The sequence below is a fragment of the Indicator indicator genome, chromosome Z, assembly GCF_027791375.1.
Source record: "Indicator indicator isolate 239-I01 chromosome Z, UM_Iind_1.1, whole genome shotgun sequence".
Classification (NCBI taxonomy): Eukaryota; Metazoa; Chordata; class Aves; order Piciformes; family Indicatoridae; genus Indicator; species Indicator indicator.
Window position 1 is genome coordinate 16898212 of NC_072053.1, and position 576716 is coordinate 17474927.

The 576716-nt window shown below is 43.6% G+C and overlaps 8 protein-coding genes across 14 annotated transcripts in view; 2 read left to right on the top strand and 6 right to left on the bottom strand.

The window, feature by feature from the left end:
• Positions 1–40819: 40819 nt before the first annotated feature.
• On the bottom strand, positions 40820–235457 carry KIAA1328 (KIAA1328 ortholog). The gene is made up of 11 exons (XM_054397348.1): positions 235406–235457; positions 230872–230904; positions 229129–229268; positions 221060–221154; positions 207649–207764; positions 154115–154242; positions 101451–102136; positions 98646–98741; positions 80323–80507; positions 71146–71254; positions 40820–41030 (listed from the first exon to the last, which is right to left on the bottom strand). The coding sequence occupies exons 1-11, from the start codon at positions 235455–235457 to the stop codon at positions 40820–40822; spliced, it is 1851 nt and encodes a 616-aa protein (XP_054253323.1).
• Positions 235458–235904: 447 nt separating this feature from the next.
• Positions 235905–265824, top strand: TPGS2 (tubulin polyglutamylase complex subunit 2). Of its 6 annotated transcripts, none has more exons than XM_054397320.1 (7): positions 235905–235990; positions 244097–244176; positions 255852–255939; positions 258572–258721; positions 260092–260205; positions 261650–261810; positions 263623–265824. In XM_054397320.1, exons 1-7 carry the CDS (start codon positions 235918–235920, stop codon positions 263848–263850), a joined length of 894 nt encoding a protein of 297 aa, XP_054253295.1. In that variant the 5' UTR covers positions 235905–235917; the 3' UTR covers positions 263851–265824. The 6 variants fall into 6 exon arrangements, with proteins under 6 accessions (XP_054253295.1, XP_054253294.1, XP_054253297.1 ...); XM_054397319.1 differs by having other exon boundaries at positions 258572–258703; XM_054397322.1 differs by having other exon boundaries at positions 258572–258703; positions 260101–260220.
• A 788-nt stretch (positions 265825–266612) lies between these two features.
• On the bottom strand, positions 266613–281341 carry LOC128979298 (aquaporin-7-like). The gene is made up of 8 exons (XM_054397515.1): positions 281250–281341; positions 278642–278689; positions 277693–277801; positions 274195–274321; positions 271874–272011; positions 269682–269800; positions 268156–268373; positions 266613–266906 (listed from the first exon to the last, which is right to left on the bottom strand). Exons 1-8 carry the CDS (start codon positions 281339–281341, stop codon positions 266747–266749), a joined length of 1011 nt encoding a protein of 336 aa, XP_054253490.1. The 3' UTR covers positions 266613–266746.
• Positions 281342–321185: 39844 nt separating this feature from the next.
• LOC128979299 (phospholipase A2 inhibitor NAI-like) lies at positions 321186–325543 on the bottom strand. Its single transcript, XM_054397516.1, has 5 exons — positions 325495–325543; positions 324161–324280; positions 323108–323257; positions 322825–322965; positions 321186–321418 (listed from the first exon to the last, which is right to left on the bottom strand). Exons 1-5 carry the CDS (start codon positions 325541–325543, stop codon positions 321186–321188), a joined length of 693 nt encoding a protein of 230 aa, XP_054253491.1.
• A 35825-nt stretch (positions 325544–361368) lies between these two features.
• Positions 361369–374234, bottom strand: LOC128979177 (aquaporin-3-like). Its single transcript, XM_054397329.1, has 6 exons — positions 374078–374234; positions 366027–366153; positions 365723–365860; positions 364132–364250; positions 363192–363409; positions 361369–362457 (listed from the first exon to the last, which is right to left on the bottom strand). The coding sequence occupies exons 1-6, from the start codon at positions 374183–374185 to the stop codon at positions 362289–362291; spliced, it is 879 nt and encodes a 292-aa protein (XP_054253304.1). The 5' UTR covers positions 374186–374234; the 3' UTR covers positions 361369–362288.
• Positions 374235–432360: 58126 nt separating this feature from the next.
• Positions 432361–460608, bottom strand: NOL6 (nucleolar protein 6). The gene is made up of 26 exons (XM_054397517.1): positions 460327–460608; positions 460040–460255; positions 459428–459544; positions 458993–459172; positions 458222–458390; positions 457376–457510; positions 457068–457231; positions 456500–456620; positions 456103–456161; positions 455844–455945; positions 455271–455386; positions 454695–454872; positions 454106–454228; positions 453803–453951; positions 452986–453061; positions 451579–451719; positions 451205–451322; positions 450848–451002; positions 450456–450619; positions 449882–450034; positions 448640–448737; positions 446365–446489; positions 446115–446204; positions 444413–444610; positions 433916–434017; positions 432361–432682 (listed from the first exon to the last, which is right to left on the bottom strand). Exons 1-26 carry the CDS (start codon positions 460606–460608, stop codon positions 432533–432535), a joined length of 3681 nt encoding a protein of 1226 aa, XP_054253492.1. The 3' UTR covers positions 432361–432532.
• A 26887-nt stretch (positions 460609–487495) lies between these two features.
• On the top strand, positions 487496–535916 carry UBE2R2 (ubiquitin conjugating enzyme E2 R2). The gene is made up of 5 exons (XM_054397235.1): positions 487496–487674; positions 522997–523083; positions 527551–527648; positions 532617–532751; positions 534143–535916. The coding sequence occupies exons 1-5, from the start codon at positions 487498–487500 to the stop codon at positions 534360–534362; spliced, it is 717 nt and encodes a 238-aa protein (XP_054253210.1). The 5' UTR covers positions 487496–487497; the 3' UTR covers positions 534363–535916.
• Positions 535917–541533: 5617 nt separating this feature from the next.
• Positions 541534–576716, bottom strand: part of UBAP2 (ubiquitin associated protein 2) — a 97887-nt gene continuing 62704 nt past the window's right edge. For both annotated transcript variants that reach the window (XM_054398092.1, XM_054398091.1), the window contains exons 21-27: positions 549709–549787; positions 548078–548292; positions 546620–546719; positions 546430–546537; positions 544852–544919; positions 543188–543379; positions 541534–541658 (exon numbers count right to left, since the gene is read on the bottom strand). In XM_054398092.1, coding sequence (XP_054254067.1) covers positions 541563–541658; positions 543188–543379; positions 544852–544919; positions 546430–546537; positions 546620–546719; positions 548078–548292; positions 549709–549787 — 858 coding nt within the window. In that variant the 3' untranslated portion in view covers positions 541534–541562. The remainder of the gene's footprint in view (positions 541659–543187; positions 543380–544851; positions 544920–546429; positions 546538–546619; positions 546720–548077; positions 548293–549708; positions 549788–576716) is intronic.

Below are 576716 nucleotides of genomic sequence, written 5' to 3' on the forward strand. Positions count from 1 at the left end.
CTGAGCCAACAGTCTTGGACCTGCCTTTTCCAGCTCCATCCAACGTTTTCCATGGACATTAATCATCCTCAAACTAGAATTCTTCTCATTTTAATTATGCTAATATCACCATAATTTCACACTCGTTAACAGCAATTGAGTTTCAGTCTCTGCAGATGGTGGAGCTGGACAGTTACCAAGCCACATGCCATCTTGAGAGGAGTGTATGGACCAGTGCATAGCCTGTGACAGTGTCACTCATCACCGTTTCTGCATTGCATCACTTCACTTTACACATTTGTGAAATGACATACACCTTTGCCTCTTAGTGGTTTCAAGGTTTACAAAGGAGATTTTTGAAAAGTACAAAAAAGAATTCATGTCCCACTAGCTCATTCTTATTAAAAAGCAACCTTGAGAATGTCAGATGAATGCTTTAGAGGAAATTGTTACCGATTTAAAGAGTGACTACAAAGAGGACAGACTTTTCACAAGAAGCCACACAGAGAAGACAAGGGACAACAAATGCAAGGAATGTTTCACAGTGAGAACACTCAGTCATTGGATGTAGTAGAGTCCCCATCACTGTAAGTTTTCAAGGTGTAATTGGGCTGTGTGCTAGACAATCTCACCTAAGATCTCTTTCCCATAAAAGGTTGGATGTGGTGATATTTCCATATCCCTTCCAAAGTGAGGTGGTCCATAATTCTGTGGTTTCATGATTGCTGTACATATGCATAAATCTATGAGTATGTTGTCATATATCATCCCTCCAAACTTTAAACACCAAATATATCAACAGAGCAGGTATAGAACCCAAAACACAGCAATGTTGCTAGGAACAGACTTCTGTGGTTTTCTTGTCTAGCCTCCTGCTCACAGAAGGTCTGTTTTCAGGCCACATTTCTTGTTGGCCTCATGAAATAAAACTATAGATAGATTTACACAACCACAATTACACCTACATTGTGGGACAGGTACCCAATGCAACCCATTCCTCACCACTGTCCAACTTGGTAGATTTATCAGGACTTACTGCATCTCTTTTCTGGACTGAGTTTCTTTTCAAAGAAATCTAATGTGGGAAGGGAGAGTTATGAGAGAAAAAAAGCATTTACCCAAAGAAATGTTGGGGTGTACAAAAGGATGAGAACTTCAGTGGACATTGTGGGGAACTACTCTGCCTCACACAGTAGTTCCAGTTCCACCCAGTGAAGAGTAAGTGGCCTCCCACATGCACTCTAATTAGCTTATCACTGGCTACCCTCATCAGACCAAGTCCAGCCTTGTGAATCTAAGACAGGACATGCTTCGTGCACAGCTTCAACACTAGAAGTCATCTTAGAGATAAGAGAAGGATGACTTGAGGAACTGTCACTACCCTTTGGATGATACACAGAGGAAGCCTCAACTTAGACCTGGCTACTGGTTGAAAATCAACATGGCATAAATCAGACTACACCAGTCCTGAAGGAAAGACCTGACATTGTGACTGCAAGTGTGAAGAATTATATTACATGGGTTCAATGTGGGTTTTTTAATGTTGAGTACAAAGTCTGGTACAGCTGCTAGAAATTATGATGGACTACTTCAGACTTCTGAGCTGGAGAACACATTAAAATCTCTTCAGAACTTGATATCTGAACAGCTTCTGATGCAACTGTTCCATCTTCCCACTCCATTTGACAACTGACCTCCCTGAGAATCCGACAAAACACAGATGGTGGCTGTATATCTGAGGTAAACATGAAGAGAAAGTCCAGAAAAGTTACTGTGTTCCCATTCCTTTGTGCTTAGAACTCCCTAAATCAGACAGCAGTCTAGGATCCCAGACACAATTATCTTCCCCGAGCATTTAGCACACACAAGGAATGAAGAGGCACCACAACTGTGAAGGTGAGAAACAGTTTCACTCAGATTTTGTGTTGCAGCAGGTCTTCTTAAGACACTTACAGGCTATGTTTTTAATCCATGCCAAAGACTTAGTTTTCTTTAATAATTTCATATCTTTTGTGATTGGAAAAAATTAATTCAGGTACAACCATATGCAACAAAAGCAAATAAATTATCTACTAGTGCTCAAGAGCTGGGAAAAAATGTGCTGTGAAAAACAGCACAAAACCAACTGTCTTTATGGCATATATAAACCAGTTGAATGTGTGTCTGCACTTTGGGGTAGCTAATTTGTTGGGAAATGAATTAAAACATGAAAGAGAGTCACCTCCTAAGGGCAAATAGTCTTCAATTCTGCTTGCTGATCAGGTTGACATCAGTATTTATGCTGATGGGCAATAAAGGCATTTCTGATTCCAGCCTCATTTCCAGAAAACATTAATGTTACGTCACGGTGTGTTATTTGAATCAGTGCACGTCACCAGGGGTTGAGTAAGACACACTCTGAGACAGAGTACCGACACTTACTAAATTATGTTGTTAAATACTGTAGTATAGCTATAAAATACAATGAAGGCCCGTGGAAAGATGCCAGCCCTTTTCTGAGAAGGAGAGAGCACTTTTTGGAACCCTGCCTGTGGCCCGTAATTTTCACTTCCTCCCACTACCATGTGAAGTGACATGAAAGGACTTGGAAAGTCAAGTCCAGGAGACTGCTAAGGATTTGGAGGAGTAAAGCTAAAGTTAGATCATTGACAGCAGCTTATGACCAACTTGAACTGTGTGGGGAAAAGAGTGAGCCAAATCTGCCACACATCTCTCTAGCAGATATGGAAAACATACATTTTACAGCCCAGATGGGGCCAAAGTGTTAAAAATATAGAAGTTTTTAATTGAGGAAGCTGTTGATTCATAACCAATGAAACTTTCCAGATATGTTGCCAACTAGTAAGATATCTCAGTCTTTCATGGGAAATAGCATTCAGTGAAGGAAAAGGACCAGTGGCAGAGGATGGAAGCACAGTTTACACAAACTGAATCTCCTGTCAGGTAGCGTGGCAATTCACATGAACCCTGACACAAATAACAAAGTCCTTTATGTCCAGAAGGTTCAAAATTAAATTTTATTTTTATTCTTAATTACTGAGGAGGTGAAATATGGGGACATCATGACCGACATTTCTTTGTAGAAAATATTTCAACAGGAATGATTTGTCCTTCTCCAGTAAGTATAACTGAAGTGCCATATCTAGGCATGTTCAAAAAGTACATAGACATGGAACTTTGGGAAATGATTGGGCTGTGGTGGTGTTTAGGTGGTGGCTGGACTCAATGATCTCAGAGGTCTTTTCCAGACTAAACAATGCTATGCTTCTGTGGTAATCCGAATTGTCACACTACATGGGTGCCTAAAACCATTCATTGTGTGCACAGAGACCAAATGATGGTGCCTGACCCACAAGCTTAAAACCTAATTGAGGAATAACAACAAAACCAATAGATGCCAACTATTGAGATCAATAGAGAAAAACATTGTGACAGTCCCTGACAAATAACAGATACAGTATGCTGCCTGCCTGCTAGCTACCACATTCCAACAGAGGATTATGTTTAATTTATTAGAGGAAGGATGAACCAAAGAACAGAACAATGAGGTAGAGATGCGTGAGCAAAATTTCATGGGACTTGTCCTGGTTTGAGCTGTAATAGGGTTAATTTTCTTCCTAGTAGGTGGTACAGTACTGTGTTTTGGATTTATGTGAGAATAACACTGATGACATTCTGATGTTTTAGATGTTGCTAAGTAGTGCTCATCCTAAGCTGATTTCTCGTTTTCCCATACTCTGCCAGTAAGCAGGTACACAAGAAGCTTGGAGGGAGCATGGCCAGAAAAGCTGACCCAAACTAGCCAAAGGAATACTTCATGCCATAGAACATCCTACTCAGTGTATAAACTGGAGGGAGTTGGCCAGGAGGGCTGATCACTGCTGGGGCATTGGTCAGCAAGTGGTGAGCAATTGCATTGTGATTATTTGCCTTTACTTGAGCTTTATTTCTCTTTCTTGTGTTATATTAGTTTTAATTACAGTTCTCAATATTGTATTTATTATTCTTATAATTATATGTTAGTTTAGTTATTAAACCACTCTTATCTCAGTCCATGAGTGTAACCTTTTTTTTTTTTTTTTTTTTTCTTCAGTTTTCCTCCCTATCTCACTGAGAGTGGGGAGGAATGAGTGAGCAGCTGTGCGGTGTTTAGTTGCTGGCTGGGGTTAAACCACAACACTGGGTGCATACATTATCTTCATGTATTTCTTATATAGCTGTACCCATAAGTCCATCAGCCAGTCAATCTCTGGAAACAGAACAACAATCCAGCTTAAAATGTATGTCTTTATTTGTCTTGGATGTAGGCTTCTTGAAGATGGTTAAGACTGGAGAACAGCAGAATTTTCCTACTGATAATGTTTAAACAGATGAGAACTTAGACTTACCCAAAATGCCCTGTATTAATTCACTGGGGCTGGTGTTAGCTGAAGTTGATTCTTTGTTAAATGCTGCTCCTAGAGCTGACCGTGCTTGAGGCGTGACTTTCAATTTCATTAGAAATTCAGAACAGTCTGGTGGCAGAAACTCTTCACAGAGTTCCTAGGCATAGCTCAATCAGCAAAGCTCAGAGCTGCCTCATCCCAGCCAACCTACTTCTTAAAACTCTGTCCAGACCAGGCACATGTGGACAGTAACTGCCAGAAGTACTTCTTAGGGAAAGGATTTCAAAAGACTTATTAAAGTACTATCACGAGCATCCTGGAGAGCTCACGCCCAGACCCTCCTGACATTATGATGGAGAAATAGTGCCAGAAAGTGTTTTGCTTTAGTGCCAGGATACCAAACACATTCACAAAACAGGCACGTACCACACAGAAAAACACTACCAGCTTTCAGAGTGCAGACTCTGATGGGTGGGCATGAAATGAAGGAAATGCTATTAAGAAAGATGTTAAGCCCTGTCATCCAAAATAAAGGTTACATCAAAAAAATTGCCCTTGCTAGCAGCCTAGGAGTCACTTTCTTTCCCTCTCTTCATCTTTTTCTTCATCTCTGCTGTACTTGTGGAGCAAAATTCTGTTCAGTTGGTCACAGCAGTTCAGCTGAGGACAAAGAGCACCATCAGGAGAGGAATAAACTCTACGCAGGAGGGTCTTTTTTACATTTTCAGAAACATAGACTTCCCTTCCCCTCAGGCTCCATCACTTCACTTTGAACTCGTACAAGTAATACTTAGAAAGCAAAGAAAATGGGAGAGAGGTGTGAGAAAGATGAGCTGTATGCTTGGAGGAGAAAGGTACTTGGGACATGGGCATATGAGCTCTGCTAACGTTGCCATGGTTTCTTTGGGTCCTGCCACGTGCTTCTGCATCCTCAGCCTATGCCATGGGCTGCCTTGTACATTAAGGGTGGTACAAGGAGTCCTTGCATGCTGACCAAGGCAAATCAACAAGGATGCACTCGGGGTAAATGACAGAACATTCTATCACTACTGCTCTCTACTGCATGAGCAGCAAGAGCAGAGAGAGGGATTTAATGAACAGCTTATGGCCTCTCTGACAATATGCATCAAAAACACTCCCCCGTGCCAGCAGTTTCCAGACAGGATTGGTCTTCATCCATCTTGGTTTGTCTTGCTTTAGGATGTCTGTCATTTCTCTACCACATACTTCCCAGCTCACCAATTTCCTTCTAGGATGAATCTCTTTCCTCCACCTTCTTTAGCCCATTGTAAATACATGACTATGTGTGTTTCTTATTTTTTATATGATCTCTCATAACTGCAAAAAAATAAATAAGTCTCTTGAATTCACTTGCCACAAACAAAGCGGCGATGGCATCCGTACATGGGTGCTACTGTGCCAGGGGGGAGGCTTCTCTATGAAGGATGCGTCCCTGGTACAGGGTAGGCAGGCAGATGATGTGGCTGCCTGGGCAGGCTGTGACTTGGGGTATCTTCGGTGCTCAGACTTTTGAGCAGCTCTTGTCCCTGCAGCTCTGGGCTTGGAAGCTTTTGTAGCTTTGCCTGCTATGGAGAGGTTCTTTAATGGCAACCTCTGCAGTGGCTCTTGTTGCTTCTTCCAGTAAAACCAGGCAAATTGCTCACCCTTTGGGCCAGTCTTTATAGACTTCCTGTGACAGTGATGGCCAGTGGCAACAAAGATTAAGAGATAGAAACCTGATACTTTAACCTATAGAATCAGGTTTTCTCCAAACATGGCCAAAGACACACACACCTAGCCCACTTGGACCCCAGGGCATGTTCAGACAAGCCTGGGCAACATGGGCAATGTCCTGGAAAACCAGACCTCCTTGCTCCTACTCCATAGTCTGTTTCACAGCATATTTGAGGCTTTGTCCCTTCAGGACAGACCATCCATCTGAACCAACCCTTTATTGGAAGATTTGGCACCAAGTTGGCTTATGCAGTGTAAGTCTGCATCCAAGTGCTTCCCTCTAAGTTCTAGAGTTGGTACTAAGGGGAAGCCAGTAAAGTACAGCATACAGAAAAAGAGGTCCTCACCTCTTGTCATCTACGGCTTAAGAGAATAGCAATTGCTTGACCTCCAAGCAGATCCAATCTATGGTTTTGAATCTCTTACTGAAATTTAGACAGAATCAAAGAATCATTTATATTGGAAATGACCTATAAGATCATTTGGTCCAGCTGTTAACTTAGTACAGAGTAGTCCTCAACTAAACCCCAGGAATAGTAATGCAACCACTTCCTTGGGCAGCCTGTTCCAGACAGACTTTTCCATGAAGAATTTTTTTCCGAATGTTCAACCTAAACCTTCGCCAGTCCAACTTGAGGCCATTTCCTCTTGTCCTGTCACTTGTTCCCTGAGATAAGGGAACCAACACCCACCTCCCTACAACCTTGTTTCAGGTAGTTGTAGAGAGTGATAAGGTTTCCTCTGAGATTCCTTTTCCAAGGCTAAACGGCCATTTTTTCACTAAATCCTTCACCAGCTTTCTTGCTCTTCTTTGGACACACTCCAGCACCTCAGTGTCTTTCTTGCCGAACTTCTAGTCCTCACCGACATGGAGGAATGAAGTAGAGGAAATGTTTTTCTGGGATTCACCTGGACCTAAGATCAGAGTAGAGAAGGATTTAAATATCTAAGTTTCCTGTCTGGTCGATAGGGAGGAACAGATGTTTTTTAAGGCTTCAGAAACATTTCTGTTACTTAAGGTGGCAGATGGGATCTTCTAAAAACACCCTCTCAGACGACTGGCTTGCAAATACCAGTGCCTGCACAATGACAATGGTTTCATGAGCTACCTAAAATACAGGTGCAAGACAGGTACCTAAGCCAGGTACCTGTTAATACTCAGGTTGTGTTTTTTAACTTCACCAGAAGTTCCTGTTATGGTGAAATATTTGGGACAGCAGAGCACAGCAGGAGAACTAAAACCAGTAGATCATGGACTTAAATATCCTGCTGTGGGCTAAGAGTTCACACGGTTTCAGTCCACATGTTGGTTGGAGTTATGAGCAAAGAAAAGGGGATTTATATTGAGAACGGCAATTCAACCTCAATTATAGTGCACAACTCTCTGCACACTATAAACTGCAGCTTTAATAATGAAGAAAGTAGGCTGAAGGAGAGAATTTTATTGTGTCTGTTTCACAGCCTGGAATTCTTACTAAATTCATCAGATCACTTGAGTTCTTTTGACAACTGTAGCAATATAACTAATTTTAAAGGGGTTTATTGTACATTAAGACTGCAACAAAAGATACAGGCAGAGAAAACCTCATAGAGAAAGATAACTCCAGATTGAGGACTATAATATATATATGAGATTTGAAAGAAGTAAGTGCTAAAAGATGTAGACAGCAGTTTTTCAGGGTCCTTAACCTTGATGAATAAATGAATAAAATCCCTTAAAAAATTGCAGTGTTTCTTTCAAGTGATTTCCAGCATGTTAATGATCAAGAGAAGCTGAGAAAATTGCTGGGAAAGGAGATGACTTTCCTCAATATGCTTTTACCACAGAGACTCTGAGACAGATCTGAATTGTAAGCAAATAATATGCATTGCAAAATATGACAGAGGAAGAGAAGAACAGAGGCTCTTTAGCTGTCCATAATGCATTTGCATACAGGTGTGTTGACTGTAGGGTTTTGTAATGTCGCCAAATCAAATCCTTAATGGAGACTTCCAGTTCTTCCATATCTGGGTCCTCAGACACAGCTCCTCTGTGTTGTGCTTGCTTACCTTACTATGCCATATTGAAACTAGGCACAGAGAACACACAGAAACCTTTATGTACCTCTCATAAGCATCCCACTCACTATGTACAACCACCCAACAGCTAATACTGAATGTCAAAGGAGGCGATTTGACCACCCCACCTCATATCTATCAGCAAAGCCTTCTAAGTATTGCTGGAAAAGTTGAAGACACACTAACAGAAAGCACAGCAGCTTACCCCTCAATGCAGTCTACCAAGGAGGCATTTCCCTACCTTCTGGAAGACAAGAAAGGAATACCTTACTGGTGTCTTAGCATGGTTTGCCCTAGGAGGTGCTAAGAACTGGAGGAAGGTGTGGTTGAGACAGCACTGATGGACAGCTTGGCTGCTGAAAATGTGGGTTCTCTCAGATTTAACAAGCTGTCAAAGGAAAAGGCAAATGAGAAAGGGGTGCTGAAGACTGAAATTTTCACACCTCCAGCAATGTTTTCACCTCTCAATTTTACTGGTGAACAAGTTCTTCCCAACAATGCTTTTGTCTCTCTATCTTTGAACCCTCCCCAGCACCCACATCACCCACAAACCCCTTATCTCTCCTACCCACCCCCTTTCTCCCTGCCAGCTTCTAGCTAATAACATCACTGATTAGATCTTTCATCATTTTTATTGTTATCCATCTGCAGATTAATAAAACAGCGCTCCAGCTGTTTCTGGCTGACCACATTCCCTAATTTATCATAAAGGCTTTGCCTGAAATACTTCTGTGTGACGTGCAGGGAGAGTTGCAGTCCCTCCCAGCCAAGCATATCTGCAGGAGAGCACAGTACAATGGTCCACAGTGATATCGCCTGTATTCTCACCACATAGAGCAGAAGTTAACACTCCGCAACCAAGCCGCTAAAGTAAAATTACCAGAGATTGGTACCAAAGGCACAGAGGTGGAAAAATGAGGAGTTAACTCCAGATCACTGGAGCACACTGCCTCATACATGTACCATCTCTTAATACATGGGAATCTGCTTTTAAAGCACTCCAAATTTTCTTTTTAAAGACAGTAATTACAAGGGTGACTTAACATGGCCTCAGGGACTATCCTGCAAGAATTGGAAGGCTTGATCCCTTAAAAGTCAAGAAGCTGGAGGAATCATGAAACCAGCAATGGATTTTCTTCCCCCTACATTCTTCTTTCCTGCCGTCTCCTCTCTCCCCCTTTCCCTCTTTCCCCTTCTCTTTCCCTTCCTCTGCTCTTTACCTTCCCCCTTCATCTTCCCCTTCTTCCTTAAAAAAAGGAGGAGAAATGCAAAGCTTAAGTGTCTTACTATCCAAGGGAGGATTTAAGACCACAAATTCAACAACAATATGCTCAAAATCACACAGCACTCTATGGTGTCATCTATTTTCTTTAACTGTAGTATATTCACTAGATGAAGATGAGTTCATCTTTATATGGCCACTGGTATACTGGGGACAGCTGAGACTTATTCACTATTTTCCAACACAGCATAAGAAAAAAGTGAAAAACCTTTTCCTGCTTTAAATTGGACAATAGAAACAATTTTCCAGGTAGCAAAAAGGGAAAGCATATAAAAAGAGGTAAATAACTTTTTATTAAATAAAAAATAAAATTTTTTAAAAAGAGGAAAATTTATGCAGAACAGATAATCATAAAATGATTTGAGTTGGAAAGGACCTTAAAAATCATCTAGTTCCAAACCCCATGGGCAGGGACACCTTCCACTATAGTACTCTATTGAAAGATTCCATTTAATAAAAAACGAACAAACAAACTCAAAAAAACCCACAAAAACATAAAAGGGGGTAGAGGACTTGTTGAAAATACATAGCTGCTTCCCTGACTGGTTCCATGGAAGTAACTCAAAGATGCCTGGCACAGTGGGTTCTTCGGTGGGATCTTAAGAAGAGACTGAACCAAGAAAGTGTGACCTTTCATTGCGATATCAGAGATGTAGCTAAGGATGCAGCAGGAATTAGGCAGATAGGTTGATGTGAGATAATGTCTCCTGCCAGACAAACTTCTACTGCTCTTAGTAAAGCCAAACATCCTTACCCTGTGTAATACAAGACCTTGGAGAACTGTCATGACCATTGGTTTCATTAGGAAAAGGTAGATGAACCTCTGTGAACTGAAAAGTAGGAAAAGCCCAGAACTGTCAGTTCCTTACAAGGAAAGATGTTTTTTCCTACAACACGCAAAATGTGTGTTTGTGCATGTGTGGATGTCTTTTATTATTTTACAGGAATTATGTGGTTTCCATAGCCTGCATATGAGCAGGAAGAGGCTGAGAGTATAATACTTGTGAACATCAGCAGCAATTTAGAGGACATTCTTCCTCCATGAAGATGCCTATCTTCGCAAAACTTGCAGGAGTTTAATAACTTCAAAGTTTCAGACTCCTCTACCTAAAACTTCTTCAAGGGGGTTAAAAGGTAACATGAGAGGGATATCAAGCAGCACACTAGTATGTGCAGTACAATTGCATTAACCCTTCCATCCTTAAGAAGCCAGACCTTGGGTGACACACCCCCCCTCCTCTGTCTATCTGACAGCCAGTTAATGTGTCCTGCCTGGCTGCCACCAGACCTGGACTATCTTATATCCTTGGTTAGCTTCAGCTTTTTCTCCCTTCTTCTTTACCACTGCAAGAGCCACCCGAGATGGAAAATAGCATTTAAAAATATTAAAAGGAAACAGTACAGAGACCTAAGCAACATGTACCTCATGAACAGCTGATCCTCTGCCCAACCAAGACCAAAGGAAATCCTTAGAAAGCCAGCCTACAATGACCAGACTGCAATTTCACTTAGCTTCCCAAGGCCAGGGAGGACATGGGCGTAATTTGCAGCTCGCAGACCAGCTCTGCAATTACAGATGTTGCCTGGAAGTGAAGAAGAAATGATGATGTAGGACCATTTCCTTCAAGATGCTGTTCTGTCGCCATGGAGGCAGACAGCACATTCTCAATGAGTTTATCTGCAAAGTAACATGAAAATTCCTCACAGCAGGAGAGATTTGACAGGACGTGCCTAGCACAGCTTTATGAAAAGCATTTCTTCAAATGCTTCCAAATCCCATGCATCTTTTTCTTGCTTTATGATCCTTTTCAACATCCTTCTTTCTCTTGCTTTTCCTTTTTTTTTCTAATGCCTTCACAAGGCACATTTATCAACATCAAAGCACATTCTCATACAGCTCAGTTTTTTGTTTTTTTTTTTTTCTTTTTTTACAAGTCCACTCTTGGAAAGTCCAAACCTACTAGTACTCTCCATACCCAGTGACTTCACCAGGAGCAAAATTTGCCTCCGTGCATGAAATCTTTAAATTCTGGGTGGTATCAATGCCCTAACGCAGGGACCAAGATCCTTTACACCTACATGATCCCCACTGAGACAAAAATCTTTGGTTTTGATACTCCTGCAGACTATACTATGCCTGTGATAAATTTTGATGACTTTCCACTCCATGAACTTTTCCTCCCTCCCCAAAAAAACCAGAGGCACACACTAGATCAGATTTGTAGGCTGCATTCAGGATGCTCAGCCTAGACAAATAAGTGTTGTTACCACCAGACAATGCCCAAGGCTTGTGTCTATGGGCACCACGCTGCCGTATAGGCAGCCTGAGCTCAGGTAACTGCAGGCCCACTCTGCTGTAATGGACACCAATGCTCAATTCCTTCCAGATTAGCACAGACACACCCAGCCTACCCACATATCAAGTCACAGCTGAGTGCGTGCTGAAGGTGTTGCAACCGTGTTCTTCCTCTCTCTGAAGTCCTCAGGCTTCTTTGGTTGACTGTTACTCCAGGAACATGATCTACATAGCTGACATGAAAGCAAACTTAGGCCTAAGGACATGTTTAAGCCTCTAGTCCCATACCTCTCATCTTCCATTGAAATGACTTCTCATCTCCCTGACTTCTTCCATTTTAAGGAAGAGCTCAGCTATTCTCCTCCGTGCATATTCTCCATCAAGCTCCAGGAGCAAGAATGCTTGGATGATATAGGCAGGAATATTTTTAAAGCCCAGTGCTCATTTGCAAATGTATTACAGACAAAACTGTTTCATAATAGTCTTCTTTCCTACTGTGTTGTCATTAAGAAGTCCAAGGCAAAACCTACTGAACCTTTACACTGTCTTTAAATCCCACACCTGAATCCCAGATGGGTATTGACAGAGCTTGCATTCTCCAAACTCTTCTCTGTCCTGCTTCCAGCACAAGACACTCCAACGTCTTCATCTTAGGCAAACCATTTTTTCTTCCTAACATCCTCACCTAGCAGAGCCTTACATCTCTTCTCCTTGGTACTGACACTGCCATGGGGACAGGATGGGCACAGTGAGAGCTTTGATATACCTCACTTTACCTTCTGCAAATTACAATTAACAATTGGCCACAGGAAGGACGGAAAATGAGCTAAAGGATGTATGTGTACTTTCTTCAGTGTGTTAAAGGGCTGTGTGTGTTGGGATGGCAATGGGAGGAGAGAAGGTGAAAGGGGAGTTGGAACTGAAAAGTTTGAAGGTGAAAAAAGTCTTTATATCTGGATTAGTGGAGTCCTGGGGCCTTCAAAAATAGTTAAAATTCCCTTTTTTGAGTAATGGAGAAGTAGTTTGCATTGATCTTAAGAATTTGCTTATAGTTTTCCCTGGAGTTCAATGTACTGGGGAGTGCAAAGCTGACACAGCTCAAAAGTTTTATGAACCTCAGGTAACAGCGTGAAAAGAAATTTTAATAAATATTACATTTATTTAAATTTAATTTTTTTTCCTTGTTAATAATAAAAGCCAACCTTGGTCTTCTGGGCTTTTCTCATATGCCTGCTTAATACAGCAGCTAAATCATGGAATTATTTATATTTTAACTTCGTTTTCAGTAAATCGTCAATCATTCACCTTTCAAAAGCATTAAATTCAGAGATGAACAGCAGGGGAGAGAGAGTCTGAAAAATAAATATTGACTTTCAGGGGTTTGTTTTGTTATTTTTTAAAATGCACAGTTAGAAATAGAAGCTATTGTGGGTGATGAGTAAAAGCACAAAAAAAGGAAAACTCATTTGTGCCTATAGATTTCTTCCCATCATAGACCTGCAGGTACATTTCTGCTTCATTTGCAGGAAGCCACGGTGGTGCCTCTTGCTGACTTAGATAAGTACTTGGATGAAAATCTGAGGTTGGGTCATCATTAGGTGAATGGTTCTTACTCGCAAAGGACACCTGCTACTAGCCATGAATACTCATATTGTAAGCAATAGCTGAGATCTCAAGGGAAACTTCAGCAATGGAGGCATGATAGTGTTGAGAAATCCATCAGGATTGCCACATAGTGACCCTTACGCTATGCAAAGACTTCAAAGACTCTTCCTTTTAAGTTCAGTAGCCCAATCAATGCCTAAAGATATTGACAGACTCTTGCTACTGGTCTCTTCTGTACCCTGGGACAGAAGGGCTACATCCATCCAGCTGCAGAAGCCATCTATAGGGTTCTTGCCTTTCCATGAATAAAGGCACCTCTTCAATCCCCAAGGAACATCTAATATCCGTCCTCCATACCAAGCTCCCCTGTTTCTCCACCCTCTGACCTACCTGAAATTCTATCCCATGCAGACTGAAATGCACCAAGAGAGGCTACTCACAGCCCGTCAGCTACATAAAGAGCAGGCAAATGCCATACATCATGTGTTCTGCTCATGATCATTTCAGGGTCCACTCTAATCGGAGTTGAAGACTACAGTGAGAAGAGCCCAGTCTGCAGTCTTGGACACCACAGGCCACAGCAACCATAGTGAATCACCTGAGAAGCTGGGTTCAACTGCAGTTTCAAAGTGTTAATTCAAAGGCATCAGTGAAACCTGTATCAAGATTTCAACAATTTGTTCCCAGAGATAATGACAGCTGCCTGGATTCCTGCTCATGTCTATTGTGTTCAATTTGCAGGCACTGGTCTGTCTTGAGCCTTTCATTCGCTCTTAGATTTAGTAGCTCCTTTTTAGCAGGTGCATACCCACAACAACCTGCTACCTTGCTGCTACCTTGTTGATGAGCTGAACAAATTACTCTCTTGGAAGCATTTTCTCCAGCCCAGATATTTGTGGCCTTCTGCACCCTCTCAGTTTTCTCACTGTTCCTGACAAAGCACATGTCCATGACAGGTTTCTGTTATCTGACCCCTTGTGACTTACACTGAGCTAAAAGTAGTCCTGTTCTTTCAGTGGTCTCTGTCAAGGTGTCATTAGTTGGTTTCGCCACCATATTGAGAATACAAGCCCAGATGACTTCCCTTTAGGACCTCAGTCTTATTCAGAGTCATTGCCTTCCAGCGGGATTACCACACACTACTGCACAATGAGGGCTGGCCACCAGAAAAGCAGCTTTTCAGAGAAGTACCTGAGAGTCCTGGTGGACTCCAATTTTACCATGCACTGGCAATGTGGACCTGCTACAAACAAGGCCAACAGCCTCATGAGCTACATTAGACAGATCATTTCTAGCAAGTAGAACAGAGGATGTACTTCTCTACTCAGCATTGGTGAGACACATCTGAAATGTTGTGTCCAATTCTGGGCACTCCAGTACAAGACAGTACAGGACATATTGGAGCAAGTCCAGCAAAGGGTCATGAAGAGAGCGAATGAACTGGAGCATCTGATATGTAAGGAAAGACAGCTGTGACTGGCTAGCATGTAGAAGGGAAGGCTCAAGGTGATCTTATTAATATGTATATATGTCTGGTGGGGGCAAATAAAGGTAGATCCAGACTCTTCTCCATGATGTCAGTGAAAGGACAGGAGGCTCAAAATGAAATAGAGGAAATTCGTTTTGAGAGTAAGAAAACACTTTTTATTGTGAGGGTACTAAAGCACTGCAAGTTGTCCAGAAAGACTTCGAAGTCTCTCTCTTTGGAAATATTCAAAGCACAACTAGATATGGTCCTGAGCAACCTACTCTGGCTGACTGACTCTGAGTACAATGGGTTGGAGTTGATGATCTTCAGAGATGCGTTCCAACTTCATCTGTTCTAAGATTCTGCTGTTCCCCACTACATAGCTTCAACCTGTCTTCAGAGTTCCTATTCTATCTCCCAATTTGATGCTTTAAAAATGTATGCACTATATGCTGGGATTACTGATGGACCCAGAGTCCTTCCCACACCTTCTGAAGCAGTCTTCCGGACATTTTAGCCAGGGGTGCCATTTTTATTTATTTCAGGCCATTGATGAAAACATTAAATTGCAACTAACCTGTGACTACCTTCTCAGGAATGCCATAGAAAAGTGCTCGTTAAACAGATTTCCTGCTCATAATTTCTGTCCAAGATCTGTCAGCTACCCCTTGCTTAATCCACTGAATGTTTACACATAAAACCCCTATAAATTTCCAGTCCACATAGTCTCTATGTCTTTTTTTGTGTGCATTAATAGCAACAAGTGCCTAGGAAATGACTACAAGAACTGTGACACATCCACCAATCTCCCACACATTCTCCCAGCTTCTGACAGCAGGAGATTTAGGAGCTCTTGCAGCAGTGGTAGCATTCAAAGCACTGTCCTATGGCCAACAATGGACCTGAAAGAGTCTACTTCATTTTACCCTTTAGTTGTTCTCTGTCATAATAAATCCTCTAACAGGGTAGTATGTCCTGAGAAAAAATTACTTTACATCTTTTGTTTTAAACTTTCATGTCATTTTTTTTGGTTATCTCCTCTCTGTGGTATAGGTAATGTGGTCCTCTTGCCTTCTTCACGTAGTCTCTACCTCTCAAGATTTCAAAGCCTTCCATTCAGACCACATTGCTAAGACCTGTCACTCATTCTATGAAAGTGTCATGGTTCAGGCCCAGCCAGCAGATGAGTCCCACACAGCTGCTCACCCAGTGCGCTGGCCCTGACCAATATTTCCCTTTCGCAGTGGTCATAATGTCATATGAAATCGAATACTCAGTTGGCTGGTTTGGCTACCTATCTTGGCTGTGGCTCCTCCCAGCTTCTTGTGGGAAAGAATAGACTACAAAATAGCCCTCCCAAACCTTAACCCGGTCCTAGCTGAGGCCAGGACAGACAGACTTGTTTGCACGGAAACAATCTGTCCTTCCCACTGTTTCCTCAGAGGCGGAGTTATAGCTCTGCAGGTAGACAAGAAGGCCTTTGTCCTTTGCAGCCAGGGCTGCCATGCAAGCCCACCACCTTTCCAGCTCCAGCTGGCCTGAAAAAAACCTCTCTGGGTTGCATCCAGTTGGGGCAACTAATTCCTTAGGAAGCAGGACAAGGAACCTCTCCAGTTCACAAGTAAATAGGGAGTGGAGCCCTTACAAGCCTCTGCCCTCTGCAGAAAAGCACTTTCCTTCCCCACTGCCCTCCCCAGGCAGGCAGCAGCTCACCATGTAAGTAAGCAAGCAAAAGGAGAAGCAAAAGTTAAACAGAGATTGAAGGCATAGGAGAAGACAAAAAGATGACCTCCTCAGGGTGTGGGGACAAGCAGCACAAGGAGTAGGAGTCCCTGGAAGCCAGCCTGCTCATGTGCACTGCCCTTGCTGCCTTCCATGTCTCAGGAGGAAGCCTAATAAATTTTACAAAAGAGTAAACAGCTGAAAAATGCTCATATTTAAAAATATATTGAGAGAATTTGCATGATGTTCCCTTTTGTGTGGGTATGCCATTTATACACCCTGCATTTCAACAGCACCACATCTCAGAGCACTTTACATAGCAATTAATTACACACTGGTAGTGGAGTGGCTGTCTACAGGCAACCTCATCAGCCATTATCCACTCAGCAACATCCAGCACACAGCTGTGAACATTTGCATTAGCAGAAAGTCGCCTTGGCTGCCATTAGCGGGGTGTGGAAATGTCAGGGAGGATACTAGAGGTCATCTCACCCCATGCTCCTTCCCAAAAAGCCTTTAACAGCTACTGTCACAGCTTTCACAGTCACATTTGTGACCTTTCCCTTGTTTCACCCTGGCTTTGGATCAGGGAGATGTCACCACATCGCAGTCCAGATCCTGCACCATAACACAATTTTTTCCTGTATCACCACAAATACTCTGATGGGAGATTTCTGAGACAGTACATGAAAGTGCAAAAAACAAATTGGTAGAAGGGACAACTTTATGCTATGAACCCTGGCTATGGCCTGTGCAAGTTTCTTGTTCACATCCTTGGTGGAGGTAGCCACAGTGCAGAACCTGTACCCCAGGATTATTTTCAACACTCCCCATGTCTCTCCATGAATCACCATGGAAAGACTGCACACCTGAGTGACTGGCTTCTGGCAACTTCCATAGTCTCAATGTTATTGTGAAGCACTTTGCAATGCCAGATTCTCTCCTGAGTCCCTTTTTGCCCCTGCTTTGCCCATGTCATGGCAAAACAATATGTGAGACTGCCATCAGGAGATTAGAGGAAGCCTGTTGGCAATAGACAATGAAAGAACTACAGCAATGCACTGACCTTCAGAGAAGACCTGAGGACAAGAGACCGATTAGCAGTACTCACAAAGATCCTGGAGGCATTCTTGCTAAGTCATAACAAACTCCCAGACTACATCTTTACCACCAGAATGAACAGTTCCAAAAATGTCTCTGGACATTAGAACTCGATCTTCTGTATTTTAAGTTGTTAAAGCACTACCTGGCAGGTTTTTGGCACAATCTAACTAGCATTTTCCCAAATAATGCCTAGACATAGCCTGGGAATTGCCACAGACTAGTGCCTACTCTCAGCAGACAACTTGGATGCAAACCCTTTTTTGGAGGGTGAGAGAATTTAATAGTACAGATGCAGGATACCCTGTGCCAGCTGGCCTCTGTGCAAGAGAAAGACCAAGCTACAGTTAATTTACAGGTAGAGACACAGCTTCAGAATTCTGGACAACATCCAGTTGATGATTACATCCTCCTTGCCATTCTAACAACCTGAAATGCAAAACAAAGCCACAATACTCATAAACTTGAATTGCTGCTGTGTACCGTTGAAATACTTCTGTCTTTTGATCCTGGATAAGGTAATCCTTGAATTTCTGCAAGTTAAGGCGTTTATGAAGTCTTTGGGGTTCCTTTGAAGAGCCACAGGAGATATGATTGTGGCACAAACCACTTGAGTCTTTCTTCTTTCTATCTTGTTTTCATTCTATGTGTGCTAAAATATTCAAAACAATACCTCATTTTGCAAGACTGGCATGTCATATAATAGTTTATGTTGGAAGGGATTATGAAGATTATCTAGTTCCATCCCTGCTGCCATAACCAGGGACACTTTCCACTAGACCAGGTTGCTCAAAGCTCCATACAGCCTGGCCTTTAATACTTCCAGGGATGGGGCATCCACAATCTTTCTGGGGAACCTCATTACCCTCACAGTGAAAAACTTTTTTCTTATATCTAATCTAAATCTACCTTTTTTCAGCTAAAAATCATTATCCCTTGTCCTATTACTACACCCTCTTGTAACAAATCCCTCTCTTTCCTTCTTACAGGCCCCCTTTAGGTACTGGAAGTACACTGTAAGGTCTCCCCTGAGTCTGTTCTTCTCTATGCTGAACAACCCCAACTCTTTCAGTCTGTCGTCATTAGGGAGGTGCACCAGTCCTCAGACCATCTTTGTGGCTCTCCCCTCGATTTGGGTCCTTCCTGTGTTGCAGGGCCCAGAGATGGAAACAATAATCCAGGTGCAGTCTCATGAGAGTGCAGTAGAGGGACAGAATCATCTCTGCCACCTGCTGACCATGCCTCTTTTGATGCAGCTCAGGATGCAGTGGGCTTTCTGGGCTGCAAGCAGACATTTGAGAGGCAGAATAGACTTTGACCTGGGGACCCTTCCCCATGGGAGGGGGGACCAAGTCTCTCTGCCCATCTGGGTCAAGTTGCTTTGTCCACTGTGGGGCTAGGTTCTTTTCAGCCCCCCTGGGCTGGGTGTAACCTGGCACAGCACAGAGCTATGACTGCCTGGCCTGTAGATCCTGTCTTCCTTTTTTAGCTTTTCAAGAATTTGGGTTATGTTTTCCCTTTTTCAGTCAGTGGCATTTTCATAAAACTGCTACAACTTGTCAGACTCGATGGATGGTGGCTTAGCCACTTCATCCACCAGTTCTCTCACAAGTAAATACATGTTGTCAGGTCCCATGGACTTATGCACATTCAGGTTCACTGGATGTCTCAAACCTGATCTTCTCATGCAGTGGGCACTCTTCCAGTCCCTCCCTGAGATATCCACAGGCATTTTAATGAGTTTTTGGGAGATGGGTTGCTTATTCCACCTTTTAGGGAAGGCTAGACCCCATTCTGCAGTTGGCTGCTTTTAAGTTTGCCTGCCTTTAATTACTCACTGCTTTCTGGTGTGACTTCCCAACTTCCACCCCAAACACATCCCAAAATCTAAACCCCTTCAAAATCCTGCAAATGAACAAGTTTCAGGGATGTGTCACTGTTCAGGGACTTCAATACAGGCAGTGAAACAAGTCAAGAAAAGGAAAAGGTGGAGGAAATTGAAACAGTAAAACCCACAGCTTACTTTCCTCAAATCAGATGTTCACACAGATTTTGAATGAGTGGAGCCTTGTTTGGCAGGACTCATCTTGACTTGTGGGGTTTGCTTGTGGGCTCCTGAAAGAGTTTGTACAGATGAAGCTGCTTTTTTCACATTAAAACTATAAGAGTTTATATTTTCTTGCATAAGATTTATATGAGAACAACCCTGGATCCCACAGCCATAGAGAAGAATGATTGATATTTACTTTATATACCTTTACTCACTAGTAGTAGCCCTCTCCACAGCTGTCTTACAGCCAGAAGGGGAGAGCTGAAACTGCATTTTCTGTGATGCTCTGGGAACCAGAGCTGAAAACCACCTGGCAATTTCACAGATTCGACTAGAGACCACTTCAGACAACTCACTAGGCCTGATAATGCTGATTTACATAGCACTAAAGCCTCCCCCCCATCATGGGAATTGCTGGGTGGCATTCTCTGGCCTTTGTGATGCTCGAGGTCAGGATGCTGATCAGAACAGACCCATCTGGCCTGAAAATCTATAAATTCAGGTCTGGATGAAATTGGGCAATTTTGGATTTGGATAAGCATTCATGAATTTAAATGAATAAATAATAATATAATAAATGATTCATCTTGCTGTTTAGTGTGCAAGTCCCCTCGAAGACCTGCAGTTCATATGCAGCCAAAGTTTGACTACCTCTGCAATTAAAGCCAATGAATTTCAAATGACAGGGAGAAAGGGGGGAAAAACAAGAGAAATTAAATGTTTGGGCAGAACATTTATACAAAATTACTTCCCTATCCCTGCAGTCTACAGAAGGACTGGATGCTAGCATACTCATTCCACTGCTGGCTCAGGGTAGTGGCACCAGTGAAATCTTCCATGTCCCACTACATATACACAAGACAAGCAGGACTCATAAACCCAGCCAGTCCTAGATTTGCCATGCAGAGAGAAAGCTTTCTGTCTTCACAGCTAGCTTCACTGGGCTAGATGTAAGAGTCCCTAATTCAAAACAGGAAACAATCTTGAGCAAGTACATTTCCTCTTCATCAGTTATTGTCAAAAATGCTTTGGGTGGTGATTTACGGTGCTGCAAAAGCTGTAACAACAGGCTCTCCTCATCAGGCTAAAGCAATGCTTTGCACCACTCAGATTCAGGCTCTTTCCCATGAGCCAGAGGTAAATTTATGGGACAGTTAAAACAATGGAAAGGAGAGAAACAACAAACTGGGCTATGCTTATCCCAAGCAACCTCCGTAACTGATCTCTCTCTACCCAGAGTTTTCTCGTCAATCCCACTGATGAGCCTTCACCATCTGCTCACTGCAGTTCAAATGCCTGGCACTGTTTTATCCTTCTCATCTTTCCCAATAGTTATATCCCCTCAAACCATCCCCAAATGAATTCTGTCCTGATTCTCCCTGGTGTATTCCTGCCTTCTCCAAACCTTTGTATTTTATCTTCTCTATAAACCAGCTCTTGCAGCTTTCCCCAGTTCAGCCTCCACCACTTATTTTATTAACACACTGTTTACTTCTGCTTGTAGATCATTAACAACAATATTAAACAACTGGCAATTTGCCCAGGAGGCTGCTGTCTCTGGAGTTGATGACTTGTTTTATTTTCCCTCCCTGAAAGAGCAGCAAAAGTGGCAAAGATGGCTGGATATGGAAAGGCCTAAGCCACATTCAAAGATGAGAGAGGTGGCTTGTTTGCCTTTACTAGTAAATCTCCCACACTGCTTTGCACTCAGGTCCTCCTCTCGTGGACATGCTCTGATACCTTTACGTAGACCTTTTGCTTAAAATAAGCCCCTGCCAACTATTCAGCCAAATCCCTTGGTTTGGAGTCAATGAGTCTAGAACTGAATTTTAGGGCAATATCTTTCCAAGTTCCCTGTATCAGAAATCCTTCATGCTTTCCAGTTGAAAGCCAAGCCAGCAAATTTATTGACTAATTTCAGCCCACCAACTAACATGCCCAAAGATTCAACTCCTTGCAGGAAGGGCCACCTCCATGATTCAGATCCTCAAGGTTTTCATATCCTTCCCTCAGGCAAATTCCCCCAAGGATATTTGCATCACAGAGATGTAGGAAAAGTTTAGGTTCAACTCAGGTTCCACTGGCAAACGTGAACAGAAACATCATTGGAAAATTTTAATTCAGAATCATACAATCATAGAATCATTTAGGTTGGAAAAGACCTTTAAAATCATTGGTTCAACCATTACCTAACTCTAACAAGTCTGGTACTAGACCATGTTCCTTAGCCCCACATGCATGCATCTTTTAAACACCTCCAGCAACCACCTCCTTGAGGAGCATGTGCCAGTGTTTGGCAACCCTTTCAGTGAAGATGTTTCCTCTAATATCCAATCTAAACCGCCCCTGCTGCAACTTCAGGCCACTTCCTATCAACTTTTGACTTGTTACTAGGGAGAAGAGGTCAACACCCACCTCACTACAATCTGCCTTTGGGGAGTTGTGGAAGCAATAAGGTCCTTTTCTCCAGGCTAAATAACCCCAGATAGCACAGTCACTCCTCATAAGGCTTGTTCTCCAGACCTTTCACCATCTTTATTGCCCTGCTTTGGCCTCCCTCCAGCACCTTAATATCTTTCTCATAGTGAGGACCCCAAAACTTAATACAGTACTCAAGGTGTGGCCTCACCAACATTGAGGACAGAGGGACAATCACTTTCCTTATCCTGCTGGCCACACTATTCCTGAAACAGGACAGGATGCTGTTTGCCTTCTCAGCCACCTGAGCACACTGCTGCCTCATATTCATCCTCCTGTTGACTAATATCCCCAGCCTTTTCTGCTGGACAACTTTCCATCCACTCTCTCCCAGGATTGTAATGTTGCAAGGGTTGTGGTCACCCAAGTGCAAGACTTGGCACTTGGCCTTGTTGAACTTCATATCACTGGCTTCTAAACACTGACCCAGTCTGTCCAGATCCTTCTGTAGAGCCTCCCTGTATTCAAGGAGACCAACATGCCTGCCTAACTTGCTGTTGTCGGCCTGTAAATTTACTGAGGGTTCATTCAATCCCCTCATCCAGGCAACCGATAAAAGTATTAAGGAGAATAGGCCCCAATACACCACTTGTGACTGTCTGCTGGATTTAACTCAGTTCAGCACAACTCTTCATGTCTGGCCATCCAGCAAATTTTTTATTCAGCAAAGTGTATGACCACCCTGGGGGTCCTGGGACAAACTTTGGAGCTGACACCTGGACAACCTGTTTGCTGAGGGTAATTTCACTTGATTCAGTGGCTTTCAGAGTCTCTCAGGCTGCAAGATTAGTCTGAATTGTCAGTGGAGTGTCTTAGAGCAATGATTTTGTTCAGCAGCTCTGAGTAGTCTGGTCACTGGGGTGTCTCAGAGCAATGATTTTGTTCAGGAGTTCTGAGTATAGCAGAGGTTCCAGGCCAGAGCCCTTCCACACATGAGGAGTCATATTTCCACTGGCTATGCTGTTTCAGTGCAAACAAGATGTTGGTCACCCTTCCAGAAAAGAACCCTCTTTGGGGGCTTTTAGAAATACAGATCTTACCTGCCTTTTACACTCCTTTAAAGAACAAGATGCAAAGTGATCTCTTCCCCAATGAATAAAATCACTGAATTGAGAAAAGAAATGTACCAGGTGGCTCCCACTCATTCCCACCCTTAAAAAAAAAAAAAAAAAGAAAGAAAGAAAGAAAGAAAAAAAGGGCTTTGAGCTGTTCTTCAAAGGCTGTCTGATTTGCTTTGAATAATATAAAGTGATGATAGAGGGAAAAAAGAGAATATTAAACTCAAGGCTGTAAAAGCTCTGCGCTCAGCATCAGCCGCTGACAAAGATCCACACACACTTTTCATAAAATAACCACAATGATCCCTTCTTTTTTCTGTAACAGCTGGGGGACCAGCAGCAGTGCAGAGTTGGGTCCAAACATGGCATGAATAACAAAAGCCAAGGTGCTTCTTCCAAAAAGATGTTTCCTCTCAGGGTTACATCCAAGTGCCCCACACCTTGCTGTGGATGTCTCAACCAGACTCCCCAGTGTGTAGAGGTCTCAGAGATGTGACCAGATGCAGAGAAGAAGGAAAAGAGAGAAATGTGGGAAGAAGGGGAAATGAACAAAAAAGTATTTTCCTCTGAGCTCCCCTGAGAAAATTAGAGCAAAGCAGGAAGGAGCTGATTGCTGTCAAGGCCTGCCAAAGCCCACACAGCTGGCTGCAGTCCCCAGGCACAAATGTGATAACAGCCAATCAAGCTAAAATCATTAACAGTAGCAATTGCCTCTGAAAAGACCCCAACACCTAGAAGGGAACAGTTGTAATTTCCCATGAGCATTTCTTCTCCCTTTATTTGCTGGTGGGAAAGCACAGGCAATGAGGGTGAGGAAAGACAGGGCAATATTTGATGAAAATAACCCTTACCTTTAGCTGGTTCTTAAGGGTGCTGATTAAAAATAGAGGTCTTCTAGTTCTTGGCTGGATAAGCCCAGCCCACATGACCAATATCTAGGTTGTCGCTCATGGCATGTGACACAGAATGAGGGAAAAAATATTTTTCTCCAGCAGATGACCAACACTGCTTTGGAGGCCTTAGAGATGGCCCTACAGTGTCCCAGATTTGCCTGCCTGGAGAGCAGATGAGCCACAAGGCTTTTAGTGTCTCTCCTTATCAACTCTGAGGTCCACTAGCCAGAGAGCAGTAGATACCGTTTATGTTAATATTCTTGGATCCAAGCTAGGACATACAGTCTGGATGGGTGAATAATAGACAAGTAAAAAGACAGGTGAATGTCTGGCCTTGGCTCGTCCTAGTGAATGGGTCATAGTTTGCACGGAAAGAAGCCATAAGTGGAATACTGCAGTGATCCATTCTAGGAGCTTTCCTGTTTCAGTTCTTCAGCAATGACATGGAGGAAGCAATAGACTTTGAAGCTGATGCCAAATTACAGGGGTGACCAGTCTGAGCTAAGCTGAGACTAGAAGTCTAGGCTAAATATAAGTAAAAACTGCTCCTTTGTGAAGACAGTCAAGCATCAGAGAAGGATATCCAGACAGCGTATCCATCCCAAAGCCAATGTCATCTTCATCCCTGGAGGTTTACAAGACCCTGCTAGATAAAGGTCCTCCTGAGTTCCCTCCCAGTCTGAGTTATCCTGTGATCCAGAGCAGTTCAAGAAAGATGTTTCCCTTCAGTTCAAGAAAGATGTTGAGTTGCTTGAACGTGTCCAGAGAAGGGCAACAAAGCTGGGGAAGGGTATGGAGCACAACCAGTATGAGGAGCTGGGGTTGTTTAGCCTGGAGAAGAGGAGGTTCAGGGGAGATCTTATTGCCATCTACAGCTGCCTGAATGGAGGCTGTACCATCTGGGGGTTGGTCTCTTCTCCCAGGCAACCAGTGACAGAATGAGAGGACACAGTCTCAAGCTGTGCCAAGGGAGGTTTAGGCTGGATGTTGGAAAGAAATTCTTCACAGAAAGACTGATTGCCCATTGGAATTGGCTGCCCAGGAAGGTGGTGGATCACTGTCCCTGGAAGTGTTTAAAATAAGACTGGATGAGGCACTTAGTGCCATGGTTTAGTAGATTAGATGGTGTTGGGTGATAGGTTGAACTAGATGATATTGAAGGTCTTTTCCAACCTAGTTAATTCTGTGATTCTGAGATGCCAATGCCTTTGATTTGGGGTAGCCCCACTGTGTCACACAGCCAGCTTCACTCTTGCTCAGACAGCATCTCTGCCCATTCCAACATCTTGATGCTTCTGGGAATGGCTCTTTCCTACTGAGGAATTCTTGTGTGACAGCCAAAATTGTAAAAGAGGCCACAACTAGTTTGCATACTCCTCCTGCTTTGTGCCAAAATGAACCATCCTCAGAGTAGTCCTGTGTTCGCATGGTCTCCTTAAATTTTTAGCAATTCACCTACCAACAAAACAAAAACTTGAAAATCCTTTTCTTGCTTCTGAACTTTTTACCCAGTCAACTGCTTCTGCAAGGAAAAGAAAACAACATAGCTTTTAAAGCAAAACCAACAGAATTTGGCTGCAGTTTAATTTGTGAGAACATTTATCTGGCACTGAGGTATGGGATTTCATGCTTTATCTTGGTACAGTCCCATGTACCAATCAGCTGTATCCCATCCAGGGGTAGATGTGCCTGGTGATGGGAAGAGAGAAATTTATGAGGTTGCTCCTAAACCACATGGCACAGAGCACATTCTGCACAATGCAGTGCTGATATTAGAGGAAGAGGGAATACATTTGCCCTAAAACTCCCCAGTATAATGCAAGGCTACATTTACTATGTTCTTTTTGGACTCATTTGCCTTTCTGCAAACAGTTGCAAAGCCATGACTGATACTCAGGAGAGGTCAACAAAGTGGAGCATCAGCACCTTTTTGCACCAGCCAGTGAGCCTATTGCTAAGCTCCTTTGTGTAGAAGATGTTAAAATCACATCCCATGCTGATGCTCACCTTCCTGGGCAGCTGGCGGAGATCACTGGCTTCACTTCCAAAGATTGTCAGGGCTCAGAAAAGCATTTAACAAAACCACACTGAACCTGTTTGGATGCAGTTGGAGTTTGTAAAATGGGGAGTCCTTCTTCCAAAATTAATTCCTGGGTTTGTATTTGCCAGATGTATAGAGTTTAATTTTCCAGCTCAGAAAACTCAGTGCTGTTCCTTTAGTAAAGGGAAAGGAAATGTGCCCACTCTTGATGCCCAGGACCAGCAAAAATGCCAATTTCCAGACTGCTCCTGAGAGGTTTCCTCCTGCAGATCATCTCCTCCTTTGAGCATCTCCAAATGTCCTTCAGTCCCAGGTTTAGTCTTGTGCTAGATCATACACCAGCAGCAGCAGGAATGGCCAAATGAGAGGCTGCATGATCAGGTAACAAAAAAAAAAAAAGAAAAAATAGGCAATGACATGTAGGATTTGTTCTAGCTGCTCCCTGATCTACTAAATGATCTTTAGCACAACATGTTGGATGACATCTACCCTTAGCACCCCCAACCTGTTACAGAACTGATCAGTGCAGCACACCCCACTCAGGGCTTTCAGAGACCCTGCCAGCCCCCATAGTCTACATGCTTGCTAGTGCCCTTGGTCCCCACTTCAGTTTTCCTAGCTTTCTGAAGGACCACAAAGACTAGCCTAGACCTGTTCATGGCATTTTCTGGGGACTCCATAGGAGGCATGGGCAGCTCTTCTGCAAAGCACCCCATCTGATGTCTTACACTGGCTTATGAACTATTCATAGGGAGACATGAGAGTGCATTTGGGGATGGTATAGTACTTTGTGGAATCTATCCTTACTTGCCTGGACTTTTCATTGAGATTCTGAAGACCTAATGGCAGATTCATGGCATAGATGGAGATTGAGCTCCAAGCCACAGAAAATTTCTCAGCTGGTCCACATGCATTCAAACTCATTAACTTAACAGTTTGTTTGGATATTAGGAAAATCCTACATGGACATTCATTGGCAGAATGCTTGAATCTCATGAGTTTCCCCTACTCTCACTGCACTCTGAAATCCTCTGCCTCAGAAAAGCTAGCTAGTCAGTTATCCTCTTAAAAAGGTGTGTCCAAGGATACTTCACAGATTGCCTCCAAGATGTTGAGAGTCAATCACCTGTCTAAAATCCCCATTTTGAAGAAAATGGAAAGGGGTAAATAAAAATATAAAAGGAAACAAAAAAATTCTTACACCTTGAAATAGGATTCAGAAAGTGGAGAAATCCCACACCAACAACTCCATTCAGAAATCTTGGCAAGATTTCAGACATCAGATTTCACAGCCAAATAACTGATGGCAGAGATATGAATAAGAAACTGTCAGAAGGGTTTGCAGTGCACACACAGTGTGTTGATACCTAATTAGCTAAAGGAGTTGAGTCTTCACTCAAAAGTAAACTTTTCCAAATGTTCAAAAAAGTTCATTAAACTTAAAAAAAATCAAACTAAAACAAGAGATCCCAGTCAAAGTGTTACGGGAAAAAAGTCAGAAGAGCAAACAACTGGGGGCTATTATCTCCTATTTACATTCTCTATTGAGATCTGCTATCCCTGATGAAAGACCTGCAGTTTTAACTTTTTAAGAGCAGATGAAAGCTCCATGGCATCACTGCAGCTCTGTACAGACCAGGACTGATTATCTCATTTTATAAAGCATCCTGGTTTTTACACACCTTCCACTCCTCACAAAACAGCTGTGAAGGCAGACATGCCCAGTACAATCACACCCAGTCTCAGCATCTCAGCTTGTCTACACCAGGTCATTCAGTTTGAATTAAATAAGGTATAGCATAAAACAGATTAGTCAAACCACATCAGCAGTTCCTCAGACATCTTCAAGTGATGTCAAAGAGGCCTCTCATCTCTTATTTAAAATTTATCTTAATTCTGAGTTTTGAAATAAGGTCCTGATGCAGTTTAATTAATCCCCTTTAAAAGTGAATTTGAATGAACTTTCCCGTGGGTGTCAGAGTGGACAAATGCCCATATATCACTACATGGCTTAATGTTCAGTATGAAATTCTTTTGCAGTGAGCTACTAAACCCTACCTGAAGATTTCATTTTCCTTATTACTGGATGCTGGAAGAAATGGTGCAATTCAGAAAGCAACTATGGGCAGTACAGTTGTGTTCGTGGTTTGATTGTAAGATTGAAGATGAAGTGGAAAGGTCACAGCACTCAGAATGAAGCGGTAGAATGATATTCCCATCTCCCCCATAAGTTTACAGTTTAAACAAACATTGAAAAAAGCTTTGAAATGCAAATTAAAAAGGCAAAAACAAGACCTCAAAAGTACTAGCATTTTTCTAAATCACATATTTTTTTCATACATGTTGTTGGCAGCATAATGTAAAAAAGTATCTGCAAAACACTAAGTACTAGACGAACAGACCAAATGTTTAGGAAGGGAGCCAGGAAAATGTTCATAGCAGTATTCACCAGCCCTTAAGTTTAATTACAAAACCAGAACTAAGAAAGTATGTTCAATGAAAATTTCACAGTGGACCCATAATAGGAATGGGTCTGAGCCAAAAGGTGGCAAAAAGGAAAATAAATAAAAAAGGTTCAGGCTTCAGGATCCTGGATGTTGCTCTGAACTTCACAATAGTGTAACAAGAAAGTTACAGTGAGGGTGATGGAGAACTGGAACAGGCTGCCCACAGGGGCTGTGGAGTCTCCTTCTCTGGAGACTTTGAAAATCCATCTGGATGCATTCCTGTGCAGATTACCATAAAATATCCTGCTTTGGCAGGGGGGTTGGACCTGATGATATCTTGAGGCGCCTTCCAACCTCTGATATACTGTGATACTGTGTACAACCTGGACCTAAGCATCACTTAAATCAGAGTACTCTGTGAGCTCTGAAACTCCTTGGTTGAATAAAACTAACTTGCTTTCACGTGAAGCAAGGTTCACAGCATGTCAGAAAGTCAGAAACTTACAAACTTTGACTGCATTTCACATAATCTTTGTGCTTCCTCCATAATTAAAAAGATTTTTCTCGCTCAAATTCACAACAAACCACATCTATCAGTCATGTTGGTTGACACACATACATACCATAATAAACTGACTTACCTCTAACTTTAATGGGAAAAGTGGTTTGTATTGTATGTCTGATAGAATCAAACAGGCCTCCCAGCTTTGCCCATGCTTGGTCACCAAAGGTGGCCATAGGGCATTTTCACAGCTGAGGGACCCACTGAACACCCAGGAATGCTGTCTTCACCACCCCCCGCTCCCACAGGCACTACCATCAGCTTAAACAGGGATTGCTAGGGCCATGGCAAATCTGAAATCCAGCAGCATCATGCACACAGAGTAGGCAGAGAAGTAAGATGATCTAGCAGGTACCCAGAAATTCATGCTGACATTTTGAACAGTCCTGGCCAACAAAAATCTGACTTTTGGAATGACTGCAACAAGAAGAAGCTTTTTTTTGTTTGGTTGGTTGGTTGGTTGGGTGGGTGGGTTTATTTTATTTTGGAGGAGGCAGGTTTTGGGTTTTGGTTTTTGAATTTCTCTCTACACCAGATGTCATGGGGGTTTGGCTGCCCAGTATCTCTGTTCAGGGCTCCACCCACGGCAGCCAGTGAGCCTCAGCTGTAGATAACACCAGGTGCTGGGTCATGCGCAGTCATGTTGCACAGAAATTGCCTAGAAGAATAGGCTGTTGTTCTGCAAGACTGTACGCATTTATTAAGTGAAATCACTGACTGTTTTCTGCAGCATTAAATGTGAGCTGGAATACAATATATTTATTGATCACTACTAAACATATACTGGACCTTCCTCAAGCTCCCCCTCTCTTCTTTATTCAAGCACAGCCCAGAGTGCATACAAGCCTCTGAATCCCAAGGATGGGCTGTCCCCTCTCCATGGAGCAGTAGTTAATCTCTTCAGCAGTAGTGGATTTCAGCCAACAGGGAGCAAGGAGACAGAGTCCCAAAGCAGGAGAGGGAGAGACGAACTGACGGTGGGACTGCTAGGCAGGCAGGACGCATCTACTGGAACTGGCAAGGAAGAGGTAATGGGTATTAGACTTGTTTGGATTAAAAGGAGATGTGTAAATAAGAAGGAACTAGCACAGCAGAGGGACTCATGGAGGTTTCTCCACAGGTCTCCCTGGGCTAATTTTCTGGAGTAAGAGTAGGGCCGGACTAAGTCAGCAGCAGAAACAGATGCCAGAAAGGACACCCAGCATTGCACAAAGTGGAGGGTACAGCGCAGAGAAGCCCAGGTCCAGGCACAGCTCGTAAGGCAGTGCTTTGTTACTGCTCCCTGACACCCTGGGGATGCACAGCAGAGATACGAGACCCTGGATTTATCCCCCTTTTCCAATTAGCCTCATTCACCTGCCTCCTCTCCCTCCACCCTGCTGGAATCAATCCTTGTCCTGGCATTTTAAAGGGCAACGTGCACGTTTTATGGCTGTCCTCTATAAAACCATTCTACATGATAACACATCCAGCCCTTTATTAGGGACGTTTGGCAAGTTTATTGGCCAGACATTTTTCTGCACTGACAGATGAGGTCCTGCCATCACTTCTGTGCACACGTGGGGCCCTCTCCTGTCTTGTCCTCCCCTCTTCCAAGCCATCTAGTCTCATGACAGCTCAGGTCATCCTCTGCACACCACCAGCCACATCCCTGGGAAGGTGAAGTCCTGGGGGTGTCCTACTTCTCACCTGCAGCCAGGTGAGGGGCAGCAGAAGCAGGGCCCCCATCCCATAAAACCCGGTTACATTTAATTACTCCCTGCTGCAGCAGGGGACATCCACCAAAGATGTGTTAACTCTTTAGAGCCAGGGAACTGCTCTTGTCTGCATGCATAGACATCCTGGAGATAAGATTATCACATTATGGCAAGATAGTTCTGCATAACTCCTCCTTTCTCTACAGCAGGGAAGGTGGAAGGCTATGTTATGGGGAGAAGTAACCACTCTCATTACATACTAGGAACCAACTGCACTTTGCCATTTTGGATACTGTGATGTTTTGCCCCACTGAACCCCAATCCCAAGATCACAAATATGAGTCCCAGTTCTTGCTGCACTCCATGAGGAGACAAAGCAGGCTGGGTCACAAGCAGGTGGGGCAGAGGGCTTCCACTTTCCAAGAAAGCCACAACCATGACGTTGGAGTGTATTTTTCTTAGATACCACCAAGGCTGTCTCTATGCCTAGCTCCTTCACCCACCCATAAGCATCCCTGTGAAGTCAGAAGGACTTGATGTAAAGCCAGAATGTGAGTTTTATCATCTTGTGTTCACAGCCACCCACAAACGAAAAGGTAAGTGGAAGGGCCTGCAGCAGTTTAATGAGGGATCAAAGATTAACAACACATTCCAAAGTGCTTACCTGGCACCCTGTTGCTGCACATCAAGGGGTGCTGGCAGCCATTATGCATCTGCTCCAAACATGCCATCACAGTCAGGGTGGACAAGGTCCCTCGGAAAAGGCTGCAGTGAGTGCCCAGGGTCAGGAAGAGGAAGGGTGACCCTCAGCTGGGGAGAAAGCCTCTAGCTCAGGTTCTGCTCCAGAGAGGCACTGGTTTGGTAGCCACCCTCCCAGTTCAGGGCAGACCATCCATCTCACCTTTCAGCTGTTTTCATTCTGCATTGCACAGGAAACCAGAGCTGAATATAAGGCTGTGTTGTGATTCCCACTTTGCAGGGAGTTTTCTACCCAACTGTTGGTTTTGTTCACAGATTTGACCATTTATAGCTTGTTTAACTCTTGGCCATGCCACTGGGAGTGATAGTGGGCTCCCTGTACCTGCCGGCCCCCTGCCCAGTGTTGGTTCACATGTCACATTCCCAGGCTGTGTTATTCTTAAGTACTGTAAATCTCTCACTATTATTCTCCCACTTGATATAGTGAGCTGTGTCATTTTGAAAGGAAATACATAACAGTATATTAAAGAAATCACGGATCTCCTCATTCATGTTTAAAACAAATTTATTACAAAGTAAGAAACCCTGAATAGCATGAATTTATTATAATGATTTAAGGCTTCTGGCACTTGAGTTAAAAATGTCTCTCAATAAATAACTTTCCCTTGAAAACACAGCAAATTAATATAGTTTACCATTTCCAAAGTTACATAAATCCAAGATGCCTAAATCAACAGTACGCTGAATAAGGTTGTTGTGGCTCAGCCAGACCCTGGTATCACAGAAGAGAAAAATGGATGGCTTTTTTTCTGGTCACCTTTCTCTCCCTTCCACCACCCTAGGCTATGTCTGTTCTCTGAAAGTCAGACTAATGTGAAATGGACGAGTGCAGCTGTGGCCTTCACCATTCTTGTATTTCCCCAAAGTGCTTCTACCACATGACCCCATTGCTTTCAGTAAGCAGTGTTTTAATTTGACTGCAAACCCAGGCACTAAGATGTCTCTGGCTTCACTGTCTCCAAGTCTGCAGTGGTCTCACAAGTCCAGAGCAAGCCCAGGTCTTTCTCCTCCACAGTGCTGGGGAGTGTGTGAGTCAGCCGTGCTTGTAGTCAAGGTTTTAAATAACCCTCAATGTAAAGCTGCTGTGCAATTATTCAGATGAGCCACATTCCCTCTTTTCAGGGGTCTCCTCAAAAGAACTCAGGAAAAGCAGAAAGCAGCAACTACTCATGTGTGGTAGGATATGTGTAAAAATAAACATTTAATGGGTTTGTGGAAAACTGGGGGAACTATATGCACACACACACACACACAAATATTCATGAACACCCACGTACATACAGGTGCATAAATCCCCATGGGTGATGCAGCAAGTGGGGTCATGTCAAGGAGACATGGCATACTTGTCCCCCAGGATTGGATCTTGAGAAGTGAAACCCTATGCATGGCCATAGCCATCAGAGGTAATAGCAAGCTTTTGGCTGGCGTAGAGCTTCCTCCAATAGCCATACATGGAGCTCAACAGCTCTCAAGGACAGCAGCCTGTGTATATCTGAAAGCAGTGGGTTTGCTTAGTTGGATGCAACGAGCATCTATCTTGCAAAGATAAAGACTCACACTTGGTCCTTCTGCATGGACCTCCCTACTCAACAGCTCACTGCGGGCAGTAAGAACAGCTCAGCACCACTAGATGGACCTTGCCCAATCAGTCCTGCTCTCAACAAGACAGCATTCAATGGCTATTGATTTCATTAAGGTCTATTTTTTTTACCTTTACTGTCAAGGTGTCTATTTTTCTCTACAACATGACTGATGACTATTTTTCTAAGTGAAGCACAGTACCAGTGACATTTTGACAGTGTCAACACAGCCAGAGTACACTTGCCTGAGCTGTACAACACACAAGGAGTTCTTAGGGCTGTTAAGAGTCAGATTGACAGCTTTGGTAAATTTAAGTTCTCTGCACAGCAGATGACGAGAAGTTACTAGAAATAGACAAGGCTTTCAGGTCACCCAGTCCATCTTCTACCTCACCTTTTAATTGTCTCTCTCACTCAAGCTATAAATATCTTACTCTTCTCATCTTGCTTCCTCATTATGTCAATTCTAGAAGTCCCTGATCATTTTTATTACTGCTCACTGAAATCCCTCCAATCTGCCAGTAAACTCTCTGGTAATGAGATCCCTGTGCTGAAAGCACTAGTGCAAATAGAGGGGCACCAGACCCACTGACAAGGAGCTATTCCCTCTGTAATGTGGAGATATCATCACCTCTTCACCTGCAGCTCAAAAGTCTCCTCCTCTGTTTTTGCTGCTATCAGAGATCATTACTTCGTGCTTTGCTCACTCATCCCCTTCTGAGTTTCTGCTGTCTGGGTTTCCCCCATCCCATCAAGCATGTGTCTTTCAGATTGTTTTCAAGGTGGCTGAGTTCACAGATGCTGCACCCTCAGATTTATGACCCATCTCAGATTGAACCCTGTGATCTTTTTTTTCCATTTGGTGTTTCCATTTCACATTATTTCTTCCTCCTCAACTCTTCCAAATTCAGCAGGGTCACCTGGCTTCTCACACAGAACTTCTGCTTCCAAGAAATAGAGCCATGATCTGACGTGCAACAAGACTGGGTGCCCAGCCCAATACCTCCAGACAAGACTCCTGGAAGGTGTAAAAAGTGAAATTCTGTGCAGAATGAGGCCATGATGTCACCATTCACAAAATGCAATAGCACCTAGGGTTCTGCTCTACTGTAAACACTTCAAGATGCATAAATGCTGGAGAAAGTTCATAAACAGGCCTCGAAATTCATCCAGGGCAGGAAAACACATTAGGATGGGAAGGCATAAAGGACCCCATCTCAACAGAGAGAAGGCTGAATCAAGAGTTTATCATTGTGTATTGGGAGACTTGCTGTCTGACAGCAGAGGAGTTTGCAATTCTGCTACCACAGGCAAAACTAAATCCAGCAGCTAGAAATTAAGACAAACTCAACCTCAAAATAAGGCAGTTTTGTAGCAGTAATGATACGGTAAAATTTTGACAAAGTCCTTTTAAAATTTCAATGCAACTCCCACATAGGCAGTTCTAGCTAGAGAAAGAGCCAACTTTTGTGTCTCTGAATTCACCTTGTCCTCTCCTTCCTTACCAGCTGTAGCAGAGGAATTCCCACTCTGTCTGTAGCACTTACAACATTTGGAACTGTGTTTTAATCAAATTCACATTTCAAGGTAGTTGCCAGTAAGCAACCAGGAAATACAACTTTTTCCAGTTTAGCGCTTTCCTCTTGTCTGCAAATAGGAGACCAGAAAGAATGAACTCAACACTCTGTAAGACTGGTTACTGAATGCTGAGTGAATGAAATAGTTTTTGCTCATACTCAGCATGATTCCTGAATTAAGGAAGCTAGGAATTTATGGCTCTTGCTGCAGCTTGTGGATTGATGTGTCTCTTGGGACTGCCTAGGCATCTCTCACCTCACCTATGTCAGGTCCTCACCTGTCAGTGACATCTGAGTTTCTCAAGTTTAGTTCCCCAATGCCTGAAGTGACCCCTTCAAGCATGAAAATATATGAAGTCCAAGAGCTTCAATTTCTGTTGGATGGAAACAACTGGCTGATTTGCTTTCGCTTTTACAGCTTACAGTTCCCAGATGAATTGTTGTTGGACATGTCCAGTGCCTTCTGCTGTAAGCACTACTATCAAAGAATGGTTTAGGTTGGGAGGGACCTCAAAGATCATTTAATTCCAAGCCACCTGCCATGGGAAGAGACAAACCTTCATCCAGGTTGCTCAAAACCCACATCCAACCTGGCCTTGCAAGCTTCCAGGGATGGGGTATCTAAAACTTCTCTGAGCAACCAGTTTCACTGTCTCACCACCCTCACAGTGAAAAATTTCATCCTTACATCTAATCTAAATTTACCCTTTCAGTTTAAAGCCATTAACCCCAGGTCCTATTACTACATGCCCTCATAAAAAGTCTCCAGCTTTCTTGTAGGCCCCTTCTAGATACTGGAAGTCTGTTAGGACCCCTCAGAGTCTTCTCTAGGCTGAAAAACTCCCAACTTTCTCAGCCTTTATTTATAGGATAGGTATTCCAGCTCCCTGATAAACTTCATGGCTCTCCTCTGGACTCCCTCCAACATGTTCATGCCCTTCATATGTTTCAGGTCTCAGAGCTAGATGCTGTACTCCAGGTGGGGTCTCACAAGAGTGGAATAGATGAGCACAAGCACCTCCATCAACTTGCTGGTCATGCTTATTCTGATGCAGTCCAGCATACGGTTGGCCTTCTGGGCTGCAAGTGCATATTGCCAAGTCATGTTGAGTTTCTCATCAGTCAGCATATCCAAGTCCTTCTCCACAGGGCTGCTCTCAATCCACTCAGCCCCTCTGAGATGTGGTAGTAAACACACCTCACTAGCAGAACTCAAAGCACACTGTATGGAGGCAAAGTGGCTTCCCCACTTCTAAGAATCAAATCCAGTTCACTCAAGTTTTCATCCTTTTGCAGGGATCTTGTTGGGATGCAGTAGCTTTCCCTGTGAACTGCTGCAGGAGTTGTCATGTACCAACAGTAACCAGAACAAGTTTGGTTTCTTGAACATTTTTCGCAGACTTCTGGTTCTGAACACCCTGCTCAAGGATCATAGTAAATCATTGGTGCAACCATGCCCCAAATGCTCCAGGTGGTCTTTCCTCTCACAGCTATGTAAAGGCACAAGACCGTAAAACCTGTCATAGAATCATGGCGTGTTTCGGCTGGAAGAGCCATCATAAGATCATTCAGGTCAACCATTGTTGGGGGTCGGACTAGATGATTTTTTGAGGTCCCTTGCAACCCCTAAGTTCTGTCATTCCATTGTTATTGTGAGCAGATAATAACTCTTCAAGAGATAAAGGGAACAGCTGTAGATCAGAAGAGGCATTTTCCAGAGTAGTACCACCCAGTCAGAGCAGACTTCTCTGCTTCTGCTGGTTTAAATCGCTTCATTCAAGAGTCTGTGTTGCGTTATGCAGCAGGCATTTATGTAAATTTACAAATCAGGCACTAATTGGCAAACAATTTCATAAATTTAGTAACAGTGGGGGGGGAAAAAAAAGGTCAGGTTTCTAACTAACCAGGCTGTGCTCTCTCCCCCTCAGATGGTGCAAATTCAAATATTGCCTGGAGGTTGTATTTCAGGAAATCGCTTCTGCAACTTCTAGAGTTTAACCACAGGCTCGTGTGTGCTTTCAAGTGATGTCTTTTAAGTATATCAGGCTCCATCTCTCTCAAGCATAGCTAAGCCCTTTCCTCTCCTGTAACACCAAACCTCGGGAGCTCATTGGATCACTGCAAATTTTGTTTTGCTTGTTTCTTTCCTATTCAGATTCTTACTATATCCAGTCTCTTCTAAGTCCACACCACCATCCTTTGCTAGCAAATTAAGTTCAGTTCATGCCCAAGTTATACTTAGATTCTACTCTACTACCCTCCTTGTTTTCTGGCCTCCCTATTTAATTACTCTGAAGGGGACCTGCTGAAGTTAGGCCACTTTCTTCTTTCCCTTGTTTGACAAGTAACCTTTGGAAGTAGCTCCCCAAATGCAGGAGTATGCTCCAGAAAAGGACTGGGGAATCATAAGCCTCTTATGCAAACTGGTTGTTGAAGACTCCAGGATATAAGCACAAAGTTCTCCTTCAACAATGTACTATATTTTAACATCTTGTCTCTATCATATGGCTTAACTTCACTCAACCTATACTTTCTGTTATCCTTTAGCACAGTTTTATGTCTTGCATCCTTGTCCTTTTTTGCCTTAATCTCCAGCCTTTTTTCCTTACCATTTAATTTTACCTTTTTGTCTCAAAGCATGGTGCTGGTTCACTCCTTGTCTTTTCTTTTGTATTCTGAGACCTCTCCACCACTTCATGCTCCAGAAAAATTCTCATTACTCCTCACAGCGAGCCCCATGTTCTAGAGAGGAAGAGAAGGCTTAAAACAAGCTTCTTGTCTGTCTTAACAAACTGGAAATTCACAGTATATATAATATGACGATGAGGAAAGTGGAACATATTATTAATGGCAGAACTGACATCTGACAAAACAAACCAGAAGATACATTAAATAAAAGTCTGAATGAATAAATCAAATAACCAGATAATTTATTAGATTAAGACTTCACACAACACATATAAATATATGCTCAGGATGGGATTCAACAGCAAAACTGCTAGAAGCAGAAAGACTGTGATCACAACAAGTCCACAGTGTGCAAGGTGCACAAAAGCAATGACTACACAAACACTCAGCATGAGCCAGTCAAGAACACCACAAAGTGAAGGCATGGGTGGGAGACTTAGCAGAAGTCATGTTATTCTACAAAGTCTCATGTAAAACACAGCTTCACATGTAGCTGAAATATATTAACTGGGAACACTCTGGACAAACAGTCTATGGCTAGACTAACTCCCCAGTGGCAGCTTCCTAATACATGAGCTTAAACTTTAAAAGGACATTGTCAAGTGATTGCTTTTACTAGTTTAATTTTTGCATTTCCTCTACTGTATTAGCAGATGGAAAACAATTCCCCCCTCAGTTACAACTACTGATTTTGTCCTTTCCTATTTGACAATCATTGATTTTTTTTTTCTAGGGCTATAAATGTTTTAATAACTTCAACTTTGTAGTGCCTCATGGCAAAATATCTTTGCCTGCACTGACTGCTAAACACTACTCCTAATGTACTCTTGATAACTAGAGCAAGAGCCAGCATTATAAAAAATTATTTTTCACAGGGTCTACCAAATTAATAGCTTTTGTTTCTTCATCCACATCTCACAGGCAGTTAAAACATGCAGGTCTTCACCCATGAGACATTTCAACCATCTTAATTCTAGAAATCTTTGCCTTCATAAATGTATACCTCCCCTGTAGCTTTGATAACACCGTAAGCATAGAGCCCACAGACCTGACAATGTCCTTTTATAAAGAGCTACTTACAAAATATAGATTTAAGTCAAAAGTCACCCTCAGAATTAGAATTGGTAATGGACAAAATGGATCATAAGGAATTGTAAAGCAGTTAAATATTGGCACCCACAAAGAACCAAAGAACAGAATGCTCCCATGCAGTGTTCTCAACTGGGTGCACAAAGGCACCTTTCAAGAGATACACACGTATTTTTTGCTGTTTCATAAGGTCATTTAGCACTTATTAGAAAAGGCAATTAAAGTTTCAGTCGAACTGGAAAAGAGAAGAGAAGCAATTGGACTGAGATCAGAGAACTGTTTCTTCATAAATGTCAAACCTTAACAAAAAAATATCCCCAAACCAATAAAACTAAAAATCACCATAGAACAACCCAGAACACTAAGATTTATGTGACGGTCATTCTTTCATGGAATTCCACAGTTTTCCTGCTGCTCTTTGTACATTTTTCTCTTCTTGCTCCTCCCTATCCCTGCCTTCTTAAGGAAACAGACTACTCAGCCAGTAAGAATGAGAAAACCTATTTCTCCACCTGCTATACTTGGGTCAGGGCACTGAATACATATTTGGGACTTTAAGCAGAAACCTGTGCCTTCACAGGCCTGGGGTGCAGAACAAGAGGCACATTCAACAGCAGATGGATGTAATCAAAAGAACTGTAATACTTCACTGACAGCAGGCCAGACCAAGCAGGGCATTTCCACAGTAGTCTAGTCATTTTCTCATTCAGTAATGCTGTTCTCCTCTAAACTCCTCCTAGCAGCTTTAAAATTCATCTGGGTTGAACAAAAAGGATATCACCTAATTTGTGATTAAGGCAGGGCCTGAATGAGGTGGCTCAGCATAACCTGAGGTTCATCTTCCCCTTCATTCTCCTTTTGTTGAATTGCTCTAAGAGCACAGTGCTGCCAGAGGCATGTACTAGATAACCTGCACCCATGGTCTCATCAGAGACATGCCATAGGCCTCATCACCAACCCCTGCTGTCCCCTCATGGAGCACCTAACGTTGCACAGGAATGAGCACGTGGGTGGCAGGCAGCAGTGATATCCCAGAGATTAGAACAGCAACTTGCTACCAATAAGATGAGTTGCCTAAAGAGACTGTCAGAAGAGCTGTCCTGGTGGTGTGTGGGAGCAAATGGTCTAGAATCTGCCCACAGTGGCTCAAATCTACCTTTCTCTTGCTGCAATTTTACTATGCAAAATGAGTATTTTAGCCTCATATTTCTAGGAACACGTGCCAGTGGCTACTGTAACAATAAAATATGAATACTGCATTGTGGAGAAAATGACCATTAATCCTGTAATCTGCAGTCATTTTTACCAATTCGGCACATTTCTTTAAATAACAAACTACATGCAGTAGATGGGAGTGCATTTAAATAAACTGAAATAGATACAGCATGAATAATTAAAGCCAGCAGGGAAATGTGCATTGTGAGCTGCTAGTGGAAATAATTACTGATTTATCTTATTTACAATGGAGCCTGGATACAGGATCAAAATAGTGCAAGTTAGTAAAAATGTCTTAAGTCTGTTCTCATACTACCACTACCAAGTATGTCATCTTGAAAGGTATATCAAATAGGTCTTGGACCACTACAATGTCTGCCTGCATTCTGCTATTTCAAGGTTAAGTTACCCAGCACAAACTGTCAAATAGCACTGATTTAAAGGGAATATATTTCATATGGATGCCTAGTACATCAAGTTGCAACACTGTCTATTAATATTATTAGACACCATATGGTTGAGCTTATGATACAGCCCCTAAAACCCCAGCATGTTAATATCAGAATGTTGAAGGAAAATGTAGATCATAAAGCCACTGAAAAAAAAGACTAAAGTGCTTGTACCTCTATAATACACCAGGCTTTAAACAGAGTTTTTTAATTAGAAAATAATCTGCTTTGAACATGGTGTTCTTGAATGTTAGGCAGTTCTTGCAAACTGCTCTAGAGCTAAAAATCAACAATGAAATATACTTCCAACATGAGCCTGGCATAACTGTGACTTCAATCTACTAGAAAACATTTTAGATTTAAAAAAAAATCTATTTCAGAATGTTCAAAATGTTTCAGAATGTTTAAAGAAAGGTTAATGCTTTCTGATTGGTCTACCCCAAAAACATTCTTGCACCATGACTGCTAAATCCAAAATGAAAATGGTAGATAATGAGCTGTACTTTAGAAGTGCAAAGACAAGCAGTTGTCACACGTTTTTAAAATGGTACTTTAACACAAACAAACAGCAATACAAAAGTCCTAAAAATATACAGAAGGGCTGTGTCAAATGAAGAAAATCTCCTCAAGGAGCTGGCTCTCCTCTAGGTCATCTGCTCTGCTTGTGGAGCTGTGTGGGGTCTGGTAATAAGATGACGGCCTGTGACTCACACGACGAGGCTTCTGCCTTTTGTTCTCATAAGAATGTCTGCAGAGGTGTCCTGGGGAGGATGTCAGACTCATAGCTTCAACCAGGTCAGGAAGACAGGCTTCATACCTATGGAAACATCAAGAAAATGGAGCTCAATTAAGCATCACACCATCATGCAGAAACTGAATCCATTTTTCCTGTCCTCATAATTCAAACTAGACCTAGATTTTTCTGATGGAAGCCACCAGAGCACAGAACAAATTTTGATGTATGGGTTCCTATGAGGAACACTAACACAGAGGTAGTCAAAAAGAGGAAAGCACGTCTGCTCAAGTTATCTTAAGCTTTTCCATTTGAGGTATGTAATGTTTCAGTCTTTCTACAGAGACTGAGGTCTGACTTCAGAGATTTGACAGCCAAATACACCAAAGAGGTACATGACAGACCCACACAGGTAACAGTGACTTATACACTTGCTGCACTTTTTTGAATAAACCTCTATACTTAATTTAATTTCCCAGGGATTTGAAAACAGCAGGAGATTTTATTATTATTGCCACACTCTACATGTGCTTCCTGTAAATCTCTGTGCACTATATGGAATCTGTCTCGTGGAAGCACTGGAGGAATATAATCTAAGCAAGGCAATACAAAATCAACACTTGAGCACCAAGAGAAAAGGCCAAGGTGCTAAACATTACTCAGGCTGTCCTTTAAGTGTGAGTACAGATGTGGGGAAGGTTGCAAGCCAACATTAACTGGTAACATACACTGAATAATGGCAATTACTTCAGAATGAGACTTCCTATTAATATTCACACAAGACCTGATCTAAATACCAGCACAGGACTGATCATTACAATATATTTTCTCAAACAATACCATTTCAACTGCTTCCTCAGGGACGCTGTTCCCCAGCCTAAGAGGATATCACTCAAGAGTTTTACCCAAAAGTCCCCTTTGTTCCATCCTGTTATTAGCACCAATCTCCTTAATGTTCCCAATGCTGAAATAACTCATGAATTTAGTGACTTACATGCACAGAATATTATTCACAGCACCCAACCTAAGGTATCATGGCTAATTTCCATAGGGTCCTTTTCTTCTAAACAGAAAGAGCTCATCCAAAGTGTAAGAAAACAGCTCAAGCTCAAGCTGTATCCTGATTTATGAAAAGCCTTTTTCCTTTCAGGACAGTGGGAGCTTAGGAAAATTGAGCAACTGAGTCAGGTACCTGGGGTAGGTTCCTCAAGCTCAGATGGGATGAAAAATTCTTAAGTACAAATATTCAGAACAGTTTATTGATGTGCAAGATTAGCAGTGGCCAATGTGTCTCCCAGAGGAAGACTTCACACTTGTGTTGTCCAATAGCATCACACAGCAGTGGCATCAGATAAAGACTTCCTTCCCTAAAATATCAATGCCATGCAAAATATTCCACTATCTTCAGCTAGTGATAGAGCCCAGAGAGTGGTGGTGAATGGTGCCACATCCAGTTGGCAGTCAGTCACTAGTGGTGTCCCCCAGGGATCAGTGTTGGGCCCAATCCTATTCAGTATCTTTACTGATGATCTGGATGAGAAGATTGAGTCCATCATCAGTAAGTTCGCAGATGACACCAAGCTGGGGGCAGGTGTTGATCTGTTAGAGGGTAGGAGGGCTCTGCAGAGGGACCTTGACAGGCTGGACAGGTGGGCAGAGTCCAATGGCATGAGATTTAACACACATAAGTGCCAGGTTCTACACATTGGCCACAACCACCCCATGCAGTGCTACAGGCTGGGGACAGAGTGGCTGGAGAGCAGCCAGGCAGAAAGGGACCTGGGGGTACTGGTGGACAGGAGGCTGAACATGAGTCAGCAGCGTGCCCAGGTGGCCAAGAAGGCCAATGGCATGCTGGTCTGGATTAGGAATAGAGTGGTCAGCAGGTGCAGGGAAGTCATTCTGTCCCTGGACTCAGCACTGGTTAGACACACCTTGAGTACTGTCTCCAGTTCTGGTCCCCTCAGTTTAAGAAAGATGCTGAGTTGCTTGAATGTGTCCAGAGAAAGGCAACAAAGCTGGGGAGGGGTCTAGAGAACAAGCCCTGTGAGGAGCAACTGAGGGAGCTGGGGTTGTTTAGCCTGGAGAAGAGGAGGCTCAGGGGTGACTTCATTGCTGTCTACAACTGCCTGGAGGGAAGCTGTAGCCAGGTGGGCGTTGGTCTCTTCTCCCAGGCAATCAGTGACAGAATGAGAGGACACAGTCTCAAGCTGCACCAGGGGAGGTTTGGGCTGGATGTTAGGAAGAAATTCTTCACAGAAAGAGTGACTGGCCATTGGAATGGGCTGCCCAGGAAGGTGGTGGATCACTGTCCCTGGAAGTGTTTAAAATAAGACTGGATGAGGCACTTAGTGCCATGGTTTAGTTGATTAGATGGTGTTGGGTGACAGGTTGGACTATCATCCTATACCAACCAAACCTGGTTTGATTTGCTAGATGATTTCCAACCTGGTTAATTCTGTGATTCTGTGATTCAGTGAGTGTTATGTTCCAACAATCATTGGAAAACTGACTGTGACAAGGTAACTCATAACTATGTCTGAGACACTGAAACATTTCCTCAGCTCAAACTAGTGAACTGTGGGTTAGTACTGATGTTAATGGCCACCACTTCAGTTTTTCTATGATTGCTTGGAAAAGTCAGCTCTTTCATTTCCTTCAATTTTTATTGTTCCTTCCAATCTGATGGTCACCATTATCCCTAACACAGTTTGACTTGACGTTGCTTCCTCACAAGTCTCTTTCTTCTATTTGACTATCTCTAGATTGTTTTATTTCCTTTTGCATGCACTATCTGACATTTTGCCCAGAAATCCACTTTGAAAATTTGTTTTTCCACATTTTAAGCTTATATATGTACCTTTCTACTACCTGTCTGTTTAAATCGCCCCTAATAACGAAAAGCGAGTGACTCAGAGCAACAAAATACAGCTTTAGTTTTGTTACAGCAGGGCTGTGTAAGCGGCCAACCCCAGGCAACTGTGATGCCTTACAGTTATCCTAAGAATCTCAAAAGGACAAAGGTTTTGGGTAGCTGAGCAAGACCATTTTAGAGGGGTCTGTTGTTTGTATTAGCATTCAGAAAGTACCCACTAAAAACTGAAACTTCTTAAATATACCTCTAATACATGATGGGAAAAGCCACAGATAGTGAGAACTTACCCATAGCTATATTAGACTTTCACATGGAGAAAGTTTTGAACTAGACTCTATAGATATACACAGATACTTTCAACCCTAAAGAAACCCAGTTAACACATACACTGGTTTCATTAGCCACACCTAAAACTTCTTTTTAGATTAATCTAGTCAAGCATACAAATGCTTATCTCCTCTGACTGTAGTGCTATCATAAAATTTCAATTTCTCTAGCAGCCACATTCAATCACAGATTAGGTAGAGGGAAACCAAACCAGCCAGTGCATTTATAGCAAACGTGCAGACCCTAGATTTCAGCAGTACCTTCAAGTTCATTTCTTCTGAAAGTTTATCTAAGTTTTACAGCATTTCTGCTATCAGGAAGGCTAAATGATTTGGCAGATTACAAGCACAGCAAATAGCAAAGATTATGTAAAAGACCAGGTGTTGTAAATCAGTCTATTTGACACCACAGTTATATATGCAATAAAGTGAATGAACTCTGCTAACACAGTGCTGTCTGATAAAGAGAATGCTCCTTGCAGGTGTTTAGTGTTTAATCCCATGATAATGGTTTGCCCTGGTTTGTCTAGGCAACATCAGACAGCATCTGGCTGGAGGCAACAGAGTAGACCTAGAATGGTTTGAAGCTTGCAAAGATGATTTTCTCACCATTTATTTGTATCAGAAAATTTAAAGTGACAGTCAGAATGTTCAAGTCTTGAAACGCAACTTTCTCTAAAACCAGTATATGTATTTCTTACAAGATCTGAATAAATACGTAAATGAAAACAGGCTTCATCATCATTATTATTATTATTACTATTATTACTATTATTATTCTTAATATGACACTTAATGGCTTCAGTGAAGTCAAAGGTGCAGGATCAGGCACCCAAGAGTCATAACATTTCAAACAGGAAAACTGATCTGGCAAACTTGGCTTGTGAATACTGTGTGCTCATTTAATGCAAATTAACAGCCAAGGGTGCTCTCATATTGCTTATGCTTCCCAAGAAGAAAAACTCCCAAATGTTTTGCAGAAGCACCAGCACTGGACATTAAGCCACACAGAGAAATTTTTCATGTATAGATGTTCAACCAAGCAACCAAATGTCCCATCAGTGCTAAATGCTTACACCTATGTCCTTTGATGGGTTTTGCCCTCTCAACAGTTGGAAAGAGATGAAAAACTGTCTCTTTAAGAATGACAATAATTCAGCCTGATTTCACCTTTTTGGTGCATTTGCCAGTATGCTGGAAAGTCAAAGAGCATCTCTGCAAGAGTCTGGAAAATAATCTCTTCTCTACGCCTGTTTTTGACACTTCCCTGATATAATTTTCATGAACTTGAAAGCTGCACTTTCCATCACAGGAGAAGAAAATGTGTAAAGTCTACAAATTTGGATTACAAGCTTAACCGTTTAGACAGGTAAAGTTTGGGGACAGTAATCTTATCTTCCATCAGGAGAGGAAAGAACAGGTGTACAAAGCATGCAGAAGGCAGGGCCATGAGCAAGAGCACAGAGGTGGGAGACAACAAACCAAGGTAAGCTTTGAAGCTCTTCTTTCAATGAAGAAATCTCATCTTAACTTTTAATGCAGAAAGTAAAAATGCCCAAAACTGTCTGAGAGGTAGGCGCCACCAGAGCTGAGTCAGTGTAAAGCTGTGACCCAGATGGGATAAATCCATCCTGGTGAGACTGTGATGGTATTCCCTGAACCTCCTCCACACAATTAACACAGGTTGCTGGGAAATCTGGCACCTGGGACACATAAATGATGTTGGAAATTCTATTAGAAATTTCCAGCATTAGCTTCAAATTAAACAAATAACTAGTAAAGTTTATAAACTCTTAATATAGAAGAACTTTTTAGTCCATCACTAAGGTAATAGGAAACATCACAAAACGTTACGATTCAGTACATCTTATTAAATGTTTGCATTTTAGAGAGGAAAATTTTGCAAAAGGAGGCTGGCTAGAGCCTTCTTCCTTCCCCAGTTACTTCTGTTTCACTGGCTGTGGAGCAAGAATACAACTCTCTGAAGATCTCCAAGTGCATCTCACTTTGCACTGTGTTTCAAAATTGAATAGGAAGGCAGGCTCGCACACTTTAATGACAAATACAAATGTGGCTGTTATTCTGGGAACCATAAAACCACTTATTCCCAGGATGGTTGCTGAGAAATCACCTGGAACAACTTGGTTTTCTGTCTAATAAAACCTGCCGGGCAATCAGAGTTCAGACAGTCCCATGATGTACAGTACCTAAAAAATGGTCAGATTATGCAAAAGTGATGCACAGAACTCATTACTGCACAGAATACTAGAGAAAATGGTTCTTTTGAAGGTAAACACAGAGCATCCTTGCATCAATTTGGCTGAACAGTGATATTTGTTTATTTATTTATTTAGACATTTGGGATATGTCATTGAATTTTTAATGTTTATCTATTTCCCATTGCTGGTAAAATATATTATATTTCTTACACACTGTTCAATTTTTAAACCACATTACTGTATTTTCATATCATGCAGTCCAATTTAACTAATAATATCATTTGTTCCTTCCCGAAAAAACTACACAATGCCAAACAAGTTTGATATTCGGAGGAGAAGGAATTTCCCCATGAGGTAAAATAACGAAACTTATTAGAGTCATAAATACTCTGGCAGTGAGATCTATGTATATTTCTTTAAACAAGCAGTGTCAGATATTATTTGATCAGTATGTTCAGAGATATCTTTTCATTTACAGTCTCTGAAAATTTATTCTTTGACCATAAACGTGCACAAAACACACAGAATGTCTCTTCTGCAAGGTGATGGCATTTCAACAAAGCATACTGGCAATACGGTTTTGGAGATTAGTAGCTGTATAGGCTTACTTTATTTAACTGTATATACCAGAGGAAATAAAAAGGTTTATTTTTATACTACTGCTTATATTTTCAACATAAAGTTCAAAGTGATTTACTAATGTTACACGAATTGCCTTTGAATTACGGTACAGAACTGTGCATACACACAAAGCCTAACACTATTTCGTATTCATAAAACACTGCCTGCCTCTCAGCACTTTACAAACGCTAAATACAGCTAAGAACACATTCAAGGGGTAAGGAACAGACCCATTCTACAGAAAATGAAACTGAGCTTATTATTATTAAAAAGGAAATACTGAACCTCTATTTGACTGGAACAGACAGGGAAAACAAAAGCAGGTAAGTGGCCTCAGCACTCAGCACTACCTCAAACCTGAGCTGTGAAGACTGGGGTAACCTTGAAGTTAATCCAGGTTCTATGGACAAAGAGCAGATCTCTACTCAAATTAAAGAGTTCTATCCACTTTCTGCTGTCTTTATTCTTGCATCCACAGTTGTTACATTAGAAATGCTAGCGGTCTCTCCATAGCCTGTCCTTTCAACATCCATGTACCAACTTGTTGTCCATAAATTTGCTGAATTCACAGTATCAATCTATTTTCCAATCTGCTACTTCCACAATGTCCCGTGACAGAAAGCTTGGAGAGTCCATTGCTTTTGAAAGGCATACTTTTGTTTTATGTTTTTATCTGATATGCTGCTAGTGCAATCAAGTGTTTTGAGGGCTGGCTGTAGTCCCTCTGATGTTGTGGGACCTGGTAAAAAACAGTTCCCTGTTCAACTTATGCACAACCTTCACAATTTCACAAACCTGATCATTTTATTATTCAGTCTTTTTTCCTTTCCAAAGTCACAACTTTTTGGTCTCTCCTTATATGGCAGCTCCTTCATCCTCTTGATCCAATTAATTGTCCCATGCACCTTTTTCAGCTTCCATGATCTTTCTTGAAAGGTGAAGACCAAAAGCACAGGTCAGAATCAAAATGTGAGTACACCAGTCCTAACCATCTGCTCTGAGTTAGGTCAGCAAGGAGATTTTGCTGTTCACTTCTTGTTGCAGGTCAGAGATGAAGAACTAGCCAAGTGCGTTCCCGGGGGACCCTAATGCTGACCCTTCTGCATCATTGATATGGTTTATGATCAAATTTATAAGATGGAAATCTGATAAAATATGAATATGATTTATTAGATATCAAAACTTATTTTTCCAAGCTAATTTGATCCAGGTTTGTTTACCCGGTCGATGATAGGTTGATTACACACAGTTGGATGTTAATGAACAATCGAATAACAGTGTAGAAAAATCAGAAACTTGGACTACAGAGGAACAAGCTGGAAACTCTAATAATGCGAAAACAAACAGCTATACTGCCTCAGGAGGCAGGACAGACCCTCCCAGCCTCGCTGTGGAGTTAAGCCACAGAGAAACAGTCTGTGAACTTTAGAAATAACCAAGTAAATTAGCTTTAGTTACTCATGAACTGCTGAGCTTCTAGTCATCAAAACTTTGCCAACTGGAGAGATACATGGAGCTACAACTTGCAGTCCAAAGGGCAGGGATAATCCAAAGACAAATCCCAAAACTGGAAGAAGTGAGGGAGAGAAAAGAGCACGCTGCTGTGGTGTGGCCCGGGACTCAACACGCTGCTACTAGGACTAGCGGGTAATCATGCTGAATCAGGCACGAAGTGGGTGCTTGTCGCCACCTTGAATCCCGCTAAGGAACAGGGTGTGGGCTTTCGAATCATCCCCTATAAATGCCCCTTTTGAAAACTGAATGGCCCAATGGCAGATTACCTTTCCAAATGTCGCCAATCAGCTCAAAGTGCTGTATGGCAGGCAAAGTGCACACACCTTCTCGACTAGTCTCTGACACTTGCAGTTGTCTACATGAAACGTGAGGCACGGGGTCCAGCTTCCACGCCCCCCAGGCAGCCTCAATGGTGCCTGCCTATTGGCTCCTCGACCTCAAACCTGGACTGCTGCAACAGGGAGGGAGGAGAAAGGGCAGTGGCCAAACAGTTTAGCTGGTTCATTAACGCCTCTTCCAGGACAGTCACGAAAAGCAAGCATTAAGTGAAAGACCTTTCCTCAGGTCCCGCAGAAACTTTAACAACCTTTGGTGTGGAACCTTGTCAAAGGCTTTTTTGAAAATCCAAATGCATTATATGTCCATTGGATCTTCTATGTGTCACTAAATTTCTCAGTTCAGGATCCATAGGCCTGAAACGATGCTTGATTCTTTCTTCTTTCCCTCTTTGCTGTAGGAGTATAATCCAGGTTTTAATCAGCATGACATTTTCCCCAGCAAGAGTAAAAAAGAACAAGCCAATGAACATTGGAGACTGGTTGGATTGGAAATGAAAGCTCAGTAAGAGAAGCTGACTTCACAGTTATTCCCTGAATGACTAAGTCAGGGATAAGTCAGAATAGGGGATCTTGCCTTTCATCTGTGAACTGCATCTTCAGTGACCCAAACAAACCCTCAAATGATATTCCCATGTACCCAACTATCAAGAAGTCAAAACCAAAAACAAACAACAAAAGGGCAATTCTTGAGGCTGAAACAAGAGAATGAATAAAATTAAACTGAGAATCAGAGACAAAGGGCCTGTGCCAGCTGTCCTGAGATTCCCCTTTTACTTTCATGCAGGCTGAGAATGAGAGCAGATATCTGTGGCATACAGGAGGAGGCAAATCCAACAGTTCCGTGTATGTCACAAAAGTGTGTGTCACAAACCATCTCCAGGTTGGGACATGCTCCTTGTCTGTAACTGGCCTGTATTTTACGAAGGCATCTCAGTTTCTTAATTCTTAAAGAAAAAGATCAGAGTGCAGAATATTTCAAAGCAATTAAAAAAAGATCTGAGCCTGTTATTTAAAATACATCACACAATGTAAAACAGAATATATTTACACAGTGTCCTTAGAAAGAGGCTCCCGGTGTGCTGTAAAACCCACATCCACATAATAGAGAGCTTACAGTATCAGAGACTTGCAGAGAACTCTCTGAGGTGGTATTCATGGAATCATAACCTGGAGAAGGGAAAGACTTATTAGATCATCCAGCCATTTCCCTGCTGACGGAGAACCATTCCCTACAGCCTGCTTCTTTACATTTACTGTTAACAATGAGCCTCTTGCTATTCGCCTTGGGAAGCCATTCCACAGCCAAGTATACCTCACACTATCATTACCATTATTACTTATTTATAGGCTATGGTATAGCATGAAAGGCCTTGATCAGAATCAGGGGAATCAACTCTCCTATCACTTGTAAGAGCAATCCTCTCTCTGGAAGAGCACATAGTCCAAGTAGCTGAGTCAAAGTCCAATGGGGAAGACAACACACAATTAAGGAAAATAGAATAGCATGGAAAGTGTTACAAGCATACCATGATTATTTTCATTCAGAGCATGGTGGGAGAGAAAAGTGTGTGTCACAAACAAGAATGCATTTCTGATAGTTAGCTAGAAGTAAACAAAGGATTTTCCTCCTCTCAGCTTCATGCTGTTAGTTACAACTGAAGATCTGACATGGTACTAAGAAATCTACCTCCTTTTTGGGTGCAAATCCTCCTTAAGTATTTGAACAATATTACATTTCTCCCTTCTGCTCCAGCCTCAGTCAACATTTATCTGAGCTACACATTTTAATCTTCTCTCATAAATCAATGCTTCTAGTATAGCAGCAGATCTTGTCTCTCCTTCAATCTTTGAAAAGATCTTTCTAGTAAGCGATCACCCAGAAAAGAGCCCCATATTCACCTGGTGGGGTTACAAAGAAACAGAGAGGAGATCAGCTCCCCCCAGCACTCATGTAATGCTTCTCTGTGCAGACTCAGATGATAACAGCCTTTTTGCTGCCACTTCATTGCTCCCCAGGTCCCTCTCTCATGTATGTTTTGATACATCACAATGCAACATATTCCTGTACACTGCAAGATCTAAAGCAGCAATGAACTGAATGCCTTGTTTCCTAGGGTTACCAACAATTATCACTAAATCCTGTGGAAAATGGCATCACAGATTACAGTCTTGACACAGCAGAACTTGTAGAGAAGCAGCAGAACTGAGTAATAACATCACACCTAAATGAGCCATGCTTGGCAGTGTTATGGAACAACCTCCCCTCCCCAGTCTGATAAACAGAACTAAAAAGTTAATGAGGACTTAGTCTTGAAAGGGGTTGAGCACTGCTGGTTTGCCCTTGGCCTTCTGCACACCCAAGCACAGCCAGTGCTCTAAAGCAGACTGGATATAGCAAGAGCATCTCAAAAACAAATGTGCCTTAAGGCAGAACTGGTAAGAGATTTTTCTTTCTCAGTTTTCACCATGCCTTTACCTATGACAGCATCCAACCAGCTGTCATTAGTGAAATAAGAGTTACTGATGCTCTCATTCCTCCTTGCTATACAGACAATTTTTCACTTACACAGGAGTCAGAGACCAACACCTGCTTTCCTTAACTTTCTACACTCCCATCTCAGTGCTACCAATCCTCTGTTATCCTACCTCTTTACTCCTGCTAACAGCCTTTTCTATTATTTCCTCATTGGACTTTCACTGAGACCCTGCTGCCATGTTACCAACCTGTCAAGTATAACTGAAAGGGCTTCTTCATTGTTTTTGTCGCTGTGTGCTTCTAATAGCTAAAAAATAACCACGACAACAAGAAAATCCAGATTGTTTCTTTTAAAATACAGCTGCAGAAGGCTAAACTGGCATAACTGAGGTTGTAATAATTCTGGAAGGGGGAAAGAGAACAAAGACATGAATGCTGCAAAGTAAAGCAACCTTTTAAATCCAATCTGTCAGTGACTGAAGAATAATTTGGAATGAAGTTTTAGTATAAAAGAAAGAAATTACAGAACCATGGAACTACCACAGAGTTTAACAACCACCTCAGCAATCACTGTTTGTATTGTCCTTCTTTCTTACTCCCACACACCCGTTTCCGTCTCATCAAGTCTGAAAGCTCTTCAGATCAGAAAATGAACCTCAGTATATGTATAGTACCTGGGGCCTTGATTCTACTGTGATATTACATAATTACTTTGCACTTCAGAGCATGCTTAGCTTTTACTCCCTTTAAGCACTCCATCAAGCACTCCATCACCACAGCATATCTCCAGCAAACTCTTCACCCTTTATTTTTCTGGTCCAAAACTAAGCTGTCATCATCTTTTCTGTCATAATTCATCCCCCCACTTCTTCTGACTTAACAGGCTTTCTCCTTAAGTTTTACACTTACAAATTTGTCCCCAAGAATCTTTCCCTTCAAAGTAAACTCTTAATTTAATGAATCATCTCTAAAATTGTGCCTTTTCTTTTATAATGTACTAAAGCGTTTCACAAAGGGTTGCATATGTAAGTAACAGTGTAATTCTGCACCTCTTCTCTGCCGCTCTGAGTGTTGCCCTTAGTTTTGATTTTTTTGTCCTCCCACATTTCATCTTTATCCTAGTGTGCTTCAAGCAAACCTGGGACTTCTTACACCCTGTACACTGACTGGAATTTTGTGGGCACTAAATAATTACACCACAATTTTAAGGGGCTTGGCTTTGGGGTAAAAAACCCCACCACATATAGCTTGCAATCACCATGTGCATAGTCTAGCAATGCCAATTTGTCTTTTCTCACAAGCCCAGTCTGAATCCCCAGCCTGTCAGATAATAGATCATCTTTTTTGCTTCAGTTGTACAATCACTGGGAGATCTGCATAGTTTTAGGTCAAGCACTTATAACCGTTTTATGATTCCAAAGTTTCTTACCTTGTCATTTAGTTACTGAACTGTGAGCTTTCATTGACTTTCTAACCACTGTCGCAAGAACTCCTACTAGCTCTGCAAGATTTAAAACCTCATTGAGCAAAGGAGCAAAATTGGACTGCGGCAGTTTTAAGTACATAATGGGGTGGAATCATGACCCTATGGAAGCCTGTGGAAGTCTTCCACCAGGGCTGGGTTTCTTTCCTGACTACTGCCATTTGTTGTCTTGGGGTGAATAAGTATTATAAGCTCTCTATTTCACATTCATGAAATGCCTCATGAGGCACATTCATGAGATGCCTCAATGAAAGCTTGCAAATAATTTCTTTTACCACCTTCTTTTGTTTCTATCCTGGTGAAATGTTTTACATAGAGTCAACTGTTGCACCAAAACACTGACTCTTCCTGTGGCTATGTATGATCCTTCCTCTCCTGGTTGTCGGCTTCCTTTCCTCTGCTGTGGTATGGAATCTTTAATAACAAGATCTAGCACTCAAATTCTTGTGTTCCTTAATTATCTCTGCCCTGTCAGCTGTATCAGTGAAAACAAGTTACCATTAGACAACTCAGATACCAGTAAACACCAAGGTGTGATAACAGAGTTCTGTATTACTGTCATTACAGAAAAAAAGCCGTCTCAGGGAGGCTCAGGAAAAGAAAAATCGAATAAGCCCAGCACTTCTCAATGGCCAAAACCCTAAAGATATCTTAATTATTCTTCAATATCTTAATCATTCTGTAGAATCATGATCTTGTATAATGGACATTTTAAATGAAATATCTGCTGCTCTGCAGAGTTGCCATTTCAAAACTTCTAATTGTGAATTAAAGTATAATTTATCATGGCTGTTCACCAAATGTACAGACACTAACTTGGGATTGAAATAGCAGGGGAAAAAAAACAGATTTCTTTAAGTATTAGAAAATCACTCACCAAGTTGTACTTTAAAACAAAGCACTAGAGCTTTAAGTTGACAAACTGACTTGAATTAAACCACATAAAAAAGTGCTTGTACTGTAAATCTTACAGGGCAAAAGTGATGGTAGGTTATCATTCTGTGTATGAACATGCACTTTGGAGAGTTCAGGGCAAGTATGGACACACATTCATTCCATTTTATGCCCCACATTACTGAAAACACATTCACTATAAATAATTCATAAACGTATTGTCTGAAATTTCAGATTCCAAAAATACAACACAGTTTTCAACTTTATGGTTCCTTGGTCTTCAAAACAGAAACAGACAATTGGATGGATGGACTTGGCAAACCTGATAAGAACCCATAAGTCAGAATTATATTCTAAAAGTAAGTGCAAACATCTCCCAGCTCCTGATCCCTGGAATGGTGGGGCCACAACAATAGCCCCTGTGCTTGTGCCTGCCATTCCTCGGTAAGGAAGAGGGAAGTAGTAACCAACTAGTGAGAATAAAGCATTCAGTCAGACATTTATTTTTAAAAGAACATTAGGGAAAAAACAATGCCTTGCTGTTCTCTCTTTATGAGCCTGGTGTGGAGCAGGACAAAGAGAAGAAGCGAAAACGACATTTTACAGGATGGCACGATGGGGAACTAATAGGTTGAATCTGTCTAGAAATTCTGAGGAAAAATAAAGAGAACAGGCATACTATGTCTTGCAAAAAGCTCATTTTTCTGGCCATCTGACTGCATCAAAAACTTGAGCTCTGCTTGTTGCACTTAGCTTTTAAATAGTAACACTTCTTAATGCTAATGATGTAGTAAAGGTATCATCTTACACTTACTAGCCATGCTAGTGTAAGAGAAGTGAATGGGATCTTGCAGTTCACCTGAAGTCTAATTTTTGCAGGGAGCAGTGACCACGACAACCACTGAACAAACTGAAGTATGCTTAATAGGTGAGAGTGCTTAAGCTTTGTACCCCTTGTGATTTTCTTTCTTGCTGACATTATATATACATTTACGCTTAGTTGCTTCATAATGTAATTGGAAGCTTCACGTCAGATAGCAACTGCTTTTTGGACAGATTTGCATTCACTTGCTCTGTTCCACTCACTTACCAGTGACAAGCACACACAATTTTGGGTACCTTATCTAGTGGAATCCTTGGTGCCCAGCCCTAACAGAACACCTCACAACCTCCTTATTCGCCAGGATCTTATTTGAACTCATCCACTCCAACTTGCATGAGAGCAAATGTTGCAACTGAGCTCAAATACTTGGCATCCCAACTTATTGACTGCTTGGATGCAGACCATACATGAAGAAACAATGCCTCATAAAAATTGTATTCCACTACCCAACTGCTATAAACTTCCAACTCAGCACTCAGTCTGGAAGGGTTGGAACTATCTCTCACTCCATTCATTTCCAGGTGTGCTGAACTCTCTGGGGTAATCTTTAAATCAGATGAGATTTCATACATCAAAAATGAGGATACATAATTCAAGAGAAGCCACCAAGATAAAACAGAAGCTGTAAAAAAACCAGCATGTTGGCAGTGGCTGCTTTAGCATGTCAAAGAGGGGTGACTGTTGGTGAGGAGCTGCACAGTCAGCACAAGAGCATGCCATGTGGCAAACCAGGTAGAGCTGTTGTAAGCTTCACAGTGACACAGGCACTGAATAGCCTTAACATTGCACAAGTACCAAGTTAGAAAGCACCCTACAGAAAAAAACAGCAGTAAAGCATGGAGCATGAGATGCTCAGACCTGGTGTCCCTAGGCTGTAGTCATCACACACTAGCAACTTCTTTCAAGAACTTTACACAGGTGGTAGGTGTCCCATTGAGATAAATTACCTTCTTTTGTTTGCTGAGCAGATGCACAGGGAAGTGAAATTTTAGTTTGTTCACTCCCAGCAGTAACTAGCAAAGATGATCTTGGGCTCTGCAGGATTACTTTTCAATAACCACACACATGTAGACAGTCCATATTTCTGTTAGAAACTGCATAAGGTCACTGATACCATACAAAATTATGCAGGGCATTTAATAGCTCAAAATACTGATGCTAAGTCTCTCATTCCCATCTTTGTCTGAATATATTCTCCATATTTTTTGCATACATTCTAGACCAGAAAATGTACAAAGAGGGACCTCAACAGGCGAGAGAAATGGGCCCACAAGAATCTTGCATCATTCAAGAATAGGAAACATGAAGTCCTGCACTTAGGAAAGAATAAGCCCCAGATATCAGCACATATCAGCTTTGACTGGCAGAAAAACAGCTTTGTAGAGAAGAACATGGACACTTGCTGTCCTGGCAGACAGAAAACCTAAACACAAGCCGGTGTAATAATATGTATATTTTTATATATTTTATAATTAATATTTCCTAGTGGTGGTATCTTCAAACACCACTGTAACTTATTTACAAAATGGATTCCCAGGTTCAGTTCTTTGGTTGTGGATTTTACACTGCACATAGAAAGACAGCTAAATGATTTAAGCACAGATCTAACCTTTCCAATAAAGCAATTCAAACTGGAAATACAGGTGCTGTGATCTGTGGTTTTCCCACAAATGGGATTCCGTGGCAGGTTGGCCAGGTACTCATGACTTGCTCCTCTGTCTAGTGTCTTCCCAGATGCTGTGGCTATGATTTGAGCAGTCTTTGGCTCAGAGAGGTCTAAGGAGCCTCTCTCTTGTTGTGCCCAGTCGAGGTCTGGAGCTTGCCCTTGGCTCAGAGAGGGCTATGGGTCCTCTCCCTTGCATGCTCTGTCGCTGGGCTGCAGCCTCTTCTGGGATTCAATTCCCCCAGAGCTTTTCCCCTTTCTGCCTTGGTCCAGGTGCAAGGCCTGGGTGAAGTTGTTGGTCTGCTAGAGCAGATTCTTCAGCTGCTCTTGGGCAGCATTTGGCTCTTGTCTCTTTGTGGCAAGCAGGCTCCGAGCTGCTACTTGGGCAGCATTTGGCTCTAGTTGCTTGCTGGGTGAAAACAAGGCAAGCTGCCTGACTTCTTGGCTGGTTTAAATACTGTCCCAAGACAATTAATGCCCTTTGGTAACACAGAACCCTGATAACTGTATCTATGGGATAGGGCATATCCAAACATGGCCAGGGGCAGACACAGTTCACAGCTGTGTTACAAAGTTAATTACACAAAGTACATGTTTATCTGGACCCCAGGAACTGTCCAGGTTTGCATATTCGCAGGTGCTTAGCCCTTTGTCTGGGCTAAGGCATGTTTGGGGCTTACCCTTCAGGACAGCCAGTAAAGGATAGCACTGCCAGCAGGTTGAGGGAGGTGTTCCTTCCTCTAAATTCAACCCTGGTGGGACACAGAGGGAGTCCTAGGTCCAGTGCTGAACATGACAGAGACATGGTCACACTCAAGTGAGTCCAACGAAGGGCAACAAAGATAAGCAAGGAATTGAAGTATCTGACATGAAAGAAAAATCTTAGAAAGGTGTAACTGTTCAGTCAGGAGCAAAGGCAGCTCAGAGTGATCTTATCACTGTGTATAAATATTTGATTCCAATGAAAGGAGAAGAGGCAATGGGCACAAACTGAAATGCAAGAAATTCCATTCAGATACAATTAAAAAGCTATCTCACTATGTAGGTGGTGTAACACTGGCACAGGCTGCCCAGAGAGCTGGAGTGTCCATCCTGTAGTCTCTCTCCACCCTTGAAGATATTCAAAACCTGACCCAACACTGTCCTGAGCAGCCTGCTCAAGCTGACCTTGCTCTGAGTAGGGCTTTGAAGTAGATGATCTTGAGGTGCTTCCCAACCTCACAAGTTCTGTGGCTTCACAGCTGAGTATTTCTCTTCATAAATAAATTAAACCTCACGGACAGCATACAACAAAAGGGCAAGAACTCACTAGCAAGGACTGGACTCTGACTGACCCATAGAGTAGACACAGCACAACCAGGTCAGCTTAAAAGGCCAATGCCTTCAAACCAGGAGGCTCTATAAACAAATTCAAACACTAACCAAGGGCTTTTGCCCAGAAAGTTTTACAGCTTATTAAAACCAGGATGCATGGGAAACTTGATGGCACATTTAAACAAGGATTTTTTTCTCCCTTCCCCACATCTTTACCAAAGAGCTTCTATCTATCCATATACAAATATATCACAGTGTAGCACACAACCCCATACACATCTTTTTGAGCAAGATGGTCGTAGCTACACTGTAAGAAAATTAGTAAATATATTTTTAGTATCTTCACTTTAAGATTGCAAATATTTTTCTGGCAGAAATCTCCATCCAACTTTACAGCACAATCTCTCAAAGGGAACAGAACTCTTACTTTAAAAAAAACAAAAAACAAACAAAAAAAAAAAAAACCCCACCAACCAAAAAACAAAGAAACAAAAAACCTCACACTACAAAATGAATGTGACCCAGGGACTTACCATTCTATGCAACAACATGAGCAGAGTGCACAGAGACAGTGAAGTCCACAGGGCGTGAAATTAAAATTTTCACACAGATACAATGAAGTAATGATACAATGTTACAACCTTGGCACAAAAATCTTCTGGTTTGAGTAAAGTCAATGTCATGTGATGTTACAGTTTGTGCACTGGTAGGAATGGTCTGCAGCTAAAAAGTTCATAACAAAACCGAAGGAGAAAAAGCAAGAAAATTGTATGGATAATTACAACAGGCCTACACATTCTAGCAATCTAGACATTCCTTAACATGCACATAGAAGCGGTATCTAGCTGTCACTGATGGCTGATTTAAGAAAGCCTACTTTCCTTTCACACTAGGAAATCTAGATGCTGAGATACCATTTGGAAATAGGAAATAGAGGACAACAAAGAGATCTGAACTTGGCAAAGGAGGAGGAGGGAAGGAACATCTCTCTTACTAGATCAGTTTGTTGCCTACAAACAAAGTATATATGCTGGTTTCAAATTCCAAGCATATGGATAAAGAACAGGGATGTACAGAGCAACTGAGCAGCTGGAGCACAATGGAAGTCCTTTTAGGAATTGCTTCACCTGATACAGTAAACAGAAAAGGCAGTGTTGGAAGAACATAAGCCTCAGCAAGCACAAGGTCATTGGAAAAAGAATGGAGCTTGAAAAATTTCAGGCAGATGCACACGTGGGAACATAGACATTGTTACAAGAACATGCCACCATCAGATTTGAGACTTGCAAAGGGTACTTACAAACAGTACCCTTTATACTACAAATATACTTACACAATGCAACACTGAATTATCAGATAATCTGCAAGAACAGAAAGCATTTTAAGAGTATGAAAAAGGTTACAAACTCATAAATCATAAAGCTGCCTGTACATTATGTTTCACAGATACCTGTGTAGACTGACAGATGTGCATGCATTCTACAAAATATATTATTAGGTCTAACTATGAGGGGGGAAAAAACCCTCTGAATTCAGTACTACTACTCATCTCAAACCATAGTTTCATCATCACAGGCACAGAAGTTAACACACACAAAAACTATTGGCAATGTTTCTAGTAATCCTTCTGGAAGTGAAACAGAAAAGTCAGTCTAACAGTGCAAAGGTCATTCTTCACAAGGCATGTTTCTCACCCTACTGATCCAAGACGGTACACACAGAGAAACGTAAAGCCAAATGTGACTTAATAAAATCTTCAAGACTTCAGCTTATTAATTTTTTTAAGTTTTTCTCATTTCATTCCAGTGATTTCATTAGGTTAGACTTCTTCGTCTTTATTAAAAAATAATCAGAATTGAAATGTTTCAATAAATCCAATTTCTGTTTTAAGTAGTAAAAGATGATTTGATGCAGATGAAGCAAAAATGAAAGTTAAAAGTACAATGGCTTTAAAGGCTTTGAGAATCTGCTTTAAAAGATTTTAAATACATAAATTATGTATCAGTACTCTAAAATGTCTTTGGCTGTTTTTTTACAGAAAAAAAAGGAACTTTAGAATTAATTTTTTCATAGAGTCATAGAATAGTTTAGGTTGGAAGGGACCTTTAAAGGTCATCTGGTTCTGAACAGGAACATCTTCAACTAGGTAATTTTCACTATGTTCTCCTTTAAAACTTACAGATGGGAAGAACTGAAGGATATTAAAAAAACACGTAAGGCATCACTATTAAAACAGACAGAATTAACTTCATACAGGGCAGAAGACAAATATATAACACTATTATCATAAAAAGGTTTAATTTTCCATCATGTTTTCAAATTATTTCCCTCCCAACACATTCAGACTAAAGGAAGTAATGTAGCTTTTTTTCCAGAGGGCCACAAATTAAGTAGTACCTCATAAACAACACAAAAAGAATCAAAATTATTATATACAACCCCAAATTACCTGGGAGCTAGAAACACATTGCACTGAAAGAATTAAATGCTAAATATAATCAGTATTTACTGATTACATTCTGAAAAATACCCCAAGATACTGTTTTCTATTGATAAGATAACTTGCTCTGGACATAGTCCTTCACAAAGGCAAACTTAATATGCAATACCATGTGTTTTTGAAAAGGATATCTGATCTATGAAGAGAAAATTGTCACACCTACAGTAAAAATTGGTGCATCCAGTTTGAACAAAGATCTGTAATCTGGTACTACACCACCAATTTTTTGTTTCCTTCAAATATGTATGAAAAAAAGAGAAGCTATGTTACAAGATTCAGAGTACCCAAAAGTAATGCTGGAAAGCCTACAAAATGAAAACATACTGAACAGTTCAGTATTCTTTACACTGAAACACTGCCTACTGTGATGTGGAAAATATCTTGGTTTTTTTATTACCCTATCCAGGAAAAATTGGGACCTGAATCGTCAGTTATTATTTTGCATTGAACTAATACCAAATAGGTAATATTGTTATACTGTGACTTAAAACCAGACATCGGGCTTAAGATATCACCAATGTATTAGCAAGAGCCTTAAGAGATGAACATGTATTTATTTAAAAGTTATTATTACAGTCCATGTATTCACAGAATCAGAGAATGTTAGGGGTTGGGAGGGACCTCAAAAGACCATCTACTCCAAACGGCCTGCCAGAGCAGGATCACCTATACCAGATCATACAGCAATGCATCCAGGTGGGTCTTGAATATCTCCAGAGAGGGAGACTTCACGACCCGCCTGGGCAGCCTGTTCCAGTGTTCTGTCACCCTCACAGTGATAAAATTTTTCCTCTTGTTTCCATGAAGGAAACATTAATGAGGTCACCCCTTAATCTCCTCTTGTCCAAGCTAAAGAGACTCATCTCCCTCAGCCTGTTATCATAACGAAGATGTTCCACTCCTTTAATCATTTTTGTGGCTCTGCACTGGACTCCTTCAAGCATGGAATCATAGAATTGTTAGGGTTGGAAGGGACCTCAAGGAGCATCTACTTCCACCCCCCTGCCATGGGCAGGGACTCCTCACACTATATCAGGTTGCACAGAGCCACATCCAGCCTGACCTTAAAAATCTCCAGGGATGAGGCTTTTACCACCTCCCTGGGCAACCTGTTCCAGTGTCTCACCACCCTCATTGTAAAGAACGTCTTTCTAACATCCAATCTGAATCTACCCATTTTTATTTTTGTTCCATTCCCTGTAGTCCTATCACTACCCAACACCCTAAGAAGTCCCTCACCAGCTATCTTGTAGGCCCCCTTCAGATACGGGAAGGCCACCGTAAGGACTCCTCAGAGCCTTCTCTTCTCCAGACTGAATAGCCTAAACTCACTCACTCTGTCTTCATAGGAGAGGAGCTCCAGCCCTCTGATCATCCTTGTACACACTTTTCTGGACACATTCCAGCATGTTCAAATCCTTCTTGTACTGGACACAGTACTCCAGGGGGGATCTCATCAGAGTGGAACAGAGGAGGAGAATCGCCTTCCTCCACCTGCTGGCTATGCTTCTCTTGATGCAGCCCAGAATGTGATTTGCTTTCTGGGCTGCAAGTGCACAGCAGTTCCCTGTCCTTGAACTGAGGGGCAAATCTGTGTAAGTAAGAGAAAACTACAATGACAAATTATGGAGTATGTGGAGTTAAGAACACCATAACAATAAGAAGTCAGGATACAACACAACTGAACCTTTGGTTTCTGTCTAAATGTTGCACACTTTGAATATGCCATCTCACCATTCTCTCTGATAACCACCAGTTTCTCCAGCAAAGACAATAAAGAATTGCTCCATACTCATTTTCTGTGTGTCACACTTGATTTTATTATAGTTTATAGTACTCTAAACTTAGACAGATCCTTTCCAGGATGAGGAGTACCAGTCTGTTTTGTTGAGTGTTCCACAAAATCTCTCTCACACCTGGGAGCAATCCATTGCACTGCTCAGATACGATGACCAAAAAGTAACAATGCATATTATAGTACTTAGATTCAACACATTTATGGAGAAAAAAAATTGCTATGTCAGTCTTTCACTTCAGAAGTGGAAACAATGTAAAAGTAAGACAGTTTTTATAAAAGAAATAAAAAGGGACAGTTCAAAGCCTAAAAATATTTGCTAATGGCACACATTTATTTAATAGTCATACTAGGGCTTCAAAAAAGGAAACACAACCTATGGAGAAAGACTTCTGAAGGATGAAATAGTTATATCAGTTAAGTTGAATGGTAAAAGAGACCGTTACGTCCAGTCAGACCAAAAAAAAAAGAAAATAGAAAAATACACACTGGTATATTAAGAAAACCAAACCAAACCACCAACAACCCCCCCCCAAAAAAACCCAAAACAAAAAAACAAAACAAGAAAACCAACCCAAACCCACCTTCCCTCACCCCCCAAAAAACCCCCAAACTATACCACAGCCTGAACAACCACAAAAAGAACCAATCAAACCCCAAAATAAATTGCAGCAAAGAATAAGAGTTATCCTAAAAGCCTGAGGTCCAACTAATGTCACTTTAAATATAAACAAAATAGGAAGTCTGAGTATCTCTTAAAGGCAAGAGGAGATAAAGTTCTAAAGGAGCATGTAAGGATGATAATACCGTAGTAGAAAAGCTCAGTGAGCTGGCATGTGTATATGTCACACAGGAGCTTAGGAAGATTCTGAAGACACAAAGGACACAGTGGAAGATCTGTCTCAGACTGAAGTTGTATAAATATATTACAGAACAAATCAACAGGAATGATCGATAAATTGCTGGGATCGACTGGTATTTATTCAAACTTCTGAAGGATCTCAGGTATGAAATACCTAAATACTAGCTGTCGCACATAATTAATTACTTAAAACTACCTCAGTTCTGAGGCAAATACAGGTTTTCTTAAAGTAGTCTGGAATGATGCAGAAATCCACAAATGAAGGGGCCTGATGCTTCGAACCAGAAGATTGATAGAATTATAATAAAGAATCTATAAACTTGGCATATTGGCAGAGTCTTTGTATTCTTAATTCACTGGGGACCTCAAAAAGGAAATTACAGTTTATACAATCTATCTGGAGTTCCAAAAGCTTTCCAGAAAATCTATCACCAAAGACTTAAAATTTGCCATAAACAAAGAATAAAATCCATTAATAGATAGATAACTGGTTAAAAGGCAGGAAAGAAAGAGAAAATATTAAAATCAGTCTTCTACAAAGTGGCCAGGGAGGTCATCAGTGGAGCTTCACAGAAATCTGCTAGGGCCTGAACCCTTTCATGCATTCATAGGCAGCCTAGAGAAAGAACAATAATGAGATGACATTCACTGTGATACTGTACTATTCACGGTAGTAAAAACAAAAGCTGGAGGTCTTTATTGAGGCAGATAATTAGAACATCATGAAGAAAAAAGAAAAGTACATTAAAAAGCAGAAATGAGACAAATGAAATAGAGTAACACACTGGTTAATGTCCTTAAGTGACAGCAAGACAAGAATGTCCCTGCCCATGGCAGGGAGGTTGGAACTAGATGATCCTTGTGGTCCCTTTCAACCCTGACTGATTCTATGATTCTGTGATTCTAATTTCTTTTGTAAGTAGGAAACCCCTCATCTTCAAAGAATTAAGAAGACAGAGCTGTGTCTCCTGATGCATAATACATTTGACTAGTAGAGATATGACATGGCTGGTACAAGACCCTGCACAGACCTCAGATACACTGCAGTCACCTATGCATTATGAACCAAATACCTATGTTTGAGTTACAGAGCATCATCCCTTCATGTCACTTCTTAAAAGGATTCTCCAAACTTCAATCACAATTTTTACTAAACACAGTACCATGTCACAAGCTTGTGCTCTACTTCGGAAGATGCTGTATGTTCACAATCACACACATCCACTCCCTCTTCCAGAGTACTCAGTACCTAGACCCTTTCATTTATAAGAACATTAAAATGGTGTTAATAATCAAGGCACTAATCATGCAGCATGTGGGTTAAGCCTGCATTTACCTCCACTCCATGTACAAAATATGAATGACAAAAAAACTTATTTTCAGTTCTACACATTCAGCTATGAGAGGGACAAGGTGTCAAGTGCGTGTTACTTCGAGCTCATTTTATAGCCCACAGAACAACAGGTATCACCAAAAGGTGATTTAGCTGATCCTAAAATAAGTCATTTACCATAAAAGGAGCTGAGAGTAACTAGCTCAGCTGTCTCAAGATAAGTAAGATGAATGCCACCCTAACTATACTAGCATCACAGTTAATCATCATTATTACGTGGACCAACCAAGCACTGGGATGTACTGTGCCAAGATCCTTCCCTGAGGAGATTACAGCCTGAAAAGTCCAGGCAGGTGAAGGCAAGAGAAAAAGGTGGATGCATTAGCACATAAGCAATGTGGGGAAGTATAACAGAGCCATCTTTTGGGGGAATGACTTCTTAAAGTAAAATGCAATTATTTTACATATATTATTCAATTCTTCACATCTAAAAAAAAAAAAAGCCAAACAAAAAAAAACACCCTAAAACAACCTACAAAAACCAAGCAAAACCTCTGAAAGAGAAGGCACAGAAAAGTAGCTAGTACTAGGAAGACAATCATGTAGAACATCTCATAAGAGAACCATGAAGAGATGAACGTAGACTTGTTTTCAAGTGTCAAGCTCTGTAGAAATGGCCATCACAGTAATTCCTAGAAAAACTTTAAAAGCTATCAATGGAGGAAGAAAAGACAGTCAAATGTGGATTTTTGGCAAAACAAAAAGTAAAGCAAAGCATAGAAGGAACTTGAAAATATTTTAAAAAAGAAATGTTGAGACTAAGTTTTCATTGCTTTGATTACAAATGCAAACAGGAGTAACAATCAGTAAGCCAACATTCACAAGACTTAATGTGGTATTTCAGAATCGACAAAAGCACAGGTGGGGGTAAAATGTGAAAAAAATAATTAAGGTAACAATGAAAACAATGGTAAGAAGCAGATACAAAGAGTTCGGTCTGATACATAATGTGATTTGTACTCTATTTGCCTTTGCTTATTATTACTTTCAAACTATAATCAAGTTATTGTCATACTACTGAGTGATAAAAACCTTGCCAATTACTTCAAAACTGACACATTTTCTGTTGCACTGAACATTCCCAGAAGACTTTTTCCCTTAGTTTAATACAAAATCCTGTCAGATCCACAGAGCTGACTGAAAAACTGTGTAAAGGATATGTAGCTATAATAGACCTCCCCCAACTAGTCAACTTTGGAAAGAAAGACTATCAAAAAAGGCTTAAAGATCTAGTACTAGATTAATGCAAATATCTGCTTGTTTGCAAGTGTACTTTTTGATTAAAATGGCATACATCAAGTACAATTAGAAAGGTTATTTATAACTAAGAAATACATAATTCTGCATTTTAATGAGGGTGACAATTACAGCCAACAGTTGCTAATTAACATTAATCCTTTAGCACTGCGAGTCAGAATTTCTAAATATGATTTTCATTGTCAGCAATGGCCACACTAAAACTCTTATTGCAAAGCAGCAATTAGGTATGCTGCTTGTACACAAATAGGTGTTCTTGTTGCACACAGTAAAGAAAAAGAAGCTGATGATGTGTTAAATTTGGTAACCTCAGATGTAAATAAAAAATGCCAGTTCAAAATTTACTTGACATCTACAACACAAAATATAATGAAGACTTATCAATGTCATGGCTGAATCAATTCCAGGCTTCCTAAGAGCAAGACGTCATAGGTGAAATCTGATTTCAACACAATCTGGAAATTTTCCATTGTTAAAACTGGGTTTGATCCCTCTCCTGAGTTCACATCTGCATTTCACTCTCAAGACTTCAAAGCTTTCAGTGGTTGTAACTGAACAGCATAGATAAGTAGCAGTGTTTGGACAGTTTGTATCAGTTTCTGACGCAAAACTCCTGAGCAATTACTGAAGACAGCAATGATTACTACCGATTGATGTTGTTACCATAGCACAGCATTAATGCAAATTTTTGCTTTATGTACCTCATCAATAAAATTTTGGTTCTCAAAACCTCTGGGTTTCAAATATTAATCTTCCAAAATTAATCTAATGTATTTCTATTCATTGATTTAAAATTTCTCTGTAAATAAATGTCTGTAAAAACAATTGCTGACTTAATTAAACATTTCTATTTCTGATATCCATGAGAGACAGATGATTTAGATCTTGCTGTACAAGTCTTTCCAAAACAGAAGTAATCTCTGTTTCAGCCTCTCAGCCATCGCTTTTCAGACAGAAACACTAGAAAACAAAGTCTCTTTTGATACTGACAAAGCGAGAAGAGAGACCTGGTCCAAACACCATCAGAGGCACAAGATCATAAGGCAGCCAGTAAATATAGCCCCTAGAAGAGTGCTGAGGTGCTTACAATCTCAATCAGCCAATTGGAATGGAATCGATGTCAGATTTAAGTAAATGAGAAAGCAGAAAAGGAGAACTGTGAGCATTAAGCAAAGAAACCTATAATGCACTTCTTACAAAGTGCTGTAAAATTCACATTTATTTTGTAAGTATGAGATAGATCGTTTATTTCTACACACAGAGGTGCCCAACTAAAATCAAGATAAGTGATATTAATGTCTTATGGTCAGTATTATTGAACCTCAAAAGCAATAAAATATGAGTCGATAAATATTACATTTGCAACATAGTTAACATTCTTCTACTGTCTCTGGCACTTATTACACATTGTAACCGCAAGTCTACAATACATTATTCATATTTGGGGTGTCAGTGAGTGATGGATTGCTGTAAGAGAGGCTGTCCTTTAAATAAATCAACAAATAAAAATGCAAATGTTAACATTTTCAGCCACAACTTTTTCCATCTTGAATGGGGAATGGAAATTTCACGTTGTATCGGCAGCCAGCAGAGAGAACAATTAACAACTTACACTGTGAATAAGAGAGATTAATTTGCCAATGTCTTGTTTTATCACTTGCATATGGAACTATATTGGACTTTTTACATTCTGTCTTTCATAGGGAGTAGGCAAAACTTGCGTCTGTTACCCTGTTCAGCATCTAACTCACTATCCCACTCCAAACATGCTTTTAGTCCCTTTAAATTTGACTCGATGATCTTAAAGGTCTTTTTCAAAGCAGTCAATTCTGTGAAATATTCCTAAGTTAGATCTGAAAGTCTTCTCATCTTCCTTTTGATTCTTGAATGGTATCTGATCCAAAAGTGAAATAAAATAAGATCTATTTCTTTGCAGTGCTTGCTTATGACTCTGCAGTAGAAGGAGCTTCTCAGCATTTTCTTAAGAGCAAAACTATATTTAAGCATCCAACATACACACATCTGAAAAGCAAGAACGTTTAAGCAAAAGCTTAAATCTCATTACTGTTGTATTTCCTAACACTCAGCACAACAGATCTACTCCAGACTATTCCAGCGTGCATTATTAAGTATACAAATCTGCACATTATATTTTACATCAGATATTAATTTGCTTAAAAGTCCCTGAATACACATTCACCTGAGATGTGCTGAGCAATTGGATAAATAGTTTTGTGTTTAAAATGTCCCTAAACACAAATTTACACAATACAATCTGTTTATAAAATCTCCAACAGGCCACTGTAGCCTAACAGATAATAATACAGTTGAATATAGTATTCATACTGCTGGAACTTCTAAATCACTTATTTTAATGGCTACAAGAAAGTTCACCCCAAGACAATGCCTTCAGCTAGCATTAAAGTTCTGATTTAAAACTGCAACAAGAAAACATAAGCTTAATGCTGAAATCCCAGACTATCACTCAATCCCTTAATTTACCTAGCTGTTCTTAAACTCACTTCTCAGATACTTCAAGTGAAAAATGTAAAAACATTACAGGAGAATTATCTGTTTCCATGGTGAGTTAGAAGAACCTTTGCCTATGTCTTTTTAAGCGCTTGATCATCTGTGGTATTGCAGGGCTTTCTATGCCAAACTTGACACTGCAACTGTTTCTGTGTGGGGAGAGCCTGACAATTGCACTATGGCTGTAATCAAATTAAATGGTCTCTCATACAACACAATTTACAACATTAAAATAAAAAACACAATAACACAAACCAAGCCAAACCAAAACACCACACCAAAAAACTTAATACTTTGATTTAGAGCAGTTTCATTTCTGTTTTGCAGCACACCACTTGTTTTACTGAAATCAATGGTTGATTATACCTAAGGCTGGATCTATTTTATGTAAAAATTTCATTACTAAATGAAGGCATACAAATATCACTACCTCCTCTTTCCAGTTCCCTTCCAGTCCAAACCAACAGTCTTTGTTCCAGGCCAACAAAAAAAAAGTTATGAAAAATACATCCCTGGTTACTCCAAAGGTAATGTTTAAGACAATGAGAGTAACTAAGCTTTAGGAGTAAGGAACAAACTCAATCTCTCAAATTTGCCCAGCCTCAACCTTCCTTGTGATTTTTTTTTTTTTCCAGACATACATCCTCTGGTCTAGATAAATAAGTACATGGAGTAGAAAAGCTTTCCAGACCTGCTGTGAACATAATTTCAAGGGGCTCGTGCAGGTGTAGACACCGAGCTTAAGAATACTGGGTAACCAAACATGCAGTGCCTGGCTGTATTATGAAAAGGAGCAATGGCCACGCACAATGGGCAAATAAATCTGGTATTAGCCCATCTCAGCATGGAAGATAAAGAAATGCTCTTTATTCTTTCAAAGATTTCACTGAAACAAACTTCTGCACATTCATTCTGCAAGTGTGGTCCTTCTTCGGGTCTAGCACTGAGGCTCTCAAAAACATACATCTTTACCTTCTAGACACACTTCTTGTCTGAGACAAGATTCACTCCAAGAGAGAATAAAGTAGGACTATGACAATTCTTTCTCAAGCTGTAACACACTGAAGCCTCTGCTGAGCCCTGCCAAGACAGGCTATCAAGCCAACACGTCTTCTACCTGCCATGCCTGCTTATCCAGCCAGCTCTCTCCAGAAGCTGTGCTAGCACCCTGACGCTTCGTGCTGGCAGGGAGCTTCTGTCATTTTCCAACACCTTCTCTCTGGCAGGCAATCCATTGCTGCTACTGCTGGGTGCCAGGGTTTGTGCTAGTTAAAGCTGGCACAAATATGAGTTGAATTCAGTCCTATAAATTTAAATAGTCCAAAGTAATTAGGTTTACACATACTGACGATAAATAAATTTGCTCTTAGGCTAGGGCTTTGTGCTGCAAGTTTCAGGCCTGTGCCAACTGTTGTGGTTAAACTGTTAACCCCCCCTTCCCCCTCCCCAATCACAGATTATAACAAACATGCTGACAAACCCTAACTTTAGTGGCACAAAAGCAGCAATAATTCTCAATATTGATTAATTTAGTTAGTTAAACCTGCAGTCTAAGCTTATAACCATTCAGTGATAAATTGAGACTGACCTGCTGCCCAAGCAGGTTTTTTGATGAAGGATAGAATCAGCTTTAGGTCTCCACAGAAATACTTGTCCATTTACCATTTCCAATTAGAGAAGGCCATGAGTGAGGGAAAGCACAACATGGCTGCTTAAATTGGACAATTATATTTACAGCACCAATGGAGAGAAAGCAAGCAAGGAAGGATGGGAAAGAGCACCTCAGAAATACAGGATTTTTCAAAATTTGTCATCAATGGTAAAATAAACCTTTAAAGATGACAGCTAATCAGACTCCTTTCACTGATCACTTTATCTGATATGATTTCTAACAGCATATTTCTACAAATATTTTACTCCCCTCTGTGGAAAAGAATAGACCATCAATTCTCTTGAATAGAATTCCTTTTTCTGAGCAGTTGTATGATGTGAATAATTACATCTATTCCTCAGTGCTTCAATGGAATCTCAACTTATCACTACTAGACAGTATCAGTCAGTATCTTTGCACACTCTTTATCTGATATTATTGGCTTGTAAAGCTAACTCTTGCTTTTAAGAGAAATGCTTAGGCAATCTTGTGGTTTCTGGTTGTTTAAACATGCAGTTACTTGAGGGAAACAGAGTCCAATCCATCTCGGTTCTTAAATCCTCCCAGAATTATCATCCCTTCCTTCAGAAGAAAAATGGAAAAAAAAAAAAGTGTTTCCATAGCAAGTAAGTACAAATTTGCCGATATTGATAGTGGTTTTTCACCTATTATAGATCACAAGTTCTCTTAGAAGATAGAAATAAACTGCCAGCTGCTGCCAAGAACACAGGGATGATATCAAGCACACATTTTCCTAGTCCACTGGGCCAACAGAAGATTAAATCTGACTCAAGCCCTCGCATTCTCCAAGAAACATTTAACTCTTCTCATGAATGGTCATACATTCTTGTCATCCCACTGCACAAAGTCATCTAACTAGCGGTATAAAATTCATATTTTGATCTGCACTTACTTTGTTCCTAAACTAATGATTTCACTGTGAGATAATGTAGGCTATGATAAAGAAAAGCAAGGACTGTGCATTGTTCTTCTAGGCACTTACTGCTAGAATTGTAGTCCTAAGCAAGGCAAGTTGCTTTCAGACTTGTAACAACAATGCTGCTGTTTCCTCGTTGTAACACAGACATGATAATGTTGCTTCTCCAGTACGCTGAGTGCAGATATATAGTGTATAATCAGGAACTGCTGACTTAATGGTGATTTTGGTTTTGTTATTACACATAAAATAACTCTACAACAAAGCTTTTTTTTTAAAAAAAGGCAGTTGTTAAAATATGGGGCATGGGAGTGAATAAGGGATATTAAAATCTTCAAATGGATTTAAAATCTAACAAGGGGTAACACCATCCATTCAAAATATTTACAAATGTATTTAATGTGTCAGGACTAGAAACATAAAATACTTTCTGTTCAGAATCTAAGTAAAATTAACATGTTAGAACTTGGCATATTCCTGCTTTTGGTATTCTAACAAGCAATTTAAGGCTTACTATAAATGTCAGAAGGATATGACAGTTCTCATTTTATATTATCCATCTCATGCTAACATGAAATACCATACAAATTCAGCCACTTCCCTGAATCTATGATAATTTGATGGTTGTGTTTGCAGAATCTTAAACCAGAGATTATCTCGTGTCTTACCGTGAAGTGTCATGCTGGATCTGTGATGTGGCTGTGGTTGCAAGCTCTTTCCTGCTGCCTATCAGCACAGGAGACGTGGCTGCATCCTTCCTAGGTCCTAAAGTTATCCCTGTGGAATGAAGTGAAGACAAGCCAGACAACAGAAGATAGTAAGTTTTGGACAGATGCTTTGTGATTCTGCATTATTACAGAACACTAGGACTAAAAGTTACAACTTCTTTGGAGTGCCAAATAAACAGTGAAATGCTAATCAAAGAACTCATCAGTTCACAATGACTGTGAATACCATGCATTTCAAGATCACACAGAATCAATTCTGTAGAGTAAGTCACACTCCACAACCTCCATCTTACTGCCCAAAGTCTGTCAGACTTACACTAATATAATTTCTTATAGGGGTCCACAGGATTCAGCTTATTTCAGAGTTCTCATGACATGCTAGAAGATGTTAGTTTTCCAAGTGTTACTATCACTGTAACAGTATTTTGCTTTCAGTAAATTAGAACTATTAGTCCATTCCTTCTTCTGTCCATTTCTTCTTCTCTCCTTCCAGTAACTCCTAACTTACAAAATAACCTAGGTTGAAGGGCGAAGTCTGGAGTACTGTCCTCAATTCAAAGCAGAGCCAACAGGTTTAAGGCATTTAGTATTTGAACACATCCATTGGTAGTGAACCAGCCTCTCTGGGCTGGGCAACTTCTCTGGTCCCAGCATTTGATCATCCTCACATTTTTCTGTATAGCTAATGAGGATTTCCTGAGTTGTAACCTTTTTCCCACTGACTCTTGATCTGTTTCTGATAACTTCCAAGAACAGTCTTATTCTCCCTTTTCTACACCTTCCCCTTGGGTAGCTGAAGAAAGAACGTTAAGGTTTGGAAGGGACCTCCAAAGTGCATCTAGGCCAAATCCCTTGCAGGGCAGGATCACCTAGAGGAGGTCACACAGGAACACATCCAGGCCGCTTTTGAATGTCTCCAGAGAAGGAGACTCCACAGCCTCTTTGGACAGCCTGTCCTAGTGTTTTGATCTGTGCTGAATCATCTCTTCTTAAGGTTGAACACTCTCAGCTTTCACAGCCTCTCCCAGCATGTTATTATGCTCCAGCCCCTTGACTGTTTTGGTTGTCTCTACCAGACTTCCTACAGTTTGTCACTGTTCTTGACCTGTGGAGCTCCAAACTGGCTATGGCACTCTACAGATCCATTCTCATCAGAGAAATGGCACATGATTTTGTTATTACAGCTCAGCGTGAGATTTGGTTCCTCCATCAAACAGCCACACTTCTAATTTGTATTCAACCTGCTCTTCAGCAGGACAATCACCTCTTTTCTGGCAAAACCACTTTCTAGGTTTTCATCCCCCAAGTGGTCCTGTAACATGAGGCTACTCCAACCCAGTTGAAGGAATGGCCTTTCCTTTTGTTGAACCTAAATAGGTCACTGTCAGACCATTTTCCCAGCCTGACCACTGAATACTTTCCCATACCATGAATACTGAGCCATACCCTCCAGCTTATTGTCCACGTCCCTAAAAGGTGCTGTGTGCAAACCTGCTGAAGGTATATCCTGTCCTGCTGTCCAAGTTGTTAATGTTAAGCAGATAACCAGGAGCAACCATGACAACCTTTTGAGGCTTGTGGCCCAATCAACTTTTCTCCCCTCTCCCACCTTCCACCCACCCACCTGAAAAGTGGTTTTGTAGACAGGATTTAGTTACACAACTTACATACCAGTAGTCAGGGGTAAATGGAATAGGCAAATTAGGAGTAATCTCATCTACTACACAAAAGCCTGCGGGGTTTGTGCTTTTTAAATCTAGCCTTATTTGCTCTGTTCAACCGGCATCGCTTAACTAAGCAGCAAGTACATGGAAAACCACGAGTCTCAGCAAAATTTAAAGTAAAATCAGTATTTTGCTCTTTAAGTAATTTTGTCATGCCTTAGTATTTCTCAGCTCTGTGAACAGCAACATTATCTACCATCCATGCTGAAATATGAAACACACAACAAAGCTGTAATTCCATCTTAGTGCAAAATTTACAGACATTCAAAGAATTTAGACTATTTAAAATACTGCATTTATTTAAGATATAAATAAATATATTCAATGTAATAAACTATCTGTTTTAAGGTGTATTCTAGGAACGCTAACAAACAAAATGGTGTGGCAGGCACACTGCCCTGAAAGAAATACAGAAGCCTGACTACACCTGACAAAGCGCCGAGGTTTGCTAGAGGCTAATAAAGACCAGCTTGAGACTCTCAGACATTAACCAGCACCTCTCTGCCCAGACTATAAACAGAGTCCTGCTACAGAGACATTTTGGGTTGGTCTTATCAAACCAAGTGGCCTTGCAGTCAGATCCTCTCTTTTTAGAATGGGACACCATCTAAGGATACTTCCGCAGGCTCACTCCCTCCTTTGGTGAGTGTATATTTTGGGTACCCTTCAGTGGGAGGTTTCCCCATTGTGGGTGAGCATCACAGGATGTTAGGGGCTGGAAGGGACTTCCAAAGATCATCAAGTCCAACCCCCCTGCCAGAGCAGGGCCATAGAATCTAGCACAGGTCACATAGGAATGCATCCAGATGGGTCTTGAAATTCTCCAGAGAAGGAAACTCCACAATCTCTCTGGGCAGCCCATTCTAGCGCTCTGTGACACTCAGTGGAGAAGTTCCTCCTCATGTTGAGGTGGAACCTCCTGTGCTGTAGTTTAGACCCATTGTCCCTTGTCCTATCACGGAGTGCAACAGAGGAGAGCCTGTCCCCTCCCTCTTGACACCAAATGCTCAGATATTTATAAACATTGATTAAATCCCCTCTCAGTCTTCTCTTCTCCAGACTAAACAGCCCCAGGTCTCTCAGCTTCTCCCCACAGGGCATGTGCTCCAGTCCTTTAATCATCCTGGTATCTCTCTGTTGAACTCTCTCAAATAGATCCCTGTCCATCTTGAACTGAGGAGTCCAAAACTGGATGCAGTACTCCAAGTGAGGTCTCACCAGGGCAGAATAGAGGGGGAGGAGAACCTCCCTCGATCTGCTGGACACAATCCTCTTAATGCAGCCCAGGATCCCACTGACTTCCTGACCACAAGGGCACGTTGCTGTCCCATGGATAACTTGTTGCCCACCAGGACTCCCAGGTCCTTCTCCCCAGGGCTGCTCTCTACCAGATCACCTCCCAGCCTTTACTGGTGCAGTTTCTTATTCCTTCCCAGATGCAGGACTCTGCACTTATCCTTGTTGAACCTCATTTGGTTCCTCTTTGCACAGCTCTCCAGTCTGTCCAAGTCATGCTGGATGGCTGCACAGCCTTCAGGTGTATCAGCCAAGCCTCCCAGTTTGGTGTCATCAGCAAACTTGCTGAGCAGACACTGTCTGTCCCCTCATCAATGTCATTGATAAAGACGTTGAACAGGACCAGACCCAGCACAGATCCCTGGGGGATTTCACTAGTTACAGCTCTCTAGCTGGACTTGGCACCACTGACCACCACTCTTTTCACTCTATTGTGTAACCAGTTCCTAATCCACCTCACTGTCTGTTTTTCCATCCCACACTTCCTGAACTTGCTCACAAGGATGTTATAGGAGACAATGTCAAAAGCCTTACTAAGGTCAAGGTAGACTACTCCCTGCATCTACCCATTCAGTTATGACACTGTAGAATGCTATCAGACTAGACAAGTAGGATTTCCCCTTGGTAAATCCATGCTGACTACTCCTGATCATTTTCTCTACCAAGTGCCTAGAGATGATCTCCAGAATGAGCCACTCCACCATTTTTCCAGTTATGGAGGTGAGGCTCAATGGTGTCTAGTTTCCCAGAACGTCTTTCTTGCACTTTTTGAAGACTGGAGTGACACTGGCTTTCCTCCAGCCCTCAGGCACCTCACCTGTCTGCCACGATTTTGCAAAAATGATTGAGAATAGTAGAGTGATAATATCAGCCAGCATTCTCAACACTCTCGGATGCATCTCATCAGGGCCCATGGACTTATCAATATTCAATTTATGTAACTGATCCCTAACCCAGTCTTTTCCTCCATGTTTCTAGAGAGAACATTCCTTTAAGCTTAATCTTAAAGCATAACTGGTTGTGTAGTAGTATACTCCTGACTGACATCTAAACTTGTAATTTAATTGTGTCAGAAGGAGTGATGAGTAATTTTGGTTACAATGGAGTCATAGTTTTTAGGGTAGCTACTGCTGTCTGTTTTGTGGGTGCCTCCATGAGAAATGGATTCTTACTGTGCTTCTGCACCATATAGAGAAGACGTGCCTAACAGAGTTAATTGTGATGGATCTCTCAGAAATATCATGCTGATTGTGTGCCCCTGGTAGCTTGATAATGTACCAATCCATGATGAAAATAGTGGGTATTCATATAAAATCTGGAAGCCTCTTGCTTAGTCTTTTGGCTTTATGATTGAGTAAAAGATATTTAGAAATCTTATGTGACAGTGGAATGAGGCAGCTGGACTCTAAGGAACTAATACCAAAGTAATAAAAACCTGGTGAGTATGAGAGAATATATTCAATTCTTAATATGAGAAAAGGTTGGCATATTGTCAGCATACTATATTCATAGCCAACTATTTCTCCAAAAATTGAAAATATATGGACTTGGAAGAGGCCAATACAGCCTCAAGGGCACTGTTCAGAGACCAAAGTTTGAAAATATTACTAGGGCTAGAAATGGAAAACAAGAAAAGAATGTAAGAGGTTCTCAGATTGCATAGACATAAAAAAAGAGATAGTAAGGCATCTTGAATAAGTGTATATCTAAAAAAAATTTTTACAAAAATGTTTAAAAATACATCTTGAAAAATGCATGCAAGTTAATTGAGAGAAAAGAAATACCAAAGACGAAGCAGGTCTATGAATATATGAAGAAGATTAAATCAATAATGATCATAAAATGGCCAACCTACTAACAATTTTTAAATATAGTATGAGAAAAAATAAATTGGCAAGTAGCAGATAATGAAGACTATGTTGATGTATAATACTTGTCTATATAAAACTGATGAAAAGAAATTATCAGTGGGAAGAAAGAAATACAAATTCTTTATGGTGAAGGATATATACTTCAGGGCTAAAGGGAATTGGTTAATGAATTTATGAAGTGACTGGTAATTATTTATGAAAAGTCATAGAGAACTGGGGTGATACAAATGACAGGAAATTAATTAGATTTGCAGGTGCTGGAAGACAGTTTGAGACTGGAGACCTTGCAGATGATCTAGAGAAACAAGAAATATGGGAAAAGAATAGACACACTCACCCTTGAACAAAAAAAGAAAAAGGTTCACAGTGTGATAATCTAAATTCTGACACCAACAGAGAGAACGTGGAGTAGCAAAGAATAGCAAAAACCAAACCAGATGTAAGCTTGCAAGGCAAGCTACCCCCAAAGCAATTATAGATGTCTTCTAAAAAGTAATGTCATGGATATTATTTTCATTTTGGTTGACTTTGTATAAGATCGATTTAAAGGAGATTAAACAATCATCTGAGAAAATTCAAATAGGTGTATATTTCTGCTCGAGAAATAGACAACCAAAACATAAAGAAAGTGGGGAAATACCACAGTCTACAATATGAAAGTACAAACACTAAGAATTACGTAATACAGCTGAGGCTGGTTCAAGCAGTAATGGGATCAAAGTAAGCAAAGAGAGATCTACATTTATAATCATGAAAGAAATCGTTATGAACTGAATAATACTAATATTCATAATACTTAACATTTATATAGTACTTCACATCTTCAAAGAGCTTCACTAATATTAACTAATTGCTCTGCTCGATTGTAGGGAAGAATCTTCCCTCAAGAGAAGAAGTTCCAGATCCTGAATCCCTAAGAAGCTACATTACAAAATCTACTGAAAAACAAATACAAAACAAGAAGAATCAGCTCCTGGAAAAGAACAGATTGTATGAGCTAAAATAATTTTCCTTCTCTGACTTTTCCTTTTATATATGGAAAGGAAAGCTATGCATGCTATACACTATATGCTCATGCAGATGCTATGTCCCCCAAAGAGATACAAAGGGAAAAATAGTTCTTTCTCTCTCTTAATGTGGAAATATTTCAGGAAGTGTGCAAAGAGGAAGACTTTAAACAGAAATGTAAAGAAGTGCCCATAACGCTGAATGCAACTGACACAATCTAGTTTATTTTCCAAGCCAAAAAGCAAAATTTCCCAAGGCAGAAGAGAAACACACCTTTCTGTACTCCAGTGCTTTTTAACTAGACAAGTTGGTAGATTTTAGTACAAATTGACATAGCTGCTGGTGACATCAATAAAAACAATTTACTGCTGAAAAGATCTAAGACTTGAGGATTAGTTCCTCTGCTTAAAGTTTTACTGGTTTGGCTACAAGACACAAAAACCTGCTAAGGCATGGAATAAAAATTAAGGAGCAAACAGAAATAGGAGACAAAAAAGCAACAATGAGGGGATAAAAGCTGATTGCTTAAGCAGGTCCAGTAAATTCCACTCTGAAAAGAGAACAGAAGTGCCCCTTTTTACTCCACAAGGTGATAGAACCAGGTGAATAATGCTCTTCTCCCCATTATTAAATATCTGAAGGGAGAAAGGAAAAGTCAGTTTATCAGGAAATAACCCTTCCAAACTCAGTGCACTCACAGTAAGTAAGCAGTCCTGGGAGCAGTAAAACTTGCACCATTCCAGCATAGGAATAGCCACCTGATTAATCTTTTTATCTTCTCAAAAAAACAAACAGCACAAACCCAAAAAAGACAATGGTAGGCGAATAAAACAACACCAAAATCTGGTACCACAGCCTATGTTGCTGTGGAGGGACCATCCTCCACATGCACCCAGCATTCCCAGTAATATAGGGAGATTATATTGTGAGCCCAAAGGTCCACAACAGCACTGGCACTGACTAAGGTGTGCTTGGAGACAGTTCCCATCTTGAAAAAGGTACTATTTAAACCGAAAAGACAGCTCAAAGTAAGAGAAAAATAAACCTCTGAAGCAATATGGTAACATCTGACTGTCAAGAAGTTTTCAGTGGACATGTTTCTGTACACAGTATCCAGCACTGCTGTTTCCTGTCCAAAAGGCCACCTCCTTAAGCTATGTGGGTAAATAACATGAAATTTCATGGTTCAAGATGTTATCTTGTTGATGTCAGCCCCTTTTCCCACACAGCATGACTTAGCTAGAGCTCAAGTAAATGCACTGCAGTAGAGGGATCAGTCTGTAATGACACTACAGGTTTGAGACAAACTCAGGAAAATACTGCTTTTTTATTAATGTCACCATAGAAAAGAATGTTAGCACCTGTTGTTTTCTTTTTGTGAGATGGTACATAATTGCTTCCTAATCAAATATAAATTTCAAAGCAGAAATCCCAGGTCAGTAACAGATGGGAAGACCCACCAGAAGGAAGGAGAAAGATAGCTAAGTCCAGAGCTAACTGGAAACTTGACTTTGTTCCTTAGCGATCCCCAAAGATGAAAAAAGCACTTTATAAGTATGTGTGTATGCTTGATAAGAGTCCAAACATATAACAGAGGGAAGCCAATTAAACAAGTACTAAATACAGAAGACTTCAACTTCAGTGATTAGTGCTAGGTAATTTGCCTTGTGATAAATAAGCCTTTCAAATTTGTAATAGACCTGAGGTTGTTCCACAGATTGAAAGTATTTCTTTGAACTTTATTTGGTATCTCAGAAAGTGCCAATATTTGTAAGTTAAAACTTGCCATGCTAGCAATCTCAGTAAATGTTTGTGAAAGATACCCATCATCTACAGATGTGATGCTGACCACTATGATCACTAAATCAGCATAGGTGCAGCTCAGTTGTTAAGTGCAATAGCCATGTGTAGCTTGTAACTTCTAAGTACAACATAATGAAATGAATGAATGAAGAAGAGGCCAGGTTGGTTTTTTTTTTTTTCCCCAAAAATACTATGGAAAATTAATCATTTTGGGGGGACTATCCCTATCTAAGGAACAAAACCTATCATTCAACTGTAAAAAAAAAAAAATCTCAATTTCACCACTACAGAATTGAGAAAGAAGGGGAAGAAGGAAGAGGAAAAGAAAAGAAAAAAATAATGATAGCTGAAAAAACATAAAAGAAAACCATCAGTGAAAATTGCCTCTGAAACTTTGCAGAATTGTAATGGCTTTCTCTTGCTTAAATTGATTGGTGTAGCAATGTTATAAAATGACTATTAGGATTCATTGTGCACAACAGAAAGTGTGAAATGTCAGCAGACTATACAGCAAAAGTAATGGGTCCTGAACCCCTGTTAGTCAAAAATGATTTTGTTTCAAATTAGAAATTGATTTTTTTGGACACAAGCCCTTTACAGGCTTCCAACTTTTGTAGCTGTGCCTTGGAAGAGATTAACCTCAGCCACTGTTTGGGTCCAGGCTGATGATGCCCTTTTGAAAGTTTCTTCACAGGGACTGCTTTTTAATGTTGGTACGGTCTTAACCAATAACACAAGTTATTTGTTCCTGTGAGAACTGAACCACATTTCTTCTCATTTTGCCATTTTCTTTATTTTTATGCTGACATATACTGCAAACTGGCTGACAAGTTAAAATAAAAAAAAGCTAGCTCATAATTGAACCAAGGATTATGCTCAAGGATCAGCGGTGCAACATCCAAGCTGCTTTTGTTCGCAACCCTTTCTCTTCCTAAGAAATGCTGCTTCTTTGCATGTTAAGTGGAGGTACTAAGCTAAAAGCAGAATATATTCTAGCTGCACAGACATCCCTGAGTGGCAAAATCAGGTTGTGATGGTATAGCCATTACTGGGGAGGAAAAGAATGTGAAAAAGATTACATTTCAAGAGCAAGCCCCACTTGTACTTATTCTCTCTGCTTTGCTGGGAAAGGCAAAAGAATTGTTGAAGTAGCTTTTGGAGATTAAAGGGCTATTTTTGCCTTCCATCAGGAACATCATCTAAGATCACTTGTTATTTACAAGGTTTTCTATGTAGCTACCCTCTCTTGGTTTGCTTTAAGCGACTTGCAATCCTCTCTCTTTAATTGTGCATTTCACTGATATACTCTTGAACACACACACACACACACACACACACACACACACACACACACACACACATACAATTTCTAAATGCGATCAGCACACTCGTGGCCCTTCAATACTTCCCCTTACCTTTCTTTGACTTGGTGTCTTCCCTCCCAGTTTGCATCAGAAGGGTTTGCCTGTCTTCCACATTTGCATCAAAACCAACCATTTTCTTCTCCAAATTGCTCCCACCACTGCTCCTGGGTGTTCTGGAGGTTTTTTTCACTGGAGGCATCCTCAAAAAATAATCTCCACATTTCAGCACTGGTACACTGGAAGAAAAGAAAGATCACATTACTCCATGATGCATTCAACCCTTTCAACACTGCAGCCAGCCCCCTCCCACACTTTCACTCTCCAGAAGCATAACAGTCATGCTGCTGGTTGAAAGCAGGATGCCTAAGAATTGTTAAGGTACCAACCTACTTTAGCTGGAGTCTTCGGTTATCAGCAGCTAACTGCACTTTGTAGTTTTATCCAGAGTTTAGTGGCATGTAGTGCATTCCCTAAAAGCGCTAGGTCCTGGATTTCTTGAGTGATTAGGACAGGACAAGTGAGAAAAAGACATAGAAGGTACTTTGTCCAGCACAGTGGACTAAGGTTGGAAGAAATGTAAAAGTGATCACTTAACTTGGATGAAGCGGAAAAAGAGAAGATTATGTGATGAGAAAACTGGAGTGGTGGTTTGTGAAAGGGAAGCAGATGACCGAATCATAGAATTATTTAGGTAAGAAAAGCCCTTAACTAGATGATCCTCTTCTCACTTGTGCCCTCTCTTCTCATTTGTGTCCTGTGACAGGACAAGGGGCAATGGATGTAAACTACAGCACAAGAAGATCCACCTCAACATGAGGAAGAATTTCGTTACTGTAAGGGCTGCGGAGCACTGGAACAGGCTCCTCAGAGAGGCTGTGAATTTTCCTTCTCTGGAGACTTTCAAGACCCATCTGGATGCATTCCTGTGTGACCTGCCCTGGATTTTATGGTCCTGCTCTGACGAGGGGGTTCGACTCTATCTCCAGAAGTAATTTCCAACCCCTAACACCTTGTGATCTTTAAGGTCCCTTCCAAACCAAACCATTCTATGATTCTATAATCATCAAGTCCAATTGTTACCATAACACCAATAATTCCACCACTAAACTGTGTCTGTAAGTACCACATCTGCACATCTTTTAAATACCTTCATTTATGCTGATACATTGAATCAAGAACAGGGATGAGAGGAGATGAGACAAAAAGAGGTGATATGAACAAAACCATCAGGATGGAGAACGTATGTAGCAAACTGGTGGGAAAGTATCTGTGCAAGCACTGTGGTGTGAGTAAGAAAAGAGAAAACTAACAAGAACCATTATACTTCAAGATGAACTTCAGCAAAAGATCACAAACACTGCACAGATAGAGTCGGGAGGCAAATTTGGTGTTGTGGAGCATGCATGACTTCAGTCTCTGCAGGCACAGGCAATCACAAAACATTATTGGAAGGCAGGAGTCTATGGAGACCCATCTTTCTCTCTATATAGGCAATCTACTGCTTTCAAATTCTGCTCTTTGGGAAACAACTACTGCTTTAAATGAGCATTCCCAACATGAATATGTAATTAGCTCTGTCACTGTTATAAAAAGCAATTAAAAAAAAAAACCTTTGGATTATCTACATGAATTCATACAGTCCATCCTAAGATTATACTGTTCTGCTGTCATGGGAGTGAAATACAGTTTTCCTAAGTTAAAAGAAGGTTACACTAATCTTTTTCCTGTTTAAGCATCAGTTGTATATGGGCAACCCAAAACTGCCACTGAGTTTGTGTTATTTGTGGGGTTTGATTCACATGAATGAAACACAGAGGGCATACACTACTGAAGTTACTGTGCATCTGAGGAAAAAAACATGTATTTGATGTTCCCAACAGAAAATAAAAGCCACCTAAAAAGTTTCAAAATTATGTATTATATAAGCCATTTTTAAGAGGGCCCACTGTACCTAATGGACAGTTAAATGTTATTCCTGTATTATTAATGCAGAAAAGTATATAATGGTTTGTGAGCTGTAATAACTGGCTAAAGTGTTGGATAAAACTTCTCTGAACAATCTCAATTTACTTTAGGGCTTCAAACTGTGTGGCCATTGATAGTTTTGGAAAGTGTTATTAAAATTTATGGTGGACTAAATCTGTATGTTATTTAAAATACATGAAATTATTAACCTACTAATTTCTGCAACCCACAGTTCTGTAAGAGGTGGATTTGGACATTAATAACTGTTTAAAGAGGCTTAAAGGTGTAATACTTGACCAGATTTCCCTGATAATTCGGGGCTTGATGTTCCATTTGCCTGTACTTGGATGATTAACAGCATTTAAAAACACTGAGTTCATCATTATTTGGATGCTTTCTGAGTTTTTAAAGTGCATTTAATTACAGCCTGTGATCGTCTGTGAAGATGATGACCCTTGGCTTGTAGATGAGGAGGCAATTACTTGACTGGTTCACTGTAATACGTTTTTCATGATGTGGTTACCTCTAGAATACTGAGTTGTGGTTGAAACAATGCTACAGCAGAGGCAATTCAAACAGAAACAGACACCAAAAAGATGTTACAAAACCTGATTTATGAGAAAATAATAAAAAGCAAGTCTATTTTCATTTATAGCTCACTAAACAATTAATTAGAACCTGGTTCTTCAGTAGAAGAAAGCTTATGCTAAAGTATTGCTCAAGGAAGGATAAAGAGTCCAATCTTAAAACGACAAACACTTAATCTGACTGTTGTGCAGGCCAAGTAGGAAAACGAATAATGCAGATAGAAAATTTCAATAATTAACAATGTACCAAAATTAAACAAAGAAAACATAAGGAAAAAAACCTGCCTGAGAACATAGTTACTTATTCATTGTCACTTAGTAAAAAGAATTATGTGACTATTACAACCTGGAAAATTTAAAACAAATATACGGTCCAAAGGGCTCAGTTATCTACAGGTAGAGAGATTAAGCAACAAAACTGGTGCTTCTGTATTTTCAAATCAGCAAGCTGCCATATCACTCAAATGCAGCTTGGTTAGTATGACCTCCTGCAGGGTGTCACGATAGCTGATGAATTTTCACGCCATTCCCTGAATCTACACAACAGAGAAGACTGTCTAAATAATGGCCTTATTAACCTAGCTAACATATATACTAAGGCAGAAATTGTAGAGTAGCATCACCACAAAAGAAATGAATCTCAGCACTCCTGCCTCCTTATGAATGTCAAAGTACATCACCAACAAAGGAAAACACACCTTGAACACTTTTTCCATTTTGTCTCTGCCTCGTATCGCGATACCCCTGCCGAGTCTGAATGGCAAATTTTAAATGTCATTCAGGACCCATTGAATACTGCCAGTATTTGCATTCCTTAAAAAGTAGAAAAAATATTAACCTTTTGTTTTATTGAATTAAAATGCCATGGAAATGCTGATGTAGTCTTCAGAGACTCAAATACTTTTACAAAGAAGAATAGCTGTCATTTATTAGACACAAAGAACAATTACTTGATAGGATGCTTTCTGACAAAAAGCAGATTGGTATTCTCATCATAGAAAAGGCATTGTAAAAAAACCCAGCACAGACCTCTGAGACTTGAATAATTTAAAGCTGCATTTGGTGCAATTTGAATTTTTCTTTAGGGAGGCAAAGTTAAATACCTTTAATTTGTTCTAATTATTTCAAATTTGCAAGTTAATTATGGCTGATCATTAAATAACAAAAAGGACTATCGTCTCCATAGAGTTTTACCTCCTACCCTCTGCATTACTTAAGCTAGATTTTAGTATGCATGAATTAACTTTCTAAATAATCACACGGTTTGAGTAAATGGCTCAGTAAAATGAGCTCTGATCCTCAGAATAAGCATTAATGGACATTAGAAAGGCTATTGGGACCCATGTTACTTACATTATAAGTATTTTTAATGGAGTCTTATTTAGTAATCTTTAGGTACTGTTCAAGTTAGGGCACCATATAGATACATTATTCTGCTTTAAGAGACGAAAGTCAGTTCTTCTAGATACTAAAACACATGTCCATTTAGAGTCAACTAAATTAATTTTTAAATTAATGCAGGAAAACTCTGATAGAATTTAACTTGTTTTAGCTACTCATTCTGATGAATCAATCCAACATAATGGTAGCCTTGATATGCAAATGGTTTTACAGATTTATTGAATCGCTAAGCAACTAAAGCAGCTCAGACTCTTGCCACAGAGTAGCATTTACTATTGGCATGCATACACCCATGAGGTTTCATCTCTTCTCTGTACCCAGTGCTCATCTGACCGGTGCACAGCCATCAATCCCAAATTTGGTTGCTCACCTTTCACTGAACTCCGATCTTCACATGCATTTTTTAGTGCAGATTGAAGGTATCCAGAGAACACAGCTACATTATAACTAGTCAGAAACCCAAAAGGCATGGCAATTCATGCCTCCAGTATGTATGTTCAACAGATGGCTGCCTTAATGGTATCCTACTGCACCCTTGTTGAGGCAAGGGCTTGAGAGTTCAACCATTATCAAACAGACTGTCGTGGTAGGTTAGTTCCAAAAAGCAAACATGTTGGTGCATAATATTCCTGTTCCACAATTTCTGTTTTAAAAATAAAGTCATTAACATTCATGTGTGCAATCTGCTGCTATTGTATCAGGCCAAGAATGTATAACACTTAATGATGCAAAACTGGTGATAAGTAGACAACGCAAGCAATACGTTTTTGTAGCTGGAACCTGTATGGCTATTTCAGATGCAATCTGACAAACGCTCCCACTTTGGCTGGGATCATTTTCAGGCAGATCAGCTTCCATAGTCAGCTTGGTATAAAGCAGAAGTATCACAAGTGCTGAGACAAAGAATCAGGTGTCAGTACATGATGGGATCCTCTTTCCAGCAGGGTTCTGAATTTAGATTTTATTTCAATTTAGATTTTATTAAACCACACTTTTGAAAAACAGCAATTCCAAAGTGGGACTGTTCAGGATGTTGGTTGTCCGCATGGCAAGTAAAACAAAAATGCAGGGAGAAAAGGAGGACTGGAACTAAGAAACGGGAACAGTGGTATCCCTGAACAACCCCAATTTTTTCAGTCCTCTCAAGCATATTGTGTTCCTCATTGTAAGCACCCAGGTCCAGAACTACCAAGTGCCACAGATTTTTCAAATACTTTATTCTAAAAATTTGGACTCATTGACAAAAGGAGAGACCTGAAATTATGCATACGTCATGTGTGTGTGCTTAGAGCTAATCGTAAGGAAAACCCTGCCAACAAAGTAGTTATGGCCCTCCTTAGCACATCTCCATCTGCAACCTGGAGACCTCTTCCGAGGTGATATATCCCGTCCTTTCCAGTGGAGCTGGGGAAAAACATGTCAGGATGTACAAGAGGCAAAGCAGCACATGGGAAAGAGGAAGGAGATTGGTCCATTCTCTGCTGCTTGCATAGGGTATGTAAATCTACAGGATGGCATAGCAGACCTGGAAGGGAGGGAAGAGTGTTGCAGATGAGGAAGAGAAGCACAGCATGAATTTCAGGGCAATCTCTTATCCTCTTCTGTTCCTCACCACAAAATCAAACTGCTCATTTTGGCAAATCAACAACATTAAAAACCCACTGTTAAAAATCTATCATATAGAAACAGTGCCTGAAAAAAATCTGAGCGTAACATATTCCCCCTTCTTTAAAAATGAGGAAACATATCCTACTCCAACACAGTCCTTGACGGCTATATTCAAGCCTAGAGTGAGATTTCATGGCCCAATTATGGAACTTGGCATTTTGAGGCTGGTGTTAGATGCATCAGCATGTTAATGACACTGCTGGGATCCAGCGTATGTTAATAAGAAACAGCTGCTTTCCTTTCTAGAAAGCATCTTCATTTATAGTTTTGAGATTATAAAATCATAGAATGGTTTGGGTTGGAAGGGACCTTTAAAGGTCATCTGGTCCATGCCACCTGCAGTGAGCAGGGCCATCTTCAACTACCCAGAGCCCCATCCAATCTGACCTTGGTGGTTTCCCCAGACTAGGCATCTGCCACCTCTCTGGGCAACATGTTCCAATGTTTCACCACCTTCATGGTGAAAATGTCTTCCTTATATCTAGTTTAAATCCACTGTTTTTTAGTTTAAAGCAATCATCCCTTGTCCTATTACTACAGGTCCTACTAAAGTCTGCCCTCATCTTTCTTGTAAGCCCCCTTTAAGTACTGAAAGGTCACAATAAGGTAGCCCTGCAGCCTTCTCTTATAATTTCTGAGGTTCTCCTCTGGATCCACTCCAACAGATCCATGATCTTTGGGACAGAGTCCACCTCTTTTCCCATATATTTTTCTAGGCAAAGGGGTGGAGGGCAGGGACAGATAGGGGAATACCTCAGGGGCTTGCAAGAGTTATGGAACTGAAATATAAATATTATAAAATCTGCTTGTTACAAAAACATGTTTTGTTATAGAAAACAGGTAGTGATTACCTACAATCTAAATGTTATTATGCATATAATATATTGCTGGGGAGTGATGCAGAGCTTTCATCTGTTACAATCCTCTTCAGGCTCAGTGCCCCCAAATCCAGTAATGCCTGTGGCTATATCAAGTTTCTCTGTTGTGGGTTTTTGGTTTTGTTTTGCTTTGTTTTGTTTTTCATTTGTTAACAGTCTCTTCATGGATGTACTGCCTTTGTTTTACTTTTCTCTCATCTCAAAAGTATACCAGTCACTATGCTAAAAGCTTTCTCATATATCAAGCTGTACCATGGTACAGTAATCCATAGCTTGGCTTCTCCAGACCACTCTTTCACAGGCCAGTTCCTTCCCTATTCCTTCAGTGACTGGTGCTCAGATATTTAATTCCACCAGCAAGAACTGAATCCACATATGCTCTTAGTTAGCAATGACCTATTAAATCACTCCAGCCATAGGAAACACCCTGGTCTCATTGAATCAATCAAAATACTGCCTTTATCTTCAATGAAGTCAGGACTCCACTTAATATAGACAGTTAGACATCCACTTGTATCAAGTACTAAACTTGATAACTCCCTTTTGAAGTTCTGTTCCTATTCTGCTTTAAGTTAGCTATATTTCAGTTCCTCACCAGCTCTGACTACTTTTCTCTCCTCTGAAGCGAAAGAAAATTCCAAAATAAAGGTTTGAAGACAGCCACAGAGAAATGGCCACAGAAAACACACTGGCAAAGCTTCAGCAGGACAAAATGCTGTGATTGTGTGTTTGGCCTTTCTTATAGAACAGAGCAGAGCAGAGCAGAGCAGAGCAGCTGTCGTTCCAGCAAGCAATGCTGTCAGCCTTCACAAAAGAAAGTCATGTAAATGTCAAGTCATAGGTATAAAAACAATCCTTCAAAACAGCGCCTGTATATCTGAAAAGCCTGCCTAGCTGTCACCAGTGAAAGTACCATAAGGAATGATGCAAAAGCCTGTTTAGGACAAACAAAGTTTCTGCACTAAATCCAAACTTGTCCCATAGATCAAGTTACTTCACTCTCTCCTTCAGAAGGAGAATAACATGTTCTTCAGCAAAGTGAATGCCTGCTTTAATGCCTTACCAAGCATTACTATTGCTTGGCTGAAACACAGCCGCATTGACAGGGTACCCATCAAAATGCCATATGCAAACTATCTTCTGAACTAATATCCCCCAAATTAGTTTGCAATTTGGTTGTGATAAAGACATAAAAGGCAAATGCATCATGTGTTCTCAACCTGGCTTACCCACAACAAAACACTCTGTAGTAGATGATGAGCTGTATTGTGAAACAGCCTGTGGCTGAGCTGTTTCTGCAGACATCTATTGGAGTGTGCAGGTAACCACCTGTTTGGTGCAAGAGTCCTTATGTTTTTCCCTCACTAAGACTACCAGAACATAGGTATTCCCAGAGAGGCTGACAGGTGTTGAAAACAGAAGATTTCAGTAAACAAGGAACAACTGAAAAGTCCATTTCTTATCATGGTCTTCACAGACCAATCATTTGCTAAGTAAGTGACAATATAGAAGAGGAGGGACACAATATAAGAGTAGGAAAGTAGGTGCTCAGGGTGTCCAGTATGCCCTACTATTGTGGGTATTGTGAAGAGATGCCTAATTAGAGGAACAGATATTTTAAGATTATCTTTTTGTATGCAAGTATTATAAAGAGTTACATATGCACAGAAAAACAAGGGTTTGGGAAGATCCTGTAGTGTCTACAAGTGGACGGAAGAATTATGAAAGACAGCTGCTTCTGTTCATTGCCAAAGTTGCACTTGATAGATGCTAATTTGCAACACTCAGCATACTGGCACGATGAATTACCATCTCTAGTTTCTCGGTGAGGAAATGAAGGAACATGAAGTTAGAAACTTCTCCTACTGATAGCAGTGAAAACTAGTAACCACCAACCTGGGTGAATACACATACCCCTAAAGATCCTGGGATGGCCTTCCAGGTTATCTGACAACTCCCCTGATAAATCAGGAAACCTTTTACAAGGAAAGTCTTTCACAAATGTATCAAATTCCATAGTAAACACAATTAGAGGTTTTATCTTGACTTGCTGCCCTTGAATTTGATTTCTCTAATGATCAGGAACCACTACTACTGAAACTAACATGGAAGCACCCTTACAGAACCCATCTTTTCCCATGAAAATTCTGTTCTCTCATTTTAATAATCTGTATTATATGATTGTTGAATTAAGCATTTTAAGCATAGATTACTATTGGGTTTTAGGGTTATATAGTTAGTGCTAAAGTCTTAGAAATCTTAGGTCTAGCAAATCCGGAGACTCTAATGCATTTCTTATTCCAAATAGCCGTCAAGGACTTAGTATGTTGGTACTCGCTCAGTCCAGGTACAAAGCAAAGCTCTAAAATTTTGCCAACGTGTCTCCTAACAGCACACTGGCTCCCCAGCCAAACACAAACATAATCTGCCTTTTGATACTTGTTTTACAGTGATGAGAAAGAATGACATGTTAGAATAAAGCCAGGTCTGCAACTATGAACACTGCATCCTAAATGTTCTCATACTAGGATCTTTTAAAATGGTGTCATCCATTATCCCATTTCTGTTGGAATCATCCTTCCAGATGCATCTTTACACCTCATCGGCCTTTTTTCCATGATTAAATCTCATCTGTGGGATATTGTCACTCTATGATTAAGGAGTATATTAATGATTTACTATTGCACTAGTACTCATCTATATTATATTGCTTAGTAAAATGAAAACACTGAGATTGTTTATTGATCTGCTTTTTAAAGAAAAAAAATTCTTATAGACCAAAAGAATAAATAGAGAAGTCAGACTTTGGACTTTACTCAGATTAGTGGATTATCATGCCAAACAGGTATAGATTTGATAAGGTAGCTTTTGGTAAAGATTTAAAATAGGACTTCTGGACACTTCAACTGCTTGAATCCATCAAAGTAGCATATTTCATAGAGCGTGTTTGATGGCTAATGACTGAAAAATCAGGTATTTTGTCTGCAAGTGCAATGCAGACATAGATGCCTAACTTGTGGCATACAACTCTAAAAACCATGGCCTGGTCTCTACAAAAAACAACCCACTAAAGATTTCTTTTCATTGCAAGGATTTTATGTCAGCATGAATACATCACCAAAAAACTGACTCAACTAGACTGCCTATGGAATGAATTTAACATTTTTGCACTCATATTCAGAAAATAAAAAGACATAATGGAATTAAAAAACAAAAATTATTGCCTTGCCAAGAGCTACATATTAGATAGATATGAATTGGCATGCTCACATGCCCAGTATTAAGGAAAGGAGCGAAGGGAAGAGATCCTGGCATGAAGCTGTGGGCTCTGCTCTTGGCTCGGGGTCCCTGCTTCTAGAAACTGAACGTGACAAATACAGCACACATTTTTGTTAGTCCAGAAACAAGTGATTCCTGTCATCTTACAGCCACCACTTTTGATCTTAGGTCTTAAAGTCTACCTTCACACAAGTTTGTTCTAATATGCTTGGAAAGATCTGCCCAGAGCTGGTGCCACCAGTGACACTCTGACAGCCTAATGTAGGTTTAGAGGTTTGCAGTACTTGTGTTGCAAACCCTCTCAGTCCTACGGAGTCCACAGCCAGCATATAAATTTAGCCCACCTCTCAGAGACACAATTTCCTCAAAAAGGTTCAAAAATGGAGATTAAGGGAGTGCAAAGCTAAAAAGAAAAAAAAGGATTAACTACACATCCATCAAACAGAAGAGCATGTAGCTACACAGAGGTGAAGCTTGGCACTATTGACAGAAGACTAAAGATACTTGCATATTGTTTTATTTCAGTCTTGTGTGCTAGAAGCCATGTGTAAAGTTTTCTACACAGAAGAGCTGATGATTTGTCACTGGAAGTTGAGTTACAGTATTTCTCTGCCCAGGTCACCAGTGATACCTTTCAATTATGATTTAGATTTTAGGTGGACTTACCAGGCAGTGACCCTCCTTGTGGGTCAGTGGAAAGAGATGCATTAGTTTAAAATTCATTAAATTAGGATTGAAGTTGGGGAGGAAAAAAAAAGAAAAATTCTGAAAAAACTCTGGAAAAAAAAGGGCTTGAAGAGGAAAGATGTGAAACAAGAAAGAAGCAGAACAGAGACAGAATTCGCCACGACACGACTCAATAGTTACAAAAGCCTTAAAAAATTAGGGAATGTGGTAGACAAAACTTTATGCAACATCCAAGAAAACATTGAGTCTAACGTAACTGAAAGAATAAAGAGAAGATGATAGAGAAAAAGTAAGAAACAGCTTTGTGACTTTCTGTAGAGCTTTACTGACTGAAACTATTGGCAACTGGGCTTTGAATGAGGGTTATGGAGAAGCAACAGTGACAAGATCTGAATGGGCATCCCAGACACTCATTTGGAAAACTTATTTTTGAAAGAGGAGAACGCACACTGAGCAAAGACATAGGCAAGGTGCAAGATGAAGGACTAGAGCAAGGGGAGTTTTGTAATAGTTGACATACTGATGGCCTGTTTATGCTGTAAAGGAAAAGGAAGCTGCAACAGCTGTCAGCAGCTGGGAGGCATATGGAGAAGGAGAGTGACCCTGAGGTTATGAGTCTGAGTGACAGGGAGGATATGGCATTATCAAAATCAGAAGTGAAGAGAGATTTAGAAGAGAAAGTAGGGAGTTCTGTTTTGGCCAGATTAGGAATGATCTGAAGGCAAAACAACCAGGATTATGTGTCAGGGAGGCAGTCAGATATGCAAGACTAGACAGAACAGAGCAGAGGGTTTAAGAATTATTGGCAGAGAGATAATGGCCAAATCCGTGTAACTGGATGTTGTCATCCAGGGACACGGGTACAGAAATCTCCAGGCAAATCAAGGACTGACTAAATCCCTTCTCTGCCACCTCACAGAGGTTCTTACCTAGTTCCAAAAGAAATTATCTAAAATAGAGCTGCAAAAACACACATAAAACTCTGTCTCTCCATAAAATCTAAAGATCATACTATTCTAAAACTAGGGCAACCACTAAATGAAAGCTAACCTGAACAATAACTTTAGCTAAACTTCAGGTCACAAGCACTTAATATAATGAGATGAAGAATATGAAAAGGCCATTCATAATGGAATTCACCGAGTTAAGAATGCCGTGCTTAGCTGCCTTATAACATATAATTAATGATCCTATAAAAATCCAGCAGTACAAACTCTCCTGGCTGCACGCAGAACTGTTCTTTATGCTGGGTAGGGCAAGCAAGCATCTGCTTCCACAAATACTGCCCTTTGAGAAGCTGAAAAGCTTTTTTCCCTTGCTCCATCAGGGACCACACTGCCATTTCCATGACACGCTGAGCTTTGAACCGTTACCCAGATCAGACTATAGCATTTGGCAACCCAGTACACATCTGTTATGATAGACTGGTTATTGGTGAAACGTTAAAGAAAAAGTCATTAACTGTTTTCTATTGCTTCTAATACCCCACCTTCCTCTAGATTATTTATAATCCCCACTAAACCCACCCTCTGTTTATAGCCTTTTAACACAACCGAGAAATACTGTCTGGAGAGCTATCTTGCCTTACACCACTCCCAACCATTTGGTACAACAAAAGACATCCTCTCTCCATCAAAAGGCCTGATCCCTCCTGAAGCCTTGATGCTCAGATTCAAGGTTAAAGGATTAAGGCCTGAAACATTGAATACCAGAAAAAAGGAAGACAAATATCAAAAGAAACACAAAAATCAATCCTCTTCACCACAGGAGCGGTGTGAAGAACAAATCAGCTGGGCTGAATGTAAAATTTTCTCTGCATGGCTCTCAAAAATTAGCACTGTTATAAATGTAATAGGTAGTTCTGAAAAGCCTCAGCACCCATGCAAAGCTACAGAGTTCAGCTCAACACACCAGTAGAGTCTGGAAAGTTTTATGCCAGAATAATTCAGTGGCAAATACACAAAGTCCACTTCAGACAAAGTAAAAGCTGAAGAGCAAGAGCATACGTGCTGTTATCTTTACATGTAGTCTGTATATCTGCAAGTGGCAGAATCTAGTATTTACTGGTGTTTGCCTTTTGCTTCAATTCTGTGTGCTGAAGTGCAGTCAAGGTCACAAGAGGGGTGGGGGAGTGGGTTTTATCTTAGTGCAGTTGTGATCATGGCCAGAACAGCAGGGTACAGAGGATTTGTTACTTAACTTTTAATACCAATAGCTTTTGTTCTTAGTCCTGCCCCATCAGTTCTCATAAAGGTTTTTAAATGGTGTGAAAGTTGTGTGAGTGGTCTTAAAATCCCCTAATTTAAAACTACCATCCAGAACATACTTTGTTTTATAAGATTTTTTTCTTAACTTTTCCAACTCACAAACTTCTGGGACATATGAGTATCTAGATTAAACATAATTTTCTCTTCATAAAAGATTACATATAAAAATAAAAAGTAACAAAATGATATGTCTGAAAAAGTAATCCACTCCAATTTATAAAAATAGAACTCAGGTTTTAAAAATTCAATTCAGGCAGTAAACTAACAGCATCTACATTTTCCTGTAAAGGAGGCATCTGCAAATGACTTGCAAAAATGTCTCTCACTGTCTGCAAGTGTTGGCAAGGAACAAACTCCTTCAGGAGTTGCATGAATTTTAAACATTTCAACCCTATGTAAAAAAATCATCAAGCATTTTCAGTTCCAATATGTGATATTACAGAACTATACCCATGCAGAAGACCAGCAGGAAATGCAAGTTTTGTGAAAATATCAAAGCATTCAAGTTTAGCAAACCTGTTTTCACTGATTACCATCCTACGCTTAGCAGTGTCTCTAACACCAGAGTTCCTATGCTTTTTGAAGACCTCACCTACAGGCTGGTTCCATCTGCCTATGGAAACTACTTATGGTATCTCCTCTTTATATCCTATCAGTCTATCAGTAAGCCTCCTGCTCAGGGTTACTTTGGACTGTAATAGAAATGATGTAATGCTACTGTGTGCAGCACACGTGATCATGAGCACAGAATCAGCCTAATTCAGGTAAATGCATGGCAGGCAGCTCCAAAACCCTGTCACAGTTGAAAGCAAGCCTGAAAATGAGATTAGTGAAGCAACCAGGTCAGCAGAAATGAACTCTTTTCTCCCTAGTCCAATAGGGATTTACTTAAAAAAAAAAAAAAAAAAAATTAAAATGCATGCATAGACATAAGTAAGAAACAGCCAAACCCCTCCCTCCATTCCACAATTACCTTTACCTTTTACTAACTACATCATGACAAAAGCCCTTACTGTATATATATATATACCTACTATCTTCAGAGTCTGCATGTGGCACTAATAAAGCAAAATTGTGTATCTTACTGATTATACGCTCTCATTACGTCACAACAGACTCCAGCAGCCATCTGTTGGAGGGGTGTTGTGCCTATATATAGCCAGTCAACACCATGTGAGAAAGAAAAACCTCATAACTGCTACTAATTCAGCATTTGCACTATTGGCAGATCTGCAAGCACGTCTTTTACTGGCCAAAAAAGTGTTCACTCCACAAATATCCTGTCTAAAAATGATACAAACTTCAATGCAAAATTATCTTGAACAAGAAAGTAGCTTCGGTGTTAAAAAGAAGCACTAACGAGTGGGTAAGCAGCTTCCAGATATACACTTTTATGGGCCATTTGCAAGCACAGTTGATTTCAGCCCAATATAATACACCAGTCTGCCAAAACAGCAGATGAAAAAATAAGAATTCCAAAACTACATTCAATGCATTCCTAAAAGCTGGCCAAGTACTCTACAGACACATCTCAAGAGAACAACTCATTGATAAACTGAAGCCTTGGACAAGCCAGTTGGGGCACTGTGACTCTTTCTCCTCCACGAGATCAAGAAAAAAAGTAACATGAGGTGACTAATGCACACTGGCACGAAGAACTTGCAAGAAACTCAGAATAAGAACCAAAATGAGTGGAACCATTGTCACCAGTTTTTAACTATCAGTTCCCTTCAAAAATAGGAGTAAGGAGGTCAGCAAAAGTCAGATCAGAGGTAGCAGAGGCACATGATCGTGCGGGGCTTTTATTTTATTTTTAAATTAGATATGCCTGGGACACCAGGGGGAGCTGCAAGTCTGTGCTGCTCTGTGTGTGCATTTAATTGTGTTGAGTATTTGGTCAAAAACAGGGAAGGATGCTTGCAAACCACTGCACAAAGATGCCTGTATGTCTAACAAGCTGCAAAGAAAATCGAGTTCATAGCAAAGCATTAAACACGGAGCAAGTGATAATTGTCATCTTCTCTCACAAGATGATAAAAATAGTTACATCATAAATACAAAAAATCTTTTAAAAGACCCCTGACAGCACTCCCTCCTAGAACTATTACCATAGCAATGAGCATTCAAACAGAAAGAAAGTACTGCTGAATTCTGTATTTGGTATTTTCAACTAATTGAAAATATAAACTGGAAAAAAATACATGCACGTGACAGAGAGTGAAGTGCAGAAACATAAAAAGCCTTCAACAAAATTAAAGGTGGCAAATTCCACCTGCAAATCTTTAACACTTCGGGAGAAAAATCCTTTCACCAGGTAGCAGATACTGAAAAAGTGCCTGCAGAAAACTGTTGTAAATCCATCTGATAGCTTCTGCATCCAACTATTCCTACTTACAACCTTTTGCACAGGTCCATGTAGAGTGGCAATGGCACTGAGGAAAAGTGAGGAAAAGACATGTATTAGAGAAAAGGAAGCAGAAAGCTGAAATGGCAAAGCCACCTAGGAAACCTACTGGAAAAGCAGAGTACCTTGTACATTGAGATTGAGGCAAACAGCACAACTCTAGGGAGGGATGCTTGCAAAGCAGTATCTTCTCTCGTTGGTGCTAGTGAATAGGTGTTATTTTCATGGCATTCAAATCCAGCGTTAAGATTAAATAAAGGGGAGAAGAGTAGACTGTTTTAAAATTCCTCTCCTAGATGCAGACTTCAGGAGCACACACAAAAGCAGGTGCTGAGCGTTTTCATCCTAATAAATACGCATGGAGTAGGTACTTGAGCATGTACCAAGCATCTGTGTCTGGGAGATAGAAAGCACTTTGTAAAAGGCTACTTTATGCTAAATAAATGTATCAGGTTATGTTTTTATTTTGAATATTTTAAAACATCTTGCACACTAGGGCAGACTTGAAATGAAATTACACAGGCAACCTGTCAGTGATTGTACAAGTCACAATCTCCATAGCCGAAAATTGGCTCTGGGCTCACTTAGGAATACCCTAAGCTACTGAACCCCCACCCCACCCCAAATAAAATCTGCTCTGACTGCTGAACCTCCAGAGAACTGGAGATCCTGCATCTGAAGACTCTTCAGATACCACCAGCCCAGCTGCCAGCCTACAGGGGGATGGACACATCCCTTCCCAACAATTCCTCAGCATACCCAGCAAGGAAGTGATGCAAATTCAATTTCAATGATGCAAATTCATATCAGGACAATCCAAAGAGGTTGAGATGGAAAAAGCTTGCTGACTTTGATAATGGAAAAACCATAACAACACATTTAGAGAAGAGAAAATTAAACAGTTAGAAATCAGAAGAATGAAAATGAAACAGAAAATTTGGCTATAGTAATAGTCACTGAGATAAGAGTTTTCCTTTACACAGACAGAATATGACCAAAATTCCATACCAGGAATCAAACTCTGCACTTGCTCATGGAATCTTTGTTTCTTTTTTTTGAAGGAAGGAAAAAATTATTCCCTACAGGAGATGACAAAATGCCTTTTAAAGTACATATCTCATTTCTGGCTACAATTGCCTTTCAATAGCCTGGCACAGCTGCATGCTGCTATTTGCTTTTTGTTTTTCATTAACGACTCCTCTATTATTTGTATCCATCCTATAGCATTTAAGCCTGGCAGGATGCACATTCCCTTGCGTACGATTCTTCTACAGATTGTAGAGAATAAATTGCAATTAGATTTTCATAATTGTAGATAATTAACTCAAAATGAGCTGTTAATTATAAAAACCTCTATGTTTTTCAGTTCTTGATGATATTATTTATTTTACTTCTAAACTCCAATATCTCACTTCAGCAAGTTTAGTATTTTAAAGGACTTTCATAATTTCCTCTAGAATGCCAGCATATTCTTAAGATAGCACAGCTTTGCACAGTTGAAGACTTAAATCAAGTTCCATGCTGCGAGGTTTACTAGGGGAACTCTCATATAATAACTGAAGTCAGAAAGGGTTGGTTTTCCATTGGGGATTTGATAGTGTTTGCTGTAACAAGAACTGTTTGGCAGGTCAATTAAAAAACAAACAACAACAACAACAAAAACCCACAAAGATCCACAAACCCTGAAAAAACAAATAAAAAAGAAACTGTTTAAAAAAAGTATTCCTACCCCCTCATCCTCTTTTGTCAGATCTAGCCATTTTCACATTTGTACACTCTTTCTATATTGAAGAAAACATCACTTAGGTATTCAAATGCGTAAAAGAGACAAATGGACTTGTCTTCTGTAGCCTCTTTCAGCCTTACATTAGAATAAATTATTTAGGGACCATTCATCTGGTAACCTTTCTGAAACTGAAAATGGCATATAGGAAGAAAAACTTTCAGGCATTTAGCTGCCAAACTTTGTAACCAGCTGGCATGGCAACTTGAGATTGCACGAACACATACTAACTTTGAAAAATTACAATAAATTAAACCAGGAGAACGATGAGAGGGTGTGGAACCTTCTGAAATCTGGGACTTTCAGTTTGTTAACAGCACAGGTTTTCCCCAGTTTCCCTGGTAGGCTATGTAGATTTTTGTAGGTTTTGGAGAAACTGTTGTCAAGAAACCCTACAGATGTTCTAAGTTACTTTTTTTCTCCAAGGGGCTTAATGCTATGGCATCTTACACACCATCACTCTTTCTTTTTTTGTTACAGTGATTGCACTTTGATCACATCAGTCTGTGTGAGAAGGAAACACAAAAAAAAGCATCAGAACACAATGAAGATACGTCAGTAATTCCGGGTAGTCAAACACCTGGTTAAGCAGTTAAGTATTCCAAGAAAATTAACAACTGTTGTTCTGGAGAGGTCTTATCACTTTGCCATGACAAAGGGTCTCAAAAAAAAAAGTAGAATAAAATCAGTATCACTTAATACTAAAAACAGAAAAAGTTTGGACCTTTAGTTCAGAAATAAATAGCTTATCCAGTATTGTCAGAGCTGAGAGAAAAGCTTATTATTTTTACATATCCTCTTGTCACTAAAGAAGGTGCCATTCTAAGGACAGCTATTCATCTGGTCCAACACTTGGTCAAAAGAACATCTATACTTCAAGCATTGAACAAGAAGATGTATTGATTAAAGTTTTTTACAGCATGCACAGCTGAGATAAAGAGTTAAGTATTGCCATTTATTCCAGTGGTAGTTAACTCGAGGTGCTGAAGCAGAAATGCAACATAATATTGTTTAAAAAACAAGTAACTGTCACCAATTGTAAAAAGGTCATTCATATCTGAGAATTTTTAAACTGTGTCCAAATCAGGACTAAAGAAATATTCTTATCTTAATTGAAAAAGAAAAGAAAAATAAAACAAATGAGCAGTACCTAGAGAAAAGAACAAGAGCTAAGATCTCCACTTTGCACTAGACTAGGTAGGTATCTTTAGGAGACAACACAAAAAATCTGGGACCTCTAAAGAAAGTCAACCCCTAAACCTTGAGGATTAACAGGTCAGCATAACTATTGAGTTGAGTCATAAAACTGAACAGCCAATGAATTTTACCTTTCCTTCAGAAAAAAGCTCTTAATCTGAAACAAACATATGAACTAGTACACTTGGCAGCCAACAGCACACTGTCAAGAAGATATATTGACACTGCGAAGTACTTAGAAGTGAAGAGAGAAATTACCTTAGCCCCATGCTGTTGCCATTCATCATTAGAGAAAGTTCTCCAGGTGCTTCATCAATGGGCACATCTTCTGAACCAGGTATGTGGCCTCTAAACCTGAAAAAAGCAGAGTTTGCCTTTTTGCAGCTGGTCAAATCATCACACCAGGAACTTGCCAGAAAAAGGTGAGTTCTGTGTCAACAAATAGGACACTTAATCACTTTAAATGCAGAAGCTTTCATGGCTGTTTTTGCACTTTCAAATAAACTTTTGTATTGAAAGGCTGACTTATGTCCAGTGCCTTTGCTTCCCAAGGGTTACCATTGGGAAAAAAAATACAAAAATTTCATTTACTTATTTCCACAGACCAGCTCCCTTAAGAAAATAGTCAAAATGTGTAATACCAATGAAGACAGAAAAGTCAGCAAGAAAGACATTTCTCCCTATTTGAATAAAATTTCTAGTTCCAAATTTTACTCCTATTTGTCTACTCTGGCATGGCTGGCATCAGGAGGAGTCTCTGAACTGCCCCTTTCCCACACACACCTCATTTTTGACAGCTGAGTAACTATTTTGCATATAGAGGAACTTTAGATTGAAAGTACTATGCACACTTGACAGTACAGAGAGAAATGTGAAAATTAAAATGCAGTTATGATACATTGTTGAAAAAAAAATAAATCAATACCTGCTTTCACTAAAAAAGAAGAATTAAAACCCAATAATTACAAACAGTCAGACGTTTCACTTGTCTTTCAATGACAATATTTTCAGCAGCTCAGAATGAACTTTAACCAGCCCATGCAGAAAGACAGACAACAATGAACATTATCTAGAAATGATTTTTTTGTTGTATTATTTTCTTGAACTGTCATGATGTTAAGGGATGAACTAGGTTACAGCCTCCTGGCAATGAAGCAAAGGGTATTTAAGCTTAGCTAAACAAATTTTTATTGTTTGTAGTATATAAAATTACCCTATTACCAAGTGCAAAATTGAATTATATACCTAGAACTGAAACAGAACAGTGCATGCGTAAGAGATTTACCTGTAAACATCAAATATTTAATTCTAAAAGGACTGAATATTTTTAAGAGCAAACACACTACATTATAGTTGCTTGTTTTAGAAGGAGTATGGCAAATATGCTTTCACCAGCATCTCTGAAAAGAGATCATAAATACTGAGTCCTCAAATTAATCATCTATGATTTTATTTCACAGAAATATTTTTCATAACTAGCACACTGAAGTTTGAGGTTTTTTCAAAAAAAAAAAAAGAAAGAAAGAAAAGCAGATAAAATAGGTATAATGGCATTAACAATCACATCATTCTAGATATATTTAATGACCTTTCTTTTCCTAGGCTTATGATGCCTCAAATACTGGAAAACATCCATTGGAAACAAAATCACAAAATGCTTAAGTCTGTGTGTCCTTCATATTCCACTTGGTTTTCATTAGAGGGATAAATGCATAGAATTAAAGTATTTGATGATTAAGAATCCATCTGTTCCTATCTAATTTTCACCTGAAGTCATAATACTTTGTTTGTGACCTCAGCCATTTTCAATATGCACAACTGTGATTGCCTTTAAGACAGGAATTTTTAAAAGCATATAAATGCATTATTTTCAATAGGGGCCAAAATCTAAGATAAAGGGGAAAAAAGCAACCCTAAATCACAGTATTTTTTTCAGAGTTTGAAGAGTAACCAGGAGGCTAGGATTAAGAAGAGAAAGTGATATATTCCTCCATGTTGGTTATAACACACAAATGTAAATGTGGGACATGTAGTGCAGACTCATGAGATGCTATCAGCAGTTACCATTTTAAAACACTATCAAAGTAAGCATCTTTGTGAAACCTTCCTACTGCATCTTCCTAAAGACGTAGTTTATTTCCCCATTGCTTTCCCTTCCTAATGCTGAAATCCTAGTATTCTACTGATTTATAATGACTAATTCAATTTGCTTTATCCTGCTCCCTTTCACTGTTCTTCTCCACTCTAGTAAAATGATACCAATAAGCCAGTTTCTCCCTCTTTTCAAGAGACTTCATTCATGTGGTCAGAAAGGTGTTACCTCACCTTCTGCAACAAGCTCAGAGACCTTTCAAGCTATATCCCATATTTATATGGTTATTGCCTTCCCTTTCTTCCAGTTTTAAGAATGCATTGTGCTTCAGATTTGGCATTCTCACTTTCACAAACATCACTCGAATGAAAATGTCCTTACTACACAGAGCTCCATTTCTGTTGTGTATAGATATAGATATATATACATATGGAAAAAAATATTCCATGTGTGTGTGTGTATATATATATATATATATATATATATGTATGTATGTATGAAATTATCTCCATCTTTTTTTGAAAAACACATTTATGCCAGTTCCTACCTAGGAAGGTGTAATACTTCAAAGTGACCTCTCCAAGGAAGGGGGAATGCCTCATCTGTCATCCATGCTCACAATGCTTTCTTGCCAAATGTCTGTATTTCTTCAAGTCCCTGCACCACGATCAATCTCTTGTTTTCCACTACTGCTCCTCTATTCTTACCTAGTATTTTAGCACTGCTTCTCCTGTGCCTTTCTTTCTACCACATACTATTTTCCTCTGCTGCTTTTGACAGCTGTCATGATGTTTCCCAACAGTATATGCTAATATACTAAAAAAATCTCCTCTCTAAATCACTGTTAGACAAAATCCATGCCATGCGTCTTGCTTATCTTATCAGTTTCATTCTCCCATTGTAATTAATTATTGCCCACAAGTTCATTAGAAATTCTAGAATATGTTTTTAATTATAAATTTCAAAATCACCTGTTATAATCCATACAGGAATGGCGTAGCTGATGTTGTTTTAGGAGCACACTTGCTTCTTGTTTAGCCAATAAATGCTGGAGTCTTTCCTTTTCAATTTCCAGTTCCATCTTCTGCAGAAGCAGCTTCTGCCTTCTTTCTTCATACAACCTTTCAGCCTTTTCTGTTTCATTAGGCCCTGAGTCCATGCTGTCATTCAGGACAGAAGCTTGAGTGCACCTAGAATAAGCACGGGTTTTGTGAACAGGCCCAGAGTGTCTTCTAAGCACCGGGCTGATGTGGTGGCTCTCTTGTGCAGTACCTGAGCTCCCTAGATGCCTACAGGCACAACCATGACTCAGTGCCTGAGTGCATGAGCTCTGAACGTCATTAGCTTTCTGGTCCATCTCCTGAGCTGGTTTTACATAGTGAGCACTCCTCTGCTTGACTGGCGAAATTACATTGTTACACTTCCTGTGCAGGCCATTTTGCACAGGACCGTCCTTCAGACTCTCCTGATGGTTGTAATGGATTTCAGTCCCATAACTGTGATTATTCCTGCAAGGCTGAGACAATGCAACACGGCCTGGGCTTCCAGCCTTTGGTGCTCTGCTGTTTTTGTAAGAATTTTGAGGTTGTCCAATACCCAAGTATGAACCATCTAGCTCCAAAGATGGTTGTTGGCACAAGCTCTTCTTACTAGACACCTGCAGTAAAAGAAACAATTTCCTGTGAATTGCCAAAGTTTATCTATGCTCATTAATTTCACTTGGTAAATGTGCTCTCTCAGAGGCAGACTTAGTGCATAATGCCAATGGACATAAAGCCAAACCCAAGAAAATGTTCACCAGAAAACAGACATGAATCCGCCATTAAATCTACATTCATTCAATCTACACAAGTGTAATAAATGTAAAACTACTGCCTGCAGCATCCTCAGCACAAAATGAGTTCCTTCAGAGTATCAAGTAGTTGCGACCATCCAGGGTTACATAAAATCAACTCGAAGAGTGGCGAAAAACGTTAAATGTTAAGGTCTGAAAATGTTTAATTTTGAATACTGAGCCAAAAAATCCATTCAGCCACTATAAATACTCTTTGATTGGCCATTACACAGCAGGAGATTTGATGTAAAACATTTCACCTTGTACTGAATGGGATATTACTTACCTCTGGAAATTTGATGAGAGTTTTTGAAATATCTTTACAGAAACACAGATAAAAACTAACTACTTTCTGAAAAAAAATGGCTGTACATCAAAAGCTGTCATTTAAATACAAAACATGTTTAAATTCAGCTAAAAATGTAAGTGATTTTTCAATTAAGCTGGGCAAGTGATTATACTCTGATAAAACTCTGAAGAAAGAAAGCAACTGTAATTCTAATTTGTCAACCCAGTGCAAGCAAATTCTAGGGGTTTTGTTATAGTGGTATGTATTATGTAACAGACATCAAAATTCTACTTACATCCCAGAGTATCCTTGCCCTATGAATCAGCTAGGCAGTTAAGCATTTGAGATTTTATGCACATCAGAACAGCAGAGAATTGGGCACTTGCATTTCTTTTGCCAGACCTGTGCATTAATTTCAATAACATCCTGAATTTAATATCCTCCAGCCTTTGGGACCTTTCACAAAGATCTAATTTTCTTAATTACAGAAGCCAGGTTTATTAACAATAACAAAACCACTGCAGTGCAAGTGGTTTAACAGAGAAATTTGCTATCCACTGATGGAAAGAAGATATTATTTGCACTCTGGCAATTCTTACAATAGATAGATATCGTTCCAGAGTGGCAGACAGTCAGCAAGGCCCAAAACACTAAAACTTAGGAACACAAGCAAGTGTCCAACACTGATTAGAAGACAGAGATAATTCAAGTCTATGCAGTGTTTATATGTATAATTAAAATTCTTTTTTATAAATAATCAAAATACCAAATATACTCTGCTGCCCTTCAAGTCAACCAATTACAAGTTTCTTATAGACTTCACAGAATGTAAATTAAAGTGAATTAGCACCTGAATACTGATATTTTATTATTTCCAGTTTTGTGGATGAAACTATATACCCTTTGCCATGTGATTGAAAGCCACAGATGTCACGTTTTGCCCCAAAGGGCCCAGTGAGTTGGAGGCATTTGCATTAATGTCACTGCTAAATGTCTGAGGAAAGCCTGGTGCTTGGCCTGGGTGAAAAGTGCAGGACATTAAAATATTTTAAAGTCAGAGGGGCTGGCAGGGCAACTGAGCAGAAATGCAACATGCTGCCAAAAAGACAGAGTTTTGTTATTTATTATATGTAGTGTGCCATCGTTGTCTGCAATATTTTCTAGACAAATAAAGGCTACAAAACCCTTTTAGTCTAAGTTAGACCATATATAAAGGCATGACTAGCAACAGGAAGAAATATTACATAAAAAGAAAAGTAAGAGAATCCAGTTGTTATATGATGCCTCTCATTTCCTATTTCACTTGTTTCTCCTAATAAAGCACTTATGCCACCAACAGAAAGAGGCTTTCAAGGTGGCCAGTTTGCCAGCCTGTTAGGACAGTAGAAGGTATTCTTAGACCTGAAGGTATTCTTAGAAGATCCTAACAAAGCTGGCAGCTTAGGGTAGTCCAAAGAAAGCATAGGTTGCTGCTGTTCTGCAGCTTATAAACAGAATTACAAAGGAAGGGGGGGGGAAGGGGGGAGAAAGATGCAAGATTTAAAAAATAAGAATTTTCCTTATTTTAGCAGTTTGTTTTGTCTCTTCAACAGACAAGAGAACGTTAAGAAATCTAACCACATGAATGATAATGGCACAAAATAATCATCAGGAGCAGGTTTAGGAATAAAGGTCCACATCAGAAATTAACTTCATGGATGAGACTCTATTAAGAGTCCCTGAAGGCCCTAAAAGAGAGGTACCAGTTAGCATTTGTTGACCTTGGCCACCATTAAATCTGCCCTGATGGTCTCAGAATGGCATTGACATTTAAAGACTTCATAACAAGGCAGAGAAACTTTAATGTTATTTCACAGTTACAATATGTTTGCAGGGGGGGAAATTCTCATTAATGTCACTGAATACAAGTGGGGTTTTTTATTCCTTTAGAAAAAGGAGATCATGTTAGGCAGAAGACTGACTTCCAACACATGAAGGCTACTCAGTACTTTGCAAGGTCTAACCCCACAGAAAAACTAATTGTTGAAAGTCAGAAGATGGGCACAAGAATTTTTTTCACAATTTGTATATTTCTGTTAATGCTCTGAAACCTGCAGCTGGATGGTAGAGGCTGTAGGGAAAACAAAGTGACATCTGCATTTATGAGGGATCAGATGAGACTGGAGCATGCCATGACAGATCTGTTTGATGCAGGCCAGGTGAAGGGGAAAAGTGGAGTAAAAAATATAAAAATTTCAAAGACCCGCCTACATCGTGAGTCTAAAGATGCACAAGCATAAGGAATTGGGCAATTATACAAGATGAGTTTAAGAAAGATATTGCCTATGGGACACATGGAAACCATGACGAACCATGATGGAGCAGCTGTGCTTTCCCCTCTGTGGAGCTCTTTCAGGCTTGCTGTATGGTACTTAAAGATACAACTTCCTTTAACAGAGGTTTAAATAAATAAACAAACAAACTCAGGCTGCTCCTTGCAATGTATGAAATTAATAAGACTTGATCAGATGTTAAACTTTCACACAGAATCAAGAAGATATTAAAAAGTTGTTCAAATACTCTTTAGAAGGGTTTGAATAGGAAGACATGTAGGGAGATCTACAAAATCTTTACTGCAGTTCCAGTAACTTTTGCTCAGGGATTCAGATTAGAGCTTAAGCAAACACACAGTCCTTAAAACTTCCTACAAACAAAAATAGCACACCACTTCTACACCCACAGCATTATGATCTCTGCAAATTCTTCTTAAATGCAACTTGTGTTCTCTGCAGTGTTAATTCACAGCACTGTCAGAACAAACACACTTACAGACTGACTCCAGCACACAGGGCTCTGTACCGCAAGGGATGAACGAGTATCTGATCAGATCTCACAATACCAACGCAGGCAAGGTCCTGACAGATTTTGCTGGTAGCTCTGCATGTACAAAACATGTTTAAGAAACAGCCTGAAATCATGACTTCAAGAAAGGAAAGAAAGGAAAAAGAAGTAAGTATTTAAGGCCAGGCTGGATGGGGCTCTGAACAACCTGATCTAGTGTGAGGTGTCCCTGCCCACGGCAGGAGGGTTAGAATTAGATGATCCTTGTGGTCCCTTCCAACTCTGACAATTCTATGATTCTAAATCTTGCATTCTGAGGACAAAGCTAGGGTCCTAACAAAATATAGTGCTTTTAAGTTGAACAGCCAAATTCCAATAGATGTTAACAGCATTAGAGTTTAACCCCTGGTGCCTGGTTTAATAGTTGGTAGCTGAAATATATCAATATGGAAAAAGAAACAATGAGCTAGAATTGTTCTCACTTGTATCTTAAGAACGTTTTTCTGACCTGGATTTTCAGCTCTGGAGCTTCTTATGGTGGGGTAAAAACAAGAGGAAGGAACATGCAGGTTCAAGATTAGTTCATTTTGCTGACCTGAGCAGGGACCCTAGTGAAAGCCAAGTGCAATGGCAAGAAAGCCAAGAGCAACCAGAGGATAAATACAGAGATTTAAAGAAGAATAAAAAAATTCCAAATGGACAAATGAGAGCCTACCATACACAGGGACACCTTAAAAAGCACTGAGGGCATGTATTAGTGACCTACCTGACACAATTCACTATAGTATACATCCTAAAACTAGAATTCAGTCACCACTATACATCATTGCTGTATGGGTCTGATATGAACAGAGCCTGGCTTTAGGTTTGCTAGTCTATTGAGCATATGAGCATTTAGTCTTGTCAGTAGAATGAGGAGAATATATTATGAATAAGTTCAGGTTGTATATCAGGGCAACAGAAATGCCATTTTAAAACAATTATTTCAAATGGCAGGACTGTTTGAAGTGCATTACTAGTGATTAAGAAGCTATTCTTTTCAAGAATCTGTAAGAATTTATCAAGTAGAATGTACAAAGGTGAAGATTTTAAAGTAAATTAGTAGGATCTGAAGAAGTCTTTTTTTTTTTTTCTTTAAATCGTATCAATCTTTATTAAAATCTCTACCACAGGCAATCTAGTATCAGTCATTAAAAAATGCCCCCATAATAACAGTTCAGCAACTGTCTCTGTCAGTAACTAAAATAAATACAGCAGATAATTTGAAAGGTAAGCTGACTGTTTTTCAAGAACCATTTTCTGTAGAAATTATGGATAGCTATGATTGTCACATTCCACTGAATAAAAAAAGTGGTCTCAAAAAAAGAAACAATATGTGAATGACAGTCACAAGCCTATGTTTTTCCTATGAAAATCAAGTGAACTCAATACACTGAACAGGTGTAGCAAAAAAAAAAAAAAATTAAAAAAATAGGATCACATCACAACAAGAATGACCCTATAGCTGCTAGCTGACAATAGAGGAACACCTCTTATGTTTGTGTTACCTTCAATTTTTTTCCTCTTCTTTGTTAAGAGGGTTTGAACTGGGATGCCAGGTGCACAAAAAACCTGCATTCAAAGTGGCATGTGAGCATTTGCTGGAACTCAGCTTTAAGTATGTATATTGCATTCATAAACATGGCACCCTTTTTCTCCAGCTACACAAATATTGTAGATAAAACTTTAACAAATGCTTCCATTTCAGATCAGCAAACTGGGTTTATGCTGGCTGATAAGGCAGTTATTAATAATACTGTGCTCCAAGAAAATGAAAGCAAGGTGCCTGTGCATTGAATCTTGGAAGTCACTGTGAGCAGAACGTCCATTAAGCCCAAACAGTACCCACATATGGCAATGCAATACCTGACCACTAAAATTAAGCAAACGTTTACTTTCTGAAACAAAACTACATCACTCCTGTTTGCTCTATAGAAAAATGCCACTATACTAATCTTGGCAGCACTGGGTCTAGCTATTAACATTCAATGGGCTGCCAGTGTTATAAAAACAAAAACATAAAAAAAAAACCCACAATCTTCTGACTTCAATTTTTTACTTCTGCCCTTTCTTTTACTGAAGAATCAGTAGTTCAAGACCTAGATAAATATTTCAAAAACTATACTATTTGTGAGCAGAACGGGTCACTACCATTTCCCAGTGCATTTGGAGTTCATGTGAAATAAGGGCAGAAGAGTGATGAGCTGCATTTTTAACATGGGCATACACAGAATAGTTGTCTAGCTGATAGAGAATGCGTAATGCAACATCTGCACAGTGTGCTTTGCCAAAGCCCATCCCAAATAAATGTAGTGCATTCTCCCTAGTGCAATTAACTCTCGTACTCTGGCAGGTTTTGCTAGAAGATCATCAAGGTAGATTACCTTCCAGCATATGAACTAAATACTTACAGGTGTTATATCATCAGTTATTACTTACAAACTTCTGCATTTAACAAGACATCCAGGCAAATGAATGATCTAATTTATGAATTATTTATAAGAATTTCACAGCATGCTCCTGGCGTCATCCATGGCCTTTTCCAGGTCATATGACACCAATTAGAGCTGAATTTTAAATTATTCAATAACCTGAACTCTCTTGTCATTTAACATATAGATATCAATGCAGTAAACAAGTTAAGTCTAATGGGCCCTGGAGGTTTGCGTTCCTCCACCCACCAGCAGCAGAGGCTGTATGTTACCACTGGAATAGAAAATAATAGAATGCAGCAGTCAAAAACATTTGCAAGGTTTTAATAAGTTATTTTGGCTCCCTCAGGGATTGTAGTATAACTTACAAGCACTGAATTTAAAACATATTAAAGTCCTTAGCTATGTGCTTTTAAAACAAAATTAGGACATAGCAAAACAGTAAGTCTGACACTAACCCTAATTTAGGCCCTTAATTTGAAATGTAGTGGAAATTATGGGGTAAGCAAGATTTACTATGCACAACTCATTACCTTCAGGCTCTCCTACAGTATAGCCAAAAATAGCCCCTCTCCCTGCACATATACTCCTGTCTGTAGAGATAAGGCTATGCACAGGGAAATGGAAATGTTAATTTAACAGTTACCAGTTGACAGGTGTATCTCATGCTCTTTCACAATTGGGAGGAGAAGAAACCTCTACTATTCTTCTATCCTAAGAGTACTGAAGTACCAGTGCTCTAGAAACCCATCTAGATTTGGATATCATCTTCAAGATGTACCACTTCAGAGGAAAGGTTTAGGGACATTTGTGGCACATTATGGAAAAAACGGAGAAGCACAGATACAATAAAAGACATCTTAAAATCATTGTTTTCCATGATGACTACAAGAACAAAAGACCTCAACAGCAAAGGTACCTGATATGAACCACACAGCTGTATATCTGACTCTGCCTCAGTATACAGCCTGCAACAAACACAGAGCAAGCATACCACATCCTGGCTCTGAATTAGTTGCCTTCCAGTATCTCATGAACCTGTGAGCATGGCCTCATAATTGAAGTTGGAAGGGATTATAGACACCCTATCTACTGCCAATCTAGCCAAAGAAGTCCAACACATATAGCAAAAAGTTTTTTGGATTGGGTGCTGCTCAGTACAAGCCTAAACTGTGCTGAGCACCAAGGGATTTGTTTTTATAGTATCTGTATCTCAACTTTCTTGATGCTGCTGTAACAAACCTGAGACCCACTCCCAAGATGGTCACTTGTAGACCCCTAACTCAGTGGACAAAGCAACTCCACTTACGCACACACATTTCCTTTGCACTTCCACTGGTTTACAAGGATTAAAAAGCTTCTTCAGCTCTATTCAACAGCAAGAGGGAAAGATGGAAATGGAGATACTCAGTTTATCACTTTTAACACTAGCAAGAAGTTCTCTAGCTGCTGCTGTCAAAATAAATGCCAAAAAAACAATGATGCTGAGAAAACATCACACTGAATAAGTAACAACACACCTATCCAAAATGTCTAGTCAGATTAGGAAGACTATGGACTTAGATAACAGAGCACAACATCAGATTTTCTTACCCATAGGAGGCAGCTGCAAAGGAGTTGTGGTTTGTTTGGGTTTTTTTTTACTTTTTAAGAAAAATAGCAGAAAGGAGAAAAAAAGACAAGTGCCTAATCTCAGAGCACACATTTCAAGGATATACAAAAATAGCTATAGGGATTTTATTTTGGTTACTAGCCAGATTTAGTTTCATTCCTATGCTGGGCATCATTTGATTATTTCACATTAAAGGTAGTAACATGAAGGACGATAAGCAGGAAGTTCATACTGGTTTTCATTAAAGAGTAATATCTACCACATATTTCGTCCTTCAAGGTAACTTTTTCAAAGTTATTTTAAAAAGCAAACAGTTTCCTACTTGGAATCACAAGTTTAGCATATCAGTGGCTACACATGCTTCCAGCTACTGCCAGTCTCTTTAGAATTCAATCAACATTTGCTCCAAAGTCAAGCTTTCATAGCTCCAGACACAAGACAAAAGGGCAAATATAACGTGACCCTTCTAAACAGCCTTGATTACTGTGATCAAACAGAAGCCAGATACTTATGTGGATAAGAACGTGCAGAGTTTGATGTGTGAAGATTACCACAGGAGCAGACATTGAATCAGCATTTGCCAGCATGTACCTGACCATGACAGCCAATATTACCTTTCCCCTGTATTTACAGTAGGGACAACTGTGGTACCCATTGGCCAGTGATGAATTTTAAGTAACAACCACTGCTCACTCAGAAAGATTACCAGTAAGTCTACTTCTTGCAGAAGATAAGTGCTCTCCTGCAGAGTTCCTGGAGTACAGACATAGGCTCTGAACTATGTCTGTACCTTTTCTGCCCAAACAAATATAAGAAATGGACAACATCCAAAAGTTGAAAGCATATTCAGAAATAGCGGTTGTTGCAGAAAAACAACCAGAAAGTTATTTAAATAATACAGAAGTCTCATGAACACGAAACCAGAAAATCTTTTCCCATTAAGAGTAGAAAGGTGTGTCCAAGCAAGTGTGTTCTGTCAGAGTGTTCCTGCACTTAAAATTCTGCTAATGATCCCATCTCTGGGAAAGAATCCATAAAAAGTAATCAGCAATTTTCATGTGCATGCCATTTTGATCTACATTTGTAGGGAGTATCCTGAGGCTAGCTGTGGGTGCCCCAATGGCTCTGGCTGATTGACCTCTAATCTACCCCTCAAGTAATGATCATGCCAAGGAATGACAACAAGAATTGCAGACATTTCAATGCAATCCCATTAAAGACTGGCTGACTCATTTTATTTTGTCAAAGAAGAAGTTTCGCATAAGAAAGAAACGCTTTTAAGAAGGATACTTTTATTTTGTAGTGATGCTATTCTTCAGATCAAAGACTGGAAGAAGACTAATGCACTAGCATCTGACTGGTACACATCTTTATATTAAGTGGCCAAATGCTACTGCAAGACAGAACAGGAAGCCCAGATACTATGTTTTAAATAGTCTTGGTAGCAGAAAATCCTCTAGAACAATCAAGTCAGAAACGTGGTACTTGACCTTTCCACACTTCAAAAAAACCCATTTACACCATCTATTAGAAGGCACTTCTCTAAAGGCTTGGACATCAACTGCTCTTGTGCTCACCAGCTTTGAGATCACAGCTTGTATGCTTTTACCACATGTAACTCACAGTAAACACAAGATGGTGTGTATATATGGGGTAACTTACGTCTCTGTCACTAGGAGTGAAGCTGAGATAAAATGGCCAGAGCAGAGCAGTTGACATGCCAAAACTTTTCATGCCAAGATGACTAAATTACCAGGAACAACACTTTTAACCTGCTACAGTACATAGAAATGGGAGCATAGACTTTCTATTTTAAAGTAATACTGGGAAAATATGTATAAAAAGAATCTAAAACATATCTAAAGGGAGCGAGCATAATGAAGGGTACAGTGCAACACAGACTAATGAACTAGAGGATAAGTAACACTGGAGTTGGTACCAAGACACTTAAAACTGAGTCTTCTCTGAATGGTGGCAGAACTCCATCATGGGCAAATATTACACATATATCGTATTTCCAGTTCCTGCTTCAGTCTTTCTACAGTTAGTTTATATACCTGTTTAATAAGACTTTTGGCAGATTCTCTTGCATTGGCAAATACTCTATTTCTAATCACAAGTCAGTATCTTAGTTTAAAGTTACATAGGAAGTTTAGGAAAGTGCAAATGGCACTCTACAAATGGAAAGGATGTGAAGATTTTTGACTAAGAACACATGTAGCTGAAAGTTTTGTGCAAATACAACAACCCCTGGAGAAATTCTATCTAAGCAGATTCACTATATGCTATTTTATAATCTGTTACCTAATCCGACAGCCTCTACGTTTGACAGGTGTTGCCCGAAACCTCTGAGCAACACAGTCACACTACCTCACTCAAGTCTGGAAGGCTCTGCTCCTTGAACATAAAAGTTCAAGGTCCTCTCAGCATACAGGGTGTGATTTCAGTGAGAAATTAAATGTTTTCTATTTGGCAGACTTGCAATATCTCAAATGCGTACATAAATTAACCTGTGAAAGATGGCAGGAAAAGTTGAGTCAAGGAATAGGAGCAGGCATAGAGCAAATAGGTGCCTCTCATTCCCTGGGGGTAAGCAGCTGTTACCTTTTGAAGCTCACTATGAAGATGCTGACTTCACAATACTCTTGCCACACTTGAAATGCCACTGAGAATGTCCCAGCAGACCTTCTTACTCTATGGCTGAGATTCCTCAATTCCTGAGGTCATTCTGCAGTGAGTTTAGTACTGCTGAAGGTAGCAACAGTTGACAGAGGCAAATGACCTCTGATATATCAAGCTGAAAAGATCAACTTCCTCTTGACCCATGGAAATGATCTTTTACAGTCCTGCTTGACACTATAAAGTATAGCAATGTTATCACAGCTATTATTTGCATAAAATGGTTCTAGATGTGGTGCACAGCAGTTTCACGGTCTTCCTTGATAGGTCTCAGCTGCAGGACATTGATATAAAGGCTCTTCTACAGTAACCATAGGCCATTAGGTTGTCTGAATGGACATCCATCTTATGTGAAGGAGAACATTAAGTTAAAAGGGCATGACCAAACATAAATTGAAAGGCCTTCCACTTCTCCAGGGCAGCAGTGACCTTGTGAGGCAATCGCCTTCACCCTGAGACATTGCAGACTGGACAGACAGACCAAGTAAAACTCACCTACAGGTTTATTAAAGCAAGTTTAGTTTAGAAAAGTTCACAAGTGTAAGCATTTGCAACAGCCTGAATGAAAATCTTTGCAGAAAGCTAGGCCTTTGACATAATCACCCACAAATTACACAAAAGAGTATGTGCTTATAGCCTGACATTAATAATTAGACAAACACTGTGCTGTGCTTACCAGTTGAAGGATAAAGGACACAGAGGCACAGTTTCTAACTGTGAACGCTGACAGTACAGTCTCCCCAAGTTAGAATGGAGATGCAAACCTTCCTTTCAATAGACAGCCATTCATTTATTGTGCTGTGCCAGTTTAAGAGCACTGGCCCTATAGCTATGAGCAAGTGCTACAAACCTATTTTGTGCACTTTCCAATCACTACCCTAAGAGCTGTGCATTTGAAAAGAAAAAAAATCTGTTCCTCACTTAATAGCAATTAATGTAGCAGGTACGTGACATCGAAAATTTGACACTAATTATTCTCAGCAGGGAACCAATTTTTTAACGGAATTTTTTTTTCCCAGAGAAAATTGTGTATGTTTGTACTTTCACATTTCACTCTTGCTCTGGTTTGTCATTTTACAGTTTGTAAACTCCATATGTATGATGTCTGCACAAATACAGAAAGCAAAGAACCCACACACAATGCAGAAAGCAAAGAGACTACAGTGCCAAAAGGTATGAATTTTTGAACTTCTAATAAAATTCTAATGCAGAGTGGAAGGTTCCTCTATCTGGGGTCCCAGGCCACTTCTTTGGATACTTAATAAATGTTTTCTGAGTAACAGGCTCAAGCTTTCCTTATTCTAACTGAAAAAGCTGTACTTCAGCTCTCCTTCTTAAACTCTGGATTCAACAAAGAATAGTAATGCTTTGAGGATGAAAAATCACTAAAATCACTCAGGGCCAACTTTAATGGGAACAGAATTAGGTCAACAGTAAAATTCATTCCCTTCAGGAACAAAGCTGAACCATTCAGTTGAGCACAGAAGAAATTCTTACCACATGTTTCTGTATCTTTACAGTTTCTTGGGATTTGTAAATAGTAAAATAACGATAATAATAATAAAAAATATTTCCAAATATTGTTCTAGAGAAGCTCTATCCTACTGGAAAAGCAAAAATGAGATTGAACCTCCCTCACAGTTACATATTAAATAAGAGCATCTTTTCAAGAGCCACAGACTTGAAGAAAACGGAAATATGAAGCTGCAAATATTCAGTCACTGAACGAAAAAAAGGAAGAAGAGTTTAAAAAAAAAAAAGAAAGCAAGCCAAATCACATTGGTTCAGTCAGATATTTAGAAAGGGTTTTCTTTAATTAGCTGAACTGCAATACAAATTAAAATTGAATTTCTTGTTCACAATATATTCATTGGAGGGGAGGGGATGCAGCTGGCTATTTCCAGCACAGTTCCAGCTAAAACAGACTTAGTTCTGCAGGACTGAACAAGAGCCAGTTTCCATCCTTCTCAAAAGACCCAAAAGCAACCTGACAGCAGAGAGTCTGACTGCAAGCTCCATTTCAGAAATACTTATGATGCACAACAAACCTGTGGCAATTGTGACTGAACTCATTAAAATCACTACAGATTATTTAAAGCCCCCATGCCTGACATTCAGGTCCTTTATTATACTTCAAATGCCTAGGAAAAGAAGCTGTAGACATAGGGCAGAACCACACCTCACTGCTTGGAGGCCATAAAAGGACTCTGGTGCCACGTGGTAATTTTGGCATGAAATGATAACTTGGATTGACTGTTGAATTTCACTTCATTTTTTAAATCATCTGTTTTCTGATGACAGTACTGTTGATGATACAAACGCCCAAGACCAGCTTTCAGTGTAGATAATGACCAGAAGCAAAGTAATCACATCTCTTGGATCAGTGTCTGTTTCATGATCTGAGATAAGATTAATAGTTTCATGCTGATTTGCCATTTTCTAGAGTGGTATTAAATTACAAATTTACGGTGGGGTGGGGAAGATGTGTACTGCATGAAACGCTTAGAAAAGGGCAAAACCAAAGCACAGTTATCGTAAGATAAAAACATAAAACAATCACAGCCCTTGGGGGACCAGAAGCTCTGTGCAGCCTCTCATGTGTCAGATCATCATAGGGTGCCTGGTTATTTCATGATAAGATTATCTAATATTAATCTCACCACTAGAATTGCCTGTAATAAAAATGTTACCAACTTTCTAATTTTAATTACTGGGTTCCTGAAGATAACTACTTCAATTCTGTTTAAAAAAACAACTCCCCATGGTTTCTCTGAAGCTAGAGTACTTCAAATATCAAACTTGTGGATTAGATGACTTTCAATGTCTTTAATTCTGTGATTATTAACTCCTCTCTTCCCTCTTGTTTTCATGTAGTCATCCTGACACAAGGCAATATTACACCTATGCGGTATAATACAATGTCTTCCATTTCATTTCACAATCACATGCACACAAAAAGCCAAATACCTCAAAAGAAATGCATAAGTAGGCATTTTTAAAACAATACTGAGTAGGAAAATTTAATTCCTAACCCAAAATTGTCAAAATTAACCAGCAGAAATGGCAGAAATCACTGCAACAACTTCAGCAGCAGAAGTCTACAAGCTGATGCTGTAGATGAGGTTTCTGTTGAGCAATCTCCTCAGAAACCACAATTTACCAAAGAGATAATCTCAATTGTTACACCAGCTTATGTTATGACACCACCACCACCTTTTACGTTGTAAAGCATCAAACATACATAAAAATCTATGGGACCTGATGTGATGCTTTTCCAGAGTCCTCAGGGAATTGGCTGATGCAGCTGCTAAGCTACTCTCCATAATATTTGAAAAGTCCTGGCAATCAGATGAAGTCCCTGGAGACTGGAAGAAGGGAAATGTTGTACCCATTTTTAAAAAGGGTAAAAAAGAGGACCATGGAAACTACCAATCTGTCAGCCTCATCTCTATGCCTGGGAATATCATGGAACAGATCACCTTAGAAGGTATGATAAAGCACATGGAGGACAGGAGGTGATTTGAGACAGCCAACATGGCTTCAACAAGGGCAAGTCCTACCTGACCAAACTAGTGGCTTTCTACAATGGAGTGACTACATGTGATGGGTTGAAAATTCCCCCCAGCATAAAATTGCTAGACCAGCTCAGTTGGAAGCAAATGAAGCTGTATTTACAAGCAAAACTACAATCTAAAATGAAATGTAATGAATATGTACAAAATATAAAATATTTACAATATTTACAGGTATAGTTTACAAGCAGCACAAGAACCCCCCTGGACAAACCAGTGGGCGTTACTAATAGCTTCCTTTTCCCTGCTCCCTACTCCCCCGTACACAATAGAGAAGAGAGAAGAGCAGAGAGTTGTTTGTTAGATACTCAGCCACAACAAAGCAATGCAGCCAAGGTCAGCAAAGCCAGCAGAAGCACCATCCAGAACGGAGGAAGCAAAAAGAGAGAAAAAATTAGTTTACCTATCTATCTAAGTTTTATGGCAGATATCTGTCCAATGGGATTATTTAGAATTTACCATTATATTCCTTTTTACGTCCAATAGTAATTTATTTACATTCTACTACTTTCTGTTCAAGATCTGTGGAAAATATTCCAGGCACAGCCTGAAACTACCACACTACATCGGTGGACACGGGAAGACCACCACATGTTGTCTGCCTGGACTTCTGTAAAGCCTTTGACACAGTCCCTCACAACATCCTTCTTTCTAAGATGGAGAGATATGAATTGGATGGGTGGACTATCCAGTGGATAAGAAATTGGTTGGATGATGGCATCCAAAGGGCAGCGGTCAATGGCTCAATGTCCAGATGAAGACAGGTAACAAGAGGTGTCCCTCAGGCGTCAGTACTGGGACCACTGCTGTTCTAGTATAATCATGAATGATATACAGACAGATTGAGTGCACCCTCAGCAAGTCTGCAGATGATACCAAGCTGAGTACTGTGACTCTTAAGACTGAAGGACAGGATGTCATCCAAGGAGACTTGGACGGGTTAGAGAAGTGGGCTAAGAAGAATCTCATGAGTTCAATAAGGAAAAGCACAAGGTCATGTACCTGGGTCAGGGCAATCCTAGATATCGATACAGACTGGGGGATGATGAGATTGAGAGCAGCCCTGCAGAGAGTAGCTTAGAAGTTATGGGGGACAAATGCCAGACATGAGCCAACAATGTGCATCTGTAGCCCAGAAGGCATCCTGGACTGCATCAAAACAAGCGTGGCCTGCAGTTTCAGAGAATGATTCTGCAATTCTGCTCTGGTGAGACCTCACTTGCAGTACTGTGTCCAGTTCTGGGGCTCCCAACACAACAGAGGCATAGGACCTAATTGGGTGGGTCCAGAGGAGAGCCACAAAGATGATCAGTAGGCTGAAGCACTTCTATGAAGACAGGCTGAGAGAGCTGGTACTGTTCAGCCAGGAAAAGGCACTGGGGAGACCTTACAGGTACGTTTCAGTATCTGAAAGGGACCTACAGGGAAAGACAATTTAGAAGGGCTTGTAGCAGTAGGATGTGAGGCAATGGTTTTAAACTGGAGCAGGGTAGATTTAGGTTAGACATAAGGAAGACATGGTGAAATACTCAAACAGGTGGCCCAGAGATGTGGTAGGGGCCCCATCCCTGAAAACATTCAAGGTCAAAACTGACAGGGCCCTGATCTCGTTGGAGATGTCCCTGCTCACTGCAAGGTTATTGGACAAGATGACCTTTGAGGGTCCCTTCCAACCTAATACCTTCTGTGATTCTGTGAATTATCTTTCTCCACTGTTAAATGCATAGTACCAAATGACTACAGAGCCATTCAAGTTATTTATTATCATAGGACTCCAACAGCAGACAAATACCAAAAGGAGACATTGTGCAAACAACCCTTTAGGGAAAGAGTTTTCAGAAGTAGCAGGAGGTTTCTCATGAGCAAAGAGAAAGTGCAATATTAAATAGGGGGAAAAAAAAAAAGAAAAAAAAAGAAGCAGGAGAATTGAGGCACTTCCAAGAACCCCCCATTTTATCACAAATCAGTGTAATCTGGTCCAAAGCCACCCTCTCATCAGGGAACCCAGTTAACTTATTCATAGTCCACAGTTTGGGTCTGACTATGTTTTTAATCAAACCTTATTATAATCTAACAAAGGACATCACAGTACAACACAGGAATACAGAATATTTCTCTTACAAGAGTTGTAACATGGTAAAAACCAAATAACTATGTTCTAATCACACTGTCATTGGTTATTATCCTACTACCATAATTTTCTGTAGATGAAACTACAAAATAAGAACAGCTGAAGAAAATCTAAAGAATAGATTTGTCAAGTTACTCACTAGTATGATAGCTTGCTTATACTATTATTTTATATATGCATATGTAATCTATTGTCTGCACTTCTTTTAAGCTTTTAGCATAAAGAAGGTTATAGAAAAATCTAGATGTGTATCTCTCCGAAGTTCACTAGTTCCTGCTGATTGTTTCTCACCTGAAGTCATAATCTTGTCTTTGACATCATAATCATTTGCACAGCCACCAGTTGAGATGTCACAAATGGAGGATTATGGCCAGGTGGGGAATAAACAGCAGGAGCAGATGAACCTCTTAAGAAAAAAAAAAAATCTTGTTTTCATGCAAATGTCCTTCATAAAGAGAACAAAAGAAGAAAAATACAGAGAGAAAGTATTAGAAGCCAGATTGTTTCTAAATACATCATCTCCCTGAAGTTTTCTCTGAGGACCTATCTGCTGATTAACAACTGCATCAATCATTAAAAAAAAAGAAAACAAAATTTGGCATCAGATGATTGAACCCCACTGCCACCACACATACATAGAGTTTTCTACTTAACATAAAATCAGCAGAATACTTTGTATTACCTTACCTTTGTCTATTTTTCAGAGGTATTTATATATGTTATGCTGGAATATTCCTGGGAGAAACTAAGCACTGTTATCCTTGTTTTACAGACAAATACAGTGAGGTCAAAGAATACATAGGACCTATCTGAATCATAGTCACAATCAGATTGCTCAAGACAATAGAGAGATATTCAAAGCTGTAATGGCCCATATTTTGGAGGAACAGAAAACCCACAGTTCTGGCTATAGTCCTAAAGGAAACTGATACAGAAGGGCTACTCTGAGTTAGCAGTTATAAAGGGTTAAGAGATTTATGAACAAATTCTACATTTCAGAAAATGCATAGTCTGTCTGAAACTGAGTCTAGTTATCAATCTGAAGGCAAATATGCAGCCAGTGGGGGAGGGAGGGGAAATGCCACAAAACAAAAACACCCCAAAAAATGCAATCCAGATCTAAACCAATAGAATCTTTACATGCAAAGAGAAATTCAATATGCTATACTGATATCCCTCACAACATGTTGCTGCAAAAAAACATCTATTAGGCGTCTGGTTCCATTTCTAGTCTTTCCTTTCATTTAGCTTTGGGTAAGCAGTGGTAAATTGAAAGTTGGTTAAATTAGTCATGTTCATGGCACTGCTGCTATACCCACATCAGCAAAACGGGTATTTCTGCACCAGCCTAATTAATAAATATAATAAATTCACTTTTGGAAAGAGTAAAAAAATGCAGTGCTTCACATACTTGTGTTCTATGTCACTATTGCCTGTGATGACGCTAAGCATACACCATTAAATGTGACAGCATAGATAGCCTGCGACTCAAAGAATTCCATCATCTTCCTGTGCTCCAGTTCCCATACAGTCATCCGGACATACTCTGTCCAGATCTTGTCACAGCACAGCAGATGTGGCAGCTCATTTCCTCAGCAGTAGAGAAGGAACCTTAGCATGAAAATTGTGCCTTCTGTCCTCTTATTGCCCTTTTCCAATTTAAGTTCACTTGAATTGCCCAAATAGTTTCTCAGTACATAAATGTGCAGGAGTTAATTCAGTTCAGAAAACCTCCTGGCTTTGCCAATAATCACCTTGTATTGTGGAAGCAACATGCCCTTTCCTCCAAATTGGAAACAAATACAGTCACAGTTATAAACAGCATTCTAGCTTCTAAGCACTAGCAGGCATGACAGCAGACTGCTAGCAACACAAAATAGTCTGGCTATCAGTACAAGGCAATCACACTTTTAAAAAACCTTAGTACTATGTATGACTTTTCTTCATGACTTCAAGTAAATGACTTGCTGAATAACTTGAGGTTAACCTAGGATGTTACACTTAATGGATAAACATCTAAATATCCTAATTAGATATTAACCAAGTTGAAATTGCTTTTAAATTGTATTTGTGTTTGAAATATGCTGTGTCCGTTTCAGATCTCAAAAAGCGTTTGGCTGCACAGAACCTTATTAATTTCCCCAGGCATACACCAGTCCAGTTTAATAAATGATACTATGTCTACCTAGAATTCTTGTCCCACATTTGGTTTTACACCTATGTTGTATTTTCAAGTCTTATTCATCCATGATATGTTTCTGAGAATCTTCTTTAAACATGTCAGTTTCAGAGTCCAGATGGTAAAAAGATGTTTTGCTTCTGTGCAAGTTTATGTATTATATAGTAATAAGGCTGAAATTCTATATTCAGAAAGCAGGTATGGATATTTATGAATAACCTAAAGGAAATTGCTTTACAGAAAATACATTTAAATTCCTCTTTCGATTTTTTACAAAGGATGACAGGTAGTTTGTTACACTAGTAACTACTCTGAACATGCATGTTCAACTATGTTCATGTGTCTTACGGGTGGCAGTGACCATGCTTGCAAAACTTTTTCTATTCATACCAGAAGTGACGGACATACAAGAACATGGTCAAGTTATGAGCAGGTAGCAAGCAATGTGGAAGTCACAGTTTTATCCTACCTGTGCTAAAGTTTCTCATATACAGGGAAAAGCCTGATACTTTTAACTTTCACTTTTCTAACAATTTACAAATCTGTACTAAAAGCAGAAGTTCTATCATTTTGGAAAGAGGAACACTGTATTTATATTGAATCTTTACTTTAAGGTGGAGGTAACACAAGGTGTATTCAATTTTACACTAAATAAACACCCAGAATCTGTATTTCCTTAAGTCCTTTTTAAGATGCTGAGAATTACCCACTGAGAATTCCAAGACACAGCCTCTAGATAACATACTGCAACAATGGATAATGGATATTCTAGGAAAAGACTGATAAAAAAACGCCAGTTAAAATATTTCAACACCAAGGAGAGAGTAAACCTTTCAGAATGAAAAAAAATCTCCTGTCATGTATAAGTGACGAACCACATTGTACTTTGTTTAAGGTAAAAGGAACAGGGGATACAAAACCATACTTGTGAAACCAAAAGCAGAAACCACACGTATACATAAGTCTGAAATATCAGCATTTCACTTCTAGCAGCCATTAGTGTCTCTTGTTAAAAGCAAAAAAGTCTGCTAGGTAACACTATAACCGATGTGACTCCCAGCCAAAAATCCTTACTATTATAAAACTGATTGCTAAGCAGAGCTTTAAATAAATTTTGGAAGTGAAATGCTCTCAAATGTTAGCCTGTGATTTCTGAAATTAGAGGTCAACTCTATTACCCCTTGATGCTTGACTTCTGAAATTCCTTAAAATATGGCACTTGCTTCCCATATTCAGGAACACACCTCATGCAGTCAAGCATATGGAGTCAATAAAGGCATCTCTTCATTTGCCATCTGAAGCTTTATTTTGCTCACTTACAAAATACAACTGGTTTTAGTAATAGAAATCCCTGCACAAATCTGAAATGCACTTCCATTTTCCATGTTGCAGAGCTATACGGCTTAGTAAATACATACAATTTAAGTTCAGAACCATAGCTCCAGGCACTACATAGTGGGAATTTTATATTACTGAAAATTAATGCCTTTTTTGCATATGCTTGAGCAATAAATTAAAAAGGCATGTCTTATATGTATCAGTTGGGATTTTCTTAGCCTTCATTTTAAAAAAGAATCATGCATACAGAGTTGCATTTCTGTTTTGTTTTGGTTTTTTTCTGAGCTTTTAATAAGAGAATATGAATTTATTTCACTTCATCAAAAGCCACTAACTAGAACTCTAGGAGTCTTGTATTCTGTACTGAATTTGTATGTGTTCAAATGCATCAATATCAACCTCTGAATACAATTTTCCTACTAAAAAAAAAAAAGCCACCTGCATGTACTGTATTCATGGCAGCACCCAAGTAGAATAATTAAAGTAATAGCCATAATTTCTTCTAGCATAGAAAACTACAGTCCCCATATCAGAGCTGGGTGGAAAATAAATGAGGTTATAATTGCCAGAAGGGGAACACAAGGGCTAAATAAAGTTTCAAAGCTGTTCTCTCTTGTGGAGCTCTATTTCATCCCCAAATCTCCATTCTGCATTCTCCTGTGTGTATGGAATGGAAATACTTTTCTCCTGGTGCTGCTTGCTTAAGGCATCAGAAGGCTAAGGAGGTATGCAGGGTTTTCTTATGCCACATGTAGAGCGAACTCAGAGCAATTGAACTTTTCCTTCAAAGTTTACCTTTCCGGTCCCTTGATTGCTTTGGCCTATCCCCCAAATCATCCCTTCAGTTACTTCTACCATATCATAGAATCATAAAATGGTCTGAGTTGGAAGGGACCTCCAAAGGTCACCTAGGGGCATCCTCATCTAGATCAGGCTGCTCAAAGCCCTGTCAATTCTCACCTTGAATATTTCCAGGGATAGGGCCTCAAATACCTCCCTGGGCAACCTGTTCCAGTGTTCCACTACCCTCACAGTAAAGACATTGTTCCTTATCTGAGATAAGTAGCAAAACAGCATAAAATGGGTATGTTTTTATTAACTTTGAACCATAGGGCCTGTTTAGCAACTAGATTTTAGCATTTCCTCACCTTGGCTTTTATCCAGTGTATGTTCTGACAGACTATGCTACATATTTACTGTTTGGCTACCTACGGCAATGCACATGCACCTTTATTGATTCCCTAATCTTTCACAATCCTGTCACTGTCTGGAGCTACTCCATCTCGCAAGTGACATTTCTTCTAGGCACTTTGTGTATATTTCACAATTAATCCTGCCTGACTTTGCTGAACAAAAGGCTTTTTTTCAGTAGTCTTTCAGCATCACCCAGTACTACTCATCATTATTTGCCCTCTTTAAAAGTCCCCCAAATACCTTAGCTTTTCTGCAGTTACTGTATCTAACATCACTTACGTCCATACCTACCACCAATTTCTTCAAAACAGCAGCAGATCTGTGACCTGAACATTTGGACAAGCTACAGACAATCTGGCTCAACATTTTGGTAAGGAATATAAAGCTGGCACACAGCATCAGAGCAAGCAACAGTTCAGGTGAGTAGCTTGCTGTTTTTTAGTAGCTCAAAGGATGACAACACAGAGCAACTGCTTTTGATGTAGAGATGCCCTCATCCAGGGGACTGACTGATCAGTTTTCACATGGCCTGCCAGCCACACCTAGAGGAGTGCAGCTGCAATGAACCATGGAGCCTTGCTACTATCTGTTTTATATAACTGAAAAGAGAAAAAACATATACAACCCCAAACTCAGTGGGGCTTGCGAGTCTGAAGAACTAACTGCATTTCTTACCCAGATGACAGACTCCACATAGGATCCTAAACAAGTCTTTTAAACTCATCTAGTCAAATAGAAGTTCTTTACAATGAGAGCAGTGAAATACTGGAACAGGTTGCCCACAGATGTGGTGGAGGCCCCAGCCCTGGAGACATTTAAGATCAAATTCAATGGGGCTCTGAGCAACCCATTCTAGTTGGAGGTGTTCCTGCTCACTGCAGGAGTGTTGGATAAGGTGAACTTTGTGGGTACCTTCCAATCGAATGCAGTCTGTCATTCTGTGAATTTATTCTTTTTCAGACATAATACAGCTATTATTAAAGGTGTATTGAAGGTGTGTAAGAAATAGGTCGTTTGTTCTCTGCTTGCTAACATAACTTCACAGCTTCTGTAGCTTGCTTCTTCCCATCCAGGGTGATCAGTAACCAAGGTTTGAATGCTGCAGTAAGCCAAGGCTTAGGGACCACTTAAAAATAAGGCTACAGAGAACTGGTCTAACAGATGGCCATAGAAAGTGCTTTGAAATAACTATCGGTTGTTTCTTTTCTCCCATCCCCTCAAGAATCATATATAGTCACCTACAATAGAGAAGGGAGAGCCTAGAGCCCATTTAACATAGCTAGCTGGAATATCAGAACAGGCCACAGGAGATTCAGAGACAGAAAAGCTTCATCCTGAAATAAGCAAACTGTTGCAAAAGCTATGGAGCTGCTTCTTCTTCGGCAAGTCACTTGCTTCAGTTAGAGTATGTCTCTGCTTCAAATTCACATATTTGAGGACGTTATGCTTCAGAAAGTAAAACCAATGTGGAAAAGATTCAGAAGAACTTTCAACATGCTATCCAACAGTTTTTTACTTCCAAGAAGAGGCAGAAGTAGTGATTCAATAAGCCAGTGGCAAGGGGGATCTATTAGCTTATTTTCCTGTGAATTTTAGAAGTTCACATGCATTACTAAGAATTTGATTCCTAATTACCAAGTGATTTCAGGGAATTCCACTAATTTTAAAGTGTCTTACTTCACAAAAGCTATAAAGCAGGAATAATTGAAGTGTCACCCTCCAGTTCATAAAGGTAATGAGTGAGCCTGTTTATAGCAAAGTTAGAAACATTTTTAGAAATAAAACTTTAATCCACTAATGTTTAAAAGGTGAACATACAAGTTGTATGCCAGCCAAGTTCAAATTAAAGTTTTGGACTTGGGTTTGGTTTAGTTTTGGTTGGGTTTTGGTGTTTTGTTTTTCTTTAAAAAACCTTCAGATCACAAAGCCCATAGAGATGTGTTCTGTGTTTTTCCAGCAGTGGAATCTCCCTGGAACTGGAGAAGTGCCAAAGCCCTCCATTTCCACACAGGTTGATTTCATCAATGGAAACCTTCCTACAGTCATTTTATGAAGGTAACTTTCAAAGTCTTTCCTATATTACAAATATACTAAACACACCAAAATATCATTTTCTTTAAATAAGATGGCATTCATCAAATCTTCAACCTATTATCCCACATTCTCTTTTCAAACAGGCATGTCAATAAAACAGCATCATCGATCAATCTGATAGATTTTGAGTGTATCCACAATGAATCTACCCTGCAATAATTTGTCTTGAGTCATTTATGAGCTACTATCTTAATGTTAGGAAAAGAAAAATTATTATTTTGATGTATTCCTCCTCTCCATAAAGCACCTTGGGCGAAGACTAAGCATTAAAAAGGACAATAACCAACAGCTGTACTACAGCAATCAAGCCTGGATAAAAATGACTGATCAATCCAAAGAAGAAAATACAAAAGACATTGCTCCATATAAAATACAGACAGATTCACAGATTGCATTGGGTTGGAAGGGACCTTTCAAAGATTATCTTGTCTGTGGTGGGTTGAAAATTCCTGCCCAACATTGAATTTACCAGACCAGCTCAGCTGGAAGCAAATGAAAGCTGTATTTACAAGCAAAACTACAATCTACAATGGAATGCAATGAATATGTACAAAATATACAATATTTACAGATATTTACAATTAATGAACAGCACAAGGACCCCCCTGGCCGAAGACCAGGGGAAACTGCAACAGCTTCTCCCTTCCCTGCCTCCTCCCCTACCCCCTTCTACACAAAGGACAAGAGACAAAAACAGAGAAGTTAATACCAGTCAAAACAGTGCAGGCAAGGTCAGTGAAGCCAGTTAGTATCTCCCAGAGTGAAGAAGTCAGAAGAGAGAGAGATTGTTTTGGGAACTAAATCTTATGGCAGATATCTCTCCAATGAGATTGTTTAGAATTATCTTTATTTTCCTTTTTACACCCAATAGTGATTTATTTACATCTTACTACTTTCTGTTCAAGGTTTGTGAAAAATTTTGAAGGCATAGCATAAAACTACCACATTGTCCAACCCTCCTGGAGTTAGCAGAGACACCTCCAAGTAAATCAACTTGCCCAGGGCCACATTAAGACTGATTATGAGTGTCTCCAGGGACAGGGCCTCAAACACATCTCTAAGCAACCTGTTCCAGTATTTTATCCCCCTCATAGTTAAGAAGTTCCTTCTCATGTCCAACCTAAATCTACCCTGCTCCAGTTTAAAACCACTGCCCTCATCTGATCACAATATGCCATTCTAAACAGTTCTTACCGAAAGATTTTTCTTTGTCCTTCCACACAAAGATTTTTAACTCCAGAAGTTTTCAGCTGTATCAAATGTACTATAGCAACTAAACAAGCAGACAGGGTGCCAGAACAGTAGATAAGGAGAACACTTACATTCTCCGCCTTTTCAATCTTTCTCTCTAGATTACCAAAGCACTTAAAATGGTATCCTTTTACAAGCACTGTTCTACTAAGGAATTTGCCAAGAAAACCATTGGAAATGATGACCTAGAAACTGGTATGTGGATTTCCCTGCTAGTATCCACAGCAGCGACCACAAGAAGAGATCCCAGGACTCTCTCCTTCCTCCTTGTGTTAGGCAGGAATTTGCAATTCCTTTCCAGAAACTATGCCCATTACATTTCCTCCTCAATACATGTTGCATTACTTCTCTTGGATGAATCCCAGCTATGTCATACTGCAACTCAGACACTTACCAGCTCATTTTAAAAGCTTCTTTTCCTTCATGAAGTGGTTGTGCCTGAAATACATTTGACACTTCAAAATATCATAAATCAATACAATTTGATCAAATGGCACTGAGCAACTGCCTGGCTCATATTACAAAGAAAGAAGAAGGTTTACCAACATACAGTTTCTACTGACCGTATAAAATACATGTCTGACATCAAATCAACTTAGTACCTTTGAAAGGTGCTGAACAGCTGAGTGGTCTCAGCTTTCACCAATTTCAAAGAGTCAAGGACATATCATCAGCAATATTAGCTCAAATCCATATCAAATAATTTTATCTGAAATATATTTAAACGTGTAAAATAAGCTACAAATAAAATTCAAAACAGCTATGTGCATAGAACAGAATGCACAAGACAAACGGCATGGGAGTAGTAAATCACTTTTCCAAAGGCCAACCAAATAGTCTGTAAGAAGAATCCCAAGCCAGTATTCCCTTACAATGAAGAAACAAAACCTGTCTCTAACTCTCCTGATGCTGTAAGATCACCCTAAGAAGTTTCCCCAAAGTAACTTTACTTACATCTATCATTCTTTTCAAATCAGTTCTCTTCAATGCTTTTTAGTGAGGAAGACTGGATGAGATATGGCTGGTGTCAATGACAGCACCATGAAAACTGAAAAATTACCTCTAAAAGAGTTTAACAAGAAAATTATCAATACTATTTTCATATCATTGAGCCTGAAACAGAGCCTGTCATTCCATAATGCTCTTTCAAAGTACTACTGTAAAAAAAAGATGTATTAATGATAGATGGTAGTTTACAACATCAGTGAGCCAGTTAAAAGACAAACCCTTTAGAAGAAAAACACGATAGTATGCACTAACAAGATACACCAAATAATAGGCAACATTAAAATACGGTGAAACAGGAAACAAGGGCTATAAAAACATTTCCTGACAGCAAACCACAAAAGAAGTCTTTCATGGGAAGCAATGGAAGCCAACTTTCATGCTATTTAGACTAGACAAAAATGTTTTTAAAAAAGATCTGTAAGGAGAAAGGAGGGGAAGATTAAAAGTTTGGTTACACACATAGACTGAGAATGTAAAGATTGGATGAATAACCAAAAGTAAAACTGAAAATTTGGGAGCAGCCCGTAAAATTGGGAGTAGGGGCAGGGAAGAAAAGGGTAGAGAAATTCTTTGCCTCTAACGTTTCTGATTTTTACATAATTTCTCCAATGAGATGAAAGAAAGCAACAAGCTCCAAGTAGAATTAACAACCACACATAGAGGCAATAAATATAGATTGAAAGTGGAACATTTAATAAGAAAATAAAGTCCTTCTCTTCTTGCAAATGGAGGAAGATGACAATTCAAATAAAAATATAACTATAGCAAACAATATTTGTAATATATGGTTTCTGCAGGCTACAGAAATCATTGTGAGATTCTGTATACTGCAGAGTTTTATGATATTTTTTGGCAGAGTTCATGATTAGAAGATTACATAAGCTGTTTATTACTTGCTGCAGCCTATGGAGCGCAAAAAATGAACTGGTCATTTAATTTACACTAAATTTGTACCAGCAAAAAAAAAGCAAAGCAACTCACTGAAGACAGAGCAAGCACTAAAACGCTGCAACAGAGAAAACAGCATGATTTTCCAATATTGTGCTGCACAGAAAAAAGAAATAGTTTGGCAAAAAACAATTAGTACAAAAAGAAGCTCTCAAACTCTGCCTGGACCCATGGATTAATGCCTAGCAACAGAAATGTCTGCATGGGTATTCACATACACGCATGTATGAGCACAGTGGTTGCGGATGAACAAGGGAAGAGCTTCTGAATGGCATGGGGGAAGGGAGAAAAAGAATGGCAATTGTTTTCATGTTTCTCCAAAGTCTCAACTAGAACTAATCAAAATGAATTCCTCTGAATGCCTTTGATGGCCAAAAATTTAGTCACACACAGTCTGGCTGTCCAAATGAATGGTGAGGAAAGGGCTCACATCAATCAGCTTCATCTGAGAAGATTGGCACAACTTCAGCAGGGATTGACAGAGTTCAATGACTGCCAGACTGATGAGCCAAGCACCAAGCTGAAAATGTTCTGACTATTCATAATGACATTGCAGTCATGAGCCTTTGATTAATTAATTCAGGAACCAAAGCTTTCAGTTACTGTAAGAACACTTGAGGTAGCCGTTTCTCACCCTTTACACTATATGAAATTCACATCCTACCACTGCACTCAGGCCTACACTGGCACCATTACTGGAAGGCTTTTGATTGCTGATACACATGCAATCACAGCTCTTCCCCTACCACAAACAATTTACTTTCCTAGAAATTAAACACAACAATGTAAATGTTTGGTGCCTTGTCTTTGAGAGGTTTTGCTAAATGAGCCTTCTTCAAGCCACGAAAGAAACATTTGTCTTAATTGTAACTAATAACATTATCTTTCAGCACTCTCCAAAAATCTCTGACCAACTGCAGGGCCCTTGCGCAGCACTGCTAGAAACGTTGCTAGGTAGCATTACACATGCAGACAATTAACAGTTTTTTTAAAAAAGAAGGTTGATCATTTTATAGCATTATTATTCAGACAGGAGAAAATTCATTTTCATTAAGATAAGAACTTTCCACTCATTCTCAGCCCTAAATCTGGTTAGAGGAAGGCGAGGGGTCTGCTATATTAATGTATTCCAATTAAACAAAATTGGGCAACACAAAGAGGAAACTTAAAACATCTTGCACTGAAATTAAGGGGCTGCTGTTACGCTTTCTTGCAGCTGCAGTCAGTCATACCCACTGTACTTAACAGAAAAGTTGAAGGATGCAAGACATTACACAAACATTGGACTGACAAAAAACTCCCCATTCTAAGCTCTTCCCAACCTCTCTCACCACTATTGCCCTTGTATTTGAACAAAGTAACCAAAGTAGCTGAGACTTTCCTCCAGTGTATATGAATAATGCTGCTTTCTACAGCATGGTGATTTACTAATGCTGCACAGAAAAGCATTTTAAGTGAAAGCAACAATGTTGACAAACAGTAGAAATATCAGCAGATCACAGAATCATAAAATTGTTACAGCATCAAGGAAAAAAATACAAAATTGGGAGGAATTATTAAACTACCTTCCTTCTCCATTGTTTACTTTGCACCCAAAGTGTATTTGCTTTTTGAAATTCCATTGTTCAAAAATAAAGACTTGCATGGATCTGGCTGGAACAAAGTCAATCAACAGCAAGACATGAAAGTGAGGAAGCACTTCCTTACTTTTTATGGCCTCTTAAGCAGAAGACCATTAAGCCCCAAAGCGCAATGCAGTGGCATCAACAGTCCCCAAAGGCCACATATAATGTATACCTAATGGAAATACAGCCAGCAATCAAGGATGCTGCAAACATACTGGATTCAAAAATTACATAATTCTTCAAACAGCAATCCATTTGTAACGGACACATGAAAATTAGGAGGCCTATTATAATCCAAAAGGTGTGTTTATAGGATTGAGGCTGTTCACAGCTTACAATTTTGATTTATAAAGTTGCAGTTTGGCTCGTGTTGCAAGTAAAATATTCAATTTCTCCTTAGCACCACAAAGTATGACCTTTAGGACCTTCTGTCTTAGTTCAACGGATTTAGTGCCATTTCTCCCTTCCCTCACTCTTTCTGCATTGGAGGCTACATAATTCATCTTCAACTGCAAAGTCTAGAGAATCCTACAGGCAGAAAACTGTGTACCAAGCAACAACAGGTAAAGAACTATTTATTTCCTTTTATATATTTCTAAAGAAATGGTCTGCAGTAGTTGCTTCTAGGAAACAAGAGGGTCTGCAATCTCAGTATCTAATATTGAAATCAACTTTTAAAAAAAAAATAAAAAATCAGAGCATCAGTTATTCCAAAGTGGAAGGGCATGGACAACACACTCAAGGAAACAATAAGAGTGCTAATTTTAAACGAATTACTGAGATTGATCAAGCCTTAGTGCAAATGAGACTATCAACAACTAAAGCAAAGTCATTGCATCAAAAATGCCTATACACAAAACTCACTTTGACCATCCATAGGGTGGTACCTTCCATTAAATTGGTAGCAGTTGATATGAAGAGAAGACTTAAAATTGCTACTCCCTCTATGCTGCTGTCACTGCTGTGCACTTCAGCCTCCTTGACTCTTGGCACAGTCACCTCTACGAAAGTTTCAGATGTCTGGCAAATTGACTAACAAGATTAGCAAATCTGCACTTGACTTATTCAATAAGGTGTTGATGCATGCAGATATATTTGCCGAAATGACTTCATACAAGAGGCATCAAATCTCACCGGAGCGCCTTCTATTTTCAGTCCCTAATCCCTAAACCTTTCTAACCTAGACATAACAAAAAAAAAAAAAAAAAGGTAGCTGAAAAGGAAGGAGAAAAGATAATGATGCCCGCTGTGAAGGCAGCCGATCAGGCAGTGCCTCCCCCAGCCCCTGCACACACAATCAGCACCAGCTGTAGGCCAATTAAACCCAGCCGCTCACAGGTGTTCATAGAAATGACTAACACAAAAGAAATTCACACTTCAGAACTGCAATATTTAAAAGCTTTGAGGTGGAACCAAGAAAGATAAAAGCCCGAATTAAGTTTATTGCCACCTTGTGCTTCACTCTAATGCAGGTTTTGAACAGGGCCTCCCATTGGTATTAAAAGTTGGATGAACATCTGCATTTAAAATACAGGAAACCGAGCACGTGAAATGCTTTTAAAACACCAGTTGCCATAGTAGATAGAGGACTTCAGTATATGTTCATTTATTATTATAGTCGTATGGCAATATGGTAAAATATATTTGCCAAGTGGGCAATACAAGCTCTACTCTAAGTCAACATAATATGCTAGATTGCTTAGATTTTCATAAATATTTTTGGTGCTTATTTTCCCTAAGCATAACTCTCATTTCCCAAAATAACAATTTTGTTAATTTTTAATGAGAACAAAACCATGGTAAGATCATCTCATGATCTCTTACATTTAGATTAAAAACCACAAGAGAGGAGAAAAAGGGAGAAAGAGGCAGCCCCTTGATAACTCTCTTTATTCTCTTAAGCAGTTGAATGACAGGGACTATCCAGTAAGTGAATTCTTTCCCTCTCTCTATAGAATAGCAAACAAAGTATTTGTAAAATTAATTTCTCTTTATGGTTCTATACCAAAAATATGTATACAAATTAACATCCAAATGTCTTTAATTCCCATGATATGTCTATTAAGCAGCAATTCTCCATAAGGCTGTTTAGCTATCCAAACAGCAGCCTAAAATTATTATCTCTACAAGCTTTCCATAACTTATCACTCAGTTCCTATGAAAAGCCATTAATTTTGGCCTCTCTCTATCTTGGTCTCACAGGAAATATTCTGCAAAGGGATGTAATAAAAATGTGATTTCTGCCACCATTTCATTAAAATTCCCTGTTAAATTTCTATCTGAACAGTGTACATAATATAAAAAAAAACCTCAGGGCTCTTATTAATGATGCTGTTCCTTATGATATAGACTTTAAAAAATAATGAAGACCATTTCTTAACTGTAAGAATATTGTTCATTTTTCATTCCTATTAAAATTTAATCTGGAAGTTGTTTAAAAATGTTTAAGTGTCATTACATTTCAACATCTTAAGGAGAAAGACCTAGTAAGTTCGTGAGCAGGAATGCTGCCACTCATCTGTCTCTTCCACAGATATCTCAACACTATCTCTCAACCTATCTATGACTAAAGATACCCATTTGCAACAGTTTACTATTTGCCCATCTCATGAAAGCACTGTGATTTCTAAAGACCTTCAGTTCCATAGGTGGAGAATGACAGAGTACAGAGTAGCAAGTAACTTCCTCCACTTAACAGTGCATCTGAAGTCTGGGGAGAGGAGTTTTTGAAGGTTTTGACTGAGGTTAGGGTTTTTTTGTTGTTTGGTTTGGGTAATTTCTTTTAATTTACTGCATGGGGGGTAGTGGGTATTTGTGCAGAATTTAAGCAAACAAATCAATGAAGAAAATTGTGGTCAATATACCACAAAAAACCCCTACACCATATTAAAAAGCTACTGAGTCTTCAATATGAGAGCATTCTTAGCAACCATTCTACCGACATGCAAACCAGAATTGCCTTTTTGAAACTGACGAGCCAAGTCGTGTAGAAGCATAGTCTAGTTCTCAAAAGCGGAAACCACACAGCTCTCTCCGCAGCCTTTCATAACAACACCAAGTTATTTCACCTTTTAAGAACTTAAAAAGTCTTCTCTAAAATACTTGGTGGTGAGACAAACACGCCACACATGTTCTGCAGAGTTCCACCTACTTCACTGGCTCTGCTGCAAGGGCACAAGACTCAGGGCACAATCCTGCCCTCACTTCAATACTAGTCAATGCATTTAAGAGAAGTAGGCATTTTGTGGCAACACTGAGTTAAATGAACTGACAGCCACCAAGAAAACTGAAATTAAACAATCAGAACTAGGACACGCATCTCTCTGCAAACATTGTGCTTAAGCACTTTCTACAATCAGGTCCTTTGTTCAAGTGTATAATTTTAGACATCTAAGTATAAAAATTTTGGCCCATACATTTAATGGAAGTGTGCACTTGCCAAGCTGAGAAATGTTAAATCTAATTTTAGTTTTTCTTTGCATACTTGTTTTTCACACAATTTCTGCTACTGAAAGGAAAATATCTGCGATATTTTCTGGACTATATTCACAATATTCATTTAGTTGTTGCACTTTGTGTAGTTATAAAGCCTACTCCAATGAATTGCAGCTTTTTTCATTATTACCAGTGAGACCAAAATTTCATTCTCAACAAAGTACTTTCTGGCAAAATTTTTTAGTCCTCAAAATATTGCTATTAAAATTAATGTTAATACATTGTGATCTGCACACATCCTAAATTAGAAATTTAAACTTCCCTGAAAGGCCTTCCCTTTAGATCTTTTTATGCAATTATTATCCAGCTATTGTGCTACAGGCAAATTTTTGAATTTTCTTCCTTATGTAGATAGTTTCATAACAGGGATATATTGATTTAAACTAGTTTCATTACTACTAATGCACTGCTAAATTTTAAAGACAATGCAATATTGAACACAATAATGTGTTCTATTAATAAGCATGCTATTGAAATACTGAGCAGATTTATTGCATTTGGATGTTCAAAGAAACACTAAGATCATGTTCTATAAATCATCTCCTGCCTAAAACGATGACTAAAATGGGATTTGATTTTTTCTTAAAAAGTAATAAAAACAATGAAAACTCATTTGAAAAATTAAACAGTGGATTTTAATCAAAAAGAGTATTCTCTAATCAGACATGTTTGGGTTTTGTTTAAAGCAGTACTTATTCCCATAGGTACAAAGATCTCTAAAGGCACTGGTTGTAGCAACAGTTTGAGGAAAGCAGTTTAAAATGAGATTCAAGCTCCATTTTGTAAATGAAATAAAGCAGAGATGGTAAAATTTTAAGTCCACACTACACACGGCTTGCTTCTTGCATGCATACTTAAGCTGGCTCAGAAACCAGGAGCTAAGTATCCATGTCAGTGCAGTATCTGTTTGAGCCTGCTAATTAAGCTTGCTGAGAAGAACTAATTACTGATGCAGCTCTACTGCTTCTGGGAGCTGATCTAATACCACTATGCGGTACAGTATATCAGCCCATTTGGAGCAGGCTGAGGTACCTGACCAAAGCAGGGCATAAGCACACCCTTAAGTAATTCATTTCTGACACCAAACAACAAATACAGACTCTGTTTCTTAAGCAGTGACCCAGCATGTGATCTCCCACAGGCCCCCTCCTCTGTGCCTCATCTGCCACACGGAGAAAACACTCTCACAAGAGTGCATAAGCAGGGAACGACTTACTGAAAGACAAGAAAATAAGCACCTTCTGAACACTAGCATAACTGCGACCGAGGGTTTGCACACATTGAAATCTTCTTCATTAACTCTGCAACAAAGCATCCTCATTTCCTGAATTTTTGATTGCCTCAGATATCATACTAAACACTCAGGTTAAAAGAGAATGCTTTAAGCCATTTTCCAGCACAGATTTCAACTGCCATAAAACATTTGCTTCCTATCTTGCTCTAACAGTTCTCCATAAAAATACTGCTAAAATTACATGGGGATCCAAGCTGAGGGGGAAAAAAAAGCAAGATTGTAATCAGAATTGCAAGCCCTGCTAGGGCTAACAACAACTGCTGCTTACTACTGCTAGAAGATAACAGCAAGGCAGGCATAGAGCACCGCTGTGCTCCCAGCAAGCTCACATGGCAATATGCTTCTGTGGTCACCCTGCCTTTCCATTTCTGCTATCATGACTTTTTTTTTTTTTCCCTTTCTTTTTCTGATGCCTGTACTCAAGCTGTAAGCTTTGTAAGACAGGAGCTGTCTTTAATTTTCATGTGCAGCATCTGCCTAAATGACTCAAAGACTGACAGCTCTGGTCCCTCCATTTCCCAGCATCTCTGCAGTGAAAATAATTAGAAAATCTCTGAATTTTGTTTCTAGTCTATTACATCAATTCAAAAGTCCTAGCAGTTCTTTTGGTAACATGTACATACTTTCAGGCTCAGGACCCTATTGCCCAGAACAGCACCATGCTGAGGAGCAGAACACCACCAGCTTCTCTGGTGATGTCACCACCTGACTGCCTATTACAGAGGCCTGCAAGCATCAGGCTGTGCTTTTGCAGAATCAGTGTGGGCCAGAATCCTCTATCTTCTTTTAATATTCATGCTGTACCTGGCAGAACAAAGGTTGGGCTTCTAAGCACTATCACAATACAACCAACCACAACATTTTTTTACAGCCTGGCATTTCTGCTTGCATACACTGTATGGCCTACAAAAGGTTATGCACACAACATTGTTAGGTTAGTTATTATCTTTTTAGAAAGAGCCTTTTAGGAATGTTTGAGGAACTAAAGGACTTCTTTTTATTAATATTTCAGTAAAATTTTGAGTGTATGGTACTCCCCCTGATGCAGTAAAAACTTGTTTCAACTCAGTATCCAGCATAACTATATTCTCAGATTCCAGTGTGCCTCCAAAATCTTGTAGACATAAAATTGGGCCACGGTCAAACCCTAATCCAACCTTTGCTACTTCAGCAGAGACCTTTCACTGTCTAAACAAGTCCCCTAATTATGGCTACATGGAAATCTCTGCCTGTCAGATATTAAATCTTTATAATCCCAGTGCTGATTAAGTGTATTTTAAAATGTTGCTAACAATTAATGTCATCACAGACAATCTCTCTTTGACCTGTACTGTAAACTTTCTGCTGTTCTTCCAATCATTTTTATTGCCTACCCTACCCAAGTCCCCTCTGCAGCCTACAGAAGCATAAAAGGCTTTTTGGTGTTTTTCTTCCCAATGCTCTCATCTTCAATGAGCAGCTGAACTTGGCAAACTCATGACACCTACTGTGTACAAAAGGCATATACCCTAACTTACAAGTAAATGTCAAAGTTTCTTCCAAGTTCAAGAGAAATATCAACTCTGGATCTCCGCAAAGCCCTCTTATCAACATTACATGCACTTATAGATAATCTTCATAATGCTTAACAGAGAAGATTACCCTCTCAAGAAACAATAGTCTGGATGAATTCTTCTTCTGGGAGTATCTACTGAGATAGCATTATCATAGTACATAAATATCATCAACAGAGCACAGCTACGTCATTTCCCTGTTCCCCCTTGAAAACATCCATGTGTTTCTACCTTTTTTCTTTTTCTCATTCTAATCTTACATTCCCATTTCCTATTAATCACCATATAATGATTTGAGTGCTCTAGGTACACATTAGCCAAATGTCAGAGGTCTTCTGCTTGTCTTTAATGAGAGGGAGAGGGAGAAGGAGAGGGAGAGGGAGAGGGAGAGGGAGAGGGAGAGGGAGAGGGAGAGGGAGAGGGAGAGGGAGAGGGAGAGGGAGAGGGAGAGGGAGAGGGAGAGGGAGAGGGAGAGGGAGAGGGAGAGGGAGAGGGAGAGGGAGAGGGAGAGGGAGAGGGAGAGGGAGAGAATAGTCTGGGTTGGAAGGGACCTCTGAAGATCATCTAGTCCAATCCTCTCTGCAGTAAGCAGAGGTATCCTCAACTAGACCAGGCTGCCCACAGCCCTGACGAGCTTCACTTTGATTATCTCCAGGGATGGGGCCCCAACCACCTCCTCAGGCAACCTGTTCCAGTGTTTCACCTCTCTCATAGTAAAGAACCTGTTCCTAACATCCAATCTAAATCTGTCCTTCTCTTTTTCTCTAGTTTGAAGACATTGCCCCTCGTTCTATCACTACACACCTTTGTAAACAGTCTCTCTCCACCCAGGAGGTGGTTGGTCTCTTCTGCCTGGCAATCAGCACCAGAACAAGAGGACACAGTCTCAAGCTGCACCAGGAGAACCTTAGGCTCAAGGTGAGAAGTTTTTCACACAGAGTTGCTAGCCATTGGAATATGCTGCCCAGGGAGGTGGTGGAGTCACCATCCCTAGAGGTGTTCAAGAGGGGATTGGATGTGGTACTTGGTGCCATGGTTTAGTAGTCATGAGGTCTTGGGGGACAGGTTGGACTTGATGATCCTTGAGGTCTTTTCTAACCTTATTGATTCTGTGATTCTGTGGTTCTTGTAGGCCCCTTAAGGTACTGGAAAGCTATTAGGTCTCACCAGAGCTTCCTCTTCTCCTGGCTGAACAGCCCCAGCTCCCTCAGCCTGTCCTTGTAGCAGAGGTGCTCCATCCCCTGATCATTTTCGTGGCTCTCCTCTGGACCTGCTCCATCAGGTCCATGTCCTTCCTGTGTTGAGGGCTCCAGACCTGGACACAGTACTCCAGGTGAGGTCTCACCAGAGCAGAGTGGCTGAATTACCTCTGGATCTGCTGGCAATGCATCTTTTGATGCAGCCCAGGATGTGATTGGCCTTCTGGGCTACAAGCACACACTGTCTGCTCATGTCCAGTTTCTCATCAATCAGGACTTCCAAGTCCTTTTCTGCAGGGTTGCTTTCTAACACCTCATTCACCATTGTGCATTGATAGCGAGGATTGTTCTGGCTCAGATGCAGAATCCTGTACTTGTTGAACCTCATGAGGTTCACCTGGGCCCACCTCTCCAGCTTTTCCAGGTCCCTCTATCTCTACCGGATTATCAAGCACATTATTTGCTGTCTACAATTAGACCTCATCTCAATTATATCCTAAAAGCTAGGATTAAGCACCTCACGTATGGGGTCTTTAGCAAATGACTCAAGATTTTTCCATGTGCCCTTTCTTGAAGGAGGACACCCCTTTCAGCTGACATGCTTCAGGACTACTCCCCTCCTGCCCCTACTCTCTGAAACAATGATGGAGATTACTTTAGCAAGTCCTCACTGCGCAGTAGTTTACATCTCAACCAGCACCACTACCTGGTGCTAATACTTTGATATCTATGAACAGGTACAATTCAAGCACATTACTGCACAAACAGTTTACTGAGATGGGCAAACTCAGGTATATACCTGAGGTTCTTGGGCTAATTTCTGAACAAAATGAAAAACAGCATTCTAAAACAGCAATCTAAGGATGCTAATGACCTCACTGGCATTTGAATGGCTTGCCACTTTGCATGAGTGCTCCTAATGGCTATTTTATATCCCAAAAGTAGGAAAAAAAAAAAAACAAAACCCAGATTTGAATCATTCTTACTGCATCACAGCTGTACTTATTTCAACAGAGAGCTTTGGTGCAAAGGTGTAATGCCATTATGAACCATGACAATGCTTTGTACTTGAGGCTTTCATGCACAGAACGTGAAAAGCTTTACAAGGGTTAGTGAGAAGCGCTCTTAACCTCACTGAACAAATAGTGAACTTAGGCACAGAAATCTGAAATAATTATCCAAAGGTCACACAGTGAGTCAGTAGTAGATGCTGGACAAGAATCCACTTACGTTCACTCCCAAATTCTATAATGGAGCATCCTCCTTCTTACTGAAGTTTTAAGTGTAAATCAATAATTGAGGTCACTGAAAACTTTCTGTATGCAGATTGCAGTGAAGCACTGACAAAAAGGAAGGTGCTTCATTAATTTTTCAGTGGTCCTTATGCAAGGATACAGCATTCCAGGAGGAGGAGAGAAGAGAGGACACTTGCTCAGGAAGCCCTGTAACAGGGCTGTAGTGACAAATCATTACTCCCAGAACACTGCTCAAGGAAATGTAATGCTGCCATTTTCCAAATGCTAGGTTATAAAACCTTTCACACATACAATATTTAAAACTGTGAATTACCTTCAAGAGTGTATCCACACACCTAACAGTATCAAGTCATGCTAACGGTTGTCTGTTTATAGGTCAGAAGGGCAGTAAATTATTGCAATGAAAAGTAGTAAAGTCTGTATCGTATCTAGTTGTGCTGTTTAACAGGTGATAGTGAAAAGCATGTGATGCATGAAAACTTCAAGTTTTTATAGCTTCTGCCTTAATCAGTATTCACTTATATAAAGATGTCACATTTTTAAACATTTAAAGTCAAATTGTCTGGAGAATAGATTCATATAAAATTTATTTTCAGAAACTGATATTTAGCCTACTGCTATCAGAGTTGATTGCTCTTATGTATAAGCTTTATTCATGTTTCTACAGGTTTGAAAATAAAAGACTGACATTTCAGATCCTATACTCTAGTGTGTCATTAACCAGAAATTGAAATGGGAACATTTCCACTTTCTCTGAAACACTCAGTTTGTTAGGGTGATAACTGCACTAACTGCTTTGGAGTTTTTGTGAAGCTACTAAATATGACCCTACTTCAACAGGGACAGGAAGGAGGAGTCACAATCACAAAAGAAAAATCCTGAACTGGTGCCTTACCCAGCACAAAATGCCCTAAGAATTGAATAGTTTCAAAGCTCTGCCAAAACAGATATTTGTAAGTGGCTAATGGCAAAAATGTTTTATTCTCTCTATGTCAAAGACATGTTTGTCAGGCCCTGGACAGCCAGACAAATCAGGGTCTAATTAGTTCAGTCAATTCTCTCAGTTTTATCCTTTTAGTCTACATTGAGCTATTAAAGCATCAGAAATAAAATGCTTCTGAGACAGCAATAAGGGAAATAAGATGTCAGAACTTTTATTAACAATAGCATTTTCAGGAAGCAAGGTAAATAGAAAATAAAATTTATGCAAGAAACATATATCAGTAAATAATATTCAATATAATCATCTTACATTTATCTTTAAAGCAGCCTTCACCTCCAAACAATTTTTTAAAATAAATAAATAAACACTTCAACACATTGACATCATGACTTCTTTGGAACACTGACCATCATTCAGATTCAGATACCTACCCAGTACAAGTGGATACTGGCTCCCAAACAAATACTACCTTTGTACAAATAGCACTATGTGAGTAATAATTTATTCCACCCTCGACATTTAACCAGCTCAGAAAGAATGTGTGACAGTTAAGCAGTTCCAAGATAAAAAGAACCAGAAAATGCCACATTCAACTGAAATGACAGGAAATATTTAGGTAGACAGAATGTAATAAATTTGGCAGATTTATGGGAGTTTAATTGCCCCTTTGTGAAAAGAGATAAATTCATGTAAAAACTGTAACTGCAAGGACCAGTTTCGGGGAGGAACAGCTTTCTGTTAGTGGTGTGTAAATATTCATTACTTGAATGTGGCCATCATAGAAAGAGTATTTTCTCATCCCACAGTGGTGATGGTTGCATTGACAGCAGCACCTCCCAGCTCTGTGCCAGGCTTTGTGCAGGCACCAAGAGGACAGTGGCCTCTGGCCCCACACAGGCTGTCACAACTCTCTGGTATTAGACTCACTCACACTTGCTAGCACAGATACTGAGATGTTTCCTACTTCAGAAAGCATCTGCAACCCAAAAAAACCTGAGCCTCATTTACTAGTGTTTCTCCTACTACTACTGCGAAATAGCTCATCTACCACGACGTCTGGCAAGTCCCAGTTTACCTCTCACTCAAGCATCTTACGTCATCTTGTTCATCGATCCGGTTCATCATAGAATAAGAGGGGGAAAAAATGTCACCAGCACTATCACTGGTTAAGGTGAGATTTTCCCCAGGCTTTTGTTTGTTTGAAAAATGATCATTATATTATATGGTGTTTCTAACATTTCAAAACATTTTCATAATGTCCTTAAACTCTTTCTAGCTATTAGAAGTAGTTATCTCTTATGTCAATTTATTAACTTTCCCCTATTAGGGAAAGAAGTCAAAGGGGCATTACGAGCATTCTTGATTTTGCCAGATCTGTTTGGCAGCCTGCCACCAAGCTCTATGCTGAAGAGTTTAGACTCATGGGTCCACAAAGTTGAAGACAAATTCAAAGGAATACTTAGAGAATATTTACTAATTTTAACACAAGGAATTAGCTCAGCATGTAAACAGCATCAAAAATATGTCTGAAAAACCACAGACTCATTGAATGGTTTGAATTGGAAGGGACTTGAAAGATCATCTAGTCCCCCTGCCATGGGCAGGGACACCTCTTACTAGACCAGGCTGGCCAATGGCCCATTCAGTCTGGCTTTGAACATTTCCAAGTTGAAGCCTCCACAATTTCTCTGGCCAGCCTGTTTCAGTGTCTCACCACCCTCATGGTGAAAAAATCAACAACTCACACAAAGAAAAATACTTATTACAGAATCACAGAATATATCTGGTTGGAAGAGACCTTGAAGATCATGCTTTCCATCCATTGATCCAGCACTGAAGGGTCAACACTAAGCCCTGTCTGTAAGCACCAGGTCCACACACTGCTTGAACACTCCTGGGGATGGTGACTTCACCACTGCCCTGGGCAGACCATTCCAATGATAACCCTTTCAATGAAGAAGTATTTCCTAATATCTAACCTAAACCGCCCCTAGCACAGCATGAAACCACTTCTTCTAGTATGTCCCTTGCCACCAAAGAGAAGAGGCTGGCCCCCTCCTCACTCCAGCCTCCCTTCAGACAGTTGTAGAGAGTGATGAGGTCTCCCCTCAGCCTCCTCTTCTCCAGACTGAACAATCCCAGCTCCCTCAGATTCTTCTTGTAGGTCATGTGCTCAAGGCCTTTCACAAGCCTCACTGCCCTTCTCTGGACATGCTGCAGCTTAGGATTGTATGCTTTGTGGTCACTGATGATCTTCTTAGTGATAACAATGCCACCTAATGTTTCAAGAGAAAGCAATAGAAGTATATTGATAATTTGACAAAATAATTAGGATTTCAGAAAGAAGATGCTCAGATTCTTCTAAAATTGGCTGGATTTGAGTAACCTTCTGGAAGTGCCTTGCACTTTCACTCCTGCTTTCTACAGAGCAGCCCCAAAGTTTCTGAGGCTCCTATCACACACATTGTTAGGAAGAAGGAACCATCAGGAAGTAGCTTTCTAAGATGTTAGTCTTACGTGAGCTACATGTCCTCACTGACAAAGCACTAAAAGAAAATATTTTTTAAATCTACAAGTTCTGAACTACATTTTTAAAGCAAATCCGTAGTCCTCTGCATTTATTTCTTTTTAAATAAGCATAAGTTGTTACAATAGCAATACTTTGGATAAACCATTCTAATACATTTAATGCTTAGAGAAACAGATAACAAGAATCCATAGATGCGTGCCTAGCTAATTGAGGATTACAGTATTTTCTACTTCTGTTTTACTTGCAGAAGTTCAGACTCTCATTTGAGATGACATGACCCTTTTTGCCTCTGATGAATAAACACACCCATGAAATGAATCATATGCATATCTGTCTTGCGTCAGACAACATCAGATTGTTTTTCCCCATGTTGCCTACTTGTTCTTACTAAGCACAGACAAAAAGACCACCTTTTCACAGAAGTTAACTTATGTACAGAGAAGTCCCAGAACAGAGCATCCTAAGCTCGTAACTAAACCAACAATTCATCTTTGCATTTTAAATTCACTGAGTCTAAATTTAAATTCACTGCTCTAACAAACAGTAGGCATCATTTTCTATTTAAAGAGCAAGAAACTAAGCCAGAAAGCAATTAAATACCTTGATGACAAAACAGTAACAGAGCAGAATTAGATCCAAACTCATCTGCCTGCCAGCCCTTAACTACCTCGTAGCCCACAGCAGCAGTCCAAGCACAACACTTGTACACAGAATTCTCGTGATCAGAAAAAGTAATGAAATAATATTAATCAGATTTTCTCATGTCCTTTTAATGACTTTCCTATGGACAAAATGAAAACCAAAGGCCTAAATATCTAAAGACCTTTCTGCATGTGTCTCATTTCCTCAAGTAAAAACAACTTCCTCCAAACATACCATCAGCTCTAATTCTACATGAAGCTTCAGAATCTACACAAAGAATCTAAGACAATGTTTCAAAAGGCTAACATCTGTTCATAACTAGAATATTAGTTAAAAATATTTTTAAGTGCCTTGAATTGGCACTTATTTTTCTTAAGCTTTAGAAATAGTAGAAATAATACAGTTTCATAACCAGAAACTATCATATCTAAAGTTTGCTTACATGTTTATCAATTGAAGTGTGAATGCTGAACTTAGGCTGCTATTTCAGCCACAGCTGTGTGTTTTCACCAGGTGCTACATGCTGATTTGAAAAACGGGGTGTTACTTACAAGTCAGTAATGCAACATGATGGCTGCAAGTGCACCAGGCACACAGAACAGGACTAATTTTGCATTATCAGTGCCAGTCCGAAGCAAGTCCTTCCCACACACAAGGACATGCATGCTGCTACCCGAAAAATACTGTGCACCCCAGGTCTTCTATTCCAAATAGCCTCAAAAATCTTCAGGGGCTCCAAGGCCCTTTAACGAAAAAGCTACACATCAAAATTCCTGCTCTATCTCCTTCAACCCCATGCCTGAACACACACGCATTATGAGGCACAATACCTCCAAACCCACAAATCACCAATAGTCCCAGAGCGTTTGACTGAATGAGCACTGGAGGATAAGCATCCAAAAGGAAGAGTTGTGCCAAGGAGCTTCATCAACAGTACAGTGTTGTGCTTTATGTGATTACTGGATGGACCTCAGGCAAAGAAGTGGTTTCACTGGAAATCCAGAAGTGACCTCAGCTGCTCACAGGATGTTCTACCATTGCAGACCCAAAAGCTCATTTAATGAAACAAGTTCTGTATTAAAATTTTCAGTCTCATTTTCTGTAACCATGAACATAAATGGTTCCCGACTCCAATGATACTCTAAAAGCTTCTCTGCTGAGGTTTAAAAGTGACATTCACCTGCAATACTGGGTCCTTGACCTAGCCATATAGAAGGCACCAACATTAATCCTTCTTCATGAAAACTCCTGTCTGAAGTTTTAGAGCAAAGACATTCATCAGATGCACTGCAAACTGACAGTCTTCAACTAATGTACTGATGTTCATGACTTGGCTCCAGAGAGTAAGAAGAGTTTTTGAAAAGAGAAGACATTCTGAAAATTTGGTTGGCCTGCTGCAGCAATCCAGTAGGATTGGGAAAGATGACACAGAATCAAATGCATCTATTATAGACTGACTAGAAATGACTTTATTTCAAGACAGAAACAAGGCTCCAAGGCAGTCAAAACTTCTGAGACATGTCAGAGGACACCATTTCCTTTCCCTTGCTCTAAGCCTTAGGATGTAGCTCCACCAGCCTGCAAAAACGTGTTATCTCTGCGGTTAACTGACTACTTTGGTTTCAGATTGACACTTTCAGATTCACTTTTAGTTTTTTGCACAGACAAGAGAAATGTGTACTTATGTGCTGTTGGTACATGACAGTCCCCAGTGTCTACATGGCCTGTTTCTACCCATGTCCCAAATTCCAAAATCATAAATTTCCAAAAAGAAATGTGTATTACTATACGTCCGAAAGTGGGACATTTCAGACATTTTCTGGCATCTGCCACAAATAGATTGCAATCAAAAATTGTTATGCAATGATATTAAACACATTCACTGGATCAGAAAGACATAACCAGGTGGTTTTAAACCATAATCACCTGTATTGTGTATGCAGTCTTGCAAGAAATGCTGTAGGTGCTGATGCCACCTCACCAGACATATTCTGCTTATATAAGAAAATGAGTCCAGCTGTCTCAAGAACTTTACATATTTGTCCTGTGATGGATAAAATCCCAGGAGGAGAGTCCTTATAAACTTCAAGTGGCAAACTGTGAATCAGAAAAAGTTTTACTCTGAACTTTATGCAGCTCAAAACGAAAAACTCAAGCTAAATCTTAGGGTATTCAGAACTAACTCAAAGAGATATTTCTGCAGGCAATCATCCTGTTACAGACAGATAACAAATTCCCACCTTCTCAGCTGAAGAAAATTACAGTCCTAGTTCTCATGAAAAATCTGCCATACAAAGACGAACTTACAGTGCCCTGAGCTGATAATCACCTGGCTTTCATTAAAGACACTTCTAATTAAACAAGCTGATCAACACACAAAAAATGTGTGCTTTGCAAATGTGTGCTTTGCAGGCAAGAGACCGTAAGCAATTCATCTTTCAAAATAATAATCACTAATATCACACTATCTGGAATTAAATTAGGAATAAAGGTACTCAAGTTACAATGTCCTAGATTAATGTACAGCCTCTATTCATTTCAACAGCAAGAAATAGCAACTCTCATCATTTCCACTTTCAGAAATAAGGGTCCATTTCAGTTGTTGGACTATTGCTACTGGCCCAGAAGCATTTTTCACTTTTTACCAAAACAAGCCCTCACAGGATGATCTCTCTCTTGAAATGCTGATAAAAAAAGAATACACAACGGAGTCATGGAGAAACTCAAATTAGAAGGGAACCCTGCTAATTATCCAGTCCACACTTCACCAAAACAAAGCTAGCTTCAAAATTTCATTAAGTTGCTTTTTTCAGTTAGGCTTTGAAGGTCTCCAGCACTGGATTTCAGCAAGCCAGGAGTATCACAGAATCACAGAATCAATAAGGTTAGAAAAGACCTCAAGGATCATCAAGTCCAACCTGTCACCCAAGACCTCATGACTACTAAACCATGGCACCACGTGCCATGTCCAATCCCCTCTTGAACACCTCCAGGGATGGTGACTCCACCATCTCCCTGGGCAGCATATTCCAACAGCTAGCAACTCTCTGTGTGAAGAACTTTCTCCTCACCTCGAGCCTAAACTTCCCCTGGCACAGCTTGAGACTGTGTCCTCTTGTTCTGGTGCTGATTGCCAGGGAGAAGAGGCCAACCCCTCCTGGCTACAACCTCCCTTCAGGGAGTTGTAGACAGCAATGAGGTCATCCCTGAGCCTCCTCTTCTCCAGGTTAAACAACCCCAGCTCCTTCAGCCTCTCCTCATAGGGCTTGTGTTTGAGGCCTCTCACCAGTCTCACTGCCCTTCTCTGCACACGTTCAAGTCTCTCAATGTCCTTCTTAAACTGAGGGGCCCAGAACTGGACACAGTACTCGAGGTGCGGCTTAACCAGTGCTGAGTACAGGGGCAGAATGACTTCCCTGTTCCTGCTGGAGAAATGTAATCTTGATCACAACACACAGGATTCACAGATTGCATTGAGTTGGAAGGAACACTCAAAAGTTATCGTGTCCAACCACCCCACAAGTGAGCAGCAACACCTCCAGCTAGATCAGCTTGTTCAAGGCCACATTGAGTCTGATCTTGAATATCTCCAGGGACAGGACCTCAAACCACATTCCTGGGTAGCCTGTGCCAGTATTTCACCATCCTCATTGTAAAGAAGTTTCTCCTTATGTCCAACCTAAATCTACCCTGCTCCAGTTTAAAACCACTGCCCCTCATCCTATCATTACAAGCCCTTCTAAACAGTCCTTCCCCAGTCTTCCTGTAGGAAGTGAATAATGAAATATAGATGTAAGATCTCCCCAGTGCCTTCTCTTCTCCAGGCTGAACAGCCCCAATTCTTTCAGCCTCTTTTCATAAGAGAGGTTTCTCCAGCCCTCTGATCATCTTTGTGGCCCTCCTCTGGAACTGCTCTAACAGGTCCATGTCTCTCTTGTGTTGGGGGCCTAAGAGCTGACACAGAACTCCAGGTTAGGTCTCATCAGAGCAAAGGAGCAGAATCACCTCTCTTGACCTGCTGGCCACGCATCTTTTGAAGCAGCCCAGGATGCAACTTGTTTTCTTCTTCTTTCTCCAGCTTCTCAACCACAAGCACCCCCAAATCCCCCCAGCCTGTAACGATATTGATTACTTTGACCTAGGTGCAGGACCTTGCACTTTGCCTTATTGAGAACCATGAGATTCTTCTCAGCTCACCTCTCCAGCCTGTCTAGGTCCCTCTGAATAGCATCCCATCTTTCAGTCTTTTCAACCACACCACACAGCTTTGTATCATCTGCAAATTTGCTGAGGGATCTGCCAAACTCAAAAGGAATCCAAGAAGTCTGTTGCCAGAAACTGCTGAATCAAGGAAGCTGGAAGCACATGAAAAACTGATCTTTCAAGACTCTCAACTTTTTAAAAAAAAGACCAAAGACAGCAGAACCAAAGGGCAGATATATATAGGTCACAAAATAGACTATACCACAGGAAGTGCAGGCATATTGGTAGGAAGCCAGAATGTCTGCAGTGAACAGGTAACTTCACAAACCAAAGGGCAGACCAGAAGTTTTCTTCCTCAATGCCTGTAGCATAATACAAAATCTTTTATTGCAAGTGCAGTCTTATGAAGCCTTGCATTCACTGATGAAACCTTACTCTCACTTCAATGGGAGACTGAGAGCATACTGGAGAGTATTGTCACAAGGTTCTCTCCCAGGAGCCACTCCAAAGGTTATACTGAAGAAATTGAAATATCTGATCCAAGAGTTTGTAAAGTGTTTCTCAAGGACAAGCAGTCCTGTTAAGAATTTCTTAAATTCTCCTAAAAGTCCAGAGAGTTTTACAAGAGTAAAAATACCATCAGAAGTCTACAAGGCTAACAGAATATTGTGCTGGAAAGGAAGTCACTGTCTTCCTTCCAGACTGATCATCCAACACAAAAATACACACCATAGAGGAGTGTCCACCTAAGGAAAAAAAATTTCTACAGGAGGGACAGTTTTTAAAGCCAGGTGGACAAAACCAAAACAGGTATCTTCAAAGGAAAGAGAAAGAAAATCAGAAGGCCTTAAAGAGACTAGAGAAAAGACTGATTAAAGACAACAGAACAGAGATGGTGAGCTGGCACAGATCTTAGTTAAGCAATGAACTGTTCAGACCTCTCTTAAGCAGTGAGCTGAGAGTGACATCCTTATCACCTCAAATACAGCATCATTCACAGCATGCAGGTAGACAGGCCTTTAATGTGTTCTACTACGGCACCCATTTCCAGAGGATTGAGTGCAGGTAGAGCTCTGTTGTGAATGTTAGCTATACACAGATATTTCAATACTGATGTTTCTTCTTTGTTTAAATATTTACATCCATCTGAATTGCTGTTTGGTGCTAGCATTTTTGAGAAAAGATAGGTAAATTTACTATGACTTAGTAACCTGGAAGTGAAAGAAGAGAAAAAACCCACATTATTTTTTTCATCCCAATACCAGGTAGTCTACTCTAAGTTTGAAATACCATTACCAATAACTTTGAACACACATCAAGAAGCACTCAACACCTGCTATTCTTAGCAGAAAACAGAAAGAATAAGGGAAAAAAACACCATTTCCTTTTTTACAGATAAGAGAGGCACAGACAGAGATAAGAGGATTTGCCAAAATAACAAAGGTCAGGCAAGGCTATCCTCCATATTTACTCATGCTAAAACTCTTTCTCTGTCTGGATTCATAAAATTATTCCAATACCCTTGGGCACCCACTCAAATTAATTCTTTATTTATTATCCCAGTTCTCAAGTATCTTTCAGATGGGCTCATCCATTGTTCCTGTACAGCTGGGTAAACAGACAAAGTTTACCTTATAGCACTCAAAACCCTTTGCATATATGGGATTTTTTTTTACTTCAAGCAAGCTAAGAAATGTGTTTAAAGGTGACCTGTGTTGGGAAAAAAAAAAGAACAAAAGAGTTTGGCGACAATCAGAAAGGAAAAGCTTCTCTGAAGATTGCCTTGTTTCAATATCTTTTCAAAGGAAAAAAATGATAACAAATAAGCAGTGTTAGAAGCTTTAGTATGTAATCATCCTTATTAAGGCAAAAAATAACAATTACATGGACAAGAATTTTAGCCACTGACACGAAATGAAAACAAGACTTTCTAGTCTTTGTAGGAAAAGGCTTCCTTTGGTCTTTACTGTGAAGTGATGCAACAACTGTGTTGACAATTTTTAGGATGAATAAGTGATTCAAGAGAAATGGTAACTTTAAAAAAAAAATTAAGAAAAAATTAGACTCCCCCAGAAGTTAATCTTAAGATCTTATAACATTCCCAAAGCAGGGCCATGTCTTTCAGTATGCTTGCACAGCACTTAGTACACAGTACACTGTTCCTGATGACCGCCTCTGGCATTACTGAAATATAAACACAGGAGGCAGACAACATAATACACAAGAAAGGGGAGAGCAGATATCCCATTGAAAATAAATTCTTGATATTCCTTTCCATCTACAATCTCACCCTATATCTGCGTCATGAAGATAAATCCAGCTGGCAGCCAGTCATAAGTGGTATTCCTGCAGAGCTTGGTATTGGGGCCAGTTCTGTTTAATATCTTTACTAATGATTTGAATGAGGGAATCAAGGGCACTATCAGCAAGTTTGCAGGCAATACTAAAACTGAGAAGGAGTGTTGATCTGCTCGAGGATAGGAAGGCACAGCCAAGAGATATAGAAAGGTTAAATCAATGGGCTGAGGTCAACAGAATGAGGTTTAACAAGACCAAGGGCTGGGTCCTGCACTTCAGCCACTACAAACCCAAGCAACCCCAAGGGCTTGTGGAAGAGTATGTAGAAAGCTGCCCAGTGCAAAAGGATCTGGGGGTGCTGGTGGATGGCCAGCTGACCATAAGCCAGCAGTATGCCCACATGGCCAAGAAGGCCAACAGCACCCTGGCCTGTATCAAGAACAGTGTGTCCAGCTGGAGTATGGAAGTGATTGTGCCCCTTTGGTGAGGCCACAGCTTCAGTACTGTGTTCAGTTCTGGGTGCCACAGTATAGGAAAGACATTGAGGTCCTGGAATGTGTCCAGAGAAGAGCAGCAAGGCTGCTGAATGGTTTGGAGGGCATCATATGAGTTGCAGCTGAGGGAGCTTGGGCTGTTTAGCCTGGAGAAGGCTAAGGGGAGATCATATTGCTCTCTACAACTACTTGAAAGGAGGTTGTAGTGAGAATGGTGTTGGTTTCTTCTCCCAAGTAACTAGCAATAGGATGAGAGGGAACGGACTTAGATGTGTCAGAGGAAGTCTAGATGGGACATCAGGAAAAACTTCTTTACTGAGAGAGTGGTGAGGCATTGGAACAGGCTGCCCAGGGAGGCGGTGGAGTTGCCATCCCTGGAGGTGTTCAGGAAGAGTGTAGATGTTGCACTTCAGGGTATAGTTTAGTGGTCATGGTAGCTGAGTTATGGTTGGACTCTATGATCTTAGAGGCCTTTTCCAACCTTAATGATTCTACGATTTCTACACAGAAGGTAAGAACCAACACTCAAAACATACACCACATGAATCTGAGTAAATCAAGGGAATTAACAGATGTGCTGGTAATCTTCCACAAATTAGAAACAAGAGCTATCAGCCATGCTTGTAAACTCTAACACGAACATTAATAGGCAATTCTGAGACTACAGGTATTATCCTACAGTCAGGAAAAGTAGCTCAAGAATCCCAGTCCTGCAGAAACTCAGCCATTTACCCAACTTTGTGACTAAAGTTCTATACTCTACACTGCAAAACATCCACAGAGTCATCAGCCAGAGACTTGCCAATGTATACTGGAATCTTTCCACTGTTTGAGATGGCACTGAAGTAGCAACTATATAACTAGATCAGACCTGATTACCTAGAACAATTTTATTTACACCTCTGTTTAAAGCTTTTGAAAATAGCAAAGAGCTGCAGAAAGAACATCCCAAAACATTTTTTTTATAGAAAAGGTTTAACTACATTTCATATTGGTGGTATTTTCTATTAACATTGGGGCAGAAGCCTATTGTTCAGCAGAGCTCTTCACTTCCTTTACACAAGAGCTATCTCTTTGAATCTGTCTGAGTCAACTTTAGTGACCACTTTAATATTCACTTTACAATTAATGCTTCTTTTTATGGGTTAGTAGAAGGTAAACCAATTTCAGTTCAGCTTCTAGGTATTGAATTTATTATAAAAAGTTATGTACTTAAAACTCCTATAATGAAACCAGAGGCATCATGAGATATTAACCTAGAGTTAATGCTGAGAAGGCCAGTTTGAATAATTCGATTCATGTCACCTTAAGTATCTTTTCCAATGGAATTAACTTTATCTCACAAAAAAACGAAGCTCCATGTTCCAGTTACTGATTATTGACTCCACAAGAGTTCTGTCTTAAATCATCTCACCACCATCTCCCCAGCAATTTTATTTCTCAACTACCAGAATGCTTTAAATTTTGAAGGCTGACTTTTGTTATAAAGAAGCAATGTTAGGTAAGAGGAAAACGTGGTTTCAAAATGCTGGCTACCATTAGGTGATGCTAAAACAGGGGGGAAAAAAAAGTTATCACCAAAATATCTGCATTAGCTCATTATAGCTACAAACCAGGGCTGCGTTTCAGCCACGCACACACAGCTACTGCAGTTGTTTGCCTCCATACAACTCCACCTCTTTTTGCAACAAAGCCACAGATGCTTGGTAATGCTGCAGTTATCCTGACTTGTTAATTGTCTAACACCAAGCCCAGCACTAGAACAGTGAAAAGAGATGCTTTCAAATACCTATCTAAGCACAGGGGAAAGTGACAGCTCATGGTCAGCATTATTGTACAGTAAGAATGAAGGAGCAAGACAGGCAAAAAGCAGGAGATGTTAAGATATAGCTGTAGCATTAGAAACCAATCAAAACAAATAGGAAAAAGAGGGGGAAATAAGAAACAACAGCTCATAACAGGCAGAACAAAGAAGTGCTCCAGTACAGAGTATAATTGTGCAGCCTCATGTTTCTGCAAGACACAGGAAAATGAGAACTACGTCTTACATTGAAGCCAGATGCCCTGGTAACATCAGCACTCATCTGAAAACGGAAACACTGATTACCTCTCCTACACAGTTCAAAGAGGGGAAAACTAGATAGCAAGCGAGCATCTACTGATACAAAGTCAGACATATCCAGGATTTCCTTAGCCCAGCCAAAAACAAACAATAGGGAAAAGATTCCCAATGGATCAAGCTTCAAACAAAACTCATGAAGATATCCTTTAACCTAATATTTAAACAAGGTGGCTTTTTTTCAAACTCTGTCTTAAAACAAAACAAACAAAACAAACATTAAAAAAAAGAAAGAGGTATAAGAGCCTCTGTGTGGCAGAGAGAGGTCACACAGGCAGCATTCTGAGCAAAGGAGAAGTTTTCTGGGTCTGTCCCTCTCCCAAAAGCCCCTCCTTTAGGCATTCCCTGTGGCACGCCCCAACAAAGCAGACAACAGAATGCAAGCTCTGAGCCTGCCTGAACTACTGTGTTAGGATGACACTCAGAAGAAAAAGAGACCTATCACGACCCTGAGAGCTCACAGTTCAGGTACCACAACAAGAGACAAAAAGCAACAAGAGAGGTGTGTGAAAATAATACACGAGTACAACAAGGAGCAGCCCAGTGACTTCAGTTTTGATAGCTATCACACGAGGGAGTGTTAGAGAAAGAATCAACACAATGAGGCAGTTTTACTAATCTCTGTGAGAAGAAACATAGCATGAAGTGATTGTTTGGAACAATAGGTAACAATTTATAAAGCCAAATGCATTCAAGATGTAAACAGCTGTATGCCTACCAGGACTGCATAGAAAGAGAAAATTTAAGAGGAATGCCAGAAACATGAGGAATATTTTACAAGCTATATGAAAAAAAAAATAAAAACAGTTGAAATATGCTTTGGCATGTTTTTATTTATGCCTATGAAGTCTATACATGGCAAGAGGGCTAGGGTAATTTCAGACTTGCCAGGCTCAAAAGACAAGCTCAGAGAAGTCTCTGTGTATACACAGATAGAGTGATTAGGAAGAGAGAAAAATAAGAGAGATGAAAGAAGTAGACTGCTCTACCATCAGAGGTTGACTTTGACAGTGGGCAGAAGGTTTCCTATGAAACTTCTCTGGAGACTTTCAAAGCCCACTTACATGCACTCCTGTGCAGCCTGCTTTGGTGGGGGGGGGTTGGACTTGATGATCTCTGGGTGTCCCTTACAACCCCTAACATGCTGCAATTCTGCAATAATAGGAAATATTTTTGCACTTTTTATGTAATTACAGTGAATATGAGGTGCTAGTCTAGTACAAGATATATGTAAAATTGAAAGACAAAAGGTGCAAGGTTAACAACAGCAATATTGACATCATCCCAAACACTGCTGCAATGGTGTTGTTGGACCACATGGACTCCTCTGAACAGTTTCCACACAGATCCCCAGCAAGTTGCATATCACAGGTAAGAACACAGGCACCTTCAGTTCTCAGAGAAAAAGGGTTTGGTTTTGAAGATGACAGACTGAAGTACAACAGAATGGAAACTGAGTGAGTATAAGAGCTAAAAGCCCAAAACACAGGTCAGTGTCCAAAAACATATGCCAAAAAAAAAAAATTATTTCCTGATTCTGATGAAGTCAGAGAATTATTTCCACCTGCTTCCTGAACAGAATTAAAAATTATTTCCTCCTCCTTCACAGGCTCCTGAGAAGCAGGATCTGTCTGTGTAATATTGTTAACAGGAAACCACTGAGAGGCCAGAATCAGGGCACCTTCTGGATACTCTGTGCTGATGACTTTACTTCTAGCCTTGTTATAAGCCTTTAAGACTCAGCCAGCAAAAGAAAGGATCAAGGGCACAACCTATAAAAAAGGTATAGCCTTAGGTAGGATAGACTCTAGAGATCTTAGGATGGAAGCTCATGAAAAAAGAATAGCAGGTAAAAACATCAGGTAGGGCACTTGTATAAGCAGCCTTCATTTCTAGGGTATAATCTGCTATCAGCAGGGATGTAAATCAAGTGCCTAGCTATCAGAAAAAAATCTCAAGCAACCATGTTTTCAAGGCTTTGTGCGAAAACATCTGAGAAACATTGTATCACTTAATTTAACACATTGTATCTCTAGTCAACATTTTCTGGGTTTAAACTGCATATGTAATTATAGGTCTTCCACAAACAGCTCAAATCAGATGGACTGCCTCACTAGAGCTGAGAAAGCTCTCACTGACCAAAAATATCATCTGTAACCTCCTTTTCAATTATCAAAAGCTACAGTGAAAATGTTAAAGTCTGTAACTATAATGACTGCAATAATTTCACTGTTTAAATAACAAGACAGGAAACAGAAAGGCATCTTATCTTCCTCTTTAGCAAAGGCATGGGTTCATACTCCATCACAATACAGTCAGTTAACTTCACCCATTTCACGGGGCCAAAATTTGTCTCGGTTTGTTTGGTTGTTTTGGTTGGTTGGTGCTTTTTTTTCCCCCCTGCAGTATATGTATTAAGGGAAGGACTGCTGGGAAGCCAATCACAAAATAGTATTCAGACTGTGTAATGCAAGACAACATACTTGAAAGTTCCATTTCTAGTAAAAGAGAGAAGATGTTTCGAAGATGCAATTGAAAAATGAGATGGGGAATAAAGAGCTTACCTTCTGCTCATTTTCCTTGGCAGCACTATGTTGAGAAAGGGAGAGCGATAGTTTTTCCTGCTGCTCAGCTAGGTACTTCTGATAGAGGCTCAAAAGTTCCTGGCATTCTCTGTACTGCTGCTGCAGAGGTGAGACACCAGAAGTTAAGGGAAAAATACTTTTTAGCAAATAGTTAAAGTCGAATATACACCAACTTATTCTGTGTAAATCTGATTTAGGTCCATAACAGTTCAATTTAAAAACAGATACTGTGTGTCTCAGTACTGCCTAATGATGATAAATCTGCCTAAAGATGAATGTTCAAGTACAAGCTTCTTTCTACTGAGAGTGGAAAAAGAATCGCATCAAATTCTTTTATTATTGGAAAAGGGACAGCAGCAGGAGGCAGGTGATGACATTGTTTCAGTTGGAACAATTGTAACCCTTTGATTTGTATTCAGCAAAGCCAAACATTACCAATGTTTATTTATAAATAAATAAATAGCCAGCCAAGAAAGCAAATAGTCCATTTTTAAGCACAGACATGGATTCATAAGCCCACATACCCAAATCCAATCTCTTTGCTTGAGTACTAGCAGCTCCAAAACCCACAACCACAGATGCAGTGCTACAGGCCTTTTAGAGACGAGCAATGATTTTTGGATCGCAATCCAGGGAAGCTGCAACTGTGGTGTTTGCAAGGATATTAGCAAGCAACAGTGTCCTGCCTTGCTTACAGCATTGAAATTCCAACAGGAGATAAATCTGCTCTTCACCTGTCATTGTGTAATTCCCTCCCTTGCTCATGTAGCATGGTAAACCATTTATGCTCCCCCTTCTCCCCCCACACTTTTAATTATGCATGCAGATGGGATAAGGGCTCGCTGTCCAAAGAGATTACTCTGAATAAATACTTTAATAACAAGTCATCGCAATTAAGGTAGGGAACAAAAACTTCTTCAATCTATAAAATGGTGTTGAGTTGCAGATTTCCTTAACATTTTTATGATCTAATCATTGCTTCTGGGCAAATTCATGTTGCAATCATTTTTGCCAATCATGGCTGCATAAATAACTCACTGCTTTGTTATTCGCTGTTATGACCCTGAAGGGGTTTTATTCCCTTCTTTTGGGGGAAGAGGAGGGTGGAGGGGTGGGGGGGTTTGCCAGGGTTTTGTTTGTTTGTTTTTCTTTCCTTTAAATAAAAGGCTACACAAAGAGTAAGCAAAACATTTTAGGAAGGAATGGGAGGCTATTAAACCCCAATGTTTAAATCAATCAGGAGAGCTCCTAGAACACCTTTGCTCAGCACCTGAAAATATAGAAGGGTAAAAATAATGGTCTAAACAAGCTAATTGCTTTGCAGAGCCAGCCTGCCTGAAGCTTGAGCTGTTTTACATTTCAGTTCATTTCGTCAGAGAGCACCAAAAGACTGAAGTGATTTGTGGTGGTCTCAGGAGTCTCTGCCAGCTATGATGTATATAAAAGGAATTTTTTATTCCGGTTGTAACCATAGGCAGTAATGTTTATAGTAGGTGAACATATTAGCCTGGACGCAGGGCATGAATTTTACTGTAGAAAAAGCCAGTTCATTTATACAGCCTAAGAGTTAAATGTCGGTATTTGAAGACAAATTACAGGGAAATTCATTTAAACCCATGTTATGTGGCAGAATATAAAAACAGACAGTCCTGTCTTTATCAATTTTTTAAAGCCCTTTTAATTTACTTTGCTTCCAGCAACCCCTTCCCCACAAAAAGAGATTTCACCCTCTTCTCCCTCCAGCTAGCACACTGATGCCACAAAGAATGAGTACCCTAAGTGGCCTTGGGGCACACAACTGATGGCCATAGAGTTACCCTCACTGTTACCACAGTGTTAATATCAGTTCTGTTGGAAAGCTAGGCAAGATTGCTCTCATTCCCAAGCTCAGCACGCTTATGGTTCAAGTGTACCATAAAAGAGATTCCCAAATTGTGTTTCACAGACTGCAAAGCCCTCATGATGCACATAATGCCACCATCTCTTGCTTGCAGCTGCCAAACTTATTTAAAATACAGCTTAAAACATGACATGCAAAATTAACATTAGGAAAGTATGCAACCAAATCCTGATTGTCCAAGGGTCAGCTACGTGATCATGAGTGGAAAGGGCAATACTTATAACATGAGCTTGAAGGACAGCCAAGACAGCCCTGAAATTCTTCTATGATTAGGTCAGCATTTTAACTCTTAAAAACCTCCTGTACTGGAAGATTAAAACCTTGATGACTCACACAATCACTCTACATTTAGCCACATATTGTTACAGTCACCACAGTCAAAGATTCCAAAGCCCTGCCTTGCTTAGTAAGTAAGTAAACATGAAGCTTTAGACAGGGAAAAAAAAAGGCTCATTTTGTTTAAAACACATGCAGAATAAGTCTAAGCATGATAATTCTCCATAATGTACTTATACACTTACTGCAGAATATGTTCTTAAGAAAAAAAGCTACCTTAATATGAGATCTTACTCTTTCACTCTATTGAATTTTTGCTAAAAGGAGCAAGATGACACTCAGAAGTGTCATCCCTCCCACTACAAAATAGCCAGGCAATATACAACACTGCCACAAAAATATTTAAGTATTCGAATATAACAAGCAAGCATGTGCTATGGCAATACAATCTGTAGATAAATAGGTAATTATAAGTATTTTCATACTCTGCTTTAAAAAATGTTATAAAGGTGAAAAAAACTGTAAAACAAGAAACCCTGCAGATTTGCATTCCACAGAAATGCTCACACTGGAGATTTCTTCATGTGTTCAGGAGTACAAATATTGGTTAGTTACCTGAGAGAAGTGGTACTTGGCATTTCACTGAATGGTAGTTTTATATCTAATAAATACACATTTGAATGTATCTCAGTAATATATTTTATGCAGTATATTAGCAAAGTATTAAGGTTGCACATTGGGGGAGGGAAACAGTAAAAAAAAAAAATCAAGATTTGAAATGCAAAGGTTAATATTTCAACAGCAACATTTACACATCATACTACAAGTACTACATATTATAGAATAAATTAATTTTGTCACTGAATGTAAGTCACAGAATTAAGAGTTACTTTATGGCTCTTAAAAGATCATAACGTCAGTGGAAATGGAGTTGGGTGTGAGAAGAGGGATGGCTAGCATACAGTGGTGGCATGTTCACAGAGGCCAGGAACAGATGTCCAGGGAAAGGAATGTAACAGGGAAAGGCAGGTAACAAAGAGCTTTTTCTTAAGGGGAAAGCTTCATGCAAAGGCACAGCCAACCTAACGCTCAAATGCTAGCAAAGACACCTACCACTCACCCCTTCAGTCTCATTCCCTCCATCTGTGCCATCTCATGCATCTCTCCCAAAACCCTCGCTCATTTCAAGGGCTCAGCAAACTGACTGAGCAAGACAAAGGGACAGTCAAACATGAAAGCTGGTACAAAGTGAACTGAGGGAACAGGCATCTGGAAGACAGGGACATGCCTTTCAACAGCAGCAACATGAATGGTGGGGTCCAACCCCCTTGCTAAGTTTCAACCCTACTCTTTCTTCATATCCATTCTTAAGGCTCAGGCTTTTAAGTCTGCTGTATGACTGTATCAACTACTCCTAGCTAACTACTTGGTGAAATACTTACAGCCCTCTCACAAGCTGAAGCAGGATGAAGAGCTACAGGTTCCTTGCTTCTCCAGAAACTTTGGGTGGGAGAAGGGGTGAGGAAATAAGAGTGGCAGAAAAAGTACCAATGCTAGAGACTGTTGCCAGCAGTTTCCACTGCTTCTTCAAGTGAAACCCAGCTTAATATTTGAACTGTTGGGGTTTAGAGCATTCAGCAACTTACTAAAGAGCTTTTGAATTCTACACATCAACCTCCACATATTTCTGTGAGTAATGTTCACGCTACAGCAGTTCAAACACCCACTGGTCTCTCCATCTACAGTCAAGATTTTCAAATGAAGCCAACACCAAGCTACTCCTTGAGGCCTACGTGCTGACATTCTGCTTTTCCTAAATCATTTCTTGAAGACTCAAAAAACCCAGATGATCTTCTTTAAAGAAACTAGGGAATTTTAGCCTGTGTCATTCAAGAAGAAATGCCTAATTTTACGTCCCTTTATTTTAAAGAAAAAAAAAACAAAACAACAACCAAACAACAATACTATAACACAGCCTCCACTCACAGGAACCTAGGGCTGGATAAAAGTTTTCTAGAAGCCATTAGCAAGGGAAGAGAACACTGCTAATTACATTGGCATTCAAACTAATAGCACAGGCCCTTGTGCATTTTCAAAGTGTTTGTGAGAACAACTCACCTAGTGATTTCTTCCTCAATGGCTTGTCACAAGCATTTTTGGGACAGACATAAGCTCCACTGTTCCATTTTTACACTTTGAAAACAGTGTCAAAGGGAGTCTTTGGGCACATCTGTGCACAAAGGCACAGCCCAGAGTCCCACACTGTGCAGGCCATCTTCAATAGGGTGAACTAACCCAGGTCAAGCACAGCACTAACAGATCAGATTCATCTTGCACCTAATTAGCTTAGAGTGCATATTTGTCTTGATATAATCATTCACACAAGCCTTAATAGACTTCCCAAGTATCAAACAAGATGGCCAGAGACAACTGATTCCTGTAGACCCCGACTGTGACTCTCACGTGGAATGTCCTTTCATTCAATACTGCATACCCTGATGTAGAGGAGAACATAAGAGCTAATCACCCAACTCCAGCAACAAGATGGTCTAGTCCCATCAGGACTTAGATCTAATGGAAGACTATATCAAGAGTCAGTGTCATTGCAAATATATCCAAAGGTAAAGCAAATAAAGGAAGGAAAAAGTTAAATTAACATAAGTGAGATTTAAATTTAACTAATACAACAATAACTTACACAGTTTGTGGTAGAGACACCAGAAACTTTCAGGGATATGATTTCAGAATGTGACGAAAAAAGCTTTTCAATACCTGTAATCATAATCTACTAGCCAAAAAGAAAAGAAAAAAAAAACTCACATGTTTTTTAATCTCTTGCTTAAGGACACGCATCTAGAAAGCTGATTTGTTATTGCCTTATTACCAGTTTCAGCAAAGACTGAACTCCCATTGCTGCCTCAGGTAGTCATGTCAAGACAAAGACTGTGAAAACACTAGACTGAGATGGAGGCATTGAGGAACTACCACTGAGACTACATAGATGAAGCTAGGATGAGCGTTGAAAGAGAGGTCTTTAGTCTCCAAAGAAAAGGAAAATCTACTCAGGTAAGTTGCAGACAGACTTGAGCTGGTCAGCCTGTCCTGTAATCAGCTCAGACCTCTTCAAAGAGCAACACACAGCCACAACAGCACAGCATCATGCAGTTCTAATTTACCTTACCTCTATATAACCATGACTTTTTTTTCATCAGTTTGGCTGTACCACCAACAATACACCAGTTCCAGAACATGGTTGGACTGTGTCTAACAACTTCAACAGTATCAAAGCAAGCCCACATGTGTTTTAATAAACACATCTTCTACTACTATGGCATTCCAATGAACTGTTACTCAGTAGTGCAAAAATGCCTTATAATGTTGCTGCAAGAAGAAGAAGAAAGCATTTCACAAATCCAAGCAAACGCTAAGACCTAACATAGCTAGAGTAATATATAATACTATCCCTGTATCTACAAAAAAAGGCTCAAGCTAGATTTAAATGCTCCTAATACAAGGGACCAGAATTTGCAGAATCTGCTGAGCCCAAATGGCCCACAACAGTTTTGTGGTGAATTCCACTGTAAGTGTGCTCAGTCTGAAGTGGGCCAACATCTTTCAGTCCATCACTCAAGCATCTATTTTTCAGTATTTTTGACACAAAAAGCAACGAGGTTTATTTTCTACCTTAATATTTTGCATATCAATAGGAGAAAGATACCATGCCTTTTGGGAAAGAAGCAATATGTATGTCATTCTGATTTCCACCTGCAGGCTCTCTTCTTCATAACCAAAGAAAGGATTAAAATAATGCAGCTTCAACTACTTACATATGAAAAGTCATATGAATAAAAATAAACTCCTGGTATTAATGAATTAACATCTAAAAGGAACACTTTAAAATATAAACTGAGATATTCTAAGCTCTTTCCTTTAGCATTAAACAATTATGTACTTCATTGGAAGCTGACCCACATTAAATTTTAAAATACAATTTCTGTGTACAGTTCTGCACTTTGACAATGCCATCTCACAGAAGCAACAATAGGACTGCATTTCAGAAATCAAACTATTCAGGCACAGATCAAAGTCAAGCCTATCAAGAAAAACTAAAGAGAAATAAAAATTAAGGTAAGTAGGTTGAACTTATGTGAATCATTGTTTTGTGAAAGACTTGTAATTTCTATTTATCTAAAATTATCTAAACTCTGAAGATGCTGCAAAGACTGAAGGTAATAAAATGTTTATGAACAATTTCACTTTGTTTGTTCTTATATAACCAAATTTATGTGGACTCCTTGGCACCTGTATGGAACTTTCTGCAGATCCCCTTTTCAACGTAGTAAAGCAATCATCTAGTATCAGTCTGAACCTGTTGAGCCTTCAATTCAAAACACAACCTCCTTCCGATTCAAAAACCCCAGGAAGCACATTTCTCAAAACAAGTCACATACAATAAGACAGAGTGATCTCCCATCTGAAGCCAAACAGTTACATTTTAATTTACACTAGTTATCCAGTCAGTAAATTAACTCAAGATACAAGAATAAAAAGGAAATATGCATTGGGAAAAAGGTCACAAGGTCCACGAAAGTTAAGAACTTCACTTCTGTTTGAAGCATCAGTATTATGTTTTTGAATGCCACAGCTCTCATATAAAGGAATTGCTTAATACATTCCCATTCTGTTTGAAGCGAAATTAAATTCACATTCTTTGGGAATATGGTATTGTAATTAGTTCATGACTTGATTACACTTTGAAGTGAGCCAAGACTGCTTATGACGCATACAAATCAGTTAAGTTATGGTTACACACCTAAAGAAAAACTACAGAGTTAAGAAGACAAAGTCAGGGCAGTCCTTTGGAGCTTTCAGGGAGAATATGTAAAACATCAAATTAAAATCTAGTCTCTGAATTTCATGATGTCAAGTGGGAACAGAAGTAACAAAAGCAGCTTCCTAAAAGCCGGATGAGTTGTTTTCAAAAAAATACTTCCATCTCCACCCATACCACGGGTAGGGCAACTCTTAAAACTGATCCTAAAAAAAAAAAGAAATAAAAGATACGAGATTTCTTCCCTTGGTTAAATTCATGGTATGATCCATTCCTAGTACTTTCATTCTTTTTAAAATTTATTTTATAGAGAGCCTGAGTTTTATACCTACCAATATGCTCTGATCCACCCAAATGATGACATTCCCAAGTTCACTTTAAATGTATTAAAAAATATTGAGATGCACAATGTAAATAGAGTGCAACTAAAATTGGCCAGAAAAAAAGACAGCCAGCACTTAAACCTAAACCTAAATATAATTCCCAACACAGCAAATGAGAGAAATCTCTATCATACTTCCAGAATGCAGAAGCCGGTTAGGGTACAGGATTTGATCCTTTCCACAGGGTATGCCAGTCAAACTGGACAGCTTATCTGCCATGTTCTCCAGTTCAAAGGTGGATAAGGACTAAAATATCACACGACATATGCCAGCAAATGTACCTGGATCAATAAATGCAAATACAATCTCAGAGCTTGCACTTTCTGTGGGAAGTGGAAAACACATATCTGGCCTTATCTTCACTAATACAAACAAAAGGATGCTCACAAGCAAAGGAAATGGGAAATAAAGGAATTTATTCTGCAGTCTGGATATTCTAATAAGTTTCTTCTGGTAAAAAGGAAGAAAATTCAATAAATAAAAGTCAAATTATGCCACTACACACACTGCTGAAACCATGAATTTTTACAATAATGAACATAAGGAATCTGATGACAGAAACACAAAGAACCTGAATACATAAAATAGAAACAAAACAGATCATTGTAACAAGCATAGGCTATAGAAATTTTTACTTTTGGCTTAAGAGCTGTGATGGCAGGACATTTTCCTCACTGGCAAGAAAGAGTTTGTTCAGAACGTATCCCCTTCTTTCAGGTAAGCTCTGCCAATATCTATAGTGATTTTCAGGACTTAAAGATTTCCTTTGTCATTTGCTTAGACAGCACAGCTACCCAGTCTCTTCCACTGGGAACTGCTAAGGAACTTGTTACTTATGTACTTGTCTATTAGCCAGAAAATGTATGATTATTTTTTAAGGAAAAAATGGAGCCTGCAGATTCAGCCATATAACATTTATGTGCAAAACAGTCCCAGCATCTGAGAACACCACACATTTCATCAAGTGCTACAGAAAATAATCTCAACTTATGCTGTGTGAGAACATGAAGCCAAAATAAGGTATTGTATCTATCACCATCCACACAAAGAGTGTGCCATTTTTTTCTCTTACATATTTAGAGTGCAAGATTAAACAAATAAAAGGAACACTGCATAATTTAGCTTTTATTTTCTATCAAATTGCTCATAATTGTCACCATAAAATGATAATATTCTACCATATGTGCATCTGCAAATCCTACAAGAGCACTGGTCAGCTCCTGCGACAACAAAAAATGGACCTGCCGCTCCACCTAGTGACCTTGCTGGATATTACCGCACTCCTCCTAACTTGCAAAGAGTATTTGTCAAATTTTGAGGTTAATTTTGTTACGGAGAGGGATCTAACACATTACTTTGAAACATGAAAATCCGCCATGCAATCCTCCTGCTACCGTTCTTCCTCAAACTACGCTCCCCTCCATCCCCACTGGCAGCCACAGCTTTACATAAAATACCCATCACTGCAAATACTTGCTGTTTTAGTTGCAGGCCTCTGTCAGAATCAAAAAAAATCTTTTACAGTTGCCACTGTTACTGTTTACACAAAGCCATCTGTCATATCAGTACTACTCAATATTAAAACAGGCATGTTCTTTACCCTAGTTTGACAACAAGATCCCGGCAGAAGCTGAAGGAGAGATAAGGTGCTTTTAGTCTATAAGGGAACTGAGGTATCTGAGACAGGATGCTCAGCCTGTTATGTTTAGACACAGTAAGAGTTATTTAACAGGACAAATGTGAGCTCAGAGTCAGATGCATGGAGGAAAGAGGATGAAGAGGCAAAAAAGAAATGGAATGTAAAAGCTGAACTTAGTGAGAGCAGAGCTACAGCACCTCCATCTCAATTAAAGAATATGCATACTATCACAGTATCACACAGTATATCAGAGATTGGAAGGGACCTCAAGAGATCATCAGGTCCAACCCCCCTGCCAAAGCAGGATCACTTAGGGTAGTCTGCACAGGAATGCATCCAGGTGGGTTTTGAAAGTCTCCAGAGAAGGAGACTCCACAACCCCCCTGGGGAGCCCTGTTTCAGTGCTCTGTCACCATCACTGTAAAGAAGTTTCTCCTCATGTTGAGGTGAAATCTTCTATGTTATAGTTTGAACCCATTGTTCCTTGTCCTATCACTGTGTACCACCAAAAAGAGCTTAGCCCCCTCCTCCTGACACCCACCCCTCAGATATTGATAGACATTGATCAGATCCCCTCTCAGTCTTCTCTTCTCAAGACTAAACAGCCCCAGGGATCTCAGTCTCTCTTCATAGGGGAGATATTCAAGTTCCCTAATCATCCTCATGGCTCTAGTAAATCAAAAAGGTGTCTGCTTTGCAAGGAATGAGAATGTAAGATCATAAAACATCAACTCGTTTTATAACAAAGCTAATCAGCTTTAGTCTCAGTTACTATCTGAATGAGGATCACCCAAGAATACATGATGATTTCTGTCTTGTTGCTTCTTCACAGGAAATAATCAATCATCACTCTTAATTTTGTATACTTCATGCCTCTCACTGATTCTTTTCCTTACAGCCCCCAAAAGGGAACAGTTATGACAGAGAAAACAGACTCTCCTTCAGCCAAGCTCCCACCATGAGAGATTCCTTGTTCAGATCCTACCAGAAAGGGAACCTGGCTGGTACAGGGAATTCTTTTGTTTGCTGCTTTCTCACATTGTTGCTTCTCTGTATCTTGCACAGTCAGCATCAGGTTTGGGCATTTCAGCTTCCTTCTCCCTCCATTTTAAACTAGAACATACTCAGACAGGAGCACATAGATTTTAATCTATTGGCAAATGATGAAAGTGGCAAGATAAAAATCTGTAAATGTTGCTCAAGCAAAACAGAAAAAAATAAATACCAGTAAGCCAAGAAATATTGCCCTTCTTATGGAACTGACTTCAGTGTTATTATAGCTAAAACAGCACAGAATGTAAAAGCCACAGATCATTCTAGATAATTCTTTTTTTTTTCTTTTAAAACTATTGCTATTTTGACAGTCTTTCTAACCCTGATAACACACAATCTGTTTGCATGTTGTTGATGACAGAAATGCAGTGCTCCTTTTCCTAAAAGGCAGCTCAGATCAAATCAAATTCCACACAAGCACACTGTTGCTAATTTTAAAGGAGGTGTCCCCAAGCCCAAAAAAGGAAAGTATTCCATGTCAGACTGCTGCAAAGTTCTTCATCACATGCTGCATGCACCTCTAGTTAGCTAAGTATTTCAGAACAACTTCAAAGGACTCAGAAAGCTGGTCCTTTCGTACAAAAACTGGCCTTAAACATGACAAACTGAAATGCACCGGTTTCACTGAACTGAAGCCACTGAAGAAAAGATTTAATAACAGTCTCATTATGAGGTTCACTGTTGTAGGACTACTTAATATACAATATTTACACCTCTCATCTCCCACTTTCACTGAAACCCATTATATCCCCCATTGATACACGCCCATTTCTACATCATTTACAGCGCTAAGGTCTTGACTAGACTGGGACAGGGTGTTCTACTGCTCTTCCTAGTGGTAGGCCCTTTCTGTATTAACAGTACTGAAAAATAAGTCTCACAGTCCAAAATGGAAAACATGGCTAAGTAAAGAGTGCTGCTTAAAACTAAGAGATTTGGCAAAACTCTGGATTTTGTTTCTTGACTTTGGTCTCTCACACACAGACAAAACAGTGACACATTCACATATTGTAACAGAAGAAACTTCTACCTTTTCCTTAATGAATAGTGATGTTCTTTCCTCCTGATAATTTTAAATTTAGGAGTAGGTAAAGTAAACCAGATCTCCTCAAATCAACAGGCATTTTAAAATTCTTCAGATCTGGGTCATTAAAAAAAGAAAAGGAAGCTGTATGGTACCAAAAGTACAGCACTTTCCGAGATGATGTACATTTGTGTCCACAGACACACCAAGGCTAACCAGAACATCGTACCTATTATACGAAAGGGAAGAAATCAGGTAAGGGGAAATAAACATTTTTACATTTTCAGCAGACCTGCACAAATAGGAGAGCCAGATACATACAAGACTCAAAAATAGATAAAATTTCTATTGGAAGCTTTTCAGGACAGAGAATAAGCATCTGTTCAACAGCTGAACAGATTCTGGTGTTTACAGGCTTCCCTGTATTCCTACCTACCACATTTCAGACAAAGAAGCAGAGGCGATTTTTCAGAGTTCTCCTAAGCACTGCTCTCCACACAAGGCCATAACCACTTAAAGTTTACATGGACTCAGCTAAGCAAATTAATAACAAAAAAAGTCATAGAATCATAGAATCAAGAAGGCTGGAAGAGACCTCAAAGATCATCGAGTCCAACCTGTCACCCTACACCTCATGCCTATCTAAACCATGGCACCAAGTGCCACGTCCAATCCCCTCTTGAACACCTCCAGGGATGGTGACTCCACCACCTCCCTGGGCAGCCCATTCCAATGGCCAACCACTCTCTCTGTGAAGAACTTTCTCCTCACCTCCAGCCTAAACCTCCCCTGGCGCAGCTTGAGACTGTGTCCTCTTGTTCTGGTGCTGGTTGCCTGGGAGAAGAGACCAACCCCCTCCTGGCTACAAATCCTTCCAAACAGAGAAACGTTTCGAGTTTATTTATTAATTACAGCTTCCTAGACATAGAAGACTTTTGGAGGCAAGTATTACTACTTGCTTATCTTGTCCTTATATTTTGCCACATACTTGTGACCATTGTCATAAACACCAAACTGTCATTTGACATGGTACAGACATTTTACATACCCATTGCACTGAAATTAGTAAGTTTAATATATTAAAACTTGCTACATACAGTGACAGTATTCTCTCCAAAGAGAGAATTGTTACCACTCATAATTGTTAGAAAGCATGTTAACAAAATTCTTTTTCCATCACGCTCAAATTTCAGAAGCTACCTTATGCCAACACAAAGGCTTCCAAATCAAACAGTTAATATTTATTGAATAGAAAAAAAAAGAAACCAAATGACCCAGAATGATTCTATCAAAGAATAATTGGCATTCTGGAGGTCTTACAGGCATGTTACCCTCAGCAAGTTCACTGATGATACAAAACTGGGGGGGTTGGCTGACACACCATCAGGCTGTGCAGCCATCCAACGTGACCTGGACAGGCTGGAGAGCTGCGTGCAGGCAAACCTCATGAAGTTTAATAACGACAAGTGCAAGGTCCTACATCTGGGGAGGAATAACTACAGGCACCAGGACAGGTTAGGGGCTGTCCTGCTGAAAAGCAGTCTCACAGAAAAAGACCTTGGAGTGCTGGTGGACAACAAGTTCTCCATGGAACAACAATGTGCCTTTGTAGCCAAGAGAGCCAATGGGATCCTGGGATGTATCAAGGAAGGTATGTCCAGCAGGTCTAGCAAGGTTCTTCTGCCTCTATACTCTGCCCTGGTGAGACCACACCTGGAACACTGTGTCCAGTTTTGGGCTCCCCAGTTCAAGAGAGACAGAGAACTGCTGGAAAGAATCAAACAGAGAGCCGCAAGGATGATTAGGGGACTTGAGCACCTCCCCTATGAAGAAAGACTGAGATCCCTAGGGCTATTTAGTCTGGAGAAGAGAAGACTGAGAGGGGATCTGATCAATGTCTATAAATATCTGCGGGGTGGGTGTCAAGTGGAGGGGGCCAAGCTCCTTTTGGTGGTGCACAGTAATAAGGAAACTTGAACATGGAAGATTTCACCTCCACATGAGAAACTTCTTTACAGTGATGGTGATGGAGCCCTGGAACAGGCTCCCCAAGGAGGTTGTAGAGTCCCCTTCTCTGGAGACATTCAAAATACACCTGGATGCATTCCTGTGCAGACCACCATAAGTGATCCTGCTTTGGCAGGGGGGTTGGACCCAATGATCTCTTGAGGTCCCTTCTAACCTCTAACATACTGTGATATGTAAAAACAAAGGAAGTCTTCTGTATTGGTGAGGAAGAGAGACCATCTGCTACATCGGTATGTCTTTTTCTTTTCCCCATCGTAGTTCTCCATTCATTTTAGAGAAATGGTGGTGTTAGCCTTGAAGATATCAGTGCTGGAGGGCCACTGTTCCAGAAGACAGGAATTCCAAAATCTAAGCTTAGAAGTGCTCATCAGAAGAATCAAAAATAGCTGAAAAGAGTTTGCATAAAGACAGCTACTGGCAAGAAAATGATACTTACAGATATCCTCCTCTCACAGGATTAATATTTGAATAAGCAAACAGTTCTTTCGCAAATTCTTCACTTATTCCAATACAGTCAGAATTACAGTCAGATGCCTCCATGCTGACAGCCATTTCCATAAAAAGAAAACCAGAAAAATCTATGATCCAGTGGACCTGCGAGTACTTCAGGGCTCATCACAGATGAACCACAGAATGGCTTCTATTGGAAGGGACCAGAAAGATCATCTAGTTCTGACTTTTCTGCCATATGCAGGGACATATTCTACTAGACCAGGCTGCTCAAAGCTTCATCCAGCCTGGCCTTGAACTCTCCAGGAAAGGGGCATCCACAACCTCTCTGGCCAACGTCATGGTAAAACATTTCTCCCTTATATCTAATCAAATCTATCCTCTTTCAGTTTGAAATGGTTACCCCTTGTCCTATTACTACATGTCATTGTAGAAAGTCCTTTTCCAGGCTTTCCTTTAAGTACCAGAAGGTTGTAATAAGGTTTCCCTGAAGCCTTCTATTATCCAGGCTGAATCCCTGTCTCAGCCTGTCTTCACAGGAAAGGTGCTCCAACACCATGATCATCTTCCTGGCCTTTATCTGGACTCACTCCAACTGTTCCATGTTCTTCTTACGCTGGGGGGCCCAGAGCTGTACATAGTGCTCCAGGTGAGCTCTCACCAGAGTAGAGGGGCAGAATCGCCTCCCTCAGTCCACTGCTAAAGCTTCTCTTGATGTAGCCCAGGATACATTTGGCCTTCTGGGTTGCAAGCACACATTCCCAAGGCATGTTGAATTTCTCATCAATCAACCATCCCAAGTCCTCTGCTTAGAAGAGCTTAGTCAAAAGCCTTCTTGTAAAATACATTCCAGTGATTAAAACAACTGAGCCATCAAAACAAGGACACTATAAGGGAATGAGAAAAACACTGAACACTATAAGATTTTATACAATAGATGCCTATAGGAATCAGAGAAATCAGGGGTATTTTCCAGACCAACAGGTCAAATTAACTGCAGACCAAAGAAGGCAAGGAATATGCTTGTTTCTTGCCAACAAGTAGGAAAGGAATATGTGAACACACTGCATGGGGACCCAGGCTCGAAAGACTGGTTTTCAAAAAGAGGATCATAAAGAAGAATAAATAATTCTAGAAAGCTACTTTCCTCACAGAAGTTCAAAACACAAGACAGAATACTGTTCAGTGAACACTCCAGTGAACCAGAATACAAAATCCTACTGGTCTCAAGTGATACTTCTGCCAAGCCCAAGGCACAAAAGCATGAACATTCAGTGAGGTGTTCTCATTGATAAACATTTTGGAGACCATGGGGGAATGACAGCCCACAAAGGTTTTAACTTTTGAAGTGCAGGATTAATTTAGACACAAAGACTACAGCAGAGCAACTCAGTAACTCACCTTAATTTCAACAGATCAAGGAAACATGCATAGCTTTTCCAACTCAAATGGAAACTTACTCCTGTGGTAATAATTAGGAAGCTTTATAATTATAGTATCTGATTAACTTACAGGTATCAATGGACTTGCTATCATCATCCTTGTATGTTCACTCTACAAAGAAGGTCACATTTCATAAAGGGGAAGGTGAGCTACAAAGCAGGTACTTCACAGAAGTTTGTGCAGCACAGGTAAAATAATTCATGTGTATTTAATCTCAGAGTGTTTCCACAACAGATTGCAATGCTACTATTTCAGGATGTTTTCTGAATTGTTGTATCCTGTACTGGCAATGTAGCTTTGAGGTCAGCCTACCTAACAGTCTGATTTCTAGCTAAACCAAAAAGAAACCTATGCTTTCCTCCTCTTTTCACAGTTTCCACCATAAAACATGTCATATATTCTTGCCTTCTTCTTCTATGGATTAAGGTGAGAAAGAACTGAAGCAAGATAGGGCAAAAATTAAAGAAGTAACTGTACCATAACACATCTGCCTCTCAAGTGACAAGGAACAGACAGCACCAAAACATCTTCAGATCTGACAGGTTGTTCTGCTACCAATCTGCACTAGCAGGTGAGACATGTCACTCCATGACAAGTATCAGAAATACAGAGGCTTAATGCAACTGCATTTCTCTATCGTGCAACAAGAGACGACAAGCACAAAACCTGTGGAGATTTTTCCTCCCCTAAGCTGCAAAATTTTAAAATTAGCACTTTGCATATGTCTGGTTTTTTTAATGTCTGCATTTATTAAGGAGCAAAACAACCATGCATCTGAAATGCCAGAGAAATATGGATCCATAAATAATGCCACATTCCTATTCATACCTAATCTAAATATTTATGTAATAATTTACCAAAAAAAGATGCAAACTGTTTTTTAAATGTTACATTGTATTAAAGGTTAACCACATGGCACGTTTTATTATGAGGCTTGAACGTTTAAGTTTTATTTTCAGTGGAAGTTCTGCTGTTGAAATGGATGGACAGAGATAAGGAAGTCTAGTCAACTCTCAAAGATGAATGCTGAAGTTCAGACTTCAGTATTTTTTCAGTCTGCATAGCCATAGGCAATGCAACCCAGCAGCATACTTACCAAGAACGCAAGGGCCACCTTGTTCACAAGTAGGAGAGCTAGAAATAGATCTGTTTGTGAAGCTTGGTTCTTACAGGTAGAATGATGATACTGCATTTCACTTAGCAAAGCAGACTCTACTGAAGTCAGCACCAAATCAAAAAGGCTGTGCACATACCCACAAGAGAAATATTAAATGGAAGAGCAGAACTGCCCTCAGTATAATTACACACCCTCAGATTTCATAACCAAAGTGCCAGAAGTAGCTTCATCTCATCGGCAATGTAATGCTTCTCTATCCAGTAATGCTTCTCTACCCAGCACCTCACACAGAAACTCATGACCTACTCCTCAACTCAGTGCTACAAAATCCAGCGTCTCTTTTTCTTCATATCCTGCTCCTCATCATCACATATTTACGGTCTTAACTGTTCCTTTTGGTTTTTTCTTGAGCTCTCACCTTCATGACTTTTATTCCTAAAATCTCTAATATTAGACATAGAAGATAAGTTGGAAACTATTTTCTCTCTTATACAAGGCTTTCCTTAGAAATATTACATTGCTGACTTTGTTTCCAATTCTCTTGATCTCTACATGATCTTCTACGCTGAATACTTTCTTTATGTGATCACTTTTTTCAGATGCAAGACCTTTGAAGCTCACCAGAGAGTCATCCATGCAGGAACTAATACAAAAAAATGCTTGTGTTTTGTTTTTGCACTGAGTCACTTCCATTTACATTGCACTGAATAAGATGCACTTTTGTGTTTCCAAGGTTGTAAAATGGAGGCAGCAAAGCGGAATACAGACACACTTAAGCAGTGTTCTATGAAGTATATATTTTCCAATTTGGGGCACAAGAACAAATTCAGCATTATTGCAAATATTACCACTTCCTATGCTGAAACTCCTGTGAGAAGAGAATTTCCCCAGCTCTAAGCTAGGTATCCACAAATAAACATTATGACCTTTTTTCTAATGTACTCAAAACAAGAATATAAACAATAGGAATGGCTAGAAAACACTGGCCAATTTCTTCACGTTTCCTTTGTGACTAAAATGAACAGAATAGGCTCATTTCTTCCAGACATAACTAAGCAGACAGAGTATCAAGAGGAAAGCTATTAATGTTCCTGCTTCAGCAAGACACAAAGCATAGACCAATTGATGGAATCTGCATTTTTGGTTTTCATTTATTCTGCTCAAATAAGCTTACCAATTTGAGGTAATATTTTCAGACACTGAAATTTTGAACACATTGGTCTCTAGCACTATCATTTTTCTCTTCCTCACCATATCTAAATCAAAGAGACCCTGGGAAAAAATGTAAGAAGTTGAAGCCTAAATGTTCATTCTTAAGAAGCAGGAAAATGTTCATTCTTAAGATGCATACTTCAGTAACATATTCTGAACGTATTACAGCTGATCAATGCAGAAAAAGAGACGTAGAATACTACTGAAAATAGAACTTATTTGTATGCAGACTATACAAACATCTTAAAATCTGTAGTATGTTGTTGGAGTTAAGTGGCTTTTATAGAAGAGAATCATAGCAATTATCAGGGGTAATATCTAATCCTCTCTGGTACAGATGTTTACTTCCTGTTTCAAGAACCACAGCGGGAACAGGCCTGTTAAAAATACATGTCTAGCTTCAGCCATAGTGTTCCTATATGTCACAATTAAGTGTACAACCTGTAACAAAAATACATGCTTTTTTTCCTCTCCCCAGAATAATTCAATGTATTTAGTCAACAACCACATTTCTGGTATCATATTTTGTTACAAGCCTTCCCTGACTACAGTCCTATCTCCTCTGTTTACAACTGGAACACAGAACTACTCATCTCTGGGAAACAGCATTAGCTTTTCATCACAAAAAGCACAATTAAAACCCAATTCACAGAAGCTGAGCCACTGCTTTACTATGCTTCTTCTTTTCTCTTGATATCTAGGCTGAACCTAAATATCATTAACTGCTATCAACACAAATATGCAAGGTCTGTGTACAGACCTATCTATAGTAAGTGTATGTCTGAGTTGTGCTTCATGGGGAAAAAAGAAAAATGAATAAATAAATAAATAATAAAGGTATTGACAAACAGACAGTATTTTCCCCAAGCCCACGTGTTTACTTATTGCCCATTTCCTTTGGAAAATGGTAGAGGTAGAAATGTCTACTCAATTTCTTAGGTTTCACCATGCACTTTCTATTTCTTAGAACGTGGCAAATACTGTCTCTACACAATATCCCTAGTACTTATAATGCAAAACACTTTATGACACTTTTAGCTCTGGGAGAAGAGAAAATGAAGCATGAAATAAGAAATATACTAGCAGAACAATATTCATTGACACTGGTAAGTCTGTATATTGCTGCACTGGGAAAGTATTCATATTTGGGGGCTTAGGATTTTTTCTTCTCAATATGTTTGCCCAGCTTTTCTGATGTCAATGTTATGTCAGTCCTTGCAGTTTTTCACATGTACCATGTAACCCAGAACATAAATGCGTCAAATCATGCTTCAGTCTGACAGATTTAAATGTTCTCATTTTAATGTCAATTTTTTTTTTGGCTATCTGAAGTAGGTAATTCTCCTCAGTTCTTCATATATCCACATTTTTTCAAGCGTCTGAGCCCAAATACAAAACTAGCAATAATCTTTTCTTTCCCAACAAGAGCCAAGAACTAGCAATATTATTTTCTTCCCTAGTAAGAGTCAAGAAAATGTATTCCCAAACAGCAATACCATAAACACAAAGCAAAACCCATAAAAGAATGTCTTGACTGACCAAAAACTGACTTTAGTTGAAGAAGTTTTTAAAAATTATTCTTTGTTTCTTGTAGCCTTTATTGAAAGAAAATGTGACCAAAACAATAATACTCCTAGTAACCAGCATATACAAGCAATATGCAATTAAACCTGTACTATCCAGTCAACCTCACACTGAAACCGTATAATATGCCATCACACATGGTTTTAATGTGCAAATGCTAAAAATCCAGCAGAAACACATACAGGCAATCACAGAACTCTGAAAATGGTCACATACAACAAGAGTAGTGTTAACCACAATTAAAACAAAATGCACTGCAGACTCAGAATAAATGCTTTTGAGAGCAGATTTCTGAACCTCAGTTCCAAACAGAGAGTGATCCAAAAATGAGCTGTTTACTGCATATCCTGATCTGGCATTTGTATAGTAAGTTTAGGTGACTCCACACCGCCATGCCAGGACAAAATCTATGGAAGCTTCCATAGTTAGTACAGCAGGTATCCAAAACAGAAGCAGATTGACTTACATCAGCTACTTAAGACTCAAATGGATCATGTGACTACCCTGTGCCTGATGCCACAATTTCAAAGAAGTCTGAAAACCACAACTTGCTTTTCTTTTGGATTCTAACTGCCATTATAAACCTCTTCAGATTCCCCTTGTACTGCTGAAACTTTCCTAACATCTTGGGGAAGATAGTCCTCTTTATTCTTTTTCATGACAAAATCCTTCTATTTATTAAATGAAGGGACAAGACAGATCAGCACATAATTGGGTGAACTTCTGTTAGGTATTTGGCTAGTAGTCATTACAGCTAACAACAGAGGCTTAAATCTTTAATTACTGATTTGCTTGAATAATATATCAGACTCACTAATGTAATGGGCAACCAGGAATATGCAGTCCTGATTTACCAAGGATTGTTTCATCAGGAATTAAAGTAAGAAAAGCTGTAAAATAGGCAATAATAAAGCAAAGCTAAAGGTTACAACAGCCACTACCACTAGGCTTAGGAACACTGGCAGTGTCAACCTAGGTACATCACTGGGAATTTACACTGTGAACAAGTAATAAACATTTTTAAATCATTCCATTTATCTCCACTATTTTGTTTTCTTTCACTGGCTTGGGGAAGGATCATTAACCCCCTTCAAATCTATTTCTGAAGGGAAAAGTTGATATTTCACAGCTTCTAAACCATTTTCAAAACCTACTACTTCAGTCCTGATACATTTCCAAAGTCAAAAGAAACTACTCCAACCATCCTTTATGTGCTAAAACAAAAGCTTTTCAGCAACCGTAATTTGTAGACTGCCACAAATGGACAACAGTATTTTATTCAGTTTCCTTACAGCAGGAGGGATGGGATACTGCTGGGGAGACAGCAAAACTAAAAGACAACTTCTAGCATCCAGTGTAGGCAATGCTACATAGGTGCACTTTTCATTTTGAGCCCATATAAATTATGAGGTTTTACACATAAGAAGCAGTATTGCAAAAACAGTGTTTAATGCATTAATGATAGTATACATTTGGTACAAGTGTCTTGCATTCTTGACAATGAAGACATTGACTAACCACCCGAAAATAATCTGATGCCACAAACAACACAAACCACTCATCACAGCTGAGATGACAACATTTGCTGCAGGGCTAATACTGCTGCACTGAACTTAGGCACATAATCCACCTCTTTCTAATTTAACTAGATGTGTTCTAGTCTGTAGAACTGCAATCTTAACTGCAGAATATGTATATTTTTCCCTTGATTGCGCCTACTTGTTCTTTCAAGGGCATTCCCATTAGGAACAAACACTTCTCCATCCTCTCTCCCCCTTAAAGCAGAGTGAAAATAATCCTATCAAGGGAAACTTATTACTGTTTCCAAATTGCGTCTGGCTCTCAGCAGGCACACTCTCCAGGCAACAGTTTTGCCGCTACATTATGACTAATTTCTTTTTTTTCCAGATGACATTTTGTACTGTAAGTGGGTAGAGGAAGGACAGATATATGTGATTTGGGATAAGACAGAACCTCCCGAGTCAAGTGAAATAACAGTGTCTCCCATCACTCTGCACCGTCCTGCAAAGAAATTTCCTTTTCACTCTAGAGAACAATTTCACAGTATCACAGTGTATCACAGGCTGGAAGGGACCTCAAGAGATCATCAGGTCCAACCCCTCTGCCAAAGCAGGATCACTTAGGGTAGTCTGCACAGGAATGAATCCAGGTGTTTTTGAATGTCTCCAGAGAAGGAGACTTCTTAGCACATTGCACCATGCACAAACACAGATCCTTTCACATATAAAATTTTCAAGAGAAAGATGAGACCTGTAGTTTACTCAAATTTGGAGCTTCCACTTACTTTGTATAATGAAGAAATAAGATAAAAAGGGTAATGGGGAGAACAAAGGAAACAAAAAAAAAAATCAACAATTTGATTTCTGGCTACCTGGACAAAGCACACGTTGTCTAATGCTGCCATCTACTGTCTATAGACAATAGAAATGCAGCTCTGGCTATGAAAAACAATTTATAGGAGTATTATTCAGACTGTTCTCTTCCACAACTAGTATCTTCTGGATCACACAAAATCTCATTGGTTCCTCTTCAGTTTATATTTATAGCTTTCCACAAGCCTTACAACTATATGTACCACAGTGTTTTAAACAAACTGCTTCTACAAAGTGAAAAACAACCCTAAAACCAAGCTGTATTCAATGGAATAAAATGCCATGCACATGAGTTGTAGTGAGTAGGTAAAAAGCAATTTTAAAATTCAAACTAAAGCCACTAAGCCTGCTTCAAGATCAATTAACAAGACTGCCTCAAAGTCACAAGTAATACTGCTGAACAAAGTGAAGTTCAATCACATATTGAGAAATTACGTATAATTTCTACCTATTTAAAGAGAACACACATGAACACACAAGCTTTACCTACGGAGCCACATGAAATTTAGCAAGATGAATCAAACATTTGAATCAAAAGGAAGAGATTTGTACCTTAAATTCTTCTGAGTAAAGGAACAGAAATAGATGCTTCTTTGGGGACAGGACAGATACAAACTCAAGAGGAATTGTACATCAAGAAGAGAGCCATGTATGTCAGAATATCACTTCAAAACCAGATCGAAGTCGACAGCCAGCTTTCAGCCTTTAATATATGAAAGTTATTTCATATCTAAATATATAAAAGAAATCCCTACCTACCTATAAAGCAAGTTACATACTGCCATTCAATCTACTGGTAACCCACACATCCCAGCTCCTGTTTGGAAGAACCTTAGCTTAAGGGAAGGTTCTGAGCTATTATTTAGCCACAGCACATTTAACCAAAGGTTACGCTACTCTACTTCACCAGCCTCCCAAATTTAACATGTCTATGTCCTGTCCTTAGGAACACATGATCTTGCGTTCCTAGTATGAATAACATCCTTGCTCAGCCCACATCCCCAGGCACTAGTAAAATCCCCTTCCCCAGCACTCCTCTGGATTCCACAGCTCAGGCATGCAAGTCTCCCAACATCCATATCCTTCATGATATCAGAAATTAAAAACAAAGGCCTGCAAAACCCAATAGTAGTTAAACTGTTAGGAAAATGTACTGCTACAGGCTTGATATGAAATAAGGACTTTTATTAAAAGACAACTAAGCAGCATCCAGGGCCTATTCACTAGATGATGCTTAGATCCAGCTTCCCACTTTCCGCACAGCACCTTTTCATGTCAAATACATCACAGTTATAAGAGAGTTGCTTAAAAATCTTTCTGGCCAACAGACGGTAACACTTTAGAATGAAAGTCAGAAGAAAAAAAGTAGAATGGACTGTGCCATCACTCATGTATCAATTTAAAAAAAGCTAATGATGCAGACCATTTTACAGTGGTGGTGCCAAAAATATTGCCAGGAATCACAAAGCTTTGAAGCCACAAAATCCACTTCGAAGCACAGCTCCAAAAAAACTATCACTTTTAAGTTTCAACTATTCTGTACTGCAATTTTAAGGGAGAGGGCCTGGCAAGCCCTAATAACTTAGAACTAAAGGTAAAATAGGGAAGTAAAATAGGGAAGTAAAATAGGGAAGGAAGTAAAATAGGGAAGTAAGTAAAATAGGGAAGTAAGTAAAATAGGGAAGTAAGTAAAATAGGGAAGTAAGTAAAATAGGGAAGTAAGTAAAATAGGGAAGTAAGTAAAATAGGGAAGTAAGTAAAATAGGGAAGTAAAATAGGGAAGTAAAATAGGGAAGTAAGTAAAATAGGGAAGTAAAATAGGGAAGTAAAATAGGGAAGTAAAATAGGGAAGTAAGTAAAATAGGGAAGTAAAATAGGGAAGTAAGTAAAATAGGGAAGTAAAATAGGGAAGTAAGTAAAATAGGGAAGTAAAATAGGGACGTAAAATAAAATACTCTGTGATTTAGCTCCAGCTTCAAAAATATAAATAAAATTACTTATGCCAGGCTTATTTCTTTAACTGTATGGAGGGAAGGACTGTGTAAAAAACATTCAGATTTTTATAAGTAATTTAAACACGGAAGATATCAAAGGCCATACTGGTACATACAGGCCTTTCTAATTTGGAGGTTTGTTGCTTATGACTAGCAAGTATCACTAAGCAGATTTAGCTACTACTTCTTCCAATTCTCAAAAAACAGGCTGACCTAGGTCACTAAAATCCTGAAAGGGAACACTTTTTCTTTATGAACTTGCTGCATCCTTCATTACAGCACACTGTCTCTGTATCCTCATTCTGGCACCTCTTAATTTCCAAAAATGTCACAAGTCAGGAAGACAATCAAAATCAAATCACTTTTCCCTCAGCAGGCCTCCGTAACAGCTTGCTGTGTTTTCCATTGTTTCAAATATGTAGCATCCTCTCAATTTGTAAGTTTTTAATTGGAACCGCAAGACAAGAAATTGTTCCCCCATTTCTATAACTCTTGGGGACCCCATACAACTATGGTCTTGCTATTGAGAGTTTTATACCATAGGGTCTGACAGTTTGATGCCACTGTTTTCACCACCCATTTTTTTGTGTGTTTGTTTGTTTTCTTCCTAGAGTCACTGAACTCAAAGTTCTACCATCCTACCCACTCTGTTACTAGACAGTCAAATTCTGGTAAATCTTTATCACTGTTCACTGCCTGTATCACTCTACCACCTTAGAAATTCATACCCAAAATGAGAAGATTGTACTTGCTGCAAATAATTTACACTTGAACATAAGCTTTTCAGCAAACCCTCCACTTTGTTTTTCTCCACATCATGATCATAAAGACAGCTGCTGAAGCATGTATCTTCTCTGAAAAAGAGTCCTTTATCCCATCCTTAATTAAGTCACCTAAAGCAATCAAATATCTTAGTTCAATCTAATGCTCAATCTTGATTTTGTCTGTGTCTTGGCTGTCACTTTTTAGCATCTCCACCTCTTCCAACTACTTCAGTGCTTTACTTCTCTACCTTTGCTACACACATTTTCAATTTTTACTCCCATTGCTTTTTGACTTCAAAGAGAACCTACATTTGCTTTCAAAGACTTTCTGCATAGAAATTAACATCAGCTTTCCCTCCTCATTAATGGTTACTCTTCAGTCTCATCTATTAAGTTGCCATTTTTAATCACCTTGATGTGAAAGATCTTTGGATTACAAATGTACTTGTAAAACACTGTAAATACACACGATTAACACAAAAGCAGAAAAACAGTTCCCACAAGTCACACTTAAAACAGAAAATATAAGGCTGCAGAAGCAAAACACAAGTACTTTGAAGTACATTTCAGGTGAAACAAAGGAGTAGATCAGAGATGTCCAGTGTACCACACTCAATATAGCTCATACTGCCACAATAAGCAGCAAGCAGTGCTCTAGCTGAATATTTCAATTGGCTTTCAAAATAAATCACAAGTAGGGGGTGTAATAATCAAGTTGGTAAACTCAATTTGAACATGAAACATATTGATTTATTTTGTGGCTAATCACTACCATGATTCTAAATTACAAAGATCAGAAATTCTCCTCTCCCTCAATGCATACACTAAGTTGCAAACCAACAACAGCCCACAGAGCAGTAATTGCTATCTTGACAGGATAAAAATGCCTCCTTCTCCTATTGTTTTTGTCAGTCCATCTCCTCTCTACGCTTTTCCTCTGCTTCTTTATTTTACCTGTTTGTTCTCCACAAATGTGAACTTCAGGGCTATAAAAATGAAGTTTTTTCCAGATTTTAACACAGAGCAATAGAGGAGGATTACCCTCTCACTCCACAAACAATAATCTTCTTTGGATGTCCCCAAAAAAAATGCTCTTTCCTGTAGCAACAGATTGCACATTGTCACCTCAGCCAATAATTATGATTAATGACTAATGTATCCCACATTTTCCAGTAATACTTCTTTGTAAGTAATAATCCATTTCAAATACTTTCTTTAAAAAAAAAAAAAAAGAAAGAAAGAAAAGGAAAACGTTTAAAGTTACATGTAAAATGCAGATTTCCCCACTAAAGTTCTGTAACACTTAACCAAGACAGGAAAATAAGCATCACCAGAGGTATTCATACAAATTCAGAAGTAACAAGATCTGTCATGAACTTCATTACCAAGTTTGGAATAATTTTTCACATTTCAGCCCCAAGATTTAACCTCCACTATCTATTAAAATTCTAAGTCCTTCATGATTATTACCAGTTTGAAGTGTTGCAACACTTCTGATACCATTAACACATACCTACTATAAAAACTGAAATTTTTTCCTAACTATATTAGTCTGTGATTTTTCCAAATTTAATACTTCTGTATTATCTACATCTACACTATGAGTTCTTAAAAGAGGGACTTGGTTTTATAAAGGCAATGTTTCATGGAGGTAACATTTGTATTATTTGACGTAGAAAGACACGGATTATTTAAGTAAGTGTGGCTGACAAAACATCCATGAAAGAAAGCCTTACACATCCTTTTTGGGACTACTACAATTGAAAGCTAAACTATCTGAAGACAGTATCTTTGAGTGAAGCATGCACACTTTCTTTGGGGCATAAAGAATGGCAGAGCTTTCTTTTTTGCTTTTCTAAAATATATCATCCAAAGCAACAATCTTGCAACTGTTAATTCTGCAAATAATCTGCCACATTCAGACATCAGGATACACAATACGGGAAAATAGGCTTCAGGTAAGTAACAAATTCAGCTCAGTTAGTAAGGATGCAAGGGAAAATACGACTGGCTGGAGTCCCAACCATTATCTTTAATAATTAGACAAAGAATGATTTACTCTCTGGTAAAGAACTGACTTGAAAATTATAGGAGGAACAGGTATTAAACATCCTACCTTCACTTAATTTCTTAATTGCCATCTGCAAAGGACTGGCAAGGTTGGAAAGTATGGAATGTCTTTTTCAGGAGGGGTAGGAGGGATGCTTATTCTCCATATCTAACACAAGACAGTTTACATCTTCCCATATTAACCTCAAAACTATTATTTCAGCATAACTGACTATTTTAAACAAACAAAAAACATCATCTTTGAACAGAACATCCTGCCTCTTGCATACAACCAGTGTAGATCATACTTTTAACCAGGGCAACAGAGGCATTCTTCCACCCACATAATCTCTTACTTCTGGTGCTTTACAGCGTCTATAAGAATAATCTACACAGAAAGCCTGTGGGCACAGGGACTGTATACTCTCCTGCACCCCTCACTGTTCAGAGTACACTCTTTCATCCTCACTATTTTCACTCTATGAATACTCAGGTGTCAATCCTCCTTCCTAAACATGATTACTTTTTATCCACTACTGGTTGCCTGCTCTCATGAAGGTCAGGCCAACTTAATCATTCTTAAGTTTTGATAGAGTGAAGAAATCCTACTGAGAATTTGTTTCCAATCTTAAAAAAAGAATTTATATTTTTCATACCTTTCACTGTCTGCATACCCCAAAACTACTATATTACTCCATTTGCCAAACTAGAACTTTTGGATTTTAGGAGTGTTCTGTTACTACCCTACAATTTAGGTCTTCTGTCAGGCCTGGATCTCACCCAAATCTGTCTGCCAATGGTAGCTCCCCTCTGAGACGTAAGTAAGAAAAAGTGCTTTAGCATTATCCACTTGGTCAATTCTCCCACTACATAATTCAGTTCAAACAAAAACTGTGTACCTCCCACTAAACAAGCAGGCTGTGTCATAAACCGCTCTGCTGGTGGCATAAATCTTTTCTTTGCTTCTTAATCATTGCAAGAATACAAAATTGCATTAACAAAGAAAACTTATAAAAGCATACTCCAAGTGTTTGGAAAACAGAAGGTGGTAAAGCAACTCCACCAGCAGATGTAACCATTATCAATAAGCCAGTTATACTGTTCCAGTTAAGTCTATGGACATAGCTTCATAATATAGACTGCAAGCAATCAACAAAAAACCCCTTGTAACAGAGGAAACAAAAATGCAATGATTAAAGCAAAGAGAAGGTTGACTCTTGCAGACATATTCCTAGACACTCTGAAGAAACTTCATTTAAGGAAAGTTACCAAAGATTGCTAGACAAAAAGATGTTATTCAGCTTCCTCTGCAGTTTAAAATTTCTCTCTTCCTGCAAAACCTTCCACAAATGGGTATTAAAGACATTTTCTATGATGCAAATTCTTATACCTATTCAGAAAGACCATGTTGCCAAAGGTGACCGTATTGGACTTACAGTGCCTCAGCTAGATAACAAATGAAGTTTGCAATATAAATTTCTCAAGAATAAAAGATCAGCATCTACATATCTCGACAGATACTTAACATGGAAATGGCAAAAGACACTGCTTCAATTTTCATCGTTTGATTCTGCAAGAAACCCTAATGCTGCCTAAGGTATTAATGTCTACATGCAAACAAAAGAAAACATCTAAATGCTCCACAAGGAGATTAAGGTCAAGTCTGAAATAAAAATATAGGAAGACAAAAGTAGCAGTAACTGGCAAGAACCATTGTCAGATAGGTTAGCACAACACACATAAAGATACGGTTTGACAGAAGCAGATTTAACACAACCAAAGCATCTATAAAACTTAAGGACTTGAAAAAATGCAGAAAAGGAAATCTAAAGTTCACTCTTTCTCTAAGTATAAGAGGGTCTTCTTTGTTTTGGGTTGTGGTAGTTTTAAGGCTGTGCCTTTAACTTTTCTTCACAGAGTTTGGGCAGAAAGGTAAAAGAATGTAAATAAATTACAATTGGGTGTAAGAAAGCAAAATAATGAGTATTCTAAATACTTCCATTGGAGACAAAGTAATATTTAAGAGTCAGTACTCAAAGTACATGCAGTCTCTCAGTCTGTCTGTCTGGTGTTTTTCTGCTGGGCAGTTCTGCGTTTCTCTTCTGGCTTTTGGAGATAACACACACCCGCATACTAACCTTGAAAAGCTACGTTTAACAACCTCTCTGCTTCTTGGCTTTCTTCCCCTTTGCCTGCTAGCTCTGGGAAGGGGCAGGGGAAAGAAGCAGGGCCCCTCTGAAGCCAGGGGGTTTTGTTGTGTTTTTCTGTTAATTGTACATATTTGTAAATGTCGTGAATATATTTGTACATGTTCGTTACATTTCCTTATAGATTGTAGTTTTGCTTGTACAATACAGCTTCATTTCCTTCTGAACTGAGCTAGTCTGGAGTTGTTAATGTGGGAGGGGAATTCCAGCCCACCACACCACAACATGGGGTTTTTGTTTTGCTTTGTTTTGCTATGTTTTCCGGTGGTATTTTTTGTTATTTTTTTTTCTTACAGACTACTGCAAGTATCCCTAGTTGGCAATACAATTCATCTTCCAATGTTTTTAAATGAAGTCCTAGCCCTTTTGCTTTCAGTAAAGACAGTTTTCACCCGGAGTCCTTATTGTGCAAGCTCAGAAAGTAGACAATAAACAAAGGAAAACACAATTGCCAGAATAACGATACCTGAATTTTAAAAAGTGTTGCAACAGTCTTCCTTTAATGTGTTGATCAAATTCTTAAATTTCTACTTCATTTTCTTCATTTTTATGAAGATGAGATGGTGGCAATACAGCTCAACTCACAGGATGAGGACAGAATTATGAGCATTTGCAAACTACTCTGATTTCCTTGAATGAAAGGACCTAGATTAGCAAGACACATTATATCACTCCTTTAGAATGAGCTGATTTTAAGTGAGCAGCAGCATTATGTAAATTAGTTACAAGAAAGTAGAAATTAGAAGGAAATTATTCAAATACTGTCAAAAGGTTGACTAAAGGCACTATAGAGAGTTTAGTACAGATACATACCCATTGGTTCCATACACACATTTCCTGTTCTCACATATTGAATGGAAGCTATCTCAGCTCCTAATTATATTTCAAAAGAAGCTGACCATTCAGTGAAGTTTCAACTACATTATTTTAATTCAATAATGATATGTGTACTCGGAAAGCATGAAACATTAATACAGATGCACATACACATCGCCACTCTAACTTTGAATCACCAAAGGGAAAAAACGTGAGGTATACAAATCAGTTTTGGGATTTTTTTAATTGATTGTAAACTACATTAAAAATCCTGAAATTCTCTATCTCCTGGACAATATTTATGTTTATCCAGATGACAAAAAAAAATATTAAAAAACCAAAAAGAAACCAAAACAAAACTAAAACCCAACCAAACAAATGGAAAAAAAGGACAAAAACCTCCCAGTTTGACCTGCATAACCAGGATATAAGAGAGAAAAGCTCTATTTTCAGTATGGTCCCAGGGAAATTATTAAAACTAGTTACAGAAATTAAAGATGTGTGAAGGTGTCTTTCTATGATGACAAGCCTAGAATTATTGCCTAGAAAAGCAGTAATGACAAGCTTAGAATTATAGTTTAGGATATAAATTCTTGTATATTCTAAAGCACTTCAATGAGATATACAAAAGTGGTCTCTTTCAAGACATTGAATATTTTTCTTTGTGGCTCTCACAGCAATAATGTAAAGGCTGTCAACTTCACTGAAATATACCTAAGGCAAAATAAATGCAAAAAAAGTAATCCATTGTTAAGGTTCATAGTAAGAAAGTAACAAGCAGTAATTCAGATTTCAGTATAAACATAATTTCAACAACGATGCATATTCTATAGTTCACTAAAAATATTACAATAATGTATAGTTGGTAAAGGAAATGTGAAAAAATAAACAATAAATACATTAACACTGCAAAAAATTCCAATAGTAGTTTCACTAATAAACCCCCTCTCATTTGGGGCATTTTGTTTCATATTCCTGCATACAAAGGAAAATATCCAACTACTGGTCCTGAACATCTCATCTGTCAATGAGCTGTAATTAAAAATCTCCATACTTCATATATCCCATCCCAAACTTTCAAATGTTCCCTTAAAAGGAACTGAGCTCAACTCCCATGGCCTGTAAACAAATGTCATGCAACCTGGGAAATATTAACCACAGTTTTTCTATTGCCTTATACACTTTTATATTCAGGAGACTGGCTGAATTCTTACATTGGGAACCTTGACTTAAGCAAGGACATACATGCAGTAAAGCAGTATAAGTCAAGCCCAACTTTACTCTGGTACATAAACCATAGCTATAAATGAATGCATATTTTCAGAGAGCACAGAAATCTTTCTAAAGCCATTGGGAACAATACCAGTGAAACTTTTGCACTACTCAGAAGAGTTGCAAATATGGTTCAGATTGGCAATTAAGGGCAGATTTAAAATGACAAGTTGAAATATGGCTTTTCTTTTTCCCCAACCATAGCATTTTGAGAAAACACAAGCAAGTCTAGTTTTTAAAACACCATATGTGTGCCTGTGTTCACATACTCCCACTTACTCATCTCTACAGTTCCTTCCTTCCCCTGAAAAACTCAATCTGCCATTCGTGATCCACAGCAACTCAAGCTTGGGAATTCAGCATGCTGCCAACCAGTCCAGAGAACTGATGTGTTTAAAGAAATATAATGTTATGCTCAGCATAACAGATCCTCAGCCCAGGAATGTTGGTTTCACCTTACTACCATGAATTGTTAATACAATGCAAACAAAAATACACGCATCACTACAGCTTGACGGTTGGTTCACGCATGCACACAAACAGCACATTTACTAGAACACGAGCTTCTGTCACAAGATTGATATTATTTTAGAAAACAATTCTCAATTTTATTATAGCAGTAGTCCTGTAATAGGACCTGAAACAGATACTTATATGCCTATTAGCAAGCCTACAGAAGCTTCTTCTATGTCCATGCTTACTACAGGATCTCAGTTCTGTTTCAACAACAGCTTTAGACTCTGAATGGTTTTGCTTAATCAGGAAAAGATAAAGCACCTTTGCTTATGAAGGACAGATTTGCCATTTAGGTACATTTCTGTAAGACAGGAATGTAAACTGGAGAAATATAAAACAGTATGAGAACTGCATTCATATGAAGGGTGGTTTAATAATTCACATTTTATTTGGAGGCTTGTTTGCAACCCTAGAAAAGGTCAGATCTTTTATGAATAAGGTATTAAAGTCTGCACACAAAGTCTAAGGTTAAGATAAGAAACAAGGCTTATTTACCATCCAGTTGCTTACAGCGTGCAGTTAAGATTTTTAAATCACGATGGCGATAACAATACAGATTACTAAGAAGATTCTGCATAGATATCAGCACTAGAAATTTGGTAACACATAGATCGTGTGAAGGAAGTTTTATTGTTTTAAGAGATGCCTGGCTTTGAATTACACTTCGCATCCTTAAATTCCTCATTGCTTTTCTTTGCACTTTTTGGATTTAATATTTTACCATTCCACATTAAACATTTCCTGCACTGTTTAGTGGCAGAAACAACAAACTGTTAAGTTTAGACCTGGCCTGTGCTGTCCAGAAAAATAATACATCAACAAGCATCTACTTCAGATATCCATAACTGCATGCAGAGATAGATATACCCAAGAGTTAACGTGCTGCTCTGGGACAGCTGGCTAAGTATTTGAACACATACATGTGCGTAACCACATTCGTGCACATTTTCAAGACTAGCTAGACTGAAACCAACTCTTACCAAAACACTTTCTCAAACAAGACAGTGGGGCACTGAAAATAATGACTAGTAAGAGCAGGAACTCAGACATCACATCCCTTACTAATATCTAACAGAAAAATATCCCACAGCTGCAGCAAACACAAAAAGCGTGTTACAAGAAAAGCAAACTTCGAGCTCATTCAGAAATACTGTCACATCCATCTAGTCTACTTTGGAAGGAAAGCAAACATGGAGATTTTTAAGTCCTGAGGAAGAATTACTTCTGTTCTTCTAACCTAAGCTCTACTGATCACATTCGCAGATGTCTTAGTAGCACCCATTTCATTAAGCCCTTTTTGCTTCTTGATCTAACAAGCAGAGGTGACTGCTTCTGCAAACTCCTACAATCTACTTGTATCCTACTCTCAAGTGTCTTCCAGTAGGAAAGACAGCACCAGAGATCATACATTGATGGGCCACAGCTCTAGTCTGCATGTAGAGAATTTATCTGCTGGTAGGAATGCTTTGACCATTCCCAGTATCAACATCTCTCACAGGTCTGAAGTAAGAGCCCTACCCATGTCTTCAGCTAACTGCCAAGCTTTGATGCATTCAGAACACAGAGTCAGCAAACTTGAACTTCACCAGGTCAGTGCAAGGCAAATACAAAAGAGGGACCTGTAACTCTAGGACACATGTGGAAGGCATCACATGTACAAACCTCACATTCATTGTGAAAGCTATAAGTAGTATGCACATACTTTAACACAGTCTGCAATTATTTGACTCTATAATAGTTTCTTTTAGTTACTGTAACTTTCACATCAATATGATTTTGTTCTGTGGTCTAACCATCATTTATACCCTCAATTTTATTTTGATTCATAGTTTCTAATAACATCAGTTTGTTGTTCAAACACTGCAAGAGGATATTAAACAAGTTTAGAGGGTTTGGGGAATTTGCCCAAGAGCATTAAACGCACAGTAAGTGGTTGCCAAAATCTTGTTTTAGATAAGCAAAGCACAACTTTTGCTTGTTTTGCTTGTTTTAGATCAGCAAAGCACAACTGTAATGTGCTGGCTCTGAACCAAATAAATAAAATTTTTAAAAGCATTAGAAACTGTAAAACAATGTCACAAAAAGTTTTAACATTAAAATACATAGGAGGTTGTAGGTTATTCCAAGTAACTGTTTACCAAGTTTCAAATTACATAAAAGCAGAAAAACAATCCAACTGTCCACAGATCAATATGAAGCTCTGTTGTCTTTGTCCATACTCTAGTTTGCTTACAAGCTGCAAAACGTCATTGTCAGGAGCTTACGTCAATTGTTTCCAGGCAGCTGTTAGTATATTTACACACAAACACATATACACACACATATATACATAAAATCAACACCATGCCTAACAGGTACAGAAGTTGGTTTTGAACTCTCCCCTTTGAACTTCTATAGAGAATAAAGAATGCCCTAAAAACGAATTATTGCACAGATTTTTTTTTTTAAAAGTTTGATTTAAATATGCGGTATATGCATTACATGTGCCTTTTCTTGATTTTCCAGATGCTAACTGCTAAATAAGACTTCTGATGTACTCATAAATGCATGGAATTCAGTAATCAGTCAAGTACTTAGACACAAAAGAGAAGTCAGCAGACTTCTATGGATAAACAAAAATCAGCTTACCAAAAGTACAATACCTCCTGTACTAAGGACATAGCACTACAAAAAATAGTTGGAATATTGAAGTGCTTGTGCACCAATACACAATTGGAAATTGTTTCTATTTCACACCTAAAAGCATACATATCTTTTGGAATTGCACTATTTCCACTACAAAAATCTAAATATTAATAAGCAAACTGTGTAATAGGGATATAAGTCACTATTCCAGCAGTCCAATACTTGCTTTTTTTAACCTTCTTGTGGCAGTTTAGGCTGGGTGCCCCCTGCCACTGCCGCATGAGATACACCTCTGGTGTCCTGGGTGCCCACCCACAGGGGTGGACACAGGAAACGACGTATTTCTACCCATAAATCCTGCACCCTATAAGGCCATCTGCAAAGTCATTCTCTTCCTCTTTCTTCCCTCTCTGCTCCCACGGGAGATGTCCTCTCTTATCGGGTAATGCCGGGGGAGTATCCTCAAGGCCTCTTAGGCCTGTCTAGGCCTAATGCCAGGAGGAGAATGGAGGGGGGGCAGTCTCAGATCTGGCCAGCCTGAGACTTGCCTAGCAGCGGGAGGGGGAAGAAAGAGCCCTGGGGGGTTTGGGTTTACCCTCAGGTGGGAAGAAGGGAAGGATTGGGAAGCTTTGGGAATTCTGTGAAGGGTTCTGTACGCTTTGGGATACTCTTTGTCACTATGCTTTGTAGTTTGTAGTTTTTTTTGTAGCTTCACCAATTGCTTTTCCATTTAAACTTTCCATCACTCTCCAATCCGTTTGTGTGAGTCTCATTCTTTTGTCCCTTTCGGGGCAAGAGATGATCTGTCTGGCCCCAAACCAGCACACTTCTATACTGAGAATTCAGCTGCCTTTCCTCCAACTCTGTATCTTGGGTTTGCCAGTGAGTTCTTTTCTTCAGTGCTTCTCATTCCAAGCAATCTCTTCAGAATAGTATCATCAATATTTTGTGACTATACATTCCTTCACTGACTCCAAATACAGCAGGCATACATACTCTCTACTTGCACATGTATCATTATGAGACATTTAGAACCTTACCATGTCAAAGCATATTAAAGTGACATTTTTAAGGCTGACATTTCATTTTCTTTAAGCTTGCTTTGAGTAGACATATAGTAGAAACCTCACCACATTCAGGATTTTAATCAACAGAGAAAATTAAGAAAAAGTTAAGATCTATTAGGTCTTGTCTGGACTAGAGAAATGTATTCTTCTAAGAATCAATTTAGCCCTTGCAATGCACTTGTAAAATGTCACACGCTCACACACAGAAAGCACTGCAGACACTGTTAAAACTATTTTCATTAACTCTAAATGCTATTTCAGTCAGGCTGCATCAATGCCAGCTCAGTTAAAGGTTTGCTGGCATTGCAGTTCATACTGAGCAAACAGCCTAGCCACCACTTTCTCCATAATGTACCCCTTTGAAATCTGCCCAGCTTCACTATTTCTGAGAACTCTTCCCAGATATATGTGAGACAGGTACTCAAAATGCAATTTCTTCCACAAAGCACAAATGACAAAACAAACCTCTGAGTCTGGAAGGTGCATCAGCAGTGAACACTGCAGAGATTAATTTGTTGAGCAAGAAACAATACAAATTCCTAGCCTAGCAAAGGCTTACAGCTATGGCAAAGCCCCCAAACTGGGATGAAAATCTGAACTTCAGGTTATCTGGGCAAAGAACTAGGAACAAGAAAGAATGGCAGGCTGTGAGCCATCCTTCAGTGGGAAAGAACGAGACTTTGTTCAGGTCTGTTTTTCTAACATATACTTCTAACAGAACATTAACCTTTTGTCAAAACCACTTTTCCACCCAAAAAAAAAAAAAAAAAAAAACAAACTAACAAAAAACCAACAAACCCCAACACATTTTGCATCAGTATTGCTTTGCTTGCTGAGATTTTGTATAATCATGTACAGAAATTGTCATGTTTTGCTCATTATAAAAAAAAAGTCGTAATGATACGGTAGGAGCTGAAAGTCTAAAAGGATGACTGACGTTCAGTGTTGACATACTGTGTATGCTGCAATGAAAGACTGACATCTGAAAAAAAAATTACAAATACATCACTTCCACTGTGGCAGAGAACGATCATTAAGAGAGCAAGATCACAACATGGATCTCTCACTATGTCATGAAAGAATATAAAACCAAAACATAGCATCACAAAAAGTCTTCAAATTTGCTTGAAATATATTTTAGTGAAATAGAATTGAACGTTGAAGTACTAACAATCTCTTCAAAACAGAAATCTAAAATTGTGATCAGCTCTAAAATTAATAGTTGCTTCCCTAAATTTTCTGCTTGAGATGCAACATAATACAATGTTAAGACCAATTAACCACAAGACTGTCTCACCACTATAAATCCCATTGCAGTTTTTGCATGCAACATTTTATTTCAACAAAACATTGTTGATTCAAGACCATAAAAACTGTGGGATACTCCTCCTGTAAATTAATCTCAAGTAAATGTATATTTTCTTCTATCACTGCTGATTTTTCCAAAAGGCCTAATGCATACTTTTCCCAGAACAAGGCATGTAGCATTCAACATTCCACGTGACAAAACCATAGAAAATTTGACATTGTGGCAATGGTGAATACACCTCTGTTAAGCTTACAGAACAAGGAGACAGCTGAGTTTTAAATAAAAGATAAAGCACCACGTGGTTATACTAGAAGTCTCACGTCTGTCAGCAAGTCTGTTCCCAGCTAACCTAGGTTCTGACAGATTATCGGGTCTGCAAATTCATTAGAGCCTGTCCACACTATGTACCTTTCATTCTGGAGTTTTGTCAGGCTGATGTAAATGACCAGACAAACATCTTGCAGTATGACACCATCCTTTTACAGGTATCTGTTTCATTAATGTGCATCCTGCACAACTTAATGTATGAAGATTTTAGTTACTCTATGGTTATCATCATAGATTTCTCTCAGCTCTAGGCTTGATATTACAATCGGTTCTCAAAGTGGTTTTGTAAACACAAAACTCTCATGTTCATAGCCCTTTACAAAAAAACCCAGTGTTTTGATGATGATAGCTTTTTATGGAAAATTCTGCAAGCATAAAAAGACTACTGCCCATTACCCACAAATCCAAACTCTAGAGGCCTCACTTTGCCTGAGACAAAATCAAGATCCAAGAACCCATATTCCAAGCGAGAGTAACAAACTTTAACAGGGGAATTTCAGGGGAAACATATCCAATACTAATAGACTAGTACTAACTCGTGTTTTCTCAATTATCTGCATATTCAACACCACCTGGTCAATAAAAAATAGCAAACAAGCAGGAAAGATGACATCCTATCTGTATGCACATTGATTCATAGTGGAGTCTCCTCAGTACAGAAGGACAATTCCATGTGCTGTACTCCTGATTTGTGCTGTGACTGGTTACTGCATGGCTTCTAGACATCTCTGCATTAAAGACACAAAAGGCGTTCTCTGAACACATAACTGCAGATCTGTCCATAGTACTGGATCACAGACATGGCTGGGATCAAGGTGTGCAAGGAAAAAAGTACAAAGGGCAAAGGGGAAGAATGAGCAAATCAAGCTCAAACCTTCTCTCCAATTAGTTTAGCACAGCTTAAACTGCAAAAACAGTAAATGGGTCATGGCTTATCTTTATTATTTAGCAATGTTATCACAAAGATGCAAATATATGCATCCAGAGACATGATGTTGACAGAATGTCTGGAGCAGAAATTTCAAGAGGTCACCTCTAGTTCACACTTCACGTAATACAACAGAATGCAAGTGAGAGAACTGCTTATCCTCATCTATGGAAGCCGCCCAAAAATTCTCTAGGAAGTCTTCTGCAGAACTCCTTCTGTAGGCTTCGTTAAAAGAGGTGACAAAAAATAAAAAGCCAGTATGTGTTTTCAAACAAGCCTATGAAAACATCCTGTCCCCATAGTTGTCCTGACTAAAAATCTTCTGCACTCCAATGACAAGCAGCCAACTTGAATAAATTAGATGTTAAAATACAAAATATAGGTAAGTGATACTAATAGTGATTTACACATTTGCCCTACTGAATTGCCCTACAGCAAAAACACAATACAACCCTTTCAAACAAATATCTAGCACTGAAATACAGATACACATTAGGCAAAGCACTTCAAAAACTGATAGACTAATTAATCTTCTAGAAATATTCAGAGAATATGCTTACTATACTGGCTTCCTGAACAGAAAACCTCTTTCCTAATGAAGTTTCACATTATCTAGCAAGCAGATTCAAAGAGTGAAGATGAGTTATACTTTATATATAATCTCATATATTCTTCATAAATCTTATAAACTTCTGGCAGATTTACCGATCTGCCTGGTTTCAGTCTCCAGCTTTCACCAGTCCTATTAAAATAAAACCCCTGACAGCAAAAGAACAAGAAAGTAGAAGAACACCTTAAGCAACACAATATTATTAAAAAAAAAAAAAAAAAAAAAAAAAAAAAAGAAGATGACAACAATGAACCACCTTTCATTACAGCTCACAAACTCAGTTTTGGTTGCTCATGTCAGAACCATAAGCTACAAAGCAAAGCTCCTGCAATGCAACAGCTGCCTACACTTTATCTATTTTCAAGCAGCCCCAGAAAATAATGACACTTTCAATAAGATACAAATTGCAGGACTTCCTTTTCATATGTTTTTCCTGGAGTATTAGATAAGAAGGTATTTAGTGTCTACAAAGAAAAACAGACATGACAATGGCAAAGGTCTGCAAATCATCCCCAAGAGCAATAGTTGCAGACAAAGACTAAGCCCACGTAAAAATCCAAGGACAATATTTAGCAACTTAGCATTTAGCCAAAAGTCTTGTATTTACTTTCAGTATGTTTATTTTCTTATGCACAGTGAAAAACCTCACCACACAAAAAGCAGGTATGTGACTTGCTAGATGTATTACATGAAATATAAATCTGTTGCAGATCAAGACTCTAAACTCCTGACTACTTTGTTGTTGCTATTTAAAATTTAAAAAAATAAATATGCTGGGGAGTAAGTCCTAACTTTGATGTGGGTAGCATCATTAACAGAGTTGAGACACTGAAAGGTACACAGCTAATGCAGATCCAACTATGTGATGCTTTTTCTCTGCAAATTTAAACTATTTACAACAGCTTGATGTCCTCAAATAAACTCTAAAAGAACACCTGCAGTAGTGTCCCACATCCTCCCTGGCTGATGGTAAAACAGGACCAATCAGGATTTCTAACTTAAAGAAATGACAACACACCTTTACCATGACGGAAATCCAGAAGCCCATTTAAAGTCAAACCATAATTTGTCTGCTCAACCATGTTAGCTGCTTAAAAACACCAACCTTTAATTGCAGTATGTACATGCATTTCAGTTTGGCCTTTGGGTACTCCCTGTAACACCAATCAGAAGTTTCATTATGAAGCTTTACAAAAACAAAATTTTATTGAGACAACTTTCACATGCCAGACAAACAAAATAAAACAAACAACAATCAAATACCAATTAGTACACATTACTGCTCTGACTTTGCTAAGCTACCTGACCTTTTGGTCATACAATTCTTCCCAATTTTGTACCATTTCACCAGTATTTCTAGCATGTCTAATCCAGAATTCAAGCAGTTTCCATCATTCATATGACATGCATCCACATGAAAAAGAAACTCCTCTCACACTACTGGAGATATTACCATGCAATTCTTTCCACAGTCAAATTCTGTCCTGAAGGTAAGTTTGTAATACTTGTTCCCATAATTTCTCTCCACTGATAATTAGAAACATATTTTAAATTTTTAATTCCCTTCTATTCATAGGGCAAATATATTCAGTAGATTTAATGGCACGTTAAAGCAAAGAGCATTTGCAAGTTAAATATGGTTATCTGCACTGGAACAGTGCAGTAAGGACTCATAGGAACTGTCCAGTTACCTAAAGCAAGACCTGTACTCACTTCAGTCTTATTCCACATGATGGTATAACACATCTTTAAAAGCACCTAACAATCTTTCATTAATGCGACTAACAGTATTTATAGCAACCAAAACATTGTCCCTGAAAATAACAAAATATGAAGAAATTCACACAAACACCTGAGTTGTGTAACTAGACGAAATAACACACTATATGAAGGCTGTTAAGTGCTTTGCTCACATTTTTACATATTTACTAAAGTTTTGCTCTCTGAAGAAACTACATGAAAGCAACACCCTCTTACTTCAGTATCCTGCTCCCTGGATGTAAACAAAATTAGATCTGCCAATTATTGTGATCACAGAACATTTTATTTACCACTTCTTTTATTTTTGTACTTTGGAACATGAGCCAGATTCCACTCCTCTTACGCTGCATAAATAATACCAAGGTGTCACAGCTTAAAGTGCACAAACCTGCTGAAACAATGTCTACAAGATGATTACTAAATGCCCAAATGCACTCAAACACTTCATTTACAGGACTTTAGCAGACAGTAAGATGCCACTTCACTGTCAAATTCTACTTATAGAAATAATAGGTGGGTAAAAAAAACTTAAATTAACTTTTACTAACAACGTCTTAAAATATGCCAAGTCAAATGTCAAACCTTTACAGTGGCATATTCAGATTTCCAGACATAACATTAAATAGTTCAGATCATAAATATGTGGTTTCATTTATGAAAGCATGCGCCAGTCTACCAGAAATGAAACTGCACATGGATAATAAGAAGCCTGGCTGACTGAAACTGCTGAAAGCAAAAACACTTTGCTAGATCAAGCACATTGGATCCTTGCTGGAGGTAGACGAACCCAAAAGCAATAGTCTTGGCCTGGGAGATAAATTTAAACGCAATCAGCATCTGTCAAGCTTAAAATCATAGCTTAGGATGCCATCATAGCACGCTGACCATTCTCTCACATTACCTGCACTGGCACCAGACAGGACACCGTCACTGTAAACAACACTTTTTGATTTCCTGGTTTCTTCAGCCAGGAGAGTTTGAGAAGGTTTTGATAGCCACAATTGTTTTATTCTATTTTATTCTCGATACTTGGAATATACATCCTTCAGCTGGATCATGTTTAAATCACTTCAGTACTTAAATCGTCATACTTGATGCATAATCTGACACCACAGAGTCATAGTTTGAATATTTCAGTTCTATTACTTTTAATTTGGTACCAGTTAATCATATTTTATTTAAAAGTAAAATGTTAATCTTCTGATGTAAAAATCATCATACTTTACTTTTTTATGGCTGCATATTAAAATACGGATACTTGCCAACTACCTAAAGCCTCTTTGCAGCATTCAAATAAGAAGTTGGCAAGAGGTCAGCTCAGAATACCTGCAGTACAACAGTCTGTTCTGCAATGCCAGAGGTGCTCTCTTTCAATTTCCCACTACTTCACAGCTGAAATTAGCACATCTCACAAATTGCTACTCAGCTTTGCTGCATCCTATTTTCATCATTTACCAAAAAGCACCTTGCTGCAAACTGTTCCCTATGAAGTGGTTCCATGCACTACTTCTCAAAACTCTAACAGAATAAAATTAAAAAAAAACCAGTGTTTTTCCCTCAGATAATGGAAACAATTTTTTTGTTGTTTTAATATTGCTACTTCTCATGACTTCAAATACAGCTCTACACACACCACCAAAATGAGGCTTTAGACTGTGAGTATTTCCCAGCAGGGATTTTTCTCTGTATAGTCTGCAAAGCAAGTAGCAAATTGTTAATCATCTATAATTAAAGACACCGTAAGCCCAGAACCCATCAGAGTGTATCTCCAGTTTGCTAAGGTGACCCTCTATGCATAAAATATGCCTTTTCATTTCAGGGCAAGTATCCTACTCCATTTTGGTACCTCCTTGAAACATTCTATGACACACCGAAGAAAAGACTTTCAATTTTATGTATAAAACACAATTAAAATGACAAATCCGTGTGATGCACTCAGTGTTTTGCTTGGCTCTAATATTTTTCATTTTATTTAAGATTTTAAGTGATACACGATGCTTGTGTATTGCTCAAGGCTGACAGTGTCTATGAACTGCCATAAGCAAACAACACGGATACATTTCACTTTTCAAGTCACACAAAGGCCAGCAAGCAGCACCCCAAATTTTTAAATAGGTAAATAAGAGAGAAGACCACAGAGGTGCCCAGTGCCACAGAAGTAAAAGCACAGAACTGAGCTGTAAATTCACTGGGTTTCCATGCTCATTCACATGGGTCATGTGTGGCTTGTAAGCAATGTACTACACATTTTGGTACCTACTTTTTCATGTGACCACAACCACATACAGCAGGTTGCACTCCTCTACCTTTTGACACTATACTTGCAACTGCAGGCAAGACATCCTATGACAAAATTCATACAGAACAGGATCTAACATCATTTCATTTTTAAATAGAAGAAAAGCAGTGTGGTTTTGCTGATGGTGCTAATTCTATTTATTTGTTTTTATTCTATCATTCCCACATTCAGAACTGCAGTTTTGATGCTCCACTTCCACTCTTTACTTCAGCACAAGTACCAAAGCGCTTAACATACATATGACGAATCAAAGCAACATCAATGATACAACAATCACCATCCCCTCTTAGCTTGCAAGAGCTCATACACCTCTGCCTGTCTGCAAAATTACAAAACAACAAAATCTGTTTTAAATGTAAAACTAAATACCTGACAATGCACAATTCCGAGTGTGCTTCTGCTGACAAGCACCAAGTCTAGCCACTGAAACTGCTTCCTTCCTGAAACTTTTCTATAACCATGGTCTGCTGCCAAGAAAGTCAGTCCATGGACCACTGCCTAGATAGGCATCTTGCTCTATAAGGGTCCATGCCTCACACATCAAGCAATCTCAAGGCTACAATCTTTATTTTAATATATTGTCACCTTGAGTTTTAGAATGCTTTTCTTCCCTCATGCAGAGGATAGTCTCCTACCTTTCACAGAGAAAGTATTTGTTACATTTGGAAGTGACTAGCAGAGGTGAAAGCTAAGTTTAATTTCTTCCAGATTCTTTAGAATGAAACAAACTATATCTAAAAAGTGCAGATATGCTTTTTTATTTCTTCTGCAGTTCAGGGGAGGGGGAAGGGAAAAGCATCTCTGATTTGTATATTAAAGCACAAGCATCTGTCCTACTGATGATATTCTAGGGAAACACATTAGCATAAAATTTAACGATGTCAAATAAGTGGATGTGAAATAGGGACTGCGTAAAGACACTATTTCCAAGCCTGACAGAAACATCACTGTTTAGAAATGCAAATGAAACCATTATGTTCAATAATTATATGAAAATATGAACAGTTCAGCATGTTTTCCAGCCCTGATGGCGGTTAATGGGATGTACGCTTATGTAAATAACTACTATTAAAGCTAATGCTGAAAAAAACTAATAAATTCATACTAAAGCAACTGATTTAGTACGCTTTTAAACCCCAGCAGTGCTCACTTATTAGAAAGGAGTGCATTCTTATGTTTAGAACTCATTACTGTTACAAGTCACTGCAACTCCATCAATTACCATGCATTAATGAAAATGGGACACATACCAAAAAAAATTATTGCCTCTCAGCAGTTTTCTTTAAAGACAAAATATAGGGGTATTACCATCATGGGGCCTTGAGGGGAACTTATCAGCAATATAATCTTTATTATTACAACTGTACTCTGTCTTATAACCCTAGGGTATTTTCTGCCCCAGAAAAAGGGCTAACCTTTATATAAAACTCTTGACATATACACATCTAAATGACCATACTGCCATTAGTAAAAACTTACCATTTTCACAATTTAAAAAGCATTTAAATAAACATATGTGTCATGTCGATGTGAAATGAAAAACTAAATTCCTGAATCTAGAGCAAGGAGGCGTAAAGTGAACAGAATTAAGGATAAAAGGTACAAATGGAGTTCCTATATATGGATAAATTCTCTCCAGTTTTACACTTACTCTTTTAATGATTTCCCAGAACACCATGGAATTAAGACTTCAAGAAAACTCTTCTTTCCTCTTTGGACATTTTCTGCAGTTCCCTGACATTACTCTAAAAATTCTTAGCCATGTATAACATCACCATAGACAGAGTTAAAGGGAAAATAAAAAAGAACAGCTGAGATTTATTGAATGTCCATAACTACAACTAACCCACTTTTGTTTTCTAAGCACTCTTTGAAAATGAGATATTAAAGTAACATTAGATAACATGAAGTTTAGAAAGGCTGAGAATGCTTTGTATTAGTTTGCATTGACTAGCAGTTTAAAATTAAGGATGAGTTTGAACAACCTTACAAGAGACTGTGGACAAAGCATTGATGCCAAATGGCAAAGATTCACCTAAGACAGTTATCTGCCCAGACTTAGTTGCTGTAAAACTTCAGCTTAAATTTTTATCATGCATGAACAGTGCCAAAGTTCACATAGGCCAACATCCAGTATAGCTGTCAATACTGAATTAATGCTATGTTTAAATGAGAGGTACTCTCTACAGCATAAGGAAAAAATAAAGGCTACCTCAGCCTCAAAAATTTACAATCTAAAAGCAGGTAGCAAAATCAGCCTTTCATAGAGCCAGCAGCTGACAGTGTGCAACAGCACACACGTGATGACAGTCACTGTGACAAATGTTTAAGAGGAGCCAGTGGGAGAAAACCCAGAAAACTATCTGATTGCTTTCACTAAATCTCTGTTGAAGGAGAGGTATGAAGTGTTTTGCTATCTAGATCATTAAAACTATTTCATGAGGGAAGGCCACTCTAAGGTTAAAAATGGTAAGACAAATTTCCTACTGATTAATAATAAAGCTATTCATTTTATTCTTCAAATCTAAAGTAATTACAAGCCAGAGCATGGCAAATGGATTTAGCAGAAGCCATTACGTCAGAAGAAGCCTTTAAAGAAGAACAGTAATTTAAAAGACTAAACTGAATAATGAACTCTCCTGAACAACAATTATTACAAGATTGATTTATTGAAAGCATATTTAATCATGCAAGAAATGTTTTAACTTTCCAAAATAGTTCAGAAAGACAAAGAAACCAATAGCAGAGTAAGCCCAACGTTCTCATTATAGCTGAGAAGCTGAAACAGATGGAGAATTCATTTAGTTTAGAAGGATAAAGTACATCAATTTCTCTGAATCCACATTTCTAGTCAATTTGTTACAGTACCAGCTTCAACAATTAATGATCTCATTTTCCCATTTGTGCCTCCTCTTAAGAGATCTCAGTCTTTGTTTCCAAATGAACCGAATGTCATAAAGGAAAATGTAACTCAAAAACACCACTTTGAAAGCTCACATGCCTAAAGCTACATGTTTTGGCAATAGCTACAAAAGCAGGGGTCAAATGCAATCAGGTAAGTAACCTAGTCAGTTTAAGTGTCTGAAGAAAGAAAGATCTGCCTTTCACCTGAGACATGGTCCTTCTCACCTCTTCAGAGAAATATCTTCTACCTGACCTACTTTAGGTTTATTCATCATAGTAACTGATGCTGATATATGAGACTGACATGGCTCAAGCTGCACTTCTAATGACAGATCTCTCCTATTAAGTTCAGATAAGTGCAACACATCATCACATCCAGTTCTAAGATCCACAACAGATAGTTAGTATAGATTGTGTCATGCTGGTGTGTAAGATACCCTTCACCTCCACACTTTGAAGACAGAGCTGTCTGCTAAGCATATACCCACCTACCAGTGGCTACCTACAAACTGTCAGAGCAGAACTCTAGCCAGTTAAGACTGCAGCTCAGAAGCACCAAGTCTCTAGTACCAGGAAAAGATAATCACAGTACGAAAATACCATGAAACCGAGGAGATGCAAGGAATGCTACAAGCCCTCAATACTCACCTCAGTGGGACTCCAAAATTCAATACCAGAGCTGTTTGGTGGGCAAGTCTTCTCTTTAGTAAGTCATGCATAAAACAATGTCATTCCATATTTCAGAGTATAAATTATAAAAGAACTGCACTTCTCTTATTCCACTGCTATGCTTCTGTATTGACAGCACCATCTTACAGACAATCCTGCCCCACTCAGTGTGAAGATGTAGTGCAAAATGCCTATGTAGCTCATATTCTGCAGAGGTTGAGGACTGTTTAGATGATGTCTGTTGCTTCTGGATCATTCTGTAACATTGACGATGTGACTAGCTTGAGCTCTAAGGCACTAGCTAGGATTAAACATAAAAAGCTGAGCTTTAAATGAATCTCCAGTCACTGATCCATTTGAACACTCAACATTACGTTTCACCATGCTTTAGTTTAAAAGTTCATGAAAAATTCAAAATATCTTATTTACCCAATAGTCCTTCTTCTACATTTAAGAAGTTCTTAAATACATACATTATTTAACCAATACTGCTGTTACAAAACAGCATATAAATATTGAGGGACTTTTAATAAGTTCAGCTTTTATTCAATACACCATCATGGTTGCTTAGAAACATTTGCTAGTAGGAAACCTATAATAACAGTCATAGAAACACCTTCAAAGAGTGAAGCACTTAGGTAAAATGGAAGAAAGGAGCAAAATAATTTTTAATTCTTCTCACATGCCTTCAAACACACTATGATACATAAAAAGGTACATAGGATGCATTCACATATGAAAAACTAATAATAAAAAAAAGGATAAATTTAAAATCATAAGCTTGAGGAAGCTAAGCTGAGAAGTAGAAGAAAAACAATAATGGTCACTCCAGTCCCTCAGTTTGTAACTTGACAGAAACTATACTCTCCGGTACTGTACTGCAGAAATTATAACAAAATCAAAACTCAGCCTTATCCAGATTTAAACAGTGTTTAATTGTTTCTGCATTTTAAATAAATATTCTGACTTTCAAAAGCAAATTCCTCTCTACAACGAAACTTTTCTTCTTGCCTTTTCTTATTAATTGGGAGGGGGTAAGGGGCAAAAAGGGAAAGATCCAATGTTCATGTGAGTATGTTTAACTATACCATTAATCGCCACATTCATTTTTTCTGTGTTGTCACTGTGGGCTCAGACAAACTGTCCAGCCAACATCAGCCCTGAGGAGGCACACATAGGACACCACAAATCCAAAGTACATTGTCAAGGGCTTTCTATGCAAGACCTTTAGTTATGTTGCGTCACCTGTGATTATGCCCTGCCTGGTCAGACTGAACAAGGAAAGGAAATAGAAGATGTGTTACTTCCCTCTCAATTTTCAGAGGAGTAAATTCAACATTACAGACAAAAGTAAGGCAGAACAAACAAGCAAATTCTGTACTCTGATAATTGTTTTTCTATCTTTTTGCTCTTAATCATTAAGCAAGTCAGCAACTATCTTTCTTATGAAAAATAATACTGACTTCACATTAACACAGAAAGACAGGAAAAGGAGAAAATACGTAAACAGCACTGATTTATGAATACGTGCAAGAGTAATGTAACAAACAATACTATGGTAAAACTAAAAGCATTTTATTAAAGACTCTAGATAATGCTAGTAAGAAGCCCATTATTCTTACAGCAAATTAATATTCTATGTCTCTCTAACAATATCAGCAAATTAGCTGTTTTGGTTATATTAATATTCATGTTAACTGCATGCAAAATCAACTAATTAAGTAGTCTTAAGTTACAATATTAAGGAAGTATGCAAACAGAGCCTGTGATCATTTTTAAGACTAGCCGAATCAATCATATGGGATTTGTTGTGTGAACTTGGCTGGGTCTTCAAATTATATCATACACAGTCAGAAAATAAATCCAACAAAAATCTTAAAGTTATTCAGGTGCAATCTAAATAAAACCCAAAACAATGGTTAAGTAGGACTAATGAGTTTAAATCTGCAAAAAGAATATAGTACGTTTGAAATAAACAGGATCTCTTCTTCCCCTTACCTCTCTACTCTTTGCCTCCAAAATAATTTCAGTGTAGCTCAGGACTGAATAACCAAATATTTTTTTTTTACAATAGCTTCCTCTTCCCTAATTAGTACGTCTTCACAGAAATATTAAGGCTTATTTTACATCTTGATTTATGCAACACCATCAAATTTAGACAAAAAATACTTTATGTTGATAACAAGAAGAGCTGAAGACCATAGCAATTTCTTTGGGCTTTGAAATAACAGCCACATTTCTTTCTTAATAATCTCATTATTATAATTTCTGTTCCTAAGACATCTATCTGAGAGTACCAGGGCATCTTTAAAAAGATATTTTCCTACCTCTTAAATCATATTTGGGACCTTAATTAACAGTAGGTACATGAAAACATATATATTTTTTTTAAAAAGTCAGAAGCTTTTCTCTTAACAGCTGTCAGAAGTAGAAGAAGGGGTACCATGAGTAGCCCAAGAACATACCATGGTGCACACTACTCATCTCCTATTCTGAAAATGCAAATGAAACAAGCAAAATAAGAACACTGAAGTTGCCAGTCAAACACTGTAAAGGCCATACTGGGGTTTAGATTGCCACCAAAGCACAGATTAGTGACCTGGTATGTATCCACCATAATCTGGAAATAAAGAGGCAAGCACAAAACAAATACTAAAAGCAGATGCTAAGGAAGATGCAGAGGTAGGTTTCACATGGTGAGCTTTCTCACATGATCTTAGTCCCAAACTCTTTTTCAAAATTTGAATATGCTCAGAATACGTGGAACAGACACATCCCTACTTTCCTCAGACACTAAAAGGAGAAGTGTGCTGACAACGATAATCTTGTTGGGGATGTGAAGTTTGGAGTTAGCCTTGGCTACAGTGACCATGAGACAGCAGAGTTCTGGATCATGCAAGGAAGTAGCAGGGTAGCAAGTAGGATTGCAACCCTGGACTTCAGGACAGCCAACTTTGACCTCTTCAGGGACCCACTTGAAAGAACTCATGGGTTAGGGCTCTAGAAGGCAGAAAAGTCCAGCACCACCTCCTCCAAGCTCAAGATCTATGCATCCCCATGAGTAAGAACTCAAGCATGGGAGGCAAGAGACCTGCATGGATGAGCAGGGAACTTCTGGAAAGATTCAAATGGAAGAAAGAAGCTCACAATATATGGAAAAAGGAACTGGCCACTTGGGAGAAACACAGAAATATTGCCAAAGTATATAGGAATACTGTGAAGAATTCTAAGGCACTCTTGGAATTAAATTTGGCAAAGGGTGCAAAAAATAACAGGAAGAGTATCTCTGAGGATATTAGCAGGAGAAGGAACATGAGGCAAAATGTAGGTCCACTGCTGAATGAGGTAGGTGACCTTGTGACATTGGGATACAGAGGAGATACTGAATGCATTCTTCACTGCAGTCTTTACTGATAAGTCTTGTTTCTCAGGATCTCTCAGGAAACCTAGACCCTGGAGGTAAGAAAAAAGTCTGGAGGAAGGAAGACTATCCCTTACTCAAGGAAGATTGGGTTAGAGATCACATAAACAAGCAGGATAGCCGCAAATCCATGGTCGCCAATGGGAGGCACCGACAAGTGCTGAGGGAGCTGGCTAAGGTTATTGCTAAGGCAATCTCCATCGTTTTTGAAATGTCACGGAGAGCCAGGAAGGTGCCTGAGGACTGGAAGAAAGCCAGTGTCACCCCAATTTTCAAAAAGGGCAAGAAGAAAGAGTACTGTGTCCATTTCTAGGATACCTAGCTCAGGAGCGACAGCGATACACTACAAAGTGTCCACTAGAGGGCTAGGAGGATGATTAAGGGACTGGAACATCTCTCTGAGGAGGAAAGGCTGAGTGACCCGGGGCTTTTTAGTCTGGAAAAGAGAAGACGAAGAGAACATCTAAAGGATGGAGATAGAGAGGATAAGACTGGGCTCTTTGCAATGATGGCCAGCAATATGACAAGGAGCAATGTTTACAAACTAGAACACAGAAGCTTTCACTTGAACTTAAAAAGAAACTTCTTTCCTTTGATGATGAAGGAGCACTGGAACAGGCTGTCTAAAGAGGCTGCAGAATCTCCTTGTTTGGAGATTTTCAAAACCTGCCTGGACATGCTTCTAAGCAACCTGAACTAGGCACACCTGCATTAGCAGTGGGGTTGGACTAGATCTTCAGAGGTCCCTTCCAACCTCCACCATTCTGTGATTCTATGATCTGCTGTCTCACCTCTGGCTGACGCTGGGCCACCTGCCTCCATTTTGGCTTCTCCTTAACCTTGACTGCTTCCTGCAAACACTTTTGAATTTGTTAGTCACAGGCTTTACTTCTTTCGCTTCGGCCATGCCCAGCACAATCTCATTTTCCAAGTCTTTCCTCTCTGCCAAGTCCTGGTTCTCACTTCTCCAAATCAGCCTCCACTCAGGTTTTCCCCTCTAGTTCCTGCTTAATCTTCCCTTTCAGAAGATTTATTTTTGCACCACTTTCTCATCCTCATAGATATAACAAACCTTCAGTGTGGAGGGCATTAAAGGATTGGATTTTTCAGTTTGACACAAATGGGCAGATTTTATCAAGAACAGTACAAGATGTCACCACAGTACACATAACAGCACACACACTACAAAGCATCACAACCCCAAAGAACAGCAGCAATAGAACTTTCTAGGAAAAACGCTACAAAACTTTGTTATAGACAAAACAAAGGTTTGATCCTTTTTTATTTTGGAAGTGGCTAAAACAATTCACATCAAATTTCTTTTGAAAAAAGTGATTTCAAGAAGGAATGCTCTGTGAAAAACTAAGCCAAAATATCTACTATTGAACAAATCATGAAATAATGAGACAGGTCTAATGATACTGTTTTAGGGAAAAGGAGTAGACCAGACAACTATTTGAAATCCCCAACTTCCCTTAATTCTGTAATAAGTATTTGGCAAGCCTGACAACAGGCTGTTCTACTTATGACTCACAAAATGCTCATCACAGGGTTGCCCTCCATGAACTGCATGCCCTTGTAAAAACTACTTGAATTTCAATGTCTCAGCTGCAGTGGAAGGATGCAATTGACTTTTTAAGTTTACAAGAAATTTTAGTTGCTGTTCCTAACCCAGACGGCACTGACAAATTTCAAAATTAACGTAAGCTTAGGCAGCAGACAGGTATTGTTTTTATAATACTGCTAAGTTACTCAGAGTTTTGCAGTGAGATGACTGCATGCCACCTACCATATTTCATTAGCAATTAAGTCAAAAGAATACGTCCACAAAGCTTCTCAAAAAAAAATTCAACCATAACAAAATGAGGAAAATAGAAAATCTGCCTTTAAAGCAGAGATTTCAAGCACACAGAATCACAGAATATCCCTGGTTAGAAGAGACCATCAAGATCATCTAGTTCAACACAGGTCCAACCTGGGTCAAAACCCACTGCTGCAAGGTCACCACTAAACCATGCTCCTAAGCAACAGGTACACATATTGTTTAAACATCTCCAAGCATGGTGACTCTACCACTGCTCTGGGCAGACCATTCCAATGTTTGATAACCCTTTTAGTGAAGAAATATTTCCTAGCATCCAGCCTAAACCTCCCCTGGCACAGCTTGCAACCATTTCCTCTAGTCCTGTTGCTTGTCACCAGGGTGAAGAGGCTGGTCCCCTCCTCACTCCAACTTCCCTTCAGGCAGTTGCAGAGAGCAATGAGGTGTCCGCTCAGCCCTTCATGAGCTTTGTTGCCCTTCTCTGGACACAAAAAAAGCATACCTAGCTGAAAGTCTTAAGAAGGAAGAAAAAAAATTCACCTCAAAACACATGTTAATGAAAAAAAACCTACACTGCCTGCTATTCAAATTAAACCTTTGCCAAGTTGAAATTACACTTCACTGGATAGCTGCAGTTATAACAGAAGCATTGATTTATTATTGTAGAGTAATTCTAAATGCTGGGCTAGATAAAGTAATTTTATAGAGAATAAATTAGCTCTGGGAGAGGGGGGGAAAAAAAAGTAAGTAAAATTGATTTTACCAGACTCAAAGGCTTTTTCTTATGGTATTATATCCTTGATATCTTATTTGCAAGTTAACTCTGTACTTTTCAGAAGAACTTGAAGAATTTCAACTTGCTGTACGTGGAAACAGCCAGAATCTATTCAACTTTGGCAAGTCTTTTCTACCATTTCTTGTCTCTGCAACAAGCTTTAAGATAAAACATTAACTGATCAGAGGTGCACAGAGGATCTTGAATCATTTGTGTATGAGAAGCAAATATTGCAGTAGTTAAAATAATACTGTTTTAAATTATAACCTTGTTTTGTTATTTCTAACTTTTACAGAGTTTTATGAAGTGTAAAATTGCATGTATTAACCTTCTGTCATGTCTTCCAGACTTCTGAAAAGGTGTTCAAGCTTATGCAACCTATTTCAAGTAAAGAAAAAACAAAAAGAAAAAAAGCCAAAAAAGCCCTAAAATAAATAAATAAATAAATTAATTAATTAATTAATTAATTAAAAAAAAGCATCCAAGCAAGCCTTCCTACTTCCCAGTAGCCAAATAAACCTCAAATGAACTAGTGCAAGCTTTATGTGCATACTTTAAAAAATAATCAGGAACATATATCCCACCCACAGTCATGAGCTGACAATACACAAAAAATATTGACTTCAGTGAAATTAACGTAAAAGAGTTGCAGTCATATCCAATGGCTCTTAAACACACCACATTTAATATTTCCCAGGAACTGTTCCATGCCCGGCTAAGCTTGTTGATGTGTATATTATTTAGTACAAACAGACCAAATTCTTTCTATACATACAAGTGCTGCTCTTCTGAGTCATTGAGAGTGATCCCCTGCTGACAGGAGGAACATATCACTGAATTCCTTTCATAAGCCAATCAAGCTCCATCGTAAAACAAAGGTTTTTTCCCTTTTTGTTAAGCCGCACTAAACTGTGAAATATCATTGCTCAAATATTCAAGAACCCTCCTCTAACTTCAAGTTTAAGTCTGTTTACTTTAAGGGTCTCTATTTCTGTTCCAAAAATGACGTAGGGTTTGAAGAGTCCCTTTTTGTCTCAGTATTGTGCCACCCCCTATGCAACTTACCACCATCTTGACCTACTATTCATAGGCATATGCACACATAGTTTTATCTCTTCTCAGAAAACAGGTTATCCAGGTTCCACAACATCTCAAGTAATCCTTCTGCACAACTGTTATCACTAAGTTCATTTTTCTCTTGAATAAGGGATGACTCAGGACTGAAAACAGTATTGCACACTAGGTTTCACCTGTGCTTTTTGAAACAGCACTAGTATCCTCCCTAGTTGAAATACATCTGATGAATCACATATTATTTGCTTTTGCTGCAGTTGCACCACTGTCTCTTTCATATCCCACTGCAGTGAACCCTCAGCCTTCTGGGGATTTAAACAAGCATTGATATCAAAGACTTGGACAAGGAATGAACATGAGAATTTTGTAAAGGTCTATCACACCACGCTACACTGAACAAAAATTCTAATACCTGCAATATCGAATTTGCATGTGATAGTCCAGGACTGTGACTAAATATAGGCATCTAACAAAACTTGAAATCACAGCCTGAAAGAGAATCAGCTGACTGAAAAAAAGGCAAACCAACCAAACAAAAGATACACCCCAAAAAAAGCCTGAATTGGCTAAACCTTCTAGTACAGATATACAGCCTGAATGCCCTCACTGTAAGTTTGGACATGGAAAGCACTGGAATGCCATGCAAGTTTTAGACCTCAGTTACAACAAACTAACAGGATTAAGTTAAAATAATAATATTTTTTTAAATCTATAATTTTAATGCATAAATTCCTTATTGTCATTTTTAGTTGACAAATATCTACTTCATAGCAAAACAACATCATAGGAACAGCTGGATGGCAGTTTTAAGCTCAAATGAACCAGCATCACATGCTGACAAGTCATCTCTCTGATTGCTTTTGAATGGCAGCACATGCAGATTTATTCTCTGCCATAAATTAGAACAATTATTTCTCTGTAGTTCACTTTATTTCAGACAGTAAGCCCCTGCACTTATTTTTAAAGGATATCTTCCCTTTCCTTGATGATAAGTTCATTCTGTTCCTCTAGCTGTCTGATCTTCTTCTCAAATGACTCCTGTTCAGCTTTCAGACGTTCTTCTGTCACCTCCTTTTCTTCACTTACCCTGAAAAGAATGAGAGAAATAAAATATGTACCCATAACCACTGTGCCTGCCTTCCAACTCCTCCGCTTTCCAGGTAAACGGATATCACCCTCTTTATTCTTAAACAGGTCATTTCCTCATAATGTTTATTATATTATATTGGGAGATGCATATGACTTTATGCAATGTATTATTTTTTCAAAAGTACTGGTCTCACTAGAGTACATGCACATTAACACACAGCACAGAACAACAAAGGATCTAAACCCACAATTAGATTTGTGCAGTCAAATTCCCTGCAGTCATAATGAAGACACACTAGGATCCTTACAAGCATAGGGCACGTAGACAGATGACTCAAATGGGAAACCGTAGCTGCTGAGACAGGAAGGAAATTGAAAAACTTTTCTGATTCTTAATCTACAAACTAATTCTTCTCTCATGTTTACATTTCCCTGTCCAGGCAGGGAATCATTTTTCTTGTTAGTTTTCTCCAAACAAAATAGTTTGTCCTCTTCCAGGGATTTTAAAATATCAAGCCAAAGGAGTAAATTTTCCTTTCTGTCCAAGCCACGGCAGCCTGTAACCTGCTGCTCAGTGTAAATAATTGAATCAAGATTAGAAGCTGACAATGTGAAAGGTTTACAAAGATCATTTATTCTGCACCTTAACAGCAGGCTGTAAAAACAATTATTCTGGTGTCACATAGTCAAGAAGACCATTATACACAGATGATCCTGTAACTATGCTAAAAAACACAGCTTAGAAATCATGGTTCTATACAAGCTCTGTAAAAATATTAAGTAATGAGCTTAGACTAAGCACTTGTGCAATTTCTGCTGCTGAAGGCTCTTGAAGTTCAGTTTTTCATGATGATGAAACAGCTGCCCATACACAGGTGATAGAAGACCAAAGCAGTACAACTTTCAGAAAACTTCAATTTTTGGAAGTGGAACAACCCTACAGAAAGAGGAAAAGGGGAGGAAAATACTTAAAAAAAAACCAAGGAGAAAGAAAGAGAGACATTGTACTAAGCCTTCCACTCATCCCATCAGACACATTGACATTCTTAACTCCATCCAAGGACTGAGATATCCATTTGACATCATGATATTTCCCGTAAGAGGGAATGACTTGTTTTGATATTCCAGTAGAAAAGCCATAAATACTACAATTTGTTCATTTCTCTGGGGTGAGGAATACAGGCAGTATTCCCCAACTTTAAGGTAAACTTTCACAGCCCTTCCCACAACAGCTCAAGTAGAGCACCTGAAGTGGGAAATAATTAATACTGAAAATCACACCTCTTCTCTACAAACCTGAAGGAAAACAAAAAAAAACAAAAAAAAAAAAAAAAAAAAAAAAAAAAACCATGAAAAAAATTAAAAATAATTAATTCAGTCCAAAAATCTATTCACATCCCCGCAGTCTCATTTACAATCCTGTTCCCAGCAGTATTCATCATCTTGTTCCTAGGTCTTTTGCCCTCCAATCAAAAGTTGTCCAAAGGGGTGTGTGCAAACCAGAAAATCAACAACGTAAAGGGAACCAGCTGTATTAATTTGGAATTCATCCAACACCTGTGCATTCCTTGCTAAAATAGCACAGTTATCCTCTCCAGGGAACTATATATGGAAGGAAGCTTGCTTACCTAGTTCTGGGCTCCTCAATTTAAGGACATCAAAATACTTGAACGTGTCCAGAGAAGAGCAGCAAGTCTGGTGAGAGGCCTTGAGCACAAGCCCTATGAGGAAAGGCTGAGGAAGCTGGGGTTGTTTAGCCTGGAGAAGAGGAGGCTCAGAGGAGACCTTATTGCTCTCTACAACTACCTGAAAGGAGGTTGCAGGCAGGTGGGGGTTGGTGTCTTCTCCCACGCACCAGCAACAGAACAAGAGGACACAGTCTCAAGCTGCACCAGGGGAAGTTTAGGTTCAAGGTGAGGAGAAAGTTCTTCACAGAAGGAGTAATTTGCCATCGGAATGGGCTGCCCAGGGAGGTGGTGGAGTCACCGTCCCTGGAGGTGTTCAAAAAAAGATTGGATGTGGCACTTGGAGACATGGTTTAGTTGGAGGTGTCAGGTATTAGGTAATAGGTTGGACTTGATGATCTCTGAGGTCTTTTCCAACCTGGCTGATTCTGTGATTCTGTTACTAACTGCAAGAGTGATGCTACATTAGAAAAATATTTGGGACATGTAAAACACTGGACCATGCTAATACCCAAAGATATCTAAATTAAACAACGTATAAGAAATTAAGATACAGCAATAAAGATCAGAGCACTAGAGAAACTAGTGCACTAGAGAAACTAGACTAAACCTAGCAGGTTTTACCCATCTCTAGACTCTCTGGTTTGCTGCTCGTATCAGTCTACATAACGTTCACGTGCTGTGTTTGCATTTAACACAGATCACAGCAAGCTGTCATACTTCCAGACATATGAATATATTGTGCTACATATCTCATGCAGTAAATGACTGAGAACAGTAAGTGATCTTAGAAGAAATGTGGCAGTACGTGTTTATGTATCACAAAGCAGGAGACAGTCTATAAAGGGCAGGCGAGATACAGAAGACACATTACTCACAGGAGGTGGCAAAAGGAAGTCAGAGAAAAGAAATACAAAAATGTCACCAGATTATGCTAGATTTATGTCACATCCTATATATAGCTTAGTGAGATTTCTTTATATATTTATTTGTCTTCCAGCAGTAAAGGACAGATAATTTTTAGCAGAACTAGGAAGGACTTCATTGATGCCAAACAGAAATATTACAAGGCTCATAATGCTCCTCAAAAGGTTTTTCACCTCTTTTTTTATTCACTTATGGTCAGAAAAGCACGGTGAAAGAATGAAGGCACGGCAACTACAAAGGGCGCAACTGCCCTGTAGGGCAACATGCTGGTGTCCAGCTCCATGATCGTTTTTCCAGGAACAAACAGAGGACTGACAGCTGAGAGCAAAAATGGCACATCTGTAGAACTATTCCTGCTGTTCAGTGTCTGCAACATTTTCTTCCATACAATTTACAGTCACCTATCTTGTGTCATGGAATATATACCATCTTCATTCAAGATTTGTTTTAAATTCAACACTTCAAAGTTCATTTAGATGTGTCTATGATAACATAAAGGTTTTAGTTTTATTTTACCGGAGCCTCTGAAAGAAAAATTCATAATGCAGCTGTATTAAAAAACAAACAACAACAAAACACAAAAAAACTCCTAGGGTTCAAACTATTATGGTGTGTTCCTAAGTCCATTGTTGATACTAGTAGCTCTGACTGACCTGAAGAAGGAATTGATCCACAGGTTTACTGATGACACTGACTCACCACACTGAATAAGCAGGATTGATGCTCTCCAGATGGAAGATAAACAAAAAGCAGACACCAACACTGGAAAGTTCACCCATCAGTCCTACACTCATTGAGAACACTTATGGAACTCATCTGATATTAGTCCGCATACTAGCTAGCAAAGGTGGAAATATTTTGGTGACTAGTTTCAAAGAGTTTCCAAGCAAAGAATGGCATCTGTAAAAGGCAAGACCACAGGGGCACGAAAAACAGAGCAAGGACAAAGATAAGGGTATCACACAGAGTCCAGCACACACATAAATCATGGAATGAAATTGAGTATTCCCAGAGAAAGATGAGCTCCAGAAAAATGAAACAAGAAGTTTTCATGCCAGAGTTGATCATTACATGCCTCTCGCAGAACTGAGCAACAAAGTGACTTTTAATACCAGAACTGCAGGGAAGGAGAATAGGAGTGTCTGAGGACACTGTTCACAAATCTCACACCTTTTACTCAAGTATCATTGCCAATTTGTATTAATTTTAAAATATAACTAAAACCCCACAACAATCCCAAAACATAATTAAAATTGCTGCACAATAGCTAGATTTTATGATATGTAACTTGCAAAATACAAAACTAGATCACACAGCATGGATTTATAGCTACAGATGGCTTTTTAAGCACAAAAGGTAAGTGTGATTGGTGATACAATAATCCTAAGTATGCTTTACCTATCAACAAGAATTTCCAAACAAGCTTAGTGATATCTCATTTGCAGTCTCACTGCCTGACCAATTAAGAGAACCACAGCACAGTATTACTCCTAAAGCAGCACATGAAATAAAAAGATCTTGACATTGAAGTTAAAGCCAAATTGTAAAAACAATTTGTTTAAATATGAGATAGTGTGACCTAGGAGAAAAGGCATCCCAAGAGGCCAAACATTGCAGATTTGCAACATGGGCTTCCACAGACAAGTTGTCCTTCAAAGATCTTAAGTACTGGAAGGAAAACAAACAGCAGATATACACTACAATAGTTTTACTGTCATCCTTTGTAATGGTTTCCAGTTCCAAATTAACCTTCTGTTTGGATTCCCATTTTCACCCTTAGCTGCAAAATTTCAGGTTTTGTTGGCTGATTTAATCTTCATATCAGGATAAGAAGTTTCCATAAAGCAATGCCTAGTAGAAAAAACTAGTACTCCAAACAGCCAGCACCCTACAAAGGGTGTAGGAATCCAAGGTCCTGGGAAGGAGGAAGCATTTTCCCAATAAGGGACAAAGGGCTTCTGAAGGCCATTTTACTAGCTCAGGGATACAAGCATTCTGGGCATGCCAGTGGTGTTTGCCAGAAAGATACTAAACTGAGAGCAAATCCATCTTCTATTTCATTTGCAAAGGGCAATCACTCCCTCTCTTGGGTAGTTAAGGGCACTACGATACCTTTCTACCTAAATTGCTTTTGAGGATTTGTTTGCAAAGAAAACAGGAGTCAGCTTTCTCCATGTTTATCTTATCTGAATAAAGAAAGAATACAAAGTAGTCAGATACCAATTCTCACCACTACAACCAAAAATTAAACTTACATGAACCAATCTAAGTCACTTAGTCAATGCCTCTGCCCATCCAAAAGCAAATTCTATATGTGAGCTGTATAGGCATACATGAACTGTGCAGGCAGAGAAGTATTTATTATGTACATGTCACAGGAGGAACCAGAAAGTTGCAGTCCTATGGCTATCAGTTCCTATCAGTTAGGAATGAAGTGAATGCTTGCAAGAACACACAAACACTCATTCTGGGTAAGAATTGGGTAAGAATTAGGGGGAAGGCCAACAATACTGACATCTTGGTTGGAGTCTGTTATACACCACACAACCAAGAAGAGGCTGATTTATTACTTTTTAAGCAGCTGGAGGCTGCCTCAAAACCACTTGCCCTTGTTCTTGTGGGCGACTTTAACCTGCCAGACATCTGCTGGGAATTTAACGCTGCAGTTAAGAAGGCAGTCTAGAAGGTTCCTAGAGTGTATGGAGGATAGTTTCTTATCCCAGCTGTTATGTGAGACTACCAGGAGTTCAGCCCCGCTCGACCTACTGTTTACAAATAGAGACAGGTTGGTGGAAGATGTGGTGGTCAGAGGCTGCCTGGGGTCCAGTGACCATGAAATAATTGAGTTTTCAATATACAGTGAAACCAGGAGGGGCAAAACCTCCACCCTGGACTTCCAAAGGGCAGACTTCGGCTTATTCCCAAGGAACTAACTCAGAAAGTTCCTTGGGAAACTGCCCTTAAAATCAAAGGGGTCCAGGAGGGCTGGACTTACTTCGAGAAAGAACTCTTGAAGGTGCATGAAGAGGCTGTCCCAATGTGCCAGAAGAGGAGCCGATGAGGCAGACGGCTGACCTGGGTGGGCAAGGAGCATCTAAAGGAATTAAGGGAAAAAAAGAGGGTGTATCACCTTTGAAAACAATGGGAGGTATCCCAGGAAGAGTTTAAGGACATTGTTAGGTCTTGTAAGAAAAAAAAAATAGAGAGGCAAAAGCCCATTTAGAACTTAGACTGGCCACTGCTGTAAAGGAGAATAAAAAATATTTCTATAAATATATTAATGGCAAAAGAAGATGCAAGGACAACCTCCACTCTTTATTGCATGTGGAGGGGAATATAATAAGAAAAGATGAGGAAAAGGTAGAGGTAATTAACACCTTCTTTACCTCAATTTTCAATAGTGGGACAGGTTGTCTTCATGACAGCTGGCCTCCTGAGCTGGCAGATGGAGCCAGGGACCAGTATAGTCCCCCTGTAATCCAGGAGGAAGCAGTAAGGGACCTGCTGAGCCATTTGGATCTTCACAAATCCATGGAACCACATGAGATCCATCCTAGGATAATGAGAACGCTGGCAGATGAGCTGGCCAAGACGGTCTCCATCATTTATCAACAGTCCTGGCTCACTGGAGGGGTCCCAGATGATTGGAAGCTGGCCAATGTGATGTCCATACACAAGAAGTGCCAGAAGGAGGAGGCAGGGAATCACAGACCTGTCAGCCTGACCTCAGTGCCAGGCAAGGTTATGGAAAAGGTCGCCTTGAGTGACCTGGACAGGCTGGAGAGCTGGATGCAGGCAAACCTCATGAAGTTTAATAACGACAAGTGCAAGGTCCTGCATCTGGGGAGAAATAACAACAGGCACCAGGACAGGTTAGGGGCTGCCCTGCTGGAAAGCAGCCTCACAGAAAAAGACCTTGGAGTGCTGGTGGACAGCAAGTTCTCCATGGAACAACAATGTGCTCTTGTGGCCAAGAGAGCCAATGGGATCCTGGGATGTATCAAGAGAAGTGTGTCCAGCAGGTCTAGCAAAGTTCTTCTACCTCTCTACTCTGCCCTGATGAGACCACACCTGGAATACTGTGTCCAGTTTTGGGCTCCCCAGTTCAAGAGAGACAGGAACCTGCTGGAGAGAGTCCAACAGAGAGTCACAAGGATGATTAGGGGACCTGAGCGTCTCCCCTATGAAGAGAGACTGAGATCCCTGGGGCTGTTTAGTCTTGAGAAGAGAAGACTGAGAGGGGATCTGATCAATGTCTATAAATATCTGAGGGGTGGGTGTCAAGTGGAGGGGGCCAGGCTCTTTTTGGTGGTTCACAGCAATAACACAAGGAACAATGGGTTCAAACTTTCACCTCAACATGGGGAGAAACTTCTTTACAGTGGGGGTGACAGAACATTGGAACAGGCTCCCCAAGGGGGTTGTAGAGTCTCCTTCTCTGGAGACTTTCAAAACCCACCTGGATGCGTTCCTGTGCGGACTACCCTATGTCATCCTGCTTTGGCGGGGGGTCAAGCCCGATGATCTCTTGAGGTCCTTTCCAGCCTCTGATATACTGTGATACTGTGAAATCACACAGCACCTATGGGATGGCCAAGGGATCAGGCCCAGCCAGCATGGATTTAGGAGGGGCAGGTCCTGCCTGGCCAACCTGATCTGCTTTTATCATCAGGTGACCCACTTGGTGGATGCAGGCAAGGCTGTGGACGTAGTCTACCTGGACTTCAGCAAGGCCTTTGACACCGTCTGCCACAAGAAGCTCCTGGCAAAGCTGGCAGCTCATGGATTGGACAGATTCACTCTGAAATGGGTCAAGAACTGGCTGGAGGGCTAGGCCCAGAGAGTGGTGGTAAATGGTGCCACTTCCAGTTGGCAGCCAGTCACTAGTGGTGTCCCCCAGGGATCAGTGTTGGGCCCAATCCTCTTTAATATCTTTATTGATGATCTGGATAAGGGAATTGAGTTCATTACCAGTAAGTTTGCAGATGACACCAAGCCAGGAGCAGGTGTTGATCTGTTGGAGAGTAGGAGGGCCCTGCAGAGGGACCTGGACAGGCTGGGTGGGTGGGCAGAGGCCAATGGGATGAGATTTAACAAGGCTAAGTGCAGGGTTTTTACACTTTGGCCACAACAACCCCAAGCAGCACTACAGGCTAGGGACAGAGTGGCTGGAGAGCAGCCAGACAGAAAGGGACCTGGGGGTGCTGGTTGATAGTACCTGAACATGAGCCAGCAGTGTGCCCAGGTGGCCAGGAGAGCCAATGGCATCCTGGCCTGTATCAGGAATAGTGTGGCCAGCAGGACAAGGGAGGTTATTCTTCCCCTGTACTCAGCACTGGTCAGGCCACACCTTGAGTACTGTGTCCAGTTCTGGGCTCCTCAATTCAAGAGAGATGTTGAGGTACTGGAATGTGTCCAGAGAAGGGCAACAAAGCTGGTGGGGGGCCTGGAACACAAACCCTATGAGGAGAGGCTGAGGGAGCTGGGGTTCTTTAGCCTGGTGAAGAGGAGGCTCAGGGGTGACCTCATTGCTGTCTACAACTACCTCAAAGGAGGTTGTAGGCAGGCGAGCGTTGGTCTCTTCTCCCAGGCAACCAGCAGCAGAACAAGGGGACACAGTCTCAAGTTGTACCAGGGGAGGTATAGGCTGGATATTAGGACGAAGTTCTTCACAGAGAGAGTGATTGCCATGGGAATGGGCTGTCCAGGGAGGCAGTGGAGTCGGCGTCCCTGGCAATGTTCAAGAAAAGACTGGATGGGGCACTTAGTGCTATGGTCTAGTTGATTGGATAGGGCTGGGTGATCAGTTGGACTGGATGATCTTGGACGTCTCTTCCAACCTGGCTGATTCTATGATTCTCTCTGCAAATAAAGTTATGACCCTCTCCATTCAGCCAAATGCCAAGACAGAGCAAACTCTCAAAATCTGCATATCACTTAAAACATTTCACTCCAGAACACTCTGTAACCACCCCAGTACGATGTCTAGCAAGTCTTTAATGCTCAACAGTCAACTGGCTACCTCCCAGAGAACTTCTTAGAAGAGGTTAATGTGTTCTCATACTGACACAGAATACAATGGTAGGAATCTTTCAGTGTCTTCACCACGTCATTACTCATTTCATTACATAAGCTCGTGACTGCTTCAGCAGTAGCCTGCACTTAACAAAAGCTCAGAAAAGGGGTTTTTGCCTCTTAAGAGATCTGCTTGTAAGGATGTAGTGAAGGCACCACATGCCCAGAATTATGCCCCCAGATACCAACAAACTTGTCCCAACATGTTTTGGTAAGTCCCCTCTTCCACCCTCCTTTCAGGAGAGGAGGACAAAGGCTCAGGCGCCAACCTGTTTCCTAAGGGGTAAACAACTCCATGCACCCATCGTATGCCATGCTCATGTTCTGTCCATCTAAGGGCATAATTCTAGCTTCATCTTTTCTACAGGTTGAAGCAGGTTGTTGACAAGTGTGCCCATTGGCCAGATCCAGCCTCAAGAAATCTATAAGTACTACTCCATTTGTTTACTACTTTGCTCTCTCCTTTTGCCTTCACTCGCTATGTAAGCTCGCGCTGCGTAAGCTGTAAGCCTTCTCACATGCAAGCATACTGGAAGGCTCTGCGAATACAGATTAGAAGCCAGCCCACTGAGCCACTCGAGGAACCTGCAAAGGATGATCCCTTCGCTGATGCAGATACCAGCGTCGTAAACCCAGTCTTCGAGAGGACTGAGGAAAAGCCCCGAGAGAGGGTAAGCTTTAACCCAAAAGGGGAAGGACCAAGCCCGAGCCAGGCAGTCCAGATCTGCTGCAAGCTAATTAAGCAGCTAATAAAGCAGAACTGCATCTTGCGTAGCCCCCGCCACTTGCGGGAGAGAAAAGGAGCCGTAGCCGCTCCAGGCCCTAAGTTGTCAGGGCAAAGCACCTGGGATTTCCCCGAGGGAGAGAGCAAAGATAGCCTCTCTAGTGAAGTCAAAGGCAAAGACTGCGGCATTGTAACCTTAATGGAAAGCAGTCACCGATATTCGGCAGAATCAGCTCACTTCGAGCCGAGCCGACGGGGAAAGCATCGCTTCACTGCACCCCCCACCGAAACCCACCTACCGGGAACCGCCACCTCAATCACGAGGGCCAACCCCTGAAAGAACCCGGCCCCGCGTCGCAGAGAACCGCTCCTCCGGACCGGCCCTGCCAACCCGCTCCTCCATTCAAGGAGCTGCTCCAACCCCGCTAAGGGAAACCGCCGATAGGCGGAAAGCAAGCCGCCCCCTCCCCGCAGACCGCAGGTGGAGAAAGCAAGCCTTGCCCCCACCCATAGAGGCAGAGGGAGAAAGAAAGTCTCCGCCCAAATGGGACCAGCCGCGGGCAGAGAGCCGGCAGCAGCAAGCAGCCAGTGTAACCCAGCAACTTGCCTCACTACGCAGAAAGACAGAATGTATCTTTCATGTGTACAACATTCAGTAACATTCTATTCAAAGCGCCCGCGCATAGCCGTGTGATATTTCCAGCTTAACTTGCCTCGTGATAACATTATAAATATCCCTGTACATAGTTGCAAGCCGCAAGCATCTTGTCGAGTCTCCATCTAGTGGACAAGCGGCGGAAATGCAGCCTTTCGTTCCCTTAATTAGAAACTGACTGTAAATATTATAATTGGGTATAATTGTATATACTGAACCAGTTACGGACTATATTGTTACAATCATGCATCTGAATCAGTATATATAAAGTGATTAATCAAATATTAATAATTTTAATAATAAATAATTTTCATAATCCATACTTCATAATTAATAACCGTCATCCTCCATCCCTAATCACCCCTCTCCACGACAAAGGAATTTTCTCTTACCATGCCTGCCACTTTCACCACCACACCAGCAGCACCCCGTGGAAAACACAAAGGTGTCATCATCTTTTTAAAAAATAATGACTGATTACACTTGAGAATTTCCTATTTATGATATTTGAATCTTTTAAACTTTGGACCCAGTTTGCCTCTCTTTTCTCTTTAATAGGGAAGACAGACTGGATATGTTCAAAGAACAGCAAAATAATGGTTAGATTTACACGTGGCAGCACAGAACAAAAACTATGATTATTCAGCTTAGAAAGGATACAGTAGAGTCCTTTCTTCCAACCCCATCTCAGAACTCAAATTCATAAAGTCCGTAACAGCTCACATGTCAAATACTGGAATCCCCAGCAGCAGAGCACTAGAGCCCAGTAGCTGATTTTTTTTTTTCAAAGGAAAGGATAATAATACCACAGAATCAGAGAATTAATCAGGTTGGAAAAGACCTTTGAGATCATCAAATCCAACCTATCACCCAACACCATCAATCAACTAAACCATGGCACTAAGTGCCTCATTCATTCTTTCCCTAAACACTACCAGGGAGGGTGACTCCACCACCTCCCTGGGCAGCCCATTCCAATGGGCAATCACTCCTTCTGTGAAGAATTCATAACATTCAGCCTAAATAATAAACCAGCCTTCTTCCTAACATCCAGCCTAAATAATACAGCCAGCATTAGAACTTATTCACACCAACACAAGGTCTGACACTGCAGCATATTAACTAATGCATAGGCATACACCTTCCCAATGTTCAAAAGCACACTGGAAATGAAAGCTGGAGGAAGGGAAGAAAATACAGGAAGTGAAACAAAAGTATGTTAGCTCTCCTTCAGCAGTCACTGAACTCAGGGGAAAGATCAGTACTCTGAACTGCTCAAGCAAGTCATATTTTGCTACTGGTTTACACGTAGTCAGAATTTTACCACTTTAGAACTGCCCTCATGCAAATGGTCACTGAAGAATCTATTTCTGTCTACCATCCTGCAATAAACAGGCAGCAATTAGTCCCAACTACAGTAAGTTTCTTTCGCAAATAGTGGCAAAAAAAAGAATGGTGAAGTACAGCTCTGGTCAAAGGAGGTCTTTATTATTCCAACTATTTCCTGCAGCACAGTCTTCTGGAAAACTTTCAGCATTCTGCTGTCTCTTTTTCTTCTCTGAAAGACCAAAGAATGTTCTACTGCCTGTAAAAACACTCCATCACTGCAGAACTAGGGATGAAAATTATGGAGAGTTTTAAAAAAGTGACAAGGTGAGCAGAATTAAAGTTCAACTTCCCTATTACTCTGCAAAGGACTTTTAATTACATCCAATAAAAATATGATTAGGTTTAAAAATAAAAGAGAACTAAGTATAAAATAATAGTGTTCCACTAATTTTACTTTTCAAAATTAATGTTGCTGCACCTTCTATTTTTCTTCAAAGAAATGTCAGGCAGAAATATCAAACTGTCCTCAGGGAAAAATCACAGCATCTGAGATTTAAGAGGAATCCCATGCTCAAATGAGTTAGTGTACTACTATTCACTAGAGAGCAGTGTATTATGAGGGACAATGTAATAAAAAGTTTTTTTAAATATTAGAATATATCTCTATATATCAACAGTGGCAAAGGTGTCCGAATAGGTCCGACATCTGACAACTTGTAACCAGGTTTCCCAGCAATATACTCTTTATGACAGCCTTAACTAGACATTTTCTAACACATAAGTAGGATAAAATGGAGTTTCAAGCACGAAGAACTTCAGAAATTACTAAAACATTGTATAGCAAGAAACTCTATATTCGTACAAATTATCACCAGGCAAAATGGTCCACTGGATAAGGATAATCAGAAAGAAAATATTCCTAGCTGCACCAGAAACTTATTGCATGACCTTGATCAAGTAACTTAATTTCTCTGCCTGAATTTTCCTATAAGGAGCAGTAATGTTTGCCATTTTTTTCATGGACATATATAGTCTATGGAAAAAATCCATTTCATTAATACTTGAGAACCTGTATTTTGTCCTAAAAAAACTTTCCATTTATAAATACTTAGTACAGACACCAACTTTCACTCCAAAGGACCCGAGATCATCTCACAAGACCTTCCTCTCTGATGCTGTGCAAAAGCCTGCCAAAGTCCCATGAGCTCCTCCTCAATTTTACAGTCACTGGGTAAGAAACAGATTTCCAGAGATTCTGAAGTGTTACAGATACAAAAGGGAGAAAAATTTCCTCACTCAAATTCAACCTGTATTTCATACCATTTACCTTCATGGACATCTTAGCACTGGAACGAAAATTAGAGAACAATCTTTTGTAAAAACTGAAAAACACTATTTCTGCCTTTCAGAGACTAGGGAGAACTTGAAGAAATTAACCAAAGCAAAAGAAATTTTGGCTACATAAGCAAAAACTACACTAGACTCTTTACTGCTTTACGTATGCAAACATTGGAAAATACTGAATCATATCCTTCAGCCACAAGACAGCAATTCACCTTCTACATGGCATTCCACATAAAAGCTCACCCCTGACAAATAATCATCAGTGAAGTTTGTCATTTCCAAATGCATGTGATAAAAGCAGCAGACAAAATTCTAGCTCTGTGACTAGCTTTATATGGATGGACTAGCAAAATTTGGGCTCTTGTTTTAGGAATTTTGGGTCAGGAAGCAAGGAAAAAAATATCAGGCTGCTTCATTGTTCGTACCTCTTCCAGAAAGAAAAATTACTTTATGCAAACATTCAGTTCTGTAATGCAATTCCACATTGCTTGATCCTAATTAGAGGAATGACTCTCCTTAAACATAATACATTTTCAGATGATGTTTATTCTTACCTGGCAAGTTCTTTAATTAAGTTTGCAATGCGTCTCTTGTCCTCAGGACACAAATCTTTTAAAGAAGCACTCTTCATTCCTCCTTCATTAGCAACCTGAAAATTTAAAGCTATATTTTAGAAAGTACTCTTTAAATGAGAATAAATATTTCATAAGATAATAAAGGCATTCAAAGACCTAATAATTAGAAGTTGAAAGTAGACAAGTTCCAATTGGAAATAAAACAAATCTTTTTTTAAAAAGTGCAGATTATGTCCAGTGAAACAAATGGCAAGATTGTTCTGAATTCTTTTAAGTGCCAATTAATTCAAATGCAAGCTGCTGGGTAAAATTTTAAAACACACACTATTCATTGATTCATACTAGATAAAGGGCAGTAGGTTCTCATGACTTGAAAATTTAGTGCAGCAATATCCAAATCCAAGTTCAAACTTCGTTATGATAGGATTCTAAATTAATAAGAAAAAAAAAAAAAGGCAAACAAAAAAAAAAACCCACCCTCTGCCTTAGCACGTAGAACCAAAGCATACAAACCAGCAAAAAAAGATATCCAATATATTGTTAGTAGATGGTAGGTTCTTACTTTAAAGGATATTTTTAAATACACAAAAGTACACACCCTTTCACACATCATTATCATTTGCTTTTAATCACTTACTTTGCTTTTATCACTTCCTGCTACCTTCTCATAGCAAATCTTTAATGTACTCCAGTACTTGAGTTCTTTTAATGCATCCCTTCATCACACGAACAACTGCAGCATTTGTTACCAATATCCACCAGAGGGCATATTGCTACTCATGTTTGCAACAGTCCCTTTTATTATTTACTTCACTAGCATTACCAATTTTGAGTGTTTTCAAGCAGAAGACAGTTCTAAATTCCTTTAATTTATCCAAAATTTCTGTCATCTCTGACTCAATTCTCAAGTGCTAAGCTCAAGAAATCCCAAGACCAAAGCAGCAATAAGAGCTATGCTGTTCTGGCCCAAGATTTCAAATTTAAATATTTCCTCTTTATCTGACATTTATTTTCCGTCTGGACTTTTGCAAACCAAATGCTTTGCATTTTGACCAAGTTAACACAATAAATACATCACAGAACAACCTCTGAACATGCAAAGCTTCTCTCCCCTCATTAGCAGTAACACATCAGAGAATAAGCTCCCCCCTTCCATTTCCCACTAATTGCTTCTTGAATAGTGGTTTGAAACAATTAAAAGACTATGTCACTTCTTTCAAAAGTTCTGATTTTATACAGAGCATTGTTATCCCCACCTGACCCTTCAAGACATTCCTATTTAACTCCAATGCATTTTCCAGGCAGAGGAAGGAGTTTCACAAGGCAAATTAGACTTGAGGGCTTTTCAAAGGGGCATTTGATTTCAGAGTTTACTTCCCTAACATATGCTTCAGGCAAATGAATAGAGAATGTCTTTAAGTCAACTGAATTTAAAATCAACTAAATACATTGTTGAAGGATTTCTACTTCCCATGCTAAAAAAAAAAGTCTGAAAAATTATTATTTATTTATTGTTAGAGCTAGATAAAGGAACTAAGAAAAATTAAGAAAAAGAGTTTCAGGACATCTTTCACCCAAGAAAATAGAAGCTTAACCACATTAGAAAACAAGATTTTAACAGAAGGTACAGCAATCTATTGCTCAAACATGCCTACCTACTGTCAGACAAGCATGTGTGGGATTAAGAGGAAAAAAAATGGAAAATTAGTCTGTGTTTTTTTTTGTGTCACCCACAGGTATAGAGAGATGGCACATAAAAAAATTCTCAAAAGTAAGCTTGTACCATAACACGTGTCAAAATGAAGCTGTGGAATTTCGCACAGCAACAGCTCCACCACCAAAACAAAACTGACACGTGAGACAGAGGCCAAGAATGTAGTCTCTTCTTTCCAGATTTCTGTCCTATTTACACAGCTCAGGGCAGAACACTGTTTCTCAACTCTGGGTAAAATGAACTACATCAATGGAAGATTCTCTCACTTTGTAAACCAGGCCCTGGAACATGGAAATTTGCATGACACAAGCAGACAACTTCAGTCAAATGGGAAGTAGAAAGATGGAAATTTTTAGCCAAGACCAGCATAGCAAACCACCAATTTATTAAAAGTATCAGAGCTATTAAGATGTTTTTGAAGTCTTCTCCAAAACTGCAATCCTCCTTTGTGATATTCACGTCTATTTGAATGAAAAAAGGTAAAGCAGTTCTACTAAGTTTCACATTAAAGAAAAATTCAATCAATTCTCTTCAAAAGAGGATTCTGGTAAATCATACTGATGAGCTACCGATCAGTGCAACGCTGCAAATCATGTTAAACAATCAGCTCTCCCTACACAAACATACAACATCTTGAAGAAAATGAGTTGTGACAGTGATGAAAACTTACAAAAAACCCCTTCATAAAACCTTCTTCCATAGCAAATAAAATGTGGCTCTTCTGTTTCAAGTAATTCAGAGTTTATCTTCAGAGTACAAAGTTTCCATTAGGATTTGGCAAGGTAAGAGAAAAACAGTTTAAAATAGGCAAAAGAGAGAAAAACCTTTGAATGTATTTTACTACCAATGTTATGAAAGTACCTCTGAGTCTCCAATAAAGATTTCACATATTACATTAAAAAACCCCAATGATAATTTCTAGCCTAGCTGCTCTCACAGGGGAAAAGGAACAAAAATTCTCCACACAACAAGTATGTGGAGGATGTCATACAGGATTGGCTTACAGAAAAAGGCCATAGTCGATTAACTTACTGATGAGAGAGAAATAAGGCAAAGGTAACGCCAAGGACAGACTGTCCTTGAAAAGACAGAAGCTAAGAAGAATGGAGATAAACAGGATGTCGAAACGGAACAGAAAGTTAACCTTTAGCCACAGGAATGCAGAAGTATGCCAGGAATGCAGATAGTCAGTAACCAATAATGAGCTTTAATTCTGCAATATGTATGAGCTAATTAACTATTGTATTTAACCTCAACACTAAGTGCCAATAAATGAGACTTGCTGATGAACCATCTGGTGTCCGCATCTCCCTTCTCCGACAAATGGTGACCCCGACGTCCGAATCCTCTGCGTCTCGCTAAAAGAAAACGGGGGAGGACGCGCCACGGTCGGTGAAGTTGGGTTGGGACCCGACGCAACCGGGCCGGTGCCAAACGAAGGAGGGAAGGCACCCTCAGGAGCTACAGCGGTGGTCCTGGGCCATACGTGCTGCCGGAGCCGGAGAGTTGCAACAGCGCTGACGACAAAAATGGACAGGCAAGCAGCATATGATTTATTTATGACCCACCTAGAAAGGAGGGGGGTGAAGGAGATAGATGTAAGAAAAGACCTCACGGGATTGTTAGCATGGGGTCATGCAAAAGGTTGTTTTGGGAATCCACATACAATTCATGAAATCACAGAATGGAGAAAGTTAGGAGATGAGTTATGGAGTGCGGTCCTGGAGGATGATAAGACGGCAAAAAAGTTAGGGAAAATCTGGAGAGTAGTGCATAATGAGTTGTTAAAACAAGAATCAGAGAGAAGGGCAGCTAAAGAGGCAGCAGAGGCGTATAAAAAGAATGCACAGTATGGATCAGAGGATGAGCCCCGTGCACCGAGTGTGACGCGGGTGGTAATACCCCTTGCTGGAGGTACGGGTGCCACAACCAGCTCTGCCGAGCCCACTGCACCTTCCTTAGAAGAGGTATCAGAATCTCCTGTATCTTCTGAACCCATTAGCGCTAACACAGCCCACAAGGCCACTGAGATTGGTGCTTCTCAACCACTGCAGGAGCCAGAACCTGTCCCTGGGGCACTTAGTGACCTGTGGGAGGAGATGGTAAAGCAGAGGCGGGAAGCATGGAATGCCTTGGCAAAGAATGGGTTGGAGAATGGAGATGAGGTGCAGGTGGAGGCGGCGAAAGAATGGGCATTTCCCGTATTTTATGACCAGCAAGTAGATCAGAATGGACAAGTACAGCAAGTGGGTACTTATACACCATTAGATTGGAAACTACTAGCACAGTTGAGACAGACAGTGAGTCAGTTCGGATTTAAGAGTGAACCTGTTAAGCAGATGTTAGATTATTTGTTTGATACACAGCTGCTTGTGCCTAATGATCTACGGAGTATAGCAAAATTAATGTTTACACAACATCAACAGCTGTTATTCAATGCTCATTGGCAGGCACGGGTGCAGGAATCTATAAGTGTGCAAAGGGGGCCGGGAGATCCGCTTCAGGGAATTACGCTGGATGAATTAATGGGAATAGGGCTTTATCGCAGGACAGAAGCTCAAATGATAATGGGTCCAGAGAAAGTAAGGGAAGCTATGCGACTAGTAAGGTTGGCTATGGATCAGGTGAAAGATAGTACGGGAGTACCTATGTACATGGGAATTAAACAAGGAAGGGATGAGTCATTTGGAAGCTTTATAGACAAAGCCGCTGCAGCAATAGAGAAAGCCGGAGTACCGGACTACATGAGGGTGCTCTGCTAAAACAGTGCGCCTTACAGAACAGCAATGAGGTCACAAAAAGGGTATTAGCAACTTTAGGAGCGAATTGGTCTATAGAGGAGGCACTAGAGAGAATGGCATTGCAACCCTCGGGGCAACAGGCCTTTCTAGTCAATGCTATTAAAGAGTTAGGAGTAGGTTTGCAGAAACAGGCAGAATTGACACAAAATCAAGTACTTGCTGCTCTTGCGCCACTCCGAGCTTCTACGGTGGCTCCAGCAACCTCCACCGATCGGCGTCAAGCTTCTTTGAGATGTTATCGTTGCGGAGGAGGAGGTCACATTAGGAGAGAATGTCAAGCAACAGGTGTCTGGTGTCAAAACTGTAGAAGCGATAGTCACAACTCCTCTGCATGCCGCCGCCGGTCGGGAAACGCCCAGCGCAGCGCGAAAGGCAGCCGCGCCCGGACACAAGTAGCTGCCGTAACATCAGTGCCACCTCCTGTCTTCAACCTGCAACAGCAGGGAGCTTGGGACTCGACCTGGCAGCAGCAGTAAGAGTCACATTGGCAACAACACGACCTACAAAAATTCCTACAGGACTTTATGGACCTATACAAATAAAGGGACAGTGCTATGGAGGGTTGTTGCTCGGCAGATCGTCCACCTCAATCATGGGACTTTTTGTGCTGCCTGGTGTGATTGATGCGGACTTTAAGGGAGAAATACAGATTATGGCACATACTCCTTTTCCACCTTTAACAATTGAAGCAGGACAACGGATTGCTCAGCTTATACCACTCCCACAGCTGAGCAGTGGTTTGCAGCCACTGCGAAATGACCCTCGGGGTGATCAGGGTTTTGGATCATCTGGTATCGCAATGCTCACAATGGACTTACATACCAGACCCACAAAGAAAATTAAGATTTCTTATGCGGGAAAAACAATTGAACTAAAGGGCTTGCTGGACACCGGAGCGGATGCCAGCATTGTGTCTCCAGACAAGTGGCCACAAGACTGGCCTATTAGAGCCACCACTGACACAGTGACGGGAGTGGGTGGACTTACTTTAGCACAAAAGACACCACCAGTGACAGTGGCAATCGATGGTCAACAGCTGGTTACTGTCTTGTCTGTAGTGACTTTGCCCCCTTCAGTTCAATGCCTGATAGGAAGAGATGTATTAGCACAACTTGGGGTGGTGTTATCAAATGAGCACCCTTTGGGGTAATCGCCATTGCTTGGACTTTCCCAATTCCACTTACATGGATCACTGATGTTCCTGTAATGGTTAAGCAATGGCCTTTAAAAAGGGAAAGTCTTCTTGCAGCCCATCAGCTAGTGGAAGAACAATTGCAACAAGGACATTTACAATTATCCACTAGTCCATGGAATACACCAATCTTTGTTATTAGGAAAAAATCAGGAAAATATCGTCTTCTACATGATCTTAGGGCTGTGAATGAGCAAATGGAAGCTATGGGAGCACTTCAACCTGGACTCCCTAATCCATCCATGTTACCACAAGATTGGCCACTTTTGATTATAGACCTAAAGGATTGTTTTTTCACTATTGCCTTGTATTTTTAATGGCTTACAAACAATGGTTAGCAGGATGATTGAAAAGACATGGCAAACTAACCTGTTGGCCCAAAAAGAAAACGGGGGAAGTGTGGAGGATGTCATACAGGATTGGCTTACAGAAAAAGGCCATAGTCGATTAACTTACTGATGAGAGAGAAATAAGGCAAAGGTAACGCCAAGGACAGACTGTCCTTGAAAAGACAGAAGCTAAGAAGAATGGAGATAAACAGGATGTCGAAACAGAACAGAAAGTTAACCTTTAGCCACAGGAATGCAGAAGTATGCCAGGAATGCAGATAGTCAGTAACCAATGATGAGCTTTGGCTTTGCAATATGTATGAGCTAATTAACTATTGTATTTAACCTCAACACTAAGTGCCAATAAACGAGACTTGCTGATGAACCATCTGGTGTCCGCATCTCCCTTCTCCGACACAAGTAGTACAAACAACAAACTATACAGAAACAGATTTTACTGCAACATACAAAGGCATCTGAGGCAGTGGGCTTGTATACTCATCAAGAGATGTTTCTACATAAAGGTTCTGTATAATAGGAACCGTTTATAAGATTTCTCTGCACATCTCTTAACAGCACCATTTGCAAAGTGGAGGTACATATCTGCCTTCTAAAAGCAAGTATTTATAAACAGAAAAATTGATAGAGACAAGTCCAGGAGGAGCCCTAAAAATGAATACTACTTATTAAGAGTGCCATGCTGAAGGATTCCAAGGCCAATGACACTGTCAAGGCAAAGAGAATTAAGTTATCTGTCTTCACAGCAGTTGTGATTGTACATGTGAGACACACAACATTTATTCATCACACAGGGAAGGACATCATAGCCCAGAAAACAAACACGAAAAAATTAACTGCATACATAATACAGCAACTCAGAAGCAGCTAATAGGTTCTGCCTCTAAGTGGGAGGATACCAAACCCTAGTGACTTACAAACTTGCCCAAAATGGCTACCAGGAGTCTTAACAGTACTCAAATGACACACAGTCACTGTACTATACAAATCATGTTAGAAAACTGGCATTTCGATAGATTTCTGAATATCACAACACCATTTCACAATACAGAACAGTCTTCCAAAGGAAATCCCACTGCTTTGAAATTTCTAATATAATAAACTGTGGGGAGTGTCACCTACTGTCTCAGGAGTAGGCCAGAAAACTCAAAGCAGAGCCAAAGATAATGTTAACTGACAGAGCTATTCCTACTATTCAGGTTCATTTTTAACTATTAATATCAAAAATAGAAAGTGATTTTATCCTACTAACATGAGCAGCCAAAGCAAAAAGGTATCTAAAAAGAATTTTACAAGTCTTGTTTCTAAGTGATATGACTACAGCAAAACAAATAAATAGACTGAAATGCAACTTGCCTGTTTCGCAAGTAACATAGATATGAGGCTACTCAAAGCTATACTATCTCTGTGCACACACACATATAAAAATATATATAACTTCTTTTACATAGCACCGATTACATACATGAGCACATTGAGCCTTCATTCACGTTAGGTAGGCAAGCAATCTCAGTAATTTTTGCCAGCAAGAATCATCCAAATGGACAAACATCCAAATGACTGTTAAAAAACAGTAACCTAAAACTGTTTAAACGCTTTCACTGTGAAGTTTTTCTAACATTTTTCTACTCTACACTCTGCAGGCCTACATGAAGGATGGAGAGAAGCTGTTTACAAAGGCCTGAAGTGACAAGAAGAGGGGTAGTGGCTTCAAACTAGAGAAGAGCAGATTTAGATTGGATTTTAGGAACAAGGTCTTTGCTATGAGGGTGGTGGAACACTGGAACAGGTTGCCCAGGGGGGTATCTGAGGCCCTTTCCCTGGAGATATTCAAGGTGAGGCTCAACAGGGCTCTGGGCAATCTGGTCCACTTGAGGATGTCGCTGATGACTGTGGAGGGGGGTTGGACTAGATGGCCTTTGGAGGTCTCTTCTAGCCTGGACCATTCTATGATTCTGTGATTCTTAAGAGTAAAAAAATTTGCCTTTACTGACCTGTTGCCCTGTCAGATCCCCTGTGCTTCTAACAGAATCCATGGAATCAGAAGCAATAGCTGCAGACACCTTTAGCTCAGTTTTACTTTTTTGATAATTTGGCAAATTCTTTGTTCTTGAATTTCCTTTTGTAGGCACTCCTGTAAATGAAACACAAGCAGAAAACACAGATTATAAAGTCAAAAAGGACCCTTCTTTTCACTGTTAGAACAGGACTTCTACAAAGGCATCCTTGCTTTAACAGATCTTTGGGAAAGGGGAGAAAGTATTTCAGGTATAGGTTTCCAGTCTCTCACGACATACAACCTTCTATCAAAACCAACATATCAGTAGTAAAAGAGTGCACAACATTGAAGTGCACAATGTGTGTTTCAGAATTTATTTTGATTTTCAAGTCTTCAGACTGAAGTTAGGAGATACAAAAACTTGTGTTTGAGACACAAAAGCATAAATCGATTTTCTGCTTTGACACTCAAAGAGAATGAGGAAACGAGGAGCAGTAATGCTGTTACAAGCACCAATCCTATGACAAAACATAATAATTTTCTGTTATACAGCTAACTCACTGACTGCTCAGGCTAATTGTCTGTCCCTTTCAGGACCAGGCATATGAGGAATATTAACACTGTAGTGCACACTCCACAGATCATCTATAAAAATCTTCCTACCATGATTAGAATTAGTTCACCAATACCGAAGGTAATGACATGAAAGCACTGAAAATGCTGGTGCTGCAATTACAAAATGCTAAGATTGACACCAACACTAAAACTTCCTAGGGTCAGATGAAAGCAAATAGCTTCTTGGTACTACATCAAGGTTTGAGTTCTGCTTGTTCAGAAGTGCAAAAAGTTTTCAACGAAAAACACTGATTTTATACTAGCAGATACATTATATTTATTTGGGTAATGAATTTTAGAACTACTCCAGCAATTCAAGGGAAAGAACTTAATTAAAAGTTCTAACATCTCCATGCTTCTACTCCAGAGAGAAAAGTGGGTTTGAAATTCTCTTCCACAGGCAGTGGAAGAATATTTCTCAGAGTGAATCCATTCCTATCATACAGGATCACTGCTTTTTTTCCAGCTTTTTTTACCTAGCTTGATTATGCTAGCTACAAAAGACACGCAGACATTTTAAGTAGAGCTGTTTGACCAGTAGATGGAAGGGTAACCATGCCACTCCAAAACCAGAGATCAGAATTCCTCAAAATGTGTAACTGCTGGACATAATCTGGACGTATACAGTTCTACTAGAGTTAATCATTCCCAGATACATTTCAGAATCTGTCACTGTAAAAATTGTATTTAAAAAACTATTACAAAGTAAGAACACTCATCTTTTCCCCAGAGATGTACACAAGTATGCACTCAATAAATTAAATTTGAGAGAACTACTAAAAAGAAGTTATTTTTTCTTTACACAATGAACTTTCATTTTAATTGTTCTCTTCAAAAGTTACAAAATATTTTAACACCTCTAATGCTTCAACATTCTTTGGAGATCACATTAAAAATTCAGTTTACCCTATAGATAAAACTATGCTATACTGCAGTAGAAACGACTCCCCTGAAACTTCATGTGACACCATAGGCTTATCTAAGCAGGATGTCCCATTAGAACTTGTGATGTTTCTGTACCTTACACTTTTAAGTACACAAACCACATGCCTGAAAAGGCATTGCAAAGTTTAGCATTCACAAGAAAAGGTTTTGTTTACATCTATGAGAAAGAAGGTCATACCTGAAACAGATACCATTGGCTGTTCATCAGAAACTGCGTGTGACTTTGTTAAAGGTAATAAACAAGAACGGATTCTTAAAGACTACTGCAAAAAATCAAATCGGCAACACCTTGGGAGCACCAAGCTCCCATATAAAATTTGACTAGAAAATCTAACAATATGCAGATTGCTAGGGAAAAAAAAAAAAAGTGCAATGCTTCCTTCTTCAGTAAGCCCTTTTGCCTGTAAAAATTATCTTAGAGGTCACCTTCACAAATATCCCAGGAATCAGCCTCAGTTACAAGTGCAATTACTAAGATAATGAAGTAATAACATTTAAATTAGAGCAGGTTATCATTTTGTAAGAAACCTCTTGATATGTAGGGAAGACAAAGTCTGAAATTGTGCATATTCGGACTGTGATGAAAAACATTTTATTCAATATATTCCAAAAAACATAAAGAGGATAAAGGCAAAAGATTTCAAAGGAAGTTGGTCATTCTCATCTGATCACCACATGATGAGTCACAGAAGAAAGTCTGAGGACAAATTTTCTTTAAAAAGTTTCAAGAACTTGAAAATAACCTAGAGCTTTAACTATTTCATTACTTGACTGCAGAAAACACTTAAAAACCACAAAGGACTAGGCACCACATTATTTGTGCTATGCTGGCACTCACTGAATTGGAATCCTTTTCTCCTAAAATTCACTAGGACTCAACACAGTTCAGAGAAAGGAATAAATTAAGTGTCTTCCTTCATGCAACAGCTTCATTTAGCTGAACATAAAGACTTCTGTTCTCCTATACATAACTAACATTATCCTAAAGTCAAAAGCAAAAGCACAGAGCACAAAATTCTGCTCTACAATCTTTTATTTGTACCTTTACATTCCTCGGCCTTCTACAGTTGGCCAATTAACTCAATTACCTGATTTCGGTACTGTTTATAGATAAATGCACTTAAGCTGCCTTCATCCAATAAAAAAAAAGCTGTGAAAATAGTTCAATTAACTCTTGCCTTAACTAAAATTTTGTTTTGATAGTACTATCTCAAAAACTTAATTGAATAAACAACTACAGAGTGAAGAAAAATAGCAACAGTCTAGAAGCTTTCCCCTGTGGAGAGCGACTTCAAATTCAATCAATACCAACTGCCTATCACAGAACTGGTACCTAGCACACTGGAAGGCCTTGATCACAGGCTCACTTGTAATCTTGTTGATTGTTTATAAACAATTATCATTCATCAGTCTCACAACAGTTTGAGAAAACATGTTCACTCAGTACTATTGTCAAAGCCACCTCTTTTTACAAATGCTGAAAGCTCTCACCTGTAAACTACAGCCTCTAGCTGTCACAACACATTGTGGGGTCATGCCATGAACCAGGTGAGGAAGACCTATAACCTCCAAAAGCCAAGCACTGTATCCCCTCTCACCAAAAAGCATTAAGGCGGATCAAGTGTTGATCCCAAGTGTTGATCCCAGCCAAGCCCAAACAGCTGTGTCAGCACAACTATGGCAGCAACCTGCAGGGCACTGAGACAAGTACCTTCAACCCAGACTCACAAATTGCATTGGGTTGGAAGGGACCTTCAATGATCATCTTGTCCAACCTCCCTGCAAGTTAGCCCGGACACATCCAACTTAACCAGGCTGCCCAGGGCCACATCAAATCTGATCCTGAATGTCTCCAGGGACAGAGCCTCAATGACATCCCTGGGCATCCTGTTCCAGTATTTCACCACTCCCATTGCAAAGAACTGTCACCTTATGCCTAACTAAATCTATCCTGCCCCTTCTTAAAACCATTGTCCCTCATCCTATTGCTGCAAGTCCTTTCCCAGCCTTATTTCAGATATTGAAATGCAGCTATAAGGTCTCCCAAGAGCCTTCTCTTCTCCAGGATGAACTGCCCAAATTCTTTCAGCCATTTGATCATCTTTGTGGCTCTCCTATGGACCCACTTCAGCAGCTCTCTCATGTTGCGGGGGGCCAGAGCACCAGTACACCAGGTGAGGTTTCACCACAACAGAGGGGCAGAATCACATCTCTCAACCCGTCAGACACATTTCTTTTGATGCAGCCCAGGATGCGATTGGCCTTCTGGGATGAAACTACAGATTGCTGGCTTCTGTCCAGCTTCTTATCCACCAATACCCCCAAGTCCTTTTCTGTAGGGCTGCTCTCAATTTTGTCATCCACCAGCCTGTACTGATATAATTCACAGTACTACAGGAAACAACAAAAGTCATCACAGGTTGTTGCCTTCACAACTGACATATGGCTAATCTGTGTGTTAACACATGGTTATAAAGAGATAAAATTGATTTGCCTAAACAACATTCAGCTTGTGAAGTTTGCCTGCTGTGTTGGCACAGTTGTGGACAGATACCTAGCAAAAGGATGAAAAGGTTAGTCAAAGTTATTGCTGTTACTTCCCCCAGCTACCAGGACCACACTTCCATGAATGTTTGCAGCCCAGCATATCAGAATAAACCAAAGCCAGATCAAGTTACCTTAATCAGCTGGACTGAAAATTGCAGTGGCTAAGGAGCCAATTCATAGAGTTCCAATGTTCTTTGTCTTTGAGTGAAAACCTGGAGGCAGTACCAGCATCAACCATTTAACATTAATACATTGCCACATGCCTCCCAAGACTGCTAATAAAATTACTATACACATTATAAAACTTGTGCCACAATAGCAAACATTCAAGGCAATAGCAGAGAAAACCATCACAGGCATTAGAGAAACCGAACATTGTATGAAGCTGTATGGCTGTCCTAGGGCAAGCAACAGTGTATCTGCCTTGCTATCTTTTATCTAATTATGAAGAGAAATTCAGTTTTCCAAAACTATTAAACTAACATTACCAAATTTGCCACCAACACTCCCTCTTTGTTGAAAGAATCTGTTATTATTTGCTTTTGTGCCATATGTATTTCCAGACATTTAAAGTTTTCCAAGATACTACTTGCAAAAAAACATTTAAAATGGAAATGGGTGTCTGGAAAAGCCTCATTCCTTGGAATATTATGATGAATGAGGCCACTGTTGGGCTCACAAAACTGTATTTAGTCATGGAAAACAACCTGTCACCCCAGTAGTTAGTTGATAAAAATGCACTGCCATTGTAACTGCATCAACATGTTGCTCCACAACTGAACAGACTAGTGACAGTGTGGCTACAAATCTGATACATGACTACCAACCTTCAGGGTATCAAATAACAGAGAAATTCAGTTGGTTTGGGTTTTTTTGGGGGTAGGGAAGGATGGTTTGGTTTGCTTTGGTGTTTTTTGTGTGGTTCTTTGGGGATTTGGGGTGGGTAGGGGGATTTGGGGAGGGGTGGGTTATTTTTTCATTTAGATTTTTTGTGGTTCTGGGCTAGGGGTTTTTTTTACACAAATGAGAAACCATAACAATATGCTGCCTAAACAGTGCATTGAATAATTGGCCCATTGCATTTGTGCATTGTTTTACACCAGATGTACAATCAAACTACAAGACCACACAAGCATACTCCTTAATCACTTCTAGCTGATGCTGGAATCTCACCCTCAGTGCGAGTAACAGCAATCTCTCAAAGTCCCTCATATCTATAGCTAAATTTCCAGCTACTAAATTTCCTCCAGGCCAGACTGGCCTAATGTTCTACCCTAACGCATTCAAGTAATTGAGCCTCTAATTCAGCCACATGAGCCCAAACATCAATGACAACTTCTTCTGGTTCTCTGAATCATGCAAGCACATCTCTCTTCAGCCTCACTTTTACAGGCATAACCCCCACTGCCACAACCACCACCTACTGTATCTACATACCCAAGCCCACGCGGTCTCCCACAACTGGAGCTTGCAGGTCTTCTACAGACAATGGCACCACAGTCTCCCTCTTGTCCCTCACAGATGGAACCTTCGGCTCTCATACAGGCTCACCCTACATGTCACGCTTGTAGTCACATTTAGGTATGACTCACAAAATACGAATCTTTTTCTTGCTGCCTGTTCAGGCGCTAGGTTCAGTTTCTCTCTGTTGATTCTCTTGGAAGACTCCATAAGCTGAACTCCCTCCCTTCATTTCCCAGGACTTCATAGTTAGATCGCACAGAAAGTGGATACCAAACCCTCCCTCCTCTCGCAGGCCACCCTTGCTTTTAAACACGATAAATCCCTGCTCCCGGCACACAGGCATACATCCAGCCTCTCTCCGCAGGCCGAGGTCCCCGACACTCGCGAAGGGAGCACCCAAACCTCCTCCTGTGGCACCGCCACAAAACTCCACCCGTCCGACAGCCCCGCATCGGCCTCCGCCTTCTCCTCACGACGACCCCAGAGTAAACACCCGTCTCATCTGCCCTTACAAGCCGATCTCCCACCTCACCTACCCCACAACTCACAACCTACCCTGCTGGAACCTACCCGCCCCGATCCCCTCCAAACCGACCCCTGGGCCCTAAGCCCCGCCCTGGCTCCCACCGCGGCACAGCCTCGGGGTGGAGACCCTCGCTACAGCCCCGACTACGAACTGCTCCTGCCCTGCGGAAGGATACTGTCCCGACTCCAATATGGGCTTCCACCTGGTCCGGCGGCCACCTCCGCCATCTTGAAACAACCGCCACTCCCAGAGTACCCCCCGCCGCCCCCCGGCGCTCACCGCCCATTGGCTGCCAGCGCCGGCTTCGACTTGCCTCTTCTTGGGCCCGATGGGCGCTGCGGTTAGAAGGAAGAGAGGGACATGCTGGGAGGAGCAGTCCTCTGGGCGCAAGATGATGAGGCGACTGCCTTCCCGCCGAACTACTACTCCCGCCGAACTACTACTCCCGCCGAACTACTACTCCCGCCGAACTACTACTCCCGCCATGCCGCCTCGTAGCCGCCATAGGCTGTTCGGAGCATCGGCTGTTAGAACTACCACTCCCAGTGCACCGCGCGGCTCAGCCGCTGCTACAGAGCGGGAGGAGGGACAAAAGCGATTATTTCCCTCAAGCTGGCCTGCGCACATACACGCCTTCGTTGGTCTCGTCTGCAGGCTGGGGCGTTGAGGGACAGGGGCCTGCGGAGAATGGAGGAGAAGCCCTCCACCAGTATCAAGCCCTACCAGGACAAGCTGACTCTGGGTGTTACACGGATCCTGGGTGAGTGGCGACGTGGGAAAGCGGGATCGAGGGGTGGGGAAGGAGGATGGCAAATAACCCTTGGTTGTCATGGAAAGTGCCCAGGGCTGGGAAGGGCTCCTCCCTGAGCGCTCACGGTAGGGCTTCCTGGGCGGCCTTGTAGGGCCCGGCTGTAGCCGCGGTCCCGAGGCGTTCCCCGCAGCGGTGGGGTAAGGCCTGCCAGCCCTGCAGCGTAGAACCGCAGGGTAGCTCCAGGGTCTGAGGTGTGGGGTCCTGCAGCGATGGTAACGACGGTGATTCTGACTGAACCCCAGGCACGGTTATTAAGGTTCCTCCCCTGAAATCATAGAATTGTTAGGGTTGGAAGGGACCTCACGGATCGTCTAGTTCCAACCCCCCTGCCATGGGCAGGACACATCACACTACATCAGGTTGCCCACAGCCACATCCAGCCTGGCCTTAAACATCTCCAGGGATGGGGCTTCTACCACCTCCCTGGGCAACCTGTTCCAGTGTCTCACCACCCTCCTGGTGAAGAACATATTCCTAACATCCAATCTGAATCTACCCACTTCTAGTTTTGTTCCATTCCCCCTAGTCCTATCACTACCTGATATCCGAAAGAGTCCCTCCCCAGCTTTCTTGTAGGCCCCCTTCAGATACTGGAAGGCCACAATAAGGTCTCCTCGGAGCCTTCTCTTCTCCAGACTGAACAGCCCCACCTCTCTCAGTCTGTCCTCATAGGAGAGGTGCTCCAGCCCTCTGATCATCCTGGTGGCCCTTCTCTGGACACGTTCCAGCACCTCTAGATCCTTCTTGTAATAGGGGCTCCAGAACTGGATGCAGTACTCCAGGTAGGGTCTCACCAGAGTGGAGGAGAGGGGGAGAATCACCTCCCTTGACCTGCTGGCTGTGCTTCTCTTGGTGCAGCCCAGGATGTGATTGGCTTTCCAGGCTGCAAGTGCACATTGACAGCTCATGTTGAGCTTCTCATCCACCAGCACCCCCAAGTCCCTTTCTTCAGGGCTGCCCTCAAGCCAGTCCCTGCCCAGCCTATATCAGTGCTTGGGATTGCCCCGACCCAGATGCAGGACCTTGCACTTTGTCTTGTTGAACCTCATGAGGCTGGCTTGTGCCCATCTCTCCAGCCTGTCAGGGTCCCTCTGGATGCCATCCCTTCCCTCCAGTGTGTCTGCTGCACCACACAGCTTGGAGTCATCAGCAAACTTGCTGAGGGTGCACTCAATGCCACTGTCCATGTCACCAACAAAGATGTTGAACAAGACTGGTCCCAGGACTGATCCCTGAGGGACTCTGCTTGTCACTGGCCTCCACTGGGACATGGATCAATTGACATCGGACATTTGGGTGCAGCCATGAAGCCAGTTCCTTATCCACTGGATAAGGACCATCCACTGGATGGTCCATCCATCAAACCCAGACTTTACCAGCTTGGAGACCAGGATGTCGTGCAGGACAGTGTCGAAGGCTTTGTTCAGGTCCAGGTAAATGACATCAGTTGCTCAGCCTTCATCTATTAATGTTGTGACCTTGTCATAGAAGGCCACTAGGTTTGTCAGGCAGGATTTGCGCTTGGTGAAGCCATGCTAATTATACCAAATCACCTCTTCATTATTCTTCTGCCTCAGCAGTGCCTCCAGGAGGATCTGCTCTGTGATCTTAACGGGCACAGGGGTGAGACTGACTGGTCTGTAGTTCCCTGGGTCATCCTTCTTTCCCCTTTTGAAAATGGGAGTTATGTTTCCTCTTTTCCAATCAGTGGGGACTTCACCAGACTGTCATGACTTTTGGAATATAATAGAGAGGGGTTTAACAACCTCACTCGCCAGTTTCCTCAGCACCCGTGGGGGTATCTCATCGGGTCCCATGGACGTGAACTTTCAGGTCAGACTTTGAACATGGACTTTCAGGTTCTTCAGATGGTCGTGAACCTGATCTTCATTCACCATGGGCAGTTCCTTCTTCCAGTTCCTGCCATTATCTTCCATAATCCCAGGAGTGTGGCTGGAGCCCTTGTCAGTGAAGACTGAGGTAAAAAAAGTCATTGAGAACCTCAGCCTTCTCCATGTCACTTGTCACCAGCTCGCCTGTTTCTTTTCTGAGGGGGACCACACCTTCCCTAATCTGCTTTTTACCGTTAATATACCTGTAGAAATTTTTACTGTTCACCTTGATTTCCCTGGCTAGATTTAATTCTAACTGAGCTTTAGTTTTTCTAACCAGGTCTCTTGCTGCTCGGGCAGCTTCCTTATATGCCCCTCATTCTAGCTGTCCTTTCCTCCACTCCTTGTAGAGTTTCTTTTTGTGTGACAGCGTGTCCAGGAGCTCCTTACTCATCCAGGCAGGTCATCTAGCGTTCTTTCCTGCTTTCTTCTTTATGGGGATACTTTGCTTCTGGGCCTGGAGAAGGTGATCCTTGAATATTGACCAGCTGTCATGGGCCCCTCTTTCCTCTGGGGATTTTTCCCACAGTACTTTCGCCAGCAGATCCCTGAAGCGATCAAAGTCTGCATGCCTAAACTGCAGGGTTGCAAGGTTGGGATATGTCCTCCTAGTTGCCCTGAGGATCTTAAATTCTATTGCATCATGGTCATTGCAGCCAACGTTATCCCTGAGCCTAACGTTAGTCACCTCAGTCATATGGCTGTGTTTTTTCTACACACACACGCACACCACCTTGTTTCTAGCATTTATTAAATGGCAGAAATCCTGAATTGTTCCACATAAGAGAGACTCTCAGCTTAGGAAAAAAAAAAAGGGAATAAAAGGCAGTGTTTTATTCAAAATTGTGCATAATTTTTCACCTGTATTGCAACATAAGGTCACCAGGGAGCACACCAAATGGAAGTTCAGTGTGATGTACTGCTCTGGCAGACTAATCTGTAGATCTGCTCAGGATCAGCTCCCCTAAACAGTCTCTTGCAGGTTACTCCCATATTGTGGGACTTTTCCTACAGTGCCCTGCTTGCCATCTCCAGTTTTTGCTCATATCTTGAGCTTTCTTTCATCCCTGCAGTTCCCTGAAGATCAGCATCTGAAAGTAAACCTTCTAAGACAAAACCTTATTCATGGCTATAGAATCACAAGAATGGGTGAAATTATTTCCGTATGTAAAGGATTTTAGCATCAGACCTTTGATATGGTAGTACCTTGGCACACAAAACTGATATATGTATATGGCTGGAAAGCAATGCATCTCTCCCCAACCTTGTGTAAAAAAAATGAAGATTGAAGTTCCAGAACTTCTTCCCATGAGTACTAATGGCTGTAATTACCTCACCCATCCACTGTGTTGAAGGACAATGAGTTTCAGCTAGTAACCTTGGTATAATTGAACATAGAATCACAGAATTGCTTTGGGTGGAAAAGACCTTTAAGTTCATTGAGTGCAACCATTATCTAGCTGTACCAAGTCACAGTGCTAAATTGTGACCCTTAACACCACATCTATTCATCTTTTTAAACACTTACAGAGATGGTGAACCAACCGCCTCCCTGAGGAGACTATTCCAGTGCTTGATAACACTTTTTAGTGGAGAAGTTTCTTCTCATATCCAATCTAAACCTTCACTGGTGCAAATGCAAGCCATTTCCTCCCACCCTATCCCTTGTTACTAGGGAGAAGAGGCTGATGCCCATCTCACTACAAGATCCTTGCAGGTAGTTGTGTGGAGTGATAAATTCTCCCTTCAGCCTCATCTCCTCCAGACTAAATAATCCAAATTCCCTCAGCTGCTCCTCATAAGACTTGTTCTCCAAGCCCTTCACCAGCTTCATTGCCCTCCTCTGAACCTGCTCTAGCACATCTGTGTCCTCCTTGTAAATGAGGGGCCCAAAACTGAACACAATGTTTGAGGTGTGGCCTCACCAATGCCAAAGGGCACAATCGCTTCCCTATTCCTGTTTGCTGCACTGTTCCTGGTATAGGCCAGGATGTTGTTGGCCTTCTTAGCTGTTTGGGCACATTGCTGGTTCACGTTCAGCTGCTGTCAACTAGAATCTCCAGGTCCTTTTCTACTGGGCAGATTGCCAGCCATTCTTCCTGAAGCCTGTGGTATTGCCTGGGGTTGTTGCAACCCAAGTGCAGGACCTGGCACTTGGCCTTCTTAAACCTTGTACAATAGACCTTGGTCCATCAATCCAGCCTGTCCAAATCCATCTGCAGAACCTTCCTACCTTCAACCAAGTCAACACTCCCATCCAAAATGATGTCATCTGCAAACACACTAAGGGTGCACTCAATCCCTTCATCCTGAGCATTATTAAAGATGTTAAACAATACTTACCTTGGTATGGAGCCCTGGGGAACACCCCTTATGACTGGCTGCCAACTAGATTTAACTCCATTCACCGCTACTCTTTGGGCCTGGCCATCCAGCCCCTTTTGTACCCAGCAAATCATCTACCCATCCAAACCTTGAGTAGCCATTTTCTTGAGGAGAATACTGTGGGAGACTGTGTCAAAGGCTTTACTCAATTCCAGGTAAAAAAGTCATCCACAGCCTTTCCCTCATCCACTAAGCAGGTCACCTTGTTGTTGAAGGAGGTCACATTCTTCAAGCAGGACCTGCCCTTTATGAACCCATGCTGACTGGGCCTGATGACCTGATTGCCCTGCATGTGCTGCATTTATAGCACTGAAGCTGATCCGCTGCATGACGTTTACATCACCAATGCCAGACTACCATTTTGTAGTTCCCCAGGTCCTCCCGACAGCACTTCTTGTAGATGGACTTCACCTTTGCCAATCTGAACCTGTAGCATCCCTTTCACAGGGAAGGTGTTTCCTGGTTTGTGGTTTTGTGTTCTGTCTGCATCTCTAGCAACTTGTATTGCACAATATAGCAATGCACACTACAGTCTGTAGCGGTGACATTTTACCGTGGTTCCTTTCTCCATCTCTTCTTCTGGGAATTTTTCACATTTTTTTCCCAATGAAGTAGTCCAAAGCTTGTAAATTGTACCCCCATATTAATTACAATTAGTGAACTACTTGAAAAGCATTACCAATCTGTTCACTTTCTTTCAGGTAACATTGTTTCAGTAATCTCATTCACAAAGAAGCCTTACTCAGTAGTTGGCAGTGCTAGCAACTGTCTTATATCTTCTTTTGGGAAGTCTCTTGAAGCCAGTTGATATTTTTCTGCCCTTCACTACATAAAAGTAGTAACAGGCTTTTAACTTTAGAGTTTGTGAAAATTTCTTTTTTTAGAAAATAAAAATGATCATGTAATGAAACTCAACATACTCCTGTTGAGCAAGAAAACTTCGCACATACAGTATATGGGAGCTTGAGACTCAGTTTTCCAACACCTAAATGAACAAATGTTCATGGCACTCTTTCAAAAAGATTCTTCTAAACAAATTCCATTTATGAGGTGAGATGGAGTTGTTCTTGTATTTTTTTTCTTTTTAACTTGTGCTCTCTGAGGAAGTCCCTACAGGAGATGTGACATTTCTCAAAACATTGTGTACAATTTGAGGGAAAAAGATAAGCATCTTTCTTGTTGCTCTTATGATTCATTTTGCAGAAGTTCTGTGAGTAATAGCAAATTCCAGAAAAGCTGATTGCTTACAACTAAATCTGGCTGGGAGGTGTTTGCTTTTCTGGAGTGCCCAGAGTAGAAAATAATTCACTATCTACAGTCTTCATTAGAGGAGACTGTACCTGATGCTAAGAGTTTCTCCAACTTACAGGCAGTATTTTCAGTACTGTAAGGACTGACAATGCTGCAATTTCCTGCTTCAGCTTTGTGTCACACTATTACATTCACTCTTTCTAATTCATACTGCAAAGCATTTTTGGAGTCTTCTAGATGAAATATCATAAAAATAGGACAGAGTTTACTGTGATCTTCATTCAGAATAGTTAACAGGGAGGAGTCACCAGAACCTACTAAGCTTTATGCTGTATCTTTTGCCTAACCTAAGTTGCTTCTTTATTTCTTCCATCTGGAGGAAAAAGCAACCCATATCAGGCATCTTTTCCTCATTTACGTTTAATGGAGTGCCTGTCCATACTGACACACATCTGTTAAACGTGGTCTTCGTTTGCCTACAGGATATTTGTAATATAACATTCAAGCTTTTAAGACAGAATTTCTCTTTCTTTTGATCTTGGATTTGGTTCAGATATCTTTAGAAGTTGCAACTCTCATTCCTAGACGTTATCTTTAACTGATAGGATATTTAATCTTCTGTCATCCCAGCCAAGGCATTGTGCATGATTAATTAAATGTCCATGGTGTTTTCTTTGATCATAGAAATAACAGTTACACTGTTACTATAATCTCTTAAATTATCATAAACCTTGTATAGCTTAAACGGAAAAGACCAGTTTGATCATTGATTCCACAGCCTTCTTGTGAAACAGAATACATACAGATGCTTTATATGTGATCAAGAGACAGGTCCCTCCACCTTGCAACTGCCTATCAGAAGTAAAACTTGGCAAAGCATCGGCCTTCTGTAGTTTGGGGCTCCCCCTAGGGCAGACAATTACCTAGATGACCTACTATGATTTTCGTTTGGGTTTTTGTTTTGCTTTTTTTTCCCTGTTTTTTTCTGAATTTAACTTGGAGTTTGTTTTCCTGGTGCTATGATTAGTCTTATTATAACTTAAATTATCTGACAATGTACCAGTCAATACTTCCAATTAAAGTGAATTTAGAATTTGTGAAAGTGAGTGCTGCTCTTCCACCTGCAGAAGAGACAAGGACGATGCTACTGCTAGAATTAAAAGACCATCACTGGAGATAAAAAGCAAAGCTTGCCTCTTCTGTCTAGTGCATTGTATATGTTTTACGAGAAAGAGCAATTATAATATGTGTGACTGCTCCAGGAGCCAGTACTTTCACAGCAGAGTTGGTCTTGAAAGCCTTGAATAATGATCACTTCTATGCCATGACCATGTGTTGGGCTTGCAGCTCCCTCAACAAGTTAGTATTCTTTGGACTTGATCCAAAGTGAAGTCAGTGGGAACTATCTCAGTTGGGTGTCGATTAGTATCTTCCATTTATATAGCATTCTTTCCCATAAAATATTCAGATGATTTTATAAATTATGAGCTTGGTGCTAGTATCAAATTTGCATTCCTGTCAGGTGTTATAGAGAATTAATGTTTGTTCTTGCAGATACCTTCTGCATCTGGATAAGGTTCTGTGTCTACTCAAACCCACTAAATCCAGCACTGAAGCGTGCCCATCTTCCTGGAATATGGGTGCTGGCAATCCACTGCAACACTGCACAACATCTTGTGACAAGCTGAAAGTATCCTACCTTACTGGAACCACAGAACATGCTTAGGAAGAAAGCTTCATCATTCTTTTGGAGCTTACCTGGGAACCCATGTGTATTGGGTTTGTCTGGGATAGAGTTAGTTCTCCCCATGGCATCTTTCCTCGTGTTGTCTTTTGTAGAGGAAGGGTGTTGATAACACACCAGTGTCTCAGCTGCTGCTGAGCAGTGCTCACGCAGCACCAAGGCTGTGCTTGTCCCACATTCCCCTCCCCCACAAAAACAGGCTGAGAGGTGGGCAAGATCTTAGGAAGAAACACAGCTGGGCCAACTGACCCAAACTGACTAAAGGGTATTCCATACCGTATGACATAAGCTCTGATATAAAGCTGAGTGAAAGAAGGAAGTGAGAGTGGACATTCATTAGTGACATTTGTCCTCCAAAGCAACCACTGCACATACTGAAGCTCTGCTTCCCAGGGAGCAGCCAGACATCATCTGCTAATGGGAAGTTGAGAACCATTCTCTTTATTTGCTCTTGCTTCTACGCCCAACCTTTGCTTTTGCCCTGTTAAATTGCTTCTATGTATTCTGTGAATCTCTGCAAAAGATCACACCCCCTGTATTGTATGTGTATATAAACAGCTCTAAAAAACATCCAAGAGTGGTTCCTTGTGCAGCACTATGGATCATCCTGCCAAAGGATGCTGAGTACAGTTACAGACAGGAAAAAAAATGATGGGTCAGTTACCAGGACAATACCTGCAGTTATTAGCAACTTTTTTGCAGCTGTCAGTCAGGTGAAGTTGCAAAGTTCTCTGCGTTATGTCATTCATATCAGCTGGAAACATACTTCTCTTTTTCTTTTAGAGACTTCTCCAGGAGTTGCTGAGGTGACATTTGTGGAAAAAGAGCCAGCTGAACGCCATACAATCATTTCATGGGAGCAAGTGAGTATTTTCAAGATAACATTGCGTTGAGATCAGTCAGAACCTACAGCAGCCTATGGAGAATGTTGGTTGCAGTGAATACCTTGTGTTTGTGTGAAACAGCCTGTTACCAAGTCTGATGCAGATACAGCCTAAATAGGCTGACTGGAGATTAGCAAATGTGTTGCCCATCTACAGATATTCTAACCTTGGTGTCAGGGAAGGTCATGGAGCAGGTCATCTTGAGTGCCGTTACGCAGCACATGTAGGGCAACCGGGTGGTTGGGCCCAGTCAGCATGAGATCATGAAGGGCAGGTCCTGACTGATGAACCTCACCCCCTTTTGGAACAAGGTGACCCATTTAGTGGATGAGGGAAAGGCTGTGGTTTTTTTTACTTGGACTTTAGTAGTAAAGCCTTTTTCACTGTCTTCTGTAGTGTCATAGAATCATAGAACCATAGAATCAAGAAGGCTGGAAGAGACCTCAAAGATCATCGAGTCCAACCTGTCACCCTAAACCTCATGACTATCTAAACCATGGCACCAAGTGCCATGTCCAATCCCCTCTTGAACACCTCCAGGGATGGTGACTCCACCACCTCCCTGGGCAGCCCATTCCAATGGCCAACCACTCTCTCTGTGAAGAACTTTCTCCTCACCTCCAGCCTAAACCTCCCCTGGCGCAGCTTGAAACTGTGTCCTCTTGTTCTGGTGCTGGTTGCCTGGGAGAAGAGACCAAACCCCTCCTGGCTACAACCTCCCTTCAGGTAGTTGTAGACAGCAATGAGGTCACCCCTGAGCCTCCTCTTCTCCAGGCTAAACAGTCCCAGCTCCCTCAGCCTCTCCTCATAGGGCTTGTGCTTAAGGCCTCTCCCCAGCCTCGTTGCCCTTCTCTGGACATGCTCCAGCAATTCAACATCTTTCCTAAACTGAGGGGCCCAGAACTGGACACAGTACTCAAGGTGTGGCCTAACCAGTGCTGTGTACAGGGCTACAATGACCTCCCTGCTCCTGCGGGCCACACTATTCCTGATGCAGGCCAGGATGCCATTGGCTCTCTTGGCCACCTGGGCACACTGCTGGCTCATGTTCAGGCAGCTGTCAACCAGTACCCCCAGGTCCCTTTCCACCTGGCTGCTCTCCAGCCACTCTGACCCCAGCCAGCTTGGATGGATGGATGATTTACTGGGTAAAAAACTGGCTGGATAGCCAGGCCCAAAAAGTGATGGTGAATTGAGTTAAATTTAGTTGGCAGCTGGTCACAAGTGGGAGTTCCCCAGGGCTCAGTACTGGGACCTGTCCTGTTTAACATCTTTATCAATGATCAGGATGAGGGCATTGAGTGCACTGTCAGTGTGTTTGCAGATGACACCAATTTGGGTGGAATTTTTACCTGCCTGAGGGTAGGAAGTCTCTGCAGAGGGATTTGGACAGGCTGGATTGATGGACCAAGGTCTATTGTATGAGGTTTAAGAAGGCCAAGGGCCAGGTTCTGTGCCTGGGTCACAACAACCCCAGGCAATGCTACAGACTTCAGGAAGAATGGCTGGCAATCTGCCCAGTAGAAAAGGACCTGGAGATGCCTGTTGACAGCAGCTGAACATGAACCAGCAGTGTGCCAAGGTAGCCAAGAAGGCCAAGAGCATCCTGGTCTGTATTAGGAACAGTGTGGCAAATAGGAGTATGGAAGAGATCGTGGCCCTGTAGTCAGCACTGATGAGACCACGTCTCGAATATTGTGTTCAGTTTTGAGCCCTTCACTACAAGAGGGACATTGAATTGCTGTAGTATGCGTGGAAAAGGGGAATGAAGCTAGTGAAGGGCTTGAAGAACAAGTCTTATGAGAAGTGGCTGATGGAATTGGGATTGTTTAGTCTGGAGATGAGGCTGAGGGGAGACTTCACTGCTCTCTATAAATACTTGCAAGGAAGTTGTAGTGAAATGGGTGTCACTCTCTTGTCCCTAGTAACAAGGGGTAGGGTGAGAGGAAATGGCCTCAATTTGCACCAGGAAAGGTTTAGTTTGGATATTAGAAGAAACATTTCTTTAATGAAAGAGTGGTCAGGCATTGGAATATTCTCCCCAGGCAGGTGTCGGAGTCACAGTCTCTGAAGGTTCTCAAGAGAATGCGTAGACATGGCATTTCGGGACATAGTTTAATGTCCATGATTGTGTTGACTGTTGGACTCAATGACCTTAGAGGTCTTTTCCACCCAAAGCAATTCTATGAATCTATTAAGATGTTTGGATGGGGTTTTTTTTATTATTGCTCTGTCTTTTAGGCTATCACATGTACCTGCTTTCTTTGCGACACTTCATCAGTGTGCATATATTCTGTATAGCAGCTCTAAGAAGAAATCACATAACTGTAGTAGGCAGCAATAGTCATGACTCAGTGGACAGCAAACATTATTGTACCTCAGGTCTGAAAACATTTTTCAGCTCCCTTTCAAGCAAAATGAAGAAGCTCTTTATTATTCATGGCCATTAAAGATAAAGGTCTCAACATGGAAAATGCCACTAAACTATCCAGATCGTTCCAGTTATTTGAAGGGCTTCTTCAGACATATCAGGGGGAAAATGAACACCAGGCAAAACATGGGGCTGCTGCTGAGTGAGGTGGGTGACCTAGTGACAGAGGGATACAGAGAAGGAAGAGTTACTGAATGCCGCCTTTGCCTCAGCCTTTACTGCTAAGTCCAGTTCTCAGGAAACCTAGTCCCTGGTGGTAAGAGAGATGTCTGGAGGAAGGAAGATTCTCCCTTAGACAAGGTGGACTGGGTTAGAGTTCATATAGACAAGCTGGACACCCACAAATCCATGGGCCCTGATGGGAGGCACCCACAAGTGCTGAGGGAGCTGACTGAGGTTATTGCTAAGGCATTCTCCATCATTTTTGAAAGTCATGGAGAACAGGACAAGTGCCTGAGGTCTGGAGGAAAGCAGTGTCACTCCCATCTTCAAAAATGGAAAGAGGGAGAACCCAGGAAACTACAGGCCAGTCAGACTCAACTACATCCATGGAAAGTTGATGGAACAGCCCATTCTGGAGGTCATCTCTGAGCACATGAAGAAAAGAGAATTATAATGGGTAGTCAGCATGGATTCACAAAGAGGAAGTCATGCTTGACCAATCTGATAGCCTTCCATGATGGTGTGATCAAATGGGTAGATGAGAGGAGAACAGTGGATGTTGTCTGCCTTGACTTTGGCAAAGCTTTTGATTCTGTTTCCTGTAACAGAAGCTTCCCTCTTAGGGAAGCTCAGGAAGTGTGTGTTAGATGAGTGGTCAGTGAGGCGGATTGAGAACTGGCTGAATGACAGAGGCCAGGGGCTTGTGGTCAGTGGTACAGGGTCTGGTTGGAGGCCTGTGGCTCATGGTATACCCCAGAGGTGAGTCCTGGGTCCATTCTTGTTCAACATTTTCATTAACAACCTGGATGAAGGAGCAGAGCCACCCTGACTGGAAGCCAGCTCGTGTCTGGGAGCAAAGAGATCCTTCTATGGAATGGAGAATACTAATTCTCCTGAGTATGATATTGCTCTCTTTTTTAGGTGCCAGTACTCCTCCAAACTTGTGATGGTTTGAAACTGTCTTTTTAATTTTTTCCTTGCAAAGTTCAGAACAGAGAAAGTGAAAGAGTATAAATAAGTCACTATTGGGTGTAAGAAAGCAAAATACTGATTGTTCTAAACACTTCCATTGGATAGATAGAAATGTTTAAGAACTATTACCCAAAACAAAGTGGGCACTCTGCACATTCTGCAGTGGGGGCAGCTGCTGGGCTGTCTGGCTGCTGTTTCTTCTTCTCTTCTGGCTGAAGATAACACACTGACCTTGGCATCTAAGTTAACAACTTTCTGCTTAACTAACTCTGCTTCTCTGTTCAGGGGGGTCTGGGGGGAAGCTGCTGGGAGAGAGAGAGGCCCCTTTGGGAGGGTCCCCTTGGGGGGAAGCAAAGGGAGATTGGTTGTGCTTTTCTGTTGATTGTATATATTTGTAAATGTTGTGAATTTTGTATATTTGTACATATTCATTGCATTTCATCGTAGATTTTAGACTCTGCTTGTAAATACAGCCTTCATTTGCTTCCAGACTGGGCTAGCCTGGTTATTGTTGGTGGGGGGGGAATTTCAGCTCACACCGACACAAAACTATATTAGATTTATTTAAAGCTGAGTTATTCTTCAAAAGCCAAAGTTTGCTGCAGCCAAAGCACTTCATTCCAAGATGTCAGAACAAAAGTTGAGCTCCCCCAATCCCCAGAGATGGACTAAGTTAATCGTGGAAGTAAATGGTGAAAAATAAGCAGATAAAATTGAGCTGGACTGCTAATGGTGAAGAACTACACCATCTGTTTATTTGCGTTTGGTTCCACTTGCATTGGCAAAACCTGCAATTTCCTGTCTCAGATTAAAATATTACTTGTTTTACTTGAGCTTTGGGTATGAAGTCTATAAAATACTACACAATTTTCTTATCTTCTGCGGTGCTGATTGAGTGCAAAGCATTAAGCACCTCACAAGGCTTTTCCAGGATGAACTTATACCTCGGTTCTCTTCAACCTCATCCTGCCTGAATTCAAATACAAGTTTATATGCACTCAAAAGCCACTTTTGTCACTGGTTATTGTTTTTCTTCATAGGCACTAGGTGGCAATACTTACGCACATATTCTTGTCACAACTTGTGTCTTTAACTCCTTTCTATGTCTTTGTGAAAACATTTGCGGGGCATTTTATATGATGTGGGGAAAGCTGGTCAAACTATTCCTGAAATTACATTCTTTATCCCAAGAAAGGGTGTTTTTTCATTAACACTCACCAAATAAAAGCTTTATTCTTCAGATATTTTTTAAACCTTTTTTTCTAGATGCATTTTTTCCACTCCTATTTCAGTTTTCTAATGGAAAGGTATCTGTGGTAATCAGAAGCTCTTAAAAAAAAAAGTAAACATTTTTTAAGTGATAAATTATTAAAATTACATTCTAATAATGCTGGCAAGATACCTTTTTTTTTTTTTCTGTCTCCATCAGCTGTGATTCTTAAATTGGGCTGTACATGTTTAGTTGGATGTTAGGAAGCACTTCCTCATGGAAAGGGTAATTAGACACTGGAATGGACTGCCCGGGGAGGTGGTGGAGTCATCATCCCAGGAGGCGTTTAAGGCAAGATTTGATGTGACACTTAGTGACATAGTGTAGTCAGTGTGGTGGTGTTGGGTCACAGACTGGACTTGATCTCAGAGGTCTGTTCCAGCCTCAATAATTCTGTGATTCTGTGAGGGGAGAGGCTGGAGGACTTTTGCAAGGTAAATAATGTTTCTGACACTGTTCCCTCCCGTGGTGCCTTAAAATATCATGGTTTAAAAACCAGCTACACAGCACCATGCTCAAGAGAATTTTCAAATCCTATTTTCCACAGAGAAGGATCAGGTCTACTCCAGCCCTGTGCCGTTCAGGGCAGCAAATCCAAGCAAGGGATCTCCTGTGAACTTTGTACAATTCAGATTTATAAAAGCTGCAACAAGAATATCTCAATGTGTTACATAAATTGACATCTACATTCACTGGCAGCTAGGGCAGGGCAGACCAGTCATGAAACCGTATCACATTACTGAGACTAAAAGTGGCTTTGCTACTTGGAAGCCCTGAGAAGTGACATAAACCCTTGCCTTCTCTCCCCAGAAGCTGGATAAAAATAATAATATATTTTGATTGCTGTCTGTTTCTTAGGATGTTTGGGAGGCAGTGTTTCAACAGTGCTTCGAGTTGCCACATGTCAGTGTTTTAGCTCTTGATCCAGGGCTGATCAGGTCTTGGCTGCAAAACTATCCTGGTTCTAATGTTCTTCTCTATCCTCAGTGGACTGTGCTTTCTTAAGAGATTACTTGCGGGTATTATGGATGTTAAATAAAAGAAACAGATCCTCACACACCATACTGGGTGCTTGGGATGTTTTGTTCTATGAGCTAATGAGTGTAACCAAATAGCTGGAGTGAAAACAGCTGTTTGCCAGGACTGTGGTTAAGCCACTCCTGGCATGTTATTACAAATGTTGTATTTTATGGGTCTGAAGATCACAACACTGGAAACCACCAACTAAGCAGGAGGAATACAGAGCTTAAGCCATTTTTAACATGAAGTAGTGACATGTTTCTCTGACTTGGCCACCAGAAGACTGTTGTATCAACATCATAGCATTGTATGGCTAAACATAATGTGATGAATAAATCAATCCTTTCCTTCACACAGGAAAAGTGGTTACTAGAAAAGCTTTCTTTATAGCGATATTTTCTTTTAGACTCCAGATCTGCTCTGGTATGTCGTTTTCCACCCATGTATTTTGTACCATCATTTGGGAAGTTATGCAAAGAGGCCTAGGTAAGAGAATCCTAAAGTAAAGTGGGGAGGGCAGGCACTTGGAGAAACATGCACAAATTAATCTTTCTTTTGAGAAAAGGACAATTCAAAGCAGAAAGTCTATTAAGATGTGATTTTTTTTTTCCTTGTCTTAACCAGCTGTGTTTGTTAAATTGGGCTGTGCTCAGTTTGTAATAGTATTTAACTGCATTCTACAGTGAAATATTTTAAATCTTGGATTTTGTTATCCCAGTGGATATACTTTTGCTACTTAGAGGAGAACACGCACTGAAGACAAGTGAGATGTTTGCCATATGTATGTTTACTGCTGGGGTAGGTTAGTTAAAATTGGGGGATCTGAAATGGACTGAAAGTGCTGTGTAAACATTTGTACTCTTGAAGCTTTGTAGCAGGTCTGTATGCTTTCCTTCTTCATAATTTTTAACCTAGTCACTGTGCTTACGGCTGCATTTTAAAACTGGAAGTGATGAAAGTGAAATTACAACTATTTAGGACCGAGAAGAACCCATGGAAGAAGGTGTATCTCTAAAAGGCATTTGAAGAACTTCAGATATGTCCATGTGGTTTAGTAATCTGAAATGTACCACCAGGGCCTCAGCTATCAGCAGGCTCTTATCAAAGGACAATAAACTCTTCTCAAAATAAAGCTTCTACAATATCACACTCTCTACTTTTAATACCTCTTGCATCTAAAGATTTTTCCTTACCTGAGTTAGGAAAACACTGTGCTCTCAGGCTAATGACAGGGCAACTGAAGTGACCTGCTCTGGGTCATTAATATCTGAGACTTGCCACTCGCAGTCTGTTGGCATAAATGAATACATTTAGAAAGTGAGTTAACAGGCATGAGGGAAGGTTGTGGATGGGGTAGAGGGTCCTGCACACTGTGTATGCCACAGTTTAAGGGACAGAGACTGTAACAACTCAAAGAATGGGACTGTGAATACAACTGCAACGTGCAGAAGGGCTGTCCTGGTCCAGGGAGCGAGGTGATGTGGGCAGGACCAGGAGAGCACAGTCTCTTGCTTGTGCCAGCCACTGATAACTAGAGGCCAGCAGTGCAGCTGGATATATAGCTGGCAAGTATATTCTGCTAGATAGATGCATTGAAGCAATATCAGGGAAGATAACTGGATATGCACAAGTTGCAGGCATGGGGAAAAATCCAATCAGCATCTCTTGAGACGTTACTACTTCATGCCCCAGGTGAAGCAGAGCTACATGAACTGTCTGTGCACATTTCTTTTCCACAGCTACTGGTTCCCAGAATAGTCTTTCTCTATTTTAGAAGACTTTGAAAGTTACGTTTTCTAGTAGCTGTGGGGAAGTAGTCCTAGCAGAGGCACTAGGTAATAGCTCAGGAGTTATTAACATCTGACTCCTCTGCTTTCTCCAAAGCAATTCCTGATCTGCTCCAAAACCTGCTCAGGCCTCTGAGGCCAGGCTGTGACTACCTATCTGAATAGCATCTTGATCTTTGGCAGGATAGGCCTGTATATAAGAGACAATACTATTGATCTATAAAAGTTCTTAAAGTTCCTAACGCTTATCTTTTCTTGGTTTGAGTGTCTTTGAGTGTCAAACCCACTTCACAAAGAGCAGGCCATGCCCAACAGCATGGCTTTAAACCTGGCTGAATGAAAGAAATACAACTTTTTTAGAGAAGGCTGAAAATCCTGTCACAAAAGTACTTGAACTACCAGACATGCTGTATTGCAAATCTCACATTATTTGCCCATTTTTCCTGCAAAATGCAACTACCAGAGTCCTGTGATTGTAAACAGGTGACAGATAAACATTTTAAAGAAGATATCTATCCTGATGGTCTAATGACAAAGCTTCTTTATGTCTTTGTTCCTGAGCAGTTTTAAAACCACAGGCGACTTAAAAGGGAGAATGACTGTAAGTGGCAGTGTGGATATTCAGACTGCAATTAGAAGAAATTTTTCACAAGTAGAGTGGTGCAGCCTGTGGACAAGTCAGCAGAGAGAAACCTCTATAATCAGAGATTATCCTGAATTTTGGAGACTGATTCTTTTGGAGTCTTAAATTGACAATACTTTAAATGCAAGCTCACTTCAGTCATTCTTAATCTGTTTTTTTCTGAAACAATTGCCAACAAGACAGCAGGTAACTTTTTTAGTCCTGTGTGTTGCTTGCCTTCTTAAAACTGAAAGAATTCTGTACTCTTTCATTTAGTGCTTGTGGCACATCAACAGGAACAGAAAGTCACTGGTGTGCAGCCAGTCCTGTCAGTAGGAACAATGCCTGTAACTCCCTTTGGGCTTCTTGTTGTTCTGAGGATCAAGCTTTTATCCCTCAATCCACATACTTGTTGCTTAGCTGAAGAGCCTAAGTTAAGAAAGGCTTCTTCCACAACCAAGTATAGGAGAACAGTCCTGGTTCTTAGAAGCATTCTCAGCAGCTCACTGGGGTCTCTTGGTTCACAGTTGGCTCAGAAGGAAGGCGGCTTAGGAGCCCCAGCCAAGGCACTGAAGTTTGGTGGGATGATGCCAGATCAGCAGGTTTGTGAAGCTGACTCTAGGTGTATTTGCACATATACTGTTTGTCAAGTGAAACATCAACCCTGCTTGATTATGTGCAGCTAGTGAGTCTATGGTTCTGTCACCTACTTGGAACAGAAATCCTTCAGATGAAAGCTCCACAAAATGGGGACCAGGGAGACAAAGTCCTTTCCACTGTAAGTGAAGACAGCATCAACGAGCACCTGAGGAACCTGAACATACACAGTTCTGTGGGACCCAGATGCATTCCAGAGTCCTAAAGGAATTGGCTGATAGTTCCAAAGCCACTCTCCATGATGTTTGAAAAGTCCTGGCAGTCAGTTGATATCTGTGGAGACTGGAAGAAGGTAAAAATTAGACCCATTTTTAACAAGGGGAGAAAGGAGGACCCAAGGAACTGACAGACTGCCAGTCTCACCTCTGTGCCTGAGAAGATTATGGAACAGATCCCCCTAGAAGCTCTGATGAGACATATGGAGGACAGGGAGGTGGTTGATGGCTTTACTAAGGGCAAATCTTGACTGACCAAGCTAATGGCTTTCTGCAATGGAGTGACTACGTCAGTGAACAAGGGAAGGGCAATGGATATCATCTATCTGGACTTCTGTGAGGTTTTTACACAGTTCCCCACAACATCCTTCTCTCTGAGTTGGGAAGATGTGAATTCAATGGGTGGACTGTTTGGCGGATAAAGAATTGGCTTGGTGGTTGCTTTCATAGGGTAGTCAATGGCCCAATGTGCAGGTGGAGACAGTTGACAAGTGTCCCTCAGAGGTCCATATGAGATCAGTACTGTTTACTATCTTCATCAATATAAACAGTGGGATCCAGTGCACCCTCAACAATTTTGCAGATGACTCCAATCTGAGTGGTGCAGTCAATATGCCAGAGGCAGAGGATATCATCCAGAGAGACACAGACAAGCTGGAGAAGTGGGCCTCTGTGAACCTCATGAGGTTCAACAAGGCCAAGTTCAAAGTCCTGCATCTGGGTTGGGACAATCCTCATTATCAATACAGGCTGGAGGATGACGTGACTGAGAGTGCCTTGTGGAAAAGGACTCGAGGGTACTGGTGGATGAGAAGCTGGACATGAGCCAACAACATGCTTGTGCAGCCCACAACGCCAATCACATACTGGACTGCGTCAAAAGAAGCATTGCCAGCAGATCAAGAAAAGTGATTCTGCCACTCTACTCCACTGTGCTGAAACTCCACCTGGTGTACTGTGTCCAGCTATGGGACCTTCAATACAAGAACGTGTGAGACCCCAAGTGTTTTGGTTGTCTCAAACAGCGCCACTGAAGGGCAAGTATGGGCACTGCCCTCCCCTGCGCCTGCCGTGGGAGGGGTGGGAGGAAACCCTCCTGCCGGGGAGGCTCGAGGGATCAGGGGTAGAGGGAGCCACACCACTCTGTTCCCACCCCTCCGCTCCACTCTGCGTGATCCAGCCTGGGCTGCTCCATTCCCACTGCTGCCTGTGTGCTGAGAGGACTGGCAGGCAGCCTGTATTGCCAGCCCCACACTGCTCCATTCCCACCACTGCCTGCGTCATGGGGAAAAGCCAGGTAGCACAGCCCCACTTTACACTGCCTGCAGCCTGGAGAAGACCACATGGCACAGGCCTCCCTTCCCCACTGCTGCTCCTCACAGTGTGTGCATCTGCTGCCAAGAAACATGGAACTGTGCCTGCCGCAATGCCACCGTTTCAAGCTAGGGAAATGGTGAAATCCCTTCTCTTTGCTACATATTTTTTCCACTGGTTTTCCTTTCCATTTTCCCTCTGTTTCGGTCCAATCTAATAAACTCAGTTCATTAGCTGGTGTCATTTCACCTTTATTTACTCCAAAGGAATTACTTGAACCTAAGCATGACCCCACCCCACCCCCTGCTGACCAGGGTCAGTACAGGATGACCAGATCATGACAGAATATATGGACTCTGATGGTGAGGGTACAGAGGAGAGAAACAAAGGTGGTAAGAGGGCTGGAACACCTCTCCCACAAAGACAGGCTGAGAGAGCTGGTATTGTTCAGCCTGGAGAAGAGAAGGTTATGGGAAGATCTTACAGAGGCCTTCCAGTACCTGAAGGGGACTTGTTCAGCAAGGGCTTGTAGCACAAAGACAAGGGGCAATAGTTTTAAACTAGAGAAGGGTAGATTTAGATTACATATTAGGAAGAAGTTCTTTACTGTGAGAGAGATGGAACACTGTAACAGGTTGCCCCATCCTGGAGACTTTCAAGGTCAGGCTTGTTGGGACTCCGAGCAACCTGATTTTAACAAGATGTCCCTGCTCACTGCATGAGGGTTGGACTAGATGACCTTTAGAGGTCCCTTCCAACCCACTGCATTCCATGAAGAGAGTCCTTGTGCTAATATTATACATGCTTTACTGGAACAGGTAGGTGTAGTGTGATTTCACTTAAAGCAAAACTCTACTCTTGAAAGCAGTATATATGAAAATACCAATTCTCTTTTACATATGTCGTCTTGTAGAGGCTGTGAAGGTTCAAAAGATCATGCATCATCTCATTTGCAGAACAGTCCTTTAATAATCTTTTGATGACTTTTCGTGAAGCTTTCTCAAGTCATCCTTGTTAATACAGTAGCACAGATACAAGAAATATTCCGTTTTGTCTTAGTTTTCAGTTTTAGGATGAGATATTTGACTCATCTTTGAGTTGAGCGAAACTTTTGGTGGAAAACATTTCTATACCAACACTGAATCATTCTTTGGGCTATAGGCATGTTCTGCATTTTTCTGTAACACTTTGACTGTATTTGCAGAAAAACTCCTGTATATTGCCAGAAGATTTAAAGAACTTCTATCTAATGACCAATGGCTTCCAGATGAGCTGGAGTGTGAAGACTAATGGTGAGTCCATGCATTCTTATCCACCAATACATTCGTTTCACTGCACCTAGTCTTTCCTTTGCAGAATTTTTAAATCTCAAATTTACTTTCTGCACAGTCAATACACATTTTTCAGTGTTCTCCGTTAGTCTGAGCAAAAGTATATGCATCAAATCATTTTGAGTGAAAAGTCTGCACAATTCCTTAACTCACAAAAAAAATGTAGTTTATTTCTGCTAGGCAGCTTGATCAGGTGACCACAGAAAACTGATCTCTAAATTAATAAATGAATGCAGTTCTGCCTAAGATCATAGAATTTTAGAGTTGTCCTGTTGAGGGAAAAAATACAACTGCACATCAGACATCCCTTTGTGATGAACAGGGCAAAACCTATTGTTTGTGTGTGTTACAGAAGAGATGCACGCACTGAACACTGGCTACAAACCAAACAAGTCTTCATGATATAAATTCCATTCTGCAATACACAGGCCATTTGTTGACACTCAGATTTAGGCATGTGGTTTAAATCTTATACCTAGACTCCCTTTACAGTTCATGGAGGGAGAGGCAGATCTAGCACATTATTCAGTCAGGAAGCAGTAGGAAAGGTCACCCTCTGATAATCCCTCTTTCTCATTACGATGTGTGTAAGTGTCAGAGCCTGATTCTGCTTTCCACCAGCTAAAATCCAATCAGTGGAGTTATTTCTTTAGTCAGTGTTGGAAGTAAGAACAAGACTGAGCTTTACTGTCTGTCCTTCTTTGTCTGGAATCATTCACTCTGCACTGGAGCCCTGCACTATTATCCTGGCTCTAGCTGCCTTCAAAGGAGGTTGTCAAACTGGGCTGTGGACACCGCTCACTTCAGGAGATAAGTCTCAAATACAGGTGTTTTCTCAGAACATGGAATTTCATTTCAGAAACGGTGTCAACGCTCTAGCACCTGCACTGAGTCTCATCATGTTTCCTGTGAGATTTAGTTGTGTTGTGACCGTTGGAGATTCTTGTTTTCAGGGCACACAAGTGCACAGAGACCAAGACAGATCCAAAAACTGCCTTGTTTGAACAAGCATCCAGTAGTGCCTTCTAAAGTCCTTCACACTGGCATATAGCTGAAAAGGGTGATTGTTGACTTGATGTCTGGTAAAAGTACTAGTCCTCAGAAAGAGAGGCATGTGACAAGTTACCAAGCGTTCATGATTGGGTACTGCATCCAGTTTTGTTCAATGTCTTTATCAATGACCTGGAGGAGGAGATTGAGAGTACCCTCAGGAAGTTCACTGATGATACAAAACTTGGGGAGGGTTGGCTTGCACCTGTCAGGCTATGCAGGCATCCAATGTGACCTGGACAGGCTGGAGAGCTGGGTGCAGGCAAACCTCATGAAGTTCAATAAGGACAAGTGCAATATCCTACATCTGGGGGGAAATAACAACAGGCACCAGTGCAGATTAGGGGCTGCCCTGCTGGAAAGCAGCTCCACAGAGAAAGACTGTGGAGTCCTAGTGGACAGCAAGTTCTCCATGGAACAACAATGTGTCCTTGTGTCCAAGAGAGCCAATGGGATCCTGGGGTGCATCAAGAAAAGTGTGTCCAGCAGGTCTAGCAAAGTTCTACCCCTCTACTCGGCCCTGGTGAGACCACACCTGGAATACTGTGTCCAGTTTTGGGCTCCCCAGTTCAAGAGAGACAGGAACGTGCTGGAGAGAATCTGATGAGAGTCACAAGGATGAATAGGGGACTTGAGCATCTCCCCTATGAAGAGAGACTGAGAGACCTGGGGCTGATAAGTCTTGAGAAGACTGAGAGGAGATCTCATGAATGTCTATTCATATCTGAGGGGTGGGTGTCAAGTGGAGGGGGCCAGGCTCTTTTCGGTGGTGCACAGTGATAGGACAAGGAACAATGGGTTCATATTTGAACATAGAAGATTTCATCTCAACATGAGGAGAAACTTCTTTACAGTGAGGGTGACAGAGCACTGGAACAGGCTGCCCAGAGGGGTTGTGGAGTTTCCTTTTCTGGAGACTCTCAAAACCCACCTGGATGCATTTCTGTGCAGACTACCCTAAGTGATCCTTCTTTGGCAGGAGAGGTGGACTTGATAATCTCTTGAGGTCCCTTCCAACCTCTAATGTACTGTGATACTGTAATACAGGAACACCCACATACTGACACACTAATAACATCCTGTGACAAAGTGGAAAAAAAAAGGAGGCACCCTGAGCAGATATGTGAGGTGGAGGACAAGCTGCCTTGTAAGCTAGGAAGGGGTGCGGAGTTTTTTTTGTATCCAAGGGCAGCAGCCGGGACAAGAGATATGAGGAAGTAGCTGTAGCTAGGCAGGACTTCAAATAGGCAGTTTCACAGGGCTGGACAAACAGCTGCAGCATAGCTTAGCTAGCAGTGTAGTTCTCATACCTGCAGGGCTTTTAAGTGGTGTCACATCACATGTGAGTGTGTCTCTGTGTTTGAAAAAGCCTAATTTTTCATCATATGTAGCCTGACTTGGGTAAATGTTGAGGCCTGCTGGGTACACCCATCTCTTTCTCCACTCTGTATTTTAAAAGAGTTTGAGTTGATGTATGGAGGAAAAGAAAAACCTTCTATGTTTTCTTGACCCTGTATATGATTAATGATCAGTCTTACTGCAGATAACCCCATGCCACTGGGCTCCATGGTGATTAATAGTATTGCAAACCTGTGTCGACTTGGGGGTTCCTCTATGTACACTCTGCCTAATGCACCAACTCTCGCTGACCTGGAAGATGACACAGATGAGGAAGGTAAGGCCCTGTTAGCAGGCTAGAAAATATGTCCTGTCTCATCCTTTTATCTCTGTTAGGATAATGTTAGGGTTTAAGCACATGGATATAGAACAGAAAAGGTAATTCCAAGTAGGTGGGATTCTCTTTGTCTCCTGGGGTGGATCTGCTATAGCCTTAACAGGAAGATCTGTATGCTGTGAATCTGAAAAGTGTGTGTTTCCAGACTGCCTAAAAATGCTGGGCATCCTGCAGTTTGGAGTGAAAAAGAATTTTAAAAGCCCACTCCTTTTCTCAGAGTTCTCCAGTCTTGTTAGACTGGAAGAATTAAGATAAGAACAGAGCTAAGTGTCATGGTAACTCCTTAAAAATTGCTATTTGATTTCAGTCTTATCTCTGAATCTCTATAGCTCTTACAGCTTCTAAGCGTGGCTGGAAGTTTCTTTTTGCACATTCCTGTTTGTCTGCAATTGTGATCTTCTAGCCATTGTAAAGGAGTGGGCCAACTTACTCTTTCATTTAGCCACTCAAATCGCCACTGATGAATTTATAAACATGATGAGAAAAACTTACATCCCCACAAGAGTTTTCATCCTATCTTTCATGGAAACTCTTCTGAAGAGTATGGTTTTTACATCCCTCTTCTTCCCCAGCAACTTCAGAATTCAGTTACATTCTGCAGGAACTTGAAGCTGCACAATCCCAAAATGGTCCTGTAGAAATGTTATGTGGTGATTGTGGGTCACAATCTGAATATGAGTTAGAGTACATTGCTGTTCAGAAAGATGCTGATGTCACACTGGACGTATGCAGGAAAATATGTCTCCAAGTTGATCAAAGTTCTCTGTCAAGAGAAAATGAGTAAACTGTTCTCCATATTCTCCATAGAAAAAAAGGAGGAAGAGAAAAAAAGATGTTTGATTGAACAGAAGTAATGAGTTTCAGTTGCAGCAAGGAAGATTCAGGATCCACATGGGGAAAGCTGCTAGGTGATAATGGTGGATTTACATTTACTGCCTGTAGATTGTGACATCTGCAGCACTAGAGAACTTTAATTAAAAATTAGACAAACACTTCCCAAGAGAGACATCTGTAAAGCTGATCTTGCTTTAAGTCAGGGCAAGACAAGTGGGCACTTTGATGTCTTTTTTCAGCCATCTGATTTTGACCCTCTGGTTTCTTTCCCTACTAGAGATCTAACATTTTCTCACTTTTTTTTCTTTTTTTTTTTCTTCAAACACATAGAACTAAATCCTTTCCAAGAGGTATTAATACAATAGTTTGGTTTAATTCTTCCTTGGGTGATTCATTAATAAGCACACCAAATAGATTTACTCTTTACAGCTGAGTCACAGACAGTTTTTCAAAGGTATTTTATGACAATATTTCTTTTTTTGTTTTGTTTTCAGGTAATGAAGACAAACCAGGGAAGCCACACTTTGATTCTCGTAGTCTTATCTTTGAATTAGACCCATGCAATGGGAATGGGAAAGTTTGTCTTGTTTATAAGCAAGCTAAACCAGGTAGGGCTGAAAAGAGTCATCTCTTGTTGTGGATTGTATCTGGAGGCCACTTACATAGAATCATCTTATGTTTCTGATCTTTGCAATTTGTAGATGAACATTTACTGGGATGTCCTGTCTCCAATGAAACCAGGGGCTCAGCCATGTGGAGTCTTAACTAGAGCTAACATTTTCCCTCCTTTTAATGTTGGAGTCTGAGTTGTAACTTGTGATTTCTGCATGCATAGAAACAGGGAAGTATTCACATGTGATGTACAGACAAACACGTTGAAATAATACAGAGAGCTAGAGCTTGGCCACTGGCATATCTCTGGTTACTTGCATGTCTCAGAACAATTCCCTTACATCTTGATGAGAAAGACTGTAAATCTTCTTAGAAACAACAGGTAGATGGTGAAAAAGGTCCTTAGGTGACTGGTTCTTCCACTTTGTGCATGATGTAGAGCCTCCAGATGCTAACTAGGCCAGAATTTGGTAGGAAGACTTGATTAGGAGAGTGAAAAATGAGAGCTGAACTTTTTCTTCTGACAGATGCTCAGAAAACCGTTACCAGTCAGCAAACAGTGGAACAACTGACCTGAGTCACTTGTAAAGTAGTTGTCATCTGACAGAGTGCACAGATCACTCAGTGTATGTGTATACATATTTGTTCATCATACTGAAGTGCAATTGTGATATACTTGTTCTTAAGTAAATTCTTTGGTTGTTATCTTGTGTCTCATTGGGTGTGACTAAGCTCCCAAGGCAGAAACTTCTTGCTTAACCTCTTGCCTTCCAGTGTTAGTAATTCCAGCACATGCAGTGAATAACCTGGGCAAGGGGAGGGAGTTCTGTTTACAGGTGTTGGTGTCAGCACAGGAGGCAGTGTGTTTAATTTACAATGTTCAGTTTCTCAATTTCCCAAGTAAAATCACTTATTTTTATGCAACAAAGGGTGTTGCCACCAGAGAAATACTTGATCAGTGTGGAAAATTTTTGCAAAATGTGTTTTTGTTGGCAGCACACACTCCCATGGCTTCCAGACTCTGGACTCTAGTCAGTAATCCAGATGTCTGACAGTTGAGTTAGTTGGTTTTTACTTTGTAGAGGAGATAAATGTTTGTCATAATTGTACTCTGAACTTAGACTACAAAGCTGCTAATGCCCAAGCATGTACCATGTAGTGCATCAGTCCCGGGTTGGGAAGGAAAAACATTTTTCATCCATTTTCTGGTGGAGAAAGTGAGCATAGAGATAATTGCAAAAGTATTTTAGTAAGGCTGGGAGTAGACCCAAGTCGTTTTTGGTCACAGTGCTCTAATCATTAAACCATATTGCTTCTGAATAAGCATCTGTGTTAGTCAAGGATGCTGCGGCCTTTCTGATAAGTATGTTGTGCCTCCCACCTGACAATGGCCAGGGGTTGGTCTTATCACCAGTGTAATTTGTGTTTGTTTTGTTCTAGTTGTCTCCCCAGACACAGAGATATGGTTCCTGGACAGAGCTCTGTATTGGCATTTCCTCACCAAAACCTTCACAGCCTACTACCGCTTGCTGATTACCCACCTGGGCCTCCCACAGTGGCAGTATGCCTTCACCAGCTATGGGGTCAGCCCACAAGCCAAGGTAGGACAGCCAGATCCAGCTCACCAATATTTTACATAAGTATAGATTGGAAAAACATCTTCTCGTGTTTTGACAAGCATTGTATAGGTTCAGGTGAGCCTCCCTGTTAAGCCATGGAAGGAACCAGAGTCCTTCCTCTCTAGGGTATTAACAGTCATTTGTTTAGGTTAGTGAATTAACTAACATTGTGTTAACCCTTCTTTTCTCACCTGAGTTGGTCTCTCCCTTTGGCCTGTAGTAGCAGGTGGTGGAATACCAATTATTTCTTTGCTTTCTTGATCCTGAAGCAAACCTTCACTTCCATGACTGCTGGCAAGTGAGAAGATGTAGAGCCATTCAAGCCCAGAGCTGTGAAAGTTTTGTCCAAATCAGTTTTCTAGGCTTAGCACTGAACAAGAGTTCTCCGGGTGTAAAGTCCAGGTACACATTAGACAGAAGCCCTGAGAAAGACTATGAGCTTGAGCCTTGTTAAGAGTATTAATTCCTTTGCATCCTCCTTAGTCATAAAAATGATGCTCAAAAAGGGACAATATCAATGCCATCAGTCCTAGAAGCAATTATAGGAGAGCTCGAGGTACAGCCTCATGACTCTGGCAGCCCCTTATTATTACTAAAATTGCTGTTACTGTCTCAGTGAGTGCCCTTCACTTCACCCAAACATGACAGCCATCTTACCAGCATGATATCCCTTGGTCCTGCCTCAGCCCTGTGCATGCATCAAAACTACTTGCTAAAATCACTCTCAATTTCCCATCAATCAATGGCTGTAAAATTTGATTCTTTGTATTTCTCGTGTCTTCCCTGTTATGCTATGCTGCACTTTATCAGCCAAGGCTATGTACATGGTACTCTGGCATATACCTGTGCTCTGCCTTTCTTTTAAGTTTCCTGCTGTAATTTTTTGTTATGCTCAGTATATTCACAAACCTTAATGAAATCATTCTTGTATTCCATAATCACTTGCAGCCCCTGTTAGTTAAAATCTTCCTAGTATGTTAACCAGTATCATTCTTAAAGATTTTCAAGGGTGGTATCTTAAAGCTGTTTTCCATTAAGCAGCACATGAATAGATTGCCATATGTATTTTGGTATTGATCTTTTTATCTTGTACCTTGTTTAACACTTTGCTGATAGTTTCAGTGGGATTCATAATACCATAACCCCTCCAGTTTAATTTCCTTACTGCCAGTGGCAAACTGACAGAAGAAAACACCAGAAGATGAGAACTACAGGGCATAACACTGTGGCTGCAAATGGGAAACAACAAAAAACCCCAACGTTGTTGTCACTTCTAGTAAAATGAGGCCAAAGAGAAATGAACACAAAATAGTTTGTGTAAAGAGTTAAAAAAACTTCATTATTGTATGTGTGAAGAGTGGGAAGGAAGCTGTATTTTGAGAAGCTCAACTAGGTTGGGTTTAGTTTATAACCATTTCTAAATTCCAAGGGTTTTAAATCTTTTCTGCTTCTCTGAATCTAAACAAATGTGGTTTAGTTTTAGCCCCTCCCTTTACTTTTCCTTCTGTGGTGTAAACCAAGACCTGTTCCTGATAGGAGTTACACTGCATTAAAGGTAGGGTTAGGTTTGTGCCTGGAATGTGCCTGTCATATCTGGAATGTGGAGCAGTTTCAGGGCTGTAGTTGCAGCTGAGCCTTGTGTATCCTTATCACAAGGCCCTCTGTGCAGTCCGGTAAACTGCAAACTGATGTGCAGTGTATGATTAAAATCAGGTCTCAGGGATGAGGGGGAGCAGGGGGAAATGTCTGACTGTGGTTTGCTTTTAACATCTTCCCCACCATCCTTTCTTTCAGCAATGGTTTAACATGTATAAACCCATAACCATCAACACTGCTCTCCTCTCTGAAGAAGCTGATTGCTTTGTGAACAAACTGGACCCCAATAAGGTATTTAAAAGCAAGAACAAAACTCCGGTGATCAAAAAGAAATCACCTTCCCAGCCGGCAGGCTCCCAGAAGAGTCACACTAGCATGACCTCCTCCAAGACATCCTCACTAGCTGGGAATTCTTCAAGGAAGTGAGACCCCCGGAACTGACTCCAGACAGCATTTGAAATAAGCTTTTATGTTCTCTGATGTAGAGTCCCAGTGGTTCAGACCAGGTTCCTTGAGCTTGAATAGATGTGCCCATGGAAAACACATTGCAGCGTTTGCATGAAATACAACCTTAATCTGCTTCAACACAGGAGCAATGTAGAAACTGGAGACTGAGGAGAAAACCTGAGACACTGATTTTAAAGTCCCTTCGGCTACTTGCAGATGTACTTTCCTTAGGACATGAAGAAGCTCTTGATGTCACTGCTCTATAGGGAAGCTTTTGTTCCTATGCAGTGAGAAGAAAGCAAATGTAAGTCAGTTTAACAGACCATGTGGAAATATGAATAGGAAGATATGTCCCTCTCTGGAGATACTCAAAACCCACCTGGCTGCATTCCTGCATGATCTGGTATAGGTGATCCTGCCCTGGCAGGGGTGTTGAACTAGATGTTCTTTTGAGGTCTCTTCCAGCCCCTAATATTCCATGATTCTGAGATTCCGTGATATTTCTGTTATCTCCTTTGAAAGAAACCTGCACTGCATGCTATGGCAGCAGGCTGAAACTCACTGAACAAAGAAATATCTTCTGCTTCACAAAGAATCAAACTGTTCACTTCCTTGTACTCCTTCCAACTTTGGCTCTAAGATTCATGGTAGAGAGGGATCTGGGGCCTCCACGTCTGTGCACCGGCTTAGTCACGTGCTGTACAGCCCAGACCAGTTCTTGACCTTTGTGATGTATCTTTTCAGATAGCAACCTTTGTCTTTTCCAATAACCCTGAAGGAAGCAAGGAGCTGCAAGATTCCTCATTGTCTCTGCTTTCTCCTCTTGTGGGAACTGCTGAGCCAGGGCAGGTCAGTCATTGGTGTTAAGTGTCTGTAAGCCAGGAGGACCCCTTGGTTTGTCACAGATTCATTTGAGAAGTTGACTGTTCAAATAGCTTTTGTCAGGTTTCATTTAGGAGGGATCTGGCTGAGGATCACCAAGATTCTACATCCTTGGAAGCCCCTGATACTGTTTTCTGTACTATAAATTTTGGGGTTAGAACTGCACTTTAACCCATTCACTGCTGGTTTTCGGTTACATCCAACCATTGCCACTGTCTTCCTAGATATGCTGAAAACACATGTTAGCAACCCACACATTTTGTGCCTAAGCTGGAAAATCAGAGTCACTAACTTCAAATAAGCATTGATTATTTAAACAGCATCACGTTTTATTTGTTAAACACTCACATAGTTACAGAAGATGAACCTACCTCACAAGGATGTTGTGAGGCTTTCATGAGTATTTGTATGGCTTTCAAGAAGACAAAGCCACCCTGTAAGTGCTTAGTAGTATTTTAATAAAGATTTCAATATTTTCCTCCAAAGTGATTGCATATTTGAAGATACTTTTGGGAGCACGTGCACAAGAATGTCTGGCATGAGAAGTCTGCAGGCTGCATTCATTGTTTTTTTTAGTGCAGTACAAAATCTCTCACTGAGGACAGATGGGTTACAGTGCCTTTTAGCTAATCCCATCTTGAGCTAAACTGAATTTTACAGTTTATTTCAGATAGTCCAAAAGTCTCAACTGTGTGGCAGCTTCTGTCCAGTGTTCACCATTCAGAATCTAAGCAGCCATTGGCTCTGCCATGCTTTACTGGCTCCCAGTACTGCCCAGGGCCCACCCTCAAGTGCAACTGCTGCTTTCCCTGGCAGCTGCCCTCTGCCACCCCCAAATGAGAGAAGATCCTCTAATGTTCTTCAGCCCTCTTAAGTGCTGCATCTCTGCCAGGGGATGATCTGCTGTAGCAGCCCTAATGAAAGGTCAGCTCTAATGGTGAAGCAGAGATATCAGTGCCTACCACACCACCCCCCCCCACCTCATGCTTCAGTAATACATCCTTTTAATAGTGAGATGTGAATGATCATTAACGCCAGTACATGCCATTTTCTGGAGTTCCGTGCAATAAAGTTGTTATGTCAGTTCCTGCTCTTGGAGGTCCCTGTGTTGTGTGTTCATGGTACCCAGCCCTGGGACTGCACTCATGTGCTTGGCATAGGTACCAACTTACTTAAGCACTTCCTAGAAAAGTTAAGAATGTTGATGCCCCCCCTGGGAGCAAGCAGCCTCTTACACTTTTAATCCAATGATACCTCCAACTTGTAAGGCTGTTGCAGGCCCACTCCCTCATTCAAATGGAGGTGGCAGAATTCCTGCTGGAGCAGAGCAGCCTTTTTCCCCAGTTTGCATATAATCAGAGTGGAAAAAAGGAGTTGGGATTCTTTTGGGGGTGTTTGGGGATGCTGCCACAGTAGTTGTCAGAATCCTTCCAAATGGTGGTAGTTAAAATCTAACCTGTGAGTAACACATGGGGTTCCAAAAACTGCACAACCCAAAAAACCCACCAGATTCAGATTGTCAGACTGTCTTTGCTCTTCTCTGTGCTCTGCCAAACTAGGTCTGTTAGGATGGCAGATTAGCAAATGGAAGCAAGCCTAGTGTAGTATCTACGTCTTACCAAAGAATATTCCAAAACAAAGTTTCTTTAATTATGTTGTTTCTGCTACCACTGCATCCTGTATTTTAATTTCTATATCTTGCAGTTCTGCTTTGCTTCTCTCCAGAATGTCATCTCTGGTTTTTGGTAGATTTTTACACAAGGAGATTGAATAATTACTTTAGATCACAAAAAGGTCTAGCCCTGCCCAGGTCTACCCAACTTCTCAGAGACCTAGTGTGTCTGGTGAAACAAAGTAGCTTTATTGAGAACTAGTCCCTTATTTCTCCACCTGCAGGGTGAAGTAACAGTTTGCTCCAGCAGCACCATTGCATTTGCCCTTATCCACCTGGTTACCCTTTGGTGGTCCACACAGGTCTTGGAGAATACGGCTGTTACAGGGTAGAAGTCTGCACCTCTGGCTGTCCTTTCTCATTTCCACTTTCTAGGACAGGCTGGTTGTGAAAATCAATGAAGAGTTTGTGGATTAAAACACCAGCAAGACTTCCCAGAACTGGAGCTGTGACTGGGATCCACCACCAGTGACGTCCAGCCCTAAAATGAAACACAGAAGATGAGCCAGCTGGGGCACAGGTGATTGTGTGATCAGAGGAGTCTAGTCACACTTCATGTACTGGGCCCTACAACTCAGACAAATTTTCCATCCAGCAGTGTAATTGCTGGAGGGAAGGTCATCTTCCCCACTGGCCTGGGAAAGTGGCTCTGCACTGTGGCCTGGGGTTTTGTTCTCCTGTAAAATAGTCTATGTGATTTTGGTCAGTGACACTGTAAGACAAATACACCCCTTTTCCCTCCCTTGTTACAATATCATCTGCATTTCCTCTACCAAGGTCTCAAAGATATTTTCTGGGAATTTTAATGAAAATCATAGAATTATAGAATGGGTTTGCTTGGAAGAGACCTTGAAGATCATCTAGTCCCAACTGCCTGCTAAGGGGAGGGACACCTTCTACGAGACCAAGGCCCCATCCAGCCTGGCTTTGAACACTTACAGGGTTGGAAGCTCCACAACTTCTCTGGGCAACCTGTTCCACCAATGCGTTACCACCCTCATGGTGAGGAATTTCTTCATGGTGTTTAATGTAAATCTAGCTTCTTCCAATTTGAAGCCCTCATCTTATCGCTACATGCCTTGGTAAAATGTCCCTCTCCAGCTATTCAAATACTGTAAAGCTGCTATAAGGTCCCCCTGGAACTTTCTCCAAGCTGAACAACCCCAAGTCTTACAGTCTGTCTTCATGGCTCTCATCTGGACCCACTCTAACAGTTCCATTTCTTTCTCATGTTGGTAACTCTGTAACTGGACACAGTACTCCAAGTGGGGTCTCATGAGAGCAGAGCAGAGTAAGAGGCAGGACAGGAAACTCTGCTAATGTCCGGAAGGTAAACTTTCATCTACAGACGCAGACTTCTAAATTCAAGAGAGCTATTCAGCAATCCAGCTGCAAATACCTGCTTTCATGTGAGCTGGTTCACTTTGTGGCTCTCCAGTCACTGTAACAACCAACTAGATCTCCAGCTAACAGGTAGCAAATTTGGTGTCCAAAGTGAGATATCTGAATGGTAGGATGAATCCCATGCTGGAGAATTTATGTACCCTAAATTTTGTGTCCATAATGTGTGAGACTCCTCTATGCACAACCTTTGTGCTCTGAGAATGGAGAATGCACTTGGCAGTGACACCATCATTTGGTCCAAACTAAAGGATTTAGTGAAATGTTTTGTCTCGAGTTTATCTCCTCTCCTTTTAAGCTGAGCAGTGTAAAAGCAAAGTGCCACTCACGTGAAAACATCCATGCCCCAGCCAGCAATTGCCGTGAAGATTCTGGGGGGCAGGTCCCGGGAGGGATTAATGGCATAGCCTGTGTTCATCCCCATCCCCAGTCCAATGCCCAGGACCAGGATACCCGTGAGCAGGGCCTGAGTGCCTTTCAGTGCTTCATTGTTTTTCTCATCGTGGATTATCAGAATGCCCAGAAGCAGCATCACTGTTGCTGTAAACTGCAGGAGTAGAAAACAGAGAACAGGTCAAGAGAGAGAATGAGGAATGCAGAAAGATCTTGCTCAGCAGAGAGGAAGAGACTTTCCAGAATGCAAGATCAGGTCTGATCAGCTCTGAGAGCACCATAATGATATTCCCTCATCACAGTTAAGCTGAAGAAAATTCTTGACTCATTTTCCAGCAAAAACATCTCCACCTCATCACCAAAAATGTTCTAGGACTAATACAAACTTCTTAGCATTGCCACTCCCTCCACTTTCAAGTTAGGTGCATTGGTTATTTCAAGTACTTTTCATCTAAGAGCCATAGCAAACTGCTAAGACAAATCTGGTTCTCTCTAGAGGGAATAATGTTTATATAACCTGTTGCCTTAACCCTTTCAGGACTAAAAGCAGATACCAAATTCTTATCTGGGTAACTGTCTGTGACAGTACATAGCTGGCATTCACAAATCTGCAGTGCCCAGGACATCAGGAATGCTGGTTTGAATACAGGTGATGTCTCTTTCTGCTTCAGGAAATGCGGATAGAGAGCCCTGCACTGCAAGAGATGCCGGCAACAACATAAACTCTTCAGTTCTTGGCAATGCACTGTCACTGCCATTGCTTTCTTGTGCAGCAGGGACACCGCATGTTCCATAGGAGGCTGAGTGATCAGGTCCCCACCCATAGGCTCTCCAGCTGTCACCGTATGCTGCATCATGCCTAGACAAGCATTTTGTCAGTTCAGAGATGAAAGCACAGGTTTCCCCAGATTTTGATTGGAGGTGAGTCTTTCTTCACCCGTGTCCCAGTGAAACATCACCATGACCCCTGAAGCATCTCCTTCCTGTTTCTGGACACTTGGACATCATGTTGTATGCAGTCCAAATTGGAATGTTCAAACCCTAGAGGGTTCAATCCAGGCAGGCTGTGTGATGTGAAGACAGTCCTAGGACCTCTCTACTGGTGAGAAGCAGCCAGCACAGCTGCCTGAGAGTGTGGAGGATCCAAAAAAAGAGAAAGAATGATTCAGAGAAATGTCCAAAGCCCAAAGGAGGTGGTCTTTGATATGCTTCCACATTCTATTGCTTGGGCTGTGTGCAGGGAAGGCATTTGGAGAACACTGGGACCAAGCTACAAAGCAGCCTCCACTGTTACCTTTTAGGCTTGCTCATCCCACAAGGTGCCTACCTTTCACTCACCTGAAGGGCTCCTTGGAGTAGAGGTTGTGATTGTGTCTGCACACATAGTAGCATGAGTCTCCTGTAATAATACCTGTTATCTGCTACCCACTTTTTCTAGCATACCACGGCAGTCCTCACTGACCTCTGTGAAGAAGCCCCCAAGCAAGGACACATAGGGAGCAGGATAAGTGGAGAAGATCAATGCTGTGGCGTTTGGTCCGGTCACTGTAAAGTTACCCTTGGTGTAGTCATAAAGAGCATCTAGGAGAAATGGGAATTATGAGAGTTAGCACAGGGTTCATCCCACATGGCATGAAAGCAAGTCCACCCATTGCATTCAGCATAGACAGTAAGGAGAAGAGCGCACTATCTACTCATGTCCAGCTTCTTATCCATCAGCACTCCCAAGTCCTTTTCCACAGGGCTGCTTTCTAACATCTCATCCTCCAGTCTGTATTGATAGTGAGGATTGTTCTGGCCCAGGTGCAGAACCCTGCACTTGTTGAACCTCAAGGTTCACCTGGGCCTACCTCTCCAGCTTGCCCAGGTCCCTCTGGATGACATCTCATCCCTCTGGTGTATTGACAGCACCACTCAGCTTGGTGTCATCTGCAAACTTACTGATGGTGCACTTGATCCCACTGTCTGCATCACTGATAAAAATATCAAACAGCACAGGTCCCAGTACAGACCCCTGAGGGACACCACTTGCCACTGCTCTTCATCTGGACTTCATGCCATTGAGCACAATCCTCTGGATGTGACCATCCAGGCAATTCCTTATCCACTGAACAGTCCACCCATCAAATCCGTATCTCTCCAACTCGGGGAGTAAGGATGTTATGGGGGACTGTGTCAAAGGCCTTGCAGAAGTCCAGATAGATCACATCCATAGGTTGTCCCTTATCTACTCACATAGTCACTTTATCATAGAAAGCCACTAGGTTGGTCAGGCAGGATTTGCTCCTAGCAAAGCCATGCTGGCTGTCTTGAATAACCTCCCTATCCTTCATGTGCCTCAGCATGGCATCTAGGAGGATTTGTTCTATGATCTTCCCAAGCATGGAGGTGAGGCTGACAGGTCAGAAGTTCCCTTGGTCCTCCTTTCTACTCTTTTTAAAAATGAGTGTGATGTTTCCTTTTTTCCAGTCCCCAGGAGCTTCACCTGACTGCCAGGACTTCTCAAGTATGATGGAGACTGGCTTAGCAACTACATCAGCTAATTCCCTCAAGGCTCTGGGGTGCATTTCGTCAGGTCCAGTGGACTTGCATATCTTCAGGTTCCTCAGACGATCACACATCTTGTCTGTACTTACCATGGCAGGGACTTTGTCTCCCTGGTCTCCGTCTTGCAGTCCATCAACATGAGAGCCATGAGGAGAGGGGTTGCCAGCGAAGACTGAGGCAAAAAAGTTGTCGAGAACCTCAGCCTTCTCCTCATCCATTGTTACTAGTTCCTCACTTGCTCCTCAGGAGGAGCATCTGCTGTCCTGTTTTCCACAGAGCAGCAGAGTCCCCCAGAGCTCCAGCTGTACCCAATATATGGTAGTCCATATAACTTAAGCTCTTATAAGCCCTGGAAAAGAAATGCTGACAAAATGCAGCTACTGGCCGTGAGTAAAGACAAGGTTTTGGCAGTGGAAATGCCAAGCGCAGAAGAAGCTATGCTCTCCAGTATAGAGATATCTAGGCCCTGTTCTGGCCTTGTGCTATGAAGGTCTGTCCCACAAGCCAGGAACTTACCCTGCTCACCAGACATCACAGTATGTGCTTGTCATGGATTGAGTTGAACCTGATGCTGTTATTCATATCATGCTGCAGTCGTGCCAGCTTCAAAAATGAAAGTACTGTGTGGGGCAAAGTATTATGTGGCTTGAAGTTCAGATTGCAATGTGGGAGGCTTCCTGTTCTGGTTGCTGCTTCTGGGTTCCAGATGTTGGTCTTTTCTGCTGGGATGGCAGTGGGACAAAGAGGGATCGGGGAGTAATTTTCTGGCTTGGGCTTTTGGTTCACTTGCTTCTGCTTGCTGTTGTTTTGTGCCATGCTTTTTCTGCAAATAGGCTAAAGTATGCATTTTGTATTATGTTTTTATGATTTTGCTCAGTAAGCTCTATTCTTATCTCACTTTCTTTATGTCTCAATCCCAAGTTTTTGTATGTCACTTTTCCATCACTTCTGTGTTGGGAAAATAGAAATAGGTTAGCCTGCTGTTTTGGTTTGACCTGTTTGGTTCTGACTTAAACCATTACAGTACTGTAAAGCAAAATATTTTTGACAAAGTTAAGACTGAAATGGTGTCCACAGCAACTTCTGTGGTAAAAGATAGAACCATACCATAGTAAAGTCCAAAGACAGTGGCTGCTGCCATAAAGGAGCCCAGGAACTGGCCAATCAGATAAGCTGGGAGCTTTCTCCAGGGTAGGTTTCCTAAAAGGCAGTGTGTAAGGGTGATGGCAGCATTCAGATGAGCTCCTGCAAAAGCACAGCAAAAGAAAGTGTCCTCAGCCCTGATGCACACACCCCACATTATCCACCCAGACCTTACTCCAGGAGACCAAGACTCTCTCAAGTCAAGATCTTCCTCCTGCGCAGGCTCAAAACTGATCCATTTTCCCTAGGCAGCTGATTGAGCTTTAGTCTTCTTAAAATTCTCTCAGAGAATTCTATCTCACCTGCCAGAGATACCTGTGTTGGCACTGCATGAGTTTCCCTCTCTATGGACCTCTCTCTACTCACCTTAAAAGGAACCTAGAATTTAGACTCAACACTCAACATTTATATGGATACACTTAAATGAGAAAAATCCTATCACAAACAACTACAAAGCCTTGTGAAATCATCTGATAAAGACCAGAAGGCAGAACTGACAAGACAGACAAGAACATCCTGGCAGAACTGGGCACCCCAGCTGATGTGAGCTGTGGGTTCTTAGCTCATCTAGCAGGCAAAGTGTAAGATGGAGGGAAACAAACTGCAAAATCAACCACCGATGCCCCATATTTTCATGTTTGGAAAGCAACTCCTGCACAGGGCTGTCAGCAGGGCCTCAGACTAGTTCTTAGATGTCCCTGCATGGAGTAGGTGTTACCAGAATGGCAAATCCTGTCTAGATCATGATTGCTCATGCTAGTGTGGACCAGACCTTGTCCTTTCCTTGTAGATTTTGTAATCTTGGACCGCATTTCCTTACATGTTGTAGTACATGGCTTTCATACAATGCTTCCCTGTTTTGAAGGGATACTTTCTACAGAGGAGGCTGGTTAGTACAATGGTGCTTTTGGAGAAAGATAAAGTGGATCCAGGTTTGTGTCCTCAGTGCAAATCACATTTGTTCTCCATCTCCTGTGAGTCCAAAGGAAATAATTTGCTTTTCCTGACTAGGAGGCGTAAACTTTGGGGGTCAATAAATGTTCCAATTTTAGTGGGCATTTCCTAGTCCAGACTCAGAATGGAGTAAAATGTCAACATACATTATCTCATCAAAGTGCAGGACAGAGTGAAAGTGAAAGTGCATGTACTGCCTGCTGCAGTTCCATAACCACAACCGAAATAGAGGGAGGTCCCTTTTTCTTTGATCCTCTCATCCTTTGCAGGTATGACTAGCTATTTCAGAGATCACAAGAAGCATCTTGTAACACAGATTAAGCTAAATTACAATGCCAATGCAGCCAGCCTCAGAATCAGACTATTGCTGGCTGAGCTGAGACTCTCTTCACCTTTCCGTCGCTCAGGAGATCAGCTCCATCTCAAATGTCACCTGGGAATGCAAGGACCTACTTTCCTTAGCCCACTTTCCCTGGAACGTCTCCACCCAGTCTAAAAGGACGAGGAGACCAGCAGCTGGCTGCTTATGGGAAAATTTTCCACTACAAACCAGCCCCAGCCTTGGACATACCTCTTCTCCAAAATTACAATAGCAATGAGTTGCTTTAATTTCCTGCTCACTAGAGTCCTTAATCTCTTCCTACGGAGCAAATGAATGCAGAAGTTCCACAAAGCACATGAGTGCCCTGTCATTAATCCTGTAGCCCTTAAACACCAACTCCTGAGTTCGTGTGGGGTGGGTGCCCATGGGTGTGGATGATAAGAAAAGAATTTGTATACCATTCCTAGTTGCAACATCAGCAGTAAGCTCTCCTTTGCAATAATTATTTACTTCTCCGCAGATCATATCAGCAGCGAGTTTTCAGAACTCCTTGTCTTCTTGGGCCATGATGGCATATCCCAATTGCTTAATGAGGGCACTGCTGAAACTGGGCCCTGATGATAACAACTAGAGGGAATGGCTGAGCCTCTGCCACTCTCCCTGTCCTACTTGACTGTCTCAGTTTAGAACATGCATTCGGGATTATCTTGCTGTAGATACGCCATGCCTGCCTTGTCCCCTGTGTCTCCTAACACTGCTGCACCATTGTGACTCCTTGGTTTGATACTTTCTGAAGATTTGGCTGTGATAATTGGATTGCAAGGATGATCCTACTTATGATCACCAGACCTGCTCTGCTATTGTTTCTTGGGGACCCTAGAACTGTCTCTTTTTTTCTGGAAAAGACATTGTCTCGCCTTGCCACACCATCTTCCACCTTTCTGCAGCTCAGTCCTGCTTTCCCCAATTCGTGTGGCCTTTATGGGACATTCTCAAGTATCCTGCTCACCAGAGATTCCTCCAGCTGCATGGATGCCCAAGGTAACACCAATGCCAAATCCCAAATTGATGCTCAGATGTTGCCCAAACTCTCCTCTCCCTAATACCACTTGTGCCACAGAAGACAAGCCGAAGACCTAGTACATAGAAAGAGAGAAGAGAGTGTTAAAAGTAGTATTACTGCTGTGGTGGACTGAGCTTCTTTGCTAATTTTTTTGCAATATTAATTACAGAATTATCAGGGTTGGAAGATACCTCAAGGATCATCTAGTTCCAACCCCCTGCCATGGGCAGGGACGCTTTCCTGATCAGGTGTACTGATAAACTTCCAAAGACAGGAAGTCTCTATGATGCTTATGGTCAAGAAATGAACAAAGGACAAAAGAATGACCTTGTGTTACAAAACCTGAAGTGGTACTGGGTTCTTCCTCAAAGGTACCCATCACACCAAACCACTCTAGTCATGGTTGGGTACAGGGAGACAAACCCCAAACACCCACACTGAGATCCAGGACTCAAGAGGGATCGTTCACACTGCCATGGTAAGGACATCTGTGCCTGAAACCAGGCACGTGAGACAGAGGAGGATCACCACAAACAGCCCAGAGACAGCACCTAGGATGGATGGAAGGAGGGTGGACGTACTCTTATTGTCTTTCTTTTCCTAGTGTGCAAAATCTTAACTTGTCTAGAAACCTACTTTTTGCACCACACAGTTATTTGTTGTATCTGACTCTAATTTTAGTTACTTATTCTGGTGAAAAACAGTTAAGAAAATACTGGTTTAGCTTTACATTAAAAATGTATTTTTAATGGTTAAAGGGGAAACTGGTAAACAATTAAAGAGAAAAGTAAACACTCACCAGCAGGAAAAGACATATTCAACAAATTGCTCTGGCCTGGAAGCAAATTCTGTTTCACTTTTTTAACATGCTCAGAAAGTGGAAACAATAGTTCTTTTCACAGTTCTTACACTGAAATATGGAGAATGACAAAGCTTCCTCTGAAGTCTCTGCCTCGCCAACCATTTAGTGCTTGCAGAGTGTATCCTTTTCCATGGGCTGCAGCAATGTTTATCCAGGATGTCATGGCCCTCTGAGAAAGTCAGTATGTTCTCCAGTGTCTAAATTTCTGTTCTGGCAGTCTAGTTTGACTGTGATCTTTTCAAGGTACTACAACTGGATCCAATATTTATCTCATGCATCTGCTCTCTGTCTTCCTTTTTAGACATCACCAACATGCCCTGTTCTCCAGAGATACTCTTCTTACCTCTCTCATATACACAGACCACACTCTGTGCTCTGCATGGAGGTACAGCCACTGTGGTGAGCCCTTCTCAGCAAAAGTAAAAAAAAAAAAGCACCATCTGCAACGTCCTTACAAAAACTCTGCCTACTCTTTTTTGACTTTTCCTATGCTACACCCAAGAGAAGCTGACTGCATAAAGCACAGGTTTTGTAGGACAGCACACAAGTGCAGAGAGGAGTGCAGGACAGGAGACGTTGTTGAGGCTGAACATCAGAAGACTGAAAAAAAACATTGGACAGGCCACAGAACCTGTTTTTCAGCACCGATCCAAACCTGTGGTCTCCTTCACTATTCTTAAAGTCCCAAAACACTCTTTTTTTCCTACCTCTCTACTCCTTCCCCTGTTGTGTCCTGCTGCCTGCTTCCCTCCTTTATGAAGATTTGCCTGGCCAAGGATGCCTAGGGGTGAGCACTATCATCCAAATAACAGCCATCCAGGCACCCTAGGGATGCATCCAGTACATTCCTGGTTACACTGAGGACCAGGGAACTGCTGAAGGGTTGTATGCCAAATGCTAGATTTGGATGGTGAATGCTAAGTTTGGATGATGGGTGCTACATTTGCATACTGGATGCTGTTTATTGCCAGCCCTTGACAGAGGTCCATGCGCAATATTCCTCCTACTGCCTTATTCTCCATGTGAGCCAATGTGAGCTACAAACTACAAATTCTGTCTTGGACTTTCAAAATGCAGGGAAAGTCTCTGCCTCATGCCACCTCCCAGAGTAAACCGAGGCAGGACACCCTTGAACTTGCTCTTTATCACCTTCCACCACCAAAAAAAAAAAAAAAAAAAGGCAGTGGAATGGTTTGCTCACCTCCTGCTTAGGAGTCACAGATATCTGTATCCTAATTTCCAATGCATGCAAAACTACTTGTGCAGTAGGAGTGAACATCTAAGGAGCTGGATGTGCAATAGTGTAATAAAAAGCAAGCATCCTTTGCACATGCAGCTGTTGCTCTTGAAAACAAGTGCCTTTGTCTGTACAGAAAGCTAAATTAAAAGGTCCTTGTGCTTACACAAATCTTGGGTTTCTCCTTTGTACATTTTCAAGTACAGGTTATTTGGGTTATCCCCAGCCCTTCTATGCCAGCTTCTGCCCAGTCCATAGTGTATCAGCCTATGTATAGTAAGCTGGCATAGATGGCTACTGGTTCTTTTCAGAGGGAGGTTGTCATTTTTCTGTGTTGGTCCAACACACAAAGGTTTTTGTCTGAGTGGGCACCTCACCCTCACCAGGGATCAATTCTGACTGCAAAGTTTTCCTCACTCTCTCCTCAGACATCTCCAAAGCAGCCTGAGAGCTCAAAACCACTTCACTTTTTCTGCCTGAAACAGATCACTCAAGTAAGGGGGCAGTTTCCAAATGATATGGATAAGCACAGTTCATTTGCCAGTGTAAGAAAACCAGAAGTGAAATCCTGGCATGCCTTGCACTCAATATTACATTTCCTACTGGGGATTGTGGCTCTGGAGAGTTTCACAGGAGTTCATTATCATGGCAGTCTCCAAGAGGAAGACAGATGAATGCTTTTCATTCTGTGAATGGTTCTCATTTCACAGAGACTGTCAGGGGTATGAGAGTCAGGGTCCACCCCAGGATCTGTGCAGAACCTCCAACTACACCATCATCTCTGGCACAGCAGGAAGAAAAACCTCAATTCACTGCTTGGGATCTTTCAGTGGGTTGGCACAAGCACTGTGTTGCCCCATCTGACCAGGCACTGCTTCTTGATTTCATGCCCAGGTTACTCCTCATTTTTCCCCTAGAAGAGAACTGAAACAGCAGTTCACCCCCACCTGCATCACCTTCTCCCACTGGCCACCCAATCCAGAGCAGAGCTTTCACTGTCCTGATTGCCTCTCCATCTCCTGATCCCCTTGCTTATCTCCCTGGTCATCAGGTGCTTTTACTTCTCCAATGTGAAAAGGTTTTAATACCTTTGCATAACTGCTGAATAACTTAAACCCACCCAGAGAAAATCCGTAAAGTTTTTGACAAACGGTCTGCCTGACAGGAAGCTGCTGTCCCATCAGAGCAGAGAAGTGAGCATTAGCAACCAGCTGCTAAGCAGCCCTGAGGATGTGGTAGGAAACCATTGACCTTATGGAATGCTGCTGCAAATGCTTACCCTCTCACCCACACTGCACACACATACACACACAGACCCACACATCTGGGCCCATCTCCTGCTTACCATGAGGATGAACATCCCCAGTGCTTCTGCCAGCAGCTCCCTGAAGGTGCTACTATGAATTGTGAGAGCCTTCTGAATCTTCTCCAGCATTTTGCTCTCTGGCTCCAGCCTGCAGTCACAGGAACTCCTGCTGGGAGAGTACAATTCATTGCACTGAGCTAAGCTGCCCTTTGAAACTTGGCACACTCCCTTCACCCCCAAACACCTTCATTCATTTGGTTAACGATGAACGAGCCAATAAACTAGCAGCTAGCTTCAAAATCTTCCCACACACAGATGCCATCCGTTTAAGACTGTATGATAAGGATGTACTATTTCTGCTACCAGGGCATCACAAATGTGCCTCTGCCAAGAAGCAGTCCATTTTCTGAACAGTGTGTGCTTCTCTGTGACCTTTTCCATTGGAACCAAACAGGTTATTTGGTTCTGCTCTGCCTTGTAATGCGATAGCTGATGGTTTGGTGCTAAATGCACACATGTCCTGCAGCTCACATTACACTAGTAGGAAGCCTCTCTGCCACCCTTCTGGTATGTCCTCTCATGTGGGGCAAGGAGAGACCAGTCTTGGCAATGGTCCCTAGAGATCTTAAATCTCATCTGGCTGCCAGAGCAGAGCCCTCAGCCTATTCTGCTTTCCACTCCATCTCCTGATGCCCTCTGCTTGTGTCCCATATCACCAGGTGCTCTTGACTCTCCACTGTGAAAAGGTTTTAATACCTTTGCTTAATCAATGAAAAACTTAAGCCCCCCTTAAGGCCTTTTCCTGTGCATCTTGTGTGGTTCTTCACTGGTTTTCTTTGCCTTCCTCTCAACCTGCTGCAGCTTCTCTTTGCAGATCTGGAGCGGACAGAGTGTGCAGCTCTGGAGAGGTACCAGCAGCTGCTGCATGCGGGGATACAGGGCTCCACTCATAACTGCCCCTGATGTTGCCTCCCTCTGCACTACTGACTTGGAAAAGTTCATGAGCTTTTCCTTCACCCGCAGGACCCTAAGGCAGCTGTATAGAAGAACCCAGATGAGCTGACCCTCCTCTCTGCCCTCTTCCAGCAACAGGTTAACTATTGACTGGATAAATACATAGTAACTTAAGATATTAAGAACTATCTAATCATGACTGATCGGAACCTTGATAACAAATGGTGCTCCATACAGCACATTTCTAGGTAGGAAGGGGGTTTGTCCTATGAGTCTGTGTGCTGTGGCACAGAAAAAGTGGCCAATAAATTTTTTGTGGTCACTTTGGCACCAGGTCAAGATGGTGACAGCAGCCTCAAGTTTCTTCTGCATGTGGTAATTTCCAGATGACAAGTAAATCTGAGGTCCTGACATCAGCGTGTATTGGAGATCTCACACTCGTTCTTAGATGGATGAGGTGTGAGTGAGCCAGTATCCCCCGCAACTGGATCTACAACATCATTTTTTTACTTCCAGATCTATTTTGTCTCCTGCATTCAAGCATTAGCTATAAGCACCTCCATATTCTAATTTGGGATGAAAAATTGGATAGGTCTTTCTTGGAAGCCCAGGATCTCATGGATTTTCAGTCTTTTCAGTGAAAGAGGTGATTTCAGTCTGCAATAGAAATTTTTGGGTTGGTAATAATATTTGCAGCATAACCTCAAAATTACCACCAAATTCCACAAATTCCAGCATGCTTCTGACATGGCATCATGTGTCACTTGATGTGTCTTTTCCCACTGTTTGTCCTTTTACACAGGTCATTCCAAAATGAGACATTAATTCTTCCCTTAAAACTGCTCAGACGGATTCCTCTACTGGCTGATGAAAATGTGAGAACCCTTTAGTTTTAGATTTCCTGTGGGTGTTTTTAAACATTAAAGAGATCTGCCAGTGTTCAAGGAGTGTAACAACAGAAATAAATACCTTTCCTTAAGTCCCATAGAACAGAGCACCTCTGTTCTGACAGCACACAAACCCAAAGTGCTGTTACCCTACACCTTAAAATTAGCAGATAAAAGCAGGCAGTTGCCCTTCACCTTATAATCAGCAGACAAAAACAGGCGTGCTCCAAAGGGGAGTTCCTCTCCACCTAAAGTAAGCATCCAAGATCAGACCTATGAGTCATGCTGGATGCTGGCAGTCTCCCCTCATGTCTGCACCCTCCAGCTTGCACACATGGAGTTATCTGAAGCCAGGTGAGCTGGACTGCCCTTCCTTCCTGAACCCAGATATAGGGATCTTGAGTAAGTACAAACAACTCTGTGAGTCAGCCAAGGCCTGGAGTGCAAGGATGTGCCAGCTGCCTAACAATACCCATTTGTACTTCCATGGTTTCACTTACCTGCAGGGCAGACAAGGATTTCTGGGGTCACCAAATACAGTCCCCTACTAACATAGGAAGCCACACCACATGTTCCCTTTCATGACCTGTCCAGTCACCAGTTTAGAGGTAGATGCTCCTCCTGCTGGAAGCCTGTTGCCAGAACTTGCTGCTCTGGAGATTAGAGACTTTCTTCTAATTTTCAGCCAAATTCTCAAAGCCATTTGTTCATATGCCAGCACTCAACCATTGCACTCATAATTTAACTTATTTCCTAGAAGTGATATCCCATAAAATTTTTCTATAAGTTTTTTTAGAAGAGCATTAGCTGATCATATTTAGGTCTGCGCCACCTACTGATGTATACTTTGAGTTGCTCACAGGTTGAAATTTCACTTAGCACTAACCCTATGATGATTTTGTCATGTTTTTCACTACTAAATAAAACCCATTTTATTTCCTAAGGTGGATGTACTTTCATCACTAGCAATAAAGTCCTCAGTGAGGAGAGGAAAACGTTGCTACAGTCAAAGCCTACTAACTGTACTGGTGTTAATACCCATAGTATTGAAGAGCCAAAGGAGCAACCCCTCTGGGTCTGTTAAAGTAGCCCTGAGAAGGATGAGCACCTAACGATTCCAGGGCAGCCACGTTTTTGTAAGGAATAACTTCTCTGACTCAGTTTGACAATGCACATGTTTCCCTGCACCCATGAGATCATTCATCTCTTAATTGTGCTAACCAACAGCTGGAACATAGCCACGTATGAGCCTCAGTCCTGCTAATGGAGCTTTAACTTCTCCCCGAGGCCAAGGAGTATGAGCAGACAGCACAACAGAGGAGCACCTCATTGTGGGTGAGAACGACTTGCTCCTCCATGAGACCAAATTAACCTAGTGCATAGACATCTTCAGACCCCTTTAGAAAACAAGACCAGATCTGAGTGACTAGTGCAGGACTGGTAATGACCTTAGCTGTCCAGGACAGACCCCACTTGACACACCCTAGAGCACCCATACCCCATGGCCTTTCACTTAATGCTCATGGCCTATCTCCTTGTCTCATTCATGGATGAGCAAGTCAAAGAGGTCCCAGCTATCTGTCTCCTTAGCCAATGGCTTTGTTCTAAAAACTGTTACCTATCTCTCCATTCCCAGCATACCAGCCTCCATGGCCTTTTCTCCTACCCTCCACATTATCACCCTTTGCCCTGAAGATGGCAAAAGGTGCCTTGCCTGTACATGCTCCTTTCCTGTAAAACCACGCTAATTCTTACCGTGCTGGGTAGAAGCGGGAGTTGAAGGAATCAAAGGAGCGTTGTGGTAGTGCAGCGCTGAAATCCTGCTCTGCTTTATTTCTCAGGCTCATAGTGCTTCCCTGCCTCAGACTGCTAAAGCTCACATAGCCGGAGGTAATCCAGGAGGCAGTAGTGTCAGCAGGAGGGGAACTACATGGCTTCTGCTGTAGTTAGCAGGAGAGCAGGGCTGTCTAAGAAGGGGTTACCTAGGATACTGCCGACCCCATTGTTGGGTAAGAGCAGGGAGGGCACCTGGGCAGCTCTGGCAGGAGACCTACCCACCCCATATTGATCTACCCTCTCCTCCAGCCTTCCTCTGGTGTACCAGAGAGAATAAGAATATCTCTATACACAGCAAAGATTAACGGGCTTTGAGGCACCCACTTACCTTAGATCTAGGGGAGATCCTGCCTGACGAATCTGATAGCCTTCTATGAAACCATGACCAAATGGGTATATGAAAGAAGAGCAGTGGATGTCATATACCTTGACTTCAGTAAGACTTTTGATACTGTCACCAATAACATCCTCATAGAAAAGCTCAAAAAATGTGGCATAGGTGATTGGTCCATGAGGTGGATTGAAAACCAGAGTTCAGAGTGTTGTCGTCAGTGCCATAGAGTCAACTTGAAGACCTGTGGCCAGTGGTGATCAGTATCTTTATCAACAACCTGGATGAGGGCACTGAGGGTACCCTCAGCAAGTTCTCTGATGATACAAAACTGGGGGCTAGCTGACACCAGTCAGGCTGTGCAGCCATCCAGTGTGACCTGGACAGACTGGAGAGCTGGGTGCAGGCAAACCTCATGAAGTTCAATAAGGACAAGTGCAAGGTCTTGTATTTGGGGGGGAATAACAACAGGCACCAGTACAGGTTAGGGGCTGCCCTGCTGGAAAGCAGCTCCACAGAGAAAGACCTTGGAGTCCTAGCGGACAGGAAGTTCACTACGGGACAAAAATGTGCCCTTGTTGAGTCCCTATGGGTAAGAATTAGGGGGAAGGCTAACAAGTCTGGCATCCTGGTTGGAGTCTGTTATAGACCACCCAACCACGAAGAAGAGGCTGATTTATTATTCTTTAAGCAACTGGAGGCTGCCTCAAGATCACTTGCCCTTGTTCTTTTGGGTAACTTCAACCTTTAATCTGCTGGGAATTTAACACTGCAGTTAAGAAGGCAGTCTAGAAGGTTCCCGGAGTGTACGGAGGATAGCTTCTTATCCCAGCTGGTATGTGAGACTACCAGGGTTGCAGCCCAGCTTGACCTACTGTTTACAAACAGAGAAGGGCTGGTGGGTGATGTGGTGGTGGGAGGCTGCCTGGGGTCCAGTGACCATGAAATAATTGAGTTTTCAATATACAGTGAAACCAGGAGGGGCAGCACCAAAACTTCCACACTGGACTTCCAAAGGGCAGACTTCGGCTTATTTAAGGAACTAACTTGGAAAGTTCCTTGGGAAACTGCCCTTAAAATCAAAGGGGTCCAGGAGGGCTGGACCTGCTTTGAGAAAGAACTCTTGAAGGTGCAGGAAGAGACTGTCCCAATGTGCCAGAAGAGGAGCCAATGGGGTAGACGGCCAGCCTGGACGAGCAAGGAGCGTCTAAAGGAATTAAGGGAAAAAAAGAGGGTGTATCACCTTTGGGAAAAAAATGGGAGGTATCCCAGGAAGAGTTAAGGACTTTACTAGGTCTTGTAAGAAAAAAAATAGAGAGGCAAAAGCCCATTTAGAACTTAGACTGGCCACTGCCGTAAAGGAGAATAAAAAATATTTCTACTAATATATTAATGGCAAAAGAAGATGCAAGGACAACCTCCACTCTTTATTGGATAGGGAGGGGAATATAGTAACAAAAGACGAGGAAAAGGCAGAGGTAGTTAACACCATCTTTGCCTCAATCTTCAATAGTGGGACAGGTTGTCTTCAGGGCAGCTGGCCTCCTGAACGGGCAGATGGAGCCAGGAGCCAGTATACTCCCCCTGGAATCCAGGAGGAAGCAGTAAGGGACCTGCTGAGTCACTTGGATCTTTCTAAGTCCATGAGATCCATCCTAGGGTGCTGAGAGAGCTGGCAGATGAGCTGGCCAAGCTGCTCTCCATCATTTATCAGCAGTCCTGGCTCTCCAGTGAGGTCCCAGATGACTGGAAGCTGGCCAAGGTGATGCCCATCCACAAAAAGGGCCTGAAGGAGGAACCGGGAAATTACAGACCTGTCAGCCTGACCTCAGTGCTGGGCAAGGTTATGGAACAGGTCATCCTGAGTTCAATCACACAGAACCCACAGAGTGGCCAAGGGTTCAGGCCCAGACAGCACGGATTTAGGAGGGGCAGGTCCTGCCTGACCGACCTGATCTGCTTTTATCATCAGGTGACCCACCTGGTGGATGTGGGGCAGGCTGTGGATGTAGTCTACCTGGACTTCAGCAAAGCCTTTGACACCTTCTGCCACAAGAAGCTCCTGGCAAAGCTGGCAGCTCATGGATTGGACAGATTCACTCTAAAATGGGTCAAGAACTGGCTGGAGGGCTGGGCCCAGAGAGTGGTGGTGAATGGTGCCACTGGCAGCCAGTTACTAGTGGTGTCCCTCAAGGATCAGTGTTGGGCCTCATCCTCTTCAATACCTTTATTGATGATCTGGACGAGGAGATTGAGTCCATCATCAGTAAGTTTGCAGATGACACCAAGTTAGGAGCAGGTGTTGATCTGCTGGAGGGTATGAGGGCCCTGCAGAGGGACCCTGACAGGCTGGATGGGTGGGCAGAGGCCAATGGGATGAACTTTAACAAGACTAAGTGCAAGGTTCTACACTTTGGCCATAACAACCCCAAGCAGCGCTACAGGCTGGGGACAGAGTGGCTGGAGAGCAGCCAGACAGAGAGGGACCTGAGGGTGCTGGTTGATAGTAGGCTGAACATGAGCCAGCAGTGTGCCCAGGTGGCCAGGAGAGCCAATGGCATCCTGGCCTGCATCAGGAATAGTGTGGCCAGCAGGACAAGGGAGGTTATTCTTCCCCTGTACTCAGCACTGGTCAGGCCACACCTTGAGTACTGTGTCCAGTTCTGGGCTCCTCAATTCAAGAGAGATGTTGAGGTACTGGAATGTGTCCAGAGAAGGGCAACAAAGCTGGTGAGGGGCCTGGAACACAAACCCTATGAGGAGAGGCTAAGGGAGCTGGGGGTGTTTAGGCTGGAGAAGAGGAAGCTCAGGGGTGACCTCATTGCTGTCTACAACTACCTGAAGGGAGGTTGTAGCCAGGTGGGCCTTGATTTCTTCTCCCAGGCAACTAGCAATAGAAAAAGGGGACACAGCTGTTCCTGGAGATGTTCAAGAAAAGACTGGATGAGGCACTTAGTGCCATGGTCTGGTTGATTGGATAGGGCTGGGTGATGGGTTGGACTGGATGATCTTGGAGGTCTCTTCCAACCTGGTTGATTCTATGATTCTTGCAGCCAAGAGAGCCAATGGTATCCTGGGGTGCATCAAGAAAAGTGTGTCCAGCAGGTCTAGGGAAGTTCTTCTACCCCTTTACTACACCCTGGTGAGACCACACCTGGACTAGAGTGTCCAGTTTTGGGCTCTCCAGTTCAAGAGAGAAAGGAACCTGCTTGAGAGAATCTGATGGAGACCCACAAGGATGATTAGGGGACTTGAGCATCTCCCTTATGAAGAGAATCTGAGAGATCTGGGGCTGATAAGTCTTGAGAAGAGAAGACTGAGAAGAGATCTCACCAATGTCTATTCCTATCTGAGGGGTGGGTGTCAGGAGGAGGGGGCCAGGCTCTTTTCGGTGGTGCACAGTAATAAGACAAGGAACAATGGGTTCAAACTTGAACATAGAAGATTTCACCTCAACATGAGGAGAAACTTCTTTACAGTGGGGGTGACAGAGCACTGGAACAGGCTGCCCAGGAGGGTTGTGGAGTTTCCTTCTCTGGAGACTTTCAAAACCCACCTGGATGCATTTCTGTGCCAACTATCCTAAGTGATACTTCTTTGGCAGGGGGGTTGGACCAAATGATCTCTTGAGGTCCTTTCCAATCTCTAATGTACTGTGATACTGTGATCTGGCCAAAGCCATGGGAAGTGTGTCCCACGTGTAGATATAGAACACTTAACAGAGAAAGAAAGTGACCCAGGGGCACCCCAGAATCCACAAGAGCCTTGAAGTATCTGTGAGATTTCCACCAACATCATGCCAGTTCATAGTGTGCTGTCATCCATCTTTCCCTGCCTGCTGGGCGTCTTGTTCTTTTGGCCTCCTCAGGGTCAGGCTCCCACATTCCCCTGTGTGTGAGAGCATCCCCCTGCCTGCCCTGAAACCCCACTGCAGGGTTTCCTGATACTCAAGTGAAAAGCAGTGGATTCTGTGGGAGCAAAGCCTCTTGCTGAGCTTTGAGCCACCTGCTGAGTCTGCTTTCAATCCATAGATAAGCCAGGGAGGCCACAAGACTCAGAGGATATGTCAGCCTTGGGATAAGAGGAGCCAGACTTTGCCTGGAGGAACATGAACACCCATGCTCTGACAGGATGGATTACAGGGCAAAGCTGAAAGCTGGGGGGAAGGCATTGGGTGAGCTGGATGAGGCCCTGAATTGCAGAGCCTGGTAGTCCTGACACGATGATCTGAGGGTTTCTCTGCCTCAAACTGTACCCCAGATACAGTACACTGTGGCTGTGTCCACCCCCTGAGGATGAAGTTTGCTCTTGGAGATAATGCCACTGACAAAATGCATTGTAGTTCATTTTGTGCTCTCTTTGCTGCCTCATCCCACCCCTAGGCTCTCCTAGAGGTGACAGTCTGCAGGACCCACCAGTTCAGCATGCCCCTAAGGAAGACTACAAAAGCATGAGCCTTAACATTTCCAAAGAGCAAAACCCAGTGCAGAGGCTGATGACAGGAACACAGCTGTGTCTGCTTCCTGTGCGCTGCTGGAGCAAGGCTGAGCCAAGTCAAGACAGTCCTCCTTTATGGCCATCAGATGTTTAGAGATGGACTGCAGCCACAGGTCACTCACATGAGCTACACCTGTAAACCCTTCAAGAGATGATGCCAAACCCATAGGTGGACCATCTTCACTGCTAGCTGTGATACAGATATTTTGTGAGGTGAGGAACCAACTGATGGCACTAAACACTATCCATACATACAACCCCTGAGTTACCCAAATCCCAGCTATCAGCCACACAATTTTGTTCTCCTATATCATACCTGCCATGGAGTGTCCAAAGACCATCCTGTGACTGAGTGGTGAGCAATGCCTGCTCTCCCCACAGGAGAAAAAAAAGGCTGAGATGTAGATGGGTTAGCCTTCTCAGAGCCAATCCACCCCGGCCCTCTGGGCTGCTGCTTCCACTGTGGTTACAAAGGCATCCAAAGGAAACCCCTGATAAGCTCATACTATCACAGTGAGGAGGAGATGCCAGATTCCTTGCAGACTTGTGCAATCCCCTTGGACTGCATACACACCCCTGCCCAGCCTCTCCTTGGGTCCCAATGAGTAAGACAGGTATGACAGCGTGAGCGGAGGTTTGCTCCAGTGCTGGCCAGATCCCATCACCCTCATGCCCACCCAGGCTCTTTGACCTTCTGCGCTGTTTTGGAAGACAGGAAGGAAGGGACAGGTGTGGTGGATCTGGATGGCTTTTTGGTCGTATGTTGTGTGTGAAAAGCCACTGAGCCAGAGAAACCTTCAGAATCTGAAAATCCATCTTTTGAGTCACCTGAACAAGAGTCAATTTTCCTTGCCTGTGTGGTTTCTCAACAGAAGTCCTGGGTAAGGGAAGTTGCAGCTTCACAAATTGGGCCATATTAGAATCACAGAATCTCAGAATGGCATGGGTTGGAAGGGACTTCTGGAGATCATCTAGTCCAACTCCCCTGACAAAGCAGTGTCACCCAGAATGGGTTGCACAGGAATGTGTCCAGGAAGATTTTGAAAGTCTCCAGAGAAGGAAACTCCACAACCTCTCTAGGTAGCATGTTCCAGTGCTCTGGCACCCTCAAAATAAAGAAGTTTCTCCTTCAGTTCAAGTGAAACCTCCTGTGTTCTAGTTTGTACCCATTGTCCCTTGTCCTATCACTGGCCATCACTGAAAAGAGCTCAGCTCCATCCTCTTGACCTCCACAGTTTAGATATTTATATGCGTTGATAAGATCCCCTCTCTTAGTCTTCTCTTTACTAGTCTAAAGAGTCCCAGGTCTCTCAGCCTCTCCTCATAAGGGAGATGCTCCAGCCCTCTAATCATCTTCATGGCTCTCCATTAGGACCCTCTCCAGTAGTTCCCTGTCTCACTTGAACTGGGCAGCCCAGAACTGGAAACAATACTTCAGATGTGGCCTCACCAGGGTAGAAGGGACAGGAGAATCTCCCTTGGTCTGGTGGCCACACTCTTTTTATTGCACCTTGGAACACCATTTGCTTTCTTGGCAATGAGGGCTCACTGCTGGCTGTTGGTGAACCTGCTGTCCATCAGCACTCTCAGGTCCTTTCTCCACAGGCTTGTCATCTCTCAGTGGGTTAACCACTCACCTGTACTGTTGCACAGGGCTATTCCTTCCTCGGTGCAGGACTCTACACTTATTGAACTTCACAAACTTCACCTCTGCCCAACTCTCCAGCTTTTCCAGTCTCACTGCATGGCAGCACACCTTTCTGGTATGTCAACCACCTCTCCCACTTTTGTATCATCAACAAACTCAATGAGAATACACTCTATTCCTTCATCCAGGTTGATGATGAAGATGTTGAACAAGACAGGACCCAGGACTGAAACCTGGGGTACACCATGAGCCACAGCTTTCTAACTAGACCCTGCACTATTGAACACAACTTTCTGAGCTCTGTCATTCACCCAGATCTCAATACCCCTCACTGTCCACTCATCTAACCCACACTTCCTGAGCTCACCTATGAGAATGTTATGGGAGTCAAAAAGCTTTGCCAAAGTTAATAGCAAATATCCACTGCTGTCCCCTTATCTACCCACTTGGTCACATCACCATAAAATGGTTATCACTTTGGTCAAACACGATTTTTTCGATGCTGACTGTTCCTGATAATTTTTTTTCCCTCCACATGCTTATAGATGACCTCCAGAATGAGCCACTCCATCACCTTTCCAGAGATGGAAGTGAGGCTGACTGGTCTATAGTTTCCTAGGTCCTTCTTCTTGCCCTTTTTGAAGACTAGAATGACATTGGTTTTCCTCCAGTTCTCAAGCACCTTGCCAGTTCTCCAGAACCTTTCAAAGATGCTGGAGAGTGGCCCTGAAATTATTTCTGACAGCTCCCTCAATACTCACAGGTTCATCTTGTCAGAAACGATGGACTTGTGGATCCCCACGTTATTTAAATGATCTCTAACTTGATCCTCCTCAGCCAAGGGAGCGTCTCCCCCAAGAAGAGAGACTCTCTTAGGGGCTGTTTAGTCTTGAGAAGAGAAGACTGAGAGGGGATCTGGTAATGCATATAAATACCTGAGGGGTGGGTGTCAAGTGGAGGGGGCCAGGGTCTTCTTGGTAATGCACAGTAATAAGTCAAGGAACAGTGGATACAAGCTGAACATAGAAAGTTTCACCTCAGCATGAGGAGAAACTTCTTTACAGTGCACTGGAACAGGCTGCTCAGAGAAGTTGTAAAGTCTCCTTCTCTGGAAATTTTCAAAATCCAACTGGATGCATTCCTGTGCAAGCTATCCTATGCTTCGGCAGAGGGGTTGAACTTGATGATCTCTGGAAGTCCCTTCCAACCTCTAACATTCTGTGATTCCTCCAGATTTTCTTTCTTGCTCCAGGGACTGAGATTCCTAAGAGCCAGCCTTGAAAGTAAAGACTGACACAAAGAAGGCATTCAGTAATTCCTCCTTCTCTGTATCCCCCTGTCACCAGGTCACCCACTTCATTCAGCAGCAGGCCCACATTTTCCCTGTTCCTGTTCCTGCTAATGTATCTGAAGAAGTCCTTCTTGTTATTTGTTACACCCTTCCCCTGATTTAATTCCAAGAGGGCCTTAGATTTCCTTGTAGCATCCCTACATACTCAGGCAATATTCCTATATTTCTCCCAAGTGGCCAGTTCCTTTTTCTACATACTGTGAACTTCCTTCTTCATCTGAGTTTTTCCAGAAATTCCCTGCTCATCCATGCAGTCCTTGTGCCTCCCCTGCTTGATTTCTTACTCATGGAGTTGCACAGATCTTCAGCTTGGAGGAAGTGGTGTTTGAATATTAACCAGCTGTCTTTGACCGCAGTTCCTTGAGCCCTAACCCATGGGATTCCTCCAAGCAGGTCTCTGAAGAGGTGAAAGTTGGCTGTACTGAAGTCCAGGGTTTCAATCCTACTTACTATTCTACTTCCTTACATTATCCTGAGCTTGATTACCACTGCAGCCAAGGATGCCTCCAACTTTTATATCCCCAGCCAGACGTTCTTTGCTTGTCAGGACAAGGTCCAGACATGCACTTCTCCCTCCAGGGTCATCAACCACCTGTGTCAAAAAGTTATCACAAATAACACTGCAGGAACCTCCTGGACTGTTTGTGCTTTGCTGTATTGTCTTTCCAGCAAATATCAGGCTAGCTGAAGTCCCTCATGATAATCAGGGCATGTGATCACAAGGCTATTTTATATAGAAGACCTCATCAATTTCCTCTTCCTGATCAGGTGGCCTATAGTAAACACCCACTACAGTATCACCCATATTAGCCTGCCCCTTAATCCTTACCACCACACTTTCAACTAGTTCTTCTTTCCCACCTAGGCAGAGCTCAATACATTCCTGTTGCCCTCTCACACACAGAGCAGCTCCACCACTTCTCCTTGCTGGTCTGTCTTTCTTAAAAATATGAAGCCATCTATTGCAGCACTCCAGTCATGATAGTCATCCCACCACATTTCTGTGATGGCAACTAAGTCATAGATGTTCTGCTGCACAATGGCTTTCAGAGGCTCATTTCTAGTAAGTCTGGTTATATCTCCTTTCCCTACTGAATTTTGTTTAAAGCTCTCTCAATGAGCCCTTCAAAGTCATAGATAAGATACTTTTTCACCTTTGAGATTGCTGAACTCCATCCATGGCAAGCAGGCCTAATGTTGTACAAACTTCCCCATGATCAAAGAAACCAAGATTCCACCAGTGGCACCAGCCTCTAAACCACACATTAATCAGGTGTGTTTTCCTGTACCTTTCAGTGTTCTTCCCTGACACAAAAGGGAGGACACTACCTGTGCCTTCAACCAACCACCCCACTGCCCTGAAGTCCCTTCTTATCATTTGTGGTCTTCTCTCCGCAGCTCATCACAACCAACCAGCATGACCAATAGTGGGTAATAGTCAGATGGCTGTACTAGACCACAGAGTTTCTTGGTGATGTCCATAACCCAGGTGCCAGGGAGCCAGCAGACCTGTGTCTGCTGGGCAAATTGGTCCCTCAATGCCCCTCAGAAGGGTTTTTGCCTGCAGCAATTACCCTCATTGTTTTTATATAACAGAGGCAGTTATGGTACATTAAGCAGAGCACTGTCATGCAGTCCAGTTTCCTAAGCACAGGTCACCAAATATCAATAATTACTGGTAGTGCAGGTGTTCCTAACCCATGGTAAATACTAAATATAGTCACTGGTCTTTATTGTCCCTATGTTTTTACAGAGACACACCAGACATTTTCTAGTGAGTAAGTAGCTGTAACATACCACCATCTAGATTTTGATGTCATAGGAACCTTCTTGAGGTCAAAATACCAATTTATATTCTTGTGAGAATGCCAGAGGCTTTGTTCCTGCCTCCTGTTGTGGAGACAGTTAGAGCTCTCTGGAGCCACCTCAGGGTGTGTTTGTGCAGGACCTGAAATGATGAGCCTCTCATCACAATACAGCCTGCAGGTTCTGCCACAAGAGCAACACATGCACAAATCACAACATGTCTGTGAAGCTATAGACATTTATTTTTGCACACCTGAAATATTCACCCATGTGTCAAACTGCAGCATTAGGCACAGCAACTGCCTGGCTGGAGTGCTCACCTACAGGAGCAGCCAGTCCAAGTTGTAGACTTTGCTGAGAAACATGTTGCTTTGCTCACACAGCTTTAACAGCTCACCCTTGCAATAAGATCAAACTGCTTTTCACGTACTGGAGTGTGTAGTGCATCTGTAAAAGTCCTTGACACAGGATATTGCAGGTGCTAAAAAGGGATCTAGAAATGGTTATAAAAATTCATGAAGGTAAAAACCCACCAGTGGCTATTAAACATGGACACTTCTCTTTAGAAGTGGTCCCTGAACTGTGATTTGTTGGAAACTATAAAACAATTCCAGGGAAATATATTTATTCCAGGCACACACTCTTCTCCTTGCACTCCTTCACGGGTTCAAATCATCTCAGCGACCACTGCCTGGCTTAATGTGTCTAGTGGATGGATGTTCACCATGTCACTCACAGGAGCAGATTAGTAGCCTTTACTAGAATGTTCTTGAATTGTTCAATTGTCCTGAGATGATGTGAAAATACTCAGAATGTATTCCCAACTTCACTGTTCACCAGCATGAGTCCTGAACATCCATCCACTTCTCCTCCCTGCCCAATTCCCTATTCCCAAAGGATGACCATGGAGTTTTTTAGTGAGAAGAGAAAACAATTGTAACTGCTCATGGATTGCTGTGTGATCTTTGCTAAAACACCTGCCCCAGCTGGAAGTGTCATCAGCTCCTGGGTCATCCTAAATCATCCAAGTCATCCCCTGTTCATCACTCTCTCCTCCTCCGTGTAATGCAGGTTTTGACCTCTCCCAGTCCTAGGACAGCCAAGGATTTACATGTATTCACAGTATTTGTGCTGGTTTGAGGCCAGCCAGAACATCTCTTCCCCCGAAAGGGACAAAAGAATGAGACTCACACAAACAGATTGGAGAGTGATGGAAAGTTTAAATGGAAAAGCAATTGGTGAAGCTACAGAAAAACTACACAGCATAGTGGCAAAGACCATCCTAAAGCATACAGAGTCCCTTACACAATTCCCAGAGGCTTCCAATCCTTCTGTTCTCCCACCTGAGAGTCTACCCAAACCCTCAGGGCTCTTTCTTCCCCCTCCCACTGCTAGTCGAGTCTCAGGCTGGCCACGTTTGAGACTGCCCCCCCCCCCCCCCCCCCCCACCTTTCTCCTCCTGGCATTAGCCCTAGTCAGGCCTAAGGGGCCTGAGATACTCCCCCACCGTTACCTGATAAGAGAGCATCTCCCACAGGGGCAGAGAGGGAAGAAAGAGGAAGAGAATGGCTTTGCAGATGGATTTATAGGGTGCAGGATTTATGGGTAGAAATACGCTGTTTCCTGTGTCCACCCCATTGGGTGGGCACCTGGGACACCAGAGGTGTATTTCATGCAGCAGTGGCAGGGGGCACCCAGCCTAAACTGCCACAGTATTACAGTACATCAGAGGCTGGAAGGGACTTCAAGAGATCATCAGGTCCAACTCCCCTGCCAAAGCAGGATCACTTAGGGTAGTTTGCACAGGAATGCAGCCAGGTGGGTTTTGAAAGTCTCCAGAGAAGGAGACTCCACAACCCCCCTGGGGAGCCTGCTCCAGTGCTCCATCACCCTCACCAGCACCTTCCAGTGCTCCGTCACTGTAAAGAAGTTTCTCCTCACATTGAGGCAAAGTCTTCTATGTTCAAGTTTGAACACATTGTTCCTTGTCCTACCACTGTGAACCATCTTAAAAGAGCCTGGCCCCCCACACACACTTGACACCTACCCCTCAGATATTTATACACATTTATAAGATCCCCTCTCAGCCTCTCTTCTCAAGACTAAATAGCCCCTGGGATCTCAGTCTCTCTTCATAGAGGAGAAGTTCCCTAATCATCCTCATGGCTTACTGTTGAATTATCTCCAGCAGGTCTCTGTCTCTCTTGAACTGGGGAGCCCAAAACTGGACACAGTGTTTCAGGTGTGGTCTCACCAGGGTGTAGTAAAGGGGTAGAAGAACTTCCCTAGACCTGCTGGACACACTTTTCTTGATGCACCCCAGGATACCTTTGGCTCTCTTGGACACAAGGACACATTGTTGTTCCATGGAGAACTTACTGTCCACCAGGACTCCAAGGTCTTTCTCTGTGGAGCTGCTTTCCAGCAGGGCAGCCCCTAACCCGTACTGGTGCCTGTTGTTATTTCTCCCCAGATGTAGGACCTTGCATTGTCCTTATTAAACTTCATGAGGCTTGCCTGCACCCAGCTCTCCAGCCTGTCCAGGTCATGTTGGATGGCTGCACAGCCTGACGAGGTGTCAGCCAACCGCCCCCCGCCCCCCTAGTTTTGTATCATCAACAAACTTGCTGAGGGTACAACTCACACTTATGTCTCATCTTACACTTCACCAGTAGTGAGATCAGTGGTCAGGAGAGCAAGTAGAAGCATCCTTCAAGCACACAAGTCGTCAAGATGTCACAACAGCTCCCTCAGCTCACCAAAGCTCTAACTGTAATGCCTACAGCAGGGCAGCAATTCAATGGTATATTAGATACAGTAAAAGCTTTGGAAGACAGAAATCTGTTGCACTGTTCCAGGAGCTGGAGAAAGCCACATTAAAAGCATCATTCAAAAGCAGACTGGAAACAAAAGCACTTGAAAATTCACCACGGAGAACAATCATGCCTTGCTTTAGGGCAGTAAATAACTGGCTTTGTCTTGTTTATCTCATGCTTTATTGCCTCTGCCATTTGTACAGTGTTTCACGGGAGAAAGTGAACCAACAATTTGGAGAGCCTGCTCACTGCGCAGAAACCGTTTCCCCTCTTCTTCTTTCTCTTCTGCATAGCTCTGTAAGACACAGCAGCACCACATTGTGGTCAAAAAACACAGCAAGAGGTTGGGGGAGGAAAAGTGCCAGAGCCATGGAGGCATTAGAGGACATCCACTGGACTCTCTCTGTCTGTGCTCAAGGTGAAGGCTCACACCTTTCTCCCCCCTGGTCAGTCTGGTCCATGGTTCCCATGGCAGATGTAGTCTGGAAAAAAGGACCCTTGGAGCAGGTTCTCACAAACTTGAAAAGTGCTATGTGTTTCACCATGTCCCATCCAACTACCCATGCCCTCTTGTTGGTGATTCCTGGAAATTTAGAATGTGAACATAATCCTCTGACCTCAGAAGATCTCCATTAAGCCCACACCAGTGACAAGAGAGTCACAGAATGGCATGGGTTGGAAGGGACTTCTGGAGATCATCTAATCCAACTCCCCTGACAAAGCAGCGTCACCCAGAACAGGTTGCGCAGGAATGTGTCCAGGCAGGTTTTGAAAATCTCCAGAGAAGGAAACTCCACAGCCAGTCTGGGTAGCGTGTTCGGTGCTCCGGCACCCTCAAAGGAAAGAAGTTTCTCCTGAAGTCCAAGTGAAACTTCCTGTTTGTACCCGTTGCCCCTTGTCCTATCACTGGCCACCACTCAAAAGAGCTCAGCTCCACCCAATGACCACCACCCTTTATATATTTATATGCATCTTCTCTTTTTCAGTCTAAAGAGTCCATGTCTCTGAGCTTCTCCTCATAAGATAAATGTTCCAGTCCTCTAATCATCTTCATGGCCCTCTACTATACTCTCTCCAGTAGTTCCCTGTCTCTCTTGAGCTGGAGAACCCAGAACTACACACAACATTCCAGGTGTGGCCTCACAAGAGTAGAGTAGAGGAACAGGAGAATTTTTCTTGACCTGCTGGCCACACTTCTTGAGGCAATAAAGGTTGAAACAAGGCGTTCAACAAGCTTTCAACTTCTTCTTCTTTCCCCCTAAGGCAGTGCCTAGTACATTCCAATTGCTCTCTCACATACAGACCAACTTCACCACCTTATCTTGCTGGCCTGTCTTTTACAAAAAGTATGTACCCATCCATAAGAGCATTCCAGTCATACATGCCACCTCAACATGTCTCCATAACTGCATTGCGATCAAGGCTCTATGTCCACACTAATACCTCTAGTTCTTATTGTTTATTCCTCATGCTGTGTGCATTAGTGTACAGGCTTTTCAGAGGGGTAGTCAAGTAAGGTTTCCCTGGAGGGATGTAAGAGGATCCACCATAGTTGATTGCACCCTTTTGTTAGTTTGCCTTCTGGCTGTCAGAAGGCAGCTAAGGAGCATTTGTCACTGCTCTGCTTGGCCTGGTTTATTTTCAGGTTGGATGGAATGGCATGAGCATTGCCAGCTTGAACGCTGCCCTCCAAGTCCTTCAGTCTAAAGCCAGTCTGATGCCAAAGATTCCCTTACCTGTTTGAGAGAGGTGTACTCCATCCCTCCAAAACAGATTACAGTTATCAAAGAATGTCCCATTGTCATAAACACCTAAACCCTCACCAGGGTGCCAGCCATGTAGCTGGGAGCTGATACTCATTATTAGTCTGTTACTGCCTTCCCCCTTTCCTCTAACTGGTAAAGTGGAGGAAAAGATGACTTGGGCACCAGTGTTTTTCACTTCACTCCTATGGCATTATAGTCTTCCCTGATTCAGCCCAAGGTCTAGTTCACTGTGTTGTTCATGCCAAATTGGAATAAAAGTGGATAGTAGTCAGTGCTCTTGATGAGTTGTGGCACCCTCTCAGCAATGTCTCCAATCTTAGCTCCCAGGAGGCAACAGACCTCTGATGACTACTGCTTGGGTCAGCAGATAGGTGTTTCAGTGCCACCTAACTATGACCACACACCATGACCACATGTCTATTGGTTTTATGTTTTCCTTACTTGATTCTGGTGAAGTTTCTCCATGTGGAGCTTGTTTATGAGTGTCCAGAGATGTTTTTGATGGTGATATTAGAGGTTGGAGGATGAAGCAGGGTCCTGCTTTTTCGCATCACCAGGGTCCGATGTGCCTCGTTCCCAGAGGTGCCTGCTACAGGACCATGGTTTTGAAACCACCTATCAGTCTCCATCTCTGCTCTTCTAATGCTGACTAGCCTTGTGACTATTTCTTGCAACACAGCCACCTGGCATAACAGATTTTCAGCCTGTGAACATCTTTTGTAGGTAGTTATTTTTACATCAGAAGAAGAGTCTAGGCACTTCTTGCAACCAGCCACCTGTACTGAAGGATCATTCCTATCCAGGTATATCTGGGTGGAAAGATCAGACTTCTCAGGGACTTTCACTGTAGAAACACTGATTTTATTCCTAGAGCACTTCCCTGGGCTGTGCATCTACAAGCAGGACATGGGGTCATTCCTTCCTGCCAACTGCTGCGCACTGGCCCATGTACCAACTCTGTTGCTCACACTCCCAGTAGGTCACCAGTCAGCTGTTGAAGGGTGTCTGCTCTCCCTTGGGTGTCCCTGGCTCCAGGACCTCCCTGTCTACCTCCAGTTAGTGCTCAGGCACAGAGCTGAACGCGTGTGCTGTTGCCGCCTTCATCTCAGAAGAATCAAAGAGGAAATTTTATGACCAAGAGTTTTGTGGGATACAGTATGTTTGTTGTATATAGCCACAGAGAGGTATGGGGAAGGAGAGGTGCCTAGCCTTGTAACAGTCTTCTTGGACTGCAGCTAAACTCTCAAAGCATTCATTTGTTCACAAGCTTTGAATAAGGGCTGGTTAGTTGTTATTTCTGTCATACAATTAACCATATTTTGTGGATTCTGAATTGTTTGGAAGCACTGCCAAAAAAAAAACAAACAACCAACAAACATCCACCACAAAAATGCCTTGTGCCCACAGGCAACAGCATGATGGAAGACATCCTGCCCTGATCAGCATCTGCACAGAGTGAGATACAAGCCGGGAGTGACAAAAACTTGTTTTGTTCTAGGCTGTCAGCACTGAGGAAACAAACGTGCTCATAATTTGCATTTGTTCATTCACACTTGCTAATAGGATAACAAGATCAATCAACACAGAGAAATCAGGGTTAATAAATCACAACCACCTTCATGTTCTCAACAAACAGACCCTAATCTGTAACCCAGGATTGAAGTATTACTTTTACATGGCTAAATTAGCTAGCTCAATACCCATTATTTCTTGGAATGAAGGTTTCTCTTTTGGTGAAAGCAGGCCCAGTGCCCACGAATTTCTCCCTGCCTGCTGACAACCCACAACCTGGAAGAAAACTGCAAATCACATGGAAGAGTTCTACAGTGTCAGCTGCTGGTTGCCTTGGAAGACCACAAATGTATTTAACCAAAATGATGCTTCCACACCCAGTGTCCAACCCGACCAGCTGTCTGTCTGAAATGAGTGTATCCCTCCTCAGGCGCTGTCACCTTTTGCTGCAACAGTCAGCTTTAATCAGAGGTTTCCCTTTCAAGCTCTGACCTGTCCTGCTGGATCAGTCCTGCTTACCTTTCAGCACCTGATAAGATTATAATCCAAGGCAAACGTAAGCAGAGGATAGAAACTGCTGATAGAGATCTAGAATAGGTAGTTACACACAGAGCAATGTTATGCACAAAGGTGCATGAAATATGTTTCAGAAATAAAAAATATTCTGCATAGATAGGAGAGCTGCTCAGAGTACAGGGTATTATCAGATCTGGAGAAATGCCATGTGAATGAGTCACTGGAGCATCAGTCAAAGGCTGTATACAGAAAACGCCACCAAGCTGGCCGAGGTTGTCCCTCTCTAGCATTCATAAAGTATCAGGGTTTCCATAAATGATTGACTTAAATGTGCCACAGGCCACTTTCTTGCATTATACTTATCTGCCCCCTACACTGATCCATTCCAACCCCTACTCACACTCTCCTCCCCTTTAACTAAGCTTATTTTAATGAAACATCTTTCTCAGATCATTATCAGAGAGCAAATGAAGGCCATTTGGAAAAATTTTTTGCATGTTCCTCCCACAGCTGCTCTCCAGCCAACCTGTCAGTGGGGTTGTGTGGTAGACTGATGCTGAGGAGGGACATCAAATGTGACTGATCCACTAAATCTATTATTTGATTCCTTCAGGGGCTGGAGTGCAGTCCCTTAGCTCCCAAGCATTTAGGATGTGAACAACTTAAAAGCTGAATATCTGCAGATCAATACTAGAGCCCTGTTGCAAACAACAGGACCCAGGGCACAGAGGGCTTGTAAATCAGAGATGGTAACTTCAACCCCTGCTAGAAGCCAACAGCCAGACTGCAGAGACCCCACAACATTGGTGTGATCTGTAACATGTGCAATAGCTCAATACACAGGTCTTGACTGCACAGGTCCTTGCTCTGAGCTCTGCCTGGGGCTGGCCTCAGATAGGCAAAGGTCTTTACAGCAGGGCCGCTTTTGGCTCAGCTCTTATTTCAACCTCTAACAAAAAAAAAAAAAAAAAGTGGGGAATCAATGGGGACTGTCTCAGCAAAGGGTGCAAAGCAGAAGGCCCCTGTGCCCACACTCACTTTAGTACCATTTGTGCAGCACAGCTATGGTAGACAGAAACAGAGAACTACACGTAGTGACTCCTAGACCCTCTGCTCTGTGCTCAGACCTTGCACGTCTTGTATGTCACACAAGACTGCTTTTGCTTTGAGTCTCAAAGAAGAATGCTGAGAAGGAACAGCAGGAAAAGGTGCTACCTGCATCTGTGTCCACTGTTGCACTTTGGGTGGTGTAGGTCAGGTGACACATCTTATGCTACTCCTCAGAGCCCAGAATTGCTGTTTCCACAATTACAGGACAGAACTCACCCTCCTACTGGTACTATGGCATCAGGGCTCGTCTGTCTCCCACAGTACATGCAACAACATCTCACATAACTGGAGGTGCACGCCACTGTCAGCACACAGGTGTTCTGGCCAATGTATCAGGGAAGAACAGCTCCTGGCAAAGCTCCTGGCTCCAGGACCAGGATCTTCATGACCCCAGAGAGGAGTTCTATGTGTCACATGCTCTCACACTCTATTTGTTTACCAGGCAACTGCTTGAATGTCTTTAAATGACTGTGTGATAGCCAGTTCCCCAGGCAAACGTGGGCGTGGCAATGTAAATGCCAACCTGTCTAGCCCTAACCCTTGTACCATGGGGACTTGTCCAGTTACTCAGTCACCTTGACTATCCACGTGTTATTATTAAGCAGGCCAGCCCACACCACATTAGTCTTGTGTCATGGCAGCCTCCCAGCTTAGGACCTGCTTCATGTATGTCTGACATTGGTTGGGAAACTACATCATGTCTAGAGGCAGAGGTGGAGGCAAGATTTCACAGGTACAAGTCAGCTGTGCCACTCTTAGTGAGGCAGAACTGGCCTACAGGCAATAGGAAACATTTAGACAAGTTTGACTCAAGAGAACCTTGCTGTTATTTGTACAGGTTTTACGTGTATTTTGTCTTTCTTGTCAGCAAGCAGACAAGTTTACAGACACAAACAGAGTGCAAAAGAGGAGCACTCTATGACTGAGATGGTTTTACCTTCCTGAATAGTAAAAGCATTGTTCATTCTCTCTCCTACTATAAAGATAGTTGGTGGAGAATCTGTATCTGGACAGAAGATCTGCCTTCAGTATCAATATAACCATTTTCAAATTGGTTGTGATAAGCTGTCTGGGACAAGGACTGGCTCTCCTGATGCATTTGTGTAGGTCTGGCACAGTCAGGCAGAATCTAGAGGTAGTGGTGTAATAACGGTTAGTATTGTAGAGTCAGATAGGTTGTGGAGTCCCTTTCTCTGGAGACTTTCAAAACCCACCAGGATGCATTCCTGTGTTGGCTACCCTAGGTGATCCTGCTTTGGCAGGGGAGTTGGACCTGATGATCTCTTGAGGTCCCTTCCAACCTCTGATATACTGTGTGATACTGTGATATTGGCAGGAAGCTCATATCTGCACTAGCTGCTCTTTATGATTAGGAAATATTATAGCAACCCCACATGCCATGTGGGACTGTCCAAAAAGTTAATCCATACTGGGGCCCTTTGCCTTGCTACCAAGTCTCCACATCCTCCATATACACATGACTCTTAAACTGAGCCAGCCCCCATGTTGCCCACCTTCAATCTTTGTCCAAGTGAAAGTCAGATCCTTTACTCTCTGTTCACCACCCCTAAATGAGTATTTCAGCTTTGTGTATTTACAGGCCCTAAGTAAAAATGAGATGTTCCTGAGTTCATGAGATTAATCTGGTTGGGATGGCATGCAAAAATTCATTGAAAAGCAGACTAAAAGATTTATTGACAGCTCCATGACCTTTACATATGATGTTGACCTGAACAGGAAAGATCAGCAGCCTTCCCTGGCTGGCCAAGGAGAGACCTACATCACAGAGGATGCTTTAAAGAGCTTTGAACACCAGCTTCTGGATCTGTTTGGGGTCCATTGGACACCACACTTGAGAACCAGGAGAGCAGATAATTCTGGAGAGTTCCCTTTGCCATTTGGATATGCTCCTGTGCACCCATGAGCTGTCTCCAGGAGCTCTCTGGGGTTTTCACTGGTTTTGGCAGTCCTAATATCGTCAGACTTTATCAGCAGCTGCCACATATTGCAATGAACCATTACCTCCTATTGCTGAACAGATCACAGAGAATCAAGGATTAACTCAAGCAGCAAAAAGTTCACCTACGCTCCTCACAGAGCCTAGAACCTCCAAACGTGACTTTTGCATTTCCCAGTTCAGAAACTGTCACTAACTTTTGCTACTGCTCCCCCCTGGATCAGGCAATGTGATAATGAGGGAAGAAGCCTTCCCTTCCCCACTCTGAGCCACTACTACCAAAATGACTCAATGCTTAGATGAGCATGGACAGGCTTGACTATAGTAGGCTTTCTCTGAAGCCTGGACTGGTACAAACAACACCATCAGCTGCCACCACATTCCAGAGAGCTGCAAATCACCCTCATTCACAGTCTTCAGAGGTCTTGGTAGCAGGACCCCAGAGTGTGCTTTTCCCTTGGTTCCTCTGAGCAGTAATGAACACTGTCCCTTTGTGTAGGAGGAAGAGTCTGTGTGGGGCCAGCCATACACTGTGGAACAAATTTTCCCCAGAGCTAAAAACTATCATAAACTCCTCTACGTTCTGGGGTACCTCCATGAGCACAGAAGGTGAGCTCTTCATGTGTGTCCACATGTGCTTTTCTGTGAAAAAACCCAAGGGAAATACTGACTCAGTGCAATAATGATTTTAAACAAAGCAATTTAATTACACATATTTTCACCCCATGAGCAGAATGAGAACTAAACATGAAACAGCTATTGCTTAACACATTCCTAGATAGCACACAGACATTATACTGATAAGCACCACTTAAGAACTGAGATCGATGCAGAAAGCAGGTCAGATTTTAGTGTGACTTTAAAACAACCTAGTTTCCATCCCTCCATTTATCACAGCTTTTACAGTAATGCATATATCAGTGAAGAATTTTAACAGCATTTTAGAGGCAGTAAAAGCTTCAGAAAGGTGACATTCATTGCAGTGCTGCATAGAAGTCCCTGGAAACTGGAGACGGCCACACCACCCTTTAAAATGAGCCTTGAAAAAGTAGCTTTTGAAAACAAATATTGGTATGAATCCTATGCTGGTGGAGGGTTTGAATGAGATCACACCTTCTTCAGACCTTCGGGTTTCTGACAGAAGCACAGGTTCCCAGGCAAAAGCCATGAGGAAATTTAAGAGATTACCACCCAGAGCTTCCAACAGGCTCTTGCAGTGCACCATGATGGTGGCCTTGTCCAATATTCCCAGCTCCAAGAGGTGGCAGTAGCACTCCTGCCTTTGGGAAACTGCTCCTCTGTGGAAGTGACATCATCTCCTGCCTTTGGAACAGAAGGGCTGACACCCTGGGAAAAAATCAAGTGCACACAGACCCATTTAGATGCCCTCAAGCATCTCTAAGCTGAACCACTAGTTGCAGTGGGCCCACCACTGTATGCAAACATACTGTAAGTCATAAAGAAGGTGTAATTTAAAAAATAACAATTTATTTGAATCTGACTAATTCTTTTCATGCTAACGGAGCAGGGAAAACTCTTCCTGTGATTGAAAAGAACTCTGAGTCTCTACTCATTATTCCCAAGGAGAAGCTTGCCAGCATTACTCACCACAAAAATCTTTGCGGAGATATTAGTTTCATTGATTCTCTCCAAAAAATCAGTCTCTGAGACTGAAGGTGGAAAACAATGTCACAAATATGTGTCAGAGAGATAAGAAAATAAAGAATCTGTCTCAAAGATGACACAATCTCAAAACATCAAACATGTACTACAGTACATTAGAGGTTGGAAGGGATCTTGAGAGATCATTGAGTCCAACCCCCTGCCAGAGCAGGATCACTTAGGGTAGTCTGCATAGGACTGCATCCAAGTGGGTTTTGAAAGTTTCCAGAGAAGGAGACTCCATAACCTCTCTGGGCAGCCTGTTCCAGTGCTCCATCACCATCACTGTAAAGAAGTTTCTCCTCATGCTGAGGTGAAATCTATGTTCAAGTTTGAACCCATTGTTCCTTGTGACAAGAAAAAAAAATGAAGATACCTAGGGATAAGCTCCTTGCATCTTGCAACAGCAACTCATCCCACTAGTTCTCAATACAATCCTGTGGTACTGAGGCTTCTACCTGAGAACATTAACAAAGTGCAAGTTACACGTGATGTGATTGATCACTCCATTACACTGCTGGGATAAGTGAGTAGCAGCAACACTAATGTGACCATTTATCAACAAAGATCTCACAGACTCACCAAACAGGGTCCTGTCTGGGGACTTTCTCTTGCAGCCATGGAATACAATCGTATCTGGAGTTCTGTATCTGCCAAAGTTCTGGTGTAGCACAGTAAATCATAGAATCATCCAGGCCAAAAAAGACCTCTGAGATCATCAAGTCCAGCCATTTTGCCCACTCCACCAAGTCTGTCACTACATCATGTCCCCAAGCAGCAGAAGCCACAGAGCTTTTAAACATATCCAGGGATGGTGATTCAGCTACCTCCCTGGGCAACCTATTCCAGTGCCTGACAACTCTTTTAATGAAAAAATTTTTCCCAATGTCCAGTCTAAACCTTCTCTGGCGCAGCTTGAGGCCATTTCCTCTCATTCTATCATTAGTTACTTCTGAGAAGAGACCAGTGCCTATCCCTCTACAAGCTCCTTTCAAGTAGTTGTAGAGAACAATAAGGTCTCATCTCAGCCTCCTTTATTGTAGACTAAACAGTCCCAGTTCACAGAATCGCAGAATTATTGAGGCTGGAACAGATCTCTGAGATCATTAAGTCCAACCTATGACCTAACACCACCACACTGACTAGACCATGTCACTAAGTGCCACATCCAGTCTTGCCTTGAACACCTGCAGAAATGATGATTCCACCACCCTCCTGGGAAGTCCATTCCAGTATCTAATTACCCTTTCCCTGACAAAACGCTTCCTAGCATCCAACCTAAACCTCCCCTGGTGCAGCTTCAGGCCATGCCCTCTTGTCTTGTCACAAGTTGCCTGGGAGAAGAGCCTGACCCCCACCTTACTACAACTTCCCTTCAGGTAGAGTGTCATAAGGTCCCCCTGAGTCTCCTCCAAGCTAAACAACAGCAGCTCCCTCAGCCTCTCTGCATAAGACTTTCTCTCCTGTCCCGTCACCAGTCTCATCACTGTCCTCTGGAACCACGCAGCTGCTCCTCACAGAATTGGTTGTCAAGGCCCCTCAACAACTTAGTAGCCCTTTTCTGTACCCCCTCCAGTGCCTCAATGTCCTTCCTGTACTGCGGTGCCCAAAACTGAACGCCGCCGTACTCGAGGTATGCCCTCTGCTGAGTACAGAGGGACAGTCACCTCCCTGGTCCTGCCAGCCACACTGTTGCTAATACAGGCCATGATGCTGTTGGCCTTCTTGGCCAGCTGAGCACACTGCTGGCTCATATACATATACTTTCTGAAATTGTGAATGAAAGATGCAGACTTTGGTATCTCAGAATGCCCCCAGGCTTATCTTGACCTGAGCTGGTGTTAGTTTACTTGAACAACTGTCAGTGGTCAAGTAACTTCCATATAACTTGTTACAGGTTTAAAGTCTGTGGTACCACATACGATAAAACGACAAACATGGGTAGTTACTGGGTAACAAGAGATAGCCCTTAATATTAACTGAGGCTAGGGAAAGCTGTTGTGCAACTTTCAAACCTCTCCTGGAAATCACCTACAAGGAATGAGAGTGTGGTGAGGAAAAATCGAAATGTCCCCAAGCAGAGTCCAGGCCTGAGGAGTAAGGGACTATCACCAGCAGCTGATGACACTCACAGATCAGGACACCTGATGGCTCACAGGGACAGACCACCACTTCTCTGCTTGAGGCTAGTGCCACCAATCACAAGACTCAGAGGAAGATCAGAAGGTGCAAATAGCATTAAAGAGGGTTAGTTCTCAGTAAGTTTTCTTTTATAACAATTTTAAGAGTATTATTATTAAGGAAGCTTTTCTGTAGTAGTCTGGATGTTAAGTGTTAGTATTATTGCAACTGGACTAATAGTAACCTTATTATGTTTTAACTAGGTTAAGATTTCAATTAAGCTTTTGGCTCTCTATGAATATTAATATATTCATCTTGTTAGACTGAAGGACCCAAACCTGTAGATACATTGAGGTATGTTTTGCCAGATTAAAATCCAGTAACTGAGACACTGTAAGAATAATTTTTAAACAACAGCAACAATAATTTACAAACAAATAATTCCATAAATATACCTTTTGGGCATTTAAAATATTTTAAGTGTAGCATGAGAGTGGTTGCCAGGCACTAGCAGAGCTGAGAAAGCCTTTCCACCTCTCCAGACAGCGACTACAAAGACATGAGTGAACCCTAAACAAATTCTTTCCCTTGAAGTCTGTTCTGCCTAGTTTACCTGTTTGAGGATGCATGGGACAGCTGTTATTCTTACAACAGCTTCCAGCCTCCAGATACATGTTGGCATCAGAAGCCAAAATTCTGATCAGCCCCTTAGGTTGTAAGAGCTGCCAAACTCCTGCTGGGCCTTTTCAGGTATCACCTTGAACAAATGTGTCATTTACTCCCAACCTGTGCCTACACACATACACTTAGTCCCATCACTTCCTAGACAGTCAGTTTAGCCCTTAACTTATCCAGCTTGATCTTTCTTTCAAGGTCTGTTCCCCTCAAATGGCTGTGAGCTGAATTAATTGATGCTGAAGGGATTGTTTGCACCCAAGGCATTGCACAGGCTTGCTGTCTTTGACCCACCTCAGTCAGTTCAGGTTTAAAGTCCTTCTTTTAGAAAGTGGTTCTGACCCAAGAACTCCATCTGTGGCTGGAAACACCTTTCCAGCAAAACACCTAGCCCTGAAAGAAACAGAGAAACATGTTTCTCACTGCCACACTTATTCCATTATTCTCAGGCACTTCCTGACCAGTCTCTGTTCTAAGTCTGTGACCTCCCTGTCTATACAAAGGTCAGGCTAAAATTCTCTGGAAGCACCTGAAACCCCCAAAAAGTGTCACAGAAATCTCCCAGAAACTCACTGCCACTCTGCAATCAGTGGTAGAAACCACAGTGACATGACACCTGTGCAAGAAGCTCCTCTGATAAGTGACAATAGAGACAAGCTGAAATACCCTGAAATCGTTATTAGATGTGGAGGCTTGAATGGACCCAAATTTTACTGTCAAGTTGATCCAACAAAATTATTTAGTTTAAATATCCTTACATTAACTCCTGCTGAAATAAATTGTTACCCAAGAAAAACGTTCATTCTAAGAACATTTCACTTTCTGATAGGAAAGTGTAGTGTGGGAATTCAAAGCTTTTCAGCCACTCTGGCTTTAAAAACATAATCATTAGCGTTTGACTTCACTCTTCACAAGGTGGTTTGCAGCAGCATGTAGAGCAGAGTGCTCTTCACTGGGGCACACTTACAGCAGCCAAACAAGTGTTTACTCATTTTAAGACACTATGCAAGAATGGTAGGTGTCACCTGGATTGGAATTTATTATTTCAGATTTTGGAGAATTCTCTTCCCTTGACTTCCAGACAACTTTGCCATATGTAACTGTCTCCCAAGACAATTCCTTGAGATTTCCCAAGGACAAAGAGAAAACAATTCCTGTATTTCGAAAATAGACAAGGGGGAGTACAGATATGGGGAAATGAAAGTGGGAGAGGTATCTTTGTTAGAGGCCCACCACAGATAGACTTCAATGAAATGAAGTCATTCTGCTGCTTCCAAACTGATCTTTGATGTAGGAGGAAGCAATCTCTTTAAGTCAAGAAAGACATAAAGGCCCATATGTTTCTATGTATTTCCACAAATCAGATTTAAACCCCCAGATTTTTACAAAAATGAATTTGCAGTAAAATTGTAAGATTTGGTCAAAAAATGCTCTGCCCTGAATAGCTCAGCTGGGCTTTGATGGTTTCCAAGGTCTTTCCTAGTCACAATAGTACATTGTGACTTGAGATAATCCTTGAAATATCCCCTCACACCCATCAGAAGTTCTAGAGAGTAGCCACAGCAGCTGCTCAACAGCCCCATCAAAGCCTATTTTATTTGCTTAAGCTGAAAGTCATGCAAAAAGCAAGCCATACAGCAAAAAATTTCTGCATGTTAAGTTGACTCATCTTCTACTTTGCTTGCTACAACAAATAACAATGGGATCCCTCCCCAATGAATGCACATGCAACTCCTAGGGTTGAACTCTTACCACTACATCCTGCCCATGACTTCCCCCAGTCTGATCCACAACGACCAACAGACCTGAGGACTGCAAAGCAAATTCACTGGCTGTACAGAAAATGGAGCTGCATCCCTTCTTCTGACACACTGCACCATGCCCCCAATGGGAAAGCAGAATTTCTCCAGGCTGTGCATCAGTGTCTGGGTAGCTGGGTAGGCAGTCCCAGCTGCCTAGTATCCAGACCTGGAATGGGTATCTCAAACTGATCAACTGTCCTTCAGTCAGATATTCAAAGTAACTCAGCATCTGGTGTCAAGAAGGGTCACAATGTTAGTCTTTCAAAATGTATCCACTGTCCTCTTACTAATCCCCTTTTCTGCCCATGTTGTAGTTTGCAGTGCATGTGGACATGCAGTGATTCCACTGTGAGCCAGAGAGGGTAGCAAGAGGTGAGGGATTATCCAAGAATGGAGGCAAAATTTACAGCACCCCTGTGGAAGCCAGGTTCTCCCCCTCTCTCCACTCCTCCTACAAATTCATTACATCTCCTGCCAAGCAGCAGCTTCTCTACTTTTACAGCTGTGCCTATGACTGCTTTTGGCACTGTGCTGCATGTACAGAATGCAGCATCTGTGGATGTAGTGTGACCCCATTTGAGAGCCCACCTGGTCCCCTGGGAAGCTGCAGATAAAACTAGTGAATGCAAAGGAATTGCAAGCATGGCAAAAGGGTGTGATTTCAGATCATTCCTGGGGTTCTCCCATCTGTATTTTTCTAGGATATTCTAGGATATTCTTTTGAAGGTGTTGAACATTTGTCTTTTGAAAAGCAACTCTGTGAAGTACTAGAAGAGGACATATCCAAAATTATGTAAGAAAGCTGCACCCTCTGCATCTGCTGCAGTTGCCATTATAATCTTTGGCTGCACTGACCCAGCGCACAATAAGAAAAAGCAGAACACAAATAGAGAAGGACCATTTGGCACCCTTAGTACATGGCATTGAGATCTCCCACTGTCTAGTACACATCAGAAACTGCTTAGCCTACCCCGTGCTAGGCTTTTTGTTTGAAATTTTAGGTTTTTCCATATTTATGTCATGCATTTGCTGCTGTCAGTGAATTTTATTCCAGTTATTTTACTCATTTTCATTTCTGTCACTGAGGCCTACCTATATAAGAGCTACGAGATAAATTGTCCACCTCAGAACATGAAATCTCAGTTTCTGTCTTTGAATTTCTTCATAGGCCTCCAGTCTTGAAGAACTTCAGCTGTTCTTGAAACTTAGAAGCCAAAATGTGGAGGTAAAATTTTAATCTAGTGCCAATGCATGACCTTCCAGAGAATCCTCCTTGTTGTACCTGAAAACCACATGGGTAAGGAGATGCTGACACAAAACAGGATGAATCTGCCTACAGAGTTGCCAACAATAACAAAAGAAAAACATTTTTCCAGGAAAAAGAAAAAAGGAAAAATTTCTACTTTTCTCTTTCCTATTTTTCTTAGAGGTATTCTGACCATTATTCCCCTATGCTGAGCTGCAAGTCATCTCTTATTTCAATTAGAAAGCTTACACCATCATAACTACTTAGATTTTAAACTAGCCCTCCTCACTCACTGTTTTTCCCAAGGGTCATGCTGAGGCATTGCAGAGCAGAAAAGCTGAGCTGATGTGTGTTTGGTGGTTTTGTGGAAGTTCAAGTCAGGCACAGAGGGTTTACTCCAGAGCTGAGACTGTGACAGTAGAATCCCTGGGTGCAAGGGAAGAAAGACCCTGTGCCAAAAATATATGTGGTGCTTCAGCAGGCCACACTGACTACCAGGCACACATCATCTTCCTGTAAATTACAGTGAAGAGAGTGCTGAGCAGATCCTCTTATGCCCCAGATGGGAGAGAGGAACTCTATGATCTTAAGATCTCTTGTCTGCAGGGCAAAGGGTGTTAAACATGCAGTAGGTTCTCAGACTGAGTTTCTCTGCAAGCATGCTGGTGTTCAGGCTTCTGGCTGCAGTGAGTGTTCAAGCCTGGCACTTGGTGTGGAGGGTGAAGGAGACACCTGTGTCAGGTGTGACCAGGTGAATTTTCTCATAAATTTGGTAGCTGAGCTGAAGGATGAAGTGGCTGAGCTGAAAGCAGAAGTAGCAAGGCTCAGGACCATACGAGAATGTGAAAGGGAGTTGGATATGTGGGAACAGGCTTTGAAACCCTCTCCAGTTGAGGGGAGCAGTGGAGGGTGGATACGGGTCCCTGTCAGGGGAAGCAAAGGGAATGCACCCCGACCCTCTTCCCCTCCCCCGTTGCCCTTGAGCAATAACTATGAGACTCTGCAGGCTGAGGGCAATGTGGATGAGAGTATTGTAGAGGAACCGATCAAGGAGATACCAAAGACGAAGCAGCCCCCCCAGACCTTAAGGACCAGTGCTACAAAGAAAAAGAGAAAGGCTATAGTTATTGGAGACTCTCTCTTGAGGGGAACAGAGGGATCCATATGCCGTCCTGACCCATCCCATAGGGAGGTGTGCTGCCTACCTGGGGCCCGGGTGAAGGACATCACCCAGAGGTTACCTAAACTAATCCAGCCCTCTGACTATTACCCATTGCTGGTAATCCAGGCTGGAAGTGAAGAAATTGAAAAGAGCAGCACCAGGAAGATTAAAAAGGAAATTAAGGCCCTTGGGAAATCAATTGACGGGGCAGGAGCTCAAGTGGTGTTCTGCTCAGTTCCCTCAGCAGCTGTGGTGTACACTGAGAGGAACAGGAAAACCCACACCATCAACAGTTGGCTTAGGAGATGGTGCCAGCAGCGGAATTTTGGCTTCTTTGATCACGGGGCAACTCTTACTGCACCTGACCTGCTGGACCAAGTTGGGTTGAATTTATCTAGAAAGGGTAAGAGGGTGCTGGCACTGGGGTTGGCAGGACTCATTGGGAGGGCTTTAAACTAGGTCTGAAGGGGGTGGGTGTGGAAACCAGTCTCCCTGGAAAGTAGGGAGGACCACACAAACTGGTGAAATCAGCAGCCCAGCTGAAGTGCGTGTACACCAATGCATGCAGTATGGGCAACAAACAAGAGGAACTGGAACTCTTGGTTCACCAGGAGAACTATGATGTAGTTGCCATTACAGAAACATGGTGGGATGATTCTCACAATTGGAGTACTGCACTGGGGGGTTGTAAACTCTTTAGGAGAGACAGGCAAGGGAGAAGAGGAGGAGGGGTGGCCCTGTATATTAGGGAATCTTTTGATGCCTCAGAACTCGAGGTTGCAGATGAAAGGATTGAATGCTTATGGGTTAAAATCAGAGGGAGGCCACACAAAACTGACATCCTGGTTGGAGTCTGTTATAGACCACCCAACCAGGATGAGGAGGCCGATGAGATATTCTATAAGCAGATGGAAGCTGTCTCAAGATCATCAGACCTTGTCCTTGTGGGGGATTTTAACCTACCAGACATCTGCTGGGAACTTAATTCAGCAGAGAGGAGACAGTCCAGAAGGTTCCTAGAGTGCATGGATGACAACTTCCTGATGCAGCTCTTAGGTGAACCTACCAGGGGCAAGGCTCTGCTTGATCTGCTGTTCTCAAATAGAGAAGGGCTGGTGGGAGATGTGATGGTCGGAGGCTGTCTAGGGTGCAGCGACCATGAGATAGTGGAGTTTTCAATATGCAGGGAGATAGGGAGGAGCAGTAACAGAACTCTCACTTTGGACTTTCGGAGGGCAAACTTCAGGTTGTTCAGGCAACTTATTCAGAAAGTTCCCTGGGTAACAGCCCTTAAGAAGAAAGGGGTCCAGGATGGTTGGACCTACTTCAAACAGGAGCTCTTAAAGGCACAGGAACTGGCAGTTCCCACATGCCGTAAGACGAGCCGGCGGGGAAGACGACCGGCCTGGATGAGCAAGGAGCTCCTGAAGGATTTAAGGGAAAAAAAGAGGGTTTATTGCCGTTGGAAAGGGGGGGAGGCAACTAGTGATATGTTTAAGGATGTTGCTAGATCATGTAGAAGAAAAATTAGAGAGGCAAAAGCACAGTTAGAAATTAAACTGGCCGCTTCTGTGAAAGACAACAAAAAGCATTTTTATAAATATATTAATGCTAAAAAGAGGGGCAAAAGGAGCCTCCACTCTTTATTGGACGTGGAGGGTAACATTGTAACTAAGGATGAGGAGAAGGCTGAGATTCTAAATACCTTCTTTGCCTCCATTTTCAACAGTAAGGCAGGAGGACTTCAGGAGAACTGGCCTCCTGAGCTGGTTGATGGGGTCAAGGAGCAGTGTTGTACTCCTGAAATCCATGTGGAATTAGTTCGAGACTTGTTGAGTCACTTGGATATTCACAAGTCCATGGGACCTGATGGGATTCATCCTAGGGTGCTGAAAGAGCTGGCAGATGAGCTGGCCAAGCCTCTCTCCATCATTTTCCACCAGTCCTGGCTCACTGGAGAGGTCCCAGAAGACTGGAAACTGGCCAATGTGACACCCATCCACAAGAAGGGACGGACAGAAGAACCTGGGAACTACAGGCCTGTCAGCCTGACCTCAGTGCCAGGGAAAATCATGGAGCAGATTGTCTTGGGGGCAATCACTGCATACCTGAAGGATAGCCAAGGAATCAGGCCCAGCCAACATGGATTTAGGAAGGGCAGGTCCTGCCTGACCAACCTGATCTCCTTCTATGATCAGGTGCCCAGCCTGGTGGATGTGGGAAAGGCTGTGGATGTAGTCTACCTGGACTTCAGCAAGGCCTTTGACACTGTCCCCCACAGCAAACTCTTGGCCAAACTGGCAGCTTGTGGCTTGGACAGCAGCACTCTGTGCTGGGTTAGGAACTGGCTGGAGGGCCGAGCCCAGAGAGTGGTGGTGAATGGTGCCACATCCAGCTGGCAGCCTGTCACTAGTGGTGTCCCCCAGGGATCAGTGCTGGGCCCCATCCTGTTCAATATCTTTATTGATGATCTGGATGAGGGGATTGAGTCCATCATCAGTAAATTTGCAGATGACACCAAGCTGGGGGCAGGTGTTGATCTGTTAGAAGGTAGAAGGGCTCTGCAGAGGGACCTTGACAGGCTGGACAGATGGGCAGAGTCCAACATGATGGCATTCAACAAGTCCAAGTGCCAGGTGCTGCACTTTGGCCACAACAACCCCATGCAGAGCTACAGGCTGGGGTCAGAGTGGCTGGAGAGCAGCCAGGTGGAAAGGGACCTGGGGGTACTGGTTGACAGGCGCCTGAACATGAGCCAGCAGTGTGCCCAGGTGGCCAAGAAGGCCAATGGCATCCTGGCCTGCATCAGGCATAGTTTGGCCAGCAGGAGCAGGGAGGTCATTGTACCCCTGTACACAGCACTGGTTAGGCCACACCTTGAGTACTGTGTCCAGTTCTGGGCCCCTCAGTTTAGGAAAGATGTTGAATTGCTGGAGCATGTCCAGAGAAGGGCAACGAGGCTGGTGAGAGGCCTTGAGCACAAGCCCTATGAGGAGAGGCTGAGGGAGCTGCGACTGTTTAGCCTGGAGAAGAGGAGGCTCAGGGGAGACCTCATTGCTGTCTGCAACTACCTGAAGGGAGGTTGTAGCCAGGAGGGGTTTGGTCTCTTCTCCCAGGCAACCAGCACCAGAACAAGAGGACACAGTCTCAAGCTGCGCCAGGGGAGGTTTAGGCTGGAGGTGAGGAGAAAGTTCTTCACAGAGAGAGTGGTTGGCCATTGGAATGGGCTGCCCAGGGAGGTGGTGGAGTCACCATCCCTGGAGGTGTTCAAAAGGAGATTGGACGTGGCACTTGGTGCCATGGTTTAGATAGGCATGAGGTGTAGGGTGACAGGTTGGACTCGATGATCCTTGAGGTCTCTTCCAACCCTCTTGATTCTTGATTCTTGACTAGGGTGCCAGGGTGGGTGGAAGCAGAAGATGGATATCTATCAGAAATGTGCCTCACAAAGCCAACTAACTTCTGATCCCAAGTCAGTCCTTCCACTTAGCCTGCTCAGAACTATCCTAAACAGCATGTGAATCTCCATTTAGACAGTCTGTAATCACCATACTTTTTATTTAACCAACCATGAAACGACAGAATAATTCTTCATTAAAAAAACTAATGAGAAAGTCATATGCGAGGTCCACAATTTGAGTCTGATCCAGACTGGTTGGGTTTTCTGCAAGGAATAAACTTCCATCATCTAGATGCAAAACAGGAGTTCCAATACCTATCCTACCCTTTAACCTTTCCCATCATGTGATGTGAGTGGAGCCTACAGAAAAGAGAAGCTGCAACCAAGGAATGATGTTGGTTAATGAACAGGTTTGCTTCCACTGTACTCGGCTTTTGTATTTCCTGAAGGTCATTAGTATTACAGAATCATTTTATTTGGAAAAGACTTTTAAGATCACCAAATCCAACCACTATCTAACTTTACCAAGTTTGGTGCTAAAACATGACCACATCTACACATCTTTTGAAGAGCTCCAGGGATGGGGATTCAACCACCTCCTTAGGCAGTTTCTGCCAGTGTTTGATAACAATTTCAATCCTAAGCATGTGTGCTTTCTGTCTGGGGCTATTCAGGGCACATGGTACTTGTTAGTAGTTTTGGAAGCTCACAGCAGCTCTGGTGCATCATCTGCATTGCGGTCAGTTCCTGTAATGTGGTGAATCTCACGACACTGCCACGAATTTCTTACACCACCACTCTTTTCATCATGCAAATACTGAGGATCTCAGTTCCTATTTTAGGAAAAAAGTTTCCCATGCTCATGTCTCCAAGTTTCTGGAGTGAACCACAAAGGTCTGAGACCACAAGGCAGATAAATGAAGCCACAGCTTCAGTCTTAGACCAAGGAGACTGAGTTGCAATTTTCAAAAACTTCTGGTTAGTAATGCTCTGCGTCAGACCACTGTCACTGTGTGTGAGTACTCAGCCATTGACTCATCAACATTATAGAGAAGGAGGAGGGAAATAACCCAATTAAAATATCTTAAATCCATCACTCAATAGACACATTGTAAGGAAACTTAATCATATATTAAAAGCCTGACTTTATAGCATGCCCTGAGACTTGCATTGGTACAGACCACTACAGACCAGCATATTGCAACATTACCTACTATCTAAACTCTCACCTGTCTAAAGCAGAATCAGCTCCTATAGCTTGAAAATTCTCCTCCATTGAATCCAAGCTTCCAGACAAGGACTTTTGTACAGGCTATGACAAGTTGCTTCCCAAATTGCATCAACCCCTTTGCATCTTCACCTGTGTCACAAAAGGCTTTGTGGTTTTGTTGTAACCCTACACCTCCCTTCAACCTACGTAGAGGCTGATGCCCACAGCCATGTACTATTTTGGAAATCAGCTGTTATTAGTTTTCATGTTTTCTCTGTTAAATCATGCCATTCCAGGAGATACCCAGCAGAAATTTACATGGAAAACATGTGGTATGATCTGATATTCTCTACATCATTCTTCTGGAGCAGAAAATCTGAATTAATTGCTGCAACAACACAGAGCAAGAGACCCAAGAGCTTGTTCCTTAGAGACAAAATCAGACAGGAGGTGGGGCCATGGAACTGTGGAAGGAAACTTTTCCTTCCTATGGTATGCAGCATCTTAAAACAGAACAACTGTGCCTTCAGTGATAGCAGCCAAGTATTCAGTCTCAGCACTGACCTTGCTCATTACCTCTTGTCCTAAAAACTTAGCGGTATGTTTGCTTGGAGTGATTTGTTAGGTGATTCCCAAGTAAGTGCAGGGGTGAATTTTGTTTTTATTCACTGATCTGTATGAGACCTCTGAGGAATCTGAATGAGAGGGTCTATCACAGTTTGAAGTTGTATGCATGTTTCTACCGTGGTTTGGATATCTCTATCTGTACCACAGTCCATATATATATATATATCTATATATATCTATATATGTTTGAAAAGATGCTTCTTCACTGTGGTAGCAGTAGAGATGGGAATCAAATGCTGTTCTTCACAGTATGCAGTGCAGAGAAGAGAAAATATATGTGAACGTTTGAGAACAGCAAGTTTTCATCCAGAAGAGGCATCCAAAGAGTTAGGAGATAAGACCATGCAGTTTTTGACACAAGGTAAGCTTCTCCCTCAGTGCAGTGAGCTGCAGATCATTTACTCACATGCTTTACAGCTCTAAGATATTCTCCAAGGCAAGTATATGCTCCCGGGGTTGTTATCTTTCCTCAGCTAACATTTTGTGTCTATAATAAAGATGCTTCTGTCAGTAGTGAGCCTCTCCTGGCTAACTGGGAAGTCCTGGCCAACCAGGGAGGTCCCAGCTGACTGGAGAATGGCAAATGTGATGCCCATCTTGAAAAAGGGCCAGAAGGAAAACCCAGGGAACTACAGACTGGTCAGTCTGACCTCAGTACCAGGGAAGGTCATGGAGCTGCCATTATGCACCATGTGCAGGGCAACCAGGCTTGTCAGCAAACATTTGTGAAGAGCAGGTCCTTAGCCTGACCTCCTTCGACAACAAGGTGACCCACTTAGTTGATGGGGGAAAGGCTGTGGATCTTCCTTACCTAGAATTTAGTAAAACATTCAACATAGTCTTGCACTGAATCCTCCTGGAGAAACTGGCTGTTTATGGCTTGGATGGGTGAACACTTTGCTGGTTAAAAAAATGACTGGATGGCCAGACCCAAAGAGTGGTGGTGAATGGAGATAAAACCAGTGGGTGGCCAATCACAAGCGCTATTTCCCCAGGGCTCAGCACTCAGGCGAGTCTTGTTTAGTATCTTTATCAATTATCTGGATGAGGGGATTGAGCACACCCACAGTAAATCTGCAGATGACACATTTGTGTGAAAGTCTTGATCTGCTTGAGGGTAGAAAGCCTCTGGAAAGGGTTCTGGACAGGCTGGAGAGATGGGCTGAGGTCCACTGTATGAAATTTAGCAAGGCCAAGTGCCAGGTCCTGCAGCTGTGACACCCAGGTAATGCTGCAGGCTTGGGTCAGAGTCACTGGAAAGCTACCCAGAAGAGAAAGACCTGGGGAGTTGATTCACAGCTACCTGAACATGAACCAGCAGTGTGCACAGGTGGCCAAGAACTCCAACAGCATCCTGGCCTGCATCAGGAACAGTGTGGCAAACAGGAGTAGGGAAGTGATCATGCCCCTGTACTTGGCAGTGTGCCTTGAGTGCTGTGTTCAGTTTTGAGCAACTCACTACAAGAAGGACATTGAGTTGCTGGAACATGTCCAGAGAAAGCCAGTGAAGCTGGTAAAGGGTCTGGAAAACAAGTCTTATGAGGAGTGGCTGAGGGAACAGGAATTGTTTAGTCTGGAGAAGAGGAGACCTCGTTGCTCTCTACAACTACCTAAAAGGAGGTTGCAGTGAGGTGGGGGTTGGTCTCTTCTCCCTAGTATCAAGTGAGAGGAGAGGGAATGGACAGAAGGTGCACCAGGGATGATTTAGGTTGGCTATTAGGAAACATTTGTTTGCTGAAAGAGTGGTCAAGCATTGGAATAGTCTGATTAGGGAGGGGATGGAGCCACTGTCACTGGAGCTGTTAAAAAAACATGGCACTTCAGGACATGGTTCAATGGCATGGTGGTGTTAGGTTGACGGTTGGACTCGATGATCGTAGAGGACTTTTCCAACCAAAAGTATTCTACAATGCTATGATTCTACAAAGGGGGAATCTGTAGTGTAAACAGAACTGGAGGACCTGACCTACAAGGGCCTGCTGCAGGGTAACGCCCTTCCCTCATTATCTATCAGCAGAGGTTTCAACAGGGGAGACAAAGGTGCGAAATGGTCTTCCTCCGCCCTGAGGACAATAATAACCACCCATTGTCTCTGCAGGGCAAAGGCCCCCACAGGTATGTACTGACGGGGGGGGGGGGGGGGGGGGGGGGGCGGGGGGGAGAAGTCTGCTGGGATTTGGAATGTGGTAAAGGGGGGTACTTCACATTTTGGCCTGGATGATTGCCTAGGAATATCTTAAATAGGATAAGCAGGGAACAGCCAGGGCTCTCGTTTTCCACCACTCTCACCCGTTTTCCTGGGAGCCCACTCATTTTCGGCTCTGTCATTTTGGGCACTCATTTTGGACTCTGCTCACCTTGCCCTGGATTTGTGGCTACCTTGAAGGAACCGGCACTCGACTGGCTTCTCCCCAGACCCACCTGCCTGCGGTGATCCTGTCTGCCTGGCACCGATCCTGCCATGATCTTGCCCGCTCAGGACCGATCCTGCGGCTTTTCCTAGCACTGCATGAGTTTCCCTCGTGGCAGCCGTGTCTGCAGACACTTTTGATTTCTGGCAGGTCCCCCCATTTTGGATTTGAGCCACATCACCCACCGAACTAGATTACAAAAACAGCAGTTTCTGGGGCCTGTCAGCAAGAGAGGGAGAGCTAGGTACTAAAATTGCTGTAAGCATCCTGGAAGAATTCATGACCGAATAGAACCTGTAAATAATTTTTTATCAGTTTTGTACATAATTTTGGGGCAGGATTTTTGGGAAAATAAAAATAACTATATTTTTATAATTCCCACCTTGTTAATTTAACCCCAGACTAATATAGGGCTGCACTGATTCTGTCACCCGAGGAATCAACTATCTATTATAGAAGTCCACATTTGGTCAGATAGCCCCAGTACAGCTGTCCTTTCCTGAAAGAGGTGGAAAAAACTTTTCAGTATGGAATGCAGGAGAACACACGGTCTTCCTGCATGCAAGAAAGATCCTTGTTCACTCACTGTCTTCATTGTGCCTTTGAAGAAGCATAAACCACAAAATACCTACTGGACCTGATGGCTCACTGTGCTGCACAAACTTCCTTATAGCATCCTGGTCCTTATACAAAAGAAACACAGCAACGGCTTTGCATTCCTTGGCAAATATAATCCCTTGGCCATGCTCTGGCCAGATAAACCATGTCCCAGTGTCCCAGGCTCGTGGTGTGAAACTGCTAGAGGCAGGATCATTTCCCAGAAAGTGGATGGAAATCCATTCCCAGTTCCAGACATGCTGGGAAGAAGGAGCCAGGGGAGTTTAGCATCTGACAAGAACTGCCCTGCTCCTCCATGGTCCACAGTTCTCCCTGGCCTACCCACAGAGCTCAGGGCCATGTCCACCAGGTGATTGCTTGAATCCTCCCCTTCCCTCAGTCTGTTGGGCAAAATTCCTGCACCTATCTCACATGACCAGTAGGTTTCAGGCTGACACAAGGTTTCTGGCTAGCTCAGCACTTTGGAAAAGAACTGAAACTTCAGAGGAGAGGGAGGGGCAAGAGATAGCTAACTTTCCACTGTCTGTGGAGAGAAGACAATGATCTGAGTCCTCTTCTCCATACAACAGAGAATATAAAAGCTATCACTGACATGCGTAGTAAAAAGAAGGTAGTATCCAGCCATCTAGTGCTGCAAACATCTGTATCTCACATGCCTGGTTAGCTGAAGCGTTTGCAAGATCTAAGGGAGGATTTGGTATTTACATGTCTGCATGTGTGGGAGTAGGGTTTGTATTTATTACAAGGACAAGCTGCTGATGGAAACAATGCTGTTTGGTGTCTGAGGCTTGTTTCAAAGCCCATTAAAATCAGGAGGAGTCATTTCATTTACTGTTTTGGCCACATCTTTCTTTGCCCCTTTCCAACATGCCTATGACCTTGGGGCTGCCCTCTACTGCATATCCTCAACTAAACTCTGCAAGGGACAGGGCTTTCCACATTCACCATGATGGCTGTTTCACAGAGAATTGATGAAGATTGCTCCCCCTCTGGTGTTCACACTGTACAGACACTTAGAGTCAAGTGTTGCTCATTCATCACTCCTTGCTCAAGATACTGAGATCCCATTGTTTGATTGGGTTGTGTAAATTTGATGCCACCATTGGTTTTTCACTTCCTTTGTATCGCTTTTGTCTGAACACACTTCATCATCATCTCTCTCCCCGGGAGCCAGATTTGAGATCAGAGGGGCTCATCATCTCATCACCTTTCTTCATACTCTGGTCTATTATGTTTCTACCAGCTCTGTCTGAAACGCTTTAGTTTGCAATTAAAACATTCATTTCTGAAAGGCTTTCTTGCTGGGTTTGCAGACATCAAAAGCTGATGACTCCTTTGCTCTAACAGCTGCAGTATATGCACAGCAACAGCATGACTTTCTCTTTGGATTTGTTGGGTTTCTGCTGCACTCTCAGGTATAGAAGAGCCGTTTAAGATCTCATCATTTCCACATAAGAGTGTTTATAACCTACAAATAAGCCACTTCTCTATCTTCTTTTCAGTGAGATCACAGGTTTATGCTCCTGAAGACTTTCAATGTAAGGCATTTTATTTCATGCTTTACATTTCTAGCAGCCTTTAAAAATGTAGGTGCTGCAACAGACCAAGCATTAGGGTAGGAACAGTCGTAAAGATGCAGGGTTATTTCCACTTGTCACTCCCTCATTTATACAGCCATTGATGGCAGCAGTTTTGTTTGCCTCCACACTGAGTTAAAGGTCAAAATGGAGATGATGCTCCTCTCTACACCACAAGCCCTTGTCAGAAACATTACTGTCTGCTTTATTCTTTGTCTTCCCCTAAATACCACACTAGCACTGTGTCTCTCTGGACATGCCTCATCCAAGTCTTGACCAGGCTGAACAAATCAGCTTAGCTTTTCCATCCTGATAACATCAAAGGCCAAAGTGAAATAAACAGAAAGTGGGGGGGGGTGAGCCACTGAAGCAGATCAAGACCTGCCATGGGGGTACCATGGACAGTAATGTAATGTTCTGCATGAACGTGCAGGAGATGTGTTCAGGGATAATGTGCTTGCATAGATAGAGAATTTTTTTAATTCCAGGGTGTTATCAGATCTGGAAAAATGCTGAATGAGTGGGTTGCTGCAGTATCAGTCTATTGCCACACCATGAAGGGGAGCTGTATTCCCTCTTGAACATCCACACTGTAATTGCATAGCCCTTGCAAATAAATAACTCATTAACTGAGCCTAACTAGATCTTTTTCCTGCATTAACTCTGTATTATCTTTCCACTCTGCACCTGAAAAATTAATTTTCACTCTCAGACCCACATCCAAAGGGGAAATTCTCTCCCACACAACTCAGCAGGAATACTAGGAAGAAAGGAGTTTTATCCTGTTTCAGAGGAAGAGAAAGTCTGGGGGAGACAAAAATTACAAGAACATTCAGTCCTCATCAAATATATTCAGCTGTTCACATATATATTCATATATACATATGTAGGCATAGTCATCTCACTACTGCTACACATTATGGTCTGGTTTCAGTAGCTAAGGCTGTCCATAGTGGTTCCTGCCACAGCATAAAACCAGGCTATAAAATATCATTGTTTGATTTCTGTAACTCCATGTCCAAAACACTGCACACTTGCACCATGAGCCTGGGCTATTAAGGATAGTCACAATAATGTGCTTTGGTCAATAATCCTGTGATCTGCTCTGAAAATGAGCCACTTATCTGGGATCAGATGCATAGTGAAACATTGAAGTTTACTAACCTCATCCTACACTCTGTACTCCAGCATGTCCCAGAGCTCCCGCTGCTCTCACCTTTTGCCTACAGCCCACACTACCTTCCAGGTACAGTGATGCTGGCTAACAGGAGAGAACTAGGCACTGGCCTAAAGCTTCACATTACTTGGACTCCCAGGAGTTTGTCACCATAGAAACTTGCTTAATTTATGAAATTAATCTTTCTAAGGTAAGCATTTATTCCAGATAATCATGGAATCTAAGACAGAATGGAAGAGTATCTGGTAGGGCAGGAAAAACAGCCACAAGGGGAAAGGCTTTTGCCGAGAGCAGTTTGCTTGTAGCAAAAGATGGCTGGCTCTTCTTTGAAGTGGAGACTACTTCAGAGCTGCACAGAGGCCAAAAGCAGCCCTCTGAGCAGAGGGACATCTCCTATCATGGACACACAGGCTACAAAGGAGGGAAAAAAGATGAAGGTATCTCTTTAATCATGATGAACCTCTCAGGAACTCACCTTCAGTCCTTTTCAGAGCATGGAAAAGTGGCTTTGAAACTTATCACTTATCATGAGATAGTGGATACAGACTGTAAAGATATCTGGAGAGCTCCAAGTTGCCTATGTGGTGTGTGGGCACCTCTTAACAGCCTCCCCTGGTTCCAGTATGGACAAAACACTCAGAATGTAACACAAAACCAACTACAACTGAACCTATGAAGCGTTAAATAAGATTAAATCAATGCAGAAACAAAAGCAGTGTAAGAATTGTCTTTATTCTGTGAAATTATGAAAGAGGAGCTAATCTGAAAACAAAATCCCCACACAAGAGAGGCCACAGTAAACAGTACTCAGGGCAAGCCACTGCTGTAGTTTGTAATAGACTTTGTTTAACTCAGTACTAGTGAGAATCAGAAAAGTACCTTCCTAAGATGAAGCCTAACAGGACAGGGAGGAAAAGGGTGTGTGGAGGGGCAAATGCAGAACTTGCAGTAACTGAAATAGAAGCTGGTTCACAGTGGAACCTCCTTAACTTTATGTCCATTGTCCCTAGATTGCTTTTTCCATCTCCTACAAGACTGCATTCAGAAATGGTGGTGCAGCCCCTCATAGCAGCTTTCACAGACAGTCCTCCTACACAAGAAAAGAAGTACATACCATTCAGCAAGGGAAACAGCCTTCATCCCTGGTCCATGACGTCCCCATTCCCAGCCCATTCCTTACAACCAGTTGCTCCAAACCCACCAACCCATTTCTGTCTGTTCCCATACTTTGAACAAATTTGAAGAAGCAGCAAGGTCATAATGGTTGACTTGAAGAGCAAAGGGGGTGTATTTTCTTTGTGGATGCTGAATAAATATGATTTTTAAGAACATCTAATATTCTGCTGGATGTTTTTATCTCAAATACAAATAATGTATAAAAGCACTTCATTAGTCCCTCACTTTGATGTGCTTTCTCACACCACTGCTTCCTGTGCACAGCTTGTTACAACATACAGGTTTCCTCTATTTACACTGGACAATTAATTAAAGAAAATTATGAGCAATCTTTATTTCAGTGGTACACTGATTCAATTGCACCACTTTGTTTCTATTGTTGTGAGTCAGAAAATTCTTGTTTCACTTCATGCTGTCTGTGAAACATTTTCTAATTCAGGATTTGGGCAACATATCTATGAAGTTCATAGGAAAGACGTTCAGGTATCATACCATCACCCCTCAATATTACCCACTCAGAAAAACATCACCCATACAAAACATGATTTTTTTTCCCAGTCTGCTTCTACACCAGGTGCTGCTGCCTGTAATTTCCACCTTATTTTTTCCTGCCTGCTGGAGAACCAGTAGGACAGTCGTGAAACACAATAGCCTTTTGTCTGTGGCAGGAGAGGAAAGTGGAGTAACCAGAGAGTTTGCTGTCTACTTTCCTCCCTCTGATTACGGCTCCTCAAGTGGAAAACAGTTGCTGAACAAAATTGTCACATGCTGCTGGCAACCCCAGCCATTCAAAGGCTGGAGTTCCCTCACATGGAACATCTTTGGGTATTTCAAAAGCTCATCCCTAGTATTCATGGGGAGGGAGGCTCTCTAGGAGCAGAGGCACTGCTATAATAAACAGGATCTTGTCTCCAGTGACCAGTGTCACCTCATGAGAAAGCCAGTGGCTCTATATTAGTTTCATCTGAACTTCTACTAAGCAGGCACCTGGTTTATATCCAGAGCCATCCTCATACACTTTGGCATGCCAGCATGTTCAGGGTCCTGGTCAGATTTACTACATGCCCATGTATCTGATTGCTTAAGCTATTCAGTTCTGCTCTTGACTTGAGCTATCCATGCATTATGGGAAAGGAGGAAGAAAAAAACACACTCTTTTACCAGCTTTGAGCATATTCCATTTCAATTCTGTGTCTCTTCCTCTTTTTTTTAACTACACACTTTTCGTTCAATTTCATGTCTCTGTATTGCATCACCTTAGATTGTTTTTACTCATTTAATCAAAAAGATGAAAGACAGCCCCAAATGAAAGGTACTTACCAGAATTCATTAACCCAGCAAGGTCAACACACTGGGTTTCAAATCCAGTGCAGTTTACAATTTCATCACCACACTGGAAGGAGTCCACACTGTAACAGGCAGGACACTGGTAACCATTTGGCACATTGTCCTCTGGTGGCACTGAAAGGGAAGAAATGGGCCATAAGTGGCTCATTAATGATAGAATAAGAGGAGCAAGCCCTCTGATGGCTTAGTCTGGAAGCCTTCACCTCAACTGGGGCAGACAGAGAGGCAATGGATTATAAGGAAATAGAGAACTTACATGAGACAGAAACCTTTTGACAGTCATCACCTGTGCAACAAGCCAAGTGGCTTCTTGCTTTTACCTTCCCATAGTTCATGGTGATAGGGCCAAGCTGGCACATGCTGGATGACAGGCAGGACTTGATGGATGAAGGGATAAGCATCCCTCCTGTAATGAAGCAAGTACCAAGTTCTTGAGCGCAAAGTAACTCCTTTCCCCTTCCATTAATTCCTACAGCAGCAAATGGTAGGCAGAGCTTATGGGGTGACTTGAATGCCTCTGACACACCACCCACACTACCTCCAGTCCAGAGAACACACAATCCATTGCAGCCACAAACACCCTGACACAGGCAAGTACAGTCTTCCCCCAACTCTAAACTCAGAAGTTGTAATGGGGAGCAGAACAGTTATATTGCGTTTACTAAGGCCCCTCCAGTGCTTCAAGGATGAACAGTGGTTTTGCACAACCAGAAGAAAGATATGCACTGGAGCTGCCAGCACCAAAACTGTGAGCCAACCTCCACTCTAAAAGTCAATGTCGCTATTACTGAAGTCAGGCAATAGTCAAGGACAACCAAGTGTGCAGTTGTGTTATGGCTCAGTACCAATCTTTGGCTTGTCAGCCATGGGGACATGGTGATAGCTCAGCCCTGGTGGTGCCACTTGGCTGCCTGGTGCCCGTTTCCCTGCTCAAGGGGATGCAGGCCAGTTTCTCCCTCCACCCATGGCAATTGCATCCTCAGTGTTACATGCCAGCAGCCTTGTGCCCCTCAGAGCACAGCTTCTCAGCCCAACTACTCACATTAACCAGAGTTACAAACCAGTCTCTCCTCCTAGCATGCTGCCTAGATACTCCTTTCCAAGACTAAAAGCCAAGCCTTCCCAGTATGAAACTTCTCTCAAAATAAAGGAATAGAGAGATTTTTTTTCAATCTTGATCTCTGAATGAAATGGAAAATTAACAGCTTATTCAATGACTCACCTAAGACAGAAGTGAGAAGAGAGACTTGTCCCCAGCCCCACTTGGACAGCTGAGCAGTCAGAGAACCATAGTGAATATCTCACCTACCTATCATGACCTCATGAAGAATGATGGCACAGGTATCTTCACTGACTTCACTACAAGTTTTCATGGGGCCAGAGCAGCTTCTTCCAATGCCATGACAAACCTCACATTGAAGGCAGATCCCTGAGGAAGCAAAGAGGACACATTGCTGGGTAGCAGTCATGAGGGAACTCAGTTCCCATTTCATTAACACCAGCATTTGATCAGCACTTTTCACAAGCCTCTTCCGTTATTTTTCCTGTTTCATTGCTCAATGCATGGATTCTTTTTTATTATTTGTATTATTATTTATACTAGTATGAGCTTGAATTTGGGCAAAGGAGGGGAAGCCATTTTGGGATAATATTTTATGTTTTAACCACCAATACCCATCCAGCTTCCCTTGTCTCCTATACAATGATGTTTGCTTGGTTTCCTGAAGGTTGCTAAAGACAGCATTCCCACAAACCCCTCCATGCCGGCAGATGTTCAATTATTCCTGCATTCCAAGACCTCAAAATCCTTTCTGTGCAGTGAGCAGGTGCACCCAAATGTCTGGGGATCAACAGGATGCCAGCAGGTGTTGACCATGCAACATGCAAACTGAGGAATGGTCTCTTTTTCTAGGTCTCAGGGGAAAACACTTTACCAACCACCTTCTGGAATACTTTAAGCAGACAGGAATATCAGACACTCATCATGAAACACTTAAAAAGTGTTGGTAAAGTGTTTATCAAGATAAGACAAGCAACATGTCTTCCCTGACACACACTTATCAGGACCCAAGGGTCCAGCACATAGATTAAGAGGTCTGGGGCATGTGTCAGTTCCCTAAATGCATGTGCCATCTAAGACACCTTGCAGTAGCTTGTAATATCCACAGAGAACGGAAGGTCTGATATAGGACCTCCAAGACACCAAGTGCTCTTCTAGAATACAACTGAAGGACACCTGAGATCACATATAATGTCTAAAAGTGTCACAAGACTCTGGGTACAACCAAAATAAATTAGGACTTCGGTTTGTGGTAAATGGTGTCTGGAAATCAGACCAGCTGATCAAAGATATGTCTGCCTCAGAGAAACCAGAATCACTCCTGTGATAGTGCCAGATAGATCACCAGTGACTAACACAGGATCTGACACGTTCAGTTCATATTGTAAATGTCTGTACCCTCATGAGCACATGGGTACATAGCATCAAAGGTACCCCGAGACCAGCTACCCCTCTGTGATGCAGATCCCCTTCGATGAAGGGTTTCTATGGCTCAGACAGCAGGAATGGCCCTACACATAAAGCGTTCCTTCCCAGACCACTTCCATGTCTCACAGCCCCACAGGTTGCAGTGGAAAACTCACCTGGGTCCAAGAAAGTCAGGAAGAAGCTGAGGCTAAGGGACACTTTCATGTTGATGGGATACAAGCACAGGGAGCTGTTGAGTCTTGCTGAACACAGCACTGTGTGACACAAGGGCTTTATAAACTGGAAGGAAACAGGGTGTTTTGGGGAAGTGGCAGCTAGGGAAATGACATGGCCTGAGCCTCAAACCCTGGGTGTAGATACAGAGTTCTGCTATATCCCAAGATCCCCCACAGAAACAGCTGAATCCAGCATCAAGCAGCTGTTGAACCCAACTGAACTCTTCATTGAATAAAAACAACAATGGCAATGCAGTAAAAGAGGAGTTCCTCAGCTTGGTCAGTATAAGACATGGCCAGGCACTGGAACATTTGCCCAGGAAGTGGAAAAGTCACCATCCCTGGAGGTAAATAAACCACATAGACATGGAACTTCAGGAGATGGTTTAGTAGTCATGGAGGTGTTGAGCTGATGACTGGACTTGACAATCTTACAGAGGTCTTTTCCAACCTTAATGATTCTATGATTATAAAAGAAATTAGGGAAGATTAAAGGGGAGGACAGAAGGAAAAGAGAGGATAGATACAAAAAAAAGAGAGAGTTATCACTATCTCAGGCTCCAGCATCATGCAGTAGGGTCTCCAATGTGGGATTCTGGGATGCTGGAGCATCAGCCTGGCCCAGCTAATTCTGCACCTTTTATAGTCTCCAGTGTCTTGGGGTCCCTGCCTCAGGCAGAATTTTCTGAGCATGAGCACTCTCTCACTTGAAAGGTTTCCAAAGTGGGTCTGGGGGGGTGTAGGAGCTCTCAGGGGATGGTTTACTGCCCCTGATGCCATCACCACAGCATGACCTTTTTGTACATACATGCCCTCTTTGTCCTGAGCCAGAGCAGGGCAGCCACCACAGGAGGAGCACCACCCCACCTTCACAGGACTTGTTTCCTCTTGTTGCTCACCAGTCCAGCAAAACCAACATGTTTAAGGCACAAACTTTAGGTCATGGACACGACAGGAGCTTCTGTGAAGAATACAGCTACAGCAGATCACTAGCACCAGTGTTTGTTTTCTCATTTAAAGCACAAGTTCTACCTTTTCCTCTGCATGAGTAATGCTTTTTCTCTTTCCCCAGTCTAGAGTATGAAGCCTGTGGGGAAAGACTGGCCTGCCTGGGGCCTATCAGGTACGTCTCTGAGGCATATTTTGTTTGAACAATGTTCAGCCTCTTGCATACATTTGAGTAATGGAGAAAAAGACACTTAACAGACCAGTTGTGCTCTTACTGTTTGGGCCAAAAAAGCAAAGTGTAGCAAGCGCCAGCTGGGAATTTTCCTCACGGCTGAGTTTTTGCTGGCTGGTTTCCCATCTCCCTTCCCATCAGAGAGTCAGGAGCTATCATGCCCTGAGTATAGCAGCATAGCAGATAGTGGCAAGGCAGTTGACTTCCTCTCCAAGCTGGCATGTGACTACTGTTTGCAAGAATACTGCCAATGCACACTGTGGAGCAGGCTCAGTCAATGTTTCCTAGGGTTGAATATGTCAGAGCTCCAAAGGGGGTCCTCCAGGGTACTGGTTTTTATATAAAACCACTTGGAATTTCATAAGAAGGTCTTCTATCATGCCTGGACCTTAAACAAACCAGACAGCAGGGAGGAAACATTCATGTGGCTATGAAGTAACCTAGTCATAGCTTAGGTAAAATATTACAGTGGGTTTGCCATGCCCTGAGACCTCATGATGAGCTAAAGCCAAGGAGCAGTGACCAACTGGCCATCCACTCAAAGCACAGTGTAAACTACACCTGCAAAAATCCGTGATATGCAGGTGAAAACAGGTTTGAAAACTTTTTCACTCTCTAGCAAGAGCCAAGCCCTGCAGTGCCTGTATCTGCTTGGCTGATTCTGCTGTGAAGATGCACTGGTTTATGAGGTAACAAGAATAGACTCTGAGGTTTTGTGGTAGGTGCTGTGTCCTGCCTGTTCTGGCTCACACACAGCAAGAGCATTACGGTCTGTCTGTGTCCCTACTTTGTCAGGACACAGCTTCAGAACCAGGCTGAAGGGGGCATCACACTCATAATAGCCATTTTTAATCACAATGTCTTTATATTTTGTATGTCAGAAGACAGTCCTGACTCTGAACCTCACTAGGCTAACATTTGGGCTGTGCTGCCTCTCTTAACTTGCAGAGGCAGGAATACATTTCAATAGTGAAGTCATCCATAGCCCACAGAAAGCTATAGAAAAAGAATCACACCCACCTATTCTCTGAGCTGATTCCTTGTTCTCCAGAACAGAGACTGCCAAAAGCTGCCAATCTGGTTAACCAGACAAGGAAACATAACCACCTTAACCACACCATGCAGGGAGTAATATGCCTGTCCCAAAGAGGAAGAGCAGGAGGAGTTTTACTGTTTTCTTGCTGGCTACAGGGTGAAAAAGCTTTTGACACTCATTTGTTTCAGCTGTTACCGCAAATTAATAAACTAGCAGGTGTTAGGAGGCCACTGTAAATCTAACTGCTAGTCTTGACTAGGTTCTTCTGAGCAGCCCACAAGGGACTCCTTCAGCTGTGTCCCCATCCCCAGCGCTTTACCACTGAACTCCAGGCTGAAGAGGATGGAATTCACTGTCTCTACAACCTGTTGCTGATTTGGGCTTGGAACAGGAATGTAGTGAGGGATGGCTGATGACACCCAGATAGTTTGAAGGAGCAGAGCTATCCTTGCTGCCCATGTGGTCCTGAGGGCTCGTCATCAAGGAAGTTAGTGTGTGCCAGGAAGAGCAGCATGATGTAATAGGGTATTCACTGCCACACATTAATTTCCCATGAGCATTCCCCTGTACACGGCCTGTATTCACTTTGAAAGTGATGCTGCCGTTGCTAGTAGAGCACTGGCAACATAACAAGGGCGAACAACACCTCAAAATGGCACCAGGGCAGACACTCAGGGAGGGCTGTGGTAGTGATGTGATCCCTCAGGGTAAAGGGGCTCTCCAACAACACTGGCTCCAAATGGCTGCACTGAGCCCTGTCTTTACTCCTGTCCCCAGCCATGGGCTCCCTCCAGCCAGTGCTCAAGTTGTCTTGTCTGAAAACAGTCTTAAGAGATTAGCTTCCATCCAGGTCAGTCCATTAAGGAAAGAACTTCTGTTGGAAAAGAATATGGGAACCAGGGAAGAGAAGTTAAAGTTTGGAAATCTTACAAATGCAATAACATGAAACTGCTGCTTAAATGTTTTCTTCTGTGGCTAAAAAGGGTAAATATTTTTTAATGTTATTGCACATATGCAAAAACAGTAGTGAAAATACAGACAACCTGTATATTATCAAATCACGTAACTTAATTTTTCAAGAGATCAAGACTTTTAAATAAGTACAAAGGACATTTTATTTTACCTTTCTTCCTATACCATTTATGGCAATGACAGCCTTAATAGGGATGAATTTTTGGTACTCTGGCCAGATAATTAGCTTTTCAGTTTAAATAATTGCCTAGGAATACAGCTGGGATGAAAATATATTTACATTCACATTGGCATGTTCAATGAGCTTTCTGTTCTGGCATTAATGGTCAGCAATGTCATCTTCAAGTAATAAAGACAGCAGCAACTACCTAACTCATTCATGGATGATGTAAAAAGCAAGTCCTTATCAAATAGTCACAGTTCTTACTAGACCTTCATATTTCAACTCCCTTTCCAGTGAGTTGCTCCAACATAAGACTCAGTTAATATTCACCAGCAGCAGAGTTTGTTTATTTAGCAACTGAGGCAGTTTTAACTCTTCCATTAAAATAAAGCAAATGCTGACATGAGTAGACAATGACTGTATAAGACAAGAGAAAGTCTTGTATTAAAAAAAAATCAATATCCACACATTTTACTTATTGTTAATGGCAGCAGTTAGGGTCCTTAAAACAGAACAGAAATTCAGAAATTTCAAGGATTGCTTTTAATTGGGCACTTAAGTAATTCATGTCTGCTTTTGTCCCTTGGAAAACTGGCCTAATTTCAAGTCTCTGGCAACTTGACTTGACATGCTTTAAAGTCTGTGGTCTCTTCTAAATGGCTTTCTTTTTTCTGTTTTCTATAAAAAGTGTCTCCCCCCCACCCCACTGCAGCTAATGTTTGAAGATGGTGATGGAAGACCCAAGTCCTGGGAAGCATAAGTGGCTTCTTTTTGCACTGAATTCACAAATTTCTTGAATTTGTGAAGAAAACAATGAAGACAATGGGAATTAATGAGTCTCCCATTTAAAAGTTTAATTCTAAGGGAAAAAAAAAGGGGGGGAGGGGAGCCAGCCAAAGCCAATCTGGAGATGAGGCTAGGTTGATCTGGGGGGGAATTAGAAGACAAAGATTCATTCAGTCCTTTACTTACACAGTCCTTCCCTCCAGCTATCCACTGTTCCTATATGGGCAACTCTGACATGGGACGTCTCCTTAAAACATGCTACAAGATACCTAGAAACAGGAGGTGTATATTGGATAAAGGGATTAATTTTTGCCCTTGACTCCATTTATTCTTAAAAAAAAAAAATACTTGTCAATTTCCCGCCCTCTCTTCCTATTCCATGAATTACTAACCAAGTCCCACCAGCAGGAAACAAGATCTTATTATGAAAAATACTGGTCATGGCTGAGTAAGACTTGCCTTGGAAAAGGGCAGAGGCAGCCAAATTAGGAAAATGAAAAATAAATGTGTTACCAATAGGCTCAAGACAAAATGCTAGGCTGTGGCTATAAAATCTCCCCTTGTGGGAAGCATTTGCATTGAAGTTATTTCTCTGAAACATCACAAAGATTCAGCAGCTCTGTTTGTAACAGAGATCTTTGAAGTCTGAAGATTCAGACAACCTTATTTACCACCTTTTCTTAAATTAAGATGATTAAACACTCATTTTCATTTTTGGCACCCCATCTCTGAAATGTGTGACCTCATTCTGTTGACACTGGTTCTTTCTGTTGCAGGATTTTTCGTATATGTGCAAAACACATTATTTCTGATGAGCCAAGGTGTTGTGTGCTTACCAGTGCCAGCTTCTGCCTCCTCTCTCCACCCCTTATTGTGAAGCATGATACATTGCATAAGGAACAGCCTGGAAAGCCATGCCCTGCAGCACCAAGAGACATGCTCCCATCTTCCCAACAGATACTCATCTTTCCCATCACTTTCCAATCCAACATTATTCATTGTGTGATAAGCATCACAAAATAAAGGTATTCCCAGACAAGTGTGTCACACAGCACTAGAAGAATATTTGCTCAAAGCCTGCATTGGCTTGGGTGAATTTTCTACTCAACAGTTGCTTTCATAAAGTAAACGCTGCTGATCTGTTTTTCTGGTTCTTTTGTTCTTGCATTTTCTTACATATTCACAAGGAAATACATGCATTGCTCGAAGCAAGCTGAGGCCTCATGCAAAACAAGTGTTTGACAAGTTGTAATGCTGTGGGATGTTCAAATATTACAGCAAACACCAGATAAAAACACCAAAACAGCAAACAACAAATGGCAGAAGGAAAGATCCATGCAAAGCTTCACGGGACTCAGCATGGAGATATCTGTGGTAGCTCAACATAAGCTAACAGCCACAGTACCGTGCAGGGACATCAGCTCAGGTCTTGCGAGCAGGTTGGGTGCATGCTGGCCTTCAGAAAAAACGTGCTGTCCTATGCATCACAGAAATGCTCAGACAGCCACCTCCCATTTAGTTACATCAATGACTGGGGCGTCAGAAATCAGTGGCAGTTGCTGGTGGCCAGTGTCCAGAGCTGTGTATGCAACAAAACAAATGACTTGGACATTGCTTGCCCTCAGAGGGCAGATTGGAAAGAATCAGCCAGAAGAGATGAGCAGAGGAAATGAGCAACCTTGCAAGGGACAAGCTGTTCCATGGATGCCATGCTTCTACTTAGTCAACCCATAGCAATGTTAACTGGGGTTTCTTACTCCCTAACAGACACCCTGGAATGAAAGCCATTCTAGAAAGGAGCTCTTTCCAGAATAATTGTGGTGGGTTGACAATAAATACTTTTTCACACATACACCCTCACTTTGCCACACCAATAAAAAAAAGTAACTGGTTTCAGCAAGTTAGGAGACTAGGTTACAAACTTATTTGAGACCTTTGCGAATTGTTTATATAAAGTCAAAGGTTTACAACAAGATTACGTTGTACCTAAACAAAAGGTTTACAGCCAATAAAAGGTTTCATAACATATCAGTGACATATATTCAAACAAACCCCCAAATATAGATTTTAATTGGTCTGAGCCTCATCTTCAAACTTTGGGTATTATAAATGTACTTGATAGGAGTGGGGTTTGTATATCTTTTAGACTTCAAGGAATTATCTGGCAAAACACAAGCTTTTAATAAGCCTGCCCCAGAGATATTAGGTTTTATGGAAATGGATTAAAATAATTTTACTTAACAACTTAATCATGCAGTATAATGACTAAATAATAAATAATGCCATACAGATAAAACATGGGAAATTCCAGTGCTAGTGATGTGAAATGTATGGAAATAATTCAGTGGATAGAGAATGAAAATAAAAGCAAATGCAAAACAAGAAAGGCAAATATGTAAAACAGGGATTGTAATCATAGAACCTTTAATATTACCAACTGCAACCATTATCTGACTCTGCCAAGCCTGGTATCCCTTAGCACCACATCTACACATTTTACAAACACCTCCAGGGGTGGGGATTCAGCTGCCTCTCTGGATAACCTGTTCCAATGCCTGACCATGTTTTCAGTAAAGAAATTTGTCCTAATATCCAACCTAAACCTCCCCTGGTACAATTTCAAGTAATTTCCTCTCATTCTATCACTTGTTTCTAGGGAGAGGAGACTGACACTCACCTCACTCCAACCTCCTTTCAGGTAGTTGTAGAGAGCAATGAGGTCTCCCCTCAGCCTCCTATTCTCCAGACTAAACAATCCCAGTTCCATCAGCCACTTCTCATAAGACTTGTTCTCCAGACCCTCTACCAGCTTCATTGCCCTTCTGTGGCCTTGCTCCAGGACCTCAGTGTCTTTCTTGCAGTGATTGTCCCAAAAATGAACACAGTACTCATGGTGCAGCCTTACCAGTGCTGAGTACAGGTGTATGATCCCTTCCCTACTCCTGCTGGTGATGCTGTTCCTGATGCAGGCCAGGATGCTGTTGGCCTTCTTGGCAATCTGAGCACACTGCTGTCTCAAGTTCAGCCACCTGTCAATCAACACCCTCAGGTCTTTCTCTACTGAGTATCTTTCCAGCCACTCTTCCCCAAGGCTGTAGCATTGCCTGGGGTTTAAGGTTATTAAAACATTTTCTGGGAAAGTTTTTGTCATCTTTCTATTTGAAATTTTGCATAAACAGAGAGTGAAAGACTGAGAAATGCAACAGAGTCTGAGATCTCTGCATTGACTTAACGAGGTCTTTAAAATACCTACATCTCAGTTTAAGGAAAGCCAAAATCACATTCTCCAATTACATGGAAAACCTTAGAATGAAGGTGATACAAAACAGGAACAGTGGCAATGTTGTTGCTGCCTCTTAGCAAAGCCTTTTGGGCAGGTTTGGGTGCTACAGGAGGGGACATATTTTGAGGAAGGACCTTGGTGAGACCACAGGAGCAACATTCCTCCTTGGGGACACTTTCTCAAAGTGACAATCACAAGGAAGACCTGCTGACAATATGGATCTCTTGGGCTGTGCCTGGATGAGAACAATGCAAATAGTGGAAAGCTTGCTTTTTCACTCCTTTGCTTCATTAACCAAATAGGAAGCCATGTCTTTTGGGTCTAGAAGGAGATTCAGTTTCCCTTCAAAAAATGTTTTAGCACTTTCTCCTTTTTTCAGTTGGGATCAATTGCAAAGTGAAACAGTTCTTTCTTGAAACAATCTCCAAAACATTACCTCAGCTGTCCTGTCAGATGCCACTCCCACATACGGCAGCTCTATATTTCTTTGTGAAAGAAAAACCTTTTTCTACCCTGGGACTTTACCTGGTGCTTGTGACGACTCATATACTGAGAAGTCTGCAGCAAGCAGTAGGGAGCTCTGAGCAACTGCTCTGAAAAGTTGGAGAATCCCTGTAAGCTCCCTTGGTGGAAAGGTAGAGCCCATCCAGTTCTGTCTCCCACTGAAATGCAAACAAACTCTAGAAGCATGTAAAAAAAAGCAAATGAAGGGAAACATTATGAAGGGGATTCAGCTTCTGTCTCATGTCAGGGGATGTAGACAATTAAGAGGAAGGAATTGTGTGTGCTGGGCAAACAGGAAATATTCTCTGGGAGAAAAGATGGCAGTCACACACTGCCTCAAGGGTTGATGTGGCAGCTTTGGCCATGGAGAGAGTTTTAGAATTAGTCACAACTCTTTTGCTGAGCAGATGAGGAACAGGACTGATTCAAACCAGCCAGCCAAAGACAGGTCATTGAATGATCCAACACAGAATATCCAGTAGTCCAGAGCTGATCTTGTGTTGGGAGGCACAGGTCATCAGGCCAAGGAATTATCTCTTCTTAGACTGAACACTGGGAAATGTTGCTTCTCTCATACTTGCCTGACTCAGACACAGGAGTTCAGTTTAACACAAATGGGCTCAGAAAATGCTGTCATGAAGCACCATCATCTACACTTTGAAGGAGAAACCTGAACACAGTTACAGCCTTGGAAAAGAATTACATGAGTGGTGAAAAATTTGCACATGCAGCTCCATGTGCAAAGGCAGAAGTGGCTGCAAATAAAAATGAAAGCAAAGATGAAGTTGGGGCTTTTGAGAAAGATTTACACTCTCTTCCTATCAGACTGATATCATATCAAAGCTGAATGAAAAAACAAATGAAGCACAGACTTTGTACACTCCAGGAATGGCACCTGGACTTCTCTGTCAGCTATGTGGACAAAGACCAAGAGAGGTGCTCATGTTTAGGACAGCACAATGATGGAGATGTTGACTTAGGGCTCAAATCTGCTGTATGCTCCCTTTGAGATGCCGTGCTAAACTGCTGTTATGGATTTTCTGTAGTTTCTGTGTCATGTCTGACAGTGATACAAAGATTTTTCAGATACTGCAGAGTATCTGAAATGGCACATAAATGCATGAGTCTTAGCCTGAAAGCTGAATCCCACAGGAAGATCCTGTGCATTGTATTACCACTGTAGTCTCTATAACGTTCCCCACATCAGGTGATCCAAAGTTACTAAGATGTTCTACTAGTGCTTTGTGTCATATAATATCTAGGGAATTATAACTTCAACAAGATCCAGTTACGCGAGAACAGCACACATGCACAGAAAGAGGCTACACCAGGTCATAAATGCTTTAGTGTAAAGACCTGAACACAGAGAGTTAAGTGGCCTGCTCCTGGTCTTATAGCTTAAATAAATGCCCTGCCAAAAGCAATCCTGCAAAGGACTTACTGCCTGTACTTGTACCATTCAGTCTCCATGACAATCCCATTGTGGAGACTACCTCATGTGTCAGGATTAGAGGTAGAAGTCTCTCTTGCAATGCACAGGTGAGCCAAGACACACTGCATCACGCTAGGTTTGCTCCAAGACAGACTGCATCACGCTAGGTTTGCTCCAGCTACTCCTATCTAAACACATCTCTTGTTATAACATCTGTTACTAAAGGAATACCTGTTGTGTTTCACATGGGTTTGCATCCATCAAGACATGTTATTTATGAACCATATGGAAAGCAGCTGTTGTAATACCAGTCTTGACCTGCCTTTCATCTGTGCCAATGAATAGATATTTCCTGCCATACTAGACTGTCAGAAGTGAGTTGTTCTTGAGGTTGGAACTGGGTAAGCAGAGAGCCAGCAACCTCTCCACAGGCATCTGAGGATTCAGGAGGGATGCTAGTACCATAAAAAAAACCAAAACAACAAACAAATAATAGCCACATGAACCAAAGCTCTAGCACAGCACAAGCAAATGCTTCTGGTAGAAATGTGTTCCAAGGATTACCTCTGGCCTGGCAGCCTTTGACCTGGATCAGACCCAGCACACTCTGTACTAGGCTGTTTATAGCTCAGATCAAATGTCATCTGACTGTACTAAGCCCATACACTACCGCAAGATGGAAGCTAAGCCAAGATCACCACTTCCTTTTCCCATATTTTCTTCTCTGTGTGTACTTCTCCTTTTACTTTCCCCTCCTTCTTCTTTGTGCCACTGCCAGTGCTTCTCGGACAGTTCAGGGAGTGGGTCTATGTAACACTCAACCAGCAATGAAGAGGGTAGTATGGTTAGGCCATGGGGCTAAGCTGGCAGGGTGGCAGTAGCCCGTGTTTGGCTTGGCTTGACTGAACCACACTGGCAAGGAACCACATTGGCAAGGAACCACACACTGTCTTCAGTGTGAAAACCCAGTGTGTGCTGGGTCAGGCAAGGGTAAAAACATATCTGCTGCTTAAAATCTGTATTATGAATCCTGGCTAATAGAATTTAACTTTATTCAGGACTCATACTTGTTTCTGTTTAAATTCGTTCATTGATGTGACACAACAGCACACAGACTTGGTACTGAGGGTGGCAGAAACAGCTCCCCATCTCCAGCACTCATGCAGTCCTTGTTTTTTTTTTTTCCTGGGACCTCTTGCATGGCCTCAGGTTTGTCATTTGGGATGTGGCCACACCTCCTTCATGGTCAAAAGAACTCACTGGCTGTCCTGAAAGGGAAGATAAGAAATTAATTACTCAACACATGGGTCTGGAGTGAGGTCACTCAGTACTTAGAAGCTCAAATATGTCATCGGACACTTATGACAAGCCCATTCCAGGCAAGAACTGGTAATTCTGATTTCCTAGATCCTCCTACGCCCCAGGCTGTCCAAGGTTTACCTTTCTATGCTATTCAAAGCTAAGAATATGATACTTAAGCTTATCACAAATAACACAATGTGCATGTCACATGAGATCCCCTCCTCTGTTGGGCTAACTGGGCTGACATTCACACCAAGAGCTAAAAGGCTTTTCCTTCTCCTTTTGTTCCCCACTCTGGCAAAGCCGCCCCCATTCTGTCAAAGCCAAAGAAAACTGCTTCTGCCTCTTACAAATTACAGAGGAACTGGTTTCCATGAGAGAAGATGAAGAAAATATGCCTCAAACCAAAGGCAGGATTAAACCAGAGTAATCCTGGACAATAAGCCAGGGCCACTGACTTCTGATCCAAAATGTCTTTAGCCTGAAATGAAATGGCTGTCTAATTAATACTACTAGAAAGGTTTGTGCATGGTTGATATGTGCTCTTTTCCAAGATTACCACTGGCAAGAGCACACTTTGCCAAAAGCAGCCTGCTGGCAAACAACATGCTTTCCACAGCCTACAAGCATATCACAGAATCACAGCAACATTCCGGTTGGAAAAGACCCTCAGGATCATCGAGTCCAACTGATAACCCTACTCTACAAACTTCACCCCTAAACCCTATCCCCAAGCACCACATCCAAATGACCTTTAAACACATCCAGGGTTGACCTTTAACCACCTCCCTGGGCATTCCATTCCAATGCCTGACCACTCTTTCTGTGAAAAACTTCTTCCTAATATCCAGTCTAAACCTACACAGTCGTAGCTTGAGGCCATTCCCTCTTGTTCTATCACAAATAACCTGTGAGAAAAGACCAGTACCAGCCTCTCTACAGTGTCTGTTCAGTACTCACAGAGAGAAATGAGGTCTCCTGTCAGCCTCCTCTTCTCCCAACTAAACAGCTCCAGCTTCCTCAGTCATTATTCATAAGATTTATTCTCCAGGCCCTTCACAGCTTCATTGCTCTCCTCTGCACTCACTCCAGCACCTCCACATCTCTCCTGTACTGAGGTGCCCAAAACTGGACACAATACTTGAGCTGTGGCCTCACCAGCGTTGAGTACAAGGGGACAACCACCTCCCTGCTCCTACTGCATGCCTGGGCACACTGCTTGCTCATATTCAGTAGCTTGTTGATTAGAACCTCCCAGGTCCCTTTCTGCCAGACCACTCTCCAGCCACACTTCCCCAAGCCTGTAGCATTGCTTGGGGTTGTTGTGACCCAAGTGCAGGACCTGGCACTTTGTCTTGTTGAAGCTCATCCCATTAACATTGGCTCATTGATCCAAACTATCCAAATCCCTCTCTGGAGCCTCCCTCCCATCATACAGATCAACACTCCCACCTAACTTGGTGTCATCTGCAAACTTACACACTCTATGTCTTCATTCAGGTTATCAATAAAGCTGTTAAACAGAAGTGGTCCCAACACTTGTGACCAGCCACCATCTGGATTTAATTCCATTGACCACCCACTCTTAGGGCCCGTTCACTCAGCCAGTGCTTTATCCAGCAGTGCGTGTGCTCATCCAAGCCATGAGCAGCCAGTTTGTCCATGAGAGTTCTGTGGGAAATGGTGTCAAAGGCTTTTCAAAAGTCTAGGTAGACAATATCCATAGCCTTTCCCTCACCCAATAATCGGATCATCTTCTCATAGAGGATCAGGTTGGTCAGGCAGGACCTGCCCTTCATAAACCATTGCTGACTGGGCCTGATCTTCTGGTTGTTCTCTGTATGTTGTGTAATGGTTCTTGAGATGACCTGCTCCAATAACTTCCCTGGTACCAAGGTCAGGCTAATAGGTCTTTAGTTTCCCAAATCCTACTTTCTTCCTTTCTTGTAGATAGGTGTTACATTTGCTACTCTCCAGCCCATTGGGACCTCCCCAGTTAGCCAGGACGTAAGGTAAATGATGGAAAGTGGCTTGGCGAGCACATCTGCCAACTCCCTCAGCACCAGTGGGTGTAGCCCATCTGGCCCCATAGACTTGTGTGCATCTAAGTGGCATAGCAGATCACTGACCAGTTCCTCAGTTATTGTTTTACGTCTCTCCTCATTTCAAATACTTGTGGGCTGTTTCAAGAGCTCCCACCCAGACACTCTAAGCCTTCCAGAGTGAGACTCTGCTTCCACTGGAAAAAGGAGCTGAGTCCCTTGCACAATATTTAACAAGCGCTCAAAGCCGGAGAAGCTTTTGTCCCCATCTCAGCCTAGAGCATGGGTGCAAGACTCAACTAGCCCAGAACTTTAACAAGGCATAACCAAGATGAATCATTACTACCAAGTTATGTGATTACTTAATATTCTGTATGCATAACCAGATGAAATAAACTCTCTTCTTTCTCTTCTTTCTCCTTCATCCAATCTCCCCTATTGTCTTCATCTATTAAAGCCAAGATCCTTTCAGTACCTCCAGCTTGCTGGGGAGAGCTGCCCCGGCTTGCTAGCTGAATTGTAACACACCCTCAAAATAAGACTCTGGCTCAGAAATCACTTAAGTACATAACAAGGAAAGCACAGTTGAATGAGTAATTGATTCAATTTGGACTGAAGTGGAAAAATCTTGTTGAGTCGTACTCTAACTTTTCTCCTCTTGTACTTGCTCAGACTACAGAAGGTCTTATCCTGGGGCTCAGAGATGAGCTGAAGGCTGTGGTGTAAATTTCCTGCAGAGGTTGACTGTCCCAGGGTCACCACCTAGGATTCACAAGCAGCTATTCTCTTACTGTTAACAGAAAGCTAGAAGAGGGAACCCTAGGGCTGAATGGAGGCTTATCCAAAGGGCTGTTTTGCAGTGGGATGGTGCTTACACTTCTAGGACTTGAGTATAAGCTGTAAGGTTGGGAACAGCCTCAAGGCACCTCTTAGATTCGCTTTTTTGGAAAGGAAAGGGGGTTCCTATCAATTGTGGAAGGGGAGATCCAACAAGGGAGTTGGGTGCCTACAAGAGGACAAAACTAAAGAGTGTCAGCACTGCAAGAAAATTGAGATGTGCTACTTTTTATTAAGGAGAGAAGTTGTAGTGGTACAATTCTTCACACCAAAGATAAGGTAATCTACTTCCCTCTGTGCCTCCATGCAGCACCCAGAGCAGCTAAAAGCAAAGACGGGAAACAAGTATGGAGTGGCTTACACTGTCCTCTTGTCCCATGTTGAACTACCTGGGCCTGAAGGATCTCTGAAGACTCTTACTCTAAATGCATTGTGTAGCACCTGTCACAGAGGAACTCAGAGCCCAGCAAGGGTGTCAACCTATCAAAAAAAAATAATAAACATTGTAGTTATAATCTCAAAAAATGCAAAAAGAAAGCAAACCTCTGCCAGGGCAGGGACCTTTCCTTATGCACTTCAAGGCAAATCTTCAGCAAAATCAAGCCATTTCAGTTTGCTTAATGTGTCAGGAGGAAGGGCTGTACAGGAACATGCAATACAGGAGCGAGGGTCAGCTTAGACATGTCTAAGAGACATGTTCCTCTACTATGCCTGTCTCTAGCTATCCTAGCAGTTGTATTTCTGCTTTTCCTCTGCAGATAACATTTTTGAGTATCTTGATGGACATGTGATGTAAATGGTGTCAGTTCTGTAATGCAAAATCTGCATCAACAGCCATATTTAAAAAAAGCATTGTATGCTCACTCTATTTGTGCCCTCCCACTAGTAGTGTCAAGTAGAATATCTTCTTTTTTCCCTAGGAGGGACTACAAGCACATGGAAACCTAAGTCCATGGTGCATATAACACCTACCAGGAAGGTCTGGAGAGAACATGGGAGACTCCTTCATGAAGTTTGGGAAGAGTCTTGCAGAAAGAATTGTGGTATGCCTCATGGTATCATCTACAATGTAATCCTTCATGACATCACCCTTTCGGAAGAAGCACAACCCAAGGTTTCATTGCATATATTAGGCTGGCACAGCTCAAAGTGCAAAATTGACTCAGGTCTTCTCAGGCCAGGGAAGCAGGGCTTTACCCCAAACATTGATTCTCAATGGATTTCTGCCTCTGCTTCTTAATCGTCTTTCTATGCACTCCTGATTCCCAGTGCTCATTTACCCAGGGGGCATTCACTCAAGTGTTGCCACTCTATTAAATGTGAATTGAATTAGGCAGGACGCAATTATCTGTGCTGGAGCTTTCCCAGGGTATCAGAGCTAACATCCTCAGCAATATCTGATGAGATCTTTACAGACCACGGGCAAAATAGGCATCATCTGTTATTGCAGATCTTCCCACACTGCTCCTTAGTATGCTTTTGGGACACTGTGCTGCAATGCAAAAGAGGAAAAAGAGTTAAATCATAGCCCTGTTCACAAAGCAACTGGTATTTTCTTTCAGATATCCTTGACTCCAGATCTGCTGCTATGGGTTTTTATTCACAGGTGTCTAAACAACAGTCCTCTGGCATAAGCCATGTTAGATGTGCAAACCAAGCACCCATGTGAGCATCCACATAGCTTAGTCTGTAGGGAAGAGTCTACCATCACTGCAGGCACTGGTGGAGGATATTCCTGCCCCATCTTGACCTGACTGTGATATCTTACCATATTGTTAATGCCAGACTGATTATGAATCAACAACTTGCTCTCATTGCAAATTGGGCAAACCACATACTGGACTACATTGGGACAATTGTGGCAAGCAGACTGAGGGAGTTACTGTCACCACTGTTCGAGGTGGGTATCAAGAAACTGAAGAAGGAGCAGAGGAGGGCTACCAAGATCAGGAGACGGAGCATGTGTCCCAGAAGCAGAGTTTGAGAGAGCTGAACTTTTTTAATCTGGTGAAGAAGCGGCTGAAGGGTAGCCCTAATAGCAGCAAACAACAAGTTGAAGAGTAACTACAGTGATGGTGCAGCCCAAGTCTTCTCAGGAGGGGCAGGTGATAAATCAACAGGCAACAGATTGGAGTTTGGGAGGTTCAGGTTGAACACAAGGAAAAGCCTTTTAGCTGGTAGGGAGGACTAGCCCTGGATGTGATCACCAGAGTTATCTTCATTCTTGGCACTTCTCAAGACATGGGTAAAAAAACCTCATAGCCATCCTGATGGTTGGGGATGGTAGGTATAGCCCAGATAGTTGGAACAGGAGATTGAAAAGCAGACTTCCAGAGATCTCTTTGGATCAGAGCTCCCATGATACAGTCCTCCCATCAGCCTTGTCAGCTTCCTTGTGGCCACACAGAGACCATTTAGTTGAAAAGCCCCAGAATGATCACTTGTTTCAGGCAGGTCTGTTCTAGGAATTCCCATCCCAGTCTGGTCACTCTGCAAGTTGCCACCACTACTGACAAAACATATACAGGACCATGGGAAATCTAAGATAACATCCATCTCAGAAATTTGTATTTTGGGACTAACACAGCTCACTAGCTTCCTAACTGAATCAAACTCATGTCTATGTAAATTATGAATGAAGGACTGTAGCCATGAAAACCTAGGTTAGGGATCAATCTCCTTCAGACAAATCATCCTCAATTTACTGCTTGTCAGTCTCATTCCAGGGCTTGTAATGAGCCACGTGTGTGAGTCTATGTAGAAGAACAAGAGTCCTGACTCACTGTAGGATAGCAATTCAGCATAAGTAATTTCACTGGGAAAAAAATGCTTCTTAATCAAGCCACTAATGAAGGAGGTCATTTGTAGAGAGAGGAAGCAAAATCTGAATCTGATTAAAACTTCACATTGAGTTTGAGTACAAAAGGAAGATAGATATTTTAATGTGCATTTGCTCTGAAGGACAACATAAAGCCTCAGAATTTTCATAAGGTAAAAAGACATCCTGGGCTAGCTGTATGATACGCAGCAAGAGAGGACATGCAGGCCAACCATAGGATGACTAGTAAAAAACGTGGTTTCCCCTTATTCATCTCTTTTTACAGCACATTCAACTCTTCTGCTTGTTTTGTTTTCATAGACAAAATGTTTGTCTTACTTTTCTTGGCTGGCATTGCAGTTCTTATCAAATTAATTGCCACTCCAAGCTCATGCCAATGGGTATGATAACATTCTATCTATTACAATGCTCCAGGGTTACAAACCCAGAAAATAAAAACTCTGCTTCACTCACCTGCATAGACCACACTGTGTGTAGGTACTGGAGAGAGCTTCTGAAAAAGACTTCCTTCAGGAGATCAGGTTCTGTGTGGAAAGCTATCAGTAGTCACCCCAAAAGGGTTTGTCTCCCAATCTTGGATAGTCTGGGTAGACTGTGCCATTGCCTGTTGGTCTTCAGACACACACATTTATCTTTTATCCTGTGTTCCTCAAACATGACCCCTGAAAACCTCACTCCCTCTACCCCTCACTTTCTAGTGCCCCTCTTTGTTCAAACTGCCACTTGTGAGGCTTATCCTACTCCCTTTCACCCATGGGGCTTCATCCAGCTGTCAGTTCTTGTCTCACATTGGCTGTAATCACTATGAAATGGATGTGTGTCCTTCAGCGCTGTGAGACAACATCCATGACCAGGTCACTGTGAGCAACTGATGTCATTTACCTGGACCTGAGCAAAGCCTTCGACACTGTCCCACACCACATCCTGGTCTCCAAACTGGTGACACACGGGTTGGATGGGTGGACCACGAGATGGATAAAGAACTGGCTTGATGGCCACACCCAAAGAGTGGCTGTCAATGGCCCCAGGTCCCAATGGAGGCCAGTGGCAAGAGGAGTCCCTCAGGGCTCAGTCCTGGGACCAGTCTTGTTCAACATCTTTGTTGGTGACATGGACAGTGGCATTGAGTGCACCCTCAGCAAGTTTGCTGATGACACCAAGCTGTGTGGTGCAGCAGACATGCTGGAGGGAAGGGATGGCATCCAGAGGGACCTTGACAGGCTGGAGAGGTGGGCACAAGCCAACCTCCTGAGGATCAACAAGACCAAGTGCAGGGTCCTGCATCTGGGTCGAGGCAATCCCAAGCACAAATCCAGTCTGGGCAGGGACTGGCTGGAGAGCAACCCCGAGGACAGGGACTTGGGGGTGCTGGTGGACAAGAAGCTCAACATGAGCCAGCAGTGTGCACTTGCAGCCCGGAAAGCCAACCAGATCCTGGGCTGCATCAAGAGAAGTGTGGCCAGCAGGTCAAGGGAGGTGATTCTCCCCCTCTACTCAGCTCTGGTGAGACCCCACCTGGAGTACTGCATCCAGTTCTGGAGCCCCTACTACAAGAGGGATCTGGAGATGCTGGACCGTGTCCAGAGAAGGGCCAGCAGGATGATCAGAGGGCTGGAGCACCTCTCCTATGAGGACAGACTGAAAGAGTTGGGGCTGTTCAGTCTGGAGAAGAGAAGGCTCTGAGGTGACCTTATTGTGGCCTTCCAGTATCTGAAGGGGGCCTACAAGAAAGCTGGGGAGGGACTTTTTAGGATATCAGGTAGTGACAGGACTAGGGAGAATGGAACAAAGCTGGAAGTGGGGAGATTCAGCCTGGATGTGAGGAAGAAGTTCTTCCCCATGAGAGTGGTGAGAGCCTGGAATGGGTTGTCCAGGGAGGTGGTTGAGGCCCCATCCCTGGAGGTGTTTAAGGCCAGGCTGGATGAGGCTCTGGCCAGCCTGATGTAGTGTGAGGTGTCCCTGCCCATGGCAGGGGGGTTGGAACTAGATGATCCTTGTGGTCCCTTCCAACCCTGCCTGATTCTATGATTCTATGATTCTATGATTCTGTAACTCTATGATTCTATTATAGCAACAGAGAGGAGGTGGGGAACAAATGCTCAAACACTGTAGCAGTAATCTAGGTAAACGGGCTCTGAAGGCATCCCAAAGCCTTCCTGGCTGCAGAATCAACATTTAACAGTACAGCCAGTCAACATTTTTTTAATTTTTTTTTTTTCAGCCAGATGTGGCCTTCTTAGGAAATGGAAAATTTCTGCAACAAGCTTAAGTACACCCATATCTTAGGTTCAGTGAAGAGGAAGCAACATGAGGCTACCCAGAGACAGTCGCATTAAGCAAACCACCAGCTTCTGATAGCTTGGAGATCTGGCCCACATAGCCTCCTGCAAAGCCATGCTGGGACAAACAGTGCTGCCATGGACACAGGCAAAGCTGAAAGACACAATGTGAGTCATCTCATAGGTATCTCTAGTCCACTCTCTGCATGTCACATTTATTTTCTTAGAGACACTGGAACTGTAGCAGTTGATAGATAAAAGTTGCTCAAGATTCAGAGACACAATAAGAAACCCATCCATCTACAAAGGTAAAAAATAAGGAAGATCAGGTATGAAAGTGAAAAAAACAGAGGGCAAAGGTGAGGATGGCAGAACACAAAGGAATAGCTAGCACCTGACACTAGAAAAATAAAATAGAACAGACTATTTCAGTAGGAAGGGAACTACAACAATTATCTAGTCCAACTACTTGACCAATCCAAGGCTAACCAAGTCAAAGTATGTTATTAAGGACATTGCCAAAAAGCCTTTTAAATATTATTAGGCTTGGGGCATGGATTACCTCTCTAGGAAGCCTATTCCAGTGTCTGACCAACATATAAATAAAGAAATGCTTTTTAATATAGAGACTAAACCTCTCCTGGTGCAGCTTTGAGCCGTTCCCACATGTCCTATCACTGGATATTAGGTAGAAGATCTCAGGACCTCCCTCTCCACTTCCCCTCCTCAGCAAGCTGTAGAGAGCAATGGTGTCACCCCTCAGACTCTTTTTCTCCAAACCCAACAAAACGAAAGTCCTCAGATGCTCCTCACAGGACATGCCTTCCAACCTTCCAGCTTTTTCACCAGCTGTGTTTCCCTTCTCAAAGACTTTCACATCCTTCTTCAATTGTGGGACCCAGAACTGCACACAGCAGTCAAGGTGAGGCCATGTGAATATTGAGTACAGTTGGATAATCCCCTCTTTTGACTGACAAGTTTTGCTGTATTTGATGCACCCCAGGGGTCAGGTTGCCCTCTTGGCTGGCAGGACACATAGCTAACTCACACTGAGCCTACTGCCAAAGAGCACTTTCAGACCCCTTTCTGCAGGGTTGCTCTCCAGCCACTCCTCTCCCAATTTATACTTGTGCATAGCATTACTATGTGCTAGGAGCAGAATTTGGCATTTTGACTTGTGAAATTTCATCCCATTAATCTCTGCCCAGTGCTCCAGCATATCTAAATCCTTCTACAAGGCCTTTTGTCCTTCAGGAGATTCAACAGTATTTGCAAATTTTCTAATGGTGCATTCAACTCCTGCATGCAGATCATTGATTAATGTATTGAACAGGACTGGCCCTAGGATTGAACCTTGAGGAATACTGCTGGTGACCAGTTGCCAGATAGATGTAGCCCCATTCATTACACTCCTTTGAGCTCTGCCCTTCATTCAGTTCTTCTGCCAGCGTACCACGAACGCACTCATCCCACAGCTGTTCTTGTCCCAGAAGAATGCTGTGAGGGACAGTATCAAAAGCCTTTCCTAAAATCCAGAAAATTCATCCACACTAGGAGGATGAACTTATCATAGAAAGATATCAGATTAGTTAAACAGGACTTTGCCTGTGTGAAGTCCTGTTGACTGTTTGATGATTGCATTATTCTTTAAATAATACAATAAATCCAGAGCTCCCCATCCTCACTATGTCCACAACTGTCATCCAGTAACTAACCATAGTCACAGTATTTCCCCTTCCAGATCATACAGGCATCCTGTTACAAATCTAAAAATTTCTTTTGGCCAAATTACCCTTTGAGCCATGGGCTAGGGGACATACATGAGGGTGTTGCCCGAGCATCTGGAGCAGAAGGCCACAGATTTTGTACCTTGGACAGAAAAACTGAACACCATGGAGATGCAGCTCTGCAGGTCATGGTCTAAGGCATCCAGTAATGGGGAAAAAATATATAGGAGAAACACATACCATTCCCCTAAGAAAATACTTTTTCTGCTATAAACTTGTTATGGATTGAAATTACCCCCAAAATAAAAATCATCAGACCAGATCATTTGGAAGCAAATGAGGCTATATTTACAAGCAAACTAAAATCTAGAAAAATTAAATGCAATGAATATGTACAAAATATATGATATTTACATGTATTTAGAAATTATACACAACACAAGACCCCCCCTGGACAAAACCAGGGGCTACCAATAGCTTCTGCCTTTTCCTCCCCTTCTCCCCTGTACAAGGGACAAGAGAAAAGAGAAGAGGAAAGAAATAACAATGAAATGCAGCCAAGGTCAGCCAGCCAGCAGAAGCTACCAGGTAGTATCTACTAGAGCAAAGAAGTAAAGAAAAAGTTAGTTTATACAACTAACTTTATGTCAGTTATCAGACCCATGGAATTATTTAGACCTTACCATTTTTTTTCTTTTGCATCCAATGGTAATTTATTTATATTCTACCACTTTCAACTCAAGATCTGTGGAAAATTTCCTAGGCATCAGCCTAAAACTGCCACAAAACTTAGCTGAGAAACAGATGTGCTTTACCACATGGCTGTTTTTTCCTTACAGACTGCAGTGCTCTAACAAGAACAATGCGTTAGCACAAGCACTCAGTCAAAGATTTACCTTACTCCAGCTACACTCAAACGCCTTGGACAACAGTCCCAGGAGCGTGACCCGTCAACTTCACAGCTCCAGTCCCTCAGGCAAGCATCACTTCAGAGATGAGGGAGCAGCAGCAAGAAAATCACTATCCTTCCTCACTCTGGGGGCTTTTCTTGCCTTTAGCCTCCTCAGAGAGGTAGCCCCTTCCTGGTGTGATCTCTGCAGCACCCTGATGACATTTGCCTTAGATATAGAGAGGATCCATGTGATTCACTCACAGTTCCTCTGGGCTCTTGAAGCTTTGATCTTTGTCCTCGTCACTCACATTTTGCTTTCTCACAAGAGAGAAAATAACAAGGATGTCTGACAAACATACAAGATAAGGAGTCTGCTCTATGGTCACCAAGTGCCAAGGATACAGACTCAGACACCTAATAGCACAGGGTGACGGGCAGGTGGCTGTGATGCTAGCAGGTCCTGGATCTCACAGCCGTGCCTTCCATGAGCCAAATCCACACCTGCCAACAATGTACATTTTTCTTCAAGAGCAAAAATACTAACATTACTGCCTTCTCCCTCTAAAATTGTTGTACAGAACAACAGACACCTTCTGATCTGACTTACAGCAGTGTGTCAAGCTTTGGTGTTTGAGCCTGGTATGACCAAGGGGAAAAATGACATCTTGAAGCAACCAGAAGGCTCTGAGGACTAGGAAGGTTTGGTGCAGAGCAAAGGGGCAGGCTAGTCAGCATAAACTTTTGATTTTGTGACTAAAATAAAATTAATAGAAATCAGCCACCAATTTATACAGAGTTGCTGAGAAGCTGCCAGCATTAACATTTCTTTCCTTTTACCTTCCTTAGCTATTCCCTTTTTTTTTAATTTTTCTGTATTTCTACAAAGGGGAAAATAAGCAATAACTGAGCTTCAGCAGTCAGCAGATAAATATGGTGAGAATTGTGTCTAATCAGATACATCTAACCAGATGGCAGCCCTGTGCAAGAACAGCCTGCTTAGCCAAGGTAGGCTTTCCTCTCTGACAAGCTCCCTTGAAGTTTGAAAGTCAACTCTAATTTCCAAGTTAAAAAAAATGTATCTTTTACAACTAAATGATCCCATTACCACAAATGACTACTTTCCAATGCCATATTAGGAGACTTACACAAGGATGATGTGATTATTTTGTCTTGCCAGTTCTCTGACTTTAGGAGATCCAGTGTCCCTGACTGAAAACGAGCTTTTCTGTGCATGACAGTGATGTTTCCCGATGGCTTGCATGTATGAGAAGTCTCTATCATCCAATAAATGTTAAGCTTACTAATACAGTGGGGTTAATACCATCTCAGTCCTCTATCCAGCCAGAGACTTCTAAGAAATTTATATGAATTCTTTGCTCGTGCTGTATCTGGCTTTCTTCTGTGCTTGCCTGCAATGGAACAAGCAGTTCAAAGGTGGCAGGCAAGCAGAGAGATACACACACTCAACTTCACATACACACAGACCACATGATCCTGGTGTCCTGTACAAATGAGACAGAAGCAGATAATCATCTCCTCATAGTATATCTCCAAGATTAAAATTATACCCTGCAGGAGAGTTCACTCCCTGTGTGGGTAGGATTCCCTGTCTGTGGAGTATTCATACACTAAAATCATGAAATGAAGAGTCCCGTGTGAGCTCTGGATACAAGGCAGAGATGAAGCTTATTTTGAATCACATAGCTTGTTTGCCCACAGATCACTCCAGAAGATTTTTCTTGGGTTTCCTTTGAAGGAGTTAAACAAAATCTCATTGGAAAAGTTACTGAGAATTGTCTGCTTGTCTACCTGGTGTATAGCTGATACTGCAAGATATAGCTAGGAGATCATCTGTCATCTCCCCCAGAGACACCTTTCTGCTCCAATTAGAATGAGACATCTGTGATGCCAGAAGGGAGAGAAAAAAGCAAGAGACCAAAACTACTAGTAAAGACATATATCATGGAAGGAGGTCCTACCCTCTTTTCATTCATTTTGTTGTTCACACTTTCTCCTGGCTTTGAAGTGGAGTTTCTCAGTGATGTGCTTCATAACACTCCCAAATGTGTACAAGGGGAAGACACTAAGGAAGGAAAAGGAGAACACAACAGAGGATTCTGATGCTGTAAATCCTCTCAAATGACTCCAAAAGGCTCATACTGTTGTGCTTGTAAGTGTAATACTGCCGGACATGGTGACAAGGAGACAGACTTCGGCAGGAATGAGTCAAAAAGTGGCCTGTTGGTGTAAGGAAATGTGGGAATCATGTTAGGAAATTAAGATCTTTCTGAACAAGAGCAAAAGCTCCTTCCAAAACACTGAGAGAGGGCAGAGTAACTGCACATCAAGAGTGGAGAAAAAACAGTTTGACAGATCAGGTGAAAGAGCTCAGGTCCCACACTTATGTGGTGCCTCAGGCAAGGCCATGGCATGCTGCATGTGTGGAACAAAGGTAGGGACAGTCAGGCATCAGAGTACAGGAACTTGTCTTTTTCTGTCTCTTCAACTGCCTCCACCGTGTGCCCTCAGTGCACCCCTGCCTGGTGAAATCCCCATTGATGTAGGCTTCAGTGGGAGAGGAAGAGGAAGGAGGAAGGAGCAGGGAGGATCTAGACAGGTTTGCTCAAAATTCAGTTGAAATGGATGAGTGAGTACAATGGGTGGGAGACACTGAGGACCCCCTCAGAGAGGAAGATTTGTTCATACTGTAAGGATCCTGGTCAGACAGCTTGGAGAGAGATGGAAGGAGGGAGAGAGGATCACATGAAGGTACAGAGCCCAGAGGGTGCGCAGGACAGTGCACAGGCTGTCCCCCTGATCACTTGCCATGGCTCTTTCTTCCATTGACCAGTGACCACCCTGAGCCATCTTTGAGGGCTGAGCTCTGCTCCCACATGTTTAGGGCATAGGTGACAGTGGAGCTGCATTAGCTTGGCTCAGAAATAGGCTCTCATCACCCCTGCTCCTTTTGTAGGTTACTTTCTTCCCAGAGACCGACAGAGCTGCAAACATTTCCTCCTCAAAAAATGAAAAGAATAATCCATGAAGAGAGCAAGCCCTGAAGGGAAATAATAAACAAACCAGTGACAGAATCATTTCTTTAATAAAATGCTGGGAATATAGTATGAGAGCTCCTCAGAGAAATGGGGCTGGCTGCTAGCCTGGAGCAAGAGCTCCTAGATCCCACATACCCCCAGATTCTCAGCTTCCTTCTTGTGCAGCTTTGATAACCCCACTGCCTCTATGAACCACAAGAATAAATGAAGCTGAAGGGGCTCTGCTGGGACCAAGTGGGGAGGAAAGGAGAGGGAAAAACACTGAAAAGGAAGAAGAAGAAGAATGGCTCAATGAAAGTGAGGAGTAGTACAAAACCTAGCAGACAAATTAATCTCAGAAACACCAAAACACGGAAGGGGCACATAAAAGGGCTGACTGGAGAAGAGGTCATGGGAAGCGAAAACACCAAGCAGCTTAACTGAAATAATTGAATAGCAAATGTGTACAGACTGTCTCCATCAGTGCATGACACTATCTTCAGTGTACACCTTCTCCCTGCCTGCCCAGGGGCAGGGTGGTGCTGCTCTCTCTCTCTAATTTAAAGGCACACAAACGCTCTTGCCCAGACCAGAAAAAAGGGTCTCAGGCGTGGGAAACTGTGAGTTGCTACTTCTTACTTCCAGGTGCCTGGCATGCACACTGCAGGAGAAACACAATTGCCCTATAGCATAAATAGGGGGATCCACCCCGCTGAAAACTAGTTCTCATCTCCTTAGACTAAGGGCAATCCCCAAGACTTTTTATCCTGTGTTATTCCAGGTTTTATTTATTTAAATCCAGTTACTTTCACTGAGAGCAAAATAGAAGGTTTAAAAGTCACTGAACTTTATTTAATTAATCAGCACTCTGTCAGTCAGGGTCTTCCTCGCTTTGCCATTTTCTGTCCTCCCAGATTTTCCTCCCAGTAAGGCCAGCATTAAAAGGCAAGTGGGAATTGAACAGCACTTCACAGGATGATTTAGCTTATGAGTCCCATCAGAGCTGGTGCAAAAGCCAGCTTCTTATGGCCGGGTATCTTCCAGATGTGTTGGAGCAGCATAGCTGGTCTTAGAGGTCAGGAAGCAGCTGGGCCAGGATCTGCTGTATTGTGACTTTCCTGTGGACCAGGTGCTGGTGTTTTCATTCCCCTGACTCAGTGGAGATTTATCAGCATGACTTTTTGTCTCTTGTTGGCATTTTTCCTCTTGAAGGGCCAATACAGCTATAAAAATTTCCTGAGAGAGCATAATGTAAAAAAGAGAAAAGGATTTAACACGCATGATAATTTGCCTGGAGATAACCAAAAGCAATGCAGCAAGAAAGAGAAAGCAAAGTTGAAGTGCAATAGAAATTCTGCCCTTCTGTGCTGGGTGGAGTACAGAGGCTGTGAGTGAGCCCAGAAGGTTTATATGAAAATGTAATTGTTTCAGGGACTGAGCTGATGCCAGCTGAGACAAAAAATTAAACTATTACAAGTTGTCCCAATGACACATACCCGAGAGATGAGTGTTACCTAGACATTAGCTATTCAAGTTATCTACTTGTGCTCTGGGTTTGAGGCATCTGGGCAGGACAGGGTACAGTTGCAATAAGAGCCTGACAGGTGAAATTACATGTTTGGGTGATTGACGTCTGAGCGTGTTTGGTTGGGTCAGACAATGGAAACCAACCAGCCTCTAACTCAGACTGCTTCTCCTTTGGTTCAAATAGCTTAGGCTGAGCCTTAGCTCATCTGGCAGGGAATGTCCACCTGGAACAATTCGGTTAGTGATAGAAGCCAGAAACCCAAGCATCTAGGGATTTCCCACAAGGGTGTTCAGAAAGGTATTACTGTATTGTCAAGAACAATGTAAAACAGAACTCCTGGGACAAGCCAAGCATGTCTGGCAGGGAAACTGTCTCCTAGAAAGAAAATTGTTATTTATGAGGCAACATCAGTGTTTCTCCCTGGGACGGTGTTTGAGGTTGTCCCTCCCAGGATGAACCGATGAACTTTCAGTTAGTATGTAAATGCAATGTTACTCCAGCTCCTCAAGAAAGATGGTTTCAACCAGCTCTGTCACAACTCAAAACAAACCAAAAAGAGTATCTGGGAGCCCAAAAGCCACTTCATCCATGTGGGTTTCACTGCTCCGTGTTGCAACATTCCTAAAGAGGGTAGGGAGTTTTAAGTGGCTTTTATTGGAGTCAGGCTGCAGGGGCAGGCAAATCTTTCATCTCTTCCCTGTGCCATTCTTAAGCCTCTATGGAAACAAGCATCCTACAGCAAAGGAAATAGAAACATGGAGGTTTGTCAGGTTTCTGCCTCTGCCCAGGCCATAGTTTCCCTGGGAGGAATTCAGCTCCAGTTCAGCGATCTCTAATTCTGGCATCAGCTGGAGCACCTCTCCTATGAAGTCAAGCTGAGAGAGTTGGGGCTGTTCAGCTTGGAGAAGATAATGCTCAGGAGACACCTTATAGCAGCCTTCCAGTACACAAAGGGGGCCTACAAGAAAGCTGGGGAGGGACTATCTGTGAGGGCCTGTGGTAACAGGAGAAAAGACAATGGTTTTAAACTAAAGAAGAGTAGATTGAACAGGAAGAAGTTATCTACTATGAGGGTGGTGGAACACTGGAACAGGTTACACAGGGAGGTGGTGGAGGACCCAACTTTGGAGACATTCAAGGTCAGGCTTGATGGGGCTCTGAGCAACCTGGTCTAGATGGGGATGTCCCTGCTTCCTGCAAGGGCATTGGACTAGAAGACATGAGACTTCACGTAGAATATTGCATCCCGTTTGGGGCTCCCCAGTTCAAGAGGGACACAGATCTACTTGAGAGAGTCCAACAGAGAGCTACTTGGATGATTAAGAGACTGGAGCACATGCCCTGTGAGAGGCTGAGAGACCTGGGGCTGCTTAGTCTGGGGAAGAGAAGACTGAGGGGGAATTTAATAAATATTTATAAATATCTGAGCACTGAGTGTCAAGAGGGAGGGAACAGGCTCTTCTCTGTTGCACCCTATGACAGGACAAGGGGCAATGGATGTAAACTACAACACAGGAGGTTCCACCTCAACATGAGGAGGAACTTCTTCACTGTGAGGGTCACTGAGCACTGGAACAGGCTGCCCAGAGGGGTTGTGGAGTCTCCTTCTCTGGATATTTTCAAGACCCATCTGGATGCATTTCTGTGTGACCTGTGTTAGATTCTATAGTCCTGCTCTAGCAGGGGGCCTGGAGTCAATGATCTCCGGAGATCCCTTCCAACCCCTAACATCCTGTGATCCTGTGATTCTATAATTGCCAAAACTTGGCCCCATTGCGCAGAGGACACTCAGTGGTATAAGACCGGGTTTGGAGTTATGACAACAGGCCTGCAGGAGATCTCAGTCCCTCTGGAGTGGTAGCTATAGTCAAGCAAGATTCCACAGAACATCTCAAATAGCTCCAGACCCCTACACCTGGGCATCTGAGTTGAGCCTATACTCGGCAGGCAGTGAAGCAATTCAGTTCTCCTTTGCAGATGGACTCAGTGAGCTGTCACTTGCCAAGATGAGGAAAGCAGCAAGCTTCCAGACTTTGCTCAGCTGCTATTTGCTTCTCATGCACACTATGCTTGTCTCACATATGGCCAGCTTCTGCGCTCGTCCCCTGTGCTGAGTCTTCCAACACTCTTGCACTCTTGTTCCTCCACCTTCTAATTCTTGGAGGTAGCACAGAGGTCTTCTCACTGTTTCACCTTCTGTGTCTAGAGGTTAAAGACACCACTGACTTCATGTCACGTCTGAAGTGACGAATATCAGCCCAGTGTCAGGAACATTCATCATGGTGGTGTGTTTTCCAGACTCAGCTGTTCGTGCAGGTAAGTGTAGGGCTGACATCTGCAGACATGGGTGAGAGGTTTGGCAACATGTCACTTTGTGTCCCTGTTGTTCAGAGATACAGGAGACTCTCTTATCTTGCATTTCCAGTGGGGACAGAGCAATGAAGTTAAATTACTGGTGTTTTGGGCACTGAGGAGTGGGTAAATGGTTAATGTCCTAAATTAGAAGAGGGTAAATCTTGTCTATGTATATGTAGCCACTCTGTGCTCAGTACTTTTCCTAGAGCAAAATGATTTTTAGGATGACAAGACCTGACAAGTCCCGCAGCTATCTCTCTACCCCACTGCATTCTTATACGTTGCAGCCAGCATATATCCTGTGAGGGTCACAAGACTCAGAGACGTATCTTTCATCCTGCAGGTGGTTTGGTGAGAACATGCTGGCATTTTTTACACTCCATGACTTACACTTGTGCCTCATGTCTTAGTTCTGGATTGCAGCTTTTCAGCTGCCACCAAAGTAACACAATAAAGGCAGCAAGTCACCCCACAACACACACATAATTGATTGTGGACACCCGTGGCACTGACTACTGTGCAAGAAGGAGCAGTCTGTAAGGCATCTTTATCTATCCTGGAGGCAGAAGGAATGTTCCACCCTAGGCTCCAGGCAAGAACTCTTGTCCTCTGCCCTCGAGTCAGGATGGTTATCTGCATTCAAAGGGTGTCTGTATGCCACCAGCTACAAAGTCTATTATGACTTTAGACACACAGGTCCTGTGATCCAGCTTGCCTGAGCTGGACTCATTGACTTAGATGTAGATGAGCTGTATCTCAGTGCTTTAAATTAAGGATCTTGTGTCAGCAAGTAAAAGAAATTAGAGTCACTTTCATTTGAGACAAAGTGAAGGGGAGCAAGGGACATTTATAGAAGGTTTCCCAGGTTTGTCTGACCCAGTTCCAGGCCAGGAGTAGAAATTAGTAGAAAACAAATGAATATCCCAGGGAAGTGGGGAGGAGTACAGTGGGAACTGTGGAAATTTCCTGCAAGTACTTAAGGTAATCTGTGATACTGTAACCAATAAAACCACCCGTACAGGCAGCACATTTCTTGTTATATTTTCAGAGATGCATCCTAGTTGGCAACCTTTAACCCAAGAGTTTGTTCTCCTTATTGTCCTTCTCTTACTCCTTTATTTCCCTTTCATTAACCTAATTTGTCAGAATGTCAACCCCAACTGGACAGGTTCTGTCAGAGAAATGTATTGTTAACTAGACATTTTTCCTCCAAGTAGCTGGCAGGTAAACATCAAAGAACAACTAACTTAGGCTAAACTAAATTTTGTCTTCTGGAGCAGTTCAGTGTGAAGGCTACAAGATTATTTGTGTGTGTGTGTGTGTCTCCTTTGCTGCTCCCTATCATCTCTAGCCAAAAGGGAGGCATACTGCATCTGGTGAGGCAAAGGCTCAAATAGTTGTTCTCCCAAGAGGGCTCTTAAAAAAATATTTTCCTTCTTCAAGTATAAATGCCACTCAATCTGTAAGAGAGTAGACAAGCCAATAGAATTTGTTGCTGTACAGGATAAAGCGTTCATCGTCCTTCTGTGATGCTCTCCTAGGGAGTTTAGCAGTGTCCCAGCTTGAGAAGGGATCAGGTCCCCAGAGAGAACATGGAAGATAACACTGGTAGGACAGAGAAAGGGCTGGCTCCTCTCACCAAAAGGAGCAATTCAGGTCATAGGCCTCTATAAAACACTAATGCTCACTGGTGCAAGATATGTCCCCAGAGCAAGAAGTAAGAACGGATGAAAAAAAACTCCACACCTCAGGGCAAAGGTGTTCAGGGGTGGCTACTAATTTGCATGTTGTTGACACAACCTCCATCTAAGAAAGTCCCTGTCATTCAGTTTCCAGGTGTGGAGAAAGTGCTACCAAAGGAGAAATCACACCACAATTGTCTTACCCCCTAGGCTTTCCCACCACAGATCCTGGGAGCATTGGCCCACTGTGACTGCATTAGGCTTCAAGATCTGAGGGTGAGTTTCTATGTTTTGGCTACATCATCCATCCAAACATAAAGACAGTGACAGGGAAGTTACCACGCTGGGGCTGCAGCCAGCAAGCACAGGCAGCTCAGGCACCAATGGGAAAGTTGAGCATGAGAGGGGAGAAACTGCAGCAGATGAAGCGCAGCCACTTGAGAAAGTGGCCATCACAGAAACATGGTGGGATGTTTCACATGACTGGAGGGCTGCAGTCATTGGCTATAAACTTTTCAGAAGGGATAGACAAGGAAGGAGAGCTGGTGGGGTGGCCCTGTATGTCAGGCAGCATTATGAGTGTCTAGAACTTAAAGGTAATGATGATAGAGTTGAGTGTTTATGGGTGAGGGGGAAGAGCAACAAGGCAGATATCGTGGTGGGATTCTGTTGCAGATCACCCAACCACACTGAAGAGGCAGATAGAATACTATTTAGGCATCTGGGAGAAGTGTCATAATCACTAGCTCTTATATTCTCACAGGGGGTTTCAATTTCCCTGATTTCTGCTGGAAATACAAGCAGAGAGGGAACAGTCCCAGAGGTTCCTAGAGTGTGTGGAGGAGAACTTCCTGACACAAGTGGTGATGGAGCCAAATAGGGAAGTTGCCCTACTGGGCCTGCTGCTTGCAAACAGAGAAAGACTTGGGGGTGATGTAACTGCTGGAGGATGTCTTGGGCACAGCAATTGCAAAATGATAGAGTTCTCAGTTGCTGGAAAAGTAGAGAGGTCAGGAGAACTTCCACCTTGGACTTCCAGCAGGCAGACTGTTTTGGAGACTGGTGGACAGACTTCCTTGGGAGGCAGTCCTGAAGGGCCAAGTAGTTTAGGAGGTCTGGACACTGCTCAAGATGTAAGTCTTAAAGTTGTGGGAACAGGCCATCCATATGTGCTGAAAGACGAGTCAGTGGTGAAGAAGGCCAGCCTGGCTAAATAGAGAGATTTGGTTACATCTCAGGATTAAAAAAAAGAGTTCATGGTCTTTTGAAGAGTGACCACTCAGGACTAAAAAGCTGTTGTGAAGTTATGTAGTGAGGAAATTAGAAAGGCAAAAGCTCAACTAGAAATTAACCTGCCTTCATCTGTTAAAGAGAATAGGAAATCCTTCTACAAATATATTAGCAACAGAAGGAGAAGTAAGAAGTATCTCTTTCCTTTGATGGATGCAAGTGATCATGGTTTCTGATAGTGATCAGAAATGAGGGAAGGCTGAGGGATTCAATAACTTCTTTGCTTCAGTCTTCAGTAGTAGGGATGTTTGCTTGTTGTGCATCCATCTCCCTGAGCTGAAAGATAGGGATGGGGAGCAGAATGAAGCCACATAATCCAAGAGGAGATGGTTAGTGACCTGCTGCATCATTGAGGCATACAGAAGTCTCTGGGACCACATGGCTTACACCCAAGGGTACTGAGGGAGATGGCAGAAGTGCTCACCAAGCCTCTTTCCATCATTTACCAGAAGTCCTGGCTAAGTGGAGAGGTCCCAGCTGACTGGAGGTTGGCAAATGTGATGCCCATCTACAGGAACAACCAGAAGGAGAACCCAGGGAACAACAGTTTGAGCTCCACCCTGGGCAAGGTCATGGAGTAGACCATGTTGAGTGTCATTATGCAGTACATGCAAGATAACCAAGCAACCAGGCCCAGTCAGCATGGCTTCAGGAATGGCTTCACAGTATCACAGTATATCAGAGGCTGGAAGGGACCTCAAGAGATCATCAGGTCCAACTCCCCTGCCAAAGCAGGATCACCTAGGATAGTCCACACAGGAACACATCCAGCTGGGTTTTGAAAGTCTCTAGAGAAGGAGACTCCACAACCCCCTTGGGCAGCCTGTTCCAGTGCTCTGTCACCCTCACTGTAAAGAAGTTTCTCCTCCTGTTGAGGTGAAGTCTTCTGTGTTCTAGTTTGAACCCATTGTTTCTTGTCCTATCACTGTACCACCAAAAAGGAGCCTGCCCCCCACCCCACCCCACCCCACCCCACCCCACCCCTCAGTCTTCTCTTCTCAAGACTAAACAGCCCCTGGGATCTCAGTCTGTCTTCATAGGGGAGATGCTGAAGTCCCCTAATCATCCTTGTGGCTCTCATCGGATTTTCTGCAGCAGGTCTCTGTCTCTCTTGAACTGGGGAGCCCAAAACTGGACACACTATCCCAGGTGTGCTTTCACCAGGGCAGAGTAGAGAGGTAGAAGAACTTCCCTAGACCTGCTGGACACACCTTTCTTGATACATCCCAGGATCCCATTGGCTCTCTTGGCCACAAGAGCACATTGTTGTTCCATGGAGAACTTGCTGTCCACCAGCACTCCAAGGTCTTTCTCTGTGGAGCTGCTTTCCAGCAGGGCAGCCCCTAACCTGTACTGGTGCCTGTTGTTATTCCTCCCCAGCTGTAGGACCCTGCACTTGTCCTTATTAAACTTCATGAGGTTTGCCTGCACCCAGCTCTCCAGCCTGTCCAGGTCACGTTGGATGGCTGCACAGCCTGACAGGGTATCAGCCAACCCCCCCAGTATTGTATCATCAGAGAACTTGCTGAGGGTACTCTCAATGCCCTCATCCAGGTCGTTTATAAAGGTATTGAACAAAACTGGACCCAGTACCGATCCCTGGGGGACACCACTTGCCACAGGCCTCCCAGTTGACTCTGTGCCAAGTTGACTCTGTGATGATGACCCTCTGAACTCTGTTGTGGAGCCAGTTTGCAATCCACCTCACTGATCAAGATCCTGTTAGATGAACCTGACTTTCTTCTATGACAAGGTGACCCATTTATCAGATGAAAGAAAGGCTGTGGCTGTTGTTTATCTGAACTTTAGTAAAGACTTTGACACTGTCTTCCACAGCATCCTCCTGGAGAAACTGGATGCTCATGGCTTGGATGGGAGGATGCTTTGTTAGGTAAAACATTGTCTGGATGGCTAGGCCCAAAGAGTGGTGGTGAATGGAGTTAAATCCAGTTGGTGGCCAATCACAACTGGTGTTCCCCAGCGCTCAGTTTTGGGGCCTGTTCTCTTTTATATCTTTATTGATGAAAAGGATGAGGGAATTGAGTACATCCACAATAAGTCTGCAGATCACACTAAGTTGGGAGGGAACATTGATCTGCTTGAGGGTAGGAAGGCTCTACAGAGGGACCTGGACAGGCTAGAGTGATGGACTGAGGTCTGTGGTATGAGGCTTAACAAGACCAGGGGCCAGGTCCTGCACTTGGGTCACAACAACCCCAGGCAATGCTACAAGCTTGGGTCAGAGTGGCTGGAAAGCTACCCAGTAAAGAAAGACACCAAGATTTCAATTGACAGCCATCTGAACATGAGCCAGCAGTGTGCTCAGGTGGCCAAAAAGGCCAGCAGCATCTTGGCCTGTATCAGAAATGGTGTGGCCAGGAGGAGTGGAGAAGTGACCGTGTCCCTGTACTTGGCACTGGTGAGGCTGGAGCTTGAGTACTGTGTTCAGTTTTGGGCCCTTACTTCAAGAAAGATATAGAAGTGCTGGAGTGTGGCCAGAGAAGATGATTCATTGCCTTTGAAATTTAGATATAAAAGAGGTATAAAATAAAAGAAGAAAAACTCTTCAAGTTTGCATGGGCACGCCAGATGACTAAACCCATAAGCTCTCTCTAGGCAGTCAAACTGAGCAGAACAAGTAACATCAATGTAAGGATGCCTGCTGACAGGAAAAATGTCCTCTGTAGTTAGCTTCTTCTCTTCTTCCCCACACTTTGGTAACTCTTAGAATCACAGAATCATGGAATCAACCAGGTTGGAAGAGACCTCCAAGATCATCCAGTCCAACCGATCACCCAGCACTAAGCATTCAACTAGACCATGGCACTAAGTGCCTCGTCCTGTCTCCTCTTGAACGTCTCCAGCGACGGCGACTCCACCACCTCCCTGGGCAGCCCATTCCAATGGGCAATCACCCTCTCTGTGAAGAACTTCGTCCTAATATCCAGCCTAGACCTCCCCTGGCACAACTTGAGACTGTGTCCTCTTGTTCTGCTGCTGGTTGCCTGGGAGAAGAGACCAACCCCCACCTAGCTACAACCTCCCTTCAGGTAGTTGTAGACAGCAATGAGGTCACCCCTGAGCCTCCTCTTCTCCAGCCTAAACATCCCCAGCTCCCTCAGCCTCTCTTCCTAGGACTTGTGTTCCAGGCCCCTCACCAGCTTCGATGCCCTTCTCTGGACATGTTCCAGTACCTGAATTGAGGAACCCAGAACTGGACACAGTACTCAAGGTGTGGCCTGACCAGTGCTGAGTACAGGGGAAGAATAACCTCCCTTGTCCTGCTGGCCACACTATTCCTGATACAGGCCAGGATGCCATTGGCTCTCCTGGCCACCTGGGCCACCTGGTTCAGGTACTATCAACCAGCACCCCCAGGTCCCTTTCTGTCTGGCTGCTCTCCAGCCACTCTGTCCCCAGTCTGTAGTGCTCCATGGGGTTGTTGTGGCCAAAGTGTAGAACCCTGTACTTAGTCTTGTTAAATTTCATCCCGTTTGCCTCTGCCCACCCACCCAGCCTGTCCAGGTCCCTCTGCAGGGCCCTCCTACTGGGGCTGTTCAGTCTTGAGAGGAGAAAGCAGAGAAGGGGTCTTATTAATGTCTATAAAAAATCTGATGGATGGATATTAAGTTGAAAGTACCAATCTCCTTTTGGTGCTACCCAGTAATAGGACAAGGACCAATGGGTATAAGTTCCACCTCAGCATGAGAAGAGACTTCTTAGTTGTGAGGGTGGCAGTACTGGAGCAGGCTACCTAGAAAATTTGTGGACTCTTCCTTCTCTGGAGACTTTCAAAACCCACCTGGATGTGTTCCTGCATAGCCTGCCTGAGGTGATCCTGCTCTGGCGGCAGGGGGGGGCTGACTAGATCATCTCTAGAGGTACCTTCCAGCCCCTAACATCCTATGACACCATGATCTCCTCTCACCTGCCCCCAAAAGCCTAGCCCTAGGGAAATGAACAAAACGCAAATGAAGCATGCATGCAGATTTATTGCCTGAAAGGGTTAATCCAATTTTGCTCCTGCAAGCTGAAGAGGAAAAGGGCATGAGGAAGATGGTGCTATAGAGGACTTCCTTTCCATGGTAAATTTGCTGACAGCTGCTAAAAAATAGAACCAGCACTAGCATTTTACAGTGTGGATATCAACATTTTATTTTTTAAAAAGGCAAAAACATGAATACATCATTCAGCAACTGGAAATGTGTACAAAGTTACATATTTCAAGGAATTCACACATTAAAGAAACAAGCTTTGAAGGTTTCTGTTATGTATGTGTCATGGCAGAAATGCTAAAGTATGGCACTTAAAAACCCTTTCACAACCAATACTATGCATTTCAAATACTCTGCAATAATATGGTATTGGGAGAGCCAGAAATCCCCTAAGATGCCAGCACTGCTAGTACAAGAGATGTTTGACCTCAGCCTCTCAGCCATGAGTACCAAGGATATCCTACTAGTTCTGCAAAGTAGAAAAGGAGCTGCTCCAGCAACAAAATGCCCTAATCCAAGGCCATCCAGGAAAATCCAGCAGTATCTCAAGGCTGTAAGAGAATTGGCAGTTCCCCAACATCTTTAAATTAACTCCTCCCAACCCTGGTATTTAGTAACAGCTTTAAGGAGTGCATTAAAAAAAAAAAAAAAAAAAAAAAAAAAAAGAGACCACTATTGTGAAATTTACACGAACGCACACAACTTTAGCAATACCACGTTTCCAGGAAAACTTGGCCATTAACTTCTTGTAGTCTATGCACAAAGCTGATTAATTAGAAGGGATACCACAGAGAGGCCAAGCTTTCTTTCCAGTTTAGCCCCTGGCTAGAAGAAGAATTATATTCTCAGACCTGGCAATATTAAGAATTACTAGGACACTGGGGAGCAGTGGTTTGTAAACATCTTTATCTTGCTATTAAATTAAGATGTATTGCATTATCACTCTCTACTCTGATATTATGGATCGCTGATTGATACAATGTTCTAGGAATTCACAGGAGTTAAAGTTTGGCCAATAAAAAAATACTTTAAACAAGTGCATTCGTGGTGCCAAGTTACTGACTTTAGAGAAACACCAAGTATGCATTTGATTTACAGTAGAATTACAGGCAATTTCTTTTTCCAGGAAGTAGTAGTTTCCATTCCATGCCAGCAAAAATTTTAAAAAAAAAATAATTAAATCTGCAGGTGTTTGGAGGGAAGCAGTTGGCCAAGTTCACAGACAAGACCAGAAACACAGCCCAAAAAAAGCTCTAGATTCCTGAAAAATTGGCCTGTGTTGGACAGCAATGCCCACTTCTCCCCTGACTCCTACTGTCCTCAACACCCTTTGACCAGGGAATGATTACATGATAGTGCATCTGAGGAAAGAGTCACAAGAAAATACCTAAAGCAAATACATCAGGGATATGCACACACACACACACAGCCCCCCCAAAACAAAAGGCTAGAATATACCAGGACAGGAAAACCAACTTTTCCTGTTGTTCTTGAAGCTCTTCTTAACTCCTCCCTCCTCTTTGCCATCTGCAGTCCTGAGTAATGAAAGTCTGCCAGATCTGTGTGGCAGCTTCCTCAGACTCTTTCCTTATGTTTCACATTAGCCAGCTTGACTGTTTCTTGCTCAGAGGCAGGTGGAGAAGGCTCATCATGACATCCAATCATGAGCTGATAGACTATCACTCCCGCAATGGCCCCAAGGAAAGGAGCAACAACTGGAACCCACCACCACTGCTTACCAGTCCTGGAAATAAAATAAACAAACAAACAAATAAATAACCAAAACACGACAAAGTGCACAAGGTAAGAACTGCAGCCAAAGCATTAGAATACTCATGTTTTGATCTAGAACAATGCAAAATCTGACCATCTCCAAATATCACCATTGACTTACAGAAGACAATAGTACCAACATGTTCACAACCATTTCCTAGGCAGATATTGCCCTGATATTGCACAGATATTGCAAGGTGACAAGAGATTCAGAATAGTTCCTTTAAGGAATTCCAAAGTTATCTCTTTTGCAAGAAAGGAAAGAAGTTGCAGTGCCTGAACCACATTCACTTCACTGCTTTCAGGAAAGCACCCTGTAATAGCGCATAGCCTATATATTGTTCGTGGGTCTCTTTACTGTCTCCAGCAACAACAAAATGCAGGTGGTATAAACACTCTTCATTTCATACCACCAAAATTAAAAAAAAAAAAAAAATAGACTCATGTTCTACATGCACCTGAATTTCTCATGTTTGTTCTTAAGTTTCCTTTTTGATAGCAGTTTGGTCAGTTGCTCTCACCACTGGAAACTGCTCAGCTTTTACAATTTAAGATGTTGGAGCAGTGCAGTGTATTTTGAAAACATTATACAATCCAAAGATACCTCATGCATGCTAAGACTCTTCACAGAGCCAGAGCTACCATGTATTTGGGCTTGTAATTTTTTTCCCCTGTTGTAAAAGGTCTATACTGAAAAGCACTTACCAGAACACTTCAGTGCCCCAGCCAGCAATGGCTGTGAAGAGACGAGGCCCAAAGTCTCTGGCAGGGTTGACAGCATAGCCAGAGTTGAAGCCCATGGATGTTCCAATAACAAGGACAACGAAGCCAACTGTGAAAGCCTCCAGCCCAGTGGGGACAGGGTTGTTGTAGGGATCAACAATAGCCAAGACACAAACAATCAGGGAGGCAGTGCCAATGAACTGGGGAGAGAGAGGGAATTAAAATAAGTGTTTAACCCAAATTAGTCTTTTACCTAAATTATTTAACTTCTGTGGAAGCCTATGCATTAAGAGCTTATGTGCTAAACTGGAAGAGCTGCATTAAGTCATCCAAAGGTATTATCAGACCACAGTAGACCCAGCACCTGTAGGAATGGGTGAGTGAAACACTTCCCCTGGCAGTCCACAAGCTTAATGAAGCCCACATGTTTTTCCTTACCTACAGAAGATCTATGAATAACTGTGCATCCAGAAAAGCTGAAGACATCTTTTGAACCTGCTTCCAACCTGCCACAACTGGCTAGCTGCTGTCCCTTTGACTGCTGATGGCAATTTTAAGAAGGAGACAGTCACCTTCAACACCAACCACCACATCCAGCTGACCTCTGAGTTGCATAACAACCACAGTAGCACAGTGCTAGTGAGGAAGAGCCATACTTCACATTACATGTATCCAGGGACTAAGAACAAGTGGTATTCTTTTCATTAGTGTCCTGGCCAGTGTTGTATCACTGATTAGTCCCCTTAACACAAGCCTTCTTTCTGTAAGGGTCCTTTTGTGACTCTGCTCTTCCTACAGGCTGGTGAAACACCTGTGTCAGCCCCAAAAACCTTTCTGGGTATCTTTTTAAATTGCAATTCAAGAAGCTAAGAACCACCCCATCCTCTTTAAATGCACTTCCATCCTTCCAGCACCCTCTTACCTGGTCAAAGAATCCGTTCACAATGTTCAGATGCTGAGAAGGGTAGGTGGCAAAGATACCAGCAGTGCCATTCTGTCCTGTTACATACAGGTGGTTACTGCCGAAAGCCCAGATCGCATCTAGAGGGGACAGAGTCAGGAAAGTCAGAGAGGTTAATGATTTTCCAACACACAAAGAGAAGACCCTGCTTGAAAGATGACTAAAATGTAGGCTCAGGAGAGCCATGACTATTGAGATAGAATTCCCTGGACACTTTGTTGCTATGTGTTGCAAAACCATTTGTGACAGAGAAACAGTCACCTGGAAAACTTAAGGCGTGATTCAGAACAGCATTTTACCAGTCAGGCTCATGCAGATGACATAACTCCCTGTTTCTAATAGTTCTTGCTTACCGGGCACCATGAAAGAGAGCCACAAAGTAAATACCAAGGGGACTCCAAATCTCCATCAAAGGCACCTAGATGCCTGTAGTATCTGGTTTTGGTGTCAAGAAATGAAGTATTGCTACAAATCTGATCTGCAGCAAACAATATTTGGGCTGATCTTGTACTTTCCTCTAAGCCAATATAAAAGTAATTTCAAATCTCAAGGTTGTCTTGGAGGGCAGCCAATCCCTTGCCTTACCACCATGCAGAAACTGGATAACTAACCTATTTGGGCTGTCTAGATTTCCTCTATGGTCAGTGGAGAGAAAGAAGCACTTCTGAAAGTAGCTCTTCCATGGTTTAGATGGCTAAAATGGGATTAACACTCTTCTGAAGAGTTTACTTTAGCCTACTAAGAAAGATAACTGGTGTTGAACTGGTTTCCTCATGTCTACAGAGATAAAGATAGGTGCCCCTGCTTCTTTCTAAAGTGAAAAGCAGTCAGTGATAGTGATGGGGTGGCAGTATCTTCCCTTAAAATTTTCTGCTCAGCTACAGGGAACACTGCTCCTGTTGCAAGAAACAGACATCAGAAAGGCACTTCTAAGCTAAAATGCCACCCTTGATATTTGAGGAAGAGTAATTTCCAGCACAAAGAGTCAGTTCTTGCCCACTGAGTATTCCCTGTAATGAGGACCAACACTCAGGGGGAACAGATGCATGAGAAACTGGATTTCTAGAATGTTCACCAAACTACAGAATCACCTTAAGAGGAGAAAAAATTGCTAGGAGCCTAATTGTCTGGAAGATATCACAAGACAATGCAGAAGCATATATGAAGGTTTGTTTGTTTTTTTTTTTTAAACCAACAAGGTTGAAGTGGCTCTGAAAAATATCCAGATAAAATCTCCATCACTACTAGTGCTTCATAGGCTTTTCTGGAAGGTGTATTTTAGTCTGGACAGTAGATATAAGAGGGGACATCCAGTGGTCCACAGACCATTATTCAAAGACCCATGCTGGTTGGCCTTCAGATTGATTTGATGAAGCTTGGACCCATCATCATGAGAGCAGTAAAGCCCTTCCAGAAAGACAATAAAGAGGCTTCTCAGATCTTTGATCTGCAAGGAAATTATTCTCTCTGATCTGGAAACCACCCTTCCTGCAGTGAGTCAGAAAGAGCAGTAATCTTACCCCAAATAAAACCACAAAGCTTCTTCACTTACCATAGTACAGCCCAAAGACTATGCCAGCTCCAAGGAAAGCCCCCAGGGTCTGTGCTAGAGCATAAATTGGTAGCTTGATCCAGGGCTCCCGGGCCAAGAAGCACATGGCAAAAGTAACAGCTGGGTTCAGGTGTCCACCTGCAGAGAGGATGGTATTTAGTGTAGTTTTACAGGCAGAGTTTGGATTGCAGAGACGAACCAGGGGATACTGGCTTCCATCACAGTGCCACATAGAAGGACCATCATCTAGGCTTACACAACAATTGTCACAAGTGAAATCCAGCCCATGCAGAGCCCATCTTACCTGATACCTGTCCCGCGATCAAAATGCCAAGTGTCACAGCAAAGCCAAAGGCCAGGTTGACAGTCAGGAAACCACCATGAGTCCCTCTGCTGAGCACAATCTGAGCAACAGAGCCACAGCCAAACAGCTAAGGAGAGAAGAAGAGATTGAAATTACCCTCTCTTTCACATCAGAGCCAGCTGCTTGCCAATGCCTGTGATTGCTTCACTTACACCTGCATGCACCATCACAGCTTACCTGTGACTCTAAGCCTTGAAAATGTTAATCTTTGGTTAAAGTATCTGGGCAACCTGATCTAACAGATGTCCTCGCTCACTGCAGGGGGGTTGGACTAGATCACCTTTGGCTATCCCTTCCAACCTAAACCATTCTATGTTCTGTGTTATCTCTAGGGACTGCAGGGAAGGCAAAAGGACACAGGACATGCCTATTCCCTGGCAGGGGGAACCAGAGTCAGAGCTTAAAACAAAAGCAAGACCATATGACTAGTGGCACTAAGGTGGTAGGTGAAAAGAATCACCAGATAGCATCCTGGATCAAGGTATTTACAGTGCTCATGTTCCCACTATGTAATGTAAGGGACCTGCTCCTGATTATCTCTACCCTTGTATCTTCCACTGGCTCCACCTGAATTAATTCTTGCTATATAGCAGGGATTATCATATCAGCAGGTACTTAAATTAGGACAGAGATTATAGCTGTCTTCACCTCTGCTGCCACAACTGGATATGCCCATTGAGCAACACACAATCCAGATCAGGGCCAAAGCCAAAACACACCAAACTTTTATCCCCTTTACTACTGGTGAATTACTAACAAAGCTAACACTTTGCCCAGCCTGCTGGGAAAGGACCAGGCAGGTAGGTTACTGGCTGGCTTATTAGGTGGACACTTTGTATAGAGGAATCTATCAAGAAGCCATGTCCACAACACAGGACTTTGTGCAGAAAGAACAAAGGAACCAGCCAGCACTGCTCTCTACTGGGTGCAGTTAGAACAGCCTCTTCGATGTCTCAATGCTAAACTGCTCAGACAGGAAGCCATGGCAGAGACGACAACCAGGCAAAGGCAGAAAAGATGAATTTTGTTTATTGCGCAGCAAATAGAGACATGATTCACAGCTATGCCCAAACTACTGAGGGAAGTCTAGCTCCAACTGAGCAAATAAATACTGGCTAATGACCAAGGTGACATCTGTTCCTTCTCTTACCACAGATGAGCACCAGCATGCTTTAGACAGCTTTGAAAAGAGTACTTGGCCATGGTGTTTGCCTCTCTGAAGCCACTCAGTACATCAACCTCACCAGGGAGGGGCAAAGACCACAAAATTCTGCAGTGGGCATCCGAACTTCGTAAAGTTGGCCCCAGGTTTTTCCTAGTGATTAAGGTATTTGTGTTATTCACTCTGAAAGAACTGGCAGTCCTGCAAACAGATGGTGGTTGGCTTTTTAGCCACATACCTTTTAGTTGCAGAAACCACAGAGTAAAGTTCTTTTCACCTTTCACTTCCCTGTTCATTTTCAAAGGCCTTCCTTTAACCTGGAGGAATGCCAGCTCTACCATTTCTCAAGAGGTTACTCCCCATTCTCCTCCCCAACATCCTACACCTGGTGATAGCTTTCCAGCTTTTCTTCAGAAAAGAGTCTATGGCCCATGTAAAAACACCCTGGAGCCACTTCATGGGAGCATTACAACTATTTATCAGATGAGCCCTGAGCACTATTTGGCTTAATTCAGCATAACAGTGGAAAATGTCCCTTAGCAGATAAAGAGTAAGGTGGTATTTAGGAACAAGTTTGGATTTTAGCATGGTCACGTGCAATTCTATACTGCACCAACATAGTCCACTAGGCATGAAAACATTCTTAGTCATGACATCAGTCCGTGGCATTTGTCATAGTTTTGTTGTGGTAGTGGTTATTACAATTTTTAATCACACCATTTTTACTTCTGCTATTTGCTAGTATTCCTTCCAATTCTTTTTCCCAGGCCATATGAGACAGAAGATCCTCAGCATCTATTTTTTAAGACTCCCTTTTCCAGTTCTCACAAAGAGGTGCTTAGGAGCAGCTAGCTTGAGTTGAAAGGCAAGTAACAGGCAAAGAAATTCAAGTAAAACCAATTCAGCATTTATCCCAGTGGCTTTTCAGTCTATGTAAAGCCTGTAAAAGTCCTTAGGCATTATTAGACTACTATGTTCAGAAAACTGCTGCACACTCAGAGGTGAGACAGCCCCTAATTCTCTTATTTTAATAATTTGCCTCCAAAAACACTTTGTTTCAGAAAATATTTTGGGAGGTTGGGTTTATTATTATTTTTTCCTTCCTTTAGTTACTGGAAGAACATCCCAGGCAAGAGAAACCAAGATTAGCACCTTACACAGCAGTGGGCACAGCAGTCATCTGTTACCCCCCCATCATCCACTAACTAAACTCAAACTCAGCTTTCAGGTCCTAGTAAAATGATTGCAAGCAAGCATTACTCTAATGTATTAAATCTACTCTGCTAGGAATTTAGGCCAATGCACCCATTAACCGGGTTAATTTCAGCTTACTGGCTGTAGCAAATCTAATGGCTTTCCTTGACAACAGTGAGACTTCTCACTCATTACAAGCTGATCCAACTCCTTACACTGGGGGTGAGGGGGGGGGGAGGGAGAAGAGAGTAGGGGGGGAAAAAATCTATGTTCTTCAGGATTTGTGAGCTGAACTGGTTCAAGGGTGGAAGGACTGACAAACTCCGAAGTCTGTACAAGGGAGAAGACAGTCAGAAGCAACAGCAGTAAAAACAGGAAAAGGTAGCAAGTTGCTGAGTGAGACTTCATATTCTGGAATTCTTAAACTTCCCTATGTCCACATCAAGTTTGTAGAATGGCCATTTGGCCTTGTTACCCAAGGTAAAAACACCCAGTATCAACATCAGGACACAAAAAAGCTCTGGAGATAAACCATAGCTGGTAGGAATGGAGTAAAAAAAAAAAGCACTGGAAAATCTTGAGAACAAAGAATTAAGGCCACCTAAGTGTACACACAGATCTTATGCAAAGCACCTCCATACACGAGCTGAGGAGGAAGGTAGGGCTCAGCATTCCTCTTCACAATAGCCAGGTTGCTTTGCTTTCTTCCTTCCTCTTTTTTTTTTTTTTTTTTTTTTTTGCTAGTGCTTTTCCACACTTAAGTATAACACAAGAGGCCTGGATGCATTTGTTCTTGGATTTCAGATAGACTGATCTCTAAATCAAGATGAGATAGTTTTGCTGGCATAGACCAATAGAAAGGTTATTGCCAGAACTTGCAGATTTCCTCCTTTGCAGAAAGACCCCCAGGGATTAGGCAAGGAGCCTACTGTAAAACGACCCTAATCAAGTCAGTGGACAGGAAAGGCTGCTCAGCCCTTGCTGCCCTCTGGTTGGTGGGGAAGAAGCCAAAAGGGCAGTCAAACATGAGTCCACCCTGAAGGACGAGACTCTGAGATACTGATGGAAGATTTTAAGCATCAAATATTAAACACACAAAGGGCCACCTCTCTTCATACAAGAATGAAACTTAGGACTATCCTACAACCCCTCCAAGGTGGCAGGCTTGAAGGGAAGGGGCAGAGGACTATCGATTTACAGCCAGTTTAAAACAACTTTGACTCCTCTGCAACAAGGAGTTAAAGGCACTTACTAACCAATCCCATGGCCTCTTGCTGCCCTCCCTAGGGAACAGGGCCCAGCTAGGTAGATATGAAGACAGGTCCATTCCCTTTGCACTTTCTGCTCAAGCAGCATGCAGAGATCCTCTTCTGTGGTCTTGTGGATGGCCTCCATCTGCCACAAAAACAGTGCAAGGAGCGCCATCGTTTTTGCCTTTCCTCAAAGCATCTCCCCAACAGCCAGACTGATCATTGCTTATAATTTGTAAAGCAAGGAGAAACACTAAACCCCACAGTCTGGATTTTTATCCAGCACAGCTGGAGGCAGCCTGCACAGAAGCAGTCTTACAGGCAAAGGCAGCAGGAGATGATCTGTTACAGCTCTTTCTGCACCACACACTGTCCCTGAGCCAGGCAGGGCTGCAGGTCTCAAGAGATAAGAAAGCTGTACCACACATACCTTACATGCTACAACTGCAGTGCACAAAGCTGAAGAGAGAAGCAGCACTCAGCACAAGAAACCTGAGCAATGGTCAGTGGAAAAGTTAAGCATTAGAGAGGAAATTCACCATCTCATCTTTTTCACACATGCAAAAGCAGTAACACTTATTCTGACACCCCTGGTGTTCCTCATATCAGAAGGCTACGTTTCCTAGACCCACAGGTCTGGTGAGGTTTTGGTCAAAGAATTGGGAAGTCCTGAGAAAAAGCTGCCTGTCTGCTGAGGACAGAGCATGGTGCTTGCGCTCTCCTGTTCGCAGGGAAAAAACCTCCCTGCAGTTAATGAAGAACTCCGACCTCTTCTGGTGGAAACAGCGAGGAGAAAGCAGCAGCACTGCCATTTCCCCACATCGCCACGCCCAGAGGCGAAGACTCTTTGCAGGGAAGAATCAACCTGGCACACCTACACCCCAAAAAGCTCCTACTTGACCACAAAGTCAAGACAGCCTTGACTGGAAAGCGATTAGGAACTGTTCTGCTTTCTTTTTGTGCTTCAACAGCAGTGAATCACAGTCTGGGTTTGAAATCAATTATAAACAGCAAGTTACTTCTGCGAATGTAAAAACCAAACAGAGCCCACGCATGGTATTTAGAGCCAGTGGAGCAAGGCAAAAAGATCTAGCCTTCAAGGGAGGCATGGAGGCCTGCCACTGGAAATCTGGCTTTAGTAAGTTGCCACAGTACAGTACAAACAGCAAGCGACTTGGAAAATGCCTTCAGCTTTTGCATTGCTTAACTACTGCCAGCAAGTGGTGCTTCCAACATTAGGTATAAAGTGCAAACAAGCGACACTTGTAAAGTGCATTTTGAAGGTGGAAATAAGTCATCTTAATTATCAAAAGAAATGTAGAATCAGCATTACTATTCATGTACCAATAAGGACACTACCCACAGACTACAATCACATTGTGCAAGAAGCTGTATACAACAAAAGTGGCTTGCAAGTAGAGAGCACCTCACCTTTGTGCCATTTAGGGCTTGTCTGCTTTAGTTGGATTTGTTTTCCTTTAAAAAGGGGCACTATTTTCTTTTAACATTTGCTATCCTTGCAACTAACATTAAAAATACGAAAAAGAAAAAGCATACACTGGGTTAACTTTTACAGTCAAAGATACTTTGCAGATACTCTGAAATAGCTGTGCTCTAGAAGAGTTTGAGAGCACTTCAGTCATTATTGAAGTGAAAAAAAAAAGAGGAGGGAGGAAGCTGAAACCATTCCAATATCCATAGTGGGACAAGTTTTGCATTACACAGTGAAATTTAAAGATACAAACTTTAAACAGGCTCCCTCCCTTGGGGCTAGGGAAGTTGATTTCAGTTTGAATGATATCAAAACCTAAATCTATCCTCACTTCTGTTCTAGACATATTTGTGCCAAGTGAACTTCATTTCTTGTAAATACAATTTCATAGATCTCAGGTCTTTCCATAGGTATTTTATTGTCTGAAACCCATAACAGACAGACATTGTGCTCAAAAGCAGCTAAATGCCTTCACACCCAGCTCAGCCTGATAGCAAGGTATAAACCAGGGATTTCATAGAATCACAGAATCTGCAAGGTACAGAATGAATTAGGTAGTCCCAAGACATATTGTCAAACTACCATGCAGACAATCTAAAAGGAGAAGTCAGCCATCTGCAACACCATTTCAGGCAGGTGATATAACAAAAACCTGCAAAGGACAGCAGGGAAAAAAAAATAGGGCTTTTTGGTAAAATAAATTAGAATTTTATTATTTCAGTAAAAACAGACTGGAACAGCTTCAAGATAGAAAGGGATTGACTTCCAGCAGACCAGTATTGTAGGCTTGCTGCCCTGAAAACCATGCTCCTCTCTGCATACCCTTTTTTTGACTGCTGACAACTCAGGAGCATTCACTGTGTTTGGGACTTTCCTGTTTCTCCCACCAGCCCACCTCATCGTCTTGCACATGGACACAGAGTACCTATACAGAGGTACACAGAGTACAGAGCCTTCCACCCACTACGGAGTTGATGCAAGAGATCCTAGATGACTTTTACAAGGACTACAAGATGAAGTTGAGTGTGTCACTAAGACCAGAATGTTCTTTGCCCCCAGACACTACCTCAGGAATTCCTGGAAAAGACAAGGGATTTGCTTGTATTTTTATACACAAACATTTTTAAATACAGCAGGTGTGGTGCTCCAAATGACAAGGCACATATTGGCCACTTCTGCCAATGCAGCACCTAGCCTGGCTGATGGCTGACCAATTACCTCCCTCATTTGAGAGGCTGGTTATGATTTTGAAGCAAACCCAGGCTCTGAGGACATCCCAACTCCTCTCTGCTCCATAAGGCTGTAGGGAAAAGTAGTTTCTGTTGTGCTGAAAAACACAGAGGAAGTAAACATATTTTGGGGATACGGAGTCCTCCTGAGAGCTCAGATCCACATGGCTAAAGGCTTGCTTTGTTTCCCAGGAATATTAACTTGGCTAGAAGGAGATATTATTTCACCTTACGAGTCTTACCTTGCTTCAGTCCCAAGACTAGCTGCAGCAACATCAGTGATTCATAGACAGCACATTTCTACCTGTTAATCACTTTCCTATCAGCTTCTACCCACCTTAATTCCAAATAAGCCTTCCCTGAAAAATCAACAGGTCTTGTTTGCAACTCACTAAAGCCAGATGACTCTGATAAAACCACTGAATTGTGCAAAGCTGCTTTCCTTTAAAAGTGGTAGTATTTTGCAGGGTCTTCACAGAGTTCACCATCCTCCCACACAAGAATCAGTAGCACTTTCTTCCTCATCAGAAAATAAACTTGTTTATGAAAGCAGAACATTTTACATTGATCCTTGTGTGTTCTTCCCCAGGTGCCCATGTAGCTTTATCAAGCCTTCCCTCACTTTCATCTCCTTCATCCACTACGTTTCTCCTTGAAAAGTTCTGCCATTAGTTAGAGGTGCAAAACCACAGCCGTTCTGCTGATACCTATAGGATTTATCTAGATTTACACCATTTCAGAGGAACTTTCACCCACAGATATTTGTTGTGCAAACAACTCATTTCTGCTGCAGTATTGACACACCAAACCTGTGTCCTACCAGGTAGTCCTGCATTTTCAAATACAGATGTCCAAAGCCAGATATTCCTGTGCCGGTTTTGTCATACCAGTATTTGGTCTCCACTCCTCACAATTGTTCTAGCTGTTTGTATCTGCCTTTGACTTCAAAGTTCTGCAAACTAAGTCATTTACACAGATATCTACCCCACTTTATCCCTTATAACGCATCCAGCTAGAAAAGTTTTGTTGCTGTTCACCATTTAAACACATTGACAGCTCAGCATTGTCCCATACATGGCAAGCACAAGCTCCCAATCAGCTGCTGACACAGGCTGCCATGGAGTCATGCAGCCTTTCTGATAAGACACTGGGGAACCTGCCACCAACAGCAAAAACACACTGCAACAGTTTAAACTCTGGCTGCTTCTTCTCCATAGGATGCACAAGGGAAACAAAGTGAGATGAGGAAAAAACTGTCACTTCCCTGGGCAATAACACTTGTGAAGTATTTCAGTGCCAAGAAAGCACTCCAGGGCAGACAGAAAGGAAGTTTTGCATGATGTGTAGCAAAACACTTGCTGCTGCTTACACAGAGACATTTTGCTCCCTATGCCTCACAGAAACACAGAAGCCCCTCATACTCTCAACAAACTCCACAAACCCCACTATCCACCAGAAACCCCAAAGACTACTCTTCCATGAAAAGCAACTTTTATTAACTCATTTCCTGTAAGTAGGGCCCTCTCCTCTAGTGTCCATGTGGCAGGTTGGACCCTAGCATGGCTCATGCCCAGTACAAACCCTAGCAGAAGTATGGACCCTTTACAAGGACAATTTCCATCCCCATCCACGGGTTACAGAGCATCCCTGCACCATAAACTCACCACCAGGATCAGAGTCCCCAGGCATTCAGCCAGCGCTTGCCGCACTAATTTGTTTCTGATCCTCAGATGCTCCTCAATAGTAGCAAGAATGTCCTTTTGCCTTCCCATCACAGCAGAAGTACCCTTCAAGTGGTGACAAGAAAAAAAGCAGAAGCGAGCAAAGCCTCAGCAAGCTCTCTCCCTCAGCACAGTTGCCTTTGCTTTTAAGTTCTGATGCCTGACACACCCCCTGGTTAACCACACCCCTTCCACCGCACTTCAAACCCAACTTAAATTTTTCCTCCTTTTCTGAGTGAGACAGAGTGGGTGGTTTTCTTCATTTTCTTTATTGCTTGCACAGGTGAGTAAAAGATTCAGAAGTTTCAGAGAAGGAGGAATTAAACACAGGAAAGATGTCCTGCTCAAACCCTTGCTGTTTTCGTAACTTACCCCCTAAATCATAGGGCCATATCTGCTTCAGCTAGAGAGCTAACAGCTAAATTAATGGGCTGAGCAGTGTCTTAACACATCTGTGTGAATGTGCTACCCTGTGATGAGTGCTCATGTGTTGATTCAAAGGCTGCAAGAGCTTTTGCAGCAAAATTACGGGGCAGGAGGGTTTGATCCTCGGCACTTTTGGGCTGAGGCCGAGGCACCTCCTCACTGATATTGTGAAGCAAGATAAGACCTCTCATGAAAATTTGCATCTGGATCCAGACTCTTACATACCATTACAGCTTGTCACCCCCTCCTAGGGCTTTGGGACATTAGCCCAGGCTCCATGGAAGCTTTGAAGAAAAGCCATGTGAGATCTGCACTGCAGAGCCAATCCCCATTATAGGACCTTTATGAGGAGCCCATAGACTCATCGTGCCTCACAGGAACCAACTCTTGCTGCCTTTTTATCCTCAGTAACATTCTGTATCACCCTTGGCCAATTCTATAGGATGGTCTGAATGAAAGCTGTCCCAGTTTGTACCATCTGGGATGAGGGCTGCTAACAGAACGCATGCTGCTTGTGGCATCTGGTTTGTGTTACATGAGTAGTAGAAGTTCCCTGTGCTTCTTGCCTCACCAGGGCTTGACACGGAGCAGCAGGGCTGAACTTGCAGGACTGAAGGGGACCCTTTTCCTGGATTTATTCCCCCACCTCCTATATGCAAAGCTACAGATGCCCAGCTTTTTCTTCTCCCCTTACTTGACCATCAATTTTCCTGCTGAAAAGGCAGAGCTTTTGAGTGCAGTGGTGAATAGGTCTTTATTTCATACAGAAACTGCAGCCAGCCAAAGAAGCAGTGTCAGGAATGTCGTTAAGAAAGCAATAAAGTGTGAAGAATCAAATACAGGGAAACACTGAGTCCAAACATAATTACAGGGACAGGAAACCTTCCTCATTACTTTGTGCTCAGGCCCAGTCTGGTATCACCAGCGTCAGTGGGGTCCTCTGAATTGCAGCAAGTACTCTATCAGCCCCATGCATGCTCACTGCAGTGGCTTGCAAGCCAGCACTCAGGACACCCATTTTTTACCTTATCTCTATGTCTTCCTCCTCACCGTCTTGCTGTGTACCACCAGAGCCATGGAGGATTAACAGCCACTCCTCTGCTTGGCTTCCTCCTGCATTCCCCTCTCTTTTGTACTCCACTCTGTCCTTTTCACCCTGACTTTGTAGCACAGCCACCACAGCAGACATGAAGCTTTGTCTCGGTTCTTTTTTTTCCCTTTTGGGAGTTCCTAAGATAAGGGCTGTGGGCTGTTTTGCCATTTGTTGAATCACCAGTGTGCAGATGCTGTGTTATGTGGCACAGAATTTATGGACATTTATTTATACTAGGTCCTGTATCCTATTCCTTCCCTGGTGGTAGGGACAGGGCCATGAGACTACAGAGAGATTGGCGAAGAATGAATCAAAAGGCATGAGGAGGTGTGATGTTCTCCAGTCTGCAGTTCTCCTGTCTGCAGTTCTCCTGTCTGCAGTATCTGAACCTCTCTGGCTACAGGCTGAGGATACAGACATTTCTTCACAACTGTTGAAGTGAGGAGAGATGTCTAGGCTTCCAGGCTGATAGATGGTGGTAACACCAGCATCAAAGCTAGTGCTTGAAAAAGTCTAGACAGATGAAAGCCCAAAGATCCAGGGTGGGGTGGGCACTCCAGCACTCCAACACTGGCTCTGCAACTGACTCACTCTCTGACCCTGAGCAAATCCTTTACCTTTCCACACCTCAGCTTCTCCATCAGTAAACTGAAGAGAGCGACATCTGATTCTCTTCTTGGGGCGTTGTGTCGATGAATCACAGCAGTCCAAGATCCAATGACTTAAAATGAGCAATAGAGACTTATGCAATTTCTTTCCCAACAGAAAGCCATGTTATTATCTAGGAAGGAGCTTGGGGAAGGGAGAGTGATGTAACACCAGAAGAAGTGGAATATCTTTTCAGAAGCAATAATTAATCAAAGCATGGGTAAGGGCTGAAAGGCTCCAGTGCTGGAGTTTGTGCTGAGACAGGAATGACCCTGCCAGGACATTCAGCTAGACCACAGAGTCACATGATCTAAGCACAAAACAATTTGTGTCACCAGCAACAGGTTTGCAACAAGCTCATCTCTTGGTGCGCATCCTGATGGTTAGGCGAAGTCCACAGGTCAGCAGATGTAAAGAAAAAAGGGTGTGGCAGTAAGACTAACAAGGCAGGCCCTCAGGGTTGATGGTCTCTCCTCGTGTCAGGTGGACACAGTGAGAAGCTTATGCCTATAGTGTTGCCCCACATGGGACTCAAACAGAATCTTTCACAGCACAAAGGCTCAAAGATAGGAGATTTCCACAATTCTTTCACAGAAACCGGTATCCCATTTCCTTTCTGTGATCATCCATTCTGTGATCTCCTGCATGTCTTCATTTGGCCTATCACCTAGCAACCACCACTGCCTCCCTAGGAAGGGGAGTTGGGAAAAGAGGAAGAGATCCATGGTTTGAAATGGAAAGAGAGTTATTAAAATAATAATTTTTAAAGACCCACTAATACTAATATCAAAGACACAAAGTTAGACTCAGCCCATGTAGTGGTAGCAAGCTACACACTCCCAGCAATGAAAGCTGGATGTCAAGCACTGTGAGCACCACAGCTCCAATGAAGTTATGATGGCCACAGCACACAGGAGAGCTGGCTGTGGGAGCAGAATGATAGGCAAAATCCTCCAGGGATGGAGGCAGCTGAAAGAAGAGACTGTCCCCACCAAGCTTTCTGATCTATAGTGAATGTGGCTTTTATAGCAGGGAATGTTTCTGTTTGACAGCTTGGGTTAGCTGCCCTGGCTTTTGTTCCTCCTTGCTTTAACCTTTGGCTAATTTAAAACTGCTAAATATCTTGATCATTATGAAGACCCACTTGCAATATCTGGCCACAAGTGAAAACAAAGCGTCTTATCAACTTTGTTCTCACCAAATTGGGTGCTACAATCTTCTCAAAAATGCAGCTTTCCTGACCAGAAAACTGATTCTACAATTCTATCCCATTGAAACCAGGACGTGGTGGCAGTGTCAAAGCTACTGAAGCTCAGTGAAGAGACCTTTAGTGACATTCATGGCATAATTCAAACATGAAGTGTCCAAAGTGCATAGAGTGAACTACCCCTCTTTATCTGTACAGTGCCAAAAAATCAAGGCATTGGTGGAAACTGCTGGTTGCCCAGAGAAAACAAAGAGAAAAAGAAGCTCAGCTCAGGAGGGAAATAAGGATGACATTGTCTTGTTGTGCTCCTTCCATAAATCTCAGTCTTGTCTTCCAATATATTCTGACACAACCAAATAATGTGGTGCCTAGGAATGAACCAAGATTTTAACCCATGCCCTCTGACCTTCCTCCAGCAGAGCATTTGTGTGTAATGTTCGTTACTTTCTTACTCTTTTCCTTTCTCTTCTGCAGAACCATGCAATATACCACAAGAAGCTTGCTGTGTTCAAATTGTTGTTTCTAGACAAGATCCAAAACTAACAGCTAGGTTCCAAGTTTGCTGTTTGCATTTCAGCCTTGCTGCTTGACTGCCTCCTTTGTCGCTCCACTCCAGAAGAAAGACGCAGGTGAAATTTTAAAGGAAGAACAAATCATTGGCTGCTCCCTTTCAGCTGTTTTTCTACTGTCTCTCATGGCACAAAATAAACAGCCTTGTAAACTTCTTGGCTTCTGTAGACTGCTGAATCAACCTCCAGCAATGCAATTTTTGATGTTAAAACCCAAGTTTACCAAAGTAACCAGACTTTTTCTTAAGCAGTTGAATGGATAAGCCTGGGCTGATGGGTTCCACATCTTATCATAGCCATATTGATTTACCAATCCCGGGATGGATGGTGCAATCCAATAAGGAGAAAAGCATGAATCATAAATCTGTAATGAGTCACTCATTGCACTGATGGGTCACCTGGTGCAAAAGCCGTTATGCCTAGAGAGGTTACTGTGTCAAAGTATGACAGGATTCATCCTTGTGAAATTTCCCATTGGAAGATACCTCTCAACATCTCCTTCTCATGGTCTCCTTGACAGACCAATATGGTGGCATACTCAGAAGATTTAATTAAAACAAAAATTACAGCTTGCCTAACAAGGCAGGGTAGGAAGTGAGTGGGTAGGAAGTTTATAAGCTTTCTAAACCATGCTAGCTGGAGGGTTGAGCACAGTGATTTCAACATCCTGCCTTGAATGTCTGGATTTTCAAAGCTAGTTGTTCATTTCATGTCTGTGTCTGCTTAGACCTCCACCTTGAGATAGAAAAAATGGAGCAATTCCCCCAGGGAAGAGTGGTAGTTTAAAAAGCTGAGGGTTGTTGATGTCATCTATGTTTGGAGAAATTTGGGTGAAACTTGGGTGCTAATTTAGGTTCCTTGGACATCTATGACCTTGAAGCTAGCAAATTGGATTTAGACTTGAAGCACAATATAGTAATGGGAATAATATTTTAAATCCCTGAAATCAGCTCTTCATGAAATCCACTGCTTAGGAATGGAGGAAAGGGTGACCCTTTGCTGAATCTATACCTCATATCAATGAGCAATTTGTGCCCGCAGCCCAGAAGGCTAACCATATCCTGGGCTGCATCAAGAGAAGTGTGACCAGCAGGACAAAGGAGGTGATTCTTCCCACCTACTTTGCTTTTGTGAGACCCCACCTGGAGTACTGTGTCCAGTTCTGAGGCCCCCAGCACAAGAAGGACATTGAACTGCTGGAGCAGGTCCAGAGGAGGACCACAAAGAAGATCAGAGGGCTGGAGAACCTCTTCTATAGGGACAGGTTGCAAGAGTTGGGGCTCTTCAGCCTGAAGAAAAGAAGGCTCAAGGGAGACTTTATGGCAGCATTCCAGTGCCTGAAAGAGGTCTACAAGAAAGCTGGGAAGGGGCTTTTTACAAAGGCTTGTAGTCACAGGACAAGAGGGAATGGATTGAAGCCTGAGGAGGGTAGATTTAGACTGGATAATAGAAAGAAATTCTTTACAGTGAGGGCAGTGAGACACTGAACAGGTTGCTCAGGGAAGTCATGGATGCCTCCTTCCTGGAGGTGTTTAAGACCAGGCTGGATGAGGCCTTGAGCAATATATAATCATAGAATTGTTAGGGTTGGAAGGGATCTCAAGGATCATCTAGTTCCAGCCCCCCTGCCATGGGCAGGGACACCTCACACTAGATCAGGCCGCTCAGAGCCACATCCAGCTTGGCCTTAAAATCCTGCAGGGATGGGGCTTCCATCACCTCCCTGGCAACCTGTTCCAGTGTCTCATCACCTTTATGCTGAAGGGCCTCTTCCTAACATCTAATCTAGTTGGTCTGGTGGAAGGTGTCTCTGCCCATGGTGGAGAGGTTTGAACTAGCTGATCTATCAGGTCCCTTTCATCCCAAACCATTCTATGAATCTATGAGTCATTCAGAAATGTCTCACAGGGATGGATGCCCCAGAGTCATATTGGAACAGGGGTCCACACCTGTTCCCACTGGTGGTTCCTTGTCATGTCTGATTTCCTCCTCATCCTAAAGCTGATCTCAGTTTACAGGAACAAATATTGTTCATCACATGCCATTCCTGCAGAGCAGCCATTTTCCAGCAAAAGCAGTAGCATACCAGAATAAATACTGTATACTGGTAAAGCACCCATTGCTCCAGAAGAAAAGAAAGGTATTACAAACTCCCCTCCTGAAACAGGGTTTTGGAAGGAACTTCTCCTGAAAAGAAAGATATTACAAACTCCCCTCCTGAAATAGGGTTTTGGAAGGAACTTCTCCCTTAAACTGATCTGTGTAGACAGTCATTCTTTTGAGAGCTGCAGAGCCAGTCCGGAATTGGAGACACTGCTGCTGTTATGCACCACAGCAGGAGAGTTCAAAGACCCTGAAGGCAGAAATCACAGAACTGAAGTGAAACTCCACCAGCTCAGAGTGTGAGTCAGGAGCAATGACAAGAACTTTCCCTACCAGGTGAGGACATTTGCAGGAATGGAAACTGTGCCTGCTCTCCAACCCAACAAGTAGTCCCATCAAAGATGTTCCTGGGCACTGAGACAATCACTCTAAGAGCAAAAAACACCTAGATGTCATTTAAGATGTCTGTTCCATGTGATCACTTTAGAAACGTCTCTTTGTTGTCTATAAAGGAAGCCTAAAATAATTAGCACAGATGGAGATAGCTAGACATAGTTGGTTTAACCGACCCTTAATCTCTAAGGAGGTGCAGATCTGCAAAATGCAAAGGTGAGGAATTTACAGTAGGTGCAGGGAAGTCTTAATAATGTTCACAACTCACAGCAGGGACTCTCTCTGCAATACTGTATGAATTTCAGTTCATTCATGTTCAAGAAACACAAAGTGAAAGAGGTGCAAAGAAATATCAGAAAGACAAGCAGGTGAATAGAGTCCCTTCATTCCAGTATGGGTCAAAAGTGCTCAAATAAGGTAGATCCAAGGCCGAGATGGGACATACCACTGTCAATAAGTACATCAGGAAGCAAAAGAACTGTTTGCATTGGCAAAAGTGCAGTTAGGGATGAACCAGCAGTGGATAATTTTAGCCTGAAGAGTAGAAATGACAAGAGCTTGGATGTTCTGTAAGTACCTCCTAATTCCAGGAAGATGTATTCCTTTCTCAGCAGATGCAAAATCAGAAAGCATAAGAGAGAAGATGTGTTTTTTCCTGAAGTAGTTAACTCTTTTTCCCCAGTTTCTGTACCTTGACTCAGCTCTGTACCTCCAAGTCATACTTGTCATCAAATGGCCTCTGCAAGGAAATTCCTACTAACCTGCACCCTCAGAGAAGAGAATCTGGCTCCTGAACTGTAAAAGCACCTTTGGAGAAAACTACACTCTCTGTCTCTTATGACTTCACAGCCGTCAAAGGATTTTAACTACCAGTTTACTTGGACACTCCCTACGTCCACCTCTGCAAATGCAATGTGAGCTTGCCTACACTTGCTGCAAGTGGGAACAGAGCCTGCTGTCCTCTTTGGGACATTCATTTCTCCAGCTGATTTTAAATCAGCCTGAATCCTGAGGGAATTTCCATGCTGGCCTATTCTTTTTTTCCCTGTTGGGTAGTTTAAGTATTAAACATCATCCTTAAGCAAATAAGCATTAAGGAGCTACGTTGTAATGGACATTTCTGAGATTCCATAACACAACAGGGATTTGGCATGGACAAGCCACCTGAGATGAGCGCCCGCGGCTGTGGAGATAACAGGGCTGTAAACAGAAGGGCTGGGCTGTGCAGTGGATGCAACACTCAAAGCCTTAAGAAACATAAGCATCCACTTCCCAATGCACCAGGGAGTCCCTCTCAAAAAGAGGGAGAATGTCTTACCTGACAACTCCTGTACAGACAGACATCAGCAGGCATGTGAACATGAACTGTTTTTTGGTGATAGCTTTCAAACTGGTTCTGGAAGTCTCAGTGAAGGATTGATCTCATGGATGGAGAAAAGTAAAGAATTTAGACACTACTGTGATGAGAGGCACTGTCTCCTCTTCCCTCCCTTTGGATGGAATTACACTGGTTGACTGACCTTATAGCTGAACTGTAATATCCCAAAGATAAGGAGCTAACATTTCCTTAAGAAAATGTCCTGGCCTCTTTTTCTTGGCCTGCCCCGAAGGAACAGAAGTGGAGTTTTACACACTAAAAGCCCTAAAGAAAGTCAGTAAATGTAGATGCCAAAATAGGATATAGGAGATATTCAGAATTTCATCCCTAACTAGGAACACTGAAATGGGACTAATCCTGTGCTCAGGAATATATCCATGTTCCTGTTTGTGAACACAGGAGAGACAAGCCCACATTTGGTTTCATGATGGGTTTTATCATGAAAAGCATGTACTCAAATCAAAGTGGTATTTCGAAGCAGAGGGGAGGACATGGCAGGAGCAACCCCTCCACAGACAGGAAGCCCCTCACAGAGCTCCCTGATCTCCCCATATTCCTTACATCGAATGGCAGCACTGGGTGTTGGGAACAAAGAACCCAGAACCCACAGGAGCTGCCTGCCCTAGTAGAGGATAGATGTCAGAAGATCAGAAACCAGCAGGCAGGAACAGATGCTTTCCCGTCAGTCCCCAGTGCAGCAGCAGATCCCAACTCCAACCACCTCCTCCTGGGGTCAGACACTTCCTTTCTCTTTGGTGAGAAAATCTCCAGCCCTGCCAGCTGCCAGCAGCTATAAAGGGCAAAATGAGATCTGAAAGCAGCACCTGGTGGAAGCAAGCATGGAAAGTACCAAAGGGATGAATATGTGTGCTTTCCCTCCACCCAGATAGAACCCTTGTGTCTCTGTCCCTTCTGGGATGCAGAGGTGATGAATTCCATGGTTCTCCCAGTCCTACATCTCCTGGACCCAGCCCTCCTGGAAAATCCTGATAGTGGAATCCCATCCTCATCAGATCTCCTGTGCATTTCCAGGATGAAGACAGAGGAGTAATACAAAGTTAACAAGAGCATCGGTGGAACAGGGAGCTCCAAAAAACACAGAGAGGAGAGATTACCCCTTCCCACGCTGGTAGCAGCCCTGTGTCTCCTCATCACAGTCACTTTGCTGCACTGTGTGATTTGTGTAGTGGTAGAAGTAGGGCAAAGCTGCTAAGGTACCAAAATGCCCACCCGGTAGTGAAATGTCTTCTCACACGCCCTACTTGAAAAACCATTTCACAGCAAAATCTTTCAATGGAAGTCTATTGTGTGTAGCTGGATCTTCCCAGGAGGGAGCTCTGGATCCTCTACAGACAGTCATCATCGTTTATGCTTTGTCTGTTAACCTACACACCAATATACCATTTCTTCAGCTTCAGGCTGGAGGTATCAAACCCACTATCTCCTGCTGGGAAACGCAGGTGATGGGTCTTTGATATTCATCCCAGCTTCCCAAGCCCACATCTCAGACATCATACCCACCCTTCCTGCCACTGCATTCTGCAGGAAGCCCACGGCAACCTGAATCAGACTTGAGTTAGGCAACTGGAGTGAGCAAATTGGATATCTATTACTGAAAGGCAAGATAAGATCACTTACACTCATCCTGCCTGTGGTCTGGGCAGTATCTATTGCAGACACCCAGATGGGGCATCCGCTTAGCCTCGCAAAGACCTTACAAAAGGCACCAAACCTGGCTCCACACATGCTCTCCCACCCTTCCCACAATGAATACACTCAGCTAGCAGAAATGACTACATGTGCAGGAGGGAGTGGGGCTTGGCATGGCGATCCTGCCATTCATTCCCTTTACTTGGCACACCAAGTCAGCAATGATGAAGGAAGGGTGGAGAGGCAAAGAGAATCTGGTGCAGTGCCCTGGTGCAGACCACTGGGAAGGAATAAGACATGCCAGCTGTTTGAGGGAGGTTTCAGTAAGGGATGTGCCAAGGAGACTTAGCCCTAGCTGCTGCCAAGTAAATCACAGGAAATCTGAGCTCAAGGCTATCATTGACCTATATAGGAAACTTCTTGCCTTGCTTCTCCTCTAGGAGAGTAAAGGTGTGCACGAGGGAGAAGAAAGACAGCAGTCTTCCTCAGGTGGGTTTGCTATCTCAACAGTTGTTAGATCCCTAAGAGACAGGAGCTGTGCCACCTGCATGCCAATCACTGGAACAGGTGGCTTTGCAACATGAAGCACACCACCTTGCAGCTCTTCCAGCAGGGATCCCAAATGCCCTGGGGACACAGCAAGAAGATGTAAGTGCAGTGGCTGACCTCAGCAGGCCTCCAAACAGAAGCTGTCTAGAATCAGCTTATGTGGAGAGCCAGCAGTGATGGGCTTTCTGTAAAAATCTGTGGGCTCTGAGCAGCCCACAAGGATCCAGACCCAGGGCATGTGAGAGGAGAAATCTGTAGCAGAGGAAATCACCTTGGTGGTGGTTAGACCTGCTTCTGGAACTACAGCCCTTTGCTGCTGTGTATCATACTGTTTTGCAGAGGCGCAACCTTGCTCCTTCAGCCTAAGACTCTTTATTAGCTTCAGTCAAGGGACCAAAGGTCTGCAGCACAGTGTGCTCACATGCAACCCATGCTGAAGAGGTGAGGTACCCCTCAGATCAGACATATCTTTGAGAATAACATCAAGTAGGTGTTAAGGACCCATGTCCCAGAGGTGACACCAAGCCTTTACACCAGCAGTATCCCACGAGGGAGTTGCAGACATATACTCATGTTAAACCAGCTGGTGGTTACTTCTAGTTAGACCACAGCAAGCCTTGCTGACAGCAGCTCAGGAACCAGAGCCAATTGTTAAGTACTCCATCTAAGGCCAAGTATCTAGAAAGAAATTATTTTTTTCACACTCTAACAGTGTGCAAAATCAGAGGCCAAGGAATAACACCGCTCCCTGGATACCACCCCTGATTGTTTTCTGCTTGTTGTCATTTACTGCAAGGTTCTTCAGAGACATTTCTGGAATGCACAGTGCCCCGAGGATGACTCTAGACCATGAAACTCTAAATCATCTTGTGGACTTCCATGGTAAATGATCACATCTGTCATTATTACCTCCAGCTGCTGGGGCTGTTGAACTTAGGTCACTGCTCTGTCTTTCATCATTATGTTTCTTGCCACTTCATAGATAAGCAACTTTCCATCCATGTGTCTGGAGCAATGTATCAATGGATGTTATCTAACTAGAAATGCTAGGCTGAATCTCCCATGTGTGTAAACTGGGTTCTCTTCAGCTTTCAGCAGTAGGGAATCTGGCCCCTAAAACTTGTTTGCCCTGGGTCACAAGATGCTCCCCTGCTTGTTCTCTGCACCATCAGTCTGTGAACAACACTACAGGTGTTTTAAGACATGTTTAGTCTGCTCTAGTATGTGAAAGAGGCCTGGTCACTGCCTGGAATTATATTTCAGCTATTGTCTCCTTTCACAGGGAAGAGGATGAAGGAAAGATGAGTTTTGACGGCTACAAACTTTAGCTGCAATAAAGTTCAAAGAGCCCTGCTTAGGAGTCTGTTCTGGTTCTGCATCCCCATCCTTCATCTGGACTGTGGATGCCATTGGCATCGAACTGCAAGAGCTGGACAACCAGTACAGACCCCCACTGCCCTGTGCCCTGTCTAGCCACCTGGACCAGCTTCTGAAAGCCCAAAATGAAAGGTTGTCACTGCAATGTCTGACCTCCTCACTGGCATTGCTTATATAGTAGATATCCACTAGCCAGAGGCTCGTTGGAGAGTGTGAAGAGGAGAAGGGAACTACACATGACAGCAGATCAAGATGACAGGAATATCTGTACCTAGCCCTGACAAGTGCAGGGCTGTGGGCTTCAGGTGGTTTTGCTTATCTGAAGGATGTCGAAAGTTAAAGACAGTAAAGACAGCACCAGAAAATTTACTCGAGGGCTAAAGGAAATACCCTTTGTAGAGCGAAGCTGAGAGTTCAGCATGTTCAGCCTTTCAGAGGGAAGACAGAGAGGCAGGTTGATTACAGGATGTAAATACCATTGTGGGGAGAAAAATACAAAGTCATTAATTTCCAGGGGAAAGGCATGCCAAGCCAAACAGCTTTTAGCCTTGAGCCAGACAAATACAAATGAGAAAGCCAGGCACAGGGATTCAAGGGGACTCCTTAGCACTTCCCTAGCACACTGCTGGCTATCTAGGGGCAAGTGGGCTGGTGGAGTCCTGGGGGAGAACCAAGACACCAAAGCGAAGTGCTGGTAGATTTTTCTAACAGCTCACTGACTGTGGATTCTGCTGCTCCAGAGCATGCTCTGTCATGTCCCCCTTAAAAAGGATCATACACTTCAGTGGAAGGAGAGAGACACAAGCAGAAATTATTTGCTAGCCTGAGGCTTAGCCAGGCTGAGCCTGCGTTGCACTAGTCATGTTGTGTGGCATCCTTGAGCTCCAGGGATCCAAAGCCAAGCCAGAATAATTAATTGGGCAACACCTTTATGACTGGGAAATCTGCCTCCTCTCCCTTATGTAATGGCAGCACCCTGGGCAGAGTCATCCCTTCGTGACTGCAGAACTGCATGGCACAGAGCAACCTTGAAGGCTGGGGGACAGGCAGTGCCCCAACACTGGGCATAGACAACCACCAGCTCCCTGGGTGAAGGACAGGATAAACTTGTGGGGCCGTGCATTTTGATGAGAGACACTTCTCTCAATCCCAAAAGAGTGTTTAAACACCCCATCCAAGCCCAAAACAAGAACTTCAACCAACCCAGCAGGTCTAGCTGATTTTTCTCCTTATCCCCTCCGTGTCAGGTTCTTACAGTCATCCTCCACACACACTCCCTTTCCACTTCACGCCACACGTGTGCCATGGGACACAGACAGACTGCTTACATCAGGGGGATGTAGCCAGAAAAATACACCCTCATGTGCTCCCTGAGGCACAGCCAGTGTCCAGCTCCAGCCTACATGCACCCAGCATGGATGTCACACCAGGCACTGCCCTCCTCCCACTACCTGGGCACACACATTGCAGGATGACTGGTTTGCCTGCCTTGAGCAAGCAGGGGTAGGGCAGGAGCAATGCCCAGGGCAGGGCAGGGTGAAATGTCTGTCCTACTTGCAGTGGTGGGAGCCCAGCCATGCCTGCACCTCAAGGCTGGGAGTGTAATGCACTAGGTGCTTGTGTGCCATGGAGGGTTTCCTCACTGGTATGAGCACCAGAGGGACATGTGGAAAAGCAAGCACTTCTGGGCAAAGGGACCAGGGGGGTATTTTGTCTGTGAAGCTCAAACACCTACCTACATAAACACTTCTGCTGTGACTTATCAGCATGACTGCCAGCAGCGTCTGTTGCTCTGTTCCCAAGCTTGCCCACAAGCATTGCCAAACAGGCACTGCTGGGGGTTGAATGTTTTCTGCCTTGTTTGTTTGCCTCAAGCATATACATACACCTCTCTCTGCCAAGACAATTTCAAGAACTTTCAGAGGTAGGCCTGTAACAAATCTTTGCTTTTGCCCATCTTAAAATAGTAATTGAAAAAAAACATTTGTGACCCTGTTTTAGATCTGGGATTTCAGATATGATTGGAAGGCAGAGGTGTAGGGCAAGTGCTTTTGCCCACTGGCAAAAATCCACCCCAGTGTACAAACTCAGATGAGGGTGGAGAGGCAAGTATACCATGACATAAACGCTGGTGGCAACTCTAGGAGTGGGAGGTGGAGATTTAGAATGGGTACAAGGTAAGCAGATGGAAAGGAAAGGGCTGGGGATTGGGATGGGGTTTTGGATGCGATATCAAATATAGCTTTTCTTGGAGACACCACCTCATGCTTCTCCAGAGAGAAACCAAGACAGAGAAGAAGGTGGCTAGACCAGGTGATAGGACTGTCAGGCTGCAGAAGACACAGAAAGGACAAGAGGCAGATGGAAAGTCTAGAGAGAGACCTAGTATCTGCAACAGTGTCTAGGGAGAAGTGACAGAAAGACTGGGACCAGCAAGCTGTGTACAGAGGCATTTGAGACTATTGAGATCAAGGGTCTGGGGTTAAGAGAAGAGGGTGAGTATCTCTGCAGAAACACAATGAAGGGAGCAGGCACTCATTCAGGGCTCAAGAGGCTGAAAGCATTGAACTATGCAGCAGGACAAGGAGGAGAGCAAAAAGGGGTGAACAGAAACTGGTGCTCCAAAAAAGACTGAGTCTGAGGAAGTGAGCATGTATCAACCGTGACAGATTCTGCTGCTGAGCCCCAAAAAAGCCATGAGCCTTACCATGTTCTCTGCTGTCAGCAAATACTCATTAAGACCTTCAGCCAAAAGGTGTTTCAACCTCAGGTCATCCTGGCTCCCTCTGCTCTGGTGGAGAGGAAGGAGGTGAATGAATCATAAGGACTGGAAACTACTGACCTGTCAGCCTCACCTCTGTGCCTGGGAACAAATCCTCCTAAATGCCATGCTAAGGAACAGGGAGGACAGGGAAGTTATTCAGGACAGCCAGCATGGCTTTACCAGGGGCAAATCCTGCCTGACCAGCCTAGTGGCTCTCTATGATAAAGTGACTATGTCAGTGGACAAGGGACAACCTATGGATGTGATCTATCTGGAGTTCTGCAAAGCCTTTGACACAGTCCCCCACAACATCCTACTCCCCAAGCTGGAGAGATATGGATTTGATGGGTGGACTGTTCAGTGGATAAGGAATTGGCTGGATGGTCACATCCAGAGGGTGATGCTCAATGGCTTGAAGTCCAGATGGAGAGGAGTGACACGTGGTGTCCCTCAGGGGTCTGTACTGGGACCTGTGCTGTTTGATGTTTTTATCAGTGATGCAGAGAGTGGGATTGAGTGCAACATCACCAAGTTTGCAGATGACACCAAGCTGAGTGGTGCTGTCAATACGCCAGAGGGATGAGATGTCATCCAGAGGGACCTGGACAAGATGGAGAGTTGGCCACAGGTGAACCTCATGAGGTTCAACAAGAGCAAGTGCAGGGTTCTGCACCTGGGCTAGAACAATCCTCACTGGCAAAACAGGTTGGGGGATGTAGTGTTGAAAAGCAGCTGTGTGGAAAATGACTTGGGAGTGCTGATGGACAAGAAGCTGGACGTGAGCAGACAGTGTGAGCTTGCAGCCCAGAAGACAAATCACATCCTGGGCTGCATCAAAAGATGTGTGGCCAGCAGATCCAGAGAGGTGATTCTGCCACTTTGCTCTGGTGAGACCTCACCTGGAGTACTGAATCCAGGTCTGGAGCCCTCAGTATAGGAAGGACATGGACCTGACGGAGAGGGTCCAGAGGAGGGTCATGAAAATGAGCAGAGGGCTAGAGCACCTCTGCTACAAGGACAGGCTGAGGGAACTGGGCTTGTTCAGCCTGATGAAGAGGAGGCTCCAGTCACTATAGTGACTTTTGAGTACCTAAGGGGACTTACAAGAAAGATGGAGAGAGACTATTTACAAAGGCCTGCAGGGATTGAATGAGAGGCAAAGGCTTCAAACTGGAGAAGGTTAGAATTAGATTGAATGTTTGGCAAAATTTCTTTGCCATGAGGGTGCTGGAGCACTGGAATGAGTTGCTCAAGGCAGTGGCTGAGGCCCCACACCTGGAGATATTCAAGGTGAGGCTCAACAGGGCTCTGGGCAACCTGGTCTAGTTGAGGATGTCCCTACTTACTACAGAGGACATTGGGCTAGATGAGCTCTAGAAGTCTTTTCTAACCCAAACCATTCTATGATTCTATGACTAAGACCTAGGTTTTGATCAGTTAGTTGGGATCTTTTAACCACAGAGAACTGCTCCAGAAATATTTATTAAAAGAAGCTTATGAAAGCTTTAAGGTCCAGCCCTCCATTATGAGCCATCAACCTGAACACAGCCTGTTGTGTTCATCCACACAGCCTGTGTTTAAAAAAACCCTTTGAGGTTACACATGGAGATGTTGTCCTTACTAGATTTATCTCCTTTATTGTGTGCAAGAGGTAGCACTCAATTCTTAAGTAGTTCTCGTATCTTCTGTTTTCCTCTTGCTACTCCTCATTGGCCTTCAAACAGCTCAGCACCACTTCAAGAGACTATTACGACCTTTGCTTCACCAGATCAGTCACTTCTCATTTGAGTCCTTCACTTCTTGGGATGAGGGCATGGGAAAGAGGAGGCATTAACCCCCTCTCCAGCTGAGCACAGAATAAAATCAAGTAGCTACTCCATTTGATGGTCCCCGGTCCAGGTGTCAGAGGACCCAGTGCTGTACATTCAAGCACTGCTCATATTGACATCCAGCATTGCACCCTGACAGTAAGACTATTAACATGAAGGACTGTCAGTTTAACCCTTCTGAAGGAAGTCAATCACATAAATCAGTGGTGAGAAAGATTAACACTGGTACAAGAAGACAGAGAGTGTTGTTTGGCTGACAACGCCAAGTGGCTCAGGGATTTCTGGAGGAGAAAGCAGATCTACACAGTTCTTCACATGCTCAGATACAAAGTATGGGAACACTCAGCTGTACCTGATCTTCTCACACCATGGTCATGCAAATCTTGTCTAACTGGGCAAGACATACATGCAGGGAAGAAATTAGGCCAAATTTATTGGCAGTGAAGGAAACCAGGACCATGACTTACTTTCTTGAGGGATCAGTGTGTGAATTGTTGGTTTTAAATCCTCCTGGTGATACTAATTTCAAGAGAGCCAATACTAGGGTAAGAAGAATACTGGAGGGAACACCCTGAGAGACCTGAACAGTATGTCCTCCAGTGGCCCTGCTCCTAGCACACAGGTGTAGCGTCAGCAGACAGACAGATCTTTTCCAAAGCTACCAAATTACTTGAGCCCAGAAATGGGAAGCATATATGGGAATTGGGTCCAACAAAGTGCTTAAACCTCCTACCCAGAGAATCTCAGACCTAGTCACATTTTATCAAATTACATCTGCAAATTGTCATAGACTTTTGAATAAGTTTGGATCATGCAAACATCTGAATTAGCCATGGCATGGACTTCTGCTCTAGCTGGGTTTCCTGCCACAATGAAGGCTGAAAGGTGAATGCATGCCAAGGTAAGGAAAGAAGAATAAATGCAACTGGCCTTCTGAAGATAAAGCTAATAGAACAGAGAGAAAGTGATAGAAAGGCTTTAGCCCATTGGAATGGGCTGCCCAGGGAGGTGGTGGAGTCACCGTCCCTGGAAGTGTTTAAAATAAGATTGGATGAGGCACTTAGTGCCATGGTTTGGTTGATTAGATGGTGCTGGGTGATATGTTGGACTGGATGATCCAAAAGGTCTTCTCCAACCTGGTTAATTCTGCGATTCTGTGATTCTGTTTTGGCTTTGTTAGATGCCTGTCTCATCATTGCATTAGAGTCTTAGTGATTATCAAAGTATTAAAAAGCAGAAAAAGTAGAAGAGACAAGGCAGTGGACAGGCACAATCTGACAGGAATAGATGTCTCAGTTAACCCCTTGGGGTTATGTCCTGATTTTTGAGGGGTGGGATTTTGCCTTTGGGATTTCAGGCCCAACTTTGCTATTACTGACTTGAAAATGGCACTGCAGTGGGTTTTCAGAAATACCAAAGCACTGCAAACCCTTCTAACAGAAGTTCCATCTGGCTGATCCTGGTGTTCCTTTGTGCCTCAGTTTCCCCTTCTGCACAATAAAACCTTATCTACCTCATGCAACCTATGCAATGATGACTAATGTTAATTAAGTGCTTTTAGATCATCCAATTCAATGAGCTCTATGATTGCAAAATATTAATTACTGTTTATCATGAAGCTGATAGCATAACTAGGTGCTTATCTGCCTCAGCCATGAGTCAGAAGGAGGATGATGGCTGATAAAGATAGAGGAGTAGAGTCCAGTTAATCCTGTACAGTGACACATGTGTATGCATATGTGTGTGTGTGTGTGTGCATGTGCAAAAGCACCTGACACAGAAGAGCCAAGGCCAAGTTAGGCTGTACTCATGTCAAAATCATGCAAACAGAAAGTCCATGTAGATGAGCAAAAACACATCTTGCCAAAGATCCAGCTGGGGAAATGGATATCTAGCAATGATCCACATTTGAAAATCATGTTCGTAAGAGAGACCATGTGCCAAAAAGAATTGGAATGGTTGATTCTATAATAAATTACTGTGAATTACTAAAAAAATTACTGTCACCTCATTGTAAAGGATAACAAACCATACATGGAGGGCAGGAGAGACAGAGGCAGAACAACATTCAGAAACAAAGAACTTGACAGAAAGATTGAAGGGAAATTGAGCTTAATAATTTGTCGCATTTTGTTAAATTCTTGCAGCATAGTAGAAATGGGATTATGGGTTGGACTTTGAACTAGCTGGTGGTCAGAGAACTGGAACAGGGTGGATATTCCATAAACAAGGACTACATAGGTGATATCCTCTGATTAATGGGTGTTTAGAGCTGACCATGTTGATGAAGCAAAAGAGACTGGCTCTTCTGGAAACCAGACAATTCCAGGCAAACTCCAGTAGACCAATGTAGGAAGTGCTCTGAAGAGGGATGTAGGCCACTGAATTTGATGCAGCTTGTTGAGGCCTCAGAAAAGGAGTGAAGGGCCCACACTGCTCAACCAAGAGGAGCTGTGTTTTGCAGGGAACACAGGAGAAGGGAGAAGAAAACATGAAGGAACATGGGAGTTTTGGGGAAATGGTGAACTGGGACCTAGAAATTCACAGAGGAAAGCAGAGGTTGGGTTTGGAAAATCCATGACATGGACAATGAAGGGCTTTGTATTACAAAGGTTTTCGGGCATTTACAGCTGCCTCCAAATTACCACCTGACATCAGAGGACCTTCTGAATCCCACTGGCATCCTAACATCCTTAAACACCTCAAACTGCAGCCTAGCATTTACAGTGACATATAAAATTATCTTCCCTGTAAGGGCTTAAAAGAGTAACCCAGAACCCTGTGACTGTGGCTCCTCCTAGGCTGTTTGCAGAGTTCCAGGTGCTTCTGAGACATGGTGACTTTCACTGCAGGTCATTTCAGAGCCAGGTGCATAAAACAACCTTTGAGGGTCCCTTCCAACATGATACATTCTATGACTCAATAATTGTCAGCAGTCTGAGCAGCTCTTCTACTGACACACCTAGGGAAATAGACACAGAGGAACTGGATAAACTTCCCTAAATAGTTCCTTGGGATAACAAGAAAGGTTCTGATGTACAAAACCAGGATCCACAAGTCCAAGCTCATTTGCTTTCAGGGGTTTTTAGTTAATATGAATTATGATAATGCACTAGTCCAAGGGAGTTAACAAGCCAGTGTTACTCAATAGGTAAAAGATGGGGCAGCTGCTGTGGCATGAAACCACATGCAGAGCAGGGACATGCACAAGTCAATGGCAACAGCCAACAACCCTCTTCATACGAAGTACCATCAGGACACAAGCTGGCTCGTGGTCAGGGACCCATGGGACTCTTAAACTGTTTCCTCTCTTCCATCCAGAGCACAAAGGCCTAATTTAAAAAGCATGGTGGTACAATGTCCTCCACTCACGACAGAACAAAACCAGAGGACTCCCTAGAGTTCACCTGTTGCAGTCTGAAAATAGTGATGCAGTCTGAAAATAGTGATACAGTCCTCGGGGCAGCACTCTCTCTCAGCAATCCTGTGTTTCATCAACCAGTCACCATTGTAAAGAAACAATGTCAAAGCAACCATCAAACACTGTTTTCACTTCTTTTCACTCCCACTTTTTGACTTCTACCTAACTTCCCAGAAGAGTTGTGCAAGAGCAAACAATTAGCTCCCATCAGAAAATCACTGCTGTTCTCTGAGATAGAGTGACATGTGTCCTCTCTTATCATGGTGTCAGGAGATAGCTCCTGATTCTATCCTCACCTCAAAGAGGTCTAGCCTAAGGAGACACACTTAAGATTCAGGGTGTATCTGTGATATGATCAGTCTGAAAGGCCCCAGTCTGACGGAGAAGTCTCCTTATATTGCAGATGAAAGTTCACAGGAGTCAGTGGAGTATTTGCCCAAAGCTATTCACAGAGTCAGGCACTCAAATGCCTTTGGTCTGACACCTGAGCCATCACACTGACAGCTTTTGAGTCTATCCTGCCCACTCTCCACCTCATAAAACTGTGTCCCGGTGACTCTTGGCTGTGGTGGAGTCAGTTTGTGCACCCTGAACATCATAGAAGATCAGTGACATGTTCTTCTGGTGGCTATGATGTTTTTAGGAATACTGTTTGCTCTTAGTTGCAACATTGTTTTTAGGAGCAATAATCTTCCATATTACTTTCCACAATCCCCTTGAGATTCTGCTGTCTTGTACTGTCAGGATCCCATTGTGCATCTGGATGAGCTCAACTATTTAGAGAGAACAAATAATTTAAATACAGACTGATTTTCCAGGGGTATTACTTTACACAGTTCCAGTCCTTTTCATTCACATTCCTCAAGTCTCAGGAACCACGTATAACCAAAACACCTCAAAGAATCAACTTTTAAACTTGGGCCCAGTTCTCCAAAAATGACCCACCTTTATTGTGTTGCCTTCTTACAAAAAACAGCTGCATGCCTTCATGTTGAATGTTTCTACCAGCTTTGACTAAAATCTAAGTTTTAAGAAGTAGAATTTATTCTTACAGACTATTGTAAGATCTGTTTTGTAGCCATTGAACAAATCTGTCATGCCCACATTATAACACTAGCTCAATCTAAGAGCAGAATTAATAGCCTCAGTATAAATGAGACTGGTTTGTGCTAAACAGAAACATATGGATTAAAAGGTAGCTGCTGTGTCCCACACTCAGTCTGGAGTCTGATTCTCTTCTGTCTTTTCTGCCTGAAGGTCCTGAGAAAAGACACACCAGTGGTCATAAACACTACTGACTTCAGGGTGTGGAACCTGAGATTATGGCAGGGAACATTAAAGAGAGAACTTTCCTGGTCCCAGATGAATGCAGGCTCAAAACAAACAAACAACAAAAAAAGTAAATTGCAGACACCTAATTTGTCTCTTACTGTCCAAAAAGAGGCAAAAATAAATAAATGATGAGTCACAGCATCTTCCTGTTTATGCTTCTGAGCAACTCCACCCCGTCTGCATCTATTGTCTTATTTGTCCTGGCTCCAACATCCAGTACTTTTACAGTCACTCACACCCTCTGCAGCATCATTTCTCCTTCCCCATCCCTAGGATTGCTGAACAGCTGTTCTCTCTTCACTATAGAGAAGTTAAGCCCCCTAACTACCCTTGCAAGGGGGTCCCACCAGAAACAATGTCTCACTAATGGTATAGATTCAATCCCAGTAGTGCGTCTGCTTTTAGTGTTTCTGTGTTCCCAAACACAAACCTGTTTATAGGGCAAACCAGATCTAGTCACATTTTATCAAATTACATCTGCAAATTGTCATAGACTTTTGAATAAGTTGGGATCATGCAAACATCTGAACCAGCCATGGCATGGACTTCTGCTCTAGCTGGGTTTCCTGCCACAATGAAAGCTGAAAGGTGAATGCATGCCAAGGTAAGGAAAGAAGAATAAATGCAACTGGCCTTCTGAAGATGAAGCCATTTAGTCCTCATCTTCCACAACTTCTATGAGTCTATGAGATTCTTACTGGCTCTGACCAACAGTTTCACACTGGAAGATACCTTTGTGTCAAAAGGGACAGGACTGACAGCTGCCTTCAAAGTGTCAGGTAGAAATTCTACACTGTGTTCCACAGGTTAGAGAAGGCCACAGCAGAAAAGACAAAGCAAACTCTCTTTTTCTCCATTTATATCTCAGTTCAAATTGAACTGCCTTCTACTAGTCTTCCCATAGCACTTGGACTATTGGATCTTTTGTGGCACCAGCAGAACAAGGACAGTGGCTCCAAACAGAGGATTTCAAACATGCATAACAGCTTTCAAAAAAGGAATAGCCAGAAGAGTTGGGAAATTGACCTTTGGGAGAAAAAAAAAAATCTGAATCCATAATGCAAGTGCAAAAGAGCCTGTGTGTTCCAAAAGACATTGTGGATGTGTTTACTCACCACAAGAGATCAGTTAGTGCATTGGAAGGCCAATAAAGTAATGAGATAATCGACTATATGCAAAAGACTTGTTCATTGCAAATGCGATAGAGAGTTTGCTTAACACAGCCATGAAGGTGTTTAATTTCACAACCAGAACAGGCTCCAAGAGAAGGAGACTCAGTTACTATGTTTCATCTGACAGGTAACAATTTCCTATGATGTGTTGCCTTAATTCTCTTGCAATCATATGAACATGCCCTTAATTAAATACACAAAGGTAATCTGTCCTGATGAGCAGGTGAGAGAGGAAGTACAGTGAAAGATGACAGTGATGGCATCAGACACCTGTTGGTGACCTGGGAATCAGAAAGGAATTGTACAATTAATGGAAATGCTGTCATATGACTAATGATGAATATGATGGAAAGCCCCAGGCAGGCAAAGACAAACTCAGTCTGGCTGAAGAACTTACAAGGGTTAGAAGATAGTGAGATATATAGAAGGCTGTACAGGAGAGATTCCTGAGTTACAATGGAAGTAAGTTGAAGATGAAAAAATTCAGGCCTGCTCTTTACAGGAGAGGAGAGCACATAGCAAGTGACAGAGTGAAAACTGGTATGCCTTGTGCCATGCTTCAGATGTAGGAAAAGGTTAACTGGGACAAGTTACCAACAACAGAAAGCATTCATAAGGGGTGGGAGAAGAGTCCAGAATAGGAAGAACACAGGTCGAAGCCCCAGCGGGCAGAGTTTAATAAACTGGGGGTACTTAAAGAACCATCTGGAGATACTTTGGACCCATTAGTAATTATCTCCAAGACCTTTTGCATTCTCATAGGACTAGTACAGGGTAAGTACAATATCTATCTTTAAAAATCAAGCCCAGGAGGAGGCCAGGAATCCCAACTCAGTCAAGCCTCCTTCTGTACCCAGAAAGATCCTTGCCTGCCCTATTAACTGATCTGTTTAAAAATGCTGAGAAAGTAATGAAGTGATAGGTGGGTTTGCTGAGAAGAAACCACATCAAATTAAACTTCTTTTCTGAGCAGATTACCTCATGGTCTGGGAGTAACTGGGAGATGAGCTATCACTCTTGGCACTGTCTTGAATGAAATCTTAACATAAAACCAACAGAATGCAGCTGCTCTCAGGAACTTTGGTGTGTAAAACCTGCTCTCAAATATAGGAGCATCTCAAAAGAATGCTCAGAAGGGCCAGCCTTGGACATCCTTTTGGTCTGTATTTTCACTGATTCCCAGGCAGAGAAAGAGGAGGCTTACAAGTAAGACAGGGAGGGCACTGGAGAACAGGTTCAGGTAGAATATAAATTACTTAAATAAGTGAAACTAAAAGACTGTAGTGGGAAAGGTGGGGAAAAAGGAAAAAAAGGGGGAAAAAAGTGGCTGTTGTGTGGATGTTAAGGACAGGAGAGGCAGAACTAAGGCATGGCAAGTAATTAATTTTCTTTATTCAGTGATGATGGAGCTGTAGCCCAGTGTTCAACTGCTGTCTTGGCACCTCTGGAACAGCATAGGCAGGTCAAAGAGAATCAGGACAGATCAGCAAGAGAGGTTGGGACACTCATGTAAGCCAGGGAGAATGAGGGTCCTGCAGGCATCACAAGTGCCAGTGTTTCTGGTTTCCCAATCCCAGCTTGTGCTGGTATCACTGACCCACCTTTCACAAGCCTTCCCCAAGGTTTCATACCAAAGTAGCTGCATTCACTGGGGACTTTGCAAGTTGATCCTGAGTTCAGGACAAAACAGCCTTCTGTGTGCAAGGGCTTTGCATGGAGGAAATATTTGGACACAGACCTGGACTTCATGATTTCCACCAGTCAGTACCCATTTATAGTACAGAGCTTTCTCCCAGTGCTTGGCCAGGATAAACCCAAGAGCGTGAAGCCCCGGCTGAGAATCAGAGAATGACACACATGTTCAGCGTCAGGAGTCCAGTGGGGGCTGATGGAAAGCCCACAAGAGGAAGGAAAGAAGGAGTTGCTGTCACCCTGTCAGTCCAATTTCCTGACTAATGCCCCAAGTGACATGATGCAGGTAATTCAGTGAGGAAGGATGGAAGCAGCACTAACCTTGCTTGAGCTCTCCAAAGGGTTCCTGTTTCCCTCCAGTTTTGCTGCCAGACCCAGCTCATCTGAGACTTCAAATGTCCAGGGACAGCCTGCCTCCATGCACTCATTTCCTCCCCAGCACAGCATCACCTCACCTCATCCTCAATCACTCTGTCTTGAAGGGACCCCTGCCAGCTCATGACACAAAAGCACTATTCAGCAGCAGCTGGAAGAATAGGAAGTCTGGTTTTACTTTCACTGTGATTTTTTTATATATACCATTCCCTTCCCTAGCAAATGCTTCTGCTGTGGGCATTGAGTAGGATAAACCAGGATCAAGCAAGATTCACTTCTTCATGGGGCTGAAAGATGTTTTCTCAGGCCAGGGATGCTCCAGGTCACATCAGACTACTTCTACAGTCATCTGAAGGGGCTCAGGAAGGACATGTACTCAAATGGTGGGCATGTAGCCAAGGAACAGTTTCATACCTTTACATTCTCCTTCAGAAGCTCATGGCACAAGTCTTCATTAAGTGCACTGGACTAAAAATTGGCTGGCTGGCTGGCTGGGCTCAAAGAGGGGTGGTGAATGGCATTAAATCTGACTGGTGCCCAGTCACTGGTGGTGTCCACCAGGGTTCAGTACTGGACCTGTCCTCTTTAATATCTTTGTCACTGATCTGGATGAGGGGATTCAGTGCACCTTTAGTGAGTCTGCAGGTGACACCAACCTTTACAGTGGGATCTGGACAGGTTAGACTGATGGGCCAAGGCTAATTGTATGAAGTTCAAAAAAGGCCGTGCCGGGTCCTGCACCTGCATCACAACCACTCCATGGCAAGCTACAGACCAGGGGATGAGTAAATGGAAAGCTGCAACTTGGAGAGGGGCGGTGGGTATTGGTTGACAGTCAACTAAATACGAGTCAGCAGTGTGCTCATGTGGCCAAGAAAGCCGGTGGCATCCTGGCTTAGACACACTGTGGCCAGCAGAAACAGGGAGGGGATCATCCACCTGTATTCAAGCACTGGGGAGGCAACACCTCAAGTATTGTATTCAGTTCTGGGCCCCTCATTATAAGAAGGACATTGAGGTGCTGAAGTGTGTCCAGAGAAGGGCAGCAAGGCTCATGAAGGGCTTGGAGCACATGGCCTACAAGGAGCGTCCCAGGGAGCCAGGGTTGTTCAGTCTGGAGAAGGGGAGGCTGAGGGGAGACCTCACCACTCTCTACAACTGCCTGAAGGGAGGTTGGAGCAAGAAAGGCACCAGCCTCTCATCCTTGGTGTCAAGCGATAGGACTAGAGGAAATGGTTTCAAGCTGTGAGGTTTAGGCTGGGTGTTAGGAAATACTTCTTCACTGAAAGGGTTATCAAACATTGTAATGGTCTGCCCAGGGCAGCAGTGGAGTCACCATCCCTGGGAGTGTTCAAGCAGCCTTTGGATCTGGTGCTCAGGGACATGGTTTAGTGCTGACCCTTCAGTACTGGGTAGAAAACTAATCCCTACCCACCCAGCTAGCATGACTGCTAGAATTTCTTTGCAGTAACAAGCTAACCAGGCCTACCTCCAAAGGCTTTCCTGTTCTCCATACTCAGTCCAACATCACTTTCCCCATCTTGCACAGAGACAGGACTTAGTGTTGCCACCCCTACTCTCCCCAGCAAGGTGATTTGTGAAAAGTGCCCTCATCTCAAATCCTCCTGTAGAGAGATTTCTCCACTACTTGTGCTTCACAGGGAATCCATTGTACCTTATGTCCAGCTCAGTTCAACAAGTGGCTCAGTGATACTCCCTGAGACCTCTCACCTCTGCAGCACTAAGTCCACCAGGATCTGACATTTGCTGCATCTGTGTTGCTAACACCTCCCCTTGCTGAACTCCTTGAGACCAGTTTTCACCTAGCTCAGATGTGCAGACTGGGGCATTGCTGGGAGACACTTAAAAAGCCAGGCTTACATATCGGTGGAATGTTTTGGAAACCATGAGGAATTCAAGCAACCGTGTAACAGGGTGTAACAAGGAAACCCAGACAACCAGAGACAGTTTGCTATGTGATTTAGGAAGCTCTCAGTTAATTGCAAATTCCCAGATGAGATGTGGTGCTGAGCTGTGAGGTAATTCAGATGTAAAAGAGCAGGTCAAGACATTCACCTGGATTCAACCACAAGCCAGAAAATAACCTTTACATGCAACTTATAAACTTGCTTTACATAGTAAATTATAAAACCATGGACTCTTTGGTCCAAAAGGCAAGAAAACAATTGCCTTCTTAGAGGAAAGCAACTCATACACTTACAAAACATCAGTTTTAGCATAGACACGACATCTAGATGCAGAAGGCAAGCTTTGTAAGATATTTACATTTTTCAATGAGATATTATTGTGCAAGAAATATTATATGACTTGTTGGCTGGGAGCAAAGATGTAGGAGGATTTTATTAGAACTGTTAGATCCATTAGCCATGTCAGAAAAACACTAGTCTATGTTTTGCCTAAGAAAGATGCTAGTCTGAGAAAGATGCTACTTTAAAAAGTGCAACAGTGCGAGAGCTGAAATTTCCCCACACCAACAATAACCAGGCTAGCTCAGTCTGGAAGCGAATGAAAGCTGTATTTACAAGCACATCTACAATCTCTGATGAAATGCAATGAATATGTACAAATATACACTATTCACAACATTTACAAATATATACAATCAACAGAAAAAGCACAACCAAGCCCCCTTTGCTTCCCCCAAGGGGCATCCCCCCTCAACCAGAAGGAATCCCCCCAGGTCCCCCTGCCAGAAGGCAGAGAGTCAAGAAGCAGAGAGGCTGTTAGCTTGTCAAGGTCGTGTGTTATCTTCAGCCAGAAAAGAAGCAGCAGCCAGACAGAAGCCCAGCAAGCAAGCCAAGAACCAGATTCAGACTGCCCCAACTTTGTTTTGAGTAGAGATTCTTAAACATTTCTACCTCTCCAATGGAAGTGTTTAGAACAATCATGATTTTGCTTTTGTACACCCAATAGTGACTTATTTACATTCTTTCACTTTCTCTGCTTAAGCTTGTGAAGAAAAATTAAAAAGACAGTCTTTAAAACCATCACAAAAAGGCAGTAGCTTAAGTGTGGGCAAAAGGCACTGCAGATTTTGTAAGACAAGTATGATCTTCAGGGGATGCTTTCTATCCCACAAATATCTCAAGACAAAAGATGGCTGAAAAAGTTTCTAGATGTTGTTTATCTTTCTGATTCAAACCTCTAAGTAGTCTTCGTTATTCCTTAACTGATTACAATGGCAAAACTCTTTGAAGAAGTTTAGTGTGGGTTTTTTTTCCCACCTTACACAAACCTTCATGTAACCATCCCTTTGTTGCTTTTCTATGTAATGTTGGAAGGATTTTGTTGCATATGGCAAACTCCCTAAAAAAACAGTTGTTAGCATGATGATGAGCAGAATGCTGAGTATTTATAGGAATCAGGAAATTATTTGTCTAGAAGCACACAGATTCCTCAGAAAATTCAGAAAGATCTAAAGGGGGTTAAGAAGAAAAGATGGTGGGATTTTTAAAAATAAGTGTCAGGGCTTTCTTGAAGAATCAATATTATTTAAAAGACAACTTGTATGCTGGAGGACTTTTATACAAATAGTAAAGTTTGTCCAGGTTATCTGGAACAAAATCTTCACCCCTTTAAGACCCTCTAAAATGGAATCTCAGCAAACTGAGGTCTATTGCAATATTTTCCCCACACAAGAGAAAGAGAAACAAAAATATTTTTTTAAGAGTTAAAGAATCTGTAAAGCCATGAGCTCAAAACTTCAACAAGTTAACCCCACAAAGACACTGTCTTAATGCAAGGACTTGGAGTGAACACAATAGCTTGCTTCAAATCTAGACAAACATTAAAGAACTGAATTTTCTTTCTTATTTAAGTGTTTCAAAAGACGTGATCATAAATAACCTTCTGACCTGAACATGTAAATGCTTCTTCTATCCTCATCCCTCAGAACTCATCACACCCTCTCTGCAAACAACCCTGACAAGAGAAACAACAGAAATAAAAGAATTTATCACATAGCACAATTGTAAGAGTCAGCAAAGCTTCAGCTGAATATCAGAGATTTCTGCACTTTAGGTGAGACAAAGCATTTAAACCACTGCCTATGAATCAGACCAACACCTTTATAGATGGTAAGGGGTTTTTTAAGCATTCTGGCTAATTTAGTATATCCCTGTTAATCTCATGATTGAAACATGTTTTTCTGGAGATGAAACACAAACAAAGCTTCAATGAGAAAGAAAACCAGTAGGATATGATTGTGCTTTGGCTAGTTACTGAGATATGCGATCTCAAGAGAAGTCTTTAGATGATTGCACCTTAATAATAGGTGCAGAGGATTTCTTTTTATTTAATATGATTTACTAATAATCCCTGTGTTTGTCCATTCAACCTAAGAGTTTGTTCTTGACAAGCCCCATGATTCTCCAGCAAAGTGTTGCTGCCTGTGGAGCCTCTTCGCTAGTGATAATACTTGCAGCAATTCTTCTACTAATTTTAGCAAAAAGGTGAGCCCTCTTGTGATGGTTTGAAACTGTCTTTTTAATTTTTCCTTGCAAAGTTCGAAACAGAGAAAGTGAAAGAGTGTAAATAAGTCACTATTGGGTGTAAGAAATCAAAATAACGATTGTTCTAAACACTTCCATTGGATAGATAGAAATGTTTAAGAACTATTACCCAAAATAAAGTAGGCATTCTGCACATTCTGCGTTCTGAGTGGGGGCAGTTGCTGGGCTGTCTGGCTGCTGTTTTCTTCTTCTTCTCTTCTGGCTGAAGATAACACACACTGACCTTAGCAGCTAAGTTAGCAACTTTCTGTTTTAACTAACTCTGTTTTCTGTCCAAAGGGGGCCTGGGGGGAAGCTCCTGGGAGAGGGAGGCCCCTTTGGGAAGGGTCCCCTTTGGGGGGAAGCAAAGGGAGATGGGTTGTGCTTTTCTGTTGATTGTATATATTTGTAAATGTTGTGAATTTTGTATATTTGTACATATTCATTGCATTTCATTGTAGATTGTAGATTCTGCTTTGTAAATACAGCTTTTCATTTGCTTCCAGAGTGGGCTAGCCTGGTTACTGGGGGGGGAGGGGGGTGGGAATTTCAGCTCACACTGACACACCTCTTAGGGCTGTAATCCCTGCAAGGCCTTTCTGCAAAGAGGTTACAGCTAGCATGAAACACTGTTCACTTTCTGCTTTCTTTAACATCCTACAAAATAACTTTGCCTTGTTTATGTTGCCCATAGGTACTGGACAAAGATATCAGGAATCATGCACTTTGGAGGAGAAACCCCCTCTTCACAAGCCAGAACTAAAAGAAAGTCTGTTTAGGAAAATCAGACAGCACGTGTAAGGCCTGAGGGTGGTGTCCACAGTGAGATGAGATGCATTTTCATCAGTACTATGACTCTAATGCAGCACAATGAGTTATTTCATAACTGCCCCACTCCTGAACAGTGCGTCAGCTTACCAAAGCCTTTTAGACATGTCAGTCCAGGATTTGTGAGACAAGAAGCTTCTAGAACTGTCAGTGAACTACAGCAAATGTAACACGGCCCCTGACCTTGCCCTGCTTTTGCAGAAGGCCCAAATCCACCGTTCCAAAGTTCAAGTGTCTCATCTTCCCTAGATCATCTTTACTAAAATACCCTGTCCTCAAACCACATTCCCAGCCCCTCAGTGTTCCACTCTTTCTCCTATCTCTTAGTGAAGCCTTCTGCAAAAAGCACTGCCTCTTTAACAAATTTGTGTACAACGAGACCTAGACTTTCAAATATCTCTCCTTGCTAACAAATAGAGGCACTGCAGTGAGTAACTGCAGCTTTTGCTATCTTGAAGCCACAGCAAGGTTTTTAGAGGAATTGGATACTTGTCAAACTCCAGCAGTGGAATCCCAGCCAAGGTCTTTGCCTGCTGTTACAGACAGTACTTTTTTTTCTCATTGCTACCAGGTGAAATGCAAGACGATGTTGATTAAAGGAGAGGTGGGTGACATTTAGGAGGGTTTGTTTGTCAGCACTGTGAAAAGTTAGGATCAAATCAAATGCTGTAAAAAAAGACTGAAGCCACTGTATTTACCTCCCAGAACCAATATTCTGGTCTTAGTGATGCAGAAGCAGAGAAAAATAGACTTGGAGAGGTCTGCTTAGCAACTCACTGATACCTAGGGCTGGATTGCTGGAGTAGTGGATTAATGTTGCTCAACATACTTTTACTAATCCACAAAAGGAAATGAGCATTTAGGTGACAACTGCTTCATTGCTCATTACACTCTCAGTTGTTTATGGATATATTAAATAATAATGACCACAACTTAGCACTAATTAGTTACACAATCATAGAGAACTGGGATGCAAAGTGACTTAAATGAAGTCAAGAAGGGGTCAGCCCTATCCCTGTGATTACAGAGAGATGTTTATCTAGCCTATTCCATGCTGGGAATTTCAAGCCTGTTCACCTGATACATTTCAGCATCTGGTGATCCTACAGTCTCAACGATTCTTGTCCCTCCATTTTCATTTCTACAATGCACTCTTCTGACGTTCTGCTACTCCAAATGAGAGAACAGCTTCTTTCTTGTATTTTATGCATTTAACAATTGTCACTGAGCCCATTTCAGTCTTTGCTGTGCAATAGCAGTGGTTTACAGCCACAGTATTTAGAAATACTATTTCTGTAGGCAGCTCTAAAGCATATAGAAACTTGTTTTTCTTAGTCACCTCTTCCAGACCCTTTACAAATAGAGCAGAAGACAATAGAGCATGGTCAAAAAATCAGTACTTTAGACTAAACAGCCTTGGTTTCATCCATCCTTCCCCATGCGTCACATCTCCTCAGCCTCCAATCCTTTTTGTTGCATTCCCCTGGACTCTCTCACACTGGTACATATATGGGTAGTGCCCACACCTGGTCACATTACTGATGTCTACTCACAGTCTACACTAACAGAGTGTTGGGAATATTTCATGTGTCCTACAAACAATGCTGCTTTTATACATCCCAGAGATGTTTAACTTTTCCTTTCTTTTTTGCAACACCATGACGCTGTTGACTTATGGTCAGCTGACAATTATTATAACCACCAGCAAAGCCTTTTCTCTACAGCTGCAGTCTACCTGACTGTTTGAATGACTCTCCCCTGTTTGTACAGAGGACTATTCCTGCATCCATACTGAAACCTGCATCATTCTCTTTGAACTCCATTCCTTCTCTCTGGTCAGGTCTAACAAATACAGTGATCAAAGATGGAGCTGAGCATGGTGAAGGCAAGGTGGTCTATAACACTGGCAGATGGATCTACATAATGGCAACTTCAAGGGAAAAAAAAAAAAAACATTTTATTTACTCAAAACTTTGCTTAGTTCAACCTCTCCACAGAGAGGCATGACCACGACAGTAGACATCTCACTGACAGTCTCTGTTCCGTCAATGATGAAACACACTGTTTATTTTTTAACTATTTCTCTGCTTCCAAGTGGGAAATTCCCTTAATATCTCATGATCTCTTGCTATAGGTCTGCAAGACATGTCCCAAACAATGCATGCATCATAGAAACCTGTGGAAGAAGCATGTGATTCTAATGCTGGTACCATGCAGTTCCAGTTGCCTCTGAGGAACAAGGATGTTCAGGCTAAGATTCCCAAAAGCAAAACCCAAAGTACAACTTTCCTGCTGCTCGAGCTGTAACCCAGCACAACCTATCTCACTATGAAAATTTCATCTTCACTCAACATCTGTTTTCATTTCACATTCCACCTGTAGAGAGTAGTGACCCTGCAAGATGCCAGCAAGGTAGAACTTCAACATGTACCTGCGGCTCTACACCTTGGCTGCTTGACTAGGGAGGTTGATGAAAGTGATAGCATCTCTCAAGAACAGTGACATGGAAACCCATCAGAGTCATCACAGCCTGTTCAATGCAAAATAGTTACAAGGAACAGAAGGATGGATAAAAGGGAAGTCTCAGGAAATTTTCTAGATTTATTGAAAGAATTAAGTCTGGAGACATCTGACTGAATACTTTTCCTCTGAAATGGTCCATGGACTTCAAGAACAAAAGGAGAGTCTATGGCCTTTGGAAGAGGGGACCAGTACTGGGGATCAGTCCTGGGACCAGTCTTGGTGAAGATCTGTGTCAGTGACATGGACAGTAGCATTGAGTGCACCCTCAGCAAGTTTGCTGACAACACCAAGCTTTGTGGTGCAGCAGACACACTGGAGGGAAGGGATGGCATCCAAATGGACCTTGACAGGCTGGAGAGGTGGGCACAAGCCAACCTCATGAGGTTCAACAAGACCAAATGCAAGGTCTCGCATGTGAGTCAGGGCAATCACTGATACAGGCTGGGAAGTGAGTTGCTTGAGAGGAGCCCTGAAGAAAGGGACTTGGGGGTGCTGGTGTATGAGAAGCTCAACATGAGCCAGCAGTGTGCACTTGCAGCCCAGAAAGCCAACCAGATCCTGGGCTGCACCAAGAGAAGCATAGCCAGCAGGTCAAGGGAGGTGATTCTCCCCCTCTCCTCTGCTCTGGTGAGACCCCACCTGGAGTACTGCATCCAGTTCTGGAGCCCCTATTACAGGAAAGATCTGGAGGTGCTGGGCTGTGTCCAGAGAAGGGCCATGAGGATGATCAGAGGGCTGGAGCACCTCTCCTATGAGGACAGACTGAAAGAGTTCTGGCTGTTCAGTCTGGAGAAGAGAAGGCTCTGAGGTGACCTTATTGTGCCCTTCCAATATCTGAAGGGGCCCTACAAGAAAGCTGGGGAGGGACTTTTTAGGATGTCAAGTAGTGATAGTACTAGGGGGAATGGAATAAAGCTGGAAGTGGGTAGATTCAGATTGGATGTTAGGGAGAAGTTCTTTACCATGAGGGTGGTGAGACAATGGAACAAGTTGTCCAGGGAGGTGGTTGAGGCCCCATCCCTGGAGGTGTTTAAGGCCAGTCTGGATGAGGCTCTGGGCAACCTGATCTGGTGTGAGGTGTCCCTGCCCATGGCAGGGGGGTTGGAATTAGATGGTCCTTGAGGTCCCTTCCAACCCTAACAATTCCATGATTCTATGACGTGGATATATTGGATCAATGAGCCAATGTTAATGGGATGAGCTTCAACAAGGCCAAATGCCAGGTCCTGCACTTGGGTCACAACAACCCCAAGCAATGCTTCAGGCTTGGGGAAGTGTGGCTGGAGAGTGGTCTGGCAGAAAGGGACCTGGGAGGTTCTAATCAACAAGCTACTGAATATGAGCAAGCGGTGTGCCCAGGCATGCAGTAGGAGCAGGGAGGTGGTTGTCCCCTTGTACTCAGCGCTGGTGAGGCCACAGCTCAAGTATTGTGTCCAGTTTTGGGCACCTCAGTACAGGAGAGATGTGGAGGTGCTGGAGTGAGTGCAGAGGAGAGCAATGAAGCTGTGAAGGGCCTGGAGAATAAATCTTATGAATAATGACTGAGGAAGCTGGAGCTGTTTAGTTGGGAGAAGAGGAGGCTGACAGGAGACCTCATTTCTCTCTGTGAGTACTGAACAGACACTGTAGAGAGGCTGGTACTGGTCTTTTCTCACAGGTTATTTGTGATAGAACAAGAGGGAATGGCCTCAAGCTACGACTGTGTAGGTTTAGACTGGATATTAGGAAGAAGTTTTTCACAGAAAGAGTGGTCAGGCATTGGAATGGAATGCCCAGGGAGGTGGTTAAAGGTCAACCCTGGATGTGTTTAAAGGTCATTTGGATGTGGTGCTTGGGGATAGGGTTTAGGGGTGAAGTTTGTAGAGTAGGGTTATCAGTTGGACTCGATGATCCTGAGGGTCTTTTCCAACCGGAATGTTGCTGTGATTCTGTGATATGCTTGTAGGCTGTGGAAAGCATGTTGTTTGCCAGCAGGCTGCTTTTGGCAAAGTGTGCTCTTGCCAGTGGTAATCTTGGAAAAGAGCACATATCAACCATGCACAAACCTTTCGAGTAGTATTAATTAGACAGCCACTTTGTGGCTCTTCCAACCTGAACATTTCTGTGATTCTGTAATTCTGTGACCAGAGCTGTATAAGGTATCTCATATAGGGTGTCCTGTACAGACCTCTCTCACCAGTGAAACCAGGGTACTCTACCTTCTGCACAGGTGATGAGAACAAGCCAATCAGATCCATGAAGGATCTGGTAATGCCTATCTCATGAAATATCCCTCTTTTATTTCTCTTTATGCTGAAAAATATTTTAACTGGCATCAAACTCCTCATCTCTCTCACATCACAGACTAAGACAACAAATGTCCATCAAATTGCTTGTTCCATTATTTGTTTTGTACCTTTCTTACTAATTAGCCCTCAGCTACTGGGGAGTAAGTGCTTTTGCACCCAACAATCCTACAGCCTTTCCTGCTGTAGGTTTTCATGCAGGAACTTGTTCACCCACCTGACAGTCCCATCAAAATCCCAGCTCACGCATGGCCAAGTGTCAGATTCTCCTGCCACCATGAAATACTCCCCATTTGAAGGAATACAAAAAATACAAAGCACCAAATTACCCCACATGCAAAGCTTCTGTAGTATGAAAGAACATCACAGAGGTCTGGAGCTCAGTGAGATGAACAGGACAATCACACCTCATCCGACTGTGCAAGACATGCCACGCCACAACCACACTTGCAGCACACCCTCAGAAATCTCTGCAAGAAGAACCAAATACCTCTTTTAACAGGATGGAAGGAAGTTTGGAGGAGACTAGTGGGAGTACCAGGAAGGTTCTAGGATGCTGCAGCACCCCATCTGACCACCCTTTAGGACAACTCATGAGTCGGCAGTGCTACTGAGCCAGAGCCTGTTTCATGAGAGGGCCCCACAGCTATTTTTCTTCCATTTGGCATCTGCAATGGCCGTTTCCAGCCCATTAGCTGTCCCATCACAGCCTGGGTGTGGAGGCTTCCACTCCTGCAGCACAGATAAGGCCCCATTGATCGATTAACCACCTCAGTGGGCAGCATGAACAACAGGCACAATTTATGCACTCAAGCTGCAGCTGCAAGGAAGAACTGCATACTAAGCTCATGTTGAAGAGGTCATATCCTCATCTCACAACCTGAATCATATCCTCAGCTCACATTCCTGACCCACCTTCTCACATGATCCACCCCCGCTGGCAAAGAAATGGTGCTGGTGAGCTTCAAGTACACACAGAGGCATCAAAGGGGAAACCCATGCCTGAGACTACAACCAGTGGAAAGTGGGGGCAGCTAAACTCCCTTCAGACTTGGCCATCAGGAGGACAAACTCAAGCTCTATCTTCTTTCTTTTCAAGGAGAACGGAGAGAGCTTTTTGCAGATGGACACAGACCAAGAACCATCAAAGGTTTTGCTTTCTAGCCCACTGACAATACGCCTCCCAGGCAGGAAGCAGCAGAATCAGCGATCCATCTGCGTCCCTCTACTTAGCCTTCTCTCATATGACAGGAGCCAGGTCTAGTCCTTGATCTGGCAAATGGCCTGCAAATAAATTACACAAGACACCTCTGGTTACACAAAGCGCATTGCACAACTCATTATATAAAACTCAGGTCACAGCCCAATCAGCCAGCACTCAGCTCTCTTACATCAAGAAAAATTCATCCAAGGAGCAGCAAGGAAGGGAAAGAGAGAGGAGGATGCTCTCTTTCTCTTAAGGAGGCTTGTGGCATGTACATGGCAAACATGCCCTCTGTGTGCACCTTCTCTGCCCAAGCTGGTACAAGTGCAGCAACTCCCAGCCAAACCCTACCTTTTGGCTCCAAACCCACCTGCATGATACCCAGTCTGGATCCCACAAGAAAGAGACCTATAATCACTACAACCTCACTGTTAACCTCACCTGGTACTAGTTGAGTTGTTCAAAGGGTGTCCACCTAATGCTCTAAGAAATAATGGGAGAAATAAGAAACTGCTCTTGTATACACTGCTCAAAATGGCCTAGCTTTCTTTTCTGATACTTTCTGATTTCAAATTGTCAGAAAACAGCCACAGGGAATGTTTGAATGCTAACAGTAATAGAGCAAGTTTCACACCAGAAGGTGAAAACCAAATCAAAGTGGGAATACTAAGCCAAGTCTGGTGTCAGAGATGCCCCCAAGACATACAACAAATAACAGAGGTCCAATTCCTGTGCCCAAATACTCAGATTTGCTCAGAAAAAGGATTTGAAATTTATAGATTTTAAAGCCTAAGAATTCCATTAAATTAGACCCAGGCTTTCCAATTGATTCACAACAAAGACAGCAGGTGGAACTTGCTTCTCTTGGAAACTGTCACCCTTGCTGTTCCATGAAGTTATCTGTGGGTTTCATGTAACTCTCTCAGTCAGCTTCAGCAGGACTTGGACAGGATTTTGAGCCTGCAAGCACTTCCCTGTGCTTAGCAGGATCAGCAGGGATCTCAGTGAAATTAATGTGCTACTGCTGCTGTTTATAGTGATAATAGCACTAATTACAAAGGAAAAGCAATAAATCTATAGGGGAGATACACTGAAAATAAGCAGCGAGGCTTCAGCTGTGCTTTGAAGTATCGTGGAAAGGCCCAGAGGCAAAGAAACACTGAGAACTGCTTGGTCCATTGTGTCAGACCTGCAAAGAAGTTTCTTGTACCAGCAGAGAGACTAAAAGGTGTAAAAAGAGAAACCCTCTCTGAGAGTTGGTTTTGCTGGTGGTCTGTTTTTTCAATGGAAGGTGACGTTCTAAAAAGCAAGATGTAGGAGACAGCAAGGGCAGTACAAAGAAGACATTATGAGATATATTTGAGCATTGGAAGGAGATGGTTTTGTAATAGCTATTCCCAGAAGAACAATCATAAAAGAATCTAAGAGGAGATGGGATTTTGTGCACTTCTACATTTCTCTGGCATGAGGAGAAATCCACAAATTTGAAATTTGCTGCAATAGCAATTTGGTTTGGGTTTGGGACCAGAGGCAAGGGAGTTGTTCCTAACTACTCCTTCTAGCCATCCTCCTTTTCTTCCACAAGTGGTTTTACTTAGGGGTTATTCAGTGCACAAAGGCTTTTCTGTGCCAAGGTTAGTTAGCTGAGTCACTAGATGAGAAACAAACCCATGCCACAGGGGAGATGGTGCATGTAGCAGAAGAGTTGGAGGGCTCTTGCACAAGGTACTAGGTTCCTGGCTGTGACTGGCCCCACATCTGGCAGAAAGGTGTGGGCTTTTATACTGCAAGTAAACTTCCCTGGGCAGATGTGAGATATACATCTGTGTGGGACCTTCTGGCTGGCTTCACCTCCTGATTGTCTGGTTGGAAAACAGGTTCTGCAGCATGACCAGGGAAACCTGGCCCAACAATATGTGCACCTAATCCTCTCTTTGTGTGAAATAGCATTGAACAGGAGCTTCCACTCACACTTTCCCCAGAAGGACTGATGTGCCACCCACACCTCTGTCTCACACAAATGGTGCATTCAGGACATCCTCATTATCAGTGCAAACAAATTGAGACCTGTGCAGGAGGAGATAATCGTGGGATCATGGTATTAAGATTGGGCTTTGAAGCTCATACTAACATAAAGCTCCCATCAAAGTGAAGTAAAAGACAGCACAATCTGAAAAAACGGTGTCGTTGCTAGTCCTGGTAAGCCTTAGTGACAGTCAGATAATCCAGAATCTCTTTTGATGCCTCACAGGGGGGTTTGTAACTGTAGAGTAGCACACAACTGCCCAAATGTACAGAGGAGACGAGACCCTCCAGCTGCAGAGGAGCCCTCTTTGGACCACAGCAGAGGCAATGTAGAACAACACAGGTCTTTCTGCACCAGGGATTTCCTGGCTCAGGGAACTAATGAGGATGAATACATTTTGCACAAAAGAATACTGCAGACTCTCATAGTCAAGCCCTTCATCAAAGCCAAGCAATGGAAACTACTAACAGCATTCTTGGCCACGCAACAACTGTGTTGGTACAACATAGCAATGAAAAAGAAGTGTTCCTGGAATTGCCTAGGAGTCCATCTCCCTGAATTTTGTCAAGCCTCAGATATAATCTAGATGAATCAGACTGATCTTTTCCACTCAGTGGCCTTCACTTGATGATCAAGGGTTTCCATACTCAAATCCCTTCTCCCCATGAAGAAATAAGACCTAGAAATGAAGGGTTCAGTCCCCGTGCTAACAGCCACCCTGAGAGTCAGATGGTCACATGTCAGATTTCCACATCTCTCCTTTGGAAAGCTTTCACACACTGCATGAAATAATCCAAAAGAGAAAGTACAAGTCACTTCCAGTTAAAAGGGCATGGCAGAGGAAATCTGCTGAGAGCAAATCAGCTCAATGCCTTCTCAAGTCCACTTGAGCTTTCATGAGAGATTCGGGTTCACGTCTCTGAAGGTGAGGAGGGAGCTGGACCTGGCTCTCCTTCAACCATGGGATGAGAGAGAGGTAAAAAGGCACAAATAGGAAAGTAGCTGGGGAAGGAAAGGAATGTAGCTGGGGAAGGAAAGGAATATAGCTGTAGGAGAGGACAAACCAAGACTACATAATCTCTCCTGCCCAGAATTAAGTTGGATGCAAATGGTGGATATTTGACTTAGGCATCTCCATTCTCAGACCAAAGCATCTGAGGAATTTTGGGAATTCTGCTATACACTGTATAACGGCCAGGGCAGTCAATACTGTGTTTTTGAGATGGAAACTGCCACTGAGGTTACAGGTGTCCCTGTCTTACAGCAGTCCCCTTCATCAGGTGTCCCCAAGGGGAGCATCACACAGTGTCTTCATGCCTGGGGTGAAAGTGGCCATGATAGAGCTCCTGTGCCTTGAGCAGCACAGGGAGGGTCACAGGGCAGAAGACCACGATTCACAGTGTAACAACACTCAAGTCACCTACAACCTAATGCAAAAAAAAAAGATCTGGTGCTGCGGTGGGGACACTGAAGCACCACCTTGAGTCAAGGTGATTTAGGGGGAGTTCTTAAAGAGAAGAGGCAGCCGGCTGCTGTAAGTCCAAAATCATCTTCTGCACAGGGACCAGCTGCCCCCACAGAAACCCCATGACAGTGTCCATCCCACCCTGGGCTCTAGCAGAGCCTCCACTTATTTCTGAGGTTCCAGGGGATGGCTAAGGAATGGTAATGGAAGGAAGCCTAGAAGAAGGCTCAAAAGGGCCTGTTTACAAAGGCCTGTAGTTATAGGACAAGGGTCAATGGTCTTAAATTAAAGAAGAATAGATTTAGGTAGGCCATTAGGAGGGCATTCTTTACCATGAGGGTGGTATATCACAAGAAAAGCTTGCCCGGGGAGGTAGTTGAGGCTTCACCCTTGTAGATATTCAAGGTCAGGCTTGACAGGGCCCAGGGCAACCTGATCTAATGGCTGATGTTCCTGCTCACTGCAGGGTGGTTGGACTAGATGACTTCAGGAGTCCCTTCCTGCCCAAATCATTCTATGATTCTATATAGATTTGGAAACAGGTAGCAATGACATTGACAGTGATAGTTATCTCTTGACTTACTTATACAGACATCATTGTATACTTCCTGACACAATAAAACATTTGCCAGAATTTTGCTGTCATATTTATTAGCTACCACAAACATTAGGGCATTTTCAGGACTCTGATCTACATGCACAAAGTCAAGCACAGTGTAAAACCATGATGGATGTGAACAGTCCATACCATGTGAAGAGAGAGAGCCCAGGAGATCTGCACAGGCAAGAGCTTAGCGGCCTGGTCCATCTTATCTGACAGACCTCTGGTTTCAGTGCTAATCCTTTTCATAAAATCATAGAATCAGTCAGGGTTGGAAGGGACCACAAGGATCGTCTAGTTCCAATCCCCTGCCATGGGCAGGGACACCTCACACTAGATCAGGCTGGCCAGAGCCTCATCCAGACTGGCCTAAAACACCTCCAGGGATGGGGCCTCAACCACCTCCCTGTTCCAGGCTCTCACCACCCTCATCATGAGGAACTTCTTCCTCGTGTCCAGCCTGAATCTCTCCACTTCCAGCTTTGTTCCACTCCCCCTAGTCCTGTCACTACCTGATAGCCTAAAAAGTCCCTCCCCAGCTTTCTTGTAGGCCCCCTTCAAATACTGGAAGGCCACAAGAAGGTCACCTCAGAGCCTTCTCTTCTCCAGACTGAACAGCCCCAACTCTTTCAGTCTGTTCTCATAGGAGAGGTGCTCCAGCCCTCTGATCATCCTGGTGGCCCTTCTCTGGACACAGTCCAGCACCTCCAGATCCCTCTTGTAACAGGGACTCCAGAACTGGACACAGTACTCCAGGTGGGGTCTCACCAGAGCTGAGCAGAGAGGGAGAATCACCTCCCTTGACCTGCTGGCCACACTTCTCCTGATGCAGCCCAGGCTCTGGTTGGCTTTCTGGGCTGCAAGTGCACATTGACAGCTCATGTTGAGCTTCTCGTCCACCGACACCCCCAAGTCCCTCTCCTCAGGGCTGCTCTCCAGCCAGTCCCTGCCCAGCCTGGATTTGTGCTTGGGATTGCCCCGACCCAGATGCAGGACCCTGCACTTGGTCTTGTTGAACCTCATGAGGGTGGCTTGTGCCCACCTCTCCAGCCTGTCCAGGTCCCTCTGGATGCCATCCCTTCCCTCCAGCATGTCTGCTGCACCACACAGCTTGGTGTCATCAGCAAACTTGCTGAGGGTGCACTCAATGCCACTGTCCATGGCACCAACAAAGATGTTGAACAAGACTGGTCCCAGGACTGATCCCTGAGGGACTCTGCTTGTCACTGGCCTCCACTGGGACATGGAGCCATTGACAGCCACTCTTTGGGTGAGGCCATCAAGCCAGTTCTTTATCCATCTAATGGTGCACCCATCAAACCCATGTGTCACCAGTTTGGAGACCAGGATGTGGTGTGGGACAGTGTCGAAGGATTTGCTCAGGTCCAGGTAAATGACATCAGTTGCATGCCCCTCATCTATTAATGTTGACCTGTTCATAGAAGGCCACCAGGTTTGTCAGGCAGGATTTGCCCTTGGTGAAGCCATGCTGACTGTACCCAATCACCTCTTCACTATTCTTCTGCCTCAGTAGTGCCTCCAGGAGAATCTGCTCCATGACATTACCAGGCACAGAGGTGAGACTGACTGGCCTGTAGTTCCCGGGTTCCTTCTTCTTACCCTTTTTGAAAATGGGAGTAATGTTTCCCCTTTTCCAGTCAGTGGGGACTTCCCCAGACTGCCAGGACTTTTGGAATATAGTAGAGAGGGGTTTAGAAACCTCATCTGCCAGTTCTCTCAGTACTTGTGGGTGTATCCTGTCAGGTCCCATGGACTTGAACACTTTCAGGTTCTTCAGATGGTCACGAACCTGATCTTTACTTATGATGGGCAGTTCTTCCTTCTGGTTCTTGCCATTAGCTTCCATGACTATTCCAGGAGTGTGGCTGGAGGCCCTTGTAGTGAAGACTGAGGTAAAGAAGTCATTGAGAACCTCAGCCTTTTCAACGTCACTTGTGACCATTTCACCTGTTTCCTTTCTGAGGGAGCCCACACCTTCCCTAGGCTTCTTTTTACCATTAATATACCTGTAGAAATTCTTAGTGTTCCCTTTAACCTCCCTGGCTAGATTCAGTTCAAACTGTGCTTTGGCTTTCCTAACCAGGTCTCTTGCTGCTCGGGCAGCTTCCTCATATTCTCCCCATTCTAGCTGTCCTTTCCTCCACTCCTTGTAGAGTTTCCTTTTAAGTGATAGTGTGTCCAGCAGCTCCTTGCTCATCCAGACAGGCCTCCTAGCATTCTTCCCTGCTTTTCTCTTTGTTGCTATACATTGCCCCTGGACACAGAGGAGGTGATCTTTGAATACTGACCAGCTGTCCTGGGCCCCTCTTCCCTCTATGGCTTTGTCCCACAAAACTTTGGCCAGCAGATCCCTGAAGCCTGCACGCCTAAAGTCTAGGGTCATAAGCTTAGAATACGTCCTCCTGGTTGCCCTGAGGATCTTAAATTCAACTGCTTCATGGTCACTGCAGCCTCACACTGGTCACCAGCTCTTCCCTGTTGGTGAGAACAAGGTCCAGCATAACACCTTTTCTTGTTGGTTCTTTTGCACAGAAACATTGTCTTACAAGGGATCCATTGCTTGAAAGAGCAGAGAAAGCAGTGTTCACCCCAGTAAAGAGTGCTGCTAAACCAGCCTAGTGTTGCCCTCTGCATGGAATGAGACAGGGAATTATAAAATCATAGAATGGTCTGAGTTGGAAAGGACCTCCAAAGGTCATCCAGTCCAACCCCCTGTGCAGTAAGCAGAGGCATCCTCAACTAGATCAGGTTGCCCAGAGCCCTGTCGAGCCCCAACCACCTCCCCATGCAACCTGTTCCAGTGTTCCACTACCCTCATGGCAGAGAACCTTTCCTAACATCCAATCTAAATCTGCTTTTCTCTAGTTTGAAGCCATTGTTCCTAATCCTGTCACTGCAGGCCTTTGTAAACAGTCTCTCCATCCTTTTTGTAGGCCCCCTTCAGGTACTGGGAGGCTGCTATTAGGTCTCCCCAGACCCTTCTCTTCTCCAGGAGGAACAACCCCAGCTCCCTCAGTCTGTCTTCACAGAAGAGGTGCTCCACCCCTGATCTATGCACTACTGCTTTTGCTGCTTTCCTGCTAGGGCATTGGAGAAACTGCTAAGGGCAGGGAGAAGCACTTTGTCTCTTTCTTTGTCATCTTATTTAACATTTTATCTTTTTTCAATCTATTGCTCATCTGCTACTAGAGCTTTGGGGCATTACTTGCTGCCCAGGCACCTCTTTATCTTTCTCCCTACAACTTCTTTGGTCAAGGCTAATGAAACATTACAAGGCAAAGGAAGCTGTCATCAGGAAGCATCAGACATGGGCAGCCACAGGCAGAGTAGACAGATGGTAGATGTAATACAAAAGCATTCCTTTCCCCTTCCTTAGGTGAACCAGGCACTCCTTGCACTTTCAGCTGTTGCTGTGCACTCTCGTATCTCTGCATGTGGCAGCTGGCTTCTCCTCACATTGAGATCAATCATAAAAGTGGGGAATGAAAAAAGTAAATCAAGAAAGACCTGCTCATCAGGCCAGATGGAAACACTTCCTAAGCATCCAGAGAATGTCTTGAAACACGCAAATAAGAATTGATAGATATCCTTTTCTGAGGGCTGAGCCTAGGCATAACCAGCAGGTACCCTTGGCCAAAGCCAGCCACCCTGCATAGCTGTGTGGAAGCACTGCTACCTGCCTCTGCATTGGGGCATCTCAGACCTCGCATGGGCTGTGGGCAATTCTGAAGTTACAGAGAATGGAAGAATTAACAGCAGCAGATCTGTTGTCCTTGTAGTCCAGCATGTCAAGGAACATTTCTGGATGATAGTGTGGGGAGGAACATGCATTTTTATCTCATCTCATTTTTGCATATGGAAGGGAAGAGCTGAGTTCCTGTCCTGATCTTTGTCTAGAAGGCCCAGCCCAGATGCAGGACCAGCCTGTGGATCTCATTAGCATCTCACCAGCATCTCACCATCTCACCGCTGTGTGGATCTCACCAGCCCACTGAAATGTCACCTTAGGAATATCTTTTGAGGTTTACACTACAAAAGGGCTCAGTGCCTGGCAATGACAACTACCACAGTGGAAAAACAACCTCAACAGGAAGCAGGGCTTTCAAGGCACTGCAAATCTCTTCACATCTTTATTTTTTTACTAGCTTGGGTAAGCTGAGCCATGGAAACCCACTTGAACCCACCCACAGCAACTGTTGCAATGTAGATGATGCCCAGGAAAGCAGGTGGTTTCACACCTCACTTCTACTGCACAGGGTATTGCTGAAAGAAGGAAGATCCTAGGATAACTCCAGGGGTGGTAATGAGGCAAGAGAGCAGCAGGATGAAGCAACAACATGGACAGCACAAGGCGTGAGTAGGAAAACCTGCTCTTGGGTCAGATTCCTGTGCCCTTAAGGCCAAGACACACCAGCTACATCCCATTCCTCACATTATTGCTGCTGAGTCTTGCAGAGCAAACCCTAATATTCAGAGATTTGCAAAGCAGAAGGGCTGTAACCATCAAGGCTGACTGCTGGCATCACCCAGGGCAAAGGGCTCCACAGTCAGCAATTCCCACCCTGATCCTGTCCATCCTGCTTTGGTGAAGAGGGTCCTGCTTTCAGAATCACACCATATCTTGGCTGAAAGGCTATGTCACTCAGTGGAGCACTGGGCAGGGACACCTCATGCAAGATCTGCTTGATGAAGAATGTTGGGAGGAAGCAGTTAGAAGGTAGCACAGGCAGAGCACCCAGTGGCCGATCTTGCTTGTCCATACTAGGGTACCTCCTTTCAGCCTCACACAGCCTCCCTTACCCAGGCACTGTCCCCAGCACAAGACGTTCAAGGCAGGGAAGAGTGAAAGAGCAGTGAGACGGCATGACTGTACTCGGCTTGCTGTCAAGAAGCCTGCATGAATCACACCTGCCAAGCATGGAAAATGGGCTTGGCCTTAAAAGTGTAAAGCTGTTATTTGCTGGCCAACACATGCACACAAAAGATGGCTAGGGCTGTGCTCACCACATCAAAAAGGTCCCCATAGAGCCTTTGCTGGCTAAGGATTGTTTATTGGTCTTCTGAGCTCCTAGGAATGCCCCACCATAGTGCCTTACATACCCTCTGACTCCCTGTGTTTTTTCCTTCAGGATTTTACACCTTTCCTTACTCCTATGATCTCAGTCATCCCACTTCTGTCATCTTACCTTTTCCAGTATGGTCGTTTTCCCAGCAAGTGGACAGGGTAGCAGCTCAGACTTTAGACTCAAGAAGCTGAGCCCTGGGAGCAGGAGATTAATTATAGATGGGGTTACTGAGAGGTGGGGGGTAGGAGGGAGGGCCCTTCATGCCCTTTGGTTAAGCTGTTCCACCTCTCAATGAAAAAACCAACAAAAATAAAGAGTCCCTTGAGTCAGAGAACAGGTTAAAGCTAGTGCAACCCAACACTGATCCCTGGGGGACACCACTAGTGACTGCCTGCCAGCTGGATGTGGCACCATTCACCACCCCCCTCCACTTGGATACTCACAAGTCCATGGGACCAGATGGGATCCATCCTAGGGTGCTGAGAGAGCTGGCAGATGAGCTGGCCAAGCCACTCTCCATCATTAACAGTCCTGGCTCACTGGAGAGGTCCCAGATGACTGGAAGCTGGCCAGTGTGATGCCCATCCACAAGAAGGGCCAGATGAAGGAACCTGGAAACTACAGGCCTGACCTCAGTGTCAGGCAAGATTATGGAGCAGATCATCTTGAGGGCAATCACTGCACACCTGCAGGATGGCCAAGGGATCAGGCCCAGCCAGCATGGATTTAGGAGGGGCAGGTCCTGCCTGCCCAACCTGATCTCCTTCTATGACCAGCTGACCCACCTGGTGGATGTGGGGCAAGCTGTGGATGTAGTCTACCTGGACTTCAGCAAGGCCTTTGACACCATCCCCCACAGCAAACTCCTGGCCAAGCTGTCAGCCTGTGGCTTGGACAGCAGCACTCTGTGCTGGGTTAAGAAGTGGCTGGAGGGCCGAGCCCAGAGAGTGGTGGTGAATGGTGCCACATCCAGCTGGCAGCCTGTCACTAGTGGTGTCCCCCAGGGATCAGTGCTGGGCCCCATCCTGTTCAATATCTTTATTGATGATGTGGATGAAGGGATTGAGTCCATCATCAGTAAATTTGCAGACAACACCAAGCTGGGGGCAGGTGTGGATCTGTTGGAGGCTAGGAGGGCTCTGCAGAGGGACCTTGACAGGCTGGACAGATGGGCAGAGTCCAACATGATGACATTCAACAAGTCCAAGTGCCAGGTTCTACACATTGGCCACAACAACCCCAGGCAGCACTACAGGCTGGGGTCGGAGGGGCTGGAGAACAGCCAGGCAGAGAGGGACCTGGGGGTACTGGCTGACTGTAGGCTGAACATGAGCCAGCAGTGTGCCCAGGTGGCCAAGAAGGCCAATGGCATCCTGGCCTGCATCAGGAATAGTGTGGCCAGCAGGAACAGGGAAGTCATTGTGCCCCTGGACTCAGCATTGGTTGGACCACACCTTGAGTACTGTGTCCAGTTCTGGGCTTCTCAATTTAAGAAGGACATTGAGATACTTGAACGTGTCCAGAGAAGGGCAGTGAGGCTGGTGAGAGGTCTGAAGCACAAGCCCTGTGAGGAGCGGATGAGGGAGCTGGGGTTGTTTAGCCTGGAGAAGAGGAGGCTCAGGGGAGACCTCATTGCTGTCTACAACTACCTGAAAAGGAGATTGTAGCCAGGAGGGGTTTGGTCTCTTCTCCCAGGCAACCAGCAACACAACAAGAGGACACAGTTTCAAGCTGCACCAGGGGAAGTTTAGGTTCAAGGTGAGGAGAAAGTTCTTCACAGAAAGAGTAATTTGCCATTGGAATGGGCTGCCCAGGGAGGTGGTGGAGTCACCATCCCTGGAGGTGTTCAAAAAAAGATTGGATGTGGAACTTGGAGCCATGGTTTAGTTGTCAGGAGGAGTTAGGTATTAGGTAATAGGTTGGACTTGACCTCTGACGTCTTTTTCAACCTGGTTGATTCTGTGATTCTGTGTAAATCCATGCTAGCTGGGCCTGACCCCTTGACCATGCTGTAGGTACTGTGTGATTTCACTCAAGATGACCTGTTCCATAGTCGTGCCTGGCACTGAGGTCAGGCTGACAGGTCTGTAATTCCCTGGCTCCTCCTTCCGGCCCCTCTTGTGGATGGGCATCACCTTGGCCAGCTTCCAGTCATCTGGGACCTCACCAGTGAGCCAGGACTGTTGAAAAATGATGGAAAGCAGCTTCCTGCAACTAAGGGTATTGGTGATCCCCAGACCTCAGCTCCTCTGGCACCAGCATGTTGCAACACACTTGCCATGCACAGTGAGCTCCTCATTAAAACCCAGCAATTCAGGGATGAGCAAAACAGTTTTCTTCTCTAGGGAGCTCCAGTGGCTGCTTTAGTAGTGAACTCACATTTGCTGTCTCTGGCAGTGCACTGTGGAAGCTGCTGAGTGTTCTTCCAGAAAAGCAAGACTTTCCCAAGTGCTGCAGCACATGTGCTGGCACAGTCAAGGTCTGCCCTGGCTCACACCAAGACCTGTTTGCCCCAGGGGCACTGCTTCAAGCTTTAAATCCCAGCCTGAGCAAGGCCTACCGGTTCACATGGCCCAGCCAAAATTCCTGAAGAAAAACTAAGGCTAATAAATAAAGCTTTGCTGGAAGTGCTGGCACAAGCCAGAAGGAGGTTGCTGAGCTTTGCACAGAAACTTACCAACAATGTTGTGGTTTCAGATGAAACTCAAGACACATGAATCCTTCGGCCAAGTTTCGCTGCCAGGTTTCAGTGTCACCCTCAGCAGCAGGACTCAGCCACTGCTGTGGGACAGGGCTGAGGCAGCACCAGGAAATCAGGCTGACAGCCTCCTGGTCCTTCCAAGACAGGAACAGCTGGGCTGGTTCAGGAGTTGGAGAGGAACTCCCCCAACTTGCACGTGCAATAATGGGGTGCCCTGTCAGCCTGCAGGTACCGGATTTCAGCTTACTCCCCACAAAGCACCAGGGAGGGAGCCCAGCCCTCTCCATCTTGTGCTAGCAACACTGCAGAGGCACACTGGGGTGGTATCTGGATTACAAGACACTAAATGCATCTGAAATCTGGGCAGGCAGCTCACACACCCCTCCACCACCAGACTGACCTGCTGTAATACCTGCTGGGGCACCTCCATGCTAACCAACCTCTCCATCTCTGCCAGCAGCACTGGGAGCTGTAAACCCAAAGCATCATCCAGCTGCTTCCTGTCTCCTGCGTCCCCAAAATGCTGTGGCTTGTCAATTCAGGGCTGCTTGCCACTGAGGTAGCTATTGCCTCCACCTCCCACTACTGAATAAATTTTCCTCTGGGCAAAAATGCAGCAAGGCCACCCCGTTTCCAGGGGCAATCACCTTGCAGCGAAAAATCCTCCACACAGGCAGGGCTCTTCTGTCCTTATTGCAGGAGGAACAGCAGCTTTCCAGTGCCCCATTTCAATGCAGCTGCAGCACATAGAGGTGCAGGAGAGGCCTCACAGAAGTGTGCTAAAGGCTGATAGTTTATCTTGGATTGCTCCTGAGCACCAGTAATCTCATGCTCCTTGGAAGAACACTCTTGACAGCTTCAAACATTATTCTTCAGGGGCCACAGGCAGATGTGGAAGTATTTTCATGCTTGGGAACAAGATATCTGTGAGATGCTGCACTGCTCTTCCCAGCCTGCAAAGACCCAAGGCAGCACCAACTCATTATAAGAAGGGGTGAAGCATCGCTGGAACCACATACCTGCTCCCAGCCCTGCCAACAACTCACCCTGCAGCTTTAGCCCTGTCATCTCCACGAGCCTCACAGCAGCCAGCTGAGACAGGGAGATAAAGTCAGCCATGTCCCAGCACCATTAGACCATGGCTGGAAGGCATTTTTACAGACCTTCTCACATAGGGTGGCAAAGAATGCAGCCATGCAAGGAAACTGCCATGTTTTCTCCCTGCCCTGGCACTGGGGAGATGGGGGAATGGCAATTGTGTTGAGGAAATGGTGTAAGCACAACAGCGAGCATATGTTTGCATCAGGCCAACACTTTTCCCCAGCACAGCAGCAGCATCAGAACCCTAGTCTCACCCTGGGATGGACAGCATGGAGATGGGGTGAGCAGAGGGTGCCAAATACGCTTTTAGATGTTTCTGTGGAGGGCTAAGTTTAGGGCCATGGCAGGGAAAAGAGCAGGGGAAGGGATCTTCCAAGTTTATCTCACTGTGAGCCAGCATGAGGAGAAAGGAAGCCACCCTACTGCCTCAGGCATGAGAAACACGTGTCCCACTTTCAGAGTCTCTCCAGGACCCATGCCTGTGATGTACCACACCATCCCTTCCTTAGAGCCTGTACTCCCCCTGAGGCTCCCTCCTCTGCTGCTGCTCACACCCTCCACATCTCATCCTGCCTCCCTACAACCGTCAATGCTTTGGGGCAGGGAAAGTATCTCACTGTCTCTTTGTGATGGCCTGCAGCAAATCACTGGTGCTAAAAAAATTGAAGTTCCTGATGAAAAACATCTTGGTCACGGGGCAGGAGTTGTATTACTCACTCAGGAAATTGCTTTAGGCTGTGTCAAAAGGGGGCAGGGGTAGCAGCTGCAGAGATGGAGACCTTGCTCTTTGCTACCAGCCAACAAGCATAGAATCACAGAATGGTCCAGGGCTGGAAGGGACTTCCAAAGGTCATCTAGTCCAACGTCCCCACAGTCAGCAGGGACATCCTCAACAAGACCACGCTGCCCAGGGCCTTGTTGAGCCTCACCTTGAATATCTCCAGGGAAGGGGCCTCAACCACCTCCCTGGGCAACCTGTTCCAGTGTTCCACCACCCTCACAGTAAAGAACTTCTTCCTGATATCCAATCTAAATCTGCCGTTCTCTAGTTTGAAGCCATTGCCCCTCATCCTGTCACTGCAGGCCTTTGTAAGCAGTCTATCTTGTAGGCCCCCTTCAGGTACTGGGAGGCTGCTATTAGGTCTCCCCAGAACCTCTTCCAGGCTGAACAAGCCCAGCTCCCTCAGCCTGTCCTTGTAGCAGAGGTGCTCTAGCCCTCTGCTCATTTTCATGACTCTCCTCTGGACCCTCTCCGTCAGGTCCATGTCCTTCCCATACTGAGGGCTCCAGACCTGGACACAGTACTCCAGGTGAGGTCTCACCAGAGCAAAGTGGCAGAATCACCTCTCTGGATCTGCTGGCCACACATCTTTTGATGCAGCCCAGGATATGATTTGCCTTCTGGGCTGCAAGCTCACACTGTCTGCTCACGTCCAGCTTCTTGTCCATCAGCACTCCCAAGTCATTTTCCACACAGCTGCTTTCTAACACTTCATCCCCCAACCTGTTTTGCCAGTGAGGATTGTTCTGGCCCAGTTGTAAAACCCTGCACTTGCTCTTGTTGAACCTCATGAGGTTCACCTGGGCCTACCTCTCGAGCTTTTCCAGGTCCCTCCAGATGACATCTCATCCCTCTGGCGTATTGACAGCACCACTCAGCTTGGTGTCACCTGCAAACACCTCCATTGAGCACCACCCTCTGGATGCGACCATCCAGCCAAATCCTTATCCACCAAACAGCCCACCCATCAAATCCATATCTCCCCAACTTGTCAAGCAGGATGTTGTGGGGGTCTGTGTCAAAGGCCTCACAGAAGTCCAGATAGATCACATCCATGACGAAGTAGCACAGACCACTGGTCGCCCAATTACATGTGCCAGGGAAAGGCACATGGTTCAGCAACACTTTGCCATTCCCCAAAATATATCAAGACCCTCCCCCCCAAAAAGTGAAGGAAATATGAAGATGTATCTATATCAATGCAAGGTATAAGGTAGGGCATATTGCCCTGTGTCCATGCAAGGAAAGTACATGGAGATCTATTGTGAAAGCCACAGGAAAAAGGGAAGGTCCTTGGGATGGGACTGCCAGAGGAAGAACAGATGAGGTCCTGGCACTGCAGCCATGGAAGCAGGGTTATACTTCTGCAGCCTCAGGCTAGATTGGGAAGGAGCCTGGGATTTGGTTGCCCATTATTCCACCTGACTGCACCTTTAGCAAAGCTAATCCCCACCAACGAGACCTAACAGTAAAAGCTGGCTCAGCCCTGTGCTGTAGGACACCCCTCACACATAGCAGTCCTGCCTTGAGTCCTGATCCCACTGGGTAGAAGAAAGATGTCATTACCTGCCCCCCCCTACTCTTGCTTTGGTTTGAGGAGGGGTGAGCCATGACCCTGGACAGGGTCTGCTACTCTCAGTGTCACTACAGAGCTTGCTGTCTACCAAGAATACAACACCCCTCCTCCCTTGCACTCCAACACCACCACAGTCTTCAAGCACACATAAGGACATGCTTACCCTGTGGCAGCAACTCCAGCCCACAACCATGGTCTCTCACCCTGCATTAATCCAAGGCAGGTCAGCAGAAAAACCAAGCCTGGAAGGGAAGAGCCACAAGCTACAAATTCACAGCCCAGTAGAGCCAGTGCCCTAGTCTTCCTCCATAGCACTGTCATCCTCAATATTTTCATATGCACAGAATCAATAGATGATCTAGGCAAAATGGAGAGACTCTAACTAATAAATCAACACCGACCCAGATGCCTGCCATACCCTCTGCTGGTCTCTGTCTTTCCAGGCACATCCAGGAGGTACAGCAACAGACTGTCTGGCACCTTCTGCAGAGCAGGAGGCACAAGTGCAAGGTGCAAGTTTTTCTGTGCCATCTCACAGTCAACACAAGACCCTGACACCTTTGTTAGCAACAGTAAATGCAGCCTTGAGGAGCAGATCCTCCCTCTCTCACTCTGGTGAGAAGCAGTGAGTGTACTGAACCTGGCCATGATGCTCATTGGGGAAGTGGAGTAATGGGGAGATCCCTAATGCATCTCTGGTTTATTCCTCTGAACACATACACTATGGCATCACCAGCTACACAGCACCTCCCCACCATGCTCATGGCCAATGCTTATTTTTCACCTAGCGGCTGCTAAGCATTTACCACTTAGGTTTGGTGCAGACTTCACAGCACCAGAGGCTGTATCTTTGTGCCAGACAAGGCTCACATTGTTCGAGCAATGTGCCATTTCCTCCTGCTCCTCCAACCTGGCCCTGGAGTGCCAGTGACCAGGATCTCTTCCCCAGCCCCTTCACAGACCACATTTCTCCCATTTTTCAATTCTCCCCAGTATTTTCCCCTTCCCTTTGTGCACCCTGCCCTTGCTACACATTACTCTTACCCCTTGAGCAGCATCATTCTGATGTCCTGAAGGAGTCCACAAGGATTGAAAGCTGCTGCTTACCAGAGCTGCTTTGCTACTGGCAGTTTCAGAAAGCTGCTGCCTTGGCCAGATGAAAAAAAAAAATCACTTCAGGTTCAGAGCATTTTGCAGATAACAGAAACCCTAGCCAGCTCCCAGGCAAGCAGCATGGCTGCTGTGGGAACAGAAAAGTAGGGAAGGAGATTCCTTTTCTATGCGAAGAAACAAGCAACCACTGCTTCCCCAGCCAGCCATGAAAATTTAGACTAAGACTTTTTAAAACTGACCAGTGATTGTGCATGCCTGAGCAAAATGCTCCCTACAAGAGCTTCCATTTTCAGCAGACACATAGTTTTTGCCTTCAGAGAATCAGTCTGAAGTCAGACAGGCATGGAGACCCCAAAGTGCCTCCATAAGGATCTCAGTGGCCCCGATGAGTAAGGCATAAAACAGTTCGGCTGGCAAGAAAACCCCACAGCATTCAACCTCCTCTGACCATCCCACCATCACAGCTGGATTTCATCATCAACTTGTTTCCCCAGTTTCTTTCATGAATTTTGCAATTACCACTCAAAGTTATCAAGGGCACCTAGCAAGCAGTGGTTTGTTGTCAGGAGAAAGATTCCATTCAACATCTCTTCTCCTGAGCCAGCATGAGCTGCCTCCCAACAACTGCTTTTTGAGAGAACATCCTCAAAAAGCTTAAGTGGACCCTCCTAGGAAAAAGCTGTCCAAATGGTGGCTCAGGTAAAGGCCCAGGAGAACATGTAAGCTTTTCAAAAGGTCTAGAAAGCAGATACTCTTGGGCCTTGTCTTGGCTGACCCCATGCATCCACTAAATGTATCAGCACTGCTCCAGCCCAGCTGTGCGTTTGGAAACACCTCACTCCTCATGCACAGAAAACTCACCAAAAAGAGCTTCAAAGGACAGGCGGCAAGAGCTGGGGCTGTTCAGCCTGAAGAAAAGAAGGATCCAGGGAGTCCTTCTAGCAGCCTTCCAGTACTTGAAGGGGGCCTACAAGAAAGCTAGGAAAGGGCTTTTTGCAAGGGAATATAGTGATAGGATGAGAGGGAATGGCTTTAAGCTTGAGGACGTAGATTTAGATCGGATATTAGCAAGAAATTCTTTACAGTGAGGGTGGTGAGACACTGGAACAGGTTGCCCAGGGAAGTCATGGATGCCCCCTTCCTGGAGGTGTTCAAGACCAGGTTGGATGAGACCTTGAGTGACCTAGTCTAGTGGGAGGTGTCCCTACCCATGGGAGATAGTTGTGGATGAAATTTGAGATGATATTTAAGATCCCTTCCAGCCAAAACCATTTTATGAATCTATGAATCTTCACAGACAACTTTGCAGAATCCCTGGGGTAGAGTGGCAACATATCAAAGTCAATTGCTTTTACCTCAGCTCCAGCACTTGCCTTCCTTTCCCCTCATCCTGCTTCTCACTACATGACAAAGCATGGGGTTTCCAGGGTAGCTCTGTGTTTGTACAGCTCTTGTTTATGGCTAGGACCTCAGCTAAGCAAATACCTGCAAGCGAGTGCCCAGCTACCTATCTGGAAATGGAAACACAGCAAGGGCTGTCAAACAAGTGTGCTCTGAATAACCCAAGCCCTGCCCCAGCTTTCACAATAGAAATTAGTCACAGTGCACAAAAAGAGTAGTAAATCAGGCAACAGGAGATAAAGTTGCAATGGGGACCTCACTTGGTCACTTTTGTACCTGACACGTTCCTTTCCCTTGGATCCTGCCCTTAACAAACCCCTTAGAAGGCAGCCAGACCCTCTGCTCCTGAGGCAGAGGTGGTTTGCATTTTCCTTTAGAGACCAACTGTTGCTCAAGAAGTCAAGAGAACACCAACACCCAGTCCTTAAGAGCATACTCAGACTGTCCAGCTAAATTTCAAGGTAGTTTTGTCCACAAGGATCTGACTTTAGCAGGTGATAAAACATGACCTAGAACGTTTGACTGTATAAATAAGGGCTCCAAAATAGCTCAAAGGTGCCTTTAAATATTTGGATACTGGGGAATTTGGGGCATTAAAGTGTTACTCTTCCCCTGAAAGAGGAGGCAGGAGCCTATAGATGAGCCATGGCTTTAGCAACAGGAGGAGCACTGCAACGACAGCTGGGATAACATGTTACATGACTAACTTTTGTTATCCATCCCCTCCAAGTGATATAAACTGTATTAGAGGTCAAGGCCAAAGAGTTTTGCCAGTCAAGGGCATTGCTGAGATACAAGCATGTCACCAAAAATGAGCTTTAGACCAGCAAACATCTGCAGCTTGGGCCTGACTGAGGCACCCATTTGGCTGCTGAGTACAGTGGCGTTACCTTGTGAAACATTAGCAGGCTGGTACTTGTATGAGGGCTTGGTTACGAGTGAGTTCATTTACCAGCAGTTAACCTGGCATCACTACTTTTGCAGAAGGTTAGCTTAGACACTGCCCAATCCTTTGATGCAAGCTAGAAACAACAGTGTTTTACCTGAAGGAGTAGAAAAGTGGGGATTCAGTATAGGTAGCTTGAAGATAGATGTAGTTTTATGACTTTTTAGAGGAAAAACCGGAAAGGAGTAGCAATGATACTTGACAGTGTAACAGGAGATAAAAGCAGAGCTGCAGAGTTACCTCCTGAAGGGTACCTCCTTCACATTCCTCACAAGCCACCCCACTGCAGGAGCAGGGCTGGGGGAGAACTGGGCAAAAGGGATTACAGCACTGCTCAGCTGCAAAAGCAGAGACCATCTCTCTGTAAATATTCCCTGGCAGGGAATACGCCAATGAAAGGCCACATCCTGCAACACCTTTGGTTAAGGGGAAGCAGGACCTTCACTTTGTGCAGGAGTAGGGCTGGAGGAGCTCTGCTTCCCTACAAGCTAATGTGGGCTATGCCACACACCTCTGCCCTAGGGAAAAGCATAGATTTGCACAGCAAGAACACCCCAGCCCAAAACCATTTACATCTGCAAGCAAAGGCAGGATGAAGAACAGCAAAGGAACAGGCAGAGCTCTAGCACAGCCAGACAGTGTGACAACTCAAGTGCTGTTGAACAGTTGTGTTGGCAAAATTTGCACAATCCCAGCGTCAAGCACCATGTTTGGAGTGAAAGCAGATAGGCACAACAAGCAGGAACAACATGACTACTGAGGAAAATTACAGCCGTCATTGAGGGCATATTGGGTAATTCTAGTACCTAGAGGATGATAGAACAAAGAGAAGCTTAAAAACTAATCCCTAACTAACTCCTTCTGAAACCTGTTGAAATCTCTGCCTACATCTTGTTTGCTAATGGACCTGTCAGCAGCTTCTTAGGCTGCGAGGGGTCCTGGTAGCAACAAAACGTAATGCTTTGTTCTCAGATGTGGTATCTGCTTTGCCCACTAAGGTTTTAGTTGTATTCTAAAAAGCTCTTGCAAACAAAGGATGGGCAAGGGATTTTATCTACAGTCTCCCTCAGATGCCAGCACGGACAGAAAAATGTTTCATGTGGTTTTAATATTGCATATGTATCCCAAAACCATGGATGCTGCATACAAGTATGTATCTTGTAGGACACATTCCACCTCCAAACACTGGATCAGAGGGCAGTAGACAGCATCAGCCTAGTGCCACATCTCTATCATTAGCTGCTTTCAAATGCTTCAGAGAAAACATTTGAAAAACAAGTTGAGAATATCCTCCACAAAGTTTCAAACCCGATTCCAGCAGCTGGAGAGGCGAGGAGATCTTAAGCAACAGATTTAACATCCCATCTGAAATGCTCTTTACCTAGCAACTGCTGTCCCCACTTGAACTGCCTGAACATCCACTTGTCTTTGCAAGCTTGATCCATTTTCAGTTTCTGGGACTAGTGCATTCACTCTCTCTTGCTTATGCCTCTTTTCCCATCAGGAGTCCCCATGATCATTTCATGCAAAAGAAATAAACACCCCTGCTCAGAGGAGGGTCACCTACAGCAGCTGCCCAGGACGCTGTCCAGTTGGGTTTTGAGTAACTCCAAGGACAGAGATGCTTCTGTCTCCCTGAGCAACCTCTCAGAGCATTGTCACCCTCGTGGTTAGAAAAAATAAGTGTTTCAAGTAGAGTTTCCTGCATTCAGTTTATACTTCTTAGGTCGTTATTGGGCACCATGAGAAGAGCATGGTTTCCATCTCAGAATCATAGGGTCAGTTAGGGTTGGAAGGGACCACAAGGATCGTCTAGTTCCAATCCCCTGCCATGGGCAGGGACACCTCACACTAGATCAGGCTGGCCAGAGCCTCATCCAGACTGGCCTTAAACACCTCCAGGGATGGGACCTCAACCACCTCCCTGGACAACCCATTCCAGGCTCTCACCACCCTCATGGTGAAAAACTTCTTCTTCATGTCCAGTCTGAATCTCCCCACTTCCAGCTTTGTTCCATTCCCCCTAGTCCTGTCACTACCTGATAGCCTAAAAAGTCCCTCCCCAGCTTTCTTGTAGGCCCCCTTCAGATACTGGAAGGCCACAAGAAGGTCACCTCGGAGCCTTCTCTTCTCCAGACTGAACAGCCCCAACTCTTTCAGTCTGTCCTCATAGGAGAGGTGCTCCAGCCCTCTGATCATCCTGGTGGCCCTTCTCTGGACACGGTCCAGCATCTCCAGATCCTTCTTGTAACAGGGACTCCAGAACTGGACACAGTACTCCAGGTGGGGTCTCACCAGAGCTGAGCAGAGAGGGAGAATCACCTCCCTTGACCTGCTGGCCACACTTCTCCTGATGCAGCCCAGGATCTGGTTGGCTTTCTGGGCTGCAAGTGCACACTGACAGCTCATGTTGAGCTTCTCATCCACCAACACCCCCAAGTCCCTCTCCTCAGGGCTGCTCTCCAGCCAGTCCCTGCCCAGCCTGGATTTGTGCTTGGGATTGCCCCGACCCAGATGCAGGACCTTGCACTTGGTCTTGTTGAACCTCATGAGGGTGGCTTGTGCCCACCTCTCCAGCCTGTCAAGGTCCCTCTGGATGCCATCCCTTCCCTCCAGCGTGTCTGCTGCACCACACAGCTTGGTGTCATCAGCAAACTTGCTGAGGGTGCACTCAATGCCACTCTCCATGTCACCAACAAAGATGTTGAACAAGACTGGTCCCAGGACTGATCCCTGAGGGACTCTGCTTGTCACTGGCCTCCACTGGGACATGGAGCCATTGACAGCCACTCTTTGGGTGTGGCCATCAAGCCAGTTCTTTACCCATCTCGTGGTCCACCCATCAAACCCATGTGTCACCAGTTGGAGACCAGGATGTGGTGTGGGACAGTGTCGAAGGATTTGCTCAGGTCCAGGTAAATGACATCAGTTGCTCGCCCCTCATCTATTAATCTTCTCATCTATTAATCTTCTCTATCCTCTTTCAGGTATTTAAACACAGTGCTAAGATAACCCCTGGGCCTTCTCTTCTCTAGGCTGAGCAAGTCCAGCTCTTGCATCTTCTCCTCTTATGAAGGAGGCTTCAACTCTTTTACTGTCTTTGCTGCTCTTGATTAGTCTCCATGTCACTCCTTTACTGGGAAGCCCAGCACTGGACACAGCTCACCAGGGCTGAGTAAAGGGGAATAATATGATTATTTTTGAATGGCTCAGTGTTTCTTTGATTTTGCTAACCTTCAAAATAACAGCAGCTGCTATGAACTTCTTGGAGAACTAAGAAAGTGTCTTCCCAACACATAGCTCACCCAGAATCACAGAATTATTGAGGCTGGAATAGACCTCTGCGATCAAGACCAGCCTATGACCTAACACCACCACACTGACTACACCATGTCACCAAGTGCCACATCCAGTCTTGCCTTAAACACCTCCAGGAATGGCGACTCCACCACCTCCCTGTGCAGTCCATTCCAGGGTCTGATTACCCTTTCTGTGAGGAAGTGCTTCCTAACATCCATCCTAAACCTCCCCTGGCACTTCAGGCCATGCCCTCTTGTCTTGTCACAAGTTGCCTGGGAGAAGAGCCTGACCCCCACCTTCCTACAACTTCCCTTCAGGTAGTTGTAGCGTGTCATAAGGTCCCCTGAGTCTTCTCCAGGCTAAACAACCCCAGCTCCCTCATCCTCTCCTCCTAAGACTTTCCCTCCCGCCCCCTCACCAGTCTCATCGCTCTCCTCTGAACCCACTACAGCACCTCAGTATCCTTCTTGAAGTGAGGGGCCCAGAACTGCACACAGTACTCAAGGAGAAGCTTCACCATCACTGTGTACCGGGGCAGAATTACATCCCTAGTCCTGCTGGCCACACTATTCCTGATACAGGCCAAGATGCCATTGGCTTTCCTGGCCACCTGGGCACACTGCTGACTCATGTTCAGCCAGTTGTCAACCAGCACTTCCAGGTCCCTCTCTGCCAGAATTTTCAGGCCTTAACATTTTCATGTGAATATAGCCTTTGTTTCCTACAAGAACAGGAACACTTCCAAAACCTTTATCTCATCTTTGTATTTTCTCCAAAATAAAAAGGCATTTTTATTTTTTAACACAATGATAGGTCCCATTGCTTTTCTAAAACAGGCATATAAAGATAAATAGAGTAAAACACACTGGGATTTTAAAAGTTGAAAGCCTTTCCTAGGACTGATTTATAAAATGGTCTCAGAATGAGCAAACTGCTTCACAAAAGGCCACTCTTGACACACCTCAGTGGCCTCAGATAGTCCATTTCTCTGTACGAGCTTCCACACTTTTGACCAGACCTTCTCCCAAAACCTCGAAGTCCTCCAGAATTGCCTCCACATTGGGAATGCAGACTGGTTCATTGTTCAGAGTTGTCATCATTCTTCCTTTCATGCTGGAGACCTGCAGGACACAAATATTGAGCAAATGGGAACACCTGCTCAGTGCTGCTTTGCAACCTTTGTAAGCCCCAAATGAGAGAAGCAATTTGCTCTCCTTATCCTATCCAACCCCAGCTACACCACTGCATCCAATTTTCTTAGTTTCACTTCCTAACACCATCAGTGCTCATTACTAGAGCTAACAAAGTGCAAGACTGGCCCTGCCAAACTCTTTTAGGGTTTACCCTGGAGCCAAAGTCCAAAGACCACAAGGTGGGGAGAAAAGTAATGGCCAGGAGCATGGTAGAGACGAGAAAAGCGTAAAAGTGGATGGCAAACACTGTGCAAGCAAAGTAGATGGGGTATGAAAAAGGGATAACACAATGTTGATTGAGTAAGAACTGCCTGGGCTTTGCTCTGCTCTTGGGTGGGTGTCAAGACCTCAAGAGAAAGGAAGAGATATTTGCCTGTACCAGAGTTAAAACCCCAAACTCTCATGTTTGATCAAGCCACTCCGCTCAGACGCAAGCATCTCCTCTCGTTTCACCACTGTGAATAACTGGGTTTCACAACAGCAGCTAGGCTCTGTGGCCAATACCCTCTGGCCATGAAGAGAGGGGAGATAAATCACCCTCAGACTGACAGCAGAAGAGCCTGGGCTGCCAACGCTAAGCCATGAGTCAATGGTTTCTTTGCGTCTTTCCTTCATAGAAAGCAGCATGAGTCACTCCAGTGTGCCTCATATGTAGCTTAACCACCCTCTAGAGTTTGCCATTCTGTACAGCGTAGCTGGAAAATATCTCCATACATTCATAGGACTCAAGCAATATGAACCTAGACTTGCCCCTCCAGCTTCCACCAGGTCAATTTGGCTTTGGGTGTCTAACCCAAAACCAGCGAATGGGACAGCCTGGTGCATACATCAAATGTCTTTGGCTAACAAGGCATCGTCCACCTCAGAGAAGGTGACCAAAGAAGAGCAGGTGGTTCTCAAACAGAGAACTCTGTTTGATTCATCATTATGGTGCTGCAGCTTGTGCAGGGACACATGCTCCTTTCTCAGCTCTGTTGATGACTGGGGACACTGTCTTGGTTTCACCCTTTCAAAGAAGGGACAGTGGTTTGAGCTTCATTTCCCAAAAAACTTTAGGGCTGATGAGAGTTAGACAAAGCAATTACAGTGCAGGAAAAAAGGCCCTTCAAGCTTTCAGAGCATAGAGGTCACAAACTTTACAAAGTAGAGTCAAAAACTCACCTTAAAAGGCTGAGGCTGAAAGCTCAAGGGTTTCCACAAAACTGCAATCACTTCTCCACCATGCTTGTCATAGAAGAACAAGGCAAAATCGCTGAAGGCATCCTGCGTGTAAAACAGAGGTTGCATAAGACTGCAGAGGCAGAGTCCATCCCTAATTCAGTCTCCTTGCACCAACACATACAGTGGCACCACACAAGCCAGGACAAAAACTTTAACTTGTGGATTCCCAACAAGAAAAGCAAATTGCAGCCCCTGGATAAGTCCTAGGTGCCCCCTCCTACCTAATTCCCCCTAATTTTGATGAAGACAGTGCACTGACTCCAAGTTTTGCACACAGACTTCATCACTGATCACCTCTTCATGTCCCAAACAGGAAAAACATGACCAAACACCTCCCGCAAGCCTGCAAGAGCACCCAGAAATCAGCAGCCAGCCTTAGGACACTCAACCCCTTTGGTGGCAACCCACTGAGTGTTCCTCAGCATTATCCTCCATCACCTGGATCTGTCACTACCAAGCTGTCCTAACCCAAGTGTCCAACAGCCATCTCCAAGATTTCACAGCGCATCACATGGCAAGAGACAGGCTCTGCCCAGCAGGCAACGCTGCCACAATGTTTTGATACATGGCAGCAAAGAACAAGCCCCACTCAAGGACCTTTCAATGGAGGCCAGCATCTCCAGCTCTGCAATATCTCCCCCGAAATAAACCTTATGTGTGCTGTCTGCACACAGGGTCCTAAAAGGAAATATAACAGCAGAAATTATGTAACAAAGTTGTGTGAGCTGTAAAGAGATGAAAAGCTCTTTGAGGCACTGCAGAAGTCTCCCCTCCGTGCCCCTGTGTTTCAGCAGCTGTGTCAATACATAGCCCCTTTGGTGGTGCCAAGTAGCACAGCTCAAAGAGATCTTGCATAAAAAGCTGACAGAAATCCAGTCTTGCTTTTTCCTCAACTCCATGCAAGCTGGATTCCCAGTGCTTCAAGAAGGCAAAAGATGAGCATTGCAACAGAAGTAAACAATGCTGCGTGGAAGCAACTTTTTGAACCCAACAGACTACCTATGGCTGAGCACCCAACATGCTGGTACCTGGAGACACTCATTCTGAGAGCAGCTGATCAAGACAGCCAAAAATCTGCTCCTTGACACTTCTTCATTTTGGAATAAATTAATATCAGACAATGGCACACATTTACAAGGTCGAGCAAACAGTCCCCAGCATCAATACAGGACAAGTTTCTGCACATGGCCTTACCAGCTTTGGGAAAGCCTATTGCAGAAAATGTAGACTCTCTGCTCACTTATCAGCCTCCTTCCACTTAGATTCCCCCACTGCAACTCTGCCATGCTCTTACAAAGAGAGGTCTCTGCTGGCATCATTGTGCCATGACGTTTTCATGAAATTGTATATAAAAAAAATCCTCAACATCAAAGACAAGCTTGGAAGAGGTCTTGTATGGACATACCAGGATTGCAGTAGGAGAAAAAGATGGATTGGGTTGGTATTACCAGTGATCCCACTGGGTGGTGTGACATTTTAAGAGTAAAAACCTGATAAGCAGGGAGGAGTGGTGTTGTCTGCAAGCTTCAAAGCCATGAGTATGGTCTTCTAAGTATCACAGAGAGACTAGCAGACCAGCGAGTTGGGAAGACTCAAGACCTGTCAGCCCATTTCACCTCAAGGGGTCTTCAGAGGTGTATTAATGCCATAACAACAGGGAGAAGGATGGTGAAGGCATTATCATGCCAAACTGGGTATAAAAAAACACTGTGAAAACACATTGAGAAAGAGGCAACCCATCCCAATACTTCTCTGCTCAAAGTGGCGGGTTATACTCAGAAGCCTGTCAACACAGAAAACTCCTCCTTTAGCCAAAAGGCAAACAGCTGGGAGAGAAAGCTCAATGAAGGGCAAGAAAGCTCAGGTCAACATGCAGCTTTCTGTACCAAAGGGGAGTAAAGCATGTGAGAACTTGAAAAGGCCCCACTACTCTTGAGGGTGAGGTCTCAACTGCAACACAATGCTCCCTACAAGAAAGGAGTGTTTTTGTTTGGGTTTGGTTTTTTTTTTCCGTTTGGTGGGGGTTTTTTTGTTATAACAGGCGTGTGCTGTGGGGCAGGAGCCAGAGGAGCATTAGCAGGAAAGGAGCCCTCCCCCAGGCACAGCTGATTTCCCAATAAAGATACCTTTTAGCCTGATACCCAGCACCTTTTTTCCAGACAGTAGGGAGCAGAGGACAGATGTTAGAAGGATAGCATCCAGTTCAAAATCCCAGCAAAGCACAAGCTTCTGCACTTGTGCTGTTCCTAGTCCAGTCCATACAACACTGCTTTGGACTGGCCTCACTGAGCTGTGGACATGCATGTTCAACTCTTGGGAAACTACAGCATTAAAAGGGTCTGGTGAATTAGTCACCACACTTATGTTTGTACAGCGGCTTGGGTAGTAAAAGCAAAGAGTTCACCTCCCTTTCCACATCCCGTGCTCCTTGCCCAGTGCCACTGAGCTTGTTAGAACCTGCAAACACCTTAAGTGAAAAGAGAGAAAAGGCCAAGAATGCAACTGAACCCCTATTCCCTTCACAAGCTGCCATATCTTTAGCTGCAATTCAGCTTTAAAGATTCAGGGAAAGCTCTCTCCACCGAGGAAGACACCTGTCATCAGCAAAACCTACAGCTGACTGCAATCTTGCAAAGATGGAGAGAAACTGCAGTTCGGAGTAGCCACATTGTCCAGTGAAGGGGTACATAGTGCCAGGAAGATCAGGTCTGTAAGGACACATCTAGATTGTTCAAATGAAAATATGGAGAAAGGTAGCAAGTAAAACAATACCCTGATGGGATTACTACCACTCTAAGAGATGAGATGCCTAATACAGTTGTCAAGCCACTCTCCATGACATTTGAAAAGTCCTGGCAGTCAGGTGAAGTCCCTGATGACTGGAAAAAGGGAATTATTACACATATTTTTAAAAAGGGTAAAAAGGAGGACCCTGGGAACTACCGACCTGTCAGCCTCATGTCTGTGCCTACGAAAATCATGGAACCGATCCTCCTAGAAGCTATGCTAAGGCACATGGAGGACAGGGAGGGGATTCCAAACAGCCAGTATGGCTTTACCAGTGGCATTACCTGCCTGACCCATCCAGTGACCTTCTATGATGGAGTAAATATCAGTGGACAAATAAAGATATGGATGTCATCTATATGGATTTCTGTTAAAGCCTTTAATACAGTCTCCCACAAGATCATTCTCTCTAATGTGGAGAGATGTGATGGATGAACTGTGCAGAGAAAGAAGAATTTGTTGGATGGTCACATCCAGAAGGTAGTAAACAATGGCTCAACGTCCAGATGGAGACTGGTGAAAAGTGGTGTCCCTCAGAGGTCAGTACTAGGATCAGTGCTGCTTAGTATCTTCAGTAATGACATAGCACAATCAAGTGCATCCTCAGCAAATTCACAGATGACACCAAATGGAATGGTGCAGTCAACACACTGGAGGACAAAGATGATATCAACCTGTGGGAGCAGGTTCAGAGGAGGGCCACACAAATGATCAGAGGGCTGGAACATTTCTTCTATAAACAAACACTGAGAGAGTTGGGGTTGTTCACACTGGAGAAGGGTCTGGGGAGACCTTATAGCAGCGTTTCCTTAGAGGGGGCTTAGAAAAAAAAAAGAAAATCAGGACAATGTTTTTAGCAAGGCCTGCTGCAGTAGGATACGGGGTAGTGATTTTAAACTGGTGTAGATTCAGACTAAGTAAGAAAGAAATCTTTTAAAATAATGGTGGTGAAACACCAGCACAGGCTGCCTGAAGAGGTGGTAGGTGCACCATCCATTGAAACATAATGTCAGGGTGGACAGGGCTCTGAGAAACTTGTTCTAGTTGAACATGTCCCTGCTGACTGCAGGGGGATTGAACTAGATGACCTTTAAATGTCCTTTCCACATAAAACCATTCTATAATTCTATGATTAAGCAGCTCAGGCTGAAGTGTGGATTGTGCCATAAGGCTCATTGCTAGTTAAGCAACAACACTGTTGTTGTTTAGGGGTGGGGTTTTTTGGCCTAACTATTTATCCACCCAGTTTTTCACTACTGTTACTTATACCTAGATATCAGGCTTATTGCATCACAGCTGTGGGAAAAAGAGGAGTGGTTTGGGGAGGTCTCTGCACCCAAAATGCACCTAGCAGCTCTTCCTGGTGCAACAGCAGTTCAAGTGGCAAATACATCAATTAACATTTCCTCAGTGCTTAGAACATTTTATGCATTCACAGGAAGGGATCAGCATAAATCCCTATTAAAGCTACTTCCAACAAATAATTACATTTATTGTTAATATTTCAGGGTCCTTGTCATCCTACTGCAAGCTGCCCTGATCCTCATAGTTTATGTGACACAAGTTTTCCTCATGCCCAAACAGAGCAAAAAGCACTGCAGAGAAAACCAGGCAGGGATTTTTTCCCCATGTCAGGGAGGTTTTAAAGGCAAAAAGAAATGTGGGTGTTAAGGTTTGGGATACAGATGGTAAAAGGTATTTCAAACTACCCAAACTTTCCCACCTCAGCAGAGCCACAGAATCACAGAATTGTCAGGGCTGGAAGGGACCTCAAAGATCATCTAGTTCCAATCCCCTGCCATGGGCAGGGACACCTCACACTAGATCAGATTGCCCAGAGCCACATCCAGCTTGACCTTAACAACATCCAGGGATGCGCTTCCACCACCTCCCTGGGCAGCTGTTCCAGTGTCTCACTATGCTCATGGTAAAGAACTTCTCCCTATCATCCAACCTGAGTCTACTCACTTCTAGTTTTGCTTCATTTCCCCTAGTCCTATCACTACCTGACATCCTAAAAAGACCTTCACCAGCTTTCTTGTAGGCTCTCTTAAGATACTCGAAGGCCACAATAAGGTCTTCTCGAAGCCTTCTCTTCTCCAGACTGAACCCCAACTCTCTCAGTCTGTCTTCACATGCACATCCTTGTCCTGGAGGCTTGGGACAGCAGCAAATGGAAAAAGCCACCTATGTTCTGCTAGATGCAGTAGCAAACACAGCCTGTCTACCGATCTACCAAACCACCTGAGACTAAAGTCTCCAGACACTTCCTATAGGACAAATCCTACAGGACCTCTGGAAAAGCAAAACCAACACAGAAGAAATGCAGCTTCAAGTACCCTCTCAGCTGACCCAAGAAGCACAAGGGTCCAATGCCTCTCCAAGCACGTGTTTGCCCATATGTGCACACACACGCATGCATTTGCTCCCAGCCTTGGGCACTACACTAAGAGTCATGTGGCTGTTTCCAGACAGGAATTTCCTCTATGCTATGAGGCCCCACAGTGCTTTTTCAGTTTGTCTCTGCCTGTCTGTAGTCACCATAGGAAGAGTTGGACCTGTCAGTCAAAAAAAGGGAGCAGTCCAACCTGACAAGATTACACCAGTTTCAGGTACATCCCATAACCACAGCTTACATATCATAAAAGATGGAGAATATTTCATGTCATTAATGCCTTCCTAACATGCAGTAGCAAGATTCTTCTTCCCATGGTATAGGAACGTGTAAGGGCTGTAAAACTTCCAGATAGGTCTCTCTGAAAGTGAAAAAAAATCAAAACATAGTTTTAAGAGGGAAGGTTGTTTACAGTAAAGGAGGAGGTATTTTCTTGCTCATCCACACAGGAAAGATCACTCGTGTACAAAATGGACAGCTCCGCTACCAACTTTCCCTTCCCAGCTTGCTACAGGGAAAGCTAAATCCCAGTGAAAGGGAGCACTTTATATCCAGTGACCTACTGATACCAAAGACCTGGTAAGAAACGTTGGGTTTTTTAATATTCATTACAGACCTGCAGATGGATGTGGCACAGGCACCTTCATCCAATTTTCCCCACCATAACAGATCATCTCTGCACCTCAGGGAGATCTGGGCTTTGTAACCTTGACAGCATGGCAAGCATATACACAAGTCTTGCGGCTTCTGAATTGTCTTGAGTCCAAAGCACAGCCAAGGGAACAAAAGCTGCACTAAGCAAGCCTTCCCACACCACATGCCCAGTAAACATCTGGGAGTTGTGCAGCTATTCAACTGCCATGACACAGACGAGCAGTCTCAGTGGAGATCCACAAGGAGCCTCATTTCAGACACTTGACTTAGCCTCGCTAGAGAATCCCAAGGATCCAACCCAAGGTTTGCCTGCTGAGGTGCTCAGGACCTTAAGTGGCACAGAGGCTGATGATGAGCTGCAGCTCCAAGGAAGCCCTTTGTGTGGAACATCTGGCACCTGCTTTCAGTCAAAAGCTTCTCTCTACAAGCCTTGTCATCTGGACAGACTCCAAGAACAGGCTTTTTCTATCAGATCTGTCCTGGAATTGAAGAATATCCTGCCTGAATCTCAGGACCAACCTTTCACTTCTAACCAGAGCCTCCCAGGCACCTAAGCAACTCAATCAGACCAGCTCCTGCAGCACACCTCCTTGGAGAAGCCAAAATTAAATCAGTCAGGACTCAACACTTCCCCTCCTTTATCTTCTGATCAGGCACACAGCAAACCTTCAGCTTCAGAGTGCTCCTCCCTTAGATCTGAAAAGAACAGAGACCTCTCAGAAGCAAACAGGTTGGACAGAAGAAAAACAGGTTTGCTGGTTACTGGGCCAAGTATACTGGGGAAGATGCTACATCCTGCCCCTCTCACCTCAGTATGCCCAGGCATTTAAATCCCATTTTCACATGGGAAGCTCAGAAAAGGGCAGATGTTTCTTTTTAGCCCACAGAAGAGAACAAAATCACACAGCACTGCTGCATGGCAGATGCCCCTTCACTGCTATAAACCCACCATGGCTGCACTGTCAGCCTCAGCTCCAACCCTGTTGCTCAATTCTGTGGTTTGTGCTATTAATCACTCTGAGTCAAAGCCAGCCAGTTCCACGTCCTAGTGCCTTCTCATCCAAGAATCTCTTGTAAAGATTCACTGCTGCCTCCACACTGCTTTCCAGAATGAAATTCTTGCTGATCATTCCCCAGCCCTTTGATCATCCTCCAAGGCTCCCAGCCTGCAGGATGAGGAAGAGCTGAACACCACTTAGTGCAGCAAAAGCCAAGGGAAGTGAAACACAAGACAGGAGAGGCTACCAACCAAAGGTCTACACACAAAGCCAGTGCAGAGGTTTTGGCTTGAGCAACAACACTGGACCACTGAAACACAAAGTCAGATGATTTTTGATGAAGCAGCTCCTACTGAAGCTCAGTATCACCTGCTTACTGGTGACTCCACATTGCAAAGACAGCTCTTGAAGCCTTCCAAAAGGATATAAACATGGCTGAGTTATCTGAGAATAGCCTCTGATCTTTACAGGAGGAAAAAACACCTGCTTGCCCAGAAAGATATTCATCAGCCTCTTCAGTTCTGCCCGCTTCTGATCGGGAAGCTACAACAGACAAGTGAACTGGTACTGCAAGATAATTCCAATGCAATGGCCACAAGAAAACACAGCCATACTTATCTCAGAGCCTTCAAAAAGGGAAAAAGCCCCCCAGGCAGGGCTACTGAGGCAGATCAGAGGCTCTCTATCCCATACCTGACGCTTCAGAGAAACCTGTGACCAGGACTCTCTTGAGCATCTTTGGGTCAAAGGACTAGAGACACCAAATAAATGTAACACTGCTTCCAACCAGGCAACGTGACCTTTGCTCATATCCATGTTTCTTTATTGGGATGTTAGTATATTGGATTTAGGACTAGCTGCAATTTGTAACACAACCAAACCCTATTCTGAGTCTATTATTACCTGTACTGAACAGGCAGTAAAAATGTAGACATTTGGATGTCATTACTGACTAGACTGATTAAGTCATAATTGCTTAAAGGATAATGAAAGCTACTCTCCAGGGAAGTCTCTGCACCTTTCACTTCTAGAGCTATTTGCTGACACTGACTTGACTTGAAGTACACACACACACACACAAAAAAAAAAATCTATAAACTGCAACACACCTTGATGAATTTCCTGACTATCTCCAACAACCCTACATAGGGCCCTGAGCAACCTGATTTAGTTGAAGTCCCTGTTCATTGAAGGAGAGTTGGACAAGGTAACCTAGGAGGGTCCCTTCCAACCTTCTTGACATTCTTCTGCAGATTCAAACATCAGGAGAGCAAAATAAGAAATGGTTCCAAATTACTGTGCTTCATGCTTCCTTTTAAAAGTCTTAAGAGTGCTTCTTCTCCTCCTTGCTTATCTTGTATTCAAGAAATCTCACACTGCTCTTTACAGTATGACTGCAGGACCTCAGGCATCTCAACCATCTTTCTTTTTAAAAAAAAGAGAGCACTGGAAATCTCCTTGTGACTTGTTCTGCCAGCTAAAGCAGCTGTGTACTTACAGGGAAATCATGGGACAACTCCAATGTTTTCCTCAATTTAAACAAGCCTTGACTGCATCCCTGTCTCTCACCTCCTCACCCCTCAAGACTGTCCCAGTCTGCTATGGGTGACAGGACTGAGCTTGCACCTTGGTAAACCTGGCAGCGCTACTGAAGCCACAGCAGATTCCCATGGACAGAGATCATCATGCAGTATAGCTGTCAGGCAGCTTAGGAGGTAATAAGGCTGTACCCAGGGGGAGCAAACCTCAGAGAAACCTTTCCAAGTCTTCCTTGCCTATATCCTAAGTTACCTGAGGTAAAAGGGGAGCTAGAACTGAAAGGACCCAGTATCTTCCAGCCTGAACCTCAGTTTCAATTCAGGCATCGCTTTTACAGTGATTGCCAACCATTCTGACAGGAACGTGTGAAAAATCCATGCCTTGAGACAGCTGCTATTCAATAGGACCGGGCTTTGAGCATTGTGCTCCAATGTCATCCCACTCTGCTGGCTCTCCGCTGAGTGGGGAATGGGGCTGGAGCCCTCCACAGCACCCTTCCTGCCAAAGCCACCACACAACTCCTACCTCTGACACTGTTCACAGCACTTATGCTTAAGGGATGCTGGCACTTGAAAGTCAAACTAGGTTTTGTTAAAAAGGTCATCACAGCCCCACCTCCGCATGCCAACATTTAACTGAGCTACCACACATGAACCTGGCAAGAGCCAGAGAGGCAACGCTATCTAGCAAGGCATTGGCTCTCCAGCTCCAGTGTGGAACTCTGCTACCACTCAGTATCTTGCGTTTCTCCCCAGCTTGCTGAGCTTTTGACACACGTCAGAAGAGAAGGGGGTTGACAGTTTTGGATACTGATGTTCTCCATATACCCACACTACCAGATTCCTCCACCATCATGCATGCAGACAGAAGAGAAACCCATCCTATGACTAGTGTTTAACCTCTATAGCTCACACAACCATTGGCCTAATAGGAGGTCAACGATACCACAGATTCCTGTTCATCCCTCCTGAAAATACATAGAATCATAGAATTGTTAGAAGGAACCACAAGGAAGGGACCACAAGGATCATTTAGTTCCAACCCCCTTGCCATGGGCAGGGACACCTCACACTACATCAGATCGCCCAGAGCCACATCCAGCCTGGCCTTAAAAGCCTCCAGGGATGGGGCTCCTACCACCTCCCTGGACAACCTGTTCCAGCATCTCACCACCCTCATGGTAAAGAACTTCTCCCTAACATCCAACCTGAATCTACCCACTTCCAGCTTTATTCCATTCCCCCTGGTCCTCTCACTACTTGACATCCTAAAAAGTCCCTCCCCAGCTTTCTTGTAGGCCACCTTCAGATACTGGAAGGCCACAATAAGGTCTCCTCGGAGCCTTCTCTTCTCCAGACTGAACAGCCCCAACTCTTTCAGTCTGTCCTCATAGGAGAGGTGCTCCAGCCCTCTGATCATCTTCATGGCCCTTCTCTGGACGCATTCCAGCATCTCCAAATCCTTCTTGTAATAGGGGTCCAGAACTGGATGCAATACTCCAGGTGGGGTCTCACCAGAGCAGACGAGAGGGGAAGAATCACCTCCCTCAACCTGCTGGCTATGCTTCTCTTGGTGCAGCCCAGGATGTCATTGGCCTTCCATGCTGCAAGCACATACTGACCGCTCATGTTGAGCTTCTCATCCACCGGCACCCCCAAGTCCCTTTTTTCAGGGCTGCTCTCAAGCCAGTCTCTGCCCAGCCTATATTTGTGCTTGGGATTGCCCCAACCCAGATGTAGCACTGCTCATCGTGCACCCCAGTTGGTACAAGGAGCCACAAAAAGTCAATTAACTGACTAGCGACAAACAGCTAAAAGATACTTTTGCACTGAAATGGAATATTCTTCAGCAAAACCTCCTGATGCTTTGTAGCTGCAGTCATTCTCACATCAGCAGCATTCCCACTTCCATGGAATGGGAGGAGCATTCATCAAGTCTTCTGCGGAAGATGTGATTTCAGATGCATATAGAGAGTGACCATCTGACACAAAATACATAAAGATGCTCTTGCACCAGTAGACAACCTGGATTGTAGAAGGCATCTCCCCAGTGGGCCATGCTTACCCTCAGCTCACGGAGGTAGCATTGTACAGGGTCATAATCCACCACAGGGAAGAGGATGTTCACAGCAGTGCTGTTCTTCACCACACCCCGGGAAAACGACTTTAATGGCCGGTCCACGCTCTCCAGGTGTCGAGGAATCTGGTTTGGGTTCAGGTGGATTAGGATATCATAGAAATCCAAAGGAGGGCGGAAGACCACCTGCAGAGAGAAAAGATGAGTGCTACTCAGTACAGGACACTGACAAGCAGGAAAGATGAGAAAGCGTTACCAAGCCATTGTTTTTACTTTACATTCTTCTCCCTAGAAAGCAGTAACCTGCAGCCAGATTTTTTGGTGAGATTTATGTGAGAAGTTTGCCAAAATACTGTCCTGGTTTCACTGGGATAGAATCATAGAGCCAGCTTTCTGTTCAGGGAAACCACATTTAGAAGACTGCGGCACCCAATTTGGCAAGAACAAAGTTGGTGAGACCCTTTGTTTTCATGCATGGGGAGCCCTGGCATGTGGATCTCCATAGTGACTAAAGCCAAAAGTATACACCAGGGCAGCTGACCCCAGCTGGCCAACGAAAGTATTCCATACCATGAATGTCATGATCACTATTTTTTACAAAGTTTAGTGGGAACAGTCTCTTCTCTCCCTGGGCCAACTCTTCTTGCTTTCCCCAGGACTAAGGGTCTGTTTCTAGAGAAGAGCTCTCCACAGGACCAAGGTGCACCCCTACAGTCCTGACCACAGATCCCAAGAACTCACCTGAATGCACAGCAGTAGGGTGGGCAGTCAAGAGAGGGACAGAAGATGAGCTGAGACTGGTAACTGTACCACATGTGCCAGAGTCCCAAAACAAAGAACAGAGTCAAGAAGCTAATAGGATCTGAACAACACTCAGGGGACACCAGGAGCTATTTAATAAGATGGCCCTATCTGTTCAACAGAATTTGTCCCATAGTACAGCAGCATCTTTCATCAAGCAACCAGATGGTGAGAACAAGCCCTGAGATTACAGGAACAATCTCAGTCACACAAATATTTGTACAGGGAGGATCCAGCACTGTAGATGCAGCTGTATTAAAATGGAAAAAACCCTTAAAACTATCTGTATATTTTCATGGAATAAATGATGCAGAGACATGATCCAAGGCATGGGACACTGCCCAACTTGGCACTGGCAGAAAACCCACTGCTAGGAACTAGTTTATAGCCAGGCTGGGGAGAACACACATGAAGAGTATCAGCAACAGGCACTGAGTTCCAGGTCTGGTCCATGCAGACCCCTCTTCCCCATCCAGCTGACCAAGACCATACCTTATTGTAACCACCCTGGGAAGAGAGAAACAGAGGTCACCAACCCAAGTGTGCACCTGCATGGGAGCAGGAATTGTCACCAAGTGACTCAAATGCAAAGACCAAAAAAACACCCAAACATGGAATGCTCCTAGACACATGGGAAGAAGAGGCAACTCCAAGCTGCACTGGAAAGGCTTTTCCCTCCTACCCCAAGCTGCCATACAGAGCTGGATCCCCCAGAAGTGGGGTAGGAGAGCAGGGCAACCAGTCTCCATGCTTTCTCTGATCCTTACTGTTCTTCATCCCAGGGCAACCACACATGGCGACAGCCTGTACATGGGAGTAATCATCCCCAAAGACCAGCATGCTTTGCCAGAGCCTGAAAAAGCCTTGTGCTGGTGCCCCAGGGGATTACCTTCACATCATGGCTCTTGAGTGGATCCATGAGCTGTTCCTCCAGGGTGCGGAGAGACTCTGAGGCCAGCACGAGAAGACGCTGCAGGATCTAAGGAAATAAGGATGCCAGACAGTCAAAGTCAGTAGTCCTGGATGCAGCAGGGATCTGGCACACCCATGGAGCTGTAAGAGCTCACTCCAGCACTGGGAGCAAGGAATAGCTCCAAGCCAGCACCTATCATGGGGCAAGGACAGAAGGCCCAGCTCACCTGCACTGAGGGTCGCTCTTGGGTCCACATGGAGCTCCACCGGTCTTTGGGGGTGGCAATGAACATGACAGGGAGGTGAGAGCGTGCAGCCACAAACTTGTGCTTGATCTCTGTGCAGTCAGCATCTGAAGAGGGCAGCCAGACAATTGAGATGCTCTGTCTCATCCAAAACCCCTCAGCCTTCTCATCCATGTACCGCAGTCCACAAAAGTGCAGTACAACGGGCTTTATCCTCTCCCACCCTCTGATCCCACAGTCCATGTACAATCAGAGCTCCATCACCTTGGGATGCTCTACTCTCACACTTCCCTCAGCATCCACCCACAGAAAGTTTTGATCTGCTTGCCCAGCATCCTGTTTCCAAGAGAGGATTCTGCCACTATGCTCTGGTGAGACCTCACATGGTGTTCTGTGTCCAGCTCTGGAGCCCTCAATACAAGGACACAGACCTAATGGAGCGGGTCTAGAACAGGGCCACAAAAATGATCAAAGGAGACAGTGCTTCTACAAAAACAGGCTGAGAGAGCTGGGGTTGTTCAGCCTTGAGAAGAGAAGGCTCCTGGTAGAGGGGCTGAAGGGGGCCTACAAGAAAGCTGGGGAGGGACTGTTTACAAAGGCATGCAGTGATAGAGCAAGCGGCAACGGTTTTAAACCAAGGATATATTTATAACAGACATTAGGAAGTTCTTTACTGTGAGGGTGGCAGAACACTGGAATAGGTTCCCCAGCGAGGTGGTGGAGGCCCCATCCCTGGAGGCATTCAAGTCAGGCTTGATGGGGCTTGGAGCAACCCGATCCAGTTGATGTCCCTGCTTACTGCAGGTGGGTTTGACCTGATGACCTTTAAGAGTCCCTTCCAACCCAGTGCATTCTGTGATTCTACGAAATTCTCAAGGCTCAGGAGGTGGTAAAACCTGGAGGACTGCAACCCTTTTCCCTTGCAAGTTTTGAAATTGAAGACTACCAGATCTTCACCATGAGTACTTGAATATGTGTTCACTTCTGGATGGCACAGTATAGGAAAACCATTGAGGTCTTAAGAGTGTCCAGAGAAGATAAGCGAGGCTGGTGAGGGGTTTGGAGGGCATCATACAAGGAGCGTCTGAGGGAGCTGGGGTTTTTTAGACTAGAGAAGGCAATGGGGAGATCCTACTGCTCTCTACAACTACCTGAAAGGATGTGGTAGTGAGGCCAGTGTTGTTCTGTTCTCCCAAGTAACTAGCAATAGGATGAGAGGAAATGGGCTTAAGTTGTGCCAGAAGCGGTTTAGATTGGGCATTAGGAAAAACTTCTCTACTGAAAGAGTGGTGATGCATTGGAACAGACTGCCCTGGGAGGTGGGAGTCACCACTCCTGGCCATGTTGAAGGAGAGTGTAGATATGGCACTTCAGAATAAAGTTTAGTAGTCCTGGTAGTCGGACTCGATGATCTTGAAGTTATTTTCCAGCCTTAATGACTCTATGATACAAGTGGCTCAGGAGGGTTCTCAAAGCAGAAGGCTTTAAAGAGCCAGGGCAAAGCCTCAAGCAAAAATGCTGGCTACAAAGGAGCAGAGGGCTTCAAAGACACCACCACATCCAACACCACTTAGGCTCATCAGGGAGACAAGAAGCAGCAGAACAGCATCACCAAGATCCACTTCTTCAAAGGCAGGCAGAGAAAAAAAAATACCACGCCACAACCCATCCTGAAGTCAAGTTAAACATATGTCCTGGTTTTGCTGGAACAGAATCATAGGCTAGGCATGGCTGCAGGCCACTGGCAGTTTTGTGGCAGCCAGGGGAGCCAACATGAGCTGGCTCACAGATGTATCCAATACCATAGATGTCACAATCCATATTAAAGGGCAAAGCTTGCTGAGGAGAGAGGAGCCTTCTGCTTGGACTCCTCACAGTCTTTCTCCTCTTCCTCCCTCCTGCTTTTGAGGGCTGTTTCCCATTTTACTGTTTACCCTGCTGTACGTCTTCAGGACTGAATAGAACTTCACATACTTTATATTGGTATTAGTTCTGTTGTTTAATTCCCATTTCAACCCTTGAGTCTCCTTGTCTTTTCCTAACCCACTTCTCTGCTGTGGAGGGATCAAGTGATAGAGCAACTGCTATAGTTTGGCCTCAGATATGGGTTAAACAAGGAAAGAATGGCAGGACAGGAGTGGAAATTTTCCTTCCTCCTGGCAGAAGCTGCAGCGCCTTCCAAGACCCATGGAGCCAGGGGACCAAGGGAGGCTCAAAGACCCTCACACCACAGCTCTCCTGTGTGCCAACAGCTCACCTGTAAGACTGGCGTTGAGGTTGACTATCAGAGGGTTGTTTTTCCAGTCAAAGGTTGCTAGCAAGTTGAGGAAGCGCAGAAGCCCCACCTGAGGAGAGCTGCAGGCAAGATCAAGGAGTTCAACACTGGCACGTGCTTCCCTGACAGCAACAGGGACTGGGCTCAGGGGTGACTTAGCAATGCCCAGCACCCATGAAGCCCAAGAAGGGATGTCTGTGGTAGGAGAAGTCCAGGACATGCAGGAGACAATTCCCCTTTTCTGAATCTCTGCAGAAAGCCTTTCCCCTTGGTTCTTCCCTTCCCAAGTAAAAGAAACCAGCAGGAAGCAAAACACTGGCCCCAGTTCCTGAGGCTCTCCCCACCCAGTCTCCAGACTGCCAGTGTTGGGGCAAGGAAGAGGTGGAGAGAGGTCTGCTCCTGTCTCTAGTGTAGCTCTGAACACCACCAGCCAAGTTCCAACTGTGTCTCTTAACCCTGCAATGCAACAAACATGCAAAGCTAGACAGATAGAAAATGGACGTCCTCCTGGCAGGGTATTTTAGGAGACAGGAGAGCATTCTAGGTATCAGGCTGCTACTCTGGAGAAGGAAACCAGATACTGAGTGCATGGCAGAGTAACCTTTTGGCTTCACAAAGGGCAAAACTACTCCCTTTAACTTAGTTCACTCCCTCTGGACTGTATCCCCACCCACCTGCCAGGGGCCAGCAGATGGCCTCGCAGGGTTACTTATGAACGTGCTACTCCATTCAGCTTTCAGTGGCCAACCCCTCATTCTTCCCTTGAGAGTCCACTCCAGGAAGAAGACTGCAGCTAAAAGCACCACCATAACATCCCTCCTGAAGCAAACCAGGAGCCCTAGTGTGTTACTAGCCTCAACACAAGCTTTTGCCATTACTTCTCCTGGCCATCACCTCCAGGACAGCAGGTTCCACCACAACACAAGACACCCTGTAGATGTGCCACCAGCATGCAGAAGCCACTTACTCCCATCCTTACCTACCCCCCCCACACCTCCCTTTATTCTGCAGCACACAGGGCAGAAGAAGCATCTCCATCTCCTCTGGCCAGCCACTCTCAAGAAGGCTTGGGACAGTGTTTTGGCAGCACAAGGGCCTCACACTCCCTGCTGTGCACCTTTCCAGCACCTCCTGGCCTAGCAGCATCCCATCCTTTGTCCATCCCAGGTAAGGAAAAAAAAACACTAAATCCCCATCAGGCCAACCTGGGCTCCTCATCCTCACCTGGGTGGAATGAAAGGGGCTGGGTGGAGAAAGAGAAATGCCACAATGAGATCCACACACTCCTCAGGGATGTCGTCACTCAGGAGCTGGGCACTGACCCAGCGCTTGGCCAGCCGGCAAGTGCTACCAAAGACAGGGTGCTGCTGCTGAAGCCTGCAAGGAAGCAGACAACTCACAGCTCCAATCCACACATCCCAGGACCCAAAACGGCCTTTTGACATTTGGTAAGAAAGGGACAAAACTATGCCAGGAACATGCACACAAGATCACTAGCACTGGGCACTCTGTGGGTGCTGAGAATTTGGGGGAACAAAGGGCAAACATGGCCAGATGTTCCTCTCTCTCCATAGCAGTGACTTTGGATATGACAACAGGGACAAGTGGTGTTGTCCCCACCAACATTTGTCCCTCTATCCGCCTGCAGAGCCTCTCACAATGTGGGCTAAATGGCCACTTCCCATGTGGAGCACCTCTCTGCACTATTGCCCACCAATATCCGAGGACACCTCCACACTGGCTTCCAGACACATGCCATGTCCTTGCCTTCCCTGAAAGTAGCCTTTACCTGACCTACCCATGCAGAGAACTGGTTAGATAGGGCAGATGCAACGTCTCCAGCTCCAGCAGCCGAGACTCCTCTGTGTCCTGGTACTTCAGCATCCCTTCTGGGGTGACCACTTCCTTCAAAATTAGTGGCTCCCGGTGGTAGGCTACTTGGAGTCGGAAAACATAGCCATCCTGAGATGGAAACAGAAGGTAAAGTAAGGCTTAGTGGTACCAAAACCAAGCTGGTGTGCCACATAGCATCTCAGGGATGGAACAGTAGCATCCTGGCAGTCTTACCATGCTCTTTCCTAGGCCCACCATCCTGATTCTGGTTTTGCCCAGTGAGACCATTGCCACAGCTCCCTGCCCATCTTCTCAGTACCAAGTCAGGTCCAGAGAAGGCCCTTATCAGCCCCCTACCTTGTACACATCAGTGTGGGTGACCGCAGGTCTGCAAACCAGCTGATGCTGCTGCTGGAGAAGCTCAGCCAGCTGAAGGTGGAAAGCTGCCTTGATGCGTTTGATGGCTTCCTTGTCCTGTGGCCATTGGCCACTGCCTTCCATGTGGCAGACAACTGGGGACAAAGAGACAGGAGGAGGCCAGTGAGCCCCACACAGAAATGAGGTGTTGGATGGAGGTGGCTATGACCAGAGTTTAGAGTGAGTGAGCAGGAGGAGCTGAGGCTCTGCTTCTACCTGCAGCACACAAGCACAGCAGTACAACACCAGCGTCACTGCCTGCCTCCACTTCCCCCCACCAAATCATGTCCCACTTACTCTTCAAAGGGGCTATGTAGGCTGGGCAGGGCTTCTCCTCTGAGGGAAGCAACAAGTGCTTGGTCCTGATTCGGGTATGGGAGGAATAAACTGGCTTCATGGGAATGGGAGGGAAGACCTGAGAGAGAACAGTTATCTGGAGACTGAGAACAAGGAACAGAAACCCCAGGGCACAGCTCACCCCCTTACCCACAACCCTCACCCCAGCCAAGCCCTCCAGCATGGAGACCGGACAACAGAGCACCATATCACCCAGATAGCTCTCAGGAGCGACAAAAGCAGAGAGTGATAATTTACTCTGTCCCTTCTTACCCTAGGGCATTCCCCAACTTCTTGCCAACCCCCATGCACAGGCCATGCCCACAGACACTCACATCAGTGTATCGGAGGGCTGGATGGACACCCTGCACAGCAGTCACCGTCAGTGGCAGTCCCTTCAGGTTCCAAAGCTTGCGGCTCAGGTCATCATAGGAGCAGACAACGCTTACCATGGCCTCTTCACCAGTCCCAGATGCCTGCAGACAACACAGGCAGCCTTTCTGTCCACGTCTCCTGTTCTTGCATGGGCACTCACCTCACCTCTCTCAGGCTGGGATCATAGCCAAACTCCAAGGAGCCAGCACTGCGACACCAAGGACCAGCTTCTGGCAAGAGCACTCAGCAAAATGGGGAGGTGTGAGAGAAGGAAGCCAAGGATGAGTCTGTCTGTGGCTCCCCAGCAGCCATATGCATCCTAGAGGCTGCATTTCAAGGGGCAAGTGAAATTCTTTCCTGTGCAAAACACTAAGGCAGCACTAAGAGTTACTGCCAGCATTCTTCCTGGGAAAGGAGAAGCAAAGAGCTATTTGGGAATAGAAATCACAAACTGGCAAGGTGGGAGCTCTGCTACTGCCTCCCTGCCAGTTACTGTAATGCCAAGAGGCAGCAGTTAACAAAAAATTGCAGACTACATCCTTACCTAAGGCAGAGCTGTGAAGCACAGCAAAAGCAAAGACAAAGTATGCAGAGCATTGCAGAAGTCCTGCAGTGGACAGATGAGAAGCACTAAAAGGAGAATAGCTGCTACCCTTGCTGCTTTCCAAAGCACAGCAGGAGCTTGAACAAGGTGGAGACATCACTGATACTAAACCATTCAGCTCAGAGGCAGCTGAATTGAGCCCCACACATCCAGCGAGTGCGGGCTTTAAGGCAGAGCCGCAGCGCCCTCTGCGGGGCGTGCTACGAATGACAAGCCCCCACCCTGCCTGTCTCTAGAGCTGGCTGCACCACATCCCACTGTCCCCTGCACTGCCCTACCACCACAGGCTTCCCAGGCTGCATTGCACACAGAGCTGGAGGAGCAGAGACAAACACCCCCTTCTCCTGAATTTCCCAGCTGGATGCATGGGATGAAGCCACAGAATTGTCTTGCCCATACTCCAAAGGATGCAGGACCTGAAGGATGCAGGACCTGAAGGATGCAGGGAGAGGAGCACACTGGGACACTAATAAAGCCTCAGACAATGTGGACATAGTGGACACAAGCAGCGAGATTTGTAGGATGCTTGCAAGGGAAAATAGGGTGTGGGAGCTGCCAGAGCAAGACAACTTCAGTGGCTGTGCCTTGGCAAGTCCAAGGAGAGTACTACACTGCCCATATCGAGCACCTCCCGGCAGGAATTTTCTTCACTCTCTACCTCCTCTTAGAAACCACCCAGCTGCCTCAGAGCCACATAGTTACAGTCCTTCCCATATTGTCCTTCCTCAAGAAGGCCACAGCTGCACTGGGGAAGCAACCATACCTCCTGCCCAGTCCTGATCACAGACTCCAGCAGGGCTCCAGTATAGCAGATGGAAGATTCAGGAATGTCCGCATGGCTACATGGAAGAAGACAACAGAATGCTAGAGTTAAGACATGCCAACCTGTTCATCCTGGCACTGCACACTGCATTCACAGGCAAGTGTCAGTCCAAAGATGAGGAATCCCTCCATAGAGGAGGGTCATGGTGAAAAGATCAATCTCTATATATGTTCCTCCCACAGCAAAAGCAGCCTAGGAACTCATGAAGGTTCACAGGATTCAAAGCTGCCCACGTGCAGCCTTTCCTCACAATACCCCTTCTCTAATGGGGATGGAGAGTCCAAAGCAATTCTCTATTCTGTACAAGAAAGTCTTATTTTTGGCAGAATGTATAAACAACTGTGTTAATGCTTTCCAGTGCTTTAGAGAGACCCAGCATTACAAACCACCGGAGGGTCTCAGGTGATTTCATCCTAGAAGGTCCAAGACAGCTTCTCTTTCTGCTCTGCCAGCGAGTGTCACAAAATCCCATCAACATGTAAGGGCCCGATAGTGCTGCCTCCTTACCCTTAGCATTACCATCAGCTACAGCACCACATGCTTGCCCTCCCAACCTTCTCTTTGGAAGCAGCTTGCGGCACCAGGACCACAACAGAAACGACCTCCAGATTTCACAAAGCCAAAAAAAGACCCACAACATGCCCCAAAGCACAAAACTAACCATGGTGTTACCAGGCACGTGACAAGCCAGAGGAGTGGCAGTGACCCCCCTCAGCTGCAGGTCCCCCAGCCTCTGCTATTGCTTGGCATGACTTACAGCTTCAGCAGGTGCCTGACGATCTGCTCAGGAATGAGGCGCTTCTGGCAGATGGTGTTGGCCTCCCACACCACTGCCTCACAGATGCTGCCATCCTGGAACCGCCGCAGCTCTGATTTCTCCCCCCAGAAGGTCCGGAAGTCCGAGGCCTGCAGAGGGACACAGGCCAAGCCAAGCCAAGGACATGGGTCACCAGCAGGGCCAGACAAACCATTTCTGTGACTATCAGCCAGCCCCATCTGCCACCACAGCACGGCACCACCACTGCTCTACCCTACTCAGCATAAGCAGGTCTCCCCTCACCTCAGGGTTATCAGCCTGTGGTCCCTTCTCCAGAGTGCTGGCAGCAAACTCAGGGACAAATAGCAGCCCAAACATCAGGGGCCCAACATCCTTGTGTTTTGGGGGCTCGGCATCAATTGGCCACTGCAGGAAAAAGAGGAACATGAAGCTCAAGGAGACACGAGGTTACTGGAGCAGCAGATGCTACAATACTGGACTACTAGATGAACATCCTGCTATGTGCTCTTGGGTGCCTGCATGAGCACAGAGAAAGTCTCATTTAATAGGCCTCCCCAGTGAAAAGAAACAAACTAACACAAACAAAAAAAAAAAAAAAAAAAAAAAACAACCAACCAACCAACAAAACAAAATGACACCACACTTGTCTTTACCCTGCCCCGTAACTGGGCCAGGACTTCTGCCCAGACCAAGCCTCCCAGCTGCATCTCACACTGCAGTGCCAGGTCTTTAGTCCCATGTTTCCCACGAAGGAGACAGGTCTGTCTTTTCCCTCAGCAAAGATCCCTTCCCCATGTCCAGCAGTGCCATAATAGACACACGAGACCCCACGTGCTACAAAGGATGCAGCGTCAATGCAGAGCAGCATTACCTCAGGGGTCTGAGGCAACGAGTGGGCCACAAGCAGTGCTCTCCCAGCCAGCCCACGGACCAGCAGCGAGACAATGAAGGGAAGGGCTGCAGCCACATAGTTCCCACCCCGATCCATCAGCTCATTCAGCAGCTGCATCTTCTTGCAGGCACCCTGGAGCTTGGAGACATGCTTCAGGCTATAGGTGAAGAAGAGAAACTGATCATCCACCTCTACTACTAAATCCTTTGAGAGAGAAAAGCTAAAAGACGGATGAAATGGGGAACTAAGGCTCCTGGCCCCAGACATGGGCTACAAGGAATACTGCATTTTGACATCTCAGGATGCACCACAGGAGATTCTGGTCATTGGGTCAGTCATCATTCCCAAAGGCCATAGCAGTAGTTTTCTGTGAGGTTCTCTAGACAGTAAAAGCTGAATGGTCAAAATGCAAAAAGCACACCAAGCCTCTATCTCAGATCTACTCGTGTCACCTTCAATCAGGCAGGTCCAAATCCACCCCAGTCCAAAGCCAGAAGCAACCCTTGCCCCTCAATAGGTTGTTCAGCACTATCACAATAACACGGTGAGACTCACTGGAAGACATGGTCAAAGGTTCTGAGCATGGGCTTTGCAGTCATGAGCAGCACCTGAAAGCCATCCACCATCCGATCATCTAAAATTTCCATGGAGCGCTTGGCTTCAAACTGGACCTGAGTGAGGAGACAGGACACAGCAAGAGCATGAATAGAAAAGTAAATCTGCCCAGCAACGATCACCAAAGTTCCCCTAACAGCCACAAACACATGGTCACCAGCAGACCCTGACCCCACAGTGAAGCCAAGTCACCAACAATTGTCATTGCTGGTCAGACAGTCCCTCTGCTATCCCCACGATCAAGGTGGGTTTTTTTTTCTGCTCCAAAACAGTTATTTCTGCTAAACAGATGCTTAGCTTCACCCAAAGATGCCCACGAAGATGAAAACAAGTTTCATCCACCATTCAAGGGAGACAAGGAGGGCAGCCAATAAATCCAACTCTTAAAATTCACTAAACTTCAGAGTTGAAGATGCATGTAAAAAACACCTCCCCATGTCCAGTGTCTTCCTACAAGATATCCAACCATTCTCTGCTACCCTCAGCTCACTCCTAAGACAGCCTGCCCAGTACCTGGTGGTATGTGCTGGCAGTCATATCAGCACAAAGGTTCACCAGCCCAGAGGGATCCACAAAGACCACTTCAAATGCTTGATGGAAGTCATCCAGGACAGGCTGGAAGAGCAAATAAAATTCTTAGTGCTGCTGCACAGCACGGACACCAGTGTGCACCACACCACTGCCATCCAACATTCCTGTAAGAGGCACATCTGCCCAGGCAGTGGTGGCAGCACATTCAGACACAGGCACAAGCTCCTCCAGAGGTTGTTACCAGAGAGACATCCGTATCCTTCACTAGGCTGATCCCCGTCACGCTCAGGTCAGTGGTGGCTGTGGGCAGATAAGAAGGAACAAGTCACACCAGCACCCACGTTTACCCCACTGGTGATATTAGTACGGCTATGTGCAACACAACCCTGATCTCACACCATTACCAGTGCTGCAATGCAGTGCTAGCCTCTACCTTGTGATAGGACACAACTCCTCTGCAAGCTGCTCCCATCCAGCCCTGCTCTGCTGCCTCAACTCCCTCCTGTCCATCCCACCCACAGGTTCTCAGCAGCAGAGAGAGAAAAGTCCCAAGTCCTCCTTCCCTGTGTTCAGGCTTTGTGCAGAGACTCTGCTGACACCAGCCTTCCTCTGCTCAGAGAGACCCCATGGAAACTCACCCAGGAACTGCAGTGTACTCCTCAGCACTTGGTACCCACTCATCATCTTGACAATCTTGTGTTTCATCAGCAGGTAGGCAACCAGCATAGAGACCAAGAACCCACTGAAGCACCCCAAACCCTGTGAGAAAAGTGATCTGAGTTAATGTAAGCTCAAGGCACCATGAGTACCCAGAGTTTCATATGACTCCTTCTGGTCTCTGTCATCACTAGCAGAGCAGGCACCAAGCCCACCAGGAAAGCAAAGCCCTATACAACAAGCAAACATATGGATCCCCTTGCAGAAAGGCAACATGTCAAAATTCTTTGGGAAACAGCATGAGTTCTCCAGAAAAAAACCCAGTAAATGCATTACATCATTATAGGGATCTTAAAGCACCATTGTCTGGTACACTCTCCTTCCAACCCATAGGGTAGGATGGAGCTCCTTGAAATCTAGAACACCACAAACCCATCACGGCACCTACCAGGAATAAAGCAACATCATTCCACCCTTAGGAAGGAAGAACCTGACAAAGGCAAGTCAGCCAAGAGAGCAGAGCCTGCCTACCCCTACCACAGGACATACCTTGCCAAGTTGACGCTGGTTCAACCAAACTTTGAGAAGGGCCAGGCCATCCTTCATGCCTGGAAAGTCAGTGGCTGCACTAGACAAGAATTGCAAGTGGGACAGAAGCACTGTGTCACAGAGGATGGAGTTATTGTAGTGTGGAGTCGGGGGTTCAGTGGTTCCTGTGTGTGGAGACAGTAACACATTGGATGCAACCACGAACCTCCTGATCACCAAAAAGTGCTGCAGCAAACGCACCTCTGGGAACTGGGTGTAGCCTCTGGCTGAATTGAGCAGCCTTGTGTTCCCCCAGCCTTAGCACCTACCTTCTTTGGAGGTACTCTGCTCCATGAACCAGGCTGTCCGGATATTATTCTTGCTGGGATAGAAGCGGCTGGGTTTGAAGAGACCTGGAGCAGGACAGGCATGGATTCGGACGGTAACCGTTTTCTCATCCTTGCCTGTAAGAATCAGTAGAAAGATGTGCAGAAAGAAGAGATGTCAAAGACTAACTCAGAACAGTGATCATCATCAGCTTGGGAAAGGAGAAAGCTCCTTCCCAGCAAAGCTCAGCAGCAATGTAAATCATCTCAGAGCAGAGTTACCACAACCCAGAGCCAATGATAACCCTGAGGGTACACTGCTCATGTCCAAATGCCATCTTCATCCCACTGGCCACTCCAGTACCCCAGCACCCTACTGTCTACCCTGCCCTTGCACACTACTGTCTGTCCTAGCCTTAAACCACACTATTGCCAGGTGTTGGCATAAACATGCAGCACCCAGCAGCCTATGCAGACCTCACTTCACCTCTGAGAAGAGCCTGGCTGCACAGAGCTACCTGGGGAAATCAAAAGCACAGCGGGGAAAAGCAGACATTTTTGTAGGGTGTGCTTTAGTCCTCAATGTACCTATAGAATAGGCCAACCAGCAAGGCCAAGGCTGAGGAGTGCAGCTAAGCCACAGAGGTGAGCTGGGAGGGGAAGAGATCTTGAAGGCTAGGGTGTGCGTAGAGAGAGAGGACAACTGGAAGCATCAAAGCTCCAAAATGTATGACCAGTTGTGACAACAGCCCCAGACTAACCCCTCTCCACAGTGCCTGTTGCATGGTGTGAACCCACCACCACTTAACACCCACTCACACTCCCCAACAAAGCAAGCTCAAGTGCTACCTTGAGGCCTCAGGAGAAGGATGGGCTTGAGATGGTTGCTGTGCATGTAGGCAAACTTCACACTCCCGAAGAGCTTCTCCTTAGAGAAGCGATGTGCAATGTGGGCAAGGTAGAGAGCTCTCTTACGGTGGTAGCGCTGATTCAAGTTATCTTTGTCCTGGAAAATTTCCTGGAAAGAGAAGAACAGGGCAATTCTACCTCACCAGCCTACAGAGCCTGGTTCAGTCTGAGGCACTACACCACCCACCACTTGCCCCACAAAGTAGCCTTATCTCAGCCATGTGGCTATAACCACAAGAAGCTCCAGTTTGATCAGGAGCACTACCTTGATGCTGGCTCACCCGGGTCCAGGATCATAGGAGACAGAGTACAGCCATGGAACCAAGCACAGTGTCACATCATCTCAAACTCCATTGGAAGAAGTCTGGGCAGCAGCGGGAAGGAGCTCTAGAGGGTTAATAGCCTGCCAACACTCCCTTTCTGTTACAGTCTTGGGAGCTTGGGCAGAAGGGCAATGGGGTACAATGCTGGACAATATTTATCTGCCTGGCAGCATGGAAGAGGTTCATCACAAGCAAAGAGAAGAAAGATTCTCATGAGGAACTAAAATCAAAGCAGCTGCAAGCTCTGATTGGGCAAGCAGTGAGACTGCACTCTCCAGCTCCTCATGGGAGCCATCACACTGCACATTCATGTTCTGTAACCCTACTAAGGAAAGGACCAGGCAGAGGTCCCTGCAGGATACACAGAAGCAGACATGGCCAGACTCACCCGCGGCATGGTCACCACCACATCCACATTTATCTCTGGCTTAACGCAGGTGCCCAGCAGGTAGCTGCCCACCACCTTCAGCTCGGTTGGTGGCACAAAGCGGAACCTCCCCTTCACATTAAATGGTATCTGCAGGAATGGGACCTTCACACCCTTGGGGAGCCAGACCTGGTCAGTGAGCTGGAAGCAGACAGGACAAGCAGAACATTCAGCACAACCAACACTAGATGTGCAGAGATGGAGGCCCACACAGCTGCAGACACCTGCACCTGGGGATTAAAGACAGTACATCCCCCGTTCCCTTCCAAGATAAAGGAAACTAGTATTTTCTCATTCCTTATGGGAGACAGTCTATCATGACCTCTGCTTGCAAAGCAACAACAAAGTCTGCTCCATCCACAGGCTCTTGCCTCTTGCAACCTCCTCCATTCATACCTCAGTTTCTGGGGTCTCTGGGATGGCACGCAGTAGGCTGTTAATTTCATGAAGGAAGGCATCAATCTTCTTTTTCTTAGTCTCCTTCAATGTCACCTCCTTCAGAAGCTCTTCTATCTGTAGGGGGAATGGGGACCATCAAAAGCAGCTGCCACACTAGAACTGGTCTTGCCCTTTAAATCATCCTCCAACACCAACCATAAGCCTGGTAAAGAGGGCAGCAGATGAAAAACACACCTGTGCCTCTCTACAAACCCTGCCTGGAGCTAGGAGTCCAGTTAGGCTATGGGCAGAAGGATAACACAACTCCTGCCATCTCCTGTGAAGTGATAGATGGCAATCACACAGAATAACAGAATCAACAAGGTGGGAAAAGACCTCAAGGATCATCAAAGTCCAACCTGTCTCCATCCCACCAACTTCGATGACAGGACCAATCATAAAATAACGGTATGATTCACACATACATAGCTCTCAGAAAGACTTTTTGCACGACTGAGTATCAGATGCAGGAGACGATCCCGAACCTTCCCCCCTCCCCTACCAACTCCACTCCCCCACCCGTCACCCCAAGAGTGCCCCCAGAGGGGCCCGACGGGCCTCCCAGCTGACCTGCAAGCGGAGTAGGCTGGAGTGGAAGAGATCCTCCGTCTCCTTCAGCTGGCTAAGCTCCTCGCTGGTCGGTGGTTTGTAGAGCTCGGCCCGGCTCAGCTTGACCGGCTGCAGGGCTCCAGCCCCAGTCGGAGCGGGCCGCTTTCCGCCCCGCGCTGCACCCCGGGCGGGAGGCTCCCGACCGTGTTCCTCCGCCTCTGTCGCCTCCGGAGAGCCCTGCAAGAGTAAACCAGCATGGCTCGATACAGAGCCCCGCAATCATCACCTCGCCCCCGGAGCCCCCGAGCTTCCTCACCGCCATAGCCGCCGCCGCACACGCGGGCGCAGGCCTCACCACCACGTGCAGCACCACGCACGCTGCCGGCCACGGAGCCAGCCTCCCTATTGGCTGCGCGAACCAACGCCCCGCCCAGAGAGCGGCCCTCCCGTGAGCAAGCTACTGGCGAGCACCGTGCTGCCTCGCTTTGCGGCAGGTCGCGCTGGCAGCTCTGCGTTTTGCAGCGGTTGCAGGTATTTGACGGCAGCGTGGCTTCCGCTCCGCACAGCGGCGGGGCTGAAGGGTCTCCCATTGCAGGGGCGCTGCCCGCCCCTCAGGCCTGTCACGGGCGCGGACCCAGGATCGTCCCGCTAAGATGTCCCGTCCTGCCACAGGCCCCACAGTCGTGCGACTGAGCAGCTACACGGAGACTTCAGGCCTCCCCGTCCTCTGCGGGAGCCTCGCCGGCTGTCCAGTGCCAGACGGGCTGTAAGCCAAGGTCACAGCCGTTACGCAGAAACCTGTACGTTTCGAGGCACCCACATTCAGACTGTCCGTATATTACCACTACAGGTCAGCTCGCCCTGCAGGACGAACCCGACCCCGTACTGGCTTTACCCTGTTAGCCCAGGGCTCTCTGCACTGCCTCGTGGGGAATGTAGTTTCACAGTGTGTTTGAAAGAGACCTTACAATAATTTGGGATGGAAGGAAGAAGTGTATTGGGTTTTGATATACCAGACACCAGTTTTCAATTTGCTGTGACTTTGTACTCTAGGCATGGCAAAAACTTGGAGCTGTTTGGGTGTGGGGGTTAGGTCATGCTGGCTGTGTAAAAACATAGGAAAATAAGCTGCAGTTTTTGCAATACACATGATTCTGGCAAACAGCTGAGTCAGGTCTGGAAAACAACGTGATTTTTCCAGACATCTCCGTTTTTGAGCCTTGGGAGGCTCAGTGGTAGAGATGCATGGGCCTTCTGGTATGAGATTTCAGAGAATCCTGAGTTACTCAACATTTCTGAAACACAGTGAAGACAGAGAAGTCCTTCCTGCAGGCAGCATGGCTCAGCTGATCCTGGATAGAGCAAGTGCAGAACTGCTTGTACACTGCAGAGCTGGGCTCTAGTACTTCATGATTAATCAGAGCAGACATCCTGTATGTGACCTGCAGAGAGCACAAGTCAGAGCCACAGCAGCCTGACCTGGTTTGGCCACCTTGCACAGAGGCTGGGACTGGCACCAGGAGCAGGGCTCAGCCAGCAGCAGCCTAAATGCAGGTTACCACAGTGGGAGGAAGACCCTCTTTTTATGTGCCTTTGCATATGTATAAGCCTTTACAGAAGCAACTCGGGCCCCAGATCTGACCAGATTTGTGTTGTCTGGGTGTTTAAAAGCTTGCTCTATGTGTGTCCCTGAACAAGAGGACAGAGATTTGGGAATCAGATAATTTTAATTCTGTTTCCAGCTCTTTGACTTACTCAGTTCCTCTCACCTTGCCATGAAACAGGGATGTTGTGACTCCAGTGGGGCTGTCCTTTAGAAGGACTCTGCTCTGGGGTGGCATTCCAGTCTGGAGTGTGTCTTTGCTGAGATAGGTCCAAATTCTTCTCCCTGAACCATCATCATGCTCAGTTCAAGTTTTTTGCTGCACTGTGGGAACACTGTGAGGGCTCTTCAGGAGCAAAATGAGTAGGCATGTTAAGACAGGATAGAAGATATGAGCAGATTCAGAGAAAAACAAGTAGATTTGGGGGGAAAAAGCAAGCTGGGTGTTGGGAGGGGGGCGATAAAACAAGCTGGGTTTTGTCTGCCCTGCAGGTCTGCTGCATATGTTTTGCACTGGATCAGTGCAGGTGCTCTCTTACCTCTGCTAGGGAAAGCAGAGCAATGCCACATTCACAGGTACACGTGCTGCCCAGCTGCCACCCCTCAGAGCTCATTTCCACATGCTGCCACTGTGCTGCATCTCTGGGAAATCCCAGAGTTTAGCTGCTGTTTGAGGCCAAGCATTGTTTCAGTTCTGAAAACAGGCTGGCACCAGCCCGTGCATTAACTCACCCGCTGCCTACCTGGACATGGTTGTCAGTGACAATACTAGGAGCCCCCTCGAGCTTCACATTGCTGGTATTTAACAATTTCCATGCAGGAAAACTTGCTGAAACCTGGGTCCCAGCCTCATGTTGAAGGAATTGATTTAGGGACCAGAACCCCAGACACTGTCTTACTGATAGAAGGAGATGCTTTAACCCTGATGGGTGGCAAACCCTGGGAACAGAGTGCAGCTAGAAGGAAAACACAGACAGGTCAGCTCCCTAGAGGCCTCTGTGACCCAAGGGAGTTATGCAGGGACCTGATGACAAGAACAAAGCAAAACTTGGGACAGAATTATGGACTCCCTTTATCTCTTGCCTGACGTATGCTTAAGCCTTCTGAAAAATATATGCGTTTGTGTGGTACTTTCTCTCTGTAGCCAATCATGAATTTAAAACTGTAGTATGGACATACCAATGACCAATTACAAGCTGCCTTCTGATGTTATGTTAACCTATATAAAGAAAAAGCTTTGTACAATAAATCGACACTTGGCTTGCATCAGGCCTCGTCCTGTCTCTCCATCGCAGCATCATGTCAAACAGGGAACCAGACTCCTGCAGGTGGGCGTTTGACTCCTGCTTTCCAGGGAAAGTATCCCAAGAGCTGAGGTAACTCCCTGTATTCAGCCACCACCTCCTGCATGTAAATGATTGCAGCAGGGATGTGGGTGATGGCTGCAGGTATGAGGCCAAGCTGATGGTCCCTGTTATGGCTCGTTGTTGCTCTGCCTGGCTGCTGTATCACAGCCTCTCAGTCCTAGCCACCAGCAGCAACATCCTCAACCCTCTCCAGAGCATCCCAGGAGAAGATTTTTCCTCATTGTAATATCTGAATCATTTCTTCCTCTATCCAAATTGTCCTGTGGGCTTCTCTCCCTTCATCCATGCACATCCATGCACATGCTGCCTCATACTCCCTTGCATTCCACAGTTGCCTCCAAAGTTGGCATTCATTTAATGTAGATGTTCAACTCCTAGTCAGTTTTACAAGCAATTCTTGTGCACTGCTCCAGTGACTCTAAGCACAAATTATAGTGTCAGCTCCTAACCTGGGAGGAATCATAGAATGGTAGGGGCTAGAAGTGGTCTCTGAAGATAGTTGAGTCCAACCCCCCCTGCCAAAGCAGGATCACCTAGGGCAGGTCACTCAAGAACACATGCAAATGAGTCTTGAAAGTGTCTAGAGAAGGACACTGCATACCTTTCTGAGCAGGTTGTTTCAGTGCTCCATCACACTTACAGAAAATGAGTTTTTCCTCATGTTGAGATGGAACTTCCAGTGTTCTAGTTTGTATCCATTGTCCCTTGTTGTACCACAGGATGCCATTGGAAAGAGACTAGTATCTTCTTCTTGATGCCCAGCCTTCAGATATTTATAAACAGTAATAATATCCCCTCTGAATCTTCTCTTCTCCAAACTAAACAGCCTCAGGTCCCTCAGCCTTTCATCATCTTGATCTGGGGAGCCCAGAACTGAACACAATACTCCAGATGTGGTCTCACTAAAGCAGAGTAGAAGGGAAGGAAAACTTCCCTCAATGTGCTAGCCACATTCTTCTTGATGCACCCCAGGATACTATTGGTCTTCTTGGCCACAACGGCACATTGCTGTCCCATGGATAACTTACTGTCCAGAAGGACTCCAAGGTCCTTCTCTGTGGAGCTGCTCTCCAGGGGGTCAAGCCCTCATCTGTACTGGTGCATTTATCCTTCACATTCCCAAAATTTATCCTCCATGTTCCCAAAAGAAACTTCTTGGCTGGAGGAGCTCCCATTTCTCCCTCTTCCTGTCTGTCCTGAGCAGGACCAGGATGCCCATGTTCCAGCTCCACTCCTCTTCCCCATTCCCAGTTCATTGTGACCTGTCCCTGCTGTGCCACACTGGTCCCTGAGATGTGATTCACTGCCCAAAACCTGTGGGTGCTGTGGGCATACCTGTGGTGCCAAGCTTCCTTTTGATTAAAGGTGAAGATAATTGCAGCCCTGCACAAGGTTTTAGGAAGGCTGGGAAAACCAGTTTGGTCATCTGTGGCCCCCAGACCATGTCCCTGCAGTGCCTGAGAGCAACAGGGAAGGAAGGACTTGGTAACCTTGGGGAAAAAATGGCAGGTCCAGGGTGGATTGCTGGTGTGCCCATAGTGCAAACCCCTCAACATCCTTCCTTAGCCCCTGCTGTTCTCAGGACTAAGTGTAACATCCAGTCAGGGTGGCAGAAGCAGCTCAATGTCTGGCCCCAGGGTGGGCTTGGGTAATGGGACAGCACCTGGAACCTCCCTAGCCTCCTGCCACCCTCCCGAATGCTGCTTCTCCCCTGCTTCTGCTTCCAGGTGAAAGCCCTTGGCCCATATCCTTGAGGATGGGTCATATGCACACACACACACACACAGAGATACAATTGCATACATGAATATATGCACACACAAACAGCTGCACACACACACTGTATACCCACCACATGCACACGCCTCTAGACACACATGCACATGCATGGCCAAGCGTGCACACAAACACGTAGATACACACATACACATATATGTATGTATGAACACATACCTCTACAAACACATGTACATGTGCACATACACCCCCTGCACATGTGCATATACCTCCTGCACACACACACACATGTGCACCTAGAGACACATACACACACATGTATGTATACACACACACGTGTGGACGCACACACATGCACACACACAGACATGATGCCACACACATGTGTATGCCCCCACACACATACACGTGAGCCTATGTGCACACACCTCCAGACACACACATTCATGCACACACAGCCATGGCAAGAAGCTGCCTGCTGTGCTGGAGCCAGTGAGTCGCAGGGACTCAAGGGTGCCGGAAGAATGATTAGGGAGACCGGGACAGGTTGGCTTCTGTTTGTGCCACCCCAGGGCAGTCAGGCAGCCCAGGCAGCCCTGCAGTGTGGAACAGGACCAGTGACATCTTTACCAGAACATGTTATTTAATAAAGTATTTCAGCACCTAGTGAGTCATTAATTACACCCCATGTTATAATGCTAATATGAATACTAAAAAATATTTTATAGCACTCCACACCCTGTGCCCGCCCTTGCAGGCATCACACACCTCCCACCATCCCACCTTGCCCAAAGAGTCACAGCGTAGCCCCAGGTAGCTTCCTGCCTGCTGCGGGGCTCCCACTTCCATCTGTGCTTCATCCCAGTTGCCTGGAAACTCATGAAGAATGGGAAAAATTCCTACCCTGACTTCATCCCCAGGAATCTGGTGTGTCACAGACCAGCTGAAGCCATTCCCACGTGGATTTTCACTAAGGTGACCATCCCCAAGATGTGTGTACCAGTGTCTTCTTGGCATGGCATTACAGAGCTCTTGCTTTGCCAAGAGGCCCAGATGGATGGCAACCTGGTGTCAAGATACTCCTGGGGAAATCCCACATCAGCATCAGCAACCCAGACACCACTACCAAAATTCAATAATGGCATCTTAAAAACAGGAAAACTCTCAAAATAAGATGCACACTTAATTTAAAATAGATCCATTACATCCCCTGAGTGCTCTCACACAGGACACATCCAAATGCTATGTCCTACAAAGTCAACACCAAACCCTAGAAGTTCCATGACCACCAACCACAGGACAAAATCCCATAACCCATCGCTTCACTCCATGCAAATGGAAATCACACTTGGGCATACAGCCTGCTGCCCCACAATGGGAGAAACCATTGTGACAGTCGATACCTCAAATGTCTCCCATGAGGCAACAGCAATGGTGGGACGAACAGGCTGGGGCTGAGATCTTTCCCTTCCTTGCTGGATTATTTCTGTTCCCATCTTTTCCTCACTTCATTCACCCCTTGCATCCATCCTTAACCCACCTTGGCCACCTCAAGACCTCATCTGTTTTTTCCCCATGCTCTTCAAAACCTCATCTCAGCAATAGTGCCTGAAGCAAGGCAGAAAGCCATGGTCTGGCTATGAGGGGACATGGCACCTCCCATGCAGTTCCTCCCAGCCAATCCCTCCCAGCAGCTTTACCTAGACTCCCAGCAGTGGCTCCAAGGATAAAGCCAAAGTTCCTGGGATGGTATGACAGCTGCAGCCCTTCTCCGTGGGTCATACACCCCTCCTTAGGCAAAACCCCAACCCTAAAAAGTCAAATATTCAAAGAGGACTAAACCAATACATCAGTGATGGGTGAAAAGCAAGAGACTGATTTTGATTGTTCAAAGTCAGTGGCTCTGTCAGCTTTATCTCAAAACTGTTGTTACCTAAATTGCACAAAGAGAACTCCTAGTAAGTTAACATGCTTTGTAACAGACTAGAAGTGTTTTGCCTCTTTGTAATACAACCATTTGCTGTTAGCATAGATCATTTTGTGCCTTTCTTTTTATTTTCCAGTTGCTTTGGTTTGCTTTCTGCAACAGGCCAGAGAGCAAACTTAGCTGATTTCCCAGCTTTTGCTCTGGGTTTTACACATAGAAACAAGAAGGAAAAACCTTTTTCTTTTTTTTTTTTTTTTTTGTTTTCTGATAGTAAGAAACAATCTGCAGCCTCCAAAAAATCACGTCAGCAGTACTGAGAGGAAAAGCTCCGCCGCATTTTCTTTTGCAGACACTCCATGTTTTATCAGTGATGGTTTTTCTTGCCTGTCCCACCAAAACACCCCTCAGCAACATCTCTGCAGCAGAACAGTGTTCTGTTTCCCACCTGGACCCTGCCTCCCCTCCCTCCACACCTCCCCTCTTCCCAGAAAAAAAAAAAAAAAAAAAAAAAGATTCAATCTCCAGGGCAGCTCTTGAGGCTAGGTGTAGTGAAGAGTCCCAGGAACATGCACACATGGCATTTATTTATTCATGGCTTAAACCTTCAAGGGTCAAATGACCTAGCAGTGGGAATGCATTCCCTCCCTGTCAGTCAACCCCAACTCCTGTGGCACTGGGCAAATGACATCAGAAGTGATAATGATGATGACCTGATTAACCAAAATCCTCACACACACCTGGCTCAAGTTTAACAGCTTTGTCCTCTTCTTTCTTTGTCCTAGTCCTCCATCCCAATGACTTTTTCTAGACAGGTCCACCCTTATTCACCCAATGGGGTGCAGGAAAGCTATGCCAAAGGTGATATGGACATTCAGGAAACTCCCTCATTGTTCTCCATTTTGCTTTTGCTTCCCATGGAAGCAGAGATTATTAACCTATGTTGTTTTTTTCTCTACCAGGTCTCTCCTTATTCATCGTTTTTAGCTCACAGTGGCAGCTTCAGCCTCAGGTGCAGGTGTGTTAGAGATGGATTGTAGAATTATGTATCTCATCTGGGAGGAGGAGAGATACCAATGTCTTCCTTCACTGGGAAGAAGATAGTGGGGCACACTGAAGTGCATTACTAGCCACCCAAGACTCAACACAAGAGGGTGCTACCTGAAACCAGGTTCAAAAGCTCCGCGGCTCCAGGACTGTCTAGCAGAATTCTCAACCTGTGGATGTTAAGGCTGTTCTCCTGAGCTTCCTTCTACCCAAGGGTAAGTCCCAAGGATCTGGCCTCACACCATAGGGTATTTAGGGGCTGGAAGGACAGAGTGAAAAAATTCCAAATGATCCAGAGGTGACAGGCTGTCCTGGTTGGGATAGAGTCACAGAATCAGTTTTCTATTCAGGAAAGCTGCATTTTTGGAAGACTGCAACACCCAATTTGGTAAGAACAAAGTTGATAAGATGTTTTGGGTTTGCTTGGGGCAGATATGGCATGTGTGTCTCCATAATGATCAAAGGCTTTAGCAGTTTTGAGTTAGCCAGGTACTAAAGCCAGGAGCAGTGAAATCAAGGGCAGTTGACCCTAGCTGGCCAACAGAAGTATTCCATACTATAACTGTCACACACACTGTGCATTAGGAAGTTCACTTGGGTCCATCTCTTTTGGTGGTGGCTGCCATCACTAGAAGGGCTTGCTGTGTGCTGTGGCCATAGTTTTTTCACCGGAGCTATGGTGCTCACCGCTCTTGTCTTCCAGCATTCACTGATGTAAGCGTGCAGCTCACCACCACTACGTTGGCTGAGTATAACTTTGTGTCCTTGATGTTAGCTTTCGTATTAATACTATGTTTTTTATAATTATTGTGTTTTATGAAATCTGTTTCCATTTTGACCTGTGGGTCAAAGGGTTTCTTTTTCCTGATTCCACTTCCCAGGGAGGGCAAGGGTCACTGGATGACAAAACAACTGGCTAAATGAACACACAGACACACCTGAAACTTCCAGTAGAGGATCTTTCTTGGATACTGTGGTGGTTTGAGCTCTGAGTTTAGGAGCTCAAATGATAATAGATATAAATTCCTCCCCCAGCCCTTCTCCCTTTTTTTCTCGGCAGGGTGGAGAGAGAGAGAAGAATCAAAAAAAAAAAAAATTTGTGAAAGAAATATTCTTAAGTCGGTTTGGAAGTAGGAGGAGTAAATTTTTTTTCTTTTTTCACAAAAGGGAAAGGAAAAAAATAATTTTTTACATATATATATATATATATATATATATATATATATATATATATCAGTAACAGGGCGGGGGGTTCACAGAAGTGAGGGATGAAGGTAAGTGGGAAGAAAAATATACAAAACCAAGCCTGGATGGCCTTGTGTTCCCCTGGATGTCGGTGGATTCAGTTGAGAGAGAGAAAGGGCCCCAGCCACGTGGTCCGGTGCAGGAGACAGTGACAGCAACAGCAGCAGGAAGTCCTCTCGAGCAGACGAGGCAGGAAAAAGGGAAGAGCAGCAAGATATCCGCCCTTTTTATAGGCTTGCTGGACAGGAAGGGGAAGTGGAATAGACCACCTCTGAGTCAGGGGACCACCTTCTCCCAGCAGGGGAGGGGCCAAGCCCTCCCCAGATTAAATTTCTTTTGTCCACCTGGGGCTGGGTTCTTCGCAGCCCCATCCAGGGTGGGTGTGCCCCAGCACAGATACCCCATCTTGCCTTGCTGTGGAAGGGCTTACCAAGAAATAAGCAGATGGCTTCCTTGCCCTCAGATGATAAGCTTCTGTCCTGAAGTAGGCAGGTTACTGTACCTGTTTTGTGCTGGAGATGACTGACTGCTGTTGTTTGGGATTTCCTTTGCCTCCCCTATGCCTAGTCTAAGAGGAAACAAAAAGAGGCAGATCACCCAGGCAGCAGGTCTTGCAGCCTGGATGAGAACAACAGCAGCACCCAGGGAAGGAAATACAGGCATGGGACAATCTGGAGTCGTGGGAGATGATGGAGATCTCTCTTAGGGGCATTTTCTTTTCATGTGTCTTTTAAACAGTCAGGGACATCAGAGTGTATCCAAGACCCATAGTGCATATTGTCAAAGGGATAGAGACAAAAGGGAAACCATGATCATAATAGCATAAGGTCTGTCTGTCCATAAGCTGGGACTGCTCTATCCCCAAAAGACATCCACAAGAAAATTTATGACAGGGCCTGCAAAACTACAAGGAGCAGAGTGTGGTGGATAGAAAATGACCACACATCATCTCCTCTAGCATGAGGATAAGGGCACCAAAAAGACTAGAAGGTGACAGGGTCAAAATAAGCCAAAGGAAATGATTCCACACTGAAACAGGTCATTAGACTGGGCAGCTGTTTGCCACAGGATATTGCAAATACTTCAAATCTACCTGGCTTCGAAAATAACTAAGCAAATTCATGGCAGAAAAATCTTCCAGAGACTATTAAATACAAGGATACTTCTGACTCAGAGTGTCTAAGTCACCAAAAAAAAAAAAGGTGGAGGTTGAGGAAATATTCTGGGGAAGTATCACTTGTCCTTATGCCCTTCTGAGCACAAAGAGAGGTGTGTGGCTAGATGGGCCATTGGGAGCCATTTCTATATTTGAGAATACAGAAGCACACAATGCAGAAATGCAGTGTCAGCTGTGATAGATTTGCTATACACTTGCATGAATCTGTCACAGGGCCTCAATGCTGTGCAAAGCATCTCCTGGAGGCTTGTGTTCTGAGGGACGCACATGACTTCCACAGGTGGGGAAAGGAGATAGTGGCCAGCTGGACCTGTGGAGGCAGGTCCCTGGAGATAGGGCAATGGTGAGGGAATCGCTCAGTGCGGTGCCTTGATAGAGCACCAGCTGCTGGCTCTGGAGCTGAGAAACCAAGCCTGAAGACCATGAGATAAGATAAGGACAGGAAGAAAACAGCCCATGGCCTCAGGCTGAGAATTTCCAAATCTCCCTTTTTGTTCCTGTGGTGCAGAAAAACAAGATAGGAAAAGAAAATATTCAAAACAATTAATTCTAAGCACCACAGTCCAGCCTGTCTGCCTCAGACCCAGCTGCAGGGTCAGGCTTTGAAGCAAAGTGAGCAAGGCATAGTATCACGACATCATAGAATTGTTCTGGTTGGAAGAGACTTTTAAGATCATTGAGTCCAACCTTCAACCTAACACCACTATGGCCATTAAACCATGACCCAAAGTGCCATGTCTACATGTTTCTTCAACATTTCTAGGGACAGTAACTCCACCACCTCCCTGGGCATGCTATTCCAATGCCTGACAACTCTTTCAGTAAAGAATTTTTTCCCAATGTCCAATCTAAACCTTCTCTGGCACAATTTCAGGCCATTTCCTCTCATTCCATTGCTTGACACTCAGGAAAAGACACCAACTCCCACCTCACTACATGCTCCTTTTAGTTGATTGTAGAGAGCAATGAGGTCTTCCCTCATCCTCCTCTTCTCCAGACTCAACAATCCCAGTTCTCTCAGCTGCTCCTCATAAGACTTGTTCTCTAGACTGTTTACCAGCTTTGTTGCCCTTCTCTGAACATGCTCCAGCAACTCAATGTCTTTCCTGCAGTGAGGGGCCCAAAACCAAACACAGTAGTTGAGGTGCAGCCTTACCAGTGCCAAGTACAGGGACGCAACCACTTCCCTAAACCAACTTATAAAGCCATAGCCATGACGGTGCCTCCGCACGTTACCTCTGGCCATGCCATGCTTATCCTCATGGTCTTCATGACCAAGATGCCCTAAAAGCTGGATGGTGAAATCACTGGTAGGAGCTGGATTCAGTCATCCCAGTTGTACCTTTCCATCTTTTGGACCACTCTCACTTCTCTGACTATAGAAGAGACAAGTCCATTGCCCCCAAAACAGCCTCCAAGTGTTTAAGCCATCCATTACCTCCATGTTAGTGTGCACCCACTGAATAGAAATAGTACCTTCCTCACATGAAGGGCTTTGAAAAGTGTTAGTATACATCTCTCTGTGTGCAAAGTGTCTTCTGTGAAGGCAGTGCCAGTGCCAAGAGAGAGCCCTGAAGTCTTGGGTCTTGCTCTGCAGCTATCTTCAAGATCAATAAAATACTGCTGGCACACAAAATACAGTCAGTAAGTTAGAAGCCCTTTGTTTTCTCCTTGTGTCGGTGTGAGCTGAAATTCCCCCCCACCGACAAGTAACCAGGCTAGCCCAGTCTGGAAGCAAATGAAGGCTGTATTTACAAGCAGAGTCTAAAATCTATGATGAAATGCAATGAATATGTACAAATATACAAAATTCACAACATTTACAAATATATACAATCAACAGAAAAGCACAACCCATCTCCCTTTGCTTCCCCCCAAGGGGACCCTCCCAAAGGGACCTCCCTCTCCCAGGAGCTTCCCCCCAGACCCCCCTTGGACAGAAAGCAGAGTTAGTTAAGCAGAAAGTTGTTAACTTAGCTGCCAAGGTCAGTACGTGTCATCTTCAGCCAGAAGAGAAGAAGAAGAAAACAGCAGCCAGACAGCCCAGCAACTGCCCCCACTCAGAACGCAGAATGTGCAGAATGCCTACTTTGTTTTGGGTTATAGTTCTTAAACATTTCTATCTATCCAATGGAAGTGTTTAGAACAATCAGTATTTTGCTTTCTTACACCCAATGGTGACTTATTTATACTCTTTCACTTTCTCTGTTCTGAACTTTGCAAGGAAAAATTAAAAAGACAGTTTCAAACCATCACATTCCTGGTTTGCCCAGCCTTTGGAAATACCTCCAAGGATGAAGGCAGCTGGGATTGTCACAGCTTATATGCATTTCCATGTTTACTGTTCTGAGAGCTCCGGATAGAATATTACTTGAATGTTTTTTATCATTTATTAATCATCATACATTATGAATAACAGCATGATATTTTCATTCTGCTCTTTTGTCAAATCCTTCAAAACTTTCAGAAACTTTCAGACAGCAAGTAGATGTGACAGAAGCATATATGTTTATATATTTCATATATGTGTGAAAAATGTGATGTTGATGAATGTAAACAAAAAGCAGGGTAAGGCAGCAAGATGAATGGGACATTATTTTCACATTTTTTTAAATTAATTTTTTTAAAAAAGGTGAGGCAGTGGGGCAAACGCCCTCTGATCCATACAAGCTTGGAAATGTCTCTGGAAGGAATGGCTTTATGCTGTTAGAGGATAAGCTAGGCATGATGCCACTAAACTCTTCCTTCTAATTTCTTTTTCTCATAAGTCATCAGGCAAACATAAATCAGTGACCTGGATGAAGGGATAGAGTGTACCCTCAGCAAGCTTGTGAATGCCACAAAACTGGGAGGAGTGGCTGACACACCAGAAAGCTCTGCTGCCATCATGACCCAGACAGGCTGGAACTTTGGGCACAGAGTAAATTCATGAAATTCAACAAGGGCAAGTGCAGGGTACAGCAACCTTAGGAGGAATAACCACATGTACCCATAAAAGTAGGTGACTGACTCGTGGAAAAAGACCTGGGAGTCCAGGTGGACAACAGGATGGCCATGAACCAGCAATGTGCCCTTGTAGCCAAGAAGGCCAATGGCATCCTGAAGTGCATCAAGAAGAGTGTGCCAAGCAGGTGAAGGGAGGTTCTCCTCCCCTTCTGCTGTGCCCTGCTGAGGCATCAATTGTTTTCATTTCTGGGCTTCCCAGTTCAAGAACAGGGAACTGCCTAAGAGGTTACAGCAAAGGGTGACAAAGATGATTAAGGGACTAGAACATCTCTCTTATCATGAGAGGCTGAGGGACTTGGGGGCTTTTAGGCTGGAGAAGAGAAGACTGAGGGGGGATCCTATCCATACTGATACATACATAAAGGATTGGTGTCAGGAAGATGGGGCCAGTCTCTTATCAGTGGTGCTCAGTGACAGGACAAGAAGTAATGGGCACAAACTTGAACACAGGTGTCTTAATTTAGCTTGGAGTGAACAGAAAAAAATGTATTTTACCCCTCCACAAAAAGAGTAAAATAAAAACACTCCGCACCAGAACTGAAAATTCAAATGGTTATACTATTTACAACTATATACACTATTTACAATTATATACACTATTTACAAATATACAAGACTTCTGGGTTCATGTTTCAACAGACTTCTGTGCTCTCCCAGGCCTTCCACTCCTTCTCCCTACGCTCCCGGGCAGGAGGCCTCACCCACATTGCAAACGATAACCACACTGAGAGAGAAGAAAGAAGAAAGCCAGGAAACAGAGCGAACGATATCTGCACTCCCATTACATAGTAGATACAAGGCTTATGGGATGAAATAACATTGCTTACGATTTCCAGTGGCTTGGTTCTTAAAGACATCTACCTTTAACCCACAACAAGAAAAGTCCATCTAAACATGAGGAGGAACTTATTTACTTTGAGGGTGACAGAGCACTGGAACAGGCTGCCCACAGAGATGGTGGTGTCTTTGTATCTGGAGTCACTAAAAACCCACCTGGATGCTGTCCTGTGCAACCTGCTCTAGGTGAACCTACTCTAGCAGGGGGTTTGGACTAGATGATCTCCAGAAGTCCCTTTCAACCCCTATCATTCTGTGCATTTCTGAAGCTGTGCATGTGTACTGCTGCTGAGGGACGGATCAGAGTGCCCTGGAAATGCTCACCAGTGCTGCCCTTAAAGAAGTACCAAAAAAAAAAAAAAAATTAAAAATGGAAACTGAGAGAACACACTTGAGGTCAAGAAAAGCTTTTACCCAAACTGGATGGATATTTTGGCTGCTTCTTTGCAAAGGGAACGTGCACACTGGTTCAGCCCCTGTTCTGTGTGTTTTCCCTGTGGAGGAAGATGCATTCAGACCTCCTCACCACAGGACTTCCCATCTTTACCCCACTACCCCCTCTCACATCACAAGAAGATATGAAGAGATAAATAGCTAATAGGAAGAGATAAATAGCTAAAACTTGCCCTTTCTTGTCCTTTCCAGCAGCCAGCAAGTACATTCTGACTTATTTTCCTTCTTCAGGGGAAGAGTAAGAAAAACTCCTTTGGTTATCTCAAATATAAGAAGAGCACAGACGAGACAGGTCCAGCTGCAGCCAGCTGAACACCTCCTCTGCAGCACCAGTGAATGTGTCACTCTCTGCTACCTGTTTCTCACCCAGTACCAGTGATAAGAACAAGAACATTTTAATTTAAGGCATTGCAAACGAGGGTCCTGATGCAACAGCTTGGGCTGGCTCTTAAACTCCCTCCCTCCTACTCTTCTAGGCCCTTGAGATGTCCGTGAGAAGACAAAACAAACCCATAAGATAAAAATCTGCATTTTGGGGCAGCATTGGAGCCTTCTCCACCTTTAAAATGGGATTGCTTCTGCAGAGGCCACCAGTCCTGATGTGCACCCAGATGCAAACATGCAGACTAACACTGGCTTGCTCTGTGTTCTTGCCAGCCCTTGAACAGATAGTTCAGAGATGGGGAATGACCCATGTTACAGGCCAGGCAGAGTGCTAGACGGGACAAGATATAGCATGTGCAAAACCCACCATGCATTGAGAGCTTCAAGTTGGTGTAGCCAAGGGTTTTCCTGCAGGATGGAGAAGCATGCTGTGGCAGTTTAGGCTGGGTGCCCCCTGCCACTGCCACATAAATTACACCTCTGGTGTCCCAGGTGCCCACCCAATAGGGGTGGACACAGGAAACGGCGTATTTCTACCCATAAATTCTGCCCCCTATAAATCCATCTGCAAAGCCAATGCTCTCTTATCGGGTAATGGTGGGGGAGTATCTCAGGTCCCTTAGGCCTGACTAGGCCTAATGCCAGGAGGAGAAAGGAGCGGAGGGGCAGTTCCAGACCTGGCCAGCCTAAGACTCGCCTAGCAGTGGGAGGGGGAAGAAAGAGCCCTGGGGGTTTGGGTACACCCTCAGGTGGGAGGAGGGAAGGATTGGAAGCCTCTGGGTACTATGTAAGGGACTCTGTATGCTTTGTATGGTCTTTGCCACTATGCTGTGTAGTTTTCTGTAGCTTCACCAATCACTTTTCCATTTAAACTTTCCATCACTCTCCAATCCGTTTGTGTGAGTCTCATTCTTTTGTCCCTTTCGGGGCAAGAGACGATCTGTCTGGCCCCAAACCAGCACACATGCAGGTAATTAGTGGAAACTTCCTAGCACGTAAACACGCCTGGAGGAAACACACCTAGCCCCACGGGCAGCCCTGGATAGAACTCAGATGTTGGCACGGCAAAACATTGACATACATCACCTACAATGCACAGCCATCCTGTACTCTGTCCAGACCTCTACCAGAGACCCTCTTGAAAATGTAAGCCCTCCAGCCATAGCCACAAAAACAAGGCACAGACATACCTGGGATTGCCCCAAGGTCTGTAACAGGGTGCTAATGGAGAAAGAGGGACCAGCAAGGGGTCACTGGAAGCAACATGTGTGCACAGGAACTGGTGGGGCTGAGAGGCAGATGTTCAACCTCCAGCTACTGCTTCCTGAGCCCTTGTCACTGCAGGCTGACGTTGAAGTGCCTGTCTTTCCATGGGCCTCCCCTCTCCAGGAGGGCTTGTGGGCTCTGCTCTCCCAGACAGACAACATGGGACAATTTTGGCCTTCTGATATCAGACCAGTGTTTTTCTGATTTTTTTTATTCCAGACATCTCAGAAGGTCTTCTGAAATTTCAATGGGATGGCAATCCCTGGGCTGGATATAACTGCACTTATGAGCACATTCAGGCTGAGCAGAAGGGCTTCTCTAGACTTGTTCACTTGTCTGGGAAATTTACATTAATTACCCTCCTAGTGATTCAGGCTCCTGCAGGAAAGTTCAGCCTTCTCCTTGATATGCACAGGTATACAGAGGAGTTCACAAGGGCTGGTGCACCACTCTGCCTCTTCCCAGTGCTGCTTCATAGTCACCACGGAGTGTGATTTCCAGACCTCATAGACCATCGCTGCATAAACAGGAGTAAGACATTGCATTTGCCACATAAGTTTGGCTTCTGTCCTCTGAATCCATTTGTATTTGAGAAGGATCACGAAAAGGTCAAATTCAGCCTTGGCAAAACAACTTCCAGCTCAGCTCACAGAATGGTTTGGATTGGAAGGGATCTTAAAGATTAACTACCTCTGTATGGCCCTCTCTCTGATTCTTAAATAAAAGTCTTCTTTGTGGTCAGTTTTCAAGGCCATGGGCAGGACCATCATCTTTGCAAAGTCATGGAGAACAGGAGAGGTGCCTGGTGACTGGAGGAAAGCAAATGTCACTCCAGTCTTCAAAAAAGGCAAGAAGGAGGAGCCAGGCAACTACAGACCAGTCAGCCCCACCTCCACCCCTGGAAAGATGATGGAGCAGCTCATCCTGGAGGTCATCTCTAACCACATGGAAGACAAGAAGGTTATCAGGAGTAGCCAACATGGATTTACCAATGGGAGATCCTGTCTAACTAATCTGACAACCTTCTGAAGTTATGACCAAGTGGGTAGATGAGGGAAGAGCAGTAGATGTCATATACCTTGACTTCAGTAAAGCTTTTGATACAGTCTCCCATAACATCCTCATAGAAAAGCTGAGGAGATGTCGTAGATGGTTGGTCAGTGAGGTGGGTTGAGAACTGGCTCCACAACAGAGTTCAGAGGGTCACCATCAGTGGCACAGGCTCAGCTTGGAGGCCTGTGGCAACTGGTATCCTCCAGGGATTGGTACTGGGTCCAGTTTTGTTCAATGTCTTTATCAATGACCTGGATGAGGGCATTGAGAGTACCCTCAGCAAGTTCTCTGATGATACAATACTGGGGGGGTTGGCTGATACCCTGTCAGGTTGTGCAGCCATCCAACATGACCTGGACAGGCTGGAGAGCTGGGTGCAGGCAAACCTCATGGAGTTTAATAAGGACAAGAGCAAGGTTGTACATACGGGGAGGAATGACAACAGGCATCAGTACAGGTCAGGGGCTGCCCTGCTGGAAAGCAGCTCCACAGAGAAAGACCTTGGAGTGCTGGTGGACAGCAAGTTCTCCATGAACAACAATGTGCTCTTGTGGCCAAGAGAGCCAATGGGATCCTGGGATGTATCAACAAAGCTGTGTCTAGCAGGTCTAGGGAAGTTCTTCTACCTCTCTACTCTGCCCTGGTGAGACCACACCTGGAATACTGTGTCCAGTTTTGGGCTTCCCAGTTCAAGAGGACAGAGACCTGCTGCAGAGAGTCCAATGGGGAGCTACGAGGATGATTAGGGGACTTCAGCATCTCCCCTGTGAAGAGAGACTGAGATCCCAGGGGCTGTTTAGTCTTGAGAAAAGAAGACTGAGAGGGGATCTCATAAATGTGTATAAATATCTGAGGGGTGGGTGTCAAGTGGAGGGGCCCAGGCTCTTTTCAGTGTTCACAGTGATAAGACAAGAAACAACAGGTTTAAACTTGAACATAGAAGATTTTACCTCAACATGAGGAGAAACTTCTTTATAGTGAGGGTGACAGAGCCCTGGAACAGGCTCCCCGGGGGGGGTGTGGAGTTTCCTTCTCTGGAGAATTTTAAAACCCACCTGGATGCATTCCTGTGAGGACTACCCTAAGTGATCCTGCTCTGGCACGGCAGTGTGGTTGGACCTGATCATCTCTTGAGGTCCCTTCCAACCTCTGATTTACTGTGATACTGTGACCTGAGCTGTGCACCTTCAGCTAAGCCTAGATATCTGTGTATTTTAACAGACCTACTGGCAGAAAGTACTGCATCACATCTGGAAACCAGTCTACAGAGACCACCAGAGCTACCGCAGCAAGTGAGAGCAGCTGATAATACCCTGGAAGTAGAATGGTCTCAGTCTAGCACGGATCATGGTGTTGATGTGCACCCAGCACCTGAAACCTGAACTAGTACTCAGTATAGAAACTACTGCCAGGACCAAACAATATGGATATTGCAGTTACAAACTGATAAACAAAGCTATAGGTCTCTCAGTTGTTTTGAAAGGTGACAACAGTCACTTCAGGTTTCAATGGAAATCACATCAGGAACTTCTGAGAACTACAGCATCTACCACAGCTGCTCTGTGCAGCTGGAGGACCTGTAGGTGGAAGGTTGAAGAGGCTCAAATGTTTCTGCACAGTGATCCCAGAACGGAAGGTGTAGTGTAAGATGACCTGAACAGTTGTTATGCAAACTGTTTGGAAATGCAAACCACTGTCTGAGAGGCATAAAGTCACAGATGTCACCCTTCCCAGGCCCTAGAATCACAGCTGAAATAGCGTTGTAATGCACTTATAATTTATTCATCAGTTGAATGAGGGCAGCAGCAAGCATTTTGATGGCACTCTTTCTCTTTTGAAACCCCTGTGATAGACTTCATCAATTTTAAAAGTGCAAGCTACTGCAGAAAGGAAAAAAAAAAAAGACAACTATATTCTATTCAAATTTAAGTAGGCAAGAAAAAGGGCAAAATAAGGTTTGAAAAACCTCCACCAAAGATCTGTGGATTTTTCTCTTCATTTTTCTTCCGATTTGTTCCAAATCTTCCAAACTTTGTACTTCTTTGCTGGTGGTGACCTTGATACAAGTGGCACCTATAAACCCAGATATTGCTGACTAATGCTGAAAAGCATCTTTTCAATCCTCTTATGAGTTCTGCTTGAGGATCAGTCTGCTCTGTTTTTAGGTGAAAGAGAGCCAAAAGACAAACTGCAAACAGGCTTTCATTCTCAAAGATTTGCATTTGATTCCGTTAAGTACTCGGGTGCTTCTCTCCCCACATACAGGTGCCAATATGACATACTTTTGTACACCTGTTCTCTTTTTCAGTAGGTGAGAAGCAGCCCATTCAGTAATGCTGCATTGTTCACTTGGGCAGCAGAGCTTGTTAATTGTGCTTTGATTTCCCTTGTTAAATATTCAGGGAGTTTTGGGGGGAAATCTTTCATGATTGATTATGAGTTCTATTACTATGGTGCTTGCCTGCCCTTCAGCCTGGGACTGATGTAACTTGTGTAAATAAAAGAAGTAACCCTTATTTCTCTGTTGCTTGCTCCTCCAGGGTTGGGAAACCAGCCTGCAAAGCCCCAAGTGCTGTTTTCACTCAGTCCACAGACGGTGTATGCTGCTGCAGTGGGAATAATGGGCTGCCAACATCAGGATGGACTTGGCTGTAGATTTGTATACAGCCTGAGCAATGGGGCTCCAGGAGGGAGATGGAGAAAGTAGTCCTGGCCTCTCTCTATCTTTCATACCCCCCATAGTGGTCTGAAAAAGAAGACACAGGATGAGATTTGGGCATGGATGGGAGGGACAACTAATAGCTCAAACATGGAGGTGTGCTGAGCTCTGAGACATCCTGACCTAGGAGTGAGAAAAATTCCACTTTGGGCATTTTGAATGGTAAATATTAAAGAACTGTCTGGACAAATATGTCTTGAGCTGCTTAGAACAAGCTGATACTGCCTTGGAGGAGGAAAGTGATGAGGTGGACCTCCAGATATCCTGCTCTGCTTCAGTACAGCCCAAGGAAGAGGTGTCACTAGTTTGAGTTACAAGGGTCTCCAGGGGAAGGGATGTAAGACATTTGTACAGGAAATGAGCAGAGATCCTACTCCCTGCTTGATCTTTTCCATGATAGGAGCATCCATCTGACATGCTGGGGATGAGATGGTGTTAAAGCCTAGCCCAGAGTTCCCAGGATCCCTGCCAATGCCTTGCCACAACAGAGCAGTAAGAAGAAAGCAGCAGGAATGGAGATGGTGTTGTCATTGAGCCCAGGCAAATTCAGCTCCTTAGGAAAAGGAGCAAAGGTCTCATTCTTTGAGCCACTTAGGAAAGAAACTGGATAACACACTGAAGAATACCATGTGAGAGGATCCTGACCCAAGAACAGTCGTGTAGGTGGGACGTGCCCCATCTTTCCATCTCTTGTCCCCTCTCTCTGCCAGCTCCAAGGGCAGTAACCCTCTAGTGTCACACTAAAATGGCATTTGCATTTTCAAAGCTTCTGCTGTTGCTAAGCAGAGGAGTTAATCTCTCTGTTTGTCATCCTGCAAGAATACAGCTCGGATGAAAGAGGAAAGAAAAAAGGAAGAGAGATACTAAATACAGATGATGAGAACGAAGCAGAAAGGACTTGAAGAGAAGTTTTCATCTCAGATATACATTTTATCTCAGATATAAAGGTGGCATCTTGAGGTCCAGTTTACAGGTACAAGTTCGGCTCTTGGGGGCTGGGCTAATGGCACATGTAGCCTCCTCATCTCTTGGTAAGGTTTCTCTTTCCTGGGGCCACATGTTCCTACACCAGACTGTTTCTTGTTCTCTGACACTGATTCCTTTAGGTGGAGATAAAGAGGGAGTAATATGCTTTGTGGCAGAGCATACTCCACAAAGCTTGCAGGCAGGCAGTGACCATCCGCAAGAAAGCAGCTAAAACAAGAGGAGGACAAGGCTTCATACGTTCACTGCAATTTATCAGAGCTGATAAGAGGGAAGAAGTCCCGTATGATAAATCAAAATGTTACATTAATCTCAGGGCAGCCTGAGATAGGATAAGGCAGAGCAGCTGAGCCTCTCTGGGAGTGCAAGCAGAAATGCAGGTAGGAGCCTCAGAGGGGACTGCCCTCTGTTGGTTGGACAGTTTCTGTTTTCTGTGGGCAGTGGATGTTTTTGTAGGAGAGGGAAAAAAAAACAGTTGAGGGGGAAAAGACCAATATTCTCTCTAAAAGCAAGTCTGATGGAAAATTTTCAGTCTGCCCTATTGAATACATCAGGGCTTGCTTTACTTTCTGCCTTGAATGATTACCTCTTTCGTTAACATTCGAGACAGGCAGCAGGCAGAGATAAGTTCTGAATAGCTCCAAGCTTTGCTTCTCCCAGCATTAGGCTGGTTCAGACAAAGCCTGTGCTGGAGACTGGCTGCAAGGAAAGGTGTTGAATTACCACAGAAATAGTGGAAGCATGATCCTTAAAGAGCTCAGATTCAAGAGCACATTGAATCAACACAACATTGTCCTCTGAGCATGAGCAAAGCCATATTTCACCACTGAGTTGGCATGTCCCATTAACAGAGCAGGTCATTGCTGTTTGGCATCAACAGACAAAAGTCATAGTGTGGCACTCTGGTTTGGCTGTATTATTAAGACTCATTACCAATGAAAACAGAGCATATGGAGGGGCAGTTGGAAATGGATGCTAGGGCTGGTGTGTTTGGAATGATGGTGACATTAAACCTGTACATCTGGGAGGTGAGGATGGAGGTGTGAATGGGTTTGACAAGGTTTGCAGAGCAGGGAGCAGTAATGAAGTATGGGCACCTGGTACCAAGAAGGACGGGAATGAAGCCAAAGATTCATTGCTGACCCATGTCACGGTGCTAGGGTACATGGCATGCAGAGGTGAAGAGCTTTTTCTCTCCTAGAACAAGCACTGTTGAGAGTGTTGTGTTTGGACCCCTCCTAGATGTGGCCCAGATGTTGAAGTACTGACATAGTTGGCCAAACCCAGTGCTGATGGAAGTGCTTACCACCTGCCAACCTACCCTCCCAGACAACCTGATCCCATATTGACAAAATTACATCCATCAGCTCAAGACATTTTACGAAGCATGTGAATGTCCTCGAAGGATGTGAATGTCCTTGAATGCATCCAGAAGAGGGCAACAAAACTGATGAAAAGAATGGAAGGAATGGGGAATGGCTAAGGAATTTGCACTTTGGAGGAAATATGTCTGCATTTTGGAAGAGATAATGTGCAAGGCACAGGGCACAGTTTGGTAGGAGGAGACAGAAGTGATGTTATTGCTCTCTAAAACTTCCTGAGAAGGGGGGAACTGGGAAGGAGGTGCTGAGCTCTTCTGCTGCGGTTAGAGAATAGAACACAGGGGAATGGTTGAAAGCTGTGCCAGGGAAGGTTTAAACTGGACACTAGGAAACATTTCTTTGCAGAAGGTGGACAGACATTTGAGCAGATTTCTTAGAGAGGCAGTCGATGCCCCAAGCCGTGTCACCACTTACAAGGCATTTGGACAATGCCCTTAATAATATGCTTGGTCAGCTCTGAAGTGGTCAGGCAGTTGGAGTCGGTGATTGTTGTAGATTCCTTCCAGCTAAACTATCTATTCTATTCTATTCTAGTCTAGTCTAGTCTAGTCTAGTCTATCCTATCCTATCCTACTCTACTCTACTTTATTCTTCTCCCCTCCTCTCCTATTTCCTTGACATAAATAAGAAGCATATGAGTCTGAACTCCCACCAGAAAACACACTCAGCATAGTACTGCCTGGCTTTCAAGGAGCTCCTCTGACAAACAGCTTTTTGGACACAGAAGTGTTTGGCTTCCATCTCCCAGGTTGATGATGTGAAAGCAGAATAAAGCAGCTCTCTGTAAACTTGATCTCACTTCAGGCTGGTAAGGAGTGAGAGATCTATGCCTGCAGGGGAACATTTGCTTCTTTGCAGCATAGCCAAGTAAGCTGAGGATGGATGAGGGATGTTCCTGTGGATGAAACCTATGGCAGTGAGCCAGAGCTCAGCCCAGCTCACAGAAAACCCAGAGCCAGTCTCCAAAGGGACATTTTCCAAGGCAAGATGGGATTTGTGCCTCTGAAATGTCAAGCTAGAGTATTTTACAGCCTGGAGGCAGTATCAAGCCCTGGACTGGGTACCAATGCCAGAGCTGGAGCGTCTTTCGATAAGGTGATGGGGGTCTTATTGGGCAGAGCCCAAAGGCAGCAGGTGGGCAAGCAGAGCAGTTGCAGGCATGAGGGGAAAGGTGCTGTGCTCACCTCCATGTTGACAGCAAATTTATGCTGGTAATAGCTGGTGCTTGGGGAAAAACCATCTGCTTCTTGCTCTCCTCCCTGAACAAATGTCTGGAGAAAGAGGTGTGGCTGCCAAGTGCCAGGTAGAGACTTCAAGGTCCATCTGCAGTGCAGGCTGCCCCAGCTGCATGATGTCTTACCAGTGCTGAGAGGCCCCACTGTTGGTCCCTTTGGGAAAGGCCATGGCTCTTGAAAAAGCAGCAGAATGGTCTAAGGGTCACTTGTGCCTGTGGTGCAGTCATTGGGAAAGCAGTGAGAGGTGACAGAGGCAAAGGAGAATATTAAAGCCACATAAGGATGCAGGGATCATTCAACCTGTGTTTTCAAGCAGCAGGTGCCCATCCATGTGCAGAAGGATGAAAGAAACGCAAAGCAGGAATTTGACATGTCAAATACATCCCCATGCCTTTCTACGTGGTAACTGCAGCACTCTTGTTATTGTCTAAATCTCTGAATGTTGCTGAGTTGAATGGAGTAACATCCAACAGCAGTAACTCTCACAATCTAATGAGGTGTTCAAGAAAGGGTTGGACATGGAACTTGAAGCCATGGTTTACCTAGTCATGAGGTGCTGGGTGATAGGTTGGACTTGATGATCTCTGAGGTCTTTTCCAACCTTGTTGACTCTATGATTCTATGAAATGAGTATTCCAGGTTATCAGTTCCTCCTTTATGGACAGTCCATATTGACTTTCCCCTTGTTCTTGAAGTCTTTGATTGCTTTGTTCATTTAATTTTTCTCTGAATTGAACACTCTTCAATCCCTGTCTTCATTTAGCCTTTCACACAGTGACCCCCCCTTAACGCCCAGGAAGGAGAACTGGGAAAAGGAAAGAACACCCCTGTGGGTTGAAATGGAAACATTTAATAAGATATATTTTAAAAAAAAACCCTGAGATTAATACTGATACTGATATCAAGGACATGAAATATGCTCAAATCATGTTAGTGGTGGTGAGCTGCACTCTTACAGCAGTGAATGCTGGATGTCAAGCACTGCAAGCACCACAGCTCCAGTGAAAATGTGATCACAGCACACAGGAGGGTCAGTCTTAGGTTAGAGAATCACAGGTGAACCCCTTCAGGAATGGTGACCACTGAAGGGAAGGAGAACCATTCCCAGTAAACTTCCTAATTTATAGTGAGCATGAGGTTATGGAATACTTCTGTTGGCCAACTATAGTCAGCTAGACTTTTTAGAGTTCTCAGAAATGCAGCTTTCCTAAGTAGAAAACTGCTTCTATGATTCTATCCCAGCAAAATTGGGACACTTCTCTGTACAGCAGCATCTCAGGGTCTTTTACCACTTTATTCCTGGGTTCCGTGTGATCCAATACTACGTCCTTACATTGAAGCATGACACGATTTTGACTTTTGTTCATCTCGGATTTTTATGTCTCCAAGTCCACAGCCAACAGAGATTTCCTGCAAAGGAAACAGAGATCTCCTGCAAATAACTTTGTCACTTTGGAGGAGTCATTACAATTATATTAGAACACATCATATCTGCGAGTTATTTAAATTATTCCTGTTGGAACCATATTAATTCCTTAATTTGAGGAATACACTTTGGCTTTTCTCTGTCAGGACCATTACATCCTTATTGTTTCTCCCATTCTGGCTGAGACAAGATGTCCAGCTTGCAACTACATCTGTGCTGGATATTTCTCAAGCATTCTCACAGTCCCAGGCTTGTGCCTGGGCAAGCGCTTGCTTTAACACTTCCAGAAACAAAACCCAGATTTGCACTGTCTGGGGTCATGCTATGGTGTTTATTCTCCTGCTGGATAATCACTTTGTTATTTTTCTTCATCTGTTTTTATGATGAATAGTATTTATGTTATTCATTAAGGACTTGCTAAGGAATTGCTTGCTCATGTTGACCAGTTGAGGTATCGCACCACCTCTGCAAAGGTTTTTTTCTCTCTTAGAACGCTTTGCATTGTAAGGTCTCTTTAAACCCTCCTGCAGTCAGTAGAGGCATCTTCAACTAGATCAGGTTGCTCAGAGCTCTGTCTAAGCTGACCTTCAGTGTTACCTGGGACAGGGCATCTACCACCTCTCTGGGCAAACTGTGCCAGTGTTTCACCACCCTCATGGGAAAACATGTCCTCTTTTTATCTAGCCTTAATATCCCTTCTTTTGGTTTAAAATCATTAGCCCATGTCCTGTGGCAACAGGCCTGATTAAGAAGTCCCTACCCGTCTTTCTCATAGGCGCTGCTTGAGTATTGAAAGGCCTCAAAAAGTTCTCCCCAGAGCCTTTTCTTCTCTTGGGTGAACCACCCCAACTCTCTCAGCCCTTTTTCATAGGAGAGGTGTCATGACCCTCTGGCTGTTTTTGCGATCCTCTTGACCAACTCCAACAACTCCATGTCTTTCTTTTCCTAAGGACTACAGAGCTGGACACAGTAATCCAGAGTCACTTCCTTCCAGTCAATGGCCACAATTGTTTTGATGCAGGCCAGGACAGGTTGGCCTTCAGGGCTGTGAGTGCTTACACCCACCACTACCTCCAGGTCCTTCTTCACAGGCCTGCTCTCAATCATATCATCCTTCAACCTGCATTAATATTGAGGATTTCCCCAACTTGAGTGTTAAGACCTTACACTTAGCCTCATGAAGTTGAGCCTCATGAGGTTGCCCCGGAGTAACACCTATGGAAGGCACCTGATCCTCTTCTACTGGTGCTTGGGAGTGTATGCATGATTTTAGGGGAACTGAGTCATGCTTGACAAAGGCAGATTTAGACCAGATATTACAAAGAAATTCTTTACAGTGAGGGTGGTGAGATGCTGGAACAGGTTGTCCAGGGAGGTTGTGGATGCCTCTTCCCTGGTGCAGCTTAAGGCTATTATCTTTTATCCTATTGCTAGTTACTTGGGAGAACAGACCAACACCCACCTGACTACAATCTCCTTTCAGGTAGCTGTAGAGAGCTCCCCTGAGCCTCTGCCAGACTAAGCAATCCTGGTTCCCTCAGCCACTCCTTGTAAGACTTCTCTCCAGACCCTTCACCAGCTTCACTAGCCTTCCCTGGACCCGTATCAGCACCTCAATGTACTCTTGTTGTAAGGGGACCAAAACTGAACACACTATTCAAGGTGTGGCCTCACCATCACTTCCCTATTCCTGCTGGCCACTCTATTCCCTGTGCAGGCCACCTGGGCACACTGCTGGCTCACGTTCCAGAACCCCACCAACAGCCCCACTTCCTTTCCCGCTGTGCAGCTTTCCAGCCACTCTTCCCCAAGCCTGTAGTGTTGCCTGGGGTTGTTGTGGCCCAAACGCAGCGCTCGGCCAAGTGAGCTCTCCACAGCTCCTCGCCTTGTGAGGCCAGGCACGCTCGGGGCGGGGGACGCAGGCCCAGCTGGTAGGGCTGGAGCAGCACCGCACAACACCCCCGCGCCAAGCCTGTCAACCCCCATGCATGGGGAGTGGGAGGTGATGGTGAGGGGTCATGGTGGGGGGTGACGGGGAGTGCGAAAAAGTGAGGGGAGGTGGGGAGAAGTGGGATGGGGAGGTGGGGAGAAGTGAAGTGGGATGGGAGGGGTGGGGAGAAGTGGGATGGGGAGGTGGGGAGAAGTGGGATGGGAGGGGTGGGGAGAAGTGGGATGGGAGGGGTGGGGAGAAGTGGGATGGGGAGGTGGGGAGAAGTGGGATGGGAGGGGTGGGGAGAAGTGGGATGGGGAGGTGGGGAGAAGTGGGATGGGAGGGGTGGGGAGAAGTGGGTTGGGGAGAAGAGGGACGGGGAGGGACGGGGAGGGGTGGGGACAGACGGGGAGGGGTGGGGAGGGATGGGGGAGGGGTGTGGCGATCGGCCCCTTTAAGCACGCTGCCGGGGGCGGGGTCTGGCGTGCGGCGGGGCGGGGAACGGCGCGGCGCGCTGAGGTCAGCGGCGAGCGGGCGCCGTCATAAAAGGAAGTGGCGGTGGCGGCGGCGGCGGCCGTCAGCGCGGGGAGAGGCGGTGGCCCGCGGGGCAGCGCGGCGGCCGTGGGTTGGCAGCGGCGCGGCAGCAGCTGGAGCGGCAGCGCAGGTCAGCGGCGGCGGCGAGGCGGCGGGGGCCGCGCCGCGCCATGGCCCAACAGCAGATGAGCAGCTCGCAGAAGGCGCTGATGCTGGAGCTGAAGTCGTTGCAGGAGGAGCCGGTGGAGGGCTTCCGCATCACCCTCGTCGACGAGTCCGACCTCTACAACTGGGAAGTGGCGATTTTCGGTCCCCCCAATACTCTCTACGAGGGCGGGTACTTCAAGGTACGGCCTCCGCATCGCCTAGCCGGCGGTTCGGGCCTCCCGCCGCCGCGGTGGTCCTGGAGAGCCGCCACTGGGGCCTCCACAACCCCCAGCTCCCAACTGTCTCCTCTGCCTGCCGGGCCTCTTTGTCGGGTTTGGAGAATCTCCGGTGAGACTGTGGCCCGCGGCCGCTGTCAGCCCCTCCAGTGGGAAGGGGTCGGGGCCTGCAGGAGAAGGGAGAGTAGGGAGGCTTGGTGTCCCGGCGGCGGAGAGACTGGGACAGTGTGCTGTGCAGGCTGGCTGGGGCCTGTGGGAGGTCCCCTGTCCCTGGGGATGGGTTTTGGGGAGTGGGAGCCATCTCCTTTCTATCCTTTTCCTGTTTTAAACCCAAAGAAAGCCTGGCATCTCATCACTGGGTGTAAATTTTTCCCTTCCACCAGGTTGTCCACTTGGTTCTCGTCTGTGTATTTTTATTTCAAAGCAAGAGGCTTTCCAACCATGCCTTTGACAGACTCAATTGTTGTTTAGGAACATCCTGTGTAATTCAGGGTAAAGGCAGTGTTCTCAAAACTTCATGGGTTCAGGACTGTTTTCCATAATTTTTTCTCCCCCTTGTTTTCTTCATCTCCAAACTTTGAGGGCAGCCTTCAAAGGGCGATAGCAATGCATAATTGGTGAAGGTAGATAAATACTTTCAATTTCTCTCTCAACTTTCCTACTAATAAAAAAAACTTAGGTTCTGACACTGCTGTTCCAGAAACAAACTGAAGGGAGTAGACTTAAATTCTCATAAATGGCGGAGGAACTGCAGGTTTTTCTGAAAAGAAGCAGTTGAAAACCTTGCTGCCTGCAAGAATATATATTGCACTGGGTGTACGCTTCTGCACTCAGTGTTCCCTCGGTCTCTGGAGAAATATTGGTTCCTTCAGCTTGCTTCTGCCATAGGTTTAGCATTTTAATGGTGACTTCTACATCTTCGATTTCATGCCCTTTGGCTTCTGTCAAATTGAGAAAAAAATATTGGATAATCTCTTTGCTTGGCTAACATGCATCTTTGATGCCTCTTATCCTCTCTGGATAAAGGTTTAAAGGGCTCTGTTCCACAAAACCAAAATAATCTGTAGTTTGGAGCATAATAGATTGGAGTTGCATTCAATTTGGCCTCATTATTTTGAAGGAAGGGAAGGCTTTGGCACAAGGCTTGCCTTTTGTAAGGAGCTGGCTGGCTTACTCATGTGGGTGTGATAGGTATATTCTTAGACTCACCTCCATTATTACTTAGTCAGGAAGTTCCTCTAGTCTTTAGTTACTAAGTGGGTCATTTTTACATCCGAATGGTTTGGTGACCTCTTCCTGCACTTAAATTACTCATTCATCTTTTTTTTTCAAAGAAATCACAATGGGTCATAGGATTTTTGTTTGGTTGGGAAACTGTCTGTGCTGTTTGCAATTGTTCCTGGAAAGAAGCTGAAGCACTCTGGGAATAATGAATGAAATAATCTGGCAATGTGTAGATTTGGGCAAGGTTACTAATTGCCTTATTTCAGTATTATGAATGTGATTTTTTTTCATATTTGATGTCCATGTTCTTTTGGACTTGCCTTAAATTCTTCAAACTGATCCTGTGATACTTAGAGAATGGGAGACAAAAGTCTCATCATGCTTTCATACCTTCACAGCAGAAGGATTCCCTTCAGGTGACATGGCTAAAGTCTGTCATGTTTCTATCTCATCTTTCCTCCACAAGGACAGTCATGCATGGTGGTTCTTTGTTTTTGTAGTGCTTGATCCTTGAATATGTGTCCTAACTTCTGAGCCACTCAAGAAAGTAGTCTTAGACTTTCATTCTGTCCCTAGGGAGAAGGAATCCTGTTGTCCTGGGTAGTGATGATCTTGATTTTCTTTGTATTTGGCCTTCAAGCAAACTTTTAGCTATGATAAACTTGTCTTACTGAATCACTTAGAGATTAGATTAATACCCTAATCTATTTTTGGTGGGGTGATTTCTATGATACATTCGTAGTAAATGCAAGGTGAGCTCTAATTCAGATCAGCATATGATTTATCGTTCAGGTTTCTTGGCTTAATGAAATACCTAACTTTGTCTTGTTCTGAATGTTTTTTAGTTTCAGGATTATAAATATATTGTTGTAGGATGTACATTTTTAGAACTTTAATGAGGTGTGGTTTCAGGGTAGCAACTGGAGAGAAAGTACAACGGCTTCTAGTTAAGCTCAAATAGAAATATTTTGAGGAAAACCTGCATTGAATGGGACCTTAGTAAAGAAAATACTAGTGTGCGTTGATTTGGAATACAAATGCTTGATTTGTGTTTGTGGGGCTGGTAGCATCAGCATTTGGCACTTATTTTATTCTTGAAGAAACACAACATTTCTCTGGATTGTTGAACTAGCTGAATAAACAGAAATGAGACAAGTGCTCTTTTTGCACCTCCTTGACAGGAGCTACTGCTGTTAAAAGCTGGTTCAACAGTTCAGTAGGTTCTGGTTTTCTTTGCTAATCCTGCAACTCTATCATTTTAGTAAATTGAAACAGAAAACAAGTACCTTAGTGCTGGCTATAAGTCAGGGACCTCTGCAGAACTCAAGCGCTGCATGTGAGTGTATTTTATCAACTAATACTGCATATTCAGATGTGCTGCAATACTCCATAGTTCAGGACTTCTCAGCTAGATGGAAAAGGCAGCAGCCTAAAGAAGCAACCACTCTGTGAGAAGCAGTTTGTGTTAGCAAGGAATAGGAGCAGTCCTGAGTGGCAAACTCTGCCTGTGGTCTTCCGCATCTGCGGAAGGTTATATTGGCTTTCATCTAATGACTTTACTCCTGAACGTACTGAATGTAATATTTTGGGCAAGCCATTACTGAAGTTCCAAATTGCCAGTCTTTGGGAAACACTGCTCTGGTTACCTCTTACTCTGTGCTGGTAAGACAAAAGTAGTTCAGGGTCAATGATGATAAGCCCTCCAAAGATGTCTGGTGATAAGAGCAGATGTCTGTCCTTCAGCTTCTGTCAGCAAGAGAGTTCAACTAAAGTTTGTGCTATCACAGTCAGTTGTGTTGGGCTGTAGGTACGTAACTGCAATAGGACAACTTGATTTTTGGTCCCTGACTCATTCAGAGTTGAAGGGTGACAGGTGGATAGACCTCATGTGTTTAAGATACTGATTTGCTCACAGCCAATTCAGTTACTTTGTTTTGTTGAGTGACAAAGGGAAGGTTTCTCTCAGAATGCACTGCTTTATGTCCAGGTCGTAAATAGTGCCTGTTGCTTCTTCCTGGCAAAAGCTAGGCCTTTGAATCAGACTCCAATCCGTTATGTGGTAGTTCTGAATTGCTCTGGAAACAGTGGGAATGTATTTTTCTGCTTTTGCAGATGGTGCCTGAGCAACAGAGATCCAGATTGTGGTGCAATACACAGAACTACCTATGAGCAGTTCACTGATGCCAGCTTTATGCCATAGACATAGTTCATCTGAGAGGGCCCTTCACTACATGGCAGAAGAATTTTTTCACCTTCAGTTTTGACAGATGATACTCAAATGGAGACCACAATAAAGGTTGTTAAGCTACAATCTGGTGATGATAAACACTGGTTGGGGTGAATTTCAATGGCTCAAGTTGTGGAGGTTGGGCTCTTCTCCCTAGTATCAAGTGATAGAAGAAGAGGAAATAGCCTCAAATTGCACCAGGGAAAGTTTATTAGGAAAAATTTCTTTACTGAAAGCGTGGTCAGGAATTGGAATAGGTTGCCCAGGGAGGTGGTGGAGTTCCTGGAGATATTAAAAAGCGTGCAGGCATGGCAGTCTGGGACATGGTTTAGTGGCTGTGGTGGTGTTAGAGTGATGGTTGAACTTATCTAAGAGGTCTTTTCCAACTGAAACAATTCTGTGACTTCAGCTGACCATTGATCAGTCTCTCTGTCTCCCTTGATAACCAGTATCTCTGATAATTGGGCCTTTAGAGCCTGGAGTGTGATAAAACTCTGCCCCATGCTTTAATAAAGGAATGTTTTCAGGGTACTTGCGGAAGTATTAGGAAGTGTTTCCCGATGGTTTATGCAAAGCTCTGAGTTTGGTGCAGTTGTACTTTAGCATCACAACTTTTGTTTGTTTTTTAAAAAAGGAAATTGTTCTAATTTTTATAGTCAGTGTTCATGTGCTGAGAGCCAAACTTTCAGGGAAAGTGCAAGTGAGAAATTCTACAAATAGAACTTTATTATTAAACACAGTACTGCCAAGACGCATGGTTTGTCGAAGCATTCTGTGTCAAGAAGTATGTTTAATGTATATCAACAGTCAAAAGTTCCTTCAGAGGTGATTTAGTCTACACAGATGAAAATGAATACATCTAACATGAAACGAAATAAAACTTTGTTGGGAACTGCTATTTGATAGCTCTTAAGGTAATTCATTTTATTAGGTATTTTTGCTACTTGATGGAGCAAGTCTTCAAGTTGGAAAAGGGTGGAAAATCCCCAAGCATTATGATTAGTTTTTTTCAAGTAATTGAGGACTAAATAGTTGTCAACTCATTGTTTTCCTTTTGTAACTTGGTCACCATGTGCTGTTTAGATTTCTGTGGTGGTGTATCTCATCTTCTCCTAAGTAATTTGTTTTGATTTCAAAGCAATCTGCATTATATAGGGGTATATTTTTTTTCAGAGATGGAAATTGATACAGAACTTATGTATGGCTAACTGATAGCAAGAATGAGCACCATGTTTAGAAGTCACATTTGTTCTGAACATGGATTGCTGTGATCAGATGTTAGACAGCCTGAAAGGGATGCACAATCCACAACTCATCATCTCTCAGGCCATTTGTGTGGGTGAAGTGTGCCACTTGTTGAGAATAGTCTGTGCATGCTACACAAACAGCACGAGAGTGCCAATGCAATACGGTGTTCTTCATCTGTTGGTGAATGTTAAAGGTCCTCATCTGAAGGACATGGGGCTAAAACTGGAAGAGTCATTTAGAACTGAGGACTTTGTACAGCTTTAAATGTAATGTAGGGCCAGAATGTACTTTAACAACAGTAAGAGGCAGTATAATGTAGTGAACAGGGTAGGGACTAGGTCTCTTATCCCTAATGGGTTCATATTCATGGTCTCAAATAAATTAATGTTTTTATGTAAAATGGGAATATCTTACAATAGCATAGTTGACTACATCTGTAGGTAGAAAAATTTTTTTTATAAATATCACCTGGGGAAGCTTGCTTTCAACACAAATTCAACTTGTATGTTTATAAGAACAGTATTTAAATTTGGAGTAACTGAAATTGTCAAGTGAATAGCTTTCAGGCTACTTAATTACAAAAGCAAAGAGAATTTTGGAATGAGAGATTCTGCTTATGGGGTTTTGTGGTGGGTGTTTTTTTTGTTTTGATTTGTTTTTAAAAAAACCTGAGCAGTTTCCTGTAGTGCTTCACCACAGATCCTAATGTGCCGACAAGTCACACTCCTCTGAACAAATTTTGTCTTTGAGGCAGCTGCAGCAATTCTCTAAGAGCAAAAAAGAAAGCTGGGGTTGTGTAACTTAACCAGGGGGAGGAGGGGGACATTCTTGGTGTTGAAAAGAAAGCCATCAAGACAAAGCTTGCTGGGGGAGACGTGCTACATAGGCTTCACAAATAATTCTCAGTGTATTGGGGAGAATCTGAGCAACTTTTTGTTGGAGGAGACAAAGCTGTATCTTTACTGCCTTACTTGAAGTGTTAAAGGGATCTGTACTGATTTCAGAGCTAACCACCTTTTTTTGTCTACCACCTTTGGGATTTCCTTCTTGTGCTGTCTTAATTGCTTCAGCTGCTTGTGCTCTTCTACTACAGCCACCCTAAGTCTTTTCTTCTGTGCTTTGAAAATGAGGTTCAAAGTAAAGCCTCTCATCATAGTGGAACCAGCACACAGGTTTGATGTCAGGTGTGGAAGTGAGAAGTGGCTTGGAGCTCTGTAGCACAGCCAGGGAAACCTGGCATGGCATGGCACTTTGTGGAGCTGGCACATTGACAGGGCAAGAACTGGTTCTCCTAAGTTAAGACAAGGTTTAAAGAGTATTACTGACATGCCTCTGAATTCTGTTACACTTGTCACCCAAAGTGCAATTACCCAGGCTATGCCACAACACTGAGCTTAAAACACATCGGCAGAAAGCCAAATTCTACGCTTAGCAGGCACTTTAAATAGACGACTGCAGCACAACTGACCTGCAGGTACCTTTCCTTTTATAAGGCAAGCTGGTGTTTCTAATTGCCAGAGGCTTCTTTGCTTTGATTATAAATGCATTGATAAATGCTGTTGTGTAGTATTTCTTTGCTAAATGATGTTTGTTTGCAGCTTAAGGTGATTGCCAAGTAGAATTACTGTTTCAGACAGAATATAAAGTCTTTTCCTGCTCTAGTTTTTTCACCTTGTATTAATAGGTACACTTGAAAGGAATACTTGAGGCTTTTCCCTGTGATACTGTTTCAACCATGGCAAACCAGTAAGGTATGCAATACTAAACTGTTGAGATAATTCTGTAGTGTTTAAGTATGCCTGCATTGCAGCAGTAGCACATTCAACCTCCCTCAAGCACAGTAGTGGTCTGATAGTGACAACATGATATTTAACACCAGTTGTGAACTGACCCAGCTTATGAGTTGGTTTTGCAACCCATGATTAATCCCACGTTGCCATGGTTAGACTGCTAGTAGTATCTGTGCTAATGGTTGCACAGTTGCCGCAGTGTATCTGTAAGTCATGAAGGCAAACTTGGGAAGCTGGCTTCAGAAGCTGGTGATACAAAGGTGCTCCTAGGTCTGCTGGTTGGACTTCAACCAAATCTGACTGTTTCTGTTGACTTAACCCATGTTTTATAAGAGAAATTCTGATCAGAGCTCTTGTCATGATTGAAGTTGTAATGCATGCTTTTCTGGGTCTGACATAGATGGATTGGGGGAAAGGGAGTGCTATACAATGTCTTATTTTCCTACTTTCACCAAGGTGCAACTTCTAGAAACCTACTATTTGAGAACTTCACTTCTGCAGAACTCAGCTGAATTGGCCATCAGGTTTTGTGGCTGCCATGGCAGAAGAGTTTGACAGCTTAAGCCTCATTCAGAACCTCTGCGTAGTTATGGGGATTATCCACATAATAATTCTCTTGTGGAAATTCTGTGATGTTTTTTAAAGGCATGAATATGGGTGTCAATTTCAAGGCCTAGCTGAATTTAAGTATTAGAAGTATTGAGTCACTTCCAGCTTCTCTTGGAAAAAGAAAACAAAATAGAAGGAAACATCAGTGAGTTACTGAAAGTGTCAGCATAGACATTCATAAACCTGATTAGGATGTACACCTCTGTGATCACATCTTATGCTTCGTTTTAGCCTTTGAATTTAAACAATCAGACTTCAAGCTTTACAGTGAGGAAGTCTCACATCTGAGAGTATAATCAAAACAAATGTGTTCTTGTGAAAACAACTGGAGATTCTTAGGAAAGAGTAGCTCAAAGGCTACTAAATTTTTAAAAAAATATTTTTATGAAAAATAGAAGAGTTTGATTTCAAAGTTAGTGTTTCCAGCAGCTGATTTCCTAGAAGTCATGGTGAATGGGAGGGAAGCTTAAGATAGATGAGGTGAGGTATTCATGTTGATGAAGTGGTTGTCTTGGCAACTGCAGTCACTTAAATATCTCTAGGAAAATAGCTAGTAAATGTTAAGACTGAGAAATGGTGATGGACTCACCAGTGTACAAGGAGCAATTAGCAGCTTGAGGTTTATACAGGAAATTGATTTTAATCTCAGTAGGAAGTTGCTCCTTTCAATGATGCAGCCCTGATGGTTCTTCTCAGGTAGTGACTGTGTCTGACTACGCTCTTGCTGCATGAAGCAAGATCCTTGGGAAGAAATGCTTGACCTCCAAGGGTATATTCATTCCCAAGAAAGTGGCTGATGAATGTGGGATGAATTAAGGTGCTTTGGGGTGCTTCATTTTGCAGCTGCAGCATTTGTTGTAGTCATACAAGTACTGCAGCAAAATCCAGTGCAAAGTAAACGCTGCATGCAAGCAAATATAAATGAAAATTGTATTCCATGTTAGAGCTGAATGGCAGAAGCTGCACCTGTGTCAGGGATTGTTTCAGTGCTTATGATGATGAGGATGGAGATGTTACCATGTATTTTACTAATTACAATTGCATGTGCTGTTCTGGGGTTCTGTACATGAAACTGGTAAGTTTTAATCTTTTGCTTTGCTTATGAAGCACTGAATGCTTTCTTGTTGGCACAAAGCAAATCTGAAAAGCCTGAATAAAATGAGTGGAGTGTGAGCCAATTGTTTCCATATTTGTAACTGCCAGCTATGACAGGTATTTCTACAAGCACTGAATCTTAAGCAGAGCATCAGGTGCTCAGGAAAGTTACCCAAGACTAAGTGTACATTTTCTACTTGTCATCTAATAGCTGGTTTCTGAGTTTCTTATGTAGTATCTTACGCAAAGTTGTCAAAATCTCCATTCAGATGGAAGGGGAAGACTGATGCTGCCCTTTGCAGCAAGAAGTAGCTTAAGTGCTTAAAACTGGTAGTAGAAACTATTTCTTATCACTTTCTTTTTTTCTTCTAGGAGGAAAAAAAATCTACCCTGGAGATACAGGAAATGTCACTACACATTTATTTTTACCTGCATGCTGAGAAGCTGTGTGTGTCATCTACTCTAGGTGATCCTGCTCTGGCAAGGGTGTTGGGATTAGATGATCTTCCAGTTTCTCTTCCAACCCTTAGTATTCTGTGGTTCTGTGATACTTGTCTCATAGTGGTAGTTGTCAGGATTCTAGGCAGGCCTCATGGTTCTGTGGCACAGATCCAGTTTAGCACTTTGGTTCTTTATTCAAAGCTTTGATCATTTGAAGCATAGCTATTTCTGCTTTCTGTTTAGCTGCATTTTTTCCTTTTTTTTAGCATAGTCAAAATCTCTTCTAACTTTGTGTACTAGCAATGTAAGCCAGTGTTACAGTTAATAGTTGATTGAACTTCTGAAGCCTTGCCAAATTAGAGGGAAGCCTTCCTTAGCAAGTGACATCAGCTTCTGCAGTACCAAAATGTTAAAACAAAAAATCTTTCAGTCCCTAATGTAATGCTGATACTGGTGGTAGGTGTGGGTTGTTTGTTTTTTTTTTTCATTCATGGGTAGTTCTTGCTGAAGGAACAATGGCAAAAATACCTATTCAAGTTTTACCCTCTTTCTTGCTTAAGCTTTTAGCCTAGCTCACATCTTCTGACACTTCAATGTGTTCTTACACTGAAAACGCTAATCGCAGCCACAGAACTTCAGACTTTAAGGCTTCTGAAACTTTGTCTGAAATGAAATGAAGCTTCACAAATCATCTCTGGAAGCAGAGTGGTATGTTTGTCCAAATATTTCCTATCATGGACAAAGGATATTTAATTAAAGAAGTGAGGGAGTGTGGGATGAAATCTGGCTCACCCTCTGGTGACTTGTGAAGTCTATTCTACTGCTATGTCTACTTTCACTATTTGAACAGTTAAAAGTTCATAAAAGGCCTGGTGCAATCAAAACCACCCTCTTGTCAAAATGAAGCTTGATATAGGGAGCTTTATAAACTAGGCGCATGACTAGTCTGGGTTTTGTGAAGAGAACATATGGTAGGTGACACTTAGCTGGAAATGACTTGGTAATTATAGCTCCTTTGTCTGTATCCCTCTGCCACTTCATGGGGCTAACAGCAAATTATGCTGCTCTTTATAGAGGCAAGATAGATAGACTGCTAAAATATACGGGTTTTTTTGCAAATCTTGAATTATTTTGTCAGCCTTGCACTGGGTTAAAAGCTTGGAGTCTAAGATGAGATGAAAGTGATTAAACTCTTCTAAAATGAGTAGTCTTACCACCAGTGACAAACTTTCTAATGGAGAAGGATCTTGATTCTCTAGTTCATCTGTTTTAGGACAAGACAAGGCAAGCCTGTTAGAGACTTGTTTGTTGTCTTTTTTTCTCTAGTGTCAGGTGGTAGCTGGTTTTTGAAATGAACAGAAAATTGCTTGCTTTGGTGTTTCACTGTGCTCTGGCTTTGAGGGTGAGTCACATCAGCTTGGGAGACTTAAGTGTCTCAATTTTAGTTGTTTGTTGCAAGCCTTTGTGAGTGTAAATCAGTTGAAGTTTGACCTGAGTTGATTTATTCCAAAATGTGCGATGTACAGTTGAACGAGCTCACTAAAGGAAAACTTGAACCTGAGTGATTGAAATGTAGTTTGATTTTTGTTTTGGTTTTTTGAAGGTTGATCCTTGGTGTGATTTAGCTAACAGTTGCTAGAATAATGGACATAGCTTCTACTGCTCTGTGCTAAGCAAAACAATCAAAGAAGAATTTATCTGTGATATAGTGGCTGACTCATCCTACAAGGTTTGATATTCCTTTAATCCTTTTATAAACTGGTTTATCCTAGTTAATGTAATTGTGAGTGTTATCACCCATATAATGCCTAATCCCTTTTGAATTCTGCTAAACAGTTGGCCTTAATGTTGCTTAGCAATAATTAACAAAACATAGGTGGTTTGTGTATTGTTTTAACTCCTCATCTTGAAATTTATTTGTATGAACCTGTTATACTTCTTCCACTGCTGAGCAGTGAGCAGGAACTTCAGAGGAATACTCCATCAGCCTGATTTCCAGCCCCATGAGCAGGGTTCTTTTCCTAAGCTTGTCTTCAAGGCTTTTCTGTTATGTTCCCACTTGACTGTTGGGCTTTTAAGAGTCCTTGAGAGCTTCCTTTGGAGTACTTTATGGGAAGCTTCTGTTCACAAAGAAAACAAACAATCTGTGTCCCTTTTAATGTAAATTTTAAAGTTACATTGTTGGATCCCATTCTGCTGTGTCAACCATGTTCTTCTTCCACATGGCTATTGATAAAGGAGGAATGATAGTTGGTGCTCAGACATTTTAGATGTCTGATCTGGAGGTGATTTATCTTTGCTAGGATTCTGGAGAGGCCTTTACTTCCTGATTTAGAGTCCTTGTTCTTTGTGCAGGTGCATTTGTTCTAGGCAAGTTTGGTTCTTCAAGGTCAAAGTTCTACTTAAAATTAAGGAATAGTACAAGCTTCTTAAATAATCCCTGCTATGCTTTTGTTGCAGCACTTTTATCCTATACAGTTTTGCCTTGTAGCTCTTATCATTGATTGCTCTAAAACTGTGATAAGTAGGATAAAGAACTAAAATTGTGCCATGGTGGCTTAGGCATCAACCACTTCAGTACAAAACAGTGATATTAAGGGCTATCCTACTTATTTTAAGTGCCCAGCCTTTAGTGGGACTTAAAGTGGTTCTGCTATCTCTTGTTGGAGGGCAACTTTGGCCTCCTCAGGGCTTTGGTTTGTTCAAGAACTTTACTCTTGGCTAAGAGCCCCACATTACTGGTCAGCCTTGGCTTGTTGCTTGGAGGTGTGTTCGATTCTTTCTTGATCTTGAAGGATCCAAGCCTGTGTTTTCTATTTTGGGGTAATGGAGTCATTAGGCTGTGAGTTCATACTAAGGAATCCTTCCTTCTCCTTGTTGAAACTCTTGGGCTCTGGGCTGCATAGTAGGTTAGGGCCAAACCCCAGCCATCCATGTGCCTTGGAAGCCTAAGATGCCCAACTGGAAGGAGGGATTGCTCTTGTTTGTCAGATCACTTTCCAGTGTGAAATATTTATAATCCTGGCATCTTTTTCCAAGCTCTGTGCTCTGAGCAGTCAGGTTTCTTTTGTTTTCTGCCTTGGTCTTTCATGTTCCTGTCTGAGCAGTGGCCTGACACCAAGAGGAAAGCTAAAGATAGCTGTGCTTAACGCCATTTAGGGTAGACCATTCACCTTGAAGGTGCTTTTGGGCCAATTGCCCTAGATGCCAGCTGGCTGAATAATATGTCTCAATTTATCTGCTTCTTTGGTTTTTTTTTTGTTTGTTTGTTTTTTTTGTTGTTTTTAAATAGGACAATCATCTAAATGAAATGTGTGGCAAAAGTGGGTACATACCGTATTTCACACTCTGAGTGAGCTTCATACATGTGTGTGCATGTAACCTTAAGCTCACTGTTAAATTTCCACAGTTCAGTGTTTGGAACATGTCAAGGCATTTCCTGCCTTGTCACTTATGTTTAGTGACTTTCCAAACAGTACTGGAAAGGAAAATACAGAGTTCTAGTGTTTCCCAGGGTAGGTCCATAATCGGTGCTGGCTCCTGCGATGTTCTTCATGTTGTCATGCTCACCCTTGCAGTGCTGATTGTCATTATTGTTCTAGCAGTGTCCAGAAAATCGAAACATATTACTCTCTTCTGAAGAGTGCAGGATTCCTTTTCCCTCTTTAAAGTTCTGCTCTTATCTTTTTTTGCAGGACATGTATGTATGCCGTAAGGAGGTAGCCTCAATCTGTTCCATGCTCAGTGTCTAGTAATGCATTTGAGAGAAAATCTTTCAGTATTAAGAGGACGATGGGTAGAAAGGGGGACCCTGGGAAGTACCAACCCGTCAGCTTCATGTCTGCACCTAGGAAAATCATGGAACTAATTCTCCTAGGAACTCTGATAAGGCACGTGGAGGACAGAAAGTGATTCCAGACATCCAGCATGACTTTAACAATGGCAAATCCTGCCTGAGCCAGTGATCTTCTATGATGGATTGGCTACACTAGTGGACAAGGGGTGAGCTGCATGTCATGTATCTGGAATTCTATTAAGCCTTTGGTATGGTTCCCCGCAACATCATTTTCCAAGTTGAAGAGATGGATTTGATGGACAGACAGACTGTTCAGTAGATGAAGAACTGGTTGGATGGTTACATCCAGAGGGTAGTGGCCAGTGGCTCGATGTCTAGATGGAGATGGATGACAAGAAGTGGCCCTTGGGTGTCTGTACTGGGATGAGTGCTGTTTAACATCTCTACTAATGATAAAATAGGACAGAGTGCACCCTCAGCAAGTTTTCAGGTGACACCAGGCTGAGTGGTGCAGTTGGCATGCAAAAGGGATGTGTTGTTATCCAGAGGGATCTGGAGAAAACATTGAGAAATGGGCTATGTGATCATCATGAGGTTCAATGTGGCTAAGCACAGAAGTCGTACGTCTGGGTTGGGGCAATCCTTGGTATTGCTACTGGCTGGGGGATGATGTGGTTGAGAGCAGCCCTGCAGAGAAGGATCTGGGGGGTACTGATGGATGAAAAGTTGGGTGTGAATCAGCAGTGTGTGTTCACAGTATAGAGGCCATTGCATCCTGGATTGCATCAAAAGAAGCATAGCTAGCAGGTTGAGGGTGGTCATTCTGTCCTTCTACTCTGCTCTGGCGAGCCTACCTGGAGTACATTGTCCATCTCTGGGCTCCTCAACACAGGAAAGACATGGGACTTGTTGGAGCAGATCCAAAGGAGACCACAAAAATGATCAGAAGGCTGGAGCACCTCTTCTACGAGAGCAGGCTGAGACAATACTTAAAGAAGTAAGAAGGATGGGACAACTTTTTTTTTAGCCTGTTGCAACAGGAAAGGGGAGTGGTTTTAAACTAAAAGAGGGTAGATTCAGACTAGATACAAGGAATAATTTTATTTTTTTTTTAACCACAAGAGTGGTGAAATACTTGTACAAGTTGCCCAGAGAGGTGGTAGATGACCCATCCCTGGAAACATGGTGTTTATAATTCTAAAGAAATTTTGTAGGAAAGTTTTTGCTTCTTTTCCTCCAACAGAAAGCAAGTCCAATGGTAAATCTTGTGTACTCTATTGTAGTGGTGTAAATAAAAGGGTCAGTATGCGTATCTTCCCACCACAAATCCTGCCTTGGTGTACCTTTATGGGCATTAGTGGGGCTATTTAAGAGGTGCATAATCTTCTTGTTTCACAGGGCCAGTTCAAGGTTGGATGGAGGAATGTGGAGATGAATTTTACTGTATTGTGCTGAGGCAAATACATAACCAAGAGCAAGTGAGGGTCTTGCATCTGAAACTCAACTTCCTGGACTGCTTTCAGTGCTAGTGAAGGTTACTGCTGTTGCAGTCTCAGATGGAGACCATTTTGCTTGGCTGAAAGCACTTTTCCTTAGACGCTATGAAAACTGGTACAAGGTGGGGTAGGAGGGACTGAGCAGTGATTCCAGTGAATAATGCTGAATGTCCAAGAATGGGAACAAAGGGAACTTAGTGTGTTTTTTTTCTTTCCAGGAAAGTGCTTGGAATCAGTTCCTGCAGTTGGCCCATATGCCACCACTCTTGTAATTGCTGGTGCTTCCACCATGTGTTATTGGAAACTCTATACAGTGTGACAGGGTGCATAACCTGAGATGTATTTTGTAAGCTGTTGTGCTCTGTTATTGCCTCTTGTGTGGTGTGATGCTTTTAGAAGTGAAAACATATGTATTGTGTAAGGCTTTTCTTAAACTAAAACTTCTGTTGTATAGCTGCTCCTGTACAGAAATACCACTGGGAACAGCAGAGTAAAGGAGCTAGGGGAAAACAGTTGACTCCTCTTGGCCACCTTGCAGAGTTGTTCCATCCCACTGATCTCCAAAATCTGCCAAGCAACTCTTAAGTTCACATTGTTGCATGCTTGCTCCACAATAGCACCTGGTGAACTCTGGGTTTGTGTGTTTTGGGGTGGTTCTGTGTGGGTTTTGTTTGTTTGGGGTGTTGGGGTTTTGGTTTCTGTGTTTTGCTTATGTGGTTTTTATCTCAGGATATTAATTGCATGCGGGAATAAAATTGTAACCAGGTAAAAGTATAGCTTTGTAGGCTACACAGAGGGAAAGAAATTGTTTGACTTTCAGTCAGTTTGCAGTATAATTTTCATCCACAGGTCTAACAGAGCAGCATATATACTGTAATTTCAATAATATGTAATTCTGCTTACCTTTTTTTTTTCTCATTAAGCAGAGAATGCCTTGAGGGCTATACTTTTTATTTTATTATATCCAGGTCTTCTATAGTAAACTTTGACAAGTGATTACTGTATCTCACAGTATCACAGTATATCAGAGGTTGGAAGGCACCTCAAGAAATCATCAGGTCCAACCCCCTTGCCAGAACAGGATCAGTTAAGATAGTCCACACAGGAATGCATCTCCAGAGAAGGAGAATCCACAACCCCCCTGGGAAGCCTCTTCCCATGCTCTTGTCACCCTCACTGTAAAGAAGTTTCTCCTCATGTTGAGGTGAAATCTTCTATGTTCAAGTTTGAACCCATTGTTCCTTGTCCTATCTGTGAAACACCAAAAAGAGCCTGGCCCCCTCCACTTGACACCCACCCCTCAGATATTTATACACATTGATCAGATCCTCTCTGTCTTCTCTTCTCCAGACTAAACAGCCCCAGGTCTCTCAGTCTCTCTTCACAGGGGACATGCTCAAGTCCCCTAATTATCCTCGTGGCTCTCCATTGGATTCTCTCCAGCAGGTCTCTGTCTCTCTTGAACTGGGGAGCCCAAAACTGGACGCAACTGGATTGTAAATGTATATACACTCTGTGCAGATGGCTTTTAAGTTAGTTTACAAGCAGCTGTATAAATGTTGATAGTGTTTGAAGAAAAAAAAACCTGTATTAGTTCTGTTAATTATTTGATTTTTGGACAAATTTAGTCTGCATATCACATGGAGTCATAAGGAAGATAGAGACCTACAGTAGTCAAATTAATCTTTAGGCTGCTAAAACCCAAATCTCTGACGTACTTTGAGAGCGTCTACTCTGCAATTGTTGCAAGTGCTGAAGTAGTATTAACTTTTGGAGTCTGAATCTGTTACTCCCAGTTGTTTTGTTAAGTACTTGATGCCTAATGAGCCTTTAAGTCTTCCAGTTCTTTAACAGATCTTACTAGAGCCTAAATGATATGAGTGAATGAAGGCAAATCACCATATGTGGGGTGGTTTTGGCTGTTCTTTTGTGCTAGGCTAAAGAAAGCATTACATCACTATTAATATTTGTGAAGTCTAATGTTTCAGGGATTTCCATGGTGAAACTAGCTTTCCAGTTTGTGTGCTGTGTAGTGTGGCTGCAACAGCTTGCTTGATTGGAGAAACTGCATAGTTCATGATACCTGCTTTCAGGCAAACAGAGTGCAAACAGAACTGCTTCCAGCCAATACTGTCAAACAAAGTTCATGCTCTGGGAAACTTCTTTTCCAGCAGGAAAACTTTCTCCAAAACTCTTTCAGTACCTATGGAAGATAAGTGCTGTGTCTGTGTAAAATTGCTCAAAGGATGTGTATTCTGCAGGGCAAATCTAAATTTGCTTAGCTTCTGGATGTATTACTGGTCTACCTGTGCCAGTACACCTTGGTACAAAAAACAGGTAAGGATATCACTCTCTGCTCTAAGAACTGTTCAGAGGTTTTTATGCAGTTCAATGTTATCTACAAGCTGAAGAGGACAAGAAGCAAGCTCATTTGTTCCCTCGTTGAAACAAGGCAAGATAAAACTTGTAGGCAGAGCACTATTAGTCTTATCCTACTTGATACCAAGTGTGCATGTCTTTCTCGTGCTAATTGCTGGTAACCTGAATATGAATAATGCATCTGTAGGCTAATGTCAATACCAGCAAGGCTGTTAGCTTCAACTTAAGCATATTAATTCACTGTCACACCTACTTTATCACCACTAGAGGCTCCTCCAAGACATGCTTTGTATGTGTTTCTGTGTTGGAAGCAGCTAGTGCTTTAAGTAGCATGCAGATACTTGAATCTGTCAGTGTAGCACCACTTTGAAAGCAATGAATTTTTAAAATCAAAATGTCATCTTCTTAATGGTATGGTTGAACCTGAATCATCAGTTTGAAAGTTACTGGTTATTAACTATACTTGCTGAACTTTAAAGTGATGTTGACTAGAAGTTTGTAGTGTTGCTTGCTAGTAAGTGGAAAAAACAAGCATGGAAATACTTGTAATGAAGAGTGTGCATTAAATAACTTGCTAAATATCATATTTTATCACAGCATAGATAAGACTATGATTGACATGGATTATTTCAGGATTCAGACACTTCAGTGTGTAGGGTAGATTTCCCATGAGAAGGCTGTACTTATGCTTGAATTCTCTAAACTTTTGCTGCAAACTGATTATTTCTGCACTGTAATTTGATAGTGTGTAAGGCATCTTGCATCAGGTGTAGTGTGTCTGAGATGGTGTGTCTGATCAAACAGCTGAACAACATAAAGACCAAGTAGGTTTTCAGTAAATTTCGTAAGATGGGAAGGAAAATCATCATGGGATTGTAGCTAGCCTTTCCTATTCTTTGCCATTCTTGAATTTTGGTAGCCTCAGCTTATTCTCTATGCAAGCAAGTCTTCACTAGTGTTTTGCAGGTGTATGAATATAATTTTTCTCTGAACAGAGGTTAGAGATAATGTGGTTCCTGGGCTGATCACGTGCATGATACAATTTTTGATCATGGCAGTACTCTGGAGGGCTGTACTGGAGTTATTGGAGATACATCATACATTTTCATAGATTAAGCATAAGTGATCTCTGTAGTCACAGATACTTTTGTGATGATCCTATTATTCAGAAAGCAGAGAAGCTTTTAGATAAGTCTTTGCATGAGAGCAACATGACTTGTTTCTGTGGAGGCTTCGGAAAAAGGGGTTTGTGGGGCTGCTGTCATACACATGAAGACCTGTTGAAAGGTTGTCATCTGTTTCTCTAGCATTCAGCTAGTGTTATTGAACTTCAAGAGCTTAAAAAGCAAGAGTGAAGCTGAAAAATAAGCTATCCAAAAATCACCAGAAGAATCTAAGTAGAAAGTGATGTCTCACCCTAGAAAAATTCCTATGCCTTTAAAGTTCTGTTTTGTTTTGGGTTTTGTGTTGGTTTGTTTTTTTTTTTCCTGTTCTTTCAAATCTCTATAGCTATAGATGCAGCACTTCTTGCACAAGCTTTCACTATCAATTTCCTACTGCACTTTTATCTTGTTGCTCAACTTTGACTGCCCTGGGTTCACACACGCTCTGTTGTTTTTGGACTCTTTCCTTCACCTGCACTCCGGTTCTTACTGAAAGCAGACTGTTGATCTACTATAGATCTTGTCATCTTTTCCCTTGTATTCATGAAGTGATTGCTTATCTGTCATGCAATTTTTTTCTAAAGTTAAGTCGGTCAGATATGCCACTTAAGCATATCATAGATGTTATTCTTAAATACAGGAAGAAAAAAAAAACAGATAAAATTTTTAATTTCTCCTCAGTTCCTTTTTTGGTACTGGTAGGTAATACTGCATAATGTTAGAGCTATTTAAAGGGTTGCTTTTAGTTGCATAATTGTACAAGATTGCTCTGAGCTTCCTACAAGATACAGCTTTCTCTGTCCAAATGATCATATCCCTTGCCTGTATTCTCATCTTGCTTAGGTCTTATTAAATTTGTGTCTTGACTTTTGAAATAATTTTGACCTGTAGTAGTCTGAAATAGTTCTTCCTGACTGCTACTCTTTTGTATGCCTTCAAATACATTGTAAATGGCTACAGTTAATTACGTACAGACTTGAATTTCAAGAATATTCATTCATATACCAAGCTCAGCTTGATTGTACTGGTTGTGCTTTTATCAGAATTATAACATGTACCTTAAATATCTGTGCTGCACTGCAGATTAATCAGCCTGCTTTGCACCCTTTTGCTCTTGGTTTTTTTTTTTTTTTCAGGCATCCTGTCAGCAAAGTGAGGATTCTGGCTTTGTCTAGATGTCAGTTTAGTCATAGACATGGCAGCTAATTGGAACAGAGTTCGCAGAGCTATCAGTGCTAGCTTTCAGTTCAGTGTTGTACTTTCTCCTCTATATCCATCTGTCCTGGAGGAAGTCTTTTTGAAGCATCTATGTGTTAGTGATGATCAAGAATAACTATTTTCAAATTTCTTTTACAGCTGTGTGTAACTAGGTTTTTAAATGGAGAATGGTTGTTATAGCAGGGAGGTGACTTGTGGTCATCTGCAGGATGTGAGGATTGTATATGAAGGCATATGTTCTTCAGTAGCTCTTTCCTTAGGTCCATGTTGGGAGTGTAAGGTGGATATAGTACCTAACATAAGGCAACTTGAGATATGGTTCAAACAACAGTAGTACTTTGGAGCCACTGGAGACCAAAGCAGTTGATTTTTTCTTTTTTTTTTTTTTTTTCTCCTTGTGACTACAGGGATTCAGCGTTAAGAGTAGTCTTCTGCCTGGCAGAATATAGCTGTCACATATTTGCAGGAGCTGATACTGTGGTAGATTCAGGCTGGTGGCTGTTGCTACTTTTACCCCCAGCCCAGGCAAGATTACTTTGGTGTGATAGCAGTTTAATACTCTATAGGCCTTGGTAATCTGCCTCTGTGTTTTCATTTTTGACTGAAGGTGGGTGTCTGTGTTTTGAAGTCTTTACATTAATTAAATGCATTGTTTGAACTAGACTCCCTTTCCTTACTGGGGTAAACCTCAAACTGAGACATAAGTAATATTGTGGAATTGAGGGGCATTGTCTTGTTTTAAAAGATTTAAGCTGTAATGGGATTCATCTTTCTGTAGTTCTCATTCCTTGCAATCTAATTTGCTGGCAACTAAGTCATTGCTGCTCATGAGTAAAGCTACACTGATTGTGGTGGTGTGAGCTCCACATCTAAAGCACACTGCAGGAGTGGAGAGATACAGAATGAAAAGATGCTCAATGCCTTTGAATTTGACTCCTCATTAGAAGAAAATATTCCAAGCCTGTTACAGTAGAAACAATCGCCTGAGTATCTATCAGCTAATGCACTTACTTTAGTTTAAACTTCATCGTTTAAAGCAGCCTCTGATCATGGAGGTGACAGCATGTCATTATGTAATAATATGAAAATATGCTTTTATGCCTCTAACATAGGCAAACACGTTCTGACATCATGCTGGCTCCAGCAGTGAACTGGAGAATGCTGGGCAGGGAGGCAGCTTGCAAAGGTGTGTCAGACGTTACTGGCTCATACAGGTTTATAGACACTTTGCAGATGGGTCATACACTGGGGCTATGTACAATACGGTTGTATCAGTGTAGGATTATGTATCTAGAGTAAAGCAAAGTTATTGTATTGTCACAGCAGGAGATGGTGATGCTACGTTTAGACTTTTGGTTGAAAGTGTTAAGCAGTCTTGGTTACCACTGCTGAGTAAGTGTGACCTGTGTCTGCCTAGATTTACTGCCTGTGACCAGTTCCGAACAAGAGGATTATGAACAGCAATGCAGTGGCTGAAAAATAAGTAGCAGGGCTGCAGAAGTGCTTAGTTGGCTTCTGAGTGGCAGCCAGAGTAGGTAAGATTTCAACTGCAATTCCTGGGTGTGTTTGGTTTCTAGAAACCTATATCCCTGATTTAATAAAGGCTGGTATGCCAGTTTGAGAAGTCTTGTCAGAACTGCTGCCTGTCGTGCTGAGAAAGGCAGAGTTGTGTAACACTGCAGCACAGTGCTATGGTTTACACTTCCAATGCTATAAATACTCCTTTCTCCTTGCTGCTTATGAAATAGATGACTGCATCAAGACCTGCCCTGTGTTTTTAGCAGAACATGATTGGCTGTTGCTTGAGGAGAGCCTTCCTCTTGCACGTGAACAGAGTCAAGGTACTTTGTCATTCACTGACTGGTGAATGGTGCTTGTTTAAAGAATTTTCAAAAAATAGTTGAAACAGGCTGACGGAAAGAGTGTTTGTATACTGATTAGCTTGGACATCACTCAGCAGGTGTAAGTTTTATGGCTTGCTTCACCCAACAAAGCAATCTGCTTTGTTTTGGTAATTATGCAGAATGGTTAATGAATAGGTGGTGAGTTCATAGAAACTCTGCCAGGCCTGATATAAAACTCTTCAAAACTCGAATACACTTTGGTTCTGATTACTTGAATTTGAGCAAACTGAACTACACCAATGATTAGGATGGGTCTGAAGCATATTGTCTCATGTTCAACCATTCCATAGACATGGTCGTGTATAAGAAGGTAAATTGCTTACTCAGGTTTTGAAGGTTTTAGGGTACTGAACAGGGTGCTGAAGGTGTTGTAGGCTAATGCAGTTCATAGTAAAAGAGACTGTCTTTTGGACCCTGAAGCTTGGTGAGTGGAGGCAGGTTGCCAGTGTCAACCTTGACTGAAGTACTTTCACACATTATACTAGAAGTGCTAGTAATGTAACATAATATTTTGAATATGCAATCAAATATTCCTGCCACTGCTTCTCCAGAACAATTATTTTTACAAATAGAGGTGGAAAATTGTTTTTAATCTGAAGAGGACATAGACGATTTCTGTAACAGCTACACTGGCCTTAGAGCTTCACCAGTTCAGGTACCAATGTCCTCAGTTATACCTGCCATAGGACTGTTTTGGGGCCCAGCTTCTCTTCTAAAGCAGAAACCCAAGAAGAGATTTATGATTTGGAGTAAACTTGAGGTGCAGTATTGCTAAGTATCTTTGGCTCCTTCATCAATACTAGACACTACAGGGAGACTTAAGTTTCTTTTATTTGGAGTAGTTCTTCCTATTTTGGTTAAGTGAGGAAGTCAGTATGCTTGTGCAGCTAAAAATAAGAACTGAGTGATCTCTTTCTGCCTGGGAAATAATCACACATGCTAGCCTCTCTGCATAACACACATTCAGCGAGCCTGATTTTTAAGCCATAAAATTTGTGTACAGTCTGTGAACAAACAGAACACATCAGACTCCAGAGCATAATTTCAGCATGAGATCTTCAGTAATAGAAGTTTCCTGACATCTGACCTGTTAAAATTTTTTATTATATTCAGTCATAATTTATTTTTTCCCCCTCTTAAAAGCAGGCCTGATTCTGAAGGGAAGGTTGAACTGGGGGGACAATCTAGTAATATTTCAGTATGGGAATTCTTGGGAAAACAGAGAAACTCACTATCATATCAGATTTCTCACATGGGAATTTGACATTGCTGTAGTGTTCAGCTTCTCTGGATGAAGATCAGTAAAACTGTTGGGTCAGCAGCTTGCCTTACAGAAGAGAACTGAGTTCTGTTTGCTCTTAGGATTTATAGCTGCTGGTAGTTCTTTTTTGTGAGGAGGTGGCACACAAATGCAAAAGCTGAATGAAAATGGCAGTGCACAGGTGGCCTATGTCCGAAGGAAACTTTCTATCTGGCTTCCATCCTGTCCCCGGCAAGCTCTCTATATGTAAGTGTTAACAGCTGTCCTGTTGAGGCTGGATGCTCCCTGGCTCAAGAGCATGGACAGAAGGTGTTCTTAGCCAGAGCTGAAGTGGTGGTTACATGGATCAAATTGAGTCACACAGTTAGCTGGATAAATATCATGGACTGTCCCTGCAGTAAAATGAACTGTAAGAAGGTATCTTCTCTAACTGCTGAGCTGGTTGAGCTCCTAAACACAGTTGACTTGTGCAGGCTCAGTTTCTAGATGAGTAGCAGCTGCCAGGAGTAGTTATCTTGATGAAGGCTAGAATGAACAGACAAACTCTATGTTCTTAAAGGGAAGCAATATCTGAAGAGATTAAAAATCCTTTTGTTTCTTTTGACTAATGTTAGAAGATGGCCTGGTTTCCAGATACTGCTTGGTCTTAGTTCAATGTTCAGAGCAATTTATTTACTTGAATCCCTTGAGAGACAGCCCAGGCAGTAATGGTGCTGAAGGAGCTTGGATGTAAACCAGCTTAACAGGTAATGAATTCCTTGTGTATCATTTGACTCAAGTATCTATTGTTAGTCTTGATTTGAGGTTTAAGGGGTGAAAGACTAAAATGTAGGTGACGACATTTTCTTTTAAAGGTATAGTTCTAGCTTTGACCATCATGTAGGAGGCTTTCTGCCTTGGTCTGGATTAGGTGACTTAACAGTCTCAGCTAATATTAAATTTACAGTTAAAAGAGGTGTGATGGTTTGAAACTGTCTTTTTAATTTTTTCCTTGCAAAGTTCAAAACAGAGAAAAGTGAAAGATTGTAAATAAGTCGCTATTGGGTGTAAGAAATCAAAATACTGATTGTTCTAAACACTTCCATTGGATAGATAGAAATGTTTAAGAACTATTACCCAAAACAAAGTAGGCACTCTGCACATTCTGCCTTCTGCAGTGGGGGCAGTTGCTGGGCTGTCTGGCTGCTGTTTTCTTCTTCTCTTCTGGCCGAAGATGACACGTACTGACCTTGGCAGCTAAGTTAACAACTTTCTGCTTAACTAATTCTGCTTCTCTGTCCAGGGGGATCTGGGGGGAAGCTGCTGGGAGAGAGAGAGGCCCCTTTGGGAGGGTCCCCTTGGGGGGAAGCAAAGGGAGATCGGTTGTGCTTTTCTGTTGATTGTATATATTTGTGAATGTTGTGAATTTTGTATATTTGTACATATTCATTGCATTTCATCGTAGATTGTAGACTCTGCTTGTAAATACAGCTTTTCATTTGCTTCCAGACTGAGCTAGCCTGGTTATTGTTGGTGGGGGGGGAATTTCATCTCACACCGACACACTTTTTATTTTTGGCGCCCAACGTGGGGCTTGATTGCTTGTATGATTTATTTCTGCTCAGATTAGGAAGCAAAATGAAGCTGTTTTGGATTCTGAGTCATTCTATTTCATCTGTTATCAGTGTGATTGTCTACAGATGGGCCGTTTCCTGCATGATAGACAAGATTGTGAGATATGTGGCATATAAGTCATTTCTTAGGGTTAACAACAAGTTACTGAATGTTGGTGAATTCTGTTGTGGTCTTACTGGGCTAAGAAGATAAGGTAACTCAACTATGGATCTGCTAGCAGACACATTTGAGTTTGTTACTCCTCTTACAGCTACAGAGGTTCTTTGGTACCTTAGACATCTTGTGCTAATCTTAATTTTGTTGCTTCTTGGAATAATCATATGGCTACTGATAGCACTGTGTCAAGAAAGATATAAGGCTACTTGCTCTTCCAACTCTGCTGTGAATGTGAAAACCAATCCAGTAAATTTGGTGGCCACTGTAAGCAGAAAGCATAAAGGAGCTGCAGGAGGAGATGCAGATGCTGCAGGAGATGGTGCAGATGGAGATGAGGGTCCTTCTACTCAGGGTCCCTCTGTTAAGAAAGATCCTTCTGGTGAGGAAGAGAGGGTTAGCCTTAAAACTCTGGTAGACCTCTTGAGACCCCACATGGATGATGGAGATGTAGGTCAGGATGTAGACCCTGGCAGATTAGCAACTGCTGGTAGTGCCTCTGAACTCAAGGAAATTCAGCGGAGGATTACAACAGGATTATGGGGACAGCGACCTCAGGATGATGATGATCAGGAGGAGGAGGATGACATACAGTCAGCTAATGCACCCAGACAGGAAATTAGACATGTGAGGAAGGATTACATCAGAGGAGATAATGAGCCAGTCCTGTCTTGGCTAGCCAGGTGTTTTGATATGGGAGCCCCAGCATTGGTGGTAGGTGACAAGTCGGCCTCTCAGTTGGGGATGCTCTCAAAGGATACAGGCATAGACAGGCATCTAGGCAAGTGCATTGGTAAAGTTTCTCTGTGGGCACGCCTCCTACTGGCAGTCTCGCTGAGGTACCCCAGCAGAGATGATTTACCATGGAACCCTAAGCCTTGGACCACAATAGCTGAGGGAATCAAGCGTCTGAGAGAATTTGCTGTGAGAGAAGTAATGTATGGAGATCATAAGACTCTGAATCCTGATGAAATTCCTGTTGGAACAGGCCTTGCCAAAAAGCTCCTTAAGCTTGCTCCTCCTAATTATGCTACTATTCTGGCAAGCAGGATTGTGGCAAGAAATTATGGTGGAGTGCCTCCTACTGTTGGCCATTTCACTGACCAAATGAGGCAGTTGGAGGATAGTCTTGCACGTACTTCTTTGGTTTCAGCCATTGAAACTCTGTCTGGAGAAATAAAGAATTGCATGAAAGAGCTGAAGGAGGAACTTAAAACCTCCATATCCAACTTGATGAAGGGGGATGATTCTGATTCCTCTTCCTCCAGATGGATACAAGTTTCAGCTGTCAGGAACAGACGTGCTCCAAGAAGGCCATTCCAGAATAGGTCAAACCAAAACAGACAGCAGAGGCAATCACGTGGCAGTATCTGGATAACTCTGCGTGATCAGTTTGGTGAGAACATGAACAGATGGGATGGTCAACCAACTTCTGATCTTTTCAAGAGGTTACGGGAGCTGCAGAGGGGCAGATCCCGAGGTAGCAATACCAGGAGGGTAGCTGTCGCTTCCTCAGTTTCCCAGAACAACTCTGATAGCTCCAACAGTGATCCTAATTCTGGTGCTGGACGTTGTGCCAGCTGTACATGTGGAGGTAATCCCCACCATTAGGGGTGCCCTGCCTTCCGCCAGGGGGAGGTAAGGGATAATGGAGATAACAGAATCTATTGGGATGTGTACATCCAGTGGCCTGGCACTTCAAAATTTCAGAAGTACAGGGCCTTGGTTGACACAGGAGCTCAGTGCACCATAATACCATCAAATTATCAAGGGGGAGAATCTATAACTATTCAGGGAGTCACTGGTGGATCTCAAGAGTTGTTTAAGATAGAGGTTGATATAAGTTTAACTGGGAAGCAGTGGAAGAAACATACTATTGTAACAGGTCCTAATGCACCTTGTATTTTGGGAATTGACTTTCTGAGAGAAGGGCGTTTTAAAGACCCTAAGGGTTACAAATGGGCTTTTGGAATAGCAACTGTAGAAATTGATGGAGGAAAATTGAAGTTGTCCATTAGACCTGAGCTTTCAGATGAATCTGCAGTTGTGGGACAACATGAGATAGAGGATGTAAAGCTGCCAGTTGCTTCTCAAACTGTGCATCACAGACAATACAGAACCAACCGTGACTCTTTGGTGCCCATTCAAAACTTGATTCGTCAGTTGGAGAGTCAGAAGGTCATCAGCAAAACTCATTCACCTTTCAACAGTCCAATCTGGCCTGTGAGAAAGCAGAATGGAGAGTGGCGTCTGACAGTTGATTTCCGTGCCTTGAATGAAGTAACTCCACCCATGAGTGCAGCTGTACCAGACATGATGGAACTCCAATATGAGCTGGAATCCAAGCAGGCCAAATGGTATGCTACCATAGACATTGCTAATGCTTTCTTCTCTATTCCCATAGCAGAGGAATGCAGGCCTCAGTTTGCTTTCACCTGGAGAGGCATTCAGTACACATTCAATCGTTTGCCCCAGGGGTGGATTCACAGTTCAACCATCTGCCATGCAGTGATCCATGATGCTTTGGAGAAAGGTGGAGCTCCAGAACACATTCAGTTCATCGATGACATCATCGTCTGGGGTGAGACTGCTGAAGAAGTCTTCGAGAAAGGTAACAAAATCCTTGACATTCTCTTGCAAGCCGGTTTCGCTATCAAGCGAGACAAGGTGAAAGGACCTGCCAGAGAAATCCAGTTTCTGGGAGTGCGGTGGCAAGATGGTCGCCGTCACATCCCAATGGATGTGATAAACAGAGTCTCCACCATGGCAAATCCCATCAACAAGAAGGAAACTCTGTGTTTCTTAGGCATAGTGGGATTTTGGAGTCTGCACATTCCTGGATACAGCCAGATTGTGAAACCTCTCTATGATGTGACTCGAAAGAGAAACAGTTTCCAATGGGGTCCTGAGCAACAAGCAGCCTTTGACCAGATCAAGCGAGAGGTAGTCCAAGCGATGGGTCTGGGACCTGTCTGAACTGGTCCAGACATTAAGAACATTCTGTACACAGCTGTAAGTGACAATGGTCCAGCCTGGTGCTTAAGGCAAAGAGCTCCAGGGAAGACACGAGGACGTCCTCTTGGTTTCTGGGGTCGTGGCTACAGAGGCTCAGAGGCAAACTACACTCCAACAGAGAAAGAGATTTTAGCTGCTTATGAAGGAGTGAAAGCTGCTTCTGAAGTGATTGGAACTGAGTCACAAGTTCTTCTAGCTCCTAGATTGCCAGTTCTGAATTGGCTGTTCAAAGGCAAAGGTTCTTCACCACATCATGCAACAGATGCTACCTGGTCTAAGTGGATGGCTCTGATAACACAGAGAGCTCGAATGGGAAATCTCGAAAGGCCTGGTGCCATGGGCCATACAGGCGAGCGGGAAGAACGACACATCAATGTGATGCAAGTTCAAATCCAACTTTATTGAACCATTGGTAGTTGCTTATATAGACCAAACTTTTCCGCTCCACCTTCACGCCGTGAGCATGCGTCCTTCTATTGGCTACGCCATCTTGTCCACACGTACTGCACGCGCCCCTTCCAGGAAGCAGATTGGTTAACATAGCCACACTGTTTACACATGCTTCCCCATCTACATCGTACAATGTTGCGAATGCCCCAACAGCCTGGTTTGGTGGAGGTCAGAAGGCACAAGCTGTGCAAAACCTCCAGAGGAGAGAGTAACTCATGCTGAGGAAGCTCCTCCTTACAGTGATCTGTCTGATGATGAAAAGAGATATGCTTTGTTCACAGATGGTTCCTGTCGTCTTGTTGGGAACAAGCGAAGGTGGAAATCTGCAGTGTGGAGCCCAACGTGCAGAGTTGCAGAAGCGAGAGATGGAGAAGGAGAATCCAGTCAATCTGCAGAGGTAAAAGCTGTCCAGCTAGCTCTTAACGTAGATGAACGTGAGAGATGGCCAAAGCTTTATCTCTACACTGACTCGTGGATGGTAGCCAATGCCTTGTGGGGTTGGCTGAAAGACTGGAAGAAGAATGGTTGGCAGAGGAAAGGAAAGCCAATCTGGGCTGCAGATCTGTGGCAAGACATTGCTGCTCGCATTGAGAGAATCCCAGTGAAAGTGAGACACATCGATGCTCACATTCCTAAGAGCAAAGCTACTGAGGAACAACAACACAACCATCAGGCAGATCTAGCTGCAAGAGTTTCCCAGGTGGACACAAACTCTGATCCTGATCCTGATCTTGACTGGAAACACCGAGGTGAGCTGTTCTTAGCTCGGTGGGCCCATGACTCGTCAGGACATCAAGGCAGAGATGCAACCTACCGATGGGCTCGTGACAGATCCATTGACATTTCCATGGATGCTATCACACAAGTCATCCATGACTGTGACATTTGTGCTGCTATTAAGCAGGCAAAGCGGATCAAGCCCTTGTGGTACGGTGACCGATGGTCCAAGTACAAGTATGGTGAAGCCTGGCAGATTGACTACATCACTCTACCTTGTTCTCCATCTGGTAAGCAGTATGTCCTGACTATGGTAGAGGCAAGCACTGGATGGCTGGAAACTTAGCCAGTTCCTCATGCAACTGCATGTAACACCATTCTTGGTCTGGAAAGACAAATCCTGTGGAGACATGGAACTCCAGAGATGATTGAGTCGGACAAAGGAACTCATTTCAAGAACAATCTTGTAAAAAACTGGGCCAAAGAGCACGGCATCGAGTGGATATTCCACATTCCCTACTATGCACCAGCTGCAGGGAAGATCGAACGCTACAACGGTTTGCTGAAAACCACTCTCAAAGCCATGGGGGGTGGATCATTGAAAAACTGGGAGAAACATTTAGCACAAGCAACCTGGTTAGTGAATAGTAGAGGTTCAGTGAATTGAGCTGGACCTGACCAATCAGATTTGTTGCGAAAGGAGGAAGGTGATAGAGTTCCTGTTATCAGAGAAAAGAATCTGTTAGGCAAAACTGTTTGGGTATTTTCTCCTTCAGGAGAGGCCAAACCTGTCCGAGGGGTGGTTTCTGCTGAAGGTCCTGGTCACACATATTGGGTAATGCAAGAAAATGGTGAAATTCAGTGCATTCCACAAAGAAATCTAACTTTGGCTGAGAGAGGTTAAATTCAGAGTGTTGCACAGATACAGCATCGTGCCCAAGAGGAGAGTCCATGAGATCTACGGTGCACGAACCCTGAGAGCCCTGAGTCACCTGAGAGTCCCTGTTCCTTTCTTCGCTCCATCTGCAAGGAAACAAGCTGTTTGCTGTTTTTCCTGTGATTTGACTCTTTTGAATCATCTACATCTGAGATAGCCGGAATGGACTATGGTCTTTATTCACCTATTGTTGTAGATATTATTTTAGATTAGATAGATGATAGTAGCAGCCAATGGAATTGTTTAGAAGGGGTGGACTGTGATGGTTTGAAACTGTCTTTTTAATTTTTTCATTGCAAAGTTCAAAACAGAGAAAGTGAAAGAGTATAAATAAGTCACCATTGGGTGTAAGAAAGCAAAATACTGATTGTTCTAAACACTTCCATTGGATAGATAGAAATGTTTAAGAACTATTACCCAAAACAAAGTAGGCATTCTGCACATTCTGCGTTCGGCAGTGGGGGCAGTTGCTGGGCTGTCTGGCTGCTGTTTCTTCTTCTCTTCTGGCCGAAGATAACATGTACTGACCTTGGCAGCTAAGTTAACAACTTTCTGCTTAACTAACTCTGCTTCTCTGTCCAGGGGGATCTTGGGGGAAGCTGCTGGGAGAGAGAGAGGCCCCTTTGGGAGGGTCCCCTTGGGGGGAAGCAAAGGGAGATCGGTTGTGCTTTTCTGTTGATTGTATATATTTGTGAATGTTGTGAATTTTGTATATTTGTACATATTCGTTGCATTTCATTGTAGATCTTATACTCTGCTTGTAAATACAGCTTTTCATTTGCTTCCAGACTGGGCTAGCCTGGTTATTGTTGGTGGGGGGGGAATTTCAGCTCACACCGACACAAGAGGTTTTGGTGAAAGGAAACCTAGTTTATACCTAAGGAGCCTTTCATTGGAAATAACGGCTGTTAATAATGCCCCAGATAACTACAAGATCCACCACCCACCATCGTGTGAGACAGAATGGGCCCCTGCCTGTCAAACCAGTCTCTGGCTGTAGAAGTTAACCTCACTTCTTGACTCATCTTTGCCTTACTGGCTTGTGGCTATATTTTCTTTCTTTGGAAGCTTTTATGTCTTTTTAATGAGGTCCAGCTCACTCTTCACATTCAGGTCTTTGTGATTTAAATTCCTTATGAAACAGTGTAAGTAACAGGGAATGTAAGAGGTTTGCGGCTGTTGGCGTTCATACGCTCACTGCAGCAGCAAGGGATATTTCTAGGGCTCATGAGATGTAACTGACCTGGTCACTCATCGCTGAACTTGGATGTGGTCCTAGTTATTGAAAAGCACAATAGAGGTCAGTAAGCATTGATGTGGTGCTGCTGGGAAATGAAGCCAGAACTGGGCCTGAAATAGCTGGCTAGCACCTGGCTCTTCCATAAGAAATTACTTACATCCTAAATTGTCGTATCTGGAGCTGGATTATCAATACTGGGCCTACATGTTTATCTTGTCAAAGACTTGGCAAGGTAATGAGGCTAGCTTTAGTGCTGCTTCACAGGTTCTGAAGCGGGATGATATTGAGGTGCTTTAAGCCTCACTGATGTATGAGAAATAGCTGCCAGTACTTACTGCTGACCTGCATTGAATGTGTTTTCCAGCACATAGTATTTAATACTGCATGTGCTAATCCAGGCTTAATGTGGAAGAGGGGAATCCATTATATCAATTGTGTAAATGCTTGATGTACTAGAAGCAGTAAAAGGTATTTTGTGGGATTAGGTACTAACATGTAACCCAGTAGTAGTCTGTAGCTGCTGCTCTAGGTGGTTTTCATTCATGTTAAATAAGCAGTGTGTTAGCAGCATGCATTAGGTGTGCAGCTCTGGGAAGTGGAGATGTGCACATTGAGGAGCCTGGTTATGCCTGTTACAAAGAAAAGTGAGTTGGCCCTGTGCAGTCTGCAAGTACTTGTAATTCTTACTGGGACAGTGTCGGTGATCTGTAGAATACCTTGGTGACACCTGCACACAGAGTCAGTAGGATCTTGTCTGTGGTCTGAATGTATCAGAAGATTAAAAAAAAAAAAAAAGCACGAAATAGCTTAAAAGCTTGAATGTTTCTTTTGTATATGATCTTAAATACAGTTTCCAAAAGATGCTTAGTTTCACTGATGCTGCTTTTTCTTAAGACTTATGCTTGTGATGTTTTCACATAAAAATTATCTTTAGCGGGTGCTTCCAGAAACACTGAGCAGCCACCGTAAAAACTCTTGGTGCCCCTGGTTTTCCTAAATCAGGTCAGTTGTGATGTTGGTGGCTTTCCAGGAAATGTGGGCTTTTCCCTGCTGCCTTTATCTGCCCCGAGCCAGATAGGATGGACTCACCATTTCTAATCTTGCTTCCAAAAAGTCAGTGAATTAAGTTTTGTTAGCCAGAGAGGAATAGAAGAAATCATTGTCAGTCTACTGAAGTGTCATATACAGCAATCCTGGAATAAATACTGAATTTCTGGATAACTGGAGTTAAGAGGGAGTCTTGTCAGTTAGTGCTCCCCACTGAGAGCAAGGTGATACCAACAGGCAAGTGTCAAGTTGAGTGCATGGCAAGATCTCCAGAAACAAAATTCACTGTAATAATTATTCGTAGTGACTGAATTGGGACTTAATTCAGTGGTTGGTAGGAACATTAGGTTTGTATTTTCAGTCAAATAACATAGTTTGTAGCTGGACTACTTTTTCTGGCACATAGAGAATTCACTATGGGTTTGCCTCATCCAAATATAAGAAAAATAAAACTGAAAAGCAGTCACTAATGGGAATACATGGGAGCAAGACAGTAACATATGAAACAAAATGGCTATGCTGGTAGCATTATTCTTAAAATGCATTGTGTTGTAAATTGAAGGTTGAAGCTCTTGTGCAGGAGCTGTAAATACCTGTAGAGGGCTGAATCTTCTGCCAGACTTACCTGTTCAGTGTAACATCAGAAGAGTGTATTCTTTTTCTAGGGACTATGGCTAATTATATATTGGGAAAAAGGAGTGTGAGTTGATGACTGTCTCCACCTGCCTGTGTGCTGAATATGTTCAGTGGTGTCAAAGAGCCACAGCAAGCAGGTGGATAAAATCAGGGCACTGAAGCAGAATTATTTTTATTTGGTGTAAGTTCAGCTAGACAAGCCAAGCATATAGTGAAACACTAATGGCTGGGTACTTGTAGATGGGGGATTGAGCTGCATCTTTATTCTCCTAAATTGGCTTGTCTGCTTCTAAGTAAGCAAGCTAACCATTAGATGCCCTAAAACTCTGCCACCCTCTAGTACCTAGCAGCCTGATTGAACTTACCAACAGGAAGCTCAGATAGCTGATTTATTTGGCTTACCTCAGGGAAATTGTAGGGAGGAAACCTCTTTTAAATAGAGCTCACAGAAATAAGGTTATTGCCTAATTCAGTCTCTTTTGTCTCTTGGGTTTTTAGTGGAAAAAAAATGGCCTGTAACTATGACTGTTGCTGCATCTCAGCAAGCAGTCTTGCAGCTTATCATGGAAATTCTTGGGTTGCTTCACCCACTCAAACTGAAATAGCATTCAGTGAGAGCAGACTGGGTTTTTATAAATTCTCATGATTTATGTGACAGAAGTGATGTGGAGTAATTATCTGGGACCAGTTTGTAGTGCCCTGGAAAATTGTTCAGTTTCACTTTCTAAATCCTGGATGATCTCAGCAAAGGAACCTGAAAACGATGCTTTTGTTGTTATTCAGAAAAAAATCCCTGCCTGTAATGTGGGGCTTTTCCAAGTTTTTGCAAGTGTGGGTCTCAGCTGCTACACATGAGATGAAAAGATCTTTCTGGTTGCATTTTCTGGTGCCAGAGCTGAGAAAGCATCCTTCATGTAGCAAAACATGAGCTTTGTATAATTCTGTAATGGTTACTGCAGGCAGGCAGATAGCCCTTTTCTGTTGAAGAATTGTGGCTGTAAAACAGGATTTAGACATTTGAAACAACCTTCCAGGATATCTAGTGTGAGGTGTCCCTGCCCATGGCAGGGGGGTTGGAACTAGATGATCCTTGTGGTCCCTTCCAACCCTGACTGATTCTATGATTCTATGTACAGCTTCTGCCTGAGTCTGCAGTGTATACAGAGGCCATAACTGGTGTGTGAGGCTCAGCCTTTGGAGTGATCCTGAAACAAACCCCTCAGGGTTAGACAGTTTAAGAGCAGGGGGGTTTTGCTGAGAGGACTGAGACCTGTGCCCTCGGCTCCTTGACCGCATGGGATATAAACACAATAATGGTGGTACACCTCTGGCAGTATGCTGCTGCCTTTTTTTTTTTTTTTTTTTGATTCCCTGGAAACTATACCTGTGTAGACGACCCATAGGTTCTGCCAAGAAATCTTGCAGCTAGCTCAGTCTTGGGTTGTGTTGTCTCTTGCATACTTAATCTCAGTCCTTGGGCTTTTCCATCTTGGATGTCACGAAACTGCACATAAACACAGAAATAAGCTTTTTGGGGAAAACCCTCCCGTGGTCCAGAGGAGCCTGCAGCTATGTGATGGAAGCACTTCACAGACTGGGTTGAAAGGGGCCCTCAATGTTCATATTGTCTAACCCCCCTGTAGTGAGGAGGAACACCTCCAACTAGATCAGGCTGCCCAGAGTCGACTATCAAGTCTGATTTTGAATGCTTCCAGGGATGGGTCCTTGATCACATCTCTGGCCAACTTGCTCCACTATTTCACCACTCTCACGATAAAGAACTTCTTCCTATGTCCAACCTAAATCTGCCCTACTCCTGTTTAAAATGATTGCCCTTGTCCTGTCACTACAAGCCCTTCTAAACAATCCTTCCCCAGCCTTACTGTAGGTCCCCTGCAGATATTGGAATGTAGCTATAAGGTCTTCCTTGAGCCTTCTCTTCTCCAGGCTGAACAGCCCCAATTCTTTCAGCCCGTCTTTTCATAGGAGAGGTTCTCCAGCCCACTGATCATACTGGTGGCCCTCTTCTGGACTGTTTCCAGCAGGCCTGTGTCTCTCTTGTGCTGGGAGCTGAAGTGAATCTTCTCTGCCTTTGGTAATCTCTGCCCTGTTCCCACTGCAGGGTGTAATGTCATAGAGCTAGGCATGTCCTTGTTGCAGCACCCACTTGCTGGTATGGTGATGAGGCATTTGCTTACCCTTCTTGGAGCAGAGCCTTTCATGTAACTGACCTTAAACCCATCAGCCTAAGACTGTTTAAGCAGGTTGTCAGTCTTCTGTTTGTGAGCACACTATGGCAAAGGACTGAGGGTGAGGACTTGGTGCTGCTGCAGCAGACTCACATACAGACAGTATTACAAGCAGGCTTGTACACAACATGAAAGCACATGGGCTGATGAATTTGTTTCATAAATGTGAAAAGAAAACCTTTTCTGGGCTACCTGTCATTCTGGCCCTATAAAATTTGGGTTGCAAGGCAAAGGCATATGTCACCCTGTAGGTAAAATTGAAGCCAGTTACTTAATGGTTCAGTAATCAAATTTGATTGCCTGATTCTGTTTCTAGGAATAACATTTCCTTGTTCCTGTTGAACAAGGGCAGCACCTGTTGCGCAAGTAGCATGGTTAGATATGTAAGTGTTAGGAAGTGGCCTGGGATTCTGTTCTTGTGCATCCTGCTTTTGGGATCTTTTTGCATTCTTCATCACATGTGAGTCTGATTATGGTGTAGGGGCCAGAAGATTCCTGTCTGGAGATCCCACACTGGACTGGTGGTGGGACTTCCTTGGTGGGCTGAGCAGTGTGAAGGGAAGGGTTTGTGCTCCACAGTGTGGCAAGCAGCATGCAAGTCCCCCTTTCAAAGGAGAGTGGTTTTTACACTTCCTCAGGCCAGTTTCAGTCCTTCTGCCCACTGGCTGGCTTTTCTGACTGTTGTACATGGCAGGACATCACAGTGAATATCCAGTTCTGGGGTCTCTGCAGTCTTCCCACAGCTGACTCTGCTCACAGTCTTGCCCCCAGCTGGCACCTGACCACTGGAAGGTAGTATTTATTGTCAATGTCCTTCAGTATTTGGTTCATCAATTTGCAGTGGTTTATTAACAGACACAGGTGGTATTTAGACTTGTGAAATTTATGAAATTTAGACTAGAAATGCTTGTGGTGGCAGAAAATGTACTATTAAGAACATACATAGATGGACAAGTTTAACTGTCACACAAGAAAGGAAAAAAACTCTGCATCTCAGGAGTCTAAATATCTAACAAAATTCTTTTCTTCACAGAAAATAATCTAAAATATTTGTATTGGCCAATGTGAGACAGGTCCTTTACAAATCAATTTTACCCTATTTAACAGCCATTGTTGAACTGGGACATAGTGGATGCATTTTGGCTTGTTTTCTGAACATTATGAGCCCAGGCAGTTCTGGTGTTTAGATTTTTGCTCTTCACTTAGCATTTGCTCAGAAGAAATTGTTCAGTGTTATACTGTGGGGCCACATGGGTACTAGTATATGAAATAAACAATGTAATGGTTTTAATTGAAGTTGTACTTTACAAGGTTTTCGTTGTAATGCTTGCTTGTTGGTCTCTTCTGGTTTTGTAACTATTTTGCTTTCTTTTCCAGGCTCACATTAAATTTCCTATTGACTATCCATATTCACCACCTACCTTCAGATTCCTGACCAAAATGTGGCACCCCAACATTTACGAGGTAAGGTGTTTTTTAAAAAAGTTTCTCAGACATGTGAGAAGGCTTTGTACTTCCTTAAACTTTTGGAAGTATTGAAGGTACTGAATGTCTCCAGCCACAACTGAAATGGTTAGCTACTGGTATTAAATGTCAGCTTCATGGTCAAAGAGTTTAAATCTAAATGTGCTGGGAAGCGCTGTTCTTGTAGGCAGGGCTGCAGCCCTTCACATACCTGCAAGTGTAGCAGCAGGCAGTCCTAGCTGAAATGCCATGCCATCAGCACTGGCAGTCTTAGGGAATTCCTAGATCAAGACTGGTTGTGTAGGGTATTACCCTGAGGTGATACTCGGGCAATTGGTTGTCGTTTGTATATGGTTCGAGTAGAGTTTCATTTGAGTTTATCCTACCGAATTGTGTTCTGTGTTCTGCAGCAGTCAGCCTGCAAAGGAAGGGGACTGACTGCAGGTGCTCTCACTGCAGAGAACTGCAGCTTCAGGAGGTGTGCTGGTTTGAGGCCAGCCAGAACATCTCTTGCCCCGAAAGGAACAAAAGAATGAGACTCACACAAACGGAGAGTGATGGAAAGTTTAAATGGAAAAGCAATTGGTGAAGCTACAAAAGACTACAAAGGATAGTGCCAAGAATATCCCAAAAGCATACAGAACCACTCACAGAATTCCCAAAGCTTCCCAATCCTTCCCTTCTCCCCACCTGAGGGTAAACCCAAACCCCCCAGGGCTCTTTCTTCCCCCTCCCGCTGCTAGGCAAGTCTCAGGCTGGCCAGGTCTGAGACTGCCCCCCCTCCATTCTCCTCCTGGCATTAGGCCTAGACAGGCCTAAGAGGCCTTGAGGATACTCCCCTGGCATTACCTGATAAGAGAGGACATCTCCCATGGGAGCAGAGAGGGAAGAAAGAGGAAGAGAATGGCTTTGCAGATGGCCTTATAGGGTGCAGGATTTATGGGTAGAAATACGCCATTTCCTGTGTCCACCCCTATTGGGTGGGCACCCAGGACACCAGAGGTGTAATTTATGTGGCAGTGGCAGGGGGCACCCAGCCTAAACTGCCACAGGAGGAAGCCTGGTGACCCTGGGACCAGAGTGAACAGATAACCCCACACTCAATGTCTGCTAGACGATTTGAAGTGCCCCTTAAGTCAGTGCATGTATGGGACACTCTGAGTATAAAATTGTGAGCTGTCAAGTCCGTCATTGGTTCAAAAGTGCCGTGTTTCATAAGAGCTGTATTTGAAAGCTGTGAAGGCCTGTTCTGACTCAAAACTTGGCTTTTAATGGAGGCCAGACAACTCTTTGCTGAACTTTTGGATATCCTAGACAAGTGTCAGCCTGCCAACAGTAGTGGTGAAATAGCTTGATGACTTAAAGGCCGTTCAGAATGTCCTGTTGGTGCAGTTCTGTCACCTTATCACAGGGTCTTTCCATGAGATACTCTGCAGACTTCCTTTGGACCCACTTTGAAGCAGGAGTGTCACTTCTCTTCCTTGGTGTGGAAAAAATTATGGCTTCAGTTGATGCCATAGGCTTGGAACACACTTTTCCAAGTTGTTGCTGCTACATGTCCAGCATGAAACGAGCATGCTCAAAACGTCATGGTGAAAACCTCACTGATGGTATACTAATGAATGGCCAAAAGCCTCTCCCACTTCAGTGCAGAACAGAATGGTAATCAGCTTTAATTACTAGATGTGCAGGAGAATTGCCTGACACCCATAGACATGCTGAATTGAGGCATGTGGCTCAGCACAGAATCTCACATGTAGCCAAGGATGCAAGTTTTGGCTACATGGGGGTTTGATCCATAAATAAAGATAACTTTGAGACCACCAGATTATTGCCAATCCACATTGGGAATGATGATTCTGAATCCAGAAATTTTCTTGCAGGAGGTGAGTTATTATGTACAAAATGAGTGCTGGAAAGGAGCTTTCCCACCAGTTCTGGTGGGAAAGATGAAAAACTGGCTCTAGAAACAGCTGAAGACAGGAGAAAGGAACTAACCCAAAACTTGATGGGTATATGTTGAGGTTACTCTTCATATACTCAGCTTTGTATCTTTTGTTCATAGCAGTGTTTCTTGGAGCTGAGGGAATCTGAAGCAGCTTGCAGGCTATTTTGGAAACAACATTTAAGCAGTGAAGATGAGGTATTGGGACAACTCCAAATGAAACAGAATAAATCAGTAAAGGTCTTGCAGGTTTGTCAAGAGGCAGGAAAAAAAATCTCCCAGTGCAAGGAAGATGAAAGAAACTAACAATTTACAGAATTTGGTGGTGGGACTAGATGGAGAGGTTGGGTCTAATATTCTGGTTCTGAGCAGTAAAGCCTGAGTAATTTTTGTTTTCTGCCTCTCTGGTTTACTTGGGTTGTCTACTTGAATTTTGGTAAAACTGTTCACTTGTTCTTTCTTTTAACAGTTCTTAGTTCTAACAGAAATAGAGGCTATTTCCCTCTGGCAGATGCATACCCTGTTGTCCTTGGTTTTGTCTTTCAAAAATGTACGTAGGGAAATGTTCTGTACTGATTCCCAAAGCCTCATGCTGATGGCACCAGGCCCCTGTGACACTCCCAGATGCTAATGCAGTGCTGCCCTGCTTGAATTCCTAAACCTGTAACATTGGTTGTTACAAGAGGGAAACTTCCCTTATCTCCTGTTCCCTCTATATTTTTCATGTGGCCAAATATCTCCTTGTCCACGTGCTGCTGACCTGGCTGCTTGAAGGACTTCACCCAAGTGCTGTAATTGCATTTCTGTGGTCACAAGCACTGCATTATCCCAGGAGATGGTTAAAGGAAAAACTGGACCAACTCATGGGGATTATTAGTAAAGTTGTGAACATAATCTAATGCTAATAAAGTTAACTTCACCTTAAAATGCTACTAAAAAACAATTCTAGATTGCACAAGCCTGTTGAAGTCCTAAAAAGGAAACTGTCTTGTTACTGCTCCAGCGGCATTAAGTGCATGCTTTGGGTGTTCAGCAGCTCCAGGCTGTTGCTGGGTGTAGTTGTCTTCTTGACAAAAACTTGCTTCAGAATTGAGGGCTTACAAGATGAGCATACCTGGCAGGGTCAGTGAGGTAGTGAAGTCTGCATACCAATCACAAGCCTCTGACACTGAAGGAGGACCTTGTTTGCCTGTAAGACAAATGTCATTGTTAATCAAGGTGAGTTGAAATGTTTGGGAGGCTCTTCAGGTGAGCTGCTGCCATCTCAATCTGTGATCACTGGCTGCTGCTCAAAGGCACAGATGCCACTGCTGTGAGCAGCATTGCTTTGTGCTCTGGCTCCTGTGCTTGAGCAGCGCTGGGGGGTCTTCAGGACTCAGCTAAGGCCAGCTGCATGGTGACCTGCCAGCCTGCACTCTTGAGCAAAACTGATCTGCAGCTTCCCTCTTGTTCCTGTCATCAACCTGTGCCTTTTGGATCAAGGTGACAGCATGAGTGCTGCCTGTCAGCTGAGGCTGTGTGATCTGAAGGTGTGGGACTGCCTCTAGGAACTTTTTAAGTCATCCCAGCAGCAGGCTGCAACAGGCAGCAAACCAGCAGGGCCTGGAGTGGCCAGCATTTGCCAAGTGGCCTCAGGTCCCATCTTCACCCCATGCTGCAGTAAAGAACTGGGACTCCATGAGTCCCCAGAGTGAGCCTGAGTGGGGTGTATCAGCCATGGTAAGTACTGCTACAGCACTTCAGCAAAGCAATTGTGTGAGTGCTGTTGCTGATGGGGAATTGGTTTTACAAGTTTCTTAAAGTGTTTCTAAATGGTAGGCATTATGGAGCTTTAAATCTGTGTTCAGACTATAATACTGGTGAGCAAAAAAAATTGAGAATTATGTGACAGTATGGCTTCCCTGTGCTTCCAGAATATTCTTCCTCTTGCATGCTGGAAGGGATTTTCAGTGAAGTCATCAAACAGTGTCTTTTGCTTTTTCACCTGATAGGTCAAACACCTGTGTGCCAGGGAAGCAGTGTAAGCCAGCCCTGCACTGGCTTTTCAACCTCACTGTGTCTCAGGAGAAGCACTGCTTTGATACTGGAGCTAATGCAGAGTGCTGAACCCTTTGATTCCTGTGGCTAACTCAGCTACCACTGGAAACAAAAATTTTTGTTAACCTTTCTTTGGATCTTCTGTGGCTAAAGCTCCTTTCTATCACTGTGACAGTATATGCTATCTGGATACCAAGTTAGTTTTATTTGATGTTATTACTTGCTTTGCTACATTCTTTAAACCTCTTGAGTTGAGACGGGTTTGTACCAATTTGCAGACTGAGTGTTCTTAGCAAGAGAAACTTCTGAGCACACAGAATAGACCCAGTAAGAATTGAAAACCATTCCTAGTTCTTGCATATTTTCACTGGGACTTGGGGTGTTCAAATCAACAAGGTTTAACTACTTGGAACATAGCCAGAGGGTGGAGTTGAGTCATCAGATCCATATCTAGGGTATTCTTAACTTTCATTTCTGTCTTGCAGAATGGAGATGTATGTATTTCAATTCTTCATCCACCTGTAGATGACCCACAAAGTGGAGAGCTACCATCTGAGAGGTGGAACCCTACCCAAAATGTCAGGTACTTGTGACCTCAAGGTGACCTCAAATGCATGTCATCTGCCCAAGACTAACACCTGGGTTGGGAGAGGTTTGGAAGGGAATTTAAGCCTTTGGAGCTTTTAGGGCTTGAATCTAGGGGGAATTAGACTCACCAAGCTGTCTCAAGATACTGGAGTGCTGTGTCCTGATGCTGGGCTAACAATCTGGAGCCTTCCATCCTATCCACAGGATTTCATGCTCATAAATTATCTCCTGTTCTAGCCTTTCCCAGTCCATATTATTCTACACTTAAGCGTTTCAGACTCTTCCAAGATACAACTAGTGGAAAAGAACATTTTTGAGTAATCAGGCCCAGAAGGAGTGACTGCATACGATCCTGCCTTGTTTGCTGTCCAGTCACTGGAGAGCAGCTGCTTTAGAACCACCCCACCCAGTGGCAGGGACACAGATCTTGGGGTACAGGGAGCTTCCTGAAGATTTTACTTTGGTAGTGAAATGCCAGAGAAGCAGAGACACCTGCCAGGAGCCCACAGCTCTTGCAGGACAGGCTGACAAGGTGTAGGCTTTGCCAGGCAATGGCAACCACACCAACACCTTTTAGAAAGTCCTCACTGAAGAGTGGTGGTGAATGGAGTTAAATCCAGTTGGTGGCAGGTCACCAGTGTGTTCAGCCAGGCTTGGTTTTGGGGCCACTTCTCTTTAATATCTTGTTCAGGGATCTGGGTGAGGGGATTGAGTGTGCCCTCAGTAATTTTGGAGATGACACTAAGATGGGAGGGAGTCTTGATCTGCTTGAGGGTATGAAGGCCGTGCAAAGGGATCTGGACGGGCTGGATTGATGGGCTGAGGCTAGTTGTATGGAGTTTAATAAGGCTAATGTTGGGCCACAGCAGCCCTATGCAACACGACAGGCTTGGGTCAGAGTGGCTGAAAGCTGCCCAGCAGAAAAGGGGTTGTTGGTTGACAGCTGGCTGAACATGAGCCAGCAGTGTGCTCAGGTGGCCATGAAGGCCAACAGCATTCTGGCCTGCATTAGGAATAGTGTGGCAAACAGGAGTAGGGAAGTGATTGTGCCCATGCACCTGACACTGGTGAGGCTGCACCGCAAATACTGCGTTCAGTTTTGGGGCTCTCAGTACAAGAAGGGCTGTAGTGTTCCAGAGAAGGGCAACAAAGCTGGTGAAGGCTCTGGAGAACAAGTCTTGTGAGGAATGGCTGAGGGAGCTGGGGTTGTTTAGTCTGGAGAGAAGGAGGTTTCACTTTCTATAACTACCTGAAAGGAGGTTGTACTGAAGTGGGTGTTGGTTGCTTCTTCCCAGGAACAAGGAATAGAACAAGAGGAAATGGCCTCCAGGTGTACCAGGAGAGGCTTAGATTGCTTATTAGAAGAAACTTTTTCACTGAAAAGTTGCTCAAACACTGGAATAGGCTGCCCAGGGAGAGGTGTAGTGCTAAGGGATGTGACAGAGTTAGATAATGGTTGGGCTTTATGATCATAAAGGCCTTTTCCAACTGCAATGGTTCTATGACTTTGTGTCCCCTCTCCTATAGTGTGGTGTCTTTAGCTGTTAGCCAGGTAGTGGTTTTTTTCCTGGAATCCCCTCCAAATGATCAGTAAGTACCAGAGACGTTCAAGGTTACCTTGTCCTGGTTTTGCTTTAAAGAACAACAATTGAGTTTCATTCTCATTACAAGATACAGCCAATAAAGAACTGATTGGTTACCAGCCTCACCTTATAGTTAGGAAACAGCTTTGTGCAGTAATTAGTTATCACACATTTTGAGTATTTCATCATATACATTTATATACAAAGATTGACATGAAACTCCTCATGGTTCCAGTTCTCTGGTTTCTCTTCTCCTTTACGGTGCTGCAGTTGTTGGTGCTTCTGCTCTTGCAAGTCGTTGGGCTTAAGGGTGACATCTGGGAAGAAAACAGTCCTCAGCTCTGTCAGCAAACAGAAATAAGATTTGTCCTTAACTGCTAGCCTGCTATCAGCATCATCTGTTGGGCTAAGTGTCAACAGAAATGCATCCTGCTGGGTTCCCATCTGGCTTTGACAAGGCTCCAGAGTATCAGACAGGAGGCATCAGGGCACAAGGTGTGAGTGAGGAGCGTGCTTGTAATGAGCTGCATGTATAACTGGGGGCTTCTCTTCAGCTGCTGCAGTTTTGCAGATCCTATTGAGTATTGACCGGTTACTAAGACAGCTATAGATGAAGTATCTGAAGGGGGAATGTTTCTTCAACTTTAACTCCTGTGCTTCCACCACTAAGTGTCAAGCATGCTTATTAATTTTTTTAAAGCACAGCTGGATGAGGCAGGTAAATTAACAGAGTGAAGGAATGCAGCTGTGGTCTTTGGCAGAGAATGCTGCTTTCCTTCTCATATCTTGAGTCCTGTAAAGCTGGGGAAGGACTAAGAGTTGAAGCTCTTTGATCATTTCAGTTTCCCTTTTCCATATCTAGCTCATCTCCCCTCTGCCCTTTGAGATGCACAGGCCAGAACTGAGTACAGTAATCAAGATATTGGTCCATATGTGTCTTGTGAAGATAGGTGATGGCATGTCTCACTATTGCTTTGTTTTAAAACTTTTGGCTGCTGAAGATCTGGACAGCTTCTGCAACCAGCTCACTGCGCTAACATGACTGTCACCACAGCCTACACAAAAACTTTCCTTTATATTGGAGAGTAAAAATGTGTCACAACAAATCTATACCTACCTCTAAAGGTGACTCAGAAGCTAAAATGTGGATAGCAGCTTGTATTTTTCAGAGTATATGGTAGGCTATGCTGGTTGTGAGTACCCAGTCAGCATGTGTAATGCCTTTTTGTGAATTAAATTTGTATCTCTGAGCCTTCTGTTGATACATGAAGAGAAAATTGCACTTAAGAGGTCTGTTTCCTCGTGTCTCTGATGGCTGCTCTCCCCTGCTGGTAAAGGGAGGTAAAGGGATTCTGAAGACAACAGCACTGTAAGCACTTGGAACAACTGTTCCCTAGGGTGAATGATTTAAGAAAGCAGAAGGCAGGCTTGTAATCCCCAGTCTCCATGTGACCATCTTGTGTAAAGCAACATACTAGAACAACATTGCCTTCAAGAAACAGGTCTCTTGACAGGACTGCAGAGGATCTGTCTGTATCCACTGCACTTTCTTTCTGATGCTGAAGATGCTGTCGGTCCCATCTGGCTGTGATGTTGTGTGCTGAGGGCTCCTCCTGTTCACCCTGTTGACCCACAGCATCAGGGTTTAAGTTAGAGCAGACTGACCAGCTCTTTCAGGTATCTGCAGTAATGGAAGTGGTCTAACATGCTAGTTGGGAATGAAGTATGCAGAAAGCTTCTCCTCTAATGGATGGTTGCATTGGTGTATTTAAGTAGCTTTGCACTGTCTTTGGAGTCAGGGGCACCAAAATGGAAATCAGCCTCTCCTCACTGATGAAAGTGTGGTAGAGCAGATTCTGAATCCAGAGACCAATTCCTGTCCTTAGCCTTTCCTAGAATTGGCTCTACAGTAGTATTGCTGGAGCTGACATTCTGGCTTTATAGTGTGTTTATTGAGAATTTATTTAAATTTAAAATTCATTCTTGAGATGAAGTAGAAAATGGTTTATCTTCTGCCCATCGTTCCAGTCTGGCCAGACAGTCTTTTTCCAGAGCTGCTGCTTTCTTTTCTTACTGAATTATATTATTTGGAAAATAAATTGTATAAGACTTTCTTGATAGCTGTGCTGAACAGTCTGGCCAGACACAAGTGTTTAATTTCAAAACCTTTCAAGAACTCAGCATCCGAATGACCAAGCATTTCCTGGAATTGTATTGCAGATATATGATCTGGTAGATGTGCTCAGCATGTGCTGCTCTGAATGAGCCCCTAAATCAGTGCAAGTACAGCTGGGACTGTAGTCTCTGTTAACCAAGTTCAGCAGAGCAGTCACCACGTACTGTTGTATTTCAAGACCTAGGACAGGCCACACAGAAACACATCCTGGCAGGTTTTGAAAGCCTTCTCTCCAGGCAAGCCCGTTCCAGTGGTCTGTCACCCTCACAATAAAGAAGGTTTTTCCCCCCGACGCTGAGGCAGAATTTCTTGTGTTCACAGTTTGTATCTGTTGTCCTTTGTCCTATCACTGGACACCAGAGAAGTCCCTTCTTGACACCCACCCTTTAAACATTTATAAGCACTGATAAGATCCCCTCTCAGCCTTCCCTTCTCCAGACTCAGCAAAACTTAGCTCAGCTCCTGTTGTCTCAACGCAGCTTTGTTACTTTTTCCTCACTCCTGTGCTTGGGGGAAACAGGCAGGGGAACCTGTTTACCATGTGTTAATCTGTTATGCCCATGCTGTGTGCATTGGTGGAGAGGCATGTTTGGAGTTTTATTTGAGGAAGCAGGCAGCCCTGGAGGGGAGCAAGAGGAGCTACCTTAGCCACCTTGAGGTGGCTGGCCTTCTGGCTCTCATCATGGGAGGCAGCTAAGGAGCATTTGTTGCTGCTGTGGTTAGCCTGGCATATTCCCCAGCTGGATGCAATGGCATAAGCTTTGGACCTTACCCGCTCTGTCCTTCAGTTTAAAGCTCCTTTGACTAAGCTCACCAGTCTACTGCCAAAGATACTCTTCCCTCTTCAAGATGAGCATATTCATCCCCTCCCTTAGCAGGTCCTAGTCATCAAAGAACATTCCATTGTCATAAACCCCAAACCCTTTGTGACAGCACCAGCCACTTAGCCAGAAATTAATATTAATTATTAGTCTACATCTAGCTGCCCTCATTCTTCTAACTGGTAAAATGGAGGAAAAGATAACTTGGGTACCAGTGTCTTCCATGTGTACTCCCAGGGCTCTGTATTACCTGTGGTTACCTTTAGCTTAAGGTTTGACTTTAAAAATCTCTGAGTTTGTGGTGCATCACCTAAAGAGGCTGTCAGCATCCAGACTTGGTGAGTGCATCACTTCTGACGCTGCTGTTGTGGTTACCTTTTCAGGACTATTTTACTGAGTGTAATCTCTTTGCTTAATGAGCCCAACACATTCTCTCCTGCCAATGTGGATGCATCTGTCATGTTCAGAAAATGGAGGGACAGTAAAGGAAAAGACAAGGAGTATGCTGAAATCATAAGGTAAGCTTTGCCACCTATGATGCTGTCAGGCTCTGGCTTTGAATTCTGTAAATCAGGCTGCTTTTCAGGATTTGCTTAAACCAGCTTCTTGCTGTGGTTGCTGCTTTGGAAATGAATGTTACCATTTTATTCCAAGTCCACACTCCAGGGTTTTCAGCACACCGAAGCAGTGCAAACTCAGGGAGCAGGAGTGCTGGGCTGATCTGTCTTGAAATTGTTTTCTTCAGGCCTATCTGGCAGGATGTTCTGTGAAACCTGCTGGCTGCCAATAAATCCCAGTCAAAGCTTCTGCTTGTCTTTAAGCACTGGCCTGCATTGCTTGGGATGTGATTCTAAGTGACTGCATCCCACTGAATCTTGTGCTTAATGCACTCATGAATCATCATCTTGTCCCTCCATTTCTAAAGGGTGTCAGCAGGATCTGGCAGGTGTTTGCAGAGCTGGGTGTGGTTATCTGGGAGCACTGTTCAGCTTGACTGTCTCTTATGGGAGCCTTCAGGATTGATCAGGTGCTGTGAGGAGATGACTTAAGCCTGAGCCAAGGCTGCTGTAGTGTAGTGGACAGGCAAACCCAAACTGCAGTGGGACCACTGTCATGCTTGTCTGGGGCAAGACCACATCTGCATTGACTCTGCTAGCTGGATGTGCAGGATATACACCTGGTTGGAGCTGTGCAGAGCAGACAGTCCATGCAGAGAGCCTTGGTGGAATGTTATCTAGGCCCCTTCCAGTTCTTTTGGCTTTATCAGAGCCTAGAGTCTCTGTAAGCAGAATACAGCAGGCTGGCCAGCAGGTGGGTGGCTGGGAGGACAGGCTCCCATTGCTCCTCTTCCTGCTGGGAAGTAACAGAGGCCAGAAACAGTTCATAGCCCAAGTGCTACCAGGAGGCAGCAGCCAGAGCCTGTCCTGGGGTGATGAGAAACACTTGTCCCCTGCCAGCCCCAGGCAGTGCTGGGGTCGTGGCTGTCTTGGGGTGCAGCCATGTGCCCTGCAGTGGGAGCTCAGAGCTGCCAAATGCTTGTGGGAGCTGCAGCTCTAAGCATGCTGGGGTAGAGTCATCAGTGGCAGTGAAATGCCTGGCTATCCCGTCTGTAGGAAATGCAGTGACATTTGCTGTGAGCTCTGGCAGGTCTACAGTGCAGAGTCCAGCAGAATAACTGATTTCATCTGTTGCTGAAAGCATGTGTACTGCAGACACCCATGGAGCACTGCCAAGCCTGGGGCTACAGCAGCTAAGTCTGTTTCTAGTGGTTGCTTGAGATGCGTCAGCCAAACATCAGCACTCTTGACTCTGAGCTGCCAGGAGGGCTGGGGCTGGCTGGGAGGCAGGGAGTTGAGCCCCCTTGCTGCTGGCACACAGCCCTGCTCACACTGCTGTGTCCTCCCCGCAGGAAGCAGGTTTTGGCCACCAACGCTGAGGCAGAGAAGGATGGTGTGAAGGTCCCCACTACGCTGGCAGAGTACTGCATCAAAACTAAAGTGCCTTCCAATGACAACAGTTCAGATTTGCTTTACGACGACTTGTACGATGACGACATTGATGATGAAGATGGGGAGGAGGAGGATGCCGACTGTTCATATGATGATGATTCTGGCAACGAGGAGTCGTGACCTGCTCCCTCAGTGCCCCTGTACTGCCCTGCCATCTCAGGCCAGAAGGGAGCAGTGCTAACCTAGCAGCAGTCCAGCAAAAAAGTGTGTGGGGGGGATTAAAAAAAACTTTTGTCTCCTGCTGTCTCCTGTTGTATGGATCTGTTTGCTCCTTTTTTATGGACCTCCTAGAGACCCTCCACAGAATGTCTGAATTCTTGCATTCTTAACCCTTTCATCACTGTATTATGATTTCTTTTTAAAAAAGAAACTTCCCTTTTCACTTCTCTACAAAACGCTCACAGCAAAGCCAGGTTTGCTCGCGTTTAGATTCTTGAATTAAATACAGTCTTGCATTGAGTTGTTTTAATGTATTTAAAGCTGGAACGAACCCCTTGAAAGCTGGATTTTTTTCAGGAGCTCAAGTGCTGCATTTACTGGGAAGGAAAAAAAATCCACACAAAGCAAATTGGCAAGGTTTAGCTGCTCCATTTACAATAATAGCGTGTGTACCTTCGTTTAGCCTTGTGGTGGTGGCTTTTCCTTTATAAGGTGTGGGGCGGAGAGTGTAAAGCTACTGTGTGTTGAGCTTGATGGGATGTCACTGAAAGGTACAGTATTCCTTTTCAGCCTGCTCAAGTTAAGAAATAGCTGGCCCCTGGAGCTCCAGAGGGCACAGTCAGCTTTGTCTCTGAAAAAGGCTTGTGATATGAACCCTAAAATAAACACTTAACACTTCATGTCTATACAACTGAGCCCTGGGTTGCCTTTTTTTTTTTTTCCCTGCCTTTTTTTTTTATTTCCTGGACTATATTGGGGATGAAAAAGTTCAGTTTAGCTGTGCTGCTGCACTCTTGCAATCTGCTGCTAGCTCCCCCTCTCCTGGGGGAGAAGAGGTGCATATCCTGCTGCCCAATGGACCAGTATTCATTTCAGCAATGGGACAGAGTGATAGCCTCTTCCTGACCCAGTACTTGCTAGCAGCCTTTGCTTCCTGAGCCTTCTGTCTATTGCTTATGTAGGTCACGTCTTGGTAAATGCAGCTCTCTGTGGTCAGCAGAAGTCAGAGCTCCCTTTGCTGTCTGCCTGCGGCTTCCAGTGGCTTGCTGGGGCATGGGGCAAAGGGGAAGGACTCTGGGCACTCCCCTGCCTGCTGGGCTGGGACAGAGGTGAGCATGTAGAGTGCCCTGGAGATGAGTACACAGTGCTTTCAGGCTAGAGAAGGCCAGTACAAGGGTTTGATAAGCTCCTTCACACCATGCTGCAGCTGCTGCACTGAGCTCACCTTCCTGCATGTTTTTGGGAGCTCTTGCCAGAGCTTGGGGCACTCCCTGATGGGTAGGGGGGCAATCCTGCATGCTTGTATCTGCAGAACACTCTTCCTCAGTACCATTGCCTTGTTGCAGTGTGCTGCTGTTGTTTGGCTGTGGTGCAGTGGCCTGAAATCGCCTTTCACATAGTCCTTTTTTCAGCAACCAGCCCTGCCCTCCAGCACTCAGCCCTGGCACCTCCAGGAGCAGATCTTAGATGCTGGCCCTGCTTGGGTGAGACCCTCTAACCCCACAAGTGCTGAAGCAGTTAAATGCCAGAGCCCACAGCTCTTGTCAGGATATGTGGTGGGCTTTCCAGTGGGCTGTCACCAGCTCCAGTCCCTCAAGGAGTGCCTTGGTGGAAGTAAACATTCTGGATCTGCTCCAGTGGTGGTGTCTCAGGGCAAGGAGGGGAATGAGAGTGAGCAAGCTCAGCGTGGTGCCTGGAGATAAGGGAAAGAAAGGCAGCCCTGAGGAAGGTGAGCAAGATAGATGAGGTTTAAAACTGTTTCATCACTGAGTTTTGCTGCAGTTGGGACAATCTCTGCTCTGCGATGTCCCCTGCAGATAGAAGGCAGTCCAGGTGATAACGCCTTGTTCCTCAGCACTCCCTGTAATGATCTGCTCTTCTGCTTGCATGTTACCTGGGGAGACAGCTGGCTGCCTCCTGCAGTCTCCCCACATGGGCTCCATCAGCAACTAACCTAGCCCCTGGTGCTTTTTAGGAGGTTGTAGTGGGACTCCCCTGCACCTAGTGAGGGTTTGGGGCACCCCTCAGCTTCAATCCATCTCTGCAAGCCCAGCAGCAGCAGAACAGACCTCCAGCAGTCTGTGGGACAGGAGCAGTCCAAGGACTGCACTGGACAGAGACACCAGGAGGGCTGCTGGGGGACTGAAGGAGCAGAGTATGGGTAATGCTGGCTGTGCTGAGGACTTGGCTTGAAACGAGGATGCTGCATCTTTCAGGATTTCCCTTGTACTTTTGACCGTCTTCACTGTATGCTCTCCAGTGACCTGTATTTTCAAGTGTGGTGTTGTAAGATGCGTTGTCATCACTTCCGGTACCTTTTTAAAGACAAAAAGCAACTTAGCAACCTATTTTAAGAGCTCCTGCAGTGACCAGGCTAATTTCTCTTCCCCCTTGTCCTGTGCAGTATCACTGCTTGTTGACTTGCTGGTTTCCTTTTTCGAGATTAAAAACTGAAGTAGGAGGGTTGGGTTTTTTTGTTTTGGTTTGGTCTTCTGGAAGCTATGTAAGAGACTGCAGAAATATGTTTACCTGCTCTGTGTATTCTGGTTTTGTTGTTTGGGTTTTTCTCTTAACTCAGCCAATATGAGAGTTTACATTTGCAGCTACAACACCCTTCAAGTACAGTTTTCCAACCCTTCTGAAACCAGTAGGGTACACAATATTTCTTAGTAGTTTTCTTAGCTAAAATCCAAAAAGTTTTCCTTTTTTTCCCTCCTTTCTTCAGTATAATTTCCCATAAAGAATTAACTGATGCATTTTTGTGTTGTCTTCCCCTTCAGTAGTTATGTTTTGTCTTTTCTGCACCTCTGTCTACTAATAAAAATGTGAAATGAAAATATCCCTGTACTGTTACTTCCCTGTACTGTTACAGTTAATTGAGCTGGTTGGTTTGCATGGGTTACTTAAAGCTTTGAGTAACAGCTGCTTGCAAGTCGAGTGCTGTTCCCTGTGTCTGTACATACACATGCATATCTGTAAGGCTACGAGAAAATAAAACTGCTGTTTGACAGCAGCCTGCCTCAGCCCAAGACTAAAGAACAAACGGATTTGGACTTTGCTGTTAGATTTAGTTTTTCTACTTCAAGATGGGGAAGACCAGCAGGATTATGATTTATGGTCTCAGCTGACTGCAGTAAGGACTCACGACTAGGAGTGGAGCTGCTGCAGCTGCCAGGATCCTGCGGTGCTGCTCTTGTCAGGAGTACAACACTCCTGTAATTATCAGAGGAGGCGGTAGAGGGGTGCTTGCCGGCTGGGGCAGGGTGCTTTGATGTCACACAGAAGCCTGGCAGGTAACTTGAGGTCTCAGAATCACAGAAAAGTTCAGGTTGGAAAAGACCCTTGGGATCACTAAGTGCTACCGCTAACCCTACTCTGCAACCCTAAACAGTATCTCCAAGCACCACATCCAAACAATCTTTAAATACACCCAGAGTTGCTGACTCAACGACCTCCCTGGGCAGCACATTCCAATGCTTGACCACTCTTTCCTTGAAAAAGATTTTTTTCCTAATGTCCAGTCTAAACCTACCCAGTTGTAGCTTGAGGCTGTTCCCTCTTGTTCTATCACTAATTACCTGTGAGAAGAGACCAGCACCAGCCTCTTCACCACATCCTTTCAGGTGGTTGTAGACAGCAATGAGGTCTCCTCTCAGTCGCCTCTTTTTCAGACTAAACAGTCCCAGCTCCTTCAGTTGCTCTTCATAAGATTTACTCTCCAGGTTCCTCACAGCTTCATTGCCCTCCTCTGCACTCTCTCCAGCACCTCCACATCTCTCTTGTATTGAGGTGCCCAAAACTGGACACAATACTTGAGCTGTGAGCCTCGCCAGAGCTGAGTACAAGGGGCAACCACCTCCCTACTCCTGCTGGACACAGCGTTTCTGATATAGGCCAGGATGCTGTTGGCTTTCTTGGCCACCTGGGCACACTGCTTGCTCATATTCAGTTGCTTCTTGGTTAGAATTCCCCCCAGATCCCTTTCTGCCAGCTTTCCAGCCACGCTTCCCCAAACCTGTAGCATTGCTTTGGGTTGTTGTGACCCAAGTGCAGGACCTGCCATTCGGCCTTGTTGCAGCTCATCCCTGTCAGCCCTTCAAAGTGTTTAGCACTGCCTGGCCCATGCTGCTCGCTGCAAGCTCAAGTATGGGAAAGGTCTTGGATTTTTGCAGTGCCTTGATGCTGTGGGCAAGCAAAAATCAGTAGGGTGACTGTACAGGAGCTGCACTTGCTACCATTTGCAGCACAGCAACTGCTGCATCAAATGTGGGTGTAGTTTGAGTGCTTCTACTTCACAGATGGGCTGAAGGAAGGGTGATAGCATTTCAGAGGTGTATTATTGAAGGACCCTCAATATTGGAAAAGGGGACAGAGAAGAACGGTGCTATCTGGGCCTTTTGACTGGCATCAAGCTTGCTTACAGTTCTGTCCTGGATCCTACGGCACCTGGCTGCCCAGAGCTGCCAGTAGCTTCTTCATCCAGCAGGTGTGGACCAAACTCTCGAGCCTGCCCTGGGTAAATCCTGTTGCCACTTGCAGATTGGTGTGTTTCCCCCCCCCCCCCCCCCCCCCCCGCCTTTTACTGATGGACAACTGCAGCTGAGCAGCCTTGGCTCTACCATCAACCTGTGGGACAGGGAATTAGGAAATTGCTACAGAAAAGTCCTCCTGAAAGTGACTGTAGGGAAACAGGAAAGGTTCTGTTTAGTCTGGGCAGAAGAGGAGTGAGTTGCTGACTGCAGAGTGCTGCTGGAGGCAGGACCCCACAGCAGCTGGGAACATGCTGGAGCTGCCTTTGCTGTCTGGTGCTAGGGAAGAGGATGGTTCCAGAGAGCAGCAGTTGTGGAAGCGCTGCCCATCTGTGTTCACAGCCACATCTGAGGATGGAAGCTGTGCAGCCAGGGGCAACAGAGAAGCACTGGCTGAAGTCCTTAAGAGGGAGTCTCCCTTGAAGCTGCTCTGCAATACACCTAAGGCTGGCACTGACTCTCACATGCTGCTTGTCACTTCCAACTGCTCTGTACCCTGGCACAAGTGAGGCCTACAGCTGTGGGGCAGCAGTGATTTCTACACACAAGACACTAAGTGAGGGAAAAGAGCTCTTGGGGGGTGGTCATGTTTCGAAGAACAGCTCCTGCAAGGCAGCAGCTCTGTGGGCAAACGCATAAACCCTCTCTGTTCAGCTGCTGATGCAGTTCCTATAGGAGCTGGCAATCAGGCTCAAGCTTGCAGAAATACTTGTGCTCTCCTTCAGACTCCAAAGGTTGTGTCTGTGAGAGAGCAGCTGTGAAGGGCCTGCAGCAGCTGCTGCTGAAGTTTCACCAGTATCAAAACCTGAGCTAGGGCAAAGGAATGTCACTGCAATTCACATTGTGCTGCTTAGGGGTAGGGTGGGGTGACAATTCTTCCAAGCCAGCTGGCTCTCACAGGACTTCAGTGACCTTAAGAAAGCAAAGTGGTTCTCATGATAAAAACAGGTGTTGGTTTGTTTTTTTCTTTTTCTTGTGCGTCTTGAAATAGAATTGGAAAGTGCAAGAAAGCCCCAAGCTGGACAGATACAGCTTCCCACTGACTCACCTTGTCTGCTGTGCAGGGCCAGGATACACCTCAGGCAGAAGCACCCCATCAGGAGCCCTCATAACTGACCTTCCTGCTGGTGGAGTCCATGGACCTCATGGGCAAAGCAAAAGAAAGCAGTGCTGCTGCAGCTGTGTGCTCCCTCCTTACCTATCCCAGCTGCTTGGCAGGGACTCATAGAGCATGATGCTGGAGAACACCAAATGTAGAGACTTGACGCTTATGGCAGGAGTCAGGGTGCTGCCGAGGATCTCACCCCCAGTGCAGGTGCCACTGAGCTCTCAGCACTGAGGTGCAGTCACCTTCGTCATGTTATTCAGCATCCCCCCAGTCCCATATGCTGCTCTTACCCTCCTATCGCAGCATTTGTTGCAGAAGCAGGTGGAAAGGGACAGGCTATGAGAGCAAAACTGTTCCTGAAGCCTTTGAAAATGCAGACAAACACCAGTTATATGCTCAGATCTTTATTAGGTGGAGGAAGGACTATAAAGAAATGAAATTCATAAACATTCACTGCACTGGTGCAGGACAAGAAGGATCAAGAGTTGCCTCCAGCATCTTTGCTTTAAAAACAGTGTAAAGGGACTGGTGAAGTTACATCCAGTAGCTCTGGCTTTCCTGGCCAAGGTGGCTCAGGGCAAAAAGAGGTACAAGACACAGCTTACACTTTAAGAAACCGCTACATAGTTTTTGCCTCTAATGATGCAAAGGAGGTTCCAGGAAACACTGAGCTGTCCAAAGTGTCTTGCTAGAGAAACAAAAAACAAAACAAAAACCAGCAAAACCAAACAAACTAGCAAAAAAGAATCCCCATATTTATTATTTGAAGATTGAAACATCAAAAGGTGGTCTGCAGCTCAGGGCCACAGTGACCAAATTGCCCAGGAGAGCTCATTTTCCACAGAAGAGAGGGGAAAGATGAAAGGGGAATGCCCCAAAAACCATTCTTTTCCTTTTTCCCCCTCTATTTAAAATAACAACTATATTGGGGGCTGAGGGCAGAAATCAAACCAACAGGGCAGATCTTGATTTTTTTTTTTTTTTTTTTTTTGAGAGGTTTGGCCTCCATATTTGCCTGAACTTAGAACTGCATTAAGTAAATTGCTTCCAGCTCCAAAAAAATGGTGGTTTGCCTCTGACAGAGTTATAAAGCCCATAGAGCTTAAACAAGGAAGTATGTCCTGGCTTAGATGGAAAATGAATAATTAGTTTTCCTACAAAGAAAATAAAACAGTGTCAAGATGCAGAAAACCACATTTAGGCTCTATTACATTTACAAATACATACATAAATATATTACATACAAGAGCAACTCAAAGAGGAAGCAGGTGAGTCACACAGAGGATGGATGGATGGATGGATGGCTGGCTGGCTGCAGTTCTCCCCGCACAGGCGTTTGGCTGAGCAGTTACTTCTAACAATTCCAGGAATGGGCTTCGGCAATTTTTTTTCTTCTTTTGGTTTGGTTTGTTGGTTTTTTTTGTTTTTTTTTTTTTTTTTTTTTTAACTTTCTAATATCTTTTAGTTGGTTTGTTTTCCTCCTCCTCTCCTTTCATTCTCTTCCCTCTCTCTCTGGTTTCAGATTCAGTTTGTCCAGTATGGAGAAGTGCCATAGGTGGTTTTGGTAGCCTGAGACTTTTGCTGCAAGGTGCTGGGTTGGTTGCGTTGGCCAGATCCACCCTAGAAATTGGAAACCAAGGAGATATGGGCATCAGCTGCCATAATATCACTGCTCCCAGGAAGATGAGCCCATCTTGAATGCCACCAGAAGAGCTGCCATGCCTGGGAACAGTCTTGGCACCTGCCAAGCGCAGCGATGCTCCCCCTGAATGGATCCATTTCTGCTCTGCAACATCTCCGCATCTTGCAATTCAGGATGAGTATCCATAGAGACACCCCAGCAGGAGTGTGAGGACACCATAGCACCACCCTCCCACCTAAGACAGGTTCAGGCACAAGGAGGGAAAGGAGCAGGACTGGGGACAGCAAAGGAGCTCTCTCAAGGTGAAGAGAGGTGGTGCACCAGCCAACGATGTCACACATTTGGAGAGAGAAGTTATTCCTATTTCTGGACCCTAAGGCAGAACACCTTTTTCCAGGGAACTTTTACAGTGAGGAAAAGAAACTCCTGCACTGATGAAACAAAATCAGAGCCGACATGCAACCTGCAAGGGGACAATTGATTTTTTTCCCCCCTACAGTCAAAAGAACAATTGCTCACGTCCTGCTCTCCTGCTGCAGCCAGTGGACAGCATCATCTGCCTTGGCTTCACACCTCAAGCCTCTCTCTCCACACCCTGCAGCATGATGGCCTCTTCACAAAATCACAGGAACCTCTCGAGGTATTCTTGTCCAACCCCTCTGGCTCAAGCAGCATCACCCAGAGCAAGTTGCTGAGCACCATGTCCAGAGAGCTCCAAGGATGGAGATTCCACAATCTCCCTGGGCAACCCATGCCAGTGCTCGGTCACCATCTCAATAGAAAAGTGTTTCTTGATATTCAAAGGGAACCTCCTGTGTTTGTTTGTGCCCATTGCTTCTGGTCCTGTCACTGGATACCACTGAAAAGAACATGGCTCTGTCGTCTTTACATCCTCCCTTCAGGTGTTTACATACATTGACAAGATCCCCCTTGGCCTTCTCTTTATCAGGCTGAACCTATCCAGCTCTCTCACACTTCTCTCACAGGAGGGATGATCCAATCCCTTCATCATCTTTGTAGCCCCTCTTGGGCTGTTCCCAGTATATCCATGTCTTTCCTCTACTGAGAGCCCAGGATTAGACACAGGGATTAGTTGTGGCCTCACGAACAGAGGGGAAGGATCAGCTCCCCCAGCCTGCTGTCAATACTGTGTCTAATGCAGCCCAGGACACTGTTGTCCTGCTTTTGTGGCAAGGGCATGTTGCTGGCTTTGTGCCACCAGGGCCTTTTCAACAAAGCCACTTTGGGCCCCAGCATATACTGGTGTGTGGGGTTGTTCCTCCCCAGGGGCAGGCCTTGGAACTTCCCCTTGCTGAGCTTCATGAGGTTCCCTCTCCAAGCTGGTCAACAGCAGCAAAACTGTCAGTTTGCAATCATTGTCAAGACCCTTTCCCAATGAACACAGGAAAAAAACAGAAGAATGCAAAACCCCCTAGAGACCGTGATGGGATATGAGGGATTTGTTCTGCCCTCAGGCATGCTACAGAGGCAGAAGGGGCCAACTCACCTGCCCATCTTGCTGAAGATGGTGATGCAGCATTTGGGAATGAGGCTGCTGATGCGCAGGCAGAATATGGAGAAATGGAGCTGGAGCATAACCTGGAGCAGCACCAGGGTTCAGCGGCCCAGCTGATCCGAGTGCAGAGGGCAGGCTGAAAGGAGGCGGTGTGCCAGCATGGAATCCCTGCTTGTCGAATGTCTGCATGGGAGATGAGTGGGACAGTGTCAGAGACTGGTGTGAGCAGCTCTACGGCAAACAAAGAACAAGAGTGACTCAGTTAGGTTGGAACGGACCTCCAAGATCATCTACTCCAACCTCTCTGCCATGGGCTGGGATGCTTCTCAACCAGACTTGGCTGCTCAAGGCCTCATCTAACCTGTCCTTAAACACCCACATGGAGGAGGCATCCACAACCTCCCTGGGCAGCCTATTCCAGAGTCTCACCACCCTTGTACTGAAGAATTCTTCCTAAAATCCAGTCTGAACCTACTTTCCCTCAGCTTAAAACCATTCCCTCTTGGCCTATCGCTAGACACCCTTATGAAAAGTTCTTCTCCAGCCTTCCTGTAGGATCCCTTCAGGTACTGGAAGGCAGCTATAAAGTCCCCCTGGAGTCTTCTCTTCTCTAGGATGAACAGCCCCAGCTCCCTCAGCCTATCCAGATCACCAGAGGCATTCCAAGTCACCTTTGTGGCCCTCCTCTGGACTGGTTCCAACAGCTCTGTGTCCTTCCTATGATGCCGACACCAGAACTGGACAGAGTATTGGAAATGGGGTCTCACAAGAGCAGAGTAAAGGGGAAGCCTGAACCTTTCACCAACCTTGTAAGCAATCCAAGTCACATAAAATATCTGCAAGCATTTCAGCAGATGAAGTTCACACCTGTTTTCAACCACATTTCTGCACAAATGTCTCTGACATTTTATTTTCTTTTCATTTCCATTACTACCGTGCTCCTTTTTCCCCCTGACCTCTTTTTACTCAGTGTGGCATGAGGTGACAGCAGTTGCCCAAAATTGGTCCATCACACATTGCACCGGCTCAGCCTGGAACTACTCCATCTTCCCAGGGCACCCCAACAAAAATGGAAGAACATGCAACAAGATCTTCCTCCCCCAAGCCAAAGCTTGGCCCCTAAATGCTGCAGAGATGATAGCTGGCTTCCTAACTGTAGGCACGGATCACAGCCAGACACTGATTCCTCCAGTTAAGAGTATAAGGAGGAGAAAACAGGAGCTGTGCAAAAGCCTCAGATTTTCAGAACACCTTCTGCTGTCCCTCAGAAGCCACACACTGAGCGATGGGCACAGGAGCGCTCGGACAGGAACACTTGGGTGCTGGGGGTGGGCAGCTACTGACTGGTCTCTGTGAAGAAGCAAACAGCCTCTTGACTTGCCTGCTTCCAGGACATTTAGACTAAAACCATTAGTGCCATCATGTTTAATTTGCAGCACCCAGATCATGTGGAGCAGCATGGGCAGAGTGCAGCAGCGTAGAACACTGTGTCTAAGCAGCAACTGCCTTCAGGAGCTGACATGGCAGAAATGGTGGGACAGAGGGCGAGACTCAATGCCAAACAGAACCAGCATAAGAGATGCTGCAGCCTGATGACTCTGAGATTAACCAGCCTGGGAATAGGAAGGGAGACACTGGCATTCACCATAGCTCACCTGAGTCTTGTTATAGACTGAGCCACTGATATCAGGCACACCTGTGTTAGTTGAGGTCACAGAAACACCTGGAAAACAAAAATCCACCAGCAATAAGAAAGCCAACTACCACCCAGTGTGAGCTCCAATGCTTTGGCTCCTGCCATCTCTGGCAGCCTCAGTGAAAAGACCCTTGTTTGCAGCTGCTGCACCACACAGCCTGCTGCTGATGCTGGCCAGCCCAGCAAGGGAGCTCCAGGCTCTCAGACCCATAGCACCCCAGGGAACAGAGTGCAGCTCAGTTGCCCACTCCCACTGCAAAGTGGGAAACCAGGCTACTGGGATAAATCTCACACATCCATCACCCAGCAGCTATCACTTGGATTCAAATGCAGAGCACCTGGCTAACTCCAAACATTCAGGAAAAGCCAGCTTTCCCCTAGGATTAGGGATGTACTTGGCTCTACTGCAGCATTCAAGAGCTGTCCAGTAGTCTGCTGAGGGATGAGATGCAGCAGCTGCTACACTTATGAGCTCTTGTCCCTTCACATCATGCAGAAGGGTGAGCTGTGCAATGCTTCTGGCGTGAGAGAATTAGTATGACTGATTAAGGCTGGCTTCCACCTTGACCAGCTGGTGCCACAAAAGGCTCAGAAACACTCACCAGTAAAATGGCTCTCAAGCAAGCCACGTATTCACAGTCTTATAAAGACCATCTCTGATCTTTTCACAGGGATCAGAATAAAAACAGTGGTTCCTTTGGTCAGTGAATCAGGACTGCACTCAGAGGCTGTGCGCTGCTCTAAGCTTGTACCCTTCCTAGCACATTGCTCCTTTCTGGAATGCTCGTCCACAGAGGAGAGTGGGATCATCTCTTGGCTGAAGACAATCCAATTGGTGTTTTAAATGCACAGCAAGTTCTTGGCATTTGCTTAAGCCCAAGGACAAACTGGTTAGTGCTAAGCAGTTCAGTATACATTTCTGAGGTCTAACCAGCATACGCAGAATAAAGCTTTCAGATAAGATGTATAATTTCTTCAGCCTTTAGAGTCAAAAGGAAACATTCCCAGGCATGAAACAATGCAATGAATTACAGGGTGTAAGGACAGCAGCTGAAACAACAGCCCAGAGATGTGTGAACTGCTCTGCTTACCCCTAAAAAACAGGGGTGCCTACAAAGAAACTTAAAATCTAGTCATCATTTATCAGAGGACCATTTCAGCAGCAACAATTATCTGCTTAGGGCTTCAAAAACACAGCACTGCTGCAGGGCCACTATTCTTCAAAAAAAGAAAACTTTTTATGAACTAAAAGTGGAGGATACAGAGAGACAGAAGAAACAGCTCACGAATTCTTGCACATTTAATTGTGGGCAAAACTGCACATCAGCCACACAAAACCATATGCAAAGTTCAGCCAGGAGATTTAGAAGGCCCACTGGGGCCATTAAAAAAAGCATTTTGTATATGGGAGATGGAGAAACAGCTGGGATTGTGACCGTCTTTAAAGCTGGCTGCTGTGATGACTGCACAGCACTGGCAACACTGGAAGTCTGCCCTACTAAATCTCACTCTAGAGCAACCTCAAGTCTCAAGTTACCTTTCCCAGGTCCAGTGCCAGCACATATATTTTGTGCTTGAGATGACCCACTGTAGCCTCCTTTGCTGTAATCTCCAGCTGCCGTCCCCTGCGTTAAGTCATCATAGCCTGCTGGTGTGTACAAGACAAGGTGTTACCGTGTGCAAGCAGCTCTGCAGACACTCATGTGGAAGCACAGCAGGAAGCATACCTGCCCCATAGCCGTGCTGCCCATAGCCACTTGCTTGCTGGAAAGGAGTCGATGCAGTGTTCAGGTTGATTCCATGCTGTTTAGCAGATGCTGAAGGTACCTGGGCAAAAGAATGGAACACAAGGGCTGTTAGCCAGAGAATGGCATGCTGAGCACAAGCTCCCTCTGCCATCTAGCAGGGAAGGAATGTCCCTACCTCCTATGGGAAATGAAATGTGGAGTTCGGAGCACTACAGTGGCATGAGACATGGCACACACACTTACAGAGGTAACTTGCTGTAATGGACCTGTGCAAGCCCCAAGTTTTCTGCTACAGCCAGCTCTCTGCCTCAGAATAGGCTGCGTATTTCTTACACATACCGAATGTAAACAGCAAATTTTTAAGCACAAGACAGAGCTCTCCCTTTTGAATAAAACAAAACATCAATTCCTGCCTGAGGCTGTTTCATAAAACACTGTCCTGCAAGGCCCTAAGACAGACTCATCTACTTTTCTGCCTGAGGTATCACCTCTTCCAAAATAAGCTTCCTCCTGCTGAGACTACCAGTACTGCTCACTGACTTAATGAGGTCTCTTCCATCCTTGCAAAGATTTCCAAAGCACGATCAATCTGCTGTCTTAGCTTTGGGTCTTGCCCTTAACTCTGCAGACACTGATAAGGTTTTTGAGAACACTGAGTTCATGAGCTGCAGCTGTCTGCTATTTCCAGTAATCTGCATAGGAGTTCAACATTTACAGCCTTTTAAATTCCATGTTTTCTTGGGAAGAAAAAAATGCAGCTATTTTCTTGTGCTTGCATGTGTTTAAAGATTCCTTGCAGACCGGGGAAGATAACTGTCTTCCGTTCTAAGGAGACCCCACCTGAGTACTGGATCCACCTCCGAGATCCCCAGAACTCTTTAGGAAAGACATGGATCCATTAGATCAGGCCCATTAGAATAGGTCCAGAGGAGGACTACAAAAACAGAGGGCTGGAATGTCTCTTCTATGAAGAAAGGCTGAGAGAGTTGTGGTTGTTCAGCCTGGAGAAAAGAAAGCTCCAGGGAGGCTTTTGATTCTTAAGGCAGGCTACAATAAAGATTAGGACACTTTTTGACACACCCTGTAGGGACAGAACAAAGGGCAATGGTTTAAAATTGAAAGAGAGTAGATTTAGACTGGACATAAGGGAGAAATTCTTTACAAGGGTGGTGAAACACTGCAACAGGTTGTTTAAGATTAAGTTGTAGATGCCCCATCATTGGAAGTGTTCAAGCTAAGGTTGAATGTTACTTTGAACAACCTGATTCAAGTGCAAGATGTTCCTGCTCATGACAGAGGAGTTGGGACTGTATCATCTTTGAAGGTCCCTTTGAATTCAAACCATTCTATGATTCCAAGATATAGAAGATTTGGGCTGGAGAAAGCAAAAACAGAGGGACACAAATGGAGGGTTACTGTTTAGGCTGTCACACTTACAAACATGGTTGGCCCATACTGGAATGCACTGGGTACACCGGGCACACCAGCGTAATAAGGTAACCCAGTGTAGCTGTACCCTGGGGGCAGTGTTGGGTTGAGGAAGGGCTGCTGAGTTGTATGGTGAGTCTGTGTCTGGTTCTGCTGCGGCTGGGCAAGTGTGGTAGCAGGAGCAGGAGAGGCAGAATCCCCACGGCCAAATTTTGTTATGTCACCTGCAAAAGAAAGAACTGATCAGAAAAGCTATCAAAGCTACTCCAAAAGTGCAGGACTTAAAGGATTCAAATCCTCTGAATACAAGTGTATAACTACAGAAAAAGAGCATAATCTACACTTGAAAGATTACAGTTGTTCACAGGAAGTGATCCTGACGGCCACAGGAACACTGCCTCTTTGTGGCACAGAACCCTGTGCCATGGCTAATCCACTGACAAAATGGAGATACCAATACTTACCTATCACACAGCAGACATGTTACTACCAGATCATTGCAATAAAACATGCTAAAAGCAGAAATATGGTGAATAGCCAAAGAGCCAATGGTTAAGTTAAAGCATGACTCCCTTGGAGGTTAAACTGATTAGCTAAGCTTCATGGGCTGAAAGCAAGTTAGAATTCACAAGCGGTGATGGGCGTATTATTGTCGATGTCTATTTGTCAAGCATGATTAGTTAGATGTCTGGTTCCTCACACCACCAAAGTTCTGGAGACAGTAGCTGAAGGCCAGGAAAGCAAGGCTTGCATCGTAGGCCACCTTATTGAAGAAGTAGGAAGGGAAATTCTGTTATTAACCCAAAAGCAGCCTCCTGAGAGAAGTGATCTTGAAGCAGAAAACTCTCAAACATCTGCATTTTCTGGCAGCCTACAGAGTAGCACATTCATGTATATTTTAGTGAGGTAACACACTTCAACCAAATCTAACTAATTCCCAGACAGTATTTCTTTTTGTTGCCAGAAAATATGACAACACTTAACATCACTACAGGAATTGTAATGCCTATGGTTACAGTTTTAAGCTGGAGTCAGCAGTGGATGAAAACCACTGACTGAAACCCCTGCTGGCATTAATAGTGACTGAAAAGCAAGAACAAGAGAGGAAGGGCTCCTTCAGACCACAAGCTTTTGGCCATGAAGTCTATTAGATTTGTGGAGGATGAGCGACAAGCCTCCTAGATGCAGTTCTTGCTGGAAATATACCAGTGCTAAAGTAGCATTAAAAGTATGGGGAACTGCTGAAAGGGATCTATTCCAGTTCCAAAAAGGGAAGCAAACCAGTTGAATTTCAAGAATGATTAAGCTATGGAATATTTTTCAAGCACTTGTATGTGCTTGGGAAGGGTACTAGACAACAGCGTCATTTACATTTGTAACAATTTTGCATTTATTCTCAAAGGCTAACCAGCTTAGTCCCAGAAGTAGCTACAGATGAATTACTGACTAAAACCACAAAGAAACAGTAATGTCAGAGCTGAGAGGCAGGATGCTCACTTTTTTGTTTGACTAGTTTGGACTGATGGGCTTAACTGCTTACAGAAGGTAAAAAAAAAAAATTTCTTTCAGCCATGGCAGAAGACCTTTATTTAGAAAGCAGCACATCTCACTTACCATCTTCATCCTTAAATAGCACTCACCTGAGTACGGGTGGTTACCAAGGCTCCCATCTCTGCCTGTCAAGGTTGCAGGAGCTGGGAATGTAATTCCATAGTAATCCTTGGAAAGAAACAACATTGTTCATCAATAGTTGAAACTGTAACAGTGCTGGACAGCTCTTACAAATCCCGTATTAGATACATATTAAAGGAAGAATTAGAGGAAGTTTGAGCAGAAGCTGACCTTACTGCTTATAGAAGAACTGAAGATCCTCAACTTCAAATTAAACCTACCTTATAGGCATGCTTAGTATTATTTAATGTAATACTTCCTATCTTTTAATTGTAAGTTAAAGGCAACAAAGGATGATTGAGTGACTGGAACATCTGTCTTACAAGGAAAGACTGAGAGACCCGTGACTCTTTAGTCTGGAAAAGAGAAGGCTGAGAGAGGATCTTACTAATGTTTATAAATACCTGAAAGGTAGGTGTCGAGAAGTAAGTACTAATCTATTTTTAGTGGTGTCCTTTGATAGGACAAGGGGCAATGGACACAAACTGGACCATGTGAAGTTCCACCTCAACAGGAGAAAATATTTCTTTAATGGAAGGGTGATGGAGCACTGAAACAGGCTGCCCAGAGAGGTTGCTGCATCTCCTTCTGTGAAGACTTTCAAGACCTGTCTGGATGCAGTCCTGTGCAGCCTGCCCTAGGTGAGCCTGATTTGGCAGGGGGTTTGGACTCGATGACCTTTTGAGGTCCCTTCCAACCCTTACCACCCAATGATTCCATTAAATGCTCTTCCAACACTCAGCTCTGAGCTGTCATCTTCTGGTAGAACTGTGCCTGGAAGACCAACAGACCATCAGAGGCCAAATACCTGAGGTCAGACTAAAGATTTTAGCCTTGTACCATGCCCTGTTTTCTGACATTGGAAACATAAGCTAGGAAAACAACACAAACATTTAGGGGTGGAGGGGCAAAAGGGGGAGAGAAAAAGAGTTACTACCAGGGGACTGGAAAACTTATTTAAACTGCTTTACAGGAAACTTCAGATCAACAGTTTCCAAAGCAGGGCAAAGACGACAGTTCACTGGGGTGCATGAAGAACATGTTTCTAGTACCATTAGTAAATAAAATTTACTAAATAAAATTTTTAAATGTTTGTTTCATTCCCCCACCTCCCACCGCTTTTTAAAAGGGTCCATATGATCAAAAAAGGTGTGAGACTACTGCCTCACATCTTTCTTCTAGATTCTCTACAGGAAAGTAACAGAGATTTCATTCTAGAAAGCTTGCTCTCTGAGATGACAGAACATGTAAAACCAAAGCAGCATTTTCTCTTCAGCTGGGAGAAAATCAGAAGAGTTTTCCTTCCTTCTCTGGGTAAACTTCACATGAGAGCCTAACACTCCACTAAGTGTTTTTCATCCTAATTCTGATGGTTTACTCCTCACCACCTCCAAATCATGAGTTAATTCTTTAAACACTAATGTATCCATTTCTACACATTCTCTAAGACTGGGAAAACATCCACCTCCTCCTTCATACCTGCCTCTGCAAATTCTCCAGCAGCTCAAATGCTTTCTTAGAATTAATATCACCTTCCACCTTGCTGCATTTTTGTGCATACAAAATAATCAGATAAAGGTTTAGTAGATGCTTTCTAGAACTTGAAATTGTACTGTGTTTCATCATCCTTTCCTTAACAGATAATTCCACCTTAACAACTCTGGTATAAATTACTTAACAAAACACAGTCAAATTCACATTAGAAGTCTTTGCATGTTACTCGAAAGCAATGCTCCTGTCTCTTTCCAAGGAAAACAGCACAAAAAGCAGATTTGGAGAAGAGATCTGAACAGGATATAGTGGATAGGAACTAGAACTGTCTCACTAGCACTGGACAAAATACAACCAAACCTGCAAGAGAACAGGCTCTACAGATCACAATTATTCCCACTGCCTCTCAGATAGGCAAAAACTATCACCACTGCATATCCCTTCCCCATACATGTGTGCATGCTCAAAATACAAAGACAAAACTAGGAAACCAGTGCAAGTCAGTTATGTTAGCACTTCATATCCTGTAGGAAAATTTCAGAAGAGATACTCTGCTCTTCAAACAATACAGGTAATTCCTGACCTACAGAAGGCATGCACAGGAAGGTGCCTAAAGTGTAACTAAAATATCAGGAATATATTCAAACAAGTGAGACAGAAAAAGACTAGAAGAATGGTAAGTGATCTGATGTAAGAGATTTAAGCTCCACCAAGCAGGTCACTATGTACCATGCACCACCAGCTAGGGCATTTCTACTCTATCTGCTGTACATGCAGCCTACAACAGACTAACAGAAGAGACAGCATACCCCAATGTAATAACCACAAATAAAATAAACACAGTGACAATTTACAACATCAACATATATATTAATTAACTGAATTAAGTTTAAAAAAGAATCCTCTCCTAAACATTAGGAGAAACCCCTCTTTTGGCTGCTGGAATTTTCCTAGGAAGCAGTGATGACTTGCACTTGGCACTCTGCCCACTTTCACTTTCTGGATGTAAATCATCTGGCTCATCAAAGACAAACATTCCCACCTGCTCCAGACTCCGAAACACCTGAAATTTACTAGTTGTGAAAATAAATTCAAAACACAATAACTCCCACCCCCTACCCCCAATCTAGAAATCACAAACATGAAGAGATGAAAAAATCCTTCATGACTCACTGACGACACATAAATTGGGGAAGAGGGGTGTGACAGATCAACCTAAAAATATTCTGCAAGGTATTTGCAGAAAGATAGAAAACTATTCCACCAGTAAAGTCACATATGCTATAGAGTAAGAAAGAAAAACAAATTGACAAAGCAAAAATATTTGTTAATAGGAAATAAAAGAAAACATGCATTAACTCATACAATAAAAATAGTATCAGAACATGAAGTAAGAAAAAGAGATGGTAAGCAAAGAAGCTTGAAAAAACATCCCAAGGCAGACAACTCACAAAAGAGACAAAAAGGAAACCCTGTAAGGCATCTCCAGCACAGCTGGCCCAAAAGCCTCTGCCATCATGATTTTACATCCCCTGCTGAACCATAACAGCACAGAAGCCAAGCTCCTCCCATACCCCAACACCAGCAACCCTGGGGAAAAAAAAAAAGGTCCTCTTCCCTAAAGCAGGCACACCTCCTACTCACACTTGGACCAGCACAACAAAAGCCTCTAACAGAAAGCAAACAGAAAGCAAAACTGAAAATTGTAACCGGGAAATTCTGTCTAGATATGAGGATGATGAAAGGAAAGCCACTGCACCACATAAAGCTGGACACCCAGCAGGACCCCAAGCACAGCGCCCACCCACACCACCATTGGCAAGCCTCACCAGGCTCCTGCCCAGCACCATCAACGCAGCATCCACAGAGCCACCATGCCTGTGCGCCCACCCCCACAGCCCCACCTGCAGCATGGAAACCTGGTGCTCCTGATCCTCCTGACAGCTCTTGCCACCACCTCTGCCTGCAACCACCCGCGTCTCCTCGACACCACCTTCCCCTGGGACAGCCTCCAGCTCCTCCAGACAATGGCTCCCAGCCCGACACAGCCCTGCCAACACCAGCAGGTGCACACACTTTCCAACACCCTTCTCCACAAGAGCCACCCACAGCAAGCCGCCACCATCGCCCTCTGCATCCTCCAGCACCTCTTCACCATCTTCAGCAGCCCCAGCACCCCCCAACACTGGGACGCCCGGGCACAGCATGAGCTCCTCAACAACCTCCACCATCACATCCACCACCTGGAGCAGTGCCTGCCAGCCAACGGCATGCTCTCCAAAAAGAAAACTCCCTGCAACCTGCGGCTTAGCATTGACAAATACTTTAGGCACATCCAGGACTTCCTCCACACCCACAACTATAGCACCTGCGCCTGGGACTACATCCGCCTCCACGCTCATGCCTGCCTCCAGTACATGGGCACGCTCATACGGCAAATGAAGAGCCAAGACACTTCTGCTCTCCACCAAACGGCCGCACATCAAACATCCATTGCCCATCAACACCAGCACCCACAAAGGAAGCAGCAGTAGCCTCATCTGGGATTGCTCAGGATTGCTCACACCTCCCCCAGCCAGGAGGCCATGCCAACACAAAAATGAACATGACCATGACAAGGTCAAAGCCATGCTGTGCAACAACCTGCACAGCCACAGCAACTGGACACTTCTGCTGGAAAGGAAGGAGGAAGAAATTGCTTTGCTTCATTCTCACAGACTACTGCAAGGTGATGGAGAAAGGGGTGCTATTTATTACACGGTGTTACCTAGCCCATATGGACTGCAACCTCCCAATGAAGGGGAAGATCCCCAACACTTGCATGGCTCTCATTCCAATAATTACTGCTTACAGGACTGCATTTATTTAACTAGATGGTTGTTTATTTATTTATTTATTCACTTGTTGGAAATAAAGACTTTTGGTCATCATGCATGTACATCTGACAGGCAAAGACTGAGGGTTTGCTGACAGGCCAGGATGAGCCTCACTCCTGCAGCCTCATCCCACTGATGCTTTCTGCCCTGGTCAACGCTTCCAGACAGCAGACAACTCTCAGAGACCTACCATGATCATCCAAGCTCAGAAGCATCTCCTGACAATGCCATACTCCAGAAGCACACACTTGCCCAGACGACCTGCCTTACCTGCACACCCCTCCTCTAACACCCACCCTCTCCCAGCTCTTAGTACCAAGACACAAAAGCCACCTCCAAATCACCACCCTTTCACTCATTCAGAAAAACAGGTAGCATGAACGCAACACACCTCAAAGAGACAAGAAGATCCACCAAGGCCTGTAGATATTTGGACAAACAACAGCACCCCAGTGCTACCAACCTCATCCAAGACAAAGCAAAAAGCCCACAAAAAAACCCACAGGAGATACACAAGACTGTTCATTGCTTTCCTACAACCACCACAACTACAGATGCTCCTATTTGTGTTCAGACAGCAGTAACCAAGGGGACCTGCCTCACAACATAGACCACATGGGCCTAAGCCTTCTTTACCCAAACACAGCCTTAGCAAACAGAAAGACGTATCTCCGAGGCAGCACCACCATGAGGTACTCCTTTGCCCTCCAAGCACCATCCAAAAAATAACTACCCTAGGTGCTTCGCTCTTCCCAGGTGAGCCTGAGCAGGATCACAGAAAGGTTCAGCAGATCTGACTGCCTCGTACACAAAACAGATTTATTCTCCATGCTCAGTCACGCTACCTCCACCAAATCACCACTGCAAGAGCAATACTCCATTGAAAACAAACAAACTTCCTATACAGCTGCAAAGCAAGGAAACAAGTGGGACCAAATAAATTAACGTACTTCGCAGGACCCCTCAAGAGGCACCCCCTTCAGGTTGTAGTACCATCCTCCTGATGTTCCTTTTAACCAGAAAAAATGTGATGCAAGAAAGTGGGGACTTCATTCACTCAGTCTTCTCTGAGGTGGCTGAAGAAAGCAAACCCTCCTCAGATGAAAAACAGAAAAGAGATAATGATACAACCTGGAACACAGGGAATTCAAACATGGAAGAATAAACACATTTTTATTACCTCTACATTTAAAGTGGTATGACAGTAGAAGAGAGCTGAGGGAGATTGTGCTCTGCTCATTGCTGGAAATGCATCTAACAGCATCACTGTACAAGTCCATCACTAGCCTTCCATTATACCACCTACGCTCAGCACCAGATTTCACCTGGGAGCTCCAGAGCAAACTAGGCCATTAAAAAAGCCTTTTACAAATGGAAAGAAATGATGCACAGAATCACAAAAGAACTGCTAAATAACACAGAGAGAAAAAGAGAAGTTCAAGTAGTATGAGACCTTAACAAGAAACATGCATTTCAGCAGGAAAACACTGAAAAAATGGAATTCTCTGTCCAGGATTGTTTCCTCTGCACAGTCCATGAGACAGCAGTCACTAAAAATTCCCTGACTGGAAAAATACCAAAACCACTATATAAAAATATTTCTGGTTGCATGTCCCTCAATAGTAAGCAGAAAAGATTTCTTTCATGCCATCACAGTAAAGTTCAACCAAGAAAATAAAAGCAAAGGCACTGTAGAAGCTTCAGAAATAAAAATTTAGTGTCTATGTGCCTAGATGTAGAAGCTGCTTTGTAAAAACAATATCTAGATGCACACACACCTCCACAGAGCTTTGAACGCTGCTAATACAAAAAAATCATCAAAAATGTAACAAAACCTAACAAGTAAGAATAGTCATGAGGAAAGGAAATGATTTATAAGAAAGCAAAGATGACAAATACAATGAAAGTAAAAAACCCACAATCAATACTGAAGAATTGCATAAGGAGAAGAAACTCCAGCAAAAAGGGAAACTCAGCAAAACAGAAAAGGCATGAGACAAAGATGGAGAAAAAAAAGAAAAACAAAAAAAAACCAAAAAACAAAGCAACATTACCACAACTGCAAGATGTGTGATGACCACAGCACTTCAAAATCCCCTGTTGAAGCAATCTAACAAAACGCCCAAAAACTATGCACACCAAACAAAACAAGGTAAATTAGTTAGAATGAAATCACTATGCAGGACAAGCCCAAAATGCACCTCCAGAAGATCACTGCAGCCACCAATCAAAAAACAGAACTCCATTTATAAAAATCCATTAAGTCAAGCATTTACAAATTCGGTAAATGACCAGACTCGCTCCCATGCAACACACTCAGGCCATCCCAAACGCAAGACCCTTCACAATCAAGCAGTGTTTTCCTCTCTGCTCTCCAAACACCTCAGACAACACGGCAGAGAAGACACCCAAAGGGTCCCTAGCTACGGGGGTACACCCTTGGCACCACAGCCACGCACCCGGTGCAGAAGCGGCAGCAGGAGGATGAGCAGCAAAACTCTTTCTTATTCCATCAAGCCTTTCCTCCCCTTTCTCATCACCCACCCATCACATGACCTGGGGCAGCTTCATCCACAAAGGCATCCAAGCCTCAAGGGCCTACACCCAGAGCCACCTCCTCGCAAGCCCCCGCCACCCTCAGGCCCTCGCTCCAGGATGGGGCTTCCCAGCCTCTGCCAAGTGACATCACTTCACAACGCTTCCCAAGACAAAAAGAGAAGACCGGCTAAAGCTGGGCTTTCATCTCAGTGAGGATGAGCAAAAGGAAAACGGACCCCGTCCAACACCACGGCACCACCAATGAGAAAAGACACTTGCGCAGGAAGGGAAACTTCAGCTGAAGAGGAGAGGCTCCCCCGCAGATCACCCAGCAGGCAACAAGGAAACCCTCGCGCGCCTCCCCAGCGCAGCTGCCCACAAGGACTCTGCCCCGGCGCTTTCGCATCCCCCACACAACCCACTACAGCCAACCTCTCCCCAGCAAAGCACCGCCACCCCACCAACGCACTTCCCCAAGACCACCGCAGCCACCAGCCAAAACTGAAAACCACAGCCGGAAACTCACTGACAACAGAAAGTGAGGAAGGGAAAGCCACCGCACCACATAAAGTCAGACGCCCGGCAGCTCCTCAAGCACAGCGCCCACCCGCACCACCATCACCAGCAAGCCTCGCCAGGCCCCTGCCCAGCACCGCCCACACAGCATCCACAGGCCCCCCATGGCTGCGCCCACGACCCCACAACCCCGCCTGCAGCACAGCACCCTGGTGCTCCTGCTTCTCCTGACGGCTCTCGCAACTGCCTCTGCCTGCCTCCACCCGCATGCCCACGACGCCACCTTCCCCTGGGACAGCCTCCAGCTCCTCCAGGCCATGGCTCCCAGCCCGACACAGCCCTGCCAACACCAGCAGGCGCCCGCCCTTCCCAGCGCTCTTCTCCACAACAGCCACCCACAGCAAGCCGCCACCATCGCCCTCCGCATCCTCCAGCACCTCTTCGCCATCTTCAGCAGCCCCGGCACCCCCCAACACTGGGACGCCCGGGCACAGCATGAGCTCCTCAACAACCTCCAGCACCACATCCAGAGGCTCCAGCAATGCCTGCCAGCCAACAGCATGCTCTTCCAAGGCCAAGGGCCCCGCAACCTGCTGCTCAGCATCAACAAGTACTTCACGAGCATCCAGGACTTCCTCCGCACCCACAACCACAGCGCCTGCGCCTGGGACCGTGTCCGCCTCCAAGCTCGTGCCTGCTTCCAGCACCTCCAAAGCCTCACCCGCACCACGCGCAAATAGCGCAACGACCCCAGCTGCCCCCACGGCGCCTTGCGCACCCCTACCCACGACGCCCCCATTACGCCTGCACCGCCGCCCCCTGTCCAACTCCCCTGACCCATGCCGCGAGCCGCTGCAGGCAGCGCCCTGCAGCCTCAGCCTCCCCTGACCTATCCTCTATTTAAGGAATCTATTTATTTTCTCAAGAGTTTTTAGCTATTTATTCACCTATTTATTCCACACAAAATAAAGACACTTTTTGAAAACAAACAATACAAACAGGAAAACTTGCCAGTGCCTCTTGTCTCACAAGCGCGGGAACGAGCCTTTGGGATACGGGGAAGCCACCTCCACTCAGCACCTGCTTCCAAGCCCGCCTCCCAGCAGGGCTCTGCAAATCCCATGCCCACTCTTCTCCTCGGCACCTCCCCACCGACGCCCTTGCCACAATCTCATGCAAAGCCTTCTGCCAGGGTTTAGCCAGCACCTACACGTGTCATCAGCATCGCCTTTCCGGCCCTTGCCTCCTCAACATTTTCTGCCTTTCAAGCCGCTTCAGAACAAACGATGGTCAGCTCTGGACTCCTCCAGACAAGGAAGACACACACCTGCTGGAGGACGTCCAGAGGAGGGCCACAGAAAGCATCAGAGGCATGGAACACCTCTCCTAGGAAAAAAGGCTGAGAGAGTCGGGGTCATTTGGCCTGACAAAGAGAAGGCTCAAGGGAAACCTTCCGGTGGCCTTTCAGTACTCAGAGGGCACCTATAAAAAAAGACGGGGACCTGTAGCCAGAGGACAAGGGCTGACGGTTTCCAACTCAAAGTGGCTTGACTCGGTACAGGGAAGACACTTTCCACCGCAAGCGTGGTGGGGCATGGCAACAGGTGGCCCAGAGAGGGGGTAGGTGCCCCATGCCTGGAAACAATCCAGGTCGGGTTAGATGGGGCTCTGAGCTGCCCCATCGAGTTCAAGACCACCCTGTGCCCTGCAGGGGGGTTAGAGCAGGTGACCTCGAAAGGTCTCTCCCAACCCAAACCATTCCGTGGATCGATGAAAGAGAGGCACGGCAGAGGTGGCTTGCATCAGGCCGAGTTCTGCTACTCTTGCCACCGCAGGCAGGCATCCGTCACCACAACTCTCTCCTCCCACTGCTTGGAAACACCTCGCATCACCGCCTACTCTAGGACAAGGTGCCCCATGTCCAGCCACGGACCTCCCGCATCACCCCACCTCCGCCAGCAACGGCGCCTAGCTACACCAAAACATCGTGCACGTGTCCACATTCCAAGCACAGCACTGCCTGCCACCGTTTTGACACCTCCACCAACCACACATTTCCCCTGCTTCAAAAGCGTTCAGAAAACAGACAGCAGCCTCTCTCACAGCAGCAGAACCCCAGCCCTGCTGTTGGAAGGGATGCAAAATCCTCAAGCGTTTGCAACCTCTGCCTCCTCCTCCCCCCCAGCCTAGAGCTCTACAGCTTCTTCACCTGGCTCAACCCCACCTCTACCTGACTCTCTCTGGGACACCCCTCCTCCAGGGGTACAGAGGCTCAGTGACAGCTGCACCTGACCTCCCTTTAACCAAGCCAGCAGCGGTTAGGTACAGGGTCCAAAGGAGGGAAGGGCCTCACCCGTGGCCGGGTCAAGAACTCCTCTAGGAAACCCGCAAAGGAGCAGAGCGCACAAAGACACCTCTGGGTACAAGGAGTCTCGTGCGCACCTCTCCCATTGTAGGAGGCTTGACTACGAGCCAACCGCTTTATCCCACAAACATGACAGGACAGCCTAAGTGAGCCGCCTTTTGGCTCTCCCTGGGAGGCAGCGGGGCTGCACAGCCGTGACCTCTGGCAACCAGATCTTTCATCAGCGACAGATCAGCGGACGAGCCCAACGGGAATTCTCCCTGGATGCCAACTGCACTGCACGCCAGGCGACTCTCCCCTGGAGCCGGGATGCCTCTCGGCGTTAGGAGATACCGGTTGTTTAGCTTAAGTAAGTCCGTTTTCCCTGGAATGAACCACTGAAGGGGTACCACGCTGTGTGACCCAGTACAGCGGTTGCTGAGCTTTACTGATTAAGCACAACCAGCTCTGGCTGCTGAAGCCTTCAGCCGCAAGCTGTAAATTGCCACTTAGAGTTACTGAACATGAACCTGCTTAGTCAAACCAGGGCCTGCGGATCCAGCGTAAGCAAGAACGTAAGGAGGCTTCAAGGCTACAGCCATCGACGGCAGGTGCAACTAGACGACATAACGGCCTGGACGGTGGTGGTGAAGGAGTTCAACAAGGAGTCAGGAGATGTCAGGCTGGAATCACTTTTTGGACCCAGTGAGCAACAAGAAGAGCCCAGATGCCAGTATTACTGCTGGACCAAACCCTGCCGTGAGGGGTGCCTGGAGTGTCTGCGAGGGTATCGTTGCCCAGGGAATTCTTCATTTAGTTGGGTCCTCCTTCCTTTCCTTTTCCAGAGGTGACCCTGCAGCTCTATCACTCCATTACCTTGCTTCTGTCGAGAAAATGCCGTGGCTGAGCGTCTGCTTCAGCAACTCTGGGATCCAAACATCAGAGGGACATACCACCAGACAGCCGGTTGGAAGCTTAAGCGAGCTGGGAGGAAGCATGCTTGAAACTTTCCATATCTAGATAAACCATATCAAAGTTGACTCCAAACTACTTCCAACTCGGTTTTCCCTCACATACCTCCTCCGCCCAGTAAGCAGTAAGAGCGAACCCTGCCAGCCACCTCTGTCAAGTCGCACTTTAACAAATTCCGCAACAGACCCGAAGCACTCGCACGCAACACACTCAGGCCATCCCAAACGCAAGACCCTTCGCCCACAGGGCGCGTTTTGCTCCCGCTGGGGCAAAGAAGACACCCAAAGGGCCCCTAGCTACGGGGGTACACCCTTGGCACCACAGCCACGCACCCGGTGCAGAAGCGGCAGCAGGAGGATGAGCAGCAAAAAACTCTTTCTTATTCCATCAAGCCTTTCCTCCCCTTTCTCATCACCCACCCATCACATGACCTGGGGCAGCTTCATCCACAAAGGCATCCAAGCCTCAAGGGCCTACACCCAGAGCCACCTCCTCGCAAGCCCCCGCCACCCTCAGGCCCTCGCTCCAGGATGGGGCTTCCCAGCCTCTGCCAAGTGACATCACTTCACAACGCTTCCCAAGACAAAAAGAGAAGACTGGCTAAAGCTGGGCTTTCATCTCAGTGAGGATGAGCAAAAGGAAAACGGACCCCGTCCAACACCACGGCACCACCAATGAGAAAAGACACTTGCGCAGGAAGGGAAACTTCAGCTGAAGAGGAGAGGCTCCCCCGCAGATCACCCAGCAGGCAACAAGGAAACCCTCGCGCGCCTCCCCAGCGCAGCTGCCCACAAGGACTCTGCCCCGGCGCTTTCGCATCCCCCACACAACCCACTACAGCCAACCTCTCCCCAGCAAAGCACCGCCACCCCACCAACGCACTTCCCCAAGACCACCGCAGCCACCAGCCAAAACTGAAAACCACAGCCGGAAACTCACTGACAACAGAAAGTGAGGAAGGGAAAGCCACCGCACCACATAAAGTCAGACGCCCGGCAGCTCCTCAAGCACAGCGCCCACCCGCACCACCATCACCAGCAAGCCTCGCCAGGCCCCTGCCCAGCACCGCCCACACAGCATCCACAGGCCCCCCATGGCTGCGCCCACGACCCCACAACCCCGCCTGCAGCACAGCACCCTGGTGCTCCTGCTTCTCCTGACGGCTCTCGCAACTGCCTCTGCCTGCCTCCACCCGCATGCCCACGACGCCACCTTCCCCTGGGACAGCCTCCAGCTCCTCCAGGCCATGGCTCCCAGCCCGACACAGCCCTGCCAACACCAGCAGGCGCCCGCCCTTCCCAGCGCTCTTCTCCACAACAGCCACCCACAGCAAGCCGCCACCATCGCCCTCCGCATCCTCCAGCACCTCTTCGCCATCTTCAGCAGCCCCGGCACCCCCCAACACTGGGACGCCCGGGCACAGCATGAGCTCCTCAACAACCTCCAGCACCACATCCAGAGGCTCCAGCAATGCCTGCCAGCCAACAGCATGCTCTTCCAAGGCCAAGGGCCCCGCAACCTGCTGCTCAGCATCAACAAGTACTTCACGAGCATCCAGGACTTCCTCCGCACCCACAACCACAGCGCCTGCGCCTGGGACCGTGTCCGCCTCCAAGCTCGTGCCTGCTTCCAGCACCTCCAAAGCCTCACCCGCACCACGCGCAAATAGCGCAACGACCCCAGCTGCCCCCACGGCGCCTTGCGCACCCCTACCCACGACGCCCCCATTACGCCTGCACCGCCGCCCCCTGTCCAACTCCCCTGACCCATGCCGCGAGCCGCTGCAGGCAGCGCCCTGCAGCCTCAGCCTCCCCTGACCTATCCTCTATTTAAGGAATCTATTTATTTTCTCAAGAGTTTTTAGCTATTTATTCACCTATTTATTCCACACAAAATAAAGACACTTTTTGAAAACAAACAATACAAACAGGAAAACTTGCCAGTGCCTCTTGTCTCACAAGCGCGGGAACGAGCCTTTGGGATACGGGGAAGCCACCTCCACTCAGCACCTGCTTCCAAGCCCGCCTCCCAGCAGGGCTCTGCAAATCCCATGCCCACTCTTCTCCTCGGCACCTCCCCACCGACGCCCTTGCCACAATCTCATGCAAAGCCTTCTGCCAGGGTTTAGCCAGCACCTACACGTGTCATCAGCATCGCCTTTCCGGCCCTTGCCTCCTCAACATTTTCTGCCTTTCAAGCCGCTTCAGAACAAACGATGGTCAGCTCTGGACTCCTCCAGACAAGGAAGACACACACCTGCTGGAGGACGTCCAGAGGAGGGCCACAGAAAGCATCAGAGGCATGGAACACCTCTCCTAGGAAAAAAGGCTGAGAGAGTCGGGGTCATTTGGCCTGACAAAGAGAAGGCTCAAGGGAAACCTTCCGGTGGCCTTTCAGTACTCAGAGGGCACCTATAAAAAAAGACGGGGACCTGTAGCCAGAGGACAAGGGCTGACGGTTTCCAACTCAAAGTGGCTTGACTCGGTACAGGGAAGACACTTTCCACCGCAAGCGTGGTGGGGCATGGCAACAGGTGGCCCAGAGAGGGGGTAGGTGCCCCATGCCTGGAAACAATCCAGGTCGGGTTAGATGGGGCTCTGAGCTGCCCCATCGAGTTCAAGACCACCCTGTGCCCTGCAGGGGGGTTAGAGCAGGTGACCTCGAAAGGTCTCTCCCAACCCAAACCATTCCGTGGATCGATGAAAGAGAGGCACGGCAGAGGTGGCTTGCATCAGGCCGAGTTCTGCTACTCTTGCCACCGCAGGCAGGCATCCGTCACCACAACTCTCTCCTCCCACTGCTTGGAAACACCTCGCATCACCGCCTACTCTAGGACAAGGTGCCCCATGTCCAGCCACGGACCTCCCGCATCACCCCACCTCCGCCAGCAACGGCGCCTAGCTACACCAAAACATCGTGCACGTGTCCACATTCCAAGCACAGCACTGCCTGCCACCGTTTTGACACCTCCACCAACCACACATTTCCCCTGCTTCAAAAGCGTTCAGAAAACAGACAGCAGCCTCTCTCACAGCAGCAGAACCCCAGCCCTGCTGTTGGAAGGGATGCAAAATCCTCAAGCGTTTGCAACCTCTGCCTCCTCCTCCCCCCCAGCCTAGAGCTCTACAGCTTCTTCACCTGGCTCAACCCCACCTCTACCTGACTCTCTCTGGGACACCCCTCCCTCCAGGGGTACAGAGGCTCAGTGACGGCTGCACCTGACCTCCCTTTAACCAAGCCAGCAGCGGTTAGGTACAGGGTCCAAAGGAGGGAAGGGCCTCACCCGTGGCCGGGTCAAGAACTCCTCTAGGAAACCCGCAAAGGAGCAGAGCGCACAAAGACACCTCTGGGTACAAGGAGTCTCGTGCGCACCTCTCCCATTGTAGGAGGCTTGACTACGAGCCAACCGCTTTATCCCACAAACATGACAGGACAGCCTAAGTGAGCCGCCTTTTGGCTCTCCCTGGGAGGCAGCGGGGCTGCACAGCCGTGACCTCTGGCAACCAGATCTTTCATCAGCGACAGATCAGCGGACGAGCCCAACGGGAATTCTCCCTGGATGCCAACTGCACTGCACGCCAGGCGACTCTCCCCTGGAGCCGGGATGCCTCTCGGCGTTAGGAGATACCGGTTGTTTAGCTTAAGTAAGTCCGTTTTCCCTGGAATGAACCACTGAAGGGGTACCACGCTGTGTGACCCAGTACAGCGGTTGCTGAGCTTTACTGATTAAGCACAACCAGCTCTGGCTGCTGAAGCCTTCAGCCGCAAGCTGTAAATTGCCACTTAGAGTTACTGAACATGAACCTGCTTAGTCAAACCAGGGCCTGCGGATCCAGCGTAAGCAAGAACGTAAGGAGGCTTCAAGGCTACAGCCATCGACGGCAGGTGCAACTAGACGACATAACGGCCTGGACGGTGGTGGTGAAGGAGTTCAACAAGGAGTCAGGAGATGTCAGGCTGGAATCACTTTTTGGACCCAGTGAGCAACAAGAAGAGCCCAGATGCCAGTATTACTGCTGGACCAAACCCTGCCGTGAGGGGTGCCTGGAGTGTCTGCGAGGGTATCGTTGCCCAGGGAATTCTTCATTTAGTTGGGTCCTCCTTCCTTTCCTTTTCCAGAGGTGACCCTGCAGCTCTATCACTCCATTACCTTGCTTCTGTCGAGAAAATGCCGTGGCTGAGCGTCTGCTTCAGCAACTCTGGGATCCAAACATCAGAGGGACATACCACCAGACAGCCGGTTGGAAGCTTAAGCGAGCTGGGAGGAAGCATGCTTGAAACTTTCCATATCTAGATAAACCATATCAAAGTTGACTCCAAACTACTTCCAACTCGGTTTTCCCTCACATACCTCCTCCGCCCAGTAAGCAGTAAGAGCGAACCCTGCCAGCCACCTCTGTCAAGTCGCACTTTAACAAATTCCGCAACAGACCCGAAGCACTCGCACGCAACACACTCAGGCCATCCCAAACGCAAGACCCTTCGCCCACAGGGCGCGTTTTGCTCCCGCTGGGGCAAAGAAGACACCCAAAGGGCCCCTAGCTACGGGGGTACACCCTTGGCACCACAGCCACGCACCCGGTGCAGAAGCGGCAGCAGGAGGATGAGCAGCAAAAAACTCTTTCTTATTCCATCAAGCCTTTCCTCCCCTTTCTCATCACCCACCCATCACATGACCTGGGGCAGCTTCATCCACAAAGGCATCCAAGCCTCAAGGGCCTACACCCAGAGCCACCTCCTCGCAAGCCCCCGCCACCCTCAGGCCCTCGCTCCAGGATGGGGCTTCCCAGCCTCTGCCAAGTGACATCACTTCACAACGCTTCCCAAGACAAAAAGAGAAGACTGGCTAAAGCTGGGCTTTCATCTCAGTGAGGATGAGCAAAAGGAAAACGGACCCCGTCCAACACCACGGCACCACCAATGAGAAAAGACACTTGCGCAGGAAGGGAAACTTCAGCTGAAGAGGAGAGGCTCCCCCGCAGATCACCCAGCAGGCAACAAGGAAACCCTCGCGCGCCTCCCCAGCGCAGCTGCCCACAAGGACTCTGCCCCGGCGCTTTCGCATCCCCCACACAACCCACTACAGCCAACCTCTCCCCAGCAAAGCACCGCCACCCCACCAACGCACTTCCCCAAGACCACCGCAGCCACCAGCCAAAACTGAAAACCACAGCCGGAAACTCACTGACAACAGAAAGTGAGGAAGGGAAAGCCACCGCACCACATAAAGTCAGACGCCCGGCAGCTCCTCAAGCACAGCGCCCACCCGCACCACCATCACCAGCAAGCCTCGCCAGGCCCCTGCCCAGCACCGCCCACACAGCATCCACAGGCCCCCCATGGCTGCGCCCACGACCCCACAACCCCGCCTGCAGCACAGCACCCTGGTGCTCCTGCTTCTCCTGACGGCTCTCGCAACTGCCTCTGCCTGCCTCCACCCGCATGCCCACGACGCCACCTTCCCCTGGGACAGCCTCCAGCTCCTCCAGGCCATGGCTCCCAGCCCGACACAGCCCTGCCAACACCAGCAGGCGCCCGCCCTTCCCAGCGCTCTTCTCCACAACAGCCACCCACAGCAAGCCGCCACCATCGCCCTCCGCATCCTCCAGCACCTCTTCGCCATCTTCAGCAGCCCCGGCACCCCCCAACACTGGGACGCCCGGGCACAGCATGAGCTCCTCAACAACCTCCAGCACCACATCCAGAGGCTCCAGCAATGCCTGCCAGCCAACAGCATGCTCTTCCAAGGCCAAGGGCCCCGCAACCTGCTGCTCAGCATCAACAAGTACTTCACGAGCATCCAGGACTTCCTCCGCACCCACAACCACAGCGCCTGCGCCTGGGACCGTGTCCGCCTCCAAGCTCGTGCCTGCTTCCAGCACCTCCAAAGCCTCACCCGCACCACGCGCAAATAGCGCAACGACCCCAGCTGCCCCCACGGCGCCTTGCGCACCCCTACCCACGACGCCCCCATTACGCCTGCACCGCCGCCCCCTGTCCAACTCCCCTGACCCATGCCGCGAGCCGCTGCAGGCAGCGCCCTGCAGCCTCAGCCTCCCCTGACCTATCCTCTATTTAAGGAATCTATTTATTTTCTCAAGAGTTTTTAGCTATTTATTCACCTATTTATTCCACACAAAATAAAGACACTTTTTGAAAACAAACAATACAAACAGGAAAACTTGCCAGTGCCTCTTGTCTCACAAGCGCGGGAACGAGCCTTTGGGATACGGGGAAGCCACCTCCACTCAGCACCTGCTTCCAAGCCCGCCTCCCAGCAGGGCTCTGCAAATCCCATGCCCACTCTTCTCCTCGGCACCTCCCCACCGACGCCCTTGCCACAATCTCATGCAAAGCCTTCTGCCAGGGTTTAGCCAGCACCTACACGTGTCATCAGCATCGCCTTTCCGGCCCTTGCCTCCTCAACATTTTCTGCCTTTCAAGCCGCTTCAGAACAAACGATGGTCAGCTCTGGACTCCTCCAGACAAGGAAGACACACACCTGCTGGAGGACGTCCAGAGGAGGGCCACAGAAAGCATCAGAGGCATGGAACACCTCTCCTAGGAAAAAAGGCTGAGAGAGTCGGGGTCATTTGGCCTGACAAAGAGAAGGCTCAAGGGAAACCTTCCGGTGGCCTTTCAGTACTCAGAGGGCACCTATAAAAAAAGACGGGGACCTGTAGCCAGAGGACAAGGGCTGACGGTTTCCAACTCAAAGTGGCTTGACTCGGTACAGGGAAGACACTTTCCACCGCAAGCGTGGTGGGGCATGGCAACAGGTGGCCCAGAGAGGGGGTAGGTGCCCCATGCCTGGAAACAATCCAGGTCGGGTTAGATGGGGCTCTGAGCTGCCCCATCGAGTTCAAGACCACCCTGTGCCCTGCAGGGGGGTTAGAGCAGGTGACCTCGAAAGGTCTCTCCCAACCCAAACCATTCCGTGGATCGATGAAAGAGAGGCACGGCAGAGGTGGCTTGCATCAGGCCGAGTTCTGCTACTCTTGCCACCGCAGGCAGGCATCCGTCACCACAACTCTCTCCTCCCACTGCTTGGAAACACCTCGCATCACCGCCTACTCTAGGACAAGGTGCCCCATGTCCAGCCACGGACCTCCCGCATCACCCCACCTCCGCCAGCAACGGCGCCTAGCTACACCAAAACATCGTGCACGTGTCCACATTCCAAGCACAGCACTGCCTGCCACCGTTTTGACACCTCCACCAACCACACATTTCCCCTGCTTCAAAAGCGTTCAGAAAACAGACAGCAGCCTCTCTCACAGCAGCAGAACCCCAGCCCTGCTGTTGGAAGGGATGCAAAATCCTCAAGCGTTTGCAACCTCTGCCTCCTCCTCCCCCCCAGCCTAGAGCTCTACAGCTTCTTCACCTGGCTCAACCCCACCTCTACCTGACTCTCTCTGGGACACCCCTCCCTCCAGGGGTACAGAGGCTCAGTGACGGCTGCACCTGACCTCCCTTTAACCAAGCCAGCAGCGGTTAGGTACAGGGTCCAAAGGAGGGAAGGGCCTCACCCGTGGCCGGGTCAAGAACTCCTCTAGGAAACCCGCAAAGGAGCAGAGCGCACAAAGACACCTCTGGGTACAAGGAGTCTCGTGCGCACCTCTCCCATTGTAGGAGGCTTGACTACGAGCCAACCGCTTTATCCCACAAACATGACAGGACAGCCTAAGTGAGCCGCCTTTTGGCTCTCCCTGGGAGGCAGCGGGGCTGCACAGCCGTGACCTCTGGCAACCAGATCTTTCATCAGCGACAGATCAGCGGACGAGCCCAACGGGAATTCTCCCTGGATGCCAACTGCACTGCACGCCAGGCGACTCTCCCCTGGAGCCGGGATGCCTCTCGGCGTTAGGAGATACCGGTTGTTTAGCTTAAGTAAGTCCGTTTTCCCTGGAATGAACCACTGAAGGGGTACCACGCTGTGTGACCCAGTACAGCGGTTGCTGAGCTTTACTGATTAAGCACAACCAGCTCTGGCTGCTGAAGCCTTCAGCCGCAAGCTGTAAATTGCCACTTAGAGTTACTGAACATGAACCTGCTTAGTCAAACCAGGGCCTGCGGATCCAGCGTAAGCAAGAACGTAAGGAGGCTTCAAGGCTACAGCCATCGACGGCAGGTGCAACTAGACGACATAACGGCCTGGACGGTGGTGGTGAAGGAGTTCAACAAGGAGTCAGGAGATGTCAGGCTGGAATCACTTTTTGGACCCAGTGAGCAACAAGAAGAGCCCAGATGCCAGTATTACTGCTGGACCAAACCCTGCCGTGAGGGGTGCCTGGAGTGTCTGCGAGGGTATCGTTGCCCAGGGAATTCTTCATTTAGTTGGGTCCTCCTTCCTTTCCTTTTCCAGAGGTGACCCTGCAGCTCTATCACTCCATTACCTTGCTTCTGTCGAGAAAATGCCGTGGCTGAGCGTCTGCTTCAGCAACTCTGGGATCCAAACATCAGAGGGACATACCACCAGACAGCCGGTTGGAAGCTTAAGCGAGCTGGGAGGAAGCATGCTTGAAACTTTCCATATCTAGATAAACCATATCAAAGTTGACTCCAAACTACTTCCAACTCGGTTTTCCCTCACATACCTCCTCCGCCCAGTAAGCAGTAAGAGCGAACCCTGCCAGCCACCTCTGTCAAGTCGCACTTTAACAAATTCCGCAACAGACCCGAAGCACTCGCACGCAACACACTCAGGCCATCCCAAACGCAAGACCCTTCGCCCACAGGGCGCGTTTTGCTCCCGCTGGGGCAAAGAAGACACCCAAAGGGCCCCTAGCTACGGGGGTACACCCTTGGCACCACAGCCACGCACCCGGTGCAGAAGCGGCAGCAGGAGGATGAGCAGCAAAAAACTCTTTCTTATTCCATCAAGCCTTTCCTCCCCTTTCTCATCACCCACCCATCACATGACCTGGGGCAGCTTCATCCACAAAGGCATCCAAGCCTCAAGGGCCTACACCCAGAGCCACCTCCTCGCAAGCCCCCGCCACCCTCAGGCCCTCGCTCCAGGATGGGGCTTCCCAGCCTCTGCCAAGTGACATCACTTCACAACGCTTCCCAAGACAAAAAGAGAAGACCGGCTAAAGCTGGGCTTTCATCTCAGTGAGGATGAGCAAAAGGAAAACGGACCCCGTCCAACACCACGGCACCACCAATGAGAAAAGACACTTGCGCAGGAAGGGAAACTTCAGCTGAAGAGGAGAGGCTCCCCCGCAGATCACCCAGCAGGCAACAAGGAAACCCTCGCGCGCCTCCCCAGCGCAGCTGCCCACAAGGACTCTGCCCCGGCGCTTTCGCATCCCCCACACAACCCACTACAGCCAACCTCTCCCCAGCAAAGCACCGCCACCCCACCAACGCACTTCCCCAAGACCACCGCAGCCACCAGCCAAAACTGAAAACCACAGCCGGAAACTCACTGACAACAGAAAGTGAGGAAGGGAAAGCCACCGCACCACATAAAGTCAGACGCCCGGCAGCTCCTCAAGCACAGCGCCCACCCGCACCACCATCACCAGCAAGCCTCGCCAGGCCCCTGCCCAGCACCGCCCACACAGCATCCACAGGCCCCCCATGGCTGCGCCCACGACCCCACAACCCCGCCTGCAGCACAGCACCCTGGTGCTCCTGCTTCTCCTGACGGCTCTCGCAACTGCCTCTGCCTGCCTCCACCCGCATGCCCACGACGCCACCTTCCCCTGGGACAGCCTCCAGCTCCTCCAGGCCATGGCTCCCAGCCCGACACAGCCCTGCCAACACCAGCAGGCGCCCGCCCTTCCCAGCGCTCTTCTCCACAACAGCCACCCACAGCAAGCCGCCACCATCGCCCTCCGCATCCTCCAGCACCTCTTCGCCATCTTCAGCAGCCCCGGCACCCCCCAACACTGGGACGCCCGGGCACAGCATGAGCTCCTCAACAACCTCCAGCACCACATCCAGAGGCTCCAGCAATGCCTGCCAGCCAACAGCATGCTCTTCCAAGGCCAAGGGCCCCGCAACCTGCTGCTCAGCATCAACAAGTACTTCACGAGCATCCAGGACTTCCTCCGCACCCACAACCACAGCGCCTGCGCCTGGGACCGTGTCCGCCTCCAAGCTCGTGCCTGCTTCCAGCACCTCCAAAGCCTCACCCGCACCACGCGCAAATAGCGCAACGACCCCAGCTGCCCCCACGGCGCCTTGCGCACCCCTACCCACGACGCCCCCATTACGCCTGCACCGCCGCCCCCTGTCCAACTCCCCTGACCCATGCCGCGAGCCGCTGCAGGCAGCGCCCTGCAGCCTCAGCCTCCCCTGACCTATCCTCTATTTAAGGAATCTATTTATTTTCTCAAGAGTTTTTAGCTATTTATTCACCTATTTATTCCACACAAAATAAAGACACTTTTTGAAAACAAACAATACAAACAGGAAAACTTGCCAGTGCCTCTTGTCTCACAAGCGCGGGAACGAGCCTTTGGGATACGGGGAAGCCACCTCCACTCAGCACCTGCTTCCAAGCCCGCCTCCCAGCAGGGCTCTGCAAATCCCATGCCCACTCTTCTCCTCGGCACCTCCCCACCGACGCCCTTGCCACAATCTCATGCAAAGCCTTCTGCCAGGGTTTAGCCAGCACCTACACGTGTCATCAGCATCGCCTTTCCGGCCCTTGCCTCCTCAACATTTTCTGCCTTTCAAGCCGCTTCAGAACAAACGATGGTCAGCTCTGGACTCCTCCAGACAAGGAAGACACACACCTGCTGGAGGACGTCCAGAGGAGGGCCACAGAAAGCATCAGAGGCATGGAACACCTCTCCTAGGAAAAAAGGCTGAGAGAGTCGGGGTCATTTGGCCTGACAAAGAGAAGGCTCAAGGGAAACCTTCCGGTGGCCTTTCAGTACTCAGAGGGCACCTATAAAAAAAGACGGGGACCTGTAGCCAGAGGACAAGGGCTGACGGTTTCCAACTCAAAGTGGCTTGACTCGGTACAGGGAAGACACTTTCCACCGCAAGCGTGGTGGGGCATGGCAACAGGTGGCCCAGAGAGGGGGTAGGTGCCCCATGCCTGGAAACAATCCAGGTCGGGTTAGATGGGGCTCTGAGCTGCCCCATCGAGTTCAAGACCACCCTGTGCCCTGCAGGGGGGTTAGAGCAGGTGACCTCGAAAGGTCTCTCCCAACCCAAACCATTCCGTGGATCGATGAAAGAGAGGCACGGCAGAGGTGGCTTGCATCAGGCCGAGTTCTGCTACTCTTGCCACCGCAGGCAGGCATCCGTCACCACAACTCTCTCCTCCCACTGCTTGGAAACACCTCGCATCACCGCCTACTCTAGGACAAGGTGCCCCATGTCCAGCCACGGACCTCCCGCATCACCCCACCTCCGCCAGCAACGGCGCCTAGCTACACCAAAACATCGTGCACGTGTCCACATTCCAAGCACAGCACTGCCTGCCACCGTTTTGACACCTCCACCAACCACACATTTCCCCTGCTTCAAAAGCGTTCAGAAAACAGACAGCAGCCTCTCTCACAGCAGCAGAACCCCAGCCCTGCTGTTGGAAGGGATGCAAAATCCTCAAGCGTTTGCAACCTCTGCCTCCTCCTCCCCCCCAGCCTAGAGCTCTACAGCTTCTTCACCTGGCTCAACCCCACCTCTACCTGACTCTCTCTGGGACACCCCTCCCTCCAGGGGTACAGAGGCTCAGTGACGGCTGCACCTGACCTCCCTTTAACCAAGCCAGCAGCGGTTAGGTACAGGGTCCAAAGGAGGGAAGGGCCTCACCCGTGGCCGGGTCAAGAACTCCTCTAGGAAACCCGCAAAGGAGCAGAGCGCACAAAGACACCTCTGGGTACAAGGAGTCTCGTGCGCACCTCTCCCATTGTAGGAGGCTTGACTACGAGCCAACCGCTTTATCCCACAAACATGACAGGACAGCCTAAGTGAGCCGCCTTTTGGCTCTCCCTGGGAGGCAGCGGGGCTGCACAGCCGTGACCTCTGGCAACCAGATCTTTCATCAGCGACAGATCAGCGGACGAGCCCAACGGGAATTCTCCCTGGATGCCAACTGCACTGCACGCCAGGCGACTCTCCCCTGGAGCCGGGATGCCTCTCGGCGTTAGGAGATACCGGTTGTTTAGCTTAAGTAAGTCCGTTTTCCCTGGAATGAACCACTGAAGGGGTACCACGCTGTGTGACCCAGTACAGCGGTTGCTGAGCTTTACTGATTAAGCACAACCAGCTCTGGCTGCTGAAGCCTTCAGCCGCAAGCTGTAAATTGCCACTTAGAGTTACTGAACATGAACCTGCTTAGTCAAACCAGGGCCTGCGGATCCAGCGTAAGCAAGAACGTAAGGAGGCTTCAAGGCTACAGCCATCGACGGCAGGTGCAACTAGACGACATAACGGCCTGGACGGTGGTGGTGAAGGAGTTCAACAAGGAGTCAGGAGATGTCAGGCTGGAATCACTTTTTGGACCCAGTGAGCAACAAGAAGAGCCCAGATGCCAGTATTACTGCTGGACCAAACCCTGCCGTGAGGGGTGCCTGGAGTGTCTGCGAGGGTATCGTTGCCCAGGGAATTCTTCATTTAGTTGGGTCCTCCTTCCTTTCCTTTTCCAGAGGTGACCCTGCAGCTCTATCACTCCATTACCTTGCTTCTGTCGAGAAAATGCCGTGGCTGAGCGTCTGCTTCAGCAACTCTGGGATCCAAACATCAGAGGGACATACCACCAGACAGCCGGTTGGAAGCTTAAGCGAGCTGGGAGGAAGCATGCTTGAAACTTTCCATATCTAGATAAACCATATCAAAGTTGACTCCAAACTACTTCCAACTCGGTTTTCCCTCACATACCTCCTCCGCCCAGTAAGCAGTAAGAGCGAACCCTGCCAGCCACCTCTGTCAAGTCGCACTTTAACAAATTCCGCAACAGACCCGAAGCACTCGCACGCAACACACTCAGGCCATCCCAAACGCAAGACCCTTCGCCCACAGGGCGCGTTTTGCTCCCGCTGGGGCAAAGAAGACACCCAAAGGGCCCCTAGCTACGGGGGTACACCCTTGGCACCACAGCCACGCACCCGGTGCAGAAGCGGCAGCAGGAGGATGAGCAGCAAAAAACTCTTTCTTATTCCATCAAGCCTTTCCTCCCCTTTCTCATCACCCACCCATCACATGACCTGGGGCAGCTTCATCCACAAAGGCATCCAAGCCTCAAGGGCCTACACCCAGAGCCACCTCCTCGCAAGCCCCCGCCACCCTCAGGCCCTCGCTCCAGGATGGGGCTTCCCAGCCTCTGCCAAGTGACATCACTTCACAACGCTTCCCAAGACAAAAAGAGAAGACCGGCTAAAGCTGGGCTTTCATCTCAGTGAGGATGAGCAAAAGGAAAACGGACCCCGTCCAACACCACGGCACCACCAATGAGAAAAGACACTTGCGCAGGAAGGGAAACTTCAGCTGAAGAGGAGAGGCTCCCCCGCAGATCACCCAGCAGGCAACAAGGAAACCCTCGCGCGCCTCCCCAGCGCAGCTGCCCACAAGGACTCTGCCCCGGCGCTTTCGCATCCCCCACACAACCCACTACAGCCAACCTCTCCCCAGCAAAGCACCGCCACCCCACCAACGCACTTCCCCAAGACCACCGCAGCCACCAGCCAAAACTGAAAACCACAGCCGGAAACTCACTGACAACAGAAAGTGAGGAAGGGAAAGCCACCGCACCACATAAAGTCAGACGCCCGGCAGCTCCTCAAGCACAGCGCCCACCCGCACCACCATCACCAGCAAGCCTCGCCAGGCCCCTGCCCAGCACCGCCCACACAGCATCCACAGGCCCCCCATGGCTGCGCCCACGACCCCACAACCCCGCCTGCAGCACAGCACCCTGGTGCTCCTGCTTCTCCTGACGGCTCTCGCAACTGCCTCTGCCTGCCTCCACCCGCATGCCCACGACGCCACCTTCCCCTGGGACAGCCTCCAGCTCCTCCAGGCCATGGCTCCCAGCCCGACACAGCCCTGCCAACACCAGCAGGCGCCCGCCCTTCCCAGCGCTCTTCTCCACAACAGCCACCCACAGCAAGCCGCCACCATCGCCCTCCGCATCCTCCAGCACCTCTTCGCCATCTTCAGCAGCCCCGGCACCCCCCAACACTGGGACGCCCGGGCACAGCATGAGCTCCTCAACAACCTCCAGCACCACATCCAGAGGCTCCAGCAATGCCTGCCAGCCAACAGCATGCTCTTCCAAGGCCAAGGGCCCCGCAACCTGCTGCTCAGCATCAACAAGTACTTCACGAGCATCCAGGACTTCCTCCGCACCCACAACCACAGCGCCTGCGCCTGGGACCGTGTCCGCCTCCAAGCTCGTGCCTGCTTCCAGCACCTCCAAAGCCTCACCCGCACCACGCGCAAATAGCGCAACGACCCCAGCTGCCCCCACGGCGCCTTGCGCACCCCTACCCACGACGCCCCCATTACGCCTGCACCGCCGCCCCCTGTCCAACTCCCCTGACCCATGCCGCGAGCCGCTGCAGGCAGCGCCCTGCAGCCTCAGCCTCCCCTGACCTATCCTCTATTTAAGGAATCTATTTATTTTCTCAAGAGTTTTTAGCTATTTATTCACCTATTTATTCCACACAAAATAAAGACACTTTTTGAAAACAAACAATACAAACAGGAAAACTTGCCAGTGCCTCTTGTCTCACAAGCGCGGGAACGAGCCTTTGGGATACGGGGAAGCCACCTCCACTCAGCACCTGCTTCCAAGCCCGCCTCCCAGCAGGGCTCTGCAAATCCCATGCCCACTCTTCTCCTCGGCACCTCCCCACCGACGCCCTTGCCACAATCTCATGCAAAGCCTTCTGCCAGGGTTTAGCCAGCACCTACACGTGTCATCAGCATCGCCTTTCCGGCCCTTGCCTCCTCAACATTTTCTGCCTTTCAAGCCGCTTCAGAACAAACGATGGTCAGCTCTGGACTCCTCCAGACAAGGAAGACACACACCTGCTGGAGGACGTCCAGAGGAGGGCCACAGAAAGCATCAGAGGCATGGAACACCTCTCCTAGGAAAAAAGGCTGAGAGAGTCGGGGTCATTTGGCCTGACAAAGAGAAGGCTCAAGGGAAACCTTCCGGTGGCCTTTCAGTACTCAGAGGGCACCTATAAAAAAAGACGGGGACCTGTAGCCAGAGGACAAGGGCTGACGGTTTCCAACTCAAAGTGGCTTGACTCGGTACAGGGAAGACACTTTCCACCGCAAGCGTGGTGGGGCATGGCAACAGGTGGCCCAGAGAGGGGGTAGGTGCCCCATGCCTGGAAACAATCCAGGTCGGGTTAGATGGGGCTCTGAGCTGCCCCATCGAGTTCAAGACCACCCTGTGCCCTGCAGGGGGGTTAGAGCAGGTGACCTCGAAAGGTCTCTCCCAACCCAAACCATTCCGTGGATCGATGAAAGAGAGGCACGGCAGAGGTGGCTTGCATCAGGCCGAGTTCTGCTACTCTTGCCACCGCAGGCAGGCATCCGTCACCACAACTCTCTCCTCCCACTGCTTGGAAACACCTCGCATCACCGCCTACTCTAGGACAAGGTGCCCCATGTCCAGCCACGGACCTCCCGCATCACCCCACCTCCGCCAGCAACGGCGCCTAGCTACACCAAAACATCGTGCACGTGTCCACATTCCAAGCACAGCACTGCCTGCCACCGTTTTGACACCTCCACCAACCACACATTTCCCCTGCTTCAAAAGCGTTCAGAAAACAGACAGCAGCCTCTCTCACAGCAGCAGAACCCCAGCCCTGCTGTTGGAAGGGATGCAAAATCCTCAAGCGTTTGCAACCTCTGCCTCCTCCTCCCCCCCAGCCTAGAGCTCTACAGCTTCTTCACCTGGCTCAACCCCACCTCTACCTGACTCTCTCTGGGACACCCCTCCCTCCAGGGGTACAGAGGCTCAGTGACGGCTGCACCTGACCTCCCTTTAACCAAGCCAGCAGCGGTTAGGTACAGGGTCCAAAGGAGGGAAGGGCCTCACCCGTGGCCGGGTCAAGAACTCCTCTAGGAAACCCGCAAAGGAGCAGAGCGCACAAAGACACCTCTGGGTACAAGGAGTCTCGTGCGCACCTCTCCCATTGTAGGAGGCTTGACTACGAGCCAACCGCTTTATCCCACAAACATGACAGGACAGCCTAAGTGAGCCGCCTTTTGGCTCTCCCTGGGAGGCAGCGGGGCTGCACAGCCGTGACCTCTGGCA

Coding starts and splice junctions, on each gene's coding strand:
- KIAA1328 (XM_054397348.1), bottom strand. CDS start 235,457: ATGGCGGAGGTGGCCGCCGGACCAGGTGGAAGCCCATATTGGAGTCGG. Junction 102,137..154,114: donor CCAAGGAAAATGAGCAGAAG/GTAAGCTCTTTA, acceptor CTTTTACTGCAG/GTGTCTAGTAAGAAGAGCTT. Junction 98,742..101,450: donor TCCTGTATGGATTATAACAG/GTGATTTTGAAA, acceptor TGCTTTTTTCAG/GTTTAGAGGCCACATACCTG.
- TPGS2 (XM_054397320.1), top strand. CDS start 235,918: ATGGAGGAGAAGCCCTCCACCAGTATCAAGCCCTACCAGGACAAGCTG. Junction 235,991..244,096: donor GGGTGTTACACGGATCCTGG/GTGAGTGGCGAC, acceptor TTTTTCTTTTAG/AGACTTCTCCAGGAGTTGCT. Junction 260,206..261,649: donor TTATAAGCAAGCTAAACCAG/GTAGGGCTGAAA, acceptor GTTTTGTTCTAG/TTGTCTCCCCAGACACAGAG.
- LOC128979298 (XM_054397515.1), bottom strand. CDS start 281,341: ATGAGCCTGAGAAATAAAGCAGAGCAGGATTTCAGCGCTGCACTACCA. Junction 274,322..277,692: donor TGGGGATGTTCATCCTCATG/GTAAGCAGGAGA, acceptor TCTATGTACTAG/GTCTTCGGCTTGTCTTCTGT. Junction 269,801..271,873: donor TGTCTTTGGACTTTACTATG/GTATGGTTCTAT, acceptor CATTTCTCCTAG/ATGCTCTTTATGACTACACC.
- LOC128979299 (XM_054397516.1), bottom strand. CDS start 325,543: ATGAAAGTGTCCCTTAGCCTCAGCTTCTTCCTGACTTTCTTGGACCCA. Junction 324,281..325,494: donor CCTGACTTTCTTGGACCCAG/GTGAGTTTTCCA, acceptor TTGCTTCCTCAG/GGATCTGCCTTCAATGTGAG. Junction 322,966..323,107: donor TCAAAAGGTTTCTGTCTCAT/GTAAGTTCTCTA, acceptor CTTCCCTTTCAG/TGCCACCAGAGGACAATGTG.
- LOC128979177 (XM_054397329.1), bottom strand. CDS start 374,185: ATGGGAAGGCAAAAGGACATTCTTGCTACTATTGAGGAGCATCTGAGG. Junction 363,410..364,131: donor TGAACGGATTCTTTGACCAG/GTAAGAGGGTGC, acceptor CTCTCTCCCCAG/TTCATTGGCACTGCCTCCCT. Junction 362,458..363,191: donor TGGGGCACTGAAGTGTTCTG/GTAAGTGCTTTT, acceptor TTTTATTTCCAG/GACTGGTAAGCAGTGGTGGT.
- NOL6 (XM_054397517.1), bottom strand. CDS start 460,608: ATGGGAGACCCTTCAGCCCCGCCGCTGTGCGGAGCGGAAGCCACGCTG. Junction 450,620..450,847: donor CCCACACTGATGTGTACAAG/GTAGGGGGCTGA, acceptor TTTCCATCTCAG/GATGGCTATGTTTTCCGACT. Junction 446,205..446,364: donor AAGAGCGACCCTCAGTGCAG/GTGAGCTGGGCC, acceptor TTATTTCCTTAG/ATCCTGCAGCGTCTTCTCGT.
- UBE2R2 (XM_054397235.1), top strand. CDS start 487,498: ATGGCCCAACAGCAGATGAGCAGCTCGCAGAAGGCGCTGATGCTGGAG. Junction 523,084..527,550: donor GGCACCCCAACATTTACGAG/GTAAGGTGTTTT, acceptor TCTGTCTTGCAG/AATGGAGATGTATGTATTTC. Junction 532,752..534,142: donor GAGTATGCTGAAATCATAAG/GTAAGCTTTGCC, acceptor TCCTCCCCGCAG/GAAGCAGGTTTTGGCCACCA.